General features: G+C 44.0%; 1 protein-coding gene across 1 annotated transcript; it reads right to left on the bottom strand.

Annotated features, from left to right (window-relative positions):
• Positions 1–138379: 138379 nt before the first annotated feature.
• On the bottom strand, positions 138380–438931 carry LOC130368165 (prolactin-releasing peptide receptor-like). The gene is made up of 3 exons (XM_056571531.1): positions 438362–438931; positions 278572–279434; positions 138380–140299 (listed from the first exon to the last, which is right to left on the bottom strand). The coding sequence occupies exons 2-3, from the start codon at positions 278985–278987 to the stop codon at positions 139666–139668; spliced, it is 1050 nt and encodes a 349-aa protein (XP_056427506.1). The 5' UTR covers positions 278988–279434; positions 438362–438931; the 3' UTR covers positions 138380–139665.
• Positions 438932–576716: the final 137785 nt, after the last annotated feature.

Here is a 576716-nt window from a genome sequence, read left to right on the forward strand (position 1 = left end):
GTCGCAAGGACGTTATTAGAGTTGCATGTAAACAAACCTTTTACTTGAATTTTATGTCCTTGGATAATGTCCCCTTTAATGATGGATAATGTCCCCTTTAATGATGCAATTGCAATTAGTGCAAGAAGACAGGCAAAAGTGCCCTGTCTCCGGGATGCTAGAGATGTCTGTCTATCCTTCTTTTTTGTAGAAATGTCACTTCTTATTAATTTATCTCCCACTTTTTTATGTACATACATAGGTGGGTTTGTAAATAGTGTACCAGACTTAGGATCATTTTTTAGTAATCCCCAATATTCCCTGACTACTCCTAACACTCCTCCCCTAAAAAAAAAAAAAAAAAAAAAACAGCGCTTTAAAAAGCTCTGTATCTTACCTTTATTCTTGCTCACATAGTGCAATCTCCCAGCAGGAGAAAGTAGTCGTTTCCCAGCAGGCATGACATCACTGAAGCTTGCTGGGGGACCACTTCTGCCCTCACATCGTTGCAGTGCTGTGATGAATAGAAGACCTCAAGTTCTGTGCATGTTTCAGTGAGGCTCTGTGTAGCTTTCAGTCTGTGCAGCTTTCAGTGAGGCTCTGCGCAGCTGTCAATCAAGCTCAGTGCATAGAGAAGCACTTTTTGAGTCTGGTCTCCTGCCAGGCTGAGAGGAGACCAAACTCACTGTATTAATTGTGGCAGGGAACAGAACAGAGCCACCTGGAGGTTTTTTTCTATTACATTTTAAACATATTTATGTTGATAATTTTAAAAGCAAGTGAATGGGAAAGTGTCTGCTAATAACACAAGGAACACTATTTTAAAAGTTTTATTTGGTGACAGGTACTCTTTACCTGATGTACAAGGCTATTGTCTGTACATTTATGGAACCATTTAGACTGCTTTTTTTATCTAAATTTGTACATGAAAAGTCATAGGCTGGCCCCTGCAACATTTTATTTAGAACATTTATATTTCATTACCATGGAGTGTTCTTATTTAGAGCACTTTGTGCAGTGGTCACTGATTTATCACTTGCAAGGTTTTGTGAAATGGCCCAGAAATGTCGCAAAAATGTTGCATAGGCCAGATTTAGAAGCTTTCACAAGGCAGGTCAACACTGCTCTATTGAACTGATCATCAAAATGGCTCTATACCACAATTGTATTAAAGGGGTTATCCAGGAACAGAAAAACAGAGCTAATATCTTTCAAATACCGCTCCCTGTCTCCAGTTTAGGTGTAGTTCTGCAGCTCAGTTCCATTAAAGTGAATGTAACCAAAGTGTAATATCACACACAACCTGGGGACAGATGTAAATCTGTTTTAGAAAGAAATCAGCTCTGTTTTTCTATTCTTGGATACCCCATTTAAGGTTTGTGCTACATTTTATACATTTGGTGCACGTCTGCCACTTTCTCTGCAACATTTGCAGACTAATCATCTCTGAGCACCAGAGGTTCTGGAAGCCGGTCCACTGGTATTGTCCATTTAGGACCTCGTAGTCCGAGACTATGGAGTGAGTACAGATGTTTTTCCTGTGCTATTTATTATAATCACGGACAGATTTGCTAAATTTCCCCTCTATATACCTGCTGCCATGTTTCCCTGATATCTGTTTACTACTTTGCATATTTTCCATTCTTGTTGTCTTGTTGTTCCATTTATTGTTTTGACTATGACGCCCATGCACTTTAGTAAGAGTATGGACAGCCTAGTTGTAGAGTCACTGTTTTAGGATGGCTATGCAAATAGGCAGGGAAAGAGGTTCAGGGTCAGCTTAGAGCTCAATTTCCCTGTCCTACGTGGTACATAATCCTGACAAGGTGTGCAAAGTGTATTTTGTTCATTAAAAATATTTTCCGTCTTGCACCAAAAGTCTGAAGCATACATTGAGGTTTACAGTGTGCAGAGGGTTAATGTTTTCACATGAATTAGATTTTCTGGGAAAGCAGATAACTTGTGCAGCACAAGACATTCCTGGAAATGAAAGAGGAAGGTTCGGTAAGATGTTAATCATAGATCACTGGCACAATGTAGAGCATGAGTAAGAGCATGAGTAGGTTGGCGGACAGAGATGAGGGAGGTGATATAGGGAGATGCACCACTGTGAAGAGCTTTGTGGGTAACAGTGAGTGAGCTTCAATTTGATTTAAACTGATGCAGTGACTGGCACAGGGTGGAGGCATTGGTGTAGTAGTTGGACAGAAAGATGAGTCTAGCTGTTGCATTCTGTATCCATTCAAGAGGGAAGAAGTTGGTAAGAGGAGACCGTCTAACTGTAATAATACCGGTCTTTATGGTCAGCCCTCCTGGACATTATACATGGTTTATATTGGAAGGGACTATGTTGAAAAACACAAAACTTAGATTTATATGAATACTATAATTTTTAATATATCAAAATCATGAACAGTTCATTCTATAAATAGCAGTAAAAAAAATTTAAAATACTGGAACAGCCTAAATTCCTATGTTTTCTTTCCCCTAAACCTTGGGCCAAGCTTATAGGGACTATACAACTTATTAAAAGGAATGGATAGGGGATAAGTGTCTAAAGGACAGGGAATTAGTAAAGCCCTGCACTTACCCAAAGCCCCTGTCCCTGCCTATTGCGTATCAGCCCTAAGCAACGGACCCACAACCCATCAAGACGGTCCTTTCTTAACTAAAGTTCTGGGTGGTCAAGTCAAAATATAAAACTATGAAAACACAGTAAAGGGTCATGGAGAACAATGAGGTATACAAACACACAAACTAATACAGAGAGAGACAAACCAACTGATCAACAAAGCCAATGTCAGAAACCAAAGGACTAGAAAGATGCCAAATCAATAAGCTAAGGGTTAACCAGGAAACATGGCCAAAGTCAGAATACAGGATACAATTCAGATAATGCTAGCTTCAGAAATAACTTTTCCACAGGCAAGTGAAGGAACAAGGCAGACTTAAATACCCAGGACTATCAGAGTGTGGATGTAATATGGGATCTGAATGGATAAACAAGCCGCAGAGGGCATAGCCTAGGCTAGAGAGTAACCCCAGCAAAAATAAGCTGTGAACACAACCGGAGAATCAGCCAGACTCACTTCTTACACCTTCATGTTGAATTGAGAGTTGGGGTCTCATACAGGAGATAGCTAGAGAAGGGGTCCTTGAGGTCAGATCACAGAGATTAGACACTGTCACTTACCTGTTTTTATAACGTGCAGAACCCTTTAATTTGTGGAATACAAATAAACAAAGCACAAATGTCATTGTTGTGTCCATTAACATTCAAGGTAATTGTCATGACAGACACTTCCTATCATTGCTACATTGAGACAAGTATGATGATGGAATGGTCAAGCTGAATTTTTTGACAGTATGACAAAGTATGACAGATTCTTGACAGAAAATTATGATCTTCTCTACTTTAAGTGGAAATGCCCTTCAGCAATGTATGACTCTTTTCAGACGATCATTTCACATAACCAACCCCTTCATTTTACTAGAACATATTTCATCAAGCATGCTAGTGTTTCCCAACCAGGGTGCCTTCATCTGGTGCAAAGCTGTAACTCCCAGCATGCCTGGACAGGACATATGTCATGCTGAAAAACGTATCCTCTATCTGCAGGATAGGGGATACGTTTTAAATTGTGGGGGTCCAACCAGTGTCAAGACCCACGCCCAAAGTGGGGGCCAACACGCTCCCTCCATAAATCTTTATGGAAGAACCATTTGCCTTTCTTCGGCGTTCCCATAGAGATATATGGAGGGGGGCATGATGGCCCCTACTTTGGGCAGGGGTCATGATGCTGTGTTCCTGGGTAGAGCCAGGGCCCCGTACAGGAGATCGCAGGGGGTCCTGCCGATAGGGGATATGTTTTTTGGCATGAGACTTCTCCTTTAAGGCACCCTGGTTGGGAAACACTGGTGAAGGCACGTGTTTGAAACTCCACATATCAGGAACATCCAACCAAAAACTTATAGGACGCCAGTTTACTATACGACAGTTTACTATACTGTCTTATACTCCATTTTGGACTTGTTCAATACATCACCAACAAAACACATAAAAAAATTTCCTCGCCTTGCCTTGACTTAATATACAGATATTACACACTTTGGGCCTCAATAAACAAAATGTGGGGACATATTTCTTCTTTAGAAGTTGAATTATATTTTATGGGAATGTAACAAGATCAGCATCGAAGCTTCCCTTCATTTATCATACACAGAACAAATTTTCCCATTTCTTACTTTACAACTAATAAAAGTTATTGGTTACCTTGTAGGAAGCAGCATTTTTTGGCCCAGCGATACATTATTATGTGTGAAAGCTTTAGAGTTACTACAGAGACATCATATTTTATTAAACTCTTCCAGAAAATGTTCGGCAGTGCTTCTCCCTGGGCGCAAGACACCAACATCAAGGCTGCTTGGAGAACACATTTGCTTTATATAATTTTCTGTTGAAGTCTTCTGGTCTCTTTGAATTTAAGCTTTTATCCTTTGAGACCAGAAAGAGTTAATTAAGAAAACAGAAAAAACAAAGTGTAATCTTTTGCATTTGCCAGACATGAAGGAACATTGTTCATTGAGTCATGAATATTTGTTTGTTGTTGCTGTAAGATAAACTGCAGGACATACAGTGTGTGATGTTTCTGCCAGTTCTAAGCATTAGGGCTGGTAGCAAGTATTGTTATGTATCACCAATAATTGAGAACATGGTAAAGAAAATAAAAAGGAATATAATGCCTCCAGCCCACCAGGGGTGTGGAGAGAAATCACTGCCCCCAGAGTAGTCTGAGACAAATAAGAATATGCCAGCAGTACAAGGTCCCCCCTCAGCCAACAGGCCTCATACCAGCTGCATAGCTTGATTTCATTAGAAGTTTATCAATGCCTTCTATTTCTCTCTTCCTGATCCAAGTAATTCAAGTCAATCCTCCTCATTTTCGCTTGCTCATATTTTTGGGTCATGGGATTGTCAACATTTTGGTGGGTCATGGGTTTGGTAACATTTTGGTGGTTCATGGGATAGGCCCCATTTCAGTAGGCCATTGGATTGGCACCGTTTTGGTGGATCATGGGATTGGCACCCTTTTGGTGGGTCATGGCATTAGCCATAGTTTGAAAGAACATTGGATTGGCGCCATTTTAGTGGGTCATGACATAAGCCATATTCTCATAGGGCATTGGTACCATTTTGGTGGGTCATGGGATTGGCCCCATTTTGGTGGGTCATGGGATTGGCACCATTTTGGTAAGCCATGGAATGGCCACTCTCAGATGTTTTAATTCTTGCCTGGGTGATCCTATGTTTACATTTTGCCATCATTTTGATATCTTACATGTATTTTTAACCTCTTAAGGACGCAGGGCGTATGGATACGCCCTGCATTCCAAGTCCTTAAGGACGCAGGGCGTATCCATACGCCCGTGGGAATTCCGGTCCCCACCGCTAGCCGGTTGGGGACCGGAGCCGGATGCCTGCTGAAATCATTCAGCAGGCATCCTGGCACATCGCCTAGGGGGGTCCTGCGACCCCCCCCCCCATGTCGGCGATCGGAGAAATCGCATGTCAATTCAGACATGCGATTTTCTCCAATTCAGGGCTGATCGGGTCTCTGGTGACCCGATCACCCGGAAAATAGGGCTGATCGGAGTTGTCAGCAACAACCCCGATCAGCCTAAAGGATTGGAGTGAGATTGCAGAGCTGCGATCTACTCCTATCCCCTGCCATTACTCAGAACGGAGTTCTGACCAATGGCAGCGCAGGACAGGGGGTCGCCATGGCAACCCCCAGTTCTGCCTTCCCCTGGATGTCGAGGGGCTCTGGGAAGAAGATGGAGGCCGTACCTGCAGGAGAAGATGCCTGGGGACCTGGGATCTTCGCTGGAGCCTGCAGGATCCTGATCAGGTAGGGAATCGACAGTGGGGGGGGGGATTGAAAGTGAAAGTAAATCGATCTTTACTGTGGCAACCACTAGGGGGGCCAAACTGCAACTCCCAGCATGCCCAGAGAGCCAAAGGTTGTCTGGGCATGCTGGGAGTTGTAGTTTTGCAACATCTGGAGGGTCACAGTTTGGAGACCACTGTTACAGTGGTGCCCAAACAGTAGCCCTCCAGATGTTGCCAAACTACAACTCTCAGCATGCCTCGACTGCCCAGGCATGCTGGGAGTTGTAGTTCTGTAACATCTGTCCCTTCAGATTTAGCAATTTTCATGACATTTTTGAAAATTGCTGCTCTACTTTGAAGCCCTCAAATTTTTTCAAAAAGCAAAAGTATGTCCATTTTATGATGCCAACATAAAGTGGACATATTGTGTTTGTGAAGAAAAATAAAATGTATTTGTAATATCCATTTTCCTTACAAGCAGAGAGCTTCAAAGTTAGAAAAATGCAAAATTTTCAAAATTTTTATGCAATTTTGGGATTTTTCACCAAAAAAGGATGCAATTAACGCCGAAAATTTACCACCAAAATAAAGTAGAATATGTCACGAAAAAACAATCTCAGAATCAGAATATTCGGTAAAAGCATTCCAGAGTTATTAATTTGTAAAGTGATGGTGGTCAGAATTGCGAAAAAGGGCTCAGTCCTTAAGGTGAAAAAGGGCTGCGTCCTTAAGGGGTTAATATCCAGACGAGTGTTCCATGGACGTAGAGCAGAAAAAATCACTGGTGAAGTTCGGTGCCAAACCGTTCAGACACAAGGAAGGTGGTGTAGGTTAAAGGGGTACTCTGGTGGTCAACGTGTTTTTCCGTTTTTGACTTACCTTATTTGTTTTGTTTAATTTCTATTCCTGCTGTTTAGCCTACTCTATTTCCGTTCTTTGTTGTCTTTTTATCCCCCACTTTTTTTTCCTTATCTTTGTTTCTATTTCCTGTTTCTTGCTGTGCTGAAAACTACAAATCCCAGCATGCCACATGCCTTGCTGGTTTGGGGCGGCTCCTTTTTTTTTTTCTTGTTCCGCCCTTTACCCACCCTACTGCCCCTGTAGTCTCCTGGGGGTTGTAGTTCACCACACCTCTATAGGGCATACACCAGTGTTTCCCAACCAGGGTGCCTCCAGGTATTGCAAAACTACTACTACCAGCATGCCCGGACAGCCAAAAGCTTTCCGGGCATACTGGGCGTTGTAGTTTTGATACAGCTGAAGACACCCTGGTTGGGAAACAATGCACTTTGTTTGTAATATGCTGAAAAGGCTAGGCCAGTGTTTCCCAATCAGTATGTCTCCAGCTGTTGCAAAACTACAACTCCCAGCATGCCCAAAGACTGTCATGGATTGCTGGGAGTTGTAATTTTACAACAGCTGGAGGCACACTGGTTTGGATACACTGGTGTAACATGATGTGTATGCTGAATAGGCTAGGACAGTGTTTCCAAACTAGTGTGCCTCCAGCGGTTGCAAAACTACAACTCCCAACATGCCCAAAGTCAATCCAGGCATGCTGGGGGTTGTAGTTTTGCAACAGCGGGAGGCACACTGGTTTGTAAACACTAGCATACACACACATAACAGGGACTACAACTCCCAGCATGTGTCATTCAGGAGTCTCCCCCCCCCCTTCACACATAGAAATCATCCCCAGCCCAAAATGTATTCCCCTGCAGTCTATACATCCCCAGCCCATGCACTTTGTTATCCTCCCCTTCAGATAAAACTCTTATCTTCCATGTCTTCTTTCAGTGCAGACCTGTGTCCTCAGAAGACAGAGCAGGGGGAGGGGAGATGAGGAGCTGTGCACGTCCCCCTGCTCTAGCTTCTTTCTTTCACTCAGACCTGCATCCTCAGAAGTATGTCCTCTCTCCCCCTGCTCTGGCTTCTTTCTCTCATACACACCTGTGTCCTCCAGGAGGGGGAGATGAGGGGCGTGGCTTATCTCTCATGCAGTTCTGAAAGAACAGAGAAAAAAAGCCATGACATGTTGTCCACAGCCTGATCCTAACATGTGGACAACAGTGAGAGATCCAACACAGAACTACAGAACTTCCTGGCCCACAAATAGGTAAGAAAAAAAGACACATGCTACACAAACATATAATACATGTCAAATGCAAAAAACATGAACATTAAAAGAAGAAGCAATATAGCCAAAAATCACAACCACCGGAGTACCTCTTTAAGAAAAAGTCCTTTATTCCAATGAGCCTTAAAACACATTTCGAGTCTGTGACCCTTTCTCAATGTACAACAGGCATAATAAAACAGCATGATACAGACGTGTCTTATATAGTCCCAATGTGTGGTCATTAGTACTGACCGACACCCAGGGATGACATCATATGATTGCATTATAAAACATCCAGCTGAAACTTACATAAAAGATATAAATACTTTAAAAAACATCAATACTATAGGGAATCCATATGGGTCATATGTTTAAGATGTGGAACTGAAAGGAGCTTTGTAAAAAATCATAGCGGTCCTGCAGTTCAGCAGTGACAGGTTCATAGCCGTATCTGTCAGCCTGCGCGGACAGCTGAGGCATGTACTGATCTCGCCGATGCCGTCCTCCACAGAAGTGCTGGTGAGGATTGGCCAAGGGAGACTGCTGATGTCTATAGTTGAGGGTGTATCTGTATCATGGGGATCCCCGTATTGTCACTTCTGATTGCGGGGGAATTCAAATTGCTGTGCGAACAGTGCTGCCAGCGCTTGCGCATGCATATCTTCATAATAAAATAATACTTTTTCTTTTCTTGTACATCGTATAGGAAGGGTGCCGGTCGGTAAACCATTTGAAATGATCTGGCAGGATTGTTGAATGCATAGGCGTGCGCAGCCTATTGCATTAGGGTGTGCACCCTAAAGCACAAATACACTCTTGCTTGCATGCACACATACATAAACAGACCTGCACTCATATAGGTGCAGTATAAGTCCTTGGACATTAGGTTGGCAGTATAGTTCCCCCACATTAGGCTGGCAGTATAGTTCCCCCACATTAGGTTGGCAGTATAGTTCCCTCCACATTAGGCTGGCAGTATAGTTCCCCCACATTAAGTTGGCAGTATAGTTCCCCCACATTAGGTTGGCAGTATAGTTCCCCCACATTAGGCTGGCAGTATAGTTCCCCCACATTAGGTTGACAGTACAGTTCCCCCCACATTAGGTTGGCAGTACAGTTCCCCCCACATTAGGTGCAGTACAGTTCCCTCACATTAGGTGCAGTACAGTTCCACCACATTAGGTGCAGTACAGTTCCCCCACATTAGGTGCAGTACAGTTCCCCCACATTTAGTGAAGTACAGTTCCCCAACATTAGGTGCAGTACAGTTCCCCCACATTAGGTGAAGTACAGTCCCCCCCCATTAGGTGCAGTATAGTTCCCCCCATTAGGTGCAGTATAGTTCCCCCCATTAGGTGCAGTATAGTTCCCCGACATTAGGTGTAGTATAGTTCTTCGCATTAGGCGCAGTATAGCTCCCCACATTAGGTGCAGTATAGTTCCCCCACAGACATACAGCCTTCAGCCATATACAGTGTATGGCTGGAGGCTGTATGTCTGTGTACTGCCACACTTCAGTGTTCTGACCACCGCTCCTTCAGTCCGGGGTCACGATCTACTGCTATGGCCTATAGACCATAGCAGTAGGTCCTGGGACCGGAGGAGCGGTGGTCGGAACACTGAAGATGACGTGCTGCCAGCTGGTGCTGGTGACTTACCATGCTGGCCAGCGTGCGTCCTCCTCGTTGATGCTCCGCTCCTCTGTTGCTATGGGTGCACGCACAGGACGTCAGTGATGTCCCTGCGTGCACTACCTCCCGGCGGCCCCTGCGTTTTTAATGTTAACGCGGGGGCCGCGGCAGAAAGGTAACGAGACATTCTTGTGTCCCGAAAAGAGGACTGCGGGCTGCTCAGTGGTGGCTGCGTATCCCCCACTGGGCTTGATTAGGGTGTGCCCAGGCACACCCGGCACACCCTGTGCGCACGCCTATGGTTGAATGATTGGTGCTTTGAATATTCGCCATGGCTCTGCTTATGAAAAGGGAAAGCCGATAGTCTGTAATTCCATTAGTCTGGAAAAGGAAAGATGTGGTGAATATGTCTATTGTGCGAGTATGTCTGGGGCCTATGGCACACATATAAAGCTCAAATAGGGTCCATATGCACATCTGGGGGGGGGGGGGCAAAAAGATCCCTCACACACTATAATTATGCAGCATACAGGGGACCCCACATAACATGTGAGTAGCTGGACATCCAGGTTGACTAGGAGTCTGCTGTATTTGCTGGAACAGGTGTGTACTAAAAATAGGTGAATTATTGAATAGTTGTGGAGTATATAAGTATCTTGGGAATTAATGTGGTGGTTTGTGATCATGGATATTAAAAGCTGTCACCTCCGAAAATGGAAGGAGAATATCCCATATGGTCAATTCCACAGGATAGGCAGGAACTGTTCCAAGACCATGGATTTCATCAGTCAAAGTAGGATTGTTAAAAAACGACTTCAAGAGAAAGGATACCCCAAACAAATGGTACAAGCGGCATACAGGAGGGAGTTATCAAACCATCAAACGAGACAAGATCATAACCCACCACGCAAACAGAGAGAACCGTCAGAGAGTCACAAATTCAATTTTATAACCAACTACACGACTGGTCACAATAAGATTCAACAAATTTTCAGAAAACACTTTATTATAGGATCCAGTACGCAAGAAGATCCTACCCATCAATCCAGGCTTCACCTACAGGAGAGCAAGAACACTCAAAAACTTCATAGCGCCCACCCGTTTCAGAAAGACTGAACAAAACCAGGGAACACAGAAAAAATTCCAGAACATTACACCGGGTTGCTACAGATGCAATTTGAAGACGTGCAAATTATGTGGAAATATTAAAAATGGTAGCACAACCTTCCAAAGTAATCAGACACAGGAGATTTTCAGGATAAGGGACCATATTGATCGCAGCTCCACTCACATGATATATCTCATTGAGTGTAGCTGCAGACTACAATATATTGGGAGAACCACACAATCCCTGCGAAATAGAATGAACGGACACAGATATGATGTTACGCACAATTTTGAAAAACATAGCTTGTGTCCAGACATGCTTGAATTTACCACAATAACCGATTTATAGATTTTCAGATTACAGGTATCAAACAAATTTCCGGTCAGGATGGAGACCGATTTGAAAAACTAGTTTAGTGCTACATGGCCTTAATGAAGGACTTGAAAATATCTATTAATCTGTAAACTGTAAGAGAGGCCCAAACAATCCCTATCCTCCCCCCCCTCGTTTCCCCATCAGCCGCCCCCCCCCTCTGGTCCAAACCCCCACCACAATCACCTAGCCCTTTCCTTCCCCAACTCCCCCCATTTTCCATAACCACATCCATCACTCCCACAACCCACCCAATGCCCCAATATCCATGATCACAAACCTCCACATTAATTCCCAAGATATATATATATATATATATATATATATATTTATGTAAGTTGGATGTTTTATAATGCAATCATACGATGTCATCCCTGGGCGCCAGTCAGTACTCATGACCACACATTGGGACTATATAAGACTCGTCTGTATCATGCTGTTTTATTATGCCTGTTGTACATTGAGAAAGGGGACCCGAAACGCGTTTGTTTTAAGGCTGATTGGAATAAAGGACATTTTCTTAACATACACCCCCTTCCGTGTCTGAGCGGTTTGGCGCCGAACTTCACCTGTGATTTTTTCTGCTCCACTTCCGTGGAACACTCGTCTGGATACTTCATCCCTTGGTCAGGAGGCTCCTGGATCCAAGTGCCGGTCAGCTGCATCGATCATGCAGCAAATGCTGTTGAGGTAGTTGTGTCCATATACACAACTACAAAAGGTGAGCACCTTTTCACTCACCATAATTAGCATTTTACCCCACTTTGCTTAATATACTGCCCCATGAGAAGCTCTGCTGTTTTGTTTTGCCTTAGTATTACATGTAATTTTAATGTGTTTTTTACAAACTTGTTTTGTATAATTTAATAATGAAAGTACATTCATTTTGTCCATAGTCAGTGGTGGTGCATTTTTGTAACTATAGGTGTATAATACTACACGTGCACCCCTTACCTGCAGTTATCTGTAGGGGCTTCTACTGTTTATCGGTGATATAATATATACATCATTTTGATGTGTAAATGGGTAAGTGGTATATCCAATGGTGGCTGTTCTGTTGTTCTTGGGGTATTGCAACAGATGTAACATTTTCACTCCCCTGTCATGTGTCATTTACAATATTTGTGTCTTTCTATATGTTAGAGGGTCTTTTTGGCTCCCTAGGATAACAGGGTCTAAGTTCAAATGCTTCCTCTTTGCCTACTATAGCTATGCCCCTGCCCCCTATGCACTCAAGGTATTAGGTTTTGTAGTACCACCTGTTGTGTTGTAGCTGCCTGGCTCATATATTTATAGCTAAACTTCTAAAGTAAGTTTGGCTAGGTTAGGATCACGTTAGGCTGGGTTCAGATATGTCAGTATATTGGCAAAAACGTATGTCGATGTATCGTACCGTGGCAGGCCTATTGACTGTCAAGAACCAAATACAGGCTATCAGTGACTACTTTCTTTCTATTTCTCATTTGTATACTTTTATTTTATTGGACTCAAAAGTGTGGTAGACTGCATTTTTGAGTCCGGCAAAAAATAAAAAATAAAATATGTATGTCCCAAAAATAGACCAAACATGGTCACTTCTAGACTACATTTGCTACATTAAAGTCAGTTGGCCTGCCATGGTTATGCTGCAGTATATTTTGACATACCATTTTGCAGGAAGCCCAACAACGAAAACCGAGTCTTATCTATAAGTGGCAGATAGAGAAGTGTGAGCTGAGGGCACAAGAGAAGAGCCCATATTTATATTAAATGCAGAGAATTACAGTCAGAGTCCAGGATACAATTCTGATGCTTCTTTATCCAATCCACCATAATGTGTGATGTTTCAGCAGGACAGGCATTACTTTATCATGCAGGACAGGCTTGAATCTTTGCACTTTATGATAGATAAAGGAGCAGGATTATTGTAAGTATCATGTACATGTACAGTACATTGTGCATTATGGATGAGCATCGATAACAAATAATCCTCCTTGAGGATGTTCAGTGCTTTATACCAGGCTGTTTGTTTATGGGCACTTCATACATTACACAGCCGCGCTCATTGGAGCTTCACAGACTGATACAGAGGTTCTGCCCGGAGTCCTGTAGCTCATTTTCTGCCATTTCTTTAATTTTCCAAATGAGAGACTTAGATACAGAAAAACAAGCACAGTGTGCCAGCTTTACCAGCTGTGCCATGCTCCAGTGAAATTCCGGGCTCCTCAGATCTATTACCCATAGCGGCAGCCAGTCAGCATTACTAATATTACCTAAGCAAACAGATTCAAATAAACATACATCATGTCTGGCATGTAAAAATAGAGCGCACCTTAAATGAAAAGATCATCATATTAATAATAACGATTCATTATTAAAAATATTTTTTTTTATCTTTATTAATCCATTTCAATAACAGTAGTTATACATTCTTCATAAAATTACACTTCCATTTGCTTCACATATCATCAATATTATAACATTTTTAAACCCTCCCTCCCTATACACTTCTGGTTCCAGTGCCCTGTCCGACCCACATCATCCACATCCATTCTTATTACTAATTTCTATAATCCCTCCTCTCTCCTCCCCCTCCCATATCTCCCCCCCCATTCGCTGTGCAAAATAAAATAAAAAGAACACCACATATCTATACAAATAGAATTGATATTAACTCCTCCCCCATCCCCCAGTTCCAACTTGCAGTCTGTGCCCTGCCACATCTTTTGTTTTTCTTACTCTTATTTATTCAACCATTCTCTTTGCTGCCTATTATTTTTAAGGTATATATCATCCTTTATATTTCCATCTTTTTTTATTTTTATTTTTATTTAGCTTACTCCCCTTGCCAGCGAGGGATGCTGCTGTTCTGCGCCCCATTCCTCCCTGACTCAGAATCTCGTGTTCTACTGCCCGTGCATTTATTATGCACCCTCCAGGATCAACAAGTTCGAGGTCTAGCCATTACTCATTCTTTAGTCAGCTCATGTTATTTTACAGACTTAAAGGGGTTATCCAGGAAAAAACTTTTTTATATCTATCAACTGGCTCCAGAAAGTTAAACAGATTTGTAAATTACTTCTATAAAAACAATCTTAATCCTTTCAGTACTTATGAGCTTCTGAAGTTAAGGTTGTTCTTTTCTGTCTAAGTGCTCTCTGCTGACACCTCTGCTTGTCTCGGGAACCGCCCAGTTTAGAAGAGGTTTGCTATGGGTATTTGCTTCTAAACTGGGCAGTTCCCGAGACACGGGTCATCAGAGAACACTTAGACAGAAAAGAACAACCTTAACTTCAGTACTCATAAGTACTGAAAGGATTAAGATTTTTTAATAGAAGTAATTTACAAATCTGTTTAACTTTCTGGAGCCAGTTGATATATATATATATATATATATATATATATATATATATATATATATATATATATATATAAAGTTTTTCCCTGGAATACCCCTTTAACTGTTATATACCTTTTATTTCCCCCTTGAAGGGAGACTATTCATCTTTCATTCATTCACTAAATCGAGTGGACGGGCCCACAATCACTCCACTTCCATTCCAACATGGGGGAGAGGAGAGGCAAGAGAGAGAGGGAAGGGGAGAAGTGACAAAGGAGGGGAGGAGAAAGAAGAAGGGAGAGAGAGAGAAGAAAGAAAAAAAAAAAAGAGAAAAAAAAAAGGAAAAAAGAAAAGAAACACTAATAATAATCCCTCCCCCTCCCTTCTTATAGCCTCTCCATTCCACTATATCATATCATTAGGATTATTTCTGGTTTTGGTCGGACAGAGCACCTCCCCTTACAAAGATGTAACCGCCTGAATTTCACACTTAGGATTGTAAAGAATGAAATTTACTGCATAAATATAAGGCAATGACATTCTAAAATACACAGCATTCTATACAAGACTTTCAGACTTAGGTAGGGATTTTCAGTGCAGAATACACTTATTTGGATATGGCCTAAAAGGTACTCCACATTCAGTATAACATACACTTTGCCTAGTAGGGCTTCAAAACAGACAGACAAAACAGGGTTAGGCTGGGTTCACACTACGTTTTGTCCCATACGGGAGCGCATACGGCAGGGGGGAGCTAAAATCTCGCGCTCCCGTATGTGACCGTATGCGCTCCCGTATGCCATTCACTTCAATGAGCCGACCGGAGTGAAACGTTCGGTCCGGTCGGCTCATTTTTGCGCCGTATGCGCTTTTACAACCGGACCTAAAACCGTGGTTGACCACAGTTTTAGGTCCGGTTGTAAAAGCGCATACGGCGCAAAAATGAGCCGACCGGACCGAACGTTTCACTCCGGTCGGCTCATTGAAGTGAATGGCATACGGGAGCTCATACGGTCACATACGGGAGCGCGAGCTTTTAGCTCGCCCCTGCCGTATGCGCTCCCGTATGGGACAAAACGTAGTGTGAACCCAGCCTTAGATACATTCCTAACACAAAATAACATTAATGCATATGCAGAAATATAGAATCCCCTCCAAGTGATTCACAAACCCACCTTCACTTCCTATTGACCTTGATGGACATGTCTTTTTTCAATATGTAACAATCGCACCTGGCCAGGCTGTGCATGTTGCTCTCTGGTCAGGCAAGAGTTACAGGTCTTGGCCAATTGGCAGCTAGGAGGGATATTTCAGGCCTTCTGAGCCTTTCTGTCTTGCTGCTGATTTCCCTTTGCTCTTTGTCTCTCTGTGTACACACGTATCCTTGTTTTAAGCCATGGTCTTTGTAGTTCACCTGTTCGTGTAGTTATTAGCTTTCTCCTGTGGGTTAGGTATTTGTCTGTACTGGTTTTATCCTGTCTAGTTTTGTATCCATATTAGTAACTTTACTACAGGGAAGAAATCAGCTTTCAAAAGAATGGACGTTCGTTCCGACGTCTCACCAAAGGATTAATAGAAACAGTGTTTATTTCAGAAAGGTGCAACTCATTAGTTTCGAACCAGGAGCTGCAGCACAGAACCCTGAATGAGTGCCTCCAGCTGTTTGAAATAGAAATGCATACAAAGATCACATACTTTCTTGGTATTAGACCATGTCATGTTCATCTATGACCTGTGTACTGCTCCTTTTCTTTTCTCCTTAGTTTTACTATTAATTATATTAAATTGCTGCCACTATTATGAAATCATTCCTGTTTCAGATATGAATGTTTTTTTCTTTTCTTTATCATTATTATTATTATTATTATTAATAAAGTCTACTAAGTATTTACTAATTCCTTTTCATGGGTTCTATTTTATTACATATGATTTTAAAAGGGTTCTCCGGTGCTTAGATATCTTATCCCCTATCAAAAGGATAGGGGATAAGATGCCTGATCGCGGGAGTCCCGCCGCAGGGGACCCCTGTGATCTTGCACGCGGAACCCCGTTTGTAATCAGTCCCCGGAGCGTGTTCGCTCCGGGTCTGTTTACTGCCGGGTTCAAAACTATTGGGTTGCACCTTTGTGAAATAAATACCATTTCTTTTAATCCTTTGGCGATTGGAAACGTTATACTTTGGTGAGGTGCCGGAATGAATGTCCATTCTTTTGGAAGCTGTTTCTTCCCTGTACCTTTTATTCTTATCACCGAGACACCTCTGTGGATTGGGTAGGACTTCGGGGCAGCCATGCCATGCATACCTGCATAGACTGCATAGCGAGTCTGTGGGCACGTCAAGGTGTTGTGCCCTCAGCACAACAATATCTTTTCAGGAGATCCACTTTGAATGTGGCACCTTGTCTAAGTCAGTACCACACTAGAAGCATACCTTTTTTTCCTTCCTTTTCTCTCTCTCTCTCTCTCTCTCTCTCTCTCTCTCTCTATATATATATATATATGTAACTTGTCACTTGTATTTTGGCTGGTGTTCACACCTGTTTCTGTGAATCTTGACCTGTGTTTTGACTTGTTTGTATTTTGTGTTTTCCTCTAGGTTATCTCCTGATCCACATAGCTTTGTTGTGCCCCTACCTGGAGTTTATTCAGTTTTTGTATTTTGCATTGCGCCATTGTTGGAGTTTGGTTTTGTAGTGAGTCTAGTGGGAATTGATTATTGTGCAAACTTGATCTATATAGTGTTCTGACTTCAGAGAACCACCATTCCTGGTCTAGTTTTCCCATTTACATTCCAGTTATATCCTGTTCAGTTCATATTCTCATATCTGCTGTTTTTCTTGCTTTAGTTCTTAGGCTGTTGTCTGTACACTATATACCTGTGGCTATATTTCACTGATAACTGTTTGTAACCACTTTACATTCCTACTGTTATTTATTATCCTGGTTTCCTGCCCATGTGTAACAGTGGTTTCCCTTCATATTCTCACCTGTATCCCCAAACTTATACTGTTTTCTTTTATTGTTTTGACCATGATGCCCCTGCACTTTAGTCAGCAGAAGGACTTGCGCACAGTTGTAAAGCCACTGCTCAGGGCTCACTCTTTCCTGCCATATGTGACGTTTCATGACAGCTAAACCCTGCTTCCGTTTCCCGTGTCATGACAACAAACAGTGCACAGTAGAAAGCAGAGAAATGAGACACATATTGGCCAAGGCTTTAGAGCTGCTTTTATACGATATGGAGTCATTTTTAGTAAATGAAGTGATATACAAATATACTAGGAATTGCAAAAGCTATCAAATGGAGTTTAAACCAACAGTGACCCTTTGAGATGTTATTGACCATATTTTACTAATTTCATAAACTAAAGGCCTTTGGATCAAAAAATTTTTTCATCAGATAATGTAGTCAAATGTGTAAAGTATTCTAGGTAGGAATGAAAATTTTGTGCCATAGTCCCAAAATTGACTAATACAGATGGATAAAGGACTCTAGGGCTTACAATGCACATTAAAACGGAGAAGGAGGATAGTAGGGGAGGAATTAACTGTTCATATGACGATGTAACATCAGCAGGGATATTGTAAGTTGTAGGCTTTTTCGAAGAGACAAATTAGCACTCCAAAATATTGGAGATGTATAGGAGAAATCTTGGAGACAGTGGTGTAAGGAGTGGACAAGAGATGAGCAAAGAGGAATGTCTTGTGATGATCAGAGGTTGCTTGAGAAGAGATATTGAGAAATGAGCTCCAAGATTTATGGAGTGGACAGGTTGTGGATAACTTAGTATGTCATTGGGCAGAGAGGCAGATGAGGAACAAGGGTAGATTGGAATGGTGTAAAGGTGTTAAATGGGAAACCAGAGAGAAGAATTTTGCAGTAGTCCAGGTAGAAGAAGGCATCCATTAACATTCTTGTCAAATTAAAGTAAAAAAAAACTTGGTCTAGGTCTGGGCAAAGGGTAGAGCCATCAACTGTGTGTGATATTTTGGGTCAGTAGGTGGATTGATATTAGGGGGAGTGTGTGTGGGGGGGGGGGGGGGGGGGGGTAGATGATGAATTTAGTTTTCTATATGACCTATGCAACCTTTTTCTAGTTTCAGTCTGTGGAGCCAAGTCTGTAATATATATATATATATATATATATATATATATAATCTGTTCTTTCACCTGTTAGACATTGTATGGTCCTTCATTTCCACTCTGTATTGTCATGACAACTCTCTATTCTACAGTACTGTACTAACTGTGGCTTTTTAAATCATTCTTAAATTACACTCAAGGATTTAGTGGTAATTGTCAAGGATTTAGTGGTAATTGTCTTATTTTTCCCTAAAGTAGCATATACCTGCTAAAAATATACATTTCAAAGAAACAACTCTATGACTATTTTCCTTCATAACCTTGTATCTGTTTTCTGTTCTAGCAGGAGAATAATTCCCTCCAAGTGTAAAGTAAAACACTCATAAACATCTCCTCTTTATAGGGGGAATTTATAATTTGTTGTACCCTTTTTCTTCTGGTGGAATTTTTGCGCAATTAGTGATTTGCTAAAATATTTTGCACCTTTTCATTTAGGCTCATGAATGTAGTGTAGCAAAAACTTTTTGCTGTCGTCGGTGATATATTAAAGGGATATTCCAGGCAAAACCTTTTTGATATATATCAACTGGCTCCGTAAAGTTAAACAGATTTGTAAATTACTTATATTAAAAAATCTTAATCCTTCCAATAGTTATTAGCTTCTGAAGTTTTCTGTCTAACTGCTCAATGATGATGTCACGTCCCGGGAGCTGTGCATGATGGGAGAATATCCCCATAGGAACTGCACAGCTCCCGGGACGGGAGTCATCAGAGAGCAGTTAGACAGAAAACAACAACTCAACTTCAGAAGCTAATAACTATTGGAAGGATTAAGATTTTTTTTATAGAAGTAATTTACAAATCTGTTTAACTTTCTGGAGTCAGTTGATATATAAAAAAAAAGTTTTGGCCTGGAATACCCCTTTAACTGCGACTTTTTTAAATTGGTAAACTCCAGACACCACAGATTATAGTACAAAATCAGGGGTAAAAAGAAATTGATTTACACAGACAATGGTAAATACCAACTCCCCCCCACCTCCCCCTTGTTACGCCGAGCGCTCCGGGTCCCTGCTCCTCCCCGGAGCGCTCGCGGCGTTTGTCTCTGTGCAGCGCCCCGGTCAGACCCGCTGACCGGGAGCGCTGCACTGGTGTCACCGGCGGGGATGCGATCCGCGTAGCGGGACGCGCCTACCCGCGGGTCGCATCCCAATCTCTTCACCTGCTCATCCTCTTGCTGTTCTGTCCCGGCGCGCGGCCCCGCTCTCTAGGGCACGCGCACGCCGGCTCTCTGAAATTTAAAAGGGCCAGTGCACCATTAATTGGTGCCTGGCCCAATCAGTACCTACACCTGCGCCATGTGTATAAAAACCCACTTCCCCTTCCTGTCCTTGCCGGATCTTGTTGCCTTGTGCCCTGTGAAAGCATTTAGTGTGTTCCCAAGCCTGTGTACCCAGACCTTCTGCTGTTGCCCCTGACTACGACTCTTGCTGCCTGCCCTGACCTTCTGCTTCGTCCAACCTTGCTCTTGCCTTGTCCCTGTGTACCGCGCCAGTCTCAGCTGTCAGCTGGGGTTGAGTCGCTATCGGGTGGAACGACCTGGGGGTTACCTGCCGCTGCAAGTCCATCCCGCTTTGCGTCGGGCTCTGGTGAAAACCAGTAACCCCTTAGACTCCGTTCCCCTGGTACGGCCCACGCCATCACCCCACTGACACAGAGGATCCACCACCAGTGTCCTCGCTGCATACCAGTCCGGATCCTGACAGTAGATCCGGCCATGGATCCTGCTGAGGTCCCGCTGCCTAGTGTCGCTGACCTAACCACGGTGGTCGCCCAGCAATCCCAACAGATCGCGCAACAAGGACAGCAGCTGACTCAACTGACCGTCATGCTGCAACAGCTTCTGCCGCAACTTCAGCAATCATCTCCTCCGCCAGCTCCTGCATCTTCTCCGCAGCAAGTGGCTGCTCCCAGCTTCCGCGTGTCTCCACCGGACAAGTTTGATGGGGACTCTAAACAGTGCCGTGGATTCCTGTCCCAGTGTTCCCAACACTTGGAGATGATGTCGGACCAATTCCCCACTGAACGGTCTAAGGTGGCTTACGTGGTCAGTCTCCTGTCTGGAAAGGCCCTGTCATGGGCCACACCGCTCTGGGACCGCAATGATCCTGCCACTGCTACAATCCAGTCCTTCTTCTCAGAAGTACGTAGTGTCTTTGAGGAGCCAGCCTGGGCCTCCTCAGCCGAGACTGCTTTGCTGAACCTCGTCCAAGGGAGTTCTTCCGTAGGCGAATACGCCATCCAGTTTCGTACCCTCGCCTCAGAGTTATCCTGGAACAATGAGGCCCTCTGCGCGACCTTCAAGAAAGGCTTATCCAGTAACATCAAAGATGTCCTGGCCGCACGCGAAATTCTTGCAAATTTGTCTGAACTTATCCATTTGGCCACCCGCATCGACATGCGTTTCTCTGAAAGACGCCAGGAACTTCGACAGGAAAAGGATCTTGTTCGCACCAGGCGATTTCTCTCCCCGGCTCCTCTCTTCCAAAGTCCTTAGCAATCTGTTCCTGTGCCTTCCGCCGAGGAGGCTATGCAAGTGGATTGGTCCCGCCTGACCTTACAAGAGAGGACTCTCCGCCGTAACGAGAATCTGTGCCTGTACTGTGCTAGTACCGAATACTTCCTAAAAGACTGTCCTATCTGCCCTCCGCGTCAGGAGAAATGCACTCTATTACCTCACAAAGGTGAGACGACTCTTGGTGTCAATTCTGCTTCTCCACGTCTGACTGTGCCTGTGTGGATTTCTCCTTCCGCCAATTCCTCCTTCTCAGCTGTGGCCTTCTTGGACTCTGGTTCTGCAGGAAATTTTACTTTGGCCTCTTTTGTTAATAGGTTCAGCATCCCAGTAACCTGTCTCGTCAAATCGCTCTATATTTCTTCTGTCAACGGAGAAAAGTTGGACTGCACTGTGCGCTACCGCACAGAACCCCTGCCTATGAGCATTGGACTGCATCATGAAAAAATTAAATTTTTTGTTCTGCCCAACTGCCCCTCTGAAGTTCTTCTCGGCCTGCCGTGGCTCCAACGTCATGCTCCTACCCTTGACTGGACCACCAGGGAGATCAAAAGTTGGGGTCCTTCTTGTCTCAAACGTTGCCTCACATCTGCTTCCACTTGTCAAACCCCTGTGGCTCCACCTATACCGGGCCTTCCCAAGGCCTACCAGGACTTTTCTGATGTTTTCTGCAAAAAGCAAGCAGAGATCTTACCACCTCATAGGCCTTATGATATTCCCATTGACCTCCTTCCTGGTACCACTCCACCCCGGGGCAGGATCTACCCTCTGTCTGCCCCAGAGACTCAAGCCATGTCTGAGTATATCCAAGAGAACCTAAAGAGAGGTTTTATTCGGAAGTCCTCATCCCCTGCTGGAGCCGGGATCTTCTTTGTCTCTAAAAAGGATGGATCCTTACGACCATGCATTGACTACCGCGGTTTAAATAAAATTACCATCAAAAAACGCTATCCCCTGCCTTTGATCTCTGAACTCTTTGACCGTCTTCACGGAGCTAATATATTCACTAAATTGGACTTAAGGGGCGCGTATAATCTTATTCGCATCAGGAAAGGTGATGAGTGGAAGACCGCGTTCAGTACCAGAGATGGACATTTTGAATATCTAGTTATGCCCTTTGGGCTCTGCAACGCCCCTGCAGTCTTCCAGGACTTCATTAATGAGATATTTTGGGACTTATTATATACCTGTGTTGTGGTTTACCAGGACGACATCTTGATTTTTTCCTCTAACTTTGAGGAACACCGTCGTCATGTCCGTCTAGTGATCCAAAGACTTTGTGAAAACCACCTGTATGCTAAAATTGAAAAATGTCTCTTTGAATGCAACAGTCTTCTTTTCCTAGGTTACCTAGTCTCTGGCCAAGGGCTTCAAATGGATCCAGACAAACTGTCAGCGGTTTTGGATTGGCCACGCCCTTCTGGACTCCGCGCTATCCAACGCTTCCTGGGATTTGCCAACTATTACCGACAGTTTATTCCCCACTTCTCCACCATTGTGCCCCTGACCAGGAAGAATGCTAATCCTTAGTCATGGCCTCCTCAAGCAGATGAGGCCTTCAATCGTCTCAAAACTGCCTTCGCTTCTGCACCAGTGCTGTCCAGACCTGATCCATTGAAACCTTTCTTCCTGGAAGTTGACGCTTCCTCAGTCGGAGCCGGAGCCATACTTCTTCAAAAAAAACTCTACCGGACGTAACATTACTTGTGGTTTTTTCTCTAAAACTTTCTCTCCGGCAGAAAAGAATTACTCCATTGGAGATCGTGAACTTCTGGCCATCAAGTTAGCACTCGAGGAGTGGAGGCATCTATTGGAGGGTTCCAAACACCCCATTGTCATTTACACTGACCACAAGAATCTCTCGTACCTCCAGTCTGCTCAGCGTCTGAATCCTCGCCAGGCTAGATGGTCGTTTTTTTTTTGCCTGCTTTAACATCGAGATACACTTCCGTCCCGCAGACAAAAATGTCAGAGCTGACGCCCTTTCTCGTTCCTCTGATGCCACTGAATCTGAAACCCCTCTGCAGCATATCGTACCGCCTGAGTGCCTGGTCTCCTCTGCTCCAGCCTCACTGGGACAAACCCCCCTGGAAAGACTTTTGTTCCTCCACGCCTTTGCCTCAAGATCCTCAAATGGGGGCATTCCTATTACATAGCTGGCCGTGCTGGTATTAAAAAGTCCATCCAGCTCATTTCCCATTTGTATTGGTGGCCTGACGTTACTGATTTCGTTCAGGGCTGTACTATTTGTGCCCGGGATAAAACCCCTCGCCAGAAGCCTGCTGGACTCCTGCTTCCTTTGCCCGTCCCTGAGCAACCATGGTCCCAAATTGCCATGGATTTTATTACTGATCTGCCCGTATCCCATGGCAACACCGTCATCTGGGTGGTCATTGATTGTTTTTCCAAAATGGCACACTTCATTCCGCTTCCAGGTCTTCCTTCTGCGCCACAGTTGGTGAAGCAATTTTTTCTGCATATTTTTCGCCTTTACGGGCTTCCCACGCATATCGTCTCGGATAGAGGCATTCAATTTGTGTCGAAATTTTGGAGAGCTCTCTGTAACCAATTAAAAATCAAATTACATTTCTCGTCCTCCTATTGCCCCCAATCCAATGGACAAGTAGAGAGAGTAAACCAGATTCTTGGTGACTACTTGGACATTTTGTCTCCTCCCGCCAAGACGATTGGGTCTACCTTCTGCCCAGGGCTGAATTCTCGTACAATTTCAAAAATTCGGAATCCTCTGCCAAATCCCCATTCTTTGTGGTGTACGGCCGTCACCCTCTGCCCCCCCTCCCCATTCCCACTTCTTCTGGACTTCCGGCTGTAGATGAAGTAGATTTATCTGTTATCTGGAAGGAGACTCAAAAGTTGCTCCTACTGGCCTCGTCTCGTATGAAGAGACATGTAGATAAGAAGAGAAGAACTCCTCCTGTCTTCGCTCCTGGGGGCAAAGTGTGGCTCTCTGCCAAATATATCCGGTTTCGTGTTCCTAGCTACAAGCTGGGTCCACGTTACCTTGGACCATTTAAAGTCAAGATTCAAATCAATTCTGTCTCCTACAAACTTCTTCTTCCTCCTTCTCTTCGTATTCCTAACTCCTTTCATGTTTCCCTTCTCAAACCTCTCGTTCTTAACCGCTTTTCCCACAAGGTCACCTCTCCTGCTCCTGTCACTGGCTCCTCTGATGTCTTCACGGTAAAAGAAATCCTCGCCTCCAAGGTAGTCAGAGGTAAAAAAAAAAATTCTGGTCGACTGGGAGAATTGTGGCCCCAAAGAGAGGTCTTGGGAGCCAGAGGACAATATCCTCGACAAGGAACTCATCCATAGGTTCCTGGGCTCCAAAAAGAGGGGGAGACCAAAGGGGGGGGGGGGGTACTGTTACGCCGAGCGCTCCGGGTCCCTGCTCCTCCCCGGAGCGCTCGCGGCGTTCATCTCTGTGCAGCGCCCCGGTCAGACCCGCTGACCGGGAGCGCTGCACTGGTGTCACCGGCGGGGATGCGATCCGCGTAGCGGGACGCGCACGCCCGTGGGTCGCATCCCAATCTCCTCACCTGCCCCATCCTCTTGCTGTTCTGTCCCGGCGCGTGCGGCCCCGCCCTCTAGGGCGCGCGCGTGCGCCGGCTCTCTGAGATTTAAAGGGCCAGTGCACCATTAATTGGTGCCTGGCCCAATCTGTACCTACACCTGCACCATGTATATAAAAACCCACTTCCCCTTCCTGTCCTTGCCGGATCTTGTTGCCTTGTGCCCTGTGAAAGCGTTTAGTGTGTTCCCAAGCCTGTGTACCCAGACCTTCTGCTGTTGCCCCTGACTACGACTCTTGCTGCCTGCCCTGACCTTCTGCTACGTCCGACCTTGCTCTTGCCTTGTCCCTGTGTACCGCGCCAGTCTCAGCTGTCAGCTGGGGTTGAGTCGCTATCGGGTGGAACGACCTGGGGGTTACCTGCCGCTGCAAGTCCATCCCGCTTTGCGGCGGGCTCTGGTGAAAACCAGTAACCCCTTAGACTCCGTTTCCCTGGTACGGCCCACGCCATCACCCCACTGACACAGAGGTTCCACCACCAGTGTCCTCGCTGCATATCAGTCCGGAACCTGACAGGAACGCTTGTTGCGTGTGATTTTTTTACGAAAAAAAAAAATAGATGGAGAGGGATTAACTCTGCTTAATCATTTTTGGCGATTAGAATCCTTTTGTCATCTGATTTTTTGGAGACAGATGCGCTTACACACATGCAATCATTTTTTTAACCAAATTTCAAACATTGTGTGGTTTATTATTTTTGAGAAGAATGTTGTTACGCCGAGCGCTCCGGGTCCCCGCTCCTCCCCGGAGCGCTCGCAGCGTTCTCTCATTCGCAGCGCCCCGGTCAGACCTGCTGACCGGGTGCGCTGCGATATTACTCCCAGCCGGGATGCGATTCGCGATGCGGGACGCGCCCGCTCGCGATGCGCATCTCGGCTCCCGTACCTGACCCGTTCCCCGTCTGTGTTGTCCCGGCGTGCACGGCCCCGCTCCTTAGGGCGCGCGCGCGCCGGGTCTCTGCCATTTAAAGGGCCGCTGCACCACTGATTGGTGCAGCAGGCCTAATCAGTATTCTCACCTGTGCACTCCCTACTTATACCTCACTTCCCCTGCACTCCCTCGCTGGATCTTGTTGCCATTGTGCCAGTGAAAGCGTTCCCTTGTGTGTTCCTAGCCTGTAATCCAGACCTCCTGCCGTTGCCCCTGACTACGATCCTTGCTGCCTGCCCTGACCTTCTGCTACGTCCGACCTTGCTCTTGTCTACTCCCTTGTACCGCGCCTATCTTCAGCAGTCAGAGAGGTTGAGCCGTTGCTGGTGGATACGACCTGGTTGCTACCGCCGCTGCAAGACCATCTCGCATTGCGGCGGGCTCTGGTGAATACCAGTAGCAACTTAGAACCGGTCCACCAGCACGGTCCACGCCAATCCCTCTCTGGCACAGAGGATCCACCTCCTGCCAGCCGAATCGTGACAGTAGATCCGGCCATGGATCCCGTTGAAGTCCCACTGCCAGTTGTCGCCGACCTCACCACGGTGGTCGCCCAGCAGTCGCAACAGATAGCGCAACAAGGTCACCAGCTGTCTCAACTGACCGTGATGCTACAGCAGCTATTACCACAGCTCCAGCAACAATCTCCTCCGCCAGCTCCTGCACCTCCTCCGCAGCGAGTGGCCGCTTCCGGCTTACGATTATCCTTGCCGGATAAATTTGATGGGGACTCTAAGTTTTGCCGTGGCTTTCTTTCGCAATGTTCCCTGCACTTGGAGATGATGTCGGACCAGTTTCCAACTGAAAGGTCTAAGGTGGCTTTCGTAGTCAGCCTTCTGTCTGGGAAAGCTCTGTCATGGGCCACACCGCTCTGGGACCGCAATGACCCTGTCACTGCCTCTGTACACTCCTTCTTCACGGAGATCCGAAGTGTCTTTGAGGAACCTGCCCGAGCCTCTTCTGCTGAGACTGCCCTGCTGAACCTGGTCCAGGGTAATTCTTCTGTTGGCGAGTACGCCATCCAATTCCGTACTCTTGCCTCCGAATTATCCTGGAATAATGAGGCCCTCTGCGCGACCTTTAAAAAAGGCCTATCCAGCAACATTAAAGATGTGCTGGCCGCACGAGAAATTCCTGCTAACCTGCATGAACTTATTCATCTTGCCACCCGCATTGACATGCGTTTTTCCGAAAGGCGTCAGGAGCTCCGCCAGGATATGGACTTTGTTCGCACGAGGCGGTTTCTCTCCCCGGCTCCTCTCTCCTCTGGTCCTCTGCAATCCGTTCCTGTGCCTCCCGCCGTGGAGGCTATGCATCCCGGTGACCAGTCTCGCCAGACCCCTCTACATCAATTCTGTTAACAATGAAAGATTGGACTGTACCGTGCGTTACCGCATGGAACCTCTCCTAATGTGCATCGGACCTCATCACGAAAAAATTGAATTTTTGGTCCTCTCCAACTGCACTTCTGAAATTCTTCTTGGATTACCGTGGCTTCAACGCCATTCCCCAACCCTTGATTGGTCCACAGGAGAAATCAAGAACTGGGGTACTTCTTGTCACAAGGACTGTCTTAAATTGGTTCCCAGTACTCCTTGCCGTGACCCTGTGGTTCCCCCTGTATCCGGTCTTCCTAAGGCTTATATGGACTATTCTGACGTTTTTTGCAAAAAGCAAGCTGAGACTTTGCCTCCTCACAGGCCTTATGACTGTCCTATTGACCTCCTCCCGGGTACTACCCCACCCCGGGGCAGAATCTATCCTCTGTCTGCTCCTGAGACTCTTGCCATGTCGGAGTACATCCAGGAGAATTTAAAAAAGGGGTTTATCCGCAAGTCCTCCTCTCCTGCCGGAGCTGGATTTTTTTTTGTGTCCAAAAAAGATGGCTCCCTACGTCCTTGTATTGATTACCGCCGACTTAATAAAATCACGGTAAAAAAACGCTACCCCTTACCTCTTATCTCGGAACTCTTTGATCGCTTACAAGGTGCCCACATCTTTACCAAACTGGACTTAAGAGGTGCTTATAATCTCATCCGCACCAGGGAGGGGGACGAATGGAAGACCGCATTAAACACCAGAGATGGACACTTTGAGTATCTGGTCATGCCCTTTGGCCTATGCAACGCCCCTGCCGTCTTCCAAGACTTTGTTAATGAAATTTTTCGTGATCTCTTATATTCCTGTGTTGTGGTTTATCTGGACGATATTCTGATTTTTTCTGCCAACTTAGAAGAACACCGCCAGCATGTCCGCATGGTTCTTCAGAGACTTCGTGACAATCAACTTTATACCAAAATGGAGAAATGTCTCTTTGAATGTCAATCTCTTCCTTTCCTAGGATACTTGGTCTCTGGCCAGGGACTACAAATGGACCCAGATAAACTCTCTGCCGTCTTAGATTGGCCACGCCCCTCCGGACTCCGTGCTATCCAACGTTTTTTGGGGTTCGCCAATTATTACAGACAGTTTATTCCACACTTTTCCACTATTGTGGCTCCTATCGTGGCTTTAACCAAGAAAAATGCCAATCCCAAGTCCTGGTCCCCCCAAGCGGAAGACGCATTTAAACATCTCAAGTCTGCCTTTTCTTCCGCTCCCGTGCTCTCCAGACCTGACCCATCTAAACCCTTCCTATTGGAGGTAGATGCCTCCTCAGTGGGAGCTGGAGCTGTCCTTCTACAAAAAAATTCTTCCGGGCATGCTGTTACTTGTGGTTTTTTTTCTAGGACCTTCTCCCCGGCGGAGAGAAACTATTCCATCGGGGATCGAGAACTACTGGCCATTAAATTGGCGCTTGAGGAATGGAGGCACCTGCTGGAGGGATCAAAATTTCCAGTTATCATATACACTGATCACAAGAATCTCTCCTATCTCCAGTCTGCCCAACGACTGAACCCTCGCCAGGCTAGGTGGTCGTTGTTCTTTGCCCGTTTTAACTTTGAAATCCATTTTCGCCCTGCTGACAAGAACATTAGGGCCGATGCCCTCTCTCGTTCTTCTGATGCCTCTGAAGTAGAGGTCTCTCCGCAACACATCATTCCTCCGGACTGTCTGATCTCCACTTCTCCAGCTTCCATCAGGCAAACTCCTCCAGGGAAGACCTTCGTTTCTCCACGCCAGCGTCTCGGGATTCTCAAATGGGGACACTCCTCCCACCTCGCAGGCCATGTGGGCATCAAAAAATCCTTGCAACTCATCTCTCGATTTTATTGGTGGCCGACTCTGGAGACTGATGTTATTGATTTCGTGCGGGCCTGTACGGTCTGTGCCCGGAATAAGACTCCTCGCCAGAAGCCTGCTGGTCTCCTTCATCCTCTGCCTGTTCCTGAACAGCCTTGGTCACAGATTGGTATGGACTTTATTACGGACTTGCCCTCATCCCGTGGCAACACAGTTGTTTGGGTGGTCGTTGATCGATTTTCCAAGATGGCACATTTTATTCCTCTTCCTGGTCTTCCTTCAGCGCCTCAGTTGGCAAAGCAATTTTTTGTACACATTTTTCGCCTTCACGGTTTGCCCACGCATATCGTCTCAGATAGAGGCGTCCAATTCGTGTCTAAATTCTGGAGGGCCCTATGTAAACAGCTCAAGATCAAATTAAACTTCTCTTCTTCTTATCATCCCCAATCCAATGGGCAAGTAGAAAGAGTTAATCAGGTCCTGGGTGACTATTTACGGCATTTTGTTTCCTCCCGCCAGGATGACTGGGCAGATCTTCTACCATGGGCCGAATTCTCATACAACTTCAGAGTCTCCGAATCTTCTGCTAAATCCCCATTTTTCGTGGTGTACGGCCGTCACCCTCTTCCTCCCCTCCCTACTCCCTTGCCCTCTGGTTTGCCCGCTGTGGATGAAGTGACTCGTGATCTTTCCACCATATGGAAAGAGACCCAAAATTCTCTTTTACAGGCTTCATCCCGGATGAAAAGATTTGCTGATAAAAAAAGAAGAACTCCCCCCATTTTTGCTCCCGGAGACAAGGTATGGCTCTCCGCTAAATATGTCCGCTTTCGTGTCCCCAGTTATAAACTGGGACCACGCTATCTTGGTCCTTTCAAAATCAAGTGCCAGATCAACCCTGTCTCTTACAAACTCCTTCTTCCTCCTTCTCTCCGTATTCCCAATGCCTTCCATGTCCCTCTCCTTAAACCACTCATCCTTAACCGCTTCTCTCCCAAAGTTGTTTCTCCCACTCCAGTTTCCGGATCTTCTGACGTCTTTTATGTGAAGGAGATTCTAGCATCCAAGACGGTCAGAGGTAAAAGATTCTTCTTGGTCAACTGGGAGAATTGCGGCCCTGAGGAGAGATCCTGGGAACCTGAGGACAACATCCTGGACAAAAGTCTTATCCTCAGGTTCTCAGGCTCCAAAAAGAGGGGGAGACCCAAGGGGGGGGGGTACTGTTACGCCGAGCGCTCCGGGTCCCCGCTCCTCCCCGGAGCGCTCGCAGCGTTCTCTCATTCGCAGCGCCCCGGTCAGACCTGCTGACCGGGTGCGCTGCGATATTACTCCGAGCCGGGATGCGATTCGCGATGCGGGACGCGCCCGCTCGCGATGCGCATCTCGGCTCCCGTACCTGACCCGTTCCCCGTCTGTGTTGTCCCGGCGCGCGCGGCCCCGCTCCTTAGGGCGCGCGCGCGCCGGGTCTCTGCCATTTAAAGGGCCGCTGCGCCACTGATTGGCGCAGCAGGCCTAATCAGTATTCTCACCTGTGCACTCCCTACTTATACCTCACTTCCCCTGCACTCCCTCGCCGGATCTTGTTGCCATTGTGCCAGTGAAAGCGTTCCCTTGTGTGTTCCTAGCCTGTGTTCCAGACCTCCTGCCGTTGCCCCTGACTACGATTCTTGCTGCCTGCCCTGACCTTCTGCTACGTCCGACCTTGCTCTTGTCTACTCCCTTGTACCGCGCCTATCTTCAGCAGTCAGAGAGGTTGAGCCGTTGCTGGTGGATACGACCTGGTTGCTACCGCCGCTGCAAGACCATCCCGCTTTGCGGCGGGCTCTGGTGAATACCAGTAGCAATTTAGAACCGGTCCACCAGCACGGTCCACGCCAATCCCTCTCTGGCACAGAGGATCCACCTCCTGCCAGCCGAATCGTGACAAATGTCTTTTGGTGGTCCACCAACCTGCATTATAGAGTCTTCTGAACTGCTGTATATGCGCTTGTTTTTAAAAAACTGGTATTTTGTCAGACAATTTCAATAAAATGTTGCGTTTTTTTGGGGTGGATTGTGAAGCCCGGGTGTGTACTCGTGCATCAGCCAACTCCAGGCTGTGTCTTTCAGGCAATCTATGGGTTCCTGATGCCGCAGAGGAGGGGCCTGGGTCTGTGAATTAAACATTTTTGGATTGCGGGTGCTACCATAAAAGATGGACACACCCCAATGCGTTCAGTGGAGCGCGCCTGCGGCCCCGGACATCTGAGGGCATAACACACCTGTTATTGCTCGATCTCAGGAGAAGGGGGGTTCATCATAGGGAGAAGAGAGTTGCAGGTTGCCCTTGAGTCAGCAAGGCAGTAGCACGGTTGGCAGTCAGTGTGGTGTGGCAGTAGTGGAAATTCTGGAGCCAAACGTGCCCGGGGGAGACCACCTGCTTCGCGGCAGCTTACCTTTCCGGGAGTTAGCGGGTTACCAGCACCGGTCGATGAAAGATAGAGACACGCTAATCCGTTCAGTGGAGCGCGCCTGTGGCCCCGGAAATCTGAGGGCATAACACACCTGGTATTGCTCGATCCCGCAATTGATCGTTCAAAGGTAGGGGGTTATTAAAGCCTCTTGGGTACTGCTGAGGCCTACTCCTGACTGCTCATGGTGTAATGTATGGGGTAGTTAAACACTCTTGGGTAGTGTTTTTTTTTAAATTTACTGATAATTTTATCGGTAATAAAATTGAATTTTCCAGAATGCTAATCGTTACACAACGGAACGCTTGTTGCGTGTGATTTTTTAATGAAAAAAAAACCGGACAGGGATTAACTCTGCTTTATCATTTTGTGCGAAAAAAGTCCTTTGGTGATCTGATCTTTTGGAGACAGATGTGCTTACACACATATTGAATTAGTTTTTGTAAAAAAAATTAAATCATTGTGTGGTTTATTATTTTTGAGAAGAATGTCTTTGGGTGGTCCACTGTCCTGCATTATAGAGTCTTGTGAACTGTTGGATATGCGCTTGTTCTTACACAAAGGTATTTCTTTAAAAAATTTCTAAAATGTTGTTGTTTTTTGGAGGGGATTGTGAAGCCCGGGTGTGTACTGGTGCATCAGCCAACTCCAGGCTGTGTCATGCAGGCAATATATGGGTTACTGATGCCGCAGGGGTGGGGCCTGGTTCTGGAAATTTCAAATTTTTGGATAGCGGGTGCTACCAATGAGAAATCTTTGACAAAAATTTCTCATTGTGTTGTTTTTGGAGGGGGGATTGTGAAGCCCTGGTGTGAACTGGTGCATCAGCCAACTCCAGGCTGTGTCCTTCAGGCAATATATGGGTTACTGATGCCGTAGAGGTGGAGCCTGGGTCTGTTAATTTCAAATTTTTGGATAGCGGGTGCTACCAATGAGAAATCTTTGTCAAAAATTTCATATATTGTGTTGTTTTTTGGGGGGGGATTGTGAAGCCCTGGTGTGTAGTCTACTAGTGCATCAGCCAACTCCACGCTGTGCCATTCAGCCACTAAATGGTCTCCTCTTGCTGCCAACATGTCCACTCTATGTCATTTAGTCACTATATGGTCTCCTGACACTGATGCCACCACCAGGCTCTGTCATTCTGCTGCTGTGCGGCAGTGATTCTAAGAGCGATGCCGGTAATCTGCATGCTATTCTGAATAACAGTATTATTTCACTACCCCAGCACACTCCATATGCGTTTTAGGACACAGCAAAGTGTTCTATACCCCTATAGAGGCTGTATGTAGGCTAGAAATAGCCTTTTTTAATATTGATTTGCCGCAAACAAATTCGGATCGAAACGTACTTTTCGGGAAAATTTGGCGAATCGGCCGAATTGAATTTTTGAAAAGTTTGCTCATCTCTACAAGCAACCTTTTTACTCACATGAGTCCCTCATAGAGACTGGCTTTCTGTGGCTTTCTAAGAAACAGAGCTTAGACAAAACAGATGAAGGTACTACAACCATGCATGTCTGGTGAACTTTATCTAATGACACAGTTCAAATTAAACAATCTGGTCAGAAACACAAAAAGTAGAAATACTCTGTTCAAGACTGCACGGATTGTTTTTGCTGTCAAAAGGTACAAAAATGTTTGTCTTTTGAAGCTTACAAGATCAGTTCACAGTGAGAGCAACTGATGTGTCTCTGATGTCTTAGATCAGATCTACTTCTGTTTTAACTAAGATGTCTCTCAATTGCCAAGGTAAAGCCACATCTTCTATTGTATTGAATGCTACTCCATCTGCAGGCTTGAGTCCCAGTTTTAGATTCTGAACTGCTTGAAAGATTTTCTGTTTGGATGTCAGACCCAGTGGTTGTCCGATGTTTTGCTGATTATTTCTGCGGATTCCCTATGGTATTTCCCAGCTTGCCTGATACTTCCTTCAGTCTGATTACCTATGCACCAACTTTTCCGCCTGATTTTCTGACACTTTCTTTAGCTACTGATTCCTGGACTTGGCACCAACAAAGTAACTGTCAGCCAGCGGTAAACAATGCTTTATTGGAACCAGATAAAAGCCGCAAAGCTAGTGGCACAGCCAAATTAAAACTGCAACAGAGAAAGAGGCGTGGACGCGTTTCGGGTCGTGACCCTTCGTCTATGCAAGAAGTCTCCCCAGATCAGTTTTGTAATGGAGCTCAGCTCAAATGTTCTTTATGTTTTTTGATATTTTAGTGATGCCTCTAATTTAGTGATGCCTCATGGTTGTGCAACACTGCTTTTGTGTTATCAAGGTTTCAACCAAAATCAAAGTTGACTGTCAGATATCAAGTATGATAATGGGCAAATGTCTAAAAAAGAGCATCACTAGTTTAGGCATGTTCATGGCAAAGACCATGAAAAGACATAAGCTGCTTTATATTCAGCTCCTACATATGATGATACAGGGGCACTTTTGATAAAGAGATCTTAAGGATAATTTGGGAAGTGGGTACTAAAGTTTCACAGTGCCATGAGCTTTAAATGGACCTGTAGGTTGTACTTCTTGAGGAGAACCTTTATAGTTGTCAGTTATTACCACATATTGACTGACAGGGCTCATCTCTAAAAGCCCTGCCTTCTTGTCCTTTTGGTAAGAACAAATGCATGCAATTAACTGAAAGCATTTCCAAAATACAGATTATGGGGTTTATGCTGCATTTATCAAAAATACATTGTTGTTTTGAACTATTTTTTATTATGTTTTTTTGTGTTAGGTTTACTTGTGTTGTACTATATATATATCACATGCCAGCAGAATACCTGCCATTGCCTGGTCCACAAGTAAACCTTTTGGGACAGGAAAAAGCAATAATCACGCTCTTGTCCTTATATCCCATTCTCATATCCCAATCTCATACCCTGAACTCCTCATCCTCATATGCAGTCTTCATTTCCCGTCCTCATATTCTGATCTTATATCTGGTCCTCATATCCTAACCTCTTATCCTCTCCTTAGGTGGGGCTGAGCTGTGATGAATAGATTGTAGGCCAAAAATAGAAGGCGTGTGGAAGGGGTTTGGCTTGTAGGAGGGTGGTGTGGCTAGCAAGCTGTGCTTACACATTCACCCAGAAGTGCGAAGCTTGAAGGATCTGTGATGCGGGTGTATCGACCACAAATGGGGCTTTTGGCCTTGGGCTAAAACAAAAAAAGTGTCAAAATAAAGGGGTTTGGTTTGTGGGAGTGATGTGGCTTGCAAACTGTACCAACACAATCACCAGGAGATGCAGAGCGAAGCTTGTGGAGTAAGGTACCAAAAGTTTCATACACTTTAATGGCACTTTAGACAAAAACCCTGACCCTCGCAAATGGGGGTATGTTAGGGTTAATTCATCTATCCTATATTTTTAGTTGACATACTGTATAAGTAACGTGTACAACGTTTCATCTTTCTCCAGCCATTTGGAAGTGATTCTATAACATACACACAATTATCAAAAATTGTGCAGAGAAAATTTAGTTGCTCATAGTAACCAATAAAATTGCTTCATCTATTTTTCAGAGGCTTTTTAAAAAAATAAAGAAGCAATCTGATTGGTTGATATAGATCAAGCCTGTGGAAAATTCCACTCACATAAAACAAGTGTCACGATGCCGGCTGGCAGGTAGTGGATCCTCTGTGCCAGAGAGGGATTGGCGTGGACCGTGCTAGTGGACCGGTTCTAAGCCACTACTGGTTTTCACCAGAGCCCGCCGCAAAGCGGGATGGTCTTGCTGCGGCGGTAGTGACCAGGTCGTATCCACTAGCAACGGCTCTCCTCTCTGGCTGCTGAAGATAGGCGCGGTACAAGGGAGTAGGCAGAAGCAAGGTCGGACGTAGCAGAAGGTCGGGGCAGGCAGCAAGGATCGTAGTCAGGGGCAACGGCAGAAGGTCTGGAACACAGGCTAGGAACACACAAGGAACGCTTTCACTGGCACAATGGCAACAAGATCCGGCAAGGGAGTGCAGGGGAAGTGAGGTGATATAGGGAAGTGCACAGGTGAACACACTAATTGGAACCACTGCGCCAATCAGCGGCGCAGTGGCCCTTTAAATCGCAGAGACCCGGCGCGCGCGCGCCCTAGGGAGCGGGGCCGCGCGCGCCGGGACAGAACAGACGGAGAGCGAGTCAGGTAGGGGAGCCGGGGTGCGCATCGCGAGCGGGCGCTACCCGCATCGCGAATCGCATCCCGGCTGGCAGCGGAATCGCAGCGCCCCGGGTCAGAGGACGTGACCGGAGCGCTGCAGCGGGGGGAGTGAAGCGAGCGCTCCGGGGAGGAGCGGGGACCCGGAGCGCTCGGCGTAACAGTACCCCCCCCCCTTGGGTCTCCCCCTCTTCTTAGAGCCTGAGAACCTGAGGAGCAGACTTTTGTCTAGGATGTTGTCCTCAGGTTCCCAGGATCTCTCTTCAGGACCACAACCCTCCCAGTCCACTAAAAAAAAATTTTTCCCTCTGACCTTTTTGGCAGCTAAGATTTCTTTGACCGAGAAGATGTCCGAGGAGCCGGAAACAGGAGTGGGAGGAACAGATTTGGGAGAAAAACGGTTGAGGATGAGTGGTTTGAGAAGAGAGACGTGAAAGGCATTAGGGATACGAAGAGAAGGAGGAAGAAGAAGTTTATAAGAGACAGGATTAATTTGACACAAAATTTTGAAAGGACCAAGATAGCGTGGTCCCAACTTGTAGCTAGGGACACGGAAGCGGACATATTTAGCGGAGAGCCATACCTTGTCTCCAGGGGAAAAAACGGGAGGGGCTCTTCTTTTCTTATCCGCGAACTTCTTCATGCGTGATGAAGCCTGTAAGAGAGAATTTTGGGTCTCTCTCCATATGATGGAAAGGTCACGAGAAATTTCATCCACAGCGGGCAGACCAGAGGGCAAGGGAGTAGGGAGGGGGGGAAGAGGGTGACGGCCGTACACCACGAAAAATGGGGATTTGGAGGAAGACTCAGAGACCCTGAAGTTATACGAGAATTCGGCCCATGGGAGGAGATCTGCCCAGTCATCCTGGCGGGAGGAAACAAAATGTCGCAAATAATCACCCAAGATCTGGTTAATTCTTTCTACTTGTCCATTGGACTGGGGATGATATGCAGAAGAAAAATTTAATTTAATCTTGAGTTGTTTACAGAGAGCCCTCCAGAATTTAGACACGAATTGGACGCCTCTATCCGAGACAATCTGCGTAGGCAACCCGTGAAGACGAAAAATGTGTACAAAAAATTGTTTAGCCAACTGAGGCGCAGAAGGAAGACCAGGAAGAGGGATGAAATGTGCCATTTTGGAGAATCGATCAACGACCACCCAAATAACAGTGTTGCCACGGGAAGGGGGTAAATCAGTAATAAAATCCATACCAATCAGAGACCAAGGCTGTTCGGGGACAGGCAGAGGATGAAGAAAACCAGCGGGCTTCTGGCGAGGAGTCTTATCCCGGGCACAGATAGTGCAGGCTCGCACAAAGTCCACAACATCCGTCTCCAGAGTCGGCCACCAATAGAAGCGGGAGATGAGTTGCACAGATTTCTTGATACCCGCATGACCTGCGAGATGAGAGGAGTGACCCCATTTGAGGATTCCGAGGCGTTGGCGAGGAGAAACAAAGGTCTTTCCTGGAGGAGTCTGCCTGATGGAGGCAGGAGAAGTGGAGATCAGGCAGTCAGGTGGAATGATGTGTTGCGGAGAGAGTTCAACTTCTGAGGCATCCGAGGAACGAGAGAGAGCATCGGCCCTAATGTTCTTATCGGCAGGACGAAAGTGAATCTCAAAATTAAATCGGGCAAAGAACAGAGACCACCGGGCCTGGCGAGGATTCAGCCGTTGGGCAGACTGGAGGTAGGAGAGGTTCTTGTGGTCGGTGTAGATAATAACAGGAGAACTTGATCCCTCCAACAGATGCCTCCATTCCTCAAGTGCTAATTTAATGGCTAGAAGCTCTCGATCCCCGATGGAGTAGTTCCTCTCCGCTGGAGAGAAGGTCCTAGAGAAAAAACCACAAGTGACAGCATGCCCGGAAGAATTTTTTTGTAGAAGAACAGCTCCAGCTCCCACTGAGGAGGCATCAACCTCCAATAGGAAGGGTTTGGAAGGGTCAGGTCTGGAGAGGACGGGAGCCGAAGAAAAGGCAGACTTGAGTCGTTTAAAGGCGTCTTCTGCTTGAGGAGGCCAGGACTTGGGATCAGCATTTTTTTTGGTTAAAGCCACGATAGGAGCCACAATGGTAGAAAAATGTGGAATAAATTGCCTGTAATAATTGGCGAACCCCAAAAAGCGTTGGATAGCACGGAGTCCGGAGGGGCGTGGCCAATCTAAGACGGCAGAAAGTTTGTCTGGATCCATCTGTAGTCCCTGGCCAGAGACCAAATATCCTAGAAAAGGAAGAGATTGGCATTCAAACAGACATTTCTCAATTTTGGCATAGAGTTGGTTGTCACGAAGTCTCTGAAGAACCATACGGACATGCTGGCGGTGTTCTTCTAGATTGGCAGAAAAAATTAGGATATCGTCCAGATATACAACAACACAGGAGTATAACAGATCACGAAAAATTTCATTGACAAAGTCTTGGAAGACGGCAGGGGCGTTGCACAGGCCAAAGGGCATGACCAGATACTCAAAGTGTCCATCTCTGGTGTTAAATGCCGTTTTCCACTCGTCCCCCTCTCTGATGCGGATGAGGTTATAGGCGCCTCTTAAGTCCAATTTAGTAAAGATGTGGGCACCTTGGAGGCGATCAAAGAGTTCAGAGATGAGGGGTAAGGGGTAGCGGTTCTTAACCGTGATTTTATTAAGACCGCGGTAGTCAATGCAAGGACGTAGGGAGCCATCTTTTTTGGACACAAAGAAAAATCCGGCTCCGGCAGGAGAGGAGGATTTACGGATAAAGCCCTTTTTAAGATTCTCCTGGACGTATTCGGACATGGCAAGAGTCTCTGGGGCAGAGAGAGGATAAATTCTGCCCCGGGGTGGAGTAGTGCCCGGGAGGAGGTCGATAGGGCAATCATAAGGCCTGTGAGGAGGTAGAGTCTCAGCTTGTTTTTTGCAGAAAACATCCGCGAAGTCCATATAGGCCTTAGGGAGACCGGTTACTGGAGGAACCACAGAGTTACGGCAAGGGTTACTGGGAACCGGTTTTAGACAGTTCTTGGAACAAGAGGACCCCCAACTCTTGATCTCCCCAGTGGACCAATCCAGGGTTGGGGAATGGAGTTGAAGCCAGGGAAGTCCAAGGAGAATTTCCGAGGTGCAATTGGGGAGGACCAAAAGTTCAATCCTCTCGTGATGAGATCCGATGCTCATTAGAAGGGGCTCCGTGCGGAAGCGTATGGTACAGTCCAATCTTTCATTGTTTACACAATTGATGTAAAGGGGTCTGGCGAGACTGGTCACTGGGATGTTGAACCTGTTGACGAGAGAGGCCAAAATAAAATTTCCTGCAGATCCAGAGTCCAAGAAGGCCACGGTAGAGAAGGAGAAGGCAGAGGCAGACATCCGCACAGGCACAGTAAGACGTGGAGAAGCAGAGTAGACATCAAGGACTGTCTCACCTTTGTGCGGAGTCAGCGTACGTCTTTCCAGGCGGGGAGGACGGATAGGACAATCCCTCAGGAAGTGTTCGGTACTAGCACAGTACAGGCAGAGGTTCTCCATGCGGCGTCGTGTCCTCTCTTGAGGTGTCAGGCGAGAGCGGTCGACCTGCATAGCCTCCACGGCGGGAGGCACAGGAACAGATTGCAGGGGACCAGAGGAGAGAGGAGCCGAGGAGAAGAAACGCCTCGTGCGAACAGAGTCCATATCTTGGCGGAGCTCCTGACGCCTTTCGGAAAAACGCATGTCAATGCGAGTGGCTAGGTGAATAAGTTCATGTAGATTAGCAGGAATTTCTCGTGCGGCCAGAACATCTTTAATGTTGCTGGATAGGCCTTTTTTAAAGGTCGCGCAGAGGGCCTCATTATTCCAGGACAATTCTGAAGCAAGAGTACGGAATTGTACGGCATACTCGCCAACGGAAGAATTACCCTGGACCAGGTTCAACAGGGCAGTCTCAGCAGAAGAGGCTCGGGCAGGTTCCTCAAAGACACTTCGGATTTCCGAGAAGAAGGAGTGTACAGAGGCAGTGACGGGGTCATTGCGGTCCCAGAGCGGTGTGGCCCATGACAGGGCTTTTCCGGACAGAAGGCTGACTACGAAAGCCACCTTAGACCTTTCAGTGGGAAACAGGTCCGACATCATCTCCAGATGCAGGGAACATTGGGAAAGAAAGCCACGGCAAAACTTAGAGTCCCCATCAAATTTATCCGGCAAGGATAGGCGTAGCCCAGGAGCGGCCACTCGCTGCGGAGGAGGTGCAGGAGCTGGCGGAGGAGATGACTGCTGAAGCTGTGGTAGTAACTGTTGTAGCATAACGGTCAGTTGAGACAGCTGTTGGCCTTGTTGCGCTATCTGTTGTGACTGCTGGGCGACCACCGTGGTGAGGTCAGCGACAACTGGCAGAGGAACTTCAGCGGGATCCATGGCCGGATCTACTGTCACGATGCCGGCTGGCGGGTAGTGGATCCTCTGTGCCAGAGAGGGATTGGCGTGGACCGTGCTAGTGGATCGGTTCTAAGTCACTACTGGTTTTCACCAGAGCCTGCCGCAAAGCGGGATGGTCTTGCTGCGGCGGTAGTGACCAGGTCGTATCCACTAGCAACGGCTCAACCTCTCTGGCTGCTGAAGATAGGCGCGGTACAAGGGAGTAGACAGAAGCAAGGTCGGACGTAGCAGAAGGTCGGGGCAGGCAGCAAGGATCGTAGTCAGGGGCAACGGCAGGAGGTCTGGAACACAGGCTAGGAACATACAAGGAACGCTTTCACTGGCACAATGGCAACAAGATCCGGCAGGGAAGTGCAGGGGAAGTGAGGTGATATAGGGAAGTGCACAGGTGAAGACACTAATTGGAATCACTGCGCCAATCAGCGGCGCAGTGGCCCTTTAAATCGCAAAGACCCGGCGCGCGCGCGCCCTAGGGAGCGGGGCCGCGCGCGCCGGGACAGGACCGAGGGAGAGCGAGTCAGGTACGGGAGCCGGGGTGCGCATCGCGAGCGGGCGCTACCCGCATCGCGAATCGCATCCCGGCTGGAAGCAGAATCGCAGCGCCCCGGGTCAGTGGATCTGACCGGAGCGCTGCAGCGGAGAGAGTGTAGCGAGCGCTCCGGGGAGGAGCGGGGACCCGGAGCGCTCGGCGTAACAATGACATCTTGTCTTTGTTCTGTAGGTCCATACATTTAAAATTATACCCTACTTATATAGGTTTGATTTTGTATTACTTCTAAAAAAAAAATCATAACTACATGTAGGAAAATGTATACGTTTAAAATTGTCATTTTCTGACCCCTATAACTTTTTTTATTTCTCCACGTATGGGCCGGTATGAGGGCTAATTTTTTGCGCCATGATCTGAAGTTGTATTGGTATCATTTTTATATTAATCGGACTTCATGACATAAAAAGTGACCAAAAAAACACTATTTTGGACTTTGGAATTTTTTTTTGCGCGTACGCCATTGACCGTGCGGTTTAACCCCTTCAGGACGGAGCCCATTTTGGCCTTAAGGACCGGAGCGTTTTTTGCACATCTGACCACTGTCACTTTAAACATTAATAACTTTGGAATGCTTTTAGTTATCATTCTGATTCCGAGATTGTTTTTTCGTGACATATTCTACTTTAACATAGTGGTAAATTTTTGTCGATACTTGCATCCTTTCTTGGTGAAAAATACGTAAATTTGATGAAAAATTTGAAAATTTAGCATTTTTCTAACTTTGAAGCTCTCTGCTTGTAAGGAAAATGGATATTACGAATACATTTTTTTTTGGTTCACATATACAATATGTCTACTTTATGTTTGCATCATAAAATTGACATGTTTTTACTTTTGGAAGACACCAGAGGGCTTCAAAGTTCAGCAGCAATTTTCCGATTTTTCACAAAATTTTCAAACTCAGTATTTTTCAGGGACCAGTTCAGGTTTGAAGTGGATTTGAAGGGTCTTCATATTAGAAATACCCCATAAATGACCCCATTATAAAAACTACACCCCCCAAAGTATTCAAAATGACATTCAGTCAGCGTTTTAACCCTTTAGGTGTTTCACACGAATAGCAGCAAAGTGAAGGAGAAAATTCACAATCTTCATTTTTTACACTCACATGTTCTTGTAGACCCAATTTTTGAATTTTTACAAGGGGTAAAAGGACAAAATTTTTACTTGTATTTGTAGCCCAATTTCTCTCGAGTAAGCACATACCTCATATGTCTATGTAAAGTGTTCGGCGGGCGCAGTAGAGGGCTCAGAAGGGAAGGAGCGACAAGGGGATTTTGGAGAGTACGTTTTTCTGAAATGGTTTTTGGGGGGCATGTTACCTTTAGGAAGCCCTTATGGTGCCAGAACAGCAAAAAAAAAAACACATGGCGTACCATTTTGGAAACTAGACCCCTCGGGGAATGTAACGTGGGATAAAGTGAACCTTAATATCCCACAGGTGTTTCACGACTTTTGCAAATGTAAAAAAAAAATAAAAATTTTTACCTAAAATGCTTGTTTTCCCCAAAAAATTTTATTTTTAAAAAGGGTAATAGCAGAAAATACCCCTAAAAATTTGAAGCCCAATTTCTCCCGATTCAGAAAACACCCCATATGGGGGTGAAAAGTGCTCTGCTGGCGCACTACAGGTCTCGGAAGAGAAGGAGTCACATTTGGCTTTTTGAACGCAAATTTTTCTCTGGGGGCATGCCGCATTTAGGAAGCCCCTATGGTGCCAGGATAGCAAAAAAAAACCCACATGGCATACCATTTTGGAAACTAGACCCCTCGGGGAACGTAACAAGGGGTTAAGTGAACCTTTATACCCCACAGGTGTTTCACGACTTTTGCATATGTAAAAAAAAAATTTTTTTTTTACCTAAAATGCTTGTTTTCCCAAAAATTTTACATTTTTAAAAAGGGTAAAAGCAGAAAATACCCCCCAAAATTTGTAACACAATTTCTCCCGAGTACGGCGATACCCCATATGTGACCCTAAACTGTTGCCTTGAAATACGACAGGGCTCCAAAGTGAGAGCGCCATGCGCATTTGAGGCCTAAATTAGGGATTGCATAGGGTGGACATAGGGGTATTCTACGCCAGTGATTCCCAAACAGGGTGCCTCCAGCTGTTGCAAAACTCCCAGCATGCCTGGACAGTCAACGGCTGTCCGACAATACTGGGAGTTGTTTTGCAACAGCTGGAGGCTCCGTTCTGGAAACAGTGGCGTACCAGACGTTTTTCATTTTTATTGGGGAGGGGAGGGGGGCTGTGTAGGGGTATGTGTATATGTAGTGCTTTTTACTTTTTATTTTATTTTTTGTGTTAGTGTAGTTTAGTGTTTTTAGGGTACAGTCGCACGGGCGGGGGTTCACAGTAGTTTCTCGCTGGCAATTTGAGCTGCAGCAGAAAGTTTGCGGCAGCTCAAATTTGCAGCCAGATACTTACTGTAATCCTCCGCCCATGTGAGTGTACCCTGTACATTCACATTGGGGGGGGGGGACATCCAGCTGTTGCATAACTACAACTCCCAGCATGCCCGTTGGCTGTCGGTGACTGCTGAGAGTTGCAGTTTTGCAACAACTGTAGGCACACTGGTTATGTATCACTGAGTTTGTGACCTAACTAAGTGTTTCACAACCAGTGTGCCTCCAGCTGTTGCAAAACTACAACTCCCAGCATGTACGGTGCATGGTGTACGGTGACTGCTGAGAGTTGTAGTTTGCAACAGCTGGAGGCACACCGGTCGTGAAACACTGAGTTAGGTAAAAAAAAACTCTGAGTTTCACAACCAGTGTGCCTTCAGCTGTTGCAAAACTACAACTCTCAGCAGTCACCGACAGCCAACGGGCATGCTGGGAGTTGTAGTTGTGCAACCAGCAGATACACCACTACAACTCCCAGCATGCACTTTAGCTGTTTGTGCAAGCTGGGAGTTGTAGTTAGACAACAGCTGAAGGTACACTTTTCCATAGAAAGAATGTGCCTCCAGCTGTTGCAAAACCATAAGTCCCAGCATGCCCATAAGGGAATGCTGGGAGTTGTGGTGGTCTGCCTCCTGCTGTTGCATAACTACAGCTCCCAGCATGCCCTTTTTGCATGCTGGGAGCTGTTGCTAAGCAACAGCAGGAGGCTGTCACTCACCTCCAACGATCCAGACGCTGCAGGTCAGTCCCGCCGCCGCAGCTGCTCCTGGGGCCCCGATCCCAACAGGGGCGCCGGGGATCGGGGTCCCCAGCACCCGGGGTGCACGTCCCGCACCCGCTCACGTCCTCCGGAAGAGGGGCGGAGCGGGTGCGGGAGTGACACCCGCAGCAGGCGCCCTGATTGGTCGGCCGGTAATCCGGCCGACGAATCAGGGCGATCGTGAGGTGGCACCAGTGCCACCTCACCCCTGCAGGCTCTGGCTGTTCGGGGCCGTCTCTGACGGCCCCGAACAGCCAGTAATTCCGGGTCATCGGGTAACTGGAGACCCGATTGACCCGGAATCGCCGCAGATCGCTGGACTGAATTGTCCAGCGATCTGCGGCGATCGCCGACATGGGGGGGCATAATGACCCCCCTGGGCGATATGCCGGGATGCCTGCTGAACGATTTCAGCAGGCATCCGGCTCCGGTCCCCAACCGGCTAGCGGTGGGGGCCGGAATTCCCACGGGCGTATGGATACGCCCTCGGTCCTTAAGGACTCGGGATTCAGGGCGTATCCATACGCCCTATGTCCTGAAGAGGTTAATTAACTACATATTTTTATGGTTCGGACATTTACGCATGCGGCGATACCAAGTATGTTTATTTTTATTTACACAGTTTTTTCTTTAATGGGAAAAGATGGGTGATTCTTACTTTTATTAGGGAAGGCGTTAAATGATCTTTATTACCTTTTGTTTTACACTTTTTTTTTTGCAGTGTTATAGCCCCCCCTGGTGGCTATTTCACTGCACATACCATTCTCATACACAGATCATTGACGTGCATTGACATGGTAAGATCAGTGTAATTGGCGGTCGATTGCTGAAGCCTGGATTTCAGGCTTGGAGCAATCAATCGCCAATTGGACACGTAGGAGGCAGGTAAGGGGACCTCCGCTCGCGTTCTAGCTGATTGGGACATCGCAATTTCACCGATGGTCCCGATCAGCCCGACTGAGCTGCCTGGAAGCTTTTACTTTCATTTTAGATGCGGCAACCAACTTTGAACGCCACGTCTAAATGGTTAATAGCGCGGGGCACAAGGGTCCCGGCTGCCATTAGCCGCCGTGACCAATCTGGTATGAAGCGGGGTCACGGCGAGACCCCGCGTTTTATACCAGGACCGGGCGCAGGGCGCACAGATATTCCCTGCATCCTTATGAGGTTAAACCGCAAGGTCAATGGCGTAAATGCAAAAAAATTCAAAAGTCCAATATGGCATATTTTTGGTCACTTTTTATATAATGAAAACATTAATAAATATCAATCAAAAAGTCAGATCAATACAAAAATGGTACCACTGAAAACTTCAGATCATGGCGCAAAAAACCTCCTCATTCCGTCCCGTATGCGGAAAAATTATTAAGTTATAGGGGTCAAAAGATGACAATTTTAAACATATTCATTAGGATCTTTTCCAGAAGTACGACAAAATCAAACCAATATGAGTAGGGTATCATTTTAATCGTATGGGCCTATAGAATAGAGAAAAGGTGTCACTTTTACCGAAAAATGCACTGGGTAGAAACGGAAACCACCAAAATTACAAAATGGCATTTTTTCTTCAATTTTGTCACACAACAAATTTTTTTGCCGTTTCACCGTGGATTTTTTGGTAAAATGACTAATGTCACTGCAAAGAAGAATTGGTAGAGCAAAACATAAGCCATAATATGGAATTTTAGGTGCAAAATTGAAAGGGTTATGATTTTTAAAATGTAAGGAGGAAAAAACGAAAGTGCAAAAACGGAAAAACTCTGAGTCCTTAACCTCCTGAGCGGTAATCCCGAGCGTGACTCGGGGTTAATTTTCCCTGCCAGGATCGGTAACCCCGAGTCACGCTCGGGGTAGAATTACAGAGTTCCCGGCCGGGCTGCACGATATATCGCAAAAGCAATGCGATATAGCGATGCGACCCCCCGGGAAAACTTGCGATTATCTGCTCTGGTCGGCTCCCGTTGCGGGGGCCGGCCAGAGCAGGTAAAGACAAATACTAAAAGTCAGTGTTTCCCTACCAGGGGGCCTCCAGCTGTTGCAAAACTACAACTCTCAGCATGCCCGAACAGCCAAAGGCTGTCCGGGCATGCTGGGAGTAGTAGTTTCACAACAGCTGGAGGCACCCTGTGAGAAAAACACTGAGCGAAGTGTAAAAGGAAGAAGTAGTAAAATAAAAAAAACTTTTGCTCACCTAATCCCGGTCCCTGAAGATGTCGTTCCCCTCCGTGCGGTCCGGGGTGTCCTCTATTCACTATTCATCTTCTAGGACCTTTCACTTTTCAGCCAATCACAGGCCGCAGTGGTGTAAAGCCTGTGATTGGCTGAAGGGGAAAGGGCTTGTTCTGCAGCAAATACACTAGGTTTGAAATCTGCCCGGCAAACCCAGTGTATCCTGCTGCAGGACAAGGTGACAAGGGGGGGAGAATGTGACAAGGGGGGATGAATGTGACAGAGGGGGGAATGTGACAGAGGGGGGAATGTGACAAGGGGGGGGGGGGGGGGAATGTGACTGGGGGGAATGTGACTGGGGGGGAATGTGACAAGGGGGGAATGTGACAAGGGGGGGATGTGACAAGGGGGGATGTGACAAGGGGGGGATGTGACAAGGGGGGAATGTGACAAGGGGGGGAATGTGACGGGGGGGGGATGTGACAGGGGGGATGTGACAGGGGGGGAGGGGAATGTGACATGAAGGGGGGATGTGACAGGGGGGGAGGGAATGTGACATGAAGGGGGGGATGTGACAAGGGGGGGATGTGACAGGGGGAGGGGAATGTAACATGAAGGGGGAGAATGTGACAAGGGGGGAATGTGACAGGGGGGGAGGGGAATGTGATATGAAGGGGGGATGTGACAAGGGGTGGGATGTGACAGGGGGAGGGGAATGTGACAAGGGGGGAAGAATGTGACAAGGAGGGGGGAGAATGTGACAAGGAGGGGGGAGAATGTGACAAGGAGGGGGGAGAATGTGACAAGGAGGGGGGATGTGACAAGGGAGAGGGGAATGTGACGGGGGAGATGTGAAATGGGCGGAGGGAGATGTGAAATTCAGTTTAAAAAAATTGTACCGCTTTTGGTACACATTTCCAGACAGAATCATACCGCTAGGGAGGTTAAAGGGTTAAATAAAATTAAACACATAGAATAGAAAAAAATATAACAAAATTAATACAACTTAGAATTTTACATTCAGAAAAGTGCAATGGTTTTAAAGGCCTTAAAGGGATACTCTGCCCCTATACATCTTATCCCCTATCCAGTGGCGGGACCCACGCAATCTCTGTGCAGCACCAGGCGTTCATTTAGAACACTGGTGGTGGGCGGCGGGGGTCGTGACACCCCCTGTGATGTCACGCCATGCCCCCTCAATGCAAGTGTATGGGAGGGGCGTGACTGCCATATCCCATAGACTTGCATTGAGGGGGCATGGCATGATGCCAAAGGGGGCGTAGCCATGATGTCACAACCCCCGCCGCTTGCTCCAAGCATTCAGAACAGAATGTTCCAAACGCTGGGGCAGCAAAGTAACCCTTTAAAGAACAATTTAACCAACACTGCCGAACAACAAGAACAATATACTAGAAGCGAACCTTCCTGGCTTTTGCTGAGGCAAAGTCTTCGATCACTGTTGAAAAGTCCAGGCTTCTGCAAATGTCACGTTCGTTTGCAATCTCTGTGAGACCGTTTAAGCGATCTTGTGACATTGATGAACTTAAATAGTATTTAATTAATTTTAGGCATGAGAAACTTCTTTCTCCCGAAGCTACCGTCACAGGAACAGTCAAGAGGATTCACAAAGCTACACTCAGATTTGGGTTCAAATCCAGTAGGTTTTGAAGATAGATATAAATAAGCATATTAATCTGTGAATCCGACACGTCATCCGGCATGCTCCTTATTGCAGAATATATTTCCAATGTCAGATCATTGGGATCAATATCGCCCATTGATTCAAAGAAGAGTCTACAGCAGTCTTTGAGACTTTCTTCATTTTTAGCAGCTTTCATTTCCTTTTTGTTAAAAAGAAAACCAAAAATGTGGTGAAAGTCATTCATCTGGGAAAACCTCTCATTTATGCCTACAATTGCAGTGTCAATCAGTGGTAAGAAAAAGGCCCTTTTTACTAATTCCTCTGGAGGGTTGCGCTCCTCATCCACATGTTCATAATCGAACATTCTTCTCTTTGTTTGTCTTCTAATGGGCAAGGGAAATTTAACGTCTGCTTCCTCAGCTTTGTCCTTTGTGGTGGAATATGCTGAACCAAATCCACCTTCCCTGTCGTCTTGTAGAAAAAGGATCATTGAGTTAATTTCTTTTTTAAGTGTGTCCATGCCAACTTTTAGATTTTGAAATAGTTTGCTGTCCCAATTAATTTGGTAAAATACCGTATATAGTACCAAACTACATTGCAAATGATGAACTGACCAGAAGAGATTTGCCTGGATAGGCTCCTGGCCCCTGCAGCTTTCACATCATCTTTTCTTGATGTAGCATAGATGACAAGATCTTCAAGTGCAGAGTAAACATCGCCTAGGTTGTAGCGAAGAACCTTTATACTGTCATTCCTAGCGTGTATTGGAGAGTGGTTTAAAGGGGTACTCTGCCCATAGACATGCTATCCCCTATCCAAAGGGATAGGGGATAAGAATTCTGATAGCGGAGGTGCTGCCATTGGGGGACCCCTGTGATCTTGGTTGCAGCACCCCAGACATATGGTGCACAGAGCGAACTTCGCTCCGTGACGGATAACTTGCGATGCGGAGGCTGGTGACGTTACGGACACGTTTTATCATTACATCACTGCCAAGCCCCTCAATGCAAGTCTATGGGAGGGAGTGTGACAACCGTCTCGCCCCCTTCCATAGACTTGCATTGAGGGGTGTGACGTTATGAGTGGGGTGTCTAGACGCTCTAGATGCTCTAGACGTACACCGGGTGCAGCAGGGAGATCAGACATCTTATATCTTTGCACAGAGGATAAGATGTCTAGGGACGGCATACACCTTTAACCTCTTTGGGATGTAGGGCATATGCATGTACGACCGTGGGAATTCTGGTCCCCGAAATCATTCAGCAGGCATCCCGTGACTGGGGGTTTGCAGCGATTCCGGGTCAATCAGGTCTCCGGTGACCCGGAAAAAAAGGGTGATATGTGCCATCCAAGACGGCACCTATCACCCTTTAGCAGCAGGAATGAGGTGGCACTGGTGCCACCTCACGATCGCCCTGATTTGTCAGCCGTTATCGGCCAATGAATCAGGACTCCTGCTGTGTGGGTGTCCCTAACGGCACACTGCTTCGCCCCTATTTCGGAGGGTGAGAGCGGGTGCCGGGAGTCGATACCTGAGGCTGAGGCTCTCAATTCCCCGGCATCGGCTGCAGGACCAGGGCCCCAGGAGCGGAGTCAGCGGCAGTGGCAGGCAAGAGGAGCCAGCGTGCACAGCAGCAGGAGGTAAGGTTGGCCTCCTGCTGTTGCTTAGCAACAACTCCCAGCATGCTTAAAAGGGCATGCTGGGAGCTGTTGTTATGCAACAGAAGAAGGCACAATTACAACTCCCAGCATGCCCTTTGGTAGTTTGTGCAAGCTGGGGTTGTAGTTATGCAACAGCAGCTGGAGGCACATTTTTTCTATGAAAAAGTATGGTTCCAGCTGTTGTATAACTACTACTCCCAGCACGCCCTTCGGCTGTAAGTGCATGCTGAGAGTTGTAGTTTTGCAACAGCTGGAGGCACACTGGTTGAGAAACACTGAGTTAAAGGGTACCTCTCATCAAATAAACTTTTGTTATATTTTAGATTAATGAATGTTGAATAACTTTCCAATAGCATGTTAATGAAAAATATGCTTCTTTCTATTGTATTTTTCCCGATCAGTCCTGTCAGCAAGCATTTCTGACTCATGCTGGAGTCCTAAACACTCAGAGCTGCCAGCCTGCTTTGTTCACAGCCAAACAGGCTGTGAACAAAGCAGGCTGGCAACTCTGAGTGTTCTCCATTGTGAACAAAGCAGACTGGCAGCTCGTAGTGTTTAGGACTCCAGCATGAGTCTGAAATGCTTGCTGCCAGGACTGGTAGGGAGACCCCTAGTGGTCATTTCTTCAAACTGGAAAATTAAATAGAAAGAAGCATATTTTTTTTATAACATGCAATTGTAAAGTTATTCTGCATACATTATTCTATAATATATCAAAAGTTTTTTTGATGAGAGGTACCCTTTAATTAACAAACTCCCAGTGTTTTGCAACCAGTGTGCCTCCAACTGTTGCATAACTACGACCCCCAGAATGCATGGGCAGTCAAAGGTCATGCTGGGAGTTTTAGTAGTGTGCCTCCAGCTGTTGCAAAACTACAAGTCCCTGCATGCTCTTCGGCTGTTACTGCATGCTCCCAGCATGTACGGTCTATCAGTGCATGCTGGGATTTGTAGTTTGCAACAGCTGAAGGCACACTGGTTGCAAAACACTGAGTTTGTTACCTTACTCAGTGTTTTTTAACTCAGTGCAACCAGTGTGCCTACAGCTGTTGCAAACTACAAATCCCAGCATGCACTGATAGACCGTACATGCTGGGAGTTGTAGTTTTGCAACAGCCAGAGAAACGCTGGTTGGGAAACACTGAGTTAAGTAACAAACTCTCAAGGTTTTGCAACCAGTGTGCACATACCCCTGCCACAGTTACCCCCCCCCCCCTTCCCCAATAAAAATAAAAACATCTGGTACGGCACTGTTTCCAAAACTGAGCCTCCAGCTGTTGCAAAAAAATGACTGTCCAGGCATGCTGGGAGTTTTGCAACAGCTGGAGGCACACTGTTTGGGAAACATTGGTGCTGGGTAATTTTGGTATCGGAGGCAAGTGTAATTCCTGCATCTGGGTCTGTCCCTAAGCAAATCCCTAATTCAGACCTCAAATGCACATGGCACTCTCTTACTTTGGAGCCCTGTCGTATTTCAAGGTAACAGTTTATTGCCACATATGGGGTATTTCCTTACTCAAAAGAAATTGGGTTACAAATTGTTTGGGGATTTCTCCCCTTTTACCCCTTGTAAAAAAATGGCTCTACAAGAACATGCGAGTGTAAAAAGGAAGATTTAGAATTTTCTCCTGCACTTTGCTGCTATTCTTGTTAAATACCTAAAGGGTTAACAAGCATTCTGAATGTAATTTTGAATACTTTCAGGCGTGCAGTTTCTATATTGGGGACATTTATGGGGTATTTCTCCCAGAAAGGCCCCTCAAATCCACTTTAAACTTAACTGGTCCTTGAAAAATTCAGATTTTTAATTTTTCGCGAAAATGTTTAAAAATGCTTCTATACTTTGAAGACCTCTAATGTCTTCAAAAAGTAAAAACATGTCAACTTTATGATGCAAACATAAAGTAGACATATTGTATTGTAATTGTGAATCGATATATAATTTATTTGGAATGTCCATGTTCCTCACAAGCAGGAAGTTTCAAAGTTCCAAAAATTCAAAATTTTCTAAATTTTCATGACATTTTTGGATGTTTTATTTATCAAGAAATGATGCAAGTAACGACGAAAATTTACCACTATGTTAAAGTAGAATATGTCACAAAAAAACAATCTCTGAATCAGAATAAAAGGTTAAAGCATCTCAGAGTCATTAATGCATAAAATGACAGTGGTCAGAATTGCAAAAAATCCTTAGGGTGAAAATGGACTGAGTCCCTAAGGGGTTAAGGGTCAAGTTTTTTCTTCAAAATTGCTCAGCGTTGTGTTGATGAACTGAAGAGCACACAAAGTTGCTGTAACACTCCAAAGAACGTGACAGAGAGGGCAGAAGATTTGGCAGCATCTACAATGACTAGATTTAGCGAGTGGCTACTAGTGTTGAGTGGCATAGGCCATATTCGAATTCGCGAATATTCGCGAATATATGGACGAATATTCGTCATATATTCGCGTTTTATTTTCGCATATGCTAATATTCGCGTGTGCAAAAATTAACATATGCGAAAATTTGCATATACAAAAACCCGCACAAGCAAACATTCGCATATGCGAAAATTAGCATATGCAAAGTTTCACATATGCGAAAATTCGCGCACCAGTCTCACACAGTAGTATTAGAGCCTTCTTTACACTACACAAGCTGGAAGCAGAGAGGGATGATCACTGTGATGTGTACTGTGAAAAAACAAAAAACAAAAAAAACCGAATATTCGTAATTACGAATATTTAGTGCTATATTCGCGAATTCGCGAATATGCGATATTCGCGAATAAAATTTGTATTGCGAATATTCGCGAGCAACACTAGTGGCTACTGTAACGCATGTACAATGCTCTTTTGTGAATGGCCAAAATTCTTGACTGCACACCTTGTTTTTTCCCGTTCATGTTACTGTTATAGTAACTCTGGCCTCGGCAGTCATCGGTGCTGATCTGTAGGTCCTGTAGGTGATGTAAAAATACATTGCTCAATGCCTCTCCAGTAGATTCTTCCACAGCAAGAAATCCTGCAAAGTATTCAGACACTGATGCACCTACTGACATTTCCCATTTGACAATGCGAAGTGTGACTGACAATTGTTCAACGTTACTTGTGTCTGGCGTGCAGTCCATGATGACGCCGTAATCTTTTGCACTGCAAGTTTTTTGTGCAACCACTTGAAGTATGGTTTTGCCCATCAGTTTAATAAGCTTATTCTGAATGTCCTTACTCATGTAGTGATCTTTCATTTTTTTCTTTTGTATTTTCCTCATACGTTCGTTCATTGTCGAATCATATGGTGCAAGGAATTCTACTTGACCGGGAAAGTTAGCAATACTAGGATGGCGCAATTCATCTGAGCTTCCTCGTAAAGTTAAGTGGTGCTTAGCTAAATAACAGATTATATGTCTGACTGCTGAGGATTGATCTCCAGTATGCTCTTTCTATTTCTATCTGCTGTATGTTGGCACTGTCAATCGTTTTTTCCTCACAGATGCTCCTTTTCAAGTTCTGCCAATCCTGCATGCACTTCTCATGTAAAGCTGAATGTTCATGCTCCTTCAAATGGATGTGGATATGCCTACACTTCACTTGTTGAAGCTATCTTTGGAAATTGCAATGTCCCGTTTTCCAAAAAGAGTACAGTAGAAACAAAATACTTTATCTTGGGGAGGGTAAATATCCTGAAAATGAATATGTTACCTCGTCTCTTATATCTTTTCTCCTGTATTCCCTGCCCAATACCCAGATCCTATTTCAAGGAACTCTCTGCTCTCAGCTCTGGATTTGTATTGATGCACAAACCGTCAAGACTGGCCCGCACCACATTGATTAGAAGGAAAAGAGAGGGGGGTTTGGCGATGCCTGACCCCCTCTCATATTACCTGGCTGCAGTCCTTTCCCGCGTACTAGATTGCTTTCACCGTTATACAGACAAACAATGGGTACAATTTGAGGGTACTATATTGAATCAAAACCCCAAATTCTTACTTTGGCTCCCGCAATACATCTCTTCCACTAAAGATGTGGCCAGTCTCCCGGCTGTCCTTAACTCAATTGTTCGCACTCGCAATACATATCTTAGTCATCTTTCGCTCTTCTCCCCAGATGGCCCCCTTACCCCATTATTTGACAACCCGGCTTTTCCACCGGCCTTATCTACGAGCCCCTTCCTCACCTTCCAAAGGGGAGATGGCACTTGTTTTTCCAAATTAATATCTCAGACATTGTTGAAGAGCCTACCTGATCTCTTACAGGAGACCAAGGTGACTACCCACTTACTCTTTCAATACGCACAACTCTTTTGCCACTTTTACCTGTCTAACAAAAGGAAGCTATCACTTCATCGTCCACTCACCAACTTTGAAAACCTCTGTGTTTCCTCGCATAAAATCATCCATAAAATCAGTGTCCTTTACTCTCTCCTCATACATGAATTTACAACCGATCCGCTCCCATTCCGGTTAGGCTGGGAAAAAGAAATAGGACATCAATTCACGGAGGAAGACTGGACCAGGGCTCTGAATCAATGCCACCACACCTCCATCTCTTGTAAAGCATAAGAAATCAACTATAAAGTTCTAACGAGATGGTACAGAGTGCAATCCCTACTCGCCAAATTCTATCCTGATGTTCCAGATACGTGCTGGAGATGTGGAGGTGTAGGTGGCACTATGCTTCATGTTTGGCTGACCTGCCCCCACTTATCTACATACTGGACTCAAGTTATAGATATAATACATCGTATCACATTGACCCAGCTCCCCCCCACGCCAGAAGTCATCCTACTCACCATCCTTCCTGCTCACATACCCAAGCATACAGCCAAACTAATATCGTTTCTGTTGCTTGCGGCCAGAACGGTAATTCCAAGACTTTGGAAATCGCAACTTCCCCCCTCCATTACCTCTTGGCTCCAAGAATCCTCCCATCTACACAGGATGGAAGAATTGCTAGCCGACTCCAAAAATCAGATAGACAAATACAACACCGTCTGGCACCCTTGGACACATTTTACATCCTCTCGGGACTATACATCCATGCATCTTTCACTCGGAAACATATGTCCCCCAAACCCTACAGCACGCCCGGTTTCCAGTGCTCCCTTTACCTAAACAGCCCATTTTTCACAAATAGCCACCATGCCTCGTTGCTTTGCCATGTTGTTCTGAAGCCCTCCTGACCCGCTGGGTAAGTCTTACAACCTCTTTCTTACGTACCTAGTAGTCTTCCTCGTTCCCATTCCCTTCTGTCCCTTTGGAACCCTTTCCTGTCTCTTCTTCCTCCTTCTTTCTGTCCTCATCTCCTCTTCTTCCCATATGTTGCTTACACCAACCACATTGTTGTTGATTGTACCTACCCTGATCGCATAGAAGCTCGGACCATGTACCTTGAGTTGACTAATTGATGTTTGAATTCTCATGTCTTTAACTATTCACTTTAATGTATTCAACATCCTGTCTTGTTACTGAATACCTGACTTTATATAGTGATGGTACGCATCATATGTGTGTACCCTATCGACAACCGCGTTTCTTACGATGCCTGTTTATTGATGGTGTTTTTGTACTTTACTTGAATTTTGTACTTTGAATAAAATTAATAAAACGTTAATATAAAAAAAAAAAAAAAAACTTTATCTGCCTGCTGTGAATATACAAACCAAGGGGGAGATTTATCAAAAACTGTGCAGAGGAAGAGTGGTGCAGTTGCCCATAGCAACCAATCAGATTGCTTCTTTCATTTTCCACAGGCCTCTTTAGAGGCCTGTGGAAAATGAAAGAAGAAATCTGATTGGTTGCTATGGGCAACTGCACCACTCTTCCTCTGCACAGGTTTTGATAAATCTCCCCCCAAGTGCGTAGAATTTTGTCTCTGTTTCCCACTTGAATAAAATAATTTTCAGCTGAAGCACCTTGGTATTTTGACTTATCCTGTGGGTATACGAAATCCATTATTTGCTTTGGTCCTCTCTTCACTAACTCATCTATGGGCTTTAGAAATGGTAACAGGCCATAGTGCTGGGTCGGCTGATAAACCTTCAGTAACACCCATAATCTCCATAGGTAAATCAATGCTCAGCAAAGCATCAGATTCCTTGGTTTCGCCAGCTTCTTCACAGGTGGCTGATTCCATTTGCTGTTTCTCTTCTATTGTTTGTAAAGGGTGGGTAGTTTCCTCAGAAACAGATGATGATGTAGTTCAGTGACGTCACCAGATGTCAAACTTTCTGCTTGGCTGGATTCTTCCTGTGCTCTAATTATGTTGTTAGCTTTGGATACAAGTCCAACATCTTGCTTTTTTTTGTCAGCTTCTTTTCTTTTTTGAGAACCACTTTAATATTGCCAAATTAAAGTATTTTCCTGATCTTTATTGCAATAAAATAAGGACATTTTTAACGTTATGGTTGAGTGGTGTGGATGTGTATGTATGTGTGTGTATATGTATGTGTGTGTATGTATGTGTGTGTATGTGTGTATCTATGTGTGTATGTATGCCTATGTGTGTGTATATATGTGTGTGTATGTATGTGTGTATGTATGTGTGTGTGTGTGTGTATATATGTGTATGTGTGTGTGTGTATATGTATGTATGTGTATGTATGTGTGTGTATGTGTATGTGTATGTGTGTATCTATGTGTGTATGTATGTATGCCTATGTGTGTGTATATATGTGTATGTGTGTGTGTGTGTGTGTGTATGTATGTATGTGTGTGTATGTATGTATGTATGTATGTGTTTATGTATGTGTGTGTGTATATATGTGTATGTGTGTGTGTGTATGTATGTGTGTGTGTGTGTGTGTGTGTATGTATGTATGTATGTGTGTGGATGTGTGTATGTGTGTGTGTATGTATGTAATGCACGTGTATGTATGTGTGTGTGTATGTGTGTGTGTATGTATGTGTGTATATGTAAGCCTAGAGGGAATCTGTCCACAGTTTTGAGCCTGTGGATAAATGATAAATATCACCATAATTTTTTTTCTTTTCCATTGAGCCGTATAAGGCTTAATTTATTGCAGGGTAAGTTGTAATGGCAGTATTCTTATTTATGGGGTGGAGAGGAAAAAATAAAATTTAGTATTCTTTTTTTAACATTTTTTATCTTTTGATAAAACTGACATGTCATCTTTATTTCATGGATTAGTATAATTAGGCCATGTTCACACTATGAAATTTCTGTGCAAAATTCTGCAGAAGAATTCCACACAGACATTCCGCTGCAGCAGAGTCCCATTGATTTCAACAGGATTCTGCTGCACTGTCCATACCGTGGCAGCAACATCTGGAGTCCACAGAAATAATAGACATGTCTATTCTTTCTGCACAGTCTGCACGGAAATGCATTGCTGTGTGGTGTCCCAGTACCGCATTTCATTCGGTACTTATTTATCTATGGGTCCCCGTAGCCAGAGTCCCTAGGACTTAGTAATATCTGTTAGTCAGTCCGCCCCTAGTCGCCTCTATTATAGTGTATAGATTCCTAATTTATCCATAGATTCCCTTATGTCCTAACCAGTAGCACAGATGGGGTATTCTACCCCCCGCGAACTGGTAGGACAGATGGAATTTTTATTGATTAATAAACTAATTAACAAACCACACCCACAATACCCTGTATAAAGGAGGGGTCACCCTCTGTCCCCTTGTGTTTTTTTCTGTCCTCCCGGACAGTGGGACAGATGGTGACCCTCCGTGCTTACGAGGTGTTCTCTCTTTTTTTCACTGCCAGTTACTGGCTCCCCTTGAACAGCCTTCTGCGGCTGTAGGGAAAAAATCTATAGTTAGCTCTGCTCACCTTCGGGCAGGCTCTCTCCTTGGCTATCCCTCTGATGCTGACCTGGCTCTGAGGTTTCCGCCCACCGGCCCGGCTCTCTATGTGCGGCTAAGCCCCACATCTCGGGCCGGCGGAAGTGACGTCAGCGGCGTCTTACGTCACTTCCCCTCCTTTCAAAAAAAAAAAAAAAAAAAAAGGCAAGAGAGAAAAGAACAACTTTTCCTATGTAGATATCCTTTCCCCAGGGGGGGGGATCTCTCTCTCCCAGACACTTTTTAGATAATTACATTTAGATATAAATTTTTTTATTAGAATAAATTATTTTCAGGTTGCTCCGCCCTAGTGGGCGGAGCTTCCTTTAGGCGCCAATTTTGAAGGGTATTTAATCCCTTCCAGAATGCAGCTCAGTCTCCTTGAGCTCAGATGCTTTGGCTTGTCCACGTATCTGTCTTTTGAGATTGTGATCTTAGGCCTGTACTGTCCTTGTGGAAAGTACTGTGACTTATTTTTCACTCGCACTTTTGCTGCTTTTTGGTAGTCTTCTTTGCTTTAGTTTTTATGAGTATTTTTTTCTCTGAGCTTGCTTAATAATAATATCAATATCTTCCTCAGATTATGTCTACGGAAGGCTCCGCTGACCGTGAAGGTCCTGGGAAAAGGACCTCCAAGCGGAAACACCTCGCTTGTCATGATTGTAGTGTTCCCCTAGAAGATTCTTATGAATTTTCTAGATGTCCACCTTGTAGGGCCAAGACTCTACCCTCCCATCTGGCGGAACCTACTGTGCAAGATATGTATGTGTGGGTTTCCACGAATATGTCTGCTATGCATGCATCCATTGAGGAATTAAAGCAAGCTGTTGCTCAGAAACGTCCCAGACCGGCCTCTCCCCCTAGAATGGATGTATCTATGGGACAGGATAAAGAAGATCCTACATCATCCTCTTCCGATGAGGAAGAGACCATCTCTTATTTTTTTCCGCTGGAAAAAACCCAGCGACTTTTGAGATCCATCAGGTCGGGGGACCAGGATGTTGATCCCGGGGAAGCTTCCTCCTCCGCCTCTAAGGGGCCTAGGGCCTTTAAAGCGGACGAGACCCTATTGTCTGTACTTAAGACAGAATGGAAAAAGCCTGAAAAAGGCCCGGTCTTGTCCAAACGTTTCAAGACCATGTTTCCCATTAGGGAAGATCAGCTGGCCTCATGGGGCTCTGTTCCCAAAGTGGACATAGCGGTTGCTAAAATGTCCAAGAGGACCTTGGTTCCTTCAGAGGATGGGTCTTCCCTCCAGGATCCAGTGGACAGAAAAGCTGATTGCGCTTTTAGGCGCTCGTACTCGACAGCAGCTGCTTCAGCTTCAGTCTCTATTGCCAGTTCAGAAGTGGCAAACTTCCTGAAGACTCGCCTCTCCTCCATTCAGGCGGATTTAGACCAGGGGGTCCCTAGAGACGAAATTTTGGCCTCCTTCAAGTCGGCCAATCTGGCCATGGATTTTCTTTGTGATGCTGCTATCCAGCAGCTAAAACTGGCTTCTAAGACTATGGCCTTGTCTTCCGCCGGACGTCGTCCTCTCTGGTTAAAGCCGTGGAAGGCTGACAACTCCTCCAAGCATACTCTTTGTAGTATGCCCTATGAACCCGGCATTTTGTTTGGTAAAGAGTTGGACCGCATAATGGAGGGCCTGTCTGACAAAAAGGGAAAGTCCCTTCCTCAGCAGTCCTTTCGCGGTCGGGGCAGGCGTTTTGGGGACAGATCAGCTGCCCAACCTAGACCCCAGAAGGAGTGGGGTAATCAACGCCGGGGCGGTAAGCGCTCCCGTGGTCCCAAGGAGAGAAGACTCTGACTATGGGCTTCTAGGAAGCTCTGGGTTCCCTGCTGGGTTGACCTTTCCAGTTTCCCATCCTGCCCCCCATATTCCTGTAGGCGGCCGCCTACATCATTTTTTAGATGCTTGGACTCTACTTATTCAGGATCCTTGGGTCCTGAGAATAATTTCAGTTGGTTATTCAATAGATCTTGTATCAATTCCTCCTTCCCGGTATGTGCAAACAAGAGTTCTTCCCCCAGTCAAGCAGTTGGTTCTAGAGTCTTACATTCTGGAGTATATCCAGAAAGGTGCCCTGGAGGAAGTTCCTACACCGGATTTGGGGCAGGGATCTATTCCCCAGTCTTCCTTGTTCCCAAGCTAACGGGAGACTGGTGGATGATTATAGATCTAAGATTTTTCAATCAGTTTGTAAAGCACAAACGCTTTCGCATGGAAACCATTCAGTCTGTGGTCAACCTTATCTCGCCAGGAGATTACCTGGCCACCCTGGACTTAAAGGATGCTTACCTCCATATCCCTATTCATCCTGCATCCAGGAAGTATTTAAGGATCGCTGTTCAGGTAGGGGGAGTTCTAAAACACCTCCAGTTTGTAGCCCTCCCGTTTGGGATCTCTTCTGCCCCTCACACATTTACCAAGGTTGTGGTGGCAGTGGTAGCTGCTTTAAGGCTCCAGGGGCTCAGCATTGTTCCCTACCTAGACGATTGGCTCCTCAGAGCTCCATCTCAAACGATCCTGTCCCAACATCTCCAGCTAGCCGTATCCTTCCTTCATCAGTTGGGTTGGATAGTCAATTGGGCCAAGTCCAATTTCCTCCCGACAACATCAGTGAGGTTCCTTGGCTTCATAGTCGATACAATCTCAATGACACTCTACCTCACTCCCGAGAGAAAACTCCGGGTTCAAGAATCGGCTCAACATCTTTTAATATCCCGGAAAGTGTCCATTCGCACTCTCATGCGGATGTTGGGACTTATGTCCGCTACCGCAGATGCGGTACCTTGGGCTCTTTGGCATCTTCGCCCTCTCCAAGCAGAGGTTCTTGCCATTTGGAATCACGGGCCATCCGGCCTGAACAGGTGTCACTCCCTGTCTTGCGCAACCCGTTCTTCTCTGAGGTGGTGGTCTCACCTAGAGGACGGCCGGTCCCTGATCCAACCCTCTTGGATCATACTTACTACCGACGCATCCCTTGTGGGTTAAGGAGCGCATCGTCAGGATCTGACAGTGCAAGGTGCTTGGTCTCCTCAGGACAAACTATTAACCTCCAATCTCCTGGAGATTCGTGCAATCAGGCTAGCATTGCTGCACTTTGCTTCTGTCCTCCAAGGGAAAGCTGTCAAGATCCAATCCGACAGCATGACGGCTGTGATGTACATCAACAAGCAGGGAGGCACTCGGTCACAAAACCTCCTCAGAGAGGTGGGTCTGATCTTGGATTGGGCAGAAAGGAACCTCACCCACCTGTCCGCGGTTCATATTCGAGGATCCCTCAATATGATAGCCGACCGCCTGAGCAGAGGACTCCTAACCGCAGAATGGTCTCTCCACCCAGTCATATTCAGAGAGATAACGCTCAGGTGGGGTGTGCCAGAGATAGACCTCATGGCAACGAGGTTCAACTCCAAGTTGGAGAGGTTCTGTTCCCTTTACAGGGAAGACAACCCGGTGGCAATAGATGCTTTCTCAATCCCGTGGAGGTTCAGGCTGGCCTACATCTACCCTCCAATTTCCTTGATCCCAAGGGTATTGATGAAGATCAGGCAAGACCAAGCATCCGTCATAGCCATAATCCCATTTTGGCCCAAGAGAGCTTGGTTCACCCAACTCTTTCAGATGAGTCGGGGACAATTTTGGAGGCTTCCTCCAGAGCAAGCATTAGTGTCGGGGGACACGCACAGCTGCTCGAATCTTCAGATGTTCAACCTGACAGCCTGGAGGTTGATCAGTCCCTTCCACATTTAGAAGGGCTTTCCAGTGCGGTCTTGAAAACACTCTCACACTCCAGAGCGGAGTCAACCAATAAAACATACAAAAGAATCTGGACAATTTTCCAATCTTGGTGCTCCAAGAAGCAAGTTGGAAGAGATATAGCTGCTCCTACCATTCTCAGCTTTCTCCAAGATGGACTAGACAAGAATTTGTCTCCTTCTACTCTCAAGGTCCAAGTTTCGGCCATTTCTGCTTACATTAATAAGCCTTTATCTCAAGACCCACTGATCAAAACATTCTTGAGAGGGGCCTCAAGGTTGAAACCTACAATTATACAACCAGTTCCCACTTGGGATTTATCAGTCGTACTCAAGGGACTGTCATCTCCTCCCTTTGAGCCTATGGAGGACGTGGACATGAGGTTTGTTACCATTAAAACAACATTTTTATTGGCTATAACATCTGCCAAGAGAATTGGTGAATTACAAGCGCTCTCTGCGTTTGAACCCTATACAAAATTCTTGCCAGATAGGGTACTATTGAGATTTATTCCATCCTTTATCCCTAAAGTACCATCCTTCCAGAACATAAATCAAATAATTTCTCTTCCAGTCCTAGCTCCACGTCCATCCACTGACGAAGAAAGAGGCCTGCATTGCCTCGATATTTCGAGATGTCTCCGGATCTACTTAGAAAGATCTAAGCTGTTTAGGAAGGATGAAAATCTTCTAATCCTTTTTGCAGGGGCCCGGAAGGGTCACAAAGCCTCTAAACCTTCCATCAGTAGATGGGTAAAAAATGCCATTTGTGAAGCAATGGTATCTCAGAACATGGAGCCTCCTGAGTTCGTAAGAGCTCATTCTACCAGGTCTGTATCTACTTCCTTTGCGGAAAGGAATTTAGTTCCCTTGGAACACATATGCAAGGCTGCATCCTGGAGTTCACTCTCCACCTTTATCACCCACTACAGGCTTGATAGTAGAGTTGCCGATTACTCTTCCTTTGGACGGTCAGTATTATCTGCCGCCAGGCATGAGAGCCCTCCCTCATAGGGTATTCTGCTTGCCATATCCCCATCTGTGCTACTGGTTAGGACGTAAGGGAATCGTTAAGGGAAACGATAATTTGTTTTCCCTTAGTCCTAACAGTAGCACAACTTTCCCTCCCTAGTATTATTATTATTATTATTTTCTTTAGGTCTTAGTTCTTCTTGTTACAACACAAGGGGACAGAGGGTGACCCCTCCTTTATACAGGGTATTGTGGGTGTGGTTTGTTAATTAGTTTATTAATCAATAAAAATTCCATCTGTCCTACCAGTTCGAGGGGGGTAGAATACCCCATCTGTGCTACTGTTAGGACTAAGGGAAAACAAATTATCGTTAGAAATTAACGAATAATGTACATAGTATTATTTCTGCATTTAAATGGTTAATTACTTGTTTCCATGGTGTCGCAGGGCCTTCGGGTCATGTGATGCGTTCCAAGCCTCATTCTGGATGCTTTGCAGGCCTCACTTTGGTATCTCTAGCCTCATTTTGGGTTTTGCAATGTATATAGATCCTGTGATGTAAGCAATCCCATGATACCATGTAAAGTGAGTGGAAGACGTTCGGACCAATCAAAATCGCCACGCCCCCTCCCCATATAAGGGAGCATCGACCATCTTATCTATCTCTTGTTCCTGGGATAGCAAGCAAGCAAGACCTGTATAGCAGTAATCGCAGTGAGTTAGGCCTGAGCCTTGCGGCAATGGCTGAATGATCTAAATTATAGAGTGTGTCATCCCCTAAGCACTCTGCAGTATCGCCGGACCCAATATTTCCCCTAAATCCGGACGGATCTGCACATCACTCCCTAAATTCAGAGACTATAAGTTTAATGCAAGGTCCGCAACTTCTGCCAGTCGCTAAGCAACCTAAGAACTGTTATATGAGACTGTTACTATGCATTGGATATTGCAAGCACTGCAGTAAAGTTATTTAAGTTCAAGTTAAATCTGCTTTTGGACCTTCAGTCATTTCATTGCACCTATCGCTTCTGGGAAGGGCGGCGATAGGCCAGAACATAGATTCAGCATACCAGCCCTCACCCTGGCGTCACGAGTGACTGGGTTAATATTAACCCCTCATATACCAACATCATCATACCATCCCTACCATACACCCCCCCCAAAGGCTACCACAGCTGTCTATCAGACGGCACAATTACGCGCAGCCCTGGCACTGGCATGTTCTGCCGATGCTCCGCTGTCAGCGGAATGTTCGCACAGAAATTTTCCGTGCGGACATTCATTCATCTGAACATAGCCTTTCAGGGATACCAAATATATATAGTTTCATGTCATGTTTTTTTTTTCCTTTTACAAAGTTGTGTGATGGCTTGTTTGTTTTCACCATGACCTGTAGTTTTTGCTTATACAATTTCTTGAGTAGGTCAAAAAAGTTATTTTATTTACTGTATTATTGTATTTCATATGTACTGTACCTTTAAAAAGTAGATGCAGAGGGACCAGATGACCCCTGCTGCCCAATAAGAACCCTCAAATTGCCCTGTATATAGTGTAGGGAGGGGAGTAGTTGCCACAGTATAGTTCAGTCAGAGCTAAGCTGAATAGAGCTCCATGTGAGCTGCAGTATGGGAAAAGAGTTGGAAGAAGTGTGAGGTGGATCCAGATGGAAGCCTGAAGAAAACTCAGAATCAAGTCAGCTCCACCATTCTGCAAGTGTTCTCCTCTCCAGGTGTTGGTGAGTCACACCCTGGCGGTGTCAGTGAAATTGGCCCTTAGAACCCTAGTCAGCGTGGGATATCTCCTAATCTACAAGTCTCAAGCATCTTTAATTCAAGTGGGTGAAAAGCACCAAAAGTCCCAGCAAGGAAATAGGGCTCCCAAGGGTTACACTGCATCTACTCTGCTCTGTAATGTGTGTGTTGAACCATCTAAACCTGCCTCAGAAAAAGATAGTTATCCGTAACCTGGCATCGGTGTGTTAATTGTCCCCGTTCATGGCCCAAGAGAAGCTGTCTCCACCTCGGATGGTGCTGGGAGTAGTAGTACCTGGAAGTAGCACTCCCATGCTGGGAGTAGTAGTACCTGTACTAATAGACAGATCGACCCTGACACCCATTGCGATCGTTCTGTGGTGTCCCGATACCGTATTGCATACCGTACCTATTGTGGTGGTCCCCAAAGTCGGAGTTAATATGTTCAGGTAGTGTCCCCCAGGTGTGACTGCTCCTAGTCGCCTCTTTATTTTCTAATGCTATAATGTTAATGTGTATATATTTAATAATGTGTATATTTAATATAGTGTATGTTAGAGTACTTACCTTTTTAGCGTTGCAGGACCTTCGGTCATGTGACTATATTGATTCCTCTACGGTATGTTGGAGGACCTTTGGAGGTCCTTGGGTCACATGTTACCCATAACTCTCTGTACAGGAGATTGACAGTTGTATGGACCAGTGAGCTTTAGTCCAGCCCCTGCCTATATAAGGGAGCTGTAGCCAATTACCGCTTTCTAAGGTTGCTGCTCTTGTGGATGCCAGACTAGCAGGACGGATTTGCGCAACTTTCAAAGACAAGCTAGGCCTAAAACCTGCCGGCCTCAGCCTAAACTAAACCGTGAGATAATATCTAAATTCCTGCTAAAGCTAGCATGATTACTGGACCGAATTTAATCCCCTAAATCCAGTGGATAACCACAACAATTACCTTATTAAGCTCAATAGACTCACGAGGTCCCAACCACTTGTCAAGCTCTAATAGACTCTGTTATATGGACTGTTCCTGTTCATTATTGCCTAAAATCTTCAGTAAAAGTTCTGACAAGTTTCTGCAAATCTCCGGTTGTGGACAATCAATTATTTACTCTCTCCCTATTGCTCTTGGGACGGGTGGCGGTAGGACAAGCTTAGAGAGAATAGCTCTCATCCTGGCATAGAAAGGGTTAAGCATGCACCCGTAGTAACCGCACAGCTACACTCTCATATACCCTACTCCCCCAGGCTATCACATAGCTTTTTGCCATCACGAACAGGATACGGGTGTGTGCCTCCAGCTGTTGCCACCAAGTAAAGTGTACTCCCCTATGTAAAAGACTTTACCTATGTGTTATGAAGCACCATCTAAGTGTACAGAATTTTGTGTTTGGTGCCGCATGCAGAGAGCATACGCGAATGTATGCTACGATCCTCTGGTCCGGTCAGCAATGCAAGAGTTAACCTTCCGCCGGAAAAGCATGCGAAGAAAGCCTGCGCTGCGCCCCAACCCGCCCCAGGGCGTGGATACCAGGTAAGTATCGTAGCCGAAAGGGAACTTTAATTCACCGTTGTTGTTTCCGGGGGGACCGGAAGTCGGGGCTGCACCGATGATGTCCTTCCGTCCGGCAGCCATTTTGGAGAAGCCCATTATAAAAGGAGACATGCGCAGCGACCTCTTCAGTCTTCACAAGGAAGAGCCGGTGAGTACAGACATGGTGGAGAGCAGCGTCCCATGGGGCGTGCGCACCAATATGGCACCGGAACAAAGGAAAGTTGTGGCGGTCGCAGCCCAACTGTTCCACGACTTTGCCGACCATCTGCAGCAGTTATCGTTGGACGAAGAGGGGGCCTGCAATCTTCCCCCACTGCCTGACGATGACGACGACAGGCCAGATACCCCTCCAGGGGAAATCGCTGGGACACCTGGAGCACCTTCACCGGTGAGACTGTCCCCTCACCACCGGACATGGGGTTCGTGGGCTGAGATCCCGACAGAGGAGTCTTCTGTAAGTACACCATCAGAAGCTGCCGTCTCTTCCTCCAGCAGCCCTGAGCCAGAAATACCCCTGTCTGCTTTGCCGAGTGCACGACCGGGCTCACCAAAATTGCCTAGATGGACTTTTGGGGATGAACCTGAAATGATCCAGTACATGCATGATGTTCTCCAACCCCTGCCTGGGAAGTCCCTTTCATCGGTCCCTAAGGCACAGAGGGAAAGGACCCGCCAGGAAGTCGAGTTAGCTGAAGTAATGGCAAAGTTAAAGGCCCGAGACAGAGAACTTTATGCCCCCAAACATGTTCATCGCTCTCTTGGGTTGCTTCTCTTGTGGATGCTGGACTAGCAGGATGGATTTGGGCAACATTCAAAGACAAGCTAGGCCTAAATCCTGCTGGCCTCAGCCTAAACTAAACCATGAGTTCACATCTAAATCCCCGCTAAAGCTAGCATGATTACTGGACCGAATTTATCTCCTAAATCCAGTGGATCACCGCAACAATTACCTTCTTAAGCTCAATAGACTCACAAGGTCCCAACCACTTGTCAAGCTCTAATAGACTCTGTTGTACGGACCGTTCCTGTTCATTATTGCCTAAAATCTTCAGTAAAAGTTCTGACAAGTTTCTGCAAATCTCCAGTTGTGGACAATCAATTATTTCCTATCTCCCTATCGCTCTTGGGGCGGCAGGAAAAGCTTACAGAGAATAACCCTCACCCTGGCGTCACGAATAGAAAGGGTTAAGCAAGCACCCTTAGCAACCGCACAGCTACACTCCCATATACCCTACTTCCCCAGGCTATCACAGTTCTTTATATTGCAGAGATGTGGAGCAGCTCTCTGCAGCGCTGGCATCTCTGCTATGAACTCCGGGCCGGCCAGTGATGTGAATAGAAATTCACATCACTGATTCATATTTGCCCCTCAGAGTGGTGATTGGCCAGATGGTGCAAGCCAATCACAACTTTCAGCGGGAAATATGAATCAGTGATGTGAATTTCTATTCACATCGATGGCCAGCCCAGAGTATAGTGCAGAGATGCGGAAGGCAGGAGAAAGCCACTCTGCATCTCAGAAGGATGATGGACTATCCAAGCAGGTGTCAGGAGTGACAACCGCCGTGATCTGTCCTTGACTGCAGGTACTACAGCTTCCAATGGAGCACACTCTGCTCCATGCTGGGAGCTGTAGTACCTGCATTAATAGACAGATCACAGTGAGTGTGACTTCAGACACCTATTGCGATCTGTCTATTAATGCAGGTACTACATCTCCCAGCACGGAGCAGAGTGTGCTCCATGTTGGGAGAAGTAGTACCTGCAGTTAAGGACAGATCATAGTACCTGCAGTTAAGGACAGATCACAGCAGGTATCACTCCTGACACCCATTGCGATCATCCTGTATAAGCTATAGAAGCAGGCGGCAGGCCGCACTTCTCTGGTCCCCTGCCTTCTGTGATGTGAAGTTCTTTTTACATCACAGATTCGTATTTCCATCCAGCCAATCACAGCTCTCAGAAGGGAATATGAATCTGTGATATGAAGAGAACTTCACATCACAGAGTAATGTGCAGGGGAGCGCAGAAGTGCAGTCGTGCCGCCCGCTTCTATAGATTATATAGGAGGATCTCAACAGGTGTCAGAAGTGACACCCAGGGCTATCTGTCTATTAGTACAGGTACTACTTCTCCCATCATGAAACAGTCTGTTCCATACTGGGAGTAGTAGTACTACCTAAAAAGCGGGAAAAAAATACTTTATTAAACACATAATTAAAATACATTACTAATAATAATTTTTACAAAATTAATTATAAAAAATATATTAAAATTAAATGGCCTCTTTCTACATTTTTTATGTTGCCGGCAACATTTTTAGGTCCCTCGTCCACATAAATTGGTCCCTGTTTAAAAATTTATAAAATTTTGTTCTAAAAAAATACACATTTTGTTAAATACAAATTTCCCCCTCCCTACTGCATCTTTTTTTATTTATTTTTTATTGGTACCCTACAAAATTTTATAAAAAAAAAAGTATCTCCATCCCTTTTTTGGATCAAAAAAAGAATAAAAACCGCCTGGCGTTTTTCTTGGCGTTTTTTCACTCCCATAGACCCCAAACATTTTTATTTCAGTGAAAAAAAGCCATAGTCACAACATGCTAAAATTTTCAAAAACTGAGGAGCTGAAAAACGCAAAAGAGAAGTGAAAAAAACGCCAAAAGGATAAAAGGAGGACAAACTGAAAAACGCCAAGTGGAAAAGGCATTTTGCGTTTTCCTATTGACTTGCAGCTGACATCTGGCCACAGCGTTTTTTCACTGAAAAAAATTTTGTGTTTTTGCAAAAAATAAAATTAAAAAAAGTGAAAACATAGCCTTAGTCGGTCTTTTACTGGTTGATGTCACTTCTCATCTTTTCATATCAATAATTCTTGTCCTATAGTGACCCTGGTCCTATCCCTACCTAAAGCGTCATATTGTAACCAGGACCTTGAAAGTGGTACACCGATAGAAAAAATTTTTTTTTAATCAACTGGTGCCAGATTGGTAAAATACTTCTATTAAAAAATCTTAATCCTTCCACTAATTATCAGCTGCTGTATACTACAAAGGAAGTTGAGTTGTTCTTTTCTATCTGACCACAGAGCACTCTGCTATCCAGAGCAGTATAGGTTTCCTATGGGATTACAATCCGTTGGTAATCCTCAGATTTCATGATGCCTTGCACACATTCAAGGCACCCAGTGCCAGAGGCAGCAAAACAACCCCAAACATTATTGATACTCCACCATATTTCACTGTAGGTACTGTGTTCATTTCTTTGTAGGCTTCATTCCATTTTTGGTAGACAGTAGAATGATGTGCTTTACCAAAAAACTCTATCGTGGTCCCATCTGTCCACAAGACGTTTTCCCAGAAGGATTTTGGCTTACACAAGTTCATTTTGGCAAAATGTTTACTTGCTTTTTTATGTCTGTGTCAGCAGTGGGGTCCTTCTGGGTCTCCTGCCACAGCGTTTCATTTCATTTAAATGTCGATGGATAGTTTGCGCTGACACTGATGCTCCCTGAGTCTGCAGGACAGCTTGAATTTCTTTGGAACTTGTTTGGGGCTGCTTATCCACCATCCGGACTATCCTGCGTTGACACCTTTCTTCAATTTTTCTCTTCCATCCACGCCCAGGTAGTTTAGCTACAGTGCTATGGGTTGCAAACTTCTTGATATATTTTTCCACAATTTTGGTTCTTAAGTCCTCAGACAGTTCTCTTCTCCTCTTTCTGTTGTCCATGCTTAGTGTGGCACACACAGACACTCAATGCAAAGACTAAGTGAACTTCTCTCCTTTTTATCTGTTTTTAGGTGTGATTTTTATATTGCCCACACCTGTTACTTGCCCCAGGTGAGATTAAAGGAGCATCACATGCTTGAAACAATCTTATTTTAACACAATTTTGAAAGGGTGCCAATAGTTTTTCCAGACCATTTTTGGAGTTTGATGTGACATTATGTCCAATTAGCTTTTTTCCTCCTGTTTTTGGTTTAGTTCCAATACACACAAAGGGAATAAACATGTATATAGCAAAACATGTGTTACTGCAATCCTTTCCTGTGAGAAATGCTCAATTTTCTAGAAACATTTCAGGGGTGCCAACATTTACGGCTTGACAAAGGCAGCGGGAGGCTGCCGAAACGTAGCTCACTTTGGAGTAAATAAAGACATCACTTTATTTCACCAGCTTGGAGTGCCACTGCTTCTACTTTACTACATTATTTTGAATCTCTGACCCAGATCAACAACAGTCAGGCACCCGTTCACCTTTATTGCAGGAGTGCTGCTTCCCTCCTCTACTATATATATATATATATATATATATATATATATATTCAAATAAAAATTTTTGCAGTATCTTGTAATACCTTTTTTTATTACAAGATACTGCAAAATTTTTTGATTTGCATCTGCATCACTAGACTAATACAGCTGCTCAAATTTACCAATATATATATATATATATATATATATATATATATACATATATATATATATATATATATATAATATATAATTTTTTTTTTTTAGTCCCCAGCCTAATGGCCTAATGATAGCTCTTTGCAATTATACTTATTTGTGCCACATATTCATTTTTGACAGGAACCGATACCATATGCAAACCCAATACTTGAAATCAACTTCAGACGTGAAAGTCTTAAAGAGTACCTGTCACCAAACTAAACTTTTCATATATTGTTCCTTGTGTAATTATAAGACACTTTGTTATTTACTTGCTGTTAAAATTCTCAACCTTTATATGTTTTCAATATAATTGAAAAAACGGCCACTAGGTGGCTCTGTTCTGTTCCCTGCACAAAGTCAAACAGTTAGTTTGGTCTCCCCCAGGCCTGGCAGGAGACCAAACTCAGGAAGTGCATGCTGGGCATGGCGAGACACAGCTCTCGCAGACTTCAGTGACGTTGCACCTGCTGGGGAATGCCCAATTTCTCCTGCCAGGAGCTCACACATTGCAAGCAAGGGGAAAGGTATGATACAGAGCTTTTAAAAGCTCAGAAACCTTTTTAAGGGCAGGAGAGGTAATAGGTGTAGTTAGAAAATATAATCTGAGTTAGTTTATTTATGACAGGTACATAAGTATTTGTGAACCGGACCTTAACCCCTTAAGGACATAGGGCGTATCCATACGCCCCCGTTTCCAAGTCCTTAAGGACCGAGGGCGTATGGATACGCCCTGAGCATTTCCGGCCCCCACCGCTAGCCGGAGGGGAGCCGGGGCCGTATGCCTGCTGAAATCGTTCAGCAGGCATCCCGGCATATCGCCCAGGGGGGTCATTATGTCCCCCCATGTTGGCGATTGCCGCAGATCGCTGGACAATTCAGTCCAGCGATCTGCGGCGGATTCCGGGTCAATCGGGTCTCCAGTGACCCGGTGACCCGGAATTACTGGCTGAACAGCCAGAGCCTGCAGGAGTGAGGTGGCACTGGTGCCACCTCACGATCGCCCTGATTCGTTGGCCGGATTACCGGCCGACCAATCAGGGCGCCTGCTGCGGGTGTCACTCCCGCAACCCGCTCCGCCCCTCTTCCGGAGGACGTGAGCGGGTGCGGGAAGACGACCCCGGGTGCTGGGGACCCCGATCCCCGGCGTCCCTGTTGGGATCGGGGCCCCAGGAGCGACGGCAGCGGCGAGGGACAGTCCTGCAGTGTGGATCGTTGGAGGTGAGTGACAGCCTCCTGCTGTTGCTTAGCAACCGCTCCCAGCATGCAACAAGGGCATGCTGGGAGCTGTAGTTATGCAACAGCAGGAGGCAGACCACCACAACTCCCAGCATGCCCTTATGGGCATGATGGGACTTGTAGTTTTGCAACAGCTGGAGGCACATTCTTTCTATGGAAAAGTGTACCTTCAGCTGTTGTGTAACTACAACTCCCAGCTTGCACAATCAGCTAAAGTGCATGCTGGGAGTTGTAGTGGTGCATCTGGTGGTTGCATAACTACAACTCCCAGCATGCCCGTTGGCTGTCGGTGACTGCTGAGAGTTGTAGTTTTGCAACAGCTGACGGCACACTGAGTTAAGTAGAAAACCAGTGTGTCTCCAGCTGTTGCATAACTACAATCCCCAGCATCCCCAGCCAATGTAGTATGCCTCCGGCTGTTGCATAACTACAAGACCCAGCATGCCCTTCCGCTGTCCGTACATTCTGGGGGTTGTAGCTTTTGCAACAGCTGAAGGCACACTGGTTGCAAAACACTGAGTTTGTTACCAAACTCGGTGTTTCACAACCTGTGTGTCTCCAGCTGTTGCAAAACTACAACTCCCAGCATGCACTGATAGACCGTACATGCTGGGAGTTGTAGTTTTGCAACAGCTGGATGTTTCCCCCCCAATGTGAACGTACAGGGTACACTCACATGGGCGGAGGATTACAGTAAGTATCCGGCTGCAAGTTTGAGCTGCGGCAAATTTTCTGCCGCTGCTCAAACTGCCAGCAAGAAACTACTGCGAACCCCCCCGCGTGACTGTACCCTAAAAACACTACACTACACTAACACAAAATAAAATAAAAAGTAAAAAACACTACATATACACATACCCCTACACAGCCCCCCTCCCCTCCCCAATAAAAATGAAAAACGTCTGGTACGTCACTGTTTCCAAAATGGAGCCTCCAGCGGTTGCAAAACTACAACTCCCAGCATGCACTGATAGACCGTCCATGCTGGGAGTTGTAGTTTTGCAACAGCTGGATGTTCCCCCCCCCCCCCCAATGTGAACGTACAGGGTACACTCACATGGGAGGAGGATTACAGTAAGTATCCGGCTGCAAGTTTGAGCTGCGGCAAATTTTCTGCTGCAGCTCAAGCTGCCAGCGAGAAACTACTGTGAACCCCCGCCCGTGCGACTGTACCCTAAAAACACTACACTACACTAACACAAAATAAAATAAAAAGTAAAAAACACTACATATACACATACCCCTACACAGCCCCCCTCCCCCCCCCAATAAAAATGAAAAACGTCTGGTACGCCACTGTTTCCAGAACGGAGCCTCCAGCTGTTGCAAAACAACTACTCCCAGTATTGCCAGACAGCCACTGACTGTCTAGGCATGCAGGGAGTTTTACAACAGCTGGAGGCCCCCTGTTTGGGAATCACTGGCGTAGAATTCCCCTATGTCCACCCCTATGCAATCCTTAATTTAGGCCTCAAATGCGCATGGCGCTCTCACTTTGGAGCCCTGTCGTATTTCAAGGCAACAGTTTAGGGACACATATGGGGTATCGCCGTACTCGGGAGAAATTGGGCTTCAAATTTTGGGGGGTATTTTCTGCTATTACCCTTTTTAAAAATGTAAAAATTTTGGGAAACCAAGCATTTTAGGTAAAAAAAATGTTTTTCACATATGCAAAAGTCGTGAAACACCTGTAGGGTATTAAGGTTCACATTACCCCTTGTTACGTTCCCCGAGGGGTCTAGTTTCCAAAATGGTATGCCATGTGTTTTTTGTTGCTGTTCTGGCACCATAGGGGCTTCCTAAATGCGGCATGCCCCCAGAGCAAAATTTGCTTTCAAAAAGCCAAATGTGACTCCTTCTCTTCTGAGACCTGTAGTGCCCAGCAGAGCAATTTTCACCCCCATATGGGGTGTTTTCTGAATCGGGAGAAATTGGGTTTCAAATTTTGGGGGGTATTTTCTGCTATTACACTTTTTAAAAAAGTAAAATTTTTGGGAAACCAAGCATTTTAGGTAAAAAAAAAAGATTTTTTTTACATATGCAAAAGTCGTGAAACACCTGTGAGGTATTAAGGTTCACTTTACCCCTTGTTACGTTCCCTGAGGGGTCTAGTTTCCAAAATGGTATGCCATGTGTGTTTTATTGCTGTCCTGGCACCATAGGGGCTTCCTAAAGGTGACATGCCCCCCAAAAACCATTTGTCGCTCCTTCCCTTCTGAGCCCTCTACTGCGCCCGCCGAACAATTAACATAGACATATGAGGTATGTGCTTACTCGAGAGAAATTGGGTTTCAAATACAAGTAAAAAGTTTCTCCTTTTTACCCCTTGCAAAAATTCAAAAATTGGGTCTACAAGAACATGCGAGTGTAAAAAATGAAGATTTTGAATTTTCTCCTTCACTTTGCTGCTATTCCTGTGAAACACCTAAAGGGTTAATACACTTACTGAATGTCATTTTGAATACTTTGGGGGGTGTAGTTTTTATAATGGGGTCTTTTATGGGGTATTTCTAATATGAAGACCCTTCAAATCCACTTCAAACCTGAACTGGTCCATGAAAAATAGCGAGTTTGAAAATTTTGTGAAAAATTTCAAAATTGCTGCTGAACTTTGAAGCCCTCTGGTGTCTTCCAAAAGTAAAAACTCAAAAATGTTATGATGCAAACATAAAGTAGACATATTGTATATGTGAACCCCAAAAAAAATTATTTTAAATATCCATTTTCCTTACAAGCAGAGAGCTTCAAAGTTAGAAAAATGCAAAATTTTCATTTTTTTCATCAAATTTGGGGATTTTTCACCAAGAAAGGATGCAAGTTACCATAAAATTTTACCACTAAGTTAAAGTAGAATATGTCACGAAAAAACAATCTCGGAATCAGAATGATAACTAAAAGCATTCCAGAGTTATAAATGTTTAAAGTGACAGTGGTCAGAATTGCAAAAAACGCTCTGGTCCTTAAGGTGAAAAAGGGCTCGGTCCTTAAGGGGTTAAAGGAGTAGTCCAGTGGTGACTCAGTGGTGAACAACTTATTCCCTATCTTAAGGATAGGGGATAAGTTGCAGATCGCGGGGGGTCCGACTACTGGGACCCACCGCGATCTGCAACTTATCCGCTATCCTTAGGATAGGGGATAAGTTTTTCACCACTGGACTACCCCTTTAAGCATCATGGTCCCTCCTCCTTGACACTTGGAAGATAAATAAAAATTGACAACCCCCATCAGCTCCATGACACAGTTTTGCTTTTATACAGCTGTCCAATTGTGTGTGCAGCTTTAAGGAGCAAATAGAACTGACAGATTCCCTTTAAACAGAGAACTCTGTTAGAGGATCTTTCAGCACTATTCCACAATGCAGGGTAAGCTGCATACAAACCTATTCTCAAAATTACTTTTAATGTATAAAAGCTGCTGTAAATTGTAAAACTGAGCAGAGTGCTAATGGGTAGAATGTTTACAGTGATGAACCATCATTATCCATTTACGACATATAATAAACTAGGAGCACTAATAGCCAGAGAACACAGCAGATAGGGAGGCTCTATTAGGTATAAAGCACTGCATTCAGCTTGGAATTGGAACAGTCATGCTGTTATTAATAGTGATAGCGATTTTTGGGCACGAACCTACCCGCTGGTTAAAAATGAAACCAATTTTAACCTGGTCCTGCTTCTCCATTGCAATGCTGCCCCACTTCTTGCACTCTGTGACACACTGTGTCTCGTTCACAATGCCATGTATTAATGTAAGTGCCCGCCCAATCTGTTTGGGACAAACTGAGATGAAATACGTTATATTGTGTTGATTTCAAACACAACAATTCCCTGCAGGGCTTGTATACTGAATTCTAACAGCCTTATAGATGTGGATTGTGACATTGCAGAATAACATTGTATGTAAGGTAACAGGCTGGAACAGACCTGATGGAACAGACTGAGTTTGCTGTTGTACAGAAATCTTTGTGATATATTTTATACCCTTTTATGTTACCTCTCAGGTATACCTATTGTATTATCCCTAAATGATCATTTACATAGCACCAGCATATGCCACAGCACTGTACAGTGATCCCTCAACATGCGATGGTAATCCGTTCCAAATGAACCATCGTTTGTTGAAACCATCGTATGTTGAGGGATCCGTGCAATGTAAAGTATAGGACAGTGGTCTACAGCCAACATCTGTCCGGGCATGCTGGGAGTTGTAGTTTTGCAACATCTGGAGGTCCGCAGGTTGAAGACCACTGGTATTGGAGGTTATACTCACGTGTCCCCGCCGCTCGGGACCGTCACCGCTCGTCACCGCTTCCCTGGATGTCGCCTTCCATCACTGTCGCCGCGTCCCCGGGGTGTCCCCGACACTCTGGCAAGGCCTCTGCTTCCCCGGCATCCTCGCCGCCATCACATCGCTATGCACGCCGCTCCTATTGAATGACGGGACGGCGTGCGCAGCGACGCGATGACGACGATGGAGAGCGCCGACCATGCAGGGGATCCTGAAGAGGATGCGCCGGAGCCTCAAGGACAGGTAAGTGATCGTCAGCGGACCACACGGGGCACCGTAAACGGCTATCTGGTGGCAGCTGAAGCATTCTGCGCTGCCGAATAGCCGTTTATGCGATGGCCCCGACATACAAAACCATCTTAGGTTGATGCTGCCTTCAACATGCGATGGCCACTGAGAAGCCAGCGTATGTTGAAATGATCGTATGTCGGGGCCATCGTAGGTCGATGGGTCATTGTACATTTGGGGAAGTAAGAAATTAGTAAAATGACAAATAATAGCATCAAGTGACCAAACACTGAGGAAAAAGACAGATGTCCTTATCACTACAGCCTAAATGGATTGTGAGGAATGATATAGTAAGTACAGGAGACTGGCCCCGTGTGTTGGCAACAGGAGAAGAAAAGAAACCTGCATGAACCCATTACCTAGTCAGTATTTAAAGGTGTACTCCAGTGGAAAACATTTTTTTAGTTTTTTGTTAAATCAACTGATACCAGAAAGTTAAGCAGATTTGTAAATTACTTCTATTTAAAAATCTTAATCCTTTCAGTACTTATCAGCTGCTGTATACTACAGAGGAAGTTGTAGAGTCCTTTTCTGTCTGAGCACCAGACTCACTGCTGACACCTCTGTCTGTGTCCGGAACTGTCCAGAGCAGGAACAAAGCCCCATAGCACACTTCTACTGCTCTGGACAGTTCCTGACATGGACAGAGGTGTCAGCAGAGAGCACTATGGACAGACAGAAAATAACTATACAACTGCTTTTGGAGCATTCAGCAACTGATAAGTACTGAAAGGCTTAAAGGGGTACTCCTGTGGAAAACTTTTTTTTTATTTTTTTTTCCAATCAACTGGTGTCAGAAAGTTAAACAGATTTGTAAATTACTTCAATTAAAAATGTTTTCATCCTTCCAGTACTTTTTAGGAGCTGCACACTACAGAAGAAATGCTTTTCTTTTTGGATTTCTCTTCTGTCACGACCATAGTGCTCTCTGCTGTGCATTTTAGGAACTGTCCAGAGCAGGAGAAAATCCCCATAGCAAATATATGATGCTCTGGACAGTTCTTAAAATGGACAACAGAGGTCAGCAGAGAGTACCGTGGTCGTGACAGAAGAGAAATCCAAAAAGAAAAGCATTTCCTCTATAGTATACAGCCCCAAAAAAGTACTTGAAGGATTAAGATTGTTTTTATAGAAGTAATATACAAATCTATTTAACTTTGTGGCAGCAGTTGATTAGAATTTTTTTTGTTTTCTACCGGAGTACCCCTTTAAGTCAACACATATATATGTATACAACACATATATAAAGAACGCATATATCTGCATTTAAAGAACTCCTGCCTAGTTTGTTCTACCTATCATATTTGAAAGTACTTTGCAAGATCCAAAAGGTTGGAGACCTCTGGACTAAATATTGATGTTCTATCCTTATGATAGACCATCCATGTTTCATCAGAAGGTTTGAACCCATGGAACCACAATGATAAACACGATGATGAGGCTACAGCCATGTCACCCTTCATTTTTTACAAAGCTGCTGTGGCGTAGCTTTAGGAAATACTTTGTCTGATTCTTCAGGTTATAACATTCAGTTCCATTAAAGTAAATGAACTGCAATATCATCAGGCACCGTTGCCTGAATCGATGAGTTGCTATGAAGGGGACAAACATATCCAGGAGCACTGACGTCTTCATTGTGCTGATCAGTGGGCTCTTAGAGATCTAAGTAATAATAGGAGTAAATTGGTACTAGTCATTATTCCTATGATCCCATTTCTCTGTGCCTGACTGACTGTGCAAGTGGCAAGATGGTAAGAAGTCAAGTGATCTTTCTACTTGCGTCCCCGTGTCAGCATAGCAGCAGGCCCATCTCTCTATAGGCCCATCTCTCTATATAGAACTTACAGTGATGCCATAAGCTCTTTGGGGGAGATTTATCATTATTTGTCTATTGTAGACACAGTTCTAACCCTTTACACTGCTTGTCTAATTTACAAAGGCTGTGCACTCCTTTGATAAATCTTGTGCAAATATAGAAATGCCCCCCCCCCCCCCCTCGCTCTACCGTACACTCCTTCTCTACTTCCCAGGAAACATGGACGTAGGGATTTTGTTCTATTACTTTGAGGTCGGATTCCATTGAGGCTTATTGTCCATCAGCAAAAACGCCAGAAAAACTGTCCCAGCTTTTTCCTGCACTTTGTCAGTTTTTCTTGCATTTTATTCTTGCGTTTTTGGTGTGTGGAAACAAAAAAAATTACTAGACTTTTTGGGGTTTTTTTTCTCTCGAAATTTAGATACGTGAATGCGGAGGACTATGTCAGATTTGGTGGATTGCGACGATGAACAGCGTTTTTTTTAAATGTTAATGAGGGCTGTGGGGGAGTGTGTTTTTTAAAATAAAACTTTTTTTTTCAATGTGTTGTGTTTTTTTTAATGGAAATTTCAGGCTTAGTAGTGGAAGGCGTCCTGTAGACAGAATCTATTACTAGGCCGGGGCTTAGCGTTAGCCCCCAAATCAGCTAGCACTAACCCCCAATTATTACCCCGGTACCCACCGCCCCAGGGGTTCTGGGAAGAGCCGGTACCAACAGGCCTGGAGTGTCAAAAATAGCGCTCCTGGACCTAGGTGGTAACAGGCTGGCATTATTTAGGCTGTGAAAGGCCAGTAACAATGGTCCTTGTCCACCCTGGTAACGTCAGGCTGTTGCTGCTTGGTTGGTATCTGGCTGATACTGAAAAAATTAGGGAACCACACACTTTTTATTTATTTATAAAAAATAAAAATAAAAACGCATAGGGTTCCCCCTATTTTCAGTATCAGCCAGATACCAACCAAGCAGCAACAGCCTGACGTTACCAGGGTGGGCAAGGACCATTGTTACTGGCCCTCCCCAGCCTAAATAACGCCAGCCTGTAACCACCTAGGCCCAGGAGCACCATTTTTTACGCTCTGGGCCTGTGGGTACGGGCTCTTCCCGGCACCCCTATGGCGGTGGGTACCGGGGTAATAATTAGAGGTTAGCGTTAGCTGATTTTGGGGCTAACGCTAAGCCCCAGCTTAGTAATGGATTCTGTCTATATGACAGCTTCCACTACTAACCCTGAAAATTCAATTATAAAAAACATGACACATTGAAAATTTATTTTTTATTTAAAAACAGCCCTCGTTAACAATTTTATTGAAATTAAAAAAAAAACACTGGTCATCATCGCAGTCCACCGAATCTGACATATTCTTCCACATTCAGGTATCTGAAATGAGAAGATAAGAAAAACAAGAAATATGGGTTAGTACATTTTTTGTGCTCTCCCCTGGGAAGAGCGCACAAAATGCAGTGTGTTCCTAAACAGGGAGCCTCCAATTGTTGCTAATGTGGTGAGGAACTGTGTGGAAAGCCTTGTGGGATGTAGGTTAGTTGGGGTGTTGCTGTTCTAGATACTGAAAGGGCGCTGTTAACCTTTGTGACACCAGGGTGGGGGTTAAAACTCTGTAGTGATGCTGGGCCTATCGCCACCCTTCCCAAGAGCGATAGGTGAGTAAAATAAATAGATTGTCCACAGCAGTGCTGAACTTAAAACTTGCGGAATCTTTACTGAAGATTTTCGTTATTTGCTATAACGGTAACAGTCCAGATAACAGAGTCTATTGAAACAGCACAGCAGTGATTGACAGATGCTTAGGACCGAAAAGTTCGCTTTAGCTTTAGAGGATTGTATTTGCATAGATCCGCCGGATTTAGGGGTTTTATTTAGGTCCGGAGATTTTGCTGAGGTAGCAGGGAATTGTATGAACTATCCGTCTCTAGCGCAGGCTTAGGCCGCAAGGCTTAGGCCTAGTAATTTGTCCTGTAAGCTGCGGAGGTCCTACCTCGTCCAGAGTTAGCAACCCAAGAGAGTGATCAAGATGGCGCAGCTCCCTTATATGGGCAGGGGCTGGCCGGTTTGGACTGGTCCAATCAGCTGTCACTCGCCATTACATTGCATTGTGGGTGATCACATGTCATGAGAACCACCAAAGGTCCTTCAGCAAACCATAGAGTTCTGAACTAAGTCACATGACCCACAGATCCTGCGACACAAACAAGGTAGGAATCTTTAATATAAATATTTACATATTTATTTACATAAATATTAACTAACTAAGAGGTGACGAGGGGCTAGCTAAGGTAGAGGACCCCCATTGTTCCTAGGGACTCTGTTATTGGGGACCTCACCACAAGGTAACGTATGTAATAAGGTACCGGGACACCAAACTAAACTACAACTCCCATCATGGGGAGGCTGTAGTTAAGCAACAGCTGGAGTCTCCCTGTTTGGGAACACACTGCCAGAAAGGCTCTGTTCCCATTATGCAAAAAGCATAATGTGAACAGAGAGCTGTCCCTCTGCCCTCTGACTGCTACTCCTATCATGGGACAGAATCATGGGACAGAGTCTGTCCTATGATGGGAGTAGTTGTAGTACCGCGGCACTGCTGAGGGATGGCACTTGCACATCCCCCGGCTGCAGGACTTTTAGAACTACTGCTCCCATCATGGACAGACTCTGCCCATGATGGGAGTTGTAGTCCAGGGGTTGAGGTGCAGATTGCACCGTGTCATTCTGCAGAGACACACTGCGATCCGCATTTATTAACAGAAAAAGTTGGCGGTACATGCGTCTACACTGCGCACCCCGCCGGCTTCTAAATACAGCTGTCATAATGCATAATCCCTGCCGCCGGCAGACTGGAGCTCTGATTGGTCAATAGCTATTCACCAATCAGAGCTCCCATGTTCCGGCGACGGGGATTATGAATTATGACAGTGTATATAGAAGCCGACGGGCATTGCAGTGAAGATGCATGTATCGCCGGTTTGTATAGTTAATAAATGCCGATTGCAGCAGATCTCCAGAGAATGATCTGCTGCGATCCGCATTTAAATTAAAAAGCTGTCGGTACCACTGCGCTGCCCTTCGACTTCTATATACAGCTGTCATAATTCATAATCCCCACCGTCGGAAAACGGGAGCTCTGATTGGTGAATAGCTATTGACCAATCAGAGCCCCCGTCTCCCGGCGGTGGGGATTATGAATTATGACAGCTGTATATAGAAGCCGGCAGGGTGCGCAGTGTAGACGCATGTCCCACCGGCTTTTACAGTTAATAAATGCGGATCGCAGTAGGTCTCTGCAGAATGACCCGGTGCGATCTGCACCTCAGCCCCTGGACTACAACTCCCATCATGGTGAAATATTGCTCTATGATATATCAGGGCTCAGTGTACAAACTTGTGTTTTTTTCTTTCCCCCACTTTTGTGGGATATCTCCATGTATTTTATTAATTGTAAACAATAAAATTATTTTGTAGTTTCATAAAATGACTCCATTTTCTTTTGGTAGTGTGGTAGCCCTTGGGGGGTGTATGGTGGTGGTGGTATGGTATATGAGGGGTTAATGTTAACCCTATAGTTCGTGATGCCAGGCTGAGGGCTGGTATGCTGAATCAATGTTCCGGCGTATCGCCGCCCTTCCCAGTAACGATAGGTGCATGAAATGACTGAAGGTCCACAAAAAGATTGAACTTGAACGTGAATAACTTTACTGAAGTGCTTGCAATATCCACGGCACAGTAACAGTCTCATATAAACAGTCCTTAGGTTACTTAGTGACTGACAGTTGTTGCGGACCTTGAGTTAATGATACAGTCTCTGAATTTAGGGAGAGATTTGCAGATCCGTCCGGATTTAGGGGAGTTATTAGGTCCGGTGATGCTGCAGAGTGTTTGGGAATTGATACACTCTATAATTAGATTGTTCAGCCCTCGCCGCAAGGCTCAGACCTAACTCACTGCATTAGTTGCTGCGCAGATCCTTCTCTCATGACAGCCCACGAGGTAAGAGAGAGAAACATGGCCGCCGCTCCCTTATATGGGCAGGGAGCGGGGCAAATCTGATTGGTTCGAACATCTGCCATTCACCATTACATGGTGTAATGGGATTGCTTACGTCACAGGGCCTCCAAAGGTCCTTAAGTTTAATACCATAGAGTTCACCGAGTCACATGACCCGCTTGTCCTGCAACGCTATGGAAACAAGTAATTAACCATTTATTTACATATATGCTATCCTATTTACATTAATCTTTGCATAAAATACTGATTTATAAACTGAAATAGAGGCGACTAAGGGTAGACTGGACGACAGGGATCCCTACATCCTAGGGACTCTGGCTATGGGGACCCATACATAAATAGGTACCGTAAAGAATGCGGTACCGGGACACCACAGTAGTATGTCAGGTATCTATTAAAGGGGTTATCCAGGAAAAAAAAACTTTTTTTTAATATATCAACTGGCTTCAGAAAGTTAAACAAATTTGTAAATTACTTCCATTGAAAAATCTTAATCCTTTCAATACTTATGAGCTGCTGAAGTTGCTCTCTGATGACACCTGTCTCGGGAACTGTCCAGAGTAGAAGCAAATCCCCATCGCAAACCTATTCTGGTCTGTATGGTCCGATAGATTATATGTATATACTTATGTTTAGCAGCATCTGGTTTCTACATTATTATCCTCTCCCTTTTTTTATAGGATGTAAGATTTTATGATGTAAAGGGTTAACACATGTCAGGTTCTATAAACCTGTTCCTGTCATGTGACCCCTATTTAAGGAACCTTTCATGCACTTTGTACTTTGTATGTCTGTTTGTATGGGTGCACAGGTCTCAGGCACCTGAATCGTGTCACTTTATTTCCATGTTCTGATGCTCAATTTTTAAGAATAAAGAATTCCGTATTTGCACTTTACCTGCGCTGGACTTCTCCTTTCCTGCTTTCCATTTAGGTGGGTGCTGTCCCACACTGTCTGTGACACAGAGGGATTATTGAGTAAGATGGAATACCTGCCTATATTTATGTGCAGAAGTTATTTTTACGCATGTGTGCTAACAAGGCAAGATTTATTCCTTCTATATATCTGCTAAAGTAAAAGGGACAGTGACCAAGTCTACATTCTCCAGACTCCAAAGCTCTAATCTTTAAAGGAATTCAGTAAAGTTACAAGTTGTTTACCCGATTCCTGGCTTCAGAGGTCTATGTGAGTGGGAACAGTTTTGAAAAAGGACATTTTGCAGGGTTCAAAGAGGAACCATGATGTATATGCCATACCCCTACCCCTTAATTCCCTGGTTGAACTTGATGGACATATGTCTTTTTTCGACCGTACTAACTATGTAACTATGTAATACATCATGGACAACTACCCTCATTTATGTCATAGTGACCACCACAACCCAGAATCATTTCTATTGGTTGGCCCTAAGGACCAAAGTTCAACACTTCCTGAACTGCACGACTGTAATCTTAAGGTAAATAAGTATATCTGTGACCATGGGCGTAGCTAGAAACCACGGGGCCCGGTGCGAAAAATTGCCCTGGGCCCCCTACCACCTAAAGACTCTCTTCCCGGACGACCCCTTACTCGGCTGCACAAAGATATCAGTGACTACAGTCAGGGGAATACACAACAATATAAGTGACTAACAGGCAGGGCCAGACAGACAAAACAGGCATTTAAGAATAAGCAGTCCATTTTTCTGGAGGGGGTCCAACTGCTGGGACCCCTACCAATCAACAATCAGCTGTTATAAAGCTATATCTCCCATCACGTCTGGAGAGCCTCAGGCATTATAGGAGTTGTAGTTTTTCAACAGCTGGAGAGCCACAGATTAGGGTACAACATCACCCATCATCACTGCGGAACTTACAAGTGACTCCAGCTCTGATGGGACATCAGGAGAAAACACAATGATATCAGTGACCTGAGTGACGTCTTCTCTGTTGTCTTTTCTTTTCTTCTTCATCTGGTCCAGATGTCAGGACTTCTTCCAGCTCCATCTTCTCAGCAGAGTCTGACACCCGGACATCATAGGTTCTCACTTTGTCAGTAGATCCTCATCCTCTATATGAAGACAGTAATCATTATTATTGCTAAATACTGCACCCCCTGAATATAATACTGCCCGACACTGCACCCCCTGAATATAAAACTACCATCCACTGTACCTCCTGCATATGTACTCCCTGAATATAAAACTGCCACCTACTGTACCCCCTGAATATAAAACTACCATCCACTGTACTCCTTGAATATAATACTGCCACCTACTGTACCCCTTGAATATAAACTACCATCCATTGTACTCCTTGAATATAATATTGCTATACCTACTTAATCCCCTGAATATAAAACTACCATCCACTATACTCCTTGAATATAATACTGCCACCTACTGTACCCCCTGAATATAAAAATACCATCCACTGTACTCCTTGAATATAATACTGCCACCTACTTAATCCCCTGAATATAAAACTACCATCCACTGTACTCCTTGGATATAATACTGACACCTACTGTACCCCCTGAATATAAAACTACCATCCACTATACTCCTTGAATATAATACTGCCACCTACTGTACCCCCTGAATATAAAACTACCATCCACTGTACTCCTTGAATATAATACTGCCACCTACTGTACCCTCTGAATATAAAACTACCATCCACTGTACCCCTTGAATATAATACTGCCACCCACTGCACCCCCAGAATATATAACTACCATCCACTGTACCTCCTGCATATAATACTGCCACCCACTGCACCCCCTGAATATAATACTGCCACTTACTGTATTCCCTGAATATAAAACTACCATCCACTGTACCTTCTGCATATAATACTGCCACCCACTGTACCCCTTGAATATAATACTGCCACCCACTGTACCCCCTGAATATAATACTGCCACCTACTGTACCCCTGTATATAAAACTACCATCCACTGTACTCCTTGAATATAATACTTCTACCTACTGTACCCCCTGAATATGATACCGCCACCTACTGTTCACCTTGAATATAATACTGTCACCCACTGCACCCCCTGAATATAAAACACCATCCACTGTACCTCATGCATACAATACTGCCCCCCAGTGTACCCCCTGAATATAATACTGCCACCTACTGTTCACCCTGAATATAATACTTACCTCTTAAATATAATACTGCCACACACTGTGCCCCTGAATATAAACCCTCAAAATAACCATGCTATACGCTGTACCCTCCCACATATCATACATACATACATCTATCATTCATACAAACACATTATTCATACATACATCATACATACAGTGACTTAGAGAAACAGAGAGTCGGCACTGATTGACCTCTGCTAATACTGCACACCTGCAGAGTCCATGTTAGTGCTAAAACTGTATGCTCCGTGGTGCAGGAATTGCATTCACATAAAGACAATGAAGAAAATCAGGTGGCACTCACGGTATTGTGAACAGTATCTTCTTTATTCGGTGCGGTGCATAAACAGACAGCAGGGTGCTTGGATCAGCAGTGTAACGAACGACAGCTATTTCACGCCGCTCCCGTCACTTCTTCAGGCCACCTGAAGAAGTGCTGGGAATGGCGTGAAATAGCTGTCGTCCGTTACACTGCTGATCCAAGCGCCCCGCTGTCTGGTTATGCACCACACCGAATAAACAAGAAGAATAAAGAAGATACTGTTCACAATACCGTGAGTGCCACCTGATTTTCTTCATTGTCATCATACATACAGTACATACACACATCATTCATACACACACCACCTGCGGACCCCCAAACACATGCATTATACATACATACACACACATCATACACACACATACATCATACATACACCCGCCACCTCCAGATCCCTCTGCATAATTCATCCCCACACATCATACATACATCCTTATAGCTTACACACATCTCCACATATCATACATATACATCTTGCTTACACACATCATTCATACATCATACATACAGTACATACACACATCATTTATACACACGCAGCCTCTGGGCCCCCCACACATGCATAATACTTACACATCATACATACACATACATCATACATAAACACATATCATACATACACCTGCCGCCTCCAGATCCCCCAACATAATACATGTCCACATATCATACATATATCCTTCCAGCTTACACACATCATACATACATCTTGCTTACACAACATCTATCATTCATACCTCATACATACATACATACATACATACACACACATCATTCATACACACGCTGCCTCCAGACATCAAACCCCCCATGCATATATACATCGCGCTTACACCTACATAATACATTACATGCATACACACATTCTACACACATCATACATATACACAACATACATACACAAATGCCCCCCCCCCCCCCCCCCTGTCCTTGGCCTCCTCACCTGCATACGCCGTGAGTTCAGGGTGATCCGGTCTAGGGAATCCAGCGGCGGAGGCAACAGGCCGCATACAAGCTTTGGTGCCCTGGGTAGGCCAAAGCAGAGTCCCGTGCTACAGCGCGGCCCGGGGGTGCGGGAGGTTGTGGTTGGGGCTCCGGGTTTTTAGGGGTTTTAGTTCGGAGGGGGGCACTGCTGGGGGCCCCTACATAGATGGAAGCTCTCTAGGAACATGTTGCCGCAGATGTTGGGGTCAGAGACAGATAGGGAGCACGGGCTCCCATCTACTTGCCAGCGCTTCTTCCTCGGCGTCGGGAGTAAGAAGACGTTCGTGCCTGCGTGGCACATGTTTGCCTCCAGCAGCCAATTCGCTGTGGCAGGAGGAGGGGTAAGAGCGGCTGCAAACTTAAAGAAAAAAAAAGTTTTTAAACATTGCATTGAGGCAAATGCCCGGTGTGCCCGATATCCAGTCCGGCCCTGGCTGCAGCATAGTATAGTGAAGTGCCCCCCCGAGCTACGAGGCCTGGTCTCGGTTGCGACCCTTGTGACCTCTATAGCTATGCCACTGTCTGTGACACCAACATCAGCACTAGCCCAGAAAGTATTTACCTTTAGCCACAAACACTGTCTTGAGAGCACTGCTATATCTGTCAGGATGGTGTCATGTCTGGGTTGGGAACAGTTCAGTTCTGATTCTCATCCCTAACCATTGTCCCTACCTACTTACTGACGATCCACCTTAGATGGGGGACTCCCAAATAAGTTACAAAATCTAAAGTGAGAGGCAGAGTAAGGATATTCAATTCAAGCCTAGATAGTCACGTCACAATCAGATAGTCACGTCACAATCAGATAGTCATGTCACAATCAGAGATCGGGATACAAAAGATAGGTCCCAAAACAAAACAGGCACAAGGGATTTTAGGGATGGGGTTAACCTTTATCTCAGGCAAAGGTGAATGGAGAAAGTTTAACCCCTTAAGGACTCAGCTTTTTTCCGTTTTTGCATTTTCATTTTTTCCTCATCACCTTCCAAAAATCATAACGCTTTAAATTTTGCACCTAAAAATCCATATTATGGCTTGTTTTTTGCGCCACCAATTCTACTTTGCAGTGACATTAGTCATTTTACCAAAAAATCAACGGCGAAACGGAAAAAAAAATCATTGTGCGACAAAATTGAAGAAAAAAATTACATTTTGTAAATTTTGGGGGCTTCCGTTTCTACACAGTGCATTTTTTGGTAAAAATAACACTTTATATTTATTCTGTAGGTCCATACGATTAAAATGATACCCTACTTATATAGGTTGGATATTGTCGTACTTCGGAAAAAAATCATAACTACATGAAGGAAAAATTTATATGTTATGCCGAGCGCTCCGGGTCCCTGCTCCTCCCCGGAGCGCTCACGGCGTTCACCTCCGTGCAGCGCCCTGGTCAGACCCGCTGACCGGGAGCGCTGCACTACCCGCCCGCGGCTCGCATCCCAGTCTCCTCACCTGCCCCGTCCTCTGTCTGCTCAGTCTCGGCGCGCGTGGCCCCGCTCCGTAGGGCACGCGTGCGCCGGCTCTCTGAGATTTAAAGGGCCAGTGCGCCAGGCCCAATCAGTTTTCACACCTGTGGCCTCTTCATAAAAACCCCCTTCCCCTTCCTAGCATGGCCGGATCTTGTTGCCTTGTGCCAGTGAAAGCGTTTTGTGTATGTCCCTAGCCTGTGTTCCAGACCTTCTGCCGTTTCCCCTGACTGCGATCCTTGCTGCCTGCCCTGACCTTCTGCTACGTTCGACCTTGCTCTTGCCTTGTCCTTCTGTACCACGCCAGTCTCAGCAGTCAGTGAGGTTGAGCCGCTACCGGTGGACACGACCTGGTTGCTACCGCCGCAGCAAGACCATCCTGCTTTGCGCGGGCTCTGGCGAATACCAGTAGCAACTTAGAACCGGTCCACCGGTACGGTCCACGCCAATCCCTCACTGACACAGAGGATCCACCACCAGTCTGCCGAATCCTGACATTATATGTTAAAAATTCTCATCTTCTAACCCCTATGACTTTTTTTTTCCGCGTACGGGCCGTTATGAGGACTCATTTTTTGCACCGTGTTCTGAAGTTTTTATCGGTACCATTTTTGTATTGATCGGACTTTTTGATCACTTTTATTAATTTTTTCATGATATAAAAAGTGACCAAAAATACACTATTTTGGACTTTGGAATTTTTTTGTACACACGCCATTGACCGTGCGATTTAATTAATGATATCTTTTTATAGTTCGAACATTTTCACACGCGGCGATACCACATATGTTTATTTTTATTTACACAGTTTTTTTTTATGGGAAAAGGGGGGTGATTCAAACTTTTAATAGGGAAGGGGTTAAATGATTGCTCAAGCCTATAGCTCAGACTTGGAGCAATCAATTGACGATCAGACGCCGCGGAGAGAGGTAAGGAAACCTCCGCCTGCGTCCCAGCTGATCGGAACATCGCAATTTTATCGCGATATCCTGATCAGCCCGACTGAGCCGCCGGGAACGGTTTACTTTCGTTTTCCGACGCGGTGATCAACTTTGATCGCCGCGTCTGAAGGGTTAATAGCGCGCCGCACTGCGATCAGTGCTGCGCGCTATTAGCCACGGGTCCTGGCTGTTGTTAGAGGCCGGGCCCGACCCGCTATGATGTGGGGCCATGCCGTGGCCCCGCGTTATAGATCGGGAGCGGACTCATGACGTAGCAGTACGTCAAACTTTTTTTTCCATTTAATACTTCCTTAAAAACTAAGCATTTTCCTAATATTCTTCATTTAAAAATGTCATTGCTAAAGATGTGAAAAAAGTTTTTTTTTAAATAAATGGCCACTAGGGGTCTCTGTCTTTTTAATTTGCAAAGGAAGTCTGCAAATCCAGCCATTTTGGGTCATCAAAGAAAAGGACCAAAATATCTCAGGGGAGGGTGGAGGGAGGTGTAGTTATCTTCATTTTGTGCCTCACAAGATCCAGACAGCTTGCAGTCTTGAAGAAGAGAAGCATTTATATGCACAGTGACAGGCAATACAAGGTGGTAAACTATTATTTATATGCAAAATGGTTTCTCTTTGGTCATTTTATGAGCTTAATTCTTGTGTATTTGCACCATATAGGTTCCACATGGCTGCTTTAGGGTTATAAAAAGCATGAATTTTGGTTACAAATCTGTGAAAATGTAAAACTCTCTTTTTGGGCACAAAATGCAGATTTTTCTTCTGTCCTTGCACCATATAGTTTCCCATGGCAGCATTAGAGTTATATAGAGCATGCATTTAGGCAACATGATTTGCAAATGTAAAAATGTTTGTGCAGACCAAATGAAAGGAGAGAGGGAGGGGGGAGGAGAGGAGGGAAGGGGGAGGAGTGGAGCTCATCATACTCCAGGAGAAACACCCCCAGCCTCTCAGAGAAATTCAAAAAGACTCATCAAAGTAAATCATAGATCAAAAGGTATTTTACATATTAACACATGCATATTATTATGCATACAGGTCTTAGGGCATTTTTTTTTTCTTACTAATGACAGTAACGCTTAAAAAGGCCCACTGCCAGTAGGTGCTCCCAACTCCTGATTGGCCAGACAGCCCTTCACTCACTGATATGCAACTTTCCGAGTTTGAAGATGCATGCCGTGCTGGTGCTGGGCAAGGTATGTATGTTACAATGGTATGACTTTGCAGTTTCTACCGGACAACAATAAATCATGTGGAAAAGCTGTTACAGTCATGCTGCTTTCAAAGCAAAGGACCTTCCCAGTGTGCACACATAAATGGCGCTCCATGCTGGTGGAAGACTAGAGGCCCCCAATTCTCAAGATCAGTGGGGTCCCAGCAGTAAGACCTCCCCATTGAATCCTTATCTCCTATCCTGTAGATGGGGGATAAGTGTTTTTAGTGGGATAAGCTTTTTAAAGAGGATGGCCTTCATAACAGGTTGCTTATGAAAATGTTGTAATGAGAAAACAGCAAATCTATAGAGTTATCCTAGGTAATTGGACTTAGCCCACTGATATAAATTAGACTGTACTATCAAGTTCAACCAATTCTAATGTCACTGGTGGAACTGGTGAGCCACATGCTAGGAATCAGATAGATATGTTGTTTCAGAGCCGATGGTTGGAGAACTGATTTAGTTCCTCAGAAACCTTTTAAATTTTCAAGGTTGTTTAATCTTTTTTGCCATTCCTTGCCAAGTATTTTTCGAATGAACTGCAGATCTATATGCTGAATCTATATTCTAGAAGGGTAACTCCATAAAGAAATGAATCATATGACGCAGCTACTCTAGATCTGTAATTCTCAGTGCATTAGATGCTCTTTGACTTTATTGAACAGCCACTAAGACATTTATAAAACATTCTGAGTGCAAACACTTGAAGGATATTGGGGCAATAAAGAAAAGTGGTTTATAGTTGAGAATATTTCAATTTTACTAGATAGCTGGGCAAGTGAGAAGAACACACACAACATTGAAAGTAGAAGAGACATATGAGAGGATCTCAACTTAGAAGAATGCTCAAGATGGTATAAAGCAAAACACTCTCATCATATTTCAAGCAGCCAAAGTGCAACTTCCCAATAATACATATTTCTATGTATTCACACTGCTGTTGTGCCCTGTCCTTAAAGGGGTACTCCGGCGCTAAGACATCTTATCCCTTATCCAAAGGATAGGGGATAAGATGCCTGATTGCGGGGGTCCCACTATTTTTACCCAGCCTTTTATGGCTGTTGACAGGGCACAATGGGCAATAATGGGTCCTGATTAGAGATGAGCGAATCGAAGCTGATGAACCCAAATTTGTTATGAATTTCAGGAAATATTCTATTGCGCGAATCCAACCAGGCAAGGCGGGATAACCCTGAATCACATGCAGGATGCAACCTATCAGCAGCCAGTCACCCCTGTGATGTCAAAGCTCTATATAATCGGCAGCCATATTGCGGTCAGCCACTTCATTCATTAAACTGCATACAGATAGGACGGACACCCTGTGTGTGTGTGTTACAGCAGAGAAAAGCACAATCCAGCAACTTTTAACATCCTCCTAGTCACATTGGCGTTCTCATGGATGGAGAGCATTGTTTTTTTCACTGAAAAGGATTTTTACTGCAGCTATATGCATTAACCTGACAGTCACTTTCTTCAGCATAATATTACAGAGAGGGGCACATAGCTGTGTGTTGCCTCATACATTTCAACAAGCCCTTTAACAATCACACATAGGTGTCATGCGGTGCCGCCCGCCGTGGCCGCCATTTTAAGAGAGGTGGCCGGCGGTCACTGTAGTTAAAGCAGAGTTATGTGCAGTTATGTGCAGTGTAGGCCAAGCACTGAGCTGAACATGAGCTGCACCTGATAGCAGGAGCCTGGTAAGGACACATGCCTGTGTGGCATGTCTATATTAACTAGCCACCTCACGTCATATGGCTGAGCTCTTAAAGCGGCCACCAGTGGCTGCTTTAAGAGCTCAGTCATGTGACATGAAGTGGCTGGTGAATAGATGTGCCGTGCAGGCATGTGTCCTTACCAGGACCCTCACGTCCGTCAGGCATTGTAAGGAGCAGAGCCATCAGACTCCAGCAGCAGAAGGAAGAGGATTTCACCACTGAAGGCAGGTGAGCATGCTTTATTTTTTTTTAATTATTTTTTTTTTTATCTGTGCAAATCTTGACAAATTGGGCTGCTGGTTTTACAAGTTTAAGTGCATCTGTCCCACATAAACTATTTCCAGGGTGACAAAGATGCATACAATTGCGGCATACCTTTTGCTGCTTTTTAGCAGCATTGATCAGGAAAAAAAATGCTGTATGCCGGGGTCAGCAACAGTCGGATAGGCATGGCTATGCCCCATGGCCACCATGCCTATTCCCATATATTTAAGTGCTGGGACCGATGTGTGATTACCCACAGGTCCCAGCGCATGCGCCCCTGATCATTCTTACGTGTGGGTTTCGAGTTTTCAGAGCTCACTTCCGATGGCCCCAGTGTGCCTGCGTAATATTAGAGGCAAAGGGTGAACGAACTCTCTGCCTCTAGGTATCACAGCACTTCACCAAAAAGAAGACAGGAGAATGGACACTGGTCTTTTTTTTTCTAAAGTTGTGTGTGTGCAGAGGGAGCGATCGCTTGTTCTAAAAACACGTAGTCTGCGTGTAAGAATGATCAGGGGCGTATGCTCTGGGACCTGTGAGTAATCACACAGAGGTCCCAGTGCTGAAATACAGGGGATAGGCGTGGCGGCCGCAGGGCATAGCCATGCCTATCTGACTGTTGCTGACTGCAGATTAAAGCATACTACCTAAAGGGGGCTTCTGCTACTACTAAAGGGGGCTGCTGATATTACTACCTAAAGGGGGCTGCTAATATTACTACCTAAAGGGGTCTGCTACTTCTACTACCTAAATGTGGCTGCTACTTTTTCTACCTAAAGGGGGCTGCTACTACTACTACCTAAAGGGGCTACTACTACCTATAGGGGGCTGCTGCTACTTCAACCTAAAGGAGTCTGCTACTACTATATACAGGGGACTGCCACTATATACAAGGGGCTACTATTTACAGGGGGATCTACCTACAGGAAGTAATCCCTACTTAAAGAGGGCTGCTAATGCCTACAGTGAGTAACTATCTATAGGGGGCAGCTATCTACAGGGCGACCTCCCTACAGGTGGCACCAAACTACTTGGGGCCTTTGTGTAATGGGAAACTATGTGAAGGGACCTGTCTACCTACTGGAGCAACCTAACTACTTAATGAGGCAGACCTACCTACTCTTCACCAACCCACTTATCTACCCCTTCTACTGTGTGGGACACCCAGGGAGTTATTATTACAGTTTGGAGTGCTGTAGGTGCTAGAAAATTTCGTAGCCTAAAATGTTTGTCTGGCAGGTTCTGTGGAGACGAGTTGTGGCTGTAAGAAATCGTCATGACGGTCTGGGCCAGATGAAGAAGGAAAGGAAAAGGGAATGACTAAAATTACAGAAGATGCCACCTGCGAGTCACCTGTAACTGTATGTAATCACTTATATGCTCTGCAGAGCCTGTGTAGAGCTTATATTACCACTATACAGTAATTTTATGGGGGGGGGGGGGGGGGATATTTCCTCCTTGTAAATCAGTAATATTGCTGTCAATACACAGGATTTGGTCATTAAAGGGGTTATCCAGGAAAAAACTTTTTATATATCAACTGGCTCCAGAAAGTTAAACAGATTTGTAAATTACTTCCATTAAAAAATCTTAATCCTTTCAGTACTTATGAGCTTCTGAAGTTAAGGTTGTTCTTTTCTGTCTAAGTGCTCTCTGATGACATGTGTCTCGAGAACCGCCCAGTTTAGAAGGGTTTTCCTATGGGGATTTGCTTCTAAACTGGGCGGTTCCCGAGATACGGGTCATCAGAGAGCACTTATACAGAAAAGAACAACCTTAACTTCAGAAGCTCATAAGTACTGAAAGGATTAAGATTGTTTAATAGAAGTAATTTACAAATCTGTTTAACTTTCTAGAGCCAGTTGATATATATATATAAAAAAGTTTTTTCCTGGAAAACCTCTTTAACAACTATGATGGTAATATGTATGGTGATAATATTCCTCCTTGTATACTGGTATTATTGGTAATGTTGGTCAGTATACAGGATTTGGTCTGTAACAGTATGATGGTGATAAGTATAGTGACAATATTCCTCCTTGTATACTGGTATTGTTGGTAATATTGGTCACAGTATACAGGATTCGGTCAGTAACTGTATGAGGGTAATATGTATGGTGATAATATTCCTCCTTGTACAGTGGTCCCTCAACATTCAATGGTAATTCGTTCCAAATGAACCATCGTTAGTTGAAACCATCGTATGTTGAGGGATCCGTGCAATGTAAAGTATAGGAAGTTATACTCACCTGTTCCCGCCACTCCGGACCATCACCGCTGCCCTGGATGTCGCCCTCCATTGCTGTCATCACGTCCCCGGGGTGTCCCCACCACTCCGGACTGTCTCTGCTGGCCGGGAGCGTCGCTCTTCATCACCGTCATCACGTCGCTGCGCACGCCGCTCCTATTGGATAATAGGACGGCGTGTGCAGCGACGTGATGACAACGAAGGAGAGCGACGGCGATGCAGCGTAGCCGAAGAGGACGGTCCGGAATGTCAGGGACAGGTGAGTTACCATCACTGGACCACACGGGCACCTTAAATGGCTATCCGGTGGAACCTGAAGCAGTCTGCGCTGCCGGATAGCCATTTATGCGATGGCCCCGACATACAAAAGCATCATATGTTGATGCTGCCTTCAACATGCGATGGCATTTGAGAGGCCATCATATGTTGAAATTATCGTATGTCGGGGCCATCGCAGGTCGGGTGGAGTGGCAAAGGTTTATGCAGTAATATCAGGAAGTATTACTTTACTGAAAGAGTAGTGGATGCATGGAATAGCCTTACTGCAGAAGTGGTCGCTGCAAATACAGTGAAGGAGTTTAAACATGCATGGGATAAGCATAAGGCTATCCTTCATATAAGATAGGGCCAGGGACTACTGATAGGTGTTACGCCGAGCGCTCCGGGTCCCCGCTCCTCCCCGGAGCGCTCACAGCGTTCTCCCATTCGCAGCGCCCCGGTCAGTCCTGCTGACCGGGTGCGCTGCGATAATGTTCCCAGCCGGGATGCGATTCACGATGTGGGACGCGCCCGCTCGCGATGCGCATCCCGACCCGCTTACCAGACTCGTTCCCCGTCTGAGCTGTTCCGGCGTGCGCGGCCGCGCTCCCTAGCGCGCGTGCGCCGGGTCTTTGCAATTTAAAGGGCCGCTGCGCCACTGATTGGCGCATGGGTTTTAATCAGTACCTTCACCTGTGCACTTCCCTATTTATACCTCACTTCCCCTGCACTCCCTTGCCGGATCTTGTTGCCATTGTGCCAGTGAAAGCGTTTCCTTGTGTGTTCCTAGCCTGTGTTCCAGACCTCCTGCCGTTGCCCCTGACTACGATCCTTGCTGCCTGCCCTGACCTTCTGCTACGTCCGACCTTGCTTTTGTCTACTCCCTTGTACCGCGCTTATCTCAGCAGTCAGAGAGGTTGAGCCGTTGCCGGTGGATACGACCTTGTTGCTACCGCCGCTGCAAGACCATCCCGCTTTGCGGCGGGCTCTGGTGAAAACCAGTAGCAACTTAGAACCGGTCCACCGACACGGTCCACGCCAATCCCTCTCTGGCACAGAGGATCCACCTCCAGCCAGCCGAATCGTGACAATAGGATTCAGATTATTGGGCAGACTAGATGGGCCAAATGGTTATTATCTGCTGACACATTCTATGTTTCTATATTAGGAGGTTCAGGAATTTATTATGCACCACATAGTGTACAAGTGCAGCGTTTCGGCAATGTACCTTTATCAAATGACACATTGCCAAAACGTTGCACTTGTACACTATGTGGTGCATAATAAATTCCCGAACCTCCTAATATCCAGATCTCTGGTCTTCTGTGCTGTGATCATATGCTACATTTGGAACTATTGAACCAGCATTGGCTAGCTTGTAGGTCACCTGCACGAACCTGAAGCAGTTTTGTGCTGACGCCTTCTATTTGCTAGTATGATGGTGAGAATATTTTTCTTTATATACCAATGTTTTTTGGTAACTATTACAGAGATTTATCAAAACCTGTGTAGATGAAAAGTTGACCAGTTGCCCATAGCAACCAATCACATACATTTTTAAAAAGGCCAATGAAAAATTAAAGAAGCAATCTGATTGGTTGCTATGGACAACTGGCCAACGTTTCCTCTGCACAGGTTTTGATAAATAACCCACTATATGATTTATTTAGAGTTACATGTGTTTATCATGGGAAATTTTCTTACCTAAGTTAAAAGGTTATTCCAGGAATTTTTTTTAATTTGGCTATGCTATAGTGTCTGTACCTTTGTGTGACGGTTTTCTCACAATTCTTTATATTTCTTTTTAACAGCATACAAAATGACTGTTGTCTCAGATTTTTCCCAGGTTGCAATGCGGCTGAGACCTGAACTCACTAGACAGCTGATGACAGGAAGCCTGTCTGCTTCAATGGGTGGAAGGATCACTTGGTGGGAGAAAGATCAATCTGCAACTAATGCAACAGCTGTAGGCACCCTGATTGAAAACAACAGGACTTTTGAGTGGATGTAGCTCATTTATGTTTCAATGGGTGGGGTGGCTGATGTGTGAGAGGGAGGAAATTTTAATTATGGGATTTGTAGACAAAAGAAGAAAACTCAAACAGGAAGTACCAGTTCACAAAAAGCTAGCCACAGTGTTATGGTAATCTCACCACATTTAGCCCAAAGACAAGCACAAATGCTTCCTAAGCATGTCCATTACTGTCTGCCAGGTACATACTAAAATCACCTTATGGTGGAGAACCCCTTTAATGTTTATATATATATGTATGTACAAGCATTGACATAAATATGCAGAAGGTTAGGTCTCCCAGTCAAATACAAAAAAGATTGACCAGTAGGGAACCTCTAAAATATAACTTTTAATGTATAAAGATAATAATATCACATCTATAAAAAAGTGTGGAGGTGAAAAAAATTATATATATTGTGAAAAACATATATTAAAATCTATATATTTCACTTAGGGCCATCATACAGTCTAAAAATGTAATCCACAGACTTGTCTTCACTGAGATATATCAAAAGAAACAACAGTTCCTAAAGGATGCAGAAAACCGCAGGTGGCAAACTCAGTAGCAATACACACTTGAGGCATGTGATAATGTTCCTCCAAAATTCCACAACACTAAAACTGGATAGTTCATATCCTGAGTAGATCATCAAACATCCTAATCTTCATTCAATTGCTATAGTGTAGCTGTAGGAAACAACCGCTTGTAGGAGGTTCATACAGAAACCGCAGCTCTGTAGTAGAAAACCTCAGAAACACTAACAATGTCTCCTACACCTAATCCATGGATTAATGCATCAGCCATGTACCGAATACTCGTGGGTTAGTGTAGTTGGTTAATAACAGTAAAGTTCTCACTGTCCATACTACTCCACATCACAGTTTTTATACAAGGAGATATACCTCAATAAACTGCACGCATGTGTCAAAGCAACTGTTATTTGCGTTGGTACAATTGTCCACCATCCACATGTAGCGGTAAGTATGCAGAAGGCTGCAACTATGGTGATTAGGCTCTATCCATACAGTGCGGTGATGTTTGTAGCTAGTATTAACTCAAACCGTTCAGCACATTTGTTGCATTATAACACACAGCTCATGGTTAGCTGCTATTCACGCCTCACGTTGGTGTCAAGATATAGTTAGTAATTTGCAGCTTATCTATATCCTTATATTTGTAGATACTCTCTTAACAAAAGTGTTTCAACTTAAATATACTGTGCTCTTGAATGATGAAACTGCCAGGAATATAGTTTACTCAATAGTTTAAATCCAGATATTGTGTAAACTCATACAATGCTCTTTATAGACGTAGTATGCATACTAGTTACATTAGATATAATCCACATCAATAATATTGTGCTGTTTGTGCAGGCAGAGGTTGCAGCAGAGTAGGGGTGTGTGTCAGCCGGAGTCACAGCGAGAGGTCTGAGCTCCCGATGTCAGCTAACAGTCGTGTCCCGACCAGCAACCCAGCAGCCATGATTGATCGGTTCACTCGGTCATCCACTTCATCCCCAGTGACATCCAACACCCCCAGTCAACAGTTGGTGGGTTCCTGATACTCATCCCTCAGTTGCCATGACCCTCATGCTGCTGCTTCCACCTCCAGGCTCTGTCATTGTGCTGCTCTAGGGTTTCCTCATGCTAATGCTACCACCTCCAGGCTCTCTCATTCTGCTGCTCTATGGTCTCCTCATGCTAATGCTACCACCTCCAGGCTCTGTCATTGTGCCGCCATATGGTCTCCTCATGCTGATGCTGCCACCTCCAGGCTCTCTAATTGTGCTGCTCTATGGTCTCCTCATACTGATGCTGCCACCTCCAGACTCTCTCATTGTGCTGCTCTATGGTCTCCTCATGCTGATGCTACCACCTTCACACTCTGTCATTGTGCCACCATATCTATATTTTCCATCACCAAGGGTAGAAAATCTCCAATTTTATGTAAAGACAGGAGACTTCCATTAGGCAAGTTTAAAGCTTAAATACCATGCATAACATAATATATACAATAATTCAAATATAGAAATAATTATATGAGAGACATCGAAACATGAGGTTTAGGTCTAAAGTAGAAGGTTTAAAAGACAGATTCTGAAGACCAGTTGGCCGCTTTGAGGAGATCAGAGAGTAACCTCCTGACTGAAGAATTTTTGTAGAAACTGCGCCTCTAGTGGAATGGGTATTATTAGTGGATATTTCAATACCAGCAAGGGACATGGATTGTTTGACCCATCTAGCCAGAGTTGGAGAGGAAACCGGTAAGTGAGGTTTACAGTAGGAAATGAGAAGTTGTGAAGAGGAGAGATGACGGAGATTTTCAGTTCTGGATTCGTGAGTTTTGAGGCATCGAACTACACACAGTTTTTCTTGAAAAGGAAAAGCAGGATAAAATACTTCATGAATATTAGTTTTAGTACATTTATGGATTTTGAAAAGGACTTCTTGGAGAGTATATTATCTGTGGGATATGTCCAAAGCCTTGACATCGGATACTCTTTTGATAGAAATAAGGCAATCTTTGCAGATGATACTAAACTCTGTAAAGCGGCAAACACTATAGAGGACAGTGCACTGTTACAAATGGATCTGGATAGGTTGGAGGTTTGGGCTGGGAAGTGGCAGATGAGGTTCAACACTGATAAATGTAAGGTAATGCACATGGGGAGGAAAAATCTGGGCTGGGATACTGTATTAAATGGGAGAACACTTGGGACGACTGACATGTAAAAGGACTAAGGAGTCTTAGTCAATAGTAAATTTAGCTGTAGTGACCAGTTTCGGGCAGCTGCTGCCAAGGCAAATAAAATCATGGGGTGCATCAATAGGGGCATAGATGCCCACAGCAAGGAAATAATTCTACCGCTGCACAAATCACTAGTCAGACCACACATAGAAAACTGTGTACAGTACTGGGCACCAGTGTTCAAGAAATAGATAGTGGAGCTGGAGAGGGTTCAAAGATGGGAAACCAGAGTAATACAGGGAATGGGAGGACCACAGTACCGAGAAAGATTAGCAAAATTGGGGTTATTTAGTTTAGGGGAGACCTAAAAACTATGTATAAATATATCAGGGGGCAGTACAGAGATCTCTCCCATGATCTGTTTGTACCCAGGACTGTATCTTTAACAAGGGGGCATCTTCTACGTTTAGAGGAAAGAAGGTTTCTACATCAGCACAGACGGGGGTTCTTTACTGTAAGAGCAGTGAGACTGTGGAATTCTCTGCCTGAGGAGGGGGTCATGGTGAACTCTGTAAAAGAGTTCAAAAGGGGTCTGGATGCATTTTTTGTGAATAATAACATCGCTGGTTATGAATACTAGATTTATAGGGACAGAACGTTGATCCAGGGATTTATTCTGAATGCCATATTTGGAGTCGGGAAGGAATTTTTACCTCTAGTATGAGTTTTTTTTTCTCCCTTCCTCTAGATCAACTCAGTAGAGACTCATTAGGGATATAGGTTGAACTTGATGGACTCTGGTCTTTTTTCAACCTTATGAACTATGTTACTATGTTACTAAGGGCCGTGAGTTTAAAGGATAAAAATTTTAAGGACAAAGAATCATTGTCATCCCAAGATGTGAATAATGAAAGGAGAATATTGATATCCCAAGTGTTAAGATATTTGGGTTGAGGACGACGTTTGAAGTGAATGCCTTTAAGTAATTTACATATTAAAGGATGTTTGCCTATAGCAATAGAATGAAAAAGAGATAAAAGGAAATGACAGAACGATAAAGAATTAAAGGGGTACTCTCCTGGAAAACATTTTTTTTTTAAGTCAACTGGTGCTAGAAAGTTAAACAGATTTGTAAATGACTTCTATTGAAAAATCATAATCCTTCTAGCACTTATCAGCATCTATTTGCTCCACAGGAAGTTATTTTCTTTTTGAATTTCCTTCTCAGTCTGACCACACTGCTCTATGCTGACACCTCTGTCCATTTTAGGAACTGTCTGGGGCAGGAGAGGTTTGCTATGGGGATTTGCTCCAACTCTGGACAGTTCCTAAGAGAGCACTGTGGTCAGGCAGAAAGGAAATTCAAAATGAAAAGAACTTCCTGTGGAGTAAATAGAAGTGGATAACTACTAGAAGGATTAAGATTTTTAAATAGAAGTAATTTACAAATCTGTTTAACTTTCTGGCACCAGTTGATTTAAAAATTTTTTTTCCAAGAGAGTACCCCTTTAATGTTCTGCAAACCTTGCCAGCATCAAAAGATGCTGAAATAAAATTTAGAATGTGGACCATAGGTGCATGAACGGGATCCAAGTCCCATTGTGAGCACCAATGAACCCATATTCTCCAGGCTGATCTGTAAGCAGATCTGGTATCTGGAGCCCAGTCTTCTGTCTCTAGTTGACTGAGAAATATCTGAGTCAATCTTCAAACGTTGGAGAGCCCTATAATGCAAGGGAGCAGGGAAGATAGCTTGAATCGAGGCCGAGGGTAAGCCTACAATTCTGGCCACTGATCATAAAGATATTCAATCCTTGTTGAGAAGAGATCAAATCTCCTTCGAATTGTTTTTAGTTTCTTTAAAGGAAGGCTTAAAAGAGCTGAATGAGTTTTTACTAGAAATCCTAAAAATTCTACCTCCACAGAGGGAATAAGGACGGATTTCTCGTAGTTGATCAGAAATCCAAGATCTGATAGGATCACATGGCAGTGACCATGTGTCACACAGTGACCAATTCATGTGAAGACGTGCAAGAGCTACGGAATGGGCCATGATCAATTTGTCATCTAGATAAACTATAAGACAAACACCGCGGGATCTCAACGCAGCCACCACTGGAGAAGTTTGGTGAAACACCATGAGGCTAAAGATAGTCCTAATGGAAGGCAGGTAAACTGCCATTTCTGATGCCAAATGAACTGAAGAAATTTTTGATAAGATGAATGGGGGCTGTCAAGTAGGCATCTTTGAGGTTGATTTTTATCAACCAATCTCCTATTAATAGCATATCTCTTAAGAGATGGATGCCTTCCATCTTGAAAAGTTGACAAAGTTGTTCAATAGTTTTATATTTATTACTGGTCGGTAACTTCCATCCTTCTTCTACTGTATTAAATGGGAGAACACTTGGGACGACTGACATGTAAAAGGACTAAGGAGTCTTAGTCAATAGTAAATTTAGCTGTAGTGACCAGTTTCGGGCAGCTGCTGCCAAGGCAAATAAAATCATGGGGTGCATCAATAGGGGCATAGATGCCCACAGCAAGGAAATAATTCTACCGCTGCACAAATCACTAGTCAGACCACACATAGAAAACTGTGTACAGTACTGGGCACCAGTGTTCAAGAAATAGATAGTGGAGCTGGAGAGGGTTCAAAGATGGGAAACCAGAGTAATACAGGGAATGGGAGGACCACAGTACCGAGAAAGATTAGCAAAATTGGGGTTATTTAGTTTAGGGGAGACCTAAAAACTATGTATAAATATATCAGGGGGCAGTACAGAGATCTCTCCCATGATCTGTTTGTACCCAGGACTGTATCTTTAACAAGGGGGCATCTTCTACGTTTAGAGGAAAGAAGGTTTCTACATCAGCACAGACGGGGGTTCTTTACTGTAAGAGCAGTGAGACTGTGGAATTCTCTGCCTGAGGAGGGGGTCATGGTGAACTCTGTAAAAGAGTTCAAAAGGGGTCTGGATGCATTTTTTGTGAATAATAACATCGCTGGTTATGAATACTAGATTTATAGGGACAGAACGTTGATCCAGGGATTTATTCTGAATGCCATATTTGGAGTCGGGAAGGAATTTTTACCTCTAGTATGAGTTTTTTTTTCTCCCTTCCTCTAGATCAACTCAGTAGAGACTCATTAGGGATATAGGTTGAACTTGATGGACTCTGGTCTTTTTTCAACCTTATGAACTATGTTACTATGTTACTAAGGGCCGTGAGTTTAAAGGATAAAAATTTTAAGGACAAAGAATCATTGTCATCCCAAGATGTGAATAATGAAAGGAGAATATTGATATCCCAAGTGTTAAGATATTTGGGTTGAGGACGACGTTTGAAGTGAATGCCTTTAAGTAATTTACATATTAAAGGATGTTTGCCTATAGCAATAGAATGAAAAAGAGATAAAAGGAAATGACAGAACGATAAAGAATTAAAGGGGTACTCTCCTGGAAAACATTTTTTTTTTAAGTCAACTGGTGCTAGAAAGTTAAACAGATTTGTAAATGACTTCTATTGAAAAATCATAATCCTTCTAGCACTTATCAGCATCTATTTGCTCCACAGGAAGTTATTTTCTTTTTGAATTTCCTTCTCAGTCTGACCACACTGCTCTATGCTGACACCTCTGTCCATTTTAGGAACTGTCTGGGGCAGGAGAGGTTTGCTATGGGGATTTGCTCCAACTCTGGACAGTTCCTAAGAGAGCACTGTGGTCAGGCAGAAAGGAAATTCAAAATGAAAAGAACTTCCTGTGGAGTAAATAGAAGTGGATAACTACTAGAAGGATTAAGATTTTTAAATAGAAGTAATTTACAAATCTGTTTAACTTTCTGGCACCAGTTGATTTAAAAAATTTTTTTCCAAGAGAGTACCCCTTTAATGTTCTGCAAACCTTGCCAGCATCAAAAGATGCTGAAATAAAATTTAGAATGTGGACCATAGGTGCATGAACGGGATCCAAGTCCCATTGTGAGCACCAATGAACCCATATTCTCCAGGCTGATCTGTAAGCAGATCTGGTATCTGGAGCCCAGTCTTCTGTCTCTAGTTGACTGAGAAATATCTGAGTCAATCTTCAAACGTTGGAGAGCCCTATAATGCAAGGGAGCAGGGAAGATAGCTTGAATCGAGGCCGAGGGTAAGCCTACAATTCTGGCCACTGATCATAAAGATATTCAATCCTTGTTGAGAAGAGATCAAATCTCCTTCGAATTGTTTTTAGTTTCTTTAAAGGAAGGCTTAAAAGAGCTGAATGAGTTTTTACTAGAAATCCTAAAAATTCTACCTCCACAGAGGGAATAAGGACGGATTTCTCGTAGTTGATCAGAAATCCAAGATCTGATAGGATCACATGGCAGTGACCATGTGTCACACAGTGACCAATTCATGTGAAGACGTGCAAGAGCTACGGAATGGGCCATGATCAATTTGTCATCTAGATAAACTATAAGACAAACACCGCGGGATCTCAACGCAGCCACCACTGGAGAAGTTTGGTGAAACACCATGAGGCTAAAGATAGTCCTAATGGAAGGCAGGTAAACTGCCATTTCTGATGCCAAATGAACTGAAGAAATTTTTGATAAGATGAATGGGGGCTGTCAAGTAGGCATCTTTGAGGTTGATTTTTATCAACCAATCTCCTATTAATAGCATATCTCTTAAGAGATGGATGCCTTCCATCTTGAAAAGTTGACAAAGTTGTTCAATAGTTTTATATTTATTACTGGTCGGTAACTTCCATCCTTCTTCTTCACTAGAAACAGGTTGCTGACAAAACCTGGAGAATGGAGTGGTATTGGACAGATAGCATTTTTGTATAGAGGTCTTTTATCTCCTCTTCCATCAGATATTGATCTTCCAGAGAAAAATGTATTGTGTGAGGAAGATGATGTTGGATGGGATTGGATATAAACTTTATTTGGTATCCCATGACAGTATTGAGAATCCAATGGTCAGAAGATATCATGCCCCAGTTGTGGGAAAAATGAATGAGTCTTCCGCCCACAGCAAGAAGGGAAAATGGATGTAATGGTTGACTTACCTGTCGAAGGTCTGGAACTGGATGAAGGTGATCCTCTTTGCCCTCTAGTCCTCCATGGTCATCCCCGATAGGGGAAGAAGGGGGCAGTTGGATATGAAGGGGCTGAATATAAGGATCTATCGGTTTGGAATTAACCTCAATGAGGGGGTCTGTAGTGGGAGGATTGGCTGGGGAATCAACCCCTTCTTTTCCCAGCCCTGTTGAAAACTTTGTTGGTAGAAAAGACACTTCTAATTTGAGGAGAAAAGATCTCCTACATTCAGCACACAATGCAGCGTTTGCATTGCCAAAAAAGCATATGGCACGCTAAGCCCAGTCTCTAAGTGTGTGTACATCAATAGGGTCTCTGGAGACAATGGATTCTTCTGTCAAATCTAGAATCTTTGTAAGTGGCCCCAACAAGTCTAGGAACTTATCCTGACAGTCTTTTATTGAGCGATCAATACCCTTTTTTAGGGTTAGAACCAGACTTTAATATATATTTTACTAGAATGGGATCTAGTTCAGTGGTCTGATCTGCATTGGATGCCAGGGTAGGGCGTGGGTATTCAGCCCTAAGTATATTACGGGCCTTTCTGTCCAGGCCCTTTTTTATCCAGTTATTTAGAAATTGGGCAACAAGAGGGTTGGGCACCCATTCCCCTGACCTAGGGTGCTTTATATGGGAGGGGTCAAAGAATGGGGTGACCATACTAACCAATATAGTGGAATCCTTGGCATTACCGTTATCAAATTCAATGTCGCTTCCCACAGTGTCCACAGGACCAACAGAGGGGTCATCATTTTCAGAATAATCTAAATCCCAGGAATCATCTTCCAATTCTACAAAAGAGTTGGGTTTATCCCTTGAAGAGGCTTTATGTGCCCGTTTAGTGGGGGTAGAGGGTAATGTGTGTCCTTTTTTGACAACAGTAATATGGCTGCTATTAGTCTTCAGTAGGTTCTTGATCAGCCCCTTTAGGGATTCTTTTTCTCTGGTGTTGGGAACAAAGGTCGTCATCAGTAAATCGCCTCTTAAAAGTAGCTTTTTTGTTTTTAGTAATGCCCTTTGGTAGGGGTATGGTAGAATCATCTGCCGACCAAAATAGATCAATGGGAGTAAAAGGAACATCTTGGGTAGGCCAGGATATAATGTAAAAACAATTAATACAAGGGAAGGGTAATATGGGAGGGATAATGTTCGTCTCCTGTTTTTCATAAAATCTATATTTTCCGTCACCAAGGGTAGAAAAATCTCCAATTTTATGTCAAAACAGGAGACTTCCATTAGGCAAGTTTAAAGCTTAAATACTATGCATAATATAATATAATATACAGTGACCCCCCCGACCTACAATGGCCCTGACATATGATAATTTCAACATACGATGGCCTCTCTGAGGCCATTGCATGTTGAAGGCAGCATTAACATACAATGCTTTTGTATGTCGGGGCCATTGCATAAACGGCTATCCGGCAGTGCAGACTGCTTCAGCTGCCACCGGATAGCCGTTTAAGGTGTGGTCCGGTGATGATCACTCACCTGTCCCCGACGTTCCGGACTGTCCTCTTCCGTATAACCTGCATCACCGTCCGCTCTCCGCTAGGAGCGGCGTGCGTAGTGACGTGATGACAGCAATGAAGAGCGACAATCCCAGGCAGAAGAGACGGTCTGGAGCGACGGGGACACCCCGGGGACGCGGCGACAGCGATGGAGGGCGACATCCAGGGCAGCGGTGACGGTCCGGAGCGGCGGGGACAGGTGAGTATAACTGCCTATTCTTTTCATTGCACGGATCCCTCAACATACAATGGTTTCAACTAACGATGGTTCATTTGGAATGAATTAGCATTGTATGTTGAGGGACCACTGTATACAATAATATATACAATAATTCAGTTATAGAAATAATTATGCGAGAGACATAGAAACATGAGGTTGAGGTCTAATGTAGAAGGTTTAAAAGACAGATTCTGAAGAGCAGTTGCCCGCTTTGAGGAGATCAAAGCATTAGACTGAGCAATAGCCATGTTAACTGACTTGGTTATGGAGTCATGCATGGTAGCCATGGCACTTTTATTGGGGACTGGACTGAACTGGACACTGACTGATCAACTAGATCTTGGTTCCCAGCAATATATTCACAGTCCTTGGTCTGGCTTTGATCAGAAGACATCATGAATAATATGAATAACTAATATATAAATTAATATATGTAAATATTTTAAATAGAATAATGAATTAATATAATAAATATTTATATATTTTTTATAATAAGTTTATTATAATAATGAATTGATACATTATGTAAATAAATTAGGTAAAAATAATGAATTAATAGGTTAGGGTAAATGAACCCCAGATCACAAGAGTAATGCTGTGAGGTAAAATAAATATTTTCTATGCAGTAAGTTCTGTAAAATATATCAGGCTACTGTAATTTTCTTAAAAGAACAATAGGTTGCATTATAGTATGGCCAGAGTTGATGAGAAAAGAAGTGACGAATGGGAGCCGCTTATCCCTGCTGTGAAAGGATAGGAGGACCATCGCATATGTCACAGAAAGAGCACGAATCACCTCATTTGAGAACAAACTGGGATGGAGATCTTGCGAGACGCAAGAAATGAAGTGAGCATGCGCTGATAACAGCAGGCGCAAGCTAAGCGCTGGATAACGGGAACGGAGTCAATTAGAAGATAGAACAGGACTCAGATAAGGGTAATGAAAGAGAACAGGGTAAAAGGAGAATATATATATATATATATATATATATATATATGAGATAAGGATAAAAGTATGAAGGGAAAAAATTTATGAGGGGAATGCTTATGAAATATTTATGAGCAGTAAGGAATGAAAAGATATAACAATATCTATACAGTGGTCCCTCAACATACGATGGCAATTCGTTCCAAACGACCCATCGTTTGTCGAATCCATCGTATGTTGAGGGATCCGTGCAATATAAAGTATAGGAAGTAATACTCACCTGTCCCCGTCGCTCCGGACCAGGTCCCCACCGCTCCCGCTGCTGTTCCAGGGGCTCCCGATGCTGTCCCGCTGCTCCGGTGTCTTCTTCGCGATCCTCTGGTGTCTTGCGCATCTTCTGCAGCATCCGGGCCTCGCTTTTTGGTGATGGTATTACGCTGCTGCGCCGGCGCGGCGTGCGTAGTGACGTAATAACGACGCCTGAAAGCAAGGCCCGGACCCTGGAGAAGATGCGCAAGACACCGGAGGATCGCGAAATGGACCCGGAGCATTGGGAATAGGTAAGTGAACCTGCTGGGGCACATTACACTGCTATCCGACAGCAGCTTAAGCATTTTGCGCTGTCGGATAGCAGTTAATGCGATGGCCCCGACATATAAAAGCATCGTATGTCGATGCTGACATCGACGTGCGATGGCCTCTGAGAGGCCATCGTATGTCGATTTTATCATATGTCGGGGCCATCGTAGGTCGGGAGGAATAAATAAGAATATAGAGAAGGATACAGGTAAAACGAGCATTAAACATTTCACAGAAGAATTACACCTATCTTGTCTGCGGAGCAGCAAAGAAAGAGGCAGAGCTACTGTTTTGCCTGGTTATATCACCTGATCTCTGTCCTAATTGGTTATCTTACATGTACAGCACACTTGGTTGTGCTTTCAAGTTTTTTCATTTATATCTGTATTAACTATTTCTCTGCTGAGTTCAGTAAAGAAGGATTTATTGCATAATAGAAGTCTCCTGTCTTGACATAAAATCATAAGTCATAACGGAAAGCAGTAGCACTACTATCAAAGGTTATGCACATCATTACAAAAAAAGAAATATATAGTTTCCCTGTCCAATGCGTTTCTGTACCTACTGCCTATAACACTTTGGCATGGTGACGTCTTCAGGGGCTCGCAGGGAGAAAACTAAATGTATAAAAATAATCAAAAAAGGGCATAATGTGCTTCTATAAATGGCCAAAAAACTAAGTTGTACACCACTGAATAAAGTCTGCACACAAATAAATTCATAGAGCTGCCAGACTATTAGTAGCTAGTTGCAGCGGGGAACAACACCCATAACTGTTATATAATATGGTAATTAATGTCGCCACAAAATATAAACAAAAGCAGCAGTGGCTGCAAGTAATTGGAGCACCATATCAATTAATTACCATATCAAATAAAGACATGCAGATCAAATCATATGCCAGTGTTACCTGTGGTGCAGCTCAATGTAAGGTAAATCCCCACGGTCTGCCCAGCGTGATATCTCTTGCTTGTCAATGGTGTCCGGTAATGGTAAAGAGCAGTTCAAATCTGTCCTGCAGTAGCAGAACAACTGGTCAGTTCTCTGGTGACCACGGCACCTCTTTTCTATATATTTTCTCAATTTTGAGGTTTTGGTGATCTTGGCATACATGTGTGGCCCATTACAATATACGTAGTCTTTTTTTTTTTATTTCTTTTTGTTTACTGAATGAGTTGTCACAATGTGGCTTTGAGCATTTTTATGGTGATGGATATTATGTTGGTGAACACAGCCCACATTATAATCATGTTTTCACCCCTCTAACAGATTGTGTCAATCATCAGAGGGGCTACAAATCAATATAACTAAGGAAGGCAATCAGCTCCCTCTAAGCTAGCTGAAGGTTACACTAACTAATTTTTTTTATGAGTGACCTCAGGTCTTTTTTAAACAGGCAGGAGAAGTACTGCTGAGTTCATCATTGCCGCTCACCCAACCTTGCTTTTGAGTATCTTTATTGGTGTAAGGGCTTTTGCCAGTGGCTTTGTTAATGCAGGTGGCAGAGAGAAGGTCTTTTATGGCACTTATTGTGGTAGTTTGGGCCCATTAGAAGTATACAACCCTTTTCAAGTGTAATGGTGGCCATACACATGATTGGGCCAACAGCTATTCCTATTGATGAAGACAGCATTTATCTTTCATGAAAAAAATGGATTAGGTGTGTTAAAATCCAACATGAAAAAGAGAAAATGTCCACTTACCCCTCCTGATGTTCCATCTCCTCCGAGGACTCCTAGCCAGTCAGGTGCCTTGCCCTGAGAAAGGTATTTACCGAAACATGTCTGGGTTTTATCTATTACTATTTTATGGCTTATTTGTATCTTTTTACTATGATCTAAATGAACCTGATGTGTTTTAACTAATCCCCATGCTTGAGTTGGAGTGCCAGGATTTTTTCCTACATGGAGTCTTCACCATTCAAAATCTAACATGCCTTATCCTTTTCCCCTAATGTCTGCTGTAGAGACATGTAGAGTTTCAACACCAACACACACTAGATGGTTGGCCAGTCACCAGTGGTGCTTCCATTGGGAAGTGGATCTAGTGGATAAGAGAGATATTGTAATGTCTGCTTATCTGTATTTTGTGTTTTCTGCTTTGGGTCCTGTTCAGACATTAGGTTTGTGTCTGAACAGTTTCTGTGTTATTTCTGCCTGGGATGGGAAGAGTTAACCTTCTTGACTTCAGCACTGGGAGGATATGTAAGACTTCTTCCGATGCTGTTTTGGACTGGTGATTAGACCTGTATTCTGGCCATGTTGGCTTGACACTTGGTTGACACAGTGTCTGTCTGTCTCTGCAAATATCCTGAGTTTGATATATTGTCTTATTTGATATATATATATATATATATATATATATATATATAGATATAGATTTTAGCCTACTTTGTTTTAGTACATTTGTTGGGTTTTAGTATTTGTGTATGTTCTTCTGCATTTGCTTTGCGTTGCCTTAGTCTGTATTCACACTGAGTGTATTGTCAGTCCTGTTTTGACCTTGTTTGATCTTCTACTCCGAGGATAGAATCCTGTTCTGAGCCATGTGCTAATCTGTCTATCTAGGAGTGAGTTAGTCTTGTGTCTGTACCCGTGTTTGCTTCTATTTAGGATTTTTGTTTCCTCCTGTGCCAGTATTCTGATCACTTGGTGGTGAGTGCCCGCTGGCTAGGAGCCTATTTGGCTTTGGTATTGCTTGGAGTGGGGTGTCTAGTGTGTTTCTTGTTCTGAGTCCAGTGTGAACAGTGCTGATGATCTCCTGACCTGTTTAGTATTCTGACATTCAGTTAATCTGTTCATCCCCTGCATCTCCTGGTTTTATCTGCTGTAAACTTATCCTCATATCTAGTCTTGTTCATATTATCGTATCTGCCGCTAATCTTGATTCTGGTTTCTGAACTGTATGTTAGTATGCTATATCCTGCCTTGTTTGTATTTATATATTTGGTTATTGGTTCCGTTATTTTCCTGACTTGTTTCCCGACATGTACAGTTGGTTTGTTTTGTTTGACTCATACGCCCATGCACTTAAGTGCAGGAAGGGACCGGCGCCCAGTTGTCGATCCATTGTTTAGGATTAATGGGCAAGTAGGCAGGGAGAGTTGTTTATAGGGACAGCTTTAGGGCTCACTTCTCCCTACCCCCATTAATAACAGATATGTTTCCTTACTTAACATTTCCTATTTATTTTAAAACCACTCCTGGTTGGTTTAGAAACTGCATTAAACATGCATTCATGTTTTAGGCTGGAAAAAGGATGACTGTGAATTTTTTCAGTGGCCAAAAAAAATCTGTCCCACCATGATCACTACTATAACTCTCAGATATCTCCAAATATGAGCACCTCAAAAACATTTACCGTAATAATCTGCATAGATGTATTCTGTTTTACAAGCTGCACTTTTGTAAGCCCGAGCACATTTCCATGCAATGCTATGTGGCAGTCATTTATTATTTTTCTAGCATGGGATTCCGAACCTCCCCCTCGGTAATTACAATGAATAACTTAATTCAAAGAAGCAATTCCTCCCTGTGAAATCTACTGTGTTGGCTCAATATCTCTCAATATCTCTTTTAAAGAAAGAAGACAAACTGCCTCTAATATGACTGTAAAACTCATTTTGATATAGTCTATTGTAATTTACCAGGAGAATGTTCTAGAATGGTTATATAAATACCCACTAGACCACTAAAATGTGGTTATCAATGGAAATTGGAGGATGACAGGTTTAGCTTGCAAATGGGCTTTGGGAGCTATTTTACAGGCGATCACATATAATATTTGTCTGCTTAGAGGTTTTCTATTCATTGTGGGTGTAGTCGTGTTTCTTCAATTTGAACAGTCAATGTCAGCTAGCAGGTTCTACCACATGTACTTTATTTCCTACATTATCTGTGATTATATAGATAATAATGTAGATGCAGACCGTAAATCTCTATCCCACTCTTGTTTCTCAACTTAGGGACAACTTTTTGTTTACGTGGTAATGCATGTCTATTGAATACCTCTGGATCCAGATCCTAACCCATTTGACATATTCTCCTTCAAAGTACTGGTTCCGACTTGTTGTTTTCTGTCTAACTGCTCTCTGATGACTCACGTCCCAAGAGCTGTCCAGCTCCTATGGGGATATTCTCCAATCATGCACAGCTCCCAGGACGTGACATCATCATTGAGCAGTTAAACAGAAAACTTCAGAAGCTAATAACTATTGGAAGGATTAAGAGTTTTTAATAGAAGTAATATAAAAATCTATTCAAAATAATAGCTTATACCTCAAGGACCTCACCAACCTTGGTGCATAATGATAATGATGGTAATAAATTGAGATATGTCAGCATTACTCATAAAATTATTTTTAATTAACTATAAATAGAATAAGGATAACATGTTGAATTAACACATTTAACTGGCACTACCATATGATAATCCCACCTTCCCTTACGTCCTAACCAGTAGCACAGATGGGGTATTCCACCCCCCGCGAACTGGTAGGACAGATGGAAGTTTTATTGAACCTAATTAAACAATCAGTAAGACACACCCACAACCCCCTGTATAAGTAAGAGGGTCATCCTCTGCCTCATTGTGTTTTTTTCTGTCCTCCCGGACAGTGGGACAGATGGTGACCCCCTTACTCCTGTTGGAGGGGGGGGTTTTCTCTTACTTGCAGTTCTGGGCTTAGTTTGCGAGCCCATCTGCTCCTATCCTCGGAGCCGCGACTCCAATCGCGGCCCCGGCCGGAAGTGCGTCAGCGGCGTCTGACGTCACTTCCTGTTTCTCTCTTTCGCTCCCGTCTCGGTTTTTTGCGCCGTTTTTGCCAATAATGCGGCGAAACCGAGCGAGGAGCCTCTTCTATAACCCTCTAACTAATAGGGTTCCTTTTCCTCCTGTTTTTTGTAAGACAGGATTTCTCTTTCTGCAACTCCGCCTTGTGGGCGGAGTCTTGTTTTGGCGCCAGCCAGGAGGATATTTAAACTCCCCCTAGGCTGCCATTCAGCCTCCTAGAGCGCAGAGCTGTTGGTACTTCCTCAGTCCTGTCTTTTTGAGTCTTAGTAGTGCATCCTTGCGGATACTACTGTTTCCCTATCTCTCTTACCTGGTCTCTTGCTGAGAACTTGGGTATTTTTATTATATTTTAGCTAGCCGCAATTTTTTCTTGCCGCTACATTATCTAATCACTCCTCTCATATTTACCTAGATATGTCGACCGAGGGCTCAGGGGATCGTGAAGGCTTGGCAAAAAGATCCGCCAAGCGAAAGCACCTCTCTTGCCATGACTGCAATACTCCCCTGGAGGATAATTATGAATTTTCCAGGTGCCCTCCTTGTAGGGCTAAGTCTCTACCTTCCCATCAGACTGAACCTACAGTCCAGGATATGTATGTGTGGGTCTCCTCTAACATGTCGGCTATGCAAGCCTCTATTGAGGAGCTGAAACACGTTGTCTCTCAGAAACGCGCCAGACCTTCTTCACCTCCCAGAATGGAGATGTCTGTGGATCAGGAGAGAGAAGAATCCAAGTCCTCCTCTTCGGATGAGGAGGTCACTGCATCTTATTTTTTTCCGCTGGAAAAGACCCAGCGTCTTCTGAGATCCATCCGGTCGGGGGACCAGGATGTTGATCCCGGGGAAGCCTCTACCTCCGCCTCTAAGGGACCTAGGGTCTTTAAAGCGGATGATACCCTTCTGTCCGTGCTTAGAACGGAATGGAAAAAACCAGAAAAGGGTCCGGTCTTAACTAAAAGATTTAAGACCATGTTTCCTATACAGGAATCTCAGCTTTCTTCCTGGGGCCCTGTCCCTAAGGTTGACATGGCAGTTGCCAAACTGTCCAAGAGGACAGTGGTCCCTGCCGAGGATGGGTCTTCCTTGCAGGATCCAATGGATCGGAAGGCTGACTGTGCCATGAGGCGCTCCTACTCCACTGCTTCTGCGTCTGCATCAGTGGCGATAGCTTGCTCTGAGGTAGCAAACTTTTTGAAGACCCGTCTTTCTAACATCCAGTCGGATTTGGACCAGGGGGTTCCTAGAGATGAAATTCTTTCATCCTTCAAGACGTCCAATCTGGCCGTTGATTTTTTGTGCGATGCTTCCACCCAGCATCTTAAATTGGCCTCCAAGTCTATGGCCCTGGCTTCCGCTGGACGACGTCCTCTATGGTTAAAACCTTGGAAGGTTGACAACTCTTCCAAGAACACCTTATGTGCTATGCCTTACGAACCCGGCATTCTTTTCGGAGCTGAGCTGGACCGCATTATGGAGGGACTTTCTGACAAGAAAGGCAAGTCCCTTCCTTATTCCTCCTTTCGTGGTTGAGGCCGGCGTTCTGGGGGCGGATCAGCCCCCCAGCCTAAGCCTCAGAGAGAATGGGGTAATCAACGCCGGGGCGGAAAACGCTCCCGTGGCTCCAAAGACAACAGAAAGCTCTGACTGCGGGCTTCTACGAAGCTCTGGGTTCCTTGCCGAGGTGACCTTTCCAGTTTCCCATCCTGCCCCCCAGATTCCAGTTGGTGGTCGTCTTCACCACTTTTCAAGCGCCTGGTCCCTCCACATTCAGGATCCTTGGGTCCTGAGATTAATCTCGGATGGTTATTCGATAGACCTCGAATCAATTCCCCCATCCAATTATGTGGAGACAAGAGTTTTTTCACCAATCAAACAGGGGGCGCTAGAAACCTACATTCTGGAATACATCCAGAAGAATGCCTTAGAGGAAGTTCCTCTTTCAGAACGGGGGTCAGGAATTTATTCTCCAGTCTTCCTAGTTCCCAAGGTAACAGGAGACTGGCGGATGATTATAGATCTGAGATATCTCAATCAGTATGTGAAGCACAAACGCTTTCGTATGGAAACTATTCAATCTGTGGTCAACCTCATCTCGCCAGGGGATTACCTGGCTACTCTGGATCTAAAGGATGCTTACCTTCATATTCCTATTCATCCAGTATCCAGAAAGTATCTAAGGATCGCAGTTCAGGTAGGGGGAGTTCTAAAACACCTCCAGTTTGTAGCCCTCCCGTTTGGAATTTCTTCGGCCCCACACACATTTACCAAAGTGGTGGTAGCGGTAGTCGCTGCTCTAAGGCTCCAGGGGCTCAGCATCGTTCCCTACCTAGACGATTGGCTCCTCAGAGCTCCTTCTTCTGCGATCCTGTCCCAACATCTGCAACTAGCAGTATCCTTCCTTCACCAGTTAGGGTGGATAGTCAATTGGGCCAAATCCAATTTCCTCCCTACTACCTCAGTGAGGTTTCTCGGCTTCATAGTCGACTCAATCTCCATGACACTCTACCTCTCTCCCGAGAGGAAATCTCGGGTGCAGGAATTGGCCCTTTTTCTCTCTGTACCCCGGAGAGTTTCCATTCGCACTCTCATGCGGATGTTGGGACTTATGTCCGCTACCGTGGATGCGGTTCCTTGGGCTCTTTGGCATCTACGCCCTCTTCAATCAGAGGTGCTCGCCACTTGGAATCTCAGGCCCTCGGGCCTAAACAAGTGCCACTCCCTGTCTTATCGAGTCAGGTCCTCTCTCAGATGGTGGTCTCACCTCGAGGACGGCAAGTCAATGATCCAACCCCCTTGGATCATACTTACTACCGACGCGTCCCTTGTAGGTTGGGGAGCGCATCTCTTGGATCTGTTAGTGCGGGGATCTTGGTCTCCTCAGGAGAGAGGGTTAACCTCCAATCTCCTCGAGATTCGAGCCATCAGATTAGCACTCCTCCACTTTGCTTCTCTTCTTCAAGGGAAAGCAGTAAAGATCCAATCAGACAGCATGACGGCTGTATTGTACATCAACAAGCAGGGAGGCACTCGATCACAAAGCCTCCTCAGAGAGGTGGGTCTGATCTTGGATTGGGCAGAGAGGAACCTAACCCACCTGTCGGCAGTTCACATTCGGGGATCTCTCAATGTGATCGCCGACCGCCTGAGCAGAGGACTTTCAACTGGAGAATGGTCTCTCCATCCAGAGATGTTCAAACAAATAATACTCAGGTGGGGTATGCCAGAAATAGATCTTATGGCAACAAGGTTCAACACCAAAGTGGTGAGATTTTGTTCCCTGTACAGGGAAGACAACCCAGTAGCAATCGATGCTCTCTCAATCCCATGGAGGTTCAGGCTGGCCTACATCTTCCCTCCAATTTCCTTGATCCCAAGGGTATTGATGAAAATCAGGCAGGACCAAGCCTCTGTCATAGCCATAATTCCATTTTGGCCCAAGAGAGCTTGGTTTACCCAACTCTTGCAAATGAGTCGGGGACAATTCTGGAGGCTTCCCCCAGAGCAAGCACTAGTGTCGGGGGACACTCACAGCTGCTCAAATCTTCAAATGTTCAACCTGACAGCCTGGAGGTTGATCAGTCCCTTCCACATCTAGAAGGGCTTTCTAGTGCGGTCTTGAATACCCTCTCGCATTCCAGAGCGGAGTCCACTAACAGAGCCTATAAAAGAATTTGGACAACTTTTCAGTCTTGGTGCTCCAAGAAACAACTACCTGGACAGAATCCAGCTGTTGCCACAATCCTCAACTTTCTCCAGGAGGGATTAGACAAGAATCTATCTCCTTCCACACTCAGAGTTCAGGTATCAGCCATCTCTGCCTTTCTCAATAAACCATTGTCTCAAGACCCACTAGTCAAAATATTCTTGAGGGGATCCTCAAGGTTAAAACCTACAATTATACAACCTGTCCCAGCATGGGACTTATCGACGGTGCTCAAGGGGTTAGCATCTCCCCCCTTTGGGCCCTTGGAGGAGGTGGACATGAAGTTTGTTACCATTAAAATAACTTTTTTACTGGCAATCACTTCAGCCAAAAGGATTGGGGAACTTCAAGCGTTCTCGGCACTTGAACCATATACTAAATTTTTGCCGGATCGAGTGTTACTCAGATTCATGCCATCCTTTATACCTAAGGTTCCATCATTCCAAAATATAAATCAAGTTATATCCCTGCCAGTATTTTCTCCTCCTCCATCCTCCAATGAAGATAGTGCTCTTCATTGCCTAGATATCTCGAGATGTCTCCAGATCTATATAAGAAGATCTTTGGAGTTTCGGAAGGATGAAAATCTGCTAATTCTCTTTTCAGGACCCAAGAGAGGTCTTAAAGCTTCAAAGCCCTCCATCAGTAGATGGGTAAAAGATGCCATTCGTATTGCCATGGTATCCCAAGGTAAGGAGCCTCCTGAGTTTGTAAAAGCTCATTCCACCAGGTCTGTATCTACCTCCTTTGCGGAAAGGAGTCTTGTTCCCTTGGAACATATATGCAAAGCTGCTTCCTGGAGTTCACTCTCCACATTTATCACCCACTACAGACTTGACAGTAGATTGGCCGATTTTTCCTCATTTGGACGGACAGTATTATCTGCCGTCAGGCATGAGAGCCCTCCCTCATAGGGTTTCTGCTTGCCATTTCCCCATCTGTGCTACTGGTTAGGACGTAAGGGAATCGTTAATTTCTAACGATAATTTGTTTTCCCTTAGTCCTAACAGTAGCACAACTTTCCCTCCCTAGTTAAGTTATTTTCTTCTATTATTTACCTTTAGTTCTTCTTGTTACTACACAATGAGGCAGAGGATGACCCTCTTACTTATACAGGGGGTTGTGGGTGTGTCTTACTGATTGTTTAATTAGGTTCAATAAAACTTCCATCTGTCCTACCAGTTCGCGGGGGGTGGAATACCCCATCTGTGCTACTGTTAGGACTAAAGGAAAACAAATTATCGTTAGAAATTAACGAATATGTGGCCCTCTAGATCTTGCAAAACTACAACTACCAGCATGCCCACACAGCAGTTTGCTGTCTGGGCATGCTGGGATTTGTAGTTTTGCAATATCTGGAGGGCCACAGTTTGGAAATCTCTCTAAACTGTAGCCCTCCAGATGTTGCAAAACTGCAAATCCCAGCATGCCCAAACAGCTCTCTCGGCATGCTGGGGGTTGTAGTTGCGTACCTCCAGCTGTTGCATAACTACATCTCCCAACATGCCCTTCGGCAATCAGTACATGCTGGGAGTTGTACTTTTACAACAGCTGGAGGCACACTGGTTGGAAAATACTGAGTTAGGTAACAGAACCTAACTGAAGGTTTTCCAACCAGTGTGCCTCCAGCTGTTGCAAAAGTACAACTCCCAGCATGCACGGTCTGTCAGCTGTTGTTGTAGTCTCCCAGCTGTTGTTATAGTTTTGCACAGGGTACATTCACACGGGCCGGTTTAAAGTGAGTTTCCTGTTTCAAGTTTGAGCTGCGGCAAATTTTCCTCTGAAGCGCAAACTACTAGTGGGAAACTCGCCGTAAACCCCTGCCATTGCGAATGTACCCTAAAAACACTACAATACACTACACTAACACAAAAGGGTAAACACTACATATACACCCCCTTACACTGTCCCCCCCCCAATAAAAATGAAAACGTGTTTCCAAAACGGAGCCTCCAGCTGTTGCAATACAACAACTCCCAGCATTTCCGGACAGCCACTGACTGTCCAGGCATGCCGGGAGTTTAGCAACAGCTGGAGGCACTCTGTTTGGGAATCACTGGTGTAGAATGCCCCTATGTCCACCCCTATGCCATCCCTAATTTAGTCCTCAAATGCGCATGGTGCTCTGTCACTTCGGAGCCCTGTCGTATTTTCAAGGAAACAATTTAGGGCCACATATGGGGTATTTCTGTATTTGGGAGCAATTGCACTACAAGGGCTTTTTCTCCTTTTACCCCTTATGAAAAGGAAAAGTTGGGGTTGACAGCAGCCTGTTAGCGTAAAAAAAAATAAAAAATTACACTAACATGCTGGTGTTGCCCCATACTTTTTATTTCCACAAGAGGTAAAAGGAAAAAAGACCCCCAAGATTTGTAACGTAATTTCTCCTGAGTACAGAAATACCCCCTATGCGGGCGGAAAACAGGGCTCAGAGGTGAGAGCGCACTATGTACATTTGAGGCCTAAATTGGTGATTTGCACAGGGATGTCTGATTTTACAGCGGTTCTGACATAAATGCAAAAAAAGAAATACCCACATGTGACCCCATTTTTGAAACTACACCCCTCACGGAACGTAACAAGGGGTATAGTGAGCCTTAACATCCCACAGGTGTTTGACGAATTTTCGTTAACCTCTTAATGACGCAGCCCTTTTTCACCTTAAGGACTGAGCCCTTTTTAAAAGCATTTTAGTGAAAAAAAATGTTTTTTCATTTACACATCCGACTTTAAGAAAAAGTTGTCAAACACCTGTGAGGTGTTAAGGCTCACTGTACCCCTTGTTATGTTCCTGGAGGGGTGTAGTTTCCAAAATAGTAGGCTATGTTTTTTTTTTTTTTTTTGCTGTTCTGGCACCTATATATGACATGCCCCCAAAAAACCATTTCAGCAAAATTTGCTTCCCAAAAGCCAAATGTGACTCTTCTCTTCTGAGCATTGTAGTTCGCCCGCAGAGCATTTTACGTCCTAACATGTGATATTTCCATACTCAAAAGAGATGAGGTTACAAATTTTGGGGGGGCATTTTCTCCCATTAAAATACAATACAGATCACGGCATTTGCGACAGTGCATATGTTAAAATAGATGATCGGATTGCCCGCAGCGCTCCCGCAGGGATCTGTAATGGTGGACGAAGGTCCCCTCATCTGCTTCTGGTCGTCTCCAGGCGTCTCCTGCTCTGGTCTGAGATTGAGCAGACCAGAGCAGAAGATAGCCGATAACACTGATCAGTGCTATGCCCTATGCAGAGCACTGAACAGTATTAGCAATCAAATGATAGCTATTGATTGTCCCCTATGGGGACATAAAAAGTGTAAAAAAAAAGTTGAAAAAAGTAAAAATAAAAAGTGAAAAAAAGTGAAAAAATCCCTCCCCCAATAAAAATGAAATTTGTCCGTTTTTCCCATTTTACCCCCAAAAAGCGTAAAATAATTTTTTTAATAAACATATTTGGTATCACCACGTGTGTAAATTTCGGGAACTATCAAAATATTATGTTAATGATTCTGTACGGTGAACGACATAAACGTAAAAAATTAAAAAGTCCAAAAATGCTGCTTTTTAGTCACATTTTATTCCCCCCAAAAATGTACATTTAAATATGCAAATGTGGTATTGATAAAAAGTACAGATGAAGGCACCAAAAATTTGCCTTCATACCGACCTATATACGGAAAAATGAAAAAGGTATAGGTGGTCAAAATAGAGCAATTTAACCCCTTAAAGGGGTATTCCAGGCAAAACCTTTTTTGTATATATCAACTGGCTCCGGAAAGTTAAACAGATTTGTAAATTACTTCTATTAAAAAATCTTAATCCTTCCAATAGTTATTAGTTTCTGAAGTTTTCTGTCTAACTGCTCTCTGATGATGTCACGTCCCGGGAGCTGTGCATGATGGGAGAATATCCCCATAGGAACTGCACAGCTTCCGGGACGTGAGTCATCAGAGAGCAGTAAGACAGAAAACAACAACTCAACTTCAGAAGCTAATAACTATTGGAAGGATTAAGATTTTTAATAGAAGTAATTTACAAATCTGTTTAACTTTCCGGAGCCAGTTGATATATAAAAAAAGGTTTTGGCCTGGAATACCCCTTTAAGGACTCAGCGTTTTTCCGTTTTTCATTTTCATTTTTTCCTCATCACCTTCTAAAAATCATAACGCTTTCAATTTTGCGCCTAAAAATCCATTTTATGGCTTATTTTATGCGCCACCTATTCTACTTTGCAGTGACATTAATCATTTTACCAAACAATCCATGGCGAAATGGAAAAGAAAATCATTGTGCGACAAAATTGAAGAAAAAAATTCATTTTGGAATTTTGGGGGCTTCCGTTTCTACGCAGTGCATTTTTCGGTAAAAATAACACCTTATCTTTATTCTGTAGGTCCATACAATTAAAATGATACCCTACTTACAGGGCCGGATTAAGAGCATCATGGGCCTGGTGCTGAGAATTTTTCTGGTCCTTTTTATGAAAATATTTTACAATATATAAAATGAAAACGCAAAGCAATTTTATTAAGACAAATTAAATAATTTAATTAACATTTAAGTGTGATAACAGAAATGTATAGAAAAAATGTCTTTGTAACAGTAGAACAAGAATAAATACAACATTCACAACAATAGAACGTAAACCTTTAGGATAGGGGATAAGATGCCTGATCGCGGGAGTCCCGCCGCTGGGGACCCCCGTGATCTTCCATGCAGCACCCCGTTCATAATCAGTCACGCTCTGCCCCTCAATGCAAGCCTATGGGAGGGGGCGAGACAGCCCCCTCCCATAGGCTTGCATTGAGGGGCGGAGCATGACATCACACGGGGGCGGAGGCGGGGGGTACCGCGTCCAAGCTCCCGGGGGTCCCCAGCAGCGGGACTCCCGCCATCAGGCATCTTATCCCCTGTCCTTTGGATAGGGGATAAGATGTCTAAGCACCGGAGAACCCCTTGTGGAATTCGGCCCGGGCATTCCGCTGTAGCAGAGTCCCGTTGAATTCAACAGGATTCTGCTGCGCTGTACTCACGGCAGAATATCCATGGCAGATGTTTCCAGCACGGAAATTCCGTTTTCTGTATCCGCAGAAAGAATGAACATGTTCATTCTTTCTGCAGACACCGCATGGAATGCTTAACCATCTAGGAGACGGCTGTCCGCACAGAGATTTTCCCTGCAGACAGATAGGATATGTTTAAACAGATATATCAATATTACAAAGATCATAAGACATTTTAAGCAGTTGACGTATAATATATTAGAATGTTTACATAAACAGGACTCCACATAGGACACGGTCACATAGTGGGAGATTTATGAAAACTTGTCCGAGGAAAAGTTGACCAGTTGCCCATAGCAACCAAAGCCTTTTTACAAATGAAAGAAGCGATCTGATTGGTTGCTATGGGCAACTCAGCAACTTTTAGACTGGAAGAAAGGAGATTTTGTCTAAGGCAAAGGAAAGGGTATTTTACACTAAGAACATTAAGGATGTGGAATCCTCTGCCTGCAGATGCGGTTTTATTAAACAGCAACTGGATGAATATTTGCAAAAACATAACATTAAGGGATATAGGCCCTGTAGCATTTAGTGATGCCTGTAGCATGTTGTGATGCCCGCGCTGTAGCATTTAGTGATGCCTGTAGCATTTAGTGATGCCTGTAGCATGTTGTGATGCCTGTAGCATTTAGTGATGCCTGTAGCATGTTGGGATGCCCGCGCTGTAGCATGTTGGGATGCCTGCGCTGTAGCATGTTGGGATGCCCGCGCTGTAGCATGTTGTGATGCCCGCGCTGTAGCATGTTGTGATGCCCGCGCTGTAGCATGTTGTGATGCGAATACAGAATGGTATCAGTGACTACAGGTGACGTCTTCTCTATAGTCTTCCCTTATCTAATTCAGATGGTAGATACCGCCAGGACTTGTTCCAGCTAAATGTTCTCCCTGCAGAACTTGACGCCCAGATGGCTCCTCACTATGTCAGTGGATTCTGATCCTCTATATGAAAACAATAATTATTATAATACTGCCAAACACTGTATCCTTTGAATATAATACTGGCACACGCCGTACCCTCTGAATATGAAAGTACTACACACTGTACCCTCTGAATATAATACTGCCACACACCGTACCCTCTGAATATAAATCCGCCACACACCGTACCCTCTGTATATAGGGGCACAGGTCATGGGGTATTATATATGAGGGGCACATGACGGGGGGGGGGGGGGGTCCTGTCATGTGCCCCCACATATAATGTCCCCTGTCATGTGCCCCTCATATATAATACCCCATGTCCTGTGCCCCTCACATATAATGCAGCTGCCCCCGACATGTGCCCCTTACATATAAATTGCCCCTCTCACTTGTAATTCCCCCCCCCCCTTCTCACACCTGTCACCTTTCTCACATAATAATATATATATATATAATATATTATAATGCACATATAATGCCCCCCTGACATATGTCCCTGACTTATAATGCCCCATGTCCTGTGCCCCTCACACATAATGCCCCATGTCCTGTGCCCCTCACAGGGGGCATTATATGTGAGGGGCACAGGACATGGGGCATTATATATGAGGGGCACATGTCAGGGGGCATTATATGTGGGGGCACATGACAGGGGGGCATTATATATGAGGGGCACAGGACAGGGGGTATTATAAATAAGTGGCAAATATCAGGGGGGCACTATATGTGCATTATATTGGCACATGACAGGGGGGCCCCTGTCATGTGCCCCCACATATAATGCCCCCTGTCATGTGCCCCCCACATATAATGCCCCCCTGACATGTGTACCTCACATATAATGCCCCCTGAGGGGGCAGGACAGGGAGCATTATATGTGAGGGGCACATGTCAGGGGGGCATTATATGTGAGGGGCATAGGACATGGGGTATTATATATGAGGGGCACATGACAGGGGGGCATTATATGTGAGGGGCACAGGTAATGGGGTATTATATATGAGGGGCACATGACAGGGGGGGGTCCTGTCATGTGCCCCCACATATAATGTCCCCCTGTCATGTGCCCCCACATATAATGTCCCCCTGTCATGTGCCCCTCATATATAATACCCCATGTCCTGTGCCCCTCACATATAAAGCGGCTGCCCCCGACATGTGCCCCTTACATATAAATTGCCCCTCTCACTTATAATTTCCCCCCCCCCCTTCTCACACCTGTCACCTTTCTCACATAATGCCCCCCCTGAGATATTGCCCCCTCACTTATAATTTTCTCCGCCCCTTCTCACACCTGTCACCTTTCTGACATAATGCCCCCCCTGAGATATTGCCCCTCACTTATAATTTTCTCTTCCCCCCCCCTTCTCACACCTGTCACCTTTCTCACATAATGCCCCCCCCCCCTGAGATATTGCCCCTCACTTATAATTCTCTTTCCCCCATTTACTCACAACTGTCACCGTCCTTACCCTGCGGCCCCGTTCTTGCAGTGAGAGTGAGAGCCGCAGGGACGTGATTTTCGGCAGCCAGCGCGATGATGTGATGTCATCGCGCCGGCCTGCCGTGGACTGGATGGCGGCCGTCACCGAACAGCTGACAGCGGGGCCTTGGTGGCGCTACCGCGGCTCTCGCTGACAGCCGTGCGCAGCGTGTTTGAATGGAGAGGGGGGGGGGGGTTGGGGGGTTGAACAGCTGACAGCGGGGCCTTGGTGGCGCTACCGCGGCTCTCACTAACAGCCGTACGCAGCGTGTTTGAATGGAGAGGGGGGGGGGGGGGGGCGGGTGTCGGGTGATGCAGTGCAGGGCCGCGCCGGCCCTCTTTGATTTTATTGTGTGCGCTGGGCGGGCCGTCTGTGCAGGCCTCTGGGCCTATTTTTATGTAGGGGCCTGGAGCGGCAGCTCCATCCGCCCCTACGTTAATCCGGCCCTGCCTACTTATATAGGTTGGATATTGTCGTACTTCTGAAAAAAATCATAACTACATGCAGGAAAATTTATATGTTAAAAATTCTCATCTTCTAACCCCTATAACTTTTTTTTTTCCGCGTACGGGCCGGTATGAGGACTCATTTTTTGCGCCGTGTTCTGAAGTTTTTATCGGTACCATTTTTGTATTGATGGGACTTTTTGATTGCTTTTTATTCATTTTTTCATGATATAAAAAGTGACCAAAAAGACACTATTTTGGACTTTGGAATTTTTTTGCACGCACGCCATTGACCATGCGATTTAATTAACTATACATATTTATAGTTTGGACATTTTCGCACGCGGCGATACCACATATGTTTATTTTTATTTTTATCTACACGTTTTATGGGAAAAGGGGGGTGATTCAAACTTTTAATAGGGAAGGGGTTAAATGACCTTTGTTAACTTTTTTTTTCACTTTGTTTTTTGCAGTGTTCTGGCTCTCATAGGGAGCCTTTATATGGAACTGTAGATGGAAATATAAAAGAGTTATGGATTTTAGAATTCGAGGAGGAAAAAAGGAAAACGTGTTAACCATTGTCATTGTTTACATCTACCACAGTAGTGCACCTACATTCCTGTATTATGACACTTCAGTGATGTCACCACCTCTGACCAGCCTGTATAGGCTTCATCACCATATCCCTGTCATTTACACATATACATAGATTATCTCACATTAGTGAGTCCACCCCTCACATTTTTGTAAATATTTAATGATATAAGAAATGACCCTCTGCTACAATGTAAAGCAGTGAGTGCAAAGCCTGTATAACAGTGTTTAATTTTGCTGTCATTACAGAGCTGGTGAATGTCAGAGACCTTGCACTCCCCCACTTTCTATTTGAGGATACCCCACGGATGCTCAGTAGGGTTTAGGCCTGGGTACATACTTGGCCAGTCCATCACCATCACCTTTATCCTCATCTTCTTTAGCAAGGCAGCGGTGGTCTTATAGGTGTGTTTGGGGTTATCATGTTGGAATACTGCCCTGCGGCCCAGTCTCCAAAGGGAGGGGATCCTGCCCTGCTCCAGTATTTCACAGTACATGTTGGTGTTCAGGATTTCCTCAATGGACTGTAGCTCGCCGGTGCCAGCAGCACTCATGCAGGGAGAGACAATGACCCTCCCACCACCATGCTTGACTGTAGGCAAGACACACTTGTCTTTGTACTCCTTAGGCCCCTTTCACATTGATGTTGTGCCCCGTCGGAGAACGTACGTCAGGCACTTTTTTTTGTGCACAACGGGAAACAATGGGTCCCAACAGATCCCATTTACTATCATGGCAGCCGTTGGGTGCCGTTGTTTTCGAAGGGAGTAGCGGGAGGAAAAAACATTGCATACTATTTTTACCCAGCTTCCCCGACAGACGTCACACTGCCATTTCCGATCGGCACTGTAAAAGAAGCCTTACCTGGTTGGCACCACACATGCTTCACACCAACTGAACCAAATACATTCTCAGTTTCATTGGACCACAGGACATGGCTCCAGTAATCCATGCACTAAATTTCCTTGTCTTCAACAAGCTGCAGACTTTCTTGTGCTTCATCTTTAGAGGAGGCATCCTTCTAGGAAGACATCGATGCAGACTATTTTGACACAGTTTGCGGCATATGGTCTGAACACTAACAGGCTGACCTCCCTTCAACCTCTGAGTATGTGCACTCAACTTCTTTGATCGACCATCGAGGCCTGTTCTAAGTGGAACCTGTCCTGTGAAACCATTTTATTGTCTTGCCCACCATGTGGCAGCTCAGTTTTAGGGTCTTGCCAATCTTCTTATAGCCTAGGCCATCTTTTAGTAGAATAGCAATAATTTTTTGAAGATCATCAGAGAGTTCTTTGCCATAAGGTGCAATGTTGAACTTCCAGTGACCAGTATTAGAGAGTGTGAGATAACAACAAATTTAAGACACCATTCACACCTAGGACCTTGTAACACTTCTGACATTGGGAAGGTAAAATGGCCAATTTGGTCCAATTTGGACATTTTCACTTAGGGGTGTACTCACCTTTGTTTCCACTGTTGTACAGGCTGTGCACTCTCTACTTTACATTGGAGCAGAGACATGAGAGCCTGTCAGTGTCATTTCGTCTGTGTTTTAGTGTCATTTCTTTGGTGTTTTCACATGACAATATAGAATAACTGATAATATATAATATTTACAAAAATGTGTGGGGCGTATAGATACTGTATAGATCTTTCTTGAGATATTTTAGTTATATTAGTAAGTTGCTTTATTATACCTTCTGATTAGTGTTGAGCGGCATAGGCCATATTCGAATTTGCGATATTTTGCGAATATATGGACGAATATTCGTCATATATTCGCGAAATTCGCATATTCGTAATTTTTAGTTTAGTTTTTTGTTTTATTTTCACATATGCGAAAATTCGCATAAGCAAAAATTTGCATAGGCGAAAATTAGCATAAGCGAAAATTCGCACATGTGAAAATTAGCACATGCGAAAATTAGCACATGTGAAAATTTGCATAAATGAAAATTTGCATATGCAAAAATTAGCATATGCAAATTTTCGCATATGCGGCAATTCGTACGCCAGTCTCACACAGTAGTATTAGAGCCTTCTTTACACCACACAAGCTGAAAGCAGAGAGGGATGATCACTGTGATGTGTACTGTGAAAAAAATATATATATGAATATTCGTAATTGCGAATATATAGTGCTATATTCACGAATCTTCGCGAATTTGCGAATAAAATTTGCATTGTGAATATTCGCGAGCAACACTACTTCTGATGCCATACACAAGTTGTTTCTTAAAGCAATATTGAGACTATAGTATTTTGTACAGGTATTTGTAGACCAAAATGAGGAGTGGAAACTTATTAAAAAAAAAAAACTATTATAATCTAAAAATTTTGGCTGACAAATACTGCTGTAAAATATTGACCAAAATACTGATGTGCCAAGTTGGCTTTACTTTATTAGGAATTGGGTAACCAAACTGTTTGCAATGTGCTTTTTATTCTGAGAATTACTTGTCCATAATGGCATCCTAAGATTATATGCTATCGTTTATATTAAGTTGTGTTTCCCAACCAGTGTGCCTCCAGCTGTTTGCGCTCCTATACACATTCATTCATTGTTATATAAAAGGTACATTATTTTGTGAAATTGGTAAAAAAAAAAACTTAATTGGCCCTGTAAGGTCCAAAAACATTTTAAATGCTGTTACTCATGAAAATTAAAGACCTTTTGTTATATGGTTGTTTAATTTCTTAAAAATATTTAATAAAGAAAACGGCTCCTGAAAATCCCACCACTAGGGGTCCCCATGCCTACTGGACACTAACCAGTCCTGCAGCAGTAGCAGTCTTGTCCATGAGTTATGGACAAGAGAGGACTCACTGCATGAGCAGACACACCAATCACCTCCCACCACCACAAGGGAGGGACACACTCCCTTCCCCTGAGAGGGTTTCTAACACTGTGAGCTAATGAAAAGAGGGATTTTTATAATTTATATAGGTTATGGAGGCATAAAAAAAATAGATGTACATAGTCAGGATTAGGTACTGAGTGACATATTATAATTTTTTGTGGGATCTGAAAGGTACACTGAAACAAAGACCAAACAGAGCAGACAGTAGACAATGGGGTTTATTAACTAAGAGTGGAGTGGAGTTTTCTTTGTGGGTTTTGTTTTCCGACTGGAATTTTCCCAAGGTATTTATTAAGGTTTCCTTACATTTTGCACTTTTCCCTACGTTTTGCTTTATTTTCAACTGTTCTGATCTGTAGGTGTTGCCTCAGCTCAAATCCACCACATATTCTGTGGAAACCTTAGTATATATGTAGGGATTTTTCAAAACTGCTGGGGACACGACCCTTTTGTTGGGCCATCCCACTTTCTCCTTTAGCCAGGACCCATTTTCAGGTTTTTCTTGTAAAATGAAGGGTTTTGTTTTTTTTGGTCGCAAATTGTGTCACATGGAACGTGCAACACAATTTGGGTGCAGAACCCGACAAAAAAAGAGCTGGGATCACGTTAGTAAATAAACTCCAATGTGTGTCTTTTGAAGCCTATGGGTAAGCCCCCTGAATGCAGTGCTATATGCCTGAACACCTTTTTGACAGTATCCTAAAAAGGCCTGAAACAAGATCTAACTGGGTTTTATGAGGTTATCTTGCATCTCAGAACCCCATATAAATACACTTGTCTGTGTATCTTTGTATTCTGCATTACAGGTATTCAACAGAAAAGAGTATTTTAAAAACATTTCTCATCTCATTTCTCTAACTTCTATTTCGAAATAAAATGTGATAGGAATTTGCCCTTGAAAGTTGCTTTGTTATAGTGCCCATGTTATGTCACCTTATGTTGGAGTGTATTCTCTTGCATAAAAGAAGCAAACCATATAACGCAGCATATGCTATTATCAGAAAATAAAGCGGAGATTATTGTGTATGCCTTGTGCTTACCTTTTTTTAGCTGATATGGCAGGCATGAGTTTTGAGCCATGTTTGTTACTGATTCAGAGCAAAATTGAATGTCTCATGCTGCCTCCATGTGCCGCGAATCGTCTGGCTTTGAAAAGAAATGGGAGTGGTTCACTTTATCTAATAAGAAGATGGGAGTGATTCACTTTACCTAATGAGACCAACCTTATCACCTGGCTAGACACAAGCAATCAGAAGCTTTAATGGGTGCTCAGGTGGAAAACTATTTTTTTCAAAGCAACTGGTGCCAGAAAGTTATACAAATTTGTAAATTACTTTTAATTTAAAAAAAAAAAACGTAACCCTTCCAGTACTTATCAGCTGCTGTATACTACAGAGGAAGTTGTATTTCTTTCTGGAGTTCTTTTCAGTCTGAACACTGTACTCTCTGCTGACACCTCTGTCCGTATCAGAAACTGTCCAAAGCAGGAGAGGTTTGCTATGGGGATTTGCTTGTACTCTGGACAGTTCCTGACATTAACAGAGGAGCACTGTGGTCAGACTTGAAAGAACTCAAGAAAGAAATACAACTTCCTTTGTAGTATACAGAAGTTGATAAGTACTGGAAGGATTAAGATTTTTATATATAGAAGTATTTTACAAATCTCTTAAACATTCTGGCTCCAGTTCATAAAAAAAAAAGAAAAGAAAAAAGAAATTGTTTTCCACTGGAGTACCCCTTAAAACAGCTGAAACTCATAAGTGGCTTGTGTCAGTTAAAAATATGTGCAGTTTTGATTAGTTCTCTCATTTAAAGTGCATTTTTTTTTTACAGAAATAATGTCATGATATGACAATGATTTGACCTATAATCACAATTGAGGTGTTAAATCAAGACTTAAAAGGAAAGATTTATCAATATGTGTCTGTGTGCAGCAATTTCGCAGCCTTTTTTCTTTTCTGTGTTTTTGGCTTATAGGGGTACTTCACTGGAATTTTTTTTTTTTAAATCAACTGATGCCAGAAAGTTAACAGGTTAATGACCAAGGACATGTTTACATGTCCTTGTGCCATTAATGTTGTATGGCGCTCCCGACTCGAGCTTGCGGCATACCTGTAGCTGGGGGCTGCCATTAACATGTGGCTATCAACCCTCAAAGCTGACAGCGGCATCTAAAAGGACCTTTAAACACTCCCTGGTGGTCCAGTGGGCGATCCACTGCAGATGTAGCCAGAGGGCTTTCCTCTCTTCCTCCACCTTCCATGGCTCTGAGATTGGTAAAGCCTGGCTGGTCCAGGCTTTATCAATCGAGTGCAGAGCACACAGATCAATGTATAAAAACTGATCAAAAAGTCCCATCAAAACTAAAATGGTACCGATGAAAACTTCAGCTCATGGTGCAAAAATTATTACCCCGTACATGGAAAAAGTATCGTTCCGTACATGGAAAAATAAAAAAGTTATGGGGGTCAGAACAGGACATTTTAAATCTACTCATTTTTTTTAAAGTTATAATTTAGCAGAAGTAAAACAAAATCAAAATTACTGTATATAAGTTGGGCATAATTTTAATAGTATGGACCTACAGAATAAAGAAAAGGTGTCCTTCTTACCGAAAAGTGCGCTGTGTAAAAACAGTGGCCCCCCCAAATTTTTTTTTTCAATTTAGCACCACAAATATATATATATATTGTTATGCCGAGCGCTCCGGGTCCCTGCTCCTCCCCGGAGCGCTCACTACACTCTCGCTCCCGCAGCGCCCCGGTCAGATCCACTGACCGGGTGCGCTGCGATACTGCCTCCAGCCGGGATGCGATTCGCGATGCGGGTTGCGCCCGCTCGCGATGCGCACCCCGGCTCCCGTACCTGACTCGCTCTCCGTCGGTCCTGTCCCGGCACGCGCGGCCCCGCTCCCTAGGGCGCGCGCGCGCCGGGTCTCTGCGATTTAAAGGGCCAGTGCACCAATGATGGTGCCTGGCCCAATCTTCCCAATTACCTTGATTAGTTTCCACCTGTGCACTCCCTACTTATACCTCACTTCCCTTGCACTCCCTTGCCGGATCTTGTTGCCATTGTGCCAGTGAAAGCGTTTCCTTGTATGTTCCTAGCCTGTGTTCCAGACCTCCTGCCGTTGCCCCTGACTACGATCCTTGCTGCCTGCCCCGACCTTCTGCTACGTCCGACCTTGCTTCTGTCTACTCCCTTGTACCGCGCCTATCTTCAGCAGTCAGAGAGGTTGAGCCGTTGCTAGTGGATACGACCTGGTCACTACCGCCGCAGCAAGACCATCCCGCTTTGCGGCGGGCTCTGGTGAAAACCAGTAGTGACTTAGAACCGATCCACTAGCACGGTCCACGCCAATCCCTCTCTGGCACAGAGGATCCACTACCTGCCAGCCGGCATCGTGACAGTAGATCCGGCCATGGATCCCGCTGAAGTTCCTCTGCCAGTTGTCGCCGACCTCACCACGGTGGTCGCCCAGCAGTCACAACAGATAGCGCAACAAGGCCAACAGCTGTCTCAACTGACCGTGATGCTACAGCAGCTACTACCACAGCTTCAGCAATCATCTCCTCCGCCAGCTCCTGCACCTCCTCCGCAGCGAGTGGCCGCTTCTGGTCTACGACTATCCTTGCCGGATAAATTTGATGGGGACTCTAAATTCTGCCGTGGCTTTCTTTCCCAATGTTCCCTGCACTTGGAGATGATGTCGGACCAGTTTCCTACTGAAAGGTCTAAGGTGGCTTTCGTAGTCAGCCTTCTGTCTGGAAAAGCTCTGTCATGGGCCACACCGCTCTGGGACCGCAATGACCCCTTCACTGCCTCTATACACTCCTTCTTCTCGGAAATTCGAAGTGTCTTTGAGGAACCTGTCCGAGCCTCTTCTGCTGAGACTGCCCTGTTGAACCTGGTCCAGGGTAATTCTTCCGTTGGCGAGTACGCCGTACAATTCCGTACTCTTGCTTCAGAACTATCCTGGAATAATGAGGCCCTCTGCGCGACCTTTAAAAAAGGCCTATCCAGCAACATTAAAGATGTTCTGGCCGCACGAGAAATCCCTGCTAACCTACATGAACTCATTCATCTAGCCACTCGCATTGACATGCGTTTTTCCGAAAGGCGTCAGGAGCTCCGCCAGGATATGGACTTTGTTCGCACGAGGCGTTTTTTCTCCCCGGCTCCTCTCTCCTCTGGTCCCCTGCAATCCGTTCCTGTGCCTCCCGCCGTGGAGGCTATGCAGGTCGACCGGTCTCACCTGACACCTCAAGAGAGGACACGACGCCGCATGGAGAATCTCTGCCTGTACTGTGCCAGTACCGAACACTTCCTGAAGGATTGTCCTATCCGTCCTCCCCGCCTGGAAAGACGTACGCTGACTCCGCACAAAGGTGAGACAGGCCTTGATGTCAACTCTGCTTCTCCACGTCTTACTGTGCCTGTGCGGATATCTGCCTCTGCCTTCTCCTTCTCTACTATGGCCTTCTTGGATTCCGGATCTGCAGGAAATTTTATTTTGGCCTCTTTCGTCAACAGGTTCAACATCCCGGTGACCAGTCTCGCCAGACCCCTCTACATCAATTGTGTAAACAATGAAAGATTGGACTGTACCATACGTTTCCGCACGGAGCCCCTTCTAATGTGCATCGGACCTCATCACGAGAAAATTGAATTTTTGGTCCTCCCCAATTGCACTTCCGAAATTCTCCTTGGACTACCCTGGCTTCAACTCCATTCCCCAACCCTGGATTGGTCCACTGGGGAGATCAAGAGTTGGGGGCCCTCTTGTTTCAAGGACTGCCCAAAACCGGTTCCCAGTACTCCCTGCCGTGACTCTGTGGTTCCCCCTGTAACCGGTCTCCCTAATGCCTATATGGACTTTGCGGATGTTTTTTGCAAAAAACAAGCTGAGACTCTACCTCCTCACAGGCCTTATGATTGTCCTATTGACCTCCTCCCGGGCACTACTCCACCCCGGGGCAGAATTTATCCTCTGTCCGCCCCAGAGACTCTTGCTATGTCTGAGTACATCCAGGAAAATTTAAAAAAGGGCTTTATCCGTAAATCCTCCTCTCCTGCCGGAGCCGGATTTTTCTTTGTGTCCAAAAAAGATGGCTCTCTACGTCCTTGCATCGACTACCGCGGTCTTAATAAAATCACGGTAAAGAACCGCTACCCCCTACCCCTCATCTCTGAACTCTTTGATCGCCTCCAAGGTGCTCACATCTTTACCAAACTGGACTTAAGAGGTGCTTATAATCTCATCCGCATCAGAGAGGGGGATGAATGGAAAACGGCATTTAACACTAGAGATGGACACTTTGAGTATCTGGTCATGCCCTTTGGCCTGTGCAACGCCCCTGCCGTCTTCCAAGACTTTGTTAATGAAATTTTTCGTGATCTCTTATACTCCTGTGTTGTTGTATATCTGGACGATATCCTGATTTTTTCTGCCAATCTAGAAGAACACCGCCAGCATGTCCGTATGGTTCTTCAGAGACTTCGTGACAATCAACTTTATGCCAAGATAGAGAAATGTCTGTTTGAATGCCAATCTCTTCCTTTCCTAGGATACTTGGTCTCTGGCCAGGGACTACAAATGGATCCAGACAAACTCTCTGCCGTCTTAGATTGGCCACGCCCCTCCGGACTCCGTGCTATCCAACGTTTTTTGGGGTTCGCCAATTATTACAGGCAATTTATTCCACATTTTTCTACCGTTGTGGCTCCTATCGTGGCTTTAACCAAAAAAAATGCCAATCCCAAGTCATGGCCTCCTCAAGCGGAAGACGCCTTTAAACGGCTCAAGTCTGCCTTTTCTTCGGCTCCCGTCCTCTCCAGACCTGACCCATCTAAACCCTTCCTATTGGAGGTTGATGCCTCCTCAGTAGGAGCTGGAGCGGTCCTTCTACAAAAAAATTCTTCCGGGCATGCTGTTACTTGCGGTTTTTTTTCTAGGACCTTCTCTCCGGCGGAGAGGAACTACTCCATCGGGGATCGAGAGCTTCTAGCCATTAAATTAGCACTTGAGGAATGGAGGCATCTGCTGGAGGGATCAAGATTTCCAGTTATTATTTACACCGATCACAAGAACCTCTCCTATCTCCAGTCTGCCCAACGGCTGAATCCTCGCCAGGCCAGGTGGTCTCTGTTCTTTGCCCGATTTAATTTTGAAATTCACTTTCGGCCTGCCGATAAGAACATTAGGGCCGATGCTCTTTCCCGTTCCTCGGATGCCTCGGAAGTTGAACTCTCTCCGCAACACATCATTCCTCCTGACTGCCTGATTTCCACTTCTCCAGCCTCCATCAGGCAAACTCCTCCAGGAAAGACCTTCGTCTCTCCACGCCAACGCCTCGGAATCCTCAAATGGGGTCACTCCTCCCATCTCGCAGGTCATGCGGGCATCAAGAAATCTGTGCAACTCATCTCTCGCTTCTATTGGTGGCCGACTCTGGAGACGGATGTCGTGGACTTTGTGCGAGCCTGCACTGTCTGTGCCCGGGATAAGACTCCTCACCAGAAGCCCGCTGGTTTTCTTCATCCCCTGCCTGTCCCCGAACAGCCTTGGTCTCTGATTGGTATGGATTTTATTACAGACTTGCCCCCATCCCGTGGCAACACTGTTGTTTGGGTGGTCGTTGATCGATTCTCCAAAATGGCACATTTCATCCCTCTTCCTGGTCTTCCTTCAGTGCCTCAGTTGGCTAAACAATTTTTTGTACACATTTTTCGTCTTCACGGGTTGCCCACGCAGATCGTCTCGGATAGAGGCATCGTATTCGTGTCAAAATTCTGGAGGGCTCTCTGTAAACAACTCAAGATTAAATTAAACTTTTCTTCTGCATATCATCCTCAATCCAATGGACAAGTAGAAAGAATTAACCAGGTCTTGGGTGATTATTTACGACATTTTGTTTCCTCCCGCCAGGATGATTGGGCAGATCTTCTACCATGGGCCGAATTCTCGTATAACTTCAGAGTCTCTGAATCTTCCTCCAAATCCCCATTTTTCGTGGTGTACGGCCGTCACCCTCTTCCCCCCCTCCCTACCCCCTTGCCCTCTGGTTTGCCCGCTGTGGATGAAATTTCTCGTGATCTTTCCACCATATGGAAAGAGACCCAAAATTCTCTCTTACAGGCTTCATCACGCATGAAGAAGTTTGCTGATAAGAAAAGAAGAGCTCCCCCCATTTTTTCTCCTGGAGACAAGGTATGGCTCTCCGCTAAATATGTCCGCTTCCGTGTTCCCAGCTACAAATTGGGACCACGCTATCTTGGTCCTTTCAAAATTTTGCGCCAGATCAATCCTGTCTCTTATAAACTTCTTCTCCCTCCTTCTCTTCGTATTCCTAATGCCTTTCATGTCTCTCTTCTTAAACCACTCATCATCAACCGTTTCTCTCCTAAACTTATCTCTCCCACTCCTGTCTCCGGTTCTTCTGACATCTTTCCTGTAAAGGAGATTCTGGCCTCCAAAAAGGTCAGAGGAAAAACCTTCTTTTTGGTTGACTGGGAGGGCTGTGGTCCTGAAGAGAGATCCTGGGAACCTGAGGACAATATCCTGGATAAAAATCTGGTCCTCAGGTTCTCAGGCTCCAAGAAGAGGGGGAGACCCAAGGGGGGGGGTACTGTTATGCCGAGCGCTCCGGGTCCCTGCTCCTCCCCGGAGCGCTCACTACACTCTCGCTCCCGCAGCGCCCCGGTCAGATCCACTGACCGGGTGCGCTGCGATACTGCCTCCAGCCGGGATGCGATTCGCGATGCGGGTTGCGCCCGCTCGCGATGCGCACCCCGGCTCCCGTACCTGACTCGCTCTCCGTCGGTCCTGTCCCGGCGCGCGCGGCCCCGCTCCCTAGGGCGCGCACGCGCCGGGTCTCTGCGATTTAAAGGGCCAGTGCACCAATGATGGTGCCTGGCCCAATCTTCCCAATTACCTTGATTAGTTTCCACCTGTGCACTCCCTACTTATACCTCACTTCCCTTGCACTCCCTTGCCGGATCTTGTTGCCATTGTGCCAGTGAAAGCGTTTCCTTGTATGTTCCTAGCCTGTGTTCCAGACCTCCTGCCGTTGCCCCTGACTACGATCCTTGCTGCCTGCCCCGACCTTCTGCTACGTCCGACCTTGCTTCTGTCTACTCCCTTGTACCGCGCCTATCTTCAGCAGTCAGAGAGGTTGAGCCGTTGCTAGTGGATACGACCTGGTCACTACCGCCGCAGCAAGACCATCCCGCTTTGCGGCGGGCTCTGGTGAAAACCAGTAGTGACTTAGAACCGATCCACTAGCACGGTCCACGCCAATCCCTCTCTGGCACAGAGGATCCACTACCTGCCAGCCGGCATCGTGACATATATATTTTTGGTTTAATAGATTTTATGGTAAAATTATTGATGTCATTACAAAGTTAAATTTGTGGCACAAAAAACAAGCCCTCCTATGGGTCTGTAGGTGGAAAATTTAAAGCGTTATGATTTTTAGAAGGTGAGGAGGAAAAAATGAAAGTGCAAAAATGAAAAAACCTTTGGTCCTGGGGTTAAGCAGATTTGTAAATTAAACAAAGAAGCAAGGAATGAACTCGGCACTGCTGTATCTGTACACGGGTTACAAAAAGTACACGGGGATCACGGTTTCTGCTGGAAAAACTCGGGTGGTGCTCAGACTACATGCAAAGTTCAATAAAACTTGATAGTAGAAAGAAGAAAACAGTCGGCAACTCACCACGCTGGTTCACCTGAGATCCTTCTTTATTGCGGCATACTCACAAATAAATGCAGGGGAGAGACAGACAAGACGGGGGGTACAACAGGTAGGCAACGGAACCGTTTCACATGGTGGACGTGCTTCTTTGGGCCTCAGTTGCAAAATGTGACACAAGATCATTAAATACAGGTAACCAAACAGTTCAACCTATCAAAGATGACTACGTGTGTGATGATGACATAGGGGGGTGGCAACCCAAAAATGGTACTGACCTACCTAGATCATGTGAGTTAAAAAACGAGTAAGTGCAAAAATTAAAAACAAGGGGCCAAATCAACCTTATCGTTAAGGCCCAAAGGGCCACATGAATACGTTTTTAATATCCAATAAGTTTCTCTTTGTAAGAGAAACTTATCTAAGGAGATACCTGGTTTAGGCTCCACCTTCTCCAGCCCGGCAAATGTCAGTACGTCAGGATTTGCGCCGTGGGATTCGACAACATGATTAATAAGGCGCGGAGCTCCCTTGCGGGTACGTAATGAATACATATGTTCTTTGATGCGATTAAATAGTTGTCTAATCGTTTTACTGATACAAAAATATCCACACGGACAAAAAATGACGTACACGACAAACTTAGATCTACAAGTGATCAATGAATTCACTGTATGCAAATGACCGCCCAACCGCATACTTTTTTGTCTTGTATTATGTTTGCAAAAATTGCAACTATTACAGGGATAATTCCCTATTGGGGTTCCACTTTTAAGCCAAGATTCTTCCTTTTTTTTATTTTGCTTCTTTTTTAGAATGTCGCCTAATGTTATATTTTTTCTTATAGGTTATTAATGGCTTCCTAGTTGCGATTGTATTCAAAGTTTCATCATTCTCAATAATAAACCAGTTGCGCCTGACTGCTTGGTCTATGATGTTATTAATGGGGGAGTTCTTAAATACAAATACAAACCGTTTATCATTATCAGTATTTGGGGTTTTTAACTTGCGGTTTTTGTATTTCAAAAGGTCTGCTCTCTTACACTTGTCTGCACGTAGTCTGGCAGACAGTATAAGCTCCTCGAGATACTGTCTTTCCCGTAAACGATTTTGCATCTCGTCCGCCTGTGACCTATAAGTATCTTCAGATATATTATTTCTTCTCAGGCGAACGAACTGTCCGTACGGGATTCCTTTTTCCACAACTTCCGGATGGGAGCTGGTAAAGTGCAGATGAGCGTTTTTAGCAACTGGCTTATGATACCCTTCGCTCACTATTCGATCTTGTTCGATGATCAAACTGATGTCAAGGAACTCAATTGCATTGCCCCCATATAGATGTGTGAACGACATATTGGCAGTATTGACATGGTTCAAGTAACTCGAAATCTGTGTCTCAGAACCCGACCAAACTACCAATATGTCGTCCACAAAACGAGAATAAAATGTTATGTACTTGAGGAACGGGTTTTTACTGTTTTTTCCTTGACATCAGTTTGATCATCGAACAAGATCGAATAGTGAGCGAAGGGTATCGTAAGCCAGTTGCTAAAAACACTCTTCTGCACTTTACCAGCTCCCATCCGGAAGCTGTGAAAAAAGGAATCCCGTACGGACAGTTCGTTCACCTGAGAAGAAATAATATATCTGAAGATACTTATAGGTCACAGGCGGACGAGCTGCAAAATCGTTTACGGGAAAGACAGTATCCCGAGGAGCTTATACTGTCTGCCAGACTACGTGCAGACAAGTGTAAGAGAGCAGACCTTTTGAAATACAAAAACCGCAAGTTAAAAACCCCAAATACTGATAATGATAAACGGTTTGTATTTGTATTTAAGAACTCCCCCATTAATAACATCATAGACCAAGCAGTCAGGCGCAACTGATTTATTATTGAGAATGATGAAACTTTGAATACAATCGCAACTAGGAAGCCATTAATAACCTATAAGTATAATATAACATTAGGTGACATTCTAAAAAAGAAGCGAAAAAAGAAAAAGGAAGAATCTTGACTTAAAAGTGGAACCCCAATAGGAAATTATCCCTGTAATAGTTGCAATTTTTGCAAACATAATACAAGACAAAAAAGTATGCGGTTGGGCGGCCATTTGCATACGGTGAATTCATTGATCACTTGTAGATCTAAGTTTGTCGTGTACGTCATTTTTTGTCCGTGTGGATATTTTTATATCGGTAAAACGATTAGACAACTATTTAATCGCATCAGAGAACATATGTATTCGTTACGTACCCGCAAGGGAGCTCCTCGCCTTATTAATCATGTTGTTGAATCCCACGGCGCAAATCCTGATGTACTGACATTTGCTGGGCTGGAGAAGGTGGAGCCTAAACCAGGTATCTCCTTAGATAAGTTTCTCTTACAAAGAGAAACTTATTGGATATTAAAAACGAATGCATGTGGCCCTTTGGGCCTTAGCGATAAGGTTGATTTGGCCCCTTGTTTTTAATTTTTGCACTTACTCGTTTTTTAACTCACATGATCTAGGTAGGTCAGTACCATTTTTTGGTTGCCACCCCCCTATGTCATCATCACACACGTAGTCATCTTTGATAGGTTGAACTGTTTGGTTACCTGTATTTAATGATCTCGTGTCACATTTTGCAACTGAGGCCCGAAGAAGCACGTCCACCGTGTGAAACGGTTCCGTTGCCTACCTTTTGTACCCCCCCCCCCATCTTGTCTGTCTCTCCCCTGCATTTATTTGTGAGTATGCCGCAATAAAGAAGGATCTCAAGTAAACCAGCGTGGTGAGTTGCCGACTGTTTTCTTCTTTCTACTATCAAGATTTGTAAATTACTTCTATTTAAAAATCTTACTCCTTTCAGTACTTATCAGCTGCTGTATGCACCACAGGAAGTTCTTTTCTTTTTTAAATAGTTTTGTTTGTCTGATCACAGTGCTCTCTGCTGACACCTCTGTCCATGTCAGGAACTGTCCAGAGCAGGATACATTTTCTATGGGGATTTGCTCCTACTCTAGACAGTTCCTGACATGGACAGAGGTGTCAACAGAGAGCAAAAGTCTGTATAAATTTATAGCCAATACACTTCAATGGGATTCCGTTGTCCCATTCACACAGTAGAATTTCTGCAGCAGAATTTCTGCTTCAAGAATGCAGTTGAAGTAAATAGGCAATTAGCCTTAGCGCTGCTGCAACATGCTATGCATGATTGAATTGATCCCTTGCTTGCTATTAACTATTGTGTTGTTGTCCTTTTCTGTGATACAATGTAGACCACTATATAATGGATTATTCTTTATTTAGAAGGAACAATGTAATAAAAAAAAATATTAGAGTTAAAATGGAGGCAGGACTAGAATCAAGAGTCAAGAATTGGGGATATTATTTTATTGTTGACTCTTTAACCTTTATTTTGGTCATTTCTGATTATTACAGACATACATGTTTTGCATTTTAACTTCTACATTCATTTACCAGAAACTGACATTTAATTGGTTAAGAATTTCAGCTAGAAAAGCAATGGCTTAAATGCTTCAGATGAGTGTTTGTTGAATGAACAATGTACGGGTATCACGATCATACCTAGGCAACTTCGCAGTGCAGCATGTTTTTACGTCTTTTAGGCAGCAATACGTTTACAAGAAGAGTCAGCCCTTAAGACGTTAGAAAAGTCCGCTATCATAAAAATAAACATCATGAAACCTCTTAGAAGGCACATTTTTATCAATGTTATTCATCTCTGTATTCTAAAGTGTCTCTTATAGAGATGACATCTAAGTTCCTTGGTAAATGGCTCACTGCAGTTACCACATTGTTACTGGACCTAATTGCTGTCATAAGTGAGAAAATCCAACTGTTCATCGAAACTGAATCTCTGACTTTTTAATTTTAAACCTGAAGGAGTATCCGAAAAACCAGGGATAGATGTTTTCTCCCATGGATCATGGCATGCCTATTGGTAAAGCATTTGGTGACTTAAAGAACATACCATAGTTTCATAGTAGTTTTAAATGGTCACTTACATTTGAACAAACATTGCATAAATCCATAGTACAAGTAAATTTAAGAAAATTAAAAATATATCTTATTAGAGAAATGACTCTCTACCAATTTATCAGGCTCCTTCCTCCCCTATTTTTCTAAATGTATTCTTAATTCTGAAAAATCTGCTAAAACCCATCTTGTGAGGAGCAATGTAGAACAGGTTACTGAAGGTAAAGGTAAAGTGTTATATTTCACCCAATGCTGTATTCACAACTTACACTACTCATCAATGCTGCTACTCCTTGTGATAATGCCGTATGAAACTATATGGGAGCAAGATTTCCACTTCTAGGTTGTGTGTTTGCAGTGTACAGGAGTCCTCATAGAATCAGCTCCTCCCACTAGCTCAGGGACAACCAAAAATTAGAGATGGAGGCTGCAGAGGGTAAAACTGGTAAAATATGCCATACACAAGTTATGTAATGGCCAGAAATAGTGCTTCTCCCCAAGTATACACATTGTAGCTTGCCCTGAAATGTTTGTTGAAAGGTTAGTGACCATTTAAATCCTTAGGTTGTCTTTGCTACTAAGAATAGACAAGGTGACTTCTAGAGCATCACACTCACGGCCACACAATTGTTAGTTGGGATTATTTTACGTTTAAAGGTGAACATCTTCTTTAGCTCACTGCGGAATCGGTCATGAAGCCAGGCATACAAGAATGGGTTGCAACAAGAGGAACTCATGGCAAACCAATGACAGAAAAGCTGAATAAAAAGGAAATAGTGCTTGTTAATGAGATCGATGTCAATGTCCCGAATAATATTGAAAACATGGATAGGAAGCCAACATATTCCAAAGGCTGATACCACCAACACAATGAGCCTGAATATCTTCCTCTTGCGTAGTCTTTCAAATTCAGCTTGACTTTGAGTGGGATGGCCTGGGACCACTCTGTTTTTCAGCTTCACCGTAATGCAGATATAGGATAATGATACTGCAGATAAAGGAAGGATGTATGTGATGATCAGGGTGCTGTACCCATAGGCCAACCTTGCTGTCTCTTTATCAATCCAAAGTTCCTCACAAATGGCAAAGCCTTGCTGTTGGAACTCTTTATAATAAGTGTGGGCAATAGCAGGTCCAACCAAAGCGAAGGACAGAAGCCAGATACCTCCCAAGACATAGACACACGTAGTAACAGATATTCTTCTTTTCAAAGGGTGTACAGTTGCATAGTACCTTGTGAAAGACAGAGAAAAAATGAGAAATAATTAGAGGCTCCCATAACTGCAGTCATATTCCAATTACTCCGGATTAGAGACGTCTCCCGACAGTAATTACTTCTTCCAGTAATTTAGCTTTAGAAAGAGCAATCTGTGTAGTTATGTTGTAGCTTCATGCCATTTGAACATTTGGCAAAGAAGTAATTTGATGTCTAATTAATGTGTTATTCTAATGAAGATGGTTCTGCTTTGTGGGTGAAAACCTCATAAACCTTCTGAAAGATGAGCTATCTCTACATATTTACAAGTGGCTGCTTGGCTATACTTTTAAAGGGAAAGTCTCATAGTTACATAGGGTTGAAATATTGAAAAAAGACCATCAAGTCCATCAAGTTCAACCTATATCCCTAATATGCCTTTACTGTGTTGATCCAAAGAAAGGCTAAATACCCTTTTGAGACTGATGCCAACTGTCCCATACCAGGGGGACTAATTCCTTCCTGCCTCCAAATATGGCAATCAGATAAAAAAAAAAAATCCCTGGATCCATTTTCTGTCCTTATAGATCTAGACTCCATAACCTGTTATGTTATGAATCTCCAGGAATGTGTCCAGGTCCCTTTTAACTTCTTTTATTGAGTTTGCCATGACCACCTCTTCTCATTATAGACAATTCCTTCCATATGGGAGCCACCGTGGTAATCAGAAGAGGTGGCAGACACCCCAACTTAAAACTTATGATACGGTCAGCTATCAGCATGCCATATTTAAAAGGAATTTTTCATCCAGTATTGGGCTATTGGAACCTGCCGCACAAGTATGTTTTGTCTTCCTTTGGATCAACACAATAGGGTCATAGATTCAATTTGATGGAGCATTATCTGTTTTTAACCTTATCTGCTATTAAACAATGTAACTGCAATACATGGATGACTTGAGTTGCTGTTTGTAGGAGGTTTTCATCTCTGGGTCATGGATGGAGATTCTCTGGATCTCTGGATTCAAACCTGGCTGATATATTGCAGAGATTTCAGCAATGTGGTTTTCCGATAAATGGGATAGTTGCAGAAATTTCTGCAGCAAACTTTCTAAATTTACAATAAACCAAGGTACCTCCTTAATATTGAATAGGGGACCTACACACAGAACATTTTATCTTAGGTTCTTTTTACACTACCTTGCTCATGTACATTTGGCATCCATGCCCACAGACCCCCTATCATCTGATGGAGGCCAAAAGAGTTTCAGTTTGGCTTATATTTGAGTGTTTTTTGTCAAAGTTTGGCTGGATGGAATAGCACTAATCCATAGAGCAGAATTCCGTAAAGAATTTTTCAAATTACAGGAAAAACAACTGGCACTACCAATTCATTTAACCTCTTCTGCTGTTAAATTCAACATTTAGGACTTAGCTCTGCATTGTGATTTTCAGCAAGAATGTAAGTATACACGGCCACAGTTCAAACATACTTCCAAAGAAACAAACAACTTGCATCACCCACAATGGCCAGGATAATTCTGGTGTTTGTCAGGATTGCATAGTCAGGGACACAACTAGTTTTTTCTTCTCTATACCCAGGGGCAGACACAGATAGCAGAGGGCCCCTGTGGAAAGAATGTGCCTGGGCCCCCCCTCATACGTCAATTGTTCCGGAGCCCCCCCTTCATATGTCACACACTGAGGTGGACTCTCATATGTCACTTGCTCAGGGGGGCCCCACCCATATCAGTTGCTCAGGAGTGCCCTCCTAATATCAGTTGTTAATTATTTCTTAAGGCCCCCATATGCTCATTCAGGCCCCCCATATCGATGCTCTGAGGCAGTGACAGACAGTCCCATCAGACCTCAGATCAGACTAAAAATAAATAAATAAATAAAAGGGGCTAAGATGTCTAGGGGTGCAGTACCCCCTTAAAAGAATGCGATCAGCCTATGAATGAGTGCTTGCTTGTTTCTGTGTTGATCACTGTCCCTATTTGTTGGCTGTATTTTTGACCGTTAATCGCCCTAAGACAAACACTGAGGACAATTTAAGGTCTCGTCCAAACTGCAGACATTCCGCTTGCAGCAGAATCCCATTGTTTTGAACGGGATTCTGCTGCTTTGCTTTGACTGGGGAATCTCTGCAACGGAATTTCACCAGCAGAAAGTAAATCCACTCAAAGAATGAATATGTTCATTCTTTGGGCGGAATTCTGCTGGGTCTGTCTGCACGGTCCTACTGGATAAAATAATGGCGCACACTGCAAGCAGACATTGAGCCAGCAAAATTCCACTGGCTAAATGTCCATAGTGTGAAAATGGCCTAAAAGGGTTATACCAATATTAAATAGGCTGTACCAAGAAGTACCCCACAAAACATGTTCAAACTCCATGCATTTGTTATTCTGGGTCAGGTTCAAACTCAGGACCCTAGCTCTGAAAGCAACAATGCTTACACAGAATGTGCTCTGATCCCTGAACTCTGAACTTTGCACTCTTGTTGTTTGTACAGTAGCTAAGTATCATGTGGCACTATATTACTTATCTACTGTTCAGATCTCATGTAAATGACAGTCTTCCGCAGGGGCAGTACTAGATTCTATAAAGTCCCAGTGAAAAATCAGATGGGACCCCCACAACCCATGAACCTACATAGAAATGCTAGATAGCAAAAAGCAGGCAACTTCTTGTTCCCTATAAAAAAAAAAGGCAGAATGTTCTTGCACATAGGTGGGTCCCTTAAACCTCTGGGCCCCAAAGCAGTCAATATGGTTTGCTGAAAGCATTAAAGGGGTACTTCGGTGGGAAAAAAAATGCTTTTTAAATCAACTGGTGGCAGAAAGTTAAACAGATTTGTGAATTACTTCTGTTTAAAAATCTTTACCCATCCAGTACTTGTCAGTTCTTTTTGAATTCATTTTCTGTCTGACCACAGTGCTCTCTGCTGACACCTCTGTCCATGTCAGGAACTGTCCAAAGCAGGATAGGTTTGCTATGGTGATTTTGATTTGAATTTTTTTTTCCACCGGAGTACCCCTTTAAATACAGCAGTGATTTCCAACACTATTATTATTATTTTCTCTCTCTTCGTTTCCTCCCTTATCAAGCTTCTCTATAGTAAAGTGTTATAATTCTAGTTACATAAACATTATAAATCTGTTGTTTACAGAAGTGAATTTTTTGTATCAAAACACTTAGTCAGCCGATCCTTGCAGAACCATATCACTCTGTTATTGTGCGCATTAAGTTTCCTAATTCAATAAATTAGACACCGCAGGGCAGGATGGAATTGTTATAAGTTAATAACACCTTGCTTTATTGTCAGTCCAGAGGCAATGTCATTATCACTTTGGACACCCACAGAATTCACTCCAAAGAAAATCTCTTCTGAATGTGTCTCTTTGTTGCTTTCAAAGGACACTATGAAAGGAGACTGCTGCCACAATCATCATTTATACCGTATACTGGCATTGACTGTGGACGATGGGTGCTATTGGTTTTATTTTTTCTTAGATGAAAACAACAGTTTCGTCCAGCCAGCACTCAAGGAATTTATTTATTGAGTCATTTTGGAAACCTGATGTAGGGTTGATAAATATAACGCAATAAAGTATTTTTTAATACACAATATCACTATCAAAGATAGAAGGTTAAAGGCTGTCACTGAGATACCATAGTGCTGAATATATATATATATATATATATATATATATATATATATATATTTAGAATCTGATAAAAAAAAATATATAGTATACAGCAGCGCTCGCAGGGACTTGCTAATACGTGTATGACTAGTGGGTATTGCCGGTGCAGTGATTAAGTGCAATACTTTGTTGTAATGGGATGTTTTCCACAAGTACAACACATACAGGCAGCTGAAAGAACACAGGTACAGGTTACCTTTAGTGTATGTGTGCATGACATATATTCTCCCAGTCCTCCGATGTCTAGATCTATGGTGGTTGTTCCAGCAGGGATTCAGCTATGTTGCTTGGTGATTTGTATTCCGTGCTGGTGCTCCAAGCGTGTGTGGAAGTCTTTATACAGCTGCAGGGAAATCTGCCCCGGCCGGTGGCATCTCCACCTGCGTGCTACAAAGTGAAAGAAGTAAAAGTCCATACCTACAAGTGACGTCACTAAGGTATAACAGATGGGCCAAAAAGGATAGCTCCAATGGCGTTTCGGAGAATGGCATTCTCCTTCCTCAGGGATACCCTGGCCCTCCATGATTAGACTATTTATACCTTTCACTATAATGCTTCCCACATGCACCAGATTAAGTGCTGATGATAATTAGTATGCACACATGTTGTTGCTGATCCTCTTGCAAGGATAGCACCCAGCATGTAGTATCCTCTAGTAACATCTCCCTACAGTATATGTGGAAAAATACATCTGAAATAACGCATATCAAAAACGCACCATGTGAATGCAGTCCCACTATATATTTCCAAGATATTTTGCTATTCCTTTCATTTTTGCAGGTTTAATATATAGCATACTCATGATTCCAAAAAGGCAAACAGTTCAAAATCAACATTGAGACCAAAAGGGACCAAAGTATTAAGATAAAAAATCCACCTGCATTCCGCTTTGGATAATTGGGAGATATAGCTCCCCCCTCTCGAATATGGATGTATGTGTTCCTTTTAGTCCCTTTTGGTCTCAATGTTGATTTAGAACTGTTGTAACTGAGTATGCTATATATTAAACCTGCAAAAATGAAAGGAATAGCAAAATATCTTGGAAATATATAGTGGGACTGCATTCACATGGTGCGTTTTTGATATGCGTTATTTCAGATGTATTTTTCCACATATACTGTAGGGAGATGTTACTAGAGGATACTACATGCTGGGTGCTATCCTTGCAAGAGGATCAGCAACAACATGTGTGCATACTAATTATCATCAGCACTTAATCTGGTGCATGTGGGAAGCATTATAGTGAAAGGTACAAATAGTCTAATCCTGGAGGGCCAGGGTATCCCTGAGGAAGGAGAACGCCATTCTCCGAAACACCGTTGGAGCTATCCTTTTTGGCCCATCTGTTTTACCTTAGTGACGTCACTTGCAGGTACGGACTTTTACTTCTTTCACTTTGTAGCACGCAGGTGGAGACGCCACCGGCCGGGGCAGATTTTCCTGCGGCTGCATAAAGACTTCCACACACGCTTGGAGCACCAGCACGGAATACAAATCACCAAGCAACATAGCTGAATCCCTGCTGGAACAACCACCATAGATCTAGACATCGGAGGACTGGGAGAATATATGTCATGCACACATACACTAAAGGTAACCTGTACCTGTGTTCTTTCAGCTGCCTGTATGTGTTGTACTTGTGGAAAACATCCCATTACAACAAAGTATTGCACTTAATCACTGCACTGGCAATACCCACTAGTCATACACGTATTAGCAAGTCCCTGCGAGCACTGCTGTCTACTATATATTTTTTATCATATCTTTAATCTATTAATGGTGATACAGGGTCCCATTGTGTCGACATTATAGCTGCTGTGGGGCACACTGCCTGAGATCCATAGCACCAAGGTATATATATAATTGATATATAGAATCTAATGACATAGTAAAATACTATTTTAGTAGACAGGTAGTGTGGGGGTAGCAGAACAAAACCATTAGTGTTGCTCATGAATATCCGCAATTTGAATATTCATCGCGAATATCGCATATTTGCAAATTCATGAATCTTACGAATTTCACGATTAAAATTCGCTATTACGAATATTCGCCTTTTTTTCAAACTGTTTTAAAAACTGAGCACATTGTAGGGATCTCCTTCGACTGATAAATGCAATGCTTGTATCATTTCATTAAAGACCCAGGGATGAGACTGTGAGGCGAAAGGTTTATGCATGCGAATATTCGCAATGCGAATATTCGTGGAAATTCTACCCTACTTATGCCTCTGAGCCAATGAGAGTTCTGCAAGCACAGTTGTCAGAGCTTAGCAACATCCCTAGCAACGTCCCTCGCATGATGTTATAGCGCGCATGCGCAGACGAGAGAAATTTCGCTATTAATTTCGCACTCGCAATAGCGAAATTTCGCAATTCAAAAAAACGTCATGAATATAATGAATATTTGAATTTCATGAATATGGGACGAATATTCGTCCTCATATTCGCAAAATATCTCGAATTCGAATATGGCATATGCCTCTCTTCACTAAAAACCATATGTGCACATGGAGCATCCAATCAAAGAAGAATACACCCACAACCTAATGTATACTGTGCCAGCCCACAAGGGAGGAGAATTGTGCTCTTAATGAACCATATATGTATACTTATAACCATTCAATGATAGTAGACACATCCTCAATTAGGATAAACACAGCGGGTGGTATTTATCAAAGGATTTAGACTGGTTTTTCCTGTCTAAATTTGTCGCACAGAAAGTCACAGTCTAAATATGTGCGACTTTTTTGCGACTTTTGTTAAAGAGGATTTTTAGAACATGATGCATTCTAATCTATTTTAGACGGAAAAATGCATTGGTGCTGAATTTATCAAAAGCGACTTTTCAGCGATTGGCTGAAAGTACGCTGAAATGTCAGACCATGCTGGAGCAGGTTTAAATACAGTCTAAAGCATAGATTCCGAAGTCCGTGCGCAGAATTTATCAAGAGCCATGCGCCTTTTGATAAATTAGGTGCAAAATAGACCGGCCTAATGCTCTGTAGTTTGGTCTATATTGATGCGGGACATAGACAGCTTTGATAAATCTCCCCCAGACTCATTTATAAAGGAGATACCCTCCGTTATAATAGACACACCCATGACTGTTAGTATAAGTTCAGAAATAAGTTTATCATTGGGGGGGGGGGGCACAAACACACAAACGCAAGGATGTAATACGAATGAAGTAGGAGGAGAATGAAAAAAGTGAGAAGCTGAGACAGAAGCGGCCATCTTGAAAGATGCTCAATAAAAGATGGATCCACCATGCTGGGTGAAGTAACTAGGCCATATTTGAGGAACAAGTCCCAGCTGGTCAAATGAGATTAAAGACACACAAGCCCATGTAACTCTCCCTACATGAATAATTTATACTAAGGACTGACATTTTGTAAAGATTTATTGTTTTATGTACTGTCTGCCATGTTGACAAGAAAAATACAATAAATCCCTCTGAAAAACCATTAGGAGAGGGGTGGATTGGCCACAGTGAAGGGGAGGACTGGGCATGACTGGGTTTCAATTGATTTGGGGCAGGTAATGTATTACTAGTGTGGAGAATGGGGTGATATATAAAAATGTGGTTAGTAGAAGAGGTGGCATTTTGCTATTTAAAGTGGGAGATAGTGGGAAGTGCTCACCATTTCCAAGCAGTGCCCAGATCTGAGATCAGCAATGCACTGCAGCTCACTTTACAAAATAGCTGTCTGGATTTTGCAGGACTTACAACAATAAAAGATCAGGCTTGCTTGTTATTTGGTTAAGGAAGTTTTGGAAGGCAGTTATTATGTTGGATTTATGGGGCCCATTGGATGTATAGTAATCCCCTTGAGAATCTTCCAAAGTGGTTGTTACAGTGGGAGCTGCCCTAGGGACAGGTGTAAAAGTCAACAGGCAGTTCCATATCCTACACAGACTTCTAACCCAAAGCAGTAAGCAGCAGGGGATTATGATGTGGTTACTGCTTTAATAAAGTCTAAATCTAAATCTCCACCTGTATCCTAGCAATGTTTTTTATATATAGTATAAGGTTTTTAAACAAAATGTATTATATTAAGTGCGTTAATTATTTATTGTTGTAAATTTTGTATGTGATAATGCACTGAAGAGGCTGCCGGGGCCATCACTTTTCACCAGTCTTCTGTGTATATTTATAGGGTACAAATTGGTGGGGTTTGGTTGGAACTTTAGATTTGTTATGTAGACCACAACCATCTCTCCAAGCACTACGGTCATGAGCTGTGTTGAAATAAATAATGACATTTTCCAGTAGCATGAAGTGGGTTCTAAGAAACAATTTCCATTAATTTTAGTTACCAGGTTACTAAAAGCTTTACTACAGGACAAGAGGCAACTGGAAATATGAACACACATCTTTACCAGTCCCTGATACACTAATCACTAAAAACACTCACAGCTATACAAAAGAATGGACCTCTAAGCTTGAAGCCTCATGCACATCATGAGCCACATGCTCGAAGGCTGTCCAGATGCACATAATTCTATAATATGTGTTCTGATTTATTATAGAGATATTTTCTTTTAGGTTAATACCTTTACAGAGAGTCCCATCTCTTCAATATGACATCATATACACCATAGGAATATGTGGACAACCGATGGCGCTGCTTAGTGCCGTTACCAAAGATAGAGTAGGTGCAAAATGCTCACGTACCTGAAGGTGTTGTGCTCAGAACCCAACACCTCTTATAGCATATAGTAGCGATTTTTTTGCGTGGCTGCCACCGGACCTTGATCCACCCGCAGTAGGGTGGCTAGAAGATACTTGCGGTACCGCTGATTGGGTCCAGACAGAGAGAAAACCCCAGGTTGGTTGCGGGGTGCACAATGCTGATAGCAGAAAACCACGGGCCCCGCGATCATAAAAGGGTTTGTTATATTTTGCAATAGATGACGCGTTTCGAGAGCGTCCACTGTCTTTTTCAAGATTCTTACAGAAGTGACGTTATGACAGCATTTTATACATAAAACATTTGAAAAAGCCCGGGAGATACCTGACTTAGTGACGTAATGCAGGTGAAACATCACATCCTGTTCACAGAGTCAGGTATGCACATCCAATCAGGACAGGGTACTTATGGACAAAATAACCATAATTTGTATAAAAACTATTAAATTTATTACAAGTTTAATGCAATTTTAATAGTTTTTATATAAATTATGAATCAGTGCATGGCTTTATTCATCTCGTGTTGCAAGCAGCTAAGTTTTGGCTGTCTCACAGAGCCATTATCAAGCCGTAATGATAATGGTTGTGTGAGACAGCCAAAATGTAGCTGCTTGCAACACATGATGAATAAAGTTATGGACTGATTAATCTGAAGGAACGGAGTGCTGCTGATTCTTAGTTTTTTTTAATACTGGAGGGCCTCCATCTATCTGTCTATCATCTATCTATCTACCTATTGTATTTATTTATCTATCCATATCTATCTATCTATCTATCTTTCTGTCTCACATCTATCTATCTATTGTATTTACCGTATATACTCGAGTATATGCCGAGTTTTTCAGCACGATTTTTCATGCTGAAAACACCCCCCTCGGCTTATACTCGAGTGAACTCCCCCACCCGCAGTGGTTTTCAACCTGCGGACCTCCAGAGGTTTCAAAACTACAACTCCCAGCAAGCCCGGGCAGCCATCGGCTGTCCGGGCTTGCTGGGAGTTGTAGTTTTGAAACCTCCGGAGGTCCGCAGGTTGAAGACCACTGCGGCCTTCAACATCATCCAGCCCCCTCTCACCCCCTTTAGTTCTGAGTACTCACCTCCGCTCGGCGCTGGTCCGGTCCTGCAGGACTGTCCGGTGAGGAGGTGGTCCGGTGGGATACTGGTTCCGGGCTGCTATCTTCACCGGGGAGGCCTCTTCTAAGCGCTTCGGGCCCGGCCTCAGAATAGTCACGTTGCCGTGACAACGACGCATAGGTGCGTTCATTGCCAACGTACTTCTGCGTCATTGTCAAGGCAACGCCTCTATTCCGGGCCGGAAGCGCGGAGAAGAGGCGCCCCCGGTGAACATAGCAGCCCGGACCACCTCCCCACCGGACCACCTCCTCACCGGACAGCCCTGCAGGACCGGACCAGCGCCGAGCGGAGGTGAGTACTCAGAACTAAAGGGGGGTGAGAGGGGGCTGGATGATGTTGAAGGCCGCAGTGGTCTTCAACCTGCGGACCTCCGGAGGTTTCAAAACTACAACTCCCAGCAAGCCCGGACAGCCGATGGCTGCCCGGGCTTGCTGGGAGTTGTAGTTTTGAAACCTCTGGAGGTCCGCAGGTTGAAGACCACTGAGGGCGAATGATGAGAAGAGGATGATGAAGGGGGGGTGTGAGGATGATGAAGGGGGGTGGGGATGATGAAGGGGGGATGTGCGGGATGATAAGGGGATGATGAAGGGGGATGTGTGGGATGATAAGGGGATGATGAAGGGGGGATGTGCGGGATGATAAGGGGATGATGAAGGGGGGATGTGTGGGATGATGACAAGGGGATGATGAAGGGGGGATGTGTGGGATGATAAGGGGATGATGAAGGGGGGATGTGTGGGATGATAAGAGGATGATGAAGGGGGGATGTGTGGGATGATGACAAGGGGATGATGATGAGGATGTTAATGACGGGTCTGGATGATGACAGGGGGGGATGAGGTATTTCCCACCCTAGGCTTATACTCGAGTCAATAACTTTTCCTGGGATTTTGGGTTGAAATTAGGGGTCTCGGCTTATACTCGGGTCGGCTTATACTCGAGTATATACGGTAATTATCTATCCTTATCTATCTAACTATCTATCTATCGTACAAGAATCGCTGTCATCTTAATTTCACAAGGATTAACACAATGGTGTTGCAATCTTCCTTGCAAACTATCTTCCTTGCAAACAATTTGATCATTTTTATCATTAAACTGTGAAGCCCAGTAAATTCTGCTTACACGTCTTCCACCTAAGTACACCCTAATCTGTAAATAACACCCTAAGTACACCCTAATCTGTAAATAAAGTGTACACCCTAATCTGTAAATAAAGTGTAGTGCAGTGTACTGTAGCTCCGTTCAAGGGAGTCTTATAGTTTCCATACACACAGCTCTCCTTTTTCCATAAACCTGAAGACAAACTAACATACCAAACCTGCCTAATGAAACCTTTCATTTGAGCCAAAAAATCTTAATAATCTCTGAAGTGATCCACAGTGTTATTTACTGTATCCAGCAATGTTAGTCCTGGCCCTGAACAGTGGCACTGTGGGCTTTATTAAGGAAAGAATGGCATATGTGATGTGCATAAAGATTGGAGACTGAAATGGAATGTGAAATGTTCTTGGCATGTCAAGTGGCTCAGTGATCCACGGTGGTATTTAGTGTATCCAGCGATGTTAGTCCTGGCCCTGTAGAGCGGCTCTGTGCCTTTAGTAATTACAGAATGACCTATGTGATGTGCATAAAGCATTAGAGACTAAAATGTGTCTGGTGTCACTGACACAATGTACTGTGGTTTTATTTAGCATAATGAAGTACATAGTAGAGACCTTTGTGCTGTCTATTGTGCAGGAGAGAAGAAAGTGAAGAATTTAGCTTTATCTACAGTGGCCCAGATGTATCAATCTGCCCATGACATAAACTGGAGAGATTTGTCCTTACCGACCAATCACATCTCAGCTTTTTATATCCTTATGAGATTTGGTAAAATGAAAGCTGTGCTGTGATTGGTTGTTACGTGCAAATCATAGTCTATGTCTAAGGCAGATTGATAAATCTGGGACTCACTGAGTATATTTATTTGAATTTGTGGTGCATGTGCTACTTACTCTTTTATTGAAAAGGCTGGCAGTTTCCATAGGGTAATCAATATGACAATGAGGCATGAAAGCTCCCATTGGCCTGCTGGTTTAGAGTCATTGGGGTTGGCATACTTTTACTGTGGGATTGGACCAAATGAACTATTCTTCACTTTTCAGGTACATCAGTGACCTTGGGTATCTATGACCATGTTGCCTGTTTACCAGTTGTCATTTGTTGTGCCACTCTTAGTGGGTACTAACCACTGTATGCTGAGGAAACTCCTCAAGACCTGTTCTTTTGAAGGAGGTTGCGGAAGCATGAGGAGACCATATAGTGGCTGAATGACACAGCCTGGAGTTGGCGGCAGCATAAGGAGAACATATAGTGGCTGAATGACACAGCCTGGAGGTGGCAGAAGCATGATGAGACCATATAGTGGCTGAATGACACAGCCTGGAGCTAGCATCAGTATGAGGAGAACATATGGTAGCAGAATGAGAAAGCCTGGAGGTGGCATCAGCATGAGGAGAACATATGGTGGCAGAATGAGACAGCCTGGAGTTGGCAGCAGCAGCATCAGACATCCTGAAAGTGACCCGGTGACAGAGTGGTGTGGTGGGTGGCAATACCAGTACCCGGTGACGAAGGTGGGTAAAAAAAGGAGAACTTGGCATCAGATGTGTGGCATCAGGCGGGTGGCAGGATCAGAATAATAGCTGAGGCAGATATGCAGAAGAAAACTGTCTCTTTTGTAAAAGTGTTAGTGAGCACAAGTAAGTATTGAGGATATGCATTACATAAAACTTAACTTTTAATAATATGCTTAGGATAAAATATATGGACCCACATTTATTTTTAAATCAAACCACCACCTAATATTGATGTGATGCAAAGACCTCTAAAAGGTGGAAAGAAACAACAAATGGTAAATTGTAACTGGTGGGGGTAAAAACTTCCCCTGTAAGGCTCCCTCCTAGGCTCCAGGAGACACAAAGATCCGGCAGGGGTCAAGGGGAAGTCAGTCCCCTTTATAGGGTCAGCACCCAGCAATGACCAATTACCGGCATGCTGGCCCTATAGGAGCTATAACACTGCAAAAAAAAAGTGAAAAAAGTTAAGAAAGGTCATTTAACCCCTTCCCTAATAAAAGTTTTAATCACCCCCCCTTTTCCCATGAAAAAAACTGTGTATATAAAAATAAAAATAAACATATGTGATATTGCTGCGTGCCTAAATTTCCGATCTATAAAAATATATCGTTAATTAAAACGCACGGTCAATTGTGTACGTGCAAAAAATTCCCAAGTCCAAAATAGCGTATTTTTGGTCACTTTTTAAATCATAAAAAAATGAATAAAAAGCAAACAAAAAATCCGATCAATGCAAAAATGTTATTAATAAAAACTTCAGAACATGGTACAAAAAAATTAGCCCTCATACTGGCCCATACGTGGAAAAATAAAAAAGTTATAGGGGTCAGAATATGACAATTTTAAAGGTATAAATTTTCCTGCATGTAGTTATGATTTTTTGCAGAAGTACCACAAAATCAAACCTATATAGGTAGGGTATCATTTTAACCATATGGACCTACAGAATAAAGATAGGTGTCATTTTTACCGAAAAATGCACTGCGTAGAGACGGAAGCCCCCAAAAGTTACAAAATGACATTTTTTTTCAATTTTGTCGCACACTGAATTTTTTTTCCGTTTCGCCGTGGATTTTTTTTGGTAAAATTACTAATGTCACTGCAAAGTAGATTTGGTGGCACAAAAAATAAGCCATCATATGGAATTTTATGTGCAAAATTGAAAACGTTATGATTTTTAGAAGGTGATGAGGAAAAACTGAAAATGCAAAAACGGAAAAACGCGGAGTCCTTAAGGGATTAAATCTCACAGAGCCAGCGTGCGCGCACTAGGGGGTGGGTGCATGCACGCTGGCAAACAGAAGACATAGGAGCGAGGAGAGGTGACTTGGGGCAGGGGACACCGGAGTGCCTGCGGTCCTGGGAGCGGACCGCAGCACCAGATTAGAGCAGAGGCAAGTGCCTGCAGCCGGGCCACTGGACCGCAGGAGAGCTTGTAACAGTACCTCCTTAGGTCTCCCCTTCTTTCTACGGTGCAGAAACCTGAGAACCAGATCCCAGTCTGAGATATTTTCTTCAGGTTCCCAGGATCTCTCCTCAGGACCAAACCCCTTCCAGTCCACCAGAAAGAACCATTTTTCCCTGATCGTCTTGGTGGCAAGAATCTCCTGAACTTCAAACACATCAGAGGCCCCGGAAACAGGAGTAGGAGAGATGTTCTTCTAAAAGATCCGGTTAAGAACCAATGGCTTGAGGAGGGAGACTTGGAAGGCGTTCGGGATGCGCAGAGAAGGAGAAAGATGTAATTTGTATGCAACCGGATTAATGCAGCATACAACTTTAAAAGGACCCAAGTACCGCGGTCCCAGTTTGTAACTAGGTTGCTTCAGATGAACATACTTCGCAGAGCCAAACCTTGTCCCCGGGAGAATAGACTGGCGGAGATCTTGTCGGCTTGGGACTTCATGCGAGAGAAGGCAAACGCTAAAGAACACCAGGTTTCCTGCCAAATAGTTTGAAAGTTCCGGACCAAAACATCTACTACTGGTACATCAGAAGAGGTGGGCAGAGGAAGAGGAGGACGAGGATGAAGACTGTAGACAATAAAGAACAGAGAGGTACCAGTAGACTCAGAGTCACGTTGATTGTAATAGAACTCAGCCCAGGGTAACAGATTGGTCCAGTCATCCTGCCAAGCAGAAACGAAATGGCGAAGATACTCTCCAAGGACTTGATTCACCCATTCTACTTGGCCATTGGTTTGAGGATGGTATGCTGATAAAAAATCCAATTTGACTTTGAAACAAGAGCAGAGGGCCCGCCAAAACTTGGAAACAAACTGAACCCCTCTGTCCGAGATGATGTGTAGCGGAAGACCATGCCGGCAGAAAACATGTCGGAAGAATAGATCTGCCAAGTGAGTACAAAATGAGCCATTGAAATGATCAACGACCATCCAGATGACCGTACAATTGGAGGAAAACAGCAAATCGGTGATAAAATACATGGCAATATGGGCCCACGGACACTCTGTAAGAGGCCCGCAGGTTTTCTATGAGGCGTTTTGTCACGGACACAAATTACGCAGGTGCGGACATTGTCAGCAACATCGCGCTCCAGGTTCGGCCACCAGTAATGACGAATGATGAGCAAAGTAGATTTCCGTACTCCTGGGTGGCGAGCCAATAGAGAAGAATGCCCCTAGTTCAGCACCTTAGCCCTAAGGCAAGTGGACACAAAAGTCTTTCCCCGGGGAACTTGCTGAAGATCGACCGGTTCTGCCGAAATCAATCGATCTCTCAAAAGATTTTTATGGTCCATATAGATATTGATGGGAAAAGTTGCTTCTTCTAACAAGTGATGCCATTCTTCCAGGACGAGCTTAATGGCCAAGAGTTCCCGATCACCTATGGCGTAATTCTTCTCAGCAGGGAAAAAAGTTTTAGAAAAGAAGCCACATGTCAGCGTTTTGCCCTTGGAGGATTTCTAAGTCAAAACTGCTCCGTCAACAACTGAAGAGGCATCCACTTTAAGGTAGAACGGCTTGTCAAGATCAGTTCTCGTTAGTATGGGTGCTGAGGCAAATGCCGACTTCAAACGAGAAAAAGCTTCCTCCGCAGCAGATGACGAGGACTTGGGGTTGGCCCCTTTCTTGGCAAGGGCCACAATCGGAGCTACCAAAGTGGAAAAGTGCGGGATGAACTGCCAATAATAGTTGGCAAACCCAAGGAAGCGTTGAATAGCCCGTAGGCCAGAAGGTCGTGGCCAGTTAAGAACCTAAGACAGCTTATCAGGATCCATCTGTAGGCCTTGGTTAGAGACAATATAGCCGAGAAAAGGTAAACTCAATTTCTCGAAAATGCTTTTCTCGAGCTTAGAGGCGGTTGCTCCGAAGGCGTCGCAGAACCTGACGCACATGAGTGCGATGAGCTTCTAAGTTGGGCGAGAAGATCAAAATGTTGTCCAGATACACCACCACGCAAGTGTAAAGGAGATCTCGGTAAATGTCATTGACAAATTCTTGAAAAACGTCCGGAACATTACAAAGACCAAATTATATCACAAGGTACTCGTAATGCCCATCACGAGTATTAAAAGCCGTCTTCCACTCGTCACCTTCCCGAATTCTGATTAGGTTATATGCCCCTCTCAAATCCAACTTGGTGAAGATCTTGGCTCCCCGTACATGGTCGAATAGTTCAGAGATTAGTGGTAGAGGATACCGGTTCTTTATGGTGATTGCATTGAGACCCCGGTAATCAATAGATAGACAAAGAGATTGTCTTTTTTTTCCACAAAGAAGAAACTGTCTCCTGTTGGATTGGAAGACTTCCATATAAAACCCTTCTTTAGGTTCTCTCTGATGTATTCAGACATGGCCTGCATCTCTGGGGCCGACAAGGGGTAGATTCTTCCTCAAGGGGGTAAAAAACTCAGCAGAAGATCAACTGGACAATCATAGGGTCAATTAGGTGGAAGGCAAAACACGTCAGCAAAGTCTTGATAGGAGGTAGGCAGACCCGGCAGAGAGGGACAAGGAATGGGATGCTTCAGTTGAATTGTCAACAGACAGCGATTCTGGCAGTCCTGGCCCCAATTTGAGACTTCTCCAGAATGCCAATTTAGCACAGGGGTGTGGCATTGCAGCCAAGGCAAACCGAGGAGTACAGAAGAAGAACAGCGAGGAAGCACGTAGAACCTGATCCATTCCTTGTGCATAGCACCAACTTGCATCCTCAGAGGTTCTGTGAACTTCACAGAGGAATTAAGACACTCCCCGTTGATAGAGGAGATGTACAGTGGTTTCGCAAGTTGTGTGACTGGTAGACGAAATTTGAAGGCCAGCGTGGCATCGATGAAGTTCCCTGCAGAACCAGAGTCCACAAAGGCAGAAACGGGGAGCGAGGATCCAGTTGAGGTGAAGAGCTGGACAGGCAAGTATAAGTGAGGAGAGGAAGTATTCACACCTAGAGATGCCTCTAGAGATGTATCTCCCACGTGCCCTAGGTGCGTGCGTTTCCCGGATGCTGAGGCCGAAGAGGGCAATTTATTACGAAAATGCTCCAGACTGGCACTGTACAGGCAAAGGTTCTCTTACCGTCGGCGCAACCTCTCTTGTGGGGACAGGTGAACACGATCCACCAGCATGGGCTATTCGGCAGGAGAAAAGGACGTAGGCTGAGGTGGCAGCTTAAACACCGGAGCCAAACAGGGAAGACGACGAGTATGGGCAATTTCGCACTCTTGTCGGAGCTCCTCTTGCCTCTCGGCAAAATGCACATCTATGCGGGTTGCCAGCAGAATCAATTCACTTAAGGAAGATGGTGAGTCCCGTGTGGCTAGTGCAACCTTTACCCTGCTAGAAAGTATTTTCTTGAAGGTAGCACACAGGGCTGCATCATTCCAATCCAACTCAGATGCTAGAGTATGGAATTGGACCGTGTAGTTGCCCACAGAAGAGCCCCCTTGGCAGAGGTTCAGGAGGGCTGTTTTGGCCGAAGACACCCGTGCTGGCTCCTCGAAGACACTTCGGAAATCCGAGAAGAAGGCTTGCAGATGGGATGTCACAGGGTCACCTTTGTCCCAGAGGGGAGTAGCCCAGGCCAGAGCCTTGCCGGAAAGAAGGCTGACCACGAAAGCCACTTTAGCACGTTCAGACGGAAACTGATCGGTCATCAGTTCCACGTGCATGGAGCATTGGGTAACAAATCCCCTGCACAATTTAGGGTTCCTTCATACTTGGTAGGCATAGACAAACGAAGTTTGGGACCTAGGGACGCCACGGAGGGAGTGGTCCCCGAGGAAGACTTAGGAGCAAGTTACCGCTGTTGTTGCTGCTGCTGCATGGATAGGATCTGCTCCATCATGGCAGATAACTGGTTCAGTTGTTGGGCCTGTTGAGCCACAATTATAGAGAGGTCTGCAACACTTTGCAAAGGCACCTAGGCGGGATCCATGGCCGGGTCTTACTGTGACGGCTGGTGATGGGGAAGTGTATACGCTGGACCTGTGTGGAAGATGACGTGAGCCGTACCAGGGAGAGGAGTTTAAGGTGCCGCTGGTTTTCACCAGAGCCCACCGTAAAGCGGGATGGACTTGTTTCGGCAGGTGGCACCCAGGTCGCTCCCCCTGATACGACTCGTCCACACAGGCTACCGAGGTGTAGCGTGGCACAGAAAGGATAAAGCAAGCTCGAAGTCAGGTCAGGCAAAAGGTCAGGGATGGTGGCACAGAAGCGTGGTCAGGGAAATGGCAAGGTGGTGAGAGGATGGCGGCACAGGAGCAAGGTCAGGAACATAGCAGGGAGGTACGGTACATGGAGAATCAGAACACACAGGAAAACGCTTTCTCTAAGGCTCTAGGAGACACAAAGATCTGGCACGGGTCAAGGGGAAGTCAGTCCCCTTTAAAGGGTTAGTGCCCGGCAAATGCCAATTACTGGCGCGCCGGCAAACAGAACGCACAGGAGAAAGGAGAGGTGAGTAGGGGCAGGGGACAAGGAAGTGCCCGTGGTCCGGGGAGCAGACCGCAGCACCAGAGGGGAGCAGAGGCAAGAGCCTGCGGCCGGGACATCGAACCGCAGGGGCGCCCATAGCAGCAAAGGAGTGCCTGCGGCCGGTACAACGGAATGCAGGAGCGATTGTAACAGGGGTGAAGAAAGCTACTCATCAGAGACTCTGTAGACTCAGGCTGCTGCTGATGGAGGGTGTATGGGTCCTCTATCTCGCCTTCCTCATTACCCTATAGCTCCTCTAGCTGCTCCTCCTTCTCCTTTCGTGTCAGATGACTAGAAAAACCACCCATCTCGTGAAACCTAAACTGTGCTCCACTGTGCCCCTCCCCCTCCTCCTCCAGTTCATCCCCCCAAAGGGCTCATATAGCCGTAAGATATAGGCGTGGATCATCAAGAAATCGGCGATGGCTTTTCTATGTTTGTAAAGTCAGTCCAACATATGGAGGATGGAATTCCAACATGTGGAAACGTCGCAAATGAAACTATGTTAGGGGATGCCGTTCTGACGCTGCAGCTCAAGGAAGGTGTGCTTTGTGGTGTACGAGTGGCTGAAGTGCATGCGAAGTTTCCTTCCCATTGTTAGGAAGTCTTGCAGATGGGGGGAATACTTCAGGAACCGCTTGACAACCAGATTGAACATGTGTACCATGCAGGGCGCATGTATCAGGCCTCCTTGTCGCAGCGCATGCAAGATGTTCTTCCCGTTGTCGGTCACCATGGTTCCCTTTTCCAGTTTTCGTGGAGCAAGCCATGATTCGATTTCTTGATGAATGACTTTTAGCAGTTCTTCCCCTGTGTTGACTCCGTTCGCCAAGGCAAACCATGTGAAGTACAGTTGTCAGTGGAGGCTGAGGACACGGTGGAGGAGGCGGAGTCACACACTGTCACAGGACCAACGACCTGAGAGTGTGGAGGCGGAAGCGGCGTGACCTGTCCAAGTTGCTGTTGTGGCTGTGCAGGAACCACATTCACCCAGTGGGCCGTAAAGGACATGTAATGTTCCTGACCGTAGTTACAGCTCCACACGTCGGCAATGCCGTGCACTTTGGTACACACCGACAGGCTAGAGGACTGGCCCACCTTCTGTTCCACAAAATTATGCAGGGCTGGTACTGCCTTCTTCGCAAAGAAATGACAGCAGGAACATGGGGACTCTCCACCTCGGCTCGGCAAAAGCCATCAGTTCTCTGAAAGGTGCAAAGTCCACCACTTGAAAAAGGAGGGACTGCAGCACCAGCAACTTGGACAGGAGCACATTCAGCTTTTACGCCGTTGGATGAGTGGGCGCATACTGTTGTCTCTTGGACATGGCTCCGCCAATGGATTGCTGGCGGAATGACTGACTCAAAGTAGGAGGAACAGGAGCATCTGGAGCGACAGAAGGAGGGTATGACACACAGCTCCCTTTGGCTGAGGTAGTGGAGCTTTGGCTGGCTGAAACAGGGAGCAGCGTGCCACTGGGTGATGCAGCAGGCTGGACCACCACATTGGAGCCACGGTTCTCCAAGGCCACTTCATGGTGACGCTGCATAGGTTGACGCAGGGCCGTGGTGCCAACATTGGGACTCTGGCCATGCTCCACCTTCTGCCAACACATCTTGCATTTGTCCAGGTTAACATCCTCCGGAAGCCTGATGAAAAAACTGCCAAACCGCCGAGTAGCTGATTTGGCCCCCAACAGTCCGCACTGATTGACTGCTACTGTCGTTGACTCCAGGAACCCCTGTTCCACTTCCTGCCGGGAAGGTAGGGTGCCACGAAGCAGGTGGTCTACCCTGGCCATGTTTGGCTCCAGACTTTCCACTTCTGCCATCATGTTGACTGCCAACCAAACTACCACCTTGCTGGCTCAGCTGCTGCCTCACGGGCAACCTGCATCCCTCTTCTCCTGATGATGATGAAACCCTTTCTGCACCTGGCTCTCAAGTGCGATCGGCTTCATCATCATCGAGTTGTGTCTGCACGTCACTGATGTCCTCCTCAGGTTCCTCAACAGTGTCTGCTTCATGATCCTTAATGCTCGCAACACCACCTCCCACACCACTCTCCTCATCACTACTTGCCCGCCTAGCGGCGGATGTCTCCTCCCCTTCTTGGCTGGGCAGTAGCTGCTGACTGTCCTCTAGTAGATCGTACTCCCTAAATAGTGGAGCTGAACCCTCAGCAGAAGATACTTCTGTGGGGGAGGGAACAGCATAGGACAGAGGCAATGGGAGGACAGGAACTGCTTCCGGGCAATGCCAACTGAGGGTTGTGTCTGAGGAACCCACCAACTGTTGACTGGGGGTTTCAGATGTCACTTGTGATGAAGTGGATGACCGTGTTAACCAATCGATGATGGCAGATGGGTTGCTGGTCGAGACACGACCGCTAGATGATACCGGGAGCTCAGGCCTCTCGCTGCGACTCCTGCTGCTACTCGCCCCTAGTCTGCTGCGACCTCTACCTGAAGAATTTAAGCCTCTGCCACTCCTATGTGCACGTCCTGGCACTTCTCTGCCTGACATACTTAGTGCGTATATGAGGGGAGTACAATACATTTTACAACGCTTAAAACAGTATTTGTCTAGAAAAGCAGCAGGTGTGCACTTTTGACTGTCCTTTCACAGTATCTAGGCCCTTAATACTTTAACAGGAACAAAATAGTACACCACTTAGATGTACGTATATGTGATATGCACTTATGAAGGGAGGACAATGCGCTCCAGTATGCTTAAAACAGTATTTGTCTACAACACCAGCAGTTGTGTACTTTTGCCTGGCCTTTCACAGTATCTAGGCCCTTAAGACTTTAACAGGAACAAAATGGTACACCACTTAGATATATGTATGTCGTATGCACTTATGAGGGGAGGACGATGTGCTCCTGTACGCTTAAAACAGTATTTGTCTACAACACCAGCAGGGGTGTACTTTTGCCTGGCCTTTCACAGTATCTAGGCCCTTAAGAATTTAACAGGAACAAAATGGTACACCACTTAGATGTACACACAGGTTACACTTAATAGAGGACAATATGCTTTTAATGCTCTGCTCACCCTAACTGGTTGGCTACTATTAGCTTTTCAGTTGTTGTACACACCAGTGCTGCAGCACACAGTCGCTGTGTACTACATCCAAAATTGCACTCTCTCTCTCAATCTCACTCCCTTCCCTAACAGTGCTTCTAGGCTGGATTTGGGCTTGAGGGGAATCGCTTCTGTAAAAAAGCTTTTCTGTGCAACACACTGCTCTCTGTCCCTCTCTGCAATAGAACACTGATGTGACTAGGAGGTGAATCGCTGGTGTAAAAATGCTTCTTTGTGCAGCACACACTGCTCTCTGTCCCTCTCTCTCTGCAATAGAATGCTGATGTGACTGGAAGGTGAATCGCTGCTGTAAAAATGCTTTTCTGTAAAACACACACTGCTGTCTGTCTCTCTTTCTCTCTCTACAATAAAAGGCTGAAGTGACTGGCCACAAGATGGCTGCCGATTATATAGGGCTGTGACATCACAGTGGTGGCTGGCTGCTGATAGGCTGCATGTAATTCAGGGTCATCCCACCGACCCTTGTTCCCACCTTCCTAGGATTCCTTGCCCCATGTCCTCACATGTGGATCTGCCATTTTAGATGCCTTGGGGCCTGGACCACACTAAATGGAGTTTAATGAAGCGATTTGTGCGATATTTACATTCGTTGCATATCGAATTTTTCCAGAAATTCGTAACAAATTCGGATTTGTCAGATTCGATTCGCTCATCCCTAATGGGGACCATAGGTGGAAGACATTTTCAGGTCTCTTTAGAGAGTTCAAGTCAAGGCTCTGGTTGGGCCACTCAAGGGAATTCATAGAGTTTACCCTAAGCCATCCCTTTGTGTTCTTAGCTGTATGCTTAAGGTCATTGTCTTGTTGGAAGGTGAATCTTCAGCCCAGTCTGAGGTTCAGAGCACTCTAGATCAGGTTTTTGTTAAGCTTTCCCTCAACCCTGACCAGACTTCCTGTCCCAACTGATAAAAAAAAAAATACATAATGATGCTGCCACCACCATGCTTCACTGTAGAAATGGTACGGGGCAGGTAATGAACATTGCCAGATTTCCTCTAAACATGATTTGATTCTTAGAGTAGAGGCCAAAAAGTTCAATGTAGGTTTTTAGACCAAGGAATATTGTTCCAAACAGCCTGAGATCTCTTTAGATCCTTTTTTTTTTTAAACTCCAGGTGGGCTTTCATGTGTCTGGGGAGAGGCTTCTTTCTGGCCACTCTGCAATTAAGCCTAGATTGGTGAAATTGTGCAGTTATGGTTGACCTTCAGAAAGGTTCTCCCATCTTGGCACAGGATCTTTGCAGTTCAGGCGGAGTAACCTTTGAGTTCTTGGTCATTTCTCCAAACATTTTTACCGCAATTACTTTAATGGAGCAGCCAGCTCTAGGAAGAGGTCTGGTTGTTTTCCCCATCTTCTATTCAAGAATTATGAATGGCATTGTGCTCTTGGGTATTTCTAGAAGAAAAATTTTTGTACCCTTCACCAGATCTCCAGATTACCGTATATACTCGAGTATAAGCCGAGTTTTTTAGCACGATTTTTCATGCTGAAAACCCCCCCCCTCGGCTTTTACTCGAGTGAACTCTCCGCCTGTTCAGTGGTCTTCAACCTGCGGACCTCCAGATTTTTCAAAACTACAACTCCCAGCATACACCCTTTAGTTTTCTACTCCCCTCCCCTCGATGGGAAGGAAGGGTGAGCTGGTCCGGGCCATCTATGCTGCAGGGACCGTCCGGTGGGGAGGGATAGTCGTTCCGGGCTGTCCATCTTCACTGGGGGGGGGCCTCTTCTCCCCGCTTCGGGCCCAGCCCTGGACTTGTGACGTTGCCTTGACGACGACGCACAGGGACGTTGCGCATGAATGTGGTCTTTAACCTGCGGACCTCCAGGGGGGGGATGATGACAGGGTGATGATGACGGGGGTGTTAATGACAGGGGTCTGGATGATGAAAGGGGTGGGATGATGACAGGGGGGATGATGTATTTCCCACCCTAGGCTTATAGTCGAGTCAATAGCTTTTCCTGGGTTTTTGGGGTGAAATTAGGGGCCTTGGCTTATATTCGGGTCGGCTTATACTCGAGTATATACGGTATTCCTTTCTCCAAACAATCATGCATCTGGGCTCTACAGACAGTTGTTTCCCTCTTATGGCTTGGTCTTTGCTCTGATATGCATTATCAGCTGTTCGACCTTATAAAGACAGGGTGTGTCCTCCCAAATCCTGTCCAATCATCTGAATTTACCACAGGTGCCTCAAGTCAAGGTGTAGAGACATCTCACAAATGATAACGTGAAATGGTAGGAGCTAGAAATAAATGAAGACCCTTTCATTATCATATATATATATATATATATATATATATATATTTAAAATTTATAGTATAAGGCCGCAGCATACAAAATTTAATAAAAGTGTAAGGCACTGAGACGGATAGGGGATACGTTTATATGCATGAGACTTCTCCTTTAAAAAGTTTGATCAGAATATTAGGTTAAGGCTTTGTTAGGCTGCACCATAAAGAAGATTGCTAACATAGTGATTTTGTTTTGCCATTTTGTTTAGCAGCTATTAATAACCCAATAATAACAGCTTTCCTTATTAGCTTTGTTCAGACTATAAGGGTACACAACAATACCCACTAATGAGTTATAGATGGCTCAGCGAGTTGTTGATATCTGGATTGCAGTAAGTAGCAAAGATATAATATACCCACCTTTTACAGTAAAACTACAATTGTATGTAACAGAACTTATAGAAAGTTTCCAAGGCTGACCTGTAAAGTCTATTCAAAGGCAAACTATTAAATGGTTAGTCCAGTGCGGACTTTTCTAATTTTATCCGGTACGGGCTGCAAAAAAAAAAAAGAAAACCCAACTTTCTCTTACCTTCAGGTGTTCGGTCGCCAGCTGTTTGCTTCTTTCTTCCTGTTAGCCCGGCACGTCACACGGAGCTTCAGCCTATCACCAGCCGAGATGGGACATCGCTGCGGTCGGTGATAGGCTGAAGCTCCGTGTGACATGCCGGGCTAACAGGAAGTAAGAAGCAAACAGCCTGGCGACCGAACACCTGTACCAGAGTGTACCAGAGCTCCGGGGGCTCGCTGGCAGGTAAGAGAAAGTTTTTTTTTTTATTTTGCAGCCCAGACGGGATAAAATGAGAAAAGTGCTCGCCAGATTACTCCTTTAATGCATATTACATTTGGGTGCAGAAATATTGACACAGGATCATTTAGTCTTTGTCCTCTACCACAATGGATCTAAACATGGTATCTATGTGATTGAAGTGACAACTTTATTTCAAGGACTTTAATATCAATACAGTACTACATTATAGAGGAGTATTTAAATTTTTTTTTTATACTCTGGAGTATTTTAATATTTTTTTATTTTTAAATAAACTAGTGACAGAAAACAATACAGATTTGCAAATTACTATTTGAAAATGGCAAGCCTCCCAGTAGTTATCAGCTGCAGTATGCCCTGGAAGGAGTCATGTAGTCTTTCCAGTCTGACACTGATCTCTGTGGACTATGTCCAGAGCTTTCCAGAGTAGTGGCAAATCACCAATAGAAAACTTTTACTGCTCTGGACAATTCCTGACCTGAACAGAGGTGGCAGCAGAGAGCACTATGTTTAACTGGAAAAAACTACATGACTTCCTCCAGGACATACAGCAGCTGAAAAGTACTGGAAGGTTTGCCATTTTTAAATAGTACAGTCATGGAAGTAAATGTTTGCACCCCTAAAATTTTTCAAGAAAATTAAGTATTTCTCACAGAAAAGGATTGCAGTAACACATGTTTTGCTATACACATGTTTATTCCCTTTGTGTGTATTGGAACTAAACCAAAAAAGAGAGGAAAAAAAGCAAATATGTCACACCAAACTCCAAAAATGGTCTGGACAAAATTATTGGCACCCTTAACTTAATATTTTGTTGCACTGAATAACTGAAATCAGTCACTTCCCATAACCATCAAAAAATCCATTGGTAATCCTCAGATTTCATGATGCCTTGCACACATTCAAGGCACTCAGTGCCAGAGGCAGCAAAACAACCCCAAAACATCATTGAACCTCCACCATATTTCACTGTAGGTACTGTGTTCTTTTCTTTGTAAGCCTCATTCAGTAAACAGTAGAATGATGTGCTTTACCAAAAAGCTCTATCTTGGTCTCATCTGTCCACAAGACGTTTTCCCAGAAGGATTTTGGCTTACTCAAGTTCATTTTGGCAAAATGTAGTCTTGCTTTTTTATGTCTCTGTGTGAGCAGTGGGGTCCTCCTGGGTCTCCTGCCATAGCGTTTCATTTCATTTGAATGTCGATGGATAGTTTGCGCTGAAACTGATGCTCCCTGAGCCTGCAGGACAGCTTGAATATCTTTGAAACTTGTTTGGGGCTGCTTATCCACCATCCGGACTATCCTGTGTTGACAATTTTTCTCTTCCGTCCACGCCCAGGGAGATTAGCTACAGTGTCATGGGTTGCAAACTTCTTGATAATGTTGCGCACTGTGGACAAAGGCAAATCTAGATCTCTGGAGATGGACTTGTAACCTTGAGATTGTTGATATTTTCCCACAATGTTGGTTCTCACGTCCTCAGACAGTTCTATTCTCCTCTTTCTGTTGTCCATGCTTAGTGTGGCACACACAGACACACAATGGAATGACTAAATAAACTTCTCTCCTTTTTATCTCCTTTCAGGTGGGATTTTTATATTGCCCACACCTGTTACTTTCCCCAGGTGAGTTTAAAGGAGCATCACATGCTTGAAACAATCTTATTTTCTCACAATTATGAAAGGGTGCCAATAATTTTGTTCAGCCAATTTTTGGAGTTTGGTGACATTATGTCCAATTTGCTTTTTTTCCTCCCTTTTTTGGTTTAGTTCCAATACGCACAAAGGGAATAAACATGTGTATAGCAAAACATGTGTTACTGCAATCCTTTTCTGTGAGAAATAATTCATTTTCTAGAAAACATTCAGGGGTGCCAACACTTAAGGCCATGAAGGTAATTTGCTAATCTGTATAACTTTCTGGCAACAGTTGATTTGAACTCCTTCAACTGTTTAGGAATTTAAGTTATATATAACATAACTGGATAAATAACATCATTGGATGACATTATTTCATGATACACTAAGGCAGGCATAAGCAAACGTTGGCACTGTAGATGTTTTGGACTACATCTCCCATGATGCTTTGTCAGCATTTTGGCTGTTAGACCGTCATGGGAGATGTAGTCCAAAATATTTATTAGCTGCCACTGAATGAAAACACTCACAAGTGATGCAGAACAGTAAATATTCTTGCTCTCAGTGAAAAAGTGGATACAATAGTATCTAGTATAGGCAATACTCTGTGAGCTAAAAAGGGGCTTATAGCACACAGAGCCTTGCTTATGGATGTGCATGATGTATTTATCTCACAGGGCATTGTCTATACTGTGTATTTATCTTGTTTTTTTATTCACTATTATTATCAGCAAAAAAATATTTTTACAATGGCGAGGATCTAAGGCAAAAAATATAGAGGAAAGCTGTATAACTTTTTGTTTTTCATATAATGCTTGAATGGTCATTAACCTTTTAAAAACTTTTCAGGATAAGCTGCCCTGTGTGTGTACATGAGAAGTAGCACTATTTCTGGCAATTATATAAAATGTATGGCATTTTTCACCAGTTTTATCTTCTACGGGCTTTATCTCTAATACATAGTTGTCCTTGATTTAGTGAGTAGAACATAGCCTCTATGATGGTTCCCATACACTGTACACACACAAAGAAGGGATCCTGCTCCGCTGTATTTCTATATCACATCCTAACAAGCAGCAACAGCATAGAGGATATTACAGAGCAATGCTAAGCAGTAAAAGTTGTGAAGTTTGCGAGTTGGATAAATGCAGAGCCTAGCCAAAAGTCTCCATGTTTACTGAGATATAACATTTGTTTCAATCTTATGGAAGTTATTAGGAATCCATATGTTCTGTCACTTGTCTAGATTTTGTTATTTTGAAGAACTGGAAATAGTGCAGACTAATGTTTCATCTAGAAGTGAGCCAACAAAACTGTTACTGCTCATCGAATGATCTCTCAGAAGGATAAAATTAGATTTGATGTGAGAATCTTTTGAGGTTTGTCAATAACTAACAGATAGAGTTTTAACCTGGAACACTTTATAGCTCCTCAGTAAAATATGGAATATCTTTGTCCTCCCTAACCTCATTTTTTACACCAAGTTCATATCGCTGAAGCACTCTATGTTCGAGCTATACATTCACAGAGAGAATGGCATGTCAATGTACAGGTTACTGCTCAATAACAGTACACATTTATAAGTAGACTGAATATAGTCACAAGTATACTACAGTACATTAAATTCAATAGCCCTGGTGTGGGTACGCCATGGTATGCACCGGCATAGTTACCTGTATCAGTAATAGATTTTTTTTTTTTTTTTTTAACATTGTGACTCCAGTTGTAATGTGTTTCATTGGTCCATGGTGGTTTTTTTTTTTTAATCAAACAGCAACATGCTTTAGGTATAGTGCTTTTTGGAAAACACCAGAAAAATGCACCTGATAGTTGAGACAAGAACAAAAAGTAGGGAGAAGAGGATAATAGGGTATGCATTTGCAGGTACAGTGCCCTTTGAGTCTGTGGAAGTGCACTCACTTAGCTTTTTCAATAATTTGCATAGACCATAATGACCAAATTTTTATTTAATTTTAAAGTTAAGACTGAGAGTGTCTCATAGAAAAGCATGGACTGCTTACTGCACATGTGCACAGCACAGATTAGGTGAAATGAAAGAGGGAGCCAGCACCATTTTCTTGAAGTCCCTGAGGAGCAGGGACCTATCAAGAGACATCTAGTAGTCTGTTCTTTACCACTCGTCAGACACCAACACAGAAGAGGAAGGTAGACGGGCAAGGTGGAAGATATGACAATTTATTATTTAAAGGGGTATTCCAGGCCAAAACGTTTTTTTATATATCAACTGGCTCCGGAAAGTTAAACAGATTTGTAAATTACTTCTATTAAAAAATCTTAATCCTTCCAATAGTTATTAGCTTCTGTAGTTGAGTTGTTGTTTTCTGTCTAACTGCTCTCTGATGACTCACGTCCCGGGAGCTGTGCAGTTCCTATGGGGATATTCTCCCATCATGCATAGCTCCCGGGACGTGACATCATCATTGAGCAGTTAGACAGAAAACTTCAGAAGCTAATAACTATTGGAAGGATTAAGATTTTTTAATAGAAGTAACTTACAAATCTGTTTAACTTTCCGGAGCCAGTTGATATATATAGAAAAGGTTTTGCCTGGAATACCCCTTAAATTTTTCAGATTTTGTGACAAGTAATTTTTTTTTATATTTCCCAAAATATTTAAAAGATGTGAAAAAATTATTTAACCTCTAAAAGAAAACAAAATCACATTTGGTGACACATTCCCTTTAAAGAGGACCTGTGGTCAGTATAAAATATGTTTTTTATATATTTTTTTTTTAACCTGTTTCCCTGATTCCAATATCATTTTAGTTTTATTGCTATGCTCTACAGTTCCTGAGATATAGGTATTTTAGTGTTTAGTTGACTCTCTGTAATCCTCCATGAATAGTCAAGTGGGAGTAAACTTTATTTCAGAATAGGGTGTGAATGCTACGTTAAGGGGGTGTGAATATGAGTGGTATACATCAGGCTCGCACCCTTTGAGCCTAACATTCACCCCCCTCCCATTTTGAAATAATGTCCACTACCATATTATAGTACAGATAGTCAACCAAACAGTTAAATCCCTACTGTAGCAACAAAATAAAAACAGTATAGCTATAAACATACAAGTCAGATCTCACCCTCTCTTGTGTTGCGTGGGCAATCTGTTACCTATCTGCTCCTTAACCCCTTAAGGACTTGGCCCGTTTTGTCTTTAACCCCTTAAGGACTCAGGGTTTTTCCGTTTTTGCACTTTCGTTTTTTCCTCCTTACCTTTTAAAAATCATAACCCTTTCAATTTTCCACCTAAAAATCCATATTATGGCTTATTTTTGGCGTCACCAATTCTACTTTGCAGTGACATTAGTCATTTTACCCAAAAATGCACGGCGAAACGGAAAAAAAAATCATTGTGCAACAAAATCGAAGAAAAAACGCCATTTTGTAACTTTTGGGGGTTTCCGTTTCTACGCAGTGCATATTTCGGTAAAAATTACACCTTATCATTATTTTGTAGGTCCATACGGTTAAAATGATACCCTACTTATATAGTTTTGATTTTATCGCACTTCTGGAAAAAATCATAACTACATGCAGGAAAATTTATACGTTTAAAGATGTCATCTTCTGACCCCTATAACTTTTTTATTTTTCCACGTACAGGGCAGTATGAGGACTCATTTTTTGCACTGTGATCTGAAGTTTTTATTGGTATGATTTTTGTTTTGATCGGACTTTTTGATCACTTTTTATTAATTTTTTAATGGTATAAAAAGTGACCAAAATACGCTTTTTTGGACTTTGGAATTTTTTTGCGCCTACGCCATTGACTGTGCGGTTTAAATAATGATATATTTTTATAGTTCGGACATTTACGCACGTGGCAATACCACATATGTTTATTTTTATTTTTTTTTACACTGTTTTATTTTTTTATGGGAAAAGGGGGGTGAATCAAACTATATTAGGGAAGGGGTTAAATGACCTTTATTAACACTTTTTTTTTACATTTTTTTTGCAGTGTTATAGGTCCCATAGGGACCTATAACACTGCACACACTGATCTTTTACACAGATCACAGGCGTGTATTAACACGCCTGTGATCAGTGTTATCGGCGCTTGACTGCTCCTGCCTGGATCTCAGGCACGGAGCAGTCATTCGCCGATCGGACACCGAGGAGGCAGGTAAGGGCCCTCCCAGTGTCCTGTCAGCAGTTAGGGACGCCGCTATTTCACCGCGGCGGTCCCGAACAGCCCGACTGAGCAGCCGGGTCACTTTCACTTTCACTTTAGAAGCGGCGGTCAGCTTTGACCCCCGCTTCTAAAGGGTTAATACCGCACATCACCGCGATCGGCGATGTGTGGTATTAGACGCGGGTCCCGGCCGTTGATGAGCGCCGGGACCGACGCGATATGATGCGGGATCGCGGCGCGATTCCGCTTCATATCGTGGGAGCCAGCGCAGGACGTAAATATACGTCCTGCGTCGTTAAGGGGTTAAAGACCGAGCCAATTTTTTTTTGCATTTTTGTTTTTTCTTCCTCTCCTTTTAAAATCCATAACTTTTTTTTTTTTTTTTTTTGCTCAAACAATTATGCTTTATAATGACATCTTTCATTTTACCATAAAACGGGTAAACAAGAAAAAAATTATTTGCAGGCAGAAATTTATAAGAAAACTACAATTTTGCAACTTTAGAGGGTTTGCTTTTCACGCAGTACACTTTATGGTAAAAATTATACATTATGTTTATTCTATAGGTCAATGCAATTAAAATGATACCCAATTTATATAGTTTTTTATTACTGTATGCAAACTTGTATTAACAAAATTGGTATGCATAAAATTGTCATATTCTGATCCCTACAACTGTTTTATTTTTTCGTATACAGGGATGTATGAAGGCTCATATTTTACACAGTGATCTGTAGTTTTTATCGGTACCATTTTTGTTTTGATGGGATTTTTTGATAACTTTTTATAAATTTTTCCCTATATATGATGTGGATAAAAATCTGTATTTTTGGTGTTTTGGTATTTTTTTTAAAGTTTACGGCGTTTACCATGTGGGACCATAAACATTATATTTTAATAGTTTGGCCATTTACGCATGCGGCGATACCAACTATGTTATTTTTTAGATTGCATTTACTGTATAATGCTATGCCTATGACATAGCATTACACAGTAAGATCGGTGATCCACTGACATAGCCTGGCTAAGCCAGGTTACATCCTTGAATCGGTGATCGGGCAGGAGGAGACAGGTAAGGGGACCCTCCTCTGCCATTTTGGCTCATGAGCTGCCAGTATCTTCAACTTTCACTTTAGAAGCCGTGATCGGCATTGATCACAGCATCTTAAGGGTTAAATGTCGTGCAGCGGCAGGATCGCCACTGCCCGACATAAGCAGTGAGTGTGGGCCATGAAACCCCTTTTCTAGAAACTAGTAATTATTACACAATAGTCCCAGTAATATATAAATCACAATTCCTTTTTCCCACTATATTGCCACAATCCTACTTATTCTTGCAGTGATGAACAATGTTAAGGAAGCAAGCATCCCAGACTGGATGGAGCAACCAGATGACGGTGGTAAAGAGCGAGGACAGGGCCACAAGGAGACCTTACGTGTTCTCTCACTACTAAGACATTTCCTCAGGGGTGATCACTTCAAAGCCAATTAAGGAATCAGGACGTACAGGTCCTGATCCTTAAGTACCAGGACGCAAGGGCAAACCAGTACGCCCTTCGTCCTTAACAGGTTTAGAGTGCAGCATCTCAGATGCTATCTAACTTCCTATGCCCTCAATAAAGTTGTGCCTATCATCAACGTCATAAGGTCAGTATATCACTGTGGTGTGGGATACACACCTATTGAGCACCCCCTTTTTTAGTTTTCTTCCCCCTAATTGTTGTCTCGATAGACCGCAATGTGTTTTAGAGCGGATTCCTCTGAGAAAATTAAGATGTTAAATCTTTTAGCGTAGTCTGCTGCAATTGGAAGCTGCTGCTCTGTAGATTCAGAATGGATGGAATTCTGCACAGAAAATACATAGTTTTAATGGGTCCTTAATCATAGTCCAATGATTAAGACAACTGTCGAAACTCGTCAGACCTATCTATGTGTTTGTCTTGACGATGTGAAAATGCTTTTAACCTGACGTAAAAAAGCAAGATTTTTTTTCAGATTGTGTAGTCTGCTGGACACCTTTCTTCTTATCAGCATACTTAAAAAAAAAATATAAAAAAAAATAAAAAGAACAGTGTTGCAATCAGGGCACCCTACAAAACTATATAAGAAGATATTTTTTATGCTGATGACAGGTCCCAAAAATCTTGGACTTGTAGACACTATTTGTGACTTATTGGCTAAAGGTGAGGGAACTTAAAGTAAATTGATTTGTAACTTACCTCGTGGCTCGGCCGTTGATGACTTTAGTTTGCATAAATTAGTTCAGCTTTCTAAGGGTTCCAGTTGCATGGAAAAGTTTGAGAGGACAGTCTTGGGTCTCCAGGCCACCGGAGTACTTGGAAAGCTGAACTAATTCATGCAGACCAAAGTCATCAACGGCCGAGCCGCAAGGTTTGTTGCAAGCCAATTTACTGTAAGTTCGCTCAACTCTATTAGTGGCACGAATAACTGCCCAATAAAGAGTAATATGACTAATAAGAAGTGGCTTCTTGTCTTTGAAGAGGAGCAAAAACTATTCAGCACACATGAGGATTCAGAAACAATTACATTTTTTTCTTTAATATTTTTAATTATTAACTAAAATCTGCATCACATGAACACACCTAGCTTATATTAGGAATATTAAAACATCAGTTGCTTATATGTTATTGCAAAGATATTTCTATGTTTCTGCTTTTTCTTATAAGAAATGCTTTTAACACTAATGTGTGTTCATTAAGCTGAAAAGTTAAGCTTATAATGTCTTAAATTTTCCTGACGTGTAAACATCCAGTCTAACTTCCTGCAACCCATCCATGTGCTCCCTGAGTGCACAACAAATGACTAGAATGATTAGAATTCCTAAGTGTAAAAGGATGAGATGGGACAGAGGTTAATGAGGAAATTCAAGTTGCTGACCTTGCTGGCCTGCCTTCTCCAGGGGACTTGGCGGTGTCGTGTCAGTAGATTTTTATGTCTGTTTTTATTTCAAGTATAATGAAGAGAGCAGACTGACTCATTGACGTGAGCAGTAAGCTGATTGGATCTATCAAATCAAACACTTATGTGTACGCTATCTACACTTACATGGTGCAGATTGCATCATGACCTAACTATTGTCTTGATGAATTGGTGTTGGGCGCGAATATTCGCATTTCAAATTTTTATTATGAATATTGTAAATTTGCGAATATTGCGAATATTTTCGCTATATATTGGAAATTACGAATATTAACTTTTTTCCGCATATGTGCATATTCGCATATGTGAATATTCGATTATTCCTTCTTTTCACTTGTGGGTCAATTAGAATGATGCAAATACACTTGTCAGAGGTTATCAACAACATCCCTAGCAACCAATAGTAAAGTTCACCCCACCCCCTCACCGTTTTCTTCCTCAAATATACGAATATTCACAAATGCAAATATAACAAATACGCGAAATTCGCAAATATAGAAAGGATATTCATCTATATATTCGTGAAATATCGCAAATTCGAATATGAGCAATGCCGCTCATCACTATTGATGATCATCATTGCACAATCAGGGCCGTAGAGGCCACAGTTAATACCAGTATGATATATATATATATATATATATATATATATATATATATAAAATGATGTAAAACATAAATTCTGTCATGTGCAAAATGCAGCAGAATCCCATTGAAATCAACCTGCAAAATTCTGAAACCTGCCAAATTCTGCCTGGAAGTTCTACCACATGAACATAGCCTTAGACTGTCTTACTGATTTTAGACCAACTTATAAAAGGCTTAACCTGTGCAACGATTTCCGCAGAGTAGATTCTGCTGCTGAAAATCTTTTGCAGAGAGGCCGCTCTCATTTAAACTCGCAGCAGGAAACACGCTGCTAACTCGCAATAAAAATCTGCCTATGTGAACAAGTTCCCCATTGAACTCAAACAGCAGCAACAATATTTGCTATGTGGCTAAACCTACAGAGGAAAACCTGCATAAAATCTGCCCATGTTAATGTAGCCTTACACTGTGTGATTGAGCCTTTAAAGAAAGCTGAGGAGAACTGATTATTGGACACAGTTTCTTAGTCGGATGCCTTTGCCTCTTTATTGGAGATCAGTGGAATTCTCAGTACCCAGACCCCCACCGTTCAAAAAGATGCGACAAAAAACCTGACAAAACAAGTCGGGTTTAGAATAGTAAATGAGGGCCATTTTGTTGCCAAATAAATCAAATGAAGGCTTCCAATTTTAGTCAGTCATGACTGGAGATGAATGAACTTTTGAAAAGTTTGACTCACTGGACATGCAAAACTTTTCCAAAATTGAGCTCGGTTTGACGCAAATCGGCAATGAATTATGCCCCAAAACAAATTTATAACAATGCCTAACAGCTCTAAAGCCCTGTATAACACTGCTAGGAATGTATTCAAGTAGTTTTAAAGTGCTTTTAAGGCTCAGTTATGGTGACATGCCTCAATCCATGGTAACTAACAGCATCTTTAACGTGTTCGTGGATTTCTTAAGTTTATTCACACTAAAAGAAAGCTGCATAAAGTATTCCGGGTTGTTGTTAAATTCCTGCCAGTGTTAAAATGCACATAAAGGTATCGGAAGTTGCAGTGGCTTTTTCCAGGCGTTCCAAAAAAGGGCAGCAAGAAGTTTTGAGTCTGGCAAGTGAAGAAGATAGCATGGATTTTTTCAAGGGTTCCTAAAGTTTTCCCTTTTTTGGAGTTGAAACAGAATTAATGTCCCAATAGTGAAAAAGAATTAGCTTTTGTATAGAAAGCTAAAAAAAAAAAAAAAAAAAATAAAGTGTTGTACATATGTAGGCCTGGTTGAAACTACCAGCTGCATGGGTGACTAAGGCAACTGTTTATATCCAGCATACAGCAGGAGGTTTAAAAAAAAAGGAGGTTTTTAATTATTATTATTATTATTAATTATTTTTTTTATGAGATTTTTCAAATTTTTACTGGCCTGGGTGGAAGTAGTCAAATTTTGCACTGCATGCACTGTGATACACACTGACAACTGCATGGAGCATGCAAAGCGTGCACTAGTGGTAACTGTAGCCAGCGGACATCCGGCAGTAGTGAGTTAGTGAAGAATATTCACAAAGTGGTGAGATAGTAAAGAATATTCACAAATGGTGTCTTTAAAAGGCAGATGTGTGTCACTTACACACGCATTTTAGTTTGCTGCTATCACACAATTAGGAAGATATTGGCCCTCATTTACTATTGCAAACCTAACATGTTTTGTCGGGTTGTGCGCCAGATTCTGTCGCATTGCGCCAGAAATTCTGTCTGCGTCATAATTTGCGCCAGAATTGAAAAAACCCCGACTAACTCTCCATTTTGCTAAGAAGCCTGAAAAAGGGGCATGGCCACTGGGAAAGGGGGCGTGGCCTCCAAAAGGGGCGTGTTCTCGACATTTTCACAAAAACCCAACATATTTACTAAGGTTTCCACATAAAATGTGGTGGATTTGAGCTGAGGAAAACCCGACAGATCAGAGCATGTGTAAAAAAAATGCAAAATGTAGGGAAAGTGGAAAATGTAGGGAAACCTTAGTAAATACTGTGGAAAATAAATTGTAGGGAATTAAAACCCACAAAGAAACCTACACAACACTCTTAGTAAATGAGGGCCATAATGTGTGTTCACAAATAGTTGGCTCTGAATCATAACTTTTTTGTTGTGAGTTCTTGTTGTATAGTCCCTATAGGATTTGAGCACTGCGGATGTTATTCTTAAAATATGGATTCTGGCTCCTGTTCACACACACTGTCTGTTTCTGATTGTTCCCTATCGCTGTCCTATCTCTATCTCTCTCTGTATTCCTGTATATCTGCACACTGGGACCAGCTTGTGAGCCTTTAACTGTGTAAAACTTTCCACCCCCCTTGCTGTCTCCTTTTAGCATTTAAGCTGATTAACACATAAAACAGTAAATAACCTGGGTGATCATGTGATATTCTGGTCACCCTGACATCATTTTACTGCCCCTTGTGCTTTCTATTTCCTCTGGGTGCCAAAATGCCATGTGTTCCATGATTATTTTGTGCTTTTACCAAGTCAAAAAAGTTCAAAAGTTTTCTCTACACTAGTCATGACAGCTAGTTTTTACAAGAATGTCAAATAGTCTGCAAGGCTGTGTCCCACTGGATGTCAGGTTTCCCGCAGAGTTGCAGACTTTATTTTTGATCCTTTTACAATAAGACTATAAGGGTGAGGTATGAGTAGAGATGTAGATGTATTAAAGTAGAATTCGGTTTATTTTGCAACAACATTAATGTCTGGTATCTTTCAATCCAACTTGTAATGCAAGGCCAAAGACTCCAGCAATAAGAGACTCATTGGTGACAGATACAAGTAGTTTATAAGCTGGAGGCTGCTGATGCTGGTTTTTGAGTTATTTTTTTTAAAGGGCAATCAATATATTTATGTCATAGCTGAGAAAACATCTAGTAGTGGCGGCAGTGCTGGCTGCCTGAGGCGGATCAATAGACATCTCTGTGAGCCCAATGTTCCAGACATGATAACAAGACAAATAGCATCCCGCTAATTAAAACCGAGGGGGTTATTTATCAACAAAGTGCAAATGTATAGTAAAGCACTATGGCAACTAAAAAATGTTCATTGATCTAGTGCAGGTAGTGGTGGCCAGACATTTAACTATCCTTCTGCTCATCCCGAAGAACAAACTAATGGATCACACTCCAATTTGGACGTGCACATGGATAAAAGCAGAAGTTTAGAGCAGCACATGGCTTACCAACTGTTTAAAGAGTATCTGTCACTTAAAACTTTTGACATATTCTAGCTACATGTCAAAAGTTTTGATCGGCGGGGGTCTGAGTGTTTAAACCTCCATCTATCAGGAAAAGGAGATAGGATAAGCCTGGGCTGCCATGCACTCCACTCTTTACTCTGTGTAATGTGATCGAGACGTTCTTTAGACTTTAAATTGGGAGTGTGTCACATTTTGAGTGCAAACCTCTCCCGAATCATTCTCCTGATCGGTGAAGGTCTGACACTCAGACCCCCACCAACCAAAACTTTTGACATGTCGCAAGGAATAGTTAAAATTTTGGCCATTTAGGTTTCCCTATACCAGTACTGATGACCATTGGAAGATGGCCAAGCATAGATCATATTCATACATAGGTGGAAACATATCCTGTTGTTAGGGTAGGTAGTAATAAGTTTACACAATTTTTCTACAAGTATCACATTGATATGTAGAGCACATTTGGTCTTGGCTGCATGGAAGAGTTTTTGTGGCAAGACAGTCCCATTATTTATGATCTAGACAACAAAAGGTTTAAATTACATGCAGTAACTTTGTGTGATCTTTTTTGGGTTGACTGGTACCTATAGGATATTGAATTTGTGCCTGAACGCTATGGTCTTGTGATGTTCCAATAGCTTGCATCTGTAGCAAATAATTGGTTATAATCTTTGGACTTGTGGCCTGCTGCTGAAATTATAACATGGGTGTGGGTAAAGTGTGTTGAGGGAGCACATACATGTGCCAAAGGGGGTGAAAAGAGCCACTCTAACTTTTTGTCATGTGAAGCCTGATTTTTAAGCCTGCATGTACAAACATTTGCTTCCCTGGGTTATTAGGGTGCTATGTGAGCAGACAGGAAAGAACCTGCAGCAGGATCACATTAATCTGTTGGGGACGAAGGGTGTATGCATACGCCATTTTGTCCTGGTACTTAAGGACGAAGGGCGTATGCATACGCCCGTGGGAATTTTGGTCCCTGCCGCGCGCTGGGCGGAGACCGGACTGGGGTGACTGCTGATATCGATCAACAGGCACCCCGCGCAAATGCCCAGGGGGGTCATCAGACCCCCCCCCCCCCATGTCGGCGATCGGTGCAAATCTCAAGTGAATTCACACGATTTGCGCCGATTCCGAGTCATACGGGTCTATGGTGACCCGGTGACCCGAAATATAAGGGGTATCGTGGTTGTCTAAGACACCTACGATCCCCTTGAAGGGATAGGAGTGAGGTGGCAGGGGTGCCACCCCTTCTATCCCTGCTATTGGTCTTCAGAAGCAACAACCAATAGCAGATCGGGGGCGGGGGGGGGGGGGGGTTAACTTTCATTTTTCCTGTCCTGCCCACCCACAATAGGCGGGGCAGAATGGGGAAACCGAAGAGGACCGGCGCCAAAGGTCGACTTACCCCTCCAGAGGCAGCGGGCAACGGTGATCGGCGGGCGGCAACGTCATGCGGCAGAAGATGACGGCTCCTTGGATCCTACGGAAGTCGGTAAGTTGCCTAGCAACATCTCGAGGTCTACAGTCTGAGACCGCTATACAGTGGTCTCTAACCTGTAGCCCACCAGATGTTGCAAAACTACAACTCCCAGCATGCCCAGACAGCTGTTTGGGCATGCTGGAATATGTAGTTTTGCAACAGCAGGAGGGCTATAGTGTGAGACCACTATACAGTGGTCCCTAAATTGTATCCCTCCAGATCTTGCAAAACAACAACTCCTAGCATGCCCAAACAACTCTTTGCTGTCTGGGTATGCTGGGATTTGTAGTTTTGCAACATCTGGAGGGTCACAGTTTAGAGATTACTGCAGTGGTCTATAAACTGTAGCCCTCCAGATGTTGCAAAACTGCAAATCCCAGCATGCCCAGACAGCAAACAGCTGCCTCGGCATGCTGGGAGTTGTAGTTGCGTACCTCCAGCTGTTGCATAACTACATCTCAGTCCTGGATAATAGATCTAGGGAAGGGACTTCAGTCCTAGGGTGCAGTGTGGTGACTGGGTGCTCTAATCCCAGTTTAAGCACAATGAACAAAAGAAATTCACACACACTGTTTCACTGCAACAATTTCTTCCTTTTATATATGGATTCTTTCCAAAATTATAACACGGTACAGGAAGGCAGAAAAATTATAATCACCCACTGTGGATAAAGCAAAGTCCGCACGATGTGTCTTGGAGTAACAGCCGACTTCTTTACGACTTCATGTGCAGTGTTCACTGCTGGATACTCCGGCCATCTCCCTTCACACGAAGGACAGGTGAAACAAGTTGCTACGTTTCAGAGGATACGCCTCCTTTCTCAAGCATGGAGAAAGGAGGCGTAGCCTCTAAAACGTAGCAACTTGTTTCACCTGTCCTTCATGTGAAGGGAGATGGCCGGAGTATCCAGCAGTGAACACTGCACATGAAGTCGTAAAGAAGTCGGCTGTTACTCCAAGACACATCGTGCGGACTTTGCTTTATCCACAGTGGGTGATTAAAATTTTTCTGCCTTCCTGTACCGTGTTATAATTTTGGAAAGAATCCATATATAAAAGGAAGAAATTGTTGCAGTGAAACAGTGTGTGTGAATTTCTTTTGTTCATTGTGCATAACTACATCTCCCAGGATGCCCTTCGGAGATCAGTACATGCTGGGAGTTGTAATTTTGCAACAGCTGGAGGCACACTGGTTGGAAAATACTGAGTTAGGTAACAGAACCTAACTGAAGGTTTTCCAACCAATGTGCCTCCAGCTGTTGCAAAACTACAACTCCCAGCATGCATGGTCTGTCAGTACATGCTGGGAGTAAAAATTTTGAAACAGCTGGAGGTTTGCCCCCCCATGTGAATGTACAGGGTACATTCACACAGGCAGGTCACAGTAAGCTTCCTGCTTAAAGTTTGGGCTTCGTCAAAATTTTCGCCGCAGAGCAAACTCCTGGCGGGAAACTCATTATAACACGCCAGTGCGAATGTACCCTAAAAACACTACACTACACTACCACATAATAAATGGGAAAACCCATTAGATCCCACTGTCTTTCATGTGTACTAGTGTTCCGTCGAAGACGGATGGTATTTTACGAAATGTTATGTTCAACTTTGTTATTATATCTCTGTTTTGAACTGTACTTACTAGCCTTCTCTGAGTGCCCGACACTCTTTTTCTTTTCGGCATTTGACGATTGTATTTGTTGTATAATGCTCGAAAATTTTATAAAAATGCATATTGAAAAAAATAAATACATGGAAAAACACTACATATACACCCCCTTACACTGTCCCCCCCCCCCCCCAAATAAAATTGAAAAACGTATTGTACGGCAGTGTTTCCAAAACGGAGCCTCCAGCTGTTGCAAAACAACAACTCCCAGCATTTCTGGACAGCCACTGACTGTCCAGGCATGCTGGGAGTTTAGCAACAGCTGGAGGCACCCTGTTTGGGAATCACTGGCATAGAATACCCCTATGTCCACCCCTATGCAATCCCTAATTTTGTCCTCAAATGCGCATGGCGCTCTCTCACTTCGGAGCCCTGTTTTATTTCAAGGAAACAGTGTAGTGTCACATATGGAGTATTTCCGTACTCGGGAGAAATTGCACTACAAATTTTGGGGGGCTTTTTCTCCTTTTACCCCTTATGAAAAGGAAAGTTTGGGGCTACACCAGCCTGTTAGTGTAAAAAAATAAAAACATTTACACTAACATGCTGGTGTTGCCCCATACTTTTTATTTTCACAAGCAGTAAAAGGAAAAAAAATATATAATTTGTAACGCAATTTCTCCTGAGTACGGAAATACCCCATATATGGGCGTAAAATGCTCTGCGGACGCACAAGGCTCAGGAGTGAGAGCGCACCATGTACATTTGAGGCCTAAATTGGTGATTTGCACAGGTGTGGCTGATTTTACAGCGGTTCTGACATAAACGCAAAAACAGAAATACCCACATGTGACCTCATTTTGGAAACTACACCCCTCACGGAACGTGACAAGGGGTATAGTGAGCATTAACACTCCACAGGTGTTTGACGAATTTTCATTAAATTTGGATGGGAAAATGAAAAAAATTATGTTTTCACTAAAATGCTGGTGTTACCCTAACATTTTTTCATTTTTACAAGGGAAAATAGGAAAAAAGCCCCCCAAAATTTGTAACCCCATTTCTTCTGAGTAAGAACATACCCCATATGTGGATGTAAAGTGCTCTGCGGGTGCACTACAATGCTCAGAAGAGAAGGAGCGCCATTGGGATTTTGAAGAGAAAATGTGTCCGAAATTGAAGGCCATGTGTGTTTACAAAGCCCCCATAGTGCCAGAACAATGGACCCCCCCCCATGTGATCCCATTTTGGAAACAAACCCCTCATGTAATGTATTAAGGGGTGCAGTAAGCATTTACACCCCAGAGGTGTCTGACAGATTTTTGGAACAGTGGTCCGTGAAAATGAAAAATTTAATTTTTCATTTGCACAGCCCACTGTTCCAAAGATCTGTCAGGGGTGTAAATACTCACTGCACCCCTTATTACATTCTGTGACGGGTGTAGTTTCCAAAATGGGGTCACATGTTGGGGATCCACTGTTCTGGCACCACGGGGGGCTTTGTTAATGCACATGGCCCCTGACTACCATTCCAAATGAATTCTCTTTCCAAAAGCTCAATGGCGCTCCTTCTCTTCTGAGCATTGTAGTTCGCCTGAAGAGCCTTTTACGTCCTAACATGGGGTATTTCCACACTCAGAAGAGATGAGGTTACAAATTTTGGGGGGCATGTTCTCCCATTACCCTTTGTAAAAATGGTAAATTTGGGGAAAATACTGCACTTTAGTGAAAAAAAATTTTTTTTTTTCATTTACGCATCCGATTTTAATGAAAAGTCGTCAAACACCTGTGGGGTGTTAAGGCTCACTGGACCCCTTTTTACGTGCCTTGAGGGGTGCAGTTTCCAAAATGGTATGCCATATGGGGTTTTCTGCTGTTCTGGCACCATAGGGACTTTCTAAATGTGACATGCCCCCCAAAAACCATTTCAGCAAAATTCACTCTCCAAAATCCCATTGTAGCTCCTTCCTTTCTGAGCACTCTACTGCACCCGCCAAACACTTGACATGTTCACTACACATATGAGGTATTTCCTTACTCGAGAGAAATTGGGTTACAAATTTTGGAGGGCTTTTTCTCCTACAACTACTTCAATTCAAAAACTGGCTCTACAAGAACATGCGAGTGTAAAAAATGGAGATTTTGAATTTTCTCCTGCACTTTGCTGCTATTCCTGTGAAACACCTAAAGGGTTAACAAACTTACTGAATGTCATTTTGAATACTTTGAGGGGTGAAGTTTTTTATAATTGGGTCATTTGTGGGGTATTTCTAATTTGAAGGCCCTTAAAAATCCACTCCAAAACTGAACTGGTTCCTGAAAAATTCCGATTTTGAAAATTTTGTGAAAAATTGGAAAATTGCTGCTGAACTTTGACGCCCTCTAATGTCTTCCAAAAGTAAAAACATGTAAACTTTATGATGCAAATATAAAGTAGACATATTGTGTGTGTGAATCAATATATAATTAATTTGGAATGTCTATTTTCCTTACAAGCAGAGAGCTTCAAAGTTAGAAAAATGCTACATTTCAAATTTTTCATCAAATTTTAGCATTTTTCACCAAAAAATTATACAAGTGTCGACGAAAATTTACCACTACCATAAAGTAGAATATGTCACGAAAAAACAATCTCGGAATCAAATTTATAAGTAAAAGCATCCCAGAGTTTTTGGTCAGATTTGCAAAAGATGCTCCCGTCCTTAGGGTCATAATGGGCTCCGTCCCCAAGGGGTTAAAGGGTTACACTTATCACTGCTACTGTTGCTGCTACTGATGAGAAGCTAAAGAGAGAGGGGTAGGATTACATTACAGCACTGTGGACAAACTTTATGAATGGTGAGAGATGAGAGGGAAGCCTTGTTTTTCCTTAGAGAAATCGTGTGGATCATGTTTAGCAGGCAGACTGGTTCAGCTGGCAAGCTGAAGCTGAAGCTTTATCTCTCTCTTCTAGTGCATAGTAAACCCTGACTCTACTTTCTGTAATGTGTCCTGATCTAGCTGTTGCTAGAGACAGATTTCTCCTGAGAACAGGCAGTGGACAGCAGATTGCAGAGAAGTGAAATACCTAGTTCGATATGGTAGAAATGGGCCTGTGTGGATGATGACGTGAGCCGTGCCAGGGAGTGGAGTCTAAGGTGCCGCTGGTTTTCACCAGAGCCAGCCGCCGGTCTTGCTGGGGCAGGAGGCACCCAGGTCTCTACCCCTTGCACAACTCGTCCAGCCAGGTAGCTGGGAGGTGGTGTGGCACAGAACAAGACTGGCAGGATGTGGCAAGATGGAAGTAGGTCAGGGCAGGAACACAGGTGCAGGGTAGGAAGGTAGCAAGGAACAGGTACACAGAAACAGAGACACAGAACTTTCACTATAGCAATAGACAACCAAAGATCCAGCCGGGAACCAAGGGAGGAGCTGATAGTTAAGGACCAGGGTGCAGGTGTAGACAATTGACTAAATGAGCACCGACCCTTTAAGAGTGAGAGCTCCAGCGTGTGTGCGCCCTAGGAGGCAGGGGCACATGCACCAGGGCTGCGAGGACAGAGAGGTGAGTGACGGGCTGGGATTCGCATGCAAGCGCATCCCGCGATGCCAATCCCGTCCCCACCGGCAGCAGGGACATGACAGAGCGCTCACAGCCAGCGTGTCTGGCCGGAGCACGGATGTTATAGTACCCCCACCCCTTTTTGGTCTCCCCCTCTTCTTTGGAACTCAAAAAATTCCCCACTACATGAGAACAAGGGGTTTCTGGTATGGGCAAAGGCTGTAAGGGACTAGTAGGCTTCTGTCGTGGAGTCTTCTGTCTTCAAAGGTGACCAACTGGCAAGGATGAATGTCCCCAATTCAAGACTTTATGTCTGAGTTTAACAGGCACAGAAGATATCACAGGGGGAACAAGACAGTGATCTTGGCAATATTGCCCCCAAGAAGTGATTTCATCAAGATTGTCAGTCAAGTTGTGGAGAATGACATTGAAGTCAAGGAAGACCAAGAAGAAGCTCCGAAGTACAATGTGGTAGCACATATAATGCAAATTTTTTCCTAATGCAAATTTCCTACTTGCATGACGAGGGGTTCCCTGCGAAATTGCACCTTACAGTTCAGATTTTGTCGATTTTGTCCATTAACAGAAGAGATACAGAAGGGCTTGACAAGACGAGACACTGGAAGTCGGTGTTTATGGACCTGGGAGGCACCAGTTAAGTTACCAGCGGAACCAGATTCCAAAAAAAACAGAAGCGATAAAAGATGACTTGGCAGAGGAAAATACTTGAACCTGGGTAGCTTGAAGCAAAAAGGGGTAATATTAACATCTAAGGAAGCCAATCCTACTTGTCCAAGTTGAGAGCGTTCTCCCAGACACGGAGGACGTGTAGAACAGTCTTTGAGAAAGTGCTAGGGGCTGGCACAATATAGGCACAAATTCTCATTGCGGCGATGGAATTTTTCCTGCTGCGTTAAGTGAAAACGGTCCACTTCCATAGCCTCTTCAACAGGAGGCAAAGTAAACAGTAGAGGTGGATGTTGGAACACGGGTGCCAGATGAGGTAATCGCCGTGTTCGGGCAGGTTCTTTTTGCAAAGGAAGTTCTTCCCGTCTCTCGGCAAACGCACATCTATTTGAGTGGCTAAATGGATAAGTTCGCTCAGGTTAGTCGGAGAATCTCGTGCAGCGAGAGCATCCTTGATACGAGAGGAAAGTCCTTTTTTAAAGGTAGCACACAAGGCCTCGTCGTTCCAACAGAGTTCAGAGGCAAGAGTGCGAAACTGAACCGTGTAGTCACCAACGGAGGAGTTCTCTTGGCAGAGGTTCAGTAGGGCTGACTCGGCAGAGGAGGCTCGTGCGGGTTCTTCAAATGCATTGCAGAATTCTGCAAGGAAGGCTGACAAGTTAAAAGAGACCATATCTCTATGATCCCAGAGAGGAGTAGCCCAGGGCAAAGCTTTTCCAGACAGTAGACTGAACATAAACGCCACTTTAGCACTCTCCGTTGGGAACAGATTCGCCATGAGTTCAAAATGGATAGAACAAAGCCTCTACACAGCTTGAGATCTCTGTCATACTTAGAAGGCAAGGAAAAACAAAGCTTGGTCCCAGGAGAAGCTGCAGACACGGGGAGGCTCAGGAACAGGTGGCTGTTGCTTTGTCTGTTGTTGCTGCTGACCGGCAAGTAGCTGTGGCACCATGGCTGAGAGTTGATTCAGCTGTTGCGCTTGACGAGCTAACTGCTGTGACTGCTGAGCCATGATGGTGGAGAGATCCAAGATATCTGGCAAAGGCACCCCAACGGGAAACATGGCCACTGTGATGGTCACTGCAGATGGTGGATCCTCTGGGCCTGTGTGGATGATGACGTGAGCTGTGCCAGGGAGCGGAGTCTAAGGTGGGATGGTCTTGCTGCGGCAGGCAGCACCCAGGTCACTACCCCTGGCACAACTTGTCCACACAGGTAGCTTGGAGGTGGAATGGCACAGCAGGAGACTGGCAGGACGTGGCAATATGGCAGTAGGTCAGGAACACAGGTGCAGGGTAGGAAGGTAGCAAGGAACAGGTACACAGAAACAGAGACACAGAACTTTCACTATGGCAATAGACATCCAAAGATCTGGCCAGGAACCAACGGAGGGGCTGATATTTAAGGACCAAGGTGCTGGTGTAGACATTTGACTAAATGAGCACTGGCCCTTTAAGAGCGAGAGCTCTGGCGCACGCGCGCCCTAGGAGGCGGGGGCATGCGCACCGGGGCTGCGAGGACAGGGAGGTGAGTGACGGGCTGGGATTCCCATGCGGGCATGTCCCGCAATGCGAATCCCATCCCCACCGGCAGCAGGGACATGACAGAGCGCTCACGGCCAGTGTGTCTGACCGGAGCGCGGATGTTACAATTCCCCACAACTGTATACAGTGTTGACTTGCTGCCATCTGCTACAGGGTCTCCCAGTCAAAAGCAGAAAGTTTTTCTGGTAAAACAGTTAAGGCTAACCATCCCCCCAATATCCCCCTCTATTTGCACCAGGTGTACTGGGTAGAGCTGAATATTGTACACTGGGTCTGATGTCATTAGGTTGGCAATGGTTCTTTCCATCCTTGTTATGCCAGGATGCTGCTGTTTTTATTTTGTACCTGGCTGTAGAAAATAGGAGAAAAATGCATAGGTACCCCCTATTTTTTGTGCCAGAGAAACACAGCGCACCATAAAGTTGATCTTGAGAGGAGTAAATGTCTTTATGTGTTTATGTACATGAACCGCTTGTCTCAGGTTGGAGGGGGAGCAATCAACAGAGAAGATAAGACAGAGTTGCTGCAAAGTGCTGCATCACAAACACCTAAATATTGATGAATTCTATATGAACTGTCTATAACAGATTTTTTTTGTTACTATGTACTATTTTATTATTTAATTAACCCTTTGTAAAATTTGCTGTGAGTTTGTCACACCTTTGCCCTGTGTCCAAAGCTGTGCCATGAATAGGGGCTATATACTGTATACACTATATTGTTTTGTCTATCCTTTATATTTCCTTTTCCTTTTTGAATTTTAATGCACATATATATATATATATATATATATATATATATATATATATATATATATGGAAAAAAGGAAGCAACTGCAGAACTCCAGAGTATCCAAACATGAAAAATGTGTTTTATTCCAGCTAAAACATAGGACAACGTTTCTGTGGTCTCACACCACCTTTCTCAAGTCATAGTGCAACTGAATAGCAGTTGTTTAAATAGACATGAACATGTGATACAAGCATCAATTCAATTACACGGTAATTAATACAAATATATAGAATCTAAAAGATATATTACTTTGCAGAGTGAAAATAGAACAAATCTTAGCAGTGTTACAAAGTGACAATGTGTTACATAGGTGGATAAAATGTCCCATTGCAGTGCAAAATTATTAAAATCAACAAATATACATAATTATAGCAGCTGATAATAATGCATCATTAACTTATAGGGCAGGGAAGAACCCCAGCGTCAGGGCTGGCCAGCCTGTGTTAGTAAACAAAGCCCACGCCATGTCGGGCTCGTGTAGTATTAAGAGAGAGCATTACTTCCGTGTATGTGGGCAGGTGAAGGAAGTGACCAATAGTATGGTGGATCCCTTAGACTTAGACTATTCCTTTTTTATTTACAGCACCTTCATTCCTCATTACATTCACACAGCCCTTACTCCACACTTATCATTTTATTTATTTTACACCTCTGCGCTTGCGCGCAGACACTAGCACCATCTCTATTATACCAGGGTCCGGCGGTCCCGTTCACGTGTCCTGATGACGTATGCCCGCATAACACATGACGGCACTCCATGCCCGGCGTCTGCATCATCACTAGGGGGGATCCCTTGTACACGGTGGCCTGGGTCACGTGACCGGAGTGGATCACGCGAGACTTGGGAGGCCGGGTCCCGTGACTAAGGGATCCACCATACTATTGGTCACTTCCTTCACCTGCCCACATACACGGAAGTAATGCTCTCTCTTAATACTACACGAGCCCGACATGGCGTGGGCTTTGTTTACTAACACAGGCTGGCCAGCCCTAACGCTGTGGTTCTTCCCTGCCCTGTAAGTTAATGATGCATTATTATCAGCTGCTATAATTATGTATATTTGTTGATTTTAATAATTTTGCACTGCAATGGGACATTTCATCCACCTATGTAACACATTGTCACTTTGTAACACTGCTAAGATTTGTTCTATTTTCACTATGCAATGTAATGTATCTTTTAGATTCTATATATTTGTATTAATTACCTTGTAATTGAATTGATGCTTGTATCACATGTTCATGTCTATTTAAACAACTGCTATTCACTAGCACTATGACGTGAGAAAGGTGGTGTGTGACCACAGAAACGTTGTCCTATGTTTTAGCTGGAATAAAACACATTTTTTCATTTTTTGGATACTCTGGTGTTCTGCAGCTGCTTCCTTTTTTCCTCTGCGCATTTTGGACCCAGGACTGGGGTCTTTGAGTTTGCCTGCACCCACAGATTTGGTTTTGCTTGAGAGTGCTGCTTCACCTCTCTCTCTCTCTCTCTCTCTCTCTCTCTCTCCTCTCTCTCCCCTCTCTCCCCTCTCTCCCCTCTCTCCCCTCTCTCCCCTCTCTCCTCTCTCTCCCCTCTCTCCTCTCTCTCCCCTCCCTCCCTCTCTCTCCCCTCCCTCTCTCTCCCCTCCCTCTCTCTCCCCTCCCTCTCTCTCCCCTCCCTCTCTCTCCCCTCCGTCTCTCTCCCCTCTCCCTCTCTCTCCCCTCTCTCTCTCTCTCTCCCCTCTCTCTCCCCCCCCCCCCTCTCTCTCTCTCCCCTCTCTCTCTCCCCTCTCTCTCTCCCCTCTCTCTCTCTCTCTCTCTCCCCCCCCCCTCTCTCTCCTCTCTCTCTCTCCCCTTTCTCTCCCTCCCCTCTCTCTCCCTCCCCCCTCCCTCCATCCCTTTCTCTCTCTCTCTTCTCCCTCTCTCTCACCCTCTCTCTCCCTCCCCCTCTCTCTCCCCCTCTCTCAACAATGCAGGTGGAGGAGCACCGTATATCAGGATTTGAAATCTGTGTGGGTGCCAAACTTCGGGAACAGACCACTTCCCAGAAATACAGAAGTAAGGTAAAAGCGGCACTCCAACTTGTAGGTGAAATAATCACAAAATGTATTCACACATCTGTGTGAACTCAATGGAGTTTATTTACTAAGAGTGGAGTGTAGGTTTCTTTGTGGGTTTTGATTTCCGATGTAGAGATAGGTGATGTCCAGCTTTGATTTCCGACTTGTATTTTCCCAAGGTATTTACTAAGGTTTCCCTACACTTTGCACTTTTCCCTACGTTTTTTTGGTCGCAAATTGTGTTGCAAGGGATGTGCGACACAATTTGGGCGCAAAACCCGACAAAAAAGAGTTGAGATCACGTTAGTAAATAAACCCGAATGTGTTTAACTCCTGTGGGACGAAGGACATATCCATATGCCCTCTGCATTTCCGATCACCGCCGCTCGCCGGGCAGTGATCGGACCGGGATGACTGCTGATATCTATAAGCAGGCATCTGTGGCAATGCCTAGAGGGGTCCTGAGACCCCCTCATGTCAGCGATCGCGACAAATCATTGGTCAATTCATACCAGCGTTTTGCCCGCGATCCGGGCTAATCGGGTCACTGGTGACCCGAGCGCCCGGAAAATAAGAATGACCGGAGCTGTCAGAGCCAGCTCCGACCATCCTTAAGGATAGGAGCGAGGTGGCAGTGTTGCCACCCCCTCCTATCCCCTGCCATTGGTCGGTCAGGCTAACCACCAATGGCAGGAGTGGGGCGGGGGGGGGTTAGAGTTCATTTCCCCCGCTCTGCCCACCGATCGAAGTCGGGGCAGAGCGCGGGGGGGGTAAACGGGCGGCGAGGCGGGAACATAGCCCGACTTACCCGGACCAGCGGAGGCGGTGGAGCCGACATCCCAGAGCAGCGGCGGCAGCAGGAGAAGCGGCGGCTGGAAAGTGCGGCGGAGAAGGCTTCAGTGAAGATCGCGGTAAGTGATCTTCTCTGTGGCCTTCTAAAAGCTGCAAAACTACTACTCCCAGCATGCCCACACAGCCAAAGGCTCTCTGGACATGCTGGGAGTTGTAGTTTTGCAACATCTGGAGGGTCACAGTTTGGAGACCACTGTGTAGTGGTCTCTAAACTGTGGTTCTCCAGATGTTGCAAAACTGCAACTTTAAGCATGCACTGACTGTACTGACTGTCTGGGCATGCTGGGAGTTGTAGTTTTGCAAAATCTGAAGTGGCACAGTTTGGAGACCTCTATACGGTGGTCTCTAAACTGTAGCCCTCCAGATGTTGCAAAACTACAATTCCCAGCATGGCCAGACAGTCAGGGATGCTGGGCATGTAGTTCTGCAATATCTGGCCCTTCATATGTTGCAGAAATACAACTCCCAGCATGACTGGACAGTCTGGGCATGCTTGGAGTTGTAGTTTTGCAACATCTGGAGTGCTACAGATTGGAGACTACTACTTAGCGCTCTCCAAACTGTTCCTCCCCAGTTGTTGCATAACTACAACTCCTAGCATGCCCAGACTGTCTATGCATGCTGGGAGTTGTAGTTCTGCAACATCTGAATGGCCAGATATTGCAGAACTACACGCCCAGCATCCCTGACTGTCTGGGCATCCTGGGAATTGTAGTTTTGCAAAAGCTGTAGGCACACTGGTTGAGAAACACTGAGCTAGAGTCTGTTTCCTAACTCAGTGATTCCAACACGTGTGCCACCAGCTGTTGCAAAACTACAACTCTCAGAATGCACTGACAGAAAGTACATTCTGGGAGTTGTAGTTTTGCAACAGCTGGAGGCACATTGGTTGCAATCACTGAGCTAGAGTCTCTTTTCTAACTCGGTAGTTCCTCACCAGTGTGCCTACAGCTGTTGTAAAACTACAACTCCCAGCATGTACAGTCTGTCAGTGCATTCTGGGAGTTGTCATTTTGCCACAGCTGAAGGTTTGGGGCGCCCCCCCCATGTGAATGTACAGGGTACATTCACACGGGCGGGTTTACAGTGGGTTTCCTTCTACAAGTTTGAGCTGCGGCAAATTTTCCACCGCAGCTCAAACTCCCAGCGGAAAACTTACTGTGAACCCCCGCCTGTGTGAATGTACCCTAAAAACACTACACTACATTAACAAATTTTAAAAAGTAAAACACTACATATACACCCCCTTACACGTACCCCCCACCCCCCAATAAAAATGAAAAATGTCACATACGGCAGTGTTTCCTAAACGGAGCCTCAAGCTGTTGCAAAACCACAACTCCCAGTATTGCCGGACAGCCATAGACTGTCCTGGCAGGCTGGGAGTCTTGCAACAGCCTCCACCCTGTTTGGGAAACACTGCTGTAGGGTTTTACTGTAGGTAACCAGGTCCGCCCCTTTTGCACATTCCTTATTTAGGCCTCAAATGCACATGGCGCTCTCTCACTTCAGAGCCCTGTCGTATTTCAAGGCAACAGTTTAGGGCCACATATGGGGTATTTCCGTACTCGGGAGAAATTGCACTACAAATTTTGGGGAGCTTTTTCTCCTTTTACCCCTAATGAAAAGGTAAAGTTGGGGGCTACACCAGCATGTTAGTGTAAAAAAAAAAATTAACATTTCATTTTCACAAGAGGTAAAAGAAGAAAATGACCCCCAAAATTTGTAACACAATTCCTTCTGAGTACGAAAATACCCCATATGTGTACGTAAAATGCTCTGCGGACGAACTACATGGCTCAGAAGTGAGAGAGCGCCATGTACATTTGAGGCCTAAATTGGTGATTTGCACAGGGGTGGCTGATCGTTTCAGTGGTTCTGACATGAACGCAAAAAAAACACCCACATGTGAACCCATTTTGGAAACTAAACCCCTCACGGAAGGTAACATGGGATAGAGTGAGCCTCAACACCCTTCAGGTTTTTGACAAATTTTTGTTAAAGTTGGACATGAAAATAAAAATAAAAAAATTTCCCCCTGAAATGTTGGCGTTAACCCAAATTTTTCATTTTCACAAGGGTTAATAGGAAAAAAGACCCCCAAAATTTGTAACCCCATTTCTTCTGAGTATATAAATATCCCATATGTGGAAGTAAAGTGCTCTGTGGGCGAACTACAATGCTCAGAAGAGAAGGGACGCCATTGGGCTTTTTGAGAGAGAATTAGGCTGGAATTGAAGGCTGTGTGTGTTTACAAAGCCCCCATGGTGCCAGAACAGTGAACACCCTCCCCATGTGACCCCATTTTGGAAACTACACCCCTCACGGAATGTAACAAGGGGTACAGTGAGCATTTACGTACCACAGGTGTCTGACAGATTTTTTGAACAGTCGTCCGTAAAAATGAAAAATGTAATTTTTCATTTGCACAGCCCACTGTTCCAAAGATCTGTCAAATGCCAGTGGGGTATAAATGCTCACTGCACCCCTTATTAATATCCAACAAGTAAGAGGCGAAAATGATAGCTGGCACTCACCAGTCTTCTTAAATATCTTCTTTTATTATACTCACATAAAAAACGGGTAGGGGACAGACGCAGGGGGGTTACATGGGCTACAAAGCTCCGTTTCGTGCAGCAGGTGCACTTCTTCCGGCCATCTCTTCTAGACTGACATGACATTACTATATACTAGGTAAGCCTTCCTGTTCTCCAATCACCTTTTCTTACACCTGTGCACGTGATTATGACGTATAGACTCGGGGAAGAAAGGGGAGTGTCTGTGATTTAAAAACAAGCTGATAGTTCCGTCCTATCATTAAGGCCGAGTGCACCTGTCGCATGTGTTTTTAATATCCATTCTGTTTCTATTTTTAATAATTTTTTATCTAGTCTTTCTCCTTTTCTGGTAGTGACTCTTTCCAGTCCTGCAAACTTCAATATTTCTGGATTATTATTCTGAACTTCTCTTACGTGGGACATGAGTCTGGCAGCTCCTTGTTTTCCTGTGCGCATCGCATAAAGATGTTCTCTTATTCACACTCGGAGCTGTCTGCTCGTTTGTCCCAGGTAATAAAAGCCGCATGGGCACATCAGGGCATATACGACTTGATCTGTCTTACAGGTGATTAAATTTTGGATAGTATGTGAATATGCTCCTAAACATATATGTTTTGCTTCCATATTATATTTGCAAAAATTGCAATTTTTACATTTCATGTTTCCTTTCGGTAGAGCGTCTCCTAACCATGTCCTTATAAAATTATTATCTTTTTCTTTTTCTCGTACTTTATGTATCTCGTATATGTTATTCTAGGTTTTTTTAACGCAACTTCCCTAAGGTCTTCGTCTGATTCCAAAATGAACCAATTATTTCTTATGGCTCTTTCTGCTATTTTATTTACAGGGTTATTCTCCAAAACAAAGGTAAACCTTTTCTCTTTTTTATCTACATAGATTTTTTCTTTTAATAATTCTCTTATGTTGATTTTTATCCACTTTCTGTCTCGCTTGTTTAATAACTCTCCTAGGGTATACTCTTTCTATTAAACGTTTTTCTAATTCCTCTGCTTGTTTATTATATGTTTCTTCGGTAGTGTTATTCCGTTTCAATCTTATAAATTGTCCATATGGTATTGCATTTTTTACCGCTATTTTGTGTGAACTATGGTAATGAAGTAACGTGTTCTTTCCTACTTCTTTACGAAACCCTTCTGTTACAATGTGTTTCTCATCTAGAACCAATTTCACATCTAAAAACTCAAGTTCTTGACCCCCATATTGATAGGTAAATTCCATGTTGAAAGTGTTAGTTCTATTAAGATGCATGACAAATTCTACAAACTGCTCTCTAGTTCCTGTCCAGGTTATCAGTATATCATCAACATAACGATTATAAGTTTTAATGTATTTGATGAATGTATTAGAACTATTATAGATATGATAATTTTCAAAAATAGCCATGTACAGATTGGCATAGGTACATGAGACCGGGGTCCCCATCGGGGTCCCGGTCTCCTATGTATACCATTTTCCTTCTGCCATAAAAGTATTATTAGTTAGGACAAATTTTAACCCTTCACATACTAATTCCATCATTTCTGGTGTGATATCTGTATCTTTAATATATTCTCGTATTGCCTGTATACCCGTATCATGCGGGATACGGGTATACAGGCTTGTCACATCAATGGAGCACAAAACCAAACGTACAAACCTCCAGCTATTTTTCAAGACGATGAAGTATTTGTTAACGCATGGCAACAAGCACACCGCGATCATGCCTTAAAATTGCTACAAATCGTACTCACCCGTAATCGCATTGAATACGATAAAATACAGGAAGATTTATCTAAAACAAAAAAAGGATATTCTACTCTACAGAGTCTCTACTGATCAACTGAATGCATTCCAAGAAAAGTTAAAGAATAAACTAATACCATTGCAAGAAGAAACCAAGCAGAATAAACGTGACAAGTTCATAAGGGACAAAAAAGACTATGATAATGATAACATCTTTACATGGCAAAATAAATTTACAGAAAATAAAAATCCAGCAAAGAAATATAACACACATAATAAAAGACAAAAATTTAAAGTCTCAACAGAAAAAACGCATCTTTTAAAACATGATGATGAATATCCTACTGCAAAATCTGAACAAGCACGAAAAAGTGACTACGTCCCTTTAGAGACTCTAAAAAACGTACAAGAAAAGAGGCAGACCGAAAAGGAGAAGCCTCAACGTCATTAACCCAAGACCAGAAGAAAAGAAAAGTGAACCAGTGGATGAACAAACATTAACTGTCAATGTGATTAATCTGACAGAAAAATGCCTGGACAATGACACACTATCTCTGCTGTCCAAGGGACTTAACTATGGACTAAATACCAGGTTTGATGATACTAGATTTGAAATCGACTTGGCCAAGTCACTTAGAGACATTAACCTTCACAAGTTTTTTTGTAATAAAATATCACTAGAGCAGCAACCATTAGAAGGAGAAATACCTATTACTATTGGTCCTTTAGGTTTCTTTCCTCCAGAATTTGACAAACCAGAAAAAGAATGCATTGAAATGTTAACCACTAATTTTGAGGAAATGTCTCATGGGGAACGGGATATTAAAAGAAAAAATTTCACAAAAGGGAATAAATCAAAATGTAATCCCCCTATCTATCAAGGTAGTAGTATCGACCTTTTTTCTAAGGCGGTACTTAAAGAAGTGAAATCTATTCTTTATCCCAACCCCATAGATAATCTCAGTAAAGGAGAATTTCAGGCATTAAACAGGCTTGGTAAAAGAGATGATTTGGTGATTATTCGTGCAGACAAGGGAGGTAGTGTGGTGGTACAGGAGAAAATACATTACGTAGAAGAAGCGAGTAGGCAACTTTCTGATGCCGCCACATACTCTCCCTTGTCTGCAGATCCTACTCATAAAATCATGTCAAATTTAAGATCCTTTCTTCACAGAAGCGTAGAAAGAAAACTAATAGATCAAAAAACCGCAGATAAGTTTATTCCAGTCGCACCTAGACCAGCGTATTGGTACGACCTCCCGAAAGTGCATAAGTCGCTGAGCCGACCCCCTGGAAGACCCATTGTGGCAGGGATCGACTCAGCGACCGAATTCCTTTCCCAATATCTAGATTGGGTGTTGAATCCTTTATTGGGATCTATTCCCTCTTATATAAAGGACACCCGCCACTTACTACAAATTGTGGAAGAGATACAGTGGGAGGAAGGTTTGCTTTTGTGCTCCATTGATGTGACAAGCCTGTATACCCGTATCCCGCATGATACGGGTATACAGGCAATACGAGAATATATTAAAGATACAGGTATCACACCAGAAATGATGGAATTTGTATGTGAAGGGTTAAAATTTGTACTAACTAATAATACTTTTATGGCAGAAGGAAAATGGTATAGACAGGAGACCGGGACCCCGATGGGGACCCCGGTCTCATGTACCTATGCCAATCTGTACATGGCTATTTTTGAAAATTATCATAACTATAATAGTTCTAATACATTCATCAAATACATTAAAACTTATAATCGTTATGTTGATGATATACTGATAACCTGGACAGGAACTAGAGAGCAGTTTGTAGAATTTGTCATGCATCTTAATAGAACTAACACTTTCAACATGGAATTTACCTATCAATATGGGGGTCAAGAACTTGAGTTTTTAGATGTGAAATTGGTTCTAGATGAGAAACACATTGTAACAGAAGGGTTTCGTAAAGAAGTAGGAAAGAACACGTTACTACATTACCATAGTTCACACAAAATAGCAGTAAAAAATGCAATACCATATGGACAATTTATAAGATTGAAACGGAATAACACTACCGAAGAAACATATAATAAACAAGCAGAGGAATTAGAAAAACGTTTAATAGAAAGAGTATACCCTAGGAGAGTTATTAAACAAGCGAGACAGAAAGTGGATAAAATCAACAGAAGAGAATTATTAAAAGAAAAAATCTATGTAGATAAAGAGAAAAGGTTTACCTTTGTTTTGGAGAATAACCCTGTAAATAAAATAGCAGAAAGAGCCATAAGAAATAATTGGTTCATATTGGAATCAGATGAAGACCTTAGGGAAGTTGCGTTAAAAAAACCTAGAATAACATATAAAAAAACTAAAACAATAGGGAGCATTCTAAGAAAAAAAGTACGAGAAAAAGAAAAAAATTATAATTTTATAAGGACATGGTTAGGAGACGCTCTACCGAAAGGAAACATGAAATGTAAAAATTGCAATTTTTGCAAATATAATATGGAAGCAAAACATATACGTTTAGGAGCATATTCACATACTATTCAAGATTTAATCATCTGTAAGACAGATCAAGTCGTATATGCCCTGATGTGCCCATGCGGCTTTTATTACGTGGGACAAACGAGCAGACAGCTCCGAGTGCGAATAAGAGAACATCTTTATGCGATGCGCATGGGAAAACAAGGAGCTGCCAGACTCATGTCCCACGTAAGAGAAGTTCAGAATAATAATCCAGAAATATTGAAGTTTGCAGGACTGGAAAGAGTCACTACCAGAAAAGGAGAAAGACTAGATAAAAAATTATTAAAAATAGAAACAGAATGGATATTAAAAACACATGCGACAGGTGCACTCGGCCTTAATGATAGGACGGAACTATCAGCTTGTTTTTAAATCACAGACACTCCCCTTTCTTCCCCGATTCTATACGTCATAATCACGTGCACAAGTGTAAGAAAAGGTGATTGAAGAACAGGAAGGCTTACCTAGTATATAGTAATGTCATGTCAGTCTAGAAGAGATGGCCGGACGAAGTGCACCTGCTGCACGAAACGGAGCTTTGTAGCCCATGTAACCCAACTGCGTCTGTCCCCTACCCGTTTTTTATGTGAGTATAATAAAAGAAGATATTTAAGAAGACTGGTGAGTGCCGGCTATCATTTTCGCCTCTTACTTGTTGGATATACATGAACGACTATTACTAGCCAGAGCACCACTGTCACTTTTGCACGAGCAAGCGTTGCCCAGAGAGACTGCACTTAATCCCCGTACAACACAGTGCCGTATTCACACCTACCATATGCACCCCTTATTAAGTTCTGTGAGGTGTGTAGTTTCCAAAATATTATGCCATGTAGTTTTTCTTTTACTGTTCTGGCATCATGGGGGCTTCCTAAATGCGACATGCACCCAAAAACCATTTCAGCAAAATTTGCTCACCAAAAGCCCAATGTTGCTCCTTCCCTTCGGAGCCCTCTAGTGCACCCACAGAGCACTTTACATACACATATGAGGTATTTCCTTAATCGAGAGAAATGGGGTTACAAATTTTGTGGGGAATTTTCTCCTATTACTCCTTGTGAAAATGAAAAGATTTGGGAGCACCAGCATTTCAGTGTTAAAAATAAAATTTTTAATTTTCACGTCCCACTTTAACAAAAGTTTGTCAATCACCTGTGGGTCGTTAAGGCTCACTGTACCCCTTGTTATGTGCCTTGAGGGGTGTAGTTTCCAAAATAGTATGCCATGTGGGTATTTTCTGCTGTTCTGGCACCATAGGGGCTTCCTAAATGCGACATGCCCCCCAAAAACCATTTCAGCAAAATTTGCTTTCCTAAAGCCAAATGTGATTCCTTCTCTTCTGAGCATTGTAGTTTGCCTGCAAAGCATTTTACACCCTAACATGGGTTATTTCCATACTCAATAGAGATGGGGTTACACATTTTGAGGGCATTTATCCCATTATACTTTGTAAAAATTTTAAATTTGGGGGGAAAAAACTGCACTTTAGTGAAAAAAATATTTTTTCATTTACACATCTGACTTTAACGAAAAGTCGTCAAAAACCTGTGGGGTGTTAAGGCTCACTGGACCCCTTGTTACGTGCCTTAAGGGGTGTAGTCTCCAAAATAGTATGCCATTTGGTTTGTGCTTTGCTGTTCTGGCACCATAGGGGCTTCCTAAATGTGACATGCCGCTCAGAAAAATTCACTCTCCAAAATCCCATTGTTGCTCCTTCCCTTCTGTGCCCTCTACTCCGACCACTTGACATACACATGAGGTATTTCCTTACTCGAGAGAAATTGGGTTGCAAATTTTGGGGGGCTTTTTCTCCTGTTTCCCATTGTAAAAATTCAAAAACCTGGTGTACAAGAACATGCGAGTGTAAAAAATTTGAATTTTCTCCTTCACTTTGCTGCTATTCCTGTGAAACAACTAAAGGGTTAACAAACTTACTGAATGACATTTTGAATACTTTGAGGGGTGCAGTTTTTATAATGGGGTCATTTATGGGGCATTTCTAATATGAAGGCCCTTCAAATCCACTTCAAAACTGAACTGGTCCCTGAAAATTTCCGATTTAGAAAATTTTGTGAAAAATTGGAAAATTGCTGCTGAAATTTGAAGCCCTCTGATGTCTTCCAAAAGTAAAAACATGTCAACTTTATGATGCAAACATACAGTAGACATATTGTATTTGTGAATCAATATATCATTTATTTGGAATGTCTGTTTTCCTTACAAGCAGAGAGCTTCAAAGTTAGAAAAATGCAAAATTTTCAATTTTTTCATCAAATTTTGGAATTTTTCACCAAGAAATTATGCAAGTATAGACAAACATTTACCACTAACATGAAGTAGAATATGTCACGAAAAAACTATCTCGGAATCAGAATAAAAAGTAAAAGCATCCCAGAGTTATTAATGCTTAAAGGGACAGTGGTCAGAATTGCAAAAAATGCTCCCGTCCCTAGGGTTATAATGGGCTCCGTCCCCAAGGAGTTAAAGTCCCATTCAAGTCTATGGGAATTATATGTTACTGCATAACTTCCAAACGGTTGGAGATATTTCAATAATACTTGGTCAAATGTTACTTATATGTCCACTTAAAATATAGGAGAGCCTTAAGTACCCCCATTTGTGAGGGTCAGGGTTTTTGTTTAAAGTCCCATGCAAATCAATGGGAAATGTATGTTCCCATATAACTTCTATACGGCTGGAGATATTTTAATACCTGGTACACATATTACGGGTCGGGATAGGCGGTCGAGATAGGAGGACGGGATAGGAGGACAGGATAGGAGGTCGGGATATGAGGTCAGGATTGGCGATTGGGATAGGAGGTCAGGATAGGAGGACGGGATAGGAGGTTGGGATAGGAGGTCGGGATAGGTCGAGATAGGAGGATTGGATAGGAAGTCAAGATAGGAGGACTGGATAGGAAGTCGAGATATGAGGACAGGAAAGGAGGACGGGAAAGGAGGTTGAGATAGGAGGTTGAGATAGGAGGTCGGGATGGGAGGTCGAGAAAGGAGGTCGAGATAGGAGGACGGGAAAGGAGGACAGGATAGGAGGTCAGGATAGGAGTTCGGGATAGGAGGTCGGCATAGGAGGTCAGGATAGGAGGTTGAGATAGGAGGTTGAGATAGGAGGTTGAGATAGGAGGTTGAGATAGGAGGTCGGGGTAGGAGGTCGGGATAGGAGGTCGAGATAGGAGGTCGAGAAAGGATTACTGGATAGGAGGACAGGATAGAAGGTTGGAATAGGAGCACGGTTGGGATATTACAACAATATATGAGGACAGGTTATGAAGTCAAAAGCTTCCTCCTTTGTTTATTTTCCTCCCCAACAAGGATTGGAAGGAAAAGCCGGGCAACGCCGAGTACTCGGCTAGTATCAAATAAACTATGAAGTTCTACCTCTTTTTTGCTTCTAAGATGGATTTACTTTTTACTGCATGCTGTGAACATGATACTTCCCATCATTCCCGTCCACCCTTACTATCTCCCTATGTTGCAGATTTTCCTTGGATCCTATACACATTTGGTTGGTGAGCTAAGTCTGCTTTTTTCACTTTTTTAGCAAGCAGAGATCTGAATGAAGTATTCTTTTCATTGTGTTAAAGAATCTTCATCACTTGGACCAGATTTGCTTGACTTAACAGGAATGTCCTTTGGTGACACAGGCACATGGGAGTATAGCATGGCGGACAACTGACTGACACAGAGATATGGGATGTGGTTGGTGAGCCAGAGAGAGAAGTATAGTTTTTTTTTTTTTTTTTATTATTTAACTGCAAAATTTACAAATTTAAAGTATAGTTAACACACTAGCTGCGTTTATTCATAGTCGGAGAAATGCAAAATATGCTACCATGCAAAATGATATAGGTCCAGCTCATGTCTTTTTCTCCCCAACCCTTAAAAATGAAGCAGGACTTTACCAAAAGTTACAATTTTCTTCTCTTCTTCAACAGTTAGCAATGCATATGGGTAATGGAATTCCATTCATTCTGTAAACACTTGTGAAGTGGTGGAAACCAGCATTGGTAGGTGGTGGGAACCAGCATTGCTTTTAATGGGCCTCTTTATTTTGTATATGCCACTTCGCTTTAGTATTTGCCACTGCGCCTACTCAACCCGGTTGGCAGTCACCAGTGTACAGAGCATTCCAATGTTTAATTTGGTCAAACTGCATGCAATGCTTCTTCTCTTCACTGCAGGCTCCGGACTTTCATTCTCTGTCACAGGCGGGACAGTTTCAGGTGAACTCTATAGGGGCTGCGAGCGTGCTATCTCTTCAAGTGTCTGTGTGTTTCCCTGATTCCGCTCTGCTTCCATTCCTTGCTAGGCACTGCCTATATAAGGGCACTCCTCCCTTCCTATGGTGCCTGAGCAATATTGTAGTTATTTACAAGCAACGGTGTCCGTCTGCTGTGTTTTAGTTTCCTTACCTGTTTCTGTTATCCTGACTTTGTCTCCGCCTGATCCTCCTTTACCCCTTTAATCTCCTGCTTATGACCCGGACTATTGACAATGCCTGTCTACTAGTGAGTTTGTTCAATCTAGCTATACCTGTGCTACTCAGCTCTTCTGTTTTACCCCCACTAGCTCTTCTAATCACCTGGTCAACTCTGCTGATCTTCCATCTCCAGTGTCAGCTCGCTTCCACCTGCCTTTTTTTCCCGGTGGTTCGCACATGGGCATTCTGGCCTCCTAAGATAGCTGCCACAATTACCGGAAATACTCTTGTGACTGCAACCTGGTGTCTCCCCTGCTGCTAAGTCCAGCTTTCACATCCTGGAGTTGGATAAAAGCTGAAAACCAAGGGGACACTTAGACTCCACTCCCAAGTTTGCCTCTAAGCCAGATCTGTAAGTGACACAGCGCAGGGCCAGCTCTACAATAAGTCCTTGTCACGATGCCGGCTGGCAGGAGGTGGATCCTCTGTGCCAGAGAGGGATTGGCGTGGACCGTGCTAGTGGACCGGTTCTAAGTCACTACTGGTTTTCACCAGAGCCCGCCGCAAAGCGGGATGGTCTTGCTGCGGCGGTAGTGACCAGGTCGTATCCACTAGCAACGGCTCAACCTCTCTGACTGCTGAAGATAGGCGCGGTACAAGGGAGTAGACAGAAGCAAGGTCGGACGTAGCAGAAGGTCGGGGCAGGCAGCAAGGATCGTAGTCAGGGGCAACGGCAGGAGGTCTGGAACACAGGCTAGGAACACACAAGGAAACGCTTTCACTGGCACAATGGCAACAAGATCCGGCGAGGGAGTGCAGGGGAAGTGAGGTATAAATAGGGAGTGCACAGGTGAACACACTAATTAGAACCACTGCGCCAATCAGCGGCGCAGTGGCCCTTTAAATCGCAGAGACCCGGCGCGCGCGCGCCCTAGGGAGCGGGGCCGCGCGCGCCGGGACAGGACCGACGGAGAGCGAGTGAGGTACGGGAGCCGGGGTGCGCATCGCGAGCGGGCGCCACCCGCATCGCGAATCGCATCCCGGCTGGAGGCGGTATCGCAGCGCACCGGGTCAGTGGATCTGACCGGAGCGCTGCAGTAGCGAGAGTGTAGCGAGCGCTCCGGGGAGGAGCGGGGACCCGGAGCGCTCGGCATAACAGTCCTGCTGGGTCCATTGGACCAAGGCGGCACCTTCAGAAGGATGGCAAACCCATTTTTGACCCCTTTGCAAGCCATGACGGACCTAGTCTTGGTGCCTCTCAGGGTGTATGGAGTGGGCTCCTGACGCGAACCCGCTCCATGGGAAATGTATGTTCCCATATAACTTCTGTCACGCCCCCTCCCATAGACTTGCATTGAGGGGGTGGGGCCTGACGTCACACAGGGGCGGAGTCATGATGTCACGATCTTCCGTCCCCGTGGTCAGGAGGAATTAGCCTGAGAACCTCTAGCGCTTGTGGAAGCAGATACAGGTGGGAGCTGCTTGCTTTATTGCGGGGTCCCCAGCGGCGGGGTCTTTTCTGCTATTAACCCTTGCAAAAATGTGAAATTTGGGGGGAAACACACATTTTAGTGAAATTTTTTTTCTTCTACATATGCAAAAGTCGTGAAACCCCTGTGGGGTATTAAGGCTCCCTTTTATTCCTTGTTGCGTTCCTCAAGGGGTCTAGTTTCCAAAATGGTATGCCATGTGTTTTTTATTTTATTTTTTTTGCTGTCCTGGCACCATAGGGGCTTCCTAAATGCAACATGCCCCCCAAAAACCATTCCAGAAAAACGTACTCTCCAAAATCGCCTTGTCGCTCCTTCGCTTCTGAGCCCTCTACTGCGCCCGCCGAACAATTTACATAGACATATGAGGTATGTGCTTACTTAAGAGAAATTGGGCTACCAATATAAGTATACATTTTCTCCTTTTACCCCTTGTAAAAATTTAAAAATTGGGTCTACAAGAACATGCGAGTGTAAAAAATGAAAATTGGGAATTTTCTCCTTCACTTTGCTGCTATTCCTGTGAAACACTTAAAGGGTTAAAACGCTGACTGAATGTCATTTTGAATACTTTGGGGGGTGAAGTTTTTATAATGGGGTAATTTGTGGGGTATTTCTAAGATGAAGACCCTTCAAATCCAGTTCAAACCTGAACTGGTCCCTGAAAAATAGTGAGTTTGAAAATGTTGTGAAAAATTGGAAAATTGCTGCTGAACTTTGAAGCCCTCTGGTGTCTTCCAAAAGTAAAAACACGTCAATTTTATGATGCAAACATAAAAAAGACATATTGTATATGTGAATAAAAAAAAATTATTTGGGATATTCATTTTCCTTACAAGCAGAGAGCTTCAAAGTTAGAAAAATGCAAAATTTTCAAATTTTTCATCAAATTTTGGGATTTTTCACCAAGAAAGGATGCAAGTTACCACAAAATTTTACCACTATGTTAAAGTAGAATATGTCTCAAAAAAACTATCTCAGAATCAGAATGATAACTAATAGCATTCCAGAGTTATTAATGTTTAAAGTGACAGTGGTCAGATGTGCAAAAAAACGCTCTGGTCCTAAGGTGTAAAATGGCTGGGTCCTTAAAGGGGTTGTGCGCTGCCCTGGCTTTTGGAGCTCCACACGCAGCATTCGGAAGATCATTACTCTGAACGCTGTGTGCAGGCTCCCGTGTTCGCTGCCGACGGGCGTGACGTCACGCCCGGTCCCCTCGTGACGTCACGCCTGCCCCCTCTACCAAAACTATCGGAAGGGGGCGTGACAGCGGTCGCGCCCCCTTCCCATAGACTTTCGTTGAGGGGCGGGCGTGACGTCACGCCCGGCGGCCGCGAACACCGAAGCCTGCTCACAGCGTTCGGGGTAATGAACTTCCGGACGCTGCGTGTGGAGCTCCGAAAGCTAGGGCAGCGCACAACCCCTTTAAGGGGTTAAAGTCCCATACCAATGTATGGGAAATGTATGTTCCCACATAACTTCTGTATGGCTGGAGATATTTTAATAATACCTGGTACACATATTACTTACATGTCAAATAGAAATAAATGATAGTTAAATTAACCCTCACCTGCACCTTTATATAAAACATGGATTTTTGTTCCATGCAAGTGTATGAGACTTCCATTACCTTACACCACAAGCTCCGCTCTGCATCTCCTGGTGAATGCGTTAGTCCGGCTTGCAAGTCACAGCCAATCTCACAAAGACACGCCCACTGTTTAAGCCCCACTTTTAATTATCTACCCTTTTTGTGCATCGGTCTGGTTTGCAAATCACACCCAGTCCCACAAAGCCGCGTCCCCTTGTATTTTAAGCTTACAATATCTCCATCACAAATCAGTCCCACCTGAGGACAGGATATGAGGATGGGACACAAGGACGGGACATGAGGACGGGACATGAGCACGGGATATGAGGTTGGGACATGAGGACGGGACCTGTACAGAGGACACTGTGCAGGAAGGGGGAGGAGGTGATCTGTGGCAATCACCTATTGTAAATGTCCTGAACCTATTTTATCTATATACTGGAGTCACCTTTAATCTGTAATCATGTGATGATAAGGAGACTACTGCAGAAAGTATCAGCCTACTATTGGGTTTTGTGACCAGACTGAAAGCTAAAAGTTTTAGGATTATTTTAAAAATGGGGGCATTTACTAATCTTTTACTATGTAGTCTGGTTTTTACCCTGTTTTTTTCTACTTCATTTTTGACTATGTGCGACAAATTTACTAAATTGTTGCACGGCATTAATAAATTTGGCACACATAGGCAAAAGTGGGAAATTTACTTCATGTAGTAGAAAAAATAGTCTGTTCCTTTTTCCTGCTGTCTGAATAGGTTCGGCTGCTGGTTTCCTTCTGGATCTTTTGTTTTTGAGTTTTTTTTTAGCTTTTTCACCACATCTAAATAATTCAATAACTACAGTGGTCCCTCAAGTTACAATATTAATTGGTTCCAGGAAAACCATTGTAAGTTGAAACCATTGTATGTTGAGACCATAACTCTATGGAAACAGGGTAATTGGTTCTAAAGGCACCAAAATGTCATCCAAAAATAGGAAAAAGTGACAAAGAAAAATAAGTAGATAACTGATATAGATAAAGCAAATCCTTACATATAAAAGTAATAAAGATCTGCTGGGAGCTGTAAATCACTGTCTATGTCAGTGTTTCCCAAGCAGGGAGCCTCCAGCTGTTGCAAAACTATAACTCCCAGCATGCCTGGACAGCCAAAGGCTGTCCGGGCATGCTGGGAGTTGTAGTTTTGCAAAAAATGGGGCCACCCTGCTTGGCAAACACTGGTCTATGTAGAGGACAGGAGCTTCTTCAGGGGTCCTGTACAGTACAGGCAATGTCCAAAACAAGTAATGGAGTTGCCCTCACCTGGTGTCCAAAAGAGCAGCTAACCCTGATACAGGTAAAGTGTACAGAACATGTAATACCAGTCAGTGCATACACTTCAGTAATACAGGGGTTTTACCAGTGAATGCCCATTTTGATTGGTTGGTTCTTCCAGCCATTGACACGTTTTACAGATCTGGACTGTCTGTAGCATTGTATGTTGAGTCTGGTTTCAACTTACGATGGTCCAGAAAAGACCATTGTATGTTGAAACTATTGTATGTTGAGGCCATTGTAAGTTGAGGGATCACTGTAAATTGTAGTCATGACTCAGAAGTGGTAAACGGCGTTTAGTGTGTGTGTGTGTGTGTGTGTGTGTTTATTACATTTTTTTAACACAGTTTTTTTCTCCCTAAATGTACTTACACTTTTTTTTTTTTTTGGTTACTTCTTCTACAGATCTGTGTATCCTGTGGACTCCTTCGGATTCGGTGGACTACTTCGATGGCCAGCGTTTTTCTTTGCTTGATGTTAATAAAATGGTTAACGAGGGCTTGTGGGGGAGTGTTTTTTGTAATAAATTTTTTTTAAAACCTGTTGTGTTTTATTTTTATTTTACTTTACTAGACAGGCTTAGTAGTGGAAGCTGTCTTATAGACTGAGTCCATTACTAAGCCGGGCTTAGCGTTAGCCACAAAAACAGCTAGCGCTAACCCCCAATTATTACCTCGGTACCCAACACCACAGGGGTGCCGGGAAGAGCCGGTACCAACAGGCCCGGAGCGTCAAAAATGGCGCTCCTGGGCCTAGGCGGTAACAGGCTGGCGTTATTTAGGTTGGGGAGGGCCAGTAACAATGGTCCTCGCCCACCCTGGTAACGTCAGGCTGTTACTGTTTGGTTGGTATTTGGTTGAGAATAAAAATAGGGGGACCCTATGCGTTTTTTTAATATATTTAATTATTTATTTAAAAAAAAAAAAACGCATAGGGTCCCCCCTATTTTCATTCTCAGCCAAATACCAACCAAACAGTAACAGCCTGACGTTCCCAGGGTGGGCGAGGACCATTGTTACTGGCCCTCCCCAGCCTAAATAACGCCAGCCTGTTACCGCCTAGGCCCAGGAGCGCCATTTTTGACGCTCCAGGCCTGTTGGTACCGGCTCTTCCCGGCACCCCTGTGGCGTTGGGTACCGGGGTAATAATAGGGGGTTAGCACTAGCTGTTTTTGTGGCTAGCGCTAAGCCCAGGTTAGTAATGGACTCTGTCTATAAGACAGCTTCCACTACTAAGCCTGTCTAGTAAAGTAAGAAAAAAACACAACAGGTTTTAAAAATTTTTTATTACAAAAAACACTCCCCCACAAGCCCTCGTTAACCATTTTATTAAAATCAAACAAAGAAAAACGCTGGTCATCGAAGTAGTCCACCGAATCCGAAGGAGTCCACAGGATAAACGGATCTGAAATGAGAAGAAAACAAAAAAATGGGTTAGTACATTTATTATCACCTGCTCACACATCTCCCGCCCCGCACGACTACAACTGCCAGCATGCCCTTACAGTAAGGACATGCTGGGAGTTAAAGTTGTTTGGTGCAGGAGATGTGTGAGCAGGTGATAATAAATGTGACAAGCTTGTCCCCTGCCCCCAGCTGCAGGACTACAACTCCCAGCATGCCCTTACAGTAAGGTGGGGCGGAGGCCGGGCACAGTGTTTCCCAACCTGGGACTTGTAGTTTTGCAACATCTGGAGGCACCCTGGTTGGGAAACACTGTTTTAGGCCAGTGTTTCCCAACCAGGGTGCCTCCAGATGTTGCAAAACTACAAGCCCCAGCATGCCTGGACAGTCAAAGGCTGTCTAGGCATGCTGGGAGTTGTAGTTTTGCAACATCTGGAGGCAACCTGGCTGGGAAACACTGGCCTAAAACAGTGTTTCCCAACCAGGGTGCCTCCAGATGTTGCAAAACTACAAGTCCCAGCATGCCTGGACATTCAAAGGCTGTCTAGGCATGCTGGGAGTTGTAGTTTTGCAACATCTGGAGGCAACCTGGCTGGGAAACACTGGCCTAAAACAGTGTTTCCCAACCAGGGTGCCTCCATATGTTGCAAAACTACAAGCCCCAGCATGCCTGGACAGTCAAAGGCTGTCTAGGCATGCTGGGAGTTGTAGTTTTGCAACATCTGGAGGCAACCTGGCTGGGAAACACTGGAATAAAACAGTGTTTCCCAACCAAGGTGCCTCCAGATGTTGCAAAACTACAAGTCCCAGCATGCCTGGACAGTCAAAGGCTGTCTAGGCATGCTGGGAGTTGTAGTTTTGCAACATCTGGAGGCAACCTGGCTGGGAAACACTGGCCTAAAACAGTGTTTCCCAACCAGGGTGCCTCCAGATGTTGCAAAACTACAAGTCCCAGCATGCCTGGACAGTCAAAGGCTGTCTAGGCATGCTGGGAGTTGTAGTTTTGCAACATCTGGAGGCAACCTGGCTGGGAAACACTGGCCTAAAACAGTGTTTCCCAACCAGGGTGCCTCCAGATGTTGCAAAACTACAAGCCCCAGCATGCCTGGACAGTCAAAGGCTGTCCAGGCATGCTGGGAGTTGTAGTCTTGCAACAACTGGAGGCACCCTGGTTGGGAAGCCTGCGCAACTTACCGGCTTCCGTAGGATCCAGCGCTGCACGACACTGCCGCGCGACGATCTCCGACAGCGATCGTCGCTGGAGCCTCGGAAGGGTAAGTGAACCTCTTCGCCGGTCCCCTTCAGCTGTTTAGTTTTGCAACAGCTGGAGGACTACAGTTTACAGACCACAAACCAGGGGTCTGCAAACTGTGGCCCTCCAGCTGTTGCAAAACTACAACTCCCAGCATGCCTGGACAGCCAATGGCTGTCCAGGCATGCTGGGAGTTGTAGTCTTGCAACATCTGGAGGCACCCTGGTTGGGAAACACTGTTTTAGGCCAGTGTTTCCCAACAAGGGTGCCTCCAGCTGTTGCAAAACTACAACTCCCAGCATGCCCGGACAGCCAATGGCTGTCCAGGCATGCTGGGAGTTGTAGTCTTGCAACATCTGGAGGCACCCTGGTTGGGAAACACTGTTTTAGGCCAGTGTTTCCCAACAAGGGTGCCTCCAGCTCTTGCAAAACTACAACTCCCAGCATGCCCGGACAGCCAATGGCTGTCCAGGCATGCTGGGAGTTGTAGTCTTGCAACATCTGGAGGCACCCTGGTTGGGAAACACTGTTTTAGGCCAGTGTTTCCCAGCAAGGGTGCCTCCAGCTGTTGCAAAACTACAACTCCCAGCATGCCCGGACAGCCAAAGGGTGTCCAGGCATGCTGGGAGTTGTAGTCTTGCAACATTTGGAGGCACCCTGGTTGGGAAGCTTGCGCAACTTACCGGCTTCCGTAGGATCCAGCGCTGCACGACACTGCCGCGCGACGATCTCCGTCAGCGATCGTCGCTGGAGCCTCGGAAGGGTAAGTGAACTTCTTCGCCGGTCCCCTTCAGCTGTTTAGTTTTGCAACAGCTGGAGGACTACAGTTTACAGACCACACACCAGTGGTCTGCAAACTGTGGCCCTCCAGCTGTTGCAAAACTACAACACCCAGCAAGCCCTGACAGCCAAAGCCTATGGCTCTCAGGGCAGGAGCCCGGGCTGACATTACAGTGCAGCCGCCCGGGCTCCTCATACGGTCTCCCCGCTACCCCCCTTGTCTCCCGCCCGGGCTCCTCATACGGCCTCCCCGCTACCCCCCTTGTCTCCCGCCCGGGCTCCTCATACGGCCTCCCCGCTACCCCCCCCTTGTCTCCCGCCCGCACCGCTCAGCTCCCGCTGCTACAAGACTACAACTCCCAGCGTGTCCTCACTGTAAGGCCATGCTGGGACTTGTAGTCTTGCAACAGCAGACAGATGGGAGTTGTGTGGTGCTGGCAGGTGAGAGGGGGGATGTAAATCACTGTAGTGTCCCGGTAGCGCAGTGAGGGTAGCGGGGAGAAAGTATGTCGGAGCCCGGGCGGCAGTAGCTTTTCCTGCTCCATGTTGGAGCTGGAGTAAATTTAGTCAATTTTTATGGCCGTTGCGACAGTTTATTGCGCAACTGCGACTGTCTCAGTTAATAAATTCCTGACCACTGCAAGTAAAAACTGAAAACTTGCGTAAATTAAGCGGGAATTTTTTTTTTTACTTTCTAGCTCTTGCTAGGGAAAGTCGCACAATTTATAGGGTAGGCGCAATTGCGACAATTTTGCGCCAAAAATAGTCAGAAAAAAATGACTAAACCCCTTAGTAAATGCCCCCCATAGTGAAATGGAAAATCAGAAAAAAACATCACCAAAATAGAATTTGTCACATTCTCTGAAACCATACATTTTGCTAAAAATAATACTTTCTAGGCTTTATTAATTTAATTGTCAAACAATTTCTTGGTGTATCATTGGTTTCCTTTTTGAGTGGAAGAGATTTGCAAAATCTGCATTACATAAACCTACTGCAACTTGCTCTAGGAATGACCCTTTTCGGAGACTCTGATGTTTTGATAAAGCAATGACTAGGCTCAGCTCTCCTGCTGTATGTGTTAATTACGCCATTGTATTCCATGATCAACGGTGCACTGTTTGCAGCTGACTCTGCTCATGAGAAGCTTTTTGTAGTAAGAATTTGTATTAAGTCTCCTCTCAGGAGGTCTTCGATTGATGCTGTGGTTTGTTTATGTCGTATATTTTTAACTTAACTATGCTATATGAAATAATTGGGTTGTCAGTTGTAATTTTTATTTCTTTTTTTACATCTGACACCTTGCGTAACACTTTAATAGCATTGCTATTGCGGTGCTGGTCAAGTTGCTTTTACTTTTTGTTTTGATACTAATAAAAGGTTTTGTCCTTTTTTAGATCACATGGTTTATTTTGTACCCTTTTTTTTTACACAGTGCATTCTAGGGAATGTTCATAAAAAAAGGCATATTGAGGGTCTTAGGAATAGGCCCCAATTGTTTCCTATGAGAAACCATTGAACAATGTAAAAGATCAGTGTATGCAGTCTTATAGCCCCCTATAGGAGCTATAACACTGCAAAAAAAAGTGAAAAAAAAAAGTGAATAAAGATCATTTAACCCCTCCCCTAATAAAAGTTTGAATCACTGCCCTTTTCTCATAAAAAAACAAACAAAACTGTGTAAATAAAAATAAACATATGTGGTATCACTGTGTGCCGAAAATTCAGAATTATAAAAAGATAGCATTAATTAAACCGCACGGTCAATGGCGTACGCGCCAAAAAATTCCAAAGTCCAAAATAGTCTATTTTTGTTTACTTTTTATATAATGAAAAAATTTATAAAAAGCGATCAATAAGTCCGATCAATACAAAAATGGTACCGCTAAAACTTCAGATCACGATGCAAAAAATGAGCCCTCATACCGCCCCATACGTGGAAAAATAAAATGTTATAGGGGTCAGAAGATGACAATTTTAAAAGTATAAATTTTCCTGCATGTAGTTAAGATTTTTTCCAGAAGTACGACAAAACAAAACCTATATAAGTAGGAGATCATTTTAATTGTATGGACCTACAGAATAAAGAGAAGGGGTAATTTTTACAGAAAAATATACTGCATAGAAACGGAAGCCCCCATAAGCTACAAAATAGCATTTTTTTTTTCAATTTTGTCTCACAATGATTTTTTTCCCGTTTCGCTGTAAATATTTGGGTAAAATTACTGATGTCATTACAAAGTAGAATTGGTTGCACAATTAATAAGCCATCATAAGGATTTTTCAGTGCAAAATTGAAAGAGTTATGATTTTTTAAAGGTAAGCAGGAAAAAACGAAAATGCAAAAACGGAAAACCCCCGGTTCCTTAAGGGGTTAAACAACATATTAACCCCTTAACGACAATTGACGTAAATGTACGTCATGATGCGATGGGACTTAATGCACCATGATGTACATTAACGTCATGTACATGACGTGAGCACCGGACCGGTGCTCGCATCATGCATGGCAGGTCCCAGCTGCTGTCAGCAGCCAGGGACCTGCCGGTAATGGCGGACATCAGTGATCGCGTCGATGTCTGCCATTAACCCCTCAGATGCCATGATCAATACAGATCACGGCATCTGCAGCAATGCAAGTGTTTAAATGGATGATCGGATCAAGGGGATTCGATCATCCAACATGGCGGCAGGAGGTCCTCTTACCTGCCTCTTGCCGTCTCCAGGGGTCTTCTGCTCTGGTCTGAGGGTCTGAGTTCGAGGAGACCAGAGCAGATCGCCGATAACCCTGCTCACTGATATGCATTTGCATAGCACTGTACAGTATTTGCAATCCAATGATTGCAACAAATAGTACCCTATGGGGACTATAAAAGTGTAAAAAAATAGTTTAAAAAAGTTTGAAAAAATTTTGAAAAAACCCTCCCCCAATAAAAATGTAAATGGTCCCCTTTTCCTATTTTATCCCAAAAAAGCATTAAAAAAATAATAAACATATTTGGTATCGCCGCATGCGTAAATGTCGAAACTATCAAAATATAATGTTAATGATCCTGTATGTGAACAATTTAAGCGTAAAGAAAAAAAAACCAAAATTGCGGCTTTTTTTGTCACATTTTATAAAAAATATTTTTTTTAATAAAAAGTGATTCAAAAGTTAAAGGGTTATTCCAGGAAAAAACTTTTTTATATATATATATATATATATATATATATATATATATATATATATATATATCTATCAACTGGTTCCAGAAAGTTAAACAGATTTGTAAATTACTTCTATTAAAAAAATCTTAATCCTTTCAGTACTTATGAGCTTCTGAAGTTAAGGTTGTTCTTTTCTGTCTAAGTAATCTCTGATGACACGTGTCTCGGGAAACGCCCAGTTTAGAAGCAAATTCCCATAGCAAACCTCTTCTAAACTGGGCGGTTCCCGAGACACGTGTCATCAGAGATTACTTAGACAGAAAAGAACAACCTAAACTTCAGAAGCTCATAAGTATTGAAAGGATTAAGATTTTTTAATAGAAGTATTTTACAAATCTGTTTAACTTCTGGAGCCAGTTGATATATAAAAAAAAGTTTTTTCCTGGATAAACCCTTTAACCCCTAAAGGACTCAGCCCATTTTGGCCTTAAGGACTCAGACAATTTAATTTTTACGTTTTCATTTTTTCCTCCTCGCCTTCTAAAAATCATAACTCTTTTATATTTTCATCCACAGACTAGTATGAGGGCTTGTTTTTTGCGCGACCAGTTGTCCTTTGTAATGACATCACTCATTATATCATAAAATGTATGGCGCAACCAAAAAACACTATTTTTGTGGGGAAATTAAAACCAAAAACGTAATTTTGCTAATTTTGGAAGGTTTCGTTTTCACGCCGTACAATTTATGGTAAAAAGGACATATGTTCTTTATTCCGAGGGTTAATACGATTAAAATGATACCAATTATTACATACTTTTATATTATTGTTGCACTTAAAAAAAATCACAAACTTTTTAACCAAATTAGTACGTTTATAATCCCTTTATTTTGATGACCTCTAACTTTTTTATTTTTCCGTATAAGCGGCGGTATGGGGGCTCATTTTTTGCGTCATGATCTTTACTTTTTTTTGATACCACATTTGCATATAAAAAACTTTTAATAAATTTTTTATAATTCTTTTTTTTAATAAAATGTATTAAAAAAGTAGGAATTTTGGACTTTTTTTTTTTTCGTTCACGCCGTTAACCGTACGGGATCATTAACATTTTATTTTAATAGTTCGGACATTTACGCACGCGGCGATACCAAATATGTCTATAAAAAAAATTTACGCTTTTTGGGGGTAAAATAGGAAAAAACTGACGTTTTACTTTTTTATTGGGGGAGGGGATTTTTCACTTTTTTTTACTTTTACTTTTACATTTTTTTACATTTTTTTTTACACTTGAATAGTCCCCATAGGGGACTATTCATAGCAATACCATGATTGCTAATACTGATCTGTTCTATGTATAGGACATAGAACAGATCAGTGTTTTCGGTGATCTTCTGCTCTGGTCTGCTCGATCACAGACCAGAGCAGGAGACGCCGGGAGCCGGACGGAGGAAGGTGAGGGGACCTCCGTGCGGCGTTATGAATTATCGGATCCCCGCAGCAGCGCTGCGGGCGATACGATCATTCATTCAAATTGCGCACTGCCGCAGATGCCGGGATCTGTATTGATCCCGGCACCTGAGGGGTTAATTGCCGGCAGGGCACTGGCTGCGATCAGAGGCTGGGATAAGCCGCGCATGACACGGGCATCGCTCCGATGCCCGTGGTTATGCACAGGACGTAAATGTACGTCCTGGTGCGTTAAGTACCAGCTCACCAGGACGTACATTTACGTCCTGCGTCCTTAAGGGGTTAAATATAAGCAAAAGTGGTATCGATAAAAATAACAGAACACACTGCTAAAAATGAGCCCTCATACCGTATAAGGAAAAATAAAAAGTTATAGGTGGTCAAAGTTGAACAATTTTAAACATACTAATTTAAGCGGTACAATTATAGAAAAGCATATAACATAGGTAGCATTTTAAATGTATTGATCCACAGAATTAAAAAAAACATGTCATTTTTACTGTAAAGTGTACAGCGTGAAAGCAAAACCTTCCAAAATTTGCTAAATTGCGGTTTGCTTTTCAATTTCCCCACATAAATAATGTTTTTTTGGTTGTGCCGTACATTTTATGGTGAAATGAGTGATGTAATTACAAAGTAAAAATTGGTCACGCAAATAACAAGCCCTCATATAGGTCTGTGGATGGAAATATAAAAGAGTTATGATTTTTAGAAGGCAAGGAGGAAAAAAAGAAAATCCTAAAATAAAATTGGTCTGGTCCTTAAAGTAGTACTCCCCTGGAAAACTTTTTTTTTTTTTTTTAAATCAACTGGTGCCAGAAAGTTAAACAGATTTGTAAATTACTTTTGTGGTGAGCTTGTGGGGGTAGAGGGTATATGGGGTGTAGCTGTGCAGTGATGAGAGGGTGCTGGTTTAACCATTAAGGGTGAGGGCTCCTCAATATATACTTGTCCTATCGCCACCCATCCCAAGAACGATATGGAGTAATAAATGATTGTCCACAACCAGAGATTCAGAAAACTGTAGAAAACTTTACTGCAGATTTTATGCAGAGGTAAAACAGGAACAGTCTTTACATATGTACAGTCTATGAGGATCCTGACAGTTGGTTGGGACCTTGTGAGTATAAACTCTGGAGATTGATTTACATTGCTACGCTGGATTTAGGGGATTGGTTTTAGGTCAAGCAGTCACGCAAGCTTTAGCGGGGATTTGATTTAGTAACTCACGGTTAGTAAGCTGTGGGATTGTTAGGCTTCAGGCCTGGTTTTGCCTGGTAAGTCGCACGGACCTCCTCTCTCTGATAGTCCGGAACCCAAGAGATGCTGCTTACTTTTGAGCTCAGGAGCAAGAGCGCAAGAGACGAGCCAAAGATCAAAAAGCATGAGAGAGATGGGATTGGCTGGCAGCTCCCTTATATGGACAGGGGCTGGCCTTGAGCTGATTGATTCATACCAACTGTCAGTCCTTTACACAAAGCATTATGGTAGAACATGTGACTACCCACGTGATCTGGAAGGTCCTTTAGCATACCATAACAGTAGAAACATTAGTCATGTGACCTAAAGTCCTGCAGACACTTTATAGATCAATACATTACACTAATTAAATACATGTAACACATAAAATTAAAGAACAAAGAGATGACTAGGGGTTATCTCAGCAAGCAGACCCCAACGGTACCAAGGAATTCTGACTTTGGGGACCCAGCACACCAGGTACAGTATGAAATACAGTACCGAGACACCACAAACCCCCTTACTTAAGATAAGTCGACCCTGACGTCTGTCTGCTAAGGCAGAGGGACGAAGTACGAAAGTTCTTTAACAGTCCTGAGCATCATTTTAAATGTCCATTATGCAGGCTGTATGAACACAACAAGAGAGTCTCTGCGCATAATAAATGTCCCTGCAAGCTCTGAAGAAATTAGTATTATTATTTTTTTGTTTTATGCAAACAAAATTATACAATTTTTGATGTACAAACATGAGTACTGATAAACTCACGAACAGGATTGCGTTGTTCATGAATCTAGTAACAGGATGACATTATCAAACATTAGATACATCCTAACATTTTTACTTTCTCTTGACTAGAAGTATTATATACCAGATATTATAAATCTCACTTGACATTTTTATTTACCACATTAGTTACCTGTTTAGTACACTGGAGTTATACTAGCTTGCCTGAGGCTGTCTGACCAATAACTATCTACTAGGGTCCATTGGCTACACACACGTATCCCTAGAACTCACCAGATAAACCTTACCTAGGTTACCTTTATTAAATATGTGTGTACACTTAGGCTTACAGGAGCGCCTTCTGGCCAGGAAGAGCATCCTGAACATGTAAAAAGAGGAGAGAACAAGTTAGTGTACAAACAGTGGTAGGAACTGAATAATGACATGTGCTACAGTCCCTAAAGTTTTGTATTTTGGTTACTTAGAATGTGAGATATTTTATTTTGTGTACTGAATTTAGTATTAGGTAGGTACACTGAAGTGACTTTACTATGTGTGCATTAATTATTTGAAGAGTCAGTCTTGGTATCTGAGGGGTAGGTTACCCTGATTAGACCTTTGAGACCGACGCAACATCATCTCTGGACTATTCGGAACCTCGTCGATCAACAACTCTCTGATGACTTCAGTCCCTGAGGGACCAGCTTGAGGGCTGAAAGCAGGAGTGAGATCTCTGTCTGGATGGAGAGAACCGATTGAAATAGGCGTAGGCGGCTCTAAGTTGGCTGGAGTTGCCACTGGAGATTGACTAAGACTGGGCGAGGAGATCAAGGATGGCTGGACTGGGACTGGCCACGGTACACCACAGAGCATTGTAGGCTGATGAGGGGAGAACTTTGGAATGTCCATTGATGGATGAATCCGTTCTCCTGGAACATATTCTCTCACCAGTCTTGCAGCTGGGGGAGTAGGAGGAGGTGGCTCTGGCAATTCTTCTTTTAGACATAATTTAATTCTATTTCTGTGGAACACCTGTGGTTCAAATCCCTCCTTTTGTATCTCATAGACATCCATATCAGGATACGGCATTGCAGTAATAGTGTAGGGCTCTGTCTCCCAGAGGGAATCCACTTTGTGTGACCTGGTAAATTTTCTGAGCCACACTCTGGCCCCAAGTTGCAATGGTTTGGCTGAAGCATGCCGATTGTAATCTCTTTGCTGTCGGCCCTTAGCTTCACCCATCTTCTTTTCAACAATCTCTTTAGCCTCTTCAATCCTCCTTCAGTGCTCAGAGACCCAATCTTATAAGGTCGGAGGGGAGTTGTTAAAAGGGGCTTGTAATCCAAAAGCCCTATCCTTTGGCAGCAGACCATGTCGTCCCATCATAAGGAAGAAAGGAGTTTACCCTGTGGAGCAGTGGATAGTTTTATTGTAGAACATTTGAGCAGCAGTCCTTGCAGTAAGGTCCTTGACAGGGATGACCACTACCCACTCAGAGTAATGGTCCACCATGCTCAGGGCATATGTATAGCCAGATCGAGTGGAGGACAGCTTCACATGGTCCAAGGCAACCATCTGGTTAGGCCTTTCAGTGTGGATGGGATGTAGAGGTGCTCTCGCATCCTTACGAAGGTTCTTGGTAACATCGCAGACAGTGCATTCAGCACACCACTTTTCAATATCTCCACACATTCCCAACCAATAAAATCTTCGTCTGATGGTGGCTTCAGTCTTGGGAACTCCAAATTGTCCTGACTGGTCGTGGTACGCATTAAGGATCATGGCTGCGTCCCTTCGGGGAACTAGAATCTGATGCAGACTCTCTCCCGTAACTGGGTCTAAGGAGTTTCTGTACAGTAGTCCTTTTTTGATAAACAGGCAATTTTGTTGTTGCCACAATCGTTTCAATTCGAAGTCTCCCTGTGACCTGCGTAGACGGGTTGGCACCCTCTTGTGGAGTAAGTAGTCCAGGAGATCCTCCATGGTTCGGCTCTCATCCTGTAGCATCTTCCACGTGTACAGGTCTTCAGGAACTTTAGGAAGCTCAGGCTATTCGCCCTCCTGGGCAGCCAGAGTATTCTGGTTCACAAACCTCTGAAAGAAAGGCTGCATTTCCACATCCTCCCACATGTCTTCTATGGGCGGCTCTTCACCAGGAGACATACGAGAGCACATCAGCATTGACGTTGGTTTTACCACTCCTTTACTTGATATTAAAATCATAGTCAGCCAGTCTGGATGCCCAACACTGCTCAATGGCTCCCAGTTTTGCAGTATTCAAGTAAAGGGAGTGGCTGCCAGGTAGTCCTTGAACTTCTCGGTGACCGCCCAGACCAAGGCAAGGAGCTCCAACTTGAAAGAACTGTAGTTGGCATCATTCCTCTCGGCTCCTCGCAGATGTCTGCTTGCATATGCGATCACTCTCTCTCTTCCTTCCTGTACTTGGGATAGGATAGCTCCCAGGCCTTCAAAGCTGGCATTGGTGTACAAACTGAATGGCTGACCATAGTCAGGATAGGCCAAGGTTCAGGATAGGCCGGGAGGTTCAGTGAGCGGACACTTCAAAGTCCGGAACGCTGTCTCTTGCTCTTCTGCCCATTGTATTGGGAGTCTTCCATTGTAATTTTCCTTTGCGATACCCCGCAGGGCAGTAAGGGGTCCAGCAATGTGGGCGAAACGAGGGATGAAACATCTGTAGTAGCTTCTAATGTCCCGCACAGTTCTTCACAACTCTCACTTTTTCAGGGTCGGGCTGCACACCCTCGGCACTGACAACATGTCCCAGATAGTGAAATCGTGGTTTCAGTAGGTGGCACTTAGATGGCTTGACCTTTAGTCCATGGTGTATGAGAATTTGGAAGACTTCCTTCAAATGGTCCAAATGCTCTTGATAAGTCCTGGAATAGACAATGACATTGTCTAGATACAGAAGTACACTCTGGAAATTGAGTTGTCCAAGGCATCATTCCATCAGGCGTTGGAAGGTGACAGGTGCGTTGCACAGTCCAAAGGGCATGCTCTTGAATTCAAAGAGCCCCATTGGGGTCACAAACGCCATCTTCTCACGATTTTTCTCCGCCATCGCACCTTGCAAGTACCCACTGGTCAGGTCTAGGGTGGAAAAGTAGGCAGCTGAGCCCAAAGCAGTCAACGATTCTTCTGTCCTGGGGAGAAGGTATGCATCTTTGTGGGTGACATCATTTAATTTCCTATAATCCACACAGAAGCGGATGGTACCATCTTTTTTCTTGACGAGGACCAAAGAAGCAGCCCAAGGACTCTGGCTCTCCTGAATTACGTCAGCCTCCTTCATCTCCAGTAACATCTTCTTTACTGTCTGATACATTCCTGGGGCCACGGGGCAATGTCTTTCCTTGATTGGGGGACTATTACCAGTCAGAATCCGATGCTGGATCATCGTGGTACAGCAAAAATCAGTGGGGTGTTTACTAAAGGCTTCTTGGTATTGCTTGGCCACTTGGATGACCCCACCGACCTGGTCTCTGGGAGTGTTTTCGTCTCCAATCTGCAGCTGAGTCCACCAGGGTTCTGGATGGCCCTTGTCTGCCCCCTGGGCAGTCTGGGCGGTCCCTTGTCGAGCTACTTTCGGTTTTGACACGGGAGTATACTTTGGTAGCCTGGTAGCGATATCTGATAGGTTAACCACTTGAACCGGTACTCTTCCATTCTTCACAGTCACAAGACTCCTGGCTGCACGTATTAGAGGGTAATCTTCTAGTTGAATGGGCTCCAATAACGCCTGATAATCTGGGTTTTTCACCCCTGGTCAGACACGGCACCAAATAATAGTCTCTGTCTGCGGTTGCAGGGTTACAGCCCGTATATCTTGGATTCTCACACGATAGATCTCCCCTTGGCGGTTGATGAACTTCTGTTCCGCTTGGAGGGTTTTTAGATGGTATTGCGTGACTCGCCAGCCTGAGGGTGACATGTGAGGGAGAGATGCATGCAATGAATGGACAACCTCCTCAAAACAGTGTCTCATGATGTTCATTTCTAAAATAAATTTGGCTGCATGCTGATCACTAACATTGGTAACAATAACACCCTGTACTTGAAGAACATGCTTTCCCACCTGCACTGTGGGCTCCCAGTAGCCATGTCTGGGTACTTAGTTCCCATTCCCCGTGACCACCCTAAAATCTACATCATCGGGTTCACATAACCTTTCAGGCCCCCAATATTTATGAAACACCCCTTGAGGAATTGTGGACACTTGTGACCCGGTATCTATCAATGCCTCTAGCTGGACCCCCTCTACTACAATTTTCACATAAGGGCAAGGGGCAACATACATCGAGAAACCTGTCTTTGTGCTGGTTAATTCTGAACCTTCAGTAGTAACTCCTGGGGTGCGGTCATCAACCCCAGGGGATGCCCGTTTAAAGCCCAGCATTGATTCTTCCAGTGTTCAGTCTTATTACAAAAACTACAGATAGGCCACTGAGTCCCAGTTGGCCTCACAGGGGAAGCATTGGGTGGATGAACAGGATGAGGGGAAGCTTTTTAGGTGTAAGCGTATCAGGCCTAGAGGAGTTAGACCTGCCCACCATCTCTTTGAAAGCTTTAGTCAAATGCCCTATATCCTGTCGTACATTCTGTAGGTCGGCAGTCCAGGAACTTATGGGGGTAGGTGCAGGAATAGGTTTTGGAGGGGGTATCCCATTTATCCCACTTATCCCATTTATTCTGTGACGATCTATGAACCGGTCCATCAGCACTTTGTTACCCTGCTCGGGCGTAATGCCATCTAACTTTTGTACCATTTCTAAAGCATTCTGTAATGCCACAGCATATGCCCGAAGAGTCTCACCTGGCTTCTGACGTCGCTCATAGTTACATAGTTAGTATGGTTGAAAAAAGACATACGTCCATCAAGTCCAACCAGGGAATTGAAGGGAATATAGTCTTAGATGTACCTCAGAGGGGGAATGAGACTCGAAAACTTGGTAAAGCCCCTCAAAGATTTTCTCCACTGTAGCCTTATCGGCTGCCGGCCAGGTGCAGTCCTCCTCCAGAGCAGGCCCCTGTAGCTGTCCCGTAAGCATCTGCACCTGTTGGTTAGGGGGAAAAGAATAAAAGACAAAAAGACTTTGTATTTTCCCTTTGAAGTCCCTCAACGTAAAGGGATCCCCATTGTAGTTGGGAAGAACTGGATTCCCCAAAAAGACAGGTGCGGCAACTGGAGCTCCTGAGATGAATGGAGAAGCTGGAAATGAATCAGCTTGATCTTGTCTTGCTTGCTGTGGAGACCACAGGAGCACCACCATCTTGCTGGGCAGGTAGTGGAGGTGGAGCAGGTCCCAGAGGTGGTATTGGTGCTGTAGAGTCTGACATCTTGGATTAAAGTGCTGGCCCTTTAAATGAATCTCTAGAATGTGGCACTCCTTAGGTAACGCAGCTTTTCTCTAATCTGGAACTTGAGAGTGGTGATCTCGAATTTGAGAGCGCTGACCTGGAACTGGAGTGAGTTGAGCTGAAACTTGAGTGCGATGATCGGCAGCTGAAATGAGCTGATGCAGGATCTCAGCGTAGCGATCTGGCACCTTTAGAGCTTTACAGTGCGCTGGCTCTTTAAGAACTTTCGCCTGCCGCAGCACTCTGCATTTTTCCGCCACTCTAGCTGCACCGTTCTGCAGGTCTTCTGGTTGAGGCTCCACCAAAATGGTCACCGCGGCTACGGAGATCTCGGTGGTCAGAGTTTCAGGATCGTGCACGCGGGAACGCCCTGCGCTGACTTTAACCCCTTCTGATAAGGCTTGCAACTCCGCTGTTTTTTTTCGCCTCCCCCCTTACTTTTCGTGCGCATATGTACAGTCTATGAGGATCCTGAAAGTTGGTTGGGACCTTGTGAGTGTAAACTCTGGAGATTGATTTACGCTGTTCCGCTGGATTTAGGGAATTGGTTTTAGGTCCAGCAGCCACGCAAGCTTTAGCGGGGATTTGATTTAGTAACTCACGGTTAGTAAGTTGCGGGATTGTTAGGCTTCAGAGTGTCTGGACAAGTCATAGAGGGTGTGTATATCTGCCCAAGATTTCTTGTATCTGTCAGGTAAAAGCAACCAGGAAGTTAGAATCACTAGAGATCTAGGATCTTTAGCTTCAGGGATTGAGTAAAAACCCGATTACAGGGCCTGTGTTGCTGGAGTGGGGAAGAGAGGGTGGGCCCCCACTCCACCCGGACAGTCCGGGTCTTGGGCTGTCTGATTAGTCCATGGTGTGCTTGCCTGATATAAGGTCAGGAGTACAGACACACTGGCCCTCATTTACTAAGAAATCGGGTTGTAAGTCTATCTTGCTTTCTTACCCGACTGCTTTTTTCCCCTGGTATTTATTATTATGTCGCATCCTGTTTGTCGCACGTGGGTTTTGTTGGTTTTGGTTTCCAACTCCTCTGAGCTGTCGGGAAAAAATCCACAACAATACAACAAATTCGGGTTGGAAACCTTAATAAATACGTGGGAAAGCTCAGAAATGTCGGGTAACGCCCCTTTTCCGGGTTTGGGAGAATACACATCGGGTCCGTCGGGAAAAAATTTTGCATCGTGTCGCAGACTGGCGCACGATGTCTGCGACATGGCGCAGACAAAGATGCGACAAAAAAACCTGACAAAAGAGGTCGGGTTTAGAATAGTAAATGAGGGCCACTCTCTCTCTCAACCTGGGAACAGGACATCTGCTAGAAGCCTGTGGTATGTACTGTTATGTTGTGGTGCCCGGTACTAGGCCGGCACCAGGTTAGATAGGAGCACATACTGTTTAGTTAGAGCCAGACAGGCAAATAATTTATTTTTGGTTTGTTTATTTTTGGTTTATCCTTTATACCACAAACCGGCAATAAAAACTGGCTGAAGTCAATTGAATATACTTCCTGGTTGTGTGGACTTTTGTGCCTTCTGATAGTGTGCCCATCTACCCAGGAGACGACCAATCCGCTACCCCAACGCTTACAATATATATATATATATATATATATATATATATATATATATATATATACAGTTATAGTAAGAAGGAAAAACTGTCCTATCCAAATCAAGGCTTTGCTATCTCTAAAGTGATAAAGCAATTTGTTCACATGGCCTTACGTCCTATTAGCATGCAATTACAGGGAACACTGGAGGCTGCGGCCTGTGTATAGCAATGAGGGGGAACAGAAATGGTAAATTGCCTCATGAGTGTCATTCTGACCCATGGCTACACTATCTCCAGCTGTCATTCCACACCTCCATGGGGGAGACTTATCAAAACCTGTCCAGAGGAAAATTTGCTGAGTTGCCCATAGCAACCAATCAGATCGCTTCTTTCATTTTTGTAAAGGCCTAATTTAAAGAAGCGATCTGATTGGTTGCTATGGGCAACTTAGCAGCTTTTCCTCTGGACAAATTTTGATAAATCTCCCCCATAAGTGCATTCTAGGAAATGTTCATAAAAAGACATATTGCTCGTCTTTAGAATAGGCCCCAAAGGGAACCAACAAATCGTCCTGGGTCCTGCTTTTAGCATCCTCAGCCAGGGTTGGACTGAGTACCAGAGGATCCACCAGTGTAATACAGTTATCCCTCAACATACAATATTTTCCACATATAATGATCTTTTCTGGACCATTGTAACTTGAAACTATACTCAACATACAATACTACAGACAGTTCAGATCTGTGACACATGTCAATGGCTGGAAGATCTGTCCAATCAGAATGGACATTTCACTGGTAAAACCCCCATATTACTGAAGTGTATGCACTAACTGGCTGTCTGATAGCGCCCCCTACAGTACAGAGAGGTATTACATGTTCTGTACTACTCTTTACCTGTGCCAAGAATAGCTGCTCCAGGTGAGGGCGGCTCCATTTTACTTTTTTTGTGACACTATGGCCCTCATTTATTAATGTCAACCCGACTCTTTTTGCCGGGTTGTGCGACCAAATTTGTGTCGCATAACCCATGCGACACAAATTTGGTCGCACAACCCGACAAAATATATCATCACTCCGAGTGTTTTTTAAACCCGTCAAAATGGGCGTCCTTATCACAAAAAGTAGCGTGTTCCCGACAAAAAAGAAAACACTCAGAGTATGATGAAAAACTCACAGGAAAACCTGTGAATTTTTCTTCACCAAAACCGGGAGGCTCTGAGCTGTCGGGAAATGACTCAAAACTGACTAAATCCTACCCCCATCATGGAACAGGGTCTGTTCCATGTTGGGGGTAGTAGTACAGGGGCTAAGGGGTTGATCGCATCGTGTCTCGCTTCTGAGGCCCGATCTGATCAAAAGTTATTCAGCAGGGGAGTGGGCGGCATGGTCCACTCCCCAGCGATGTACGATGTATTTTACTTTCCTTTTCAGATTCCCCGCCGGGATCCCTGAATGGCCGGTACTGAAGAGCCAATCAGGGATCCCTGCGAGCTGCGGTGGGGAAAGAGAGATAGATATAGATATATATATATATAGACAAAGAATAAGTCAGCCAGCACTTTAGTTGATACCAAACTATTATATGGACCTGGCCTACAGGTGCACGCTACTAGGCTAGGCTCTTCTGTTGCTGTATATATATATATATATATATATATATTTTGGCTGGGAGTTTTATATATGTCCCCACAACTTCTATATATCTTGTCGCCCGCCGCGCATGTAGATATATATGCCCCCACACAGCGCTATCATATACCCTCCGCAGCGCATATATATATAAATATATATATATAATATATATATAATGTGTGTGTGTGTGTGCTCAGGGCTTACATTCGAGCTTGTGGTAGCTATGCAAACCATACACTGACTTATTAAGCGGTTAGTTGTTCTGTACTTGAGATTGCACCTACATACAAACCTATGTACCTATATGAATAAGACTCCCTGACGAAGCGGTTGAGTTGTGCCCATAACCGCGTATGAGGGCACGCCTATAGAGGGCATACCCCATGGTGAATTGATAAGAATAAGGGAGGGTTGGGAGAGTACCTGGAAACCATGTACGCCCCACCTGTATGTTGCGGTGGCGTTTTATAGTGGTGCCCCCTGCATGGCCCGGCCTGTAGGTGCGGGGGCGTGGGAATTCACGCCCCCTCGCACAAATTCAGCCTAAAAGGCTTCCTACTTGTGTTCAGGGCTTACATTCAAGCTTGTGGTAGCAAGCGCTGAATACACAACTATTCAAACCATACATTGACTTACCAAGCGGTTAGAGTTGTTCCGTACTTGAGATTGCACCTACATACAAACCTATATAAATAAGAATGACTGACGAAGCGGTTGAGTTGTACCCATAACCGCGTATGAGGGCACGCCTATAGAGGGCAAAAAATCAAGAAGTAGAATTAATAACAACATTCCTGACCATAATAACCAACACCACAACTAGTCATGTCTATCTTCCCCTAAACTGTTCTTGCTAGACTCAAGAAACCAAGAGAGTGGTGCCTGCCGGCTGGCGACCACATGAGGCAGTACCTGACACTGAGAATGTATGGTGATGGCGCCTACTGCGTCCGGCCCGGCACTGGGACGGGACCTGACTACGTGCTAGCTGATTCGTTCATATTGACATGCTCACTGTGGTAATTGCAGAAAAGGGAAAACCGATAGAGCTTGTCGGTCATAACATGTCCTCCTGTCCCTGCCAAGTGGCAAAATCTTCATTGTTAGTTAAGTGATTTGAAGAGTTGACTGGACTGTACCGTGAACCATATCCTAACCTGCCAACATACCGTCACGAATATGGTCTCGGGAGTAATGACCTGCAGCGAACGACGGGCCTCCTCATCCTGATCATGCCTGCAGACTCGACAGATCTCAGTAACAATTAAGCCTAAGGACTATCATGCCTGCAGACAGGCATCAGCAGAGCCACTGTGTCCGCAGACAAGACCGACCCCTCCGTGACTAACGTACCTGTAGATTTTGGCAGGTGTTACATGCCCTCGTGCCTGTGGATGTGACAGGCCACTATGTGACTATCGTTCCTGTAGACTGACAGGTCTCACATACCTCGTGCCTGAGTGAGGTTATGCGTATGGACAGTACTAGCTCTGAGCATGTGTGCGGTAACACAGTGAGGAGCTGGACACGGCAGCAGTAATGAGCGTACGTTCCGTGCAGGCCGTATGCGCACGTGTATGGATGCAGCGGCACACGTGAGTGCTGAATGACCATGACGGGTACAATGCAGTCCCAATGGTATGAGCATTCGGCACTATGACTGTACTCACTGTATGTGGCGTGATGAGCGTATGTACTGTGTGCAACAATGGAACTTTTACCCACTGCATGAAAACTATTATCCTATGAACTGTACACAATACTATAGCTGAACTCGCTGCATATAACATCATGAGCTTATGTGCTGGATACGACAATGTGACTGTACTCCCTGTATATAACAGTATGAGCATGTGTACTGTATGTGATAACACTGAGCTTGTGTACTGAATGCAACAGCAAACTGTACCCACTGTAAGTGACCCCAAGAGCGCACGTACCGTACATGATACCTCAGCTGTACCCACTGTATGTGACACTGTGAGCGTATGTATTCTATACAATGACGTGACTGTACTTGCTGTCTGTGACCCTGACCATGTGTGTACTGTAAACGACGTGCTGTACACACTGCATAAAACACTATGCCGTGTGTGTGCTCTACGCAACACTGTAACTGTATGCCCTGCATAGCCACTAAGAGCGCCTGTTATGCAGGATAAATATTATGAATGTTTATAAGCATTGTAAATGCTAGAGCGTGTGTGCAGTATAAAGCTGTGAGCGGTATGGTACTGACATGACGATAGAGCAGAAAATGTTATAAGTGTATGTACCGTATACGTGTTGCGTGCGGCGTGAAAGCCATGAGCGTATGTAATCGTGTGAAGCTACATGTGAAATACCTTCTACAAGTGACTGCCTGGTATGAGTGCTAAGAGTAACTGCATGGCATGAACGCTAGGAGAGACTGCACAGCATGATTGGTATGGGTGACTGCACAGTATAATCGTATGGGTGACTGCACGGTATGATGCTATGAGCAGCTGCACAGTATGAATGCTACAAGTGACTGCACGGTATGAATGCTACGAGTGACTGCACGGTATGAATGCTACGAGTGACTGCACGGTATAATGTTACGAGTGACTGCACGGTACAAATGCTATGAGCGACTGCACGGTATAAATGCTACGAGCAACTGAAAGGTGTGAATGCACAATGGACATAGGAGTGACTGCACAGTATGAAATGCTATGAGTGACTGCACGGTATAACGCTGTGAGTGACTGTACGGTATAATGCTATGAGTGACTGAACGGTATATTGCTATGAGTGACTGCACGATATGAAATGCTATTATAAACTGTATGGTATGAAAGCTATGGGTGACTGCACGATATGATGCTATGAGTGACAAATGCTGAGTGACTGCACGGTGTAAATGCTGAGTGACTGCACGGTATGAACACCAAGATGACAGCACGGACTGACTAACTCATGAAATAGCGCATGAATGTTCTGAATGACACATAGGAAATGCAACAAGCTGTATGAGGTTAACTAGAATAGTGTGTGAGAAACAGCTGCAGGCAGAGCACAGAGTTGATGGTCTGATCACAGCTGGGGAGCTTGTTGCAGTGTGTCAGGACAGGAGTGAGGGAAGTGTACTGCGCATGGGTGTGGGGGGGCCTGCCAAGTTGAGGCCAGCTACCCCCTGTGGGAATGTACCTGGTGACCACCAGTCGATCCAGGGGGGCCAGGGGGCAATTGCCCCCCCCCCCCCCGAGATTGCTGCCCCCCCCCCCCCGCTCCCTAGCATGGTGGAGCCGAAGCTGTAAGCTCCGGCTCCACCATTCACTAACCTTACACACACGCTGTGAGTACACAGCGTGTGAGCTGCGGGGACGAGATCCACTAAAGGCCAGCGCGATGACGTCACATCATCGCGCCAGCGCCTGGAGGACCCGTCCCCGCGGCCTGCATACTGTAAGTAAGGGTATGCTCAGGGTCCAGGGGATTATGGAAACAGGATATGCGCCACTGTTAGGAGGAGGGGGGTCAGAGAAAAGGGAATATTTAATGAGGGTCTGCAGGGCAAAGCACAGGGGGCATTATATGTGAAGAGCACATGACAGGGGGGCCCCCTGTCCTGTGCCCTTCACATATAATGTCCCCTGTGGTGTGTCCCTCACATAATGCCCCCTGTGCTGTGCCCCTCACATATAAATGATATGTGTGGGGCACAGCACAGGGGGGCATTATATGATATAATGCCCCCTGTTCTGTGCCCCACACTTATAATGCCCCCCTGTGCTGTGCCCCTCACATATAATGCCCCCATCATGCGCCCCTCACATATATTGCCCCCTGTGCTGTGCCCCACACATATAATTCCCCATCATGCGCCCCTCACATATAATGCCCTCTGTGCTGTGCCCCTCACATATAATGCCCCCATTCTTTGCCCCTCACATATAATGCCCCCATCATGCGCCCCTCACATATAATGCCCCCTGTGCTGTGCCCCTCACATATAATGCCCCCTGAGGGGACAGGACATGGGGCTTTATATGTGAAGGGCACAGCACAGGGGGCATTATATGTGCGGGAAGCATGATGGGGGGCTTTATATATGAGGGGCGCATGATGGAGGCATTATATGTGAGGGGCAAAGAATGGGGGGCATTATACGTGAAGGGCACAGCATAGGGGGCAGTAAATGTGTGGGGCACATGACAGGAGCATTATATGTGAGGGGCACAGCACAGAGGGCATTATTATATGGGGGGAACAGGACGGATCATAATTATTATATGTAGGGGCACAAGATGGGGCATTATTACTATATGTGAAGGCACAGTGTTTTGCCTTTCAGAAGTATAGTGTATATTATGAGGAATTTCTGGGGTGGTACGTTTTTTAGGGGCCACAATACATTACGGTATTTTACTCAGAGGGTGCACTGCACAGCAAGTTATATTCAGAGAATGCAGTGTGTGGTAGTATTAGATTTAGAGGGCACAGTGTGTGTTAGTATTATATTCAGTGGGTACAGTGTGTGATAGTATTATATTTAGAGGGTGCAATGTTTGGTAGTATTAAATTTAGAGGGCACAGTGTGTGGTAGTATTATATTTAGAGGGCACAGTGTGTGGTAGTATTATATTCAGAGGGTGCAGTGTGTGGTAGTATTAGATTTAGAGGGCACAGTGTGTGTTAGTATTATATTCAGTGGGTACAGTGTGTGATAGTATTATATTTAGAGGGTGCAATGTTTGGTAGTATTAGATTTAGAGGGCACAGTGTGTGGTAGTATTATATTTAGAGGGCACAGTGTGTGGTAGTATTATATTCAGAGGGTGCAGTGTGTGGTAGTATTATATTTAGAGGGCACAGTGTGTGTGATAGTATTATATTCAGAGGGTGCAGTGTGTGATAGTATTATATTCAGAGGGTACAGTGTGTTGTATATTCAGGGGTTACAGTGTGTCAGAATTATATTCAGAGGGTGTGTGCCAGTATTATATTCAAAGAATATAGTGTTTGGCAGTATTATAATAATTATTGTTTTCATATAGAGGATTAGAATGCGCTGACATAGTGAGGAGACGTCTGGGCATCAAGTTCTGCAGAGAGAAGATTTAGCTGGAACAAATACTGGCGGTATGTACCAGCTGAATTAGATAAGGAAAGACTATAGAGAAGACATCACCTGTAATGACTGATATCATTGTGTATTCTCCTCACTATAGAGAAGACGTCACCTGTAATCACTGATATCATTGTGTATTCTCCTCACTATAGAGAAGACGTCACCTGTAATCACTGATCTCTATAGTGAGGAGAATACATAATGATATCAGTGATTACAGGTGACGTCTTCTCTATAGTAAGGAGAATACACAATGATAAAAAGTCACCTGTAGTCACTGATATCACTGTGTATTCTCCTCACTATAGAGGAGACGTCACCTGTAATCACTGATATCATTGTACATTCTCCTCACTATAGAGAAGACGTCACCTGTAATCACTGATATCATTGTGTATTCTCCTCACTGTAGAGAAGAGGTCATCTGTAATCACTGATATCATTCTGTATTCTCCTCACTATGTCCCATCAGAGCTGGAGTTACTTGTAAGTTCTGCAGTTATGATGGGTGAAACAACAACTCCCAGCATCCCCTTACCACTCCTTAGGTCATACTGGGAGCTGTAGTTTTAAATGATAAAACATTCTTTAGCACTTTCCCATTCTGTGGCAATTGGTATATTTGATTATTATTCTGACCTATGAGCACGGCCTAAGAGTCTTAAACAAGGTTAGGACTGTATGATACATTTAATAATATTGTAAGTTCCGTAATCTTATTTTCTGTCCGCCAACACAAAATACTCTAATAGTGCCCCTCCCGAGACTCTACTCTGGATCCGCCAACCTGGGGTTTAAGGTTGGCACACTAGCAGTCTTACAGTGCCCGACCAGTTGCGTTTTTGCATGCCCGAAGCGGCGCTGGTGATGCGCGCTCCGACCGCCGGAGCCCTGAAGCCCCACCCCCTCCCGGCACCCAGTCGCGTCCGAGACACGCGGGTACCCGTGGGGGGGGGGGGGGGGGGGGCGTGAGGCCCGGCGGGAGGACGAACAGAGCTGCTGCTTCTACATGCCGTCTTCCTGATTTAACCACGTGCGCTACCTGGAAACCACATACGCCCCGCCTGTATGTTGCGGGGGCGTTTTATAGTGGTGCCCCCTGCATGGCCCCTGTAGGTGCGGGGGGCGTGGGAATTCACGCCCCCTCGCACAAATTCAGCCTAAGAGGCTTCCTACATATGTATGCCCCCCACACAGCGCAATCATATGCCCACAGCAGCGCATGTTATATATGCCCCCAGCACAGTGCTATCACATGCCCCCAGAAAGTAATGATACCGTACAGTGAACGGCGTGAACGTAAAAAAAAAAAAAAATTCCAAAATAGCTGCTTTTTTCATAACATTTTATTCCAAAATAAATCAATAAAAAATGTATTAAAAGTTTTATATAAGCAAATATGGTATCAATAAAAAGTACAGATCACAGTGCAAAAAATGAGCCCTCATACCGCTGCTTATACGGGAAGAATGAAAAAGTTATAGGTCTTCAAAATAGGGGGATTTTAAATATACTAATTTGGTTAAAAAGTTTGCGATTTTTTTTTTTTTTTTTTAAGTGCAACAGTAATAGAAAAGTATGTTTTGATGGTTATAATTTTAATCATGTTGACCCAAAGAATAAAGAACGTGTTATTTTTACCGTAAATTGTACGGCGGGAAAACGAAACCTTCCAAAATTAGCAAAATTGAGGTTTTCTTTTTAATTTCCCCACACAAATAGTATTTTTTGATTGCGCCATAAATTGATTGTGCCATAAATTTTATGGTAAAGTGAGTGATCGCATTACAACGGACAACTGGTTGCGCAAAAAAACAAGCCCTCATACTAGTCTGTGGATGAAAATATAAAAGAGTTGTGATTTTTTGAAGGCGAGGAGGAAAAAACAAAAATGTAAAAATAAAATTGGCTGAGTCCTTAAGGCCCAAATGGGCTGAGTCCTTATGGGGTTAATGAAGGGCAGTAGTGCGATTGCAGCTCCCCATCATTAGCGGTGAGTGTCCGGCTTCTGATAATAACCATCCCCCACAGTCTAAAAAGCAAGCACAGCTCCTGCGCTCACTTCATTGACACTCCAAGGCATACAGGTACACTCTTGGTAATTAAGTCCCAGGCTTAAAGGGTGTACAGGTACCCCCTCTGTCATCTAGTGGGTTAAAGAGGTGGGGTCTCCTATCTGATCTTATAAGGATTACTGATCATAGTAGTATGATGCATTTTTGAAGCGACTATATGGTGGAGAGCTATCAAAACCTGTGTAGAGGAAGAGTGGTGCAGTTGCCCATAGAAACCAATCAGATTGCTGGTCTCATGTTTCAAATGGTTTTAAAAAATGAAAGAAGCAATTTGATTGGCTGCTATGGGCAACAGCACCACTTTTCCTCTACAGGGGTTTTGATAATCCCCCTTTCATATTCTCGCTTCTGACTTCAAATGATTACCTATTTGTTTCCTGCATTGTGTTATAGAATGTACATGTTGGAGGTAAGTGGAGCAACCATAGATTTACACAGCAAAACAAATCTGGGAGAATCGATGGTCATTTCAGGGAAGAGTGGGAGATGTATTATAGTTTGTCAATTATTGCGTCTATTCATCTAGACACTTGATACATTATAAAGGAGCATAATCATTATTGTAAGCCCCTCTGGCTAATAGAACAACATTACTGACATTATTCATGCTTCAATATGAATAGACGGCACTTGCGCAGCCTTCTGTTCCCAGGATATCTTAATTGAATTACACATTTTACCAATTTAAGCTACACAATATAGGAGCGGGCGACCAGTAACAGCTGTATAAATAAAATAACCCATTTATTGTACAAAGAATGTAGGTATATAATTTCACTGCATTTAGTTGTTCTTAGTAATAATTAGTAATGTACATGTGTATGACACCATAGGAGATCATAATTTATGACAGTTTTTGTTTTTCTAAACCTATTTGAAATGTAATGTGCAACTATCTCACATATGTGACAGTAGCCATAACCATTCAGTCTATGATGTCTATAAAATAACAGTACAAAGTTTTTTTTTAATTTTTTTATTGCACATATGATTCTACAACTGGGTGGATTTTCTGGTGTGCACTAGTGAGTGCGATATAGTAATGCCAGTGTGATGACCATTTTCTGGCTGGCCATGACTTCCCCTGGCCATAGGTTAGAGAGGCAAGACCCAGGGGAATTATCTGATCATCAACTTAGCTTCTTTTCAAAAAGAAATTGTGGTGCAAACACTTTAAGCCAAAATATAGTTTGGGTTTGTGTTTGATTAAGTAACAATCTTGATATCTTTCCTTTAAGACTTAAAGGGAATCTGTCATCAGCATCACTTGCACTAGTGTGTGTATATATATATAGGCTTGCGGTATGGGTGACGCTGATGACAAGGGTACTTACCATTTCCAGATCTGTGCCTGCCTTCAGCCAAGATTCCTCTTTTTTTTTTAATATGCTAATGCAGCAGCTTGGTGCACACAGGGCATTTCCAACCCCAGGTGTAAGGCTAGGTCCAGCTTAAATCTTCATAGGAAACACCTCCTCTCCTGTGCTCGATCCTTCTATGCTGCAGAATGGAGCTCCAATTGGCTGCTAGACCCCCTCTGCTGCTGTGAAATCACGCAAGTGTGGTGTCCCGGTACCGTATTTCATACTGTACCTTTGTAGAGGTCCCCATAGTAAGAGTCTCTAGGAACGTCGGGGTCCCTCTTTTATAGTTATCCCCTTGTCACCCCTTAGCTAGTTCATATTTGTATAGGATTTCACATAAATATAAGTATAAATATGTATATATATTCAAATGCCTACCTGTTCAGCGTAGCAGGACCTGCGGGTCATGTGATTAGCTTCAGAACTCTATGGTTTTGCTAAAGGACCTTTGGTGGTTCTCATGACGTGTTCACCCACAATGCAATGTAACGGTGAGTGACAGTTGTTATGGACCAATCCAAAACGGCCAGCCCCTGCCCATATAAGGGAGCTGCGCCATCTTGATCGCTCCCTTCTCTCTTGGGTTGCTGATTCTGAATGAGGTAGGACCTCCGCAGCTTACAAGACAATTTACTAGGCCAAAGCCTTGCGGCCTCGGCCTCTAACATGGCGGATATACTAAGCAATTCCCCGCTACTCACCGCAAGATCACTGGACCTAAACGCACCCTTAAATCCAGCGGATCTATGCTACAAAATCCCTAAGAAGATAAATTGAGCTTATCTGATCCCAACCAACTGTAAATCGCTGCTCAGCCATAGCTGTAGAGACTCTAACTACCCTACACCCCACAAGGCTTTATCCCCCAAGGTTACCACACAAGCAGAAAGACTTCAATTGATTCTTCTGCAGCTGGCTGCACATGTGGAGGAAAGGGGTTAGATACAGGTCCGAGCTCCATTCTGCAGCATAGAAGGATCAAGCACAGGGGAGGAAGCATTTCCTATGAAGATTCAAGTCCAAACAACTGTACCTACCCTTCCCAGATCGGTGCTGGACAGAGACGTATCTGGGAATGGCAAGTATTCTTGTCATCAGTGTTACCCGCACTGCAAGCCTATATTACACATTAGTGTAATCAGTGTGGATGATGCAGATTTCCTTTAAAGTGTTGTCGACAAAATGTTTTAATATAATGTAGATAATACCATTAAAATGTTGTCCCTGTAGCTGTTGCCTGTGTGTCTCTATGAGGAGTCCAAATACAGGAAGTGAGGGTGGGGAAAGCAGGGCTCTGTGCAGTCTCCTGGCTTGTCAATCATCCTGATGTGTGAGCCCTGCTTGTCCTCAGTGTACGGAGCCCAGGCTTGTCCTCAGTGTACGGAGCCCAGGCTTGTCCTCAGTGTACGGAGCCCAGGCTTGTCCTCAGTGTACGGAGCCCAGGCTTGTCCTCAGTGTACGGTGCCCAGGCTTGTCCTCAGTGTACGGTGCCCAGGCTTGCCCTCAGTGTACGGTGCCCAGGCTTGCCCTCAGTGCACGGTGCCCAGGCTTGCCCTCAGTGCACGGTGCCCAGGCTTGCCCTCAGTGCACGGTGCCCAGGCTTGCCCTCAGTGCACGGTGCCCAGGCTTGCCCTCAGTGCACGGTGCCCAGGCTTGCCCTCAGTGCACGGTGCCCAGGCTTGCCCTCAGTGCACGTAGCCCAGGCTTGTCCTCAGTGCACGTAGCCCAGGCTTGTCCTCAGTGCACGTAGCCCAGGCTTGTCCTCAGTGCTCGGAGCCCAGGCTTGTCCTCAGTGCACGGAGCCCAGGATTGTCCTCAGTGCACGGAGCCCAGGCTTGTCCTCAGTGCACGGAGCCCAGGCTTGTCCTCAGTGCACGGAGCCCAGGCTTGTCCTCAGTGCACGGAGCCCAGGCTTGTCCTCAGTGCACGGAGCCCAGGCTTGTCCTCAGTGCACGGAGCCCAGGCTTGTCCTCAGTGCACGGAGCCCAGGCTTGTCCTCAGTGCACGGAGCCCTGCATATCCTCCCACATTTCCCGTACTTGGACAAAGACACACATGCAACAGTTGCAGGGACAAAAATATACATATAATATACAAATAATGGTATTATCTACATTAGACAAAAAGTTGTTGTAGACGACAGGTCCACTTTAATGTATATGAACTTCTCTATGGGAAATTAAATTTATAAATCTTTAATAAGATTTAAAACATTAATAATTTTAAACTCTTAGTTTCCCAAAGTCATTCTTATTCAAGATCTTTGCACAATGAGTTGAACTTGGAAACCTTCTCCTGAGCCTTACGGCAAATGTAGATTTCCCATAAATACTCTTTGTCCTTAGCTAAAGCAGCTAGTTCTTTCAGTAAATGTTATATTTATAGATTTTTCTCCATTAGCATTCTTAACCCCTTAAGGACATGTTCCGTAAATGTACTTCATACCCGCGCTCGCTTCATTCCGGTGGGTCCCAGCAGCTGTCAGCAGCTGTGGACCCGCTGGTAATGGCAGACATCAGTGATTACGCTGATGTCTGCCATTAACCCCTCAGATGCTGTGATCAATACAGATCACGGCATCTGCGGCAATGCGGAACTTTGAATGGCTGATCTAATTGCCTGCGGCACTGCCGTGAGGATCAGATCAGCCAAGATCACGGATGGAGGTCTCCACACCTGCCTCCGTCCGTCTCTCGGGGTCTTCTGCACTGATCTGCCTTCCAGCAGACCAGAGCAGAAGATCACTGATAATACTGATCAGTGCTGTGCCCTATGCACAGCACTGAATAGTATTAGAAATCTAATGATCCCTATGGGGACTATAAAAGTGTAAAATAAATGTAAAAAAAAGTTTTAAAAAATTTAAAAAAAATGTGAAAAGCCCCTCCCCCAATAAAGTTTTAAATCACCCCTTTTCCCCATATTAATACACAAAAGCGTAAAAAAAAGATAAATAATAAACATATTTCGGTATCGTCGCATGCGTAAATGTCCCAACTATAAAAATATAAGGTTAATGATCCGTTATGGCGAACAGCGTAAACGTTTAAAAAAAAATCCCATATTTCAGCTTTTTTCTCACATCAAGCTGCAAAAAAGTTTAATAAAAACCGATCAAAAAGGCATATATGCGCACAGATGTAGTAATAAAACAAACTACAGATCATGGAGCAAAAAATTAGCTCTCAAACATCCCTTAATATAGAAAAATAAGAAAGTTAGAGGTGGTCAAAATAGGGCAATTTTAAACATACTGATTTTGTAAAAAAGTTTGAGATTTTTTAAAAGCAGTACAATAATAGAAATGTATATAACCATGGGTATCATTTTAATTGTATTGACCCCAGAGAATAAAGAAAACATGTAATTTTTTACTGTTAAGTTTACAGCGTGAAAACGTACCCCCCCCCCCCTTAAATTAGCAAAATTATGATTTTCGCTTACATTTCCTTACACAAAAAGTAATTTTTTGGGTTTATCATAAATTTTAGGGTAACATGAGTGATGTCATTACAAAGTGCAACTGGTTACACAAAAAACAATCCCTCATATGGATCTGTGAATGGAAATATAAAAGAGTTATTATTTTTAGAAGACGAGAAGGAAAAAAGGAAAAACGCAAAAATAAAATTGGCTTTGTCCTTAAGGTCAAAATGGGCTGTGTCCTTAAGGGGTTAAAGACTAAATATTATTAACTATGGAAAAAGCACCATTCATAAAGTTTTCTTTCATGTTGAAAAACATCCATTGAAGTACACTACAATTACTACAATTTGCTCCAAATATGTTCAATTATATGTAATATTTGACTTTAAAGAGATTTCTAAATGAATTTACTCTTGGATAAAAAGTCTTTACCAAGTAGTACTCTGGGGAACATTCAATTGGCATCATTATTAGAAGGTTATGGAAGGACAAAGCCTATAGATAATTAAAGTTCCTTCTAACTAGCTGTAACGTCACTCATTGAGTTGCTCTCTTAAGTCAAGTTGTTAGAAGTGTTTCTTAATTGCATCTGTTTTGTTCCCTTTGCACTTCCAAAAGTGGAAAAATGTAATGGCTGTCACCACAAATCCCAATCCAGTTATCATCCGGCATTTAAAAAAAAAAAAAAAAAAATACAAAGAAATGCACTTTGGCTATAAGAAGCAAATCTGGCAAAGAATAATTGGCCTTGGTATTGGGAACCGCTATATCAACAAATAATGATTGTAATATAACTATATGATATATTATAGTGTAATAGATAGCTATATAAAATAGATACATTCTTCTGACTTCGTGATTTTACCTTTGGTATGTATCCTTTTTTTTAACCTCTTCAGGACGCCGGGCGTATGCATACGCCCTGCATCCCGAGTCCTTAAGGATGTGGGGCGTATGCATACGCCCGTGGGAATTCCGGTCCCCGCCGCTAGCCGGTTGGGGACTGGACCGGGATGCCTGCTGAAATCATTCAGCAAGCATCCCAGCACATCGCCAAGGGGGTCCTGAGACCCACCCACCATGTCGGCGATCGTAGAAAATCGCATATCAATTCAAACATGTGATTTTCTGCTATTCCGGGCTGATCGGGTCTCTGGTGACCTGATCACCAGGAAAATAGGGATGATCGGAGCTGTCAGTGATCCCTCATCCTGAGGGATAGGAGCGAGGTCACAGTGCTGCGTTCTCCTCCTAACCCCTGCCATTGGTCAGAACTGATGCTGACCAATGGCAGCGCAGCACAGTGGGCTTCCATGGCAACCCCCCGTTCTGCCCTACCCTGGATGTCGGGCAGAATGGGGAGGAGAAGATGGAGGCCGGTACCTGCAAAGAAGATGCGCGGGGACCTCCGATCGTCGCTGGAGACAGAGGAGATCATGGCGCAGGTGGCGAAATGACGGTGGGGGGGGGAAAGGAAGGGGTCAGTAAGTGATATTTATTGCTGCCCTTCCTAGTGGGTGCCAAACTGCAACTCCCAGCATGCCCAGACAGCCAAAGGCTGTCTAGGCATGCTGGGAGTTGTAGTTTTGCAACATCTGGAGGGTCACAGTTTGGAGACTACTGTTACAGTGGTGCCCAAACAGTAGCCCTCCAGATGTTGCCAAACTATAACTTTCAGCATGTCTAGACTGCCCAAGCATGCTGGGAGTTGTAGTCCTGTAACATCTGTCCCTTCAGATTTTGCAATTTTCATGACCTTTTTGAAAATTGTTGCTCTACTTTGAAGCCCTCTAATTTTTTCAAAAAGTAAAAATATGTCCATTTTATGAAGCCAACATAACGTGGACATATTGTCTTTGTGAATAAAAATAAAATTTATGGAATATCCATTTTACTTACAAGTAGAGAGCTTCAACGTTAGAAAAATGCTAAATTTTCATGAAATTTGGAGATTTTTCAACAAAAAAAGATGCAAGTAACGACAATTTACCACCAAAATAAAGTAGAATATGTCACGAAAAAACAATCTCAGAATCAGAATATTCGGTAAAAGTGTTTTAGAGTTATTAATGCGTAAAGCGATGGTGGTCAGAATTGCAAAAAAGGGCTCAGTCCTTAAGGTGAAAAAGGGCTGCGTCCTTAAGGGGTTCAACTGCAATAAAAGAAGTTTTACAGCTTGCCGTGTCGGCATTGTTCCAGTTTTTGTACCAGATAGATATATGGAGTGAGTTGCTATGACGATTCACTTTTCTGTTTCCACTACGTTGTACATACAGGGCCAGTGCTTCTGTTAGTCCCTGAACTTCCTGATACCGTACTTTGATCGGGGATGCACACAGTACAAAATGCATGGCTGCTCACTTTACATTTGCTTGAAGGGGTTCAATAGTGGCAATATGTACTTTATGCATAACGTGAACAGTGAAGCAAGCAGGGCCGGACTGGGTGTGAAAACCAGCCCTGGAAAAAAATTACATACCAACCCCATAGTGTTGCGTCGTTATACCAGCATGTCATCATTTTCTTGTTCATAAAAGATAAAATATCGTTCCCCCACATTATGTGCAGTATCGTTCCCCCACATTGGGTGCAGTATAGTTCCCCCACATTAGGTGCAGTACACAGTAGTCCCCCCCCCCAAATAAGGTGCAGTATACAGTAGTTCCCCACATTAGGTGCAGTATAGTTCCCCACATTAGGTGCAGTATCGTTCCCCCACATTAGGTGCAGTATACAGTAGTCCTCCACATTAGGTGTAGTATACAGTAGTCCTCCACATTAGGTGTAGTATAGTTCCCCCACATTAGGTGCAGTATACAGTAGTCCCCCCACATTAGGTGCAGTATACAGTAGTCCCCCACATTAGGTGCAGTATACAGTAGTGCCACAGACATACAGCCTTCAGCCATAGACAGTGTATGGCTGGAGGCTGTATGCATATTTACCGCCCCACTTCAGTATTCCGACCACCGCTCCGGGGTCACGATCTACTCCTATGGCCTGTGGGTCATAGCAGTAGATCATGAACCCGGAGCGGTGGTCGGAATACTGTAGATGACGTGCCGTTGATCACTTACCATGTATTATCGTGTGTCCTCCTCACTGTTCTGCTCCTCTCTGCTCTGTTACTATGGGTGCATGCACGGGGCATCAGTGACTTCCCTAGGTGCGCTACGTCCCGGCCGCCCCAGCGTTTTTAAAGTTAACGCGGGGCCGGCGGCCACAAAGAGGTAACCTTGTGTCCCAAAAAGGCACGGGGCCTGGAGCAGAGCGCCAATGATGACGGCCCTGGTGGCTGGCGGCCGCTGGAGGGGGAAAAAAATGGCTGCGTGCACATCTCAAAGCGGCCCCAGGGCCGTCGGCCCACCGGGAATCTTCCCATATCCCGGTAGGCCAGTCCAGCCCTGGATGCAAGCAGTACTCTCACATACACAATTGAGCTGGGCAGGAACATGTTGACATGAAGAAGCACTGTGCTGCGGTACAAAAGTTGGTTTATACTAGAGTGATGCCAGCCACTGAGGGCAATCAAAGAGGCTGCAAGGGGTTTCTAATGTCAGAACCAGGAGAGTGTGTCATCAGAGAAAGTAAACATAGACACTCGGGCTGACACTGGACTCATCTGGGTGAGTATAGTGTATTTTATACCCTCCAACCAGGGATGCCATTAGAAATTTTCGGGCCTCTTACACAGCTCAAAGCCTTATGTGCCCCACGTGGCCCACCATATACATATTATCCGAATACTGTTAGTGACCAAATCCTATCCTCACCTTTCTGCCACTCCTGCACTGAGTCACTATTGCTCATGTGGTGACCCAGTACGGACCCTTTCAGGAAGATGTTGCCTTCCTTGTCCGTCTTAGGCCCACTACTCAGGACTCAATATACTGTATTGTTATGCCATTGTTGTTATTCTACAATCTCTCCATGTTACTGTTTCTTTAAGATATGTAGCAGAAAAGGTGAAGAGTGAACCAGGTGACCTGTCTGCCCCAATGAGAATTCTCCAAATTGCCCTTTATAGTGTAAGGGGGAGGAGTTGCCCCAGTCTAACAACAGAGTTCAGCTTAGAGCTCCATGCTGATATACAGTGTGGAGAAGTCGGAGAGAAGTGTGTGGTGATTTGAAGAGGCCTCAAGCTAATCAGAAGTCTAAACCTGCAGCTGCACATATCCTAAGGAAAATACCGAACGCTCAGGGGAAAAGTCAAAGCCTTCAGTCAGTCAGTCTGCAGCATCAAAGTCAGCATGGATTGCCATTCATCACAAGTCACTCACCATACAGCACAGCACAGCACAAGCAACTACAAGTCCCAGCAAGGCGATAGGCTTCCATGGTTTACCCTGTACTTTCCATTGCAACAATCTATACTGTAAAGGAATCACCATCTATCCTGCCTCAGTAAAGAGTTATCCATAAGCTTGAATCAAAGTTTTTATTGCCCCGCCCTTAGCCCAGGAAAAGCTGTCTCAACCTTGGACAGTGTATAGGCTAACAGTGCCCAGGCGTCACAAAGTGTTAATTTAACGCTATTCACCCCGCAGACACCACACTCACAATGATTTTATGACAAATTTTTCAAATCAGACACTCAAGACATCTATCCTATATTCTATATATAAACACACTATAGGGACTGCACAGGAAGAAATGGAACAAATGACGTGAACATGTAAAATTCCAATCTATTCAGCCATCTAGTGAGTATCTTACTTTACTGTACTGCTAAGTAGTTATGTGAATGTAATTCCATCTATAATATAAATCCCATGAACACATTTTAGTGCATGACAGGCAGCATCCTACTGTTTCAAATATCCTTTTAGCTACAGCACTTTACATTCCTTATACAAAGCCTTCAGCTCTAAAGTCTGCTCTTAACACATGTTTACAACTTGCTTTTCTAATAGTTCCCTTGTATCATTGTCTACAGTTCAGCCTTAAAGGGGTACTCTGGTGAAAACCTTTTTTCTTTTAAATCAACTGGTGGCAGAAAGTTAAACATATTTGTAAATTACTTCTATTAAAAAATCTTAATCCTTCCTGTACTTATTAGCTAATGAAAAAAGGGGGGGGGGGGAGAGGAGTGACTAAGACTTAACTTTTAATCTAGTAATCTTAAAAGAATACAATTATATGTGAATGTACAGTGTGGGGTAGATCTGATAATATCTCCCCACCATAAGGACGCAATAATTACACACTGTTAAATGACCACGAGTGTTAAGTATTGTAATTTAGCATCATCAGTTATTTCCCTTAATGTCCGACGCGTTTCGGTCACCATCCATGACCTCCTCAGGGACAGGTAGGGTACTATTTAATATACCAGATGAGCCCTACTTATAAGTGGTACAATCATCAGCCACATCTACATATAGCAGGGAACAAAACACTCATCACAAGCAGGCAGTGATACAGTACCGCCTCTTGATGTTACATAAAATTGTTATCCCGAGTCATAAATAAACGGATAGTAGACACTGGAGCGCCTTGGATATGGTCAATCCCTGAAAAAAAGCACATATAAACACAATCTGCTGTCAGGTCACGTCGCATACATCATTATTAACCTGAAAGAGAAAACAGCCGTGTTACTTACAGTTAGGCGTCTAGCTATAGTCTCCATGTGCATACCCGCTTGGTTGCGGGGAGCCGTACAGTCCTGTCGGCTTCTACAGTGCACATGGAGAGACGCTGTGGCGTTCTATGTAATATAACCCACCACAGACATGCGGAAATATCCCCAAGACATCAGGCCCTGCATACTCAGCCTCCTCGTCTTCTACTTTTTTAGATGGGGAGAATCCGTACCTCCTCCGCCCCACGGTGGGCAAGGGCAAACAGTAGTTCCATCTGGCAAAAATACCCCACAGTTTCTAAACCTCTCAGACATTCCTTTAACTGAAATTCAGATTAATGCTCTCAATAGGGGCCTATTCCCACAGTCCAATTTGATCCATTTTTATGGACCAAGGATATACATCTATTTACAAGGAAGCTAAGCTGGCACAAATTATTTAAAAATATCGAACGAAAGAAGTGCCTGGACCTGGGAATTACACCAAATGATTTGGCCACTTTGGGAGACCTAACTGAATTACTCGATGCTGGCGAAAGAAACAGGGGTGAAGGCCCCTTTACGGATCTGAAACTTAGATCCAAGGCCCAACCACCCATGAAAGATATCTCATGTATTGAGATATTTCGAGAATTGGTTACCAGGGATCTCAGTAACCTCTCACTCCATGACCACTTCCTCCGCAACAACTTGTCCTATGCAGAAAGACAAGCTATAAAAGAGCTGGAAAATGATCATAGGCTTATTATAAAACCTTCGGATAAAGGAGGTAATATAGTGGTCCTGGAGAGGTAACAATATAAGAAAATGTGCTATAGGATTCTCAATGACAGGGAGTCCTATGAGATACTTACACAGAATCATACAGCAAGGGAGAGTTGTCACCCGGGCCCCCTGAAAAGGGGGATTCCGAAGGGGCAATATCTCCGCCTCAGGAGGAACCCTAGACGAGTCCTCGAACATGTTGGCGATGTGAGGAACAAGAGAGACACAGCTATTTCCAGACATATCCATGAAGTCCACGGGGGCGACATTAAACATCTGCGCTTCTATGGCATTGAGAATATGCGTCCATCTACGCGGTGGAGATCAGACAGACTACTATTACAACGCGAAACGCGTTGGATTTATACTCTTGATACCGTTACACCACATGGCATGAATGAAATGCTGTGTTTCACTAGTTTCATTGAGACACAGTGACGAGGGAGAGGCAGGGGGATAATTTGGACAGGTAGCTAGTGGGGGTTGTAGTCAACCCATGATGCAGTATATCCCCCTTTTTATATCAGGGACTACTAGGGTTTGATAGACTAGGTTCCTGTGCGGGACCGCCCTTTTTAGGGCGGCCACCCCGCCTAGGATTAGGGAATAGTATAGACTGCATCTAGGCTTCACATTTGGTCCCCTAGGCCTCTGCCATACCCCCTTCCTTTATATCCGATAGGAGGTGACCCTTCTCCTTCCCCACATGTCACTGTGTCTTGATGACTCCTCTCGCCTGATCTCCCCATACGTGTTTCAGTGCCTGTGCCCATCCGTCATTAAATACATAGTCCTTATATTACATCATATGGATAATCATATAAGCCCCTCCCATTTTCTTTACACATGTCTTAAACATTTTTTGATTTATTCTTCATTTTTGACCAATAGTCATATTTTGACAAGTAAGGCTACATTGTTGCAGTATTAGCTAGTCTAAAAACTTATGTTTCTACTCATTTTTGTAAACCATGTGTTATGGACATGAAAATGACATACATTTTACTTGTGATCCTAGTCCAGAAAGGCCGCATGGAGTTTGAAATATGGCAAAATGGAGTCTCTTACCTGGGGTCTACTAGTCAGATTACAGGGGCTTTTGTAACATTAGACAGACCACCTGGGGGGGGGGGGGGGGCTGGCTAAGGCGGGGGGGGGGGGGGGGGGCGGAGACAATAAGAAATAAAACCCATTGAACAGGCCCAAGCGGTCTCTTTTCTCTTCCGGGGCTGGATATCATCACACCTCCTATTCACTTCCTGTGGGGCCTGAATCCTGAAACAAAGGAATGCATCCACTTGTCCACTGCCTCTGCTCCATTTTCATACTTGCCGTAAGGGAGTCCCGAAGCTAAGTATTCTCACTTATATCCTTTTGTGTTATATATATATATATATATATATATATATATATATATATATATTATCTTTTAAGGAAAATCCACCCAATAGTGTTTTCTACTATATTTGTTGTATCTATTAGTAATATCTTTTCCTCTTTTCTCTATTTCAGTTAGAGTGTGTTTTAGTTTTTTCAATTGTGTATTAAACCTCTTTATTTAGTCCGCATTTGGGTGTGTAGTGTTCATTTGTGCATTGGATGCTAGGATATAACTCTTCCAAAATTCCTATAAATAGGTTGGTCTGTGGGTTGTTTATGATTGCGTTTGGTCTCCGGTGATACAGCTAGTTAAATATCTGCGGTCTGTGTGAATATATTGTATTCACTAGCCCGCATGGTCTCAGCCATTTTGTATCTCAGATGCATGGTCTGCAGATTTTAACTGGTCGTGACACCGTTGGAGCCAAATCCAATTCAGCCCCAAGCCACGAACCACAACAAATGGTTACGAGGATGGGATTTTGCAGGAGTTATGAATATTAGTAACCAATTGACCATATTAACTAATTTTTCTAACAATTATAATTTATTTATGAAACTTCTATATTAAGGAATATTTTTCTGATGATTAACTTTGTAGTCTTCAAGGGGCTTCTTAACTAAAAGGGTGATTTGTATGTTGGTCTGTACTTCCTGTTTCCGTTTTGTTATATAGTCTTGTGGCCATTTTGGGGACAGAAAGCACATGGTCGGGGGAAGGGCATATTTTGTTGTACTCTTATACAATAGGTTAATCTGTTTGTGGTTATCTCGTGTAGCACTGGACTAGTTATACAGGATTCTAATAGACTGTTGCCTTTGTGTTCCTTGTTTTAAGGGTAACTTGAATTGCATACATGATAGTTATTTAGTGATTTGTCACTGGTAATTAATAGCATTGCTTTCTAGGTAATGGTTGGTTGTATTGCATACAGGATAGTTATTTAGACACAGATTGTAAAGCATTAAGAAAGTCTCCTGTTGTACATGTTACAAGATTGTGATTGCACTTTAGTTGTGTGCTATAACTCTCCACTATATTCACTACACGCTTACACGCTTGTGCGAGATACCCCAGTGTAGCCTGTTTGTATGTGTTAGTGGTACAATATATACTAGTAATAAGGCTTACTGCAGACACGTGTTATTGTCCCGCCATCTGATATTGTGCTTGAGATTCCTTTGTCTGATCACATTCCAAGTATATCTGACTGCGAGAATGAGTTTCTTTAGGAAGAAGTTTTGTTCATTGATTGGGGGTAGAAGGCCCAAATATGGGGCTGTACCACATTGGGCTAACACTATGGGAAAATGGAGTGTTATAGCAGAAGAGCTTGTACGTTATGGTGCGCTGGTTTAACCAGAGATAGGGGAAGAGATAGGAGGTATGGCTCTGAAGCTTGATTTAAGGGTTTATTCCAAACCTGAAAGCAGAGCTGCTGCAGAAGTAGGGTTGATTATTTTGCATGCTTTAAAAAATGAGAGAGAGCAGAGACAGGCCCTAGAAAAGGAATTAGCTGAAGTAAAAGAGAGGTTATTGTGGTCAAATGAATGTTTGGAAAGTAACAATGCCCGTAAGGAGGAGTTACAGGAAACTAATACTCTGCTAATTCACAAAATAAACCGTAGTCTATCTAAAAGAGGTAAAGTGCCATACCACACCAGAAAGGTGAGAACAATGACTAAACAATATGAGTGTGATAAGTCATTTTTCTCTTCCTCCTCTGAAGACGATTCATACTATTATGTCTCCTCTGAGGATGATGAGAGGGTGGATAACTACAAAGCTTGCCCCCTTATCACTCAACAGAGAAAACGTAGAGTACCCATGGACCATGATGGTCACGAAGGAATGCGTGAGAGTGCACAAGATGAAATAAATGAGGTAGTGCGAGGTTATCCACAACTAGAGCTAACCGAGATTACAAAGCTTTATAAGCAGACTCCGGGTGAGAGCATTGGTGAGTGGTTGTTGCGTGTGTGGGATACTGGGGCAGATAAGATCATTCTTAATGCAGATGAAGCCGTAAGCATTGGTCAGCTCACAAGTAATCCACAGATCACACAGGTGTTGAGGTTAGTGAGAAACATTCAAGGTAATTTCAGTTTAATGGATATCATTAAACATGCATTACTAAAAGTTTTCCCACATCACACTGACATTGAACCACACATTCAATGGCACAACATAAAAGATGCTATAACTAGAGTCCGTATTATGGGTTGTGTAGCAGGTCTAGACAAAGATCACTGGGAAGGGCCTGATGCAGAGGAATTCACGGCAAGCATGAGGTCTAGGTTTCTAAGGACAGCTCCCAGTGCTAAAAGAGGGTCCTTATTATCTATGCTAAATGGTACAGCCGAAAATGGACAGATTTTTGTGATCACACAAAGGTTAGCAGAGTTGGGGGAGTATGAAATGGAGGAAAAGGTTAACCAGAGAAGAGGTATCTCTATGGCCAATAAGTCAGACAGAGGGGACACTGTAGAACCTCCCAAGGGTAAACCCACATGGAACAAAAATCAGAATATTCCAAAACGCACTAGAATGTCTAGGAAAGAGATGATTGAGGATCTTCAGGAAGCTGGTATAAATGAGTCATTTACAAATCTTTGTACCGGAGCCTTGTTTAAAAGGTGGAAAACATTAAAGAAAAGGGTTCAGGTTCACACTGCATCTATGGGTCCTGTACAAGTTGAAAAGTTAATTACTTTTGAGGATGATTTCATTTCTAAGCCTACACCCACTGAGAAAGGTCTGAATCATAAGCAATCTGGTGTTCAATACCCTGATACTATTTCTTGTCCTCCTGTTGCCACTCCTAGGAAACCAAAGTCCTTGTATCCAACTGCTGAGTTGAAGGCCATTGCCAAGCAAAATTTACTGGACTGATGGGACGGCCGATCCCCGGTACCGAAAATTTTAGCAGTCATGGCTGGGGATCGACGGCCCCATGTCCCTCTAACGGTTTGGTGGGGGAAAAGGAAAACACAACACCAAAGTTCTAGCTTTGGTTGACACGGGGGCAGAGGTAACAGTGCTTCAGGGTAACCCCTCACATTTTGCAGGCCCCATAGTCCACATAGAGGGTTTGGGGGTTAGAGTAACTAAAGCTGTCCAGACAACTGTCATGTTAGCCATTAACAAAGGTCCCCGATTTGAGGCTAATATTTTGGTTTCCGATTTACCTGACAATATCTTGGGGATAGATTTATTGTTAGGGCGATGTATAGAGACACAGTGGGGGGTGTTCAAGTTTGGCTTTCCTCACAAACCCTCTTATGTCAATGTAGTCAAGGAGGTGGTGAGAGGAAATGCAAATTGGACACCTGTGGTCATTCCTCCTCCCAGTAGCCCGGTAAGGCTGAAGCAGTACTGGCTGCCGGGAGGACAGAAAGAAATCAGTGAAACAATCACTGAATTATTGAGAACAGGTGTAATTCGTCCTGCAACAAGCCCTTTTAATAGTCCGGTGTTTCCTGTTAAGAAACAAGATGGTTCATGGCGTATGACGATAGATTATAGGGGACTCAATAAAGTGGCACCACCATTAAGTGCTGCAGTCCCCAATATCGTCTAAGTCGTTGAGGACATGGCCAAACAGGCCGGCGAGTGGCACGCAGTGATTGATCTAGCGAATGCATTCTTTTCAATTTCTATTGCACCTGAGTCCCAAGACCAATTTGCTTTCACCTGGGAAGGACGTCAATACACCATGCAAACGGTGCCCCAAGGATATATACACTCCCCCACCATATGCCATGGACTGATTGCCAGAGACTTAAGCCTGTTAAACCTGAAAGTACCTGTTTTCCACTACATTGATGACATCATGATTACCGGAACTTAAGAGGAAGTGGCAGATGCATTGTCTGTTTTGATTGATCACATGGTTGCCAGAGGATGGGCTGTTAACAAAGACATAGTGCAGGGTCCTGCCCAGGAAGTCAAATTCCTCGGAATGATCTGGGCCGGTCCTGTTCGCAAGATTCCCCAACCAATACTGGATACAATACAAAACACCCCAACGCCAAAGACTGTGAAAGATGCACAAAAGTTTCTCGGTGCACTTGGAAATTGGAGGTCATTTATACCTCATCTTGGACTTTTTCTACGTCCCATATACAATGTTACACGCAAAAAATCTACATTTGTTTGGGGTGCGGACCAAGAAACAGCATTTAAAGCAGCCAAGGAAGCCGTTTTACAGCATCAAGGTCTTGGTCCACTCAAAGATGGATTCCCTTTTCAACTTGACGTGATGGTGACCAACAACGTCATGTCATGGGGCTTGTGGCAGCCAAATGAAGTTAAAGGTCAACGAGCAGTACCAATTGGGTTCTGGTCCAAGCAACTAACTGGAGCTCAGCAACGGTACTCACCACTGGAGAAGAACTTGTTAGCTGCCTATACAGCCTTGCAGCATGTAGAGACTATGACCCAAAAGGCCCCAGTCTCCGTGAAAACAGACTTACCAATTGCAGGTTGGGTGCGAGACGAAGGCCTACCCATACGTGCAGAGGTGGCCCAAAGTCACTCTTTTAAAATGGAAATGGTACCTTCAAGAGCGAGGTGGAGTGCAAGCTGGCGAAGTAAAGGACTTAACCAGGATTCTCAATGGCCTTGTGACATATGAAACCTTATCACATCCAAATACTTGTGAGATACCTGTGCTTCAGCCTTCTCCCATAAAGACTGCTTTACCCTATGATGAACTACAAGACTGTCAGAAACTAAATGCATGGTTTACAGATGCATCAGCTGTAATCACCCCTAAAGGAAGACGCTGGACAGCTGTAGCTTACAACCCAGGTCGAGAGGTGGTGATCCAGGAGCAAGGTAAAGGTGGCTTAAGTCAATATGCAGAACTTGCGGCCATAGCCATTTTGCTTGAAGAAACTGATTCCCAGGAACTTTTCATTTACACAGACAGTTGGGCCGTTTACAAAGCTTGTACTACATGGATGACTACTTGAAGAGAAAACCAGTGGCTTATTCATGGCAAACCAGTATGGGGAGGTGGAGAACTTTGGGAAAAGATTTGGACAGCCTCCCAGCAAAGACTGATTCAAATTGGACACGTGGATGCCCATGTCCCCAAAGATCCAGACAAGGAGAACCCCAACAGGATAGCAGATGAACTGACCCGAATCAGAAGCCAAAAGACCTGTGATGGTGATCCGGTAGATCCTGTTCTACTTCGCATGGCAACATGGGCACATGAGACTGGAGGACATCGAGGCAACAAAGCAACTCTGGAATGAGCAAGAGCAAGGGGACTTCCCGTCACTTTAGAACTTGCGAAGTAAAAAAGTGGCCCCTTGTTCCGCAACATAAGGGATACTTGAAAAAGGGAAATTCTGCAGGTGAAATATGGCAGATGGACTACATTGGTCCACTACCAAAAGGTAGAGGAGGTTTAATGTATTGCTGTACAGCTGTAGACACATACACTGGACTGATCAGAGTACTTCCTTGTAAAAGCGCCAATCAAGTTTCTACCCTAAAGATGCTGCAACTTCTAGTAACTGCATAGGGTATGCCCACAGAAATACAGACTGACAATGGTACCCACTTTACTGGTCAGTTAGTTCAACAGTGGGTTCAGGACTCTGGAATTAAATTGATCTTCCATATCCCCTATCATCCCCAAGCTGCGGGTTTGATTGAAAGGTGCAATGGGCTTTTAAAAGAACAGATTCGGAAGCTATCCCCAAGCTTGTCACTAAGGGGGTGGGATAAGGTGATTTCACAGGCACTAATGATCCTAAATAACCGCACAATAGGACACACATCTCCCTACCAAAGGCTTACTTGCAGGAATACTGATCGGACTGTTAGTTTAAGATTACATTTCACAGGTGGTTTACCCAAAGTAACTGGAAAAAACAAATTTTCAATACAACTGACAAATGATTTTGAATTTCTGAGTTCAGGTGACAAGAGGGAGGGGCAGAAATTAATCCTTCCAATAGGAGGCAGTATGCCTCAAGGTACAGAGGTAAATTTAATGCTCACTGAGGAGTTAATTAAAGAGGGTTGGAGTACAACAGGGAATGTGAGTGTGGATGGACGAGTGTGGAGTGCATCTCTTTACAACTCACAGGAAAGTAGAATAGCTAATGGAGCGATTCTAGGAGAAATTGCAATCTGGGTGCCCCATAAAATATTGGTATCTTGGGATGCAAACCAGCAGATACAAGTGGGGTCAAAGGTGTGGGTATTGCCACAAGCTACTGACCAACATAGACAGAAAGGGGAAGTTATATCAGATGGTCCAGGTAATACTAAAATTTTATTATTAAATGGAGATACTAAACCTCTCTTCTTTCCATCCAACAGGTTAGTGGCCGTATAGCCCTACTGAACCCATGAACATCCAACACGTTTTTGAATTTCTTGGCCAGATACTCAAAGGTTACCAATGCCTCTGACTGTTGGATATGTGGTGCAATTCCCGTCAGCGAGGAAGGAGGTTACCCATTCCTTGGAGTCCCATGGGAGGCCTCTGAGATGAAGCAACTAAATGGAACCGGGTTTGGATGGTATCGTGAAAACGGTGAACCCACTACAGAGCAAAGAATACATATCATCAACCCTCCTACAGCAGGAGCTGTATGTATTTATTCCAAAGGCATTGGCCAAAACATAACAAGATTAGGAGAATCAAACTGCTCCCAAGCCTGGATCACAGGCTATAGGTATGGGGATACCTGGGGTATGCATATAAACAAAAGTACCCCAATAATAAAACTTATCAAGTCCACCACCAGGTACACCACATAGAGATTGAACTACCCTTTTGTAACCCAACTCCTGGAAACCTGTTTCACTCATCCAACAGATGGAAGTTACAAAGTTTTGCCAAGAAACACCTACTTTTTATGTGGGAATTGGGCATACAAATGGTTGCCATTGAATTGGGAGGGTGAGCGTTATCTTGGGTCAGTGATTCCTGCAATCCGGAAAACCCATGAGTTTCCTAATGGGAAAATCAGGAACAAGAGGTGGGGAGACTTTATAGGGACTGATGAAGCCAACACTGGAGTGGTATTCCCTAGTTGGGGCATTTATTGGTCTTTAAATCGCATTGAGGCCCTCCAACAACTGTTTGAAGATGCTCTGGACACCACATTGGACTCTATTAAAAAACTGTCTCAGAAGCAGATACAAATCAGAGCAGTAGCTCTCCAAAATAGACTAGCTTTGGACTATGTCCTTGCCGCCAAAGGAGGAGTGTGTGCTTTGGTGGGAAAAGAATGCTGCAGCTATATTGTGAATTATGAAGGCAAAATCAACCATGATTTGTCTAAACTGACAGAAGTAAAAGACAAACTTCATGAAGCACCGGACTTGGGACTGTTTGGGTGGTTGGGAAGTTTGGGAAATACTGTAATACATGGAATGTTAATTGCGGTATTAATATGCATTTCATTGTATGTTTTCCTAAAAGGTACCTGTTGTATATTTAATAGACTTGTGAATACTGGGCTTAGAGGATTACCCATCCAGCAAGCAACTCTAATGTAGTTTTTCTGACATAGGATCAAGGGGTGGAATGTTATGGACATGAAAATGACATACATTTTACTTGTGATCCTAGTCCAGAAAGGCCGCATGGAGTTGGAAATATGGCAAAATGGAGTTTCTTACCTGGGGTCTACTAGTCAGATTACAGGGGCTTTTGTAACATTAGACCTGGGGGGGGGGGGGGGGGGCTGGCTAAGGCGGGGGAGCGGAGACAACAATAAATAAAACCCATTGAACAGGCCCAAGCGGTCTCTTTTCTCTTCCGGGGCTGGATATCATCACACCTCCTATTCACTTCCTGTGGGGCCTGAATCCTGAAACAAAGGAATGCAACCACTTGTCCACTGCCTCTGCTCCATTTTCATACTTGCTGTAAGGGTGTCCCGAAGCTAAGCATTCTCAGTTATATCCTTTTGTGTGTTTTATATATATATATATATATATGTATATATGTATATATATATATATATATATATATATATATATATATATGTATATATAGCATCTTTTAAGGAAAATCCACCCAATAGTGTTTTCTACTATATTTGTTGTATCTATTAGTAATATCTTTTCCTCTTTTCTCTATTTCAGTTAGAGTGTGTTTTAGTTTTTTCAATTGTGTATTAAACCTCTTTATTTAGTCCGCATTTGGGTGTGTAGTGTTCATTTGTGCATTGGATGCTAGGATATAACTCTTCCAATATTCCTATAAATAGGTTGGTCTGTGGGTTGTTTATGATTGCGTTTGGTCTCCGGTGATACAGCTAGTTAAATATCTGCGGTCTATGTGAATATATTGTATTCACTAGCCCGCATGGTCTCAGCCATTTTGTATCTCAGATGCATGATCTGCAGATTTTAACTGGTTGTGACACCGTTGGGGCCAAATCCAATTCAGCCCCAAGCCACGAACCACAACACCATGTCCTTTTGTCCGGGCATAGTGGAGTTAATCGGGTTGCCTAGTTACCGCTCTCTAACACAGAGCGGCTACGCATCTCCCGATCGGCGGCGTGAACAGGAAGTTGCGTCACCTGGGCCCTGCCTCCCTTCCGCCAGGCGATCGGATATTACATAGAACGCCGCGGCGTCTCTCCATGTGCACTGTAGAAGCCGACAGGACTGTACGGCTCCCCGCAACCAAGCGGGTATGCACATGGAGACTATCGCTAGACGCCTAACTGTAAGTAACATGGCTGTTTTCTCTTTCAGGTTAATAATGATATATGCGACGTGACCTGACAGCAGCTTGTGTTTATATGTGCTTTTTTTCAGGGATTGACCATATCCAAGGTGCTCCAGTGTCTACTATCCGTTTATTTATGACTCTCGATAACAATTTTATGTAACATCAAGAGGCGGTACTGTATCACTGCCTGCTTGTGATGAGTGTTTTGTTCCCTGCTATATGTAGATGTGGCTGATGATTGTACCACTTATAAGTAGGGCTCGTCTGGTATATTAAATAGTACACTACCTGTCCCTGAGGAGGTCATGGATGGTGACCGAAAAGCGTCGGACATTAAGGGAATTAACTGATGATGCTAAATTACAATACTTAACACTCGTGGTCATTTAACAGTGTGTAATTATTGCGTCCTTATGGTGGGGAGATATTATCAGATCTACCCCACACTGTACACTCACATATAATTGTATTCTTTTAAGATTACAAGTTAAGTCTTAGTCACTCCTTAGGTAGCGTGAGGTAGCATGACATGGTATCCGTTCGACAGGGAGGTGTAGAGACCAATAAGGGTGTGCTATGCCGGGGTGCTGTTCAGAAAGGCACAAGTCGCTTGTAACATCAGATCAATGTAGAAAAAAAACGCACTCACCCGGGCATCGAGCACTGATATCTTTATTCCGTGGAACATCAACAAAGAACACAAGACAGGCAGTCGGCAGGTACGCCAGGAAACACCTCGTGTTTCCTGGCGTACCTGCCAACTGCCTGTCTTGTGTTCTTTGTTGATGTTCCACGGAATAAAGATATCAGTGCACAATGCCCGGGTAAGTGCGTTTTTTTTCTACATTGATCTGAATTTACAAATATGTTTAACTTTCTGCCACCAGTTGATTTAAAAGAAAAAAGGTTTTCACCGGCTTTAATACTTAAAAACTTTAAAGTGTACCTGTCCTTTAAAACAACTTTTGGTGTGTTACACTGCTAAGACCCCCACTGATCAGGAGACAGGGCAGGAAAGGTGCACGTGGAGAGTCTCACTCCCAACTCTATGGGGCTGTCCAAAGAAGCCAGAGATTGCTCTAGTGCCCTACCACAAGCTTCCACCTGCTCATTCTTCTGATAGATGGGGATCTCAGCACTGTGACATGTCAACATTTTTTTATTTTTTTTTACATGACAGGTACACTTTAAAGAGTACCCCCAGTTATTGATCATGATCTTAATGTTGCATAAATTTGAAGTCTACCTTTCATAGTAAAAACATTTTATATAATGTAGAAGATAACATTATATGTATATTTGCAATATACATTGTTTAAAAAATGTGTATACATTTGTACCTGCCGCTATAGTGTTTATATACAGGAAGTGTGGGTGGACAAGCAGGGCCCTGTACACTGATGATAAGCAGGGCCCTGTACACTGAGGACAAGCAGGGCCCAGAGCAGTGAGGACAAGCAGGGCCCTGAGCAGTGAGGACAAGCAGGGCCCTGTGCAGTGAGGACAAGCAGGGCTCTGTGCAGTGAGGACAAGCAGGGCTCTGTGCAGTGAGGACAAGCAGGGCTCTGTGCAGTGAGGACAAGCAGGGTTCTGTGCACTGAGGACAAGCAGGGTTCTGTACACTGAGGACAAGCAGGGTTCTGTACACTGAGGACAAGCAGGGCTCTGTACACTGAGGACAAGCAGGGCTTGGTGCAGTGAGGCTCTGTTACACGCTCCCCTGGCTCACACAGCAGTATAATTGACAAGCCAAGAGCCTGCACAGAGCCTAACTTGTCCCACCCTTACTTTCTGCATTTAGACTGCTCATAGAGACACACAGGCAATAGCTGCAGGGACAGCATTTTTTCACCCAAAAATATAGAAATTTTTTAACCAATGTATATTACAAATGTACATTTATATGAAAAGTTTTTGCTAATAACAGATATACCTTAAAAGTAAAAGTGTACCCAATAGCCCCTCTGCCACATAAGAAGACATATGTAATATAAATAGGACACTTTAGGTATGATCCTTTTACAGATTTTGCATTAGAGCCCAGGAACTTTAAAATAAGCTTCTTTTAAGAATTAATCTGCTAATGCATTTGCTGGAGCTATTAGGTGCTGTAGGTCCAGTTTGCTTTTAAACAAAAAAGAAAGTCCAGTTCACCTGGCCTGGTGCACAGCGGTAACTTGAAAACCAAACGATGATCCAGCAAGAGAATGCAGCCTTATTTTGGAACGTGGTACAACACACAGGTAAAAGCGACTATTCCAGCATCAAATGCATTTTGAGGGCATGCACGCTCTTAATTGGTGACATCTGGACACACTCAGGTGTGGGTATAACCCCTTAAGGACGCAGCTCATTTTCACCTTAAGGACGCAGCCCTATTTTGCAAATCTGAGTCACTTTATATATTAATAACTCTGGGATGCTTTTACCTTTCATTCTGATTCAGAGATTGTTTTTTTTTTTTTAAACATATTCTACTTTAACATAGTGGTAAATTTTCGTCATTACTTGTATCCTTTCTTGGTGAAAATCCCCAAATTTCTTGAAATTTTTTGGAACAGTGGGCTGTCCAAATGAAAAATTCCATTTTTCATTTTCACGGACCACTGTTCCAAAAATCTGTCAGACACCTGTGGGGTGTAAATTCTCACTGTACCCCTTATTACATTAAGTGAGGGTTGTAGTTTCCAAAATGTGGTCCTATGTGGGGGGCTTTGTAAACACACGTGGTCTTCAATTCCTGACAAATTTTCTCTTCAAAATCCCAATGGCGCTCCTTATCTTCTGAGCATTGTAGTGCGCCAGCAGAGGACTTTATATCCACATATGGGGTACGCTCTTACTCAGAGGAAATGGGGTTACAAATTTTGGGGGCTTTTTCCTATTTTGCCTTGTGAAAATGAAAAATTTAGGGTAACACCAGCATTTTAGTGAAAATGTATTTTCTTTTTCAATTTTCCCATCCAAATTTAATGAAAATTCGTTGAACACCTGTGGGGTTTTAAGGCTCACTATACCCCTTGTTACGTTCTTTGAGGGGTGTAGTTTACATAATGGGGTCACATTTGGGTATTTATTTATTTGCGTGTATGTCAGAACCTCTGTAAAATCAGCCACCCCTGTGCAAATCACCAATTTATGCCACAAATGTACATAGCGTGCTCTCTCTCCTGAGCCATGTTGTGCACCCACAGAGCATTTAACGCCCACATATGGGGTATTTCCGTACTCGGGAGAAATTACGTAACAAATCTTGGGGGTCTTTTTTCTCCTTTTACCTCTTGAGAAAATGAAAAGTGTGAGGCAACACCAGCATGTTAGTGTAAAAAAATAAAACATTTTACACTAACAGGCTGGTGTAGACCCCAACTTTTCCTTTTCATAAGGGGTAAAAAGAAAGAGCCCCCCCCCAAAAAAAATAAAAAATTCTAAAGCAATTGCTCCTGAGTATGGAAATACCCCATATGTGGCCCAAAACTGTTTCCTTGAAATACGACAGGGCTCCAAAGTGAGAGAGCATCATGCGCATTTGAGGCCTAAATTAGGGATTTGCATAGGGGTGGACTCGGATGCAAGCGTTAAAATTGGCTCCGGTATCAAAAATATTCTACGCCAGTGATTCCCAAACAGTGTGCATCTAGCTGTTGCTAAACTTCCAGCATGCCTGGACAGACTATGGCTGTCCGAAAATGCTGGGAGTTGTTGTTTTGCAACAGCTGGAGGCTGTAGACAGTGTAAGGGTCTGTATATGCAGTGTTTAACTTTTTATTTAGTGTTAGTGTAGTGTAGTGTAGTGTTTTTAGGGTACATTCACAAGGGCGGGGGTTTACGGTGAGTTTCCTGCTAGGAGTTTGAGCTGCGGCGGAAAATTTGCCACAGCTCAAACTTGAAGCAGGAACTCACTGTAAACCCACCCGTGTGAATGTACCCTGTACATTCACATGGGGGGCAAACCTCCAACTGTGCACTGACAGACCATGCATGATGGGAGATGTACTTTTGCAACAGCTGGAGGCACACTGGTTGGAAAACCTTCAGTTAGGTTCAGTTTCCTAACTCAGTATTTTCCAACCAGTGTATCTCCAGCTGTCGCAAAACTACAACTCCCAGCATGTACTGATCGCCGAAGGGCATGCTGGGAGATGTAGTTACGCAACAGCTGGAGGTGCGCAACTACAACTCCCAGCATGCCGAGACAGCCGTTTGTTGTTCCTGCATGCTGGGAGTTGTAATTTTCCAAGATTTAGAGGGCCACAGTTTAGAGACCACCAAACAGTGATCTCCACACTGTACCCCTCTAAATCTTGCAAAAGTACAAATCCCAGCATGCCCAAACAGCAAACAGATGTCTTGGCATGCTGGGAGTTATAGTTTTGCAAAATCTGGAGGGCTAAAGTTTAGAGACCACTGCATAGCGGTCTCAGAACTGTCACCCTGCAGATGTTGCTAGGCAACTACTCATCTCCTGCAGCAGGATCGCCACATGCTGCGCAAGCTGGAGAATCACTGCCCGCTGCTGCTAATCGCAGCCCTGTAAGGGACCTCCACCGCCACTGCGTGCACATCAAGGTTCCCCTGCTCGGACTACCGTGGGTGGGCAGAGCGGGGGAACCTAACTTTAACCCCCGATCTGCTATTGGTCGGTTGCTTCTGACTGACCAATAGCAGGGATAGGAGGGGTGGCTCCGTATGATCTGGAATCGCCGCAGATTGCTGGTCTGAATTTACATGGGGGGGGGGGGGGTCTTAGGACCTGCGATGTGCTGGGATGCCTGCTGAATGATTTCTGACCAGAATTTCCATGGGCGTACCTTTACGCCCTGCGTCCTTAAGGACTCAGGATGCAGGGCGTATGCATACGCCCTGTGTCCTGAAGAGGTTAAATACCAATGATCCAGGCGGAGCAAAACTGAGCTCCGTTACCTGCCCGGCAACTTGAGAGAGATCGGTAACAATAAGATCATACAAAACATGAGATATGTTTAAATCAAACTTGTTAATAGTGATCATGTTGCATGTGTTAAGGTGGCAGAAAGAAACACAATAATGAAATAGACACAATAATAATACCGGATCCTGTCCAATACTAATAATAAAAAAGCAGCTAACACCAGACATTCATGCCAGAAGGAGCAGGGGTGCCAAGCCTGAACTGCCAATAAGCTTCTCTGTCAACCAGCCTCTTGCGAATACAACTTTTGCGTTTTCCAACTCGGATACATTTAATACCATAGACTTTGAACACTTGTAAATTTCTGCCACAAACAGTCTGAAAATGTAATCCTGCAGCAGATTTGTTCTGTAATGCAGTAGTACTGCTATCATTTAAATGCTCTAAAGCACAAACCTTAAATTTGCGTGTTTTAGATTACATTATGTACATTCCACAATGTATACAACACTGTTGCCACTGCATTTAATTTACTGTTTAATAAGAGAGGTTTTAGTGCCATCAACATTTTCAAACTGTTTACTGGGCTTTGCATATTTTCATGTATGGCAAATTCTATGTCTACATTTGAAAAAATCTCTTTTGTGGTAGCCAATCACTCTCAGATGTGGTCTGGATTAAAACTACACTGGGCGATAATGGATCGCCCAACGTGGGAGTCGTCTTAGATGTAATATGCTCCAGTTTTTGTTAGCTATGATCTTGGCTCTAGATGGTATGTGGGATGAGTAACCTCTGTTTTTAAGCCTGCACATCAAATGATTAGCCTGTGTATTATATACCTCCAAATCAGTGCAGTTCCTTTTCAATCGGGTAAGCTCTACCACTGGTATGGCCCTCAGTATATGTTCCCTGAAATAGGTTTTCGATGAGTGGACACAACAATAAAATCATTATAAACTCCTGTTAATTCCAAATCAAGGAAAACCATAAAGCTAGTGTTAACCTGGTGGGTAAATCTCAAATTATAAGGATTAGTATTCAGATACTCAGTAAACAGTAGTACAGAAGCAAGACTCCCCCTCTAAATCAGGAGGAGGTCATCAATACATCTTCCCTGCCACCGTATGCTGTCTCCAAAGGAGTTAAAGGATGAAAAAAAAAAACATTGTGATTCCCAGAATGACATTGTCAAATTTGTAAGTGATGGGGTGTGCCATACCTCTATTGAAACTCCACTTGTTTGGATGTACCGTAATTAACTCTGCCAAAGGTGAAATAGTTATGGGCTATGCAAGCCCCAGATCCCACCGACGATGTTCAAATGCGTGGATCAAATGTTCTGGATCATCGCTTGGTTTTTCCAGTTGGCGTCTCCCAGCTTCACTTGGATGATAGAAAGCAGACTTATAGCATACTCTCACCAAAAACAATGAGGCCAAATATGGAAAAAATTCATATAACAATCTCTCACCCAAATTCCCCTCTTCCAGCTAACACTGGAAAAAGCTGATGGGAGCCAAAGGTGTAGTAGTAAATACATTACAGTGATCAGTGGAGTAAGGTATGATACACCCCATTGAAAAGGTAAGGATTTCACAGAGTTACAGAATCCACAGATGCCTGATGAAGCTGCACATGCACAGCGACGTGCGGTGCATGTCGTTTAATAAAGCTACTTATGTCTACCATCTTGATGTCCTGATCAGTGCCGTAAAATTACAGTTTTTTGTCCATCCTGAAGTTCTACTTGTTGTTACTACTTTCAAACAGGAAGGCTGCAGACAGGATTCTATCTTTCCTGCACTACAGCAGGGCTGGTTCTGCCTAAAGGCAAAATAGGCAGCTGCCTAGAGCGCCCTCTTGATGGGGGCACCGCACTGCCTGCTGCAAAAAAGGTAGTAACCAGTCAGCATCTGACACACCCACCTCTCATCCGAAGCACCTGCCCAGCCAGAACCACCGTCATGTGAGGAGGGGGTTTGTTACAGTGTATCACCCCAGTAGTAGGTGATTACATGAGGAGGTTTGTTACAGTGTGTCACCCCAACAGTAAGGAGATTACATGAGGAGGAGGTTTGTTACAGTGTGTTGCCCCATTAGTAAGGTGGGGCGTGTCAAAGGGTGGGGCCAATAGACGGGTCAAGGTGCGGCAAAATGAGCTTTCACCTAGGGTGGCAGAAAGACCTTGCAGCAGCCCTGCACTATGGTACCGCCCTTTTAGGGCATCAATGCCATCTAGGCCTAGGTGACTGGATGTAGAGGATAATAGGGATAGATAGGCCTATGGACCCTATCATTGGACATTCCCTCGCCCCCCCCCCTTTTTCACCTTCTCTCCCCTCCATAAAAAAAACCCTCTCCCTTCCCTGTCTTTACCTCCCCAGTGGCAGAGGGAACATTTTATGTACCACCTACACTATCATAATACTCGGACAGTGTCACTTTCTATATTCCTACCTAGTCTCATATTGAGGCATAGCTGGTCCATGTGTCCAGTTATGCTATACTAGTTTGGTCTATACTTTGTTACCTAAAAATTTAGCATTTTTATTCTGTCAGCAAGTTATATTTATAATTTTTTTAAATCCTCAACATATATTTCATATGTCCTATGTCACTTGTATCACAATCTGGGTATAGGGCTATGTTAATTATTAATAATGAGTTGGCCCTATACTGTCTTCTTATAAATTCTCTGTATGTTGATCATGACGATCAAAATATAATATTGGGCTGCAGGTATTGCTGGCTTTTACTAAATCGATCCTGCTCTGTATTGTTCTATTGCTCGTTTCGGTACCAGTGTAATTTCCTTATTATTCCTCCTATTTATTTTGGCCATAGCGCTCACTGCCACATTGGGTGGATTGCAGAGCATGAGCGCTCTGATCCGGGCTCCGCCCCTTGATAGCGTGAGCAGGGGGCAGACCTGTGGGCAGCACCCAGAAGTGCTCGGCCGACATTGGACGCCGACATGCGCCTGCAGCGCCTCTTACCCAGCTACCTCCGGGAGCTCTGCCACTGCAGTGTTATTATTTTCCTCAGGCTGAGGTATCGTGATCTATTATCCTGGGGTCTATTGTGAGTATTTAATAGTGCAACAAAAATAAGTGCCCTAAGGCACATGTGAAGGTATAAGACCTAAACAACAAAGAACCCCAGAGGGTCCAAGATAATATTTCTTACATGTGTCTATATTAAAATAGTAAATTTTATTGATTATTATTAATAATTGAGCAATCAGGATTAAAACTGCAGTCTCTATTAATCTCATCTTTTTATATTTTATTGTTGTAAGGAATGCATTGGTCTTAATGTGCAATTGTTGTTGTGTATACCACATCCCAAAAATTCCACTCCTAATGTAAAACACATGGGGGGACATTTATGAAAGCATTTACCTGTTTTTTCTTTCATATAATTGTCGCAAAAAAGTCGCAAATGCGACAACGCAACTTTCTGTGCGACAATAATCCCTAAGTGCGTGAAAAGCAAGAAAATAGATTTTTGCTTATGTAAGCAAGTTTTAGAAATTGCAAATGTCACTAAAAAGTCGCTATAAAGGAAAACTTTGCTTAAATTTACTCCAGCAAATTCCTGGCTTACTAAACTGCCTTACTTCCTTTTAAAATGAATTGCCCTCATTTATTAATGGTATTCATTTTTTTTTTTTTATGAAAGTGTTATAAATACATTATTAATTTTTTATGCTTACTTTTGTGCACTGTCTGTGAATCATTATTTTTTTTTGGCTTTTTTCTTTTGACACTGATTGCCATTATCAACCTCTTCTACTCAAGCTAATTCCAATCTTTGCTTGTCAAAAGTAGTTTAAACTTCTATTTTAAAAATAAAAAGAATAATGGCAAAAAAAACGCATATGAGAACCTTTTTTATTCATTTAAAACTCAAAATATCTTTGCCAAATTTATTGGGTGAGTTTGATGGAATAGAGTCTCCTACAGGTTGTGTTGTGGCAATGGCGGACGACATACTTTGTAATATTTCTTCCGCGGCACTAGGCTGGTAAATGTGTTTGGATTTGGACCTCCTCTTACCACCTACTTGTGCCATCACAACGGGTTAGGTAACACTGGATGATTTTGAGCCCGAGGAACAAGTGAGGACAGCAAAGAACCACCTCTTTAGCTAACGCGGGAAAAGCAGAGCAATCTCCGGCGCTTACCTCACAGCTTTTGCTCATGTGGAGGGATTTTCCCCGCTTTTGCTTACATGTGACAAATTTATTAAGGCCGTGTGACAGAATAATAAATTTGTTGCACGTAAGCAAAACAGTAGTTGAAAAAAAATTACTAAAAAATTGACTACAAAAGCAATGTTTCATAAATGTCCCCCATTATGTCCACAAGGAAACTGATTATAAATATTCCTTCAAATTTAGTACCACAGATTATAGATATTGCACTGTACCCAAAAATGTACTAACATTAGGTTTTAATGCTTTACAAATACTTTATATATGTTAATATGCGATTGGTGATTTATATACAGTATACATATATTAATTGTGTTTACATACTCATTTACGTTTATATATTATATATATATATATATATATATATATATATATATATATACATATTATATATATATATATATATATATATATATATATATATATATATATATATACCTGTGTATTATTTTATTATATTGCAAAAAGTACCGCCGAGTGCTAATCATGAGCTTAACAATTCTGGGTTAATAGTCGTACCCAGATATATGGATTGCATTGTTTATATTTTTCGGCAATTCAAATGGCCACAGATTTGGAGTTTTTTGTGATCATAGGTCATAATGCCGTCAAGACCTACTGCCATAGCGGCGGAATAAGGCGACAACATGAGGGCTCATGCAATATCCATAGACAGTATATTAAAAATATTAGCCTTTTGTAATGTTTAAGCTTACAGTATCAGTGTAGGTTTAATCAGGCTCTGTTAAGGACATGTCAGGAACTTACTTAGACTTTAAATTTTGAACTTCTAGTCTTACTTTGCAGCTTTAATCACTATATTACCTAAGGTCTTGCTTGTTAAAGCTTTGCCCAGCCAAATGTCTACTGTGCCTAGTGGTTGGTTAATGTATTGCGTTTGTTCTTTGGTCAATCACAGTAGTTGCTGCTCTAAATTGGATCACAGCTTCGTCTGATCATCCAATTTACCTGAGCAGCCATAGATCTGTATCCATGTTCCCCTTTTAGATAAGTGTGCACTGTACTTACTTAAAAAGTACCTGTCATCAAAAAAAGTTTGGATATATTGTATAGTAATGTATGCCTAACAACTTCCAAAATGCATATTAAAAAAAAATATATATATATTTCTAGGTTAATTTTCTGTTTGAAAAACCCACCACTAGGGGTCTCCCTACATGACCCGGCTGCAAGTCTCTTATAGATTTTGGACTCATGCTGGCCTGGCATGAGTCTGAAATCTCATGCTGCAGCCGGGACACATGACGAGCACAACACAGCTCTCTGCCTGTCAATCAGATAGGCGGGAGCAAGTGCTGTGCGGCCGTGCATGTTGGCCGAAGCTCAGTGCAGCGCTGGAGGCAGAGAGAAGAGGAAGCCTGCACTGAGCCTGTATGACAGATTGTTACACTCTGATCAAGGTCTTCATTACATCATATGTTAGGCTAATAGGTTAAGCATCTTTGTGCGCTCCCGACCTTGAGCGCAGCAGAGATGTGAGGGCAGAAGCGATCACCCAGCAGGCTTCAGTGACGTTGCACCTGCTATGGCATGCCCACAGCCTCCTGCCGGCAGCTCACACTATGTGAGCAATAATACAGGAAGGAAACAGAGCTTTATAAAGCTCTAAGGCTCCTTTCACACTATGAGTATTCATCCATTATTAAAGATCCGTTTTCTGTGTAAAAACGGATGTATAATGACGGATGAAATAACGAGTGCTAACGGCTGAATAATGTCCATCAAAATAGTCGGCATATTCATCCGTTAAGACATCCTTCATGTGCTCCCGTTTTAATACCTCTGCCTACAGACTCCCAAAGCCGGGACTACTACTGCTCCCATCATGGAACAGACTTGTTTCCTTGATGGGAGTAGTAATTCCCCGGCTGTGGAAGTCTGCCTGTGGCTGGGGAGGCTACATTAGTGTTTGTACTACTACCCCCATCCTTGAACATACTCTGTTCCATGATGGGGGTTGTAGTGCAGGTGCTGAGGGATTGATCGCACTGGGTCTCACTTCTTAGACCCCATGTGATCAGAAGTTATTAAGCAGGGGAGCAGGCGGCATGGTCCGCTCCCCTGCAATGTATAGTGTGTTTTTACTTTCATTTTTAATCCCCCTAGGAGCCATTCAGGGCTCTCTGCAGGGTTTTTAAAATGAACATTGTGAGTGGCAGTGGGGGCCATATCTATATTAAAAGCGCTGTGTGGGGCAAGATATATAGCGCTGCAGGGTGGAGGGCAGACATATAACCTATAGTATTTATAATTTGCCCCCCGCAGCGCATTTATAATGTTCCCCCTGCTGGCGCATTTATAATGTGCCCCTTGTTGGCGCATTCATAATATGCCCCCGCAGTGGATTTCTCATATTATGCCACCGCAGCGCTATATGTGAAAAGTATTTCTATCAGCAGCGCATCGGGCCAGCAGCCGGCCGGCTCGATGATGCTGATACAATACTTTTCATACATAGTGCTGCAGGGGCATATGTATATAGATGTGCTGGGGTGGGGGGGGGAAGACATATAGTGTTATCTGCCCCCCACAGCACTTCTATATACATATGCCACCGCAGCGTTATTTGTAAAAAGTATTTGTATCAGCAGCGCATCGGGCCAGCAGGCGGACGGCGCGATGATGATGATACAATACTTTTCATACGCTGCAGGGGCATATGTATATAGATGCATTTGGGGGGGGGGGAGACATACAGCGTTATCTGCCTTCCACAGCACTTCTATATACATCTGCCACCGCAGCGCTATAAATGAAAAGTATTTCTGTCAGCATCATTGTGCCGGCCAGCTGCTGATAGTAATTATTTTCACATATAGCGCTGCAGTGGCATATGTATATAGAAGTGTTGTGGGGGGCAAATAACGCTATATGTCTGCCCCTCCCCAGCGCTTCTATATACATATGCTCCTGCAGTGCTATGCATAAAAAGTATTGTATCAGTATCATTGGGCGGCCGGCTGCTGGCCATATGCACTGCTGATAGAAATTCTTTTCACATATAGCGCTGCAGTGGCATGATATGATAAATGCCCTATAAATGCGGGGGCACGTTATAAATGCGCTGGTGGGGGGTACATTATAAATACTAGAACAGTGGTGGATCCAGCTACTCAGCAAGTGACTGTTAAAATCCAAAACTTTAATATAGTCAAAAAAACATGGAAAATAATATTAAAAACAGACACGCCGGCGTGTCTGTTTTTAATATTATTTTCCATGTTTTTTTGACTATAATATTATTTTCCATGTTTTTTTGACTATATTAAAGTTTTGTATTTTTAACAGTCACTTGCTGAGTAGTTGGATCCACCACTTTTCTATTGTTTGTCTATACGGGCAGGCAGCCTGTTTCATCCGATCTCCAGCGCTGCAGATTACAGAGCAATCGCTTCACTTGTGGTCCATGTGGTGAGTGAGCTGAGTTGTAATTTTTCATTTTTCTTAAAGAGTACCTGTCATCATCTAAACTTTCCCTGATCCCCCTTCCCATCTGTCCCCTTCTCTAACTATGCCTATGTGTTTATTGAGGTTTAAAATGCTGTGGAAATACCTTTTTTTTTTTTTTTATCCCTCTTCCTTATCCCTCTGCAGCAGTGTTTCCCAACCAGGGCACCTCCAGCTGTTGCAAAACTACAACTTCCAGCATGCCCAGACAGCCAACAGCTGTCCAGACATGCTGGGAGTTGTAGTTTTGCAACAGCTGGAGGCACCCTGGTTGGGAGGACACAGAGCAGGGGGGAGGGGGGGGGTGACTGGCTGTTATATGAGAGGCATGTGCAGGCTTGTAGCTCACAGGCTGGGAGTGAGTCCTGAGCTCACGGTACTGAACTTCCGGTGGAAGGACCAGAGCCCTTCAGCATTAGTCCTAAAAGCTGTACACTTACTATGAAAAGCATAGGATGCTGCTTGCAGACCAGGCATAGAAGAGTGACCCCTAGTGGGCAAATGTATAAAATGAAAAAACTGGGATAAATATTAATATTTTTTAATGAAGATATATTACAATATCTCTTCATTAATGATTATGAACAACATATTAAAAGTTTTTGTTGATGACAGGTACTCTTTAACATTATAAATGTGCTGGCGGGGGGGGGGGTACATCATAAATGCGCCAGTGGGGGGGACATTATAAATGCCGGGGGCACGTTATAAATGTGCCGGCGGAGGGGGTACCTCTATAAATGCGCCAGCGGGGGGGGGGGGGGGGGGGTGTTATTCATATTTATAAATGCGCTGATGGGGGGTCATAAATTTATTAATGCGCTATGGGGGGCATATTATAAGTGCGCTGGGGGGCTAGATATATAGGCTATATATGTTCCCCCCCTGCAGCGCTATAAATATCTTGCCCCCCCCCCCACAGCCCTTTTACTATACATATGGCCCCCGCTGCCACTCAGAATGTTCATATGAAAAACCCTGCTGAGAGCCCTGAATGGCCATGCAGGGCTCCCCGCAGGGGATTTAAAATGAAAGTAAAAACACACGAAACATTGCAGGAGTCTGCTGATGCCACCTCTTCTGAGCATGCTCAGAAGTAATAACGGATATTATAAACCAGGTGCAAATGGATGACATAAAGGATCATCCGTTTGCCACAGACTTCAATGTTAAAAATAACGGCCGTTAATTTACCCGTTTCTTATGGCGAAAGAATAATTAGCGCATGTTCCATTTTTTCTTCCGTCACAAATAACGTCCGTTATTCATGACTGCCTATAACAACGGGTCATAATGGATAATCAAAAAATCCCATAGACTTAAATGGGATTTTGTAACGGACTTTTAACATCCGTTTTTAAGGCTTTTCTAATGGATGTTTATAACAGATCTTTTAATTGAACAATTGTATAGTGTGAAAGGGGCCTAAGAAAGTTTTTAACCCCTTAAGGACCCGGGGTTTTTCCGTTTTTGCATTTTCGTTTTTTCCTCCTTACCTTTAAAAAATCATAACTCTTTCAATTTTTCACATAAAAATCCATATGATGGCTTATTTTTTTGCGCCACCAATTCTACTTTGTAATGACATAATTTTACCCAAAATCTACAGCGAAACGGAAAAAAAAATCAATGTGAGACAAAATTGGAAAAAAAAGTGACCAAAAATGCACTATTTTGGACTTTTGAATTTTTTTGCGCGTACGCCATTAACCATGCGGTTTATTTAACAATATATTTTTATAATTCGGACATTTCCACACGCGGTGATACCACATATGTATATTTTTATTTACACAGTTTTTTTTATGGGAAAAGGGGGGTGATTCAAACTTTTAATAGGGAAGGGGTTAAGTGATCTTTATTCACTTTTTTTTGCAGTGTTATAGCTCCCATAAGGACCTATAACACTGCACACACTGATCTTTTACATTGATCACTGGTTTCTCATAAGAAACCAGTGATCGATGATTCTGCCGCTTGACTGCTCATGCCTGGATCTCAGGCACTGAGCAGTCATTCGGCGATCGGACAGCGAGGAGGCAGGTAGGGATCCTCCAGCTGTCATGTAAGCTGTTCGGGATGCTGCGATTTTGCCGCGGCTATCCCGAACAGCTCCCTGAGCTAACCGGCATGGTTTCACTTTCATTTTAGACGCTGCGTTCAACTTTGAACGCCGAGTCTAAAGGGTTAATAGCGCGCGGCACAACGATCAATGCCGCGCACTAGTAGTCATGGGTCCTGGCCGCCGTGGCCCCGCATTATAGATCAGGAGCGGACTCAGGACGTACAGGTATGGCCTGGGTCCTTAAAGGGGTACTCCGCCCCTAGACATCTTATCCCCTATGCAAAGGATAGGGGATAAGATGTCAGATCGCCGGGGTCCCGCTGCTGGGGACCCCGGGGATTGCTGCTGCAGCGACCCGCTATCATTACTGCGCAGAGCGAGATCGCTCTGCACGAAATGAAGGGCAATACAGGGGCCAGAGCATCGTTACGTCACGGCTCCGCCCGTTTAAGATAGGTAGTTTGGTGACAGGTACTCTTTAAAGGGGTACTCCCATGGAAAACTTTTTTTTTTTAAATCAACTGATGCCAGAAAGTTAAACAGATTTTTAAATCACTTCTATTAACCTCTTCAGGACGTAGGGCGCACCTGTACACCCTAAGCCCGGTCCCAGGGTTTAAAACGGGGTCACACCGTGACCCCGCATCACACCGTGACCCCGCATCACACCGTGACCCCGCATCACACTGGATCGGTCCCAGCTGCTAATGATACCTGGGACCCTGGGCTAATAGCGTGCCACAAGCTATTAACCCTTTAGACGCGGCGATCAAAGTTGACTGCCACGTCTAAAAGTGAAAGTAAACGCTTCCCGGCAGCTCAATCCGGCTGATCGGGACAGCCGGAAAATCGCGATGGCCCGATCAGCTAGGACGTGAGCGGAGACCCCCTTACCTTGCTCCGTCACGTACGATCGGCGTTTGATTGCTCCAAGCCTGAGCTACAGGCTTGAGCATTCGAGCCCACACCTCGCTGATCCATGCAAAGCTATGGCTTTGCACGGATTAGAGTAAAAGATCAGTTTGTGCAGTGCTATAGCTCCCTATGGCATCTATAGCACCGCAAAAAAAAAAGTGAAAAAAAAAGGTAACAAAGGTCATTTAACCCCTTCCCTAATAAAAGTTTGAATCACCCCCCTTTTCCCATAAAAAAAAAAAAAAACTGTGTAAATAAAAATAAACATGTGGTATAACCACGTGCGGAAATGTCCGAACTATAAAAATATATCAGTAAGTAAACCGCACGGTCAATGGCGTAGGCGCAATAAAATAGCGTATTTTTGGTCACTTTTTATGTCATGAAAAAATTAATAAAAAGCGATCAAAAGGTCAGATCAATACAAAAATGGTACTGATAAAAACTTCAGAATACGGTGCAAAACATTAGTCCTCATACTGGCCCGTACACGGAAAATAAAACTGTTATAGGGGTTAGAAGATGACAATTTTAAACGTATACATTTTCCTGCATGTAGTTATGATTTTGTTCAGAAGTAGGGTATCATTTTAACTGTATGGACCTACAGAATAAAGATAAGGTGTCATTTTTACCGAAAAATGCACTGCGTAGAAACGGAAGCCCCCAAAAGTTACAAAATTACATTTTTTCTTCAATTTTGTCCCACAATTAATTTTTTCTCCGTTTCACCGTGGATTTTCTGGTAAAATGACTAATGTTACTGCAAATTAGAATTGGTGGTGCAAAAAATAAGCCATCATATGGAATTTTATGTGCAAAATTGAAAGCGTTATGATTTTTAGAATGTGATGAGGAAAAAATAATAAAAATGCAAAAACGGAAAAACCCTGCGTCCTTAAGGGCTTAAAAAATCTTAATCCTTCCAGTACTTTTTAGGGGCTGTATACTAAAAGATTTTTTTATAGAAGTGATTTACAAATCTGAAGAAGTGCGGAAGCACGACACAGCTGTTGCCATCACGCTGTGAGCTCCAGCGTTCCTGACGCTAATACCTGCTCGACACTGCACCTCCCAGCACAAATTCACGGATGAAATGAAATAAAGAAACCGTCAGCACAAACGTACCCGGGTGAGTGCCGTCTTCATTTCTACACCTTTTGATTTACAAATCTGTTTAACTTTCTGGCACCAGATGATTTAAAAATAAAAAAGTTTTCCATGGGAGTACCCCTTTAACTCTGCCACAAAGCTGGCTATAAGTGGAAACTGTGTTTGCTTCTTCTATTGGATTCCAGATCTAAGAACCAGCATCATTACGGGTCAAAGGTGGTTTAGCCTGTAAAGCATAAATGCTAAAAGGTCTTGTAACATTATTGACAAAATGCCATAGAAATGTTAGTAATAAACATTCAGTGGATGTTACCTTTTAACCGAAAACTTGACTCCTCCACTTTGCATTATCTGGCATTATTAAGTAATTTTCTAATAATGTCTGTAGTTCACTGCCTTTTACGCAGCTGGCAGTTTAGGGCAATGGTGACTTTTAAGTATTATGATTTAAAAACATTGCGGAAAAGATGCCACAACTGCAGCATTTACAGTATGTCAGCTATCTATGGTATACATCTCAACAGAGGGCATATCTTTGTACTATATTTTCTACAATTTGCGATCAAGGCACAGGAGTAAATACATCTGCTTCACATAGCTGACTTCCCCTGACTCATTATAAAACCAAAGAACATATATCCCTTTTTCAGTTTTTTTTTTTTTTATATAGAAATACATAACTGTGTGTCACTTCATCAGCTCAAGGCTATTTCCCAGTTATAGATTCACATTAGTCTAAATATAAGACATAGAGTAAAATGAGCAAATCCATCCAACCAGGGAAACATAACTTTAACCCCTTAATAAATACTTAACGCACCAGGACGCGTTAAGTATTTATTAAGGGGTTAAGTTAAGTATTTATTAAGCATAACCGTGGGCATCGGAGCGATGCCGGCATCATGCGCGGCAGGTCTCGGCTGTGGATCGCAGACAGGGACCCGCCGGTAATGGCGGACACCCGCGATACCGCGGATGTCCGCCATTAACCCCTCAGATGCCGTGATCAATACAGATCACGGCATCTGCAGCATCGCGGTCACTTAACAGGATGATCGGATCGCCCGCAGCGCTGCCGCGGCGATCTGATCCTCCTGCATGGCAGACGGAGGTCCCCTCACCTGCCTCCGCTGTCTTCCGGGAGTCTTCTGCTCTGATCTGCCTTCCCGCAGACCAGAGCAGAAGATGACCGATAACCCTGATCAGTGCTATGTCCTATACATGGCACTGAACAGGATTAGCAATCGAATGGTTGCTATAAATAGTCCCCTATGGGGGCTATAAGAGTGTAAAAATAAATGTAAAAAAAGTAAAAAAAATTAAGTAAAAAAAAAATTTGAAAAACCCCCTCCCCCAATAAAAACGTAAATTGTCCCATTTTGCCTATTTTACCCCCAAAAAGTGTAAAACATTTTTTTAGATACATATTTGGTATTGTCGCGTGCGTAAATATCCGTACTATTAAAATAAAATGTAAATGATCCTGTATGGTGAACGGCGTGAACGTAAAAAAAAAAGTCCAAAATAGCTGCTTTTTCAGAACATTTTATTCAAAAAGAAAATTATAAAAAATGTAAAAGTAAAAGTTTTGTATAAGCAAATATGGTATTAATAAAAAGTATAGATCACAGCACGAAAAAATTAGCCCTCATGCCACCGCTTATATGGAAAAATGAAAAAGTTATAGGTCTTCAAAATAGGGGGATTTTAAACGTACTAATTTGGTTAAAAAGTTAGCGATTTTTTTAAGCGCAAGAGTAATAGAAAAGTGTATTATGATGGGTATCATTTTAATCATATTGACCCAGAGAATAAAAAACACACGTCATTTTTACCATAAATTGTACGGTGTGAAAACAAAACCTTCCAAAATGTGCAAAATTGCGGTTTTCTTTTTAATTTCCCCACACAAATAGTATTTTTTTGATTGCGCCATACATTTTATGATAAAGTGAGCAATGGCATTACAACGGACAACTGGTTGCGCAAAAAACAAGCCCTCATACTAGTCTGTGGATGAAAATATAAAAGAGTTATGATTTTTTGAAGGGGAGGAGGAAAAAACGAAAGCGTAAAAATAAAATTGTCTGAGTCCTTAAGGTCCAAATGGGCTGAGTCCTTAAGGGGTTAAATATGATTACTTAAATGGTCACTTTCTTTTTAAATAATTTACCTCTATTTGATAGAATGTCTAACCTATGTATAAATAACCAAAATTACTCTTTACCCCAGAAAATGCCTAAAGTGTTGGCCACTAGGTGTCTCACTTCCCTGCTGTCCACTGCCTGTTGTTAGGGGAATTTACCTTTAGCAGCAGAGTGATCAAGACCATCAGGAAGCATGGGTGAGGCTTAAAGGGGTACTCTGCCCCTAGACATCCTATCCCCTATCCAAAGGACAGGGGATAAGATGTCTGATCATGGGGGCCCACCTGCTGGGGACCCCCACGATCTCGGCTGCGGCAACCCAGACATCCGGTGCACGGAGCGGACTTTACTCCGTGCCAGTGATGCAGGGCGGAGGCTCATGATGTCACGTCCATGCCCCGCTCGTGACATCACGGCCACGCACCCTCAATGCAAGTCTATGGTATGGGGCGTGAAGGTCGTCACACCCCCTACCATAGACTTGCATTGAGGGGGTGTTACCATGACATCACGAGCAGGGAGATTGCGGAGGTCCCCAGCAGCAGGATCCCTGCTATCAGACATCTTACCCTTTCCTTTGGATAGGTGATAAAATATCAAGGGGAGGAGTACGCCTTTAACTAGTGTCATGTGCAGGAGAGACCATAGACTATATTCACGCAATCTGAAGAAGTCTGCCTCCTCCAGATGGTCAACACAGTGTCTGAAGGGTAAGATAAGACTTTTCTTTTCTCTTATTGTATCACTTAGAAAGTTATTTGCAACTGTTTTGTAGTGTATCTTATTTTCATCATCATCTTTAGCAGCAGCAGTTCACTGCCTAGCTTAAAGATAATTTTGTAGTGTATTACCTTTCTTGCTGTAATTTCCTCATTCTCTCACATGTCATTAGCATCAACAGTAGCAGTAGTTCACTGCTTAGACCAGGGTTACTTTTGTGATGTAACCCCTATCTTGCTGTGATGTAATTGCTGTTTTCCTTGCTGCTTAAACTGCACCTTGCAAACTCAGTACATAATATACCCCCTTCTCTACTCAGGTCATATAGTGATGTGCTGTAAATCATACTCCAGTACTCTTCCAGCCTCAGCAGATCAGAAACAATAGCAAGATTAGTCACTGTTCTATCTTGCATTTAGATCTTCTATTGGGTGTTTCATAATCCATTGTCATATTTTTTTATACCAATATTTGATCCATATAGAAACCTTTTTATTTATAATGCACATTGTTGTCACTGGGATACATAAAAAGTCATTGTTGCATTGGGTGCTGGCTACATCCTTTATTTATACATTTTTTTAGTTATGTCGCGAACATAACATTTTCGGTTCACGAGCGGCGAACGCAAACTTCCGCGAATGTTCGCGAACCGGGCGAACCGCCATTGACTTCAATGGGCAGGCAAATTTTAAAACCCACAGGGACTCTTTCTGGCCACAAGAGTGATTTAAAAGTTGTTTCAAGGGTACTAATACCTGGACTGTGGCGTGCCGGAGGGGGATCCATGGCAAAACTCCCATGGAAAATTACATAGTTGATGCAGAATCTGGTTTTAATCAATAAAGGGCATAAATCACCTAACATTCCTAAATTCTTTTGAATAATTTGCTTTAGCCCCCTTTAGGCAGGACATAGAGCCCCCCTTTAGGCATCACATAGTTAGATCCCCCCCTTTAGGCAGCACACAGATTTCTCCATATTAGGCAGCACATAGTTAGAGCCCCCCTTTAGGCAGCACATAGAGCCCCATTTAGGCAGCACATAGTTAGATCCCCCATTTAGGCATCACATAGTTAGATCCCCCCTTTAGGCAGCACACAGATTCCCCCATGTTAGGCAGCACATAGTTAGAGCCCCCCTTTAGGCAGTACATAGAGCCCCCCCTTTAGGCAGCACATAGATTTCCCCATATTAGGCAGCACATAGTTAAAGCCCCCCTTTAGGCAGCACTGGTTTTATTTCACAGCCAAAAAAGGTATTTTTTATTTGAACAACTGTCACACCAAATGTGATTTGCACTAGTGTGACAATGAGCAAAAAAGGTTGCCAGTGGAGTTCCCCTTTTAAGCAGAGGTCCTCAACCAGGGTGCCTACAGCAGTTGCAAGACACACGGACTGAACTTATAGCCCTTTTAATACTGCAGTTAGTTGCTTGAAGGAACTTAAGTATTACACTGGAGTACCCCTTTTAACCAGCGGTTCCCTCCCAACCAGGGTGCCTCCAGCTGTTGCAAGACACACTGACTGATATTTGAGCCCTAAAATGGACCCTGAGTACACCACCTAGCAGCAACCTAGCTATTGCTTTCCCTATTACAGCAGGAGCAGCTTCTCTGTCCCTCCACTTTCTAAGCCTGCAGCATGCCGAATGAAGGTAAAATGGCAGGAGGGTCTGGAAGGGAGGGACTGCTGCTGATTGGCTGTAATGTGTCTGCTGACTCTGACTCACAGGGTCAAAGTTTACCGCAATGTTAAAGTATAGGGGGCGAATCGAACTTCACATATGTTCGCCCGGCGATGCGAACGCGAACATGCTAGGTTCGCCCGGAACTGTTCGCAGGCGAACAATTCGCGACATCTCAAATTTTTTTGAAGGGGTGCATATAATATGAAATATAAAAGTCTTAACCCCATAAGGACAAAGGACGTACAGGTACGTCCTTGGTCCTGCTCCCGTGATATAACGTGGGGTTACACGGTAACCCCGCATCATATCACGGCGGGCCCGGCGTCATAGTGAAGCCGGGACCCGCCGATAATAGCGTGCAGCGCCGATCGCTATTAACCCTTTAGCCGCCCACTCAGAGCTGAGCCACGCGGCTAAAAGCAAAAGTAAAAAGTGCAGGTTAACTCAGTGGGCTGTTCGGGATAGCCGCGGTGAAATCGCGGCATCCCGAACAGCTTGCAGGACAGCGGGAGGGTCCCTATCTGCCTCCTCGCTGTCGGATCGCCGAATGACTGCTCAGTGCCTGAGATCCAGGCATGAGCAGTCAAGCGGCAGAATCATCGATCACTGGTTTCCTATGAGAAACCAGTGATCAATGATAAAGATCAGTGTGTGCAGTGTTATAGGTCCCTATGGGAGCTATAACACTGCAAAAAAAAGTGAAAAAAAAAAGTGAATGAATATCATTTAACCCCTCCCCTATTAAAAGTTTGAATCACCCCCCTTTTCCCATAAAAAAAAAACACAGTGTAAATAAAAATAAAAATAAACATATATGGTATCACCACGTGCGGAAATGTCCGAATTATAAAAATATATCGTTAATTAAATCGCTCGGTCAATGGCGTACGCGCAAAAAAATTCCAAAGTCCAAAATAGTGCATTTTTGGTCACTTTTTATATTATTTAAAAATGAATAAAATGAATAAGTCCTATCAATGCAAAAATGGTACCGTTAAAAACTTCAGCTCACGTCGCAACGTATTAATTTTCCTGCATGTAGTTATGATTTTTTCCAGAAGTACGACAAAATCAAACCTATATAAGTAGGGTATTATTTTAATCGTATGGACCTACAGAATAAAGATAAGGTGTCATTTTTACCGAAACATGTACTACGTAGAAACGGAAGCCCCCAAAAGTTACAAAACGGCGTTTTTTTTTTTCAATTTTGTCACACAATGATTTTTTTTTCCATTTCACCGTAGATTTTTGGACAAAATTACTGTCATCATTACAAAGTAGAATTGGTGGCGCAAAAAATAAGCAATCATATGGATTTTTAGGTGCAAAATTTAGAGTTATGATTTTTTAAAGGCAAGGAGCAAAAAACGAAAATGCAAAAACGGAAAAAACCCCGGTCCTTAAGGGGTTAAATAACTCCTAATGATTTTCACTTAGCAACATATTTCCTTTATAATAATTCACTTGGTGCACTTACTTACCTAGTGACTCATAATAATTCTCTTTTTTTTTTTGGCAAAAAAGTATATTCTTTACGATGGCTAATGATCCTCTCTAGGGGGAGGGGCATATAATTTTCAATATGACTGACAAAGATTCTCTTGTGTGGATGAAAGACATAAATTGCAACAATTGATATAGTAATACAGAGTGTATGGACTTAAAGTGTATCTGTTGTTAACAAAAACTTTTTCTATAATGCAGATAATACCATTATATGTTTATTTGTAATATACATTGGTTAAAAATTGTGTATATTTTCGTCTCACATCTATTGTCTGTGTGTCTCTGTGAGGAGACCAAATACAGGAAGTGAGGGTGGACAAGCAGGGCTCTGTGCAATGAGGACAAGCAGCACTCTGTACACTGAGGACAAGTAGGATTCTGTACACTGAGGACACGCAGGGCTCTGTGTACTGAGGACAAGCAGGGCTCTGTGTACTGAGGACAAGCAGGGCTCTGTGTACTGAGGACAAGCAGGGCTCTGTGTACTGAGGACAAGCAGGGCTCTGTGTGCTGAGGACAAGCAGGGCTCTGTGTGCTGAGGACAAGCAGGGCTCTGTGTACTGAGGACAAGCAGGGCTCTGTGTACTGAGGACAAGCAGGGCTCTGTGTACTGAGGACAAGCAGGGCTCTGTGTACTGAGGACATGCAGGGCTCTGTGTACTGAGGACAAGCAGGGCTCTGTGTACTGAGGACAAGCAGGGCTCTGTGTACTGAGGACAAGCAGGGCTCTGTGTACTGAGGACAAGCAGGCTCCGTGTACTGAGGACAAGCAGGGCACCGTACACTGAGGACAAGCAGGGCTCCGTACACTGAGGACAAGCAGGGCTCCGTACACTGAGGACAAGCTGGGCTCCGTACACTGAGGACAAGCTGGGCTCCGTACACTGAGGACAAGCTGGGCTCCGTACACTGAGGACAAGCTGGGCTCTGTACAGTGAGGACAAGCTGGGCTCTTTACACTGAGGACATCAGGGTTTTGTACACTGAGAACAAGAAGGGCTTTGTACACCGAGGACAAGCAGGGCTCTGTACACTGAGGACAAGCAGAGCTCTGTACACTGAGGACAAGCAGGGCTCTGTACAGTGGACAAGCAGGGCTCTGCGCACTGAGGACAAGCAAGGCTCTGTGCACCGAGGATCTGTGACACGCTCCTGGCTCACAATCAAGATGACTGACAAGCCAGAAGACTGCACAGAGCCCTGTTTTTCCTGCCCTCACTTCCTGTATTTGGTCTCCTTACAGAGACACACAGGCCCATAGCTGCAGTGACAGCATTTTTTCACCCAAAAAAAAATAAAAAATGTAATCAATGTATATTACAAATATACATATAATAGTATTATCTACGTTATATCAAAAACTTTTGTTAACAGGTACACTTAAAAAAAAAACTTCAACATTTTCTCAAAAATGTAATTAACACACATTTCACACACAAGTCTTCATTGCATCAGGAGTATCGTTATTAATGGCTTGTTTATTTATTTTGGTGTTTATTTTAGCCGATATGCCAAAAGAAAGAACAAGTGTTCTTGCTCCATGCACCGCGCCAAAAGCCTAGTACGAGCAATGGATATGACCTAAAGTGAACACTATTAGCAGAATCTAATGCATACTGCTGAAATGAATCAAATACTGTAATTGGCTGATAAGGAAACCTTCAGCACATTACACAGGTAGGGAGAGCTGGGAAACTGAACAATATATTGACTTACTTTCAACTAATGGCCAATTACCTCTCTTAAGAACAATTTGCATTTTATTTTTTATATGAAGTGCTATGTACCTTCAGTACTTTTAGCATTCAAATATATATCTAAATGGCTTATATGGTTCTTATTAAGTACAAAGAAGGTGCTCATCTTTTAATTTGAAGCAGACACAGATTTAATTGGAATGTCCTTAAAGAGTTAATAACATAGGGTTTTATATGCTGAAGAACAGTACTATGAAGACTGGCATCCAAGAAATATTTTTTTAGGAGGGGGTGGGAGCATAATTTTAGTAGCATCAATGCTCCACTTTTTTTTGTTTTATGTACAGGTATCACGCTATTACAGTGAGTGGGCATGCATAAGGCACTGGGATCAGGATCTTCGAGATCCAGCATGTGAGTTTTGCTAGACACATGAAAGCACAATATATTATAGAAAGAAGCTGGACGCATGATGAACAGAAAATCCCTGTTATAGATCACTGCCCAACAACTCTGCAAAGACACTGTTGTATATGTCTCCTGCCTTTTCAGCATCTCCAGATTGTCTTAGAAGCAGAAAGATAACAAAAAATCAGGAAATTGGAAAAAACTGAAAGGGGCTGCAGGGATCAGCGATAGGTAAGTATAGTAATCATTTTTGCAAAATGCCAGATAACTCCTTTAAGTATCCGCTCCTCTGATGATTCGTTTAACTGTCAGACAGGCAGTAAAATGCTAATGTTTCAGAAACAGGAATGTATAAAAAAAAAAAAAAGCATATACCGCTTAAAGGGCACCCAAAGCTATGTCATTAAAAAATATTTTTGGGGTGGCCACAGGTTCACTTTAAGGTGATAATCTTATATGAACATTCTCTGTTGTTATAGGTATGTAAATAGAGTGTAAGGCAAGCACTCACCACTCTTCTAGTTGTATTTTCTTTTATTCAAGTGATTCATTTGGCAAGGTGCATAAAGTGCAGGAACAAGCAGCGGGCGCCCACTGCTTGTTCCTGCACTTTATGCTCCTTGCCAAATTAATCACTTAAATAAAAGAAAATACAACTAGAGGAGTGGTGAGTGCTTGCCTTACACTCTATTTACATACCTATGATTGGAAGCGATTTGTGCACTACAAGGCGTGAGCACCTCCCCCCCCCCCCCACCCCTCAGGGACTTCCAGCTAACAAACGTATGCTGCCACATACGCTAGCTTTGGCTAATCAGTTGCAGTGCCAGACGAACTGTTCTTTAAACATATAATTCTCTGTTTTTATGCCCTATTAGAGCATGCTTATAGCTTGCATGACTTTTTAATACTCTTTGAACATGTTCCCTACATTTTATATGCTAGTCCTGTGAAAAAAGATCCTGTTGTATTATTGTATCTTTAAATATTAGAAATAACTACTTAATTCCCTTGGGACACGGGTGGATATACCACAAATTGAGGGGAAAAAATATGAAACGGCCACATGTTCTGCATTGATCTACAGCTTAGCAACTTTATGACAACCTCTTTCAAGTGGGTCTCTAACCTAACAGGCAAAGTGTTGTGCAGTGACTACCACAAAACTAGCACCCACAGGGGCATTTGGGTGTCTGTGAAGTTGGCAGGTGAGCCTTTACAATTTGATGAAAATGTTAGTTTTTTACATCATTTATTTTTTTCCATGTATCTTACTTGATGAGACAAGTTTACAATTTGAGTCATTTATTTGATAATTTGCCTGATAAAAGAGCCTCTGTGCTGGAATTATTATTATTATTTTTTTTTATATATAAAAGGACACAAAAGTGGTTAACATTACAAAAACGGATGCTTACAATATATCCATAATACACAAAAGGGTTAGTTACCTGTCCACAGCAATGGCCGTCAAGGTGAACACAGAGACGTAAACTGTTACTGGTTGTATCAGGAACACAAAGGAGCACATAAACTTGCCAAATACCCAACCCTTGGAGTTGAAAGCATAGGCGAGAGTGAAGGGCACACATGTAGCACACATGAGCATGTCCGAAAAAGCCAGGTTTCCAATAAAGAAATTGGTGACATTGTGCATTTTCTTGGTTCTCCAGATGACATACAGGAGCAGGTAGTTTCCAAATATTCCAATTAATACTACTAAAGTGTAGCATGGTATGATGAGCGGCTTGTAGGATTGTATGAGCTGAACACTGGTGAAATATGAGCTTGAGTTGGAGCTGTTGAGTTTGACCCTGTAAATTGTGAAATTGCTGGGTCCATAGCTCCTGCCACTGGGGCTTTCCATATTTTCAGCCAGTTTCTATAGTAAATCGGTATTACTGTTATAAAGCATACTTAGATAAATCAATGATTAAGGATACTTCCACATCTGATTAACTTTTTTAAAGTGTTGACTTTACTGGTCTCCAACTATGGATAATTTGGATTCTTTAACTTCTATGCAGTGACCTCTAAATATCACTTAAATCTTTGGCGCCAAACAACATCGTATGGTAAGATATCACTTCTTTTAGAATATTTAATGAAGTGTTCTTCCAAACATTTCACATTTAATGAAGGATATTTCCATCATTTTGGGAACACAGAAAGATATCTGAAGAATGCTAGCCCGAAAAGATAGTAAAAGATAACTTCATTAGGTCTGTGATGTGTCTTCTTCATGGCACGTACATTGTACTCTTTACAAAACTGAATTCATTCCTTCTATTGTCTTGATCTGGAATTTCTTTACCTAGTAAGAACATAAAAAATATATTTTAGTACTTAATAATAGTAACGACATTCACAAGATTTGTATTGGAACATTTCAGGTGCCATATATATAGTAGGTCCCAATCAAAAGAACATCATTATTATACATTAGCTTCCTACCTAGAACACTTTAGATACTGTTTAACAACTGACAGAGTTCAATGAGACCTTTATTGTTGAGTCAAACCTAAACATAGTTGGAGGATGTTCTTTGGTGGATTCTTAGACTGGAAATACCATTGTATCATATTTGACACAAAAATGTGTAGATTGTTACAACAATAAAACAGAATCATGCTAAAAATGTTTTACATTCCCTTGTTATGATCATTGGCTGCAAAAGAACGTCTATGAAAATAAAAAATGTATAAAGGAGCTGCAAGTTTTATCCATAAATGTGTATGTCAAAAACTGTAAATCTCCAAAGATATTTTCAGTAACGCAGTGATCATTCGAAGCAGACCTTTTTTGTCAGTAATGTCAAAAACTACTGTGTCTATTTCCATCCTGAAATAACTGGTTGCATGCACCATCAATTCCATTTAGCTGTAAAAATGTTAGGCTTTAGGTGGCATGTCTCTTTTATATGTTACTACAGTGAAAAACTTGGCATAGCTCATCAGTAATTGCGTTCAATCTGTCACTTATAAACCTAGTTATTTTTGCTACAGATTTTTCCTGTGTTCAGCTCTTATGAGATTTATATCGGAATGAGATTTATATTTTTCTGAATATATACACATATATACAATGTCAGATATTGCTCATTTCAGTTTGAGACATGTCTCCATGGTCTCCAAGCATTGCGCGGAGTACTATGGGGTCAGTGTCTCAACTTTGATGCTGCAAGGTTTGGAGTGTTTTATGGTCACTTTGAGGGGAGGGGATATCAAACATAAGTTACTTAAAGGGGTACTCCGGTGGAAAACTGTATATTTTTTAATCAACTGGTGCCAGTAAGTTTAGAAAAAAAAAAGATTTTTATAATAGAAGTATTTTACAAATCTGTTTAACTTCTGGCACCAGTCGATCTGCACATCCTGGCAGACAAGTAGCAGAGGTCTAAATACTTCAAGCAGAGTTGGCAGCAGACTTGGGGCGAGTGGCAGCAGGAGTCGCAGCGAGAGGCCTGAGCTCCCGTTATCAGCCAGCCGTCGTGTCTCCACCATCAACCCATCTGCCGTCGTTGATTGGTTAACACGCTCATCCACATAATCACAAGTGACATCTAACACCCCAGTCAACAGTTGGTGGGTTCCTCAGACACAACCCTCAGTTGGCATGGCCCGGGAGCAGTCCCTGTACTCCCATTGCCTTTGTCCTATGCTGTTCCCTCTCCTAAAGAGGTATCTTATGCTGTGGGTTCAGCTCCACTATTTACTGAGGACGATCTAATAAAGGGCAGTCAGCAGTTACTGGACAGCCAAGAAGGGGAGGAGACATGCGCCACTTGCTCCGCTAGGCGGCCAAGTAGTGATGCGGAGAGTGACGTGGGTGGTGGTGTTGCAAGGGTTCAGGGCCCTGAAACAGACACTGTTGGGGAATCTGAGGAGGACATCAGTGACGTGCACACACCTGTGGGTGATGAAGCCGATCGCAATTGGGAGCCGGGTGCAGAAGGGGCTTCATCATCATCAGGAGAAGAGAGTTGCAGGTTGCCCTTGAGGCAGCAAGGCGGTAGCACAGATGGCAGTGAGCGTGGTGGCAGTAGTGGAAATTCAGGAGCCAAACGTGCTCGGGGGAGACCACCTGCTTCGTGGCAGCCTACCTTTCCGGGAGGTAGTGGAACAGGGGTTCCTGGAGACGGCGCCAGTAGTAGTCAATTAGTGCAGACTGCGGGTGGGAAAATCAGCTACTCGGCGGTGTGGAAGTTTTTCATAAGGCATCCGGAGGAGGTTCACGTAGCCACATGCAAGATCTGTCGGCAGAAGGTGAAGTGTGGCCAGGGTCCCAATGTCGGCACCACGGCCCTGCGTCAACACATGCTTCGCCACCATAAAGCAGCCTGGGAGAACCGTGGCTCCGATGTAGTGGTCCAGCCTGCTGCATCACTCAGTGGCCATCCGCTCCCTCCTTCATCCAGCCAAGGCTCCATCACCTCAGCCGAAGGGAGCTGTGTGTCAAACCCTCCTTCTGTCGCTCCTGCTTCTCCCGCTTTTAGTCAGCCATTCCGCCAACAATCCATCGGCGAAGCCATGTCCAAGAGACAACAGTATGCGCCCACTCATCCAACGGCGCATAAGTTGAATGTGCTCCTGTCCAAGTTGCTGGTGTTGCAGTCCCTCCCTTTTCAAGTGGTGGACTCTGCACCTTTCAGAGAATTGATGGCTTGTGCCAAGCCGTGGCGGAGAGTCCTAAGCCATCATTTCTTTGCAAAGAAGGCAGTACCAGCCCTGCATAAGTTTGTACAAGAGAAGGTGGGCCAGTCCTTGAGCCTGTTGGTGTGTTCAAAAGTGCACGGCAGCACCGATGTGTGGAGCTGTAACTACGGGCAGGGACAATCCTTGTCTTTTACGGCCCACTGGGGAAATGTGGTTCCTGCACAGCCACAACAGCAACTTGGACAGGTCACACCGCTTCCTCCTCCACGCTTTCGCTCCCAGGCAGTTGGTCCTGTTACAGTGTGCGACGCCGCCTCCTCATCCTCCACCATGTCCTTGGCCTCCACTGCACGTCCAAATCTCAGTGGCCCTTCATCGACCATATGTGTACGGCACGGCGGTGTCAAGCTGTTCTTCACATAGTTTGCCTTGGTGAACGGAGTCGCACAGGGGATGAACTGCTAAAGTTCATTTGTTAAGAAATCCAACTATGGCTTACTCCAAGAAATCTGGAAATGGGAACCATGGTGACCGACAACGGGAAGAACATCGTGTCCGCGCTGCGACAAGGAAGTGTGAAACATGCGCCCTGCATAGCACACGTGTTTAATCTGGTTGTCAAGCACTTCCACAAGTCTTCACCCCATTTGCAAAACATCCTGAAAATGAAGGAAACTGTGCATGCACTTCAGCCACTTGTACACCGTCAAGCACACCTTCCTTGAGCTGCAGCGTCAGAACGGTATCCCACAACATAGTCTTATATGTGACGTTGCCACACGTTGGAATTCCACCCTCCATATGTTGGACAGACTATACGAACAAAGAAAAGCCATCACCGATTTCTTGATGATCCAAGCAGATAGGAGTACTCCCCTGTGTAACTTCAATGTGAACCAGTGGCAGCTCATACGTGACAACTGCCGTTTGCGGAGGCCCTTTGAGGAAGCCACATTATTTGTGAGTCGCCTGGATTACGCCATGAAGGACATAATTCCACTCCTACATTTCCTACAACAAATGATTGAAACCATGGCTGGTCACGGCAATGGAAACGTTGCACCTATATCTCAAGGCTACATGAGCCCTGTGGGGGCTGAACTGGAGGAGGAGGATGAGGAGGGGCAGAGCGGAGCACAGTTTAGGTTGGAAGAGATGGCCGGTGTTTCTAGTCATCGGACAGGAGAGGAGGAGCAGGAGCAGCCAGAGGAGCTGGACAGTTATGAGGAAGTTGAGACAGAGGACCCAGACACACCGTGGCAGTATGCAGTGAAGATGGAGGCAGGTAGTCCCTCCGAGTCTCTGGCACAAATGGCACGATGCATGCTCAGTTGCTTGCGTAGTGACCACTGAATTGTCAAAATTTGTCAGCGGGATGACTTCTGGATCTCCACCTTATTAGAACCTCGCTACCGTCCCAAAATGGGGGCCTTTTTTACACCCACTGAGAGGGAGGACAAACTGACCTACTACAGAGAGATTCTACGTAGTCAGTTGGCTGATGCCTATCGGCCACATGGTCCATCCACTCGCAGGTTTGACTCGAGGGGGCCCTCTGCGCTCACCTTCCAGTGCCATGGCTGCTGGGGAGGGGAGGGGTGGCAGGAGCAGTACCAGCTCAATCAGCAGCAGCCTGAGTCTACAGTCGCTGAAGAGTAGCTTTCTTCACCTGCATAGTGAAGCAACTCATCAGCAGCAGGTAGACCTGGAGCAGGACCTGAACCAGCAGGTGGTGGCATACCTTGACATGGCCATGCCAACGACCATTGAAGATCCGCTGGACTTCTGGGCAGCCAAACTTGATTTATGGCCACAACTAGCAGTTTGCCCTGGAAAAGCTGTTCTGCCCGGCCAGTAGTGTGCCATCAGAGCGGGTGTTTAGTGCGGCCGGGGCCATAGTCACCCCAAGGCGAACTCCTCTGTCCACTAAAAATGTGGAGAGACTGACGTTTGTCAAGATGAATCAGGGATGGATCAGCCAGGATTTCCAGCCACCAATGCCAGATGCCTCAGAGTAGATTGACCATGCTGCTACACTGACATTTCCCAATTATGGTTGGTTATGAAACCCTCTTGGGTTATCAATTAGGGTTATGAAACCCTTTTGGTACTGCGATTGCCTGCTCCTGGCTCATCCTGTGTCTTTCAGGAACTACTTGACTCCCTGCCCTCAGGTCTTGGGCCTTCAATTTTTGGATGTTTAGCAGTAGCTAAATACATGCTTAATGCAAATTTCAACATTGATCTTTAAATGTAAGGGGTTGGTTATGAAACCCTCTTGGGTACTACGAATGACTGCTCCTGACTCATAATGTGTCTTTCAGGAAATAATTGCCTCCCTGATGCCTCAGGCCTTGGGCCTTCAATTTTTGGAAGTTAAGCAGTAGCTAATACATGCTTAATGCAAATTTCAACAATGATCTTTAAATTCTCGGCTTTCTGCTAGGGCCTTCTCCTACCCTGCCAGGGTCGATCCGAGGACCTCACTAAACCATCCAATTGGTAGTAGAGACATGCGGTGTGTACAAAGGGCAGGGACTTAATGAACCCAAGCTTATGACCCGCGCTTAGTTGTGATTCTTCTTTCCTGGCAAATAATTGCAATCCCTGATCCCTATCGCGAACGGGGTTCAGCGGGTTACCCGCACCTCTTGGTGAAAGACACACGCTGGTCCGTTCAGTGTAGCGCGCGTGCAGCCCCGGACATCTGAGGGCATAACACACCTGTTATTGCCCGATCTCGCGAGTGATCATGAAATGTAAGGGGTTATTAAAGCCTCTTGGGTACTGCTGATGCCTACTCCTGACTGCTCCTGTGTCTTTCAGGAACTACTTGACTTCATGATGCTTCAGGGCCTTTAATTTTACAATTTTTGAAATACATACATACATACATGCTTAATTTAAATTTCAACATTTATGGTGCAGTGTATGGGGTTATTAAACACTCTTGGGTAGTGTTTTTTTCAAATTTTGTGATAATTATCACAGTAATAAACCTTGAATTTTCCACAAAAATAACCATTACACCATTGAACGATTGTTGCGTGTGATTTTTTAAGTAACATTTTAAAAAAAATACGCAGAGGGATGAACTCTGCTTCTTTATTTCATAAAAAATTATTTTATAGAAGAATGTCTTTTGGTGGTCCACCGTCCTGCATTATAGAGTCTTCTGGACTTTTGGATATGCTCTTGTTCTTAAACAAAGGTACAAAAACCAAAAATGGCCGGTCAGGGCTATGGAGACATTGTGCCTACATCTTACGGCCACATGAGCCCTGTGGGTGCTTGTGAGATTAGGTCCTTTGTACCCACACGGCGGGGTCCGGGACACAAATTTTGATTTAAATTTCAAATAAAAAAATCACACATTTCAATGGTCTCCTCATGCTGCAGCCAACTCAAGGTTGCGTCATTCTGGTAATATATAGAGAGCACTCTCTGTCCTAAATTTTCGTAAAAATTTTTTGTCAAAAATGTTTGTCTTTTTTTATTAGGGATTGTGAAGCTTTGGTGTGTACTCATGCTTCAGCCAACTCCAGCCTGTGTCATTCAAGCAATATATGGTTTACTGATGGCCCTGCTGGGCCTGGGAATTTCAAATTTTCTCATAGGTAGCACCCGCTATCCAAAAGTCTTCTTCATAAATTTCTACAATTGTGTTTTTTTGGAAGGATTGTGAAGCCCTAATGTGTACTCATGCATCAGTCAACTCCAGGCTGTGTCATTCAGGCAATATATAGGTAGCACCCGCTGTCCTAAATATTCTTAATTTTTTTTTTTAAATGGTTGTTTTTTCTTTGGGATTCTGAAGCCCTGTTGTGTACTCAATGCTGCTTCCTGCTACACTCTGTCAGCCCATTGGTCCTGCGACAGTGTTCTACTCCGCCTCCAAATCCTCCACTGTGTCTTAAGCCTCCACTGCCCGGACAAGTCTCAGTGGCCCTTCAGCATACCATGTGTGCAGGTCACGGTGGTGTCACACTGTTCTTCACATGGTTTGCCTTGGCGAGAAGTCTTTGAAACAATGGCCGGTCAGTGCAATGGAGACGTTGCGCCTAAATCTCACGGCCACATGAGCCCTGTGGGAGCTTGTTGGATTTGGTCCTTTGTACCCACACGCTGGAGTCCGGGACACGCAAAGGTTGTTTTAAATTTCAAATCAAAAAATGATGGCGCTGCTGGGCCTGGGTCTGGGAATTTCAAATTTTCTCATGGGTAGCACCCACTATCCAAAATATTTTTAAAAAATTTCTAAAATTGTGGTGTTTTTTGGGGGGGATTGTGAAGCCCTGGTGTGAACTTGTGCATCAGCCAACTCCAGGCTGTGTCATTCAGGCAATATATGCTTTACTGATGTTGCTGTGGGGGCTTGATGGATTTGGTCCTTCGTATCCACACGATGGGGTCCGGGACACTCAGTTTGTTTTAATTTTCAAATAAAAAAATGGTGGCGCTGCCGGGCCTGGGTCTGGTAATTTCAAATTTTCTCATAGGTAGCACCCGCTATCCAAAATCTTTTTCAAAAATTTCTAAAATTGTGGTGTTTTTTTGTGGGGGATTGTAAAGCCCTGGTGTGTACTCGTGCATCAGCCAACTCCAGGCTGTGTCATTCAGGCAATATATGGTTTACTGATGCCGCTGTTGGGCCTGGGTCTGGGAATTTCAAATTTTCTCATAGGTAGCACCCGCTATCCAAAATCTTCATTTTAAATTTCTTAATTCATCTTTTGACCTGTTCAGGACACAGGGCGTATGCATACGCCCTGCATCTCGCGTCCTTAAGGACTGAGGGCATATGGATACGCCCACGGGAATTACGGTCCCGCCGCTAGCCGGTTGGGGACCGGATCAGGATGCCTGCTGAAATCATTCAGCAGGCATCCCGGCACATCGCCCAGGGGGGTCCTAAGACCCCCCCCCCCCCATGTCAGCGATCGGAGAAAATTGCATGTCAATTCAGACATGCAATTTTCTCCAATTCCGGGCTGATCGGGTCTCTAGTGACCGGATCACCTGGAAAATAGGGCTGATCAGAGTTGTAAGCGACAGCCCCGATCAGCCTAAAGGATAGGAGTGAGATCGCAGAGCTGAAATCTCCTCCTATCCCCTGCCATTAGTTCTGACCAATGGCAGCGCAGGACAGGGGGTTGCCATGGCCGTTCTGCCCGCCCCTGGATGTTGAGGGGATCGTGGGAAGAAGATGGAGGCTGTACCTGCAGGAAAAGATGCCTGGGGACCCGGGATCTTCGCTGGAGAATGCTGGATCCTGGCTCAGGTAGGGAATCGTCGGTGGGGGGGGGGGGGGGGGGGAGGAATTAAAGTGAAAGTAAAACGATCTTTACTGTGGCAACCACTGGGAAGGCCAAACTGCAACTCCCAGCATGCCCAGACAGCCTTTGGCTGTCTGGGCATGCTGGGAGTTGTAGTTTTGCAACATCTGGAGGGTCACAGTTTGGAGACCACTGTTACAGTGGTGCCCAAACGGTAGCCCTCCAGATGTTGCCAAACTACAACTCTCAGCATGCCTGGAGTGCCCAGGCATGCTGGGAGTTGTAGTTCTGTAACATCTGTCCCTTCAGATTTAGCAATTTTCATGAAATTTTTTTTGAAAATTGCTGCTCTACTTTGAAGCCCTCTAATTTTTTTCAAAAAGCAAAAATATGTCCATTTTATGATGCCAACATAAAGTGGACATATTGTATTTGTGAAGAAAAATACAATTTATTGTGAATATCCATTTTCCTTACAAGTAGAGAGCTTCAAAATTAGAAAAATGCTAAATTTTCAAACTTTTCATGAAATTTGGGGATTTTTCACCAAAAAAGGATGCAAGTAGCGACGCAAATTTACCACCAAAATAAAGAATCAGAATATTTGGTAAAAGCGTTTTCGCGTTATTAATTCATAAAGCGACGGTGGTCAGAATTGCGAAAAAGGGCTCAGTCCTTAAGGTGAAAAAGGACTGCGTCCTTAAGGGGTTAATCTTAGGGATTGTGAAGGCCTAGTGCCTACTCATGCTGCTGGCAACTCCGGGCTGTGCCATTCATCCACTATAGGATCTCCTCATGCTGCCATCACCTCCATGCTGTGTCATTCAGCCACTATATGGTGTCCTCATGCTGCCAACACCTCCACGCTGTGTCATTCAGCCACTATATGGTGTCCTCATGCTTCAGCCTCATCCAAGCTGTGTCATGCTGCCAACACCTCCACGCTGTGCCATTCAGCCACTATATGGTCTCCTCATGCTGCCAACACCTCCACGCTGTGTCATTCAGCCACTATATGGTGTCCTCATGCTTCAGCCTCATCCAAGCTGTGTCATGCTGCCAACACCTCCACGCTGTGCCATTCAGCCACTAAATGGTCTCCTCATGCTGCCAACACCTCCACGCTGTGTCATTCAGTTACTATATGGTCTCCTGACACTGATGCCACCACCAGGCTCTGTCATTGTGCTGCTGTGCGGCAGTGATTCTAAAAGCAACATTCAACATTCTAACAGTATTATTTCACTAACCCAGCACACTCCATATGCGTTTTAGAACACAGCAAAGTGTTCTATACCCCTATAGAGGCTGTATGTAGGCCTTTTTTAATATAGATTTGCCGCAAAAAAATTCGGATCGAAACAAACTTTATCGGAAAATTCGGCGAAATGGCCGAATCAAATTTTTGAAAAGTTTGCTCATCTCTAGTGTCTGTGTTTCAACATCTTTTATATGGGATGTTGACATCCATTCACACCATGCAGTTTTGCTGTGATTTATATGTGCGTCTCTTTTTTAAATTCTCGTTATATGTCAAGGGCTATACACATTTATATGTTTGCATTTGTGCCTTTATACATTGCCCTGTGACTTTTGTAATTGTACACACTTGATGTTTAACAAACATGAATTATTTTAAGTTACAGTGTATTAAGAGCATGTTAAGAGTTAAGCTGACTGGATCCCACAGGTGTTTGGAATCAAGCCAGCTTCCTCTACCTATTATAGGGTTCTGGTTTTTAATCCATTGTTGTATGATTAAGGTTTGGTGATCAGACCCAAACACGTCACCTTTCTCCTGTCCTGTGTGTTGGATCATTTATATTCCAATAAAGCTTGAAGTTCATAAGAGAAGCTGCGGTGCTGGATATTCTTGTTCTACTCTATAGACAATGTGCTACAATATAAAGTAGTGAGTGCACAGCCTGTATAACAGTGTTAAGGGGAACCTGTCGTGAGATATTACCGTATGTAACGTATGGCAACGTGTTATGTATGGTAAATTCTTCTTCCTCACCATCCCTGGGAGATGTTCCTGCCCAAAGTGATGGTGAGAACATGTTAGATAGTGTTTAGTGCCAGCTATATTTGCTATATTCGGGAGCTATATTTACCTAGTCCCATCTCCCATCTTCTTTGGCAGTAATAGCGCCCTTAGTGTGATTGACAGGCCTTGTCACACGGGTCATGAATGGGCTGTCAATCACTTTGAGGGGCATGATTACAGCTGGAGCGGCCAGACTAGGTGAGTATAGCTCCCCGCAAAGGGGACTTCTTAAGGGGCCAATGGGGGAAATTTTCTTATATCATGTCCTCACCATCTCTGCCGGCAGGACTGTCCCCTGGGGATAGTGAGAGAGAAGATCTTACTATATATAACGCGTTGCCACAAATCTTCAATAGGTTATTAAAAATGAATCTTTTCTTCTGGGGTGCTGACACCTGGGGCAAGAAGAAATTGGCTTTGTTCACTGTGTGTGAAATCAGAGCTGTAGTAACCAGACCCAGCCAATACACAAAAAACAGAGCCGACTGCTTCCGGACCCATCACTGTGTAGTGTGGCCACTAAACAGCTCCTCCAATCAGCAACTGATAGCTTATCCTGAGGAATGGTCAATCATTCATATTAGCATGGAAAATCCCTTCAATTCAACTACTATATTACAATTCACTTACAAAGCAGAAAAACTATGATATTAACACAGGTGTTATGTTTAGGACTGTGACAGGTCAGTTTACTAACCAATCTCGCATGAGTGCCAAGACCAACAAAGGTCTCAATTATAAACATGTTTCATTATATTACTTTTTTTCATCCCCTTGTGTGTGTTCACCCCTCTCTACGCCAGGGCACATGTCCCAAGACATGTAATAATGTAAAAGCAGGGCACACTAGAAATAGGCTTCTGAAAGATCATTGTCATATTCCCAATTTAAAAAATATTTACAGGATCATACACTAAATCACTCAGATCATTATGGCCCAAAAATAACTTTAGGATGCAGAGCACTCACCATATGTCTTCTGGCAAAAAAATGTATTATTATTTCAAATTAGAAGGAACAAACACAATACATCACGCGGGAGGCAGACAAACTCAGGGCGGTACGGGTGTCCGTTTCACGCAATTAGCGCTTCAGGGTCCATACTATGTCATGACATCAGGGTGTGTGTATTTATAATCCAATAAAAGAAAGTTACCACAACAACACATAAATAAAAAACTTGACAAATCATGTAGGTTAAAAACAGTTTGTATTTCATGCTTTGTTTATGCATTTGCCTGTTTTAAATGTTTTTTTTGTTTATGTTTGTTTTTGGTAACTGTCTTTTGCTGCATCATAAACACACACCCCTAAAGTCATGACATAGTATGGGTTCGATGAAGTGATAATTGCGTGAAACAGACTGTTGTCCGTAAACACCCCCCTCCACCCTTTGTTTGTCCACCTCCCGTTTAATATATTGTTCCTTCTAATTAAGTGCCGAGACTACTTTTTTGTGTTAACGAAAAATCCCTTTTCATTCATTCTCTGTGTTTACACACTTTTTTTCGATTTAGTGTAAGATTTCATTAGACATGTATAACACACTGAGATTATTGATGTGCAATGGATCAATGCTCCTGGATTAGATAAGATTCGCAATTTTTTTTGAATATTTTTTATATTCCTTTTCCTAGGAACACTTGCAGTTGTTGAAATAAACACTTCTGTATTCAGGGAACTATAGATTTTTGACACCTACAAATTCACTTTTAACAAATTCTCACATCACTATTTGGAACACTAAACACAGTCTGTTCTCCCACATGGATAAGTACCACTGTCTGATTCTCCACAACGTGTGTGTATGAATGACAAAAAAGGAAGATCAGACGAGTTAAGGAAATTTCAGAGAAAATGCTTTAATGTTGTTAATCCATATAAGATCAAAGCTGCTGCATCTTACCTTATTCAATAGATAAGATATAAAAGAGACGAGTCTTCAGTGAATGCGATTATGAAAGTGGGTCAACAAAGTTTACAATAATCATGACAGTTTTGTTTAGGACCTTTTCTAATGGAAGACCTTTGCAGCATGTCAGATACTGTAAAACCTCATATAACCATTAAATGACAAGAATCCTGAAAAAACGTATCCCCTATCCGGAGGATAGGGGATAAGTTTTAGATTGCGGCGTGTCCGAGCATGGGGGCCATCAACGATCTCCTGAGTAGAGAGAGCCCTGTCTCTCCTTCAAAGCGGCACGTCACGACCTCCGCCAAAAGCAGGGGCCACCACACCCCCTCCCTATGACTCTATGGGAGAGCCATTTAGCAATCTTCGGCGCTCCCATAGAACTATATAGAGGGGGCATGGTGGCCCCCCGCTTCAGGCGGGGTTGTGATGTGCAGCTGTGAAGGAGAGCCGGGGCTCTAAACAGGAGATTACGGTGTGCCCCAGTGCTCGGACCCCCCATGATCTAGATCTTATCCCCTGTCCTTCTGATAAGGGATACATTTTATCTCATGATACTTGTCCTTTAAGAATAAACAGTCCTCATCCCTATTCCTAAACTTGCCAAAACACTTGCAGGGGCCACACAGTGTCACACAAATCCCACCAAATAAAACATCAGCAATGAGTTTGTATGTTCTCTTTGTGTTTGTGTAGGTTTCCTCTCATACTCCGAAACATACTCAAACTTAGATTGGGAGCCCCATTATTGACCTGGACCAATTTGAGTACACAGTGCTGAATCTGTGTTCACTATATAAATAAAGACTTATTATTATTTATGGACTGAACTTGCCAACCATGTAATGTGTTTGGTTGCCCTCTGATTCTACCCCAACAAATGCCTGTGGAGAGAATGATCAAGCTTTTTAGATTTCAACTTCCCAATCATCTTGCGCTTTTTTTCTCATTGAGAATGCATGCTTGCTAGGATCATTCAACCAACAGCTGTACGGCCAGCTTGAGGCTAGATTTCCAGTTTGTTTTTTTCTTCCAAAAAACACCAATAAAAACACAAAATCTGCTGCACAGCTTTTTGTTAAACAGTCCCTCTCATGAGCTTGTTAAATTTTATTATCCTTCCAGTTCACTGCCCCAATCATGATAAACCCCCACCCCCACGCTTTATTTTTATTATTTTTTAGTTTTCTACCTTGTTCAGTCTCAGATTCACAGACTGGGAAGGGGCATTCCCCAGCAGGCGTGACATAATCTGAAGCCATACAGGGGAGAAATTCCTCCCTCACTCTGCTACACACAGCCCAGAGCAGCTCAGTGTGTGAGGTGAGCTCTGATTGGATAAGGATGCACACACTCCCTCAGCATTTCCTGTGTTTGGACTTCTTCCAGGCCAGTAGGAATCCAAGGTCTGTGAAAAAGATGAGGGAGAAGGAGTGCAGTAGCAAAAATTAGTTTTAATGAGAGTGCCCATTTAACCCCTCAACCCCTTAAGGACCCAGCCATTTTACACCTCAGGACCCGGCCATTCTGACCAGTGTCACTTTAAACATGAATAACTCTGGAATGGTTTTAGTTATCATTCTGATTCCGAGATTGTTTTTTCGTGACATATTCTACTTTAACATAGTGGTAAAATGTTGTGGTATCTTGCATCCTTTCTTGGTTAAAAATCACAAAATTTTATGAAAAATTTGAAAATTTTGCATTTTTCTAACTTTGAAGCTCTCTGCTTGTAAGGCAAATGGATATTCCAAATATTTTTTTTTTATTCACATATACAATATGTCCATTTTATGTTTGCATCATAAAATTTACGTGTTTTTACTTTTGGAAGACACCAGAGGGCTTCAAAGTTTAGCAGCAATTTTCCAATTTTTCACAAAATTTCCAAACTCACAATTTTTCATGGACCAGTTCAGGTTTGAAGTGGATTTGAAGGGTCTTCATCTTAGAAATTCCCCACAAATGACCCCATTTTAAAAAATGCACCCCCCCCAAAGTATTCAAAATTACATTCAGTCAGCGTTTTAACCCTTTAGGTGTTTCACAGGAATAGCAGCAAAGTGAAGGAGAAAATTCACAATCTTCATTTTTTACACTCGCTTGTTCTTGTAGAACCAATTTTTTTATTTTTACAAGGGGTAAAAGGAGAAAATGTATACTTATGTTTGTAGCCCAATTTCTCTCGAGTAAGCACATACCTCATATGGCTATGTAAATTGTTCGGTGGGCGCAGTAAAGGGCTCAGAAGCAAAGGAGCGACAAGGGGATTTTGGAGAGTACGTTTTTCTGAAATGGTTTTTGGGGGGCATGTTGCATTTAGAAAGCCCATATGGTGCCAGAACAGCAAAAAAAAAAAAAAAAAAAAAAACCGCATGCCATACCATTTTGGAAACTAGACCCCTTGAGGAACTTAACAAGGAATTAAGTGAGCCTTAATACCCCACAGGTGTTTCACGACTTTTGCATATGTAAAAAAAAAAAATTATTTCCACTAAAATGTGTTTCCCCCCCAAATTTAACATTTTTGCAAGGGTTAATAGCAGAAAATACCCCCCAAAAAATTGTAACCCCATCTCTTCTGAGTATGGAGGTACCCCATAAGTTGACCTGAAGTGCACTATGGGCGAACTACAATGCTCAGAAGAGAAGGAGTCATATTTGGCTTTTTGAGAGCAAATTTTGGTCTGGGGGCATGTCGCATTTAGGAAGCCCATATGGTGCCAGGACAGCAAAAAAAAAAAACACAAGGCATATCATTTTGGAAACTAGACCCCTTGAGGAACGTAAAAAGGAATAAAGTGAGCCTTAATACCCCACAGGGGTTTCACGATTTTTGCATATGAAAATAAAAAGTATAGGGCAACACCAGCATGTTAGTGTAATTTTTTTTAATCTTTTTACACTAACAAGCTGGTGTAGCCCCAACTTTTCCTTTTCATAAGGGGTAAAAGGAGAAAAAGCCCCCCAAAATTTGTAGTGCAATTTCTCCCGAGTACGGAAATACCCCAAATGTGGCCCTAAACTGTTTCCTTAAAATACGACAGGGCTCCGAAGTGAGAGAGCTCCATGCGCATTTGAGGACTAAATTAGGGATCCCATAGGGTGGACATAGGGGTATTCTACACCAGTGATTCCCAAACAGGGTGCCTCCAGCTGTTGCTAAATTCCCAGCATGCCTGGACAGTCAGTGGCTGTCCGGAAATGCTGGGAGTTGTTGTTTTGCAACAGCTGTAGGCTCCATTTTGGAAACACTGCCATACAATACGGTTTTCATTTTTATTGGGGGGGGACAGTGTAATGGGTGCATATGTAGTGTTTTATTATGGGTTAGTGTAGTGTTTTTAGGGTACATTCGCACTGGCGTGTTACGGTGAGTTTCCCGCTAGAAGTTTGAGCTGCGGCGAAAAATTTGCCGCAGCCCAAACTTGAAGCAGGAAACTTTCTGTAAACCTGCCTGTGTTCACTTTCACTTCAGACGCGGTGGTTAGCTTTGATCGCCGCATCTGAAGGGTTAATACAGGGCATCACCGCGATCGGTGATGTCCTGTATTAGCCACGGGTCCCGGCCGTTGATAGCCGCTGGGACCGACCCGATATGACGCGGGTACACCGCGTGACCCCATGGCATTTCACGGGAGCCGGTGGAGAACGTAAATATACGTCCTGCGTCGTTAAGGAGTTAAGTGAAAAAACGCTGTGGCCAGATGTAAACTGTAAATCGATAGGAAATCACAAAATGCAATTTCAGCTTGGGGTTCTTCTTGGCGTTTTTTCACTCCTCTTTGGTGTTATCCTGCTCCTTGGCAGTTTTTCAAAATCGCAGCATGTTGACACTGGGGTTTTTCTCTCATAGAAGTCTATGGGAGTGAAAAAAAAAGCCATGAGGATTTTAACATTGGTGTTTTTGCGGGGATTTTAAAAACATTTTTTTTTTTTTTTACCATAGCGATCTAAAAAATGGATGGAGTTCGATTTATTGGTCAAATTTTGTATTTTACCATTAAAAAAAAAATGTAGTAGGGATGGGAAAAATTGTAGGGAACAAATTTTCTATTTTTATTTTTTGAGCAGGGAACATTTTATGTGTGCGGGCAGGGACCTGAAAACGTACCCAGCAACATTAAAAATGGATAAGGGGTCCATGTCTTTTTAAATAAAAATATTTTTTATTTTCATTTTATGAAACTTTTTATTACTAACGTATTTACATTAATTTATCACAGTGTATTCCATGTTGGGAGCAGTAGTACCTTCACTAAGGGACAGATGGCAGGGGGTCTCAATGCTGAGACCCGCTGCGATTTGTAATTTATAATCGAGAGAAGCGGGTGGCCCGCAGCTCCCCTGCCCTGCCAATCACAACTCTCAGCAGGAAATATGAATCTGTGATGTGAAGTTCTTTTCACATGACCACTCTGGAGTTCAGTGCAGCACCCCTCTGTCATCACTGCACAGAGCAAACTCGCTCTGTGCGTAATGACGGGCAAAACAGGGGCCGGAGCATCGTGACATCACGGCTCCTCCCCTCGTGATGTCATGGCCCGCCCCCTTAATGCAAGTATATGGGAGGGGGCGTGACTGCCACCACACTCCCTCCCACAGACCTGTATTGAGGGGGGCGGGCAGTGACATCACGTGACATCACGATGCTCTGGCACCTGTTTTGCCCGTCATTACGCACAGAGCGAGTTTGCTCTCTGCAATAATGACAGAGGGGTACAGCAGCCTAGATCCCGGAGGTCCCCTGCGGCGGGACCCCCGCGATCAGACATCTTATCCCCTATCCTTTGGATAGGGGATAAGATGTCTAGGGGTGGAGTACCCCTTTAAGGTGCCACCAATAAAGTTATTAATCTAAACCGTTTATTTAGAAAGAATAGTTGTTACGCCGAGCGCTCCGGGTCCCCGCTCCTCCCCGGAGCGCTCGCTTCACTCTCCCCGCTGCAGCGCTCCGGTCACGTCCTCTGACCCGGGGCGCTGCGATTCCGCTGCCAGCCGGGATGCGATTCGCGATGCGGGTAGCGCCCGCTCGCGATGCGCACCCCGGCTCCCCTACCTGACTCGCTCTCCGTCTGTTCTGTCCCGGCGCGCGCGGCCCCGCTCCCTAGGGCGCGCGCGCGCCGGGTCTCTGCGATTTAAAGGGCCACTGCGCCGCTGATTGGCGCAGTGGTTCCAATTAGTGTGTTCACCTGTGCACTTCCCTATATCACCTCACTTCCCCTGCACTCCCTTGCCGGATCTTGTTGCCATTGTGCCAGTGAAAGCGTTCCTTGTGTGTTCCTAGCCTGTGTTCCAGACCTTCTGCCGTTGCCCCTGACTACGATCCTTGCTGCCTGCCCCGACCTTCTGCTACGTCCGACCTTGCTTCTGCCTACTCCCTTGTACCGCGCCTATCTTCAGCAGCCAGAGAGGTGAGCCGTTGCTAGTGGATACGACCTGGTCACTACCGCCGCAGCAAGACCATCCCGCTTTGCGGCGGGCTCTGGTGAAAACCAGTAGTGGCTTAGAACCGGTCCACTAGCACGGTCCACGCCAATCCCTCTCTGGCACAGAGGATCCACTACCTGCCAGCCGGCATCGTGACAATAGTTACTGAGTAAAAGTGGGTTTATTCACATCACATTCACTGTTCTACTTTAGTTGCAATGTTTCTGAAATCACAGCAAAGTCAACAACATGACCTCAACATATAATAATGCCTTATTGTAATCCCCCCCACACACATCCTCTGCACTGTTTTTGATTATGAGCATCTTCTACTTAGGGGAGACTTTTCCTGAACAATCTTTTGCTATCCTTATCATGTCATCTGCCTCAAGCGTTTTTTCACTCCTCTTTGGTGTTATCCTGCTCCTTGGCAGTTTTTCAAAATCGCAGCATGTTGACACTGGGGTTTTTCTCTCATAGAAGTCTATGGGAGTGAAAAAAAAAGCCATGAGGATTTTAACATTGGTGTTTTTGCGGGGATTTTAAAAACATTTTTTTTTTTTTTTTACCATAGCGATCTAAAAAATGGATGGAGTTCGATTTATTGGTCAAATTTTGTATTTTACCATAAAAAAAAAAATGTAGTAGGGATGGGAAAAATTGTAGGGAACAAATTTTCTATTTTTATTTTTTGAGCAGGGAACATTTTATGTGTGCGGGCAGGGACCTGAAAACGTACCCAGCAACATTAAAAATGGATAAGGGGTCCATGTCTTTTTAAATAAAAATATTTTTTATTTTCATTTTATGAAACTTTTTATTACTAACGTATTTACATTAATTTATCACAGTGTATTCCATGTTGGGAGCAGTAGTACCTTCACTAAGGGACAGATGGCAGGGGGTCTCAATGCTGAGACCCGCTGCGATTTGTAATTTATAATCGAGAGAAGCGGGTGGCCCGCAGCTCCCCTGCCCTGCCAATCACAACTCTCAGCAGGAAATATGAATCTGTGATGTGAAGTTCTTTTCACATGACCACTCTGGAGTTCAGTGCAGCACCCCTCTGTCATCACTGCACAGAGCAAACTCGCTCTGTGCGTAATGACGGGCAAAACAGGGGCCGGAGCATCGTGACATCACGGCTCCTCCCCTCGTGATGTCATGGCCCGCCCCCTTAATGCAAGTATATGGGAGGGGGCGTGACTGCCACCACACTCCCTCCCACAGACCTGTATTGAGGGGGGCGGGCAGTGACATCACGTGACATCACGATGCTCTGGCACCTGTTTTGCCCGTCATTACGCACAGAGCGAGTTTGCTCTCTGCAATAATGACAGAGGGGTACAGCAGCCTAGATCCCGGAGGTCCCCTGCGGCGGGACCCCCGCGATCAGACATCTTATCCCCTATCCTTTGGATAGGGGATAAGATGTCTAGGGGTGGAGTACCCCTTTAAGGTGCCACCAATAAAGTTATTAATCTAAACCGTTTATTTAGAAAGAATAGTTACTGAGTAAAAGTGGGTTTATTCACATCACATTCACTGTTCTACTTTAGTTGCAATGTTTCTGAAATCACAGCAAAGTCAACAACATGACCTCAACATATAATAATGCCTTATTGTAATCCCCCCCACACACATCCTCTGCACTGTTTTTGATTATGAGCATCTTCTACTTAGGGGAGACTTTTCCTGAACAATCTTTTGCTATCCTTATCATGTCATCTGCCTCAAGCGCTGACTGCCACAGGCTTTATCTTTTGTAAGTGCAAAACTTAAAGCAGCTGGCAACAAGAAAGCAGTAAATAAGGTGAAAATGTAAGACAAAGAAATTCAGACATTTGAGCTCAGTCAGACATGCCTATGGCATCATAGTCACAGCAGGAGGATAATGAGAAGGGTTATACACAACTATTCCGAGATACTAAAGAAACTAGAATACTAAGACATGGAAAGCAGCTTCACTGCATAACGTTATAAAGAACAGGGGAGGATTGGCCATTCTTTCACCACAGAATAAAGAACATGTAAGGAATAATAATAATCTTTATTTTTACGTATGTCCAGATTTCTTTTACTCTTCCCTTTTTCATTTAACAGTCTTCTCCACACTCCAAACGCTCTACTATATACCTGGATGTATACCTGGATAATGGCTGGATGACTGGTTTATACACCCTTATGTGCGTTGAAGCATTGTACAAGTTAAAAAACTTTACTTCTTGTATCCCCTTATTTCCACCTAGAGTGTAAAATTTTGGGAGCAGGATCCTAACTCCTATTGTATGGATCATTGTAACACCAGTGGTTGGTATCTGCCACCATACTTCCTTCATCCACACTTCTGCTGCTTTTACTACTGTTGCAGTTCCTGTTCTGCCCTCTAGGGGCCACGCATGAGCACTGGCTATAACATAAAGAGACAGTGCGCGCTTCTCTAAAACTTTCTTCACTAATCCCTGGCACCAAATATATGTTTGCGCCACCCCTCTGACCAATTGTGTGGTTTACTACTAGAAAATGTGCCTGAATTCTCTTCTGCTGATCCTTGTTCCTGACCTAGACCAATTTTCCTGACATTGCCTCTTTGTTATCCCTCATTACCTTGCTAATTCTCCCTCGTATGACTGTTGACCAAGCTTCTGCTGTCATCAAACTTGCACTACTTGGCTGCATATGGCTGTGCCTCTGCTGCGCTACAGACTCAGCGGTGCTAAAACACCATTTCTCTGCTGCACTACTACCAACTACAGTATGAGTTCACCCAGGGCTCGAGTCCTGCAGGAATGCACAGGAACGGCATTCCTTTGCCTTTTCCAGAGGAGGAACGCCATCCCTGTTACACTAATCCTGCAGGACCGACCTCTGAATTATTCTTACCCTCTCTCTGTCTCCTCCCCTGGCCCGCACTGCTAGATGCTGGAGATGTAGGACCTGTGAAGATGTCACCATCACATGTTGGGGGCAGAGCTTAGCTGTGGAGGAGAGGAAAGATGGTGGCTGAAGGACCTGTGTGATGCTGTGGAGGAGGCAGGACTGAGCGGGAGGAGACATGTCACCCCAGTAAGGTAATTACATGGAAGGAGATTTGTTACAGTGTGTCACCCCAGTAGTAAGGAGATTACATGAGAAGTAGGTTTGTTAGTGTGTCACCCCAGTAGCAAAGAGATTACATGAGGAGGAGGTTTGCTACAGTGTGTCACCCCAGTAGTAAGGTGATTACATGAGGAGGAGGAGGTTTGTTACAGTGTGTCACCCCAGTAGTAAGGAGATTACATGAGGAAGAGGTTTGTTACAGTGTTCCACTCTTATACTCCGAAGGCAGCTGTATGCCTGTGGCCTGTAAGAATCCTGGAATCGTGCAGGATGTCAAGTTTTTGCGCGGACATTTTTTTTTTTTTGCACAAACTGGGGGGGGGGGGGGGTGTATTAGAAATCTTGGGTGAGTTCCCACACTTTTTTTTTTAGGACTTGACCCCTGAGTTCACCCCTCCTGCATGTATCCAAGCATCAAGACATTCTGGTCTGCCTGGCCCATCACCACCTAACTGGGGCCACTCTTGTGGAAGAGACCTGGTATCTACCCTGCAGTACAAGTTTTGCTATTACAGGATAGATGGTGAAAACTAAGGAACACTTACATACTGCTCTCAAGTTTGGCCCAAAGTGAAATCTGTAGGTGGCACTGCGAGCCAACACCTTTTGGGGTGTTACAATTTTTGATCAATCTGTTGCTTTGAGTTCGGATTTTATCTCCATGTACCTTCTATACTGAAAAATGTTGCACTATATGCATACCTGTTATTTACATAATATTACAGAAGAGGTTGTTATTGAAAAGGTTGAGCGTGATCAAGCAGTTTCACTACAAAATGATTTGTTGCACTCAGCCAGCTCCACGGGAGCTTCCCTCCCTTCCCTTCTACCTGCTTTGACTGAATAGCACTTTGTATTTACGAATAAACCCGGATTTTAAAACCTCCATGCTGTGTCTTGTGGTGAGTGCAACGTTACTTTTTCTATTACCTGTATAGCATACAGTATATGGTTGGGGCATGCGTTCTTCAGTCACTCCCCCTTTTGGGTCCCAGAGGTTGTGGTTCTACTGCTGTCAGGTTGGGATAATGGAAGCAGCTAAGAACCATGCCATTAGTGTGGAACTCATTTGTTCCGCATAGGCACCAGGTTTGCCAGAAGCGGATGTCCAACGGATTGGGTGCTGGCATCCAGCATGTTGTGACCTGGTTTATTGTTGATGTTTAATTGATGTTTTGTTAGGTTAGGTTTTGTTAGACCCTTGCAGCACTAAGGGCTGAAGTTCATCCTAGGGGAAGGAACCTAGGCTTCCATATTATTGAGATCTGCTAGAGAAGGACCAGTGGTCTTTTCAAGGTTGATGATTGGTTGATGGGTCCAGGGCCTTATTGTTTTGCCCATCCATGTAGGTGGCAATGACATTTGTTATTTGCAAATAGCAGAGCTTGTCACATTGATGCGTTCTGATTTGGAATGTTTCCTTGTATTTTTCCTGAAGCTCATAGTGGTGTGGTTGGAGATAGTTCCTCAGTTGATTTGGCAGGGGACCCGCAATTGCTGGGCTCTTGAGAGGGCTAACTGTACGTTCATTGCTGTACGTCTCGGCTCATTGTGATTGAGAGCTGGGTAGCATTACAACAATGCCAGCTGGAGGGAGGCAACTGTAGCCTCATGAGGATACGGTTCAATGGGGTACATTTGTCCGATATCTGCTTGGACATAATTTTGTCTGGCCTATAGGATGGTGCCGAGCAGGCCCTTTTCCTCTTGGTTGGAGGTCTGAACCGGTGTAGGCTTACCTGGGCTTTTACTTGGTGGTCAGTTAAGTAGTTTCAGTAATGGTGGGTTCGATTGCTGACTTGTCCACTGGAGTCACATACTGTGGTTGGTGCCTTATTTAAGAATAAATATTAAAGCATGCAGAGTGAATAAACTAGTCAGAGAAGGTGACTGGCTGAGAGCTCTTATGGATGTATTGTTTTGATTGCTCCCAGCTGAAAGGATTAAATAACAGAATGTACTTGTTCTTCCATTATTAAAATAAAATATTTTCTGGCTTCTTTAACAGTTATTGCTGTTCGCCTATGTTCGAGCACTAATCACACCGTGCGCTTTCAGATTTATACACTACTAGTTTACATTCTGCTCACGCATAGTACATACAAGGGTTTTTAATGTGCTCTTTATTATTGGCATAAAATATGTATATTTTTACCATTATTATGTGTAAATTAGTTTTTCAGTTAGGGTACTTAAGGGTTAACATGCAGTGTATGTATTGTATTGCCGTAATCACCCCCCTTCTGTTACTATATATACTGTGATATGACATTGTTGTTTTAGGTTTCATAAAAGGGCAACATATCTGAAATGTATCAACCAGGATAACTTGACAACTTGGATTTTATACTATATCCTATTTTAATATCTGCAATAAACATGGAGTTGTATTGAGTGCCGGCATCCAAGGTTTCTTTCCTGTTGTAAGGGTGCATTCCCACAGGGCATGTACGCAGCGTATTTGTGAAATTTATGGCAGCAGCGGGAAATACGCTGCGTATCCCTTGCTCACTATACACACAGGGCTTTCCGGCGGCAGCCCTATGTGTGTAGTGAGTTTTGGAGGCGGGCCGTGTGCTGCCGTGTCTGTGACGCGCGGCCCCGCCTCCAAAACTCACTGCACACATAGGGCTGCCGGTGCATTGCCATAGAATGAGATTTGCCATAGAATGAGATGGTCCGCCTACATCACATCCTATTGGCTCACTCTTGTCACGTGACATATTTAAACGTCACTCATCGATGCGCACAGCAGTTTCAGTTTTGCTATCACAGGGAGAGGATCTCCTCTCCCTATGATAGCTGAAGCTGCACAGAGCTCTCATGGCCTCCGTGGCCCGACAGAAGCTCACACATTTGCGCAGCTCATACGGCTGGCTCATATACATTTACTCTATTATTACATGTACTGTTGATCCACAGCGCTATCGAAATCCCTATGCCCGATGGCGCTGTTATCAGTGTGCTTCCCCGTGAGCGCCCCACGCCCGCAGCTCTACTCCCGTCCCCCGTTAACGCTCAGGGAGCGATCCACAGCGCTATCGGGATCCCTATGCCCGATGGCACTGTCATCAGCATGCCTCCCCGCGAGCGCCCCATGCCCGCAGTTCTACTCCCCGTCCCCCGCAGCTCTACTCCCCGTCCCCTGCAGCTCTACTCCCCGTTCCCCGTTAACGCTCAGGGAGCGGGGAACAGAAAGTAGAGCATCGGGCGCAGGTAAAGTTATTTGCGTAGTGCTGCGCATGCGCAGTACTACTTTACCTGCGCCTGATGCTCTACTTTCTGTTCCCCGCTCCCTGAGCGTTAACGGGGGATGGGGAGTAGAGCTGCGGGCGTGGGGCGCTCGCGGGGAGGCACGCTGATGACAGCGCCATTGGGCATAGGGATCCCGATAGCGCTGTGGATCGCTCCCTGAGCTTTAACAGGGGATGTGGAGTAGAGCTCCGGGGGACGGGGAGTAGAGCTGCGGGGGACGGGGAGTAGAGGGGGCGTGGGGCGCTCTCGGGGACGCACACTGATGACAGCGCCATCGGGCATAGGGATCCTGATAGCGCTGTGGATCAACAGTACATGTAATAATAGAGTAAATGTATATGAGCCAGCCATATGAGCTGTGTAAATGTGTGAGCTTCTGTCGGGCCACAGAGGCCATGAGAGCTCTGTGCAGCTTCAGCTATCACAGGGAGAGGAGATCCTCTCCCTGTGATAGCCAAACTGAAACTGCTGTGCGCATCGATGCGTGACGTTTAAATATGTCATGTGACAAGAGTGAGCCAATAGGATGTGATGGAGGCGGACCATCTCATTCTATGGCAAATCTCATTCTATGGCAATGCACCAGCGGAAAGCCCTGTGTGTATAGTGAGCAAGGGATACGCAGCCTATTTCCCGCTGCTGCCATAAATTTTGCGCAGCGTCAAATACGCTGCGTATACGCCCTGTGGGAACTCACCCTAAGAGTGGGGCTGTGCACCCCGCCCAATGAGCTGACTTCTGCCTTTCTTCCCTATTAAAAAAATGTATAATAAAGCTGTGGCCCCCACCCATTAAAAAGTTATATTTGTCTAATGTCTTTATTTGAGGATGAGATGTTTCTGTGGCATGTGAGATTTATGTTTTAGTCTCAGCAGTCTTGCTTTTGTAAAGGAATTATTAAGTATTAAAAAAAACAACATATGTACTTTCTTCTAAAAACAGCATCACACCTGCCTGGATTTGTGTAGTATTACAGCTTTGCTTCATTCAATTTATTAGAACTGAGGTGCAATACGACATACAAACTGAGGACGCTTAGACACTTTTTTTTGTTGTTGAAAAAAACAGCTATGTTTTTAACCCTTGATGACCCTACGTATAACTACAATAATTGTGTTTGTGTAGCCCTACACTCAATCTGTGTTGTGCACTGATCATTGTCCCTTACAGAGATCTTCACCTGCTATCTCCAAGATGGCTTTTATAGTGGCTCTGGCATCACTTTTATACTGCCGTTTGATTGGCATTGAGAGAGCTGTTTGCAAACTAGTTTAGACCAAACACTGATTCAATAGGTTTGGTTCGCCAAACTCTAGCCATAGCTTTCTATCTCTTCAGGGAATAATAGGAAAAGAGCAACATGGAATATGAAGGGGCCTCAGTCCCTTTAAAAATGACTTTACCCTTTACAGCTACCCCCCTAAAACTGAAGCACAAACTGAAGTTGGCATTTGCATTTTTCCTTTGGCAGAAAAAAAAGACCATGCATTGTATATAACAAAGTCAAGTTTTAAAACAAAAAGGAGAGATACAGATGCCAAGTATTACAGGCCACAATTTACCAGCTATGTTGAGGCTCAAAAGAGACTGAATACTGGGAACTAACAACTTCTGAAATCTGGAGGTTGAGCTGGCAGCTGCATGCATTTTGGGAGTATTGCTACATATGAATCATAGTGATTTATCTGCTTTTGTTATACAAAGTGTGTTATTTAGAAATACAATAGTGTCCTGTAAAAAGGGCATTTTGCCATTCATGTCATTCATCTTTCCCACAGGAAAAACACAATAAGCAACTTATATAATAAAAATATAAGCAAATTCTATTACTAAAATATATTTGGACTGTTAGAAGGTAGAACAAATAGGCAAATTTTATATATTCCTAGGCCTTAAAAGATATTATGGACTCTTCCATAATAATAATAATAATAATAATAATTACACCAGAGATTCTGTAGCCCTTTACAATTTTGGGGGTACAAATAAAGACAAGTATTAGACATTACAATATTACACAATACATATTCAAACAGGAGGAGTGAGGGCCCTGCTCCTGAGAGGTTACAGTCTATAAGGGATGAGGTTGACATTGTATATAAGGCTGGGTTCACACTATGTTTTATGCAATACGGGACCTCATACGGCTGGGGGTAGCTAAAACCGGGCGCACCAGTATCCCTGCCGTATGTGGCCCGTATGTAATGTATTACAATGAGCCTACCAGAGTGAAGCGCTTACTCCGGTCGGCTCATTTTTGTCCCGTATGTGGTTTTCCCACCGGACCTAAAACCATGGTCCACCACAATTTTAGGTCCGGTGGGAAAACCGCATACGGGACAAAAATGAGCCGACCTGCGCAGCAATTGCACAGCATGATGTATGCTGCATATACATTATATGTAACCCTAACCTTAAACTATTCTAATTACTGGTCTCCAAACTGGACCTCCAGATGCTGCAAAACTGGCATACTGGGAGTTGTAGTTTTGCAACATCTGGAGGTGATAAGTTTGGAGACCAATTTAAATGGTCTATATTGATGACCAACTATATGAGATCTGTGGACAGAAGTACTAAAAAGAATAAAATAATTGTACTGTTTTATTGTTGTCAAATATATTTGGTATGTCATAGTTTTGTGCTTTCACTGCTAGCGCACCTTGGGGTTTGCAATTGCATGGGCAGACATGGTGATGCCACTGCGTCCTGTCACAGTAGCGGCAGGAATGTCCATTCTCTAGCTGCCAGCTAAGAGATGGAGGTGTCAACATTAGTGTAGGCCCATATGGACGTGTGATGTTGATTTTTGGCAGGAACTACTATTTCACAGGAAACAATTAGAGAGATCAGTGTATTGCATGTTATAGCCCTCTATGGGAGCTAAAACATTGAAAAAAAAAAGTGAAAAAAAGTTAATAAATATAATTTAACCCCTCACCTAATAAAAGTTTGAATCACCTGCCCCCCTCTTTCCCATGAAAAAAAAAAACATATGTGGTATGGCTGTGTGCATAAATGTCTGAACTATAAAAATATATAGTTAATTAAACCACACGGTTAATGGCGTACACACAAAAAAATCCAAAATCCAAAATAGCGTATTTTTGGTCACTTTTTATAGCGGAAAAAATGAATAGAAAGCAATGAAAAAGTCCGATCAAAACAAAAATGGAACCAATAAAATCTTCAGATCACGACCCAAAAAATGAGCCCTCATACCGCCCTGTACGCAGAAAAGTAAAAAAGTTATAGGGGTCAGAAGATGACAATTTTAAACGTGTTAATTTTCGTGCATATAGTTACGATTTTTTCCAAAAGTACAACAAAATCCAATCTGTATAAGTAGGGTATTATTTTAAATGTATGGGCCTACAGAATAAAGAGAATGTGTCATTTTTACTGAAAAGTGCACTGCGTAGAATCTGGAGCTCCCAAAAGTTTGCCCCACAACATTTTTTTTCTGGGTTCGCTGTAAATTTTGTGGTGAAATGATGTCATTACAAACTAAAATTGGTGGCACAAAAAATAAGCCCTTATATGAGGCTGTAGGTGCAAAATTGCAAGTGTCATGATTTTTAGAATGTGATGAGGAAAAAACGAAAGTGCAAAAACGGAAAATCCTTAAGGGGTTAAAAAAATCTTAATCTTTCCAGTGCTTATTAGCTGCTGCATAAAACAGAGAAATTTGTGAATTTATTTTCTGTCTGACAACAGTGCTCACTGCTGACACCTCTGTCTGTGTCAGGAACTGTCCAAATTAGAATCATATCCCCACAGAAAACCTATCCTGCTCTGGACAGTTCCTGACATGGACAGATCTGAATTTCTCTGTAGTATATCTGTAGTATACAGCAGCTGATAAGTACTAGAAGGGTTAGGCATTTTAACTAGAAGTGATTTACAAATCTGTTTAACTTTCTTGCAGCAGTTTAAGGCCTACTATAGTGATGTGCCTCTGCATCTGGCATAACCTTCCTTTTAGTCAGTGTTTGGACTGGTTTATTTACTGGACACTTAGTCATTTTTATTTACTGAATGTAATTGTCCCACTTAAGTGAATATGATCTCAACATTTTAATTGTTTAATTATAAAAACAAAATGTAACACTAATTCTGTATCGGTTTCATCTTCGTTTAATTATATGAACGTCTCTGCCTTTTTGGCACCTGCATTCTGTACAATCGACACATAAAATGCAATGCATGTTAACTCTTATACAGGTGATTGATGGTGGTGCTGAGATGGACGTTCACAAAATGTTTAACGAGAAATACAGTATGTAAATGGTGGAAAAGAAAGATAACAAATCAATGTGACATGTAAAACATAAAAGACTTGCATGCTGTGAATACATTAGAAAGGCATACAGCATTTACGAGGCACACTTAAAGGAGATATGTAGTGGTAAGACTTATCTGCAGTATAGGGGATAAGTGTTTGACCGTACGGGGGGGGGGGGGGATCCAACTACTGGGACACCCGTGATCCCTCGTATGGGGCACCGGCTTTTCCCCTCCCCCAGCTGGATCCAGCAACCTTAGGCTGCAATCATGGTGTGAATGCATCCTTAGAATAGGTTTTCACTTTTCTGGGTTTTTTTCAGGTTTTTTTTCTGGCAGTTTTTGGATATCTGCCACTGAAGTTTTTGAGCCAAAGTCAGAAGTGGATAAGGCTAGGTTCCCACTTTTTTTTTACAAAAACGCCAATAAAAACGCCCATTCTGCCGCATGGCATTTTTTTTTTGGGTGAAAAAACGTTGCGGCCAGATGTTAGCTGCAAGTCAATAGTAAACTGCAAAATGCCAAATCCACTTGGCGTTTTTCAGTTTGGCGTTTTTTTTTTATATCCTTTTGGTGTTTTTGGGCTCTTTGGCAGTTTTTGGGCTCCTTGGCGTTTTTCTCCCATAGAAGACTATGGGAGTGAAAAAATGCAGAGAAAAACGCCATGTGGGTTTTAACTTTGGCTTTTTTCAGGTGGTTTTTATCCTCTTTTGGACTTTAGCGATCCAAAAAAGTGATGGAGATAACTTTTTTTTTTATTAAAATTTAGTAGGGTACCATTAAAAAATAATAATAAAAAAGATACAGTAGTGATGGGGAAAAAAGTATTTAACAAAATGTATCTTTTTTATAACAAAATTTTTATAAATTTTTAAACAGGGATCAATTTATGTGGGCGGGTAGGGCACTAAAAATTTAGCCGACAATAAAAAATGTAGTGTGTGTGTGTGTTTTACTTTTAATTTTTTTTACATTTTTTAGGTAGTACTACTACTCCCAGCCTGGAACACACTGTTCCTTGATAGGAGTAATGTTACCTGTACTAATTGAAAGATCGCCGGGGTCCGTTGCAATCCTCCTGTATAATGTATATACACATATTCATATTTCCCACAGAGAGCTGGGATTGGTCAGATTGTTCCAGCCAATCACAGCTCTGTGGGAAATAGGAATATGTGTGTATATACGTCAGTGCAGGGGACCATTGAAGAACAGCTGCCCACATCTATACATTATAAGGAGGATCACAGCGGGTGTCAGGAGTTACATTCGCTGCGATCTGTCTAGTAATGCAGGTACTACAGCTCCCAGCATGGAGCAGTGTGCTCCATGTTGGGAGTAGTAGTACCTGCTGTAAGGGACAGATCACAGCGGATGTCACTCCTTCTGACACCCACTGCAATCCTCCTGAAGTGACTGTCGGGATCAGCTTTTCTCAAGGCTACAGAGCCAGGTGAACAGCTGATGCCCAGAGAGAACTTACAGTGAGCCTGCAATGTGTATACAGTATTAACATTGCTGGCTCACTTAACCACTTGCTGAGCTGTGCGCTAAGCAAGCCCGGCAAGGAAAGAGTTAACTTACACTGCTGGACAGTTTAGGTTAACCCTTTGGGCGGTATAAACTATATACAGCTATCTATAGATAGGACATCTCTTGAAAAAGTCATCCCGACGAAAGTACGTCGGAACGAGCGGTACTGGGCATAACATCGGTGAGTACACTGGCAGCTGAACATGTGATTAAGTTAGACATTGTAGCAGTACATGAGGGGTGGTTATAGTCTTTAAGACTGGCAGGGATATAGAGCATTGTACTTAGGACTTTAACTAAATATTGTGCAATACAGGGCTATGTGCTTTATGTAATTTTATCCTTGAGGCCCCCTCCCCCCCACTTCACCCTGTTGTATTCATTTACTATTGTCTATACATGGGTATTTATTAATCTCTACAAACATCCAGTTCCGCCAGTATTGTTTTTAAATTCCTGATGTTTCCTGTATATTAAGTCACTTATATTTGATTAATAAAGTATATGAATTTTCAGTAGCAATTGCTCAGTTTCTTTTGTATAAAATAGCTAGTTTTTGAGCTATACTGAGTTAGATTATTTCACAACCCCAGGCCATTATAGAGAAAGGATATGTCTTAGACAATATGGGAAGTTTGAGCTGGTCAGGTATTGTTTGTATAATATCTATAGATAGCTGTATATAGTGTATACAGAAGATGGAGAAGTCCCCTTACCTCCGTCCAGTCCGTATCGGGTCCGTGTAGCCCCGGCCCCCTAGTGATGACGTAATTATGGGGCAGAGCTACAGACGGGTTCCAGGCTAGTAAGTCTGAAGTAGAGATGAGCGAACTTTTGAAAAATTCAATTTGTCCGATTCGCCGAATTTTCCGAAAGTTTGTTTTGATCCTAATTTTTTCGTGGCAAATCTATATTAAAAAAGGCTATTTCTAGCCTACAGACAGCCTCAATAGGGACATAGAACATTTTTCTGTGTTCTAAAAAGCATATGGAGTGTGCTGGGGTAGTGAAATAAAACTGTTGTTCAGAATAACATGCAGATTACCGGCATTGTTTTTAGAATCACTGCCGCACAGCAGCACAATGACAAAGCCTGGTGGTGGCATCAGTGTGAGGAGACCATATAGTGGATGAATGACACAGTGTGGAGGTGTTGGCAGCATGAGGACACCATATAGTGGCTGAATGGCAGAGCGTGGAGGTGTTGGCAGCATGAGGACACTATAAAGTGGCTGAATGACACAGCTTGGATAAGGCTGAAGCATGAGGACACCATGTAGTGGCTGAATGACACAGTGTGGAGGTGTTGGCAGCATGAGGACACCATGTAGTGGCTGAATGACAGTGTGGAGGTGTTGGCAGCATGAGGAGACCATATAGTGGATGAATGGCACAGCCCGGAGTTGCCAGCAGCATGAGTAGGCACTAGGCCTTCACAATCCCTAAGATTAAAAGATGAATTTAGAAATTTAAACCGAAGATTTTGCATAGCGGGTGCTACCTATGATAAAATTTGAATTTCCCAGACCCAGGCCCAGCAGCGGCATCAGTAAACCATATATTGCCTGAATGACACAGCCTGGAGTTGGCTGATGCATGAGTACATACCAGTATTGTTGAGCAGCATAGGCCATATTCGAATTTGCGATATTTCGCGAATATATGGACGTATAATCGTCATATATTCGCTAAATTTGCATATTCGTAATATTTGCGTTTTATTTTTGCATATACAAAAATGCGCATATGCGAAAATCTGCATATGCGAAAATTAGCGTATGCTAATTTTCGCATATGCGAAAATTTGGACGCCAGTCTCACACATTAGTATTAGAGCCTTCTTTACACCACACAAGCTGGAAGCAGAGAGGGATGATCACTGTGATGTGTACTATGAAAAAAAAAATACGAATACTCGTAATTGCGAATATATAGTGCTATATTCGTGAATTCGCAAATATGCGATATTCGCGAATAAAATTTGCATTGCAAATATTCGCGAGCAACACTACACACCGGGGCTTCACAATCCCCCCCCCCAAAAAATACAACAATTTTAGAAATTTATGAAGAAGATTTTCATGCTACCTATGAGAAAATTTGAAATTCCCAGACCCAGGCCCAGCAGCAGCATCAGTAAACCATATATTGCCTGAATGACACAGCCTGGAGTTGGCTGATGCACGAGTTAACAGCAGGGCTTCACAATCCTACCTAAAAACACAACAATTTTAGAAATTTTTCAAATAGATTTTGGATAGTGGGTGCTACCTATGAGAAAATTTGAAATTCCCAGACACAGGCCCAGCAGCGCCTTCAGTAAACTATATATTTCCTGAATGACGAAGCCTGGAGTTGGCTGATGCATGAGGAGACCATAGAAATGTTTGATTTTTTACTTTGAAATTGAAATCAAAGTTTGAATGTCCTGGACCCCAGCGTGTGGGTACAAAGGACCAAATCCTGTAAGCCCCCACAGGGCTCATGTTGCTGTAAAATGTAGGTGCAACGTCTCCATTGCCCTTAACGGCCAAGAGTCCAGAAGACTCTATAATGCAGGACGGTGGACCACAAAAAGACGTTCTTCTCTAAAGTAATGTTTTCTGAAATAAAGAAGCAGAGTTCATCCATCTCCGTATTATTCATGAAAATTTTAATTAAAAAATTACACGCAACAAGCTTTCAATGGTGTAATGGTTATTATTCTGGAAAATTCAAGTTTATTACTGAGAATATTATCAGAAAACTTGAAAAAAAAAAAACAGTACCCAAGAGGGTTTAATAACCTCATACATTGCACCATAAATGTTGAAATTTAAATTAAGCATGTATGTATCTATTTCAAAAATCCTAAAATGAAAGGCCTAAGCTCAGAAGCATCACGAAGGCAAGTAGTTCCTGAATAACACAGAATGAGTCAGGAGCAGGCATTCGCAGTACGCAAGAGGGTTTCATAACCCCTTACATTTAAAGATCAATGTTGAAATTTGCATTAAGCTTGTATTTAGCTACTGCTAAACATCCAAAAATGAAAGGCCCATAGACAGAAGCGTCAGTGAGGCAAGTAGTACCCTGAAAGACACAGAATGAGCCAGGAGCAGGCATTCGCAGTACCCAAGAGGCTTTCATAACCCCCTACATTTAAAGATCAATGTTGACATTTGCATTAAGCTTGTATTTAGCTACTGCTAAACATCCAAAAATGAAAGGCCCATGGACAGAAGCGTCAGTGAGGCAAGTAGTTCCTGAAAGACACAGGATGAGCCAGGAGCAGGCATTCGCAGTACCCTGGGTTTCATAACCCTAATTGATAACCCAAGAGGGTTTCATAACCATAATTGGGAAGTGTTGGTGTAGCAGCATGGTCAATCTACTCTGAGGCATCTGGCATTGGTGGCTGGAAATCCTGGCTGATCCATCCCTGATTCATCTTGACATAGGCCAGTCTCTCCACATTTTTCGTGGACAGACGAGTTTGCCTTGGGGTGACTATGGCCCCGGCCGCACTAAACACCCGGTCTGATGGCACACTACTGGCCGGGCAGGACAGCTTTTCCAGGGCAAACTCTGCTAGTTGCGGGCATAAATCAAGTTTGGCTGCCCAGAAGTCGAGTGGATCTTCAATGTTTGTTGGCATGGATATGTCAAGGTATGCCACCACCTGCTGGTTCAGGTCCTACTCCATTTCTACCTGCTGCTGATGAGTTGCTTCACTATGCGGGTGAAGAAAGCTACTCATCAGCGACTGAAGACTCAGGCTGCTGCTGATTGAGCAGGTACTGCTTCTGCCACCCCTCCCCAGCAGCCATGGCAGTGGAAGAGTGCACCCTGAGTCAGACCTGCGAGTGGATAGACCATGTCGCTGATAGGCATCGGCCAACTGACTACATAGGATCTCTCTGTAGAAGGTCAGTTTGTCCTCCCTCTCAGTGGGTTTAAAAAAAGGCCCCCATTCTGGGACTGTAGCGAGAGTCCAATAAGGTGGAGATCCAGAAGTCATCCCGCTGACGAATTTTGACAATTCAGGGGTCACTATGCAAGCAACTGAGCATGCATCGTGCCATTTGTGCCAGTGACTCGGAGGGACTACCTGCCTCCATCTCCACTGCATACTGCAACGGTGTGTGTGCGTCCTCTGTCTCAACTTCCTCATAATCCTCTGGCTGCTCCTGCTCCTCCTCTCCAGTCCGATGACTAGAAACACCGGCCATCTCATCCAACCTAAACTGTGTTCCACTCTGCCCCTCCTCCTCCTCCTCCAGTTCAGCCCCCACAGGGCTCATGTCGTCTTGAGATGTAGGCGCAACGTCTCCATTGCCGTGACCAGCCATCGTTTCAATCATTTATTGTAGGAAATGTAGGAGTGGAATTAAGTCGTTCATGCCGTAATCCAGGCGACTTACAAGTAAGGTGGCTTCCTCAAAGGGCCTCAGCAAATGGCAGGTGTCACGTATGAGTTGCCACTGGTTCACATTGAAGTAATACAGGGGAGTACTCCTATCTGCTTGGATCATCAAGAAATCGGTGATGGCTTTTCTTTGTTTGTATAGGCTGTCCAACATATGGAGGGTGGAATTCCAAAGTGTGGCAACGTCACAAATAAGACTATGTTGTGGGATACAGTTCTGATGCTGCAGTTCAAGGAGGGTGTGCTTTGCAGTGTATGAGTGGCTGAAGTGCTTGCACAGTTTCCTTGCCATTTTCAGGATGTTTTGCAAATGGGGTGAAGACTTGAGGAAGTGCTTGACAACCAGATTCAACACGAGTGCCATGCAGAGCGCATGTTTCACACATCCTTGTCGAAGCGCAGACACGATGTTCTTCCCGTTGTTGGTCACCATGGTTCCCATTTCCAGATTTCGTGGAGTAAGCCATACTCGTTTTTTTTTATAAATTAATTTTAGCAGTTCCTCCCCTGTGTGACTCCGTTCCCCAAGGCAAACCATGTGAAGAATAGCTTGACACCGCCGTGCCCTACACACATGTTACGATGAAGGGCCATCGAGATTTGTACGTGCAGTGAAGGCCGAGGACACGGTGGAGGCTGAGGAGGTGGAATCGCACACTGTCACAGGACCAACTGCCTGAGAGCGAGAGCGTGGAGGAGGAAGCGGTGTGACCTGTTCAAGTTGCTGTTGTGGCTGTGCAGGAACCACATTTACCCAGTGGGCCGTAAAAGACAAGTATTGTCCCTGCCCGTAGTTACAGCTCCACACCTCGGCACTGCTGTGCATTTTTGAACACACCAACAGGCTCAAGGACTGGCCCACCTTCTCTTGTACAAATTTATGTAGGGCTGGTACTGCCTTCTTCGCCAAGAAATGACGGCTTGGGACTCTCCACCTCAGCTCGGCACAAGCCATCAATTCTCTGAAAGGTGCAGAGTCCACCACTTGAAAAGGGAGGGACTGCAGCACCAGCAACTTGGACAGGAGCACATTCAACTTCTGCGCGGTTGGAAGAGTGGGTGCATAATGTTGTCTCTGTTACATGGCTTTGCCGATGGATTGTTGGCAGAATGGCTGATTAAAAGCGGGAGAAGCAGGAGCATCTGGAGCGACAGAAGGAGGGTTTGACACACAGCTCCCTTCGGCTGAGGTGGTGGAGCCTTGGCTGGATGGAGGAGGGAGCGGATGTCCACTGGGTGATGCAGTAGGCTGCACGACTGCATCGGAGCCACGGTTCTCCCAGGTCGCTTTATGGTGGCGAAGCATGTGTTGACGCAGGGCCGTGGTGCCGACATTGGGACCCTGGCCACGCTTCACCTTCTGCCGACAGATCTTGCATATGGCTACGTGAACCTCCTCCGGATGCCTGATGAAAAACTGCCACACCGCCGAGTAGCTGATTTTCCCACCTACAGTCCGCACTAATTGACTGCTACTGGCGCCGTCTCCAGGAACCCCTATTCCACTACCTCCCGGAAAGGTAGGCTGCCGCGAAGCAGGTGATCTCCCCCGGGCACACAAGGGGGAGACCTAGTGAATGACCTGCAGAGAGCTGGGACCAAAGTAACAACGGCTACCATCAGTAACACACTATGACACCAGGGACTCAAATCATGCAGTGCCAGACATTTCCCCTTGTGTGACAGCTATCGCTCCCCCTCCCATTGACTTGCATTGAGGGTGTGTGACCATGACATCACGAGGGGTGTGGCCAACCCCCGCAGCATGAAAACAGCATTCGGAATATTTAGTTTTGAATGCTGGCCAGTGGAGTACCCTTTTTACCTATGGATAGAATAAATGTCCATATGTATTGTGTTCAAAGGAAAAAAAAATAATACAGATTAATGGAAAAAATATTTTTAACTATCTAATAAATGAACATATCATGATAAAGTTTCTGTGTTCTTTTATGCTTTACTTCTACTTATGATGCAAACTGCCTGCTCTGTTGTCTTTATTGCCCTACTTCCTGTCTAATGTAAATCCTGTAATGACTTCCTGTTCCTGCTGTTCTGTCTAGTTAGGAATTTGACCAACTTTATCTCCCTCCCACAACATGGGATGCTCCTGCAGGGGTGGGATATAGTCAAGAAGGTGTAATGGGAGGCTGATGTCAGGGATTTATTCTAATTGCCATATTGGAGTTGAGAAGGAATTTTTTTCCTATGTTATGGGGCAATTGGCATTAGCCTCATAAGGGTTTTTGTCTTCCCCTGGATAAACACAATAGGGACATAAGGATTTGAACTTGATGGAGTCTTCTTTCAACCTCATAAACAATGTACCTATATAAAACAAAAGTGGAATGTCTCTTCTCACCTGAAAAAGCCATTAAAGTAAAAAATTTTAACCCTGATTTATTAAATTTGTATGAGAGACAAACTGGAGACATTAGGCCACAGCAGCCAAAATCTCTCCAGTTTCTCTCATATATATTGATAAATCAGGGTCATAATGTATAGATGTGTCTATCCATCCATCCATCCATCCATCCATCCGTATTGGTGCCACAAATTAACCTCTTAAGGACCAAAGACGTACCTGTACACCCTGGTCCCAGTACTGCAGTTTGAAGCATGCTCACAAGCGAATAAAAGTTAATTAACCCCTTCCCTAATAAAAGTTTGAATCTTCCCCCTTTTCCCATATTTTTTTTAAATAAAATAATGTAAAAAAATAAACATGTGGTATTGCCGCATGCATAAATGTCCGAACTATTTAAATATAAGGTTAGTTGGTTGATGGCGTACCATAATTGTGCATTTTTGGTCACTTCATATGCCATAAAAAAATTTATAAAAAGCAATCAAAAAGTCCCATCAAAACAAAAATGGTACCAATAAAAACTACAGACCACAGCGCAAAAAAATAGCCCTCACATAGCCCCGCATGTGGAAAAATAAAAAAGTTAAAGGGGTCAGAAAATGGCAATTTTCAGCATACTATTTTTGGTGCATGTAGTTATAATTTTTTAAAGTAGTAAAATAAAATAAAACCTACATATGTTGTGTATCCTTGTAATAGTATGGGCCTACGGACTAAATATAAGGTGTCATTTTTACTGAAAAGTTCACTGCGTAGAAACAGAAGCCCCCAAAAGTTACAACATTGTGTTGTTTTTTTCATTTCACCCCACAAATATGTTTTTTTTTTTTTGTTTTGCCACAGATTTTGTTAAAAAATAAGTGATGTTATTACAAAGTACAATTGGTGATGCAAGAACCATGGGTCTGTAGGTGCAAAATGGGTCTGTAGGTGCAAAATTTAAAGCATTATGATTTTAAGAAGTTGAGGAGGAAAAAACAAAAGTGTGAAAACTAAAATCCGCCAGGTCCTTATGGCCAAAATTGGCTTGGTCCTTAAGGGGTTATTACATCTCCAGATATGAAACAGCCAAACTAGAAACCTGTCCAATAACTAAATAGAACAGTAGAACCAGCTTCAGTAAACCAATGGCAGGATTGTAATGGCGCTGACCAGTCAGCGCCATTACAATCCTGCCTTAGGTTTACTGAAGCTGGTTCTACTATTCTATTGCTTGAAGGCTGCAGATGGGACCGTTACCTATCTAGCATTACGCGCACATCATTGTTGTGTTACGCTATGGAGCGCTGTTCTTTCTTTTTCCAATACCTAAATAAACAGTCCTAGTAAGACAAAAAATACCAAAAATAAACAGTCCTGGTATGACAAAAAATACCAAAAATAAATAGTCCAGTTTAAACAATGCACATAGAAGCTTTAGCATATCATAGCTGCAATCGGCTAACAATAGATCACTAGATGGATGACTTAATCTCTTTTAGCTTGCAGGCACTTTACCAGTGTTAATAACCATTTAAGTCCTTCTGCATCTTCCTGTCAATGTTAAGCCCATTTACAGCCTACTTGAATTAATCACATTGTGCTCTCTATATTACCCCTTGACCTACAGTATGTGTTAATACGCTATAGAGATCATTGTGCAATCTAGCTGTGTTTTTCGAGGTAAAATGTTTTTTAGCAAGTGTATAAAATAATGCAATTAACCCCTTCCTGCAAAATATGGATGTTTTACTGCCATAATAAAACACCTCTTTTCCTTTTACGACTTCCGTAGAGTGAACCTGCAATATTTAAATGGGTTCTCTCATTAAACTACATTTTTTTTATTAAATAGATTATGCCTAAATAAATATATTTCTAATATATGTCATTAAAAAAATCACGTTTTCACTATTTATTTTACATTTGAAAACCTGGCCACTAGGTGTCCCCCTATGTGGTCCAGGAATCATTCCCCCCCTCACGTCGAGCACATTCGGACCACCGCGGGCCGGGCAGCGTGGTCCGAAATGCTCATCCTCAGCTCGCTCTCAGCCTGTATATGAAACAGGCAGAGAGCGAGCACAGCTCTTGTGCATGCGCGGCATGCAAAATTTAAATATCCCCGCCCCCTGCATCTCCCTCTTCTCATTGGCGGCAGTCTCTCTGCTACTGGAGAGAGAGACTTCCCGCCCACTTCCTGCCCTCAGTAGAGAACTCAACACTGAGCTACTGAAGAGGATATTAAAAAGGTATTTTAATGGGGTTTAGCATAGAAATAAATACAGAGATAGTGGTAGTTAGGGTCAGGGATAGATGAGGAGGGGGATTAGGGAAAGTTTAGTTAATGATAGCTACTCTTTAAAGTGTTCAGGAAGGATTACTTAGACTGGTGTTTCATATGTCCGTGCTATGTAAATCCCTGCCCATACAGCTACACTGGATTTATGATAAAAAAAGACATCTGTACCCAACCGGGAGTCCACCAACAGTTCCTGACAAAATGTTACTCTTTGAGGCCAGGAAAAGTGACACTGGGCTTTGTCTCAATAGCCACAGAAGAAACTTCCCACAGGTCAAGTCAAGGCTGGTGTCTCTTCAGTTCCTCACAAAGAACCAATCCCTGTCCTGCGTCCTTACATATTGGCTGTACATGTGTATAGAAAGTTTGAGTCGTCTTTGCACCATCCATATGCATCAACAGCATGAAGAAATACATCAATCAATCAGGCGTGGCCTGACATTATGAGGGGGTGTGGCCAGTCCCCACGGCACGCGCACAGCATTCGGAACTAAATATCACGAACGCTGGCTCGCCGTAAATCGATCTCACTGCTGCCTCTGAGAGTTTCAAAACTGCAACTCCCAGCATGCTCAGACAGCCTTTGGCTTTCTGGGCATGCTGGGAGTTGTAGTTTTGCAACATCTGGAGGTCCTCAGTTTGGAGACCACTTTATAATGGTCTCCAATCTGTGCTCTTCCAGATGTTGCAAAACTACAAATCTCAGCATGCTCAGTCTGTCAAGGCATGCTGGGAGTTGTAGTTCTCTAACATCTGGAAGAGCACAGATTGGAGACCATTATACAGTGGTCTCCAAACTGTGGACCTCCAGATGTTGCAAAACTACAACTCCCAGCATGCCCAGACTGCCCAAGCATGCTGGAAGTTGTAGTTCGGCAACATCTGATCCTTCAGATATTGCCGAACTACAACTTCCAGCATGCCTGGGAAGTCTGGGCATGCTGGGAGTTGTAGTTTTGCAACAACTGGAGGCACACTAGTTGGGAAACAGTGTCCGTTTCCTACCTCAGTGCCTCCAGCTGTTGCAATTGTTGCAAAACTATAACTCCCAGCATGCACTGACAGACCATGCATGCTGGGAGTTGTAGTTTTGCAACAGCTGGAGGCACACTGGTTTGTAAACACTAAGTTTGGTTGCAAAACACTTGAAAGTTTATTACTTAACTTAGTGTTTCCAAACCAGCGTTCCTCCAGCTGTTGCAAAACTACAACTCCCAGCATGCACGGACAGCCAAAGGGCATGCTCGGAGTTTGCAACAGCTGGATGTTTGCCCCCTCCCCCCAATGTGAATGTACAGGGTACACTCACATGGGCGGAGGTTTACAGTGAGTGCTGCAAGTTTGAGATGGCGCAAATTTTGCGCTGCAGCTCAAACTTCCAGAGGCAAACTTGCTGTGAACCTCTGCCCATGTGAATGTACCCTAAAAACACTACACTACACTAACACTAACCTAAAATAAAAAGTAAAAAACACTACATATACACATACCCCTACACAGCCCCCCCCCTCCCCCCCAAAAAAAATGAAAAACGTCTGGTACGCTACTGTTTCCAAAACGGAGCCTCCAGCTGTTGCAAAATAATAACTCCCAGTATTGCCGGACAGCCATTGACTGTCCAGGCATGCTGGGAGTTTTGCAACAGCTGGAGGCACCCTGTTTGGGAATCATTGGCATAGAATACCCCTATGTCCACCCCTATGCAAATCCCTAATTCAGGCCTCAAATGCGCATGGCGCTCTCTCACTTTGGAGCCCTGTCGTATTTCAGGGCAACAGTTTTGGGACACATATGGGGTATCGCCGCACTCGGGAGAAATTGCCTTACAAATTTTGGGGGCTTTTTCTTCTTTAACCCCTTATGAAAAGGTGAAGTTGGGGTCTACACCAGCATGTTAGTGTAAAAAAAAATAATTTTTTACACTGACATGCTGGTGTTGCCCTATACTTTTCATTTTCACAAGAGGTAAAAGGGAAAAAAGACCCTCTAAATTTATAACGCAATTTCTCCCGAGTACGGAGATACCCCATATGTGGGCGCAAAGTGCTCTGGGGGCGCACAACAAGGCCCAGAAGGGAGAGTGCGCCATGTACATTTGAGGCGATTTGCACAGGGGTGGCTGATTGTTACAGCAGTTCTGACAAATGCAAAACAATAAATTTCCATATGTGACCCCATTTTGGAAACTACACCCCTCACGGAATGTAATAAGGGGTGCAGTGAGCATTTACACTCCACTGGTGTATGACATATTTTTGGAACAGTGGTCTGTGAAAATGAAAAATAACATTTTTCATTTGCACAGTCCACTGTTTCAAATATCTGTCAAACGCCAGTGGGGTGTAAATGCTCACTGCACCCCTTATTAAATTCCATGAGGGGTATCTTTTCCAAAATGGGGTCACATGTGGGGGGGGTCCACTGTTCTGGCACCATAGGGGCTTCCTAAATGGGACATGCCCCCCAAAAACCCTTTCAGAAAAACTCACTCTCCAAAATCCCATTGTCGCTCCTTCCCTTCTGAGCCCTCTACTGCGCCCGCCGAACACTTTACATATGCATATGAGGTATTTCCTTACTCGAGAGAAATTGGGTTACAAATTTTAGGGTGATTTCTCTCCTTTTACCCCTTGTAAAAATTCAAAAATTGGGTCTACAAGAAAATGCGAGCGTAAAAAATGAAGATTTAGAATTTTCTCCTTCACTTTGCTGCTATTCCTGTGAAACACCTAAAGGGTTAAAACACTTACTGAATGTCATTTTGAATACTTTGGGGGTGCAGTTTTTATAATGGGGTCATTTATGGGGTATTTCTAATATGAAGACCCTTAAAATCCACTTCCAACCTGAACTGGGCCCTGAAAAATTACGATTTTGAAAATCTTGAGAAAAATTGGAAAATTGCTGCGGAACTTTGAAGCCCTCTGATGTCTTCCAAAAGTAAAAACTCATCAATTTTTTTATGCAAACACAAAGTAGACATATTGTATATGTGAATCAATATGTAATTTATTTGGAATATCCATTTTCCTTTCAAGCAGAGACTTTACAAGTTAGAAAAATGCAAAATTTTCAAAATGTTCATGAAATTTTTAGATTTTTTACCAAGAAAGGATACAAATATCAGTAAAATTTTACCAATAACATAAAGTAGAATATGTCACGAAAAAACAATCTCGGAATCAGAATGATAAGTAAAAGCATTCCAAAGTTATTAATGTTTAAAGTGACAGTGGTCAGATTTTCAAAAAATGCCCAGGTCATGAAGGTGAAAATGGGCTGGGTCATGAAGGGGTTAATGAATCAGTTAAGACAACCATCTAGTAATTAAAGATGTCACAAATTGTTCGCCGGATAACAGTTCCCGGCGAATTTAGCATGTTCGCCTCGCCGGGCGAACATATGTGAAGTTCGATCCGCCCCCTATACTTTAACATTGCGGTAAACTTTGACACTGTCAGTCAGAGTCAGCAGACACATTACAGCCAATCAGCAGCAGTCCCTCCCTTCCAGGCCCTCCTACCTCTTGCACGGACGCCATTTTACCCTCATTCAGCGTGCTGCAGGCTTAGGAAGTAGAGGGTCAGAGAAGCTGCTCCTGCTGTATAGGGAAAGCGATAGCTAGGTTGCTGCTAGGTGGTGTGTTCAGGGTCCAGTTTACTCCTAAGCACTAGTGTAACATCTGCTTTAAGGACAGCACCCAAAAAAGCCCTTTTTGGGGCTCAAATATCAGTCCATCTGTCTTGCAACAGCTGGAGGCACCCTGGTTGGGAGGGATCCGCTGGTTAAAAGGGGTACTCCAGAATAAAACTTAAGTTCCTTCAAATAACTAACTACTACAGTATTCAAAGGGCTGAAAGATATCAGTCTGTGTGTCTTGCAACAGCTGAAGGCACCCTGGCTGGGAGGGAACCGCTGGTTAAAAGGGGTACTCCAGTATAGAACTTAAGTTCCTTCAAACAACTAACTACTACAGTATTCAAAGGGCTGAAAGATATCAGTCCGTGTGTTTTGCAACAGCTGGAGGCACCCTGGTTGGGGACCACTGCTTAAAAGGGGAACTCCGCTGGCAAGCTTTTTTTCTTTAAAGCAACTAACTACTACAGTATTCAAAGGGCTGAAAGATATCAGTCCGTGTGTTTTGCAACAGCTGGAGGCACCCTGGTTTGGGACCACTGCTTAAAAGCAGAATGCCGCTGGCAAGCTTTTTTTGCTCATTGTCACACTAGTGCAAATCATATTTGGTGTGACAGTTGTGCAAATAAAAAAAAATAAAAAAACCTTTTCTGGCTGTTAAATAAAACCAGTCACTGTTAGTTCACGTCACAGTTGCCATTTTTTTTGCCTGCAGGGCAAATTGTGTCACCCTAGTGCAAATCACATTTGGTGTGACAATTGTGCAAATAAAAATAAAAAATACCTTTTTTGGCTGTTACATAAAACCAGTCACTGTCAGTTCACTTCACAGTTAGTGTTGCTCGCGAATATTCGCAATGCAAATTTTATTCGCAAATATCGCATATTCGCAAATTTGCGAATATTCCCGAATATAGCACTATATATTCGCAATTACGAATATTCATTTTTTTTTTCCACAGTACACATCACAGTGATCATCCCTCTCTGCTTCCAGCTGGTGTGGTGTAACGAAGGCTCTAATACTACTGTGTGAGACTGGCGTACTAATTTTCGCATATGCTAATTTTCGTGTATTCAAATTTTCGCATATGCTAATTTTTGCGCATGCAAATTTTCGTTTATGCCAATTTTTGCATATGCTAATTTTCACATATGCAAATTTTCGCATACTCGTATTTTCGCATATGTGAAAATAAAACGCGAATATTACGAATATATGACGAATATTCGTCCATATATTCGCGAAATATCGCGAATTCGAATGTGGCCTCAACACTAGTCACAGTTGCCAGTTTTTTTGCCTGCAGGGCATATTGTGTCACCCTAGTGCAAATCACATTCGGTGTGACACTTGTGCAAATTTATCCCAAAAAATGACAGGCAGAAGAAGGCCACCCCGCAGGGAGCTGGGATTCCCTTTGGCCCTAGAATGGCAAGTGTTCAGAGGCCCCGTACCCTGAACCCCCAAAGTTCTGAGGACTTAGTTGACTGGCTATCACAAGACACCCAATCCACTACAGCTTCCGCTCGGAACCTTGGCACACCATCCTTCTCCTCCTCTAGCTTAGCTTCGGGCACCTCTCATGCTATCACTTGCCCGCCTGCCGCTAACACCAACACTAGCACCACAGCAGCTTTACTTGATCTGTCAGAGGAGTTATTTACACATCAGTTTGAAGACATGAGTGATGCGCAACCATTATTGTCAGAGGATGTAGTTAACAGGGATATGTCTCAGTCAGGCAGCATTACACACATGGACATACGGTGTGATGATGATATTGTACCCGCTACTGCTTCCTTTCTTGAGGTGTCAGATAGGGGTGAAGGTGTTGATGATGACGATGTGTCCGTGGATGCCACGTGGGTGCCCGCTAGAACAGAAGAAGAGGGGGAAAGTTCAGATGGGGAGACAGAGAGGTGGAGGAGACGAGTTGATAGCAGGGGGAGGTCATCGCAAGGAGCTAGTGGCACAGTCAGACAGCATGCTTCGGCACCCGGGGTCAGCCAGACGGGACGCCAATCAACGCATGCTGTTGCCACCACCAGAATGCCGTCATCGCAGAGCTCAGCAGTGAGGCATTTTTTTTGTGTGTCTGCCTCTGACAACAGCGAGGCCATTTGCAACCTGTGCCAGAAGAAACTGAGTCGTGGAAAGTCCAACACCCACCTAGTCACAACTGCTTTGCGAAGGCACATGATGTCACATCACAAACGCCAATGGAATCAACACGTCAGTACAAGCAGCACACAAAGTCAAAGCCGCCATCCTCCTCCTGGTCCAACATCTTCAGCCAGGTCAACCACTGCTGCCCTCCTTGCCCCCTCTCAACCATCCGCCTCTCCGTCTCTCACCTTGAGCAGTTCCTGCTCATCTGCCCACAGTCAGGTGTCTGTCAAGGAGATGTTTGAGCACAAGAAGCCAATGTCTCAAAGTCACCCCCTAGCCCGGCGTCTGACAGCTGGGTTGTCGGAACTGCTAGCCTGACAGCTTTTACCATACAAGCTGGTGGAGTCTGAAGCCTTTAAAAAATTTGTAGCCATTGGGACACCACAGTGGAAGGTACCTAACCTTTACTCCATTGTGCAAAAGGAAATTATGGCATGTCTGGCACACAGTGTAGGGGCAAGGGTCCATCTGATCACTGATACCTGGTCTGCAAAGCATGGTCACGGCAGGTATATCACCTACACTGCACATTGGGTAAACCTGGTGATGGCTGCCAAGCATGGAATGCGTGGCTCTGCAGAGGAGTTGGTGACACCGCCACGACTTGCAGGTAGGCCTGCTGCAACCTCCTCTACTCCTCCTACTCCATCCTCTTCCATAAACTCCTCGGCCGAGTCCTCTTACACTGCTGCGTCTTGCTCCACATCACCGGCACCCCCCAGCTCCCCAGGTGCTATTCCACATCCCGGATTCGGCAGTGTCACGCCATCTTGGGGTTGACTTGCCTCAAAGCGGAGAGTCACACCGCACCAGCGCTCCTGTCAGCCCTGAACGCACAGGTGGACCAGGGGCTGACTCCGCACCAACTGGAGATCGGCAAGGTGGTTTGTGACAACGGAACAAATTTGTTGGCGGCATTGAGGTTGGGCAAGTTGACACATGTGCCGTGCATAGCACATGTGTGTAATCTGATTGTACAACGCTTTGTGCTCAAGTACCCAGGCTTACAGGATGTCCTGAAGCAGTCCAAGAAGGTGTGTGGCCATTTCAGGCGTTCCTACACGCCCATGGCGCACTTGTCAGATATCCAGCGGCGAAACAACATGCCAGTGAGGCGCTTGATTTGCGACAGCCCCACACGTTGGAATTCAACACTCCTAATGTTCGACCGCCTGCTCCAACAAGAAAAAGCCGTCAACGAATATTTGTATGACCGGGGTGCTAAGACATCATCTGCGGAGCTGTTTTTTGCCACATTACTGGAGGCTCATGCGCAATGCCTGTAGGCTCATGCGTCCTTTTGAGGAGGTGACAAACCTGGTCAGTCGCACCGAAGGCACCATCAGCGACATCATACCGTTTGTTTTCTTCCTGGAGCGTGCCCTGCGAAGAGTGCTGAATCAGGCAGTAGATGAGCGTGAAGAGGAAGAGTTGTGGACACCATCACCACCAGAAACAGCCTTATCAGCATCGCTTGCTGGACCTGCGGCAACGCTGGAAGAGGATTGTGAGGAAGAGGAGTCAGAGGAGGAATGTGGCTTTAAAGAGGAGGAGGAAGACCAACCACAACACGCATCCCAGGGTGCTCCTTGTCACCTATCTGGTTCCCGTGGTGTTGTACGTGGCTGGGGGGGAAGAAGATGATACCTTCCCTGACATCACTGAGGACGAGGAACGGGACATGAGTAGCTCGGCATCCAACCTTGTGCAAATGGGGTCTTTCATGCTGTCGTGCCTGTTGAGGGACCCTTTTATTTTGAAAATGATTTCTTTGTGTTTTTCACCGTCCTGCATTATAGAGTCTTCTGGAATTTATGATAATTTAAACTTGAATTTTCAAGAATACCAACCATTACACAAAGGAACGCTTGTTGCGTGTGATTTTTTAACTTAAATTTTCTAAAGTAAAATACAGAGAGGGAAGAACTCTGTTTCTTTATTTGATGAAAAATTTTATTTAGAAAATAATTTCTTTGTGTGTTTCTCCATCCTGCATTATAGAGTATTCTGGACTCTTGGATATGCGCTTTTTCTTATATTTCAGCCATGTGTACATGCCTAATTTTTCTGGCCTCTGGTGCTGCACTTTTTATTCTGCCGCAATTTTTCTGGGTGCTGCTACAGCAGCGGCTGCAACAATACCAAATTTTTGAGCCATGTGTACATGCCTAATTTTTCTGGTACTCTCCTGACATCTCTGTCCATTTTAGCAACCGTGCATATTAGATGCATGGTAAGAGTAGCATAGTGACTCAAAGGTTAGCACTGCTGACTTGCAGCGCTGGGGCCTTGGGTTCAAATCCCACTATGTGCTGCCTAAAGGGGTGCTTTAACTATGTGCTGCCTAAAGGGGGGCTCTAACTATGTGCTGCCTAATATGGGGAATCTATGTGCTGCCTAAAGGGGGGATCTAAATATGTGATGCCTAAAGGGGGATCTAACTATGTGCTGCCTAAAGGGGGCTCTATGTGCTGCCTAAAGGGGGGCTCTAACTATGTACTGCCTAATATGGGGGAATCTATGTGCTGCCTAAAGGGGGGATCTAACTATATGATGCCTAAAGGGGGGCTCTATGTGCTGCCTAAAGGGGGCTAAAGCATGTTATTCCAAAGAATTTAGGAATAATAGGTGATTTATGCCCTTTATGGATTAAAACCAGACTCTGCATCAACTATGTAATTTTCCATGGGAGTTTTGCCATGGATCCCCCTCCGGCACGCCACAGTCCAGGTGTTAGTCCCCTTGAAACAACTTTTAAATCACTATTGTGCCCAGAAAGAGTCCCTGTGGGTTTTAAAATTTGCCTGCCCATTGAAGTCAATGGCGGTTCGCCGGTCGCGAACCGAGAGTTTTATGTTAGCGACATCACTACTAGTAATGTCCGTTTATTTGTTTTGCATTTTTCCGTTTTAGGACCTGTTCAAACCTTGTTTTTCATGTTTTATCTGTTCTCTGTGCTTTCCCTTCCAGGTGAGGAAGAGTTTAGCCTTTCACCCATGTGCTAGGCGGGTGTGGCTATATAATTCCAGCTCAGTCTGTATTCTAGTTGCTGGTTATTTGGTGCAATACACTTTGTCTGCTTGTGCAATAATGCTGCTATGATGCTTGTGCATTTACCTTGTGATATGAGTTTTTAGCCATGGTTAATTAATCTTGTTTGTTAGATTTTCGTCTGTGCTTCATTAGTCGGTTTTTAGGGCGCACACTCCCTGTCCCCCCCCCCCCCGTCTGTTGTGACTAGTGTTGCTCGCAAATATTTGCAATCTGAATTTTATTCGCGAATATCGCATATTCGGGAATATTCGCGAATATAGCACTATATATTCGAAATGACGAATATTCGCTTTTTCCTTTTTTTTTCACAGTACACATCACGGTGATCATCCCTCTCTGCTTCCAGCTTGTGTGGTCTAAAGAAGGCTCTAATACTACTGTGTGAGACCGCCGGGCGAATATTCGCATATGCGAATATTCACATATACGAATACTCATAAATATTGATCCCTCCCTTCTGCTGCTTCTATCAAGTTACATTGGTATAATTGCTATAAAGTTCATAAATTTTCACATATGCGAATATTCGCATATGCGAAAAAACGTGAATATTACGAATATGCAAATTTAGCGAATATATGACGAATATTCGTCCATATATTCACGAAATATTGTGAATTTGAATATAGCCTATGCCGCTCAACACTAGTCGTGACACATCTCCTGGAATAAGCATAGGTAGTACCCAGGGAGGTTTAGTTAAGTATGGGGGATGTGGTACCATTCCACTAGCACTAACTAGACCATTATTAGGTTCCTCACACTTCGTAACGCTCTACTGCCTACCCCTCCCTATGAATTATGAAGAAATTATTGGCACCTATTGTGCTCTTAATATCTAGATGACTCATGTGTTTTTCCTCTTTTCCTTTCTTTTTTGGGGTCCTTGTTGCATGTGGCTGATTTTGTGTTCTTTTTGTTTCGGTTTCTTTATGATTCCCAGTTGTCCTGGGAAAATGTGACATGCTGTGGCTATGACTTATCATATTCTATGCTTCATGCATGTTATGCTCGATGTAATTTGTGTGGATATTATTATTTTACCACTGTTTATTGTTCCTCATCATTGTATTCTTCTTTAATTAAGCGAGTTAAAAAATTATAGTCAACCATAAAAAATATTAATTAATATTTATTAATGAATAATTATATCTCTTATGTAGAGTAGTAAATTAATATGGGTGGTTTGGGAACATGCTGCTTACAAATCTGACACTTCCATCAGATCAGTGTCCTTAAATCCCAGTTATGTTATTTCATCCAATTTAGAATGATTTACAGCTTTTTAGCATTGTGATAGCAGACTTTAAGGGTGTGTCCAGGTTTTTAATTGCAATCATTGAATACAAAGTAAGGAATCAATTTAAAAAAAGGAAATGTTTCAATCCTTCTTTTATAAGGGTGTTTTCACACTGAGAATTTTCAGCAATTCCGCAGAAATTCCATTCAGCAAAGCTTGCTGAAAGGAATTTTAGGATTCTGCCTTAATATTGGCAGAATTATGTGTTATCTAAACACAGAATTCCTCTGAAATTCAAGCTCAATTGATTTTAATGATATTCTGCCACAGAATTCCGTAAAAAATATGATCAGTCTTAAATTTTGATGGAATGTGAAAAGCAGAATTTCTGCAGTGGAATCCCCCTCAAATCAATGTAAAGTAAATTATGGTGAAATTTCCATCTGAATTCTTCTGCACTATTTGGCACGGAAATTCTACCATGTGAACATACCCACAGTGTTCTCCATATATGAACCATATGAAGAATTAAAAAGTGGAAGAAGACTCTAGCAATATATGAAGACCACAATTAAGAGGATTGTAATTCTGCAAGCATTAAAAAATGACAGCTTATTGCAGGCACTTTACAATATGATTTACTTGAAACGAAATGGAATTTCATAGCAAAATGTCAAGCATCTACTTTTTACATAAGTCATTATTTTCCAGAGCAATAAAAAACCTGATGCAGACGTTCACGGTGTAACTTGTAGAACTTCTTTTCTTTATTAAATATGAATAAAAACATCAAAGCAACATATGGATAATAACACAACAAACCCATCAAAATCCGTAAGCCAAGTGTGTTTTTTTGTATTACCACTATGTGACTTTGATGCTATTATGCTGCTTGAATAAAGAAAAGACATTTTAGAGCTACATGGTGCCGGTCTGCCTTGTTTTTTTCCTTATTTATTGCTGTTGCAGCAGGAGATCACTTCAGATATGTGCACATTACAGAGGTGAGCTCATCAATTCCATTTGTTGTACGTTTGTACGTTTCATGTACTATTAAACTGGAGGATGGCAGCAGTATCAAAGAAAAGTGCAAAAAGGCAGATGTCATGTAAAGTGAAAATATCCAACTAGATCCCACTATGAACACAATCTAAGGGGGTGTATAACATTAAGAAATAAGAATTTAAAGAGGATCATACCTCAATCCTGAAAAATTAGATTGTATGATAATTAGAGATGAGCGAACTTACAGTAAATTCGATTTGTCACGAACTTCTCGGCTTGGCAGTTGATGACTTATCCTGCGTAAATTAGTTCAGCCTTCAGGTGCTCCGGTGGTCTGGAAAAGGTGGATACATTCCTAGGAAAGAGTCTCCTAGGACTGTATCCACCTTTTCCAGCCCACCGGAGCACCTGAAAGCTGAACTAATTTATAGAGGATAAGTCATCAACTGCCGAGCTGAGAAGTTTGTGACAAATCAAATTTACTGTAAGTTCGCTCATCTCTAATGATAATGAAATAGCTTATGATGTCCTGATCACACAATTTTTTACATTTTCTTGATACGCGCTCACTTTCCTTAGATATGAGGGCTTATAGTTTGACTGACAATCCAGGGAATCAAGTCACATGGGCGTTAACTTTATTATAATAATGGGAGTGGCCTTCAGGTGATGGGTGGGGATATACAATGATGCAATGATCTGAGGCATATGGACTCCTTAATGTGAACCATTCATTCCCCCTGACTGTATAATCCCACCCATCTTTTTTTTTAAAATACATTTCACACCCATCTGACTGATTCCCTGAATTGTCAAAGAATAAACCTACATGTTTGAGGAATGGAAGGGTGTATCAAGAAACTGTAAAAAGATGTGTGATCAGCGCACCCTCAGATATTTGGGGGGGGGGGGGGTTGGCCAAAGGTCCTCTTTAATAACCCATGGCTTTTCATGCTCCTCATCATTACTATCCTCACTGGTTTTATTCTTTATTCTAGTTAAATCAAGGGCCTTGTATGTTGTGCTATACAGTGTTCTCACAACTTACAATAGTTTCAACATACAATGGTATTTTCTGGATCATTATAACTTGAAACCAGACTTCAAAGGGTACTCCGGTGGAAAACTTTATTTTTTTTTTATTTATGAACTGGTGCCAAAAAGTTAAACAGATTTGTAAATTACTTCTATTAAAAAATCTTAATCCTTTCAGTGCTTTTTAGCAGCTGTATGCTACAGAGGAAAATCTTTATTTTTTTAATTTCTTTTTTGTGTTGTCCACAGTGCTCTCTGCTAACACCTGATGCCCGTATCAGGAACTATCCAGAGCAGGAGAAAATCCCTATAGCAAACCTATGCTGCTCTGGACAGTTCTTGGCACGGACAGAGGTGTCAGCAGAGAGCAGCGTAGACAACACAAAAAAGAAATTCAAAAAGTAACGAATTTCCTCTGTAGCATACAGCTGCTAAAAAGTACTAAAATAATTAAGATTAGAAGTAATTTACAAATCTGTTAAACTTTCTGGCACCAGTTCATAAAAAAATTAAATAAATAAATAAAGTTTTCCACCGGAGTACCCCTTTAACATACAATGCTTAAGACAGTCCAGATCTGTAAAACATTTCAATGGCTGGAAGAACTGACTAATCAGAATGGACATTCACTGGTAAAACACCTGTAGTACTGAAGTGCGTGCACTGACTGGTGTCTAATAGCATCTCCATACAGTACAGGGAGGTATTATATGTTCTGGACTATTCTTTACCTGTGTCAGGGTTAGTTCCTCCTTTGAACACCAGGTGATGGTGGCTCCATTTTACTTTTTTTAGGACATTGTGTGTACTGTACAGGACCCTGAAGAAGATCCTGTACTCTACATAGACAGTGATTTACAGCTCCCAGCAGCCCTCTCTTACTTTTATATGTAAAGACTTGTTACATCTGTATTAATTATCTACTTATTTTTGTTTAATCCTCACTCTTTCCTATTTTTGGATGACATTTTAGTGGCTTCAAAACCAATTAGCAGGTTTCCATAGAGTTATGGTCTCAAAATACAATGGTTTCCGCATACAATGGTCATCCTGGAACCAATTAATATTGTAACTTGAGGGACCACTGTAATTCTATTTGTGCCCTCTCTTCCTATATCACTGTCTCCCAAACTGTGTACATCCAGCTGTTGCAAAATTACAACTCCCAGAATGCTGGGAGTTTTAGTTTTACAACAACTGTTGGCACACTGGTTGAGAAATACTGCCCTCTATGTTTTACCGTTAAACAGTGTACAAACAAACACATGGAGTATGATGCCCAAACAGCAGTGCCATAATTCACCACATAAAACTTGCAAAGCAAAATGTTCACCATCATAAGTTGCAAAACTAATAAGCTGCAAAATGGTGATACTACAAAATAACATCAGTGAATACCAACAGGTAGTGCTCAAGTTATTCCAACACACAGTGGGCAAATAACTGAGATATACATAAAGACATCTTATAATAGTACAGTAGCACAGGACAAAATAATACTGCAACACAATTTATATTGATGTCCATAGCTGTCACTATTCAATTTTAAGGCAAACCTGTCATGAACAATACATTGAAGAAAAGTTCAACTTGATCACTACACCTACTCCAGACTACAAAGCCATTGGAGTCTTATTTACTAGAGCTGTGATGGTTTGTCTAGGACTACATGCCATTTCAGAGCTAGCAGTACTGAAGCAGGACTCTTCCACTGACCGCCAGGAGGGTGTCTGTTCCAATAAGGAGACATGACAGGCCAGACAGGTACTGGTAGTGGGGGACTCAATTATTAGGGGGACAGAAAGTGTGATCTGTCACAAAGACCGGGGTCGCCGGACAGTGTGTTGTCTTACTGGCGCTCGAGTTTGGCACATCGCAGGTCGGGTTGACAGGTTGCTGGGTGGGACTGGAGAGGACCCAGCAGTCATGGTACATATTGGCACCAATGACAAAGTAAGAGGTAGGAGGAGTGTCCTTAAAAATTATTTCAGGGACTTAGGCTGCAAGCTTAAGGCAAGGACCTCCAATGTAATATTTTCTGAAATACTACCAGTACCACGAGCCACACCAGAGAGGCAGCGGGAGATTAGGAAGGCAAACAAGTGGCTCAAAAGCTGGTGTAGGAAGGAGGGGTTTGGGTTAATAGAGAACTGGGCTGACTTCACTGTCGGATACTGGCTTTACCGTAGGGACGGGCTGCACCTCAATGGGGAGGATGCAGCTGTGCTTGGGGAGAAGATGGCTAGAAGGGTGCAGGAATGTTTAAACTAGGGACTGGGGGGGGACCTACAACATAGAGGGGGAACATAGTGTAGATAGAGGGGGGGACTTATTAACGTACCTGGGGGTGGAGCGGAGGAAGGGGTTAGAATAGTTAATAGGGATAGGCTTCATAGGAAGGAAAAACATGTACCATTGAATTGCATGTTGACTAATGCCAGAAGTCTGTCCAATAAAACAGAGGAACTGGAGTGGTTGATGTCTGAGGAGAATTATGACATAGTGGGTATAACAGAGACTTGGTTGGACGATAGCTGTGACTGGGCGGTCAACATACAGGGTTATTTTCTATTCAGGAAGGATAGGCCAAAATGCAAAGGGGGAGGAGATTGTCTTCATGTAAAATCGAGTCTGAAGGCCGCACTGCGGGAGGATACACGGGAGGGAAACAATAATGTGGAGTCATTATGGGTAGAAATATATGGAGATAAAAAAAAAATCTGATTTGCGATAAGCCACCAAACATAATGGAAGAGGCTAAAGATCAATTTCTGATGCAAATAAACAAGGCAGCAAATCAGAATTGTGTGATAATAATGGGGGACTATCCTGATATAAACTGGGAGACTGAGACCTGTGAATCTCATAAAGGAAACAGGTTAAACAGGTTGCTGATTATAGCTAAAGACAATTATCTGTCCCAAATGGTGCAGGGCCTGAACAGAGGGGGTGCCCTACTAGACCTAATATTAACCAGCAGACCTGATAGAGTAACTAATGTGCAAGTAGAAGGACACCTAGGAAATAGTGATCATAATATAATACATTATAACTTGTTCTTCAATAAGGGAATCTCTCGAGGGGCCACAAAAACAATGAACTTTAGGAAGGCAAAGTTTGATCAACTCAGAGAAGCCCTTAACAATATAAAATGGGATAATGTCCTCAAAAACAAGAATACTGACACTAAATGGGAGACTTTTAAAAATATCTTAAATTCTCACTGTAAGATGTATATACCTTATGGGAATAAAATGGTCAGAAATAAAAGAAAGCCAATATGAATGAATAGAAATGTTAATGGGGGCAATAAACGACACAAATAAAGCATCTAAATTACTAAAACAGGACGGCAGTGAAGAAGCATTAAAAAGCTATAGAGAAAAATTTAAAATATGTTAAAAAAACTGATAAAAGCAGCACAAATAGAGAGTGAAAGACTAATTGCCAAAGAGAGTAAAACTAACCCCAAAATGTTCTTTAACTATATAAATAGTAAAAATGTTAAAAATGAAAGTGTTGGCCCTTTTAAAAAAAACAATAAAGAAGAAATTATAAACGGAGATCAGGAAAAAGTAAATATATTAAACAAATTCTTCTCCACTGTATTCACCAAGGAAAATTAAATGCCAGGTGAAATACAGTGAGACAATGTAAACTCCCCAGTACAGGTCACCTGTCTAAACCAGTAAGAAGTACAGTGCTGCCTACAAAAAATCAAAATAGACAAATTGCCAGGTCCAAATGGAATTCATCTCCATGTTCTAAAGGAATTAAAGGGGTATTCCAGGGAAAAAAAACTTTTTTATATATATATCAACTGGCTCCAGAAAGTTAAACAGATTTGTAAATTACTTCTATTAAAAAATCTTAATCATTTCAGTACTTATTAGCTTCTGAAGTTAAGGTTGTTCTTTTCTGTCTTAGTGCTCTCTGGTTACACCTGTCTCGGGAAACTCCCAGTTTAGAAGAAGTTTGCTATGGGGATTTACTTCTAAGTTGGCCGTTTCCCGAGACAGGTGTCATCAGAGAGGACTTAGACAGAAAAGAACAACCTTAACTTCAGAAGCTCATAAGTACTGAAAGGATTAAGATTTTTTAATAGAAGTAATTTACAAATCTGTTTAACTTTCTGGAGCCAGTTGATATATAACTCTATAACCCTTTAAGTAATGTAATAGACAGACCACTATTTTTAATATTCAGGGACTCTATAGTAACAGGGACTGTTCACCAGGACTGGCACATGACAAATGTGGTGACAATATTTAAAAGGGAGTCAAAAGGTGACCCTGGGAATTAGTTTAACCTCCGTTGTATGTAAATTGTTTGACGGTTTTCTAAGAGATGCTATTTTGGAGTATCTTGATAAAGATAAATGTATGACTCCATATCAGCATGGCTTTATGCAGGATCGGTCCTGGCAAACTAACCTGATCAGTTTTTAAGAGGAGGTGAGCTCCAGGGGGAAATGCTGGATGTCGTATATCTGGATTTTTCCAAAGCATTTGATACGGTGCCACATAAAAGATTGGTGCATAAAATGAGAAGGATTGGACTGGGGTAAAATGTGTGCATGTGAGTAAGTAACTGGCTCAGTGATAGGAAACAGAGGGTGGTTATTAATGGTATTTATTCTGATTGGGTGACTGTTACTAGTGGGGTACCACAGGGGTCAGTCTGGGGTCCTGTTCTATTTAATATATTTATTAATGACCTTGTAGAGGGGTTGAATAATAAAGTGGTAAACACTATAGAGGACAGTGCACTGTTACAAATGGATCTGGATAGGTTGGAGGTTTGGGCTGAGAAGTGGCAGATGTGGTTCAACACTGATAAATGTTAGATTATGCACATGGGGAGGAAAAATCCAGGCTGGGATATGTATTAAATGGGAGAACACATGGGATGACTGACGTGGAAAAGGACTTAGGAGTCTTAGTTAATAGTAAATTTAGCTGCAGTGACCAGTGTCGGGCAGCTGCTGCCAAGGCAAATCACTGATAGAGATAATAAAAACTATGGTAGATTAAATAACTATGGTAGATTTTTTGATCTAGCAACAAATTGGTCAAAATCGGTTATTTTGCCAATTGGAGATGGAAATATAGGGCAGACGTTTGGATTAAGAGTAATATTTACATTTATCAAAAGGGGAAAAAAATAACATTAATTGAAACTGTTTTGATGCCAAAGATTCTGTATGTATTTGGGTCTGCACCAATTTGCAGCTAGATGAAGCTATTTAAAAAAAATATTTTAATTTTCAATTCATTAATTGGTAGAAAGAGAACAAGAATCTAACTAGAATATTTTTGTGAAATGAAGGAAAATGGGGGGATAGAATTTCCAGACATATAAAAGTATTTCTTGGCAGGACAAAGTTTTTTTTTTGACTAATTGGAAAGAATTTGCCTTTTTTGATTTTTTGTTATCCGGTAGTGGTGCGAAATTTATTGATATATTCCAGTTGTTGGAATCAGGGAAGTTAGAAGAAGGTGAATGGAGGAAGGTGTTGATGGTTAAAAGCTTGGCTAAACATGGAGGCTTTTAAGGAGAGAGACAGATATAAAAAGAATAATAGATGAGGCACCACTGCTGGATAACGTTAATATACCCGAAGTGAGAGAGATGGGAAAGATTAGTTTATTTAGAAATACGAGGTGTGTTGGGATAAGAGACATTTGGAAGAGAGGTAAATTCAAGAATTGGACAGAGTTAAAAGAAGAATTTAATCTAAAGGAGGGTGGATGGTTGGAATATATTGGTTTAAAAAAAGTGTTTCTTGGGTTTAATGATAAAGGAGGTTATGTACATTCAGTTTACCCTGAAATCATAAGGAAAATAATGGGTGGTACGATTAGGGAAAAATACATTTCGTATGTGTACAGATCCTTCGTAAGCTTGACTAAAAATTTATTATTTCATAAGAGATTTCGACAATGGCAGGAGGAGATTGGTTCCAGTATAATTATAAAATGGCATATTGTACGGAAAAATATTAATCTGGTATCTCCAAATTTGAATTATAGATTAACACAATTTAATATTGTATATAGACTTTACTATACACCTTGATTTCTGAAAAGGATAGGTATAAGAAGAGGAAGTAACTGCAGTAGATGTGATATGGAGAAGGCGGGCCAATTACATCTGCTATGCAGCTGCCCTGAGATTGTTAAGTATTGGTGAAAAATATGTTGTAGAATTAAGGAGATAACTGGTGTATGTATGGAGTTTTCCCCCCTGTTAGCTGTTCTGGGTGATGACTCGGGCATAAAAGACAGACAAAAGGAAAAACAAAGATGTTTAAGAATGTCATTCTATGCTCGTTTGATGAATGTCAAGAACTGGATCTCCCCATGGAGTCCTAGTTTTGTTGACTGGTACACTAACAGGAAGAGGACAGAAGGTTATATTGTAAGGGAAGAGGGGGAGGAGAGATAGAGAGTTTTTATTTATTTATTTATTTTATTTTTTTATAGAAAAATTTGAGGGGTAGGGGAGCTAGGGGGACAGGTTGAATAGGAGAAATGGAGTTTCTAAGGGAGTTATCAAAAGATAAGTTAATAAAAGGTAACAACTAGGCAGTCAATTAAATAAGCAGGATTTACACGGGAAGGGGACATTGAAGGTTATTTGGCTGTTACCTGTCCTTCTGACTCCCTGCCCTCATTATGAGTAATGTATGTAGGACTGGGAAGGGGGGGAGGGTTTTACTTTATGTACAATGATGAAATTTGTATAGGAGGAACTGTTCTTTACTTTTGTAAGCTGCAACATGAAATAATAAAATTATACATACATATATATATATATATATATATATATATATATATATATATATATAAAAAAACTGTACAAATCACTAGTCAGACAACACATAGAATACTGCGTACAGAACTGGGCACCAGTGTACAAGAAAGATATAGTGGAGCTAGAGAGGGTTCAAAGACGGGCAACCAGGGTAATACGGGGAATGGGAGGACTACAGTACCCAGAAAGATTATTGGGATTAGGGTTATTTAGTTTAGAAAAAAGTAGGCTTAGGGGCGACCTAATAACTACCGTGTTTCCCCGAAAATAAACCCAACCCCGAAATTAAGCCCTAGCAGGATTATGGGGTAGGGCTGCAATATAAACCCTACCCCGAAAATAAGACCTAGTCCAGGGGTAATCAGCTGGCGGACCGCGGTCCAGATGCGGACCGAGGCCGCCAATAATGCCCGCAGACCCCACATGGCCACCACAGTAATGCCCTCAGACCCCACCCCCCGGCCACCACAGTAATGGCCACAGATGCCACCCCCACGGCCACCCCAGTACAGTAATGCCCGCAGACTCCACACACACCCCCGGCCACCCCAGTAATGCCCGTAGACCTCGCAGACCCCACAGCCCCCTAGGCCACCCCCCCTCCTTTGGCTGGTCCTGCGGTACCCGCGGCAAGTTACCTTACCTTTAGCCGGGGCAGGGACGTTTTAAAATATTGGCGCGTATGCACGGCCGACATCACGGACGTGTCCCTGCCCCTGGCTGCTGAGCAACAGAAGAAGGAGATCTCGCTGCAGTGTATGATGATGAAATGTGTACCGCTACCCTAGTTTCTTATGGCAGAGGGGTGGGGGCACTGTAGGGTACTGTAGAAGTGTGGAGGACGACAGGGGAAGGGGAGGATGCCTCCCATCCTCCACACTCCTGACGCCCCCCCATCCTCCACACTCCTGCAGCCCCCCATGCTCCTGTGGTAGCCCTTGGGGGGTGTATGGTAGTGGTGGTATGGTATCGGTATATGAGGGGTTAATGTTAACCCTATAGTTCGTGACACCAGGCTGAGGGCTGGTATGCTGAGGTAATGCTCCGGCCTATCGCCGACCCTTCCCAGTAACGATAGGTGCATGAAATGACTGAAGGTCCACAAGGAGATTGAACTTGAACAACTTTACTTAAGTGCTTGCGATACATCCAAGGCACAGTAACAGTCTCATGCAAACAGTCCTTATATCGCTCAGTGACTGACAGTTGTTGCGGACCTTGAGCTATTTAGAAAGTCTCTGAATTTAGGGTAGATATTTGCAGATCTGTCCAGATTTAGGGGTTATATTAGGTCCGGTGATGCTGCAGAGTGTCTGGGGATTGATACACTCTATTCTGAATTACTCAGCCGTTACCGCAAGGCTCGGGCCTAACTCACTGCGATAGTTGCTGCGCAGATCCTTCTCGTTTGACAGCCCAGGAACAAGAGAGAGAAAACATGGCCGCCACTCCCTTATATGGGCAGGGGGCGGGGTGAATCCGATTGGTTCGAACATCTGTCATTCACCATTACACAGAGTAATGGGATTGCATACGTCACAGGGCCTCCAGAGGTCCTTAAACAGAATACCATAGAGTTTAACTAGTCATGTGACCCGCAGGTCCTGCAACGCTATGGAACAGGCAATCAACCACTCATCCACATATACATTACTATATTTACATCAACCTTGCATAAATTACTGAACTATTAGTCGGAATAGAGGTGACAAGGGGTAGGCTACACAATAGGGATCCCTACGTCCTAGGGACTCTGGCTATGGGGACCAACACATACATAGGTACCGTATAAGATGCGGTACCGGGATGCCACAAACCCCCTTACTTAAGATAAGTCGGCCTCGACGTCTGTCCCCTGAGACAGAGGGACTAGGACTAGAACAGGATGATCAGTACTTTTGCTATACATCCTAAGTAGACTAAACACATTTACATTCTTTTGATACCTTTCCTAGTATCCGGATTAGGCAATTAGAAATCTATCTAGACATTTTAAGTCTATCTAGACATTTAATGCTATCTAGACATTTAAAGACGCTTTCTATCCTTTAGTTTCTAGCTTCCTATACAACTTTATCAAACTTATTATACATTTTGAAGCTTACTAGACAATTAGGCAGCTATCTGACATGTAGTTGCTAGCTCCTAAGACAATTCATTAGCTCTCTATACATTTTTATGAGGCTAAACTGAACATTAGCACATACTTCTATACATAAGGCTAACTAGACATTAGTACAGATTTCTATACAGTTAGCTTCAAGCTGACTAGGCATTTGTATTATCTCACACATTCTATTTGCCAACAATAAGTTACCTGTTAGTTAGTACACGAAAGGTATACTGGCTAGCCGGAAGCTAGGTCACAGTAAGTGCGGCTGCTAGGGTCTATCGACTACACGCTACCTATCCCTAGAGCACTTTCAAAATAACCTACTAGGTTATTCTTAGAATTGTTTATTTTTGTATTTGCAAGAGCACCTACTGGCCAAGCAGAGCATCTCACACACGCAATGAATGAAGAAGAGAAGAAGTGTACCTAACAGTGGCAGGAATTGGGTATCAATATGCTACAATTCCTAAGTGTTTTCTTTAAGTGAGATATTTATTTTGATGTATGTACTAGAAAAATTTGAAGTAGTACATTTAAGTGAGTACTCTAGAGTACTGAAAAGTGATTGGCAGACCATTGAAGTGGGTTATCAAAGGTACTATGTGTGCAGGTACTAAATGTGAGTCCTGGTACCTTATGGGTAATTTGCCCTGTGTAGTCTTTTGAGACCGCTGCAACACCGCCCCTGAGTCATCAGGAGTTCCTTCACTTGAGGATTCTTCAAGAACTTCAGTCCCCGAGGGACCAGCTGGAGGGCTGGAAACGGAAGCAACATCTTCGGTTGAACTGAGGGATTCTCTTAAGACAGATGGAGTAGTGACCTCAATATCTGGAACAGTCACTGGAGCAGGACTGATGTTGGGTGTAGCAACCAATGGTGGTTGACAGGGGGCAACAGCTACTGGCAACTGACTGGGTGGTGCGACCAGTGTCGGCTGACTGGATGGAGCTGGGAACGGTATGCCCCAATACATGGTGGGCTTCTGAGATGGGAACAAAGGAACGTCCATAGTGGGATGAATTCCCTCTCCCGGCACATATTCTCTCATTGGCCTGAGTGGAGGTGGAGTAGAAGTAGAAGGAGTAGGAGGAGATGGACCAAGCATATCTTCTTTCAGGCACACTTTTATCCTATTCCGGTGAACCACCTGTGGCTCGAACTCGTCTTTTTGTATCTCGTACACGTCCGTTTCAAGATAAGGAACCACAGTAATGGTGTATGGCTCCGAGTCCAATTTATGGGTTCTAGGAAATTTTCTGAGCCACACTTTATCTCCAAGCTGCAAGGGCTGAGCTGAAGCATGTCGATTATAATCTTTCTACTGGCGTTCATGAACTTCACCCATTTTCTTCTCAACGATGTCCTTGGCTTCCTCAATTCTTCGTCGATGCTATGACACCCAACCTTGGGAAGACTGAGGAGAATTGTTGAAAGGTGCCTGTAGCCCGAAGGTTCGATCCTTTGGCAATTGGCTGTGTCGGCCCATCATCAAGAAAAAGGGCGTATACCCCGTAGAGCAGTGAACAGTGTTGTTGTAAATTTCCAGGAGTTCAACAGCTGAGGCCACTCTTCGTGCTTCAAGACAATGGCTGCTCTGATCATCTGGATGAACACTTGATTGATCCCATTCCCTTGGGGATGGTAGGCCTTTGTCCGGAGCTTCTTCCAATTATGCAACCGGCAAAGTTCCTGGAACAACTGGGCTTCAAAGGCGGTTCCCCGATCCGTGAGGACCGATTCGGAACACCCCAGAGGTTGGATCTAATGTCGATAGAAGAGTAGAGCAGCAGTCTTGGCGGTAAGATCCTTGACGGGGACCACGACCACCTACTTGGAGTAATGATCCACCATTGTTAGAGCATGACAATAGCCAGATCGAGTGGGGGGCAGATTCACATGGTCCAAGGCAACAATTTGATTCGGTGTTTCTGTACAGATGGGATGCAAAGGGGCTCTTGCGTCCCTCCGGGGGTTCTTTATCACGTTGCTCACGGAGCACTCGGCACACCATTTCTCGATGTCTCCCAGCATCCCAATCCAGTAAAATCTCCTTCTGACGTTGATCTCTGTCTTATGGACCCCGAAGTGTCTGGACTGATCATGATAAGCATTCAGAACCATGGCTGCATCCCTCCTGGGAACTACAATCTCGTGTATGTGGTCTCCTGAGACTGGGTCCAGGGAATTTTGGTAGACCAACCCCTTGTGCAGGAACAGGCGATTTCTCTGCCGCCACAACCACTTCAATTCAAAGTCTCCATGGGCCTTGCGCACCCGAGTAGGCACTTTCTTGTGGAGGCAATAGTCGAGGAGGTCCCCGATAACTCTGCTTTCCTCCTGAAGTGTCTTCCAGGTGGACAGATCTTCAGAGACTTTGGGAGATTCAGGTCCGTCACCCACCTGGGCAGTTAGAGCATTCTGGCTTACTAACCTTCGGTAGAAGGGAGGCATTTCTACATCTTCCCACACATCTTCAGTAGGAGGTGCTTCTCCCGGGGCCATGCGAGAAAGTACATCCGCATTAACATGTTTTTTTCCGCTGCGGTACTTAATGTTGAAATCATAGTTGGCCAACCGAGAGGCCCAATGCTGTTCAAGAGCTCCCAACTTAGCAGTGTTCAAATGGGCCAAGGGGTTGTTATCAGTGTAGACCGTGAAGGGAGTAGCAGCCAGATAGTCTTTAAACTTCTCAGTAATAGCCCAAACCAGGGCAAGGAGCTCCAGCTTGAAGGAGCTATAGTTACCATCATTCTTCTCAGCACTTCGAAGATGCCGGCTGGCATAGGCAATCACCCTCTCCTTGCCATCTTGCACTTGAGATAAGACCGCCCCAGACCTTCAAAGCTAGCGTCTGTGTATAAACGGAATGGCAGGCTGTAGTCAGGATACGCCAATATAGGGGGTTCCGTGAGGAGATACTTCGGGGCTAGAAAGGCATCTTCTTTCTCTTCGGCCCACTGGATGGGAAGCCTCCCATTATAATTATCCCGGGCAGTCCCTCTCAGTAATTCGGTCAAGGGACCAGCAATTTGAGCAAAATGGGGGATGAAACGCCAGTAATATCCAGCAAGCCCCAGGAAACTTCGGACGTCTTGCACCGTCCTGGGTGTAGGCCACTTTTTCACATCACTCACTTTGTCTGGATCAGGCTGGACTCCTTGAGCACTGGCGACATGTCCTAGGTAGTGCACTTGTGGCTTCAGCAAGTGTCATTTGGAAGGTTTAACCTTGAGTCCATGTCGGATAAGGACTTGGAAAACTTCTTTCAGGTGATCCAGGTGTTCCTGATATGTTCGAGAATAGACTATGATGTCATCTAAATACAACAAAACACTCTGGAAGTTAAGGTGCCCCAAGCATCGCTCCATTAGGCGTTGGAAAGTAGCTGGTGCAATGCACAGTCCAAAGGGCATACTTTTAAACTCGAAGAGACCCATAAGGGTCACAAATGCGGTCTTCTCTCTGTTCTCTTCTGCCATTGGCACCTGCCAGTAGCCACTCGTCAGATCCAGTGTGGAAAAGTAGGCGGAAGACCCCAACGCTGTCAAGGATTCTTCGATGCGTGGGAGCGGATAGGCATCCTTATGAGTTATGTTGTTCAATTTCCGGTAATCCACGCAAAAGCGGATAGTTCCATCTTTTTTCTTCACCAGGACCAAAGGTGCAGCCCACGGACTCTGGCTTTCCTGGATGACATCGGCCTCTTTCATCTCCACAAGCATTTTCTTTATGGTCTGACACATCCCAGGAGCCACAGGACGATGTCTCTCTTTAATGGGTGGATTGTCTCCGGTGAGAATCCCATGTTTGATCATGGTGGTCCTGCCAAAGTCTGTGGGGAATTTGCTGAAAGCTTCTTGATGTTTCTTAGCCACCTGGATAACTCCTTCCACCTGTTCCTTGGGGCTATCTTCGTCTCCTATCTGTAGTTGGCTCCACCAAGGTTCCACAGGATTCTGGTCAGGTCCTCGTTGGACCACCTGTGACTTCGAGACTACATCTCGGACGTCTAGATGGTGTAGAGTAGCCACTGGGGTATACTTGGGTAGTTGGACCGCAACTTGAGAGAGATTAATAAGTCTCACTGGGACCTTCCCATTCCATACGGTTACCAGGCTTCTAGCAGCTCGCACCAAGGGACAATCTTCCAGTAGAAGGGTTTACAGAAGCGCTTGGTAATCTTTATTTTTCACCCCTGGTCGGGCACGGCACCAAATAACTGTCTCTGTCTGTGGCTGTAGACTAACGGCTTGGATATCTTGAATCCTTACTCGACAGATTTCTCCTTGATGATTTATGAACTTCTGTTCTGCTTGGAGGATTTTGAGGTGGTGTTGTGCAACTCGCCGGCCTGGGGGTGACAGGTGAGGGAGAGATGCATGCAGTGCACAGACAATATCATCAAAACAGTGCCTCATAATATTCATGCCTAAAATTAAATCAGCTGCCCCCTTATCCCTAACATTTGTGACAATCACCCCCTGTCTTCCTAACACATGTGTTCCCACCTGCACCGTGAGCTCCCAGTAACCATGCCTGGGTTCTGGTTTCCTGTTCCCTGCAATTACTCTGAACTCCGCTTCCTGAGGGTCACACAACCTTTCTGGGCCCCAGTACTTATAGAAAACCCCCTGTGGAATAGTGGATATCTGAGACCCCGTATCTATCAGAGCTTGTAACCGGACACCTTCAATCATCACCTGTACATAAGGAAGCTACATACATAGACAGTCCCCCCATGCTCCACACTCCTGCAGCCCCCCATGCTCCACACTCCTGCAGCCCCCCATCCTCCACACTCCTGCAGCCCCCCCCCCATGCTCCACACTCCTGCAGCCCCCCCATGCTCCACACTCCTGCAGCCCCCCATGCTCCACACTCCTGCAGTACCCCATCCTCCACACTCCTGCAGTGTAGGGTAGGAGTATGGAGGACGACAGGGGAAGGGGAGGATGGGGGGTTGCAGGAGTATGGAGGATGGGGGGCTCGGAGAGTGTGGAGGATGGGGGGCTGCAGGAGTGTGGAGCATGGAGGGCTGCAGGAGTGTGGAGGATGGGGGGCTGCAGGGGTGTGGAGCATGGGGGGCTGCAGGAGTGTGGAGCATGGGGGGCTGCAGGAGTGTGGAGGATGGGGGTCTGCAGGAGTGTGGAGCATGGGGGGCTGCAGGAGTGTGGAGCATGGGGGGCTGCAGGAGTGTGGAGCATGGGGGGGCTGCAGGAGTGTGGAGGAAGGGGGGCTGCAGGAGTGTGGAGGATGGGAGCTGTGGGAGGATGGGGGGCTGTAGCAGTGTGGAAGATGGGGGGGGTGGCATCCTCCACACTGCTACAGCCCCCCCATCCCCCACACTGCTACGGTACAGCCCCCAATCCTCCACACTGCTACGGTACAGCCCCCCATCCTCCACACTCCTGCAGCCCCCGTCCTCCACACTTCCACAGCCCCCCATCCTCCACACTGCTACAGCCCCCCATCCTCCACACTGCTGCAGCCCCCATCCTCCACACTCCCACAGCCCCCCATCCTCCACACTGCTACAGCCCCCCATCCTCCACACTGCTGCAGCCCCCATCCTCCACACTCCCACAGCCCCCCATCCTCCACACTGCTATAGCCCCTCATCCTCCACACTGCTGCAGCCCCCATCCTCCACACTCCTGCATCCACCCATCCTCCACACTCCTGCAGCCCCCCATCCTCCACACTCCCACAGCCCCCATACTCCACACTCTTGCAGTCCCCCAATCCACCACACTGTTGCAGCCCCCATCCTCCACACTCCTGCAGTCCCCCAATCCACCATACTGCTGCAGCCCCCCATCCTCCACACTGCTACAGCCCCCCATCCTCCACACTCTTGCAGCCCCCCCATCCTCCACATTGCTGCAGACCCCATCCTCCACACTCCTGCAGCCCCACATCCTCCACACTACTCCTAATTTCACAGGTGAACAATCATTCCCCCACCTGTGACTCTCCAGTTGTTACATAACTACAACTCCCATCATGACCGTCTGTCTGTGCATGATGGGAGTTTGCAGAAGCTGAAGAGTCACAGTTGCACAGTTTGTGGCAGCACAGTGACATTATGTATTCTGGGGGCGCAGGGGCATCGTGTGTTCTGGTGGTGGTGGTGGGGGGGGCTGAGGGAAAGACAGGAAACAGAATTTTTAGATTTTAACAGATTTTAATGACACAGTGTTGTTTATCATGCTTTAAAGGAACAGGATTTTTCTGAAAGCAACAACCAGCCAGACAGACTTGGGACTATTTGCGCACTTTATGCATACCGGTACTGTATACGGTATTAATACAGTATGTTATTTTGATCCCCAGAAAAGATGAGTGCAAAGAGAAAGAGCTATTCTGTTGAGTACAAGAAAGGAATCGTGGAGGACTCCCACGGCAAGAATCTGACCACTTTCCGCAAAGATATGAAGTTAGATCTCCGAATGGTCCAAAAATGGCGTGCAGACTACGGTAACCTCAGTCAAAAGGTGAACGAGGGAAATGCTAAGAAGCACAAGTGTGGATCAGGTCGCCAGCCATTATATCTTGAGCTGGAAGATGTCATCTGTGAATGGATAGCTGACAAGAGAGCAAAGGCTTTGGTTGCGCACAGGGCTGATATTCAAGCATTTGCCCTTGAAATGGCGCCACAATTTGACATATCCCCAGAAGATTTCAAAGCATCACACCACTGGCTGGATGGCTTCCTTAAGCGATATGAACTGTCTCTAAGAAGATCGACAACACTGTTCAAGCTGGAAGATAATGAAGTTGTTAAACGTGCACTTGCATTCAAGTTCTTTATTGATGGCATAGACTTTTCTAAATACCAACTATCCAACATGATTGCGATGGATGAAACTGCAGTGTATATGGGCCAAGGATCTCAAACGACAATTGATCAGAGGGGAGCCTCCTCAATCTACGTTCCCTCTACTGGTTATGAAAGTGCACGTGTTACTTGTGTTTTGGCAATTCGTCTGGATGGAACAAAAGCCACAACTCTAATTATTGCAAATGGCAAGAAAGATAAGATTGAACCCGTTTCAGGCATTTATGTTCTTGAAACAGAAAAAGCCTGGTGCACATATGCAGTTATAAGAAAGTGGATCGATTTAATGCTGCCACTTGTTCTGAGAGGTGGCCAAAGAGGTCTGCTAGTCTGGGATTCAGCCAGCACTCACTGCGCAAAAGACATGAAGAACTTCCATGCAGAGAGAAGAATAGATCAAATAATGATTCCCGCAGGAATGACTGCTTATCTCCAAACTCTTGATATTGCAATAAACAAACCATTCAAGGACCATTTGCGCACGGAAATCAATGAATACACTGAAAATAGATTGGTCAGAAATCAGCGTGGAAACTTTGTGAAGCCTAAACTGCTAGAGGTTGTGACATGGGTGAAGAATTCATGGGATAAAATCACTGACAGCTGTGTTGCCAAAGCACTACGAGCAGGCTACATAGACAAGCGGTACTCTTTTAAGGAGAGCTATATTGGTTTACATGAGAGATTAGGCCCAATGGTTCAAAAGGAAATGGAGATGCAAGAAATTCAGGCGTGCAATCAGGGTTTGGAGATGTATGATGATATTCCAGAAGAAGATGAAAAGATTGTAATTGAATAAATGTTGTTTACGGTAGGGAGAGCTAATGTACCATATATTGCTGTAAAAGAGAGATTAGGACCAATGGTTCAAAGGAAAATGAAGAGGACTATACCGGTATTTGAAGAAATGTTGTTTAAATGTTGTTCAAGGTACATAACGTAAATACCCTACCCCGAAAATAAGCCCTAGTGTGTTTTTTGTGACTAAACTTAATGTAAGACCCGGTATTATTTTTGGAGAAACACGGTATGTATAAATATATCAGGGGGCAGTACAGAGATCTCTCCCATGATTGATTTATACCCATGACTTTATCTATAACAAGGGGGCATCCTCAACGTTTCGAGGAAAGAAGGTTTCTACACCAGCACATACGGGGATTCTTTACTGTCAGAGCAGTGACACTGTGGAATTCTCTGCCTGAGGAGGTGGTCATGGTTAACGGTAAAATAATTTAAAAGGGATCTGGATTCATTTTTGGAAAACAATAACATTACAGGTTATGGATTCTAGATCTATAGAGACAGAAGGTTGATCCAGGGATCTATTCTGACTGCCATATTTGGATTCGGGAAGGAATTTTTAACTCGAGTATGAGGGTTTTTTGCCTTCCTCTTACATGTTGAACTTGATGGACTCTGGTCTTTTTTCAACCTTATGAACTATGTTACTATCCTCTGTACTAGTGAGCATATGAATAAGAACTTTTCTTCATAGTAAAGGAGAAGAGTATCTCTACAAGAAGAAAAACTAAAAAACAAAGGGGCAAAGGTTTATGCAGTTGTAACCCTCTGGGATTATTGTTGCATTATCATGCAGTACCTATGGTGTCCAGTAGATGGCAGACTGCACCCACAAGGGAATTAAGCAATGACTAACAGGGGAGGTAAAGCTTTGTGGACATGTGCTTGCAACCATTTTGGGGATTGTTCAGTCCAGGAGAGCATGCCAAGCAGAGAGGATGTAGAGGAAGGAGGTTACCAGGGTCTTCCCCAAGAGTGCTAGAGAAGCTGAGAAAGACCTGCTCTCAAGTTGGAGAGATCCAGAACTGGTTACACTACAGCCTCTTTGAGCAGTAGGAAAAACTACAGCTGGACTGACTTGGTTACGGGTAGTGTAAGGGTAAGCCTGAAGCCCTTTGTCCCTGTCCCATAACAGGACACCCTGTAGTTATATGTACAGAATAAAGTTCAAAGCAGGACTTTGTATGAGCTCCATCTCTTCAATGTGCACCAACAGCTGTTATGGGCGAAGATAAGTGTGGGCCGCAGGTATTCTTGTGGGTGAGTGAGCAAAGTCTATATTTACATTGCATTATCTTACTCTGTTTTATTCTATATTTTACTGTGCTATATTATGCATGGTTCTTTGCTTTCTTCCTGGAAAAAAAGTTAGTTTAAGTTATTTTGTGCCAGCTTCATTAATATCTCAGATGTTCTTAGCGGAACCTCACATGCATACCCCGGACGTTCTATTGGGTGTTTTCACTGCCATGGACATAAACCCCAGCTCCCAAAAAGTGGAGGCTCAGGATCGGCCTGCAGAGCGCAGAGAGGTAACAAGGGCAAGGGACTACAGAGATATAAGTGGACACCCCATAACATTTTTACAGATGGAGGCACTGCTGAGATGATTTGGGGGTACAGCCAGTAAGGGTGCATGAATTCCCTGGGCCACTCTCTACATTGCCACAGAATGGGCTTAGCAAAAGAAGGGACCATTACAGCATTCTGTGATAATATGCCAAGTACCAACCTCCTGTGAAATGAACCATGTCATCATGTGTGTAGGAATCTGACTCGGAATAGAGATGGCAAACATCATGGATATCCTGCAGGATTCTGAAGATCAAGCTTACATGTTAATACAGATTTGAAAAACCTAAAAACATGTAGTTGTAAAGAGCCACAGATGAAGGATGCTCCTTAGTGTACGCTATTCCTAATTTAAAAAAAAGAAGGAATCACACTGAAACAACCCTTCTGGTTAGGGTTAATAGACTTGGATTCAGTAAATTATTCTCAGTTTCTTACTCCAATGTCCAGAGAGACTGGAGCCCTTTCTAAACAAACTTCCTGCTCTCCCAGAGAAAAAGAGATGGTTACCCCCAAGACCATGTCATTCACATGCATAAGTAACAAGCCAACTTGGACACACTGAGTGTTTGGGCATCCACTTGGCAAATGAGGTTCAATTTGGATAAATGTAATATTAAGCATCTGGGTCCAAAAAAAACCTGCATGCATCATTTATACTTTTTTGAGAGGGTTGAGGGTATTTAAAACCGGTAGAGTGACTGTTTAGAGAAGGATCTGGGTATATTGCAGATCATAGACTACAAAATAGCATACAATGTCAGGCAGCTGCTTCTAAGGCCAGCAGGATATTGTCATGTATCAAAAGACATAATACTACCGCTTTATGAAGCATTGGCATGCCCCACCTGGAATATGCTGTTCAGTTTTGGCCACAGTTCATAAAGGGGGCATTCTGGAGCTGGAAAGAACACAGAGAAACACAACTAAACTAATAAAGGGGACATGAAACATCTTAGCTATGAGTAAAGATTAAAATGATTGCATTTGTTTATTCTTGAGGAGAGATGCTTATATGGGGGATATGATCAACTTATAAATATACATATGGCCCTTATAAAAATATAGGAAAATCTGTTCATGGTAAAAGCCTCTCAAAGGACAAGGTGGCACTCCTTCCATCTGGAGAAAAACAGGTTTAAAACTGTGAATTTATGGAACAGTCTACCCCAGGAACTGGTCATAGCAGGAACAGTTTAGAGCTTCAAAACAGGGTTAGATACATTCCTAGTACAAAATAATGTGGCAGGGCCTTGGGGGTGTAGTGTAGTTGGGGTGTTGCTTCGGTATATGAGGGGTTAAATTAACCCCTGTTACTCGTGACGCCGGGGTGAGGGTTAATACGCTGAGGTAAATCTTCGGCCTATCGCCACCCTTCCCAGAAACGAAAGGTGCATGCTTAAATGAATGAAGGTCCACAATAGGGATGAACTTGAACTTGTATAAACTTTACTGAGGTACTTGCGGTACATCCAATTAACAGCAACAGTCTTAGCAATACAGTCTCTATGTAGTACGGCAGTGATTGACAAATGCAGCGGACCATTAGCTTATCCAAAAGGTTATTAGAATTAGGAGTGATGCAAAAATCCGTCCGGATTTAGGGGTCTGTTTAGGTCCAGTGATCTTGCAGACTTAAGAGGGATTAAGATAACTCACAGTTTTGTAAGATGGCCGTTGCCGCAAGGCTTGGGCCTAGTCACTGCTGACAACAGCTGCGCAGATCCTCCTCCATCAGCAGCCCACGAGGAAAGAGAGAGATTAATGACCGCTGCTCCCTTATATGGGCAGGGCCGTTTTGGATTGGTCCATGTCAGCTGTAACTCACCGTTACAATGTATGGTGGGCGATCACCTGACTTCCTCCAAAGGTCCTTGAACCATAAAACTATAGAGTTTTGGAACGCATCATGTGACCCGCAGGTCCTGCGACACTACAACAAGGTAAGTATACATTATATACATATAAACACTTAGAATTTGAATAATTTTAACTGTTAAAGGGGTGACAAGGGGCTAACTATAGATGAGGACCCCATCAGTAACTAGGGACTCTGACTTTGGGGACCTCACCAAAAGGTAACGGATGCAATCCGGTACTGGGATACCACAATAACATAAATGCTTATGCACTTACCTCCCCTTTATCCATTCCTACCCCTTCTTTTGACCTTCTTGGTTGAACTTGATGGACAGGTGACTTTGACTTATGTAACTATATACAGGAGATCACTTCTTGCTTCCTATTTTCCTCAGATATTGCTTTTTGGATTCTTTTTAGCTCATTCCTGTTAAAGCAGTCTATTTATGGTACCTACAGGGAGTCATTGGTAGTCTGAGACACATTATCTCTGCTCTGCCTCCCCAGATCGGCTATTGTGTATAAACACAAGTCTATTATAGATTTACCAGGACATCAGTGTACAGTATGAAGAGCTGATGTCTGCTACAATAAGGGAGGGAATAAATATAAAATACAGATTACTCTGCCATCAGTAAGAAAAAGATCAGGTTATTGTCACACTTATAGTAAGGAAAATTAGTCAAACACATGCGACAAAACTGGGAACCTTTATTAAATCTAGAGCGATCTCCATGGAAATATCAACCCCAAAGGTTACCTGTACAAAGGAGCCACCATTCTAGAAGTGTTGCACTCTAGGGGTTAATTGCTAGAACTGTGACAAAAGCAGAGTTAAATCTTACAGTCCCACCCATGTCACTGATCTTGTGTATGCACTTACAGCATTCTGATGCAAATCATGATGGAAATGTATGTCATGATAGCTTTTCTGTTTCATGCATTTTATAAATGAGCAGCAACTGGTTAATTCTTGTTTGTCTGTATTTATTGGTGCCTAACTTAATATTACACAATGTAACTGTCAGCGGGAGCTGAGACTCGGTACCTCTTGGGAGTTATCTGGTTTTGATGCGTGATAAATTAGGACACATCCCGCTTAGTGACTGGTATAGAGCGATATTCGAGAGACATCAAGCAACAAATTATTCTAAAAGACAAGGTGGCACAACCGCTATCAAGGTCGATTATAAAAAGTATAGCAATTTCGATGCAGGTAGTTGTCTTTAAGAGGTTGTTGGAATATTGTTTCTGTATCTTGTACGTAACCATGTAATATGTTTATTCTGTCAGCATGGAAAATGTATATGTTATCGCTCAGTTATTTCCTTTACTCTTGATCATCTCTGCCATGTCAAAAATAAAGCAAACGTTTAGCAAATAGATACATGAAACAAAAGCAGGCCATTTCTTTTCCCAAAAAATTTAAAAGGGATGGCCCACCAGACCACCAGAATAAACATCAGTAGAGGATTAGTTCAGTTTAAAGATAATCTAACAGCTGGCCCACCTACACTAAATCTAGTATACTGGATAATACTGTTGGTGAAGATCTTTAAAACGAAGGGTCACTTAATGATTTTGCAGGCTTCTGTGCAGAGCTATGGATCTTTATACTTTTATTCATATTGCTCTCCAGTGCACAATGGAGGCAGGAAGCTGGCTTGCCCAGCTCCCCTGCCTCCTCCATTTTCTGCCCTGGCCCGCCTCCATCTTGAAAATGCAAAGTCTTTACTCTCATGTCACTAGGACGTGAGATCCGTCGGGTGGAGGTGAGTGCTTTAAATATTTAACATGGGGGGCAGGGCCAGGGGCAGAATATGGAACAGGCAGGGGGGCTGGGCGAACCGTCTCCCTGTTCTCCATTGTGCACTGGAGAGCAATAAGAATAAAAGTATAACGATAGTACATAGTCATCACGCCTCTTCCCATAGATATAAATGGAGAAAGAGTGGCAGCTGTGTTCGCCAGTCATCCGACACCGGATAACTGGGGTGTTGCTGCAGAAATTGCGGGGGTCGCCAGGGCCAGACACCCATAATCAGACATGTTATCCCCTATCTTTTGGATAGGGGATAACATGACTAGCAGCGAAGTACCCCATTAAATAGCTGACACATCTGAGTCAAGATCCCCAAATACATTGTAAAAACTTTGACCAAACCCATCAATTTCAGTAGAGCTGAACAATTACCTTATAGATGATGTTGGGGAAAAGAAAGATCAGGCATGTTGAATGCCAATGCCCTATCCTTTTGTTCTCCCTAGAATTAATCGTCCACCACAAATATCTCCCAGGGGCATATACCTTTCTTCCCATGAAAACACATTCAATTTGGCAGCATACATACTTGTGGATGTTTGGTTGGGACAAATAGCTGCTGGCCAAACAAGTGGGGTTGACAATTATTCAAGGTGTATAGGCACCAGAAGAGGTTAAAGGAGTACTCCACTTAAAACATCTTATCCCCTATCAATGGTGGGGGTCCCACTGCTGGGGAGCCCTGCAATCTCTGCTGTGGTACCCCTGTCATTCGGTGCATGGAGCGAACTCCGCTCCGTGCCCGATGACTGGTGAACACAGCTGCCTTGCCCCCTCCCATAGACATGAATGGAGGGGGCGTGGTGTAATGTCATGAACGCGGAAGCTCCAAGCTTCGCGGCTCCTTATTTCAGCAGGTATGAAGCCACCTGCAGCCTCGAAGCAGGAGGAGAAGATACCAGTGTATGTGGGGCATTCGGGAGCTGATAATTATTATTTTTTTTTATATGTCGGCGAGGGGTCCTACTGAGATACCTATACACTAGAAGAATTCTCTAATGGGGGAAATTACCTATAGTGATGTCGCGAACATAAAATTTTCGGTTCGCGAACGGCGAACGCTAACTTCCGCAAATGTTAGCGAACCGCCATTGACTTCAATGGGCAGGCGAATTTTAAAACCCACAGGGACTCTTTCTGGCCACAATAGTGATTTAAAAGTTGTTTCAAGGGGACTAATACCTGGACTGTGGCGTGCTGGAGGGGGATCTAGGGCAAAACTCCCATGGAAAATTACATAGTTGATGCAGAGTCTGGTTTTAATCCATAAAGGGCATAAATCACCTATTATTCCTAAATTCTTTGAAATATTGTGCTTTAGCCCCCTTTAGGCATCACATATATAGATTCCCCCATGTTAGGCAGCACATAGTTATAGCCCCCCTTTAGGCAGCACATAGTTAGAGCACCCCTTTAGGCAGCACATAGTGGGATTTGAACCCAAGGCCCCAGCGCTGCAAGTCAGCAGTGCTAACCTCTGAGTCACTATGCTACCCTTACCATACATCTAATATGCACGGTTGCTAAAATGGACAGAGATGTCAGCAGAGAGTACCAGAAAAATTAGGCATGTACACATGGCTCAAAAATTTGGTGTTGTTGCAGCCGCAGCTGTAGCGGCGCCCAGAAAAATTGCGGCAGCATAAAAAGTGCAGCACCAGAGGCCAGAAAAATAAGACATGTACACATGGCTGAAAAATAAGAACAAGCGCATATCCAAGAGTCCAGAAGACTCTATAATGCAGGACGGAGAAACAGCAAATTATTTTCTAAATAAAATTTTTCATCAAATAAAGAAACAGAGTTCATCCCTCTCTGTATTTTATTTTTGAAAATTTAAGTTAAAAAATCACACGCAACAAGCGTTCCTTGGTGTAATGGTTAGTACTCTGGAAAATTCAAGTTTAAACTATCAGAAAGTCCAGAAGACTCTATAATGCAGGACGGTGAAAATCACAGAGAAATCCTTTTCAAAATAAAATGTTTCATCAAGTCAAGATGAAAGCAGCGGCCAGAAAAATTGCAGCAGCAGAAAAAGTGCAGCACCAGAGGCCAGAAAAATTAGGCATGTACACATGGCTGAAATATAAGAACAAGTGCATATCCATGAGTCCAGAAGACTCTATAATGCAGGACGGAGAAACACACAAAGGAATCCTTTTCCAAATAAAATGTTTCATCAAATAAAGATGAAAGCAGCGGCCAGAAAAATTGCAGCAGCAGAAAAAGTGCAGCACCAGAGGCCAGAAAAATTAGGCATGTACACATGGCTGGAAAATTTGGTATTGTCACAGCTGCTGCTGTAGCAGCGGCCAGAAAAATTGTAGCAGCAGAAAAAGTGCAGCACCAGAGGCCAGAAAAATTTGGCATGTACACATGGCTGGAAAATTTGTTATTGTCGTAGCCGCTGCTGTAGCAGTAGCCAGAAAAATTTCTGTTTGCTTCACCAGGCAGAAAGTGCCCTAAAACATAGCGGCTTGAACCCTAGGATAAGTCACGCAAGTCATCCGGCATTCAGAGGTAAAATACAGCAGCGTGTGGACCATTTTTAGCCCAAGGAAGCTCATCTGATCAGGCCTTGTTCAATCAAATGTATCGCCCAGTGTCAGCCCCTTCGGGATCCATCCCTCATTCATCTTAATAAAGGTGAGGTAATCTAGACTTTTTTGACCTATGCGACTTCTCTTCTCAGTGACAATACCTCATGCTGAACTGAAGGTCCTTTCTGACAGGACATTTGAAGCGGGACAGGCCAGAAGTTCGAGCGCAAATTGGGAAAGCTCAGGCCACAGGTCAAGCCGGCACACCCAGTAGTCAAGGGGTTCATCGCTCCTCAGACTGTCAATATCTGTGGTTAAGGCCAGGTAGTCTGCTACCTGTCGGTCAAGTCGTTCTCTGATGGTGGACCCCAAAAGACTTAAAAAGCTCTGCATGTCCTCCATCAACAGCATGTCTGTACAGCATCCTGTCCTTGCTTGCATGTTCGTGGGAGGAGGAGGATTACTTTCACCTCTTCCCCTGTTAGATTCCTGGTGTGCTGTGACATGACCCTTATACGCTGTGTACAGCATACTTCTTAATTTATTTTGGACCTGCTGAATCCTTTCCGTCTTGCAGTAATGCGGTAACATGTCAGGCACTTTATGTTTATACCGGGGGTCTAGTGGCATGGACACCCAGTACAGGTCGTTCTCCTTCAGCCTTTTTATACGAGGGTCCCTCAACAGGCACGACAGCATTAAAGACCCCATTTGCACAAGGTTGGATGCCGAGCTACTCACGTCCCGTTCCTCATCCTCAGTGATGTCAGGGAAGGTATCCTCTTCTTCCCCCCAGCCACGTACAACACCACATGAACCAGATAGGTGACAAGGAGCACCCTGGAATGCCTGCTGTGGTTGGTCTTCCTCCTCCTCTTCATAGCCACATTCCTCCTCTGACTCCTCTTCCTCTTCCAGCATTGCCGCAGGTCCAGAAAGCGATGCTGATAAGGCTGTTTCTGATGGTGATTGTGTCCACAACTCTTCCTCTTCACGCTCATCTACTGCCTGAACCAGCACTCTTTGCAGGGCACGCTCCGGGAACAAAACAAACGGTATGATGTCGCTGCCCTCTGTGCCGTGCCTTCTGTGCGACTGACCAGGTTTGTCACCTCCTCAAAAGGATGCATGAGCCTACAGGCATTGCGCATGAGCGGCCAGTAACGTGGCAAAAAATTCCCAACTCTGCAGATGATGTCCTAGCACCCCAGTCATACAAATATTTATTGACAGCTTTTTCTTGTTGGAGCAGGCGGTCGAACATTAGGAGTGTTGAATTCCAACGAGTCGGGCTGTCGCAAATCAAGCGCCTCACTGGCATGTTGTTTCACCGCTGGATTTCTGACAAGTGCGCCATGGCCGTGTAGGAACGACTGAAATGGCCACACACCTTCCTGGACTGCTTCAGGACATCTGTAAGCCTGGGTAAGCGTTGTACAATCAGATTACACGACATGTGTCAACTTGCCCAACCTCACTGCCACCAACAAATTTGTTCCGTTGTCACAAACCACCTTGCCAATCTCCAGTTGGTGCGGAGTCAGCCACTGATCCACCTGTGCGTTCAGGGCCGACAGGAGCGCTGGTGCGGTGTGACGCTCCATTTTGAGGCAAGTCAACCCCAAGATGGGTGACACTGCCGTATCCGGATATGGAATAGCACCTGGGGAGCTGGGGGGGGGGGGGGGGTGCCGGTGATGTAGAGCAAGACGCAGCAGTGGAAGAGGACTCGGCCGAGGAGGTTATGGAAGAGGATGGAGTAGGAGGAGTAGAGGAGGTGGCAACAGGCCTGCCTGCAAGTCGTGGCGGTGTCACCAACTCCTCTGCAGAGCCACGCATTCCATGCATGGCAGCCGTCACCAGGTTTACCCAATGTGCAGTGTAGGTGATATACCTGCCCTGACCATGCTTTTCAGACCAGGTATCAGTGGTCAGATGGACCCTTGTCCCTACACTGTGTGCCAGACATGCCATCATTTCCTTTTGCACAATGGAGTAAAGGTTAGGGATTACCTTTTGTGCAAAAAAAATTCGGCCGGGTACCTTCCACTGCGGTGTCGCAATGGCTACAAATTTTTTAAAGGCCTCAGACTCCACCAGCATGTATGGTAAAAGCTGTCGGGCTAGCAGTTCAGACAAGCCAGCTGTCAGATGCCGGGCTAGTGGATGACTTTGAGACATTGGCTTCTTGCGCTCAAACATCTCCTTGACAGACACATTACTGTGGGCAGATGAGCAGGAACTGCTCAAGGCGAGAGATGGAGAGGTGGATGGTTGAGAGGGGGCAAGGAGGGCAGCAGTGGTTGACCTGGCTGAAGATGCTGGACCAGGAAGAGGATGGCGGCTTTGACTTTGTTGGCTGCTTGTACTGATGTGTTGATCCCATAAGCGTTTGGGATGTGACATCATGTGCCTTCGCAAAGCAGTTGCACTTAGGTGGGTGTTGGACTTCCCACGACTCAGTTTCTTCTGGCACAGGTTGCAAATGGCCTCGCTGTTTTCAGAGGCAGACACACCAAAAAAATGCCACACTGCTGAGCTCTGCAATGATGGCATTTTGGTGGTGGCAACAGCATGCGTTGATTGGCGTCCCGTCTGGCTGACCCCGGGTGCTGATGCATGCTGTCTGACTGTGCCACTAGCTCCTTGCGATGACCTCCCCCTGCTTCCAACTCGTCTCCTCCTCCTCTCTGTCTCCCCATCTGAACTTTCCCCCTGTTCTTCTTCTCTTTTAGCGGGCACCCATGTGGCATTCATGGACACATCGTCATCATCAACACCTTCACCGCTATCTGACACCTCAAGAAAGGAAGCAGCAGTGGGTACAACATCATCATCACACCGTACGTCCATGTGTGTAATGCTGCCTGACTGAGACATATCCCTGTTAAAGGAGTACTCCGGTGCACACTTTTTTCATGTTATCCTGTCTGGGCTGCAAAATAAAAGAAAACACACTTTCTCTTACCTGCCAACGAGCCCCCAGAGCTCCGGTACAGGTGTTTGGTCCCAGGGCTGTATTCTTCTTATTTCCGGTTAGCACGGCACGTCACACGGAGATTCAGCCTATCACTGGCCGAGGCGGGACATAGCTGCGGCCAGTGATAGGCTGAAGCTCCATGTGACGTGCCGGGCTAACAGGAAGTAAGAAGAATACAGCCCGGGGACCGTACACCTGTATCAGAGCTCCGGGGGCTCGTTGGCAGGTAAGATAAAGTGCGATTTCTTTTATTTTGCAGCCCGGACGGGATAACATGAAAAAAGTGTGCACCGGAGTACTCCTTTAACATCCTCTGGCAATAATTGTTGCGCATCACTCATGTCTTCAAACTGATGTGTAAATAACTCATCTGACGTATCAAGTAAAGCTGCTGTGGTTCTAGTGTTGGTGGTGGCGGCAGGCGGGCAAGTGGTAGCATGAGAGGTGCCCGAAGCTAAGCTAGAGGAAAAGGATGGTGCGTCAAGGTTCCGAGCGGAAGCTGTAGAAGATTGGGTATCTTGTGATAGCCCGTCAACTATGTCCTCAGAACTTTGGGGGTTCAGGGTACATGGCCTCTGAACACTGGCCATTATTCTAGGGCCAAAGGGAATCCCAGCACCACGATGGCCCCTGCGGGGTGGCCTGCCTCTGCCTGTCATTTTTTTGGGTTAAATTTGCACAAGTGTCACACCAAATATGATTTGCACTAGGGTGACACAATTAGCCCTGCAGGCAAAAAAACTCACAACTGTGACTTGAATATTTGACTTCAATATTTGATCCCTAAAAAGGGCTTTTTTGGTTGCTGTCCTTAAAGCAGATGTTAGACTAGTGCTTTAGGAGTAAAGTGGACCCTGAATACACCACCTAGCAGCAACTTAGCTATCGCTTTCCCTATTACAGCAGGAGCAGTTTCTCTGTCCCTCCACTTTCTAAGCCTGCAGCATGCCGAATGAAGGTAAAATGGCATCCGTGCAGGAGGTAGGAGGGTCTGGAAGGGAGGGACTGCTGCTGATTGGCTGTAATGTGTCTGCTGACTCTGACTCACAGGGTCAAAGTTTACCGCAATGTTAACATATAGGGGGCGGATTGAACTTCCCATATGTTCGCCCGGCGATGCGAACGTGAACATGCTAATTTCGCCAGGAACTGTTCGTGGGCGAACAATTCGTGACATCTCTAATTACCTACTAGCAGAAACTACTTACTGGGGGCACCTACATACTAGGGGAAACTTCATTTCGGGGGAAGCTACATGGTAGGGGAATTTACGTACCTACCTAATGGAGGAAACTATGTACAAGGGGACCTGTCTACCTGTAGTGACCTACCTATGTAATGGTAAGGGACCTACTTTCGCTCTCTATTGGATGACCTACCCACTTCTCCCTCATAACACATGACCCACTTTGTTGTGCACCAAGGAGGCATTATTGCCATTTGGAGCACTGTAAATGGGGGAAAGGTGAGAAGGGTGATGGGAAAAGTGCAGAGTTTAAGATGGTTGTCTGGCAGGCTATGCAGAAGAAATCATCAAGGTTGTCCGGGCTGGAGAGAGACACAAAAATTAAAGAAGAACATTCCAAGAAGATATTGCATGTTGTCACTGGATGTAACTGCACTGTTATTACTTATAGGCCTGTAGGAGTAATCATAGTGGCCATGGTGTAACAGTATTATTTATGCATTTTGAACTGATGATTGGTGGATCAACCAGGACAGATTGTTGTCTCCTTCTGATATGATTGGTGATATAGGACATTTTGTTTAGTTGCAGTATAAAAGGGGAACTCCAGTACTTTTGGTCTTATCCAATAAAAGTGTCTGATCGTGTGGGGGTCCAAATGCTGGGACACCCTGCAATCTCCTGTGTATCTCAGGCTCAGTGCATGGAGGGGGTGTCTCAACAACCATCACTTCTTGCACCAGGATAGCTGGTGTTCTGAACAAATATCTTCAAAACACTGGGGTGCTGGGCAGGAGATTGCAGGAGGTCTCAGTGATTGGACCCCCCACTATCAGACACTTATCCCCTATCTTTTGAAAACAAAAGTCCTGGAGTTTTTTTTTGTTGTTGTTTTTTTTTTGTTTAAAAGGGTTATTCAGGAATAAAAAACAGAGATAGTTTCTTTCAAAGACCACTCCCCGTCTGTTTCTGGTTGGGTGTGGTTCTGCAGCTCAGTTCTATTGAAGTGAATGGAGCAAAGTAGTAATACCACAAACAAAGTGGAGACAGACAGGGAGGGGTCTTTGAAAGAAATTTGGTTTGTTTTTCGATTCCTGATCAACCTCTTTAATGCTGTTAGCATTATTTATGGAAGGGGGGGGGGGGGGACTGCTTCTTTGAGATTTACCCTCTTGACCAATTTACCTTGAAACTGCTCTTATCAAGCTTTCCAGATGTTTTACCTAGTTTAGTTTTTAGTATCTCCAAGTTGGAACCTCAAAAATATGATATTGTGGAAATGCATGCCAATAAGGCCATGGTTTCCTTATTGTTTTAGCATAATAATAATAATAATAATAATAATAACTTTATTTACATAGCCCTAACATATTTCTCAGTGCTGTACAGAGCTTGTCTTTAGTGAAATCCATCTCTACCCCTATTGGGATTCACAATCTACGTCTGAAGTTTAAATTCTTTCAAGAAATGCAATTGCAATAATGTCTAGTCAGAGACAAATACTAACTGCATATCCATCAGCCAAATAGCTCCAGCTTGCATGCCTGTAAATGATACTCCAGGGTACCACATTTCCATACTCCAGTGGTATTACATTGGCATATTTTGCTAATACATATAAATGTAATTCTGGAGGTGATAATAGCATAGGAGCTAAAAATGTACCATCTTCCAAGCAAGAAATAGAAGACTTGTTTGGGAAATTGTTCATTTATTGGTTCATTTATAAGAGTATGTTACAGCAGATTGCAGAAAGTAATGCTTCTCTAATATGTATCCCTGCCCAAGCCATAAACATAATGGATCCATAAGCTATTTCTGCACAGAAGACTCCCATTAACACAATTATGGTAAATCGAATGATAAATATAGCAAATGAGAGAAAGATTTACACTAAACGACTAATGTTTATAACAGCCAGCACAACATTGTTTAGGAGACAATCAGGGTGATGAAGACAGTGACGCACTATTTGTTTTACATCATTCATACATATCAAAGGAAATGCAGTCACTGCTTACAGTTAAAGAAACTGCAATTTCAAAATTATAAATCATTACTATATGAATTGTAGTTCATATAGTAATGGAATATGCCACCAAAAGCTTTAATAGTACATTTCAAAGGATAAAGAATAACATGTCTGATCACGGGGGGTCCAGCCGCTGGGAACCCCCCCCCCCCCCCGCTATCTCCAGCCCGACGCTGTAACATTACGGTCACGGAAGCCTGGGGTTTCCGTGATAGTGGTATCAAGCCACGCCTCCTCCATTCATGAGTATGGGAGGGGGCATGATGGCTTGTACACAGCCAGTCATCCGGCATGGAGCAGAGTTTGGTCTGTGCATCGGATGACTGTGGTGCCATAGTGAAGATCACGGGGGTGTGGTTTTTGGATAGGGGATAACATGTCTAGTGGCAGAGTACCCCTTTAAACTCTCTAGTTATACATAAGTTATTTTACATCTTCCATTAACAATATACAGTTTACTACTTGTAATACAGATTATTACTTGAGGGCCTAGTGGTTGGCATTTGGGATTACAAGTTTTAGATTAAACTCTGTAAATGACTAAAAATGACAAAATGTAGTGACTAGGTTATGTTGTGGTAAACATTAGCTTGTTTAAGGCATTTTGACATGTACAAGTGTAACTCCTGGGATTATTATTTTATTATGCATTAACTGAAGTGTCCTGTAGTGGACTGCACCAACAATGAGCTGAACAGAGACTAAAGCTGGGAAGTGGAATTTTGTTAACATGTGCTGGCAGCCATTTTGAGAGATTGCAGTTCAGCAGAGAGCCAGTAAACAAAGAGGAAACCGAGAAAGGAGATAATCAGGAGATGCCCCTGAGAGTACTGCAGCAGCTGAGAGAGACCTACTGGTGAGTTGAAGAGAGATACAGAACTGATTCTACTACAGCTTCTGTGAGCAGTAAGAGAAACTGCAGCTGGACTGAACTGATTACTGCTGACGTAAGGGTAAGCCTAAAGCCTATCTTTTCTGTCCCACAATAGTGGGGAAATTAATGGAAACCCTACTAAGGAATAGGATTGTGGAACATCTAAAATCCCATGGATTGCAAAATTAAAAACAACATGGGTTTACTTCAGGGAGATCATGTCAAACAAATCTTATAGATTTTGTTGACTGGGTGACTAAAATAATAGATGGCGGAGGTGCAGTAGACATTGCATATCTAGATTTTAGTAAGGCTTTTGACACTGTCCCACATAGAAGACTTATCAATAAACTACAGTCATTGAGCTTGGATTCCCATATTGTTTAGTGGTTTAGGCAGTGGCTGAGTGACAGATAACAGAGGGTTGTAGTCAATGGAGAATATTCAGAGCAAGGTCTTGTCACCAGTGGGGACCTCAGGGATCTGTACTGGGACCAATTTTGTTTAATATATTCATTAGTGATATTGCAAAAGGTCTGGGTGGTAAGGTGTGTCTTTTTGCTGATGACACAAAGATATGTAACAGGGTTGATGTTCCTGGAGGGATACGCCAAATGGAAAAGGATTTAAGCGAACTAGAAGAATCGTCAGAACTCTGGAAACTGAAATTTAATGTGGTATCCAAGATAATGCATCTGGGGCATTAAAACCCTCTGGCAGAATATAGAATATTTGACACAGTCCTGACCTCAGTATGTGAGGAAAGGGATTTAGAAGTAATTATTTCAGAAGACTTAAAGGTAGGAAGACAATGTAATAGAGCAGCAGGAAATGTTAGCAGAATGCTTGGATGTATAGGGAGAGGTATAAGCAGTAGAAAGAGAGAAGTGTCATGCTGCTGTACAGAACACTGATGAGACCTCACTTGAAGTATTGTGCGCAGTACTGGAGGTCGTATATCTACAGAAGGATATATATATATTCTAGAGAGAGTTCATAGAAAAACTTCTAAACTAGTACATGGATTGCAGGATAAAACTCACCAGGAAAGATTAAAGGACCTTAACATGTATAGCTTGGAAGAAAGAAGAGACAGAGGTGATATGACAGAAACGTTTAAATACATAAAGGGAATCAACATGGTAAAGGAGGAGAGCATGCTTAAAGGGGTACTCCGGCGCTTAGACATCTTATCCCCTATCCAAAGGATAAGATGCCTGATCATGGGAGTCCCGTGAGCCATGACTTCACAATGCTCTAGCCCCCGTGATCGCCAGTAATCAGACCCGGAGAAAACGTGCTCCGGGGACTGAATTTAACGGGGTGCTGCATGCATGATCATGGGGGTCCCCAGCGACGGGACCCCACGATCAGGCATCTTATCCCCTATGCTTTGGATAGGGGATAAGATGTCTAAGTGCCGGAGTACCCTTTAAAAGAAGAAAAACTACCACAAGAGGACATAGTTTTAAATTAGAGGGACAAATGTTTAAAAGTAATATCAGGAAGTATTACTTTACTGAGAGAGTAGTGGATACATGGAATAGCCTTCCTGCAGAAGTGGTCGCTGTAAATAAAGTGAAGGAATTTAAACATGCATGTGATCAGCATAAGGCTCTCCTTCCTATAATATAGGGCCAGGGACTACTGATAGGATTCAGATTATTGGGCAGACTAGATGGGCCACATGGTTCTTATCTGCCGACACATTCTATGTTTCTATGTTTCACAACAGGGCAACCTGTATTCATACACAGAATAAAGGCTTTGAGGTTTGGTTATTGATATTCTAAGAGTACACCCTACTCCAGGGTGTATGGGATGGGCCCCATCTCTTCTATGTGCACAAACAACTTTTAGGGTGAAGATCAGGATGGACTGCAGGTGGGTAAGGTAAACGTATATCCACATATATCCACCTTATCTGACTGTCTTCTATACTTTTCTATACTGTGACACGGGTGGGCACCCACAAAACCACATTACACAGCCTTAAAACATGACGTAAGTATGTAATTGTTAAGCTGGCCACACACATGAGACTTTGGCCAAAATTTTCAGTTAAATTGTTCATACAAACAACTCCACTAGCAACATGGCAGACTAAACTGCTTGCTCAAAGAAGCAAATGATCTTTCAAATTTGTACAATCATGCCATACACTTTTTTTTTTTTTTTTTTACTGAAAATGGGTGAAAAATATTAACATGGCAATGTTCAGTCATTAGTTGACCAGCATGAACTACCATTTGCAAGACCATAATTGGCTGAATAGACTAATTTACCCATTTCAGCTGACTTTTATCATATACTGTATGTATGGCCAGCTTAAAAAGGCCCACTATGGGAAGACCTAGTAGACATGAGGATAGTTGTACCAAATAGTAGAAAGGAATATTTACCTGTTACAGTCCAAGCTGCCAATCTTTAGAGCAACTCTAGACTCTATTCATCTCTGCCAAAGACAGAATTGAGATGGCGCGATCTCACAGGTATCAGATTAAGGCTCCTTTCACACTACCATTTTCACCAGGTAGGTGACGTCCGTTAGAAAAATAGTGAGAATAATTTGTGCATGACACATTTTTTCTCCCAATATGTTCGGCCGCAATAAGGGGAGTTATAACGGACGTTAGAGGAAACCCATTCAAGTGAATAGGATCCTCTTTGCCCATTATGACTCCCGTTAGGCTCTGTTACAATAACGGACATTAAGGGCGGTCAAAGTGAAGAAAAAAAAAAAAGAGCCCTTAAAGGGGTTCTCCCTTGTTTATACTGTTTTTTGTTATTATGTTTGTGTGTTATGTGTGTATAAGTATGTGTTTTTTTATGTGTGTTGTGATTATGTATATATGTATTTTCTTACCTTTTGTGAAGATCCGGAAGCTGGCCCCTTTTTCTTCCAGCGGCTTGCTGTGTAACATCGGCCTCCGCCATGTTGTGTTCGGTAAGTGGGATGTCGGGGGGGGGGTGTTCTTGCTTCTGTCCTTCCTATTTTCTGACGTCCGAGGCAAATCTTTTCTTCCTGTTTCTTCCGTGGCTCAGCAAAGAATCTGCGGCCTCTTCCAACGCATGCGCAGGTAGTTTTTTTTTTTTTACCAATAAAGTTTTTTTTGTCTAATTGACAAACTGTCTGCGCATGCGCGAGTACGCAAGTGCTACACTAACAGCGTAGCGTACGTTAGGTCTACGCTAATAGCGTAGCTTCGCGCAAGTGCAGACAGTTTGTCAATTAGACAACAAAAAACTTTATTGGTAAAAAAAAAAAAATATCTGGGCGTGCGCCGGAAGAGGCCACAGATTCATCGCTGAGCCACGGAAGAAACAGGAAGAAAAGATTTGCCTCGGACATCAGAAGATAGGTTTAAAGGTTTAGTCTAAAGGGGCAACACGCCTTCTTTACCATAAGGACTGTGAATTTATGGAACAGTCTACCTCAGGAACTGGTCACAGCAGGAACAATTAACAGCTTTAAAACAGGGTTAGATACATTCCTGGAACAAAATAGCATTAATGCTTATGCAGAATTATAAAACTACATCCCTTCCCCTTATCCCCTTACACCCTTCACTTCAATTCCCTGGTTGGACTTGATAGACGTATGTCTTTTTTCAACCATACTAACTATGTAACTATGTAACTATGTAAGAACACCCCCCCCCCCCCGACATCCCACTTACCGAACACAACATGGCGGAGGCCGAGGTACACAGCAAGCCGCTGGAAGAAAAAGGGGCCAGCTTCCGGATCTTCACAAAAGGTAAGAAAATACATATATACATAATCACAACACCCAAAAAAACACATACTTATACACACATAACACACAAACATAATAACAAAAAACAGTATAAACAAGGGAGAACCACTTTAACGTCCATTTGTAATGGAGCAACTTTCACCGTGTGAAAGTAGCCTAACATAGCCTTTGGCAAATTACGGAAGTCCTACAGAGTATAACATCTTTGCCCTAGAGGCTTGGTAACACTGAGCAATGTGAACATTTAAAAAAATAAAGGATTCTGAGGGATATTTAAATAAACAGATGACAATATTAACATTTTCCTTTTTAAAGGGGTACTCCGGTGCTTAGACATCTTATACCTTATCCAAAGGATAGGGGATAAGATGCCTGATCGTGGGAGTCCCGCCGCTGGGGACCCCAGTGATCTTGCACGCAGCACCCCGTTTATAATCAGTCCCCGGAGCGTGTTCGCTCTGGGTCTGATTACTGGCGACCACAGGGCCTATGGGAGGGGGCGTGATTGCTGTCACCTTATCCTTTGGATAGGGGATATGATGTCTAAGCACCGGAGTACCCCTTTAAATAGGTACTTCAGAGAAATAAGAACCTATACCCACAGGATAGGGGATAATTTCTAATTGGGGGGGGTTACTGGTTTGGTCATCTCCTGTATACTGGCTACTAACCCATCCTCAGCTTGCTCTGGCTCCCACCCTCAGAGATGGACTTTAGTAACGCCCAGCCCAACAAATTACTTGCTGAGCCATGGACTCTCAGGGTGGGGGCCAGAGCGTGCCGAGGATGGGTAAGTGGGCAGCCCCCATACAGGAGATCGCGGAAGGAAGGAGGGGGGTATTGGCAACAGTGGTCAGATAGGGGTAAGAGGGTACATTTTATTGCCCAAGAGTACCCTTTTAATTATTGATGTAAGCGGTGAGAAAATGTTATTCCCTATCCAGAGGAATGACAGTTTTCTAATAAAGAATTCTGCTTGTTATGGCTTCAGTTATATCAAGACTTACTCATCAGTTGTTAATAAAAGTGATATACCAGTGGTGGTGGTACAGCGGCTGCTGAGCAGATGGCATGGCAGCTGGTTAGCTCCGTATGAAAAGCTGTACATGCTGCTTTCAGACCTTGTTTGCTATATTCATTCAAGTTACAGATGCCGAAAGATGTTCATGACACAGAGAAACAAAAAATACCCATTACACATATCAAGAAGTACGAAAGATTTACTAGAACAGCTGTCAAAGTTTAAAAAAGGAAATGTGAACCTTAACTAAACAGATCTAGCAGTGTTCTGATGTCAATGCAGCATATCTAGATTTTAATTTGGTACTAAGTGTCTTTAAAGTTGTGGTTTTCTATATGATTGCAATGCAAGTGTACGGGACTTCTGGTAGATGCATGTACCGCTTGCTTTAGACAACAGAGTTGACAGGATTCAGTGCTTGGAGCTGGGTGTCTGGGTAAAATTAGGGGTAACCTTTAAATGAGAAGCATTATGTTTGGAGAAAGAAAAACACTACATTTTGGCATAAAATACTGAAATCATCTCTGAAACATGGTAGTGAGCATATCATGGTTTGGGCCTGTTTTGGTGCATCTGGGCCACAATGTCTTGTCATCATTGATGGAGCAATGAATTATAACGGCAAACTCTAAAGGAAAATGTCAAGACTCTGTAAGCTGAATCTCAACAGAACGGGGGTCATGCAACAAGATAATGGGGGGGGGGATTTATCAATTGTTTTGAAGTATTGTGTAATTTGTGCGCATCTCTTTTCACATCTATACATTTTTCACTATTTTTGTGAATTTTTCAAACATCTGTCAGCACAGTGCTTTTAACAACAGGGACTGTCTAGGCATTTTCCACCGGATGTGCATGCAGCAATAATACATTTATTAAACTTGCATTAAAATACAGATACAGACTGTATATAGGTACAAGCTTTATGCTTTGCTTTAATGTAACATCTTGGTTTATATTTATATGGTATTAGAAAAGCTGCTATGTAATACTGATAGAAAGGCCACTGTTATTAGCAAGATATTTGAAGGATGTGTCAGACTGTGTCTGCAGGATGAGCCGCAGATGATCTGTCATTCATTATGTTATTTTTACTATTATAATATTTTTTTACTCCATAGAGTGATCTGCTTGTCATGTTCATATTTTCACATTGCCTTTATTCCTTAACCCCTTAAGGAACAGGGTTTTTTCCGTTTTTGCACTTTCATTTTTTCCTCCTTTCCTTTAAAAAATCGTAACTCTTTATATTTTGCACCAAAAAATCCATATGATGGCTTATTTTTTGTGCCACCAATTCTAATTTGCATTGACATCAGTCATTTTACCCAAAAATCTCCGGCGAAACAGAAAAAAAAATGATTGTGAGACAAAATTGAAAAAAAAAAACACGCCATTTTGTAATTTTGGGGGCTTCTGTTTCTACGCCGTACATTTTTCGGTAAAAATTACACATTCTCTTTATTCTGTAGGTCCATACAATTAAAATGATACCCTACTTATATAGGTTCTGATTTTGTCGTACTTCTGAAAAAAATCATAACTACATGCAGGAAAATGTATACGTTTAAAATTGTCATCTTCTGACCCCTATAACTTTTGTATTTTTCTGCGTATGGGGCGGTATGAGGGCTCATTTTTTGCGCTGTAGTCTGAAGTTTTTAGCAGTACCATTTATGTATTGATTGGAATTGTTGATCGCTTTTTATTCATTTTTTCATGAGATAAAAAGTGACCAAAAATACACTATTTTGGACTTTGGAATTTTTTCACGCGTACGCTGTTGACCATGCGGTTTAATTAAAGATATGTTTTTATAATTTGGACATTTCCGCACGCGGCAATGTTTATTTTTATTTTTATTCACACAGTTTTTTTTTTAAATGAGAAAAGGGGGGTGATTCAAACGTTTATTAGGGGAGGGGTTAAATGATCTTTATTCACTTTTTTTTTCCACTTTTTTTTGCAATATTATAGCTCCCATAGGGACCTATAACACTGCACAAACTGATTTTTTACATTGTTCAATGGTTTCTCATAGGAAACCAGTGATCAATGATTCTGCCGCTTGACTGCTCATGCCTGGATCTCAGGCACTGAGCAGTCATTTGGCGATCGGACAGCATGGAGGCAGGTAGGAATCCTCCGGCTGTCTTCTAAGCTGTTCGGGATGCCGTGATTTTGCCGCTCCCTGAGCTAACCGGCATTGTTTTACTTTCACTTAACTTTTTCACAAAGGGTTAATAGCGTGCGGCACCGCGATTCGCCACGGGTCCCCGCGTTATAGAAAGGGAAAGGACTCAGGATGTACCGGTACATCCTTGGTCCTTAACAGGTTAAATGGGTACTCCAGTGGAAGACAATTTGTTTTTATATCACAGGTGCCAGAAAGTTAAACAGATTTGTAAATTTACTTCTGTTAAAAAATCTTAATCATTCCAGTTCTTATCAGCTGCTGTATGTTCCACAGGAAGTTCTTTTCTTTTTGAATTTCTTTTCTGTCTGACCACAGTGCTCTCTGCTGACACCTCTTTCTATTTTAGGAACTGTCCAGAGCCGGATAGGATTGTGATGGGGATTTTCTCCTGCTCTGGACAGTACCTGAAATGGACATAGGTGTCAGCAGAGAGCACTGTGGTCAGGCAAAAAAGGAAATTCAAAGAAAATAACTTCCTGTGTAACATACAGCAGCTGATAAGTACTGGAAGGATTAAGATTTTGTAATAGAAGTAATTTACAAATCTGTTTAACTTTCTTTCACCAGTTGATCAAAAAAAAAAATTTCCACTGGATTACCCCTTTAATGTTTAGAGGGGATTGCTATGTACTGTACGATAACCATTTTTTCTGATACATTAGGTCTAACACTTATTTTTCTCTGCTTTCATGAACCAAATTTAGCATTTGCCCAAAGGTTATATTTATTGCTCTTTCAATACATTAGCTGTTCTTTCATTACTAATCATTATACTGCCTGGCAGTTACAAATGGTGTGATATTATTGATCTGGTATTACAGACAATGGCCCGGCACATTACAGACAGTGATCCTCTCATAGAATATCAGATTTCTTACTGGCAGACTAGTGAAATTACTTATTTTAGCTTTTCTAATGAAGCCAAAACATAGGGAATCTGGCCACAGTCAACAAACCATGGAACAGAGGTATGCAAAGAGAAAAGTGGAATTGGAATGGAAATGGGGGGGGGGGGGGGGGGGGTAGTATAGCCAATACCCCAGTAAGGAACCTGAGCCCCTGCCGCACAACAGCTACAGCATAGGAGAAGGAGACCGCTGTTTAAATAGAGGTCTCCTGTTTTGTACGTACAGTACGCAAATAATGTATGTAATGTATGTGCAGCAAGAAGTCTTCTGCTTCTGTACGTATATTACACAAATAGCACACGTAATGTACGCAAGGAGTGTAGACTCACACTGTAGGCTGGGTGATTAATTAATTTCATCATGCGACGTGCCAGAGAAGCCACACCAATCCTGAGAGCCTGGTCTCAGAACAGAATCAGTGGGAAGGTGAGTGGAATTTTGTATTTACATTTTTAGAAGACCTACCTGGGGTCCCTACCTACATGGAGGCCCTGGGGGCACTAATTCCAGGAGGCCCTTCCTTCTGGAGGAATGACCTTCCAGGGGCACTTTCTACTAAAGTCATTACCTACCCAGGGCACTAATTACTGGAGGCACTACTCTTGTGCTGTGTAAGGGGCCCCAAAATTCTGATGGCAGCCCTGCTACTACCTATAGACTGGTTAATGCCAACAAATTAAAAAGCTTCTGGTGCCAATTACCCTCTCCCACCCTTGTTCCTAATATTGCTCAGCAAATGGACAATAGTAATTTTTCACAGGTTCTCCCCACATAGCAAAGAGAAAGAGAAATCTTTTTTTATTGTGTGCTTCATAGCAGCTCCCTTGAGAGGCTTCTATGGTAACTGTACTTTTGCCAAGGAGCTTGCTTAATGTAATGCACTAGAATCTCGAGATGTATGATAGCCAAAATGGATTCCGAAATCCGACACTACTCCTGTTACCAGAATGTAGGTGCCCTCTAGGTCTTCTCAAGAATCCACTGCAAGGCTAGATGGACTTTGGTGCTAGGTTGCAGATGTAGAGTCAGGTGACAGATTTAGGGTGCGAAGCAAAAGCTGCAAGCAAACCCCAAGTATCTGGGATGGGTAGAGAGTTGTCAGCTAGGTAAGAACCAGGAGGCCACTGATCAACCAATAGAACAAGAAAAGGTTAAACAGAAAACAGTCTAGAGTCAAAAGGCCTGGAGAGCACAGATAAACCCAAATCGGCAGGCATGGATTTAAAAAGAGTTTAGAAGATAGAATATTCAAAATCACCAAGCAGAAGTTTAACAGTAATGGGTAGGAGCCAGAAAGTATAAGAGAATCACAGGCAGATTGCCAGTGCCTGGTTTAAATCTACTGTCCTGGCTGATGATTGGATGCTGAGCCAGAGTCCTGATTGGCTTAAGGTTCCCTGTTTGCAGACTGGCCACTCAGCCCTACACAGATTCCGATTGGTGTCCCTGGTAACTCCCATTCCCATTTAAACGGGAGGTCGGCACCACAGAAAGATGGAAAGGTAAGTTCCTAACACTGCCAATTTGGTGGGATCTGTGGTCTACGCTGACCCATAGAATATACCTTGACAACTACTTTCAAGAGAAACAAAAGCTGGACAGGCTATATTTCAATCAATCCAATTCTAGTGTTTCCTCCCTGAAATGGGATCTTAGAGGTGCATGGCAACTCACAGAGGGAGATTTTATCAAAGCCTGTGTAGAGGAGGAGTGGTGCAGTTGCCCATATCAACCAGATCGCTTCTTTAATTTTTCACAGGTCTCTTTAAAAATAAAAGAAGCCATCTGATTGGTTGCCATGGGCAACTGCACCAGTCTTTCTCTGCACAGCTTTTGATAAATCTCCCCCATAATCCCCACTCTCACCAAATAAATAACATACCTACAGATCTCCTCAGATTGAAGTGAAGAATAGAGCTGCATGCAGCTGTTGGTTTCCACCATATGACAAATCCAGTACTACTGTGTAACAAATGTAAACCACAATGCAGATGTGAACCCAATCTTACCAAATCTATGGGACAGGACACATCAATACACATACTGAAAAGACAAAATCACTAGTTAAAACTACAACATTTTCTGACCCGTTCACTATTTTCACATATTGTTCTGATGTGATCTTATGCTTAACCCCTTAAGGACTCAGCCCATTTTGGCCTTAAGGACTCAGACAATTTAATTTTTACGTTTTCATTTTTTCCTCCTCGTCTTCTAAAAATCATAACTCTTTTATATTTTCATCCACAGACTAGTATGAGGGCTTGTTTTTTGCGCGACCAGTTGTCCTTTGTAATGACATCACTCATTATATCATAAAATGTATGGCGCAACCAAAAAACACTATTTTTGTGGGGAAATTAAAACGAAAAACGCAATTTTGCTAATTTTGGAAGGTTTTGTTTTCACGCCGTACAATTTATGGTAAAAATGACATGTGTTCTTTATTTTGAGGGTCAATACGATTAAAATGATACCCATTATTATATACTTTTATATTATTGTTGCGCTTAAAAAAATCACAAACTTTTTAACCAAATTAGTACGTTTATAATCCCTTTATTTTGATGACCTCTAACTTTTCTATTTTTTCGTATAAGTGGCGGTATGGGGGCTCATTTTTTGCACCATGATCTGTACTTTTTTTTTGATACCCCATTTGCATATAAAAACTTTTAATACATTTTTTATAATTTTTTTTTTTATAAAATGTATTAAAAAAGTAGGAATTTAGGACTTTTTTTTTTTTCGTTCACGCCGTTCACCGTACGGGATCATTACCACCGTACAGGACATAGAACAGATCAGTATTATCGGTCATCTCCTGCTCTGGTCTGCTCGATCACAGACCAGAGCAGGAGACGCCGGGAGCCGGACGGAGGAAGGAGAGGGGACCTCCGTCCGGTGTTCTGAATGATCGGATCCCCGCAGCAGCGCTGTGGGCGATCCGATCGTTCATTTAAATCGCGAACTGCCGCAGATGCCGGGATCTGTATTGATCCCGGCACCTGAGGGGTTAATGGCGGACGCCCGCGAGATCGCGGGCGTCGGCCATTGCCGGCGGGTCCCTGGCTGCGATCAGCAGCTGGGATCAGCCGCGCATGACACGGGCATCGCTCCGATGCCCGCGGTTATGCACAGGACGTAAATGTACGTCCTGTTGCGTTAAGTACCACCTCACCAGGACGTACATTTACGTCCTGCGTCCTTAAGGGGTTAAATAAAAAATAAAAAAAAATCCCCCATCATTCTGCATTTAATAACCCATAATGACAAGGTACTTAGTTAAAGCAGCAATGACATTCTCCATACTACTTCGATATGAGGCCACAAAGTTTTCACACCTGGATTTCGGAATTTTCTGCTATTCTTCTCTGCAGATGCTCTCAAGCTCTGTCAGGTTGGATGAGGACTGTCCGTGGAAGCCATTTTTAGCCATGTTCGATTGGGTTCAAGTCAGGGCTATGGCTGAGCCCCGTAAAGGGGTATTCCAGTGGAATTTTTTTTTTTTTCAAATCAACTGCTGCCAGAAAGTTAAATAGCTTTGTAAATTACTTATATTTAAAAATCTTAATCCTTCCAGTACTTTACAGGAATATGGGTGCACTACTGTGTTAGATGTATACAATGACATTGGCTATCCCTCAATACTGGTGTTAAAATTGAGACATTCGTCAGTGTATCCTTATATGAAGGACACACCAGAGCCCGCACACCAACGCCAAGGTTTCTCAAAATGGCGTGGAACCTAACGCTAATCCTACCTGTGCATGATAAGCAAAACAGTGGGCAATTACGGCAGCATTCGGTCGACTCACAGCCTCCTCCCAAGTACCCTCCAGGGTGATTGAGCACACATACAATGGGAGGGGGGAGGCAAGCTGCAAGACCCACCTGAGTTGGCTAATATAGGTGCATGGCCTCACAGGTGCTACCCTAATGCTGCCTGGAAGATATTCAAGGCAGATTAACTATGGAGTTTACACATCTCCAAGTATAAAATTTAAACAAACAACAAAAACAGGGTCTCAAATGGCTGGAGGTGCTCAACCCCAAATGGAGTTGTGCATTTATACTGGGGGAGCAGATCCTGCCCTTGTAGTCCGTTGCTAGGGGCGATCCCCAGCATAAAAATGCATACAATGGAGGATGCCTGCAGCGGACTACAAGTGCCACTATAGAATCTAGCAGACTACAAGTACCACTATTGCACATGATGCAACAGCTTTTGGCCTTGCAACAGCAGCAGGTACCACAATCTGGCCCACTCCCTCCTCCAGCTCCTGCAGTCTCTCCTGGCTCCCAGCTGCACCTGCCTTTGCCTTCCAAGTATGATGGGGATTCTAGTCATGCAGAGGCTTTGTTACACAGTGCTCCATGCATTTGGAGCTCATGTCTGAACTGTTTCCGACTGAACATAGTAAGGTGGCCTTTGTCATTAGTCTACTTTCTGGAAAAGCCCTGGCTTGGGCTACACCCCTTTGGGACCGTGGTGATCCAGTATCCTTCAATTTGTCGGCATTCTTGGCTGAATTTCACAGTGTATTTGAGGAACCCGCACGTGCCTCTTCAGCTGAGACGGCGTTGCTGAATCTATGTCAAGGAGATTCTGCCGTTGGTGACTACGCGGTTCAGTTCTGCATTCTAGCCTCTGAACTTGCCTGGAATGAAGAGGCCTTGTGTGCCACATATAAAAAAGGACTGTCAAGCAGGATTAAAGATGCCCTTGCAGCACGAGATTCTCCATCTTCTTTGTCAGAACTTATCCACTTGGCCACACGCATTAAAGCGTGTTTTGCCAAAAGACAGGAGGAATTGCGCTTTGAGAGGGAATCTGCCCGCCTGACACCTGTGTCCCAACGTTCTCCTCTTCTGTCTCTTGCGCCTCTTGCCAAAGAGGATATAAAAGGAGATCGTCCTCGTCTTACACAGCAGGAGAGGTCACGACGACGCAACGAGAATTTGTGTTTGTACTGTGCTAGCCCGGAGCTATGCCATTTGGTCTCTGCAATGCTCCAGCCGTTTTCCAGGAATTCGTTAATGATATCTTCCGTGATCTTCTTTACACCTGTGTTGTCGTATACCTTGATGACATCCTGATCTTCTCTTCCAACTTAGTGGAGCATCGTGCTCATGTTGGTCTGGTTCTTCAGAGACTACGAAAGAATCATCTCTACGCCAAATTGGAGAAATGCCTGTTCGAAAAGTCTAGTCTTCCATTTCTTGGCTACATTGTCTCTCATCAGGGCCTGCAGATGGATCCAGATAAGTTATCTGCAGTTTTGGATTGGCCTCGTCCCTCGGGCCTATGTGCAATTCAACGCTTTCTGGGATTCGCTAACTATTATCGTCAGCTAATCCCACATTTTTCATCCTTGGTTGCTCCTATTGTAGCTCTCACTAAAAAAGCATCCAGTCCTAAGTCTTGGGCTTAAGAGGCTGAAGAGGCATTCTCCTGTTTAAAGTCTGCGTTTGCCTCTGCTCCCGTGCTTACAAGACCTGATCCAGAGAGGCCCTTTGCGTTGGAGGTTGATGCCTCATCTATTGGACAGGAGCCGTCCTCACACAGAAAAACGCAAAGGGCAAGAGTGTAACTTGTGGGTTTTTCTCCATGACTTTCTCTCCTGCTGAGAGGAATTACTCCATTGGAGATCGTGAACTCCTCGCTATTAAGCTAGCTTTGGAGGAATGGCGACATTTACTGAAAGGTTCTTCTCATCCAGTCAGCATCTACTCCGATCATAAGAATCTTCTATACCTTCAATCTGCTCAGCATTTGAACCCCCGCCAGGCAAGATGGTCACTGTTCTTTTCCCGTTTCAACTTCTTCATTCACTTCCGTCCTGCAGACAAGAACATCAGGGCTGATACACTCTCCAGGTCCTCTCATGTCATTGGTTTGGACTCCACGCCTAGGCACATTATTTCTCCTTACCGTTTGATTCCTGCCGCTCCTGCCGAGATTCAGGAAATTCCTCCGGGAAAATCCATTGTGCCCACCAGATTGAGACGCAAGGTCTTGAAATGGGGTCATTCTTCCTTGACAGCAGGACATCCTGGAGTACGCAAGACCCTACTTCTTATTTCCCGGCACTACTGGTGGCCCCATTTTGAACGTGATGTTTCTGATTTTGTTCGGTCCTGTGTAACTTGTGCCCGTGACAAAACTCCTCGGCAAAGACCTGCAGGACTCTTACAGCCTTTACCCATTCCAGAGACTCCCGGGTCCCATATGGCCATCGATTTCATCACCGATCTGCCACCTTCTCATAATAACACTGTCATCTGGGTCGTGGTAGATAGGTTTTCCAAGATGGCTCACTTCATTCCTCTACCATGTCTTCCTTCTGCTCCACAGCTGGCAAAGTACTTCTTGTTGCATGTCTTTTGTTTACATGGTCTTCCACAACATATCGTTTCGGATCAAGGTGTGCAGTTTGTCTCTAAGTTCTGGCAAGCCCTTTGTAACCGTCTAGACATCAATCTGGACTTCTCCTCGGCCTACCACCCTCAGTCCAACGGTCAGGTGGAAAGGGTCAATCAAATTCTTGAGACTTATCTTCGGCATTTTGTTTCAGCTTGCCAAGATGATTGGGTCGACCTCCTACCCTGGGCTGAATTCTCATATAATCTTAAGGATTCCGAGTCCACGAGGTCGTCTCCCTTTTTTGTTGTCTACGGACTCCATCTCCGTCCTCCTCTTCCTCTCCCAGTCTCCTCCGGTGTGCCTGCTGTTGATGAGCTGGTCTGGTAGTCATTGTCCCAGGCTTCTTCACGCATGAAGGCGCAAGCAGATAAAGGTAGAAGACCTCCTCCGTCCTTCTCTCCTGGTGACATGGTGTGGCTTTCATCCAAATACATCCGCTTCAAGATCCCCTGTTACAAGCTCGGCCCTCGCTACCTTGGTCCCTTCCAGATTCTACAAAAGATCAATTCTGTTTCCTACAAACTCTGTCTACCTGCTACGTTACATATTCCCAATTCCTTCCACGTCTCTCTCCTCAAGCCTCTTGTTGTAAACCGTTTTTCTCAGATGAATCCTCCCCCAACACCTGTCTCCGGCTCATCAGATGTCTACAAAGTTAAGCAGATCCTTTCTGCAAAAACTGTGAGAGGTAAACAATTTTTTTGGGTTGACTGGGAGGGCTACGGTCCTGAGGAGAGATCTTGGGAACCTGAGGAGAATATCCTGGACCGTGACTTTCTCAGGAGTTTCCTCTCTCGTAAAAGGAGGGGGAGACCAAAGGGGGGGGTACTGTTACGCTATGCGCTCTGGCCTCACACGCTGGCCATTAGCGCATGGTCCCCTTACCTTCTGCTGCCGACGGGGCTGGGACTCGCACTCGCAGTGCAATGCGAGCCCCAGTCCGTCACTCTCCGGGTGTTTCCCCTGCCTCTGCTTCCACCTCTCTGCTCCAGCACACATGTCCTCATCCCTTAGGGCATGCGCACGCCGGAGCTTTAAGATTTAAAGGGCCAGTACGCTCATTAGTGTAACCACCTGTGTCTTGTTGATAAATTACTCCACCCTCCTCAGTTCTCTGCGGGATCTTTGTTGCCTTGTGCCCTAGAGAAAGCGTTCCTTTGTATTGGCCTGCTGTGTACCAGATATCCTGCTCTTTTGACCTTGACCTTGCTTCTCTGCCGCCTGCCTACTGAACTTCTGCTACGTCCCGACTACGCTACTGTGCTGCCTGCCCTGACCTACAGCTATCCTGACTACGAGTTGTCTCATTCCTTGTGCTTCGCATCTCCTCAGCCGCTTGTGTGGTCGAGCCTTTGCCGGGGGTTACGACCTGGGTGTCGCCTGCAGCAGCAAGCCCATCCTGCTTTGCAGCGGGCTCTAGTGAAGACCAGCGGCACCTTAGACTCCGTTCCCTGGCACGGTCCGAGTCATCTGCCACACAGGTCCAGCGGATCCACATACACCGGAGTTCCTGTCTTCAGAAACGTGAGTGTTACACCTTCACTGAGCTTTGGCTTGGCCTGGTTGCTTGGCTAGGCAAATCTGGGCTGTGAGCAGATAACCAGGCCTAGCCTGCACCTGTGAGCTTAGCTACTTAAATCCAGCAAAGACTGGGTTCACATCACGTCTTCTCCCATACGGGAGCGCATACGGCAGAGGGGAGCTGAAACCTCGCGCTCCCGTATGCTTTCCTATGCGCTCCCGTATGTAATTCCTTTCAATGAGCCGGTCGGTGTGAAATGTTCGGTCCGGTCGGCTCATTTTTGTGCTGAATTAGCTTTTTCCCCGGACCTAAAACTGTGGTCAACCACGGTTATAGGTCCGGTTGTAAAAGTGCATACGGCGCAAAAATGAGCAGACCAGAACGAACGTTTCACTCCGGCCGGCTCATTGAAATTAATTACATACGGGAGCGCATAGAAAGGCATACGGGAGCGCAAGGTTTCAGCTCCCCCCTGCCGTATGCGCTCCCGTATGGGAGAAAACGTGATGTGAACCCAGCCTCACTCTGTTTGCAGTTACAAGTGAAAGAACTTCTTTGAGTAACCAGCATTGTTGTTCCCTGTATTCTGTGTAGTGATCTTCTCTCGGCTTTTGACCTTTCTTCTGTTCTTATGAATTGTTACCTCACTAACCTCCTGTTGTTGACTCGGCTAGGTTTGACTCTGACTTGACTGTGTGTTTGTTTAGATTTACTTTTGTTAGTTTTGTGTGCCTCCAGCTGTTCACCAACTCTGTCTGTATAGTACTTTATTGTTTTGACTCTGTCCGTCCCTGCACGTATATAGGTAGGGAATGTCCTCATGGTTGTGGACCTGTTGTTTAGGAAAGGTACGTAAGTAGGCAGGGACAGCAGGTGTGGGCAAGATTAGGGCTTCACTCAATCCCTGCCCAATGTGACAGGTCCAAATGCTTTTTACGGTTATATAAAGTAGAACAGCCATCTCTAAATTTTAGAAGGTTTGTAAGAATCAACACCAGCTATCACTACACACATTGTCACATTAAGATATTTGCCCATTGGTTATGGTGTCACTTGTCTTTGAACCATCTTAACATTGAAGAATTATCTTCTCATTACCCTTGTGGTAATGTATACGGGAAAGTGGTGGATGGGGTGTATATTTCACCTGGTTTCCTCTGCCACACACTATAAAGGAAATCCAGAAGTTTATGTTGCTTAGTCTGCTGGGACTATTTTGTTTAAGTCGCATGGGCTGGATTTCCTGGACTGGAGGACAGGTTGGAAGTGGGAGTGCTCCAGTCCACACCCCTAGTCCACTACGGGTTTCCCTAATGTAAGGTCTTCTCAGGTGAGGCCCCCCGTGCTGATTGCTAGAGAGACTGAGATGAGAAGCAGACACAGCAGGAACTGCAGCTAAAACCTACCAGGTCGGAACCTTCCTATATGGACATTTTGTGAGTTTGCTTGGGGCCAGACATTAGGCCCACAGTAGGATAGTGAGGTAAAAGAAAACATCCTCTTGGACGTTTGAAACCTGCTGCCTGTGTGAATACTGTCATTTCCGACCCCACCGTGCGAGCTGTTCCCTACAAATGGTAGAGGATGCTGGCAAACTGTTGCTAGGGGCAACGGCATTACAAAATGCTGCATTTTAATTTTGTGGACATTTAAAGGGCCAGAAGTACATGTCCTGGGTGAAAGCTGCTGCTGCATTGCAAGGTCCATCCAGCACAATGGAAGAGGTGCCCCAGGCGTCTACAGGGTTTTTGTCTATGGCCGGCATCCAAGGGTTTTATAAGATGTTGCCAAGGAAACCTGGGAGACCGAGGCTACCCCATATAAAAGTATTATTGAACATGTGGCCCAGATGCAGGACCAGATAGCGACGGTGATGCCCATAGACAAAGAACATCTGTAGAGAATTCAAGAGGCCCAGAGCAAAATTTATTACAGATCTTCCAGGGTGAGGGCCTTCAATCCTGGGGACAGGGTCTTGGTTTCAGTGCCCACCGTCGAAAGTAAGTTTCTAGCAAAGTGACAGGGTCCCTATGAGATTATAGAAAAGATGAGTGAGGGGAAATATAAGGTCCATCAACCAGACAGGAGAAAGCCCTTCCAGATTTACCACATAAACCTGATCAAACCATGGAAAGATTGGGAGGCTTTGGTGGCCTCCCAGATTGAGGTTAAAGATGTAGTGCAACCAATTCCCCCAGTAACAATAGGTTAGACATTGTCAGTGCACCAGAAGCAGTAGGTGAGGGAATTCCTGCAGGAAAACAGACACAAGTTTTCTGACCTACCGGACTGTACTCACCTAATAAAGTACCATATTAAAACTGAGCCTGACAGTAAAATAAACCTAAAGCCATACAGGATTCCAGAAGCGTGTAGGGAGGCAGTGTCCACTGAGGTCAAGCGCATGTTTGAATTAGGTGTTATTGAGGAGTCTACCATTGAATTGTCAAGTCCCATTGTGCTGATCCCACAGCCCAAAGGGACGTGTAGATTCTGTAATGACTTCAGAAAATTAAATGAGGTCTCAAAATTTGATGCATACCCCATGCCCCGGGTAGATGAACTTATATAGAGGCTTGGGAGGGCAAGGTACATCACAACATTTGACCTTACAAAGGGTTATTGGCAGATACCATTATCTGAGGAGACTAAAGAGAAGACTGCATTTTCCACTCCAGAAGGCCTGTTTCAGTATGTTGTGATGCCATTTGGGTTACATGGGGCCTCTGCTACATTTCAGAGGCTGATGGATCTAATCTTGAGACCACATCGTGATTTTGCCGCTGCTCACCTGGACGATGTGTTAATTTTTTCATCTGACTGGAAAAGTCACCTCTGTAAGGTACAGGCTGTGTTAGACGCCATCAGTGATGCAGGCTTAACCATAAACCCTGAGAAACGTGGCGTCTCGAGAAAGCAAAATACATTGGTTATATTATTGGTAGAGGGCTGTTTAATCCCCAGATCAATAAGATTGAGGCGATACAGAACTTGCCCAGGCCATTAACAAAGAAACAGGTGAGGGCCTTCCATGGCATAGCCGGGTACTACTGTCGGTTCGTGCCCAACTTTGCCTCAATTGCTACACTACTGACACACTCAACAAAGGGTGGTAAGTCAGTAATGGTGAAGTGGACCCCAGAAGCAGAAAAGGCTTTTCAGAGCCTGAAGTCTGCCCTGTGTGAACAGCCAGTGCTTGTTTCCCCAGATTTCAGCAAACAGTTTCTGGTCCAGACGGATGTGTCTGATACAGGTTTGAGAGAAGTCCTGTCACAAGTGGTAAATGGGGAAGAACACCCAGTAATGTACCTGAGTAGGAAACTGACCCCAGCAGAGAAAAATTATGCCATAGTGGAAAGAGAGTGTCTTTCTATCAAGTGGGCATTGGAGTCTCTGAAATATTATCTGCTGGGTAGAGAATTTGTGTTGGTGACAGACCATGCCTGGATGAAGCAATATAAAGAGAGAAATGCAAGAGTGACCAGATGATTTCTCTCCTTACAAAATTTTTAGTTATAAAGTGGAACATAGACCGGGGAAATTACAAGGGGATGCGGATGCATTGTCCAGGGTGTACTGTATGGTCACTAAAAATCCCCAGACCTCTGGTCTGAAGAAGAGGGGGGGGGGGATATGTGGTAAAGTGATGGATGGGGTGTATATTTCGCCTGGTTTCCTCTGCCAGGCACTATCAAGGAAATCCAGAAGGTTATGTTGCTTTAGCAAAGCATAGTCTGCTGGGGCTATTTTGTTTAAGTCACATGGGCTTGATTTCCTGGACTGGAGGACAGTTCGGAAGTGGGAGTGCTCCAGTCCACACCCCTAGTACACTACGGGTTTCCCTAATGTAAGGTCTTCTCAGGTGAGGCCTCCCGTGCTGATTGTTGGAGAGATTGAGATAAGAAGCAGACACAGCCAGAACTGCAGCTCAAAGCTACCAGGTCTGAACCTTCCTATCTGGAAATTTTTTGAGTTTGCTTGGGGCCAAACATTAGGCCCACAGTAGGATAGTGAGGTATCCTGATGTTTAGTTAGAGCCGGACAGGCTTAGATTTTGTTGTTTTGTTTGCACTATGCTTTGTGCCTAAAACTCATTTAAAATAAAACATCCTCTTGGAGGTTTGAAACCTGCTGCCTGTGTGAATACTGTCATTGCCGACCCCACCATGTGAGCTGTTCCCTACACCCTGTATAGTAATTATCTGCTTTTCATCCCCATTCATCTTGAATAGCTTTTGGCACCTTGATGATTTTACACCATAGTCATAGCTATAAATGCTTGGAATTGTTTCCATCACACTAAACTAAGAAAGCCGCTGGGGTTAGTGATGAGACATCTTCAAGATTTCTAATAAAACCAGAAGATTTATTTGTAAGAACTGTAGAAAGTGTGTAATTTATAATATGAGGTCACTATCCATCATTGGAACAGATAGCTGAACATTTAGTTTTATTTACTCAAACGTAAAATATATAATTGACAAAAGATAAAAAGAGCAAAACTAACTAAATGATAGAACTGGCTTCCCATTTGGGGATTTAAATTAGAAAATGTAACAATTCAGTAATTGAATGAATATGACTCATAAATCATTATGTATCCGGAATAAAGTAGCTGCAGTAAGAACACAGACACATCACCAATAAATAAATTATTGCATAGTCTTTCAAAAGAAAATTGTGTCATACCAATGGGAAGATGGCAGATGTTATGTAGGCCAAACTAGAAGTTGTAGTTCTCCAGACAGTTGGGATGTCACAGTAGCTAGAGGGCAATAGCTGGACCCTGGACAACTTCCTTGTGGCCTCAGCATTTTTTTTTTTCAATAAAAGTCTGCATGTGTAGGGGGATCTATGACCTTGCTGCACTCTTATATTTGTGCATATAGTTGTCTGGGTGCAGGTGTGGAGGGCCCATCATGTTGGTGCAAATAAATGAGACCCAACACAGTTGTGAACTTGAACAATAACACTGGCTTTACTGAGGTAATTTACTCTGTGCAAGAAGCACAAAATACAGTCTTTGTAAAGCACAGGAAAGGCAGTTCACAGATTCATAGGTTCACAGACAGATTTTCCTTCATTGTATGAGAGGAGGTAGTTTTCACCTTGTTGCTTGAATTGTTTTAGTAAATTTTTTCGGGTTTTAGTATTTGTGTATGTTTGTTCTGCATTTTCCTTTGTGTTGCCTTAGTCTGTATCCACACTGTACATTTTGTCAGTCCTGTTTTGACCTTGTTTTATCCTGCAACTCAGATGATAGAATTCTGTTCTGAGCCTTGAGCTAATCCGTCTATCTAGGAGTGAGTGAGTCTTGTGCCTGTACCCGTGTTTGCTTGTATTTAGGATTTTTTGTTTCCTCCTAGGCCAGTATTCTGATCACTCGGTGGAGAGTGCCCAATAGCTAGGAGCCTATTTGGCTTTGGTATTGATGTTCCTCCATACTTGTAGTGGGATGTCTAGTGTGTTTCTTGTTTAGTGAGTCCAGTGTGAACAGTGCTCTTGATTTCCTGACCTGTTTAGTGTTCTGACATTTAGTTAACCTGTTCATCCCCGGAATCTTCTGGTTTTGTCTGCTGTTAACTTATCACCATATCTAGTCTTGTTCATATTATCATATCTGCTGTTAATCTTGTTTCTGGTTTCTAAACTGTATGTTAGTATGCTATATCCTGCCTTATTTGTATTTGTATATCTGTTTGTTGGTTCCGTTATGTTCCTGTCTTGTTTCCAGACATGTACAGTTGGTTTGTTTTGTTTGACTTGCACGCCAATGCACTTTAGCGCAGGAAGTTCTCAATCTGAGGGCGGATGGGCAAGTAGGCAGGGAGAGTGGTTTATGGGGACAACTTTAGGGCTCTCTGCTCCCTGCCCCCCCCCCCATTCATGTGGGGGTATATGTATATTTTTCACAACGCCTAGACAATCACCGTGGATGACCTAGGCTGACTAAACTTATAGAATTGCTTGTTTTTACTGGCAAAGTCTGTCGAGTAAGGTTTCTGCTCGGCAGGCATCCTGGCAGAGAGAGAGCTCATAATAGATATGTGCATGATGGAAAAATGTGGTTCTGTTCATTTAGTTTATTTTTATTTTTTTGTTATGCACCTTATTTTTCGTTCTGTTGTTTTTCTTATTGATCTCATCCTAACTGTGCTCTTTCTGGAAAGCTACAAAGGGTTAGATTTAACATAACCTGTGCAGATGAGTGGTGCAGTTGCTCATAGCAATCAATCATTTTACTTACATTTTTAAAATTAATTAAAAAGGCCACTGAAAAATAAAAAAAAACAATCTGTTTGGTTTCTATGGGCAACTGCTCCACTTTTTCTCTACACAGGTTTTCATAAATTTTCCCTAACTTCTCTCTCAATCACAAGATCTGCTCCACAAGATCTGCCCCGCATCTTATTAATATATAAACAAGCTGATTTGCCAAAGAAGATACACATGAAAATAATGCCACCCATCCAAAAAATGAATCTATTAAATCTGAAGCATTTTCAGTTTGCTCAGCAAAAAATGTAATAAAAATGTTTGAATGAATTTGCTACTAGACAGTTTTTATTTTCATCATTTTAGTCTTCTCCATCTTTTGGATTTTTGTTCTTCTTATTCATATTGTCCATTCAGATTATTCGAATATATGATTTTGTTTTCTTCATACTTTCAGTTGGATCTGAATGTACAAAAACGAAGAAAATTTATGAAAAAATCAATTAATTGCAAAACAAATTGCCCATGTCTAGTCACAGGAGCTCCTTCAATGGACAGCCAGCTGAGGTGAGAGGGTTGGACTTGGCATCAGGATGCTGCAATTGTAAAGAATGCTGCTACTATATACAGGGGGCTACTTTGTATGGGGGACTTACCTACAGGGAGCAACCCCTAGCTATAAGAGGCTGCTACTGCCTACAGGGATCAGCTATCTACAGGGGGACCTACCTGCAGTAAGTACCTACCTACTCGGGGCACCTGCGTAATGGGGGAAACCATTTGAAGGGGTGTTTCTACCTACTGGAGTGACCTAATTACCTAATGTAGGAGATCTACCAATTCTTCCCCAACACACTTATCTACCCACTGGATGGGACACCAAGGGGGTTATTATTATTACTGTTTGGAGTGCTATAGGTGCTATAAAAGTACAGAACCTAAAATGTTTGCCTTGCAGGTTCTGTGGAGACAAGTTGTGGCTGGAAGAAAATTTCATGACAGTCTGGGCTGGACAGAGAAGAAAAAGGAAAGTAAAAAACAAGAGTAAGAGAAGACGTCACCTTATATAACTGTATGTATTCACTGCAGAGCCAGTAAAGAGTTAATATCTATCACAGTATGGTCCATGTATAGGGGGAATATTTCCTCCTTGTATACTGTTATTATTGGTAATATTGGTCCTGATACACTTGGTCAGTAACAGTATGATGGTAATATGTATGGTAATAATAGTCCATCTTATATACTAGCATTATTGGTAAAATTGGTCTAAATATACAGGATTTGGTCAGGAACAGTACAATGGTTGTATGTATAGTGGTAATATTTCTTCTTTGTGCACTGGTATTATTGGTCTCAGTATACAGGTATGTGTGTGTGTGTGTGTGTGTGTATATATATATATATATATATATATATATATTTATTTATATTGTGAGAAGGTGAAAGGCATGGTGGTTGATGGGCGATATGTGTCACCAAGGCTCCTGGCCTTGGTGAAGTAAGAGCTGGTATTTATTCAGTGTCTGTGCTGCGATGCAGACTGACACTGTGGCCGTAGTATGGCTGGAAGGCCAATCCGGGACGGCTCTTACTGGGAATGGTCAAGTGTAGGGTGGGGGCCTTCCCCACAATCATTACCGTCTTTTGTTGGCCTTAAAGCTAGGCTACCTCACCAGCTGAGGGGGATTTGCTAGTTGCAGCTCACACTGCTAGAGAGAGCTGAATGTGTAGTTCTTCCCTGAGAGTTTGGGGGCTGGTCAGAAGACAGTCTGGAGGCCTGGAAAAGACTTGCTTGATGCAGCATGACATGGTCTCAGGTGTGAACAAACACCTAAGGAATACAGGTGGACTTTTGTTACGTTTTCCTTTGTTCTGCATTGAAAGACTGCTTGCCAAGTGTGAATAAAACACTGAACTTTGATTTGAAAAGTACTGTTTCCTTGCCTCTATACTGCAACCGCACCTACCTGCAAGAGCGAGTCCTCACAATATATGTATATATATATATATATATATATATATATATATATATATATATACATATATACATGCAATCTCCACCACAGCACAAAAAGTCAGAGGTCCAGAATAAAGTGGAAAGGCTTCCAAGTTTATTCACACCATAAATGTGATAGCAAACAGAAGAGAACGTCCAGCACTCGATGTCCGTTGCAATAGTGTTTATTGGCATAAAAACAGATACGTGAACAGGACAGAGCGTAAGCCTACGCATTTCAGGTAACAAGACCCTTAGTCATGGCATAAAACAAACCCAAAGGTAAAACTATTTATAGTATAACAATTAGTCATGTGACTGCCTCAGCAGATAGAAGTAAAACATGGAACTGGATTACAAATATTTATAAAATTTACATATATAAAGGCAAAGAAGTAGACATGGTAATAGTATCTTTTCAAAACTAGTTACAACATAAATGGATAGATAATCTGGTATTGAAAGTGACTTGTAAAATGTTATCTCCATATACCGTGGTTCACCTCGTGCATCCATGGCATAGAACCCCAGATTATTAGACCCAATGCAACAATATAATGACTATGCTAAACAATGCTGCAATTGGTGTCGGAGTCCCATGTCATGGACGCACAGTGTAAAAAAAGAAAGAGAGAAGAAAGGGCATATCAATACGTAAGAATAAGATCATGTCTTAAATTAAGTCCAGCTGGTTGCCGGGTGCCCAGTAAGAAAATCCAATAGGACTCCCGGTTCAGGAGAGATCTCCTCCAATCACCACCCCGTGACATCCTCTTAACACGTTCTATTCCTACCACTCTAAAGGACTCTGTATTGCCCTGATGTACATCCCTGAAATGTTTAGATAGTGCTGAGATATTAAATTGTAGATTTGAGCAGTCAGACAGATGTCGTCTAATTCTTACTTTCAATGGTGTGGACGTACAGCCTACGTATTGACACATGCATGTCTCCCAGGAGGCCAAATATACCACATATTTCAAATTACAATTAATGTATTCTTTGATACTATATTGTTGGTTATTACTATATGACCTGAAATCCCTCGATACATGCATGTGTCTGCAGGTGACACACGTGTTGTGGCCGCATTTCCAGTTGCCTGGACTATGGAGCCAGGTTGGATTGCTAGGGGTAACACTAGTGCCGAACATACTAGGTGACAATCTGTTACCCAGAGAGGGGCCTCGTTTAGAGACCATTTTAAACCCTGAAGACGTAATTTTTCCCAGGATCGGATCCTGATACAAAATAGGAAGATATTTCTTCATAATCCGTCCTATTTGATTGTACTGTCTACTATACTGGGTAATGAAGAATGGAACAGATTCCCCACTTTTTTGTGTCTCCTTACGTTTATCTGTGTGTATAATAAGTGACTCTCTACTTAGTCTGTCTGCCCTATTCTTGGCTAGCTTAAGTGATTTTTCATCGTAGCCCCTGTCTCTCAGTCTGTTATGTAGTTGTTCAGACTCCACCTCGTATGTATCATTCCTAGTGCAGTTCCGCCGCAATCTACACCACTCCCCATACGGTATATTAGCCGTAACATGATGGGGATGGCAAGATGTTGCCTGCAGAATAGTATTACCTGCAATATCTTTACGAAATGGAGAGGAAACAACATGCTGTCCATCTGTGGAAAATCTGACATCTAGAAATGGAATATTCAGTCGTGAGAAAGATGCAGTAAATTTGAGATTCAATTGGTTCTCATTTATGTAACTCACAAATTCCCAAAATCTTAACTCGGTATCCCTCCATATCACGATGAGATCATCAATATACCTTCCATTCCATTTTATGGAATTGTAGAAAGGGTTAGATGTAGAAAAAATGTGTGTTTCTTCCCACTGGGACATATAAATATTCGCAAAGGAAGGCGAGTATTTAGCGCCCATAGATGCTCCACTGATCTGAAGAAAAAAGCAACCATTGAACATAAAAAAATTATTCTTTAACAAAAATTCGGTGGCTTCCAAAATAAAAAGCTTCAGATCAGGGGAGTATCTACTGTACAAATCCATGTGCCTGGACAGAGCCCGTAGGCCCTCACCCCACGGGATGGATGGGTAGAGTGCAGTGACATCGCACGTTGCCCAGGAGAAATTCTCCTGCCACTGCACTCCATCCATGATATGTAAGATATGCTTAGTATCCCGTATGTACGACGGAGTGATGGAAACAAGAGGCTGCAAGAAACTGTCAACCCACTCTCCCAGTCTCTCTCCCAAGGATCCAATGCCAGCCACAATGGGGCGTAGGGGAGGGGGAAAAAACCCCTTGTGGACCTTGGGGAGAGAGTGGAAGACTGGGATGACAGGGTGCTGAACGAATAATCTCTCATTTTAGTACTGATGACACCCCGTTGTACTCCATCATCCAGTAATCCAGTAAAGATATTGCAGGTAATACTATTCTGCAGGCAACATCTTGCCATCCCCATCATGTTACGGCTAATATACCGTATGGGGAGTGGTGTAGATTGCGGCGGAACTGCACTAGGAATGATACATACGAGGTGGAGTCTGAACAACTACATAACAGACTGAGAGACAGGGGCTACGATGAAAAATCACTTAAGCTAGCCAAGAATAGGGCAGACAGACTAAGTAGAGAGTCACTTATTATACACACAGATAAACGTAAGGAGACACAAAAAAGTGGGGAATCTGTTCCATTCTTCATTACCCAGTATAGTAGACAGTACAATCAAATAGGACGGATTATGAAGAAATATCTTCCTATTTTGTATCAGGATCCGATCCTGGGAAAAATTACGTCTTCAGGGTTTAAAATGGTCTCTAAACGAGGCCCCTCTCTGGGTAACAGATTGTCACCTAGTATGTTCGGCACTAGTGTTACCCCTAGCAATCCAACCTGGCTCCATAGTCCAGGCAACTGGAAATGCGGCCACAACACGTGTGTCACCTGCAGACACATGCATGTATCGAGGGATTTCAGGTCATATAGTAATAACCAACAATATAGTATCAAAGAATACATTAATTGTAATTCGAAATATGTGGTATATTTGGCCTCCTGCGAGACATGCATGTGTCAATACGTAGGCTGTATGTTACGCCTAGCGCTCCGGGTCCCCGCTCCTCCCCGGAGCGCTCACGGCGTCCTTCTCCCTGCAGCTCCCCGGTCAGCGCTGACCGGGAGCGCTGCTCTGCCATGGCCGTTGGGGATGCGATTCGCACAGCGGGACGCGCCCGCTCGCGAATCGTATCCCAGGTCACTTACCCGTTCCCGTCTCCTGCGGTCATGTGCTGGCGCGCGCGGCTCCGCTCTCTAGGGCGCGCGCGCGCCAGCTCCCTGAGACTTAAAGGGCCAGTGCACCAATGATTGGTGCCTGGCCCAATTAGCTTAATTGGTTCCCACCTGTTCCCTGGCTATATCTAGTCTCCTCCCTTGCACTCCCTTGCCGGATCTTGTTGCCTTAGTGCCAGTGAAAGCGTTCCTTGTGTGTTCAATAGCCTGTGTACCAGTACCTTTGCTATCTCCCCTGACTACGAACCTTGCCGCCTGCCCCCGACCTTCTGCTACGTCCGACCTTGCTACTGCCTACTCCCTTGTACCTCGCCTATCTTCAGTATCTTCAGCAGCCAGAGAGGTGAGCCGTTGCTAGTGGATACGACCTGGTCACTACCGCCGCAGCAAGACCATCCCGCTTTGCGGCGGGCTCTGGTGAAAACCAGTAGTGGCTTAGAACCGGTCCACTAGCACGGTCCACGCCAATCCCTCTCTGGCACAGAGGATCCACTACCTGCCAGCCGGCATCGTGACAGTAGATCCGGCCATGGATCCCGCTGAAGTTCCTCTGCCAGCTGCCGCCGACCTCCCTACATTGGTCGCCCGACAAGAGCACCAGCTGTCGTACTTGACCACCATGACACAGCAACTCCAGTCGCAGCTACAGCAGCTCCAGTCACAGCAACAGCAGCAACAGTCGCAGCTACAGCAAGTTCAGTCTCAGCTACAGCAGCAACAACCATCTCCTCCGCCAGCTCCTGCACCCCTTCCGCAGCGAGTGGCCACTCCTAGCCTCCGCCTGTCTTTGCCGGACAAATTTAATGGGGACTCTAAGTTTTGCCGTGGCTTTCTTTCCCAATGTTCCCTGCATCTGGAGATGATGTCGGACCAGTTTCCCACTGAAAGGTCTAAGGTGGCTTTCGTAGTCAGCCTTCTGTCCGGAAAAGCCCTGTCATGGGCCACACCGCTCTGGGACCGCAATGACCCCGTCACTGCCTCTGTACACTCCTTCTTCTCGGAAATCCGAAGTGTCTTTGAGGAACCTGCCCGAGCCTCTTCTGCTGAGACTGCCCTGTTGAACCTGGTCCAGGGTAATTCTTCCGTTGGCGAGTATGCCGTACAATTCCGTACTCTTGCTTCAGAATTGTCCTGGAATAATGAGGCCCTCTGCGCGACCTTCAAAAAAGGCCTATCCAGCAACATTAAAGATGTTCTGGCCGCACGAGAGACTCCTGCTAACCTGCATGAACTCATTCATCTAGCCACTCGCATTGACATGCGTTTTTCTGAGAGGCATCAAGAGCTCCGCCAGGAAAAAGACTTAGATCTCTGGCCACCTCTCCCACAGTCTCCACTGCAATCTGCGCCTAGGCCTCCCGCCGAGGAGGCCATGCAAGTGGATCGGTCTCGCCTGACCCTGGAAGAGAGGAATCGCCGTAAGGAAGAGAATCTCTGTCTGTACTGTGCCAGTACTGAACATTTTTTGGTGGATTGCCCAATCCGTCCTCCACGTCTGGGAAACGCACGCTCGCACTCAGCTCTCGTGGGTGTGGCGTCTCTTGATGCCAAGTCGGCTTCTCCACGTCTCACGGTACCTGTTCGGATTTCCACTTCAGCCAGCTCTCCCCTCTCAGCCGTGGCCTGCCTGGACTCTGGAGCTTCTGGGAATTTTATTCGGGAGTCCTTTGTGAATAAATTCCGTATTCCGGTGACCCGTCTTGACAAGCCACTCCACATTTCCGCGGTCAACGGAGCCAGGTTGGACTGTACCATACGTTTCCGCACGGAGCCCCTTCTTATGAGCATCGGATCTCATCACGAGAGGATTGAACTTTTGGTCCTCCCCAATTGCACCTCGGAAATTCTCCTTGGACTTCCCTGGCTTCAACTTCATTCCCCAATCCTGGATTGGTCCACTGGGGAGATCAAGAGTTGGGGGTCCTCTTGTGCCAAGAACTGTCTAAAACCGGTTCCCAGTAACCCTTGCCGTAACTCTGTGGTTCCTCCTGTATTCGGTCCCCCTAAGGTCTTTAAGGACTCTGCCTGCCACAGGAAATGCCCCTCCCCCCCTCCCAGTTCCATCAGGCAAGCTTCTGTGTCCCCTCATGGCCCTCGTCCTGGTGTCACACTGCCCCGTGCCAGGTCTCGCCCTCTGCCCTCTCTCCCCATTCCTACTCCTGCGGTTCTGCCTGCCGTTGAGGAATCCCTCCATCCTTTCCCGGTGTCCTCATCCCAGGGGAGGCAGTTACCCGATAAAGAGAAGGGGAGACCTAAGGGGGGGGGTACTGTTACGCCTAGCGCTCCGGGTCCCCGCTCCTCCCCGGAGCGCTCACGGCGTCCTTCTCCCTGCAGCTCCCCGGTCAGCGCTGACCGGGAGCGCTGCTCTGCCATGGCCGTTGGGGATGCGATTCGCACAGCGGGACGCGCCCGCTCGCGAATCGTATCCCAGGTCACTTACCCGTTCCCGTCTCCTGCGGTCATGTGCTGGCGCGCGCGGCTCCGCTCTCTAGGGCGCGCGCGCGCCAGCTCCCTGAGACTTAAAGGGCCAGTGCACCAATGATTGGTGCCTGGCCCAATTAGCTTAATTGGTTCCCACCTGTTCCCTGGCTATATCTAGTCTCCTCCCTTGCACTCCCTTGCCGGATCTTGTTGCCTTAGTGCCAGTGAAAGCGTTCCTTGTGTGTTCAATAGCCTGTGTACCAGTACCTTTGCTATCTCCCCTGACTACGAACCTTGCCGCCTGCCCCCGACCTTCTGCTACGTCCGACCTTGCTACTGCCTACTCCCTTGTACCTCGCCTATCTTCAGTATCTTCAGCAGCCAGAGAGGTGAGCCGTTGCTAGTGGATACGACCTGGTCACTACCGCCGCAGCAAGACCATCCCGCTTTGCGGCGGGCTCTGGTGAAAACCAGTAGTGGCTTAGAACCGGTCCACTAGCACGGTCCACGCCAATCCCTCTCTGGCACAGAGGATCCACTACCTGCCAGCCGGCATCGTGACACTGTACGTCCACACCATTGAAAGTAAGAATTAGACGACATCTGTCTGACTGCTCAAATCTACAATTTAATATCTCAGCACTATCTAAACATTTCAGGGATATACATCAGGGCAATACAGAGTCCTTTAGAGTGGTAGGAATAGAACGTGTTAAGAGGATGTCACGGGGTGGTGATTTGAGGAGATCTCTCCTGAACCGGGAGTCCTATTGGATTTTCTTACTGGGCAACCGGCAACCAGCTGGACTTAATTTAAGACATGATCTTATTCTTACGTATTGATATGCCCTTTCTTCTCTCTTTCTTTTTTTACGCTGTGTGTCCATGACATGGGACTCCGACACCAATTGCAGCATTGTTTAGCATAGTCATTATATTGTTGCATTGGGTCTAATAATCTGGGGTTCTATGCCATGGATGCACGAGGTGAACCACGGTATATGGAGATAACATTTTACAAGTCACTTTCAATACCAGATTATCTATCCATTTATGTTGTAACTAGTTTTGAAAAGATACTATTACCATGTCTACTTCTTTGCCTTTATATATGTAAATTTTATAGGGGCCTCATCTCAGCCAAGCCAGATTACCCTGCTCTGTACAGACGAGGGGCAAGTATCCCGAAACAGCTGTCTGCAGATGGGTTCTCTTTCCTTCTGGAGAGAGAGTTCTGGCTTGGCATTAATCCCGATTAGCTTTTTATATTCCGTAACTGGAGCTAAGCTGATACCAGGGAACATCGCCTGAAAAGGTGATGTAATGAGGTGATTTGCATATTCCCCTACCCAGAATGCCTGCGGAGTGCTTAGTGGCCCTTGAAAGCTCCGTCACACCCGGAGTGGTGAACTCTCCCTGAGTTAAATACTCATCCCGCTTAGTGTATATATATATATATATATATATGTGTGTGTGTGTGCGTGTGTGCGTGTGTGCGTGTGCGCGTGCGCGTGTGTGTATGTGTATTTTTTTTTTTTTTTGTGGCCTGGACAACTTTCAGAACCGACCCTCGAGCCTACCTGACCTTAACCTAAAAGCAGCCTGAGTTGTGCCATAACTGCTGCGACAAATATACCTAGGAAGAGAGCAAAACAAAGACACTGGGAATCTTATGAAAATCCTTTATTTAGCAGCAAAAATGACATCACTAGACTAGACTAGATCACTAGAAAAGCGAATGACATTTCAACTTGTGGATTAGGCACAAATCTCTCATAACAATAATAACCCGAGCCATTCCTGAATGACTTTTACAGGACACCATTGTGTTTTGGTAAGAAAATATGTGAATACCATCATTTTTCCTCATGCAGAGGTTTTTGAAGTATATAACAACAATCTCTTAAACTCAGCTGAGACAAACGAAGATATGCAGAAGAACCATTCGTACGAAAAAATTCACCAGGTCTGAGGAAGCCGTAAAAGGCTACATATATAGAAGTCTTTAAAGGGGTATTCCAGGGGGAAAAGAATTCATATATCAACTAGCTCCAGAAAGTTAAACATATTTGTAAATTACTTCTATTAAAAAATCTTAATTCTTCCAATAATTATCAGCTGCTGAAGTTGAGTTGTTCTTTTCTGTCTGGCAACAGTTCTGACATCTCTGCTTGTCTTGGGAACTGCACAGAGTAGAAGAGGTTTGCTATGGGGATTTGCTTCCCAAGACAGGTGTCATCAGAGAGCACTTAGACAGAAAAGAACAACTCAACTTCAGCAGCTCATAAGTACTGAAAGGATTAGGTTTTTTTTTAATGGAAGTAATTTACAAATCTGTTTAACTTTCTGGAGCCAGTTGGAGAAAGTTTTTTCCTGGATAACCCCTTTAAGAGTAAACTCTTATACAAACCAAGCAGTTTCTTAGACAAAGGCTCAGACAGAGAACGAAACATATGACCTGATAATGGTTGGTGGACTGGGGTATGACTGACACAGTTCTTCCGAATACCTTTCAAGATGGCTTAATAGGGCGAGCAGAAAATAAAGATGGCTGATCTGAAAACTGCAAAGAATAGAAATGCTGAATGTCTGATAAATACAGTTTGATAGTAGAATGAGAGAGATTTAACTCTGAATAGCAAAAAGCTCCAAAATCTAATAGGTATTGAATGTGACCAAGCTCTTTAAGAGGATATGTGCTTTTGAAATTACAGAATAGCTTCCATGTTGTATTATAAATGTTAACTGTATTAGCAGAGAGTGACTTAGAAATAAGATCCTTTGCAGATTCCAAATACCAACTTAATCCATCACCAATAGGTTGTGTAGTGGAGTAGGAGTAGGAAGAAGGTCTGCCCCTAGATGGACCTGAAAGAAATGTTCAAAGTTAAGTCGCAACAGGGCATCTGCAGCAACGTTTCTTTCCCCACTAATATAAACACAAATGAAGTGGAAGTGATGAATTAAGGACAACCATGTGAACCTTCCTACAAAAGACATAACTTCTCTCACATTTCACCTGCCATTTGTCAAAATGTATACTGAAACAGCATTGTTAGGCTGGGTCCACACTACGTTTTGTCCCATACGGGAGCGCATACGGCAGGAGGGAGCTAAAACCTTGCGCTCCCGTATGTCACCGTATGCGCTCCCGTATGCCATTCACTTCAATGAGCCGACCGGAGTGAAACGTTCGGTCCGGTCGGCTCATTTTTGCGCCGTATGCGCTTTTACAACCGGACCTAAAACCGTGGTCAACCACGGTTTTAGGTCCGGTTGTAAAAGCGCATACGGCGCAAAAATGAGCCGACCGGACCGAACGTTTCACTCCGGTCGGCTCATTGAAATGAATGACATACGGGAGCGCATACGGTTACATACGGGAGCGCGAGCTTTTAGCTCCCTCCTGCCGTATGCGCTCCCGTATGGGACAAAACGTAGTGTGGACCCAGCCTTAGACAGGAACACTACTGTAGAGTTCGACCACAACCTACCCCAATTCTTAACCCCTTCATGACCCAGCCCATTTTCACCTTCATGACCTGGGCATTTTTTGAAAATCTGACCACTGTCACTTTAAACAATAATAACTTTGGAATGCTTTTACTTATCATTCTGATTCCGAGATTGTTTTTTCGTGACATATTTTACTTTATGTTATTGGTAAAATTTCACTGATTTTTGTATCCTTTCTTGGTAAAAAATCTAAAAATGTCATGAAAATTTTGAAAATGTAGCATTTTTCTAACTTTGAAAGTCTCTGCTTGAAAGGAAAATGGATATTCCAAATAAATTACATATTGATTCACATATACAATATGTCTACTTTGTGTTTGCATAAAAAATTGACAAGTTTTTACTTTTGGAGGGCACCAGAGGGCTTCAAAGTTCCGCAGCAATTTTCCAATTTTTCTCAAGATTTTCAAAATTGTAATTTTTCAGGGCCCAGTTCAAGTTGGAAGTGGATTTTAAGGGTCTTCATATTAGAAATACCCCATACCCCAAGGGGTAAAAGGAGAGAAATCACCCTAAAATTTGTAACCCAATTTCTCTCGAGTAAGGAAATACCTCATATGCGTATGTAAAGTGTTCGGCGGGCGCAGTAGAGGGCTCAGAAGGGAAGGAGCGACAATGGGATTTTGGAGAGTGAGTTTTTCTGAAAGGGTTTTTGGGGGGCATGTCCCATTTAGGAAGCCCCTATGGTGCCAGAACAGTGGACCCCCCACATGTGACCCCATTTTGGAAACTATACCCCTCATGGAATTTAATAAGGGGTGCAGTGAGCATTTACACCCCACTGGCGTTTGACAGATATTTGAAACAGTGGACTGTGCAAATCAAAAATTTTATTTTTCATTTTCACAGACCACTGTTCCAAAAATCTGTCATACACCAGTGGGGTGTAAATGCTCACTGCACCCCTTATTAAATTCCGTGAGGGGTGTAGTTTCCAAAATGGGGTCACATATGGATATTTATTGTTTTGCGTTTGTCAGAACTGCTGTAACAATCAGCCACCCCTGTGCAAATCGCCTCAAATGTACATGGCGCACTCTCCCTTCTGGGCCTTGTTGTGCGCCCCCAGAGCACTTTGCGCCCACATATGGGGTATCTCCGTAGTGGGGAGAAATTGCATTACAAATTTTGGGGGTCTTTTTTCCCTTTTACCTCTTGTAAAAATGAAAAGTATAGGGCAACACCAGCATGTCAGTGTAAAAAAATTTTTTTTTTACACTAACATGCTGGTATAGACCCCAACTTCACCTTTTCATAAGAGGTTAAAGAAGAAAAAGCCCCCCAAAATTTGTAAGGCAATTTCTCCCGAGTACGGCGATACCCCATATGTGTCCCAAAACTGTTGCCCTGAAATATGACAGGGCTCCAAAGTGAGAGAGCGCCATGCGCATTTGAGGCCTGAATTAGGGATTTGCATAGGGGTGGACATAGGGGTATTTTATGCCAATGATTCCCAAACAGGGTGCCTCCAGCTGTTGCAAAACTCCCAGCATGCCTGGACAGTCAATGGCTGTCCGGCAATACTGGGAGTTATTATTTTGCAACAGCTGGAGGCTCCGTTTTGGAAACAGTAACGTACCAGACGTTTTTCATTTTTTGGGGGGAGGGGGGGCTGTGTAGGGGTATGTGTATATGTAGTGTTTTTTACTTTTTATTTTAGGTTAGTGTCAGTGTAGTGTAGTGTTTTTAGGGTACAGTCACATGGGCAGAGGTTCACAGCAAGTTTGCCGCTGTGTCAGCAAGTTTGCAAACTCCGAGCATGCCCTTTGGCTGTCCGTGCATGCTGGGAATTGTAGTTTTGCAACAGCTGGAGGAACGCTGGTTTGGAAACACTAAGTTAAGTAATAAACTTTCAAGTGTTTTGCAACCAAACTTAGTGTTTCCAAACCAGTGTGCCTCCAGCTGTTGCAAAACTACAACTCCCAGCATGCATGGTCTGTCAGTGCATGCTGGGAGTTATAGTTTTGCAACAATTGCAACAGCTGGAGGCACTGAGGTAGGAAACGGACAATGTTTCCCAACTAGTGTGCCTCCAGTTGTTGCAAAACTACAACTCCCAGCATGCCCAGACTGCCCAGGCATGCTGGAAGTTGTAGTTCGGCAATATCTGAAGGATCAGATGTTGCCGAACTACAACTTCCAGAATGCTTGGGCAGTCTGGGCATGCTGGGAGTTGTAGTTTTGCAACATCTGGAGGTCCACAGTTTGGAGACCACTGTATAATGGTCTCCAATCTGTGCTCTTCCAGATGTTAGAGAACTACAACTCCCAGCATGCCTGGACAGACTGAGCATGCTGAGATTTGTAGTTTTGCAACATCTGGAAGAGCACAGATTGGAGACCATTATACAGTGGTCTCCAAACTGTGGGCCTCCAGATGTTGCAAAACTACAACTCCCAGCATGCCCAGAAAGCCAAAGGCTGTCTGGGCATGCTGGGAGTTGCAGTTTTGAAACTCTCAGAGGCAGCAGTGAGATCGCTTTACGGCGATCTCACTGCTGCCAATGAAGATGCCGCACTGCTGCTGCAAACTCACCTCCGGGACGCAGCGCAGCCGGGACCGCATGGAGGACGCCGGGACCGCTCGGGACACCGCTCGGACGGGTAAGTGACGCCGGGGAACGGGTCAGGGACACTTAGCAGAGCGGTGTGTGTCCCGATCCCCGTGATCGGGACTCACACACCGCGCTGCTAAGTATTTTCATAGCGAAACTCTGCTATCAGCTAGTCAGATTTGACCAGCTGATAGCAGCGATCGCTGGGGGGGGTGGGGGATGAAACCTCCCGTGGTCGCACGGTAAGATGGCTGGCTATCAGTGATAGCCACCATCTTACCGGGCGCTGCGGGATGCCGCGAGTAGCGGCAGTAATGTTCATGACGTACCTGTATATCATGGGTTGGGAACACCTTGCCACCCATGACGTACAGGTATGTCATAGGTCGGGAAGGGGTTAAAGGGGTATTCCGGTTAAAACCTTTTTTCTTTTAACCCCTTAAGGACGCAGGACGTAAATGTACGTCCTGGTGAGGTGGTACTTAACGCACCAGGACGTACATTTACGTCCTAAGCATAACCGCGGGCATCGGAGCGATGCCCGTGTCATGCGCGGCTGATCCCGGCTGCTGATCGCAGCCAGGGACCCGCCGGCAATCTCGCGGGCGTCCGCCATTAACCCCTCAGGTGCCGGGATCAATACAGATCCCGGCATCTGCGGCAGTTCGCGATTTAACCCCTTAAGGACTCAGCCCATTTTGGCCTTAAGGACTCAGACAATTTAATTTTTACGTTTTCATTTTTTCCTCCTCGTCTTCTAAAAATCATAACTCTTTTATATTTTCATCCACAGACTAGTATGTGGGCTTGTTTTTTGCGCGACCAGTTGTCCTTTGTAATGACATCACTCATTATATCATAATTATATCATTATATCAATGATTTTTTTTAAGCGCAACAATAATATAAAAGTATATAATAATGGATATCATTTTAATCGTAATGACCCTCAGAATAAAGAACACATGTCATTTTTACCATAAATTGTACGGCGTGAAAACAAAACCTTCCAAAATTAGCAAAATTGCGTTTTTCGTTTTAATTTCCCCACAAAAATAGTGTCATTTTATGATATAATGAGTGATTTCATTACAAAGGACAACTGGTCGCGCAAAAAACAAGCCCTCTTACTAGTCTGTGGATGAAAATATAAAAGAGTTATGATTTTTAGAAGGCGAGGAGGAAAAAATGAAAACGTAAAAATTAAATTGTCTGAGTCCTTAAGGCCAAAAGTCCTTAAGGGGTTAAATCAACTGGTGGCAGAAAGTTAAACATATTTGTAAATTACTTCCATTAAAAAATCTCAATCCTTCCAGTACTTATTAGCTGCTGAATGCTACAGAGGAAATTCCTTTCTTTTTGGAACACTGATGGTGAACACTGATGGTGAACACTGATGGTGAACACTGATGGTGAACACTGATGGTGAACACTGATGGTGAACACTGATGGTGAACACTGATGGTGCAGCATGGTGGCTCAGTGGTTAGCACTGCTGCCTTGCAGTGCTGGGGACTTGGGTGCAAATCCCATTAAGGACAACAATAAATAAATCATTATTATTATTTTAATAACGTCAGCAGAGAGAACTGTGGTCGTGATGTCATCAGAGAGCATTCCAAAAAGAAAATAATTTCCTCTGTAGTATTCAGCAGCTAATAAGTACAGGAAGGATTAAGATTTGTTAATAGAAGTAATTTACAAATATGTTTAACTTTCTGCCACCAGTTGGTTTAAAAGAAAAAAGGTTTTGACCGGAGTACCCCTTTTAAGCAGCTACCAATATAGGATATAACTCACAAAGTGGTGATGACTGCTGAAAACCTGTGATACTATAGACTTCTGGAGGCCAAGGGCTTGCTAACCAGTGTGAATAAAAAATGGCCTCAAAACCTACAGTAGATGATGCATCGGTGAAAACACATGGAGAATTATGTGAGACACTTGGTATAAACATTGAAACCCCGTTCCATTGAGCTAGGAACATATTCCACATGGCTAAGTCAGCTAAGGCTTCCCTATCAAGCCTGACCACACTATAGCAGCAACAATATTAATCTAGATGCAAAGAAGCGGCCCTGCGGAACTACCCTCATAGCAAAGTTTAACATGCCGAGGAGTGATTGTAATTCCGTTTTGGTAGACAACTGGGAAAACACAATACCTTATAAACAGCTTCCCTTATCCTAACCAGCTTGTCAGACAGGAGGCTAGCTTGCCTGCTCTCTGTATCCAACCATCAACCTAAAAAAGTAATGACTGTACTTGGGCTTTCCATCTTGTTGGGAGCTACAGGCACCTGTAAACTCTGCTGACCTGGGTGCTCAACAAGAAGAAAATCATCAAGATAATGCATTACATTACTACACTGAAACCGATTAACCAGAATCCAGTGTAGGGCCTGCACAAACTGATCAAAGAGCCAAGGACTTGACTTGGACACGAACGTCAACCTAGAAAAAAAATAGTACATACCGTTCCACTTTAAACCATGTCACTTACATAAGCTTGGTCTGATTGGAAGTAGTTTTAATGCATCACTGATGTTGGCCTTTGACAACCAAGCACCTCTACCAAGCTGAAGAATGAACTGTATCGCTTCATAGAAACATAGAATGTGTCGGCAGATAAGAACCATTTGGCCCATCTAGTCTGCCCAATAATCTGAATCCTATCAATAGTCTCTGGCCCTATCTTATATGAAGGATAGCCTTATGCCTATCCCATGCATGTTTAAACTCCTTCACTTTATTTGCAGCGACCACTTCTGCAGGAAGGCTATTCCATGCATCCACTACTCTCTCAGTAAAATAATACTTCCTGATATTACTTTTAAACCTTTGCCCCTCTAATTTAAAACTATGTCCTCTTGTGGTAGTTTTTCTTCTTTTAAATATGCTCTCCTTCTTTACCGTGTTTATTCCCTTTATCAACATGGTAAAGATAATAATATATAATAATCGGCTTCATCAAGAGAAGAATATTTCTTTGAAAATTCTTCAAATCATATGGGGGGATTCAAACTTGGGACCTGGGAGGAATGAGGAGTGGACAAGTTGTAAATAAGTCTCTGTTTATTCGAAAATTTTCTGTAGACTAACCCAACAGGATTAACTCTCCATATACCGAAAGGTGGGGAGAACAAAGGACCAATAATAAAACCCTTCTCCAACTCTACTTTTAGCAAATTACTGGCCGTGTCAGGATCCCTGAATTCCGACAGCAAATTCCTGCACTCAAAAGTAACTTGGGAAATAGCTACTAAACCTGCGTGGAAACCTTCGACCAGACCAATTATCAAAAACTGTACCCAAGCCTTATCAGGGTAATCAGACAAATATAATTTCAACACTTCCATATCAACCACGCTTAGTCATGCTGGGTTCGATTTTTGTGGGCAAAAAAACCTTAGGATGAGCAATACAGATGAGCGTATCGAATCTGAACAACCTGAATTTGTTATGAATTTCATGAAAAATTCGATTTGCAACAAATGTGAATAGCGCCGCGATTCGCTTCATTAAACTCCATTTACTGCGGTCCAGGCTCCAGGGCATCTAAAATAGTGGATATACCTGTGAGGAAATGATAAGTTCATCATTAGTGCATACCACATACCTACATCTAAGTACTGTACTATTTTGTACCTGTTAATCTGTCAAGGGCCTAGATACTGTGAAAAGCCATGCAAAAGTACTCATCGGCTGGTGTTGTACTCAAATACCTCTTTAAGCGTACTGAAGCACGTCTTTCTGCCCTCATAAGGGCATACCACATACCTACATCTAAGTAGTGTACTATTTTGTACCTTTTAATCTGTCAAGGGCCTAGATACTGTGAAAGGCAAGTCAAAAGTACTCCCCGGCTGGTGTGGTACTCAAATACCTAGTTAAGCGTAATGTAGCACATTTTTTCTGCCCTCATAAGGTGCATACCACATACCTACATCTAAGTAGTGTACTATTTTGTACCTGTTAATCTGTCAAGGGCCTAGATACTGTGAAAACCCATGCAAAAGTACTCATCGGCTGGTGTTGTACTCAAATACCTCTTTAAGCGTACTGTAGCACATTTTTCTGCCCTCATAAGTGCATACCCCATACCTACATCTAAGTAGTGTACTATTTTGTACCTTTCATTCTCTCAAAGGGCCTAGATACTGTGAAAGGACAGGCAAAAGTACACACCTGCTGCTGTTCTAGACAAATTCTGATTCAAGCATATCGAAGCGTATTGTACTCCCCTCATATACGCGCTAAGTATGTCAGGCAGAGAAGTTCCAAGATATGCACAGAGGAGTGGCAGGGGGCTAAATTCATCAGGCGCAGGCAGAGGTCGCAGCAGACTAGGGGTGAGTGGCAGCAGGAGTCGCAGCGAGAGGCGTGAGCTCCCAATATCAGCTAGCGGTTGTGTCTCGACCAGCAACCAATCTGCCATCATCGATTGGTCACATACTTCATCACAAGTGACATCTGATACCCCTAGTCAACAGGCAGTGGGTTCCTCAAATACAACCCTCAGTTGGCATGGGCCGGGAGCAGTCCCTGTCCTCCCACTGTCTTTGTCCTATGCTGTTCCCTCCCCTAAAGAAGTATCTTATGCTGTGGGTTCATCTCCACTCTTCACTGAGGATGATCTAATAGAAGACAGTCAGCAGCTACTGCCCAGCCAAGAAGGGAAGGAGACATGCACCACTTACTCCGCTAGGCTTCCAAGTAGTGATGAGGAGAGTGACGAGGGAGGTGGTGTTGCCAGCATTCAGGGTCCTGAAGTAGACACTGCTGAAGAACCTGAGGAGGACATCAGTGACATGCAGACACTTGTTGATGATGATGAAGCCGACCGCAATTGGGAGCCGTGTGCAGAAGGGGCTTCATCAACATCAGGAGAAGAGGGTTGCAGGTTGCCTGTGAGGCAGCAACTGAGCCAGCAAGGTGGTAGCATGGTTGACAGTCAGCGTGGTGGCAGAAGTGGAAATTCTGGAGCAAAACCACCTGCTCCGCGGCAGCCTACCTTCCCGGGAGGTAGTGGAACAGGGGTTCCTGGAGACGGCTGCAGTAGCAGTCAATCAGTGCGGACTGTTGGTGGGAAAATCAGCTACTCAGTGGTGTGGCAGTTTTTCATCAAGAATCCGAAGGAGGATAACATAGCCACATGCAAGATGTGTCAGCAGAAGGTGAGGCGTGGCCAGGGTCCCAATGTTGGCACCAGGGCCCTGCATCAACATGTGCTGTGCCACCATAAAGCTGCCTGGGAGAACCGTGGCTCTGATGTAGTGGTCCAGCTTGCTGCAACACCTAGTGGCATGCCGCTCCCTGTTTCAGCCAGCCAAGGCTCCACCAGCTGAGCCGAAGGGAGCTTTGTGTCATACCCTCCTTCTGTTGCTCCAGATGCTCCTGCTCCTCCTACGTTTAGTCAATCATTCCGCCAGCAATCCATCGGAGAAGCCATGTCCAAGAGACAACAGTGTGCGCCCACTTATCCAAAGGTGCAGAAGCTGAATGTGCTCCTGTCCAAGTTTCTGGTGCTGCAGTCCCTCCCTTCTCAAGTGGTGGACTCTGCACCTTTCTGAGAGCTGATGGCTTGTGCTGAGCCGAGGTGGAGAGTCCCAAGCCGTAATTTCTTTGCAACGAAGGCAGTACCAGCCCTGTACAATTTTGTGGAACAGAAGGTGGGCCAGTTCTTGAGCCTGTCGGTGTGTACCAAAGTGCACGGCAGTGCCGACGTGTGGAGCTGTAACTATGGTCAGGGACAATACATGTCCTTTATGGCCCACTGGGTGAATGTGGTTCCTGCACAGCCACAACCCCAACTTGGACAGGTCACGCTGCTTTCTCCTCCACGCTCTCAGGCCGTTGGTCCTGGGACAGTGCGACTCCGCCTCCTCATCCTCCACCATGTCCTCAGCCTCCACTGCACAGACAAGTCTCAATGCCCCTTCAGCATACCATGTGTGCAGGGCACGGCGGTGTCACGCTTTTCTTCACATGGTTTGCCTTGGCGAACAAAGTCACACAGGGGAGGAATTGCTAAAAGTCGTTCATAAAGAAATCTGAGCATGGCTAACTCCACAAAAACTGGAAATGGGAACCCTGGTGACCGACAATGGGGAGAACAGCTTGCCTGCGCTGCAACAAGGAAGGCTGAGCCATACGCCCTGCATGGCATGCGTGTTCAATCTGATTGTCAGGTGGTTCCTGAAGTGTTCCCCCCATTTGCAAGACATCCTAACAATGAGAAGGAAACTTTGCATGCACTTCAGACACTCATACACCACAAAGCACACCCTCCTTGAGCTGCAGCGTCAGAACGCTATCACCCAACATAGTCTGATTTGCGACATTGCCACACGTTGGAATTCAATCCTCCATATGTTGGACCAACTATACAAACAGAGAAAAGCCATCACCGATTTCTTGATGATCCAAGCGGATAGGAGTACTCCCCTGTGTAACTTCAATGTGAACCAGCGGCAGCTTATACATGACACCTGCCGTTTGCCCAGGCCCTTTGAGGAAGCCACATTATTAGTCAGTCGCCAGGATTACGGGATGAACAACTTCATTCCACTGCTTCATTTTCTACTACATGTGTTGGAAACGATGGCTGGTAAGGGCACTGGAGACATGGCGCCTACATTTCACGGCCACATGAGCTCTGTGGGGGCTGAACTTGAGGAGCAGTAGGAGAAACACAGTTTAGGCTTCACAAAATGGGTGGTTTTAGTCATCTGACAGGAGAGGAGGAGCAGGAGCAGTCAGAGGAGCTAGAGGGTTATGAGGAAGGCGAGACAGAGGACCCAGACACAATGTGGCAGTATGCAGTGGAGATGGAGGCTGGGAGTCCCTCCAAGTCACTTGCACAAATGGCACGATGCATGCTCACTTGCATGCGTAGTGACCACTGAATTGTCACCATTCGGCAGCAGGATGACTTCTGGCTCTCCACCTAATTAGACACTCACTACTGCCACAAGATGGGGGCCTTTTTTACACCCACTGAGAGGGAGGACACACTGACCCACTACAGAGACGTCCTACGTAGACAGTTGGACGATGCCTATTGGCACCATCACCCATCCTCTCGCAAGTCTGACTTGGGGGGCCCTTTATGCTCCCCTTCCACTGCCATGGCTGCTGGGGAGGGGTGGGGTGGCAGGAGCAGTACCAGCTCCATCAGTAGCAGCCTGAGTCTACAGTCGCTGATGAGTACTTTTCTTCACCTGCATAGTTAAGCAACTCATCAGTAGTAGATAGACCTGGAGCAGGACCTGAACCAGCAGGTGGTGGCATACCTTGACATGTCCATGCCAACACACCTTGAAGATCCGCTGGACTTTTGGGCAGCCAAACTTGATTTGTGGCCGCAACTAGCAGAGTTTGCCCTGGCAAAGCTGCCCTGTCTGGCCAGTAGTGTGCCATCAGAGCGGGTGTTAAGTGCAGCGGAGACCATAGTCACCCCCAAGGAGAACTCATCTGTCCACAAAAAATGTGGAGAGACTGACCTTTGTGAAGATGAATCAGGCATGGATCAGCCAGGATTTCCACCCACCAATGCCTGATGTATCAGAGTAGATTGACCATGATGCCACACCAACACTTCACAGATATGGATAGTGCCAAACAGATTTAAGGCGCTGCTCCCCAGTTACAAACATTCCTCTGCATCAGACCTTTTTCCCCCCACCTTCATCACCGGGTACTGGTATTGCCACCCACCTCACCACTCTGTCACCGAGCCACTTTCAGGACTCCTGATGCTGCTACTGCCACCTCCAGGCTGTCTCATTCTGCCACCATATGGTCTCCTCATGCTTCCACCACCTCCAGGCTGTGCCATGTTCTAATCATGCTGCTACCAACTACAGGCGGTGCCATTCAGCCACTATATGGTCTCCTCATCTGCCGCCAACTCCAGGCTGTGCCATTGAGACAATATATGTTCTACTCATGCTGCCACCAACTCCAGGCTGTGCCATTCAGCCACTATATGGTCGCCTCATCTACCGCCAACTCCAGATGGTGCTATTCAGCTACTATATGTTCTTATCATGCTGCTACCAACTCCAGGTTGTGCTATTCAGCCACTAATTGGTCTTCTTATGCTGCCGCTACCTCCACTCTGTGTCATTCAGCCCCTATATGTTCTACTCATGCTGCCCCCAACTCCAGGCTGTGCCAGTCAGCCACTATATGTTCTTCTAATGCTGCCGCCAACTCCAGGCTGTGCCATTCAGCCACTATATGGTCTCCTCATGCTGCCACCACCTCCACGCTGTAAGCAACCATTAAGGGGTAAACCCCTTGCGGGGACAACCCTTACTAGAAACCCCCCGTAAAATGTAAACTTTATTGTATACCAATGTTAAAATAACATATATACCCTGTAGACATACACTTAAAATTGTCAGCGGTATAAGTAGGTCAGGGGAGGAGAGAGTAACCTGTCCTGTTTACTCTCTCATAGCTGACACTTATTTGGCAAGTGCTCTGTGTACTGTGATCTCTACACTTATGTGTCAGACTTGATTAATGCTATTCCATGCTATTTAAATGCCTAACCGCTGTCTAAAACCATTAACTAGCTAGTTAATGGTTTTCGACAATGGTTAGGCATTTGAATAGCATTAATCAAGTCTGACACATAAGTGTACAGATCACAGTACACAGAGCACTTGCCAAATAAGTGTCAGCTATTAGAGAGTATACAGGACAGGTTACTATCTCCTCACCTGACCTACTTATACCGCTGACAATTTTAAGTGTATGTCTACAGGGTATATATGTTATTTTAACATTGGTATACAATAAAGTTTAAATTTTATGGGGGGTTTCTAGTAAGGGTTGTCACCGCAAGGGGTTTACCCCTTAAAGGTTGCTCATGATTTTTTTTGCCCTGGAACCTCAGGGATCTTTCTTTTTATTTCACTTCCACGCTGAGTCTTTCAGTCACTATATGTTCTACTCATGCTGCCACCAACTACAGGCTGTGCCATTCAGCCACTATATGGTCTCCTCATCTGCCGCCAACTCCAGGCTGTGCCATTCAGCCACTATATGGTCTCCTCCTCTGCCGCCAATTCCAGGCTGTGCCATTCAGCCACTATATGTTCTACTCATGCTGCCACCAACACAAGGCTGTGTCATTCAGCCCCTATATGGTTTACTGATGCTGCTGGGCCTGGCACATTACCTAAAATAATTTTATGGTACCACTAGCTAACATAAATCTTCAATTTAAATTTGAAAATTAATCTTTTAATGTTAGGGATCTTTTAATGTTAGGGATAGGCCCTATGGTCTCCTCATGCTGCCGCCAACTCCAGGCTGTGTCATTCAGCCACTATATGGTCTCCTCATGCTGCTGGGACATTACCCAAAAAAATTTTATGGTAGCACTAGCTACCATAAATCTTCAATTAAAATTTTAAAATGTATTTTTTAATCTAAGGGATTGTGAGGCCCTATAGTCTCCTCATTCTGCTGAGATATTACCTAAAATTTTTTATGGTTGCACTAGCTACCATAAATCTTCAATTAAAATTTTAAAATTCATCTTTTTATCTTATGAATTGTAAGGCCCTATGGTCTCCTTATGTTGCCGCTAACTCCAAGCTGTGTCATTCAGCCACTATCTGCTAACACCAACTCCACGCTGTGTCATCCAGCCACTATATGGTCTCCTCATGCTGACAACTCCTACACACTGTGTCATTCAGCCACTATATGGTCTCCATATGCTGCGGCCAACTCCACGATGTGTCATTTAGCTACTGTATGGTCTCCTCATGCTGCCAACACCTCCACGCTGTGTCATTCAGCCACTATATGATCTCCTCATACTGATGCCACCTCCAGGCTCTGTCATTGTACTGCTCTGTTGCAGTGATTCTAATAGCTGAGCCTGTAATCTGCATGTCATACTGAATAACAATATTATTTCATTTAGACAGCACACTCCCTATGAGTGTTAGGAAAAGGCAAAGTGTCCTACTCCCCTATTGAGCCTATCTGTAGGCCAGAAATAGCCGTTTTTAATAGTGGTTCGCTGCAAGTTTTTAAATTCGCTCATCTCTTATGAGCACGATAACAGATGGAACACAAATGTAATAATCTACATTGGTTATAATGACATGACGTGTAATTATAATTATGACATATTTGTGCCCGCCCTAGGAATGTGATGGGATGCCTCATCTTGTCTAAAGTGGCAGGAGCTTTTTAAACCGGAGGCAGATGAGGGGCCTGGAAGTGGTCTAGCCTGCGACTGATCAGTAGCCTGATTCTGACTGTTACACAACTTTGTCATATGAGTCATTGAGTTACAGAGACTGCATGTGCGTGCCCGAAGACCAGTGAAGTGGCGGTAAAACAACTCTGTGTCCACATTCGCCCAATTTGTCACATGATTGAGACAGAGCTGCCGCCGCCTTCGCTGGAAAAGATCTATGATATTTATAGAACGCTTTGCCACCGTACTTATATCCCAAATCGACAACCTTGTATAAATCTAAATCTAAATCCTCTCTTGTACTAGGATTAGCCGAACAGATAACATCACGATATAGGCTGAAAGCCAACATGAATTCAGGCAAAGATAATTTATGATTTAATCTAACATCTTTGGATTTAACCCCTTAACGACGCAGGACGTATATTTACGTGCTGCGCCGGCTCCCTCGATATGAAGCGGGGTGGCGCTGCGACCCTGCATCACATCGCGTCGATCCCGGCGCTCATCAACGGCCGGGATCCGCGGCTAATACCACACATCGCCGATCGTGGCAATGTGCGGTATTAACCCTTTAGAAGCGGCGGTCAAAGCGAAACCGCCGCTTCTAAAACGAAAGTGAAAGTATACCTCTAGTCAGTCGGGCTGTTCGGGACCGCCGCTGTGAAATTTCACCGCGGCATCCCGAACAGCTTACAGGACACCGGGAGGGCCCTTACCTGCCTCCTCGTTGTCCGACTGACGAATGACTGCTCTGTGCCTGAGATCCAGGCAGGAGCAGTCAAGCGCCGATAACACTGATCACAGGCGTGTTAATACACGCCAGTGATCTGTGTAAGAGATCAGTGTGTACAGTGTTATAGGTCCGTATGGGACCTATAACACTACAAAAAAAAGTAAAAAAAAAAGTGTTAATAAAGGTCATTTAACCCCTTCCCTAATAAAAGTTTGAATCACCCCCCTTTTCCCATAAAAAAATAAAACAGTGTTGTGCTGTCTTCGCAATGTATTTTACATGCTTGGCACTCAGCAGGGTCTGTTCCTTTAAGACCCTCCATTTTCTTGAAGCCTAGAGGCGGGCCTTCTCTCTAAAGCATAGGGCTAGCTCCGGCATGTCTCATTCATTCCAGCTCCAGCCACCACAGTGACCAGATCCACAGGTCTTCTTAAAGCTAATACAGACTGCAAATCTGATAAATACCAAAGCCTGTGAGTACGGAATTGTTAGTTAGCCTGTGTAGAGAGATGCTAGGCATTTGTAGATAGATAATGTGTGTTTTCAGTGTGTAGTAAGTGAGCAAAGGTTAGACCCTATCTATGTATTAGCTATGCATAATGTAAGGCACTTGAATAGCCATGCTTACATTTGTCTTTCATATGTTTGTTTTACAGTTTTACCACTTTCATTATATCTCAGTAAAGATTACATCAGTTAAGCAAACCAGCGTGTCTTTCCTTGAGATTCGGTATAAACTTGATGTGAAGCTGTGTCCACGAGACAGCGGAGACATTATAGTAAAAAGGTTTTTAAAACGTTATCAGAAGCAGTTAATCAGCTTTGAATCGTCCGCAGCAGTAAAAAAGACTCATAAATCCTGTGCCCTGCAGTCTGTGTCGGAGTGAGGGCGCGAAGCACTAGAAAGTGAAACTAATTCTCTCACGTGCTATAACACCACTGTGCTGTGTCCAGTCATCATCATTATCTACGCTGCCAGCTAAATCAAGATGCAGAACCCAGAGAACAGCACTCTGACAGTTAACCCTCAATGCTCCTATAAAGAGGAAGACACCTTGCCAAGAAGTAGATCTAGGTGCACAACATTGTCTAGAGCGTCCAGTCAAACAAATCTAACTTCGGTTAGCGCCGATGCATCAAGATTTAAACGCCATAGTTCTAGACACTCAAGCACCACCAGCCTGTCATCCGCTAGCGCCATAGCAACTAAGGCAAGAGCGAAAGCAGAGGCAGCTTGTGCAATGGTGTCCTATGCAAAGCAGGAAGCTGAATTGATGAAAGAACAAGCAAAAAGTGAATCTGAAGCACTAAGAAGAAAAGCTGAAGCACTTAGAAGAAAAGCTGAAGTGCAAGCATCTTTACACTTACTGCAACAGCAGAAAAACGCTGCAGCAGCCTTAGCCGAGGCAGAAGTTCTCACAAGGGCTGCTGAAGCTCAGTTCGCTGACATAGAAACCCAGATGTCACCCCTCAGCGCAAGCCAACGTACCCGTGAGTACATACAGTCACAAGCAACCATGTACACTGACCAGCAGTTCAATGACACACCAAGGCCATCATTGACTCCACCAGCAATAAGCAACTTTGATACTATGCAACACTGCAAGACTGAATCAGAACCTCAGGGTAGGAAGTCAAGTGGTCGCATGCTCAGAGACCAATCTGCCAACCTGACAAGAGTGCAAACGGATGCTGATGTACTCCCTCCTCAAGAAAATACAAGTCTGGATTATAGCAGAAAGACTTACAACAGAGGAGAACAAAGCAGACTTAGTCAAGTGCCTCATCAGCCTTACCAGCCGCAGCCATACCCTGAGTTTACACCCAGGAAGTATTCACCAGATGCAGCAAGAGCTACAGAGGTAGCAAGATTCCTGATGCGCCGTGAGATAGTGAGCGCTGGTCTCATGAAATTCGACGACCGTCCAGAAAACTACTGGGCCTGGAAGTCATCTTTCCTAAGCGGTACCCAAGACTTAGATCTGACAGACAGAGAAAAGCTTGATCTGCTCGTCAAATGGCTAGGACCAGAGTCCACTGAGCAAGCCCAAAGAATCAGATCAGTACATGTTCATGACGCAACAGCAGGACTTGCAATGGTGTGGAGGAGACTAGAACACTGCTATGGGTCACCTGAAGTGATTGAAGATGCTCTTCTGAAGAGGATAGAAAACTATCCAAGAATGACAAACAAAGACAATCAAAAGCTGAGAGGGTTTGGGGACCTACTCTTAGAAATAGAAGCCGCTAAGTCTAGTGGATATCTGCCAGGTCTCTCATACTTAGATACAGCACGTGGAGTTGATCCCATAATCGAGAAACTTCCTTTCAACTTGCAGGAAAGGTGGGTCACTCAAGCATCAAGATACAAGAAAGAACATCGAGTCGCATTTCCACCATTTGCCTTCCTTGCTGAATTCATCGTAGACCAAGCTGAAACACGCAATGATCCAAGCTTTGCTTTCCTGAACAAGAGAACTGCAAGCTCCCTAAAGGTAGAGCAAAAACATCCAACGCCTTACAAAGAACACAGAGCAACAGTTTCTGTACGGAAGACAGAAGTCTCGCCTGAGTCTGCAGTCAATCAGGAAGACAGCGCAAGTAAGAAAGTTGAGGAGCCAGACAAAATATGTCTCATCCACAACAAGCCTCATCCACTAAGAAAATGTCGCAGTTTCAGAAGTAAGACATTAGAAGAGCGCAAAGCTTACCTTAAAGACAATCACATTTGTTTCAGATGTTGCGCTTCAATTCAGCATCTTGCAAAAGACTGTACAAAAACAATAAAATGCACAGAGTGCAACAGTGACAAACACCTGTCAGCACTGCACCCAGGACCACCACCATGGAAACAAGAAGTTCCAGCAACTCAAGAAGATCATGGTGGGGAGCAAGGCAAGAGTACAACACCAGCAGTAACCTCAAAGTGCACTGAGATCTGTACAGAGCAGGGCCGCCACAGATCATGTTCCAAGATATGCTTAGTCAAGGTGTATCCTGCAGGCTTCAGAGAAAAAGCAATCAAGATGTACACAGTCTTGGATGAACAGAGTAACAGATCTCTGGCAAAAACAGAGTTCTTTGACCTCTTCGGTGACAAAGGAAGTCCAACTCCATACACCCTGAAGACTTGTTCTGGAGTTGTAGAGACAACAGGGAGAAGAGCAAACAACTACATCATTGAGTCATTAGATGGAAAGACAAAGGTGACTCTTCCTACCCTCATAGAATGTGATGAGATACCAGACGACATGTCAGAGATCCCCACATCTGAAGTTGCTCGTCATCACCCCCATCTGGTGCGAATAGCAGACCAGATACCAGCACTAGATCCAGATGCTGCAATCATCCTTCTACTTGGGAGAGATATCCTCAGAGTGCACAAAGTCAGAGAACAGTACAATGGGCCACACAATGCACCATTTGCACAACGCCTTGATCTCGGATGGGTCATCGTTGGAGAAGTATGTTTAGACGGACTCCACAAACCAGAAAAGGTGAATGTCTACAGAACACATATGTTACAGAATGGTCGTACATCTTGTCTTTGCCCATGTACCAACAGTCTACACATTAAAGAGAGACTTGTTAACCCAACATATCATCAGAGTATCCAGAGGTGCATGGAAGACTTAGCCTCAACTGGAGATACAGATGAACTGGGAGGTAAGGTGTTTGAAAGAACACGAGACGACGACAAGCCAGCACCCTCTGTGGAAGATACTCTCTTCCTTGAGATCATGGACAGAGAAGTCTTCAGAGACAAATCCGGCAGCTGGGTAGCCCCTCTACCCTTCCGGTCACCACGCCATCGCCTTCCTGACAACAAGGTACAAGCAGAGAAACGCTTCACCTCGTTGCAGCACATGCTACAAAGAAAGCCAAATATGAAGAAACACTTCCAAGCCTTCATGCAGAAGATCTTTGATAACGATCAAGCTGAAAGGGCACCACCACTACAAGAGAACCAAGAACACTGGTACTTACCAATATTTGGGGTGTACCATCCTCAGAAACCGGGCCAGATACGCGTAGTATTTGACTCTAGTGCGAAGCACAAAGGCATCTCACTAAATGATGTCCTTCTCAGCGGACCTGACCTGAACAATACACTCCTTGGAGTACTCATCAGGTTCAGAAAAGAACTCATAGCAGTGACAGCAGATGTTCTACTGTTTCCTTGTTCGTGAAGATCACAGAGACTACTTAAGGTTCCTGTGGTATACAGACAACGACTTTAACAAAGAAATCACAGAGTACAGGATGAAGGTACATGTGTTTGGAAACAGCCCTTCTCCAGCTGTAGCTATCTACAACCTGAGACGAGCAGCACAGCAAGGTGAAAGACATGGTCAAGAAGCCACACAGTTCGTCATGAAGAACTTCTACGTAGATGATGGACTTGCTTCTTTCTCCAGCAACGAAGAAGCTATCAACGTCCTGAAAAGTACAAGAGAAATGTTGGCAGAATCCAACATAAGACTGAACAAGGTAGCTTCCAACAGCAACAGAGTCATGGAAGCATTTCCAATGGAAGACCGTGCTAAAGACCTCAAAGACTTGGATCTAGGAACAGAATCACCACCCTTGCAAAGAAGTCTTGGGATTAGTTGGGACCTGAAGACTGACAGTTTCACCTTCAGGGTCTCCAGAGAAGAGAAGCCATTCACAAAAAGAGGTGTCCTATCTACAGTCAACAGTCTTTACGACCCCCTGGGGTTCGTAGCACCCATCATCATGCAAGGTAAAGCTCTTTTGAGACAGATCACTAGTGAGCAAGAACAAAGTGACTGGGACATACCTCTACCTGAAGAGAAGGAAATGCAGTGGAAGTTGTGGAAAGACTCATTGTTAGAGCTTGAACAACTCAACATCCCTAGACCATACGTATCTGTTTCCTTGTCTGCTACAAAGAGAAGAGAAATATGCATATTCTCTGACGCCTCCACTATGGCTATCGCATCTGTCGCCTACCTTAGGGTAATAGACACTGAGGGACAAAGCCATGTCGGGTTCCTCATGGGAAAATCTAAGCTGGCTCCCAGACCGGCTCACACTGTCCCACGTCTAGAACTTTGTGCTGCTGTCTTAGCTGTAGAGATGGCAGACATGATTACAACAGAACTGGACATCGAGATCCATGCAATTAACTTTTATACAGACAGCAAGATTGTGTTAGGATATATTCACAATGCTTCAAGAAGATTTTATACATACGTGGCCAACAGAGTGACACGTATCAGAAAGTCTACAAGTCCAGAACAGAGGCATCACATCAGCACAGACAAGAACCCAGCTGATCATGGGACAAGACTAGTGCCAGCCGCTGCGCTCAAGCAAACTAACTGGTTCGTAGGTCCATCCTTTCTTCGTAAACCAGAAACCAAAGAAACTACTCAGGTAGAGGCCTTTCAGCTCATAGAACCAGATCAAGACAAAGAGGTAAGACCTCAAGTTGCAGTTTGTAGGACTTTAGTTACAAGAGACAGTCTGGGCACCCATAGATTTGAAAGGTTTTCCAGCTGGAAGTCGCTGACCCGTGCAATCGGAAAACTTATCTGTCTAGCCAGATCCTCCTGCAGAGCTACCAATACTGATCAGCATAGCAATGACCACCTTGAACAAGCCAAGGTCACGATCATCAGATGCGTCCAACAGGAAGTCTTTAAAGAAGAAATCCAAGGCCTTCTGAAAAAGGAAGAGATTTCTCAACACAATTCGCTCAAGGACTTGTACACCAGGCAATATAAACAAGTTCAAAGTATTGCGGACATTTTCTGGAAGAGGTGGAGACAGGAATACCTGGTGATCTTCCAGCCACGCAAGAAATGGCAAGATGACAAACCCAATTTACAAGTTGGAGACGTTGTCTTACTGAAAGACTCTCAGGCCCACAGGAACAAGTGGCCTATTGGACTCATTGTGGGGACTGATCCTAGTAGTGATGCTAGAGTTAGAAAGGTTGAAGTTAGAATTGTTACACAGGGCATTCCCAAAGTGTATGCAAGGCCAATTTCTGAAGTAGTTTTACTCCTGTCCAAGGGTTAGTGGCATAACAAAAAGTATGCCAGGTGGGGAGTGTGCTGCCTTCGCAATGTATTTTACATGCTTGGCACTCAGCAGGGTCTGTTCCTTTAAGACCCTCCATTTTCTTGAAGCCTAGAGGCGGGCCTTCTCTCTAAAGCATAGGGCTAGCTCCGGCATGTCTCATTCATTCCAGCTCCAGCCACCACAGTGACCAGATCCACAGGACTTCTTAAAGCTAATACAGACTGCAAATCTGATAAATACCAAAGCCTGTGAGTAAGGAATTGTTAGTTAGCCTGTGTAGAGAGATGCTAGGCATTTGTAGATAGATAATGTGTGTTTTCAGTGTGTAGTAAGTGAGCACAGGTTAGACCCTATCTATGTATTAGCTATGCATAATGTAAGGCACTTGAATAGCCATGCTTACATTTGTCTTTCATATGTTTGTTTTACAGTTTTACCACTTTCATTATATCTCAGTAAAGATTACATCAGTTAAGCAAACCAGCGTGTCTTTCCTTGAGATTCGGTATAAACTTGATGTGAAGCTGTGTCCACGAGACAGCGGAGACATTATAAGTGTAAATAAAAATAAACATATGTGGCATCACCGTGTGCGTAAATGTCCGAACTATAAAAATATATTGTTAATTAAACCGCACTGTCAATGGCGTACACGTAAAAAAATTCCACAGTCCAAAAAAGCGTATTTTGGTCACTTTTTATACCATTAAAAAATTAATAAAAAGTGATCAAAAAGTCTGATCAAAATTAAAATCATACCAATAAAAACTTCAGATCACAGCGCAAAAAATGAGCCCTCATACTGCCCTGTACGTGGAAAAAGAAAAAAGTTATAGAGGTCAGAATATGACATTTTTAAACATATAAATTTTCCTGCATGTAGTTATGATCTTTTCCAGAAGTACGACAAAATCAAACCTATATAAGTAGGGTATAATTTTAATCGATTTTGTTGCACAATGATTTTTTTTCAGTTTCACCGTGAATTTTTGGGTAAAATGACTGTCACTGGAAAGTAGAATTGGTGACACAAAAAATAAGCCAAAATATGGATTTTTAGGTGGAAAATTGAAAGGGTTATGATTTTTAAAAGGTAAGGAGGAAAAAACAAAAGGGCAAAAACGGAAAAACCCTGAGTACTTAAGGGGTTAAGTACGATGGACAAATCCCAGCATGCTATAGTCTTATTGTCTGAAACTTCATGAGAAGCAATTAATGGTGAAGCAAGATTCACGTCTCTCCCCTCTAGGATGTCTTTCCTAATGTTAGCAGGGATGAAATGGGAGGTTGCCACATTAACCTCTTGGGGATGCAGGGCAAATGCATACGCCCTGCATCTCCGATCCTTAAGGACCCAGGGTGTACCTGTACGCCCGTGGGAATTCCGGTCCTCGACACTTGCCGGCGGGCGGGGACCGGACTGGGATGCTTGCTGAAATCATTCAGCAGGCATCCCGTGCCAATGCCTGGGGGGGGGGGGGGGGCTGAGACTGGGGAGCGCGGTGGGGTGGGTAAATTCAGACCGGGGATCTGTGGCAATTTCAGGTCATTCGGATCTAAGGAAAATAAGGAGGATTGTGGCTGTCCAACACAGCCCCGATCCCCCTGAAGGGATAGAAGTGAGGTGCCACCCCTCCTTTCCCTGCTATTGGTCGGTCAGAAGCGACCGACCAATAGCCGATCGGGGGGGTTGAAGTTCGGTTCCTCAGCTCTGCCCACCCACGGTAGTCCAGTGGAACTGTGCTGGAAGCGGTGGCGTCACTTAGCAATCAGCGGCGGGTGGTGATCCTCCTGAAGGGGGCGATCCTGCTGGTGAGTAGTTGCCTAGCAACATTTGGAGGGGTACAGTTTAGAGACCACTATACAGGGGAAAACTGCTGTGTGGGCATGCTGGGATTTGTAGTTTAGCAAGATTTTGAGGGCTTCAGTTTGGAGATCACTGCAATGGTCTCTAAACTGTGGCATTCCAGATCTTGCAAAACTACAACTTCCAGCATGCTTAAATAGTAGTTTGCTGTCTGGGTACGCTGGGATTTGTAGTTTTGCAACATCTGGAGGGCCACAGTTTGGAGATCACTGTGTGGTGGTCTCTAAACTGTGGCCCTCTAAATCTTGCAAAACTGCAACTCCCAGCATGCTCGAACAGCAAACAGCTGTCTCGGCATGCTGGGAGTTGTAGTTGCATGCCTCCAGCTGTTGCATAACTACAACTCCCAGCAAGCCTTTCGGCTATCAGTACATGCTGGGAGTTGTAGTTTTGTAACATCTGGAGGCACACTGGTTGGAAAATACTGAGTTAGGTAACCTAACTCAAGGTTTTCAAACCAGTGTACCTCCAGATGTTTCCAAACTACAACTCCGAGCATGCACAGACTGTCAGTGCATGCTGGGAGTTGTAGTTTTGCAACAGCTGAAGGTTTGCCCCCCCCATGTGAATATACAGGGTAGATTAACACAGTACATTCACAAGAGGTAAAAGGAAAAAATGACCCAGCAAAATTTGTAGCACAATTTCTACTGAGTATGGATATAATGTCTCCGCTGTCTCGTGGACACAGCTTCACATCAAGTTTATACCGAATCTCAAGGAAAGACACGCTGGTTTGCTTAACTGATGTAATCTTTACTGAGATATAATGAACACACGGTAAAACTGTAAAACAAACATATGAAAGACAGATATAAGCATGGCTATTCAAGTGCCTTACATTATGCATAGCTAATACATAGATAGGGTCTAACATGTGCTCACTTACTACACACTGAAAACACACATTATCTATCTACAAATGTCGAGCATCTCTCTACACAAGATAACTAACAATTACTTACTCACAGGCTTTGGTATTTATCAGATTTGCAGTCTGTATTAGCTTTAAGAAGTCCTGTGGATCTGGTCACTGTGGTGGCTGGAGCTGGAATGAATTAGACTTGCCGGGGCTAGCCCTAGACTTTAGAGAGAAGGCCCGCCTCTAGGCTTCAAGAAAATGGAGGGTCTTAAAGGGACAGACCCTGCTGAGTGCCAAGCATGTAAAATACATTGCGAAGGCAGCACACTCCCCACCTGGCATACTTTTTTGTTATGCCACTAACCCTTGGACAGAAGTAAAACTACTTCAGAAATTGGCCTTGCATACACTTTGGGAATGCCCTGTCTAACAATCCTAACTTCAACCTTTCTAACTCTAGCATCACTACTAGGATCAGTCCCCACAATGAGTCCAATAGGCCACTCGTTCCTGTGGGCCTGAGAGTCTTTCAGTAAAACAACGTCTCCAACTTGTAAATTGGGCTTGTCATCTTGCCATTTCTTGCGTGGCTGGAATATTATCAGGTATTCCTGTCTCCATCTCTTCCAGAAAATGTCCGCAAGACTTTGAACTTGTTTCCTTTGCTTGGTGTACAAGTCCTTGAGTGAATTGTGTTGAGAAATCTCTTCCTTTTTCAGAAGGCCTTGGATTTCTTCTTTAAAGACTTCCTGTTGGACGCATCTGATGATCGTGACCTTGGCTTGTTCAAGGTGGTCGTTGCTACGCTGATCAGTACTGGTAGCTCTGCAGGAGGATCTGGCTAGACAGATAAGTTTTCCGATTGCACGGGTCAGCGACTTCCAGCTGGAGAACCTTTCAAATCTATGAGCGCCCAGACTGTCTCTTGTAACTATAGTCCTACAAGCTGCAACTTGAGGTCTTACCTCTTTGTCTTGATCTGGTTCTATGAGCTGAAAGGTCTCTACCTGAGTATTTTCTTTGGTTTCTGGTTTACGAAGAAAAGATGGACCTACAAACCAGTTAGTTTGCTTGAGCGCAGCAGCTGGCACTAGTCTCGTCCCATGATCAGCTGGGTTCTTGTCTGTGCTGATGTGATGCCACTGTTCTGGACTTGTAGACTTTCTGATACGTGTCACTCTGTTGGCCACGTATGTATAAAATCTTCTTGAAGCGTTGTGAATATATCCTAACACAATCTTGCTGTCTGTATAAAAGTTCACTGCATGGATCTCAATGTCCAGTTCTGTTGTAATCATGTCTGCCATTTCCACAGCTAAGACAGCAGCACAAAGTTCTAGACGTGGGACAGTGTGAGACGGTCTGGGAGCCAGCTTAGATTTTCCCATGAGGAACCCGACATGGCTTTGTCCCTCAGTGTCTATTACCCTAAGGTAGGCGACAGATGCAATAGCCATAGTGGAGGCGTCAGAGAATATGCATATTTCTCTTCTCTTTGTAGCAGACAAGGAAACAGATACGTATGGTCTAGGGATGTTGAGTTGTTCAAGCTCTAACAATGAGTCTTTCCACAACTTCCACTGCATTTCCTTCTCTTCAGGTAGTAGTACGTCCCAGTCACTTTGTTCTTGCTCAGTAGTGATCTGTCTCAAAAGAGCTTTACCTTGCATGATGATGGGTGCTACGAACCCCAGGGGGTCGTAAAGACTGTTGACTGTAGATAGGACACCTCTTTTTGTGAATGGCTTCTCTTCTCTGGAGACCCTGAAGGTGAAACTGTCAGTCTTCAGGTCCCAACTAATCCCAAGACTTCTTTGCAAGGGTGGGGATTCTGTTCCTAGATCCAAGTCTTTAAGGTCTTTAGCATGGTCTTCCATTGGAAATGCTTTCATGACTCTGTTGCTGTTGGAAGCTACCTTGTTCAGTCTTATGTTGGATTCTGCCAACATTTCTCTTGTAATTTTCAGGACGTTGATAGCTTCTTCGTTGCTGGAGAAAGAAGCAAGTCCATCATCTACGTAGAAGTTCTTCATGACGAACTGTGTGGCTTCTTGACCATGTCTTTCACCTTGCTGTGCTGCTCGTATCAGGTTGTAGATAGCTACAGCTGGAGAAGGGCTGTTTCCAAACACATGTACCTTCATTCTGTACTCTGTGATTTCTTTGTTAAAGTCATTGTCTGCATACCACAGGAACCTTAAGTAGTCTCTGTGATCTTCACGAACAAGGAAACAGTAGAACATCTGTTGTACGTCTGCTGTCACTGCTACGAGTTCTTTTCTGAACCTGATGAGTACTCCAAGGAGTGTGTTGTTCAGGTCAGGTCCACTGAGAAGGACATCATTTAGTGAGATGCCTTTGTGCTTCGCACTAGAGTCAAATACTACGCGTATCTGGCCTGGTTTCTGAGGATGGTACACCCCAAATATTGGTAAGTACCAGTGTTCTTGGTTCTCTTGTAGTGGTGGTGCCCTTTCAGCTTGATCGTTATCAAAGATCTTCTGCATGAAGGCTTGGAAGTGTTTCTTCATATTTGGCTTTCTTTGTAGCATGTGCTGTAACGAGGTGAAGCGTTTCTCTGCTTGTACTTTGTTGTCAGGAAGACGATGGCGTGGTGACCGGAAGGGTAGAGGGGCTACCCAGCTGCCTGATTTGTCTCTGAAGACTTCTCTGTCCATAATCTCAAGGAAGAGAGTATCTTCCACTGAGGGTGCTAGTGTCACGATTCGGCTTCCAGGTAGTGGATCCTCTGTGTCAGCGAGGGATAGGCGTGGACCGTGCTAGTGGACCGGTTCTAAGAGGCTACTGGTGTTCACCAGAGCCCGCCGCAAAGCGGGATGGTCTTGCTGCGGCAGTAGCAACCAGGTCGTATCCACTAGCAATGGCTCAACCTCGCTGACTGCTGAGAAGGCGTGGGACAGAAGGACTAGGCAGAGGCAAGGTCAGACGTAGCAGAAGGTCGGGGCAGGCGGCAAGGTTCGTAGTCAAGATGGATAGCAGAAGTTCAGGTAACACAGGCTTTGGACACACTAAACGCTTTCACTGGCACAAGGCAACAAGATCCGGCCAGGGAGTGCAGGGGCAGTGAGCAGATATAGTCTGGGAGCAGGTGGAAGCCAATTAAGCTAATTGGGCCAGGCACCAATCATTGGTGCACTGGCCCTTTAAGTCTCAGAGAGCTGGCGCGCGCCGCCCTAGAGAGCGGAGCCGCGCGCGCCAGCACATGACAGCAGGGGACCGGGACGGGTAAGTGACCTGGGATGCGATTCGCGAGCGGGCGCGTCCCGCTATGCGAATCGCATCCCCGACGGCCATGACAGTGCAGCGCTCCCGGTCAGCGGGACTGACCGGGGCGCTGCAGGGAGAGAGACGCCGTGAGCGCTCCGGGGAGGAGCGGGGACCCGGAGCGCTAGGCGTAACAGCTAGCTTGTCGTCATCTCGTGTTCTTTCAAACACCTTACAGCTCAGTTTATCTGTATCTCCAGTTGAGGCTAAGTCTTCCATGCACCTCTGGATACTCCGATGATGTGTTGGGTTTACAAGTCTCTCTTTAATGTGTAGACTGTTGGTACATGGGCAAAGACAAGATGTACGACCATTCTGTAACAGATGTGTTCTGTAGACATTTACCTTTTCTGGTTTGTGGAGTCCGTCTAGACATACTTCTCCAACGATGACCCATCCGAGATCAAGGCGTTGTGCAAATGGTGCATTGTGTGGCCCATTGTACTGTTCTCTGACTTTGTGCACTCTGAGGATATCTCTCCCAAGTAGAAGGATGATTGCAGCATCTGGATCTATTGCTGGTATCTGGTCTGCTATTCGCACCAGATGGGGGTGATGACGAGCAACTTCAGGTGTGGGGATCTCTTACCTGTCGTCTGGTATCTCATCACATTCTATGAGGGTAGGAAGAGTCACCTTTGTCTTTCCATCTAATGACTCAATGATGTAGTTGTTTGCTCTTCTCCCTGTTGTCTCTACAACTCCAGAACAAGTCTTCAGGGTGTATGGAGTTGGACTTCCTTTGTCACCGAAGAGGTCAAAGAACTCTGTTTTTGCCAGAGATCTGTTACTCTGTTCATCCAAGACTGTGTACATCTTGATTGCTTTTTCTCTGAAGCCTGCAGGATACACCTTGACTAAGTATATCTTGGAACATGATCTGGGGCAGCCCTGCTCTGTACAGATCTCAGTACACTTTGAGGTTACTGCTGGCGTTGTACTCTCGCCTTGCTCCCCACCATGATCTTCTTGAGTTGCTGGAACTTCTTGTTTCCATGGTGGTGGTCCTGGGTGTAGTGCTGACAGGTGTTTGTCACTGTTGCACTCTGTGCATTTTATTGTTTTTGTACAGTCTTTTGCAAGATGCTGAATTGAAGCGCAACATCTGAAACAAATGTGATTGTCTTTAAGGTAAGCTTTGCGCTCTTCTAATGTCTTACTTCTGAAACTGCGACATTTTCTTAGTGGATGAAGCTTGTTGTGGATGAGACATATTTTGTCTGGCTCCTCAACTTTCTTACTTGGTGGAAATGCGACTCGATGTTCTTTCTTGTATCTTGATGCTTGAGTGACCCACCTTTCCTGCAAGTTGAAAGGAAGTTTCTCGATTATGGGATCAACTCCACGTGCTGTATCTAAGTATGAGAGACCTGGCAGATATCCACTAGACTTAGCGGCTTCTATTTCTAAGAGTAGGTCCCCAAACCCTCTCAGCTTTTGATTGTCTTTGTTTGTCATTCTTGGATAGTTTTCTATCCTCTTCAGAAGAGCATCTTCAATCACTTCAGGTGACCCATAGCAGTGTTCTAGTCTCCTCCACACCATTGCAAGTCCTGCTGCTGCGTCATGAACATGTACTGATCTGATTCTTTGGGCTTGCTCAGTGGACTCTGGTCCTAGCCATTTGACAAGCAGATCAAGCTTTTCCCTGTCTGTCAGATCTAAGTCTTGGGTACCGCTTAGGAAAGATGACTTCCAGGCCCAGTAGTTTTCTGGACGGTCGTCGAATTTCATGAGACCAGCGCTCACTATCTCACGGCGCATCAGGAATCTTGCTACCTCTGTAGCTCTTGCTGCATCTGGTGAATACTTCCTGGGTGTAAACTCAGGGTATGGCTGCGGCTGGTAAGGCTGATGAGGTACTTGACTAAGTCTGCTTTGTTCTCCTCTATTGTAAGTCTTTCTGCTATAATCCAGACTTGTATTTGCTTGAGGAGGGAGTACATCAGCATCCGTTTGCACTCTTGTCAGGTTGGCAGATTGGTCTCTGAGCATGCGACCACTTGACTTCCTACCCTGAGGTTCTGATTCAGTCTTGCAGTGTTGCATAGTATCAAAGTTGCTTATTGCTGGTGGAGTCAATGATGGTCTTGGTGCATAATTGAACTGCTGGTCAGTGTACATGGTTGCTTGTGACTGTATGTACTCACGGGTACGTTGGCTTGCGCTGAGGGGTGACATCTGGGTTTCTATGTCAGCGAACTGAGCTTCGGCAGCCCTTGTGAGAACTTCTGCCTCGGCTAAGGCTGCTGCATCGTTTTTCTGCTGTTGCAGTAAGTGTAAAGATGCTTGCACTTCAGCTTGTTCTTTCATCAATTCAGCTTCCTGCTTTGCATAGGACGCCATTGCACAAGCTGCCTCTGCTTTCGCTCTTGCCTTAGTTGCTATGGCGCTAGAGGATGACAGGCTGGTGGTGCTTGAGTGTCTAGAACTATGGCGTTTAAATCTTGATGCATCGGCGCTAACCGAAGTTAGATTTGTTTGACTGGACGCTCTAGACAATGTTGTGCACCTAGATCTACTTCTTGGCAAGGTGTCTTCCTCTTTATAGGAGCATTGAGGGTTAACTGTCAGAGTGCTGTTCTCTGGGTTCTGCATCTTGCTTTAGCTGGCAGCGTAGATAATGATGATGACTGGACACAGCACAGCGGTGTTATAGCACCTGAGAGAATTAGTTTCACTTTCTAGTGCTTCGCGCCCTGACTCCGACACAGACTGCAGGGCACAGGATTTATGAGTCTTTTTTACTGCTGCGGACGATTCAAAGCTGATTAACTGCTTCTGAGAACGTTTTAAAAGCCTTTTTACTATAATGTCTCCGCTGTCTCGTGGACACAGCTTCACATCAAGTTTATACCGAATCTCAAGGAAAGACACGCTGGTTTGCTTAACTGATGTAATCTTTACTGAGATATAATGAACACACGGTAAAACTGTAAAACAAACATATGAAAGACAGATATAAGCATGGCTATTCAAGTGCCTTACATTATGCATAGCTAATACATAGATAGGGTCTAACATGTGCTCACTTACTACACACTGAAAACACACATTATCTATCTACAAATGCCGAGCATCTCTCTACACAAGATAACTAACAATTCCTTACTCACAGGCTTTGGTATTTATCAGATTTGCAGTCTGTATTAGCTTTAAGAAGTCCTGTGGATCTGGTCACTGTGGTGGCTGGAGCTGGAATGAATTAGACTTGCCGGGGCTAGCCCTAGACTTTAGAGAGAAGGCCCGCCTCTAGGCTTCAAGAAAATGGAGGGTCTTAAAGGGACAGACCCTGCTGAGTGCCAAGCATGTAAAATACATTGCGAAGGCAGCACAATGGAAATACCCCATAAGTGGATGTAAAATGCTCAGCGGGCGCTCGACATGGCTCAGGATTGAGAGCACCATGTACATTTGAGGCCTAAATTGGTGATTTGCACAGGGGTGGCTGATTTTACAGCAGTTCCGGCATAAACTCAAAAGAATAAGTACCCACTTGTGACCCCATTTTGGAAACTACACCCATCATGGAACGTAACAAGGGGTATAGTGAGCCTTAACACCCCACAGGTGTTTGACAAATTTTTGTTAAAGTTGGATGTCAAAATCCCATATGTGGATTTAAAGTGCACTGCAGGCGCACTACAATTCTCAGAAGAGAAGGAGCGCCATTGGGCATTTCGAGAGAAAATTTGTCCGGAATTGAAGGCCACGTGTGTTTACAAAGCCCCCATGGTTCCAGAACAATGGACCCTCCGACATGTGACCTCATTTTGGAAACTATGGGGGCTTTGTAAACGCACATGGACCCCCGACTTCCATTCCAAACAAATTATCTCTCCAAAAGCTCAATGGCGCTCCTTCTCTTCTGAGCATTGTAGTTTGCCCGCAGAGCACTTTACGTCCACATATGGGGTATTTCCAAACTCAGAAGAAATGGTGTTACAAATTTTTTTTGGGGGGGAGGAGGGGGGTTTCTCCTATTACCTCTTATAAAAATGTAAAATATGGGGGAAAACCAGCATTTTAGTGAAAAACAAATTCATTTACACATCTGACTTTAACGAAAAGTTGTCGAACACATGTGGGGTGTTTAGGCTAACTGTACCCCTTGTTACATTCCTTGAGGGGTGCAGTTTCCAAAACAGTATGCAATGTGTGTTTTTTTTTTTTTTTTGCTGTCCTGGCACCATAGGGGTTTCCTAAATGCGACATACCCCCAAAAAAACATTTCAGCAAAATTTGCTTTCCAAAAGCCAAATGTGACTCCTTCTCTTGTGAGCATTGTAGTGCGCCAGCAGATCACGACGTCCACACATGGGGTATTTCCATACTCAGAAAAAATGGGGTTACAAATTTTAGGGGGCATTTTCTCCTATTACCCCTTGTAAAAATGTAAAATTTGGGGGAAAAATGCATTTTCGTAAAAAAAAAAAAATCATTTACACAATTAATTTACTTTAATGAAAAGTCGTCAAAGACATGTGGGGTGTTAAGGTTCACTGTACCCCGTGTTACGTTCGTTGAGGGGTGTAGTTTCCAAAATAGTATGTCATGTGTTTTTTCTTTTTGCTGTTCTGGCACCATAGGGGCTTCCTAAATGTGACATGCCCCCCAAAAACTATTTCAGCAACATTCACTCTCTAAAATCCCATTGCCGCTCCTTCCATTCTGAGCCCTCTACTGTGCTTGCAGAAAACTTTACATCCATATATGAGGTATTACCTTACTTGAGAGAAATTGGGTTACAAATTTTGGGGGGGATTTCTCTCCTTTTACCCCTTGTAAAAATAAAAAAAATGGCTCTACAAGAACATGAGAGTGTAAAGAATGAAGATTTTGAATTTTCTCCTTGCCTTGCTGCTATTCCTGTGAAACACCTAAAGGGTTAACAAAACTTTATGAATGTCATTTTGAATACTTTGAGGGGTGCAGTTTCTATAATGGGGTCATTTATGGGGTATTTCTCACAGAAAGGCCCCTCAAATCCACTTCAAATTTAGAATTTTGAAAATTGCTGGTGTACTTTGAAGCCCTCTAATGTCTTCAAAAAGTAAAAACAAGTCAACTTTTTGATGCCAATATAAAGTAGACACATTGTATTTCTGAATCAATATATAATTTTTTTTGAATGGCCATTTTCCTTACAAGCAGAAAGTTTCAAAGTTAGAAAAATGCAACATTTCAAAATATTCATGAAATTTGGGGATTTTTCACCAAGAAAGGATGCAAGTAACGACGAAAATGTACCACTACATTAAAGTAGAATATGCCATGAAAAAAAAATCTCTGAATCAGAGTAAAATGAAAGGTGAAAGCATCTCAGAGTTAATAATGCATAAAGTAACAGTGGTCAGAATTGCAAAAAAGGGCTAAGTCCTGAAAGGGATACTCCGCTGCTCAGCATTTGAAACAAACTGTTCAGAACACTGGAGTCGGCGCTGTGAGCTTCACTGTACAGAGTCCTGCTTGTCCTCACTGCACAGAGCCCTGCTTGTCCTCACTGCACAGAGCCCTGCTTGTCCTCAGTGAACAGAGCCCTGCTTGTCGTCAGTGTACAGAGCCCTGCTTGTCCTCACTGTACAGAGTCCTGCTTGTCCTCAGTGTACAGAGCTCTTCTTGTCCTCAGTGTACAGAACCCTGCTTGTCTTCAGTGTACAGAGCTCTGCTTGTCCGCGGTGTACAGAGCCTTGCTTGTCCTCACTGCACAGAGCCCTGCTTGTCTTCGGTGCACAGAGCCCTGCTTGTCCTCAGTGTACAGACCCCTGTTTGTCCTCACTGCACAGAACCCTGCTTGTCCTCACTGCACAGAGCCCTGCTTGTCCTCAGTACACAGTGCCCTGCTTGTCCTCAGTGTACAGAACCCTGCTTGTCCTCAGTGTATAGAGCCCTGCTGGTCCTCTGTGAACAGATCCCGGCTTGTCCTCAGTGTACAGAGACCTTCTTGTCCTCAGTGTACAGAGCCCTTCTTGTCCTCACTGCACAGAGCCCTGCTTGTACTCAGTGTACAGAGTCCTGCTTGTCCTCACTGTACAGAGCCTTGCTTGTCCTCACTGCACAGAGCCCTGCTTGTCCTCAGTGCACAGTGCCCTGATTGTCCTCAGTGTACATGCCCTGCTTGTTCTTAGTGTACAGAGCCCTGCTTGTTCTCAGTGTACAGAGCCCTGCTTGTCCTCAGTGTACAGAGCCCTGCTTATCCTCAGTGTACAGAGCCCTGCTTGTCCTCACTGTACAGAGCCTTGCTTTTCCTCACTGCACAGAACCCTGCTTGTACTCAGTGTACAGAACCCTGCTTGTCCTCAGTGCACAGTGCCCTGATTGTCCTTAGTGTACATGCCCTGCCTGTCCTCAGTGTACAGAGCCCTGCTTGTCCTCAGTGTACAGAGCCCTGCTTGTCCTCAGTGTAGAAATAAAGACAAAAAAGACAACCGGGAGGCAGCGCCTCGTGTATTACCCTTGGCAGATGAGGGAACCAAAAAGTATGCTGAATGTACACCCAGGACTTAAGTCAGGGTGGCTGCTCACCTTAAAGTAGAAGAATTGCGCATATCACCCCTTGATTGGGGTACCAGATAGAGTTGGATAAGCTGCCGAGCCTGATGGTCACAGGAGCGTGTCAACGCCCTGTAGGAACTGGAATACTTGTGAGAAAAAGGACCAATGGATCCAGGCGCTGCTCTATCCAGGTATACACAGGATGCAGGTAAGTGTTCTTAATCAAGCAATTTTATTGTACACAAAACAACAAAAGGATCATGACGAGTTTCGGGGTAAATTCCCCTTCCTCAGATTATCTAGGTGCTGCTACAACAAGCACCCTTTATATAATGACAAGGTGAAGGAGGTACAGGTCAGGAAGGGTTGGGCTGGATGTGATGTCACATCCAGTACACTTACAAAAAACTTAATTTGCATATAGAAACAGCAGAATATAATTATTGTCTGTAACATACAGGTGTGCGTTCAATTATGATAATAATATAACATCAATATAAACAGTACTAAGGGATATAGCATGGGTGGAATCGGCAATGTGACAAACACATCTCGGTAGTGATTGTCCAAAACGAGGCTCAGTTGCGGGAGCTCTGACGAGGTAAACAACATAGCCATGTGGCGGAAAATAAACATAAACAATGGCATCGGTCTATTGTAAGGCGCTCCACTCGCAGCGCGCGCCGACATAGCAGTGACAGGAGTATCCACGGACGCGTTGCCAAGCAGACGTCTCTGAAAGGGAAGCAGCCAATCACAGTCCACGGGACGCGGCTTGCAGCGGAGCGCCCAGCATAGTGAGTAAACCGGGTAATACAAGATAGAATAAACTGCCATAGGGAACAAGCCCTGCTTGTCCTCACTGTACAGAGTCCTGCTTATCCTCAGTGTACAGAGCCCTGCTTGTCCTCAGTGCACAGAGCCCCGCTTGTCCTCACTGTACAGACCCCCAGCTTGTCCTCAGTGTGCAGAGCCCTGCTTGTCCTCAGTGCAAAGAGCCCTGCTTGTCCTCACTGTACAGAGCCCTGCTTGTCCTCAGTGTACAGAGCCCTGCTTGTTTTCACTTCCTCACAGAGACACACAGGCAATAGCTACATAGACAGCATTTTTTTCACCCAAAAGTATACACATTTTTTAACCAATGTATATTACAAAATATACGTATAATGTTATTATCTTACGTTATATAAAATGTTTTTGCTAACGACAGGTAAACTTTACATTTCCTCCAATTCATTATAGTGCAGCTATAGCTTGGTAAAGGCATGTTCACTTCTACAGGCACATTTTTGGAGGGATATTTTTGCAACCAAAAGTGGTGCAGTCAGATGTTTTGCTTTAATGGAGTCTCCTTGTCTTTTCACAAAATTACCCAGGGCCAGGGAATGGGAGGACATTAAAAAAAAAAAAAAAAATATATATATATATATATATATTCACCCACCAATAGTGATGTCGCGGACATAAAATTTTCGGTTCGCGAACCGCGAACGCGAACTTCCGCAAAAGTTTGTGAACCGGGCGAACCAGCCACTGACTTCAAAGGGTAGGCGAATTTTAAAACCCACAGGGACTCTTTCTGGGCACAATAGTAATTTAATAATTGTTTCAAGGGGACTAACACCTGGACTGTGGCGTGCCGGAGGGGGATCCATGGCAAAACTCCCATGGAAAATTACATAGTTGATGCAGAGTCTGGTTTTAATCCATAAAGGACATAAATCACCCAACATTCCTAAATGGTTTGGAATAACATGCTTTAGCCCCCTTTAGGCATCACATAGTTAGATCCCCCTTTAGGCAGCACATAGATTACCCCATATTAGGCATCACATAGTTAGATCCCCCCTTCAGGCATCACATAGTTAGATCCCCCCCTTTAGGCAGCACATAGATTCCCCCATGTTAGGCAGCACATAGTTAGAGCTCCCCCTTAGGCTGCACATAAGATTAGGCAACACATAGTAAGAGCACCCCTTTAGGCAGCACATAGTGGGATTTGAACCCAAGGCCCCAGCGCTGCAAGGCAGCAGTGCTAACCTCCGAGCCACCATGCTACCCTTAGCGTACATCTAATATCCACGGTTGCTAAAATGGACAGAGATGTCAGCAGAGAGTACCAGAAAAATTAGGAATGTACACATGGATGAAAAATTGGGTATTGTCGCAGCCGCAGCTGTAGCAGCAGCCAGAAAAATTGCAGCATCATAACAAGTGGAGCAGCAGAGGCCAGAAAAATTAGTCATGTATACATGGATGAAAATTGGGTATTGTCGCAGCCGCTGCTGGAGCAGCGGCCAGAAAAAGTTCTGTTTGTTTTGCCATGCAGAAAGTGCCCTAAAACATTGCGGCTTGAACCCTACTTAGTGGCGGATAAGTCACATGAGTCATTCGGCATTCAGAGTTCAAATACAGCATCGTGTGGACCATTTTTAGCCCAAGGCAGCTCATCTTATCAGGCCGTGTTCAGTCAACTGTATCGCCCAGTGTCAGTCCCTTCGGGATCCATCCCTCATTCATCTTAAAGGTGATGTAATCCAGATTTTTTTGACCAAGGCGACTCCTCTTCTCAGAGACAATACCTCCAGCTGCACTGAAGGTCCTTTCTGACAGGACACTTGAAGTGGAACAGACCAGAAGTTCGAGCGCAAATTGGGATAGCTCAGGCCACAGGTCAAGCCGGCACACCCAGTAGTCAAGGGGTTCATCGCTCCTCAGAGTGTCGATATCTGCGGTTAAGGCCAGGTAGTCTGCTACCTGTCGGTCAAGTCGTTCTCTGATGGTGGACCCCGAAGGGCTGTGGCGATGCGTAGGACTTAAAAAGCTCCGCATGTCCTCCATCAACAGCATGTCTGTAAAGCATCCTGTCCTTGCTGGCGTGTTCGTGGGAGGAGGATTACTTTCACCTCTTCCCCTGTTCCACTTCCTAAGCCTGCAGCTTGCCGAATGAGGGTAAAATGGCATCCGTGCAAGAGGTAGGAGGGTCTGGAAGGGAGGGACTGCTGCTGACTGGCTGTAATGTGTCTTCTGACTCTGACTCACAGGGTCAACGTTTACCGCAATGTTAAAGTATAGGGGGCGGATCAAACTTCACATATGTTCGCCCGGCAAGGTGAACGCAAACATACTAAATTCGCCGGGAACTGTTCGCCGGCGAACAATTAGCTACATCTCTACCTTCCAACTATACTGTCATGCTAAACTCCGTGCTTCCAGCTTGTGGTCTAAAGAAGGCTCCTATACTATTTACTGTATTAGACTGGAGAGCGAACATTCGCGAATATGCAAATAATCGTGAATATCCTCATATTCGTGAATATTGTCACTAAAATTAGATAGGTAGATAGATAGTTATGATATTCATGAATATGACATGATAATATTCAAAATGAAAAATGTCACAGACACATTATCACTTCTGTATAGACCAAGAATATTAGGATATAGATAGATGGATAGATAATATAGATAGATGGATAGATGTATAGATAAGATAGATAATATAGATAGGTGGATTGTTATCCTCATGCCCATACGCGCATATGCATTCGCCTACCCGCATTCACGCAAAGTGAAAATAACCACGAATATATTGAATAAGCAAATATAGGAGGAATATTCCTCCATATATTCGTGAAATATCGCAAATGTGAATATGGCATATGCCGCTCATCACTACTCATGATGTCCCTATACACTGAGCACAAGACGCTGCAGCCAATCACTGATTCAAGGAGTCCTTATTCACCTGCCCTTACTCATGGAGCTCACCATTTTCCAGTCCTGAAACACAGAAATGTCTGCACAGCCAATCACTGGCTACAGTGGTTACCTGCCTCAGATAGTGATTGGCTGAGCAGACCTCTCCTTGTATCCAGATGGGGAACAAAAAGTGGTGATCTGGTGATCTTGAGTACGGCAGAGGTAGGGGATTGGGCAGGTACATAATCTTTTTTTTTTTTTTTTTTTTTTTTTAATCTAAACCTCAGACAACCCGTTTAATCATTGTGCATTGTTACATTCTGCAGCTTTCTATTATATACTGTTTCAATCTCTACCACTTTCAAGTCTTTCATTTGCTGGAGGTGAAACATTATTATTTATCCAGATTAAGCACTTCTCACAGAGTGTTTTCACCAATTATATTCAGATAGAGTTGATTAATCCTCGGTCAACTAAGTACATCACCAGCACCGAACTGTCTTCTTTCGTGATATAGTTTGCTACAATGTAGAATGCTACAACAGCTTGAAGCCTAAACTGTTTAACAATAAGATTAATTGGTTTGGGAACATTTAAATATAATAACAACAATCAGAGATCCTGAAAATAATGAGAAATTAAAACACAAAGGGAGGAAATCACTAAAGAAATATAAATATAAAGATTGATATTGTATTGCATTTTTTAAATACATTTTCAATTTGTTGATGTATTTACTCACCTCCCCAAATCATTTAAGTGGGTGGGACTTAGTGGGAGGCATGGAGCCTCAGTGGATTGACACATTCCCTATAATTTACAGCAAAACTTTGTGTAAATTGTACGTTAAATCTGTGCTAACTGGTGTAGACTTCAGTATGTGGTGTATGTGCCTATTAGCTCTACATTATCCCTAATCCTAACCATTAAAAGTGTAGATAAATTGCTATGCTTAACCCCTTAAGGACTCAGCATTTTTCCGTTTTTGTATTTTCATTTTTTCTTCATCACCTCCTAAAAATCATAACGGTTTACATTTTGCACCTAAAAATCCATATGATGGCTTATTTCTTGTGCCACCAATTCTACTTTGCAGTGACATTAGTCCTTTTACCAAAAAGTCCACGGTGAAACGGAAAAGAAATTTTGTGTGACAAAATTGAAGAAAAAATTTCATTTTGTAACTTTTGGGGACTTCCGTTTCAACGCAGTGCAGTGAATTTTTTGGTCAAAATTACACCTTATCTTTATTCTGTAGTTCCATATGGTTAAAATGATACCCTACTTATATAAGTTGGATTTTTTGCAGTGCTATAGCTCCCATAGGGACCTATAACACTGCACGCACTGATCTCCTATGCTGATCCCTGCAAAGCCATAGCTTTGCACGGATTAGTCAGATAGGGGCTTGATTGCTCAAGCCTGTAGCTCAGGCTTGGAGCAATCAATCGACGATCAGACACCGCAAAGTCAGGTAAGGAGACCTCCGGCTGTGTCCCAGCTGATCGGAACATCGCGATTTTATCGCGATGTCCCGATCAGCCCGACTGAGCTGCCAGGAAGCGTTTACTTTTGTTTTCAGACACGGCGGTCAACTTTGATCGCCGCATCTCAATGGTTAACAGCGCGCGGCACAACAATCGGTGCTGCACGCTGATCGTGCGGCACCAATTAGCCCAGGGTCCCGGCTATCGTTAGCAGCCGGGACAGACCCCGTGTGATGCGGGGTCACGGCGTGACCCCGTTTTTCTCACCAGGATCGGGCTTAGAGCGTACAGGTACACCCTAAGTCCTTAAGAGGTTAAAGTAATTGTCTAGTATTAGCATGCCAGTTTTCTGACATACTGACACTGCACTTTTATGCTGCGTTTTAAGCAAAAATCCAACTTTTTCCCTTTCATACTGCCTATGCCATGGTTGAAAAGTGGTAATGGGAATTTAACATAATTTATGCCAGAAATCTACTCAGGTAGCTTTATAAGCTTGGTGCACAGTGAGAAAGATGCAACAAATTTAAAACATCAGCTGCCTCATATTTCAAATGACCTCCCATTCACACTGCAGAATTTCTACGGCAGCAATTTTGAATTCTGCTAAATTTTAATAGCAGTGTTTAATTTTGCAGAATTCCACGTCTGAATCACATTGAAGTCAATTGGGCTTTGAATTTCAGTGGAAATCCACCATGCCATTCAGCGACCTTTGCTGAGCAGAAATTGTCTGGAATTGCGGAAATTCCTCCGTCTGAACATTGCCAAACAATGTTCTTAAAGGGATATTCCAGGAACAAACTTTATTTTTTTATATATATCAACTGGTTCCAGAAACTTAAACAGATTTGTAAATTACTTCTATTAAAAAAATATTAATCCTTCCAATAATTATCAGCTGCTGAACATGAGTTGTTCTTTTCTGTCTGGCAACAGTGCTCTCTCTCAGTCTCGGGAACTGCGTAGAGTTAGAGGTTTGCTATGGGGATTTGCTTCTACTCTGGACAGCTCCCGAGACAGGTGTCATCAGAGAGCACTTAGACAGAAAAGAACAACTCAACTTCAGCGTTTCATAAGAACTGAAAGGATTAAGATGATTTAATAGATGTAATTTACAAATCTGTTTTACTTTCTGGAGCCAGTTTATATTGCCAAAATCAGTGGATTGCAACTCAAAATCTGCAGAAATGTGAAAACCAAAAGACACAAAAAAGGCGCAAATAAACCCTGCTTGCTACTTTTTTGTGCCTTTTCTAGACACAAAAACTGTCTAAAGACAATGATAAATGTCGGCCAATATCTTTAAATATTGCTTTACAGCATTTGTCAGAAACTGAATTTAAAGGGAACCTTTCAGATAGAAAACACTTGCCAGTTTGCAAGCATAATGTTATAGAGCTGGAAGAGCCAAGCAGATTGATATATATTTTGTGGGAAAAATCTTCTTTATAACTTATTCATTTTAAATTCTGGGCTCAGGAGTCCAGTGGGTGGAGGACCTAATTAATGATTAACAGCCATTCCTGTACTAATCAGCATACAATTAACTGTTAATCACTGAGTAGGACCACCCAATGGACTCCTAAGGTCAGAAAAAAAACATGTTCAGATAAATAAACTAGATATATTGAAGTTTTTCCAATAAATAAGTATATGAATCTGCTCAGCTCCTCCTTCTCTATAACATGATGCATACAGATTGAACTGCCTTTTCACAGTGGCAGGTTCCTTTTAACGTAAGGGAAGATTGTCTTTTTATATGCTTCTTCATACATGTCCAGAAGGGAAATGTAGAGACTGGTATGTGTTTGTGAGCACTGATGTACAGTAAACCATTGGTGTGTATATTTAATGTGCAGCTGCACCTTTGGAGCTTCTAGAAATATATACCGGTGAACTGCCAAATTGGTAACTCCAAGGATATACTAAATGTTCGGCATGAAGGTACACCTGGGCATAACCAGGGGTCAAGTCCTGAAAAATAAAAAGTGTGGGAACTCACCCAAGATTTCCACTCAAGAGCTGCTCCTGCGGAACAGGGGAACAGTCTTCCTGCTTTGGAAAAAGTGCAGGAGCTCCATTCCCATTGGTTCCTGCAGGACTTGACCCCTAGGCATAACCCATGCACATACCAGCTATACCAGCTATAAGCAGATGCACCTTGTTGGACTCCCACTATAATACAGGAATAATAAATAATGTTAAAGTGTACCTCTCATCAAATAAACTTTTGATATATTTTAGATTAATGAATGTTGAATAACTTTCCAATAGCATGTTAATGAAAAATATGCTTCTTTCTATTGTATTTTTCCCGATCAGTCCTGTCAGCAAGCATTTCTGACTCATGCTGGAGTCCTAAACACTCAGAGCTGCCACCCTGCTTTGTTCACAGCCAAACAGGCTGTGAACAAAGCAGGCTGGCAGCTGAGTGTTCTCCTTTGTGAACAAAGCTGACTGGCAGCTCGTAGTGTTTAGGACTCCAGTATGAGTCTGAAATGCTTGCTGCCAGGACTGGTAGGGAGACCCCTATGGTCATTTCTTCAAAGTGGAAAATTAAATAGAAAGAAGCATATTTTTTAATAACATGCAATTGTAAAGTTATTCTGCATACATTAATCTATAATATATCAAAAGTTTTTTTGATGAGAGGTACCCTTTAAAAGACATTGCTTTAACTGGGGCATCTATTCAGTTCACTCTAAGTACACAGAATAAGGGTGCGTTCACACTGAGTTATTCAAGAGGAATTTACTCGAGTAATTCAAATTAGAAATAATTAACCCCTTAAGGATGCAGGGTTTTTCAGTTATTGCACTTTCGTTTTTTCCTCCTTACCTTTTAAAAATCATAACCTTTTCATTTTTCCACCTAAAAATCCATGTTATGGCTTATTTTTTTGCGTCGCCAATTCTAATTTCCAATGACATTAGTCATTTTACCCAAACATTCACGGGGAAACGGAAAAAAAATCATTGTGCGACAAAATTGAAGAAAAAACGCCATTTCGTAAATTTTGGGGGCCTCCGTTTCTATGCAGTGCATATTGTGGTAAAAATGACACCTTATCATTATTCTGTAGGTCCATACGATTAAAATGATACCCTATTTATATAGGTTTAATTTTGTCGTACTTCTGGAAAAAATCATAACTACATGCAGGAAAATGTATACGTTTAAAAATGTCCTCTTCTGACCCCTATAACTTTTTTATTTTTCCACGTACAGGGCGGTATGAGGACTAATTTTTTGCACCGTGATCGGAAGTTTTTATCGGTACCATTTTTGTTTTGATCGGACTTTTTGATCACTTTTTATTAATTTTTTAATGGTGTATAAAGTGACAAAAAATACGCTTTTTTAGACTTTTGAATTTTTTTACGTGTACGCCATTGACCGTGCGGTTTAATTAACAATATATTTTTATAGTTTGGACATTTACGCACGCGGCGATACCACATATGTTTATTTTTATTTTTATTTACACTGTTTTATTTTTTTTAGGGGAAAAGGGGGGTGATTCAAACTTTTATTAGGGAAGGGGTTAAATGACCTTTATTAACACTTTTTTTAAGCTTTTTTTTGCAGTGTTATAGGTCCCATAGGGACCTATAACACTGCACACACTGATCTCTCATGCTGATCACTGACGTGTATTAACACGCCTGTGATCAGTGTTATCGGCGCTTGACTGCTCCTGCCTGGATCTCAGGCACGGAGCAGTCTTTCGTCGATCGGACACCGAGGAGGCAGGTAAGGTCCCTCCCGGTGTCCTGTAAGCTGTTCGGGATGCCGCGATTTCACCGCGGCGGTCCCGAACAGCCCGACTGAGCAGCCGGGTTACTTTCACTTCAGATGCGGCGATCAGCTTTGATTGCCACGTCTGAAGGGTTAATATAGGGCATCACCGCGATCGGTGATGTCCTGTATTAGCCGCGGGTCCCGGCCATTGATAGCCGCCGGGACCGACCCATATGCCGCGGGGATACCGCGTGACCCTGGGCCGGCGGAGGACGTACATATACGTCCTTCGTCGTTAAGGGGTTAACATCTTCTTTGCCATTGACTTCAATGTATTTTTACTCTGCACCACTAAAGCAGAGAGGCTTATTGGCCCTTCTCTGGCACCCAGCACCAAGGACACATGCCAGTCCTTATAGCACACTCTCACATATGGATGTAATCCTTGCGGATGTAGATGTACGGCAATCCTTAGACCTGTGTTTCTCAACCAGGGTGCCTCCAGCTGTTGCAAAACTACAAATCCCAGCATGCCCGGACAGCCAAAGGCTGTCCGGGCATGCTGGGAATTGTAGTTTTGCAACAGCTGGAGGCACCCTGGTTGGGAAACACCACCTTAGACAGAAAATCACCTTGAACCTCTTCAGATGAATGACTACTAAGAGTATGAAGAAGCATCATCAAAGTGAATGAACAGAAGAATACCACAACTTACAGCATAGAAGACCTTCATACAATCACTGCCATGGTCATAGGACACAATGTAACATTTGCTGACAACAATGGGCTTTTAGAAGGCATTCAACTTCTCTGTATAGAATAAAATCAGACCAAGGCATTGCTGCCAATTCCTACAGAACAGCCAAGACTCAAAACAATGTTAGTATGTCTATACTGGACCATTCAGGTCAGAACAATGTTATTTTGTCTATACTGGACCATTCAGGTCAGAACAATGTTATTATGTCTATACTGGACCATTCAGGTCAGAACAATGATATTATGTCTATACTGGACCATTCAGGTCAGAGCAATGTTATTATGTTTATACTGGACCATTCAGGTCAGAGCAATGTTAGTATGTCTATACTGGACCATTCAGGTCAGAACAATGATATTATGTCTATACTGGACCATTCAGGTCAGAACAATGTTATTTTGTCTATACTGGACCATTCAGGTCAGAACAATGTTATTTTGTCTATACTGGACCATTCAGGTCAGAGCAATGTTAGTATGTCTATACTGGACCATTCAGGTCAGAGCAATGTTATTATGTCTATACTGGACCATTCAGGTCAGAACAATGTTATTATGTCTATACTGGACCATTCAGGTCAGAGCAATGTTAATGGTCCTCATTTACTATTCTTTTTGGCGCATCTTTGTCTGCGCCATTTTGCAGACATCGTGCGCCAGTCTGCGACACGATGCAACATTTTTTCCCGACGGACCCGATGTGGATTCTCCCAAACCCCAAAAAGGGGCGTAACCCGACATTTCTGAGCTTTCCCACATATTTAGAAAGGTTTCCAACCCGAATTTGTTGAATTGTTGTGGATTTTTTCCCGACAACTCAGAGGAGTTGGAAACCAAAACCTACAAAACCCACGTGCGACAAACAGGATGCAACATAATAATAAATACCAGGGCAAAAAAGCAGTCGGGTAAGAAAGCAAGATAGACTTACAACCCGATTTTCTAAGTAAATGAGGGCTAGTATGTCTATACTGGACCATTCAGGTCAGAACAATGTTATTATGTCTATACTGGACCATTCAGGTCAGAGCAATGTTATTATGTCTATACTGGACCATTCAGGTCAGAGCAATGTTATTATGTCTATACTGGACCATTCAGGTCAGAGCAATGTTATTATGTTTATACTGGACCATTCAGGTCAGAACAATGTTATTATGTCTATACTGGACCATTCAGGTCAGAACAATGTTATTATGTCTATACTGGACCATTCAGGTCAGAACAATGTTATTATGTCTATACTGGACCATTCAGGTCAGAGCAATGTTATTATGTTTATACTGGACCATTCAGGTCAGAACAATGTTATTATGTCTATACTGGACCATTCAGGTCAGAGCAATGTTATGATGTCTATACTGGACCATTCAGGTCAGAGTAATGTTATTATGTCTATACTGGACCATTCAGGTCAGAACAATGTTATTATGTCTATACTGGACCATTCAGGTCAGAACAATGTTATTATGTCTATACTGGACCATTCAGGTCAGAGCAATGTTATTATGTCTATACTGGACCATTCAGGTCAGAGCAATGTTATTATGTCTATACTGGACCATTCAGGTCAGAACAATGTTATTATTTCTATACTGGACCATTCAGGTCAGAGCAATGTTATTATGTCTATACTGGACCATTCAGGTCAGAGCAATGTTATTATGTTTATACTGGACCATTCAGGTCAGAACAATGTTATTATGTCTATACTGGACCATTCAGGTCAGAGCAATGTTATTATGTCTATACTGGACCATTCAGGTCAGAAAAATGTTATTATGTCTATACTGGACCATTCAGGTCAGAGCAATGTTATTATGTCTATACTGGACCATTCAGGTCAGAGCAATGTTATTATGTCTATACTGGACCATTCAGGTCAGAGCAATGTTATTATGTCTATACTGGACCATTCAGGTCAGAAAAATGTTATTATGTCTATACTGGACCATTCAGGTCTGGTGCTGGTTTCACCTTCACTTACTAAGAGAAACAGTACAATACATAAAACACACTGCACACTGTATGAAGATAAAACACGCAGGGAAAAGAAGACAGATGGTTACTTACATGTCTATGAAATTCTCATAGTCTGCAGAAGGAGATCAACAAATGTGTCTGCAGAATTCTAGGAGATCCATTCACAACAGAACATCAGTCCTTCATAGTCTCAAAGTTGGTCCAACAAGCTGTGAATCCCAGTGATTTCTTGTAACTCCAATGTAATATCCAGGCAGAGTATACTGAGGGATGGGGTGCAGCCTGGGAATGAGCTGGTGCTTGCTCCTGGGCTCTGTGGAGGGCTTGCACTTGCCCCTCTGTTGCTCCTGTGCTTGTTGCTGTTTATGACAGTTTTCCCAAGGAGAAGGGTTCTGTATAATACAAGTTTATATCCGACACACTGCTTTATCCTGTCTGTAAATCCCTCCCAGTGATCTGATGGGAGTATAGAACCTCGTAAGAGTTAACGCTTTTACCTAGAGAGACGCACTCGCTGATCCTATTATTCGCTTCGCTCTTTGCTCCATTACTGCGGGTGAGACAGTGAGAAGAGAGGTGTTCTATTATATGCTGGGTTATATTAGCAGTCAACATACAGAACATACACATAAAGCACTGCTGCATTTATCATTTCACCTCTCTCTCTCTCTCTGTTTCTTTTTCTCACTCTATCTCTTATCTCTTTCTTTCTTTTACTCTTTCTCCTTCCTTTCTTCTCTCTCTCTTTCTTTTATTCTTTCTATCTCTCTTTATCTTTTTCTTTCTTTCTCTCAATTTCTTTCTTTCTCTCCCTCTCTTTCTTTACTATTTTCAATTTCTGTCTCCAGATTTCTTTCTTTCTGACTTTCTCTCTCTCGTATTAATTAATTAATTCATTTTCTGTCTATCCTTTTTCTCTCTCTTTCCTTTTTTTCTCCCTTGCTTTCTTCTCTCTCTCTCTCTCTCTCTCTCTCTCTCTCTCTCTCTCTCTCTCTCTCTCTCTCTCTTGGTTACTTTCTTTTAATTTCCTTCTTTTTGTCTCTTTATCTCTAAATCTTTCTTTTTTTCTTTCTATCTTTATTTCTTTCTTTCTCTTCCTTTCAGTCTCTTTCCTTCTTTCTCACTCTTTCCTTCTCTCTCTCTCTCTCTCTCTCTCTCTCTCTCTCTCTAATTCTTTCTTTTCCATTCTTTCTCTCTCTCATTCTCTCTCCCGCTCTCTCTCTCTCTCATTCATTCTCTATCTTTTTTCTCTTTCTGTCTTTCTCCTTCTTCACTTCTTTCTATCTCTTTTGCTTTCTTCTCTCTCTTTCTATTTCTCTCCAGCTTCTAGATAGCCGATTAAGTATTTATTATGCAGAGTTGAGTTGCTCGTTACCTGTAATTTGTTAATAGGAGAGCAGATTAAGATTTAGGGCAGGAGGCTATATATTTTTCCATTGCCCATTATATTTATATTATATTTGTCCATTGCACAAAAAACCTGTGAAGGAGATTTATCAAACCTTGTGCTGAGGAAGAGTGGAGCAGTCACCCATAGCAACCAATAAAAAAAGGATGGAATATGGTTGCTATGGGTGACTGCTACACTGATCCTCAGCACAAGGTTTGATAAAGTCCCCCAACCCCCCCCCCCCCCCCCCCCCCTTGGCTTTCAGAATGTGCAAAGACATTTTGGAGGACAAGGGCTCAAGTAAAAAAAAAAAAAAGGGGCCCTTTTCATAATTTAAAAAATATTTGTCAGATTTAATGGGTATGCAGTGCAAGGAGTGGGTGTGACATCACAGGTGTGAGTGGTGCAATTGTCAATAGCAACCAATCACATTGCTTCTTTTATTTTGCAGAGGGCTTTTCCTCTGTAAGGGTAGGGTCACACGTAATGGATCTGCAGCTGGAGGCACACTATGGGTTGGGTCACCGGCGGATCTGCAGCGGATCTCTTATGTGTGACCCTACCCTAAATGTTTAGATATATGCCCTATATGCCCTAGTCTGACCTCTATATGACAGAACGTGCACAAGCTTTTACACTGAAGAGATGGGAATTGCACAAATCAATGCTTATTATGCTGCAATATACAAGAATTGGCAACAACAAAAACTAGGATGTGAGAGCAAAGAAGTATGAATATGTAGAAGATGGGGGGTATAGTGCGCTAAACAGGACAGAGGCAGGGAAGCTGGGCAAGATGACTCCTGTCTCCATTGTGCACAAGGCTTAATTTGCATATTAGCAATGGGGATAATATCTAGAAAACGGGTGGGACACTTTTAGTAAGTATTCATTTTACTCCTGCTCACTCACTATAACTCTGTGCATTGGGTTTAGTATGGATGAACAGCCTGTCAGTTTCCCTTTAATTATATATCGTGCCCCTTTAATGAACTATATATTTACCATGCCCCCACTAATGCACTATATATCGTGCCCCCATTAATATATAATGTTACCTCATCAATGCACTATATACCATTCCACCATTAATGCACTACACACTGTGACTCCATTAATTCCCTACATATATATGCACATACACATATATGCACAAGTACCTACATACACACGCACAAATACATAAAAGTGCATATACAGAAAAGTTGACCAGCTGCCCATAGCAACCAATTAGATCGCTTCTTTCATTTTTCAGAGGCCTTTTCAAAAATGAAAGAAGCGGGCCGGTTGCTTTGGGAAATGGTTCCTTTTTTCTTTTGATAAAAATGATGCAATGAAGAGTGAATTATGATGGGACTTTGTGTAATTATCAAATTGGTTCCTGACAACTTGGACTGAGTTTGAATTAAACCCACATCCGAAGTCATTGAAAAAGTCAGATTGTGAAGTAGATGGATAAACCACAAGATGTCCCTACAGAGATATATATATATATATATATATATATATATATATGACCACCAGCTGTTGTTACAGCAAAGAAGTTGAAGAGTTAAAGTTAACCCTTTACTTTCCTAAAAGAAGACACAGGCCCTGATTTACTATTATAAATCCGACATGTTTTGTCAGATTGTGCGCCAGATTCTAGCGTATTGTGCCAGAAATGATGTCTGCGCCAGAATTAGAAAAACCTGACCAACTCTCCATTTTACTGAGAAAACCCGAAAAGGGTGCATGGCCGTCGGGACAAGGGGGCGTGGGTACAAAATGGGTGTTTCTCCAATATATTTACTAAGATTTCCACAGAAAAAGCGGTGGATTTGAGCTGAGCAAAACCTGACAGATCAGAGCATGTGTAATAAAAGCAAAATGTGGGGAAAATGGCAAATTGTAGGGAAAAAAAAATTGTATGGAATTAAAACCCACAAAGAAAACTATGCTTCGCTCTTGGTAAATCAGGGCCACAGAGTCCATATGAAATAGACTTATTTGCTTCAAGGGGGATGTTAACCCTTTGCTGTTCAGAGGACAAAAATGACAAAAGTTGTTTTCTACCACATTATTTTAAAGGAAAACTGTCAGATTGCTTTCCCCGCACTAACCAGCGGTACTGGTGTGGGGGACGCTGATCAGTGTGATGCTTTCTGTGCCCGGTTTGGCCGATATCTTCATTTTTCCATGTATGCTAATGAAGTGCTAACCGCCACAGGCGGCGTTGACTGGCACTCTGACGTCACCGCCGGCGGCAGCAGCGACGCCAAGTTCATCAATATTCCTCCCCTTCCTCCGCCTCTCTCTTCATTACAGAGCAGGGAGAAGAGGGAGAGGCAGAGGGAGGTGAGGAATATTGGTGAGCCGGGCAGCGCTGTGGCCGGCGGCGATGATGTTAGAGTGCCAGTTAACGCCACATGTGCCAGTTAGCTCATCATTAGCATATAGGGAAAAACAAAGATATCGGCCAAACAGCTGGACGGATCTAGGAACAGTAAGCATCAAACTGATCAGCATTCCCCGCACTATCAGCCAGTACCACTGATTAGTGCAGGGGTAGCAAGCTTACAGTTTCCCTTTACATTTTTTAAAGTATTTTTAACTTAAAGATTGTGTTTTGCTAAAAAGTATACATGGATCTTCTATACTACATTTTTTCCAAGGCCCAAGAGAAGAAGACAGGAAGATCTAGATTAGGTTTAGTTATTATTTAATATGTTTTATGGGAATAATCTCTATTTTGTATGTATATCAAGGTTATCAAGGGACAAACCATGTGTTGGAAGGTTACAGGCTGTCTTTAAAGACTTGCAGCAGTTGGCATGAGACACAAGGAGATAGTGGATCTGTGTGGCAGATGACGCAGGCCATGCCAAGGAGCGGAGTCTAAGGTGCCGCTGGTTTTCACCAGAGCCCGCCACAAAGCGGGACGGTCTTGCTGCATCAGGCAACACCCAGGTCACTGCCCCTGGCACGACTCGACCACACAGGTAGCTGAGGTCATGCAAGGCACCGGAGGAATAAGACAAGACATTGTCTGGATAGGTCAGGGCTGGCGGCACAGGTGCGGAGTCAGGAACTTGGCAAGAGGTCAATAGGCAGGCAGCAAAGGAGCAAGGTCAGGTCATGGAGCAAGGGGTCAGGAACACAGCAAGGCAAGACACAGATAAGCTTTCTCTCAGGCACTAAGGCAAACAAAGATCCAGCAGGGAGTGATGGGAGGTGCAGATATTTATTTAAAAAGTGTTGCAGATGCAAACATAATGACGGTTGCACTGTGCCTTTAAATCCGAGAGCTCAAGCATGCATGCGCCCTAAGATGCGGGGGCACATGCGCCGGCGCTGAGGGAGGATGGAGGAAGGAGAAGAGCATGGAGGTGAGTGACGGACTGAGACTCAAATGCGTGTGTGTCCCACGATGCGAATCCCAGCACCCCCGGGTGGGAAAGTGAGAGGGAGCATGCGCTCACTGCAAGAGTGTCTGGCCGGAGCAATGGATGTAACAGTACCCCCCCTCCTCCTTTGGTCTCCCCCTCTTTTTGAGGCTCAAAAAATGCTTGACGAGATTATGGTCCTGGATGTTTTCCTCCGGCTCCCAGGATTTCTCCTCAGGACCAAATCCCCTCCAGTCAACTAAGAAGAACTGTCTTCCTTGCACCGTTTTAGTGGCTAGAATTTCTTTGACCCTGTAAACATCCAAGGAACCAGAGACGGGCGTGGGAGCAGGGTTCTTTAGTTAGTAACGGTTGACTATCAGAAGTTTGAGGAGAGACACATGAAAATAATTGGTAATACGTAGAGAAGAAGGCAATCAGAGTTTATATGAGACTGGATTGATTCTTTGCAAGACCTTGAACATACCCAAGAAACGAGGACCCAGCTTGTAGCTGGGAATCTTGAAACTAATGTATCTTGAGGATAACCGAACTTTATCACCTGGAGAGAAAGACATAGAAGGTCTTCTTTTCTTATCTGCCTGGACTTTCATGCGTGAGGAGGCAAGAGACAAAGAATGCAGAGTTTGTTGCCAAATGGAAGAGAAGTCTTGGACGAGTTTATCTACAGCTGGCACATTGGAAGAAACTGGAACTGGAAGAGGAGAATCAAGATGATGTCCATAGACCACAAAAAATTGAGAAGTCCTCGTGGACTCTGAATCCTTTTGATTATAGGAGAATTCAGCCCAAGGGAGCTGAATGCTATGCTATGGACCCAATTGTCTTGACGAGCAGAAACAAAATGACGGAGATAGGTCTCCAGAATTTGATTTACCCTCTCCACCTGACCGTTGGGCTGAGGGTGGTAGGCAGAGTTGAAGTCCAAATTGATATCAAGACGGGAACAGAGAGCATGCCATAACTTGGAAACAAACTGCACTCCACGATCCGAGATAATATGATTTGGAAGGCTGTAAAAACAAAAAGTATGTTGAAGAAAGTGCTTTGCCAGCTGTGGGGCAGATTAAAGACCTGGTACCCGAATGAAATGAGCCATCTTACAAGAAGGAGACAGATCCGTAATAAAGTCCATAGCTATGTGGAACGAGGGAGTCTCTGGAATGGGCAAAGACTGTAAAAGGCTGCTGCCGAGGAGCTGTGTCACAGGCACAGGTGACAGAGGAAAGGACAAAATCTGTGATATCGCGATCAAGATGTGGCCATCATTAAAGCCGCAAAATAAGTTGAAAGGTCTTTCGTATTCCAGGGTAACCTGCAAAGAAGAATTACCCCAATTCAGGACTTTACGTCTCAGTTTGACAGGCACAAAGGATTTCCATGGGGGAACTTGCTGAAGATCAGCAGGAGCTGCTGATATCAATCGTTCTGGAGGAATAATGTGCCTAGGCATGGAATCAATTCCAATGACATCGAAGGACCTGGAAAGAGCATCGGCTCTGACATTTTTGATAGCGAAACGAAAATGAATCGAGAAATTAAATCTGGAAAAGAAAAGACACCACCTTGCCTGGTAGGTATTTAATCGATGAGCAGATTGGAGGTAGAGGAGATTCTTATGGTCTGAGTAGATGCTGACTGGATGAGGAGACCCTTCAAAGAAATGTCGCCACTCCTCCAAGGCAAGCTTAATAGCAAGGAGTTCTTGATCTCCAATGGAGTAGTTCCTCTCAGCAGGTGAGAAAGTCTTAGAAAAGAAACCACAGGTTACAGTCTTGCCCTTGGAGTTTTTCTGGGTAAGAACGGCACCGGCTCCTACGGATGAAGCATCAACTTCCAAAGCAAAGGGCCTCTCCGGATCAGGTCTAGAAAGCACAGGGGCAGAGGCAAACACAGTCTTTAAGTGAGTGAAGGCCTCTTCAGCCTCAGGAGGCCATGTATTGTAGGGTTAGAGCTCTTCATAGTAAGAGCCACTATCGAAGCGACCAAGGAAGAGAAATGTGGAATGAACTTACGATAATAATTGGCAAATCTCAGGAAGTGTTGAATAGCCCAAAGTCCAGTAGGGGGAGGTCAATCTAATACTGCAGTCAGTTTGTCAGGATCCATCTGTAGGCCTTGATGAGAAACAACGTAACCGAGAAACGGGAGACTAGACCTCTCGAATAGCTATTTCTCCAGTTTGGCGTAGAGATGATTCTTCCAGAGGCACTGAAGAACCAGACGAACATGTGATTGATGCTCCTCTAAGTTGGATGAGAAGATCAAGATGTCATCAAGATATGCAACACTGGTGTAGAGAAGATATTAGAAGATATAATTGACAAATTCTTGAAAGACGGCTGGAGCATTGCAGAGGCCGAAAGGCATCACAAGATATTCAACATGTCCCTCACGAATATTAAAAACCGTTTTCCATTCCATTTCCGCGGATATGAATAAGATTATATGCTCCCCACAAATCCAAGTTTGAGAAAATCTTGGCTCCCCATAGGTGATCAAAAAGTTCTGAGATCAGAGGAAGTAATGAGAGAATCCAATGGAAAGGGCCCTCTGCTGGATGGAATTGGGACTTGAGAAATCATCTTAAATATGAACATTTGTCCATAGAAAATTGCCCCCTAAGCTTAACCCCTTAAGCTTAGACCATTTTCTCCATGGGGACTCAAATCTATTTAGGTTTTTGCACTTTCATTTTTTCCTCCTCATCTTCAGAAAATCATCACGCATTCAATTTTGCACCTACAGACCCATATAAGGGCTTGTTTTTTTTGCGTCACCAATTGCACTTTGTATTAACATTACTATTTTTAAAACATAATCTGCAACGAAACAAAAAAAATTATTTGTGGGGTGAAGTGAAGAAAAAATGCCATTTTACAAATTTTTAGGGCTTCCGTTTCTACGCAGTGCACTTTTTGGTAAAAATTACAGCTTATCTTTATTCTGTAGGTCCATATGGTTACAGAAATGCCCAATTTATATAGGATTTATTTATTTTACTACTTTAAAAAAAATTATAATTACATGCACCAAAATTTGTATGTTTAAAATTGTCAAATTCTGACCCCTACTTTTTTTTATTTTTCAGCGTATGGGGCTATATGAGGGCCCATTTTTTGCTCCGTGGTCTGTAATTTTTATTGGTATATATATATATTTTTTTTATGGGACTTTTTGATCGCTTTTTATTATTATTTTTATGGTATATGAAGTGAGCAAAATACATAATTTTGGAGTTTGGTATTTTTTTACGTTTACGCCATCGACCGTGTGGTTAAGCTAACCTTATATTTTAATAGTTCGGACATTTACGTGGCAATACCACTTATGAATTTTTTTATTACATAACTTTTTATTTAAAAAACAAGAAAATGGGGATGAGTAAAACTTTTTTTAGGGGGCGCTTATTCACATTTATTCTCTTATTTTTTTTTACCACTTTTAACTTTTTTTTTTAAAGCTAAAATATCTATTTCAGAATATGCTTGCTATGTACACAACTGAAGTACAACACGTTTATGGTGAGTGTCGTCTTCTCTCTCTGTTGGCTCACATATGGAAACTTGCATTCTCCAGACTGAGCACCATCTAAAAGGGATAGTTGTGCCCCTTAAAGACCAGGCCTGTTTTTTCAAATTGGGGATGTCTGACTTTATTAGGGAATAACTCTGGCAACATTTTGCCAATCATGATAATTCTGATAGTTTTTTTGTCACAAGATGTCCTTCATGTACATAGACTAGTAAAAGTAAGCTGATATCATTTGTTTATATATATATATATATATATATATATATATATATATATATATATATGTATATATATATATATATATATATTTTTTTTTTACAATGCAAAAAATCATGAAATAAAAAAATAAATAACGATTTTTTGCTATTTTAACACTAATAGGTTGCATATATTTATACTTACTGACCAACTAGTCATTATTCTTTCAGATGTCTACTTTATTTTGAAAGCATTTTTTTATTAAAATTTTAAATGAATTAGAAGCCTAATAATTTTACTTGAAATTTTCAAAATGTTCTAAATATGAAAAGTACATCTTTTTTGTTATGTGCTATAAATTTTGTTTGGTTTGCATAAAATCGAGGGTGGTAGAACATAGGAATCCCCCCAAAGTCACTAGAAATTAGAAATTTGCTTTATTTCACAAATGCATCATTTGTGGGACATATTTTTTATACATCACTTCTGATATTGAAAGAAATGCACCCTATATTTTATTGAGCTGCTCGGCCTATGTTTGGAAATACCACCGCTTAGACCATATTTGGTTCCTTGGCCACGTGGTAGGACCCAGAAGGAGAGAAGTGCCATTTGGCTTTCAGGGCATCATTTTAGGCCGAATGGATTATAGGCCGCACTTCATGCCTGCAAAGGGTTTTAGCTGTCAGAACCCCCACAAGTGACCCCATTTTGGAAACTACTAAAGTATTCACCTAGACCAAAAGTGAGTACTTTGAGTCCTTTTTGTTTGGCTGGAATGGTTACAAATCTGTGGAAAAATTGTAATTTGCTTTTTTTCCCCTCAAATGCATCATTTGAGGGACATATTGTTTGTACATTACATCTGGAAAGTAGGAAATGCACCCACATTTTATATCAGGCCATATTTGGTTGCATGGCCACATGGTGGGACCCAAAAGGAGAGGAGCACCATATGGCTTTCAGGATATCATTATACAAATTGTAGACCGCACTTCATCTTGCAAAGCATTCTAGCTGTCAGAACAATACTGCACCCCCAGGAGTGACCTCATTTTCGAAACTACACCCCCTAAAGTATTCACCTAGGGCAAAAATGAGTAAGTTGAGCCCTTATTGTGTGGCTAGAATTATTTCAAAGTCAGTGGGGGAAAAAAAGCAATTAGCTTTTTTGTCCCACAAATTCTTTATTTGTGGGACATCATTTTGGAAATTCACTTTTGAAATGGAGGAAATGCACCCCATATTTTATCACGCTGTTCATCCCAGGCTGGTCAGTACCCCTACTTAGGCCATATATGGTTGCCTGACCACCTGGTAGGTCCAAGAAGTAGAGGAGCCCCCTTTGGCTTTCAGGGCATAATTATATGAATTATAGAACCCACTCCATTCCTGCAAAGGAACCCTACAAGTGTATTGGCTGGACCAGGGACCGCTCTGATCGGTCCTTGGTCGGCTAGCAGTGACGTGCGGCTGTCTGTGACAGGTAAAGTTCCTGATGGATATATCCGTTAAGTTGTGGGAATAAGTACCCACTCATGGGGAATATATCCATCACTGGGCATAAAAAAAAAATCTTTAAAAAACTGCTTTATTTTGTTGGGGGGGGGTGATAGTCCCCATTCATACTTTATTTCTGCAGCATAGGTGTCAGTTGTCATGTCAAAAAAGGGATCCCAATGTATACTGTAGCAGTCTTAGCAGTCACACTGAGGAATTCAAGAGTAATTCACGAGGAATAATTTCGGTCAGGAAATTGTTGCCTTCTCCATCAAGCGGAATTCGAGCGGAATTCAGGAGGAATTCAAGCGGAATGAAGAGGAATGAAGGAGGGGGCTATTTAATCTACTTTTCTGAATTCCGCTTGAATTCCGCTCGAATTCCGCTTGAAAACGATGTCGGGCAGACTTTTTTTTTACCATTGACTTCTATTGAATTCTGCTTGCGGATTCCGCTTGAAGAATGAACATGTTCTTTCTTCAAGCGGAAAGGAATTCAGTGTCGGAATTCTGCTAGCAGAATTTCCGCAGTGTGAACAGGACAGCAGAAATAACATTAAAGTCAATGGGCAGAGGAGATGTGCATTAATTTGGAGCGGAGAATTCAAGAGGAATTACTTGAGTAAATTCCTCTTTAATTGCTCTGTGTGAACGAGGCCTCATTCAGAAATGAATGAAGCTGCTACAGTATACGTCAGCATCACTTTTTTTGACGTGATGCTGACAGATACCTCTAACATTCTGCTGAAACGCAGTATGAACGGGATGCAGTTTAGGGTCACATAGAGTGCATCCTCAGCATATTTCACACCACGGATGCCCCCCAGCAGTCACAAGGTCAAGATCACTGCTGCGGCTGGGTATCTCAGTGTGTCCGCTCATGACTGCCGACGGGAAATCCGCCGCTATGAGTGGACACGCAAAGCCACAGCAGGGAGCTTATTGTTGTGACTGCTGGCAGGCATCCACATGTAATATGCTGCGTATGTGCACTGTGTGATCCTATGCATTATGCATTTTTATTTTTCATTACATTTATTTAATGCACTCTTATTTTATATTTTTTTACACTTTTTTTATGCTTTGGAATACTTAGTATTCCAAAGCATTGCAGTTAAAGTCATGGCCGTAAATGTTGGCACACCTGAATTTATTTCTAGAAAATGAAGTATTTCTCACAGAAAAGGATTGCAGTAACACATGTTTTGCTATACACATGTTTATTCCCTTTGTGTGTATTGGAACTAAACCAAAAAAAGAGATGAAAAAAATTGGACATAATGTCACATCAAACTTAAAAAATGAGCTGGACAAAATTATTGGAACCCATAACTTAATATTTGGTGGCACACCCTTTGGAAAAAATAACTGAAATCAGTTGCTTCCTATAGCATCAATAGGCTTCTTACATCTCTCAGCCGGAATGTTGTACCACTCTTCCTTTAAAAACTGTTCCAGGTCTCTCTTATTGGAAGATATCCAAAAAAATAAAAAAAGGCCACAAATGCAATTAGCATACACACCCAAACAAAAGGATAACCAAATTCCTAATGTATTTTATTGAATAGCCATCACATACAAAAACAATTAAAATAATTTAAAAGGATGCCCTATAACCGGGACACCATGACACACACTGGGGGGCAAGACGCTCTCCCCCTGGAGCACGGAAAAATATACAGTCAATAAATTACATAACCACATGACAAGTAGCAAAACAAGTAAAAAGGCATAATATTGCACTAACCAAGCTGAAATACCCCCTGAAAATCTGATGAAAAAATGATGCCAAAAAGTAAACTGTCTTGTGGCAGGTACTAGCAGCGTGATTATAAGGTATATCAAATAAGAGGCATAGATACCCAGTGTCTAAATAGCACAAGCATGCGGATAAAGGTGAATGTAAGTCCGTGCTCCACCAGACCCCACGCGTTCTGTTGCTAGGAGCAACTTCCTCCCCTGAGTGTCATGGTGTTCCGGTTATAGGGCATCCTTTTAAATGATTTTAATTGTTTTTGTATGTAATGGCTATTCAATAAAATAAATTTGTTTGTACTTACATAGGAATTTGGTTATCCATTTGTTTGTGTGTGCATGCTAATTGCAGTTATGGCCTCTTTTTCTTTTTTTTTTATAAATTGTTATTTTGCATACTGTGTGCACCCCAATATGTGTTTATATTGTGCGAAGCCCCCCCACCCTTCTAAATCTCTTATTGGAAGGGCGCCTTTTCCCAACAGCAATTTTAAGATCTCTCCACAGGTGTTCAATGGGATTTAGATCTGGACTCATTGCTGCCACTTCAGAACTCTCCAGCACTTTGTTGCCATCCATTTCTGGGTGCTTTTTGACATATGTTTGGGGTCCTTGTCTTGCTGGAAGACCCAAGATCTCAGATGCAAACCCAGCTTTCTGACACTAGGCTGTACAGTGTGACCCAAAATCCGTTGGTAATCCTCAGATTTCATGATGCCTTGCACACATTCAAGGCACCCAGTGCCAGAGGCAGCAAAACAACCCCAAAACACCATTGAACCTCCACCATATTTCACTGTATGTATTGTTTTCTTTTCTTTGTAGGCCTCATTCTATTTTTGGTAAACAGTAGAATGATGTGCTTTACCAAAAAGCTCAATCTTGGTCTCATCTGTCCACAAGATGTTTTTACCAAAAGGATTTTGGCTTACTAAAGTTCATTTTGGCAAAATGTAGTCTTGCTTTTTTATGTCTGTGTGTCAGCAGTGGGGTCCTCCTGGTTCTCCTGACATAGAGTTTCATTTCATTTAAATGTCGATGGATAGTTTGCGCTGACACTGATGCTCCCTGAGCCCGCAGAACAGCTTGAATATTTTTGTAACTTGTTTGGGGCTGCTTATCCACCATCCAGACTATCCTGCGTTGACACCTTTCATCAATTTTTCTCTTCCGTTCACTCCCAGGGAGATTAGCTACAGTAGCATGGGTTACAAACTTCTTGATAATGTAACATACTGTGGACAAAGGCAAATATAGATTTCTGGAGATGGACTTGTACCCTTGAGATTGTTGATATTGTTCCACAATTTTGGTTCTCAAGTCCTCAGACAGTTCTCTTCTCCTCTTTCTGTTGTCCATGCTTATTGTGGCACACACAGACACACTAATCACCTATAGACCACCTTGGTGGTCCAACAAAACCCTTTTTCCCATATATTATAATTAAAATGCACTTTATTAATTGGCACACCACTTGTGATTAAAATTCCAGTGCATAAACTCCCTGTTATCTTTATTAGAATCCTTGTACCATACTGGTCACATTTATTAAGTATCCACATGCACTGCAGTTGCTATGTGGTTAAGGAATAGGGGAGATATGCACTGATATTAAAAACACTAAACCTTGGCCCCCCTCGACATGTTTCGCTGTAGATACAGCTTTGTCAAGAGGTAACAGGGCACTGAGTTCAAAACGCCATAACAGGGGTTTATATCACCTCCCCTTCTCACATCACTGCACAGGAAGTGTACTAAACTGATTGGATAAATAACATCATTCCAATCAGAATCGCATCCATTTGATTGACATATCTTTTACCCTATCAACTTCTCAAATTAATGACCAATCACCTGATGGTTCAACCTGTCATCACTGACGTACCTGCGCTGTGACCCATGCGCCGGCACTTCATCTTATTGCCACACTATATGCTGTGCACGATGACCCCTGCGCGTACACTTGCCCGTCTGGGCATCAGCGCTAGGGTCCGTGCACGCGCGAAAGCCCCACTCACTCTCCGATAGTGTTGCTCGCGAATATTCGCAATACAAATTTTATTCGCGGAAATAGCATATTCGCGAATTCGCGAATATTCACGAATATAGCTCTATATATTCGTAATTACGAATATTCGTTTTTTTTTTTCACAGTACACATCACAGTGATCACCCTTCTCTGCTTCCAGCTTGTGTGGTGTAAAGAAGGCTCTAATACTACTGTGTGAGACTGGTGTGCGAATTTTTTGCATATGCGAAATTAGCATATGCTAATTTTCTCATATGCAAATTTTTGCTTATGCTAATTTTGTATATGCTAATTTTTGCATATGTTATTTTCGCATACGCGAATTTTCGCATATTTTCGCATATGCGAAAAGAAAACGAGAATATTACGACTATGCGAATATTCGAGAATATATGACGAATATTCGTCCATATATTCGCAAATATTCGCGAATTCGAATATGGCCTATGCCGCTCAACACTACTCTCCGATAGCGCTGCCAATTATCTTGCGCAAGCGCAAGAACTTAAACTGTGCTCCGATGTAAGAGGACCGGCTACCGGGGCCACGCATGGGCGGAAACTTAGTAATTACTCAGTAAAAACCAACTGCATTGCGAACTATATATGGGTAATTCACTATCACTTGGGTCAATTGCTAAATATTGTTTTGTAACTGTCAAAAGGTTATGCAGTCACAAAAAACATGCATATTCCACATAACTACATAATCATGTCTACCACAATATAGAGATTAATACTTTTATATATATATATATATATATATATATATATATATATATATATATATTAGGGATGCACCTATATATCGGCGGCCGATACATATCGTCCGAAAATAGCTATTTCGGCAAAATGCCGAAACAACTAAAAATCTGCCGATAATGACCACCTCCCCTGCCCGCCCACAGCACAAGTTACAAACACTGCCAGTGGCAGAGGCACTCGTGGGGGGTGCAGGGGGGCCGGCCGCAACATCTGGGGGGGGGGGGCGCTCTCCGGGATAGGATTAGGAATACTTCTTTTTATGTGCCCGGGCCGGCTCCCGTGTGTGGCTGCAGGCGGGGGCCGGCCAGCGCATATAAAACCTAATACTGTGTACTGAAAACCAGGGGGCCTCCAGCTGTTGTGAAACTACAACTCCCAGCATGCCCGGACCGGCAAAATCTTTTCGGGACATAAGGATGTCCGGCGGTCACTCACCATTCCCCGGCGTCCTCCTGCGATCCTCCCGCGATCCTCCTTCGGTCCTTCGCTTCTCCGCCTCTATGGTCGTACGCACGGGACGTCACTGACGTCCTGTGCGTACAACCATAGAGACGCAGGAGGACCGCAGGATCGTCGCAGGAGAACGCACGCCGGCCGGGGCCTGGTAAGTGACCGCGTCATCTTCTTCAGTGTTCCGGTCATCGCTTCTCCGGTCCCGGCACCGGCACCTACTGCTATGGTCCATAGGCCATAGCAGTAGATGTGACCCCGGGCCGGAGGAGCGATGACCGGAACACTGTGGGGGCAGCAGTACAGACATACAGCCTCCAGCCATACACTGTATATGGCTGTAAGCTATATGTCTGTGAGGTGGGGGAACTGCTGACCTAATGTGGGGGGAGCTGCCTACAAATGTGTGTGTGGGGGGGGGGGGAGCTGCCTAATATTGTGGGGGGGGGGAGCTGCCTAATATTGTGGGGGGGGGGGAAGCTGCCTGATATTGTGGGGGGGGGGGAGCTGCCTGATATTGTGGGGGGGGGGAAGCTGCCTGATATTGTGGGGGGGGGGAGCTGCCTGATATTGTGGGGGGGGGGGGGCGGGGGGGAAGCTGCCTGATATTGTGGGGGGGGGAAGCTGCCTGATATTGTGGGGGGGGGGGGAAGCTGCCTGATATTATTGGGGGGGGGAGCTGCCTAATATTGTGGGGGGGGAGCTGCCTAATATTGTGGGGGGGGGGAGCTGCCTGATATTGTGGGGGGGGAAGCTGCCTGATATTGTGGGGGGGGGGAGCTGCCTGATATTGTGGGGGGGGGGGAAGCTGCCTGATATTATGGGGGGGGGGGAGCTGCCTAATATTGTGGGGGGAGCTGCCTAATATTGTTGGGGGGAGCTGCCTGATATTGTGGGGGGGAGCTGCCTACAAATGTGGGGGGAGCTGCCTAATATTGTTGGGGGGAGCTGCCTGATATTGTGGGGGGGGAGCTGCCTACAAATGTGGGGGGAGCTGCCTAATATTGTTGGGGGGAGCTGCCTAATATTGTGTGGGAACTGCCTACTATTGTTGGGGGGAGCTGCCTACTATTGTGGGGGAAATGCTGACCTAATTTGGGAACCTGCCTACTGTTGTGGGGGAGCTGCCTACTATTGTGGGGGAGCTGCCTACTATTGTGGGGGAGCTGCCTACTATTGTGGAGGAACTCCCGACCTAATGTGGGGGAGCTGGCAATCTAATGTGGGGGAATCTAATCTAATGAGCGGAGCGCTGCATTTTACCAGAAGACGGGGAGAAGTCATTTTCAGTATCGGTATCGGTTTCGGCCAGACATTTTTTTTTATTTCGGTTTCGTTTCGGTTCTGAAATTTCCATTTCGGTGCACCTCTAATATATATATATATATATATATATATATATATATATATATATATATATAACTTCAAAAATGGTGCGGCACTCCAAATATCCAAAAAATAACTATTTATTCCACATGTCAAACAGTGCGACGTTTTAGCCCCTCAATGGAGCTTTTTTCAAGCATAGTGATACCACACACAGGCTGGAGTTATATACCCAGCTCAGTAATAAACAGTAATTACATAATTAATCAATACAGTGATAAAAATACATAAAATTACAGTGCAATATAAAAAAATAAAGTGCTTAAGAGTACCATAGGTACATACACATTATATGCAGTGTCACAGTGAAAGTTTAAAAACAATGTGGCTTGAATATACAAAACTCCATCATGATAACAGTTAATAATACACCACTGATGCATATAAACATTGATTAAATATACATATACTGAAAACGCCTACCCGCTCTGTTGGGTATATAACCCCAGCCTGTGTGTGGTATTACTATGCTTGAAAAAAGCTCCATTGAGGGGCTGAAACGTCGCACTGTTTGACATGTGGAATAAATAGTTATTTTTTGGATATTTGGAGTGCCGCACCATTTTTGAAGTTATCTACATTTGGCTGTGATCGAGCCTGAGGGGCTGGCACCCATCTACTGTGGTAAAGTAGTGCTGCAATTTTTTGGACATTTATATATATGATTAATTCAGTTACTATGTATAAGGGAGGGGAAGAGAAGGGGGGAGGGGGAAGGGGGGAGGGAAAGGGAGAATTAGGGAAAGAAAAAAAAGGGGGGGGGGATCGATGGGATTGGAATTTAGGAACATGCCTCTTCTCTCTTATAGGTTGGAATTCACTGCATTTCACTTCATTTCACTTCACAGATGTATATATTGGGCCCATACAGGATCCCTTCAAACGACCACAGGTATATTAATTGATATATAATTGATGAAATTAATATGAACATGCATCCTCTCTTTTATATTACCCTGTTTCATTATTGTTTCACAGGCACACGGATCGAACCCTTCACATATCCCCTTCACCAATCTCAGGTAAGTACTTATTTCTATATATACACACTGACTCAGATAGTGTATATACGCGTAGAGGAGAGGAGGAAGGGGAAAGGGATGATACCTAGGGTAAGGAAGAGGGGAAAAAGGAAATTAGGAAGGGAAGAGGGAGGGGAATGGGGAAGGGAGAGAGAGGAGGAGAAGGGGGGGGGGAGGGAAGGGATAGAAAGGAGGAACTTATTGAAATTATCAATGATAACTAGATGTCTATTTACATCATATTGTTAATAAGGTTTCATAATTCACTTCTTGTTGGTCCCATAGTATAATATATCAGTTAATAGGGTATTGTTCATCCTCAATTGGGTAAAAGCATAATCCAGATGCATTATTTACTTCTCATGCTGTCATGTTAAAATGCTATGAAGGTAAACCCTTCATTCAAGCCCAACGGGCTTAAGCTCTTCAATCGCTGAATCCACCTTGCTTCCTCACGAAGTAGCTTCTTGTCCAGATTCCCTCTTCTCGGCCCCAGGTTCATTTTGATCAGACCCCAAAATTGGAGTGTTCTCATATCCCCTTTATGGACATCCCGCATGTGTCTTGCTAGGGGTGTTACAGTCCCTGTGCGGATAGTACTTAAATGCTGGGAGATGCGTCTCCTCAATTGTTGGGTGGTCTTACCCACATAGAGTTTCATACAGCCGCACTGGGCTATATATACTACCCCTGCTGTCTGACAGGTAATGAAGTCCCTGATAACGTACTTGCAATTATCCACAGGGTTTGTAAATTCTTTCATCCTAGGAACATACTTGCAAAAGGAGCAATTACCACATGGATGGGACCCCTTGATCGGGGATTGTAACCATGTTCCTTCTGGTTTCTCATAGAAGAGACTGTGGACTAGATGTTCACGGATATTCTTCCCCCTTCTATAGGTTACAGTCGGGTAAGATGAAGTAACTTCCTTGAGATCTCTGTCTGCCTGCAATATTGGCCAGAATTGGTGAAAAAATATTCAAAACTTGATGGTTATGTTCATCATATGTTCCAATAAACCGTACGCATGGAGCTTCCGAACCGGGAGCAACTTTATTCCGTAGCAGTTCTTGTCTAGGGGTGTCACGTGCCTTAGCAAAAGCCCAATGTAACACCCTCTTCGGGTACCCCCTTCTGATAAATCGTTCATATAGTAACCTACTTTCTTGCAAAAATGCTTCTTGACTCGAACTGTTCCTCTTGGCTCTAAGATACTGGCCAACGGGAATGCCTCTTTTAAGAGGACCCGGATGGTAGCTTCCCCACTCAAGGAAGCTATTTGTGGATGTAGGTTTTCTATATATTCGTGTTTGGACGCTGCCTCCAGCATCCAAGGAAATCTCAAGATCCAAAAAATTAATCGTGCTTTTGTGTATCTCGGAAGTAAAAGACATACCGATGTGGTTCCTATTGAGTGTGGTGATGAATTGATTAAATAAATCTACTGTGCCATCCCAAAATAATAATACATCATCAATATAACGTGCCCAAAATAAAATGTGAGAAGTTTAATGATCGTAAGTGTCAGTGAAAACAATAGTATCCTCCCACCACCCAAGAAATACATTTGCAAAATTTGGTGCCCATTGCAGTGCCTTTGTGTTGTAAATAATACTTCCCATCAAAAATTAAATAATTATGGGTGAGTAAAAACTGAAGTAGTGTCAAAATAAAATTGTTGTGCTCTGTGAAGTGAATCCCTCTAGTGCATAAAAAGTGTTCAACCGCCCTTAATCCCAAATCACTAGCAACCAGTGTTGTGGGTGGGAATGAGATTTCCTGGAGTCTGGAGACAGTGTTTCCGGTGTCCCTTATATATGACAGTAAGGTTTTCACAAAAGGGGCTAACATCTGATTCACATATAGGCTTTTGCCCTCTGTGAGGTTCTCGTTCCCAGAGATAATAGGATGCCCGGGCATAGGTATCTTCTTTTTGTGAACCTTGGGTAAGGCATATATAGTTGCCACTGTCGGTTTGAGATTGAGCATTACCTTTTACTCATCATCTGAGATAAGATTTTTGCTTTTCGCCTCACTAAGCAATGTCCTTAATTCATCAATATAGCCCTCAGTGGGAGTGGACTCCAAGCAATGATATGTAGTTTCATCCTGAATCAGCCTTTGAACCATATTAACATAGTCAGGTTTGTTCATAATTACAATATTGCCCCCCTTATCGGAGGGCTTGATAATTATTTCTTTATTACTTTCTAGTTCACATAAGGCTCGACTCTCTTCGGAAGTCAGATTGCTGTTAAATTTCCTAGGTTCCAGTTGTGTACTCACCATTTGTACAAATATATTGATGTTACTAAACTTAGACACACAATGCAAAGACTAAGTGAACTTATCTCCTTTTTTATCTGCTTTCAGGTGTGATTTTTATATTGCCCACACCTGTTACTTTCCCCAGGTGAGTTTAAAGGAGCATCACATGCTTGAAACAATCTTATTTTTCCCACAATTTTGAAAGGGTGCCAATAATTTTGTCCAGCCCATTTTTGGAGTTTGGTGTAACATTATGACCAATTTGCTTTTTTTCCTCCCTTTTTATGGTTTAGTTGCAATAAACATGTGTAGAGCAAAACATGTGTTACTGCAATACTTTTCTGTGAGAAATACTGCATTTTTTAGAAAAATTTCAGGGGTGCCTACATTTACAGCCATAACTGTACATGCTGCCTGCCAGTTTTACACTGGCAGGCAGCATATCAGAATGTGCCTCTGGCACTTCCTGACATGCAATAAATGGGGCAAAGGTGGGAGTCCTTGTAAGACCCCCGGCTGCCCAGGTAACTAGCAACACCCCGTGATCATTGCGGGGTGCTACAGGAGAGAGACAGAGGGAGCCCCCTCCCTTTGTTAAACTCCTTACAGCTTGCGGCCCCTTCTAACCGCAGCTGTAAGGGTTAAACAGACACTTTGCAACTTTGATCCTTTGAAATATTGATACCTTGTTACAGTGAATAAGTGGTCAAAACAACTAGTTACTATCTGAACTATTCCTAAGCAATTGAGGTGGCTGTTATACGGACTATTTCTATTCTATTATATTTATTTTATCTTATTAATTTATATTCACACATGATTATGTATATATAAATATATATATATATATATATATATATATATATATATATATATATATCTCACAGAAAAGAAAACGTCCGGCACTCGAGAAGATGCAGGTAAAACTTGTCAATGGCTTTATTCACACGCTTAGGCAGGACACAATCTGACGCGTTTCGCACCCTCAGGTGCTTAGTCGTAGATAGACATACACTCAATAATGCAGGTTAAAATACACATGAGTTTGGTCACATGACCACATGGATCTTAATTAAAAACAGTTGGTTACAAAACATGGCATTGGGAATCATGATCACATTTAATCGTTCGGAGAGAGTTCACACCAGGATGCAATCAATGCGGCTTTAAATTTCACATTTTAAGTAACATTTAAATTTCAAACTTGAATGGTCCAAAGGCTAATCTACCAATACTACCGATATTCATATTGATTTAGGGGTGCATATTTAACCGCAATAAGCAATTTAAACTATATCTACACATCAAAAATCCGAGATATTTTTATATATAAATCGATAACCGCATGGTGTGTATCACACCATGTGAACAACCCCCTATAATTTGCGACAATTCAAAATTTATTGTATGTACCGATATTCATATTGGTTTAGAGGTACATATTTACCGAAATAAGCACTTTGAACTATATCTAAACATCAAAATCCGAGATATTTATATATATAAATCGATAACCGCATGATATGCATCACGCCGTGTGAACATCCCCCTATAATTTACAACAATTCAAAATTTATTACATGTGCACAGGAAACGAAGAATGAATATTAAACCGGGGACTAGACTTACGTGATTAATGATAAATGCTCTAGTGAGATACAATTTAAAATTGCAGCAGAGGAACTTCATACTAGATTGGAACAGAGGGGTTATAGTGAAAAAATATTTAAAAAAGCAGAAATAAGAATAGAAGGACGGGGACGCGAGGAACTAGTATCCTATTCCAGCAGGCATAAGAATAGAAGGGACTCACATAAGGTTGGAGACATATCAGCCAAAAATACAATCGAAAACGAAAATGTAAATTCGAGTAAAGATAGACCACCATTTTTCGTGACCTCATACAGTACTCAATTTGGACAGATTAAGAAAATAATAAATAGATATATTCCGGTATTAGAAACAGACCCAATATTAAGAGACTCATTATCAGAAGGTATTTCTATTGTGTCCATTAGAGGCCCCACTATTGGAACCAGGGTCTCACCCAGTCTATTTATTAGTCAAAAGGAAAGTGTAAAGGATCGGGACTGGTTGAGGAATATAGGTAATCGCAAATGTGGTCATACCAGATGCATCACATGTACACATATGGTAAATACAAATACTGTAACGTCTTGCACAACAAATAGGACATACAATATACACCAATACATCAATTGTAATACTAAATCCATCATATATGTAGCCACATGCATTGCGTGTAACTTGCAATATGTAGGATGCTCGGGGAATTCATTAAAAGTGAGGTTTAGGAAACATATTACGGATGCTAAAAGTAGTTTGACAAACATGTCCATGCTATCACGTCACTTTAGAGAGTCCCATTCAGGGGACACTACCCATTTACGAGTATTGGGAGTAGAAAAAGTCACCTTAGGACCTAGGGGAGGCGATCTCAGAAAGAAACTATACAATAGAGAGGCACATTGGATGTTCCTCTTGGGAACAAGATTCCCGCAAGGATTAAATAAAAGATTGGATTTAATGTTAACGTGTGCATAAATTGAATAAGTAAATATAGTGGATGTACACAATTTATCATTAATCACGTAAGTCTAGTCCCCGGTTTAATATTCATTCTTCGTTTCCTGTGCACATGTAATAAATTTTGAATTGTTGTAAATTATAGGGGGATGTTCACACGGCGTGATGCATATCATGCGGTTATCGATTTATATATATAAATATCTCGGATTTTGATGTTTAGATATAGTTCAAAGTGCTTATTTCGGTAAATATGTACCTCTAAACCAATATGAATATCGGTACATACAATAAATTTTCAATTGTCGCAAATTATAGGGGGTTGTTCACATGGTGTGATACACACCATGCGGTTATCGATTTATATATAAAAATATCTCGGATTTTTGATGTGTAGATATAGTTTAAATTGCTTATTGCGGTTAAATATGCACCCCTAAATCAATATGAATATCGGTAGTATTGGTAGATTAGCCTTTGGACCATTCAAGTTTGAAATTTAAATGTTACTTAAAATGTGAAATTTAAAGCCGCATTGATTGCATCCTGGTGTGAACTCTCTCCGAACGATTAAATGTGATCATGATTCCCAATGCCATGTTTTGTAACCAACTGTTTTTAATTAAGATCCATGTGGTCATGTGACCAAACTCATGTGTATTTTAACCTGCATTATTGAGTGTATGTCTATCTACGACTAAGCACCTGAGGGTGCGAAACGCGTCAGATTGTGTCCTGCCTAAGCGTGTGAATAAAGCCATTAACAAGTTTTACCTGCATCTTTTCGAGTGCCGGACGTTTTCTTTTCTGTGAGAGTTCTACTAAGCCGGGAGCGGTACCGGTGTCCGCAGCACGAGATAGTGCAGCAAACGCGAGAGTGGTGAGCAGCCTGACCCTATCTGCATATATATATATATATATATATATATATATACATACATACATGATTATGTACATAAATATGTATGTATATACTTTCTAAATCTAGTCCTTAACAAGGGCCCTGCTTGGACTACCTATAATATTGTACTATATTTTATTTTATTTAATCAATTAATTTAATAAATACCATTTGCTGATACAACTAGTCTGTTTAATACGTTTTAAACATCCATATAAATATCTTGAGGTCTGTAGCCGATATTTTATTATTTCATTCTTTTTGGCACGTGGGGTTACGTGCAACACAGAAACCTCGATATATATATATATATATATATTATATATATATATATATATATATATATATATATATATATATAATGTAATACATAGTGAGTGCCCCCCAACTTCCAGATTTTTTGATTTTGTATTACTTCTAAAAAAAAATCATAACTACATGCAGGAACATTTATACATTTAAAATTGTCATGTTCTGACCCCTATAACTTTTTTATCTTTCCACGTACGGCCCGGTATGAGGGCTTATTGTTTGTGCCGTGATCTGAAGTTTTCATCGGTACCATTTTATCGGACTTTTTGATCGCTTTTTATTCATTTTTTCATTTATATATTTTTATAGCTCAGACATTTCCACACGCGGCGATACCAAATATGTTTATTTTAATTTTTATCTACACAGTTTTCTTTTTTTTTTTTTTATAGGAAAAGGGGGGTGATTCAAACTTTTATTATGGAATGTGCTAAATGATCTTTATTAACCCCTTAAGGACGCAGGACGTAAATGTGCGGTGGTACTTAACCCACCAGGACGTACATTTACGTCCTGTGCATAACCGCGGGCATCGGAGCGATGCCCGTGTCATGCGCGGCTGATCCCGGCTGCTGATCGCGATCTCGCGGGCGTCTGCCATTAACCCCTCAGGTGTTGAGATCAATACAGATTGAGGCATCTGCGGCAGTGCGCGATTTCAATGAATGATCGGATCGCCCGCAGCGCTGCTGCGGGGATCCGATCATTCAGAACGCCGCATGGAGGTCCCCTCACCTTCCTCCTTCCGGCTCCTGGCGTCTTCTGCTCTGGTCTGAGATCGAGCAGACCAGAACAGAAGATAGCCGATAGCACTGATCTGTTCTATGTCCTATACATAGAACAGATCAGTATTAGCAATCATGGTATTGCTATGAATAGTCCCCTATGGGGACTATTCAAGTGTAAAAAAAAAAATAAAAAAATGTAAAAGTAAAAAAATGTGAAAAATCCCCTCCCCCAATAAAAAAGTAAAATGTCCGTTTTTTCCTATTTTACCCCCAAAAAGCATAAAAAATAAATTTAATAGACATATTTGGTATTGCCGCGTGCGCAAATGTCCAAACTATTAAAATAAAATGTTAATGATCCCGTACAGTGAACGGCGTGAACGTAAAAAAAAAAAATCCAAAATTGCTACTTTTTTAATACATTTTATTTAAAAAAAATATTATAAAAAATGTATTAAAAGTTTTTTATATGCAAATGTGTTATCAAAAAAAGTACAGATCATGGCGCAAAAAATGAGCCCTCATACCGCTGCTTATACGGAAAAATAAAAAAGTTAGAGGTCATCAAAATAAAGGGATTCTAAACGTACTAATTTGGTTAAAGTTTGTGATTTTTTTTAAGCACAACAATAATAAAAAAGTATGTAATAATGGGTATCATTTTAATCGTATTGACCCTCAGAATAAAAAACACACGTCATTTTTACAGTAAATTGTACGGCGTGAAAACAAAACCTTCCAATATTAGCAAAATTGCGTTTTTCTTTTTAATTTTCGCACAAAAATAGTGTTTTTAGTGTTTTTTGGTTGCGCCATACATTTTATGATATGATGAGTTATGTCATTACAAAGGACAACTGGTCACGCAAAAAAAACAAGCCCTCATACTAGTCTGTGGATGAAAATATAAAAGAGTTATGATTTTTAGAAGGCGACGAGGAAAAAATGAAAGCGTAAAAATGTAATTGTCTGAGTCCTTAAGGCCAAAATGGGCTGAGTCCTTAAGGGGTTAAAGGGGTACTCAGGTGGTTAATTTTTTTTTTACTATATGGCATCTTCTTTGTAAGTTTAGTTTTTTTGCAGTATACATGTGCTATATGTTTTGGCAGCATGTGTGTGTTTTTCTTACCTGTTTGTTGGGCAGGAAGTTCTGTAGTTCAGAGGGTTTTCTTTTACTGTTGTCCACAGTTCTGAGTCTGTTGTGGACAAGATGTCACAGATTTTTTTTTTTTTTCTCCGTCTGCATGAGAAAAATTAAGCCACGCCCCCTCATCTCATCCAGCTGAGTACACAGCTCCTCACCTCCCCTCCCCCTGCTCTGTATTCTAACGACGCAGGTCTGCACAGGAGAAGGACCTCACAGAGAAGATAAGTGTTATCTGAAGGGGAGGATGAGAAGTTGCACAGGCTGGGGATGTATGGACTGCAGGGGAATAAATCTCATACAGGGAATGATCTCTATATGTGAAGGGGGAGGGGGGACTCTTGAATGACACATGCTGGGAGTTGTAGTCCCTGTTGTGTGTTTGTATGCTAGGGTTTATAAACCAGTGGGCCTCCAGCTGTTGCAAAACTACAACTCCCAGCATGCCCTGACAGACTTTGGGCATGCTGGGAGTTGTAGATTTGCAACAGCTGGAGGCACACTGGATGGGAAACACTGTTCTAGCCTATTCAGCATACACATCATGTTACACCAGTGTTTCCCAACCAGTGTGCCTCCAGCTGTTGCAAAACTACAACTCCTAGCATGCCCAAAGGCTGTCAGGGCATGCTGGCAGTTGTAGTTTTGCAACACCTGGAGGCACCCTGGTTGGGAAACACTGGTGTATGCACTCCAGACATGTGGTGAACTACAACCCCCAGGAGACTACAGAGGCAGCATACTGGTGTTATACCAAAGACTGAAGACTCCTGAATGACACATGCTGGGAGTTGTAGCCCTTTTTGTGTGTGTATGACAGTGTATCCCAACCAAGGCTGTTTATATTAGTGTGCTGTGTATAAGGGGGCTGACCCTGGAAAATAGTATGGTGGGTAAAGGGCGGAACAAACAAACAAACAAAAAAAAAAGGAGCCGCCCCAAACCAGCAAGGCATGTGGCATGCTGGGATTTGTAGTTTTCAGCACAGCAAGAAACAGGAAATAGAAGCAAAGATAAGAAAATAAAGTGCGGGATAAAAAGACAACAATGGACTTCCGGTTCCGGCGCGGCCATGTGAGGAGCGGAGGGACGGAGCTCCTGTACCCCACACCTCAGAACGGCACAGTACCGGGCGATTTTGCCCCGCTCGCGGTCCCTGCACGGACCTGCTCCCCCGTGAGGGCTCCGGAGACCAGCCAGCAGCGGAGATCTCACTCCCCGTGCTTTACCGGACAGCGCAGCGATCTCGGAGTTCCGGAAGCTGAATGCGATAGTGGGCGCCGGGATTACAGCTGGGCGGCCTGAAGAAGACTGCGGAAAACCCGGTGAGCACAAAAGCTGGTGCCCGCAGTCAGGACAAGCCCCGGGGCGGGTAGAGGGGGCCCTCATCGGGTGCACTCAGCTGGTTACCTACACAGCGCCACTCAGCGCCATCTTGGCCCCTCTGAGCCACCACTGACTATTCTTCCCTGTCCCCTGCTGAGCTGCTATTGCAACAGGGCATTCCCACACTGGCTATAGGGAGTGACTACATAACGGACATAACAGCCAAGTCATGGATAAATTTGTCCACAAGGGACCTCAGGGCCCGGCGGTCTCTGGATTGCACGCATCTCCTGCGCCCTCTGGGCCCCCCCGCCCCCCTACTCCTCAACACGAGACCACAAACGGCGCCTCTATTTCTGCTGCAATGGAAGTGACTGGTAGCCAACTCCTGTTCTCTCAACTTGCAGAGTCCCCTGGTCTGGGGGTCCAGCTCTCAGATGCCATGGCCGCAGGACCCTCTGTGGGGGGTTTACCGGCCCACCCTGATCTACAGGCACTGGCCGCAGCGCTAGTTTCTCTCATCACCCCCACGATACAGAGAACTTTAGAAAATACCATACGTGACACCCTAACGCAGATACGCACGGATTTGGGCGCTCAGGAGGGCCGCATTGGCGAGATGGAGCATAGAATTGTTGCGCTTGAGGATGAGAACAGCGGCCTGGCTACTAAATTGCGCCAAATGGACACAGATTTATGCTATGTTAGCGGAAAGCTGGAAGATTTAGAGAACCGTTCACGGCGCAGCAATCTGCGTTTGGTAGGCGTTACTGAGTCGCTCCTTCCTGCGGACCTTCAAGATTTTTGCGAGGGTGATCTACCTAAGGCGCTGGGTCTGCCACACAAATGCAGGGTGGAGAGGGCACACCGTATAGGCAAATTGCCTGACCGTAATGTTGCTTCCAAGGCGGGTGTAGATAGCCGTCCGCGTCAAGTCATATTTAAACTGCTCGACTACAACGACAAGGTTAGCATCCTGAGAGCGTTTCGAAAGCGCACAACACCTCTGACATTCCGTAACAAGAAGATGCTGATATTTGAAGATTTTTCGGCTGATGTAGCGAAGAGAAGGAAAGCTTTCAGCAATGTTTGCACTGCCTTATACAATGCCAAACGCCGCTTTCAACTGCAATACCCAGCCACATTAAAAGTGCACATGCCGGATGGATCTTTTCGCTCCTACCAGACTCCGTCAGCAGCCGAGGCGGAACTGCGAGATGTGCTAGCGGACCACCAGAGACACCCAAGACATTCACCTGCCCGCCAGGACCCCTCAAGAGATCAAGGTCCCCTGGCACAGAGACCCGCCCGTCGTAAGGAGGGGAGGGACCGATCACCTGCAGAGGGAAGGAAGAGAAAGAAGTCTCCAAAACGGAGGAGCAGAAGCCGTAGTAGCAGATCCTCGTCACCGGACTGAATCCCGGTCTTCCAGCTATTGTTTCCACGCACCCCCCCTCTCTTTTTTCTTTCTTTTCCCCCAGCTTCCGATAAAGTACACGGACATGCGGTCTTGCAGAGCAGCTGATCCAGGATGACATCATAGAAGCTACTCTCATTTCTACCACGGCTGAGAATATAGGACTGCACTGTATAACGGGTATTGTTCATCCTTATCCCCCGTGCTTGACTCTTGGGACTTGAGATTTTGAGTTATTGGCCATAATATTTTGAGGGGACTGTTCCATTATTACAGATTGGACCATGGCGGCTCTTTGTATATCGTTAATGGGTATGTTTCGGGAGTGGGGCGGGGTCATGTGTACGGGTGGGTGTGGGGAGGGGTGTTCCTGTCTCCTCTCATGTCTGAAAAAAGTGAAGTCCGCATCCAGTCAGGGGGTTGCCATTTTTCCACACAGGGCTTCCCTCACTGTTGGAGTTACAGATATGTTTTTTTCATGTTTTTTTTATAATTTAAATGTTTTTTTCTTACGAGCTGCGCAGGCAGGGGCACACTCTACGTTGAAAGGTTCAGGATTACTGTGGCGCTCCCCTTCTGCGAGCTCTTGTCATGTGCTGAGGTACTTCGATAACTTGCGCTGGCGATCCCTGCTCTTCCCCTGTCTGCCCATAGTCCTGGGAGTTTCCCTTGGGTGGGTTTTTGTGTTGTGTCCCTACGTCTCCCTGTGCATTACTGTTACCCTTCCTCACTGTAATTCATGATGTGTAGAATTGTTTCGTGGAATGTGAAGGGTCTAAGATCACCTCAGAAGAGAATGTCCATCCTTCGATATCTCAAGCGCTTGAGGCCGGATGTGGTTCTTTTGCAGGAGACACATCTGACCGCAACCGATTTCCCTAGAATGAGGAAGTTGTGGGTGGGTAGTGTGTATGGTTCCCCGGCGGTGGACCGAAAGGCGGGTGTATTGATTCTGATACACAAGGCATTCCAACACCATTTGATCTCCCATACACATGATGATGCGGGACGTCTTTCCCATATTTCCTTAATACATGGCGAGCAATCTTATGCTATTTATAATGTATATGCACCGAATGGAGATAACGCCTCTTTCTTTCGTTCCCTAACAGATGAGTTAACTAGTTCAGCAGGTCTGCAGGTAGTGGTTGGAGGTGACCTGAACTCGGTGGTGGATCCTCTGGTGGACAGGAGAGGGGCGACATCGACGCCAGTGGCCATCCGACAGAGTGACAGGGTCCTGCAACCGTTTCTGTCCAGTACAGGCTTGGTGGATGCCTGGAGGCATTTTCATCCCGATGGTCGTGAGTATACGCACTACTCCCACACACACAATTCCTGGTCCCGAATTGATTACCTCATGATTAGTCCTTCCCTTTGCCCTAGGGTGACTGTGACGGACATCTCTGACCTGATCATTTCTGACCACTCCCCTGTAGTGTTGGAGTTTCGGCAATCACACCCGAAGGGGACTGACTTTTTGTGGCGCTTCCCTTCTTATTTAGCGAAGGATGAGTCTTTTCAAGATCTTCTTCGGGGGTGGTGGCTGGAATTTCAAACTGACAATGCCCAACATGAAGGGGACCCTGCCCTTTTCTGGGAGACAGCCAAGGTAGTCCTGAGAGGTAAAATAATGGCCTATCATTCCACGTTAAAGCGTAAGTCGCAAGAGGGACATGCGGCCGCCAGTTCTCGCTTAGCCGCAGCATATTCCAAGTTTGTATCTTCCTCGACCCCCCCCAATAAACTGGCGTGGCAGACAGCGCGTGCCGACTATGAACTATGGTTAGACAGGAGGGAGCGAGTTTATCGCTCACATTACGATCTCCAGCTGTTTAAACAGGGAAACAAGGCAGGTCGCTTGCTGGCTAGACTAGCGAAGGGCCCACATTCATCAGCGCATGTGCTTGCTCTGAAGGACACCCAGGGCCAAATTAGTAGAGACCCGAAGGCTGTAAGTGCTCTATTGGGTGCTTACTATGCGGACTTGTACTCCGCTCCACCTGACGCAGGTACAGAGGGCCGGGACTTTTTGGACAAAGTGAGTCTCCCAAAGTTGTCTGAGGACCAACGACGAGAGCTGAACATAGCCATCACAGTAGAAGAGGTTAGGGGGGCTATCAGATCTCTAGCCAATGGGAAGGCCCCGGGACCGGACGGTTATCCGGGGGAATTTTATAAACCCCTAGTTGATCAGGTCACTCCTGCCCTGACGGCTTACTTTAATGGTGTCCTGTCTGGTGGAAACTTGTCGGCGGGAGCAAAACTAGCCTTCATTAAGGTTCTCCCCAAGCCGGGCAAGGATCCGCTGGATCCTGGCTCCTATCGTCCAATATCACTTATTAATCAGGATGTTAAATTACTTACCAAAATATTAGCGGACCGGTTAGCGAAACTGTTGCCCGAGTTGATAGGGGATCATCAAGTGGGTTTTGTAAAAACGCGTTCAGCTGTCACGAACATACGGAAGGTTCTAGCGGTCATGGATAGTGTAGGCAGAAGGCCTGCGGTTATGCCCCACCCTGCACTGCTCGCTCTAGATGCGGAAAAAGCGTTCGATAATGTCCGGTGGGATTGGTTGCATTTGGTTCTAGAACGCTTTGGTATCACAGGGAGGTTCAGTGGTTTCCTGGAAAACCTCTATTCTGGCCTGGCAGCCAGGGTGTATACCCCGGGCTTTTTGTCTCCATATATCCAACTGCATAGAGGGACACGACAGGGGTGTCCTCTATCGCCCCTTTTGTTTGATTTAGCAATTGAACCCTTGGCGCGCTTTTTGCTCGCTTCGGACACGTACAAGGGTATAGCGGTGGGTTCCAGAGAACTCAAAATATCCCTGTTTGCAGATGATGTGCTAATGTTCTTGGATGACCCAGGGCGGGATGTTCCCAAGGTATTGTCTTTTCTAGCCGGGGTGGAAGGTTTCATGGGCTATAAAGTGAACGCATCCAAAAGTGTGCTCCTTCCTTTGGGGAAGGGCCCGCCTCACTGGGAGCGGATGGCTGGGGATTTAGGGATCACTTATAGCACTTCTTCCATTCTCTACCTGGGGATTAGGATAGGGAGAACCGCGGATACACTATATGCGTTGAATTTTACCCCGGTGATTAAGAAGATAGTGGACGAGTTGGCACGGTGGAAAGACCTTCCGCTGTCCTTTATGGGACGTTGTCATCTGGTGAAGATGATAAGTTTTCCCAGGCTACTTTACCCTCTGCAGACACTCCCAATATTGCTGAAGCACGTAGATGTCAGGACACTCAACGCAGCATTCACTAAATTCATATGGCATGGGAAGAGACCCAGAATTGCGCTTAAAAAGTTGATGCTGTGTAGGATGGAAGGGGGGGTCAACCTTCCCAATGTGAGGGGTTACAACTTGGTATGCTTGTTCCGCAATGTGATGGATTGGTTGCATGATTCATCATACTTCTCTAACCTATTGATTGAGCGAGAGCTGGCGGCACCGTGGTCATTGACAGCCCTACTACATACTTCCTACACTAAGCTACCCCCGCAGGTCAAGAGCTCGCAGGTCCTTAGGGATACCATTATTACATGGAAGGAACTCCGTAAGACTTTTGGCCTATCGCACTTGTTATCCAAGCGAATGCCACTCAGAGGACACCCTGAATTCTCTCAAGGGACTTCATCTACCTGGCTTGCTCTTTGGGAGAGGGAGGGGGTTTTGAGGGCTAGTGATTTGTGGGACGAGGATCGAAGGTCATGGCTTTCACCTGCAGAGATGGTAACAAAATTCTCTTTACCCCACACTCAATTGATCTATGCAAATCAATTATACTCCTTTTGTTCGACCCGACTTAGGAACCTGACAGTGGAAGCCCCTGTCCACTCTTTTGATGACATAGTAGGGGATGGTCCGAGGAAGACTTCCATTTCCCAATTATACCTAGCTTTACGGGGGAGACTTTTAAAATTCGACCCAAAACGCCTGTTTACCACATGGGAGAGATGGACTGGGGACCCAGACATTCATGAGACTATACTTACGGGATGGGAAGCGGTTTGTAAACAGGTTATCAATGAACGATGGAGGGAGACCTATTTTAAAGTTTCCCACGCAGCCTTGTACGGCTTTAATATCCCACCGTCGCCTTGTTTCCCTGAGCGTATAACACACTGCCCCAAATGTCTTACACCTATGACAAATCTTTTTCACGGGATCTGGGACTGTGCTCACTCGGCTGGCTACTGGCGCTCGATCTGCTCCTACATCAGAGACCACTGGAGGGTAAGTCTTCCTTTTAAGGTTCAGACCCTTATATTTCACCAGCTTCGTCCTCCGGAGGAGGATCGGACGGGGATCCAGAGGATCCCTAAAATAATACATGTGGTCTTGCTGGTTGCTCTCCGATGCTTGTTTCTCCGGTGGTTGGAGGACCGGGTACCGGACCTGCAATTATTGATAACTCAATTGAAGTTCTTTTTAGGGGTAGACAGATTGGATGCTGAACGCCATTGCAACTCTGGCACAGCACGTTTCTTCGAAAAGTGGACACCGTTCATTGTTACACACTATAATCCCCGGAAGGTAGCCGACATTGTATATCCTTTTAGACACACCACATGGTACCTTACGGAATCATTGAAAGGGACGTTGGGGGCATTACAGCTTCCTGATTCAGTTTAGACTGTAAGGATTAAGCTTATTGAATCCTTGGGGAGAGAGGGAATCCTGCATCACTTCACTACAGCACCTCAGTATTTGTCATTTTTTAAGTCAGCTATTGTATTGTATGTTGGATCGCGGTCCGTTATTTTCCCAGATGGGGATCGTGATATTTCTGATATGTTTTTGTGTTATTCTGAAAATGTTGAATAAAAATATATTGCAAAAAAAGACAACAATGAACGGAAATAGAGTAGGCTAAACAACAAGAATGGAAATGAAACAAAACAAATAGGGTAAGTCAAAAACGGAAAAACACGTTGACCACCGGAGTACCCCTTTAACTTTTTTCCACACTTTTTTTTTTTTGCAGGGTTATAGCCCCCCGGGTGGATATTTCACTGCACATACCGATACACAGATCATTGCCTTGCATTTGCATGGCAAAGATCAGTGTAATCGGCGGTCGATTGCTTAAGCCTGGATTTCAGGCTTGGAGCAATTAATCGCCAATCGGACATGACAGAGGCAGGTGAGGGGACCTCCGCTCGCATTCTAGCTGATCGGAACATCGCAATTTCACCGTGATGGTCCCGATCAGCCCGACTGAGCTGCCGGGAAGCTTTTACTTTCATTTTAGCCGGGCCCAACCCGGTATGACGCAGGGTCACAGCGTGACCCTGCGTTTTATACCGGGACCGGGCGCAGGGCATACAAGTACGCCTTGCATCCTTAAGAGGTTAATGTAATATGAAATAAGGGATTAATAACATGTTATTATCCGTTTATCACCGTTAATGTCAGTTATTTTATAACCATTTATATTCTGTTTCCCCCCTAAACATGCTCAGTAGCAATAACGGATCTAAGAATAACGGAGACTAACCGAGATTACTTCTGTCACCATAAGCTTCTATGTTAAATGTTCGAGAGATTGTCCACACAAAAAAATTAGTGCATGAGCGGTATTTTTTTTTTTTCTGTTTAAATAATGGGAAAAAAGCTGAACTGATGACAAATGTATGACTATATCAGCATGGCTTTATGAGGGATCGGTCCTGTCAAACTAACCTGATCAGCTTTTATTAGGAGGGGAGCTCTAGACTGGACCAGGGGGAAATCGCTGGATGTCGTATATATAGATTTTTCCAAAGCATTTGATATTGTGCCACATAAAAGGTTGGTGCATAAAATGAGAAGGATTGTTGGTGCATAAAATGAGAAGGGGGAGAGTGTGCAAGTGGGTAAGTAACTGCCTCAGTGATAGGAAACAGATAATGGTTATTAATGGTACTTATTCTGATTGGGTGACTATTACTAGTGGGGTACCACAGGGGTTAGTCTTGGGTCCTGTTCTATTTAATATATTTATTAATAACCTTGTAGAGGGGTTGAATTGTAAAGTAGCTATCTTTGCAGATGATACTAAACTCTGTAAAGTGGTAAACACAATAGAGGACAGTGCACTGCTACAAATGGATCTGGATAGGTTGGAGGTTTGGGCTGGGAAGTGGCAGATGAGGTTCAACACTGATAAATGTAAGGTAATGCATACAGGGAGGAAAAATCTGGGCTTGGATTATGTATTAAATGGGAGAACACTTGGGGCGACTGACATGGAAAAAGACTTAATAGTCTTAGTTAACAGTAAATTTAGCTGTAGTGACCAGTGTCAGGCAACTAAAATCATGGGGTGCATCAATAGGGGCATAGATGCCCACGACAAGGAAATAATTCTACCGCTGTACAAATCACTAGTCAGACCACACATGGAATATTGTGTACAGTACTGGGCACCAGTGTATAAGAAAGATATAGTGGAGCTGGAGAGGGTTCAAAGACGGGCAACCAGAGTTATACGGGGAATGGGAGGACTACAGTACCCAGAAAGATTATCAGAATTAGGGTTATTTTGATCTGCTATACAGGGTAGATCCTGAACGTCACTATGTCACAGGAAACAAGGAGAAGCCTAAAGAAGCCGGGAGCTGCATGACTGTAGTGGCAGGAAGCATGGGGCAGGGAGTACAGAGTACATCTATGTCACGAATATTGGAGAAGTTTTGCTTTTCACTACCACTGCCATTTAACCCCCTAAATACCACGGTCGTCGTAACATTTTTGTGGTTAGACAACGGGAAAGGGCTATTTTTTATCAAGCAAATAGCCAAACCAAATAACATTGTCCACTGTATATATCAGTTACTTTGTATTACATTCTGGCATGTAATTCCCGGTGCAATGATGCTTAGCTAAAATTTATATCTATGTTACAATGAGTCATGCGAAATAGCAAACTGAACTTGACTATGCTTGATCAAATTCTGATGAAATTCATGTATTTTTTTATAGCGATTTAATAAACAGGCTCATTGCTCTCACACAAGATGATTTTACTCTTACCTTGCACTATGACAGGTTTATCCTTATATCTCATGACAAAGCACATTATGCTCTCGCTGCCGCATGCAGTTATGGGTAGCAATTACATTTAACAATTCCTCAATGGTACACGTGTCCGAACCTCTGATGTCTTAAAAATTTACAGTCATTTTGTAATGTGAAATAAAATGACTTGAGGTGTTTTATAGTCACTTATAAAACTTATATGGAGTATCTCTGGGTGATGCTCCACTACCACATTTCCTTTAGTGTTTGTTGCTGCTGTTTTTACCTCTTACTCATGAAGACACAGCTATGACCAGTGACCCGATCGTGTAAGGTCTGAGGTAGTCAAAAATCCATCTCCTCAGAGTATACGGCTGCTGCTCTTTCTGTCGCCCATTCTTCAAGCCAAACATAAGATCCATTTACACAAGGCAAAACCCTTGGTTGTCACCGGGTGGGATCTTTTGTGCGGCCATTTAAATCATTGTTATCGGAATCGCTTTGCACTGTGTAAACAGGAGATGTGCGGCTGACAGTGATAAAGTTAAAGGGCTGCACAATCCAGTGATCATTTGTGTGGCATGGCCTGCGAGATTGGCACTTATGATCCTGCCCTGTTGGCCCATGTAAAAGGGTATACACATATTATACATTTGCTGACCAAGCCTGTCAATTTTAGGGGGAACAACTTTCTATTGTGTATGGTGCCCCATCCTCTTTTTCTTAAGGAAAAAAGACGCTATCAGAAGTGTCTGGCAGCAGCTTGCTCTGTCTCCACATTAAAGGGGTATTCCAGGAAAAAACTTATATATATATATATATATATATATATATATATATATATATATACATATATATATATATATATATATATATATATATATAAAATCAACTGGCTCCAGAAAGTTAAACATAGTTGTAAATTACTTCTATTAAAAAATCTTAATCCTTTCAGTACTTATGAGCTTCTGAAGTTAAGGTTGTTCTTTTCTGTCTAAGTGCTCTCTGATGACACGTGTCTCGGGAAACGCCCAGCTTAGAAGAGGTTTGCTATGGAGATTTGCTTCTAAACTTGGCGGTTCCCGAGACACGTGTCATCAGAGAGCACTTAGACAGAAAAGAACAACCTTAACTTCAGAAGCTCATAAGTACTGAAAGGATTAAGATTTTTAATAGAAGTAATTTACAAATCTGTTTAACTTTCTGGAGCCAGTTGATATTAGTGTTGAGCGGCATAGGCCATATTCAAATTTGCGATATTTCGCGAATATATGGACGAATATTCGTCATATATTTCGCTAAATTCGCATATTCGTAATATTCGCTTTTTATTTTCGCATATGCGAAAATTTGCGTATGCGGAAATTAGCATATATAAAAATTAGCTTAAGCGAAAATTGGCATATGCAAAAATTAGCATATGCAAATTTTTGCATGTGCGCAAATTCGCTCGCCAGTCTCACACAGTAGTATTAGAGCCTTCTTTACACCACACAAGCTGGAAGCAGAGAGGGATGATCACTGTGATGTGTACTGTGAAAAAAAAACAAAAAACGAATATTCGTAATTACAAATATATAGTGCTATATTCGTGAATATTCGCGAATTCGCGAATATGCGATATGCGCGAACAAAATTCGTATTGCGAATATTCGCGAGCAACACTAGTTGATATATAAAAACATTTTTTCCTGGATAACCCCTTTAATAACACATGCATGCTTGGGCCATATACCGTAAATGATGCCATGTACTATCTTCATATCTCCTATCTATTGCATATTAAGTTGTACTATATAAAGTGCCCCCTATATTCCCCATTTAAAATAGTGCCATGAAGTAAAGTTCCCCCCACTCAATTTATATTATAGATCTCCTAAAATTCTGCATGGGAAATGATTATATATATCTATCATATTTATCGGCGTATAAAAAGCACTTTTTAGGCTAGAATTTTTAGCCTAAAGTCTATGTGCGTGTTATACGCAGATAAGCCGCTGCAGTTCAATGATTTAAAGCGGGCGCTTTAAATCAATGAACTGCAGCGGCTTTGCAGGTGCAGAGACAGCCAGCGTTGCCGGCTTCTCTGCCCCTGCTTGCCCTGGGGTCTAGAGCTCTGCTGCCGGCCCTTCTCTCCCCCTGGCTATCGGCGTCGCTGCCCGTTCTCTCCCCCTGACTATCGGTGCCGGTGCAATGGGGCGCCGATAGCCAGGGGGAGAGAAGCGGCGCCGGCAATGGGGCAGCGGCGCCGACAGACAGGGGGAGACAAGGGGCAGCAGCACCCATTGCCGACGCCGCTGCCCCGTTGCCTTCCCCCATCCCCGGTTGCATAATTACCTGTTGCCGGGGTTGGGTCCGCGTTGCTTCAGGCCTCCGGTGTGCGTCCCCTGCGTCGTTGCTATGCGCTGCACGGCGCGGCGCATGACGTCAGTGCGCCGCGCCGTGCAGTGCATAGCAACGACGCAGGGGACGCACACCGGAGGCCTGAAGCAGCGCGGACCCGACCCCGGCAACAGGTAATTATGCAACCGGGGATGGGGGGAGGCAACAGGGCAGCGGCGCCGGCAATGGATGCCACTGCCCCTTCTCTCCCCCTGGCTGTCGGCACCACTGCCCCATTGCCGGCGCCGCTTCTCTCCCCCTGGCTATCAGCGCCGGCAATGGGGAGAGAACGGGCAGCGGTGCAGATAGCCAGCGGGAGAGAAGCGGCGGCAGCAGGGCTCTAGACCCCAGGAAAGGCAGGGGGAGAGAAGCGGGCAGCGACGGCCTCTCTCCCCCTGCCTTTTCTGGGGTTGTATCGGGGTATACATGCGCACACACACGCACCCTCATTTTACCATGGATATTTGGGTAAAAAACTTTTTTTTACCCAAATATCCTTGATAAAATGAGGTTGCCTGTTATAGGCCGGTGCGTGGTATGCCCCGCTAAATACGATATATATATATTGTGACGATCCGTCTTGGGGATTAGCTCTGGGATCGTCCTGGACAACGCCACAGGATGCGTTTCTTCTCAATAAACCAGCAAACAAACGCTTATAATGCAAATCTGGCACCTTGCCAGTTTTATTAGACAGGTTGCAGGGAAAGAAATAAACAAAAAGCAGGAACAAAACAAAATCCTAGACCGTCTGGTCACTGACTAAACAGATCAGCTTGTCCTGACTAACAACCGCTGAGCTTCCCTCAGCCGGTTAAACATATGTCCCCTGCAACCTTCTATTCACACTTCATGTCACTCTCTTTGAGCCCCTCATAGCTCGGGCTGTGTACTCCTCAGCAGGCTCTGTCTCTTCCCTACAGCCCACATGCTGTCTCCTAGGAAGAGCCCCCATTACACTGAGTCTTCATCTCATATACACTTCCCTTCCTTCCTGCCTCATTACTTAAGAAGCAGGTGAGAGCTTCTGCAGGGTGAGCCAAGGAAATGCACCCTTTCCTTGCCACACTGCCACAATATATATATATATATATATATATATATATACACAGTGCCCCCAAATTGCCCTATGTAAAATATTGTTAAGTTGCGCCCCCCAAAATGCCCCATGTACTATAAGCCATATAAAAAGGTCTCCTAAATTTTCTATGTAAAATATACAATAGTGTCCCCAAAAACCCCCAAAATGAGTGCCCTCCAAAGGGCTTGATATAAATGTATTTCTCTATACAAATAAAGGCTAATTTGCAATGCTTACCTGTCCTTCTCCCCACAAAGAAAAGATCCGCCTGACAGGTACAGTGACAACTACAGGTACTGCTATGTAGTACATGGTGAGGCAATGAGTAATAGCTCCCATTTACCTGCCATCTTTGTCCTATACAGCCACAGTACCACCACATCAGCACCACAATATGCAATGGACCTCCAGTGCCTATGGTGAAATATCATTCTTCATGGGTGACATGTTTTGTTTAGAATGGTGGGCAGTCCAGTTGGTGAGCACCCAACCGATGAGAGATTTTTTTTTGGCCTCTGGGCCACGCAGAGCACTGTATGGACTGATATAAAATGTATAGCTTACAGTGGGCGAAAAAAAGTATTTAGTCAGCCACCATTTGTGCAAGTTACCCAACTTAAAAAGATGAGAGATGCCTGTAATTTTCATCATAGGTATACCTCAACTATGAGAGACATAATGAGAAAAAAAATCCATAAAATCAATTTGCCTGATTTTTAAAGAATGTATTTGCCAATAATGGTGGAAAATAAGTATTTGGTCAATAACAAAAGTTCATCTCAATACTTTGCTATATACCCTTTGTTGGCAATGACAGAGGTCAAAACGTTTTCTGTAAGTCTTCACAAGGTTTCCACACACTGTTGCTGGTATTTTGGCCCATTCCCTCAAGCAGATCTCCTCTAGAGCAGTGATGTTTTGGGGCTGTCGCTGGGCAACACAGACTTTCAACTCCCTCCAAAGGTTTTCTATGGGGTTGAGATCTAGAGACTGGCTAGGCCACTCCAGGACCCTACGAAATCACTCTTTCATTGCCCGGGCAGTGTGTTTGGGATCATTGTCATGCTGAAAGACCCAGACAGTTTCATTTTCAATGCCCTTGCTGATGGAAGGAGGTTTTCACTAAAAATCTCACAATACATGGCCCCTTCATTCTTTCCTTTACACAGATTAGTCGCCCTGGTCACTTAGCAGAAAAACAGCCCCAAAGCATGATGTTTCCACCCCCATGCTTCACAGTAGGTATGGTGTTCTTTGAATGACTCAGCATTCTTTCTCCTCCAAAAACGACGAGTTGAGTTTTTACCAAAAAGTTCTACTTTGGTTTCATCTGACCATATGACAATCTCCCAATCCTCTTCTGGATCATCCAAATGCTCTGTAGCAAACTTCAAACGGGCCCGGACATGTACTGGCTTAAGCAGGGGGACACGTCTGGCACTGCATGATTTGAGTCCCTGGCGGCGTAGTGTGTTACTGATGGTAGCCTTTGTTACTTTGATCCCAGCTCTCTGCAGGTAATTCACAGCCGTCGCACCCCCTCCCATAGACTTGCATTGAGGGGGCGGGGCCTGACATCACACTGGGCGGAGTCATGACATCACACGTGGTCGTCACGCTGTACACTCGGAGCCTCCAGCGCTGCGGAGAGCTCGCAAAGGTGGGTGCTGAATGACAGATTGCAGGGGTCCCCAGCAGCAGAACCCCTGTGATCAGACATCTTATCCCCTATCCTTTGGATAGAGGATAAGATGTATTAGGGCTGGAGTGCCGCTTTAAAGAAGAAGTTAAAGGTCTGTGAGAGCCAGACATTTTGCTTGTTTGTAGGTGACCACATACTTATTTTCCACCATAATTTGCAAAAAAAATTCTTTAAAAATCAGACAATGTGATTTTATGGATTTTTTTTTCTCATTCTGTCTCTCATAGTTGAGGTATACCTATGATGAAAATTACAGGCCTCTCTCATCATTTTAAGTGGGAGAACTTGCACAGTTGGTGGCTGACTAAATACTTTTTTGCCCCACTGTATGTATCACCTATCTTCCTAAAAAAAAAATAAGTTGTTTTGCTTCTCTTCGCTCATTTGAATTATTCAACACTGAGACCCTGACCAATCAAAAATGTTGACATATTTCTGCTACATGTCAGAAGTTATTATAAAAATAGTCACTGTCATAAAAAAAAACTCTTAAAACTTTTCATATGCCAGAAAGGCACTTCATGATATAGTTCTTCAGTGCACTGTAATGGTAAAGTTATCGGAAGAGATTTATCAAAACTTGTCCAGAGGAAAAGTTGAAGAGTTGCCCATAGCAACCATTTAGATAACTTCTTTCATTTTTGAAGAGGCCTCTGAAAAATGAAAGAAGCGATCTGATTGGTTGCTATGGGCAACTCCGCAACTTTTCCTCTGGACAGGTTTTGATAAATCTTCCCCATAGTGCTCACTCTGAACAGAGATCCCTTCCATTATTTAGTTGATCATACACCTCCCCCAGCATCCTCGATAGGCATCTGCAGGAGTGTAGAGGGGGGACCCATGGTCACATACTCTCCATGTCATGGAAGGGATCGCCATTTACATTACCAAGCTTGATGGCATAGCAAGGGTTATGGTTTCTTTTATCTGCACCACGGGGCATGTGTTGTTTTCAATCAGGTGTATAATGTGTTATCCAAAGAATCATACAGCATGGACTGCGTTAATAAAATGGAGGAGGAGGGGTAAGGGATAGGGAGATATAACTGACACAATAAGCCATAATAATCAACCGCAGTGGAGTGACACATGGATCAGGATTCTAAATCAATCACTGCACTAATATTTACAATGGCACAAAATATATACATAACATATATACATATACACAAAAGGGCACAGCGGGAGCAGTTGTTAATGAATATGTGTCTTACCTTTACTATTATAGTATATCGAAGAATTTTCCTATAAAATGGCCATCCCTTCTAAAGAGGCCTTGACAGCTCTCCTGACATATCAGTAGATGTGTTTTAACCATTGGGTGGTGGCAAACTAACCCCTTAAGGACGCAGGGTTTTTCCGTTTTTGCATTTTTATTTTTTCCTCATCACCTTCTAAAAATCATAACGCTTTCAATTTTGCACCTAAAATTCCATATGATGGCTTGTTTTTTGCACACCCAATTCTACTTTGCAGTAATATTAGTCATTTTATCCAAAAATCCACGGCGAAATGGAAAAAAAATTCATTGTGCGACAAAATTGAAGAAAAAATGTCATTTTGTAAGTTTTGGGGGCTTCCGTTTCTACGCAGTGCATTTTTCGGTAAAAATAACAGCTTATCTTTATTCTGTAGGTCCATATGGTTAAAATGATACCCTACTTATATAGGTTTGATTTTGTCGTACTTCGGAAAAAAATCATAACTACATGCAGGAAAATTTATACGTAAAAAATTCTCATCTTCTAACCCCTATAACTTTTTTATTTTTCCGCGTATGGGCCGGTTTGAGGACTAATTTTTTGCGCGGTGTTCTGAAGTTTTTATCAGTACCATTTTTGTATTTATCAGACTTTTTTTATCACTTTTTATTCATTTTTTCATGATGTAAAAAGTGACCAAAAATACACTATTTTGGACTTTGGAATTTTTTTGCGCGCACGCCATTGACCATGCGATTTAATTAATGATACATTTTTATAGTTTGGACATTTTCGCACGCGGCGATACCACATATGTTTATTTTTATTTACACAGTTTTTTTTTTAATGGGAAAAGGGGGGTAATTCAAACTTTTATTAGGGAAGGGGTTAAAGGGGTATTCCAGGAAAAACTTTTTTTTATATATGAACTGGTTCCAGAAAGGTAAACAGATTTGTAAATTACTTCTATAAAAAAAATCTTAATCCTTTCAGTACTTATGAGCTTCTGAAGTTAAGGTTGTTCTTTTCTGTCTAAGTAATCTCTGATGACACGTGTCTCGGGAAACGCCCAGTTTAGAAGCAAATTCCCAAAGCAAACCTCTTCTAAACTGGGCGGTTCCCGAGACACATGTCATCAGAGATTACTTAGACAGAAAAAAACAACCTAAACTTCAGAAGCTCATAAGTACTGAAAGGATTAAGATTTTTAAATAGAAGTAATTTACAAATCTGTTTAACTTTCTGGAGCCAGTTGATATATAAAAAAAGTTTTTTCCTGGATAACCCCTTTAAATCACCTTTTTTGCAGTGCTATAGCTCCCATAGGGAACTATAGAACTGTACACACTGATCTCCTATGTTGATCCCTGCAAAGCCATAGCTGTGCACGGATCAGTCAGATAGGGGCTTGATTGCTCAAGCCTGTAGCTCAGGCTTGGAGCAATTAATCGACGATCGGTCGCCGCGGAGTCAGGTAAGGATACCTCCGCCTGCGTCCCAGCTGATCGGAACATCGCGTCCCAGCTGATCGGAACAACGATCGATGCCGCGTGCTGTTAGCCCATGGTCCCGGCTATGATTAGCAGCCGGGACTGACCCAGTGTGATGCGAGGTCACGGCGTGACCCTGTTTTAAACACCGGGACCGGGCATAGGGCGTAAAGGTACGCCCTACGTCCTTAAGGAGTTAAAGGTGTACTCTGGCTCTTAGACATCTTATCCCCTATCCAAAGGATAGGGGATAGGATGCCTGATCATGGGGTCCAGCCACTGGGGACCCCAGTGATCTTGCACGCCGCACCCCGTTAAAATCAGACCTCGGAGCGTGTTCGCTCTGGGTCTGATTACTGTCGATCATTGTGGAGCATTGTGACATCACGGCTCCGCCCCCGTGTGACATCATGCTCCACCCCCTCAATGCAAGCCTATGGGAGGCCCTGTGATCGACAGTAATCAGACCCAGAGCGAACACGCTCCGAGGTCTGATTTTAACGGGGTGTGACGTGCAAGGTCATGGGGGTCCCCAGCGGCGGGACCCCCGCGATCAGGCATCTTATCCCCTATCCTTTGGATAGGGGATAAGATGTCTAAGCGTCGGAGTATCCCTTTAAGCGTATTTCCTTAGAATTATGTGTTGTGCCATTTCTCTGATATTCTTCATAGTATGAATAAATTGCCAACTGTATTGATTGTGACATTACCTTTTGCCAGATCGGTATGTGTGTGTGTGTGTGAGATGTCCATGAACTTGTGTTTGCAGAGTTGAGTCAAAAGCACGAATAAATGAGAACAGCTATTTATATTTCATGTAAGATTATCCTGAAAAAAATTCCTTCTAGTCCTAAAGAATGTGCTGGGACTTGTATTCTGCGGGATCCTGCTGCGATATATTGCCTAAACTGTCTCTACCAGGCATCTGTTAGATCATTTGAAATTAGGCTCCGGCAGTGCTTACAATGACTTCATGTGAATTCTTGTTTGACTGGTGTCTGAAGATACAGGGTGATTCCTAAAAGTCCAAAATAGAATTATATTTAATGATAAGAGCTATATACCGTATTTATCGGGGTATACCACGCACCGGCCTATAACACGCACCCTCATTTTACCAAGGATATTTGGGTAAAAAATGTTTTTTACCCAAATATCCATGGTAAAATTAGGGTGCGTGTGTGCGCGTGTATACCCCGATATACCCCCAGGAAAGGCAGGGGGAGAGAGGCCGTCGCTGCCCGCTTCTCTCCCCCTGCCTTTCCTGGGATCTAGAGCGCTGCTGTCGGCCCTTCTCACCCCCTGGCTATCTGCAGCAGCGCGGACCCGACTCAGGTAATTATGCCACCGGGGATGGGGGGAGACAACGGGGCAGCGGCGCCGGCAATGGGTGCCGCTGCCCCTTCTCTCCCCCTGGCTGTCGGCGCCGCTTCTCTCCCCCTGGCTATCGGCGCCGGCACCGATAGTCAGGGGGACAGAACGGGCAGCGGCGCCGATAGCCAGGGGGTGACAAGGGCCTACAGCAGCGCTATAGACCCCAGGAAAGGCAGGGGGAGAGAAGCGGGCAGCGACGGCCTCTCTCCCCCTGCCTTTCCTGGGGGTGTATCGGCGTATAACACGCACACAGACTTTAGGCTAAAAATTTTAGCCTAAAAAGTGCGTGTTATACGCCGATAAATACGGTATACAGAATGTTACTGTGGGGGCAGGGGCATACCTAGAGCATTTGGCACCCGGGCCCGACCCTTTGTTTGGCACCCCCCACACCCTCCCCCCCCCCCTTAATTACACCCCCTCCCTTTCCCCCCTTTATTTACCACCCTCCTCCCCCCCCCCTTAATTACACCCCCTCCCAGGAGCGGATTGACAACACTCGGGGCCCACGGACCAAAAAAAAGCAAGGGCCCCTACTAGGCTCTGCAGCTCGTCAATCTTCTGCCACGCCCCTATTCCACCTAAATCCTACACACAATAAACTAAAATTTATATATATAAGAAACACTTTAACATAGGTAAATTTCCATGACTAATAATACTGGTATACAATGAGTAAATATATACCACCACACAATAACTGGATAATACCACCATACTGTACTGAATAAAACCACTATACACAGACCAGTATACTATAAAGGATCTGTATAAGTGATTATATACAGGACCATATGGCGGTAGATATCAGCTGTACACAGGATCTGTATACAATATAAGTGATTATATACAAGACCATATGGCGGTAGATATCAGCTATACACAGGATGCATATACCATATAAGCAATTACAGTTACATTTTGGGACTTACAATTACGTCTTTTCTGATCAGCGGCGTCCTCTTTCCTTTTCTTCTCCGTCTGGATAAGACCGCCATGTGGATCTCTTAACATCTGCAGGAAAAACATGTCAGACTCAGCATTTTTCCAGTGCTAAACAATCTTTCCATCTATAGGCCCACAAACTGTAATAATGCCCTCCTTGGTGTCCTGCACAGTAAACGGGCAGGTAGATAGGTAGCCAGGTAAATAGGTAACTATATAGGTAGATCAGGAAGCCAGATATGTAGGTAGGTGACAAGTTAGGTAGGTGGGGGGCTAGCTAGGTAGTTAGGCAGCAATGTATTAAGGCCAGGTATGTACATAGTTAGGTAGCTGGGTATGTGGGTAAGAAGTTAGGTATCCAGGTATAAAGTTAGGTAGCCCCCCTTCCCTGTAGGTATAGGCAGCAGCGTTAAACCCCCTTCCCAATAGGTATAGGAACAGAGTTAACCCCCGTTTCTCCTTAGGTATAGGCAGCAGAGTCCCCCCACCCCCTTTCCCCGTAAGTATAGGCAGAGTAAAAAAATAAAAACTCCCCCCGTTTCCCATAGGTATAGGCAGAGTTAAACCCTTTCTTTTCCATAGGTATAGGCAGATTTCCCCCCCCCCTCTCTTCCCCATTGGTATAGGCAAAGTTACCTTCCCCTTCCCTCTTTCCCATAGGTATAAGCAGGTACACCCCCCTCTTTCCCATAGGTATATGCAGTTACACCCCCCCTCTTTCCCATAGGTATATTCAGTTACATCCCCCCCTTTCCCATAGGTATATGCAGTTACACCCCCCCTTTCCCATAGGTATGTGCAGTTACACCCCCCCTTTCCCATATGTATGTGCAGTTACACCCCCCCCTTTCCCATAGGTGTATATGCAGTTACACCGCCCTCTTTCCCACATGTATATGCAGCTACCCCCCCCCCTCTTCCCCATAGGTATATGTAGAGTAACCCCTCCCCTTCCCCATAGGTATATGTAGAGTAACCCCTCCCCTTCCCCATAGGTATATGTAGAGTAACCCCTCCCCCATAGGTATATGTAGAGTAACCCCCCCCTCCCCTTCCCAATAGGTATATGTAGAGTAACCCCCCCTCCCCATAGGTATATGTAGAGTAACCCCTCCCCTTCCCCATAGGTATATGTAGAGTAACCCCTCCTCTTCCCCATAGGTATATTTAGAGTAACCCCTCCCCTTCCCCATAGATATATGTAGAGTAACCCCCCCTCCTCTTCCCCATAGGTATATGTAGAGTAACCCCCCTCCCCTTCCACATAGGTATATGTAGAGTAACCCCCCCCTCCCCTTCCCCATAGGTATATGTAGAGTAACCCCCCCCCTCTCCCCTTCCCCATAGGTATATGTAGAGTAACCCCCCCTCCCCTTCCCCATAGGTATATGAAGAGTAACCCCCCTCCACTTAGGTATATGTAGAGTAACCCCCCCCTCCCCTTCCCCATAGGTATATGTAGAGTAACCCCTCCCCTTCCCCATAGGTATATGTAGAGTAACCCCTCCCCCATAGGTATATGTAGAGTAACCCCCTCCTCCCCTTCCCAATAGGTATATGTAGAGTAACCCCCCCCTCCCCATAGGTATATGTAGAGTAACCCCTCCCCTTCCCCATAGGTATATGTAGAGTAACCCCTCCTCTTCCCCATAGGTATATTTAGAGTAACCCCTCCCCTTCCCCATAGATATATGTAGAGTAACCCCCCCTCCTCTTCCCCATAGGTATATGTAGAGTAACCCCCCTCCCCTTCCACATAGGTATATGTAGAGTAACCCCCCCCTCCCCTTCCCCATAGGTATATGTAGAGTAACCCCCCCCCTCTCCCCTTCCCCATAGGTATATGTAGAGTAACCCCCCCTCCCCTTCCCCATAGGTATATGAAGAGTAACCCCCCTCCACTTAGGTATATGTAGAGTAACCCCCCCCTCCCCTTCCCCATAGGTATATGTAGAGTAACTCCCCCCCCCCCCTTCCCCATAGGTGTATGCAGAGTTGAGAAAAAAAAAAGGATGCTCACCTGATATCCCACGCAGCGATCTCCTCAGCTGCAGGGCCCGCGTTTTCTCCCCTCCACAGTACAGGCGCCTGTACTGCGTGCTGAGTGGGGGCGGAGGTCACGTCTCCTCTGTGTAAGCTGCAGATGCGGATCACACAGAGCGGACGCCTTCTCCTGTATGTGCATGTATCGCGCATACAGGAGAATGTAGCGCTGTCTGCTGGGGATCTGGGACGAGTGTCCCGGATCCTCAGTAGTGGTGGCGGGGGGTCAGTCCACCCCTGGCACCCCCCTTGTGAGCGGCACCCGGGGAGGGCCGCCCCCCCTTAGTACGCTACTTACTGTGGGTGCTTGAAAAAACACAGAACTACAGGCTGCACACACAAAGAATCTATCACAGTGTACCATCTTCTAGTGCAAAATATTAATTTAAATGTAGACAAACAGACAAATTGAGGTGTAGCAATCATTTAGCATTACCACTGCAGAGCAAAAGCGATTGGCACTGCTTGTTCCATTCACTTGAACTCCCCACTACACATCCACAGCCAAGTGACCAAATGTCGCATGTGGTGCTCAACTCTTTCTGAAACACAATAATAATCCAGAGCAACAGCAGAGAAATATGAAAGAGGGCAACTCACCAGTATTGCGGTTTAGCAGCAGCTTTTTTTGTTCAAACAACATAGGTGCAGGTGTATAGCATGCATGACGCCTCACAGGGCGGACGCTGTAGTGAATACATTAAAAACTCTTAAAAATACTTAAAATACATAATAATAATGCAATGCTCAGAGACAAACCCCCAAATCTATCCTATCATTCATACCAGCTTTTTCTTGAGCGTTAGTTTTTAGGATCCATTTAGCCTTTATTTCTCTCAATTTTTTCAGATTATATTTTCCTTTCTCTGGTGTTAATCTCTTAATTCCCATGAAGCTAAGCACATTCACATCACCTCCATGTTCATTTCTTACGTGCTCTATAAGGCAGGGTGACCTCTTCCCAGAGCGTACACAGCAAAATGTGTGCACCATTTCCACCGGCCACATTTAAAATTTCCCTTCAGTGTTGTCCTATCAAGCCAATTGTTATTTTTTTTTGGGAACAACTTGCTAGTAACTAATTCATCTTTCAGGTTTTTTGTTCTTTTAAAGGCTACAACTGTTTTTTTATAGTCTGATATTACCTATCCTGGGATGTCTTTCGATTAGACTCCAATTTGATTGGATAGAATGCTTTATTGCTTCAGCCATGGGGCTGAATTTGAAGGTAAAGGCAAATTGCCTATTTTCATTGGTTTTTGTTCTCCTACATTTTTTTCTGGAGAAGTTTCTATTTCTATCAGTTTTTTCTACTTTTTTCAAAGCTTTACTAAAGACATCAGGGGGATATCCTCTACACAGCAGCCGCTGTGAGAGGTCGTAAGCCTGGGCGAGAAAAATGCTCATCTGATCTGTTAATCAAGCACAGTCGCCAGTACTGCCCGTAAGGAATGGCAGTCTTTGTGTGTACAGGCTTGTAATTGGAGAAATGTAAGAAGGAATTAGGAACCGTAGTTTTCTGCAACCTTTTGTAATAATTGTTCCATTCTCCACTACCACCTGCACATCCAAAAACTATAATTCCTGCGCACTTTATTTGGAGGTAAAACGCATATCCATGTTGTTTTGGTTGAGGTGTGCCACAAAGTTGTGGAAGTCATCCACCGTCCCATTCCACAACATGAATAGGTCACCCACATACCTGAAGTAGCACCAAACGTACTTCAGGTATGGGTTGGACAATAAAAACACGTAGCTTTCTTCAAAACATGTCAGGAATAAATTTGTGTGGGTACATGCGATGGGAGTACCCATCGCAGTACCATCCTTTTGACTGAACCATTGGTCCCCAAATTTTTAAACGTTATTCTCTACTGGTTTAATTCCTAAAGGGAACAAAAAATTTGGGTATTGCCCTCAATATAAGTTCAACATTGCCATTAACTCAGGCCGATTAGGAAACACATACTATTTTGATAAGGAGTTAATCACATGCCGCACCACCTATGTTATATTTCTTTTGCTATGTAGTTGCATGCGTTTTTATATTGGAAAAACTGTAAGACAACTAAGAACCATTGTGCAAAAACACCTCCATTCAATCAAAACTGGACACTTCATACAGTATATGAGAGATGCACATGAAGCAAAAATTGAAGGGTTAAAATTTGGAGGCCTCAAAATCATTAGACATGAGGATGCTAGAATAGACAGGAAAACCAGCCTATTACGTGCAGAAGCACGATGGATCATGCGATTTGATGCGCAAGGTCTGCTCGGCTTGAATGACAGGATCGATATGTCCCCCTTTCTTTAATTTGCTAAATGTCCTAGTTCTTTAACTTATTTTGAGTTATGCTCAATATGTAGAATAATTACCTTTTTTTTCCCCTTTGTTTTTCATTTGATCACCTGTTGTGGTCACATGACCTGCTGATTGGCTTTCACAGTATTTCACACGTACAGCGCAATGACGTAACGAGGCCGGAAGAAGTGCACCTTGCGCGAAAACTACCGGTGTTCGCCTCTGAGCGCCCACACATTGCTGCAGTCCTGGTCCCCGGCTGATCCAAATAGGACTTTCGAGTCCCGTACTGAGCGGTGAGTGCAGGATATTACTGTATGCTATATGTGCTAAGTTTCTAATAATAATAACAATATATATGCACAATACATTTTCACCTAAACGTTTGGCAGGTCTTTAACCGGTTGGCGTCTAAAGATGAGCCGGCTCGTCCAGACATGACAAGCGGTTTATGGCGCGGGCTCCCGAATCGAGCATGTGCCATACCGGCCCGCAGCAGATTCCGGTAGCTTAGGGCCAGCGTTAATAGCCGACATGAGGCGATCGCCACGGGCAGCTATTAACTCTTTAGATCGCTGCTGTCAAAGTTGACAGCGGCGTCTAAAGGGACATTTAACCATCCTTGATGGTTCAGTGGGATGGAGCGCCCCCCCTCCACAGCACGATCGCAGAGGAGCGATCTACTGTGGAAGTAACAGGAGGGCTTTCCTCTCCTACTGCGGTGGTCCCGGCTCTGTGATTGATAGAGCCTGGCTGAATCAGGCTTTATCAATCAAGCGCAGAGCACACAGATCAATGAGGTTCTATGGAATCACATTGATCTGTATGATAAATCTACTGATTCCTCCTAAAAGTCCCCTAAGGGAGCTAAAAGTGTAAAAAAAAAAGTTAAATAAAAAGTTTAAAAAAAACACCCATTAACCCCTTCCTTATTCAAAGTTTGAATCACCCCCCTTTCCCCAAATTCCATTTAAAAAATATGTAAACACAATAAAATAAACATATGTGATACAGCCGCATGCATAAAAAATTCCAAAGTCCAAATTTGCGTATTTTTGGTCACTTTGTATACCCTAAAAATTATGTATAAAAAGCCGATAAGAACTTCAGATCACGGTGCAAACATTTTTCAATTTTGCCCCACAAATGTTTTGGGTTTCGCCTTTAATTTTGTAGTAAAATGATTGATGTCATTATAAAGAACAATTGGTGACGCAAAAAAAAAAAAGCTCTCATATGGGTCTGTATGTGCAAAATTGAAAGCGTTATGATTTTTAGAAGGTGATGAGGAAAATACAAAAGTGCAAAAACGGAAAAACCCTGCGTCCTTAAGGGGTTAAATATCATTGCTGAAATGTACACATAGGATGAAACAAACCTCTACTCAATATTGTGTTATTTTTCTCAGGTTCATGAAGCCTTGTCTTTTCCCTTTCTCTTCACTATCTCTGTTGCTCGGCTTCTTTTATATGTTAATCACAGAAGGCAGACGGCACTGAAGTAGACAAATAACCATTACATTCACTTATATATATATGTCTGATAAGAATGATTGATTCACTTCAGTCTGGAACACACACAACAAAGTTCATTATGAGCAGCAGTAAAATCTATTCAATAGTCGGAAGTAGAGATGAGGGAATCGAATTTGATGAATTTGTTATGCATTTCATGAAAAATTTGATTGGCAACAAATGCAAATATCGCAGCGATTCTATCACGCTAATAGCTTCATTAAACTCCATTTAGTGCTGCTCCAGGGCATCTAAAATGGCGGAACCTTGTGTGAGGACATGGGGCAAGGAACTCTGGGAAGGCGGAAACGAGGGTAGGCGGGATGACCCTTAATCACATGCAGGATGCAGCCTTTCAGCAGCCAGTCACCCCTGTGATGTTACAGCCTTATATAATCGGCAGCCATATTCCGGCTAGTCACTTCATCCTTTCACTGAAGAAAGATAGGACGGACAGCCTGTGTGTGTGTTACACAGACAAGCTTTTTCCAGCAGCGTTTTACCTCATAGTCATGTCAGCGTTCTGGTGGACAAAGAGAAGTGCTTTTTTCACAGATAATTTTTTTTACTGCAGCCATTAACATCCCATTCACTTTCTACAACATTGTATTACAGAGAGGGGCAGAGAGCTGTGTGTGGCCTCATACATTTGAACAAGCTGGCTCAGCTGAAGAAACAGCAGAGGATGGAGGAATCATTTTTTAGCGCAACTCTGTGTCTTTCTCCCACAAATGGTCTGCTGGTTATACTAGTCTGTAGATGGTATAATATCCAGCAGTCCATTTCCGACTGTCTTTGAGAGAGTGCAATTTTTGGTTTATTACACAGCGACTGTGTGCTGCAGCACTGTTATTTACTGCCTGTACTGTAGCGCATTTTTCTGCCCTCATCTAAGTAGTGTACTATTTTGTACCTGTTAATCAGTCAAGGGCCTAGATACTGTGAAACACCAGGCAAAAGTTATCACTGGCTGGTGTTTTACTCCAATACGTTTTTTAAGTGTACTGCAGTGTATTTTTCTGCCCTCATACGTGCATCCCACATACGTACATCTAAGTAGTGTACTATTTTGTACCTCATAATCTGTCAAGGGCCTAGATACAGTGAAAGGCCAGGCAAAAGTAATCACTGTCTGGTGTTTTACTCCAATACTTTTTTAAGCATACTTTAGCAAATTTTTCTGCCCACTTTGTTTCACAACAAATGGTCTGTTGCTTATACTAGTCTGTAGACTAAAAAAATATGTTTTTTAAGCGTACTGTAGCACATTTTTCTACCTTCATAAGTGCATACCACATACGTACATCTAGAGATGAACGAACTTTAAAATATTTCGATTCGGACGAATTTATTTGCGGCAAATCACTATGAAAAACTGCTATTTCTGGCCTACAGAGAGCCTCAAAAAGGGTGTAGAGCACTTTGCCTTGTCCTAACATGCATAGGGAGTGTGCTGTGTTAGTGAAATAATACTGTTATTCAGTATGACTTGCAGATTACAGGCATTGCTATTAGAATCACTGCTGCAGAGCGTCGATGTAGCAACAGGGAGACCATATGGTGTCAAAATTGAAGAGAATAAAGAGATTATTTATGTAATTTTAATCCCTTAACGACGCAGGATGTAAATGTGCATCCTGGTGAGGTGGTACTTAACGTACATTTACATTCTAAGCATAACCGTGAGCATCGGAGCTGATCGCAGCCAGGGATCCGCCCATAATGGCGGACATCTGCGATCCCACGAATGTCCGCCATTAACCCCTCAGATGCCGTGATCAATACAGATCACGGCATCTGCTGCTTCACGGTCACTAAAATGGATGATCGCGGTGATCCGATCATCCAGAACGGCAGACGGAGGTCCCCTCATCTGGCTCCGCTGTCTTCCCAACGTCTTCTGCTCTGATCTGCCTTCCTGCAGACCAGAGCAGAAGATGACCGATAATGCTAATCAGTGCTATGTCCTATACATAGCACTGAACAGTATTAGCAATCGAGTGATTGCTATAAATAGTCACTTATGTGGACTATTAAAGTGTAAAAATAAAAGTAAAAAAATAAAGTAAAAAAATAATTTGAAAAAAACCCTCCCCCAATTAAAACGTAAATTGTCACATTTTCCCTATTTCACCCCCAAAAAGTGTTAAAAAAATATTTTATATACTTATTTGGCATCGCAGCGTGTGTAAATATCTGAACTATTAAAATAAAATGTTAATGATACTGTATGGTGAACGGCGTGAACGTAAAAATAAAAAAATATGGTATCAATAAAATGCATAGATCACGGAGCAAAAAATTTGCCCTAATACCGCCGCTTATACGGAAAAATGAAAAAGTTATAGGTCTTCAAAATAGGGGGATTTTAAAGTACTAATTTGGTTAAAAAGTTTGTGATTTTTTTTTTAAGCGCAACAGTAATAGAAAAGTAAGTTATCATGGGTATCATTTTAATCGTATTGACCCAAAGAATAAAGAACACATGTCATTTTTACCGTAAATTGTACAGCGTGAAAACAAAACCTTCCAAAATTAGCAAAATTGCGGTTTTCTTTTTAATTTCACCACACAAATAGTATTTTTTTGGTTGCGCCATACATTTTATGATAAAGTGAGTGATGGCATTACAACGGACAACTGGTCTACAAAGGCCCTCATACTAGTCTATGGATGAAAATATAAAAGTTATGATTTATTGAAGGCGAAGAAGAAAAAAATGTAAACATAAAAATGTAATTGTCTGCGTACTTAAGGCCCAAATGAGCTGCGTCCTTAAGGGGTTAATTTAATTTAATTTGAATTTATTTAAATTTTTTGAGTACCCATTCTGGTGAGCATCGATCTGACAGTCCTCCGCCAGATGAGATACCACCTGTTCCAAACCCTGCCTCTCAGCGCCCCCCCGACTATGAAAGTGCGAATGTTTCATTTAATCAGTTATGGTTCATTGTTATCGCTCCAAGCTGTTTCATTGGATTCTTGAAATTCCACAGGTAATATTACGAAGACAACCATAGGGCCTCAGTCTTGAAAAGATTAAATAGATTTTTTTTAAATGTAAGATTTATATCAGATTCCCAAGTTTAATGTCCCGGTGTTTACTTTGCACTAATACTGTATGACCACAAAACCCAATCTAACAAGGAGTCACATGGCAGCACAATGACAGAGCCTAGAGGTGGCAGCAGCATGAGGATACCATTATCTGGCAGAATGACACAGCCTGGAATTGGCGGCAGCGTGAGGAGACCTTATAGTGGCAGAACAACGAAGTCTGGAGGTGGCAACAGCCTGACAAGACCATAGGGCCTCGCAAAAGAGAATATTAAAGATATTTTAGAAATTTTAAATTGAAGATTTTAGATATAATAAAATTTTAAAACTTTCATTTAAGGTGCCAACAGCATAAGGATACCATATGATGGCACAATGACACAGCCTGGAGTTGGCGGCAGCATGAGTAGACAGTAGGGCTTCACAACTCATCTTTTAAGATTAAAAGATGAATTTTAAAATTGAAATTGAAGACTTATGGTAGCTAGTGCTACCATAAAATATTTTAGGTAATGTCCCAGGCCCAGCAGCATCAGTAAACCATATACTGGCTGAATGGCACAGCCTGGAGCTGGCTGCAGCATGAGTAGACAATAAGGCTTCACAATACCTAAGATTAAAAGGTGAATTTTAAAATTGAAATATAAGATTTTGTAATTGAAATTTAGGATTACACTACCAAGTTTTAATGTCCCGAGCTTTGGCGTGTGGTTACAAAGGACCAAATCTAACAAGGAGTCCCACGTCACATGGCGTCACAATGAGAGAGCTTGGAGGTGGCATCAGTATGAGGAGACCATATGGTGGCTGAATGGTACAGCCTGGAGTTTGTGGCAGTATGAGGAGACCATAAAGTGTCTGAATGGCAGAGCCTGAAGGTGGCTGAAGCATGAGGAGACCATATAGTGGAGGAGGTGAAGCATAAGGAGGCAATATAGACCCTTATTTACTAAGGAGTGGAGTGTTGGTTTCTTTGTGGGTTTTAATTGCCTACAATTTATTTTCCGCAGTATTTACTAAGGTTTCCCTACATTTTCCACTTTCCCTACACTTTGCTTTTTTTTACACATGCTCCGATCTGTCTGGTTTTCCTCAGCTCAAATCCACCACATTTGATGTGGAAACCTTTGTAAACATGTTGGGTTTTTGTGAAAATGTCGGGAACACGCCTCTTTTCGGGGACCATGCCCCTTTCCCGATGGTCACGCCCCTTTTTCGGGATTTCTTAGCAAAATGGAGAGTTAGTCAGGGTTTTTTTTTATTCTGGCGCAAATTCTGGTGCAAAAACTGGCGCAGACAGAATCTGGCGCACAACTCGACAAAACATGTCGGGTTTGCAATAGTAAATGAGGGCCATAGTGTTTTAATGGCACAGCCTGGAGTTGCCTGAAGCTTGAGGAGACCATATAGTGTCTGAATGGAACAGCCTGGAGGTAGCGAAGCATGAGGAGACCATATAGTGGCTGAATGGCACTCCCAAGTTTTAATGTCCCGAGCCCTGGCGTGTGGTTACAATGGACCAAATCTAACAAGGAGTCACATGGCGGCACGATGACAGAGCCATGAGGTGGCATCAGTATGAGGAGACTATATGGTGGCTGAATAGCACCACCTGGAGTTGGTGGCAGCATGAGTATCACATATAGTGGCTAAATGGCTTAGCCTGGAGATGGCAGCAGCAAGAGCACAACATATAGGGTCTGAATGGCACAGCCTGGAGTTGGCTGAAGCATGAGGAGACCATATAGTGCCTGAAAGGCACAGCCTGGAGTTGCCTGAAGCATGAGGAGACCATATAGTATCTGAATGGCACAGCCTGGAGGTGGCTAAAGCATGAGGAGACCATATAGTGGCTGAATGGCACAGCCTGGAGGTGGTAAAGCATGAGGAGACCATATAGTGTCTGAACGACACAGCCTGGAGGTGGCTGAAGCATGAGGAGACCATATAGTGGCTGAATGGCACAGAATTGAGGTTGTAAAGCATGAGGAGACTATATAGTGGCTGAATGACACAGCCTGGAGCTGGCAGACAATAGGGCTTCACAATCCCTAAGATTAAAAGATGAATTTTAAAATTTCAATTGAAGATTTTGAAATTTAGGATTACACTCCCAAGTTTGAATGTCCCGAGCCCTGGCGTGGGGTTACAATGGACCAAATCTAACAAGGAGTCACATGTCACATGGCGGCACGAGGACAGAGCCATGAGGTGGCATCAGTATGAGGAGACCATATAGTGGCTGAATAGCACCACCTGGAGATGGTGGCAGCATGAGTATCACATATAGTGGCTGAATGGCTTAGCCTGGAGATGGCGGCAGCATGAGTATAACATATAGTGTCTGAATAGCACAGCCTGGAGTTTGTGGCAGCATGAGGAAACCATATAGTCCCTGAAAGGCACAGCAGATGTCCACAACAGATTTTAGGAATAAACTGAAGAAACTTTACTTTATTTATTGAATTTATGAAACAGTCTTTAACATAACAGTCTTTTCAGGAGTGAACCGGGATACAGGTTCCTCACAGGTTTGCTGGGACTTGGAAGCAATTAGCTTTTATGCAGGCCACTGTGCTACTAATTATAATATTGAGCTGGTAGTAGTCACACAGGATTTGTTGGATTGAGCTTTTTGGTAACTCACGGTTTAGTGGCTGCGGGATTCTTAGGCTTTGGCCTAGCTGACTTGAATTGATGCTGAGATAGTTGTGCTTGCTTTGTAGCCAGGAAATAAGAGAGAGAATTGATTGACTACAGCCCTTTATATAATAAGGGGCTGGACTAAGCTCATTGGTTGGCAAACCTGTAAGTTACGAAGCAAATGAACTCTGGGTACATCACATGACCTCTAAGGTCCCTGAACATTTTATACATCACAACTGTACATCATATGACCACTAAGGTCCTGTACATATATTTTCCATACATTAAATAAATATAAACACACTTTACTTGAGGCGACCAAGGGCAAGCCCTGCAGGAGATCCCTATATGAATGGAGAGACTCTAGCTGAGGGGACTTTACATAAGGTATAGGACAAGGTCCTGTACCGGCACACCACAGGAAGAAATCCCGGCTGATCCATGACTGATTCATCTTCACAAAGGTCAGTCTCTCCACATTTTTCATGGACAGACGATTACTCCTTGGGGTTACTATGGCCCCCGCCGCACTAAACACCCGCTCTGATGGCACACTACTGGTCGGGCAGGACAGCTTTTCCAGGGCAAACTCTGCTAATTGTGGCCACAAATCAAGTTTGGCTGCCCAGAAGTCCAGCTGATTTTCAAGGTGTGTTGGCATGGTCATTTCAAGGTATGCCACCACTTGCTAGTTCAGGTCCTGCTCCAGGTCTACCTGCTGCTGATGAGTTGCTTCACTATGCGGGTGAAGAAAGCTACTCATCAGCGACTGTAGACTCAGGCTGCTGCTGACGGAGCTGGTACTGCTCCTGCCACACCACCCCTGCTCAGCCTCCATGGCAGTGGAAGGTGAGCGCAGAGGATGGTGCTGAGGATGGTGCCGATAGCAATCGACCAACTGACTACGTAGGATGTCTCTGTAGTAGGTCAGTTTGTCCTCCCCCTCAGTGGGTGTAAAAAAAGCCCCCATTTTGTGCCGGAAGCGAGGGTCCAATAAGGTGGAGAGCCAGAAGTCATCTCGCTGCCGAATGATGACAATTCGGTTGTCACTATGCAAGCAAGTGAGCATGCATCGTGCCATTTGTGCAAGTGACTCGAAGGGACTCCCTTCCTCCATCTCCACTGCATACTGCCACGATGTGTCTGGGTCCTCTGTCTCGCCTTCCTCACAACCCTCTAGCTCCTCTGGCTGCACTGCTCCTCCTCACCTGTCAGATGACTAGGAAAACCGCCCATTTTGCGAAACCTAAACTGTGCTCCACTGTGCCCCTCCCCCTCCTCCTAGTCCAGTTTAGCCCCCACAGGGCTCATGTGGCTGTGATATATGTAGGGGGCACATCTCCAGTGCCCTGACCAGCCATAGTTTCCAACAGGTGTTGTAGGAAATGAATCAGTGGAATGACGTTGTTCATCCCGTAGTCCTGGTGACTGACTAAAAATGTGAGCAAATAGCAGGTATCACGTATGAGCTGCCACTGGATGACATTGAAGTTACACAGGGGAGTCCCCCTATCCACTTGAATCATCAATAAATCATGATGGCTTTTCTCTGTTCGTATAGTCGGTCCAACATATGGAGGGTGGAATTCCAACTTGTGTCAACGTCACTAATCAGACTATGTTGGGGGATACCGTTCGACACTGCAGCTCAAGGAGGGTGTGCTTTGCGGTGTACGAGTGGCTGAAGTGAATGCAAAGTTTCCTTCCCATTGTTAGGATGTCTTGCAAATTGGTGGGAACACTTCAGGAACCGGTTGACAACCAGATTGAACACATGTGCCATGCAGGGCAGGAAAGATGTTCTTCCCATTGTCAGTCACCATGGTTAACATTTCCAATTCTCATGGAGTAAGCCATGCTTAGATTTCTTTATGAATTACTTTTAGCAGTTCATCCCCTGTGTGACTCTGTTCGCCAAGGCAAACCGTGGTGTGCTGGAGGGGCACTGAGACTTGTTCGTGCAGGGGAGGTTGAGGACACGGTGGAGTATGAGGAGGCGGAGTCGCACACTGTCACGGGACCAACAGCCTGAGCGTGGAGGAGGAAGCGGCGTGACTTGTCCAAGTTGGTGTTGTAGCTGTGCAGGAACCACATTCACCCAGTAGGCCGTAAAGGACATGTATTGTCCCTGACCATAGTTATAGCTTCAGACGTCGGCGCTGCCGTGCACTTTGGTACACACCGACAGGCTAAAGGACTGGCCCACCTTCTCTTCCACAAAATTGTGCAGGGCTGGTACTGCTTTCTTTGCAAATAAATTATGGTTTGGGACTCTCCACCTTGGCTCGGCACAAGCCATCAGTTCTCTGAAAGGTGCAGAGTCCACCATTTGAAAAGGGAGGGACTGCAGCAGCAACAACTTGGACAGGAGCACATTCAGCTTCTGCGCCTTTGGATGAGTGGGTGCATACTGTTGTCTCTTGGACATGGCGCCAATGGATTGTTGGCGGAATGACTGACTCAAAGAAGGAGGAGCAGGAGCATCTGGATTGACAGTAGCAGGGTATGACACACAGCTCCCTTGGCCTGAGGTGGTGGAGCCTTGGCTGGCTGAAACATGGAGCGGCATGCCACTGGGTGATGCAGCAGACTGGACCACAACATTGGAGCCACAGTTCTCCCAGGCCGCTTTATGGTGGCGCAGCAAATGCTGAAGGAGGGCCGTGGTGCTAACATTGGGACCCTGGCCATGCTTCACCTTCTGCTGACACATCTTGCATGTGGCTATGTTAACCTTCTCTGGATGCTTGATGAAAAACTGCCACACTGCCTAGTAGCTGATTTTCCCACCAACAGCCCGCACTAATTGACTGCTACTGCCACCGTCTCCATGAACCCCTGTTCCACTACCTTCCGAGAAGGTGGGCTGCTGCAAAACAGGTAGTCTCCCCTAGGCACGTTTGGCTCCAGAATTTCCACTCCTGCCACCATGCTGACTGCCAACCATGCTAAGACCTTGCTGGCTCAGCTGCTGCCTCAAGGGTAATCTGCAACCCTCTTCTCCTGATGATGATGAAGCCCTTCTGCACCCGGCTCCTAATTGCGATCATCTTCATCATCATCAACAAGTGTCTGTACATCACTGATGTCCTCCTCAGGTTCCTCAACAGTGTCTGCTTCAGGATCCTGAACCCTGGCAACACCTCCTCCCATGTCACTCTCCTAATCACTACTTGCCTGCCTAGCGGAGGAAGCAGTGGATGTCTCCTCCACTTCTTGGCTGGGCAGTAGCTGCTGACTGTCCTATATTAGATCGTCCTCAATGAATAGTGGAGCTGAACCCACAACATAAGATACTTCTGTGGGGGAGGGAACAGCATAGGACAGAGGCAATGGGAGGACAGGGACTGCTCCCGGGCCATGAAAACTGAGGATTGTTTCTGAGGAACCCACCGACTGTTGACTGGGGGTATCAGATGTCACTTGTGATGAAATGGATTACTGTGTTAACCAATCGATGACAGCAGATGGTTTGCTGGTCAAGACACGACAGCTAGCTGATACCCGGAGATCAGGCCTCTCGCAGCGACTCCTGCTGCCACTTGCCCCTAGTCTGCTGTGACCACTGCCTGCACCTGATGAATTCAGGCCTCTGTGCACGTCCTGACACTTCTCTGCCTGACATACTTAGTGTGTATATGAGGGGAGTACGATATACTTCACTACGCTTAAAACAGAATTTGTCTAGAACTTTTGGCTGGTCTTTTACAGTAACTAGGCCCTTAAGACTTTATCAGGAACAAAATTGGACAATACTTAGATGTACCTATGTGGTATGCACTTATAAGGGGAGAAAAATGCACTACAGTATGCTTAAAAAAGTATTTGTGCACAACACCAGCCTGGAGCCTGGACCGCAATAAATGGAGTTTAATGAAGAGATTCACACGATGGAATCATGGCGATATTCACTTTGGTTGCAAAAATTATTTTCCTGAAATTCGTAACGAATTCGGATTCGTTAGATTCGATTCACTCATCCCTAATGGTTTTATTTTAGACTATTACATTTTTTTGTCTTGTTTCACTGAAAATTCACTTATCCTATTGATAGTCCGATCGTGTAAATGACCTTAGTTTTGCTGGACTCATCCCAACTCAACAATGGCTGGATGAAGAATTCAGATAAACCTGTCTACTGACATGAAGTATCGTTTTTAGCTTTTACCTGGAGTTGTTTGGCACAAGCTGTCTGTATAAACACTGGGCGACAGAACATATTGCAAATACTGATAAGGATTAACTTTGCATTGTGATGAGTAAAAAGCAAGAGAACAGTCCTCAAGTGTATCTAGTAGGAGCAGAAAATGAACAGGTGAGGATAAGGAGGTACCAGTGACGTCCTATTATTGTAGATCAACTTCTTAAATTAATAAACCTTACGGTATACTGGTATACAGGTGTAAAAAGAGCATGTCCCATGGCCTTTGATAGGGAAAAAAATATAAAAGAAGGGAATATGCAGTATAAGCATAATGAAATAACAGTCCAGCTTTTATTTTAATTGTTTTTATTCTATTTTTAATTTAAATAATTTCTATCATTAATTCATGTAATCCTCTGTATAAAAATATTTGTATAATAACATTTATCATGTCTATTAACCACTTAAGGACCAGGGGTTTTTCCGTTTTTGCACTTTCATTTTTTCCTCCTTACCTTTAAAAAATCATAACTCTTTCAATTTTGCACCTAAAAATCCATATGATGGCTTTTTTTTTTGTGCCACCAATTCTACTTTGTAATGACATCAGTCATTTTACCCAAAAATCTACGGCGAAACGGAAAAAGAATCCTTGTGAGACAAAATTGAAAAAATAAACCCCGCCATTTTGTTCATTTTGGGGGCTTCTGTTTCTACACCGTACATTTTTCAGTAAAAATGACACATTGGGCCTCATTTACTAAGAGTTTTGGGTTTTTACTAGTGGGAGAAGTTGTTTCAGACATGCAGGATTCCTCTCTATTTACTCTTGAGAAAAGTCGGGAACATTTTCTGACCAGCTTTTTCTAGGTCGATATTTCCAGCCATTTACCCACAGGATTTTCTGTGAATTCCATAGTAGATTGGTCGGGTTTTGAAACCACGCCCCCTTTGAATGACCACGCCCCCCTTTTGCGACATACCATGCCCCTTTTCAGGTTTGTCGGATTTTTCAGGCGCACACTGTCGCACACTGTCGCAGACATGTCTCAGACAAAATAACCAGACAAAAACTGTTTGGTCTCAGCTTAGTAAATGAGGCCCATTTTCTTTATTCTGTAGGTCCATACGATTAAAATGATACCCTACTTTTATAGGTTTGATTTTTTCGTACTTCTGAAAAAAATCATAACTACATGCAGGAAAATGTATATGTTTAAAATTGTCATCTTCTGACCCCTATAACGTCGTGGCCCTGTGTTATAGAAAGGGAAAGGACTCAGGACGTATCTGTACGTCCTTGGTCCTTAAGAGGTTAAATATATCTGCTTCTGATTCATGCCCTAATCCAGCATTTTTCTAAGAGTTTCAAAAATTATTCCTTTTATGGGGTGAAGCAACGTTTTTAGTCTGGCAAGTGAAGAAGACGCCATGGATTTTTCCAAGCATTATAAAACGTATCACTTTTTGGGAGTTGCAACAGGATCGGTGTCCCAAAATTGTTTGAAGAAATAGATTTTGTATGAAAAGCTGAATTGTCCCTTTTTTTGTGGAATATGGGTTGTTTATTTGTAGGCCTGACCGGTAGCAGCAATAGCAGCAAGGGAATTGGACTGGTGGCTGTGTAGTGTCCAGTGTAGAGCAGGAGGTAGAGGACTGATATAAGTAGTAGTAGGCAGCACACAGCAGAGGTGGTGGTAGTATTGTCTTATCAGTGGCATCTAGCACACGAGGTTTAAATTCACACTGCTCAATGTCTGATTCAGTTAGTATCAGTTTTTCCATGTTGCTGGCTGACAATCTTGTTCACTTAGGGGTAATGCCGTGACCTGCTGTGCTGAAAACTCTCTCTGATGCTACACTTGAAGGTAGACAAGACAGAACACTGATGGCAAACTGGGCAAGTTCTTGCCAGTAGTCTAATCTGGTGACCCAAATGTCTATTGGTTCTGGGCTCATGGTGTTAGAGAAAGGGCACTGCAGAGGTAGGCCTTAACCTGGTTGTTCAGATGGTGGTGTACTTTTTTGAGATGAGCAAATAAATAAAAAATTCTATTCGAATGATTTGCCGAATTAAGAAAAACAAAACAAAGAAAACTATTTGATCCGAATAAATTATCGGCAAATTTTTATTATCAATGTATTTTAATAATGTGTTTAGTAAAGTGTTTCACTTTTTTTCTCAATTTTTTAATTTTTTTTTAGGTAGTACTACTACTCCCAGCATGGAACAGACTATTCCATGATGGGAGAAGTAGTACCTGTACTAATAGACAGATCGCCCGTGGTGCCACTCCTGACACCCGCTGCGATTGTCCTGTATAATATATAGATAGGATGATTGTACCGGGTGTCAGGAGTGACACCTGCTGTGATCTGTCCTCAACTACAGGTACAACTGCTTCCAACAGTTAGAGACAGCCCCGATCTTCCTAAAGGATAGGAGTGAGGTGGCAGTGGATCCACCTCCTCCTATCCCCTGCGATTGACCAGTCAGGACTGACCAGCGAATTGCAGAACAGGAGTGGGGGGGGGGGTGAAAGTTCAGATCCCCGCTCTGCCCACCTCTGGAAGTCGGGGCAGAGCGGGGGAAGATGGCGGCAATGGTGTGGGGGCCGTGGGTTCGGGGGGAAAAGGAGGCGCAGGCTAGTGGAGGCAGCAGCGTCGGTGGCGACGTTAGAGGCAGCAGTGAAGATCGCTGTAAAGTGATCTTCACTGCTGCTTCTAGGAGTTGGAAAACTTTGGCCTTTGGCTGTCTGGGCATTAGCCTGTGTATCCTTATATGAAGGACATACCTGAGCCTGCACACCAACACCAAGGTTTCTCAAGTGGCACGGGACCTAACTAAAACCTACCTGTGCCGTATGGGCAATACCAGGGGCCAGTGGGCAATTACAGCACCATTAGGCTATGAGCCCCACCCAAGTTGGCTAATGTGTTGCCAGCCTCACAGGTGAACTTTAATGCTGCCTAGAAAGTGATCAAGGTGCATTAAATGTGGAGTTTATACACCTCCAAATATAGGATTTAAACAACAAGAAGAAAAAACATGGTCTCAAAAAGCAGGAGGTGCTCAACCCCAAATACAGTTAAGCATTTCTGCTGGGGAGCAGATCCTGCGCTTGTGGTCCGTTGCTAAGGACAATCCCCAGCAAAAAATGCATACAATGGGGGATGCCTGCATCGGACTACAAATGCCGCAATGGCATCCAACACCAGATGAAAGGTGTGGACGTGTAACATATAGAGTAATACATTACCTTAACAACGGACCACAAGCACAGGATCTGCTTCCCCAGCATAAATACACAACTGCATTTGGGGTTGAGCACCTCCTGCTTTTTGAGACCATGTTTTTTCTTTGAGTTGTAGTTTTGCAACATCTGGGGGGGCCACAGTTTGGAGACCACTGTCCTTCCAGATGTTGCATAACTACAACTCTCAGAATGCCCAGACAGTCCAGGCATGCTAGGAGTTGTAATTCTGTAACATCTTGCCCTTCAGATGTTGCAGAACTTCAATTCCCAGCGTACCTGGACAGTCTCAGCATGCTGGGAATTGTAGTTTTGCAACATTTGGAAGGGCACTGTTTGGAGACTACTATACAGTGGTGTCCAAACTGTAGCACTCCAGATGTCAATTCAAGGCATGCCAAGACAGTCCAGGCATGCTGGGAGTAGTAGTTCGGCAACATCTGGCCCTTCAGATGTTGCCGAACTACAACTTCCAGCATGCCTGGGCAGTCTGGGCATGCTTGGAGTTGAAGTTTTGCAACATCTGGAGGGCTACAGTTTGGAGACCACTACACAGTGGTCTCCAAACTGTTCTCCTCCAGTTGTTCTCCTCCACATAACTACAACTCCCAACATGCCCTTCGGTTGTCTGGGCATACTGGGAGTTGTAGTTTTGCAACAACTGGAGGCACACTGGTTTGGAAACATTGTCTGTTGTCTAACTCAGTGTTTCCCAACCCATGTGCATCCAGTGGTTTCAAAACTATAACTCCCAGCATTTTCAGTTGAAGGTTTGCCCCCCCCCCCCCCACAACTGAATGAATAGGGTACATTCACAAGGGCGGGGGTTTACAGCAAGTTTTCCGCTTCAAGTTTGAGATGTTTCAAATTTTCCGCTGCAGCTCAAACTCCCAGCGGGAAACTCTCTGTGAACCCCCACCCGTGTGAATGTACCATAAAAACACTACACTACACTACATCTACACTAAATAAAGAATAAAACACTACATATACACTACACCCTTACACTGTCACCCCCCCCCCCCCCCCCCAATAAAAATTAAAAACGTTTTGTAAGGCAGTGTTTCCAACACGAAGCCTCCAGCTGTTGAAAAATAACAACAAAAACCCTGTTTGGGGAAAACTGACGTACAGTATTTTTGGTGGAGGAGGCAAGTGTAACGCTTGCATGCGGGTACACCCCAATGAAAATTCCTAATTTAGGCCTCGCAAGTCTCTCACTTCGGAGCCCTATCGTATTTCAAGGCAACAGTTAATGGCCACATATGGGGTATCTCCGTACTCGGGAGAAATTGCATTGAAAATTTTGGGGGGATTTTTCTCCTTTTACCACTTATGAAAAAGTAAAGTTGGGGTCTACACCAGCATGTTAGTATAAATATTTTTGATTTTTTACACTAACATGCTGGTGTGGCCCCATACTTTTCATTTTCATAAGAGGTTAAAGGGTGCACAACATGGCTCAGGAGTGAGAGCGCACTATGTACATTTGAGGCCTAAACTGGTGATTTGCACAGGAGTGGCTGCTGGTTACAGCGGTTCTGACATCAACACAAAAAATATATATAAAGCACCCACATGTGACCCCATTCCGAAAATTACACCACTCACAGAACATATCAAGATGTGCAGTGAGCATTTACACCCCACAGGTGTCTGACAGATTTTTGAACAGTGGTCCGTGAAAATGAAAATTTTAATTTTTAATTTGCACAGTCCACTGTTTCAAAGATCTGTCAAACACCAGTGGAGTGTAAATGCTGACTGCACCCCTTTTTACATTCCATGAGGGGTGTAGTTTCCGAAATGGGGTCACATGTGGGGGGGGGGGTCCACTGTTCTGGCAGGGGGGCTTTGTATATGCACATGGCCCCAGACTTCTATTCCAACCAAATACTCTCTCCAAAATTCCATTGTCGCTCCTTCCCTTCTGAGCATTGTAGTGCACCCACAGAGCACTTTATATCCAAATATGAGATATTTCCTTACTCAAGAGAAATGGAGTTACAGGTTTTGGGGGACATTTTCACCTATTAACATCAGCATTTTAGTTAAAAAAAAAAATCATTTTCACATCCAACGCAAAGTTGTCAAACACCTGTGGGGTGTTAAGGCTCACTTTACCCCTTGCTACTTTCCTTGAGGGGTGTATTTTCCAAAATAATGTGCCATGTGGGGTGTTTTCTGCTGTTCTGGAACCATGGGGCTTCCTAAATGAGACATGCCCCTCATAAACCATTTAATCAAAATTCACTTTCCAAAAGTCCAATGTCACTCCTTATTTTTTCACCAATTCTACTTTGCAGTGACAATAGTCATTTTACCAAAATATCCACGGCGAAGCAGGAAAAAAATTCATTGTGCGACAAAATTGAAGACAAAAAGCCATTTTGTAACTTTACGTTACATCTTATCTTTATTCTGTAGGTCCATATGGTTAAAATGATACCCTACTTTTATACCGTATATACTCGAGTATAAGCCGACCCGAATATAAGCTGATGCCCCTAATTTCACCCCAAAAACCCAGGAGAAGTTATTGACTCGACTATAAGCCTAGGGTGGGAAATACATCATCCCCCCTGTCATCATCCAGACCCCCATCATTAACAACCTCATCATCATCACCCTGTTATAATCACCACCTGTCATCATCCCCCCATGTCATCATCCCACCCCCCCTTCATCATCACTGCCTGTCATCATCCCACCCCCCCCCTTCATCATCACCGCCTGTCATCATCCCCTTATCATCCCACACCCCCCTTCATCATCCCCTTGTCATCATCCCACCCCCCCTTCATCATCCCCTTGTCATCATCACACCCCCCTTCATCATTACCACATGTCATCAGCCCCCCCACCCCACCCCTTCATCATCACCACTTGTCAATGTCTGATACAGTGGTCTTCAACCATTGTCGCTCCTTCCCTTCTGAGCATTGTAGTGCACCCACAGAGCACTTTATATCCAAATATGAGATATTTCCTTACTCAAGAGAAATGGAGTTACAGGTTTTGGGGGACATTTTCACCTATTAACATCAGCATTTTAGTTAAAAAAAAAATCATTTTCACATCCAACGCAAAGTTGTCAAACACCTGTGGGGTGTTAAGGCTCACTTTACCCCTTGCTACTTTCCTTGAGGGGTGTAGTTTCCAAAATAATGTGCCATGTGGGGTGTTTTCTGCTGTTCTGGAACCATGGGGGCTTCCTAAATGAGACATGCCCCTCATAAACCATTTAATCAAAATTCACTTTCCAAAAGTCCAATGTCACTCCTTCCCTTCTGAGCCCTCTAGTGCACCCTCAGAGAACTTTACATCCACATATGAGATATTTCCTTACTCGAGAGAAATGGGGTTTCAAGTTTTGGGGAACATTTTCACCTATTACCCCTTGTGAAAATGAAAAATTTGGGGTAACATCAGCATTTTAGTGAAAAAAATAAAAGTTTTAATTTTCAAGTCCAACTATATTGAAAATTCACCAAACACCTGTGGGGTGTTAAGGTTCACTGTACCCCTTGTTACATTTCCAAATTACCCAAATAGTGTGCCATGTGGCGTGTTTTTCGCTGTTCTGGCACCATGAGGGCTTCCTAAAGGACATACCCCGTAAAAATCATTTCAGCTAAATTCGCTATCCAAAATCCCATTGTCGCTCCTTCTCTTCTGAGCCCTCTAATGTGCCCACAGAGCACTTAACATCCACATATGAGGTATTTCCTTACTCGAAAGATATTGGATTGCAAATTTTGGGGGACTTTTTCTCCTTTTACCCTTTGCAAAAATTAGAAATATTGGTCTACAAGAACATGTTAGTGTAAAAAAAGGAGATTTTGAATTTTCACCTCCACTTTGCTGCTATTCCTGTGAAACACCTAAAGGGTTAACAAACTTGGCATTTTGAATATGTTGAGGGGTGCAGTTTCCTAATGGGGTCCATTATGGGGTATTTCTAACATAAAGACCCTCAAATTCATTTCAAAACTGAACTGGTCCCTGAAAAATTCCGAATTTGAAATTTACGTGAACAATTGGAAAATTGCTGCTATACTTTGAAGCCCTCTGATGTCTTCAAAAAGTAAAAGCATGTCAACTTTATGATGTCAACATAAAGTAGACATATTGTATATGTGAATCAATATATAATGTATTCTGTATATCGACTTTCCTTACAAACAGAGAGCTTCAAAATTATAAAGATGCAAAATGTTCAAATTTTTCATGAAAATTTTGGAATTTTTCACCAAGAAATGATACAAGTATGAACGAAAATTTACCACTAACATAAAGTAGAATATGACACGAAAAAACAAACTCGGAATCAAATTCATAAGTAAAAGCATCCCAGAGTTATTAATGCTTAAAGTGACAGTGGTCAGATGTGCAAAAAATGCTCTGGTCCTTAACACCTTAAGGACACAGGGTTTTTCCGTTTTTGCTTTTTCATTTTTTCCTCATTACCTTCTAAAAATCATAACACTTTCAATTTTGCACCTAAAATTCCATATTTTGGCTTATTTTTTCACCAATTCTACTTTGCAGTGACAATAGTCATTTTACCAAAATATCCACGGTGAAGCAGGAAAAAAATTCATTGTGCGACAAAATTGAAGACAAAAAGCCATTTTGTAACTTTACGTTACATCTTATCTTTATTCTGTAGGTCCATATGGTTAAAATGATACCCTACTTTTATACCGTATATACTCGAGTATAAGCCGACCCGAATATAAGCTGATGCCCCTAATTTCACCCCAAAAACCCAGGAGAAGTTATTGACTCGACTATAAGCCTAGGGTGGGAAATACATCATCCCCCCTGTCATCATCCAGACCCCCATCATTAACAACCTCATCATCATCACCCTGTTATAATCACCACCTGTCATCATCCCCCCATGTCATCATCCCAGCCCCCCTTCATCATCACTGCCTGTCATCATCCCACCCCCCCCTTCATCATCCCCTTGTCATCATCCCACCCCCCCTTCATCATCCCCTTGTCATCATCACACCCCCCTTCATCATTACCACATGTCATCAGCCCCCCCACCCCACCCCTTCATCATCACCACTTGTCAATGTCTGATACAGTGGTCTTCAACCTGCGGACCTCCAGATGTTTCAAAATAACAACTCCCAGCAAGCCCTGGCAGTCCGGGCTTGCTGGGAGTTGTAGTTTTGAAACATCTGGAGGTCCGCAGGTTGAAGACCACTGCGGCCTTCTACATCATCCAGACCCCCCCCCCCCCCCCTTTAGTTATGTACTCACCTCCGCTCGGCGGGACTTTAGGGTGCGCTGGTCCGGGCCATCTGTGCTGCAGGGACCGTCCGGTGGGAGGGATAGTCGTTCCGGGCTGTCCATCTTCACCGTGCTTCGGGCCCGGAATAGAGACGTTGCCTTGACGACGACGCACAGGGACATTACTCATAAACGTCCCTGTGCGTTGTCGTCAAGGCAACGTGACTATTCCAGGGTCGAGCACGAAGCGCGGAGAAGAGCCCCCCCCCGGTGAAGATGGACAGCCCGGAACGACTATCCCTCCCCACCGGACGGTCCGGACGGTTTATCTTTTTATAGTTCGGACATTACCGCACGTGGCAATATTCCATATGTTTATTTTTATTTACACAGTTTGGGAAAAGTTGGGTGATTCTTACTTTTATTAGGGAAGGTGTTATATGATCTTTATTAACTCTTCTGAAACTTTTTTTTTACAGTGTTATAGCCCCCCCCCCCCCCCCCGGTGGTGGCTATTTCACTGCACATACCGATCTCATACACAGATCATTGCCGTTTATTTACACGGCAACGGTCATCCCAGGCTTGGAGTAATCAATCGCTGATCGGACACGACAGAGGCAGGTGAGGGGACCTCTACTCGTGTTCTAGCTGATCGGGATATCGTGATTTCACCGCAATGGTCCCTATCAACCCGACTGAGCTGCCGGGAAGCTTTTACTTTAATTTTAGAAGCGACGATCAACTTTGAATGCCGTGTCTAAAGGGTTGATAGCGTGCTGCACAACGATCAGTGCCGCACGCTATTTGGCAAGGGTCCCGGCTGGGACCGACCCAGTATGACGCGGGGTAATGGCGTGACCCTGCGTTTTATACCGGGACCGGGCGCAGGGCGTACAGGTACGCCCTGCGTCCTCAAGAGGTTAAAGAGTACCTGTCACCAAAAAAACTTTTAATATTTTGTTAATGAATGTATTAGAAACAACTTTATAATAACATGTATCTTTGTATATATTTTTTTACTTTTAAAAATTGACCACTAGGGGTTTCCCTACATGTCATGGCTCATTGATTTTGGACTCATGCTGGCCTGGCAGCATGAGTCCGAAATCTCAGTGCAGCCAAGACACTGAAAACAACAGTGCAGCTCCCTGCCTGTCACTCAGACAGGCAGGAGCAGCTCTGTGCATGGCAGACAGGACGGCTGCTGTGCCTGCCGCCTGTGATAACAAACACCCTCCCGCAGAGCCCGAGAATCCCATCACCAACCCCCCCCCCCGTGAGTACAAGTATGACCACAGTTCATACCCCACCAACCCCCCCACCTCATGAGTGCAAGCAGGACTGCGGCACCCGAGTCCACAGCAGGATCGCAGTGCATGACACCCCCACCCTCCCGGCACCGATTACAAGCAGGATAGTGAATGGTATATGGATGTATATACTTACAGTGTCTTGCCCAGGTAAATTGAACTCCATCCCCATGTATAGTATAGGTTTCCCCCCCCCCCCACTCGCCCCCCCCAATCCTGCAGAAGATGAAGGATGGAAGTGTGGTGGACCACCGGTGTATGGTGGGACCATGGGTGTAGAGGTGTAGGTGGTGGGATCAGATGGTATTAACCCCAGGGGCAAGAAGTTGTTAACCCCTAGTGTTTGTGATGCCAGAGTGGCTTTTGGTACCAGAATCACATGAACGGTATCTCAGCTATTCCAATGGCTAGTAGTGAAAGGAGAGTCCACAACCAGTTATGGAGTAACGGAGGCTTTAATGAGTTCAAGACAGATGGAATTATCTTCACAGCTAGCCCAGATTCCCAGAGAGGTGGCCGGGATCTCAGAAGACCTCGCAGCTTGCTGGGACCAATAATACTTGTAATAGACTTGACTTGAGATTGGACTTGACTATAAGCTGGACTTGACTACTTGTGGTGACAGCAGACATAGACTTTAGACTTACTGGAATGACTGTAGCTTGGCGGCCTTCCAGGTAGCTGGTCACTAGCAGTGAGATCTCTGGTGGTTGCTGGTCTCAGTTTAGTTTATTATCAGGGGTACTTTTTGGCCAGGAAAGTATCCTGCACACGAGCATAATGATATATGACATTAGATACATTTGACATACAACAACAAGTAGACTGTTAGATGTTGAGTGCTACAGTATTACTGTATGTGACTGAGGTATAAAATACTTGTGCACTTTTTATGTGTACATTATGTGTACTGAATATGTGTACTTTAGTCTTTGTATCTGGCGGGTATGTGCCTTTGCGTGGACCGTTGGGACTTACGCAACACCATCTTTTGGGACTCAGGAACAGCAACCTCTTCAGGAGCTCTTGACTCAGCTGGACTTGCGACAGGTTCCCCTCTTTCAGCAGACAAAGTAGGTTGTGACTCTGGACTGGCAGGACTTGAACTTGGACTTGGAGGTGCGATCATGGGTGAGGCAGGTGGTCTGGAGACTGGAGTATATGCTTGTGCAAACGGTGACAGAACTTGTGCCAGTGTAGTGACTAGAGTTGGTTGCACAGGCCCACAGGTTAGCATGAAACCAAAGATTGCAGCTCGGCCAGGAGGGAACATGGGAATATCCATGGACGGATGGATTCCCTCTCTGGGCACATACTCCCTCGCAGGTTTGACTGGTGTTGAGGGAGGTATCTGAAGCACAGGCAAATCCTCCTTGTGACACACCTTGATTTGATTGCGATGAACGACTTGCAGTTCGTACCCGGACTTCTGGACTGCATACACATCTGAGTCGTGATAGGGCTCCATTTACCAGATGGAGTCCAGTTTGTGAGTTCTCGGGAACTTCTGCAGCCAGACCTTGTCACCTATTTGGAGGGGTTTGGCGGAGGCATGACAGTTGTAGTCTTGCTACTGCTTCTGTTGAGCCTCACCCATCTTTCTGTTTACAATCTCTTTTGCTTCCTGGGTCCTTCTTTGATGGTCGGAGACCCATTCCATAGAAGCTTGCGGAGAGTTATTGAATGGAGGCTAGAGTCCTAATGTGCGATCTTTTGGTAGCTAGCCATGTCGGCACATCATCAAATAGAATGGGGTATATCCAGTGGAACAATGCACTGTGTTATAAATCTCCAAGAACTCGGGTAACAACCGGGGCCACTTTTCGTGCCTAGACACAGACGCTCCTCGCAGCATGTGAATGAAGACTTTATTGATCCTCTCACAGAGTCCGTTCCCTTGAGAGTGATAAGCCGTTGTCCTGAGTTTCTTGCAGGCATGAAATTGACACAGCTCTTGGAAGAATTGGGCCTCAAAGGCCGTTCCTCGGTCAGTGAGGACAGACTCTGCTCATCCAAGAATTTGTACCCAATGGGAGTAGAACACCTGGGCTGTGGTTTTTGCTGTAAGATCTTTGACTGGTACGACTAAATCCCACTTGGAGTAATGATCCGCCATGGTTAGAGCAGAAGAGTACCCGGACCAGATAGGAGAGAACATAACATGGTCTAAAGTGACCAACTGGTTAGGCCTTTCACTTTGGATGGAATGGAGGGTGCTCTGAATGGAATGGAGGGACGCCCGTTCTTGGTGACATTGCAGACGGCACTTTCACTGCACTATTTCTCAATGTTGCTCTGCATCCCAATCCAGTAAAACCGCCGCCTGACAGTGGCTTATGTCTTGTGGACTCCGAAGTCTACCGACTGATCATGGTAGGCATTGAGGACCATCGCTGCGTCCCTTCGAGGAACCAGGATCTGATGATGTCGTTCACCTGAAATCAGATCCAAAGGGTTTCAGTACAACAGTCTCTTGTGCACGAACAGTTGCTTTCTTTGTCTCACCAGCCGCTTCAACTCATAGTTGCTCTGAGCCCAACGTAGATGGGTTGGTACCTTTTTCATTAGAAGGTAGTCCAACAGATCCCCCATGACTCGATTTTCGTCTTGCAGAGTCCTCCAGGTGTACAAATCTTCCTGGACTTTCTTGGACCTGGATTTGCCCTCTTCGATGGTAGTTACAGTATTCTGACTCACGAATCTCTGGTAGAATGGGGGCATCTCCACGTCTTCCCACTCATCTTCGACAGGTGGTTCCTCGTCAGGGGCCATCCGAGTACATCATCGTTGACATTGGACTTGTCGCTTCTGTACTTGATGAAGTCATAATTGGCCAACCTTGAAGCCCCCCGCTGCTTAATGGCACCCAGTTTGGCAGTGTTCAGGTGGGCCAATGGATTATTATCCGTATAGACTGTCAATGCTGTGGCAGCCAGGTAATCTTTAAACTTCTCAGTCACAGCGCATACGAGAGCAAGGAGTTCCAGCTTGAAAGAGCTGTAATTGGCATAATTATTTTCTTCTCCGTGCAGATTACGGCTGGCATAGGCTATCACCCGCTCTTGTCCTTCCTGGACTTGGGATAGGACCGCCCCCAAAACTTCGAAGCTGGCATCGGTGTACAGCTGGAATGGTTGAGTGTAGTCTGGATACGCCAGGATGGGTGGTTCCGTCAATAGGTGTTTCAGGGCTTGGAAGGCTGTCTCGTACACTTTGGACCAGGCCACATGTAGCTTCCCACTGTAGTTCTCCTTCGCTGTACCCCGCAAGAGGGCTGTGAGGGGTTCTGCAATCCGGGTGAAGAGAGGAATGAAGCGGCGGTAGTAGCTGGCAAATCCCAGGAAGCTCCGGATGTGTTTCACAGTGCTCGTGGTAGGCCAGTTCTTAACAATTTCCACCTTGTCAGGATTAGGCTGGACTCCCTCAGCGCTAACAACAAGACCTAGGTAGTGTACCTGAGGTTTAAGCAGATGACACTTGATCTTCAATCCATGTTTGATCAATACTTAGAAGACGTCTGACAGATGACCAAGGTGCTCCTGATAGGACTTAAAGTATATAATGACATCATCAAGGTACAGCAGGACACTCTGGAAGTTTAAATGGCCCAAGCATCACTCCATCAGCCACCCAATGGTTAAGTCCAAGGTGGAGAAGTACGCTGCCGACCCAAGGGCGGTGAGTGATTCCTCGATTCTTGAAAGAGGATAAGCGTCCTAATGGGTGATGTCATTCAGTTCCTATATTCGACACAGAATTGGATTGTATTGTTGCTCTCGAATATTCGCAATGTGAATTTTATTCGCGAATATCGCATGTTCGCGAATTTGCGAATATTCGCGAATATAGCACTATATATTCGGAATTACGAATATTGTTTATTTTTTATTTCACAGTACATATCACAGTGATCATCCCTCTCTGCTTCCAGCTTGTGTGGTGTAAAGAAGGCTCTAATACTACTGTGTGAGACTGGCGTGTGAATTTTCACATATGCGAAAATTTGCATATGCTAATTTTCTCATATGCGAATTTCTGCTTATGCTACTTTTCGCATATGCTACTTTTCGCAAGTGAAAATAAAACGTGAATTTTACGAATATGCGAATTTAGCGAATATATGACGAATATTCGTCCATATATTCGCAAAATATCGCAAATTCGAATATGGCCTATGCCGCTCAACATTATTGTCCCATCCTTCTTTTTGACCAGAACAAGGGACGCAGCCCAGGGACTCTGACTTTTCTGAATTAGGTCGGGGTCTTCATGTCATGTCAACATCTTCTTGACAGTTTGGTACACATACGTGTCTCTTTAATAGGTGGGTTGTTGCCTAATTAGCTGGACTGGAACTTTCCCATCAATAACGGTGGCAAATTTCTGCTCCGCTTGGAGAACCTTTAAGTGGTGCCTCGCAGCCCGCTGGCCTGATGGGAACATGTCTGGGAGAGAGGCATGCAAAGAATCTACTATGTCAGTAAAACAATGTTTCATTATATTCATCCCCAATAGGAATTCTGAAGATACTTTATCAGACACATCAGTTACAATCAGTCCCTGTCCCTTAAGCACATGTTTCCCCACTTGAACAGTGGACTCCCAATATCCATGCCTGGGTATTGGTTTCCCATTACCTGCCACTACCTTAACATCAACACTGTCAGGTTCACACAACAAATGAACATTCCAGTACTTGTAAAACAGTTCTTTAGATATGGTGGACACTTATGACCCTGTATCGATTAGTGCCTCCAATGGTCTAGGGTCCGCGACCTCAGGGGAAATCTGTTTAAATCCCAACATTGTACCTTCCAATGTCCCGATTTGTTGCAATAAGTACAAAAGGGCCGTTGAGTCCATGGGGGCCTTTTGGGTGGATTATGGCGGGGGTTGACTTGCTGGGTGGCAGGAGCAGATACAGGTCTCTTAGGTAGGGGCGGTTCACGGTTGGCCTGAGCGGCATGACTGGCAAGTTCCTTCACAGCCTGAGTCAATTGTTCAATGTCATGTTTGACACTCTGAATTTCTGAGGCTGTGGAGGCTGGTAGGGTATTGGACACTGGGGCGGGAGCCGATGGTGGTATGGGGCTGTCTGCCGCACCCAGGGGTTCTGGCATAGGGGTATAACTCTCCTCAGTCTTAGGCTCTATTACCTGAATAGCCAGTCTTTTAAAAGCAGAGAAGGACAGATTGGGATTTTGTACAGCTAACATCCTCAACTGAGCTTTGTCCCATTTGTTATGAGCCCCATCAATAAACCTGTCCCTCAGTACACTGTTACCCTGGTCGGGAGTGATACCATCTAACTTTTGAACAGTCTCTAGGGCATTTTGTATGGCTACGGCATATGCTTTCAGAGTCTCACCTGGTTTCTGCCGCCACTCGTACCTCTGACAGAGAATGTGACTCAAATACCTGATATAACCTCTCTAAGATCTGCTCTACCGTCACCTACTCAGAGGCGGGTCAGTTGAGGACTTCCTCAAGTGCATGTCCTTGTAGTTGTCCTGTGAGAAGTGGGACCTGTTGGTTAGGAGGGAGACAGTAAAAGACAAACAAGCTCTGAATATTCTCCTTGAAATCCCTCAGGGTGAAGGGGTCTCCGCTGCAGGTAGGGAGGACAGGATTCCCCAGAAAGATTGGTGCGGTTGCTGGGGCCCCCACGTGATTGACATGGACTGTAAGTGGGACCGGCAGGACTCCTACCGCTGGTGTAGCAGATGTTCCCGCTGCTGTTGATGGATGGGTATTCTAACTGGGTCGATCTGGAGAGCTGGGTGCTGACATGTTGCTGATCTCTTTGAGTGCGCTGTCGCTTTAAGAAGACTTGAGTGCGTCGTCGCTTCAAGAAGACTTAAGTACATTGTTTCTTTAAGAAGAGTGCTCTGTCTCTTTAACCCCTTAAGGACCTGGACATTTTTTGCATATCTGACCACATCTGATTCCGAGATAGTTTTTTCGCGACATATCCTGCTTTCTGTTAGTGGTAAAATTCCGTCGATACTTGCATCATTTCTTGGTGAATAATTCCAAAATTTGATGAAAACATTTAAAATGTTGCATTTTTTTAAACTTTGAAACTCTCTGCTTATAAGGAAAATGGATATTCCAAAAAAATTATATATTGATTCACATATACAATATGTCTACTTTAGTTGGCATCATAAAGTTGACCTGTTTTTACTTTTGGAAGACATTAGAGGGCTTCAAAATTCAGCAGCAATTTTCCTATTTTTCACCAAATTTTCTAAATCAAAATTTTTCAGGGACCAATTCAGTTTTGAAGTGGATTTGAAGGGCTTTCTTACTAGAAATACCCCATAAATGACAACATTATAAAAAATGCACCCATCAAAGTATTCAAAATGACATTCAAAAAGTTTGTTAACCCTTTAGGTGTTTCACAGGAATAGCAGCATATTGAAGTAGATAATTCAAAATCTTCATTTTAACATCCCCCATGTTCTTGTAGACCCAGTTTTTGAATTTTTACAAGGGGTATGTGTATGTTAAGTGCTCTGTGGGTGCACTACAAGACTCAGAAGGGAAGGAGCGACAGTGGGATTTTGGAGACTGAATTTTTCTGAAATGTTTTTTTGGGGACCTGTCACATTTAAGAAGCCCCTAGGGTGCCAGAACAGCAAAAAAAAAAACATAGTATACTTTTTTGGAAATTACTCCCTTCAAGGAATGCAACAAGGGGTACAGTGAGCCTTAACACCCCACAGGTGTTTGACGACTTTTTGTTAAAGTTGGATGTGTAAACTATTATTTTTTTCACTAAAATGCTGCTTTTCCCCCAAATTTTTAATTTTTCGAATGGGTAATAGGAGAAAATGCCCCCCAAAATGTGTGTCCCCATTTCTTCTGAGTATGGAAATACCCCATGTGTGGACGTCAAGTGCTCTGCTGGCGCACAACAATGCTCAGAAGAGGAGGAGTCACATTTGGCTTATGGAAAGCAAATTGTGCTTAAATGGTTTTTGGGGGGCATGTTGCATTTAGTAAGCCTCTATGGTGCCAGAACAGCAAAAAAAAAAAAAAACACAGGGCATACTATTTTGGAAACTACACCCCTCAAGTCACGTAACAAGGGGTACAGTGAGCCTTAACCTTTTAAGGATGTAGGGCATACCTGTACACCCTACGCCTGGTCCTGGAGTTTAAAACGGGGTCACACCGTGACCCCGCATCACACCGGGTCGGTCCGGCTGCTTTTCATAGCCGGGACCCTGGGCTAACAGCGCGCGGCACCGATCGTTGTGCCGCGCGCTATTAACCCTTCAGACGCGGTGATCGAAGTTGACTGCCGTGTCTGAAAGTGAACACTTCCCGGCAGCTCATTCGGGCTGATCGGGACATCGCGATAAAATCATGATGTCCCGATCAGCTAGGACGCGAGCGGAGGTCCCCTTTCCTGTCTCCTCTGCATCCGATCTGGGTTTGATTGCTCCAAGCCTGAGCTACAGGCTTGAGCAATCGAGCCCCTATTTCGCTGATCCATGCAAAGCTTTCCTTCTCCTACTAATTAAATGATTTCTTTCTTGGAATGTGAGGGGTCTGGGAAATAGGGTTAAGAGATTTGCAGTATTTCAACAGATATCCAGACACTTGCCAGCAATAAGGGGGCTTACTGAGACGCACTTCTCAAAAGATGCTAGTGGAATGCAGACAAAGAAATGGGCCAGCCTGCAATTGCACGTGTTATACTCCTCATATCAAGGGGGTTTCACTGTTTATTCATAGACATATCTCGTTTGTATTGGGTAGGAAACATATAGATCACTTTGGCAGACACTTCTTTATACAAGGAGTATTGGAATGGGTTAAAGTTATTATTGCATATGTTTATATCCCCCCCTCCTTTCTCCACAGATGTCTTGGCTGCACTTCTGGAATTTATTGGAGCAAGACAGGAGCTCCCATTGTTCCTTATGGGAGATTTCAATTCAGTAATGAACGTAGAGTTGGATAGATCTGCTGGGGTATCTAATAGGTCCTCCTGTAATACACAGCTATCAAAATGTATTAGAGTGGTGCAATGGTTCAACATCTGGATAGAGAAGTATGGGCCAAGGGAGGGATATACGTGTTTTAATAGGGTAAATAAATCTGTCTCGAAAATTGACACGTGTATGAGTAACTTGACAGGCAGTAGATTCGTGATGAAGATGAAAAACGAATCTCGACCAGTATCTGATTATGTTATGAAAATACTGAAGGTAAATCTGGCTGGTAGTAAGCCCACAGGTAGAAGGAGTTTTAGGTTAACCCCTCACTGGTTAACTATAATAGATAGAGATGAGGGACTGGCCGTAGATATATCCCAATTCTGGAGGACAAACTTAGGATCGGCAAGTACAATTCTGGTCTGGGACACACTTAAAGCCTACATAAGGAGGGTTCTGTTTAACCCCTTAAGTACGCAGGGTTTTTCCGTTATTGCATTTTTTCCTTATCACCTTCTAAAAATCATAACGCTTTCAATTTTGCACCAAAAATTAAATATTGAGGCTTATTTTTTGCACCACCAATTCTAAATTGCACTGACATTAGTCATTTTACCAAAATTTCCACGGCGAAGCGGAAAAAAATCATTGTGTGACAAAATTGAAGAAAAAATGCAATTCCGTTTCTATGCAGTGCATTTTTCGGTAAAAATGACATCTTACCTTTATTCTGTAGGTCTATACGGTTAAAATGATAACCTACTTATATACGTTTGCTTTTGTATTACGTCTGAAAAAAATCATAGCTACATGCAGGAAAATTTACACGTTTAAAATTGTCATCTTCTGACCTCTATAACTTTTTTATTTTTCCGCGTACAGGCCGGTATGAGGGCAAATTTTTTGCATCATGATCTGACGTTTTTATATTGATCGAATTTTTTGATCGCTTTTTATTCATTTTTTCATTATATAAAAAGTGACCAAAATACATTCTTTTGGACTTTGGAATATTTTTGCGCGTACGCCATTGCCCGTGCGGTTTAATTAATTATATATTTTTATAGTCCGGACATTCCGCACGAGGCGATACCACATATGTTTGTTTTATTTTTATTTACACAGTTTTTTTCTTTTTTTTATGGGAAAAGGGGGGGTAATTCTTACTTTTATTAGGGAAGGGGTTAAATGATATTTATGAACATTTTTTCACACTTTTTTTTGCAATGTAATAACCCCCCTAGTGGCTATTACACTGCACAAACCGATCTCATGCACAGATCATCGGCGTGCATTGACACGGCAAAGATCAGTTTTATCGACGGTCAATTGCTCAAGCCTGGATTTCAGGCTTGGAGCAATCAATCGCCAATCGGACGCGTCGGAGGCAGGTAAGGGGACCTCTGCTCGCGTTTTAGCTGATTGGGACATTGCGATTTCACCGTGATGGTCCCAATCAGCCCGACTGAGCTGCCGGGAAGCGTTTACTTTCATTTTAGACACGACGATAAACTTTGAACGTCCCGTCTAAAGGGTTAATAGCGTGCGGCACAACGATCGGTGCCGCACGCTATTAGCCCAGGGTCTGGGCTGTCATTATTTACCGGGACCAACCCGGCATGGCGCGGTGTCATGGCGTGACCCCGCGTTATATACTGGGATCGGGCGCAGGGTGTACAGGTACGTTCTGCGTCCTTAAGATGTTAAAGATATAACATATCTGAGAAGGGGGTTTAGAGCAAGGGAAACCTTGTTGTTGGGAAAAGTGGAGTCCCAGAGGAAGATATATGAAAGTTTGAAAAATGAGGAGAATTTTGTTCAGTTTAATAATGCACAAGAGGAGCATGCTAGGTATGAAGTGGAGAGGGCACTGATTCGGTTGTTCTTCTTGGGATAGAAGCAATGTGCGTAGAATGGTAAGCCTCAGCACTTTTGGCAACAGTGATAAAAGCTCAAGGGGAGAGTTCTGGATTGAATAGTATTATGAACCAAATGAGATGAGTAATTAATGACCCCCAGCAGATACAACAAATTGTTGTCTCTTGCTTCTCAAATCTATATACCTCAGAGTTGCAAACCTCAGAGAAGGAAATCAAGGAATATTTAGATCGATTAGAGTATATGGATCTACCTATTACATAGAAGAAATAGTAGAGGCTATTAGATCTTCCCCTTCAGGCTCAGCGTTTGGACCAGATGGCCTCCCATTTGAGTTGTATAAAAGATTGGTAGAGGTCCTCGGGCCCCTATTGTGGGAGATAATTGGAGAGGCTATCTGTTAGGGTAAGTTGCCACCCTCTATGTTAGAAGCTCAGACAGTTCTGATCCTCAAAAAGAATAAAGACCCCCTCAAGGTAGAAAACTATAGGCCAAAGTTACACACTGCGCTCCGGCTATAAGCACAGGCCGGGAGCGCAGTGTCCCCTTGTCCCCGACCGCCGGTGGGGCCCGGATTCGCATTGCTGGATGCGCCTGCATGCGAATCCCGGCCTGTCACTCACCTAGTCCTGATCCTGCAGCTCTCTCACTCTCTCAGCTCCGGCGCGCGCGTCCCTGTCCCTTAGTTAGTAAATGCACCTGACAGCACATTATAAGTTGTTGCACCTCCCACACCCTCCTGCCGGATCTTCAGTGCTTTTTGCCTAAGAGAAAGTGTTCCCATTGCCTGTTTTGCCTACCCGTGTTTCCTGACCTTCCTGCTAAGTTTTTTGACTCCGAACCTTTGCCACCTGCCTAGACCTTCTGCTACTTTGACTACGCCTCTGCCTCATCCTCCGGTACCTCGCCTTGCCCAGTTGCCTGTGTGGTCGAGCCGTGTCGGGGGTAGCAACCTGGGTTTCGCCTGCCGCAGCAAATCCATCCTGCTTTGCAGTGAGCTCTGGTGAAGACCAGTGGCACCTTAGACTCTGCTCCCCAATACGGTCCAAGTCATCAGCCACACAGGTAGAGGATCCACATCCAGTTTCGTGACAGCCCGCATTAAGGTGCGTGACAGCCTGTATCTTTGTTGAATGTAGATGTCAAGATTTTTGTGAAAGTCTTTGCAAATAGGTTAAAGCGGGAGCATGCACTATTTCTCCCGTTAATTCGCCCGTCACAAAATAACGGCCGGGACCCTGGGCTAATAGCGTGCAGCACTGATCGTTGTGCCGCACGCTATTAACCCTTCGGACGCGGCGATCAAAGTTGACTGCCGCGTCTGAAAGTGAAAGTAAATGCTTCCCGGCAGCTCAGTTGGGCTGATGGGGACATCGTGGGGGATCTCGCTGATCCATGCAAAGCTATGGCTTTGCAGCCATCAGCATAAGAGATCAGTGTGTGCAGTGTTATAGGTCCCTATGGGAGCTATAGCACTGCAAAAAAGAAGTGAAAAAAAAGTTAACAAAGGTCATTTAACCCCTTCCCTAATAAAAGTTTGAATCCCCACCATTTTCCCATAAAGAAAAAAAAACTGTGTACATAAAAATAAAAATAAACATATGTGGTATCGCCACGTGTGGAAATGTCCAAACTATAAAAATATATCATTAATTAAATCGCATGGTCAATGGCGTACGCGCAAAAAAATTGCGTATTTTTGGTCACTTTTTATATCATGAAAAAATGAATAAAAAGTTATCAAAAAGTCCGATCAATACAAAAATGGTACTGATAAAAACTTCAGATCACGGCGCAAAAAATGAGTCCTCATACCAGCCCGTACGCGGAAAAATAAAAAAGTCATAGGGGTTAGAAGATGAGAATTTTTAACTTATAAATTTTCCTGCATGTAGTTATGATTTTTTTTCCGAAGTACAGCAATATCCAACCTATATAAGTAGCATATCATTTTAACCATATAGACCTACAGAATAAATTTAAAGTGTTATTTTTACCAAAAAATGCACTGCGTAGAAACGGAAGCCCCACAAATTACAAAATGAAATTTTTTCTTCAATTTTGTCGCACAATGAATTTTTTTTCCGTTTCGCAGTGGATTTGTTGGTAAAATCACTAATGTCACTGCAAAGTAGAATTGGTGGCGCAAAAAATAAGCCATTATATGGAATTTTATGTGCAAAATTTAAAGCGTTATGAATTTTAGAAGGTGATGAGGAAAAAAATGAAAAATGCAAAAACGGAAAAACCCTGCGTCCTTGAGTGGTTAAAGAAAATAGGTCACTGGAGAGATGATAGATGTCCCAGATGTAGGTCAAAAGGAGTAGATTTTGTTCACATTATGTGGTCATGTCCTGAGATTAATATATTCTGGCAGGAAATATTAGGGGAAATTAAAATTAGATTACAAATCGAGAATGAGTTTTCTCCTCTACAGGTGCTATTGGTTATTGAGGAAGGGAGTAGTGAACAAGGGGTTCTTTTGAGAAAACTTTTCTTCTATGCTAAGTTGCTTATTTTGAGGGTTTGGTTGTCTTCGGGGTTCCAAGTAGTAGGCACTGGAAGAATTTGGGTTATAAAATTATGAAATATGAAATACTAGCATGTAAGGGGAAAAAAAGCAACAGTTAAGGATAAGGAAGATCTGGTATAGTTGGAGAGGAGAATAGAGAGAGAAATAAATAAACAAATATGAATCCTGAAAAAACAAAAATCCAAATTTTTTTTTTCTTCGCCTCCCGGGAGTTGATCGGTAATTTGGGGTGGGTGGTTGGTTTGGGTAGCGAAATAGGTTAAAGATTTCGGATTTCGTGGGTCTTTCTGTATATGGATGTGATATGTTTTGAAAATAAAGATTTGAATAAAAAAAAAAAAAAAAAAAAAAAAGGACATATCTCATATATGGACGTAAACAGCTCTGCGGGTGAACACTGGTCACGGAAGATCAGGAGTGCAGTCAGGGGCCTTGAGCTTCTACATAGCTGCCTATGGAGCCAGAACAGGGGGACGTAAAATCAAGGAGTGTTACATGGGGTAAATTACTAAAATGGGCACAGTGGGACGTAAAATCATAAAACAGGTTATGTTCCCAGAATAGTGACCCAGAGCATAGCCAAAACTAAAAAATATGCCCACTCCAAACCCTATGCTCTGAATCATGATTCTGAGAATGTGATGTGTGTGGCCGTCCCTAACCTGTTGCCTCAAATGTGCATCCTGCTCAGGGGGAAAGAGAGCGCTGCACATTTGAGGCAACATAAAAAAGTCCAAGATGGAAAAAATACCCCCAGAGATCTTATCGTTTTTTTTTCTTTTTCTTTTTTTTTTTTTTTATGAAATTTTTTTTGGGGCAATTCAGTCGTTTATGGTGTTAAAACTTGGAATGTACTCTAGACTTGGTACATTGGGGTCAAATTATGGAAAATTTAAATGAATAGGGAAAATTTAGTACTGCATGGAAGTGTGATACTCCCTGAAGGAGTTTTTAATGCAGAGGCCCGGATGATCAGGACATGTGTCACATTGAGTGGTGGTGTCCTTCCGTATCCCCCTCTTGTGACACACTCTGCATTTTTTCTGGGATCTTCCCTTCTTTCCAGTGTGGGGGACTTCACCTGGAAAGTGTTGGCCTGGGATTATCCTGGCACCTATAACTTCAGTTCCTTGGGAACTACGGCCTGCTCTTTCCCGGTAACCAAAGATCAGGACCTTTAGGACTTCTTCTTGGAACTGAAGGTATGTCCCTGTGTTGCCAGTGTGCTGGGACAGTACAAAAGAGTTGTACATGGCAACCTGTACCATGTAGACCGCAAATTTATTGAACCATACCCGTGTTTTGTGCACAGCATTATATGGCTTGAGGACTTGATCAACTTCCCCCATATACTGATTGTAGCCCAGAATACAAGCAAGCTTGAGGACCGTTGTTGTAGTACCTCGCACAGGGACAGGTGAGCTGCCGTTACCATAAATTGTGGTCAGCATAAGGACATCCCTCTTATCCTTATACCTGACCAGCAACAGGTTTTCATGGGTAAGGGCACAGGACTCACCCTTGGGCATAGGTGTCTTAACAAAATTTAGAGGGAGGCCTCTCTGGTTCTAGCAGCAAGGGATGTGAACAGAGGGATGCTGGCATAAAAGTTGTCCACGTAAAGGTGGTAACCCTTATCCAGCAATGGGTGCACAAGGTCCCAAACGATTTTCCGCTAACACTCAGAGTGGGGGAACATTCTGGGGGTTCAATACGGGAATCTCGTCCCTCATATGCTCTAAACTTGTAAGTGTACCCGGAGGTACTCTCACAAAGTTTGCAGAGATTCACGCCATACCGCGCCTGCTTCGAGGGAATATACTGGCAGAAGATGAGTCTCCCCTTAAAACTGATAAGAGACTAATCTACTGACAGCTCCCTGAGTGGTACGTAGGCCTCCATGCCACATTATCAGTGTAATGGAGGCATTTCCGAATGGCCTTGAACCACTTCCGTGTCATGACCATATTGGGTTTTTTGACCAGACCCATATACAGCACGAGGCCCCAAAATATCCTCATTTCAGCTGCACTGATGGCGTACCATTCATTGGACCTAGCCAAAAACCAATCAGGTTGGTGGGCAATCTGCTCCCCCATTAGATTGACAAAGTTGTCACTGAAAAAATTACTAAAATAGTCCATTTCAGTGTATCCAGCTCTGTCACTCTGAATTCCTGAGTCGTCAACAAACTGATAAGCCTCTGGGGGTCCCCAGACAGGTTCACCGGAAGGGGGCTCCGGTATGCTTCTCTGGGGGGTCGGACTCCTATTACAACCGGCATGGACGCTCATACTAGTGCCGGCCACTGGGTCACTATCATGGGGGTGTGTGGCCTCACCTGGCGGCGTCTCCACCGTATTCTGGAGGACTCATCATCAGTGCTAGATGATGAGGAGGACAAGGAAGAACACAGAAAAGTAGGATCTTCCTCGTCCTCACTGGCAGATTCGGAGTTGGAGGCCAGTAAAGCGTATGCCTCCTCTGCCGAAAATGCCTATTGAGCCATCGCCTTTTTTCTACTGTGGTGGTGGTGGGGGGGGGATGTCAGGAAAGTATGTAGTGTGTGTGTTTTGTGTTAACTTTATAATTAACGGTGTGTCATTATAACTCACACACCGTTATATGGGGAAGAAAATGCTGTGGCGCAAAAGAAAAAGGGGGGTGGGGGGGTCAAATGCAGAACCCTGAACCCCTAATAGGGCCCAGGTCATGCTGAAACAAATGCGGCGGACCCTTTAGGACATATTAAGGGGTCAGGGGAGGGGGGATGTGTTTTACTCTTATTTTTTACTTTTAACTCCTACCAGTCCCTTCAGAAAAAACTCACCCTTTACTAAAGGCACTTCTTCAGCCCTGAGGGGCTCAGATCTTCACAGGGGGGGGGGTGGTGGTCCCTGGCTCTTCTCACAGCTCTGCCCGCTGACTGAATGCGGTGGGCGAGCAGAGCTGCGAGAAGGGGACATTAACCCCTCCTCTACCGTCCAACCAATAGCAGCGCTCCGGGGGGGGTGATGGTTATGATCTAAATCGCCGCAAATCGCTGGTGTGAATTAATCGCCGATGAGCAAAAAAGGGAAGGATGTAGTCTGAAATAGACTTGTGCACAAGAAAAATTTTCGTTTTGTTTCGTTTTTTTTGGTTTTGGATAAAATTTTCGGTTCGGTAATATTTTCGGTTTTGATTTTTCGGATACATTCGGTATACGGGTGTTTGGTTTGATTTTTCGGATACATTCTGTATTCGGGTTTTTATTTTCTTTCGGATGCATTTGGTATTCGGGTAAATCTTTTTTAAGTAGGGGACCATTATTGGGAGCGTGTGTGTGCAGGAAAAGAGGGCAGCCGCAGAGATCGGAACATTGGATGACAGGTAAGATAACATAATTTTATGGGATTTATTGTTAATGCTTAATGTAATGTTGAATGAATGAGTAAATTAATGAATGAATGCTGTATGAATGATTGATGTGTTTGATCGATGTGTTCGATTGTCGGGTGATTTATGTATAACATGTCATGTCACTTGCACTAACAATGTTACGGTTACCAGGGTGCCTCCAGCTGTAGCAAAACTACAACACCCACCCAGCATGCCCTGACAGCCAAAGGCTGTCTGGGCATGCTGGGAGTTGCAGTTTTTCAACAGCTGGAGGCACGCTTTGGCAAACATGCGCAAAGCTTTTTAACCCCTTAAGGACCGGGGGGTTTTCCGTTTTTGCATTTTCGTTTTTTGCTCCTTGCCTTTAAAAAATCATAACTCTTTCAATTTTGCACCTAAAAATCCATACGATGGCTTATTTTTTTGCACCACCAATTCTACTTTGTAATGACATCAGTCATTTTGCCCAAAAATATAAGGTGAAATGGAAAAAAAATCATTGTGCGACAAAATTGAAAAAAACCCGCCATTTTGTAAGTTTGGGGGCTTCCGTTTCTACGTAGCACATTTTTCGGTAAAAATGACACCTTATCTTTATTCTGTAGGTCCATACGATTAAAATGATACCCTATTTATATAGGTTTGCTTTTGTTGGACTTCTGAAAAAAATCATAAATACATGCAGGAAAATTAATACGTTTAAAATTGTCATCTTCTGACCCCTATAACTTTTTTTATTTTTCCGTTTATGGGGCGGTATTAGGGCTCATTTTTTGCGCCGTGATCTGAAGTTTTTAACGGTACCATTTTTGCATTGATAGGACTTATTGATCGCTTTTTATTCATTTTTTCATGATATAAAAAGTGACCAAAAATGCACTATTTTGGACTTTGGAATTTTTTTGCACGCACGCCATTGACCGAGCGGTTTAATTAATCATATATTTTTATAATTAAGACATTTCCGCACGCGGTGATACCATATATGTTTATTTTTATTTACACTGTGTTTTTTTTTTAATTGGAAAAGGGGGGTGATTCAAACTTTTAATAGGGGAGGAGTTAAATGATCTTTATTCACTTTTTTTTTCACTTTTTTTTTTGCAGTGTTATAGGTCCCATAGGGACCTATAACACTGAACACACTGATCTTCATCATTGATCACTGGTTTCTCATAGGAAACCAGTGATCGACGATTCTGCCGCACGACTGCTCATGCCTGGATCTCAGGCACTGAGCAGTCATTCGGCGATCGGACAGCAAGGAGACGCTGTCCTGTAAGCTGTTCGGGATGCCGCGATTTGCCGCGGCTATCCCGAACAGCCCGACTGAGCTAGCTGGCAACTTTTACTTTCGCTTTTAGCCGCACGGCTCAGCTCTAAGCGCGCGGCTAAAGGGTTAATAGCGCGCGGCGCCGCGATCGGCGCTGCGCGCTATTAGAGGCGGGTCCCGGCTTCACTAGGACGCCGGGCCCATTATATCAGGAGAGCAGGACCAGGGACGTACCGGTACGTCCTTGGTCCTTAAGGGGTTAATTCATTTTCAAATTCCGCTCGCTTTTTTTAGAAATGGGTTAGTAGGTCAATGACATGCATAGTAATTGCCGTGGGAAAATGTTTCATTCATAAAACCGCAGATTTAATTGGATAATTGTCGTTTAGAACGTTTGGGGTCCCCCGTAAAATTCGGTAAATTAGACATTCGTGCCGAAACGAATTGCACATGTCTAGTCCAAAACAATCGTAGGGGTGGACGTCCCCTGGCCACGCTACTATTTGCTTTGTTACATGTGGGTATTGCTCCAGTGTGTACCTTTGTATGTTTGCATGTTTACACCTTCCTTATATATATTGTCGGATGTGAATTGCACCTTATAAATTGCTGCTATATTTCTACCACATTATTCCTTTTTCCTGTACTGTATACTTATATATTACAGGTGGTGTGCATTGCTTTGTATGCATTTCCCACCACATATACCATATGTACCATTTAGTATATGGCATGTTGCCATTACAGTACTCCTATGCACTTTTGCCAGGAGGCGTCCTCGTCAGAAGTCATTCCTTTGTGTTATGCATGTATTTTAACATTGTGTTTTTAACAATAAAGGAATTATTTGTCATTATTTCAGTCTGCTACAGTGCTCTTTTCTGTAGGTATTTGGAATGAATAGCTGCAGACTTTACTGGGCACCGAAGGGTTAACATTGACTGCCACCGGTGCTGGAGACTTATTATGGTAATTCGTTGGTTTATGCAGAGTCTACGCTGCAGCGGGTACCGCTGGGGACTGACTGGGAGGAGCTGTGACACCGGACTCTGTTTAGCCCCTTCAGGTACGGACTTTACACACTTAGCAATACTGATTAACAGTCCTTCGTTCACCTTCCCCACTACTTTATCCTCGTCCTGTATGCTTTGCTGGTGCACACTTTTTCGCAAACGCATGCGATTTTGGCTTAGACACAGTTCAGACCGGGGAAAGGACTTGCGGCAACTTGCATACGGCACACACCCGTATACTGCTAATGGGTGGCCTGACTTGACTTTGCTTGATGGTGGAGTGGTTAAGGCACACACCCATATCCTGTTGCGAGTGGCCTAGTGGTTGAGTGGTTATGGCACACACTCGTATCCTGTTCGTGACGCCAAAGTTGTGGTGGACCACCGGTGAAGGGCGCGACCACGGGTGTAGCAGTGTAGGTGGTGGGATCAGATGGTATTAACCCCGAGGGGTAAAATGTTGTTAACCCCTAGTGTTCGTGACGCTAGAGTGGCTTTTGTTACCGGAACCACACGAACAGTATCTCCGCTATTCCAATGGGTAGTAGTGAAAGGAGAGTCCACCACCAGTTATGGTCTAACGGAGGCTTTACTGAGTTTAAGACAGATGGAATTATCTTCACAGCTAGGCCAGATTCCCAGAGAGGTGGCAAGGAACTCAGGAGACCTTGCAACTTGCTGGGACCAATAATACTTGTAATAGACTTGAGATTGGACTTGACTTGAATTAAGCTGGACTTGACTACTTGTAGTGACAGAAGTCATAGACTTTAGACTTACTGGAATGACTGTAGCTTGGCGGCCTTCCAGGTAGCTGGTCACTAGCACTGAGATCTCTGGTGGTTGCTGGTCTCAGTAAAGACTGATCTCAAAGATAGTGAATTGTAATGGCCACTCTTTACATAATGAGGGGGCTGGACTAAGGCCCATTGGTCAAGCTGCAGGTCATAGGTTAAGCTGGTGCTCTCTGGGAAAACATGTGACAACAAATCATGTGACAACATACCATAACAAATAACCAAGTACGACCAAAAGTGGCTTTTCAATAAAGAAAAGTGCATTTGGTGCACACCACACTAATTTCCAGATCCTATCAATAAATTGCACCAAACAGTAAATTTAGCCAATAAAGTCATGCATTTTATTAAATGAACATGATTATAAAAACATGATTAAAATGACAGAGAAAAGGATCAGTAACAACCGGAAAAGAGTATGTACTCTGAACTGGAATTATCTCTGGGAGGGCAGATGCCAAAAGTACTGGTAAATACATAACAGGCTGCAAAATACAGATGCCATAGAGTGTATACAATACATGAGGTAAGCCACAAACATATGAATAAACACAAGAGATGAGAAAAATGTGGTGAAAAGAGTACACTTTGCAGTTATGTGGGGGTTTGAAATGAGCAGTGAGGTCAGAGGGGCATTTAAGGAGCCAATACAATCACAAGGATACTGGTCCAAGTACCCTGCTACCGCATCTCTGCAATAATCCCCATGTGGACAACAGCCACCATAGCACATGCAAAGTCACCACATGAATTCTCACACTGTCAGAGAACACACAAGCCCCTACACTGTTTCTCTTTCGCTTCGTCAGGGAGTGTCAACATACCATAACATGTAGCACTCCACAGGTCCTTGAGACCTCTCACGGGTGATCCAGACTATCTAGACTATCTATACATTAATTTACTGACTACACAGAAAGTAAGCTAAATAACAATATAGAAACAGCAGGGGAGACCCTGCAGGGGAGCCCCCAGGATCACTGAGGGACTCAACCTGACAGGGCCTAAGTGTAGTGCAGGACCATGTCCTGTACTGGGACATTACAGAAGTGAGCCCAGCCAGGCTTCAGCTGATGTCTCGCCTGCTGGGCCACTCCCCCTTTCTCTCTCACAGAGGGCAGCAAAAAAGAAGGGACTGATAAAGGTAGGAAAAGGGGTTTTAGAAAAAAAAAAAAGTAGGATTAAAGTCAGGAAGAGTCAGGGACAGATGGGGTGGGGGGAATAGGGACAGATGAGTTTATGATAGGTACTCTTTAAGGTGAAAATGGGCTTGGTCCTTAAGGGGTTAATATTGAGCTCTAAATTTCTGGTCCCTGCCCGCTCCTGAAAATTCAAAGACAAAAAAAAAAATAATAATTATAATGTTAATTTTTAAACATGGATCAATTTATGTGGGCGGTCAGGGCCCTTAAAATGTAACTGATAATAAAAATATAGCAAGGGGCCATTTAAATGTAAAAATAATATATTTTTTTATAATAAATTTTTTATTAGTAATGTATTTTAATATTGTGTTAAATAAAGTGTGTGTGTTTCACTTTTTTTTTCTATTTTTTTAATTTTTCAAGTAGAAGTACTACTCCCAGCATGGAACAGACTGTTCCATGATGGGAGCTGTAGTACCTGTACTGATAGACAGATCACCCCGGGTGTCACTCCTGACACCCAATGCGATTGTGCTTTCTCCTGCGCTCGCATCTTGGCACTATACTCCGACCGACCAGTGATGTGAATAGAATTCACATCACTTATTCATATTTCCCGCAGAGAGCTGTGATTGGCCAGATGGCTGGAACCAATCACAGCTCTCTGCGGGAAATATGAATAATAGGTATATATACGGCATATACTCATACTTGTCATGTTACTGGCTGTTAACGCATGGCCCCGTCACCTGATGCCCGTGGGGCTGGACTTCGCACCATCACTTACCTGGTTCTTCTCCTGCCTCCCCCTCTGCCTCTCTGCTCCAGCGCATGTGTCTCCACTAGCGCACGCGTGCGCTGAAGCTCGGAGATTTAAAGGGCTGGAAGACCAATAATTAAGTGTACACCTGTGGCTCAGTTATAAGTTCCTCAACCTCCCACACTTCCCTGACGGTTCTTTTTTGCCTCAGTGCCTAAGAGAAAGTGTACCTGTTAGTTGTCTTGCTGTGTTCCTGACCCTTAGCTCCATGACCTGACCTTGCTCCTTTGCCGCCTGCCTTTTGACCCCCTGCTCCGTCCCTACTATGCACCTGTGCCGACTGCCCTGACCTTCTGCTATCCTGACCAAGAATTGCCTGTGCCTCGAAACTCCTCAGCCGCTTGTGTGGTCGAGCCGTGCCAGGGGTAGCGACCCGGGTGCCGCCTGCCACAGCAAGTCCATCCCGCTTTCTGGCAGGCTCTGGTGAAAACCAGCGGCACCTTAGACTCCGCTCCCTGGTGCGGTCCAAGACATCTGCCACACAGGTCCAGCGAATCCACTACTACCTGTGTTACTGTCTACAGAAACGTGAGTGTTACAATACTACAGTGGGACCAGAGAAGAGCGGCCGGCTTACCGCCCGAATCTATACATTATATAGGACGATCGCATTGGGTGTCAGAAGTGACACCCCTTGCGATCTGTCTATAAATGCAGGTACTACAGCTCCCAGCATGGATCCGAGTCTGCTCCATGTTGGGAGCAGTAGTACCTGTAGTTAAGGACAGATCACAGCAGGTATCACTCCTGACACCCACTGCGATCGTCCTATTTATTGCAGAGATGAGAGCTCAGGAGAAAGCTGCTCGCATCTATACATTATACAGGACAATCTCAGGGGTGTCGCTAATGAAGAAATTCTTATTTCAAATCGAGTCGAAGTTCGGATTCGATTTGAATTACATTTTTCATGAAATTCGGAACTAATTCGACTTTGTCCGATTTGATTTGCTCTTCTCTAGTACTTTTCTTTGGGGATGATTCATGTCAGGATAGAAACAGGTGGTGACCCCCTTCAACACCCTTTGGATAGGGGTATAAGCTGTCTTTGGGCAGAGTACCCCATTAAATTTGCCACTAGGATAGACATAAATGGCCATTGTGCTCCTGTACTATGCGTGTAGACAATGGAGGTATTTGTCCAACATAAAGGCAATATAGAGTGGCTTGACCAGAAATACAAGCCTGGCTAAAAAATAATAACATTGTGAGGATTTAAGGACGACAAGGTAGAGCAAAGTACAGCCAAATGCTAAAGAACAAATACTTCATAACATTGTGGTCCTGATTGTTTTGTGGATGTACAGACAGCTTTGTTTTATTATTTCTGCTTTTATCTTGATTCTTTGTGTAAAGTGGTTTCTGAAAACGTTACTACTTTATGAGGTACGACCCTTGTCTTTTCCATAACTACTTTGGCCTTCACCATCTATTTATTGGATTCAACACAATACCTTTTACAGCTCGGAAGGTACACAATGCACAATATTTTATTTAATACATTTATTCTACAAGTTTAATCATATCCCCATTGTGATGCATTTCCTATATGCAGTGTGATAGTTATGGCACATACTGTGATGAGATGAGCGAATTTTTTAACAATTCGATTCGGCTGATTCACCGAATTTTCCCCCAAAATTGGTTTCCTTACGAATTTATTTGCGGTGAATTGCGATTAAAAATGGCTATTTCTGGCCTATAGAAAGCCTCAATAGGGGTGTAGAACACTTTGCCTTGCTGTAACATGCATAGGGTGTGTGCTGGGTTAGTGAAATAATACTGCTATTCAGTATGACATGCAGATGAGAGGCGTCGCTCTTAGAATCACACAGAATGACACAATGACAAAGCCTGGCGGTGGCTTCAGTATGAGGAGACCATATAGTGGCTGAATTACACAGCCTGGAGTTGGCGGCAGCATATAGTGGCTGAAGGACACAGCCTGGAGTTTGCGGCAGCATGTGGAGAACATATAGTGGCTGAATGACACAACGTGGAGGTGGCAGAAGCATGAGGAGAACATATAGTGGCTGAATGACACAGCCTGGAGTTGGCATTAGCATATAGTGGCTGAAAGACACAGCCTAGAGTTTGCGGCAGAATTACACAGTGTGGAGGTGGCGGCAGCATGAGGAGAACACATGGTGGGAGAATGAGACAGCCTGGAGCTGGCATCAGTATGAGGAGAACATTTGATGGCATAATGAGAGCCTCGAGGTGGCAGCAGCAGCATCAGGAGTCCTGAAAGTGACCTGGTGACAAAGTGGGTGAAAGAAGGAGCACTTGGCATCAGATGTGTGGCATCAGGAGGATCAGAAGAGTAGCTGAGGCAGGTAGGCAGAAGAAAACGGTCTCTTTTGTAAAAGTGTTAGTGTGCACAAGTAAGTATTGAGGATATGCATTACATAAAACTTAAAGGGGTATTCCAGGCAAAAACTTTTTTTTATATATATCAACTGGCTCCAGAAAGTTAAACAGATTTGTAAATTACTTCTATTAAAAAATCTTAATCCTTTCAGTACTTATGAGCTTCTGAAGTTAAGGTTGTTCTTTTCTGTCTAAATCCTCTCTGATGACACCTGTCTCGGGAAACGCCCAGTTTAGAAGAGGTTTGCTATAGGGATTTGCTTCTAAACTGGGCGTTTCCCGAGACAGGTGTCATCAGAGAGGATTTATACAGAAAAGAACAACCTTAACTTCAGAAGCTCATAAGTACTGAAAGGATTAAGATTTTTTTTATAGTAAAAGTAAAAAGTAATTTACAAATCTTTTTAATTTCTGGAGCCAGTTGATATGTATAAAAAAGTTTTTTTTTTTCCTGGAATACCCCTTTAACTTTTAATAATATGCTTAGGATAAAATATACGGCCCCCATTTATTTTTTATTTTTTTTAAATCAAACCAAAGGAAAGGTGTGCAAAAAACACCATGTGCCACCTACACCACCAAGTATTGATTTGATGCAAAGACCTCTAAAAGGTGAAAGGGAACAATGTTTGGTAAATTGTAACTGGTGGGGGTAAACCCTTCCCCTGTAAGGCTCTACTCTCACATTAATAATTACCTTCTTGGCAAGTGTTACTTGCCCTAAAATAGGCGGCCCCACACAGGAACCTCTCCCTATTTCCACCTACAAACACTGCCATTTCCCAGGGTTTTTAAGTGGAAATAGGGATTGGTTTCTGTGTCAGGCTGCCCTTTTTAAGAAGAGTAACACTTTCCTCGAAAAGGTGGAAGGTAACAACGTGTTGTCCATTGTAGTAGTTGGGGGTAAAAACTTCCCCTGTGAGGCCCTACTCTCGCCCTATTAACCCCTTTGGGACGGAGGGTTTTTTGCACTTTTGTTTTTTCCTCCTTACCTTTTAAAAATCATAACCCTTTCAATTTTGCACCTAAAAATCCATATGATTGCTTATTTTTTGCGCCACCAATTCTACTTTGTAATGGCATCAGTCATTTTATCCAAAAATCTACGGCAAAACGGAAAAAAAATTCATTGTGCGACAAAATTGAAGAAAAAACGCCATTCAGTAAAAATGACACCTTCTCTTTATTCTGTAGGTCCATACAATTAAAATGATACCCTACTTATATAGGTTTGATTTTGTCGTACTTCTGGAAAAAATCATAACTACATGCAGGAAAATGTATACGTTTGAAATTGTCAACTTCTGCCCCTATAACTTTTTTATTTTTCTGCGTATGGGGCGGTATGAGGGCTCATTTTTTGCACTGTGATCTGAAGTTTTTAGCAGTACCATTTTTGTATTGATCAGACTTTTTGATCGCTTTTTATTAATTTTTTCATGATATAAAAAGGGACGAAAAATACGCTATTTTGGACTTTGGAGCTTTTTTGCGCATACACCATTGACCGTGCGGTTCAATTAATGATATATTTTTATAATTCGGACATTTCCGCACGCGGTGATATCACATATGTTTATTTTTTTATGGGAAAAGGGGGGTGATTCTAACTTTTAATAGGGATGGGGTTAAATGATCTTTATTAACTTTGTTTTCACTTTTTTTTTTGCAGTGTTATAGCTCCCATAGGGGGCTATAACACTGCACACACTGATCTTTTACATTGATGAATGGTTTCTCATTGGAAATCATTGATCAATGATTCTGCCGCTTGACTGATCATGCCTGGATCTCAGGCATTGAGCAGTCATTCGGCGATCGGACACCAGGAGGTAAGGGAACCCTCCTGCTGTCCTACAGCTGTTCGGTATCCCGATCAGCCTCCTGAGCTAACCGGCATTCGTTTACATTCACTTTAAAGATCAGTGCCGCGCGCTATTAGCCACGGGTCCCGGCCGTTGTTAAAGACCGGCCCGACCAGCGTGGCCCCGCGTTATAGAAACGGAGTGGGTGAAGGGTGTAAAGGTATGCCCTCCGCCCCAACAGGTTAATTCCCTTCTTGGCAAGTGTTACCTTAAAAAGGGTGGCCCACACAGAAAACTCTTTATTTCAACCTAAAAACCCTGAGAAATGGCAGTGTTTGTAGGGGGAAAAGGTTTCTGTGTGGGGCTGCCCTTTTTAGCGTGAGTAACACTTGCAAAGAAGGGAATTAATATTGCGAGAGTAGGGCCTTACAGGGGAAGTATTTACCCCCACCTGCTACAATGGACCATACGTTGTTCCCTTCCACCTTTTAGAGGTCTTTGCATCACATCAATACTTGGTGGTGTAGATGGCACATGGTGTTTTTGCACACCTTTCCTTTTCTTAGATATATAAAAAAATTGGGGTACATATATTTTATCCTAAGAAAAGTTAAGTTTTAGCTAATGCATATCCTAAATAATTACTTGTGGTCTGATGGCTAGGAATATCTGTAACTGGGGAGCAGCACCTTTAAGCCAGAAAAAATGCCATTGCAATTTTTAGCATCTGACGGTTTTTCTGGCGTTTTGGCAAACGTTTTTGCATTTGAGTGGAAATTGCATTTTTGGCCCCTTTGTCATGCAGTAGGGAAAAAAATTATTTAACAAAATATTTATTTTTTATATCGAAATTTTAATAAATTTTTAATAAAGGTGAGTGTGTGTTTCACTTTTTTCACTATTTTTTCAGGTAGTACTACAACTCCCAGCATGGAACAGACTATTCCATGATGGGAGTAGTAGTACCCTGTACTAATAGACATATCGCCCCGGGAGTCACTCCTGACACCCGATGCGATCGTCCTATCTATTGCAGAGATGCGGAGCGGCTTTCTCCTGCGCTTCGCATCTCTGCTCTGTGAGAGAACATCATATTTTCCACCCAGAGTGGGGATTGGCCGGATGGTTGCAGCCAATCACCGCTCTCAGAGGGAAATATGAATAAGTGATGTTCTATTCATATCTCTGGCTGGCCGGAGTATAATACAGATATGCGGAGTGCAGGAGAAAGCCGCTCCACATATTTGCAATAGATAGGATGATTGCATCGGGTGTCAGGAGTGACACCTGCTTTGATCTGTACTTAACTGCAGGTATCACTCCCAACATGGAGCACACTCTGCTCCATGCTGGGAGCTGTAGTACCTGCATTAATAGACAAATCACAACGATCACACTCCTGACACCCGCTGTGATCTTCCAGTATAATGTACAGATGCGGACGGCCGCTCTTCTATGGTCCCCTGCACTGCCGTATATATACACCTATTCCTCTTTCCCACAGAGAGTTGTGATTGGCTGGAACCATCTGGCCAATCACAGCTCTTTGCGGAAAATATGAATAGGTGTATATATACGGCAGTGCAGGGGACAGGAGAAGAGCGGCCAGCCGCATCTATACATGATACAGAAGTATTGCGATCTGTCAATTAGTACAGGTACTACTACTCCCATCATGGAACAGTGTGTTCCATGCTGGGAGTAATAGTACTACCTAATTAATGTAAAAAAATAAGTAATAAAAAGTGAAAAACACACACACTACATTTTTATTATTGCTACATTTTAAGAGCCCTGCCCGCACACATAAATCAATCCCTATTTAAAAATTAATAAAAATTTCATTATAAAAAAGTGACATTTCGTTAAATCCAATTTTTTTCCATCACTATTGTATCTTTTTTATTATAATTTTTTTTTATGTTACCCTACGGAATTTTATTAAAAAAGGTTTTTCTTAGCATTTTTTTACTCCCATAGACTTTTATTGGAGAAAAACGCCAGAGGCTCAACATGCTGAGATTTTGCAAAACCGCCAAGGAGCTGAAAAAGAGTGAAAAAAACACCAAAAGGATTAAAAAACTTCAAACTGAAAAATGCAAAGTGGAAAAAAAATTGTGCGCTTTTTCATTGATTTGTAGTTAACATCTGGCCGCAGCGTTTTTTGGCCCAAAAAAGCGCCATATGGCAGAATTGGAACAAATGGAATTCCAGCCTAAACATGTTTTGCACTATCCATATTTGTGAAGTGTTGGTGTGGCACCATGGTCAATCTACTCTCATGCATCAGGCATTGGTGGGTGGAAATCCTGGCTAATCCATGCCTGATTCATCTTCCCAATGGTCATTCTCTCCACATTTTTCGTGGACAGACGAGTTCTCCTTGGGGTTACTATGACACCCACCGCACTAAACACCCGCTCTGATGGAACGGGTTGGGCAGGACATCTTTTTCGGGGCAAACTCTGCTAGTTGGGGCCACAAATCAAGTTTGGCTGCCCAGAAGTCCAGCGGATCTTCAAGGTGTGTTGGCAGGGTCATGTCAAGGTATGCCACCACCTGCTGGTTCAGGTCCTGCTCTAGGTCTACCTGCTGCTGAGGAGTTGCTTCACTATGCGGGTGAAGAAAGCTACTCATCAGCGACTGTAGACTCAGGCTGCTGCTGATGGAGCTGGTACTGCTCCTGCCACCCCACCCCTCCCCAGCAGCCATGACAGTGGAAGGTGAGCGCAGAGGGCCCCCCCTGAGTCAGACCTGCGAGAGGATGGATGATGGCGAAGATAGCCATTGGCCAACTGACTATGTAGGATGTCTCTGTAGTCGGTCAGTTTGTCCTCCCTCTCAGCGGGTGTGAAAGAGGCCCCCATTTTGCGCAGGTAGCGAGGGTCCAATAAGGTGGAGAGCCAGAAGTCATCCCGTTGTCATGGTGGTGACAATTCTGCGGTCACTACGCAAGCAAGTAATTTTTGCAAGAGACTCGGAGGGGCTCTCTGCCTCCATCTCCACTGCATACTGCCACAGTGTGTCTGGGTCCTCTGTCTCGTATTCCTCATAACCCTCTAGCTCCTCTGGCTGCTCCTACTCCTCCTTTCCTGTCAGATGACTAGAAAAGCCACCAATCTCACAAAACCTAAACTGTGCTCCACTGTGCCCCCCCACCTCCTCATCATCCAGTTCAGCCCCCACAGGGCTCATGTGGCCATGAGATGTAGGCGCCACGTTTCCAGTGCCCTGACCAGCCATCGTTTCCAACACTTGTTGTAGTAGATGAAGCAGTGGAATGATGTCGTTCATCCCCTAATCCTGGCCACTGACTAATAATGTGGCATCATCAAAGGCCTGAGCAAATGGCAGGTGTCGCGTATGAGCTGCCACTGGTTGACATTGAAGTTACACAGGGTAGTCCCCCTATCAGGTTGGATCATCAAGAAATCGGTGATGGCTTTTCTCTGTTTGTACAGTTGGTCCAACATATTGAGGGTGGAATTTCAATGTGTGGAAATGTCGCAAATCAGACTATGTTGGGGGATGCCGTTCTGACGCTGCAGCTCAAGTAGGGTGTGCTTTGTGGTGTACAAGTGGCTGAAGTGCATGCAAAGTTTCCTTCCCAATGTTATGATGTCTTGCAGATGGGGGGAACATTTTAGGAACCGCATGACAACCAAATTGAACACGTTTGCCATGCAGGACGCATGTCTTAGGCTTCCTTATTGCAGCGCGGACAAGTTGTTCTTCCCGTTGTCAGCCAAAATGGTTCCCATTTTCAGTTTTCATGGAGTGAGCAATGATTCGATTTCTTGATGAATGACTTTTAGCAGTTCATCCCCTGTGTTACTCCGTTCGCCAAGGCAAACCTTGTGAAGAACAGCGTGACACCACCGTGACCTGCACACATTGTATGCTGGATGGGCACTGAGACTTGTCCATGCAGTGGAGGCTGAGGACATGGGGGAGAATTAGCACACTGTCGCAAGACCAACGGCCTGAGAGCGTGGAGGCGGAAGCGGCGTGACCTGTCCAAGTGCTGTTGTGGCTGTGCAGGAACCACATTAACCCTGTGGGCCGTAAAGGACATGTATTGTTCCTGACCATAGTTAGAGCTCCACACGGCAGCGCTGCTGTGCAATTTGGTACAATGAAATGATGGCTTGGGACTCTCCACCTCAGCTTGGCACAAGCCATCAGTTCTCTGAAAGGTGCAGAGTCCACTACTTGAAAAGGGACGGACTGCAGCAACAGCAACTTGGACAGGAGCACATTCAGCTTCTGTGCCATTGGATGTGTGGGCGCATACTGTTGTCTCTTGGACAACCCCTGTTCCACTGCCTCCCGGGAAGGTAGGCTCCTGCAAAGCAGGTGGTCTACCCCGGGCACGTTTGGCTCCAGACTTTCCACTTCTGCCACTCTCCTCATCACTACTTGTCCGCCTAGTGGAGGAAGGGGCGGATGTCTCCTCCACTTCTCGGCTGGGCAGTAGCTGCTGACTGTCCTCTTGTAGACTGTCCTCACTAAATAGTTGTCACGATGCCGGCTGGCAGGTAGTGGATCCTCTGTGCCAGAGAGGGATTGGCGTGGACCGTGCTAGTGGATCGGTTCTAAGTCACTACTGGTTTTCACCAGAGCCCGCCGCAAAGCGGGATGGTCTTGCTGCGGCGGTAGTGACCAGGTCGTATCCACTAGCAACGGCTCAACCTCTCTGGCTGCTGAAGATAGGCGCGGTACAAGGGAGTAGACAGAAGCAAGGTCGGACGTAGCAGAAGGTCGGGGCAGGCAGCAAGGATCGTAGTCAGGGGCAACGGCAGGAGGTCTGGAACACAGGCTAGGAACACACAAGGAAACGCTTTCACTGGCACGATGGCAACAAGATCCGGCAAGGGAGTGCAGGGGAAGTGAGGTGATATAGGGAAGTGCACAGGTGAACATACTAATTGGAACCACTGCGCCAATCAGCGGCGCAGTGGCCCTTTAAATCGCAAAGACCCGGCGCGCGCGCGCCCTAGGGAGCGGGGCCGCGCGCGCTGGGACAGGACCGACGGAGAGCGAGTCAGGTACGGGAGCCGGGGTGCGCATCGCGAGCGGGCGCTACCCGCATCGCGAATCGCATCCCGGCTGGAGGCGGTATCGCAGCGCCCCGGGTCAGTGGATCTGACCGGAGCGCTGCAGTGAGGAGAGTGAAGCGAGCGCTCCGGGGAGGAGCGGGGACCCGGAGCGCTCGGCGTAACAGTACCCCCCCCCCTTGGGTCTCCCCCTCTTCTTAGAGCCTGAGAACCTGAGGAGCAGACTTTTGTCTAGGATATTGTCCTCAGGTTCCCAGGATCTCTCCTCTGGACCACAACCCTCCCAATCGACTAAAAAAAAGGTTTTGCCTCTGACCTTTTTAGATGCCAGAATCTCTTTGACGGAGAAGATGTCCGAGGAGCCGGAAACAGGAGTGGGGGGAACAGATTTGGGAGAGAAACGGTTGATGATAAGTGGTTTAAGAAGAGAAACGTGAAAGGCATTAGGAATACGAAGAGAAGGAGGAAGAAGAAGTTTGTAAGAGACAGGATTAATCTGGCACAAAATTTTGAAAGGACCAAGATAGCGTGGTCCCAACTTGTAGCTAGGGACACGGAAGCGGACATATTTAGCGGAGAGCCATACCTTGTCTCCAGGAGAAAAAATGGGAGGAGCTCTTCTTTTCTTATCCGCGAACTTCTTCATGCGTGATGAAGCCTGTTGTTACGCCGAGCGCTCCGGGTCCCCGCTCCTCCCCGGAGCGCTCGCTTCACTCTCCCCGCTGCAGCGCTCCGGTCACATCCTCTGACCCGGGGCGCTGCGATTCCGCTGCCAGCCGGGGTGCGATTCGCGATGCGGGTAGCGCCCGCTCGCGATGCGCACCCCGGCTCCCGTACCTGACTCGCTCTCCGTCTGTCCTGTCCCGGCGCGCGCGGCCCCGCTCCCTAGGGCGCGCGCGCGCCGGGTCTCTGCGATTTAAAGGGCCACTGCGCCGCTGATTGGCGCAGTGGTTCCAATTAGTGTGTTCACCTGTGCACTTCCCTATATCACCTCACTTCCCCTGCACTCCCTTGCCGGATCTTGTTGCCATTGTGCCAGTGAAAGCGTTCCTTGTGTGTTCCTTGCCTGTGTTTCCAGACCTTCTGCCGTTGCCCCTGACTACGATCCTTGCTGCCTGCCCCGACCTTCTGCTACGTCCGACCTTGCTTCTGCCTACTCCCTTGTACCGCGCCTATCTTCAGCAGCCAGAGAGGTGAGCCGTTGCTAGTGGATACGACCTGGTCACTACCGCCGCAGCAAGACCATCCCGCTTTGCGGCGGGCTCTGGTGAAAACCAGTAGTGGCTTAGAACCGGTCCACTAGCACGGTCCACGCCAATCCCTCTCTGGCACAGAGGATCCACTACCTGCCAGCCGGCATCGTGACAGTAGATCCGGCCATGGATCCCGCTGAAGTTCCTCTGCCAGTTGTCGCTGACCTCACCACGGTGGTCGCCCAGCAGTCACAACAGATGGGCGACAAGGCCAACAGCTGTCTCAACTGACCGTTATGCTACAACAGTTACTACCACAGCTTCAGCAGTCATCTCCTCCGCCAGCTCCTGCACCTCCTCCGCAGCGAGTGGCCGCTCCTGGGCTACGCCTATCCTTGCCGGATAAATTTGATGGGGACTCTAAGTTTTGCCGTGGCTTTCTTTCCCAATGTTCCCTGCATCTGGAGATGATGTCGGACCTGTTTCCCACTGAAAGGTCTAAGGTGGCTTTCGTAGTCAGCCTTCTGTCCGGAAAAGCCCTGTCATGGGCCACACCGCTCTGGGACCGCAATGACCCCGTCACTGCCTCTGTACACTCCTTCTTCTCGGAAATCCGAAGTGTCTTTGAGGAACCTGCCCGAGCCTCTTCTGCTGAGACTGCCCTGTTGAACCTGGTCCAGGGTAATTCTTCCGTTGGCGAGTATGCCGTACAATTCCGTACTCTTGCTTCAGAATTGTCCTGGAATAATGAGGCCCTCTGCGCGACCTTCAAAAAAGGCCTATCCAGCAACATTAAAGATGTTCTGGCCGCACGAGAAATTCCTGCTAATCTACATGAACTTATTCACCTTGCCACTCGCATTGACATGCGTTTTTCCGAAAGGCGTCAGGAACTCCGCCAAGATATGGACTCTGTTCGCACGAGGCGTTTCTTCTCCTCGGCTCCTCTCTCCTCTGGTCCCCTGCAATCTGTTCCTGTGCCTTCCGCCGTGGAGGCTATGCAGGTCGACCGGTCTCGCCTGACACCTCAAGAGAGGACACGACGCCGTATGGAGAACCTCTGCCTGTACTGTGCTAGTACCGAACACTTCCTGAGGGATTGTCCTATCCGTCCTCCCCGCCTGGAAAGACGTACGCTGACTCCGCACAAAGGTGAGACAGTCCTTGATGTCTACTCTGCTTCTCCACGTCTTACAGTGCCTGTGCGGATGTCTGCCTCTGCCTTCTCCTTCCCTGCTGTGGCCTTCTTGGACTCTGGATCTGCAGGAAATTTTATTTTGGCCTCTCTCGTCAACAGGTTCAACATCCCAGTGACCAGTCTCGCCAGACCCCTCTACATCAATTGTGTAAATAATGAAAGATTGGACTGTACCATACGTTTCCGCACGGAGCCCCTTCTTATGAGCATCGGATCTCATCACGAGAGGATTGAACTTTTGGTCCTCCCCAATTGCACCTCGGAAATTCTCCTTGGACTTCCCTGGCTTCAACTTCATTCCCCAACCCTGGATTGGTCCACTGGGGAGATCAAGAGTTGGGGGTCCTCTTGTTCCAAGAACTGTCTAAAACCGGTTCCCAGTAACCCTTGCCGTAACTCTGTGGTTCCTCCAGTAACCGGTCTCCCTAAGGCCTATATGGATTTCGCGGATGTTTTCTGCAAAAAACAAGCTGAGACTCTACCTCCTCACAGGCCTTATGATTGTCCTATCGACCTCCTCCCGGGCACTACTCCACCCCGGGGCAGAATTTATCCTCTCTCTGCCCCAGAGACTCTTGCCATGTCTGAATACGTCCAGGAGAATCTAAAAAAGGGCTTTATCCGTAAATCCTCCTCTCCTGCCGGAGCCGGATTTTTCTTTGTGTCCAAAAAAGATGGCTCCCTACGTCCTTGCATTGACTACCGCGGTCTTAATAAAATCACGGTTAAGAACCGCTACCCCTTACCCCTCATCTCTGAACTCTTTGATCGCCTCCAAGGTGCCCACATCTTTACTAAATTGGACTTAAGAGGCGCCTATAACCTCATCCGCATCAGAGAGGGGGATGAGTGGAAAACGGCATTTAACACCAGAGATGGACACTTTGAGTATCTGGTCATGCCCTTTGGCCTGTGCAACGCCCCTGCCGTCTTCCAAGACTTTGTCAATGAAATTTTTCGTGATCTGTTATACTCCTGTGTTGTTGTATATCTGGACGATATCCTAATTTTTTCTGCCAATCTAGAAGAACACCGCCAGCATGTCCGTATGGTTCTTCAGAGACTTCGTGACAATCAACTCTATGCCAAAATTGAGAAATGTCTGTTTGAATGCCAATCTCTTCCTTTTCTAGGATATTTGGTCTCTGGCCAGGGACTACAGATGGATCCAGACAAACTCTCTGCCGTCTTAGATTGGCCACGCCCCTCCGGACTCCGTGCTATCCAACGTTTTTTGGGCTTCGCCAATTATTAAAGGCAATTTATTCCACATTTTTCTACCATTGTGGCTCCTATCGTGGCTTTAACCAAAAAAAATGCTGATCCCAAGTCCTGGCCTCCTCAAGCAGAAGACGCCTTTAAACGACTCAAGTCTGCCTTTTCTTCAGCTCCCGTGCTCTCCAGACCTGACCCTTCCAAACCCTTCCTACTGGAGGTTGATGCCTCCTCAGTGGGAGCTGGAGCTGTTCTTCTACAAAAAAATTCTTCCGGGCATGCTGTCACTTGTGGTTTTTTCTCTAGGACCTTCTCTCCAGCGGAGAGGAACTACTCCATCGGGGATCGAGAGCTTCTAGCCATTAAACTAGCACTTGAGGAATGGAGGCATCTGCTGGAGGGATCAAGTTTTCCTGTTATTATCTACACCGACCACAAGAACCTCTCCTACCTCCAGTCTGCCCAACGGCTGAATCCTCGCCAGGCCCGGTGGTCTCTGTTCTTTGCCCGATTTAATTTTGAGATTCACTTTCGTCCTGCCGATAAGAACATTAGGGCCGATGCTCTCTCTCGTTCCTCGGATGCCTCAGAAGTTGAACTCTCTCCGCAACACATCATTCCACCTGACTGCCTGATCTCCACTTCTCCTGCCTCCATCAGGCAGACTCCTCCAGGAAAGACCTTTGTTTCTCCACGCCAACGCCTCGGAATCCTCAAATGGGGTCACTCCTCCCATCTCGCAGGTCATGCGGGCATCAAGAAATCTGTGCAACTCATCTCCCGCTTCTATTGGTGGCCGACTCTGGAGACGGATGTTGTGGACTTTGTGCGAGCCTGCACTATCTGTGCCCGGGATAAGACTCCTCGCCAGAAGCCCGCTGGTTTTCTTCATCCTCTGCCTGTCCCCGAACAGCCTTGGTCTCTGATTGGTATGGATTTTATTACTGATTTACCCCCTTCCCATGGCAACACTGTTATTTGGGTGGTCGTTGATCGATTCTCCAAAATGGCACATTTCATCCCTCTTCCTGGTCTTCCTTCTGCGCCTCAGTTGGCTAAACAATTTTTTGTACACATTTTTCGTCTTCACGGGTTGCCTACGCAGATTGTCTCGGATAGAGGCGTCCAATTCGTGTCTAAATTCTGGAGGGCTCTCTGTAAACAACTCAAGATCAAATTAAATTTTTCTTCTGCATATCATCCCCAGTCCAATGGACAAGTAGAAAGAATTAACCAGATCTTGGGTGATTATTTGCGACATTTTGTTTCCTCCCGCCAGGATGACTGGGCAGATCTCCTCCCATGGGCCGAATTCTCGTATAACTTTAGGGTCTCTGAATCTTCCTCCAAATCCCCATTTTTTGTGGTGTACGGCCGTCACCCTCTTCCCCCCCTCCCTACTCCCTTGCCCTCTGGTCTGCCCGCTGTGGATGAAATTTCTCGTGATCTTTCCATCATATGGAGAGAGACCCAAAATTCTCTCTTACAGGCTTCATCACGCATGAAGAAGTTCGCAGATAAGAAAAGAAGAGCTCCTCCCGTTTTTTCCCCTGGAGACAAGGTATGGCTCTCCGCTAAATATGTCCGCTTCCGTGTCCCTAGCTACAAGTTGGGACCACGCTATCTTGGTCCTTTCAAAATTTTGCGTCAAATTAATCCTGTCTCTTATAAACTTCTTCTTCCCCCTTCTCTTCGTATCCCTAATGCCTTTCACGTCTCTCTTCTCAAACCACTCATCCTCAACCGTTTTTCTCCCAAATCTGTTCCTCCCACTCCTGTTTCCGGCTCCTCGGACATCTTCTCTGTCAAAGAAGTCTTGGCTTCCAAGAAGGTCAGAGGGAAAACTTTTTTTTTGGTGGACTGGGAGGGTTGTGGTCCTGAAGAGAGATCCTGGGAACCTGAGGACAACATCCTAGACAAAAGTCTGCTCCTCAGGTTCTCAGGCTCTAAGAAGAGGGGGAGACCCAAGGGGGGGGGTACTGTTACGCCAAGCGCTCCGGGTCCCCGCTCCTCCCCGGAGCGCTCGCTTCACTCTCCCCGCTGCAGCGCTCCGGTCACATCCTCTGACCCGGGGCGCTGCGATTCCGCTGCCAGCCGGGGTGCGATTCGCGATGCGGGTAGCGCCCGCTCGCGATGCGCACCCCGGCTCCCGTACCTGACTCGCTCTCCGTCTGTCCTGTCCCGGCGCGCGCGGCCCCGCTCCCTAGGGCGCGCGCGCGCCGGGTCTCTGCGATTTAAAGGGCCACTGCGCCGCTGATTGGCGCAGTGGTTCCAATTAGTGTGTTCACCTGTGCACTTCCCTATATCACCTCACTTCCCCTGCACTCCCTTGCCGGATCTTGTTGCCATTGTGCCAGTGAAAGCGTTCCTTGTGTGTTCCTTGCCTGTGTTTCCAGACCTTCTGCCGTTGCCCCTGACTACGATCCTTGCTGCCTGCCCCGACCTTCTGCTACGTCCGACCTTGCTTCTGCCTACTCCCTTGTACCGCGCCTATCTTCAGCAGCCAGAGAGGTGAGCCGTTGCTAGTGGATACGACCTGGTCACTACCGCCGCAGCAAGACCATCCCGCTTTGCGGCGGGCTCTGGTGAAAACCAGTAGTGGCTTAGAACCGGTCCACTAGCACGGTCCACGCCAATCCCTCTCTGGCACAGAGGATCCACTACCTGCCAGCCGGCATCGTGACACCTGTAAGAGAGAATTTTGGGTCTCTCTCCATATGGTGGAAAGATCACGAGAAATTTCATCCACAGCGGGCAGACCAGAGGGCAAGGGGGTAGGGAGGGGGGGAAGAGGGTGACGGCCGTACACCACGAAAAATGGGGATTTGGAGGAAGATTCAGAGACTCTGAAATTATACGAGAATTCGGCCCATGGTAGAAGATCTGCCCAGTCATCCTGGCGGGAGGAAACAAAATGTCGTAAATAATCACCCAAGACCTGGTTAATTCTTTCTACTTGTCCATTGGATTGAGGATGATAAGCAGAAGAAAAGTTTAATTTAATCTTGAGTTGTTTACAGAGAGCCCTCCAGAATTTAGACACGAATTGGACGCCTCTATCCGAGACGATCTGCGTAGGCAACCCGTGAAGACGAAAAATGTGTACAAAAAATTGTTTAGCCAACTGAGGCGCTGAAGGAAGACCAGGAAGAGGGATGAAATGTGCCATTTTGGAGAATCGATCAACGACCACCCAAATAACAGTGTTGCCACGGGATGGGGGTAAGTCAGTAATAAAATCCATACCAATCAGAGACCAAGGCTGTTCGGGGACAGGCAGAGGATGAAGAAAACCAGCGGGCTTCTGGCGAGGAGTCTTATCCCGGGCACAGATAGTGCAGGCTCGCACAAAGTCCACAACATCCGTCTCCAGAGTCGGCCACCAATAGAAGCGAGAGATGAGTTGCACAGATTTCTTGATGCCTGCATGACCTGCGAGATGGGAGGAGTGACCCCATTTGAGGATTCCGAGGCGTTGGCGTGGAGAAACGAAGGTCTTTCCTGGAGGAGTTTGCCTGATGGAGGCTGGAGAAGTGGAAATCAGGCAGTCAGGAGGAATGATGTGTTGCGGAGAGAGTTCAACTTCAGAAGCATCCGAGGAACGAGAGAGAGCATCGGCCCTAATGTTCTTATCGGCAGGCCGAAAGTGAATTTCAAAATTAAATCGGGCAAAGAACAGGGACCACCTGGCCTGGCGAGGATTCAGCCGTTGGGCAGACTGGAGGTAGGAGAGGTTCTTGTGGTCGGTGTAAATAATAACTGGAAATCTTGATCCCTCCAGCAGATGCCTCCATTCCTCAAGTGCTAATTTAATGGCTAGAAGCTCTCGATCCCCGATGGAGTAGTTCCTCTCCGCCGGAGAGAAGGTCCTAGAAAAAAACCCACAAGTAACAGCATGCCCGGAAGAATTTTTTTGTAGAAGGGCAGCTCCAGCTCCCACTGAGGAGGCATCAACCTCCAATAGGAAGGGTTTAGATGGGTCGGGTCTGGAGAGCACAGGAGCCGAAGAAAAGGCAGACTTGAGCCGTTTAAAGGCGTCTTCCGCTTGAGGAGGCCAAGACTTGGGATCGGCATTTTTTTTGGTTAAAGCCACGATAGGAGCCACAACGGTAGAAAAATGTGGAATAAATTGCCTGTAATAATTGGTGAACCCCAAAAAACGTTGGATAGCACGGAGTCCGGAGGGGCGTGGCCAATCTAAAACGGCAGAGAGTTTGTCTGGATCCATTTGTAGCCCCTGGCCAGAGACCAAGTATCCTAGGAAAGGAAGAGATTGGCATTCAAACAGACATTTCTCTATTTTGGCATAGAGTTGATTATCACGAAGTCTCTGAAGAACCATACGGACATGCTGGCGGTGTTCTTCTAGATTGGCAGAAAAAATCAGGATATCGTCCAGATATACAACAACACAGGAGTATAAGAGATCACGAAAAATTTCATTAACAAAGTCTTGGAAGACGGCAGGGGCGTTGCACAGGCCAAAGGGCATGACCAGATACTCAAAGTGTCCATCTCTAGTGTTAAATGCCGTTTTCCATTCATCCCCCTCTCTGATGCGGATGAGATTATAAGCACCTCTTAAGTCCAGCTTGGTAAAGATGTGGGCACCTTGGAGGCGATCAAAGAGTTCAGAGATGAGGGGTAGGGGGTAGCGGTTCTTAACCGTGATTTTATTAAGACCGCGGTAGTCAATGCAAGGACGTAGAGAGCCATCTTTTTTGGACACAAAGAAAAATCCGGCTCCGGCAGGAGAGGAGGATTTACGGATAAAGCCCTTTTTTAAATTTTCCTGGACGTATTCAGACATGGCAAGAGTCTCTGGGGCGGACAGAGGATAAATTCTGCCCCGGGGTGGAGTAGTGCCCGGGAGGAGGTCGATAGGACAATCATAAGGCCTGTGAGGAGGTAGAGTCTCAGCTTGTTTTTTGCAAAAAACATCCGCAAAGTCCATATAGGCCTTAGGGAGACCGGTTACAGGAGGAACCACAGAGTCACGGCAAGGGTTACTGGGAACCGGTTTTAGGCAGTCCTTGGAACAAGAGGGCCCCCAACTCTTGATCTCCCCAGTGGACCAATCCAGGGTTGGGGAATGAAGTTGAAGCCAGGGAAGTCCAAGGAGAATTTCAGAAGTGCAATTGGGGAGGACCAAAAGTTCAATCTTCTCGTGATGAGATCCGATGCACATTAGAAGGGGCTCCGTGCGGAAACGTATGGTACAGTCCAATCTTTCATTGTTTACACAATTGATGTAGAGGGGTCTGGCGAGTCTGGTCACCGGGATGTTGAACCTGTTGACGAGAGAGGCCAAAATAAAATTTCCTGCAGATCCGGAGTCCAAGAAGGCCATAGTAGAGAAGGAGAAGGCAGAGGCAGATATCCGCACAGGCACAGTAAGACGTGGAGAAGCAGAGTAGACATCAAGGACTGTCTCACCTTTGTGCGGAGTCAGCGTACGTCTTTCCAGGCGGGGAGGACGGATAGGACAATCCTTCAGGAAGTGTTCGGTACTAGCACAGTACAGGCAGAGATTCTCCATGCGGCGTCGTGTCCTCTCTTGAGGTGTCAGGCGAGACCGGTCGACCTGCATAGCCTCCACGGCGGGAGGCACAGGAACAGATTGCAGGGGACCAGAGGAGAGAGGAGCCGGGGAGAAGAAACGCCTCGTGCGAACAGAGTCCATATCCTGGCGGAGCTCCTGACGCCTTTCGGAAAAACGCATGTCAATGCGAGTGGCTAGGTGAATGAGTTCATGTAGATTAGCAGGGATTTCTCGTGCGGCCAGAACATCTTTAATGTTGCTGGATAGGCCTTTTTTAAAGGTCGCGCAGAGGGCCTCATTATTCCAGGATAATTCTGAAGCAAGAGTACGGAATTGTACGGCATACTCGCCAACGGAAGAATTACCCTGGACCAGGTTCAACAGGGCAGTCTCAGCAGAAGAGGCTCGGGCAGGTTCCTCAAAGACACTTCGAATTTCCGAGAAGAAGGAGTGTACAGAGGCAGTGACGGGGTCATTGCGGTCCCAGAGCGGTGTGGCCCAAGACAGGGCTTTTCCAGACAGAAGGCTGACTACGAAAGCCACCTTAGACCTTTCAGTGGGAAACTGGTCCGACATCATCTCCAAGTGCAGGGAACATTGGGAAAGAAAGCCACGGCAAAACTTAGAGTCCCCATCAAATTTATCCGGCAAGGATAGTCGTAGACCAGAAGCGGCCACTCGCTGCGGAGGAGGTGCAGGAGCTGGCGGAGGAGATGATTGCTGAAGCTGTGGTAGTAACTGCTGTAGCATAACGGTCAGTTGAGACAGCTGTTGGCCTTGTTGCGCTATCTGTTGTGACTGCTGGGCGACCACCGTGGTGAGGTCAGCGACAACTGGCAGAGGAACTTCAGCGGGATCCATGGCCGGATCTACTGTCACGATGCCGGCTGGCAGGTAGTGGATCCTCTGTGCCAGAGAGGGATTGGCGTGGACCGTGCTAGTGGATCGGTTCTAAGTCACTACTGGTTTTCACCAGAGCCCGCCGCAAAGCGGGATGGTCTTGCTGCGGCGGTAGTGACCAGGTCGTATCCACTAGCAACGGCTCAACCTCTCTGGCTGCTGAAGATAGGCGCGGTACAAGGGAGTAGACAGAAGCAAGGTCGGACGTAGCAGAAGGTCGGGGCAGGCAGCAAGGATCGTAGTCAGGGGCAACGGCAGGAGGTCTGGAACACAGGCTAGGAACACACAAGGAAACGCTTTCACTGGCACGATGGCAACAAGATCCGGCAAGGGAGTGCAGGGGAAGTGAGGTGATATAGGGAAGTGCACAGGTGAACATACTAATTGGAACCACTGCGCCAATCAGCGGCGCAGTGGCCCTTTAAATCGCAAAGACCCGGCGCGCGCGCGCCCTAGGGAGCGGGGCCGCGCGCGCCGGGACAGGACCGACGGAGAGCGAGTCAGGTACGGGAGCCGGGGTGCGCATCGCGAGCGGGCGCTACCCGCATCGCGAATCGCATCCCGGCTGGAGGCGGTATCGCAGCGCCCCGGGTCAGTGGATCTGACCGGAGCGCTGCAGTGAGGAGAGTGAAGCGAGCGCTCCGGGGAGGAGCGGGGACCCGGAGCGCTCGGCGTAACAATAGTGGAGCTGAACCCACAGCATAAGATACTTCTGTGGGGGAGGGAACAGCATAGGACAGAGGCAATGAGAGGACAGAGACTGGTCCCGGGCCATGCCAACTGAGGGTTGTGTCTGAGGGACCCACCGACTGTTGACTGGGGGTGTCAGATATCACATGTGATAAGTGGATGACCATATTAACCAATCAATGACAGCAGATGGGTTGCTGGTCAAGACACAACTGCTAGCTGATACTGGGAGCTTGGGCCTCTCACTGCGACTCCTGCTGCTACTCTCCTCTAGTCTGCTGCAACCTCTGCCTGATGAATTTATGCCTATGCCACTCCTCTGTGCACGTCCTGACACTTCTCTGCCTAACATACTTAGTGCGTATATGAGGTGAGTACGCTCTACTATGCTTAAAACAGTATTTGTCTAAAACAACAGCAGGTGTGTAATTTTGGCTGGACGTTCACAGTATATAGGCCCTTAAGACTTTAACAGGAACAAAATAGCACACCACTTAGATGTACGTATGTGGTATGCACTTATGAGGGGAGGACAATGCGCTCCAGTACGCTTAAAACGGTATTTGTCACACTACTGTCTACTGTTGGCTGGTCTTACACAGTACCTACTGTAGTCCATTAATACTTAACAGGAACAAAATAGTACACCACTTAGATGAACAAATGTGGTAAGCACTTATGAGGGGAGGACAATGTGCTTCAGTAAGCTTAAAACACCAGTAGGAGTGTACTTTTAGCTGGCCTTTCACAGTACCTAGGCCCTTAAGACTTTGACAGGAACTAAATGGTACACCACTTAGATGTATGCACAGGTTACACTTAATAGTTAACTCTGCAAAGGTTTTGATAAGTCTCCCTCTATGTTCACCACTCCCACTCTAGTCTTTACTGCAGTCCCTGGACTAGCAACCTATCTGCTTCTACAGGCAAAAGCAGTATTCCATTTTGCTTTTATTCATGCAAAGAACAACCCTCAGCTAACTATCATCATGTTTTTTGATAAGTGACATCAATGCTTTACACAGCAATGAGAAAGAAAAAGGGACGTTTGTGACAAGGTGACACGATTGATAAGAGGGCAGAGTTGACCCAGAGCACAGTATGTAATTGTTATCTTATGTCTGATTTCAGGGGGTCCGGCCATTGGGCTCCCACTGGATTTCTGGTGCAGCACCCGCAAATCCGCTGCACATACTTTGCTCCGTGCCAGATGATGAGTGACAACAGCCGTCAGCCCTCCATTCATGTCTATGGACGGAAGAGTGAGGGGGCTGGCATGATGTCACAAAAACGGAAGCCCCAAGCCAGGGGTGGAAAGGTGGAGTACCCCTTTTTACATTAAAGGGGTATTCCAGGAATTTTTTTTATTTGACTATGCTACAGGGGCTGTAAAGTTAGTGCAGTTCATAATATAGTGTCTGTACCTGTGTGTGACGATTTTCTCACAATTCTTCTGTGATTTTCACCCCAATATTTATTTTTACCAGCATACAAAATGACTGTTGTCTCAGATTCTTCCCAGCTTGCAATGCGGCTGAGACCGGACTCACTAGTCAGCTAATGACAGGGAGCCTGTCTGCTTCAATGGGTGGAGCGATCACTTGGTGGGAGAGAGATCAATCTGCAACAGCTGTAGGCACCCTGATTGAAAACTACAGGTATTTTTGAATGGATGCAGCTCATTTATGTTTCAATGGGTGGGGTGGCTGATGTGTCGGAGGGATCAAGATGGAATTGTGGGATTTGTTGTCAAAAAGAAAAGTCAAACAGGAACTACCCAGTTCACAAAAAGCTAGCCACAGTGTTATGGTAATCTCACAACATAGCCATTTAGCCCCAACACAAGCACAGATCCTTCCTAAGCATGTCCATTACTGTCTGGAAGGTACCGTATTTATCGGCGTATAACACGCACTTTTTAGGCTAAAATTTTTAGCCTAAAGTCTGTGTGCGTGTTATACGCCGATACACCCCCAGGAAAGGCAGGGGGAGAGAGGCCGTCGCTGCCCGCTTCTCTCCCCCTGCCTTTCCTGGGGTCTAGAGCGCTGCTGTCGGCCCTTTTCACCCCCTGGTTATCGGCGCCGCTGCCCGTTCTGTCCCCCTGACTATCGGTGCCGGCGCCGATAGCCAGGGGGAGAGAAGCGGCGCCGACAGCCAGGGGGAGAGAAGGGGCAGCGGCACCCATTGCCGGCGCCGCTGCCCCGTTGCCTCCCCCCATCCCCGGTGGCATAATTACCTGAGTCCGGTCCGCGCTGCTCCGCTGCTCCAGGCCACCGTCGTGCGTCCCCGGCGTCATTGCTATGCGCTGAACGGCGCGGCGCATGACGTCAGAGCGCCGCGCCGTGCATAGCAACAACGCTGGGGACGCACGACGGAGGCCTGGAGCAGCGCGGACCGGACTCAGGTAATTATGCCACCGGAAATGGGGGGAGGCAACGGGGCAGCGGCGCCGGCAATGGGTGCCGCTGCCCCTTCTCTCCCCCTGGCTGTCGGCGCCGCTTCTCTCCCCCTGGCTATCGGCGCCGGCACCAATAGTCAGGGGGACAGAACGGGCAGCGGCGCCGATAACCAGGGGGTGAGAAGGGCCGACAGCAGCGCTCTAGACCCCAGGAAAGGCAGGGGGAGAGAAGCGGGCAGCGACGGCCTCTCTCCCCCTGCCTTTCCTGGGGGTATATCAGGGTATACACGCGCACACACGCACCCTCATTTTTTCATGGATATTTGGGTAAAAAACTTTTTTTACCCAAATATCCGTGGTAAAATGAGGGTGCGTGTTATAGGCCGGTGCGTGGTATACCCCGATAAATACGGTACGTACTAAAATCACCTTATGGTGGATAACCCCTTTAAACCTGTTTGTTGTTAGGTGTTACAGATATAATTTCCTTCATCCAGGGCATAAATGCAGTTTGTCATCCTAGCAAGTGTTCCTCCAAATCTGTGCACTCTGCAAAAGAACTTTCTGTGACACAGTTTTCTTATACTTTACAGGAGGCTATGAGGTCTGGGAAATTTACAGTAATTTTTTGTTGAACCAATTGCTGATGAGTAATGACATTTCATAGATTAGTAAAGAGCATAGAAAGACAAAGAAGGAATGTAAGACAGTAATAATGCTTTTAATATTTTGCTAATATAGATATAGGAGTGACATCAGACCCCCCCATGTCGGCGATTGCGGCAAATCGCAAGTGAATTCACAATTGTGATTTGCGCAATTTCGGGTCATTACTGGCTCTATGGTGACCCAGTGACCGGGAATATAAGGGGGATCGCGGTTGTCTAAGACACCTACCATCCCCCTGAAGGGATAGGAGTGAGGTGGCAGGGGTGCCACCCCTCCTATCCCTGCTATTGATCGCCAGAAGCGACAACCAATAGCAGATTAGGGGCGGGAGGGTTAACTTTCGTTTTCCCCATCCTGCCCACCCACAATAGGCGGGGCAGAATGGGGAAACGACGGGGACCGAACGCCGAAGATCCACTTACCCATCCGGGCGGGCGATGGAGGCAGCGGCGACGGAGATCGGCGGGCGGCGATGTCGTGCGGCTGGATCGTACGGAAGTCGGTGAGTTGCTTAGCAACATTTGGAGGGTACAGTTTAGACCACTATAAAGTGGTCTTTAACTGTAGCCCTCCAGATGTTGCAAAACTTCAACTCCCAGCATGCCCAGACATCTCCCAGCATGCCCTTTGGTGATCAGTACATGCTGGGAGTTGTAGTTTTGCAAAAGCTGGAGGCACACTGGTTGGAAAATACTGAGTTAGGTAACACAACCTAACTGAAGGTTTTCCAACCAATGTGCCTCCAGCTGTTGCAAAAGTACAACTCCCAGCATGCACGGTCTGTCAGTACATGCTGGGAGTTGTAGTTTTGAAACAGCTGGGGGTTTGCCCCCATGTAAATGTACAGGGTACATTCACACAGGCAGGTTTACAGAAAGTTTCCTGCTTCAAGTTTGGGCTGCTGCAAATTTTTCGCCGCAGCGCAAACTCCTAGCGGGAAACTCACCGTAACATGCCAATGTGAATGTACCCTAAAAACACTACACTACACTAACACAAAAAATAAAGAGTAAAACACTACATATACACCCCTTATACTGCCCCCCCCCCCCCCCCAATAAAAATGAAAAAATTATTGTATGGCAGTGTTTCCAAAACGGAGCCTCCAGCTGTTGCAAAACAACAACTCTCAGCATTTCCGGACAGCCACTGACTGTCCAGGCATGCTGGGAATTTAGCAACAGCTGGAGGCACCCTGTTTCGGAAATACTGGTGTAGAAAACTCCTATGTCCACCCCTATGCGATCCCTAATTTAGTCTTCAAATGCTCATGGAGCTCTTTCACTTCGGAGCCCTGTCGTATTTCAAGGAAACAGTTTAGGGCCACATATGGGGTATTTCCGTACTCGGGAGAAATTGTACTACAAATTTTGGGGGGCTTTTTCTCCTTTTACACCTTATGAAAAGGAAAAGTTGGGGCTACACCAGCCTGTTAGTGTAAAAAAATAAAACATTTTACACTAACATGCTGGTGTTTCCCCATACTTTTTATTTTCACAAGCGTTAAAAGGAAAAAAAAGACCCACAAAATTTGTAACGCAATTTCTCCTGAGTACGGAAATACCCCATATGTGGGCGTACAATGCTCTGCGGGTGCACAACAAGGCTCAGGAGTGAGAGCGCACTATGTATATTTAAGGCCTAAATTGGTGATTTGCACAGGGATGTCTGATTTTACAGCGGTTCTGACATAAACGTAAAAAAAGAAATACCCACATGTGACCCCATTTTGGAAACTACACCCAGGTAATGTAATAAGGGGTACAGTGAGCATTTATGCCCCACAGGTGTCTGACAGATTTTTGGAACAGTGGTCCGTGAAAATGAAAAATGTAATTTTTCATTTGCACAGCCCACTGTTCCAAAGATCTGTCAAACGCCAGTGTGGTATAAATACTCACTCCACCCCTTATTAAATTCTATGAGGGGTGTAGTTTACAAAATATGGTCACATGTTGGGGGGGGGAGTCCACTGTTCTGGCACCACGGGGGGTTTTGTAAACGCACATGGCCCCTGACTTCCATTCCAAACAATTTTTTTTTCCCAAAAGCTCAATGGCGCTCCTTCGTGCCGAGCATTGTAGTATGCCAGCAGAGCACTTGACGCCCACACATGGGGTATTTGCATACTCAGAAGAGATGGGGTTACAAATTTTGGGGGGCATTTTTGTGGGGAAAAAAATCATTTACACATCCAAATTTAACGAAAAGTCGTCAAACACCTGTGGTGTGTTAAGGCTCCCTGGACCCCTTGTTACGTGCTTTGAGGGGTGTAGTTTCCAAAATAGTATGCCATGTGTTTTTTTTTTTTTTTTTTTGCTGTCCTGGCACCTTAGTGGCTTCCTAAATGGGACATGCCCCCCAAAAATCATTTCAGCTAAATTTGCTTTTCAAAAGCCAAATGTGACTCCTTCTCTTCTGAGCATTGTAGTTCAACCGCAAAACATTTTACGTCCTAACATGGGGTATTTCCATACTCAGAAGAGATGGGGTTACAAATTTTGGGGGACATTTTGTCCTATTATCCCTTGTAAAAAAAATAATTTGAGGGAATACTAGCATTTTAGTGAAAAAAAAATCATTTACACATCCAACTTTAACGAAAAGTCGTCAAACACCTGTGGGGTGTTAAGGCTCACTGGACCCCTTGTTATGTGCCTTGAGGGGTGTAGTTTCCAAAATATTATGCCATGTGTTTTTTTTTGCTCTTCTGGCACCATAGGGGCTTCCAAATGTGACATGCCCCCCAAAAATCATTTCAGAAAAAATCACTCTCCAAAATCCCTTTGTCGCTCCTTCCCTTCTGAGCCCTCTACTGCGCCCGCCGAACGCTTGACATACACATATGAGGTATTTTCTTACTCGAGAGAAATTGGGTTACACATTTTAGGAAGATTTCTCTCCTTTTACCCCTTTAATAACTGGGTCTACAACAACATGCCAGTGTAAAAAAATTAATTTTTTCCTTCAAATTGCTGCTATTCCTGTGAAACACCTAAAGGGTTAACAAACCTTTTAAATGTCATTTTGAATACTTTGAGGGATGCAAATTTTATAATGGGGTCATTTGTGCGGTATTTCTAATATGAAGGCCCTTCAAATCAACTTCAAAACTAAACTGGTCCCTGTAAAATATCGATTTTGAAAATGTTGTGAAAATTTTTTCAATTTTTTCATCAAATTTTGGAATTTTTCACCAAGAAATGATGCAAGAATAGACCAAATTTTTCCACTAACATATACTAGAATATGTCAGGAAAAAAAAAAAAAAAAGAATATGTCATGAAAAAACATTCTCGGAATCAGAATGAAAGTTAAAAGCATCTCTGAGTTATTAATGTTTAAAGTGACAGTGGTCAGATGTGCAAAAATGGCCGGGTCCTACAGTGAAAATTGGCTGGGTCCTTAAGGGGTTAAAGGAGTACTCCGGTGCTCCAGCATTGTGAACATTTTGTTCAGAACGCTCGGAGCCAGAGGCCATGATTGTTACATTGTGGCCACGCCCCTTGTATTCATGTCTATTGGAGGGGGGCGGGGCGGTTGACACGCCCCCCCCCCCCTTACACATGAATGGAGGGGGCATGATATCATGAGGGGTGTGGCAGTGACTTCACAATCATGGTGTCCGGAACCCAACGTTTATTTAGAATGCCGAGTGCTGCAGGACCCCCACGATCAGACATCTTATCCCCTGTCCTTTGGATATGGGATAAAATGTCTAATAGCGAAGTATCCCTTTAAGGCAATTACAGTTTTTTGCATATATATAATCCTCCTGCATATTATATTTTTTTGTTTTGTTTTTTAATTCATTGTCATTTTTATGCATTGATATGCCCATTTGGCTAATGTATTTTTTTTTTATCATGAATTGCAAAACCTCTTTTTTGCTTATGAGAACATTTTCTTGGATCATATACTTCACTTCGAAGTGTTCTATGGTGTATTTAATTACACGTAGAAAGTAGTCCCATCAAGCAACATGGGTTAGGACCAGAGATAAGCGAGCCAGTAAATAACGTGATAAAACAGAAAGCAAGGTTTTTTGGTGGGCAGAACAAACAGGGCTGGCAGGGGTGGTGAGCTGACGTGGAGAATGTAGCAGATCACATGATAACCCAGGTCTTTTATGTGATTTGCTACATACTGTATCAATGAAGCATGAAGGCCAATAGGACACAGCCAGGGACACAGAAAAAAAGGCACAGACGTCACCCACAGTGTTCACAGCGCTCAGAAGTTCTGCAGAGAGGGAGAGAGCCAGACATAGGGACAGTTAGTGGTTAGAAATACAGATTAGAAAGAGAGAGAAAGATTGATAGATACAGGTTAGAAAGAGAGACATTTAGTGTGTGTGTGTGTGTGTGTGTGTGTGAGAACAGGGCTCCTATACAACAGATAAGGGGACATGCTTCTCACAGTCTAGGAAGGACTCCTCTTTTGCTCCAAAGCTTTTCAAGGTTTATACCTGCAAATTCCTGAATTGAATAGTGTTCCTCAACCAGCTACAGTAGTTAGTGCTGTGATCTGTATCTAGCCTGTAGTTCTGGTGCATTTCAGATATTTCCGCAAACACCGTCAGTACGCATTGTGCAGTAATCTCAGCCAGTCAAAAAGCGTGTTGAAGTTATACGTATCTAGCTTGTAGTGTTAATAGAGATTAGTTGCATTTAAATTAGTTCTGCAAACACCGTCAGTACGCATTGTGCAGTAATCTCTGCCAGTCAAAAAGTGTGTTGAAGTTATATGTATCTAGCCTGTAGTGTTAGTAGAGGTCTGTTGCATTTTATATAGTTTCGCAAACACCATTAGTACACATTGTACAGTCATCTCTGCCAGTCAAAGAGCATGTTGAAGTTATGCATATCTATCCTATAGTGTTAATACAGTTTTGGTGCATTTCATATAGTTCCGCAAACATCTTCAGTACTCATTGTGCTATCCTTTCTGCAAAGCAAAATACGTTCAAAGCATTGAAACTTAGATTTGACAAGTATGTTGGTGAAAAAATCACCAAAAAAGGATAAAAGTAACCCAAAAAACATGTCTGGAAAAGGAGTTGGTGGACAGGGTAGAGGGCAGAAGACCCCTGCCATGTTATCTGCCAGTAAGAATGTCAATGGCAGTCCTAGTACAGGTAGCGGCAACAGCGGCCAGGTGTTTGGTAGTAGTGGCTCACTTTGGTAGAAGTTCTCACTGCCTGAGAGAGGTTATGTGGTTTCACAGGAGGATCTGGCATTGGAGTATTTCTGTCATACAACTTCTGAGGATGAAGACTCTGACAATCTGATGATGAGCCACGGTCAGTGGATTCCTTCGTGTCTACATGCACATGGGGAAGTGGAAAGGTCCATCCTAGATGCTTTGCTTCCCCAGAAGGATAGCACTAGCCATGAGGAGGAGTTGTGTGAGGACAGTGAAGCTTTGGAGAGTTGGTGAAGTGGTGGAGGTCAAATCAGTGGTCAAGCCCAGCACAAGAGGGACTGGTGGTGGTAGGCATGGTGGGGAAACTGTAAGGCATCAAGGTGTCTATGCAGAGGGAGAGCAAGAACCCAAGAAGTCCATGCAGAGAAGAGTGGCATGGAGTGTGAGGAGTTTGACGTTGATGATGGTGTGGTGTTGGACAGGATGTGGGAACCACCTGGGCATGAGCTGACATGTTAAGAGCAGGAGAGTAGTGGCAGTGTCAGAGAAGAAGGACTTTGCTGAGATAGGGGAAGAAAACCTGTGAAGTGTAACAGGCGTAGGGCTGCTGGTCTGATAAGCTCAGGTGATGGCAATGATGCTACATGTTTGGGTTCTAATAAAAAAAACATCCCGATGAGAGGCACAGTCAGGTGGTGCAGTCTCTGTTTGATATTCTGATGTGCGGAACTTCCTCTCCACTTTACCTGATTCAGAGTAGGTGGCAATATATCATCTCTGCAATCATAAAGTAAGCCATGGCCAGGGTCCGAGTGTAGGGACTATGGCTCTACGCAGGCATGTGGAGCGTCACTACAAGGTCGCGAGGGACAGTCGAGACACTCCACAACATGAGAAAAATTGTGCTGCTGCTGCTGCTACTGGTGGTCCTTCAGATCCCTCCCAACTGTCTAACAGCGAGGCCTCTTCACGATTTGTCTCATCTGTGTCTTGCCCTCTTCCTCCCCAATCCTGTCAGTTATCCATTGGAGTATCCATGTCCTTCAGACAACAGTATTTTCCCAGTCACCCTGTTGTAGTGCACCTCAATTCCTACCTAGCTAAGTTGTTGGTGGCTTAGGCTCTCCCATACCATCTTATGGCCTCCATGGCCTTCAGGCAACTAATAGGCTGTGCCCAGCCCAGGTGGCGCGTACCTAGTCGTCATTATTTTGCAAAGAAAGCCGTCCTCGCTTTGCGCAATCATGTGGCGGAGAGGGAGGGCCACTCTATAAACTTGTCTGTGTGCAGAACAGTGTATGCCACAGTTGATACGTGGATTAGTAGCTACAGCCAGGGGCAATACATGTCTTTTATTGCCCACTGGGTCAACATTGTGCAGACTGAGGCTCCACCGCAACAAGACCAGGAAATTGTTGTCACACCTCCACAATTGCACCAATCGGGTTTAACTGCTGACACCACCCGCTTAGGGAAAGAGCTTAGCTTATTCCCCCCCTTCTTTCATCGTTGTAAAATCAAGCGTTGCCATGCTGTGTTACACATGATGAGCCTGGGTGAGAAAAGCCACAAAGCGGAGGGGGCTGCTTCTTTGTCTGCAACAAGAGGTTTCACACTGGTTCCCAAGTCATGAGCTGACATTGGGATACAGCGTCACTGTTAATGGCACAAACATCGTCAATGCGCTGCATGTAGATTTCATGACACACTCCCTGGCACATGTGCTAAACCTTGTGGTCAAATGTTTCTTTACAACTTGTCCAGGTGTAAAACCAGTGGTGTCTACGTGCAGGAAAATTTGTGTTCGGTTTAGCCATTCGTATGCTTTTAAACATGACTTGCTACAGTGCCAAAACGGTCTTCTCCAACACCTCGTTATTTGCGACGTTCCAACACGGTGGAACTCCAATTTACAAAGTTTGGACCACCTCTTCCAGCAACACAAAGCGGTGACCAACTTTCTTACGCAACAGCAAGACAATTTCTGGAGCCAGTATGTTTACAGCTCAGAGATTGGCAGCTAAACAGGGAGACTTGTCACGTGCTCCTGCCTTTTGAAGAGGCTACAAGATTAGTCAGCAAGGAAAACAGTGGCATTGGCGATGTGATGCCTCTGATATCCCTTTTGGAGCAAATGCTGACAGTGATGATGGTAGAAGGCGGGATGGAGGAGACTTCACATCTATTGATGGCAGCAGTACAAATGTTCTCCTTGAGGAAGAGGAGTTGGAGGAGGAGGCAGTGGGACCTGAGGAGGAGGATTTAAAAATGGACCCTATGGAAGAGAGAGGGGACGAGGGCCCTACTCAAGGGGACACTGATGAGGACAAGGATGAGCATGACCAACCCTGGGATTTGGAACAAGCTGGGCCCTCAGAAAAGCTGGCAAAGATGGCTAGGTGTATGCTTTCCTGCTTGCACAATAACAAGCATATTGTGGGCTTGAAGGGAAGAGAGGAGTACTGGATAGCCACACTCTTAGACCCTCGTATAAACCCAAAATGGGGGACTTTTTTGCACCTTCTGAGAAGGTGGCTAAATTGGATTTGTATAAGGAGAAGCTACACAGCCAGCTTGCCAAGGCATTTCAGCAATGCTTAACTACCTAGCAGCAAAAGGGCAGGAGAATCAAGAGCAGCAGTGGCAGCATCTTGACATTTTAGCACATGATGGCAAAGTTTCTGTATCCTGTATGCTCCCCTAACATGAGTCATGAAAGGAATGTGAATCACCCCCTTAACAACCAGGTTGAGGCCTACCTCAGCAGTGCCCTTTCTCTGACTAACACCATGAGCCCAGACCCCATGGACTTCTGGCTCACCAGATTAGACCATTGGCCTGCACTTTCACAGTTTGCCATGAGTGTTCTGTCTTGTCTACCCTCTAGTGTAGCTTCGGAGAGAGTGTTCAGCGCAGCAGGTGGTGTGGTCACCCCGAAGTGAACAAGATTTTCCATCCCCCACGCTTGTTCTGCTCCTTGTTTTCCCCCTCCCTCAGTGTGAGGAATTTCCTGTTCTAGCCAATGCCTAAGAAAACTCTAAGAAAAAGAGCATACCTTGCATGGTAGGACAAGACTAAACACACACCCCTAGTGAGGGTGGGAACTTATGCTAATTGCAATGTCTACCTGTATATAACTGGAGGACTGTGAAATAAACTTGGAGAAGTATGTTTTCATTGATCATGTGTGTCTGTGTGATTTACTCTTGTGCTTGCACTTTGATCAAGAAAATAACAAATTCGGTTAGATATTTACTAGGTCTGTGATAAAATCCATATCAACATATGGAAACACAAATAATACTGCAGCACTCCAGGGTATAGGTGAAAAAACTGTGAAGGTAGTTTTATTCCATCAAGGTGCACAGAGCAACGTTTCGGCTGCTGGCATGCAGCCTTTTTCAAGCAGTTTACAAAGTGCAATACATGGAGTATAAATATGGTGGATGCAGTGACATCACTGCTTACATCATTAATTTGCATAAATATTATAACAAACACAATACATACAAATATTGCATAATCAAAATAATGCGCAAGTGCCAAAACAATACAGTGTGAAGGATAACAGGACATACATACAAGATTATAAGTAGCCTGGCAACAAGAGTGTAGTACAGTGTACAAATAAAGAGATAAACACTTACAGAGGCGGAGCATTATGGCGGACCCGGCATGGCAGTTGAAACCACGTCAGCCGCGCTGTCATGAAAAGAAGCGCGCGAGCTGGCGTGTACGGAAGTAAACAAAACACATGAGGAAGAGGCCGGAAGTGCCAATCAGCGCATGTGCATGCAGGACCAGAGCGCCGCGCGGACATACTAGATGTTGGCGCGTGCACAGAGGGTCCCGATACGCAGCGTGATTGCAATAAGTCGCAACACACACCACCCGGGGCGTGTGCGTAGGCGTAGAAGGATGGATTAGAGACAAAAGTATGGGCATAGATTAAGGGCAAAAATGTGGGCATGCCTACAAAAATAAAACATGCAAAAGATTTTTCTGGGCATAGACCATAATCAGACAAGTGGGCATGCATGCATAGATATGGCAGAAAATAGCAACATATAAAAAGCAATGTATAGAAAATAACCAAAGTGGGTCACAGATGCTCAATACAAACATACTCAAGGACACCACAATCTGGAACCCCCTAGGATGGTATGACTGGCACTGGTAATGCCAGTGGCAGTCAGTTAGCAGCGCAACTGAAATACCCGACGGGCGAGACAGTTAGGCATGCAATTGTATCCATAATTGGGGGCGGCAACTTCAGCCTAAACCAGAAGTGTCACATACATGGAGTCCATTCACACCGACCCATTGCTAGTGGTGATCGCCTGCAAGGTAAACAGCATGAAAAGCTGAAATTTGTCTGCCAGCATAGTATGCCCACTCAACCATGTTACTAGATGTACACAAGAAGCATATAATGTTAATACGGTTCCGGCCAATCCTCGGTGCTGTAAGCCAACAAATATATAGAAATGGATGTATCTAAACATGTCGGGTCCGTCGCATCGTCTCTGAAATACAAAGAAAAGAAACAAATATATTAAAGGCAAAAAAGTGATTGTTTAAAAACAATTATTATAAAAAAGTTTCTATAAAAATTCTTAGAGGAAAATCTAATACACAATGTAAATCTCAGCAATACAGATCGGACAATCTACAAGCTTAAAGCCAAGCGGGGTAAACACATCAGAAAATGTTCATAATAGGAAATTCAGCATTAAGGCCATGTGGTTTAAGGGTCTTGAGGTCGAAAATCCAGCGTAACTCGCAGCGATGTAAAGCCACGGCACGGTTTCCACCTCTCTTAAGAGGCGGAATGTGATCAATAATTACAAATTTAAGGTCGCGTTCGGAATGGCCAGCATCAATAAAATGTTTTGAAACGGGGAGATCAAGTCTACCTTTTCTTATCGTATATCGATGTTGATTAAAACGGACACAAAACTCACTAGTTGTCTCACCCACGTATAATAAATTGCATGGGCACACCAAGATATAAATAACAAAACTAGAGGTACATGTTAAATAGTGTCTGATGTTATAGACTTTACCCGTGCCAGGATGAGTAAATGAAGCTCCCTTGATCATCTTACTACAATTAATACAATTACAACAGGGGAAACACCCCTTATTTTTAACAGTTAAATAGCGTTGACCAGAAGACCTAATGGAATAATCCGCTTTTACTAATTTGTCACGTAGGTTTGGGACGCGTCTATAAGACATCAAGGGTGGTTGAGCGAATTCTGAAATGTCTGGAAAGGCAGAATGTAAAAGGTGCCAATGTTGTTTAATGATACGTGTAATGGCAGGGGATTGATCGTTGAATTGTGATACAAATTCAATCCTCTTGATATGTGACTTGACAGATGGTTTAGAAAGAAAAATCTTGTCTGTCCATGGCAAGTACCTTGTCCTTGCAACGGGAGACAAGTGAACGTGGGTATCCCCTCTTAGAAAAATTAGAGGCCATAGTGTCAAGAGTGTTAGAAATTTGAGAGTTGTCACTCACAATGCGCCTAGCGCGGAGCATCTGGCTCCGTGGGAGCAATTGGATCATAGGTCGTGGATGCCTGCTGGTATAATGTAGCAAAGAGTTACAGTCAGTTGGTTTGGTAAATAGACTAGTAGAAAGCTTGTTGTCAGAAATGGAGACTAGAGTGTCTAAAAACTGAACCGATGAGTGGGAGTAATTAAGTGTAAACTTAATGTGCGAATTGATGTTATTAAGAAAACTGTGAAACTGAAGAAGGGAATCGCCGGAACCGCTCCAAATGAGGAACACATCATCTATGTATCGCCACCACCCCAGTACGTGACTGAAGTGGTGGGACACATAGATGTGTGACTCCTCCAACGACGCCACAAATAGATTGGCGTATGTTGGGGCCACATTGATCCCCATGGCGGTTCCGGCGATCTGTGCGTAAAAGGTGTCATTGAACGTAAAATAATTGTTGGCTAACACAAAGTCCAATAGTAAAATTATAAATTGTGTCTCAGAGTTGGAAAAATCAGTGGCAATAGCAGTGGAAACAGCAGCAATACCTTCATCGTGAGGGATAGAGGTATATAAGGATACAATATCAAAAGAGCCCAAAATCAATTCACCTGAGATATGGATAAAATCTAGTTTTTTTTTAGAAAATCCGTTGTGTCTTGTAGATATGTTTCGCTGCAGTGGCATAAGGACCTAACAACTGGTCCAAAAAAATTGAAGCATGACTGGTGATGGACCCCCGCCCGGAGACAATAAGTCTCCCGGGGGGGGTCCACCAGTGTCTTGTGAATGGGGACCAATGTGGCCCCAACGTACGCCAATCTATTTGTGGCGTCGTTGGAGGAGTCACACATCTATGTGTCCCACCACTTCAGTCACGTACTGGGGTGGTGGCGATACATAGATGATGTGTTCCTCATTTGGAGCGGTTCCGGCGATTCCCTTCTTCAGTTTCACAGTTTTCTTAATAACATCAATTCGCACATTAAGTTTACACTTAATTACTCCCACTCATCGGTTCAGTTTTTAGACACTCTAGTCTCCATTTCTGACAATAAGCTTTCTACTAGTCTATTTACCAAACCAACTAACTGTAACTCTTTGCTACATTATACCAGCAGGCATCCACGACCTATGATCCAATCGCTCCCGTGGAGCCAGATGCTCCGCGCTAGGCGCATTGTGAGTGACAACTCTCAAATTTCTAACACTCTTGACACTATGGCCTCTAATTTTTCTAAGAGGGGATACCCACGTTCACTTGTCTCCCGTTGCAAGGACAAGGTACTTGCCACGGACAGACAAGATTTACTTTCTAAACCATCTGTCAAGTCACATATCAAGAGGATTGCATTTGTATCACAATTCAATGATCAATCCCCTGCCATTACACTTATCATTAAACAACATTGGCACCTTTTACATTCTGCCTTTCCAGACATTTCAGAATTCGCTCAACCACCCTTGATGTCTTATAGACGCGCCCCAAACCTACGTGACAAATTAGTAAAAGCGGATTGTTCCATTAGGTCTTCTGGTCAATGCTATTTAACTGTTAAAAATAAGGAGTGTTTCCCCTGTTGTAATTGTATTAATTGTAGTAAGATGATCAAGGGAGCTTCATTTACTCATCCTGGCACGGGTAAAGTCTATAACATCAGACACTATTTAACATGTACCTCTAGTTTTGTTATTTATATCTTGGTGTGCCCATGCAATTTATTATACATGGGTGAGACAACTAGTGAGTTTCGTGTCCGTTTTAATCAACATCGATATACGATAAGAAAAGGTAGACTTGATCTCCCCGTTTCAAAACATTTTATTGATGCTGGCCATTCCGAACGCGACCTTAAATTTGTAATTATTGATCACATTCCGCCTCTTAAGAGATGTGGAAACCGTGTCGCGGCTTTACATCGCTGCGAGTTACGCTGGATTTTCGACCTCAAGACCCTTAAACCACATGGCCTTAATGCTGAATTTCCTATTATGAACATTTTCTGATGTGTTTACCCCGCTTGGCTTTAAGCTTGTAGATTGTCCGATCTGTATTGCTGAGATTTACATTGTGTATTAGATTTTCCTCTAAGAATTTTTATAGAAACTTTTTTATAATAATTGTTTTTAAACAATCACTTTTTTGCCTTTAATATATTTATTTCTTTTCTTTGTATTTCAGTGACGATGCGATGGACCCGACATGTTTAGATACATCCATTTCTATATATTTGTTGGCTTACAGCACCGAGGATTGGCCGGAACCGTATTAACATTGTATGCTTTTTGTGTACATCTATTAACATGGTTGAGTGGGCATACTATGCTGGCAGACAAATTTCAGCTTTTCATGCTGTTTTCCTTGCAGGCGATCACCACTAGCAACGGGTCGGTGTGAATGGACTCCATGTATGTGACACTTCTGGTTTAGGCTTAAGTTGCCACCCCCAATTATGGATACAATTGCATGCCTAACTGTCTCGCCCGTCGGGTATTTCAGTTGCACTGCTAACTGACTGCCACTGGCATTACCAGTGCCAGTCATACCATCCTAGGGGGTTCCAGATTGTGGTGTCCTTGAGTATGTTTGTATTGAGCATCTGTGACCCACTTTGGTTATTCTCTATACATTGCTTTTTATATGTTGCTATTTTCTGCCATATCTATGCATGCATGCCCTTTTGTCTGATTATGGTCTATGCCCAGAAAAATCTTTTGCATGTTTTATTTTTGTAGGCATGCCCACATTGTTGCCCTTAATCTATGCCCATACTTTTGTCTCTAATTCATCCTTCTACACCTGCGCACACGCCCCAGGTGGTGTGTGTTGTGACTTATTGCAATCACGCTGCGTATCGGGACCCTCTGCGCACGTGCCGACATCTAGTTTGTCCGCACGGCGCTCTGGTCCTGCATGCGCATGCGCTGATTGGCACTTCCGGCCTCTTCCTCGTGTGTTTTGTTTACTTCCGTACACGCCAGCTCGCGCGCGTCTTTTCATGACAGCGCGGCTGACGTGGTTTCAACTGCCATGCCGGGTCCGCCATAATGCTCCGCCTCTGTAAGTGTTTATCTCTTTATTTGTACACTGTACTACACTCTTGTTGCCAGGCTACTTATAATCTTGTATGTATGTCCTGTCATCCTTCACACTGTATTGTTTTGGCACTTGCGCAGTATTTTGATTATGCAATATTTGTATGTATTGTGTTTGTTATGATATTTATGCAAATTAATGATGTAAGCAGTGATGTCACTGCATCCACCATATTTATACTCCATGTATTGCACTTTGTAAACTGCTTGAAAAAGGCTGCATGCCAGCAGCCAAAACGTTGCTCTGTGCACCTTGATGGAATAAAACTACCTTCACAGTTTTTTCACCTATACCCTGGATTGCTGCAGTATTATTTGTGTTTCTATATCGTTTGGAGCCCTACGACCTTGGGTCCCCTGCTGAATTGCACCCAACTCTTCATGCAACTCGGTGTGCTGCTACCTTCTGTGTTTTCTTCATATCAACATATGTCCGCCATCTCATGCTGTACGCTAGTGATATCTGTGCTCCATCTCATGCTGTACGCTATAAACATCTGTCTATCATCTCATGATGTACGCTATTAACATCACTTAGCCACCACCTGCTGTACACAGAATATTACTAATAACACCAATCCACCATCACCCTACTTCCAGCCAGGCCTACACATAAACAAACCAACATCCCCCAAAAAAGGGATAATTTTTTCAACTTTTCTTACCAGAGCAATATCTTCTTCTTCACTATTTTAGTAAGTAGAAGATAAAAATTTCCGGGTGATCGGCGCAATCCGCATGATGTACAAAATACAAAGTATGCTGGTAAAAATCCAAAGGTTCTTTTATTTGCTTGCGTCAGATGCATTTCGAGGTTTCTTACCTCTTTTTCAATGACTACAGCAATCACTGCTGTAGTCATTGAAAAAGAGGTATGAAACCTCGAAACGCGTCTGACGCAAGCAAATAAAAGAACCTTTGGATTTTTACCAGCATACTTTGTATTCTGTACGTCATGCGGATTGCACCGATCACGCGGACATTTTTATCTACTACTTACTGAATCTACTATCGAGTGTGAAGTGGATACACTCGAAACACCCGGACAGCTGCACCGCCACCCTGCTAACTCTGAATACATCAAAAGGCTTTCAAGGTTGCTGTGTGCCAAACACAACCTTACAAGGTGAGTGATCCGCCTATGCGACTCACCTGTAGTACCAACCATACAAAACATACTGCCCAATGAGAAGCTCTATCTTGTGTTTTATCCTACTACAGTATCTTCACTATTTTAGAAAGCCCATTCTGTTACTACTCCTAAAAATGCAATAATTTTTGGAATGCTTGGAAAAATCCATGCCATCTTCTTCACTTGCTAAAACCTGTTACTACTCCCAAAAAAGAGATAATTTTTGGCATGCTGGGATAAAGCCACGGCATCTTCCCATGCCTCCGTGTGCATTTAACACTGGCAGGCATCTACTGACAACCAGGGATACTCTATGTCCCTTTATTTTGGTGTGAATAAGCCTAAAAAAATGGGCAAGCTGGAATAGGATCCCGCATGTCGCAATAACTGAGCCTTAAAAAAACTTTAAAATGACTTGAATACATTCCTATTAGTGTTAGACAGGGTTTAGAGCTGGTAGGCAGTGTTTTAAACATGTTAAGGGGCTTACTATATTGCCGCTTCGAGTCGAATTGAGCAGAACCAAACTCACGATTTTCAAAAATGTTAAGAGTCTGGCAAACCGAACTTTTCAAAAGTTCGCTCAACTCTACTTAGGACATTATCAAGTAGATGTACATCATGTAGCTGTTAGCTTGGTGGTGGCAAGGATTTATACACGCTTTGCATGAACTAATATATTTTTCACTTATCTAGGTTTGTATTTGAATTACTAAGGTTATGTGTAATAATGTGAAATAATACAGGGAAAAAGTATTGAACACATGGAGAAAGAGAGGTGCAAAAATTAATGGAAAGCCAAAACAAAAGCTGAAATCTATCAGAAAATAAAAAGCAATCAAGCCCCTTGTCAGTGCATATAAATATCATACGTATATGACAGAAAGTATTGTTAGTATGCAAAACTACCCCATGAACACGCTACACACATTCACAGGGTGCTGCTCAATGACTACATTAGTATAGATAAATTAAGTTTATGGCATTCACCCTCTCTGTGTTCATAAGACAAAGTTCTTTATTTCAAAAATCCAACATTGCCTTGAGGGGCAGAGCGTTACGTCACACAGGGGCGGAGGCGTGACATCACACGCGGCTGGCCCGGTGGTCGCCTGTAATCAGACCCGGAGCGACCACGCTCTGGGGACTGATTACAAACGGGGTGCCGCGTGCAAGATCCCGGCGGTCCCCAGCGGCGGGACTCCCGCGATCAGGCATCTTATCTCCTTATAAGATGTGTAAGCACCGGAGAACCCCTTTAAGGTGAAAAAGGGCTCAGTCCTTAAGTGGTTAAAGTACCGCGATGCTGCAGATGCCGTGATCTGTATTGGTCACGGCATCTGAGGGGTTAATGGCGGACATCCACGTGATCGTGAATGTCCGCCATTACGGACGGGTCCCTGGCTGCTATCAGCAGCCGGGACCTGCCGCGCATGACTCATGACGCGAGCATCGCTTCAATGCTTGTGGTTATGCATAGAACGGAAATGTACGTCCTGTTGCGTTAAGTACCAGCTCACCAGCTCATCCTGCGTCATTAAGGGGTTAAATGGTTACTTTACTATATTTTCAAATCAACTGGTGCAAGAAAGCTATATAGATTAAAAGATTATTTTTGTAATCCTATAATCCTTTCCGTACTGATCCGCTGCTGTATGCTCCAGAGGAAGTTGTGTAATCATTTTCAATCTGACCACAGTGCTCTCTGCTGCCACCTCTGTCTGTGTCAGGAACTGTCTGGAGCAGGAGAGGTTTGCTATGGGGATTTTCTCCATCTGCGGACAGTTCCTAACATGGACTGAGGTGTCATCAGAGAGCACTGTGGTCAGACTGAAAAGAACTACACAACTTCCTCCATACAACAGCGTGTAGAAAGGCTTAAAGGGGTACTTAGCTGCACACATCTTATCCCCTAACAAAAGGATAGGTAATAAGATATTAGATCGCATGGGCCCCGCCGCTTGCAGCTGCTAAGTTTGTGACGTCACGCCACGCTACCTCCATACATGTCTATGGGAAGGGGCATGAAGGCTAGTACAAAGCAATCATGCCTCCTCCTATAGAATTGAATGGTGGGGGCGTGGCAGCCTGCATGCCAGTCTTCGGGCATGGAGAGGAGTTTGCTCTGTGCCCCCAAATGACAGGGGTGCCAGCCCGGAGATCGCGGGTGTCCCAAGTGGCGGGACCCTCGTTATCTAACATCTTATCTCCATTCTTTGTATAAGGGATGTGTGCAGTGGAGTACCCCTTTGAGATTTTTAAATAGAAGTCATTTACACATAGAATCACAACAAAGTTGAGAGGCTCAGATAGGGAAATAGTGCTGAAATGTATTCCTCCAAAGTAAAAAAATTCCACGTTTTGGCAAGCACAGTGCCCCATGACTTTGCTGTGATTCCTCCTTACATATTGATTGAGTTCCGGAGTATCAGTCAGTTTTATCACATGCAGAGTAGTGTTGCTCGCAAATATTCGCAATGCAAATTTTATTCGCGAATATCGCATATTCTCGAATTTGCGAATATTCGCGAATATAGCACTATATATGCGTAATTATGAATATTCGTTTTTTGGTTTTTTTTTTCACAGTAAACATCACAGTGATCATCCCTCTCTGCTTCCAGCTTGTGTGGTGTAAAGAAGGCTCTAATACTACTGTGTGAGACTGGCTTGCGTGCATATATTCATGTGTGCATACATGTGTGTGTGTGTATATATATATATATATATATATATATATATATATATATACACATGTATGCACACATGAATATATGCACACACATATATATATATATATATATATATATATATATATGCATATGAATATGCGAATGTATGCAAATATATATATATATATATATATATATATATATATATTTATATATATATGTATATATGCACACACATGAATAAATACACACACATATATATGCACATATATATAAATATATGTGCGTATATGTGTTTGTGTGTGTATATATATATTCACACACACACATAAATTTATTTGTACATGCATATATATCGTTATATATATGTGTATATACATATGAGTATACATATGCGTGTATATATATATATTTATATATAATAATATATATGCGCACATGTATCTGCACACACATATATACTTTAAAAATATTTTTTTCTTCATATTTATAAAATATATCAATGTAATTATTGAAATGTGTATATATTTATCTGTATTTTTAAATAAAAATCTATATTATATAGAAACTTTATTATATACACGTATCGGTATCTGCCTATTTATGTGTGGATGTCTGTTTGTTTGTTTGTGTATACGTTTGTTTGTATGTATGTATATAGAGATAACATTATAAATAATATTTTTAGTATTTGCATAGATTGGGAGGATGATGGGAGTGAGTACAGAGCGACAGTGTAAGTAGTATGCGATATGTGAGGATGATGGGAGTGAGTACAGAGGGACGGTGTGGGTAGTATGCTATATGTGAGGATGATGGGAGTGAGTACATAGGGACAGTGTTGGTAGTATGCTATATGTGAGGATGATGGGAGTCATAGCAGAGGGAGGATGATTGGAGTCAGTGCAGCGTTGGGATGATGGGAGTGGGTACAGGGGGACGTTGTGGGTAGTATGCGATATATGAGGATGATGGGAGTGAGTACAGAGCAATGGTGTGAGTAGTATGCGATATGTGAGGATGATGGGAGTGAGTTCAGGTGGACGGTGTTGGTAGTGTGCTATATGTGAGGATGATGGGAGTCAGAACAGAGGGCGGATGATGGTAGTCAGAGCAGAGGGAGGATGATGGGAGTCATGGGAGGATGATGATGGGAGGATGATGGGGGGAGAACGCCGCTTCCGGGTGTACAGAACGCGGCGCATGCGCAGCGCTCCCCACGTGACCAAAAACAAGGAGTTAGACAGTGGGAGCGGCCGCCCGGCTAAAATGACGTATAGCCGAGTCTGCGCTGATGCGGACCTCCCACTGAGCCCCAAGCCAGGGAATAACATAAAACTAAAGATAAAGATATCTGACGAACTGCTGAACCATTTTTAACCAGGTAAGAAGCGTTTCAGGGTGCGTTCCCACAGGGCGTATACGCAGCGTATTTGACGCTGCGCAAAATTTATGGCAGCAGCGGGAAATACGCTGCGTATCCCTTGCTCACTTTACACACAGGGCACCCTAAACAGGATCACCAGCACTACAAGCCTGTGTAACAGGTTTAGTGCGGGGGATTCTGATGACAGATTTCCTTTAAGTCTGTGCAACATTTTGGTTTTTCCTTTTCTATAAATTAGCAAAGATTTCTAACATTCTGTTTTTGCTTTGTCATTATGGGGTATTGAAAGCAGAATGATGGATAGTTTATCTTTATTTTTAAAATTGTACCATAAGGTCATATCATAACAAAATCTGAACCAAATGAGAACCAGCATGCATCAGAATGTTGCTCCTTGATTTAGGACATTAAAAAATACATTCAAAATATAAATTATCTGTAGATTTTATAATGGATTATTGTTGCATTTTTGTTTATCAGTTTATGTACAGAGCTAAGTCAGTCTAAAAAGTAAAGCACAAGCTTCAGTGGAAACCTTAGTCGAAAATAAGCTTAAAAGGTTGTTTAGAAGTTTAGAACAGTGTTAAACAACAGTGATAAAATAAAATAAACATTACTCACAGCCCATTTAGGACTTAAGCCAGCTTATTTTTTGCATTTTCATTTTTTCCTCCTTGCCTTTTAACCCCTTAAGGACTCAGCCCATTTTGGCCTTAAGGACTCAGACAATTAAATTTTTACGTTTTCATTTTTTCCTCCTCGCCTTCTAAAAATCATAACTCTTTTATATTTTCATCCACAGACTAGTATGAGGGCTTGTTTTTTGCGCGACCAGTTGTCCTTTGTAATGACATAACTCATTATATCATAAAATGTATGGAGCAACCAAAAAACACTATTTTTGTGGGGAAATTAAAACGAAAAACGCAATTTTGCTAATTTTGGAAGGTTTTGTTTTCACGCCGTACAATTTATGGTAAAAATGACATGTGTTCTTTATTCTGAGGGTCAATACAATTAAAATGATACCCATTATTATATACTTTTATATTATTGTTGCGCTTAAAAAAAATCACAAACTTTTTAACCAAATTAGTATGTTTATAATCACTTTATTTTGATGACCTCTAACTTTTTTATTTTTCCGTATAAGTGGCGGTATGGGGGCTCATTTTTTGCGCCATGATCTGTACTTATTTTTGATACCACATTTGCATATAAAAAACTTTTAATACACTTTTTATAATTTTTTTTTAAATAAAATGTATTAAAAAAGTAGGAATTTTGGACTTTTTTAATTTTTTTTCGTTCACGCCGTTCACCGTACGGGATCATTAACATTTTATTTTAATAGTTCGGACATTTACGCACGCAGCGATACCAAATATGTCTATAAAAAATGTTTTTTACGCTTTTTGGGGGTAAAATAGGAAAAACGGACGTTTTACTTTTTTATTGGGGGAGGGGATTTTTCACTTTTTTTTTACTTTTACTTTTACATTTTTTTACATTTTTTTTTACACTTGAATAGTCCCCATAGGGGACTATTCATAGCAATACCATGATTGCTAATACTGATCTATTCTATGTATAGGACATAGAACAGATCAGTATTATCGGTCATCTCCTGCTCTGGTCTGCTCGATCACAGACCAGAGCAGGAGACGCCGGGAGCCGCACGGAGGAAGGAGAGGGGACCTCCGTGCGGCGTTATGAATGATCGGATCCCCGCAGCAGCGCTGCGGGCGATCCGATCGTTCGTTTAAATCGCGAACTCCCGCAGATGCCGGGATCTGTATTGATCCCGGCACCTGAGGGGTTAATGGCGGACGCCTGCGAGATCGCCGCCGGGATCAGCCGCGCATGACACGGGCATCGCTCCGATGCCTGCGGTTATGCTTAGGACGTAAATGTACATCCTGGTGCGTTAAGTACCACCTCACCAGGACGTACATTTACGTCCTGCGTCCTTAAGGGGTTAACCCCTTAATAATGCAGTGATTTTTCATTGCTTGCATTTTTATTTTTTCCTCCAGGCATTTCAAAATGTATAAACTTTCCAATTTTCAATCTAAATGGCTTGTTGTCTGCAGGACTTGTACTTTGTAATAACATCACTCATTTTACTACAAAATGTATGGTTGAGCACAAAAACATTGGAAAAAAATGCCATTATGCGAATTTTAGGGGGTTTCGTTACTATGCAGTGTTCTTTTCGGTGAAAATTCTGTAGGTCCATACAATTAAAACAATACCCAACTGCTTCAGAGCAGTGAGTGTCTGCTACTATCAAAAAGTTTCTAAAATTATTAAAAAAACAAAAAAACCTTCCCTAATAAGAAATTATTTTACAAATAAATTAATTTAATATTTACAGACCTTTGAGCCCCAATTTCTTTATCTATTATATTTTAATAGCTTGGACATTTACACACACACAGCAATACCAAATATGTTAATATATTTTTTTTTTTTGTAAAATGAGAAAATAAGGGGGATTTACCCCTTATTTTCTCATTTTACAAAAAAAAATAAAATAAAATAACATATTTGGTATTGCTTCGTGTGTAAATGTCCAAACTATTAAAATATAATAGATAAAGAAATTGGGGCTCAAAGGTCTGTGAATATTAAATTAATTTATTTGTAAAATTGATTTATTAGTGTACAATTGATAGAAAAAATGATATTAATAAATAGTAAATATTATAGTGGTCTGTGACCTACAGGGCCCTTGTAGGTCAGCTAGACTACAGATAGTGTAAGATAAAATCAGTGTATATATAATGGAATAAAACAATATAAAAACAATAATATAAATACAATGGTATAAATTAGTATAAAGTGTCCACAATAATACAAGTGACTTCAGAATTGTACTCCTGGTATAATTATTTGTAGTCCAAGTGAGTACACTCTTCTCTCATTGCATGCAATAAATATTAGTGCAGATTCTGACAAATACCAATATACTGTAATCCAAGTGTGGATATAGATCAGCAAAGTACTTTCTTTTTATATGCAGAGCGCAACAGCACAAGTTGCAATTGTATCCAACTTATAGTAGTTTGTATCAACTTTCAAGGTAAGTGTAAAGTGAGCTTTCATTTGTGCAAAAATCAATCCTGGCTCCTAGGCAGAGAGCCTGCTGCAGGAGACTCAGTCGTCTCACAGTGTAGCAGCGGTAAGTGTCACAGTAGTCACGGATCGATGTGCAAATGTTTAAGATAGAATTTGTACCATACACTGTGGTTCAAATAATCTTTATTGCATTTTTCCAGAAATTGTTTTCACAAAACAGAATTGGCCAATAGATAACAAACACGGCCAAAAGAACAATACAGAAATAAAGAGAACAGAATCATACAAATTCTTTAGAAATGATCACACTGTCTATTACACTTACCGCTGCTACACTGTGAGCCTCTCCAATCCCTTTCTATTAAAATATAATGTTTATGATCCTGCAGGCTAAGTGGCGTAAACATAAAAAAAAAAAATACCAAACATCAAAAATACTGATTGGTACTAGTAAAAACTAAAGATCATGGTGCAAAGAAAACAGCCCTTATACATCCCTGTATACAGAAAAATAAAAAAAAAGTTATAGGGGTCAGAAAATGACAATTTTATGCATACCAATTTTGTTAAAAAAAACTTGCATTTTTTAAGTAGCACAATAATAGAAAAACTATACAAATTGGGTATTGTTTTAATTGTTTTAACCTACAGAATAAAGATGATATAAACTAAAATAAGGGCTTAAATAATCACAGATTTAATAGGGCATGTGTCCCATTAATTAAATATTAAACCTACACAGTAACACCAAAACGCCACTTTATAGCAAAAGAATAACTATTTTATTAAATATTACATACACATAAAATCACTTAAAAATAGCAGCAAGCAGTCAGACTTCACAAATAGACTCACAGGAACAGTACCATCAATATTGGTTGTATAGCAAAAAGAAAAGAAATATATCACATGTGGGCAATATATTGCACATCTGTATCTATCAAGCTATGAAACATAGCATATGTGAACAAAGCAATGTGATCATAGTGCTCACTAGAGATGGTGGCATAAAGAAACTTGCTAATAAACCATATTAGTACTGTGAAAGAAAGAGAATAGGACAAATGGTATAGGTGACTGGAGATAATGGCAAAAAGCGATAAGAAATGGAGGGGAGGGGGGACATAGAGAATAACACAAAAGGAGGGGAGAATCACCCACACACTGTGTTCCCACTGAACCCCTCTCCACTGCACAAGCAGAAAAAGGACTATCACCAAAGTACCATCACAGTCACCAATGCCAGTAGCCTTACCCACTGAACCTGGAGACACCCCAACGCCGTTTCTCTAATCACACTTCCTTCCTGTCCCTGAGGAAGCGTGATTAGCGAAAGGGCATTGGGGTGACTCCAGGTTCAGTGGGTAAGGCTACTGGTATTGGTGACTGTGATAATACTTTGGTGATAGTCCTTTTTCTGCTTGTGCAGTGGAGAGGGGTTCAGTGGGAAAACAGTGTTTGGGTGATTCTCCCCTCCTTTTGTGTTATTCACTCTGCCCCCCCCCCCCCTCCTTTCTTACTGCTTTTTGCCATTATCTCCAGTCACCTATACCATTTGTCCTTTTCTCTTTCTTTCACAGTACTAATATGGTTTGTTAGCAAGTTTCTTTATGCCACCATCTCTAGTGAGCACTATGATCACATTGCTTTGTTCACACATGCTATGTTTCATAGCTTGATGGATACAGATGTGCAATATATTGCCCACATGTGATATATTTCTTTTCTTTATGCTATACAACCAATATTGATGGTACTGTTCCTGTGAATCTATTTGTGCATGTAATATTCAATAAAATTTTTATTCTT

This window comes from Hyla sarda, chromosome 4 (genome assembly GCF_029499605.1).
Source record: "Hyla sarda isolate aHylSar1 chromosome 4, aHylSar1.hap1, whole genome shotgun sequence".
Classification (NCBI taxonomy): Eukaryota; Metazoa; Chordata; class Amphibia; order Anura; family Hylidae; genus Hyla; species Hyla sarda.

Bases quoted from the DNA above. Each gene is read 5' to 3' on its own strand.
- LOC130368165 (XM_056571531.1), bottom strand. From the start codon at position 278,987: ATGGAAAGCCCCAGTGGCAGGAGCTATGGACCCAGCAATTTCACAATT. The intron at 140,300-278,571 runs GTAACTAACCCT...GTCTTTCACAAG, and splicing joins ACGGCCATTGCTGTGGACAG to GTACTATGCAACTGTACACC.